The sequence below is a fragment of the Lepisosteus platostomus genome, chromosome 8 (genome assembly GCF_059453375.1).
Source record: "Lepisosteus platostomus isolate fLepPlt1 chromosome 8, fLepPlt1.hap1, whole genome shotgun sequence".
Taxonomy (NCBI): Eukaryota; Metazoa; Chordata; class Actinopteri; order Semionotiformes; family Lepisosteidae; genus Lepisosteus; species Lepisosteus platostomus.
In genome coordinates this window covers 52,660,600-53,232,755 of record NC_142618.1, presented here as the reverse complement: position 1 = coordinate 53,232,755, position 572,156 = coordinate 52,660,600, and the positions used below count along the sequence as shown (strand labels likewise).

The window sequence follows — 572,156 nt, the reverse complement described above, 5'->3', positions numbered from 1 at the left end:
TTCCAAGCCTTTTGATTGAACTCCTGGTACTAAACCAAATTTTTGATCCTGCCTTTTGACCATGCCTTTTGGATTTCATTTTTGGATTGTGCTTGTGCTACTCTGCATTCTGTGGGATTCATGGTTACACATAAGGATCCTCCTATTCTACCAATTGGTTTCCAGACATACATTATTTGGAAACCACAGTAGAATACAAGTGTAATGCAAATGTAATAGGATGGTTGTATTGAGAGGGAGCATGTGAAGAATTAAACAATCTAAGATGCCATACTAAATACTCAACCATCTGTTCAGCATGGTTGCAGGAGAAGGCAAATTATGTAGAGACTGTATAATGAATCAGGATTGAGCTTGGACTTACTGTCGTTTTGATGATGACAACCTTTTCTGAATAAGTCTGAGGGAAGAGCTGTGCTTAGAGTTTTTGGATTTATGGCAGTTTTTATGAGGGAAGTAACATAATTTCTGGGATTTGCTGCTGACTCTATTGTTTCAGATATAAAGCTCTTATCAGGAAAAAAACATACAGACAGACTTTGGATTATATGTTTTAGGCTGTGATATGCACACAAACATTTTAGTCACTTTTTTTCTTTCTATTAATGGTTATTAATTTAACAAAATGGCTAAATAAGCTAATTTTTAGCTAATAAGCTAAAAATAACAAATTACCCTTTGTAGAAAACTTACATAACTTCAAAAGTCACTGTGAATGTATTCCAAAACTACAAGTTCCAGAAATACATCTAACGTTGCTTTGTAGCTGCATAACCATCCACCAAGAAACAACAACTAGATACTTTGAAATTCCTTCAAGATCACGTGGTGAGACAAATGCAAGTTTTATAAAAAGATCGTTTGCATTTCAAAGCCTGATGTAGGTGGAAGACAGATGTCTCTTGTGGGACAGCGTTCTTCACAAAAGCTTTAAATTAAGCACAAAAATATTGGCTAAGATTTCACAGCTCGGGTAGAAACATTACTCTATAAAGTATGAGTCAATCACTCTGGGGAAAAAGACTGTTTTCAGATCCCAGTCCTAACTGAGATTGGGGCTGAGTAACAATGGCATATTGGAAAATGTTTTCTGCCAGATTTTCTGTTTTCTCTATACATCCATAAAATCTATTTTTGTTCAAGTGTGATTCATTTTGTTCTAATACTTCTTACATATTTTAGTTATCTTGCAAATTAATTTTCATTTTTATTGTTAATCATCGGTTTATGTTCTTAAAATCATACTGCTCATGTATAGTCGTTGATCCACCCATTATCAATAAAGTGTTTGATTATTCCAGTGATAAACAGTAAACTGCAGCCAATCCCAGGAAAATGGTGCACATGCTGGAAGTAACAAAACTGTACATTACTGCTTTCCTTCTTGACAGGATGCCAGTCAATCACTCCACCACAGAGAAAGTGACAATTTGGAATAGGCAATAAGTCATAACAGCACATTTTAGGACACAGAAGGAATTCAAGGGAAGAACACGCAAATTCCAAACAGATGAACTTGACCAGAATAGTAACCCTGACCAGAGAGCAGTGACACAGTTGCACTCACCAGTCACTTGCTGGATCGCACTTTGTTAGTTAATACCCTAAGAAATTACATTTCTTGTTGATAGGATCAAGGGCTCAGAGACCAGTGAACAGACATATCCTCGTCCAGGAATATGACAGAATTACCCAAAATAGCATCTGCAATAGGTGCAAAACATGTGTCACAGTTATAGAGCTTGTACAGTATTAGCTTCCAGTTCTTTGCCTTATGCCACTAGCCTGGAACTTTCACTGTTGAGCCTGTTGACGACAAACGGTAATGAGCAAAACAAATTCACTTAAGTCACGTCTGTTCGATAAAATGTCAGTGCACCTCCAACAATTTTTTTCATTTTCCATATAACTGAATCTGTTGTGGTTATTTACTTTGGATGCTTAGTACGTGTTTATCATGGTTTCTAAAGCATTATTCAAACTTTTCTTCTTATTACACCATTAGGCTTATATTTTGGACTGAAGACTTGCAACCATATTTTAAAAATACTCAATGCTTTTTTTTCTTATGTTACTCTTTTTTTCGTACAGATGCAATGTCTAGTTATAAATACTACCACCATTGTGTCTCAAATGTGATGAGCAGATGGATGTTTCTCATTCGTCACATCCAAATAGAAAACGTATCTTAAGATCCATGCAAACTGCAATGTTTACTAGATATTCTCACAGGAGTCACCCCTGGAAGGATGAATATTAATGCTCAGTGATCCCTGTCCAGTTCAGACAGGCATCTGCTCACTACAGGATTTTTTAAGTGTAATGGTTTTTCCTACATAGCCAATGGGAATACTACACTCAGTTTGGCGTTTCCTGTCAGGCCCCGACCAAATTGGAACACCTAACTTTAAGTGCACCTCTGCACCTCATCATGCAATGAGCACCTCAAGGGTAGAGCAGATTTCTAATTGACCTTGTTCTGAGTGTTGGTGGAAAGCTGAGGAGGGGGTGGATATGGATGTATTGAGATGTAGCTGAACCTGCAGTACAGTTCCTGTGAAATAAAATGGGGCAGAAACGCGGAAAGAGAATGAGAATGTTGGTGCATGGCTGGAAATGTAGGATAAATAAAATGCAGAACTGAGCCTGTCTCCCCTGTTTGATTTTCTCTAATTCAGCGTATTAGAGGATTTTGACAGCATGTCAATACTTGAAGCTATTCCATGCTGAGAATTAAAGACAGCTTAATGTGAGACCTCAGACTCAACACTTTTACCTGACTCCTGAGGATCTTCATGTTTTTCTGCAATGGCCCTTTTTGGACTAAAATCAATAATTTACTTTCAGAAAATGTGTGCAGTGTTGCTTTGAACAGAGGCTAAGGAGGTCTGTGATTTTTCATCCCCTAAGTAGCTGACATTCATTTTATAAACACTTGACATTTCAAAATAGTCAGTCTTATATCAGTAAGGTGTCTGGTAAACGCAGTACTATTGATGTATTCAAAATGGCACAGGCATGTCAACCTTTTTTTCCTGTTATTTTAATGCCTTGATAGCAATGCATCTATTGTCAGAGTTTTAGTGTAGTTGTAATGGAAAGGAAACAGGTTTAGTTGAAAATGGTCCCATTTTATACAGGCACATATCAAATACCAATATAATGTCATTATTTAAAATGTGAAAAATAAGGAAAACTTTGAGCTAACCATTGTATAAATACATAGTTTACTGCTTTATTGACTTGAGAGACTGAATTTAAAAATAAAATTAAGAAACAGGGACAGATCCATATCTAACAGCCCATTGCTCTTTTCCACCTTTCCACCTACACAGCACTCACATGTCCCAAATCAAAGGTTTGGAAATTTAAGTGGCTCTACAGTATAACCCTCCTTCTTTCCTTCCACCTGGGTGTTGATTTAGACTACCGAGATTCGAGTGCAATAGAACTAAGTTATTCTTTATTCGTGCAGCAATTAACCAGCTTATTTTGGACAACTGATTGGATGTTTCACTTTATTTACCGTACTGTATATATTTTTATTTCTCATCATTCATGTAGGTTTCTCATGTGTGAATGGGTTCATGTTGTGGTAAGTGACCTGTATTGTGTATTGTGTTAACTTTTATACCTGCCTACCAGGCACATTTCCCATCTGGAACAATAAAGGAAGTAAGCCTTCACCCTCCATTCCCCCCATATCAATATAACACCAACGTTGTTACCCCACAGAGCTGGTTCAGGAGCAAGAGTGAAGCTAAGACTCGAGTAGATCATGCGAAATTCAGGATTAGTGCATTTGGCCTGAAAATAGGAGGGTTCTCTCTGCTCAGTGAATCTCATAACAGTATGTTTTTTTACAGTACAGTATATTGTAAGTGTTATCATTCAGTAGGGTGAAACAAATATTTAAGTGTGTGGCTATTACTTTTATTAATATAATATTTTATGTATATTATTTTCTAGATGCTAAAAGCAAAGGAAAGTGCAAGCTAGAGTCTTGCCATGGATAGGCTTCTCACATTTCTAATCCTTAATGTGATTTTACACTGGTGCATTGACTTACACTGGTGATTGATTTTACACTGGTGAATTGACTATGAAATGTCTGTTACACAAAGCTTGTAAATACAAAGATTTTACTCCTTGTAAAATGTCTTTGCAAATTCTTGAGATTTTTGGTTTATCATACATAAATTACTGTGGATTAATAGCTGTTGCAACATAATGTACAGTATGTAGTGAGGTTTGTTTCATCCAGCAGTTATACACACTGCTGCACGTGCACACAATCATTGATCATGGTCTTTTGAGAAAAGAGCAAACGATAGCCTTTCTTGAGTGCATGGTTTTGATTGCCTTTCCAGTTATTATTGGAAAACAGATCCTAACTGGAAATCAAGAAAAGGGCAGGGAATTTAATTCTATAACAAGGTTCCTTCTTGTTTTAAATGGTATCTGAGTTTAAAGGGGGAAAATTCTGTATTCTCTTTCAAGTGGTCTCCAGCTCTCTTTACAAATTGCTGCTGGTCAGATTACTGTCTAACTACAGTTTGAATGGCACTGATAGTCAAAGACAATTGGCAAAAAACTAAAAAATATTCACTTAATTGACTCATAACTATGGTGTACAGTGTGCCTAGTACTAGCCATCATTCTAGAAATAATAAAAACATTATATCAGCAACATTTCAAAATATAAAGACAATAAACTGCAGCAAGTGTGAACATTTTCATTATATTGACTTTCAATAAAGTCCTGTATTCACGCATGTAATTAACATACAGTACTGTTTATTCTCCTAATAAAATGCATATGAAATCCCCCCAGTTTTAATTAAACACGTCCCCGTGTCACTGCAATGCAAGAATGCAAGAAATTGTATAGGGCTAATAAAGAAACATTATCACATTATTATTATTATTATTATCATCAATATTTTGAATTAATCTGAAATCTTTCAAAATTACTTAAGGAAACCTTGGAAGGGAGATACCCTCAAATGAATTTAGTTAATGTGAAATTAAACAGCATGCTAAGTGCAAATAATCTTTAATTAAATACAACTTTAAATTAACAGGGAGTTGTTTGGATATAATTTAAAAGTGACATTAAGCTATTTCAGTATTCTGCAAATCAAATTTAATTTCTTTAAGCTATCAGTTTTAATTAATTTGAGTTAACTTAAATTGGAAGACTACAAATAATATACTTTAAAATAATTAAAATACAGTGAAGACATCATGTACCTTTGTCCTACCCTGGTATTGTGTAAAGCTACAGAAAACACATTTTATGCTCACATTTCATGATGCCAGGAAATGTTTCAATTCTTTCTAAAACATTTATTTTGAGTTATCTTAAAATACAATCATTTACTGTTGTCCAAATTTGGAATATTTTAAAGTGTATTATATCTTTCGTTTCAACTGTTTTACCTAGCTTTCCATGGGATGTCACTCCCAGCATCTGTGACAGAATGTTGAGCTTATTTTTGCCCCAGCGAGCGGTGTTTTTCTAGTTTTTGTTCCCGTTTTTTTTTTTGTTGTTGTTGTTCCTTTTTTTTTACTCCTGGTGTTTGGTTTCCAGAATTCCTGTTTTCCCGACTTCCTGGTTTCCGTGTTCCCTGGTCTCTTAACCCCTGTTTCCCTGGACTCTTGGTTCCTATCGGTTGTGAGTCTTTTTCATCTGGTTTGTTGTCCTGGTCGCCCAGGTTTATTTTTTGTTGTGTGTGCTTTTTTATGTGTTTTGTCTGTTTTTTTGTCATGCTCCTCCGGCACCCCCTTCTCCTACTTAATAAATGTTTTTAATCTGGAGGAGGGGGTAGCTCTCAGCTGTGGACTCCTGGAGGTTTCCTTTCAGGTAAATGAGGTTTTTCCTCCCCCCAATGCTGTGCAGCTCATTTGTTTTTTGGGTGTCAGGAGCCGCCCTTGAAGGGGGGGGGGGAGGTCCCTGTCACTGTTACATCTAGAGGGCACTACTTCTCTGTACTGTCCCTAGTTTCTCTGTGCTTTTGTGTGTTTCTCTGTGCTTCTTGCCAAAATCACTCATTCCAAGTACAAAGAGTGGTACTGTTGAGTATCCTGGCATTGATCATCACTTGCTTACCATATGGTAGTTATGGTTATAAAAGACAGAAGAATGATCAATAAAAAACATTTAATAGAGAAGACAGCAAGTTTTAAAATAAAGATGGTTTACAACTATAGTTTTTAATTAAATCATAGAATATGTGTTGACAAAATGGAAATTTGTTTGAAAAAAAATGTATAATTAAAATCTAGACCATGCACAGTATTTTCTCATGTTTAATCAAAGTATATAATCAAAAGTAGTTCATTTGTGTGCCAACTCAATCCCAGAAAGTGATACATTGTGTATCAGTATGAGTATGACATATACAGTGCAGTATTATTATCAAACTGTTCACAAAGTTCATAAATATACCTGAACATATAGTCTCTGAAGGACCTAGAGCAAAGCAAATCTGCCTGGAAAAATGGTCAAACATCCACCCAATGGAAGTGTCAGAAATTCATACAGTAGCACACAACAGAAGGTGTCTTGCCAATGTAATTCATGCCAGAGGAAAATTAACAAAATTCTAACTACAGGAGTGTGAATAAATAAGACTCTTATGGATTTAAATTATTTATAACAAATATAAAACGTTTTCGTGAAATCCTGTTAAGATTTTTCAGCATGACATATTATCCAGTCTTAATCTTTCTGTTATATGATGTTTTTTTCTGTTTCTATTTCATCAGTAGTATACAGTAAATAAGTATAAATAACTATGGAGGGCTCTGTATTGTATATCAGGAAATATTACATGTTCATAGTTATTAGTCTACTGCCCTTAGTTTATAATATTCTGCATTTGAACTGGTATTCCTAATATCCATGAAATATACTTTTATGTTCATTTTTGACAAGGAACATTATTGTCTTTTACACTATTCACAAAAAGTTAAAGACTTGGACTTTGGTTTAAAATTGCTAGTGGAATGGAGTATTGTACATGTGAAAAGCTTAGGTAGCTACCAGACCATGCATTTGATGGAAATTGACTTATGACCTGTGTAGTATAACAAGGTGCTGCTTATAAAGTTATGAACACGCATTGTGTGTGTTTAGCACTAAGCACACAATGAAAATGTTGACTTCAAGCTTAATTATACAGTACGTTTAAAGCTAAGTATGTTCATGCATTTTTTATTTATTGATCATACATAATAGCCCAGATGTCTGGTGTGAAAAGACGAGCAAAAATAGGTTAGAGTGCTTCTGGGCAATTAAATAAAAGTGAAATTGCCATTTGGGCTTAAAAGAAAGTCTTTCACCAATGTGTGTTGTCTGTATTAGCATATGGATTTGCAACCTGCTCCGTGAATACCAAACAGACATAGAAACCACAGATGGCCCAAAGACGTATGGAAAGACTTGGTATGCTCTGAATAGTGAGAGGAGACAAAAAAAGCAATGATCAGTTTATAACACAAACAGAAATATGTGAAATACATCAGGTTTGAAGAAACAGACCTGAGATTCAAAAAGAAATCTGAGACGTGATTCTCACATGCATTTGCAGAATTAACCCTGAGGGCTTCAGAATCTGCAGTGAAAGACAAAGCAGTTAATGCAAATTGAAATTAGGGGGACGGGCATTTAAAACTGGTAATGGGAGGCACCTCTTTACATTTAAGTTTGTGGAAATGTGGACCACACTATTGTACCTAACTATGTTGCTCAAGCCATTATATATTTTTTCTAATAAAACAGAAGTTCCTTGGATCACATGGCTATTTAAACCCAAATGAGACAGATGGGTCTAATGGACTCCTTTAAGTTTGCCAACATTCATAATTGCACATGAGTATGCATGCACCCTGGATTGCTGAATCTAGAAACTGTCATACATTATGGGGTGTAAGGGGTGCTGTTTATTAAAGATACAACACCGATCACCTTGATCACCACAATGTATTATATGTTTCATCAGATCTCCAAAATAAATAATACAATATATATTATAAGACTGAAAATGTTACATTTGTGTGCAGGATATTCAGAGCATCATGTTTGTTGGGCTACTGGTAGCCAATTGACCCAAGCACTTCAGCCAGATGTTTCTTAAAGGTTTCCCGAAGGTTCTCTAACATCATGGCTTAATAACATAACTGTCAGCTCAATCATGTCTAGATGCTGAGGAGAAATGACAATTTTACAATGTATGGATTACTTTATGCTTGTCTGAATTGTCATATATGTTTTTGTCCTTCCACAATGGCTATATATTTGTGATATGAAATTAAATTAATTGAAAATGATTTGTGTCAGATTGTTAGTGATTTGAGACAAAGGTATTCTGAGGTTCAATGTTGTTTCTCGTACCAATGATTAAACATTAAACAGAAGTTTCATCCCCCTCATGCTAAATCTAAATGACATGAAGGTTCTAGTTCATTCTATGCTTTTAGAAGATAAATATCATAGACAGGCAGTGTCAACTTACCCAAACAGCTAAGATTCTGCACGATTGTGTTTGCTCCATTTAATCTGTGATTTGCATACTTGACAAGGTTCTGTTTCCAGCCAGTTAACCTTGCTTTTTGCTGACTGAGTGATTTATGTGGATCCTGTTAAGGCAGCTTCTGACAGACCTAGGCCACTCAGGCTCATTTATGAAGCTGAAAACCTCCTTTGAGATGCTAGTGCCACACCAAAGTGGGTCATGAGATTTACTGTATAATCAGCACAATTGCCACTCCTCATCTGACACACATCCATAACTAGGAAAGTATCTATATGATTCTCTGCCAATATGCAAATGAACAACTACATACATGTACAGTATGTATATACTGTATGTACTGTATGATACAGACAATGTGGTCATGCAACATGGTGGTTACCCTTGTTACCTCACAGCTCTTTTTTCGGTTTCATTCTGGATTCTTCTGAATCCTGCGAATGGAGTTTTCATATTCTCATTGGGCTTTTGCCAGATGTACTGGTTTCCAGAGACCCAGAGGATAGTTTAATTTCCATGTCTAAATTGCACATATACTGTACATATGCACACTATGATGTACTGGTATTTAATCTTGAGTATAACCTTTCCTTGCACACTATGCTCCAGACTCTTATAACCATTACCAGTAAGTGCCTAACACTGGATGGATAGATCAAGACCATCTTTCTTTTAGTTCATTAATTTTCTGAAGACCCTACTACTTGTCCCTTAAGAAGAGCAATGTGCCTACAATAAATCCGTATGAATATGTACACCACAGCTTACGTATTCCCAATTAAAGGACACATGTAAAACAGCTGCAGATCAAAATTATATGTTGTTTCCTGCTCAGCAATCATTGCTCAGTCCATATTCCTATTTAGTGGCATGTACATAGGCCAGTATTGCCCTATTATTGAAAAATATAAAGATTACACACTTTTTCATGATCACCTTCAATAACATTTTTAAACATATTGATGCTGATTTATATGTTTTCTCCATTCTCCTAAAGCTCGCATCTTTGTAATGAAATGAATGTGCTTCTCAATTAATTTCTTTTAGTTCTAGGAATAATTTTACTTCCCCTTTAAAGGTTGTTGGCAATAACTACATATCGCAATTTCTATATTGATCTGCTGCAGAGTGAAAGCATCGTGAAACTTGACATATAAACTTTATTTCATCTTTTATTTTGTGATCATTGACTTTTCAGTTTAATCCCGACAGTCTTGTACTGTATATTTGTAGTCACTTTAAAAAGCTATTGTTTCTCCATATTGACTTTTAGCCTTCCCTTTAGATATTGTAGATGCAATTTGAACTTCATCATGTACTACAGTACTGTGAAAAAGAAAGTAGGCCCCCTTAAGAATCTAGAGTTTTACATATTAAGACATATCTGACCTTCATCTGATATGTCCTCACCAAGTCCTAACAGGAGATATATCTTACCTCATGTTACACAGACAAATTTGACTTTGTCATTATTTCTTAAACAAACAAAAACAGCCAAGATTCAGTAGTCTTGTGTGAAAAAGTAATTACACCCTAACTGGTTCCATATCAGTAAATAAGGTCATTAGAATTACTGCATATAATTATGTTCTTAAATACAATTTGGTTTATAGTGGAGAGATTCGTGCTCTCTTATTTTTCCACAATCATACACTCACTGTCTTTCTGATATTTTTAATGAAGAACCTCTTCACTCATTTCAGAATTTACAGTTTCAGTATGAGTTTCCGGGCTCTTCTTTTTTGTTTTGTTTACAGTGCATCTCAGTTCTACAGTGCATGCATGTCCAGTAGGGGACAGTGTTGTCTACACACCAAAGACACAGATCCACTGGCTTTTAAGGGCAAAACAAAGGGATTAATTCCTTTTTTTTTCTGTCAGAGATTTCATCTAAACATTTAGCAGCCATTACTGTTTGGAATAGGGATATTATTTGGAACAATAAAATTTGGCTAGTACCCTTTGTCCAAGGAACACTCTACGCATCTTTATAGCTGTGTTAGAAGTTTCACGTTATGGTTATGTTTCTCCCTTAGTGACGTGGTCAAATCCAGTGGGGGGGATCTCTTGTGGGGGGCATGTTGTATTAACTTGTTCTCTTTTAAAAATAAAATAAAATGAATATAATCTAGTTCACAAACAAATATAGTTTAGGTACAGCTAGTGGCACATTCTTCTGCAGATAAGTACCCCCTAATAACAGTTGCTCTTAATTAATAATAATTGCTTACACATAATTGCTTTTCTGGACTCAAAGCGCTTTACAGGTAATGGGGACTCCCCTTCACTACCACCAATGTGCAGCCGCACCTGGATGATGCAACGGCAGTCACAGTGCGCCAGTACACTCACCACACACCAGCTATCAGTGGGGAGGAGAGCAGAGTAATGTAGCCAATTCATAGAGGGGGATTATTAAGAGGCCATGATTGGTAAGGGCCAATGGGAAATTTGGCCAGGACAACGGGGGTTACACCCCTACTCTTTTCGAGAAACGCCCTGGGATTTTAAATGACCACAAAGAGTCAGGACCTCGGTTTTATGTCTCATCCAAAGGACGGATTTAATTATAAAGAAGTGCTAAGTTAATTCCTATCTACATTTTTTTTTCCATTGCACGTGTTTGTGAGGCAATGAATACATTTTAATCTCTTTGCAATGCCTCCTCTAGGGCATTAAATATGACATTTGCATAAGTAGCTGAGTTTACAGAAAATTTACTCTCATAGTCTGGTAGTGAGCCAAATGTACCTTGGGCAAAAAAAGAAAATAAAAAAAGTTAAGAAAGCGTGTCGGCCTTGAATTTCTCCTCACTGGGATATAAAAGACACAGATATGGCCAGTGGGTGGTTGCTAAAAGGATCAGCTGGGCCTGTACTGGAATGCCAGTAGTACCTCTTCTTTGGGACGGAAAAAAAAAAAACAATCACTTGCTGAACATGTGGGAACACAAACCTCTGATCATGCAAATGAAATGGGATTTTATTTGTTAATATCCTGACTAAAAAGGCTGATAAAAAGCTGATGTTTAAAACAAAACAACAGATTTGTCATTTTCAAGCATACTGTAGATAGGCACTCAGTGGTTGATTTGATGCTTTGGTATTTTTGTACCACCTTAAGTTTTTATGCTGTATTACAGAAACAATTTGTTTACAACAATATAATGTACTAAATGACTGCATTTGTGGACTCCCGTCAGCTTACTGGGTAACTCTCCAATCCCCACTGGGACATATTTTCTCAGCATTTTGTACCGTCGCAAAAATGAATTCGACAACAATAGATACAGTATATTACAGAGACTCACAATGTATTTTAAAGTGAATAACATGGAGTTTTCCTCTACTTCATCTTTTTTAGAAGAACATACATAATTAGTACATTTACATTTTTTTAGATCTCCAAATTTTGCCACAATGGTTTTCCTTCAATAAATCCAATGATTTCCTTAATGTGGACCAGACTAGTTGAAATGATTTTTTTTCCTTAATTGGATTACGGTTTTGAAAACCGTCTTAATGTGTCCATTTTTTTACTGTTTTAATCACAGATTAGATGAAAGTGTTGCTGATATGTTAAGAAGTGAGAATGAAAAGAGAGAAATCTGTCATTTACAATCAGGCCCTACAGCCTTCATTCACTGTCATTTGGAATTAAAATAACTCAGGGTTCATGGCAGAAATATTTACTGAGAGGCATGAGTCTTTTGTTCTGAATTGCTTATGACTGACATATCACATAAAACTGTAACATGGGCCAAAGGCTTATTTATTGGCAAAATAATGTACACAGATGCATTTTGGTGCAAAAGTTATACCTTGGTAAAAGTCCATGCAATAAGACTCTGCTTTTATCAAATTTAAAACCTGGATTTTAACTTTGTCATATTTAAAGAAAATGCAAGCTAATAATAAAACAATATCCACTTAATGGTATTTGAAGACCTCACCTCCATCAAACTAAAATAATAGTAAAAAATAATTTGACTGGAAATGCATTTAGATCAATTGATTAGTGTATGTAAAATAATGCATTATTAATGCATTATCAATACCATTATGCACAGCATAATGGTATTGAACATAATGAATAATTATAGTCATGGCATGCGTTTGAGAAATGGTGAAGATTAAGAGTAAAAGGGAGGTAATTTTGCCTAGATGGGTTTTTGGAATTGTTGGGTCAGAAATTGAACTATGGTAACTGTCACGACTATAGTCCCCCTCCTTAAGGGTGCTCCAGCCCTTTCACTAAAGACTTCATTCTCTGCACCTGTTTCCCATTCCCTGCCCACCTTAAAAGCCAGGCGCTGACGCTCTTCCGGGCTCTGCAACTGATTTCCATATCGTGCGAGTCCAGGACCAGGAAGCGCCTGGTCCCGTTAAGGTTTTAACCTCGGTTCCCGTTCCTGTTCCCCGTCCGCCGGTTCCGACCCGGTCTTCGTGGTTTTTAATTCTTGTTCTGATGGATCTTCTGGTTTTGGACTTACCCTTGTGTTTTGGATATTCCCAAAGGACTACTCTCTCGGATTGTTCGCCTCGGCCACTCCTCCCCCGTGCACCAGCGCACCTTGGACACGCCCCCCTGTCTTCTGCCCCGTATTCCTGCATGATGTTTCCCTAGTGTTTCCCCACTCCGTCGGACTGTGTCGTCCGCATAGGGTCCGGAAAGAACTGTTCGTTACAGTAACTTCATTTTGGATCATGTGCTTTTTGTCACTAGCACTTTGTAGCAGGCGCATACAGTATGTCTTCCAATGTTTTTCCGTTATAAATGTTTTTGTATTTTCTCGGACAGTTCCATTTGTCCTGTTGCAAAGTATTTGTTCTCTAAAGTAAGGTCGTGACAAAGCCCAGTGACTTTTAAATAAGGTCATTCTGTCTTTTGAAAAGGTCCTTTCACTTCAAACCTTAAGGGGTTTTGTTTTAAAGTTATTGTAAAACTTATCAAACTTTTTTTTCCATAACTCAAGCAAAATTGCACTTATGTTTTTCTCTTTTTTTTTGGCAAGCATCCTAAAAAGAATAATATGGTGTTGTTTCTTTATAGATTATTGTGATATCTAATTAATATACTTGTAAACAACTCATAGAGATACACTTTTACACATTACATTAATATTCTGGCTTTACAATTAACAACTTAAGTCTAAGGTTATGCTTCTAATTTAGGGTGGGACTTCAGAGCAAGAATCTGAATTATTTGTATGAATAATAATTAGTTCTTCTTCCCATCACAATGCCTGTGGCTGCTAACATTGACTTTATATGATTAAAAAGACACATTTAGACATTGTTGGGACAGTTCTTTTCCTTTAGCTACTGTATGTGATTAGTGTAGTTTTTGTCATTTTCACTTCACTGTTTGAGTGTAACATGGTATTTCCAACCACCACAGTTTTTGGTATTATTGGGCCAGAAAGTTACCCCTGGTAACCTATCTTCAACACTTTGACACTCCCAGAACAGGTGTAAGAACATGCTTGGAGAGGCTCATGTGCATAACATGCACAAGGTACTAGAGACAAGTTTTATACAGTTCTAAGAGACGTAAAGTACTCTCAGTGAAAAATGTAATTAAATCATTGAACTATTTGAATTTTTGGAAGACAAACTTTGTTCCACATAAGATAAGTTTGTTTCACATAAGATGCCATAGATACAAATTTAGATTGAAGATATAAACAAACAAAAAAAATGTATCAGTTTTCTGGTCTGTTGGTTGATCTGGTTGATCTGATCTGGGCAGGTAATCAGGTATACCACTACACGAAAAGCCCACTTTAAAGTGATCTTTTCTACAATAATAATTTTACTTTTGTTTCTAGAAAATGGAGTTGTAAGCTGACAAAAAATGTATGTAAATATGGTTGATCATTTAATCCAATCTGACAAATAAGTACATTAGAATTCCTTTTAGTCAAGTACAAGTTAAGCACATGAGAAAACAGAATAGATCATTGTATGGTGAATACATAGATCGCTGTAGTGATTTAAATGTTACATTGAACATTTACCTTCATTTATTCAATTTTCACCTAGCAATCTCTCTGATAAGCCCTTTATTATCCTCTATTTTTTTCCTCATTAGAAAACTGTCATTGGTCTGAAGGATTTTCCACAAGGGAGTCATCAGGCCTTCCATTAAAGGAATACAATCTCATATTGAAAATATTCCATAGCAACTTTCAAATTGGCCACCATAAAGCAGCTGTGAACAGCATATTGAAATGTCTTTTCTCCATGTGGATGAATAAGTGTGATAGGATTAATGGTTCTTTAATGGAGGTGTTTAATATGAATAATGAGGACATTTTTTAGCTCTACTGTTTTATTTGAAATTGTGAAAAGAATGAAATATTACCTTTTAAAGTGATGGCATTAAGAGTTACCAGAACTGTACATACATAAACAGTCATAATATGAGTTAAACTCGCATTGAATACCAGCAGGTAACTCAAATTCTCTATTGCAGTATCGAAGTAATACAGTACCTTCCACATAATGCATTGCTGAATTTAATCAGCATTAGCAATATCCATCTGCTCATATGAGAACAATTCTGTATTGAAAACCGTTTGGTTAGTTCACCAAACCCGGAAAACAGCTAACTCCACATATAGTGCAACACCGCTTTCTTATCTCTTATCCTGCTGTCTTATCTCATAAATACAAGTCTACACTGTGTAGACCAATAGTCTTTATTGAGTTACACTGTAATTTTCCCATGGGTGTTGAAATGATAGTTTAGCCACCACTATTGGTCAACAAGTCCTTATTTTTCGTCACTACCTGCCATAGATAGGCTCATTCTAATTTGAAAAACCCATTCAAATTATCCCATTAAACTTTTAGAGCCTCTTTTCACTTCCTCTAAAGAATGTTCTTTTTATGAAAGCAAGACCAACTTTACAAAAGAAAAGCACACCTTTTTCCAACCTCAATCACGTGGATTACCTGTGGAACCAACTCGGCAATTCCATCAACTCAAGACATTTGCGATGAGTCCACCATTGACAGTGGACTGCAGCTGCATAGTAAAAGTGGGAGAACATCCTACAGCAGTCATTCCATATTGGATTATAAACAGGGTTGTGTTCTTACTCAGAGACATTTTAATGCTCTTTTTCATTGTGTGTCAGTTTCATACTGAATTCTTATCACGATTTTAATACAGTATGTATTATGTATTTTCATTCTATGTATGATTTTGTCTGATCTAGACTATATGGGTAAAATATTTAATTAAGTCGATAACCAAATTGGCCAAATCAAATCTACCCAACCTCCCTCGGCCAATGACACACCACCATTTACTGTTATATTTTGTAGATTAAATACTGTATAGAAACTATCTGACAGTGCATGCTTTCAGCTTATTTAAATTAAATCTTCCTTCAACGGGAGTCATGCTGCAAGACAGGGTTGGTTTATTTGTTTTGTCCAATACTTCAATGCCCATCTAATGGAAAAAAGGAAATTGGAAAGGTGTTTGGCTACCTGTATCTTTTCTCAATAATTTGAAACACATACTGTATCTCAGAACTTTTTTCCTTCATAAAGTATGTTAATTATCTAACAAACCAGCAGTTACATACTGTAGTAATGGATTACTCTGAAAGAGATTAGCAAATCACAATCTAGTTCAAGATAGATTGATCACTTTTTGAATGCCTGTATGAATGCGTAACATACTGGGATGCAAATAATGCATACAGCTACAGTATAAGAGACAGAATACATTTAGTGCAGTCTGGAGATAGCATAACTATTAATAAACAACACTGTCTGATGCAAAAGAAAACACTTGTATACATGCATTTGGAAAAAGAAATGCCAGGGCTTTTCGAAGATCATGAGGAAATTAAACACAGTTAAAAGAACAACATTCCAATTTGGAATATTTTTAGATATTGTGTTGAACTGGGTCTTATAATGTGTATATCGTATACTCAGTATTAAGACAAAAATAGCCAAGATCCAAATTAATCTAAAATCAAAGTTTGAGCCTAGTCAATCTAGATCTACAGTAATGCTCTCTTACTTAAACCATTTATAACATAACCATAACATTAACTGAACTCAGCTTATAAAGGATATTGTAACAGTAAACCCTAACTCCACCCACAGCTCTCCTGTTAATAAATCAAAACACTGAGTATAATTTTAAATATAAAATATGACAAAAAGATGTATTTTCAGTGAAGAAATATCATCATGGCAAATGGCAATCATGGAAACATGGAACAATCCCAAAATGAATTGCTTGCTCTGTCTATCAAGCTGTAAAAAATCCTGTTGCCATTTATTTATTGTTAAATTGTTAAATATATTGTTTAATTCCAATCCCAATTTACTCTGCCTGAAGTGGTGATCCTATGCTGGAAAAGATAACCCAGACTGTTGACTGTAATTGCAAGTAAGTACCTGGAAAATGAATGTACTTTCATTTTAGCTTCCCCCTCTTGTGACTTTTGTCAATAGCACTACAATATGTTTCTATTTCATGGGCTTGGGCAATAGTAAACAACCAAAGCATTTGTTGTTGATTTCTTCTTATTACCCTGTTATCAAACTTCAGATATGAAACACAGATTAAGCACCTCTGTCTCTTGTTTTCAGCAGTATGTTAAGTAATGGAAGAAAAGGTGTAGTCCTGGCATTCCAATCAGCATCAGTAACAAGTGGGGGAAGTGACATATTCTTCTGGAGAACAATTTGCTCCTTAAATAATATCAATAGCTTACAGACATGAAAAAGTTATATTTATTATTACAGTATATTATTTCTCATCGTAGAAACAGAAAAACTGAGAATGCACTAATATTGTGTGACTGTAATATGAACTGCAATATAGCTCCATTAAAGATTTGGACATTTGAAAGTAAATCAGAAAAAAAACCCATCAAATTGGCTCATTCAGAGCAGGTGAAAGAAAAAGTACAAGAAAAAAGTAAGACTAACTTCTGCAAATGAATGTAAGCAAAATGTGATATTAGGATATCTCAGCCTCCCTCGGCTTTGTAGAACATACTTAAATCTGTGAGCAAAAAGCAAAAATTACAATAAGTACTATATAATAGAGCCACCTACAAAATGAGAAACTCTCCCTTAGTTCCTGAAATGTTGTCATCAAATATATCACTGTTTGAATCTTTATTGTAAACCAGAGTGGGTATTCTGGAGGGGGTACAACAGAATCTAAACAAATGGGCCCATGTCACATAAAATGAAAAAAAAAGACGATCTGCTGGCAATGTATTTGTCACGGATGTTCGAGGGGCACGCCGTGGAATGACATGGAGGTGAGCCCAGGCTCAGGAGGTCAGACGATGTCGGATAGAAACCTATGCCCTATGCAGAGGAGATGACCTGGTACTAAGCAGGTCTCAAGACATCCGAACCCTCAATGCTGAGCCAGGAGCAAAGGGTGACCCGGAAATATATAGCCCCACACAAAGACACACCGGAAGGACAAGCAAAGCACAGGGAAACTAGGAACAGGACAGAGTAGGAGCACCCTCTAGTCGTTGAGGGTGTGACAGTAATCATGTTACATGTTGGTTAATGGGCCAGTGTTGTCACAAGAAGTTTTTATAGCATTGGAATTTAGTAGCACAAGGATGGACTTCGACTAATATTTGGTATTATTATATTTTAATATTTTATTAAATATATATTAATATATATTTAAGGTGTCTTTTCTAAATAAGATTAAAACATTTGTGTTTTCCATTGAAAGAACAAATATGAGCAAAGTGTCACGAAGCGAAGTACAGGACCCTATGCAGACGGTATAATCCGGAAGTGAGTGGAGTAGGACAACAGGGAGGAGACGACGAGGATCAGGAGGGCTTGACAGACAGGGTGGCGTGACGATGGTGAACTGGTGCTCGGAGGGCGTGGCCAAGGCAAACAAGTCCAAGGAGTCCAGGGGGAAATTGGGTGCAAAGTGCAAAAGGCCAAAACCGGGTAATCCAAGCGAGACAGTACAAAACAAAGATAAAAGCCGGAACAGGATCCGGTACAGGATTCGGGGAATAAAAACGGGATGATGAGGCCAGGCGGATGTAGGGCGACTTGATGGAAGGCGGGCCTCTGGGCATCCATCTTCCAATGCAGAGTCACAAATAGGGAGAGCGCCCGGCTTAAATTAGGAGGGGAAGGATTGGAGGCAGGTGCATGAAATCATCAGAAATGTGAAAGAGCCGGAGCGGCCTTAAGAGGAGGGATTACGATCGGGACACAAACTGAATTACAACCTCAGCACTGCTATATTGTGATACTGTATATTGTTATATAATCAACACAAATAGGTACTTTACAAGTCTCTACAAGGGATTGCAAGTAATGCTTCTTGTTAAAAACTATGCTATTTTGGCTTTCTGTGCCCACTATTAAATTATGATGCAGAATTACCTTGAATGAAATCATTATTAGATTATGCAAATTACATTGAAATTCAAGTCTAAAAATAAAGGCTGGGGATGAGCAGGGATCTGGATGGATAAAAAGCGTAAACAAGATAATGGGAAAAGGATTTTGCCTCGTTCTTTGGCAGGAAAATATTTTACACCGCCTCTTGCAACTTGCAAGTCAAGTTAGCAAGAGCTGTTTAAAAATATACACATTCAGAGAGTTGTCATTCATCACAGAATGGCAGCTGCTGTACATTTACCTGCTGTTTTCACTAGTTTATTTTCTGATTACTTGCTCTGCTTACGTTTGTATAGTATAACATGAGCTGCCATAAGGTGTAGCATGCATATGAGCATTGAGGGGGTCATCTCAGTATATTTTTTTGTCCTGATGAGTGCAAAAATGTACATTCTGCATTATTTTTTGAACATGCTCAAGATGTTGACCTGCTAAATTATTTTGCTGCATGTTTCTCAGATGAGCAGAGTTTATCCATGGATATGCTAATGCAAGAGCTGCGATGTTCTTCAATTGAATTTTAATTTGCCAATCCACCATTAGCTTGACTAACTTAATCCTTTTTGAGACAGTTGTCATATTAATTAATGCTAATTAAGAACCACGTGTTTTTGTTTTCACTTAATTAACACTGAGATGTTTTTATTCTGTGTCTGTGGCTTTAGCAATGTATAGTAATTTATCTTCACTATGGAGTCTTCCAGGGACCAAGAGCTTTTTTAATGCCAGGGTGAGCTGCTCTTCAGTATTTTGAGCATGTGAAGTGATAATCAGAGGTAGACTATCAGCATTGTAATAACAATGGACTAATTTTTCTGTATTGATTATTTATACTTTACAGCACTGCATTTAATGAACCTTGAATTCAGCAACTGTTTTTATCGATCTCTGGGTAAGTGAATTCAAACAAATCTGTCACATTTATAATAACAAAGCTGGTTCTCAAACTCACTTCTGTATCCCTAAAATCAGACTGTTGAATGAGTTACAAAAAATAATTTATTGCTGTTCAAACTGAAACAAAATATCCTATAATTTATGTTTTACAATTTGTGGTTACTCTGTGAAAAAAGAGGGGAAAGAAGAGTCACAAGCTGACAAAAGCTCACCTAAAGCTATAGAAAATTGATCATGTGAAGTAAAAGAAAGCAACATTTTCACAAAGGTGTGGTAGGACCTTTTTGTCGATGCTTGAAATTACCCGGTTATTCCTTTAAAAAAGTAATAATGGTATAATATATATAATGGATGATGTTACTGTATTATTCATTACATTTAAGAATGTGATTTTTTATCATTGTTATAACAAATGACCAGTTAAACAGTTTCACAATTTTTGTGGAGATTTGTTGGAGGAGATTGGAATCGTGTTTTCAATTTCTGTTTCAGTTGGCTGTTCTGAATTAAGCATTGCATACTGAATGTATTATGAATGTGTAATTGAAACTTTCCCTGAAATGATTACTGAAGTACAAGAATTAACTCTCGATTCTGGGAGATGTAACCAGTTATTAGTTTCCCCTCTGCTCCTTGCACTTGAAATACTGTAGAATAGAAATAGAAGGGGTTTCAAATGAATATGATTACAGCTGTCCCTGGTTCAAATCATTATTCACGCTGGGTTATGAACATAAAAGAACCTGAAAACTACAGGATTGCAATATGTCTTTTATTCTGTTTAAAAACTAAAAAAATCAAGAATAGTTGAGCAAAAAAAAACACATACCCTGACACAAACAGAAAAATAATCTAGATGATAGCTAGTCTTAATAGGGTGGCACCGAAAGTAAAAGCAGGAACAGTTTGAAAGCATGTCAGGCCCTGAGGGGGTTTACAGTAGCTCATCAAATCAACAGCAGGCACCATACTGTCAGTTTTCTTTTTTTTTTTTTTTTTAACCTGTAGGCAGGTCAGAAGCATTCCCCTTGAGTCATACCTCTCTTCAGATAATAAAAAATGTCACCAACATGTACTATACTGTATATCGACCCTTTTATTTCTCTGAGGTTTTAAGACTTACAAAACAATTTGAGGAAATGTGACAAAAAGAGGAATGATTAATCTGATCACTAAATTAGTACTTCTTCTTTGGATTATTAGAATTATTATTGTTCTTGGTAATGTTTTAATTCTTACACTTTTTAACACTACCTGTCTAATCACATAGATTACATGTTATAATGTTTGGTGAGTATACAGTAATTTATAATCATATCACAAATGCAGAATATGTAATTGTCTATGAAAAGAAAAACAAAAAATATAAGCTTCTTGATCCAGCTTCTCTGTATATTCACCCCATGATTTAATGCTAAATGACTATAAACAAAAGGGAATGAATCCACAATGTATATTTCTTGGTACATATGACCACTGTAAACATTTCATTTTGTTTTACAATATCCATGAAATGTGTGTTATTAAAAATGAACAGCTATTCACAATACTGACCACAATTTGGTTATGTCCTTTAGGCTATATTTTCATCTTGAAAACATGCTGAATAATGGCATTTATGCATTGCATGCATTCCTATCATATATTGAGAGCTACTCACGGGGAGCAAAGTCAGAAACACACACTTCAAGAGAAAGATTGGTTCAGCAAAGAGTTGGTATTCCTTTCATTTTAATTCTGCAGCGCAACAAGCAGTCGTGTAGTAAGAAGGTTGTGTGAATTTCAACACCAGGTTGTTCTGTTTTCAAGATGCACATAAATTCATAAATGTTTTGTGAGATGGAAAAGATGGACTCCTGGATCACTTTGACTTTACCCAAAAGGGCAGATAAAGTCACAGACCTGTATTTTTTCTCATTTGAATAACACTCAAAAAACTTGTTTTCACTCTCAAACAGAAAACTCTTCTCGCGTAATGAAGCACACTGGTTAATACTTATTGTGTTAATCCCAGGCCTCCAAATAATTGACATTGCTTCCATGAAATGGAATTCATTTTTAAAAGTAATATATTTTTCCCTGTCTCCATTAAAAAACTCAACCTGTAAAAGCATGCCTTTGGAGTTTAAGGTCTGCAGACAAAAGGTTGCCTGTCTGAGAATGAGTTATGTGTTTATTTATCAGTAGCCAGGATTTTGCTTACAGTAACAGATCACTGGCCTAGCAATGCTGGGGTGATGTGGACTTGAGTTCCAAAGTTGCTGAGCAACAATGACCTTTGTGTTATGCCAGGTGTTTGACTTTGCGGTGTGCTCAATAAGAGCAGTGCCTTTCCTCCAGACAACACTGAATCTGCTGTGGGTGTTGTAAGGCTTGCAATGTGTGTTACAGGCAGGAGGCTCTGTAATTACATTACTAAAGAAAGCGCGGACTGTTCTTATCCCTCCTACGCTAGTGCAAAGACCATATCAGTGAACTGACACAGGGGCATGACAGGTAGCACTGCTTTCTCACAGCTCTTGGAGGCAGGGTATGATTCTCAGCTCAGGCATCTTTGGATTGGAATTGGCGTGAGTTTCTTTCCAGCTCCAAAAGACAAAGGCGTTAAGTTTGATTTATTTCGCTCCGTTATTCCCCCAGTTCACTCCCTAGTGTCTGTTAGCTGACTGAACATGGAGTGATATGCTGTCTTCTGATCATGTATAGCGATTGAAAGACATGAGCTGACATGCTAACAACTTGCCACTTTAGATTGGTACAAAAAATTGACATTAAGGAAGAAGCAATCCAATTAACTGAGAACTGTATCTTGCTTCCTCATCAAATTTAACAGCAATATTTTCTTTTTAATAATACAGAATTTTATTTCTTCTTATTATTATTATTATTATTGTTTTAAGATAATCTGTTTAACAGAAAATGATTGAATAAACTTCCCTGGAATATAGTTTTATGGATGATCCCTTGGTGCATCTACCACCCTGTTAAGTCCATTCTTGTGAGAATGGAAATATGTCAGATTGCAGAATTTCTAATGGATCTAATTAAATATTCATTGAGGAATCTTCATTTAGAGTTAATGATAAAAAAGTCTGCAATAATACAGAGTCCATTTGCTTAGGGGTGCATTACCTGAAACATTAGCTTTATTCCATTAGAATGTATCTTCAATTTAGATAATTGATCTGTTTTTCAAGTGAAAGTGTTTCACATAAATGTATGAATATGCCTAAACAGTTTAATTACACTGCATTCTTAATTACACTACAGTACAGTATGTCCTACACTGAAGTTCTTATCAGTATAATTTCAGTGTTTTCATTAAAGCTTTGTTGTTTCTTTTGAAAAACCTGTTATCTGCTTCTGTTACTCATTTGATTCAAGGCTCTGCAAGTTCTCAAAAGGACAAGCATTTTTCTAAACTTTCTAAAGTTCTTAAACATGGTTTCCATTCCTGAAATATTTTCTGCACTTGGGAACAGACTTTGATGGCAGACATACTTAGCTATAAAATCTGTAGCAATCAAAGCCCCTGTGTTCTGCATTATGCTGTATTAGTGACTAAATAAATATTTAAAAAATCTAATATTAGACTTAGATTTTGGTCAGTTAACCTTTTTCATTTCTTCCTACAAAGCACTACATTTTTTAAACAAATAGAAGAAGGAAATATAGAGGAACTTGTATGATGAATAGCACAAAGTGCTAAAATACAGGAACTGATGTCCAGCTCTTTACAAAAGGAAGTTTGAAATCTTTCCAAAAAACGTTTTGTAGCAAAAAATACTCAACCGTGAAATTCATAGTGAAGGACAAACAAAAGATACTCATTACAGAAGAACATAAAATGCACTTTCAAATTAAAACCCTCATCAAAAACTTAATTAAATTCTTAATCGACTGATGCACATGGAGACTAAATCAATGAGGTGACTCATGAGTTAATTTCCTAAACTGTTGCTATGAAAAGCATTTCCTTCCTGAGGAATTCCAAGGTAACCACAGTTGTAACAAACTTGTAATGATATTGATATTGATAGAATGGTATTGGCTTTAATAAACAACAAAAAACAGCACAATGTGCAATACATAACTGACTCTAGTATCAAACCCCCGAAGCTTTTTATACAGTAGATGTTAAAATTTGGACTGTGCTTCCTCGATAAATCAAGCTAAGCTTCAACAGTCACCCTGGAAATCCTGCCTATCACTTACTACAGGGAGATGTGCGGTTCTGAGAATGTAGATAAATATTGGTGAAAACATCACAGGTGCAGGACTCTTTGTGTGCTTTAAGTGTCTGCTGACCTAAGTGCTTGGAGATTCCTCATGGGATTGTACTACTTATGCACAATAATGCTTGTGGTGTACAATTCCCAGAGGCTAGAACAGTTTCACTGTAGGAAGGGAAAGGTACACACATTCTACATTACAGATTGCACACAACTGGTGGAAGATAAATTGAAGGATAATTATATAATTGAGCTTCACACCATCAGGGGGCCATGTCCCAGTTGTAAATGTAACCCAATTAACATTGTGAAATATTCAAAAGAACGCTTTCTTCCATGTGCAGTGTTTTCTAATCCGTCTGCATGTTCCAACATGTTTGTATAGTTCTATTTCAGTTCGCAAGGGGTTTGGGACAGTGCCATGATGTTCACAGAGGTTCAGAAAACGACCTCAGAAAGAACATATAGAGATGTGGTAAAGGATATTTCCCCTTTATTTTACACTGCTTTTAAATAGTTTTAAGATGAGAAAAATTAAGACTTGTGGATGTACATCATTTACACTTTTCCGTTTCTTCGTGTACCGCTTCATATGGATTCTGCTAGATTCTCTGCTTTTGCATTTTGACACTTGCATCATAACAGTGTATATGTTTGTAGCATAACAGTGCATACCCATAAGGCATGACACAGCCTAAAAGTACCATTACTTTCAATTGTGGTTCCCATTTACACCTTCGAATGATACTTGAAAAATCCAGCAATAGTGAAGCACATCTCTGTCTCAGACTTTTCTCAGGAGAAGTCAACCCTAGAGTATTTCAAAAACAAAGACAGCATGACAATAAGGTTAGCCTTGTTGTAAAAAATTACCATAGTATTGGGAAATGGAATAGTTTTGCATTCTTTTTGTGGAGATTAAAGATATTCTGCTGTATAATTGTAGAAATTAATTGAACTGATTGTGAGATGTTTTGCTTGACCAATTTAATTCATTACTTCAGAACACTGGATTTCATTCTGTAATATAAATCCTTAGCGATAATGCCAATTCCTCCTTTAAAACTCTACACTAGATCCTTCTGCTTCTGTAGTCATTGCTGTCATTGGAAGACACTGTGACAACAGCCTAAATGACCTAGTTCCTATCGTTACCCTTATAGCAGCAAATCCTCTGAACAAAATAAAAACAAAGAAAATCGCACAAGCAAGTTGTCAAGATACACTCTGGCAAACAAAAATGGTTGGCGAGTTCCCCCAGATGTCGAGTCTCATTGAATAAGCAGTCCCATATGTTAATTTCAACCAGCTTCGGCTTGAAAATGCAGGCCCTACAAATGCCAGTGGAGTTAATTGAGTCACTGGGACCCATGACCTGTCAACTAGAAGGATCTATAGCTCAATGCTTTCTGCCATTTTCCCATACAGATGACTTAACCACCGTTTATGCACAGATGTCTATTACCTACAAAGCACTTTCTAGCTGGCACAGATTCAAGCTCAATCCGGTATAATGGTTCATTATACCTACTTCGTGTAAATGCACAACTTTTTCAGGCAAAGCAAATTATAGTAAAGAAATATACCTTGTCCTGTCCTAAAGAACTCATACACAGTATTGATGCAACATGCATATTATGTATGAGAACTGATCATGCTCATTTTAATAATTCTTCACTGAATCTCGTTTTCAAAGAAACTTTTATTAGTCTGTAAACATGTATTTTTCTGTTGGTGACTTTGTCACATTTCTCGACTGTTTATGAAAATCCCATATCCATGTCCTTTGTTCTTCTAGATTCCATTTCAAAAAGCATTTATTGAACACTACATAATGTGTGTAGGGTTGTGCCATTGAATTTATGATTTTTTTGTAAATTAATACTTTGTCAGAAACACAGAACAGATCCTGCTGTACGCATTTTGTATTAACATGGAAAGGCCATGGTCTTGCGTAGACACTGTGATAGAAATACATTTTGGTGAGTGTTTACAGCTGATATCTGGAAACAAAAGTGAAGCTGAAAACCCCCAATTATAATAATGTAGTGTGATTATTATTATTTGAAAGACAGCATGCTCATTGTCACTAAAACTCCCTGACCTGTTTTATGGGAAAGAAAAGATTTTGGAGGTAAAAACTGTGACAACAGTTCCACAACATTCAGTGTGCAGGCGGAGCCCTGGATTAAGGGCGACGCATTGCCTTGGCAACCACAGTTGTCCTGCTAATTAAGGACGAGCCATAACGGGATATGTTCGTCCCCGCAAGGGGAGAACATTATTGCGACAGTCCCGGAGGGGACTGTGACGAGAGCATTGAGGCCGCATTTTTTGCTCTTTAATTTTCTTTTTCTTTTGTCCCGCTGTGATTGTGCACCTTGCGTTCTCCTTTTCTTCCTGTCTGGGCACCACTAAATAGAGATAGTCCAGTCGGGACAGCGCTGTTCCAAGCAGGTTTTTCTTCTTCCGCTAACCTTTTTCTTTTTTTTTTCCCGCTAACCTCACACCAGTGCCTCTGCGGTGACTTTTGAACACCTCGCCGCGGCTTCTCCTACTCGCGCATTGTCACAAAGCTGAAATTGAGCCCTTTACGAGCATTTATTCTTCGTAAGATTCATTTCTCTCATGGAGATTTGAAGGTGAGGACAGAGGTCCAAATTAGAATAAATAAAACTTTATTTCAATGACTGCGTACTGAATGGAAAACATAACACTTAAAAATAAAAATGTTAGATAAAGGAATAACTTTTGGTGCTTGGATGCCAACCGGAAAGAATACTGCCTTTTTCCCCTGTGAAGTGGGAGAAGTGTTCATAGTCTCCCCTGAGGAATTCCCTTTTATCCGGCTGTGGTTTTTCCTCCTGCTGTTCCCTTTGTTTTCCGCCTTTGCCGGAGACATACCCTGTAGGTGAGTTTATTATCCACATCCACCATTCAAAACCTCAGAGAATAGTAAGGTGTTTTAGGCAGATTGTTTTTTAACCACATGAAGCAAACATGCTGAAACACATAAAATATTAATCATTAGTTAATGACTTAATTAAAAGAGGAAAGATATAAGGGGGTCACAGTGTAAATACAATTATGTTGTTAATAATAATACAGTAAAACCAAAAATATAAGAAAAAAATCCATGCATCCTAGCTCAGGTCCTGATACTGTCCCACCCAAACTATTGCCTCTTGTCCAGCCTTCCTGACAATGGTATCTGCCCAGTTCTCCAAATGATGCAGTTTCTTTTCTTTGGCTTCTGTCCTCAATGTTCTCTTTATTTCTTACATGTTGTCACTCCACTGACTACATATCCGTGTCCATACCCAACTAAAAATCTTTAGCTAACCCACCCTAGTCCTGCCTTCATCCTTTCATCTCCGATGCCCCATCACTCCCTCTTTTAACTGTCTCTGTCTTTTAACAGACTTTCTGTGCTCCCTCGCCTATGTCCTACATCTAGAGTGTATTTTGTTGTTTGCACATGCCTCACAGCATTTAACAGTGGGTTCATATACTGTAGTAATTCCTCACTGACTGTTTCCCATTTTGGAAAACATTGGCTTATGATTGCATATTCAATACCAAGATGGCGGCGGTTGCCTCAGCTGTTCATATCACACTTGTAGTTCCATTTCATTTAATCAATATTATCCTTTTTAAACCATTTTACTCAATTTTTCAATTCTTCATTCCCTTTTTGTTGCTATGAGAGTTAGGATCTTTCAGACCCTTAGTTTAAAAGTGTTTAAAAATCTGACCAATGCCTTGAAAAAGTATTCACCCCCTTCCAGTCATGTCCCAGTTTGTTGAATTACAAATGGTGTATACACATTTCTAATCAAACAGTTTTCCTGGTGAAAAAGTTCAATGTCGGCGAAAACTGCAACATAAGAGATTGTCGATCAGATTCAAATCAGGACATTGACTGGGCCATTCACTTTCATTTTATTTTTGTTAAATCACTCAAGTGCAGTTTTGGCCTTGTGCTTTGGATCATTGTTCTGCTAAAAGACACATTTTCTTCCCTGTTTGAAAATCATATTGAGGCAGAGTTTCCTCTAAAATTTGCTTTGCTCCATCCATTTCTTTCCTCCAATCTTGAAAAAAACGTTCCAGTCCTCTCTTATGAGAAGCAGCCCCATAACATAATGTTACCACCACCATGCTTGACAGTAGAAACCTGGTGTGGTTTGCATCAAACAAAACATCACATTGCATTCAGATCAATACATTTCAGTTTTGTTTCATCTGATCACAAAATGTTTGCTAGTTGCTGTAAGCCTCACAGTGGCATCTCTGGTCTAACCCTTGGCTGGCAGCTCAGTTTGTAAAGATAGCTTGATATAGGTAGTGTATGTGTGTCAAGATACATGTTTCACTTCTTAATGAACAACTTTGTCAAATGTCTGCTTTATACAATCCCAGAGCTACTAAATCTCACAAGGCTTAAAATTTAGGATTATTGTGTTGAAAATGAAAATTTGGAACTACAGCATTGCCGACAGTACAATTTGAATTAAATTATTTATTTTTGTAGAGGTAGGATTTTGTTATTGATCTGAATGTTTTGTGGTTTCCATTTGTATGTTAATTTTTTCAATATATGCAAATTAGTTATTTACTCCATTCACTTTGGACAGCAATGTGAGTGGATTATGGATACAGAAGATAGCCAAAAGCAGCTGTACACATTTGGTTAGTACATTGTTCGCTGAACAGTATAATCATTTGCAACTGTTGCCAACTATGGCATCAGTCTAATTATTGGGTAATTGGGGTGGATATGGGCAGAGATAATTGGTTCTTTTTCCAGGTTTCAGGCAGGTTGTAGCCAAAGATTCCCCTTGAAATATTTGGTATATAAAGTATTCTAATACAGAATATTCATTTCAAGATGGTGGTGCATTTTTTGCAATTAAAAAGATCTGCCTCTCTATATCCCATCTAACCTATGTAGCTCAGTTTTGAAGTCCCCCTGAAATATTCAAAATGAGAACTTATGTTTGATCAGTCCAAAAGGCAACATTCACGTAAGCTCTAAGTGTTGAAATATGGTTTTCATGCTCCTCCTATACTGAAGAGAATAAAATACCCCTGGGTTATCATTAGTTCTTCTTTTTTTATTCAGAATGCATGAGGAAGGATACACTTGACATTCCGGGTGTATTATAATTGTGTTTCATAAAGTATATTTTAATGACAATATTTTATATTATATTCCACGTTTATGGAACTGAATTGCTCTGAGGCTGATTACCCATTCAGATGCAAGTGAAGGCAGATCTTTTAAACCAGTCAGGTTTAAGTTCGTATGGCTCCATTTTAATGAAACCCTTGCCTGTTTCGCTGAGATAACAAAATGCCAATGGACAAAGAGACATTTAATCTTTATCGCTGCTTGTAAAAAGTTTCCTCCATATAATTTCACGGAGAAACATTAATTATGAGCAATAACGACATAATTCTGATCATTCTTAAAAATCATTCGACGATTCTTCTCTTTAGAAAGGCAGGTACAAATCTCACCCTTTTTGAATTTTAGTGATTTGGCTTTTTGTTTTCTAAATATAAAGAATACAAGTTATTTTTATGCACAATGTTTCTGAGAACGAAACCTAACATTTTCCAGTGCTTTTAAATTGCATGCCTAACAGTGCATGCTTTACTTAAGTCTTTGACAGTCTAGGAAATATGAAAAAAACATTTATAGATGTCACACATCAGAGCTCACCCTTATGCTTTTACACTGTGGATAACAGAAAGATAATGTTTTTTATGTCTCATATGTTGCATGATTTAGTTCTAGCTACATTATATCATCATAGTTATATGATACAAATGTTTTTAACTTTATATTTTAATGCTATCCTAGACAACATGCATGAGAGAAAGAACAGATAATGCTGTCTATTTCGAATTCTGATGTTTCTTAACTCATAAGCATGTACTGCTTTGGGTAGAAATAAAAAAAACGAAGTAGCCTTTTGCATTACAGAAATCAGGGAAAGATTCCACATTTTTGAAAACATACACCATTATAAGCTATCGGTTCATACTGTATGTATAGACAGGATAACAGCAATGTAAAGGATTATAATACATGATACATACCGTACTTGTGAACTAAAAGCAGCAATCTGTTCGCTGAAATCATGAACATTTAGAGGAGGGGGTTAAAGTGGCAGGTGTTTCAAATGTAAATATTTTGCTTGTTGTGCAAAGCATTTACTCACAAGCTTCAAATACCATCATGTAAGAGATCTGGAACTGAGGATTGTTACTGAGTACACTACTCAGACTCCATACTGTACGTATCCAATCAGATTTACAATTCTTTGCAAATGGCCCTTCAAAAGGCATCTCCCTTTGCTGAATTATAAATGGTGTACTGTATGTCTAATTTAATTAAAACCTGAATATTTTTGACGGATTGTGTGTGTAAAGTCACACATTTAGCTAAATGACCTCTATGCACAGTACCTCTATGTGTAATAATAGTACACAACCTTTCAGAATAAATATGCCTGTCTTGGTAAAGTCCCTCACTTGGGCAGTGAATTTCAAGCAAAGATACAACCATTAAGACTCGGACATTATCTACACAATTTAGAGATCACGTTGTTGAAAGGCACAGGTCAGCAGGAAGATTCAAAGTTATCAAAAGTTGCTTTGAGCACAATGAAGTGGAAGATGTATCTGGTCACCCACGCACTGCCTTGAACTGTTTGTCCCTCCAAACTGAGAAGCAGGCCAAGAATACATGTGGTCAATGGACCTGTGAGGCCACTGGCAAATCTGACAGAGCTACAAGGTCCAATATACTGATATATCTCTATATCCTGGTCACTCTATGAAGCTGACCTGTAGAGAACAATATCTGTAGTTTCTACAGATATATAAATAAAATCAAATGGATGTCCCCTGAATTTATAGATAGAATTCTCTATCTTGAAAAACATTCTCATCTTCAAAGTCAATGTATCTGTTAAAAGCACTAGTACAGTATGTAAACATATGTTATCATTTCTTATTGCTTATAGAATAATCCATTTGAACATTTTTTAAAATATAAAATGTAGACTAAACATTTTTTATATAGTAAAAATATGCAATTACATATTGTATTCTAATTACATAATAACATCATTTAGGCTTAACATTCTTTTTGCAAAACTTACTGTATTGATACTGTATATCCATTCAAATCTAAATGAGACAGAAGTACTAAATAATAAAGAAAAAGATATCCTTAAAAACGTCGCTTCAAAAAATGGGGTGCTGTATAAAATGAATAGATTATCCATAACATACAGTATCTGAATTCAAGCAATATAGGAAAGCATGGATTTTGAAAAAAAAAAGTTATTTTTAATGGGCTCCAGCTCCTCTGCAATGCTGAATTGTATCAGGTGGTTAGAAAATGGATGGATATAAAATACATAGATATAATCAAATTAAACTATAAAATATATAAACATTGATGTAATAACAATACATTTAAAGGGTATGTTTATAGGAATCTATAAACAAAAATATTTTTTACACCTGTAAACAATTATCAATAATCCATAACAAAACAGAAATTGAATACATAGAAATTGAATTGAATCTCACTATAGAAGAAGCTGACATTGTATAAACAGCCCAAACTATTTTAAATTCTAAATCAATGAATGTGCAGAAATATAGAAAGAGTCTTAAGGTGCTAAGATAATCTGGCGTTATCACCAGGATTCAGATGCCCAAACAATTCCATAACTTTAATTGCTTCTACAAAAGTGTTTTTTATCTGGCAGTCTTTTAAATAAGCCATGGTATGTCTTCATCGCCTTACTTAGCATAAACTAAACATAACCTGTCCCTCTCTCAAAAATAATACAAAGCTAGTCTCCTCAGATGAAATGGATTTCAGTCCTCTTGTCACGCAGAATTACAGATATATCTGCAGACGAAAACAAACAACTATGTCCTGACATGATTTAAACAAAAAAAGGACTGTCACTGCTCTGTGTATTTTTCAGAACTGTCATGTCAAGTAAGAGCAAAGCTGAGATTTCCCATGGAAATAAGCATAAAATGCAGAAAAAGTTTAAAATATAATAAGGGAAATCATCAGGACAACAAGTTATATTTAAAAAAAGAATAATTATACTTGAATGAAAATTCCTCGCTCTGCATTGGGAGATGGACACCTGGAAGCCCGCCTTACAGTTCATCCTGACCATCTGAGACCGGGGGTCAGAGAGCCTGGCCTTGTTAACTCTTTGTTTCTGTTCCGGATTTGAAGCTTCGTATGTCTTGGATGGATTTCCCGTTACTTGGACCCTGGACTGTGCCCCGGATTCCCCCTTGGACTGTTTGGACTTGTCTGCCTGCGCCTGCCCTCCGATCACCGTCGTCACGCCCCCATCTGTCAACCCATCCTGATCCTCTACGTCTTCTCCCTGTTGTCCTTCCCCATTTACAGTACTTCCGGATTATACCGTCTGCGTAGGGTCCTGAACTACGCTTCAGAGGAGACTGGACTGGCTCCCATTACAAAAACTACTTGAGATTTACTCTTTTCTGTCCTTAAATGGTTGTTATTCGACCTTGGCATTACATTGATTTGTGTTATATGTAAGGTCAAAGTAGTTTTAACTGTCAGTACTGAAAACAAATGTGATGCACAATATCTGGTTTGATGAGAAAAATAACACAGTTGCTGCATTCCGCTGTTAATCTCATGTATACATCTAAAATCTGAAAATTGGGATTATTATCAGTCTGTATAATATACAACAAATCCAACATCTGCAAAAACTACTGTCTCATATAATCATAAACATCAAAAGCTTTGGTCTTGAGAATATTCCATAGTTAAAAACTAGATGAAGTCATTTAGCCCATCTAGTTAATTTTTTTGGTACCTAATTGATCCAAGGATCTCATCCAGCCATTTCTTAAAGGAAGCAAAACGACAATGTAGCTTGTTCTTTACTTCTTCATGTGTGTAAAGAAAACCCCCCTGTTCTGTTTTAAATTCAAATGTATCCACTAGTATTTCTGAAAAAAACCAATAGATCAATTGGAACAGTGCCTCAATCAGAGCCTCCTGTTGTCCTCTCAGTTGAAGGTGAAATTATTTTAACCTGTCAGTGTAGGATATTGCTTTGAGCCTAGCAAAATATCTGTATGATGTTTTCAAAGTAGCAATATCCTTCTTAAATCTTGGAGAACACAACTAATTATAAGAATAATTGCTTACACTTATGTAGTGCTTTTCTGGAAACTCCACTCAAAGCACTTTACAGGTCATGGGGACTCCCCTCCACCACCACCAATGTGTAGCCCCACCTGGATGATGCGACGAGAGCCATAGTGAGCCAGTACTCTCACCACACACCAACTATCAGTGGGGAGGAGAGAAGAGTAATGAAGCCAATTCATACATGGGGTTTATTAGGAGGCCATGATTGGTGAAGGCCAATGGGAAATTTGGCCAGGACACCATTTCTCTTTTCGAGAAATGCCCTGTACACATTACAACGACTGTTCAAATTATTCTAAATGAAGTCTTGCTAGTGCATTTACATTTTAATATGCAGTACCATCCCTTAATTTAAATGATATGCTTTGAACTATTTTGTTTACCTTAAGATAATACTTAGGTTTTTTTTTCTCATATGTAGCCCAGTGTTTTACATTCTTTTGATTCTCATTTGCTATCTCTGCAGTGTTTATTAATCCTTATATTTTAGTACTGTCTGCCTAACTTTACTAGCTATACTAAAATCTAGACAAGTGAAAGAAATTAAAAAGACCAGCGGTCCTAATAGATGCCTGTGGCACACCTCTAATTATATGTTTTGATACAGAATATCACACAAAATGCAATTCTTTTATTGTGAGAAATTACTGACCTATGGTGAGAAAATGTTAACCCTCTAAAGTACCTGTGATGTATATATGTGTTTATTAAATTTTTTTATAAAAACATCAATTGTTAACTGCTCAGTCCTTGTTTTACATTGGTTTTGCTGGTGGGAGAAAAGCCTTGTCTATAAATGAATTCACAAGTGAGAGTTTACATGATGCGAGCTGCAAATTAGTCATATCATACCAGGTTCGGTCCCAGTGTCCTTCAGTAATCAAAGAAAGGTGACTGACTTCGGAAAAGAAGAAAGTAAAATAAGCTATTCTCAGAAAAGCATCTTAAATCATCAATATCCGTGAAAATCCACACTAAACCCGTTATATCTAGTCTAAGCTTTAGATCAGAGGTGCTTTACAGATGTACCTTTTAGTGACACAGTAAGTGTAACGAACAGTTCTTTCCGGACCCTATGCGGACGACACAATCCAGAATCGTGAGGAAACACTAGGGAAAAAGTCATGCAGGAATACAGGGGGACGTGTCCAAAGTGCGCTGGTGTACGGGGGAGGTGTGGCCGATGCAAACAATCCAAAAGTAATCCATAGTGGGAATCCAAAAACGCAAGAATAAGTCCAAAGCCAGGTGATTCATCCAAACATGGAATTAAAACCATGAACCGGGTCGGAACCGGCGGACAGGGAACGGGAACAGAGATTAAAAGCTTAACGGGACCAGGCGCTTCCAGGTCCCGGACTCGCACAGTGCGGAAACCAGATGCAGAGCCAGGATGAACATCAGCGCCTGGCTTTTAAGGTGGGCTAGTAAAAGGGGTGAGGTGCACAGAATTAAATCTAAAGTGAAAGGGCCGGAGCACACTTATGGAGGAGGGACTATAATCGTGACAAACAGCAGTTCTAAAATATATTATCTAAGGATCTCTCATAATTGTGTTCTTGAAATCTCTGTAATCTATAACTCAAATAAACACCATCCCTTTCAAGGCCATGCCTTATCCTATAAGTTTTTTGTCCCAGTCCTTGGGAATTAAATATACAGTAATAAATAAAAAAGCTTGGTATTTGATTAAAAGCCTGCTGATGTTTCTAATCATTTTGTTTTCTTTAAATATTTAACTGAATGATACTACCGTAAATACAGTTGGAACTAACCTACTGTATACAGAGATTAAACTTCAGTTGTTTTAAAACAGGAGTGATAATACACTGCCTGGTAGATGTTGCATTTGTACAGAATTTCATTATGCCTGTATTTTAAACTTAAAAGGACAATTTCTGCCAAAAATAAACCATCACTTCTTCCCCTCAGCAGATATCCTTTAAAAATACAATAACCCCATTGTCTTTCATCCATTTGTTAAATCAGTACTATGACCTGAAGTTGCCTGTCAAAAAATGTTCTGCTCTTTTGTTGAACTCAACAATTCTTAAAAAACTTTATGGGGTTAAGTTTGTAATCACACTAATTTCATAACAAGTTTATTTTTTTTGTCTGTTATGTTGTGATGACAGTTTTGAAAGATCTTTTGTCTTAATGGTTGAATCTTTGCTTGAAAGTCACTAACTGAATGAGAGACCTTACAGAGACAAGTGTATTAATCTTGAAATCACGTGAACAACTATTATTGCACACAGACAAGGACCACTCAGCTAATTTTGTGGTTCATTAATGTAATTTTTTGTACCTAAATTAAACTTTACCCAAACAAATGGTTTGCATACATGTTTAATCGTATTCAAATTATCTGTTTGCTTCTTCTTTTGTCTTTGAATGTGTGGAGTACAGTAGGTTGTGTTCATAACAAATATTAATTGCTACTTCAAAGTGTCATGACTGCAAGCTTTAAAGTAACAAAACATTAAAATTCTGCATGAGTCTGAATAATGTGGCACTATACAATATATCACATATAGATCCTCGTTTCCCAAGTGAAATACTGTAATAAAGTATTTTGTATAGAAAATCTGGAAGATAAGAAGCATGACTATGTACTGTACAGTAGACACAATCACTCCTATTAACATAAACCTCTAGGTAGCGCCAGCATACAGCACAGATACACTTGTCCTGGAATATCCAGGAGCTGATGTTCAAAAAGCCTCTAAAATTGTATTTGCGGAGTATACTTATTTTTTATTAATATGAAAAGAAAGATGGCAATCCTGCAGCTGTCCAACCCATATCTCCTCTGCGCCACAGTGCACACTTGAATTTGATATGGGGAAAAGATTAATGCTGTTTGCATAAGCCGTGGCATTTAGAACGTCCTCAGAAGGGTCACTCGATCAAAAAGCATTGGATTGTAGAGATTAGTCAGTGCTTGATTGACAATTTCTGTATTTCAGGATCAGTGCAAAATGTCAGAAACGGCTCCCTGCTCAAACAACTCCGCTCAAATCAAGAGACCAGCACTAACACATCTGGCAGAGAACAATTTAAATCCCTTCCATATTTTTCCAGCTGGAAGGAATGAATCTGAAAGACGATTAGAGTCCAAAATCTGTTTTGTTGAATACTACCTAACTGAGATATATGGTCTTATTTAGCCAATACAGGACAGCTTGATGGATACACACTGCCTCAGCCTTTAGTGCTAAAGTCTGGTATTTTATAAAGCTCTGGCTTCTACAGAAGTACTGAAAAATATCTTTATTTGGTAAAAAGTACATTTCAGATCTCATTTTGACATTTCTTGTGCATTATTGAAGGCTAAAAGAACCACAAACTTTTTTTTGTGGTTATTATCGGGTTTTGACCATTTCAATGCAGCTGCATAATCTGAGAAGAATGAAATTCATGGGAGCTTGGGGAAGTCCTGAGACCGTACCGGTTGATCTGAGAAGAAACAATTAAACTCAAGACATGACAAAGAAAAAAAATAATACTGTTGAGAACAAAAAGCAAAAAAAAAAGAAAAGAAATGTGGTTTTGGTAACACTCTACATCATTAACATTGTTCAGTAGATCGACAGAGAATGTCCTGGGACATTTGAAAGATACACGTCCAAAGGCATGACCTTGGTTGGCCTTAAGGTGTCCACCTGAGTGCATCTTTCCCTTGTGAGAACCACCTCATCTGACTTATCTCAATGTGGAGGGTTATCTACTGTATGCCAAAGTTCTCCCATTTACGGTAGCCTGATTAGACATCTCCAACAAGAAACCTCATTTCTGTTTTGCAACGTAAGATGAGCAGGTTACTGCCATGCTGAAAAGCAGAAATAAAAGCAATGTTGAGCCTTCGTCAGTGCAGTGACGCAACTCCCTGCTTGAACCTTGTCGCCATGTGATCTTTCCTCTTGGATATTATCCAAAATTAATAAACAAAAGTGAGGATGGCATATAAATAGACCTATAAACCATGAGTTTCATCTGAGGAAATTCCAGCAACTAAAAGCTGAGCACCATGAAGCAATGAAACTTTGTGCACATACAGTACTGTACTAATTGTGTAGACTGTTCTCCCAGGGGTGACAACAGTGCATACAAATCAGCCTCAAGTAGCCTACAAGGTACAGTACCATCTGGTGGGTGCCAATGCAGTCAATGGTAACAGTCCCTGTGGTACCATTTGTATATAAATCTTTCTCATTTTTTCAGTTTTCATTACATAAAAGCTTGAGTACTCCAACTAAATGTCTCAGCTCCCTGTACGTTAGAAATAACTGGTCCAGGTTTTCAAAGAAGAAAGTAAAAATTATGTAAACTGCATAACACTTATGGTTCTTATTCTAAATCATAAGAACTCATATCCAATTGAATATACAATAAAGAGGAAAATTAAGAAGTTAACAGGGCTTTTTGTCCAAACCTCAACGCTTTCATGTTGGGTATGTCATTGCTACTGTATGTTGAGGTAAATATTTAATGTAGATTATTCTGGGGAACATTCTTATTACACTGTATGTCAAAAACACTTGAGATAATTTCTGCTTTTGCCTTTGTCAAGCAAAAGTGTACCTGCAGAGAAAGAATGGGTTAGAATTACAAGCACTGCTCTACATGCTGAGCTAATGTTATAGATTTGACATTGTTATTGACATTTCCAACTTAGCATTGGTTAATTTTGAGTAATTTGTCTCTTTTCTTAAAGATCAATTTCAGTGGCTCTATTTCTTTTTTCTTTCCATAGTTTTTCATTATGTTCAGGAGTGATTTGTTTTAGTCCTGAACTGTAGTGGATTCCACATTATTGTCCAGGCACAGCAAGAAACAACATTGTGCTCAAAGAATACCAATGTTAAAAGAACAGAGGCAGGAGAATAAGACTTAACTTTCAGAACAGAAAATTACATTTTGAATTATACTTGTTTATGTACATCAAAGCTGTAATTTTTGTTATCACTGGCATTGGAACTAAGAAACATGAATTGCCAGTGATGTACAAACTGAGAATAATCTAGACTCAATGTCTGCTTGTTACTACAGCAACCATCCTTTTTACCCTATGATGTTTTCTTTTACAGACTGAGAGGAAAAACATTTAGATCAGTGATATCAACATATTTCAGTATTTTAGGTATTTTCTGTATTATTAACATCCTATGTCCTATAAAAAGTATCATCACCTCACATCACTTTCAATAACTACTTTATTCAATTTAGGGTTGCTGTGGCCTGGAGTACTGTATGTCCACCATGCGCGAGACCCCAGTCCCTTGCAGGGCATACACGGCCACAGACATGCACACATTCTCACTAGGGACAATTTTACAAAAGTCAGTTTAACCTGCCAGAATGGATTTGGACTGTGGGGGGAAACAAGAACACCCTAAGGAAATCCACACAAACCCGGGGAGAACATAAAAACTCTATGCAGATAGCAACCCAGGAAGTGAACCCAGGGCAGCAGTGCTAAGAGGCAGCAATGCTAATCACAGCACCTCCATTCTGCCTTACAAAAGATTATAGTTTTGTTATGATTTCTGGATGTGACTATTGAAGTGTCTTAAAAATCTAGAGACAATAATTGACACCTGGCTTGTGTCAACTTTTACAGTTCTCAGGAGCTTCAAAGCAAGAAAGGAACTTGGGTGGGTGCTAAGTGGAGGAGAGTCTGAGACACACACTGATCAAAGGAATATCTGGTTTACCTTGGTTAATTAAGCTCTGGGTAAATGATTAAGTGTTATCAGCAGTCCAGGAACACAGCATAAAAAGGCAGGAGAGGTGAGAAGAGGTGGAGAGAGAAGAAGGACAGGAAGAGGAAAGGCAAGAGGTTCTCGTTCAGATCATCCGTAAAGACCAGACTACTTAACTACTCTGTAAAGAAAGCTTGTCATTCTGTTGTTTTTAGAAAACTCTGATTTCCTGTGTAAAGTGTTCCTAGGTTAAAAATGGCATCTGCTGGTTAGTCTGTGTATTTCTGGAATACGGAGATAGGTGTCCCATTCATTGTGTAGCATCCGGGTTTATACAGTATGCTGTATAGAGCGATTAAACTCTAGATCATATTCTGTTTAGCTTAGCAGGCAGGTTTATTTCTCTTGTTGGCCTGTGTATGTGTTTTGTAGGATTTTAATACTTGGTAGCATTATGGGGTTTTATGGTTGGTAAAGACATAGGCCTCTGGGACACCTTGATTGTACATAGTGTAACTTGTGTGTTGTAAGTTTATGTTTTCTGTTGTATTGTGTGTACATATGTGGACATTGTAAATAAATATTTGTTTAACCAGTGTGCCTGACTTATTCCTCTTTTCACAAAAGCTGTGCTAGAGAACAAATTAAGTGCCTTCAATTATACCAACCAGTCAGGTATATCTAGGCAAAACCTTATTTTTTACAACATTTCCTTACTGATTAACCTGCCTAGCCAATTTCTGACATGTCTCTATTTTGTAACCCCTATTTGTAACAGTATATTTAAAAAACAATTGAAAATTTAACAGTGTACTCACTATCCTTGACATACAAAGCTGGTGGCAAAAAAGGTCTGCTTTGAATACAATTAAAAAAGACAGTTAAAAATGTTGCAATGTGTGCAGGAAGTATCCGAGGGTAGGGTACAATAATACCACAGACTGAATCAGTAATCTGAAATGACCCATTCTTTCTTAATGTGTTTTAAGGAATTTAGTGCCAACATGCTGGTAATTGAACACCCAAACGAATCAAATGTTTTCATTTGAACGAAAGAGAAAACTGAATTAGAGCCAATGTCATTTAAATGAGATTGCATGTGATAGTAATGAGGGGGAGGGTGACAAGTGTGGCTGCTTGTTTCCTCTTTAATGGCACTAGAATATAAAGACTCACTCGATGTGTTGATGAATTCAAATTTACTTTGGTTAATGTTCCATTTTCCTTCATTTAATTTGAAACAGGGGAAAATAACTTCATGCGATGTTGAACTCGAAATGAATATGCAGTATTGTTGATTAAGAAGTAAAATATACTGAATGATGGTGTTGGAAATGTCTTTCCAAGTTCAGTCTTATTTTAATTTGCTTAAGGCCTTCAGGTATGTAAAAAAAAACAAGATTAAAACTGAATGAGCAATAATACGCTGATTAGGACACTGAAGAAGCAAAAGAGCCCAACGGGGTATCCAGGACACCAGCTAACTTGCCAAGATCTACAGTATGCTTTGATAGATGTGAAGAATGACCACAATATCCTTCAAAAAATTTTTCTGTGAAACCATACAAGTGATAAATGGGAATCCCTCATGAAAGACATCAAGAGGAGGAAAGGATTAAGAGTTGGTTGATGCATAGTAAACAAAGGGGACAATCATAGGACACATGTTCCGATTGGAGTGATGCGATTGTTATAGTACTGACTTCCAGCCACCAGAGGGTGCCTACATGGTCTCAGCTTACTTCATCCACTCTGGGGAGGCGTGGGTTAACTAGGCCTCGTCAAGCCTACCCTCCTGTCTATTTAAACCCTGCTGTCTGCCTCTACCTTGGCTCAGTATCGGGTTGTGCTTTGTGGACTTCACAGCAGAGCCTTCTTGTTACTGGACAGTTCCCTTGTTTATGGACCCTTTAATGGCTTCCTTGCCATTTCGTCACCCGCATACTGTAGGTACATCAATTTATCTTTACTTGCTGTTACCCAGTGTAATGGTGATTAGTGGAATACCACATGGTGAGGACCACTGCTCAAGAATGTAGACTTGGTGTAGCTAACAAACTAGTCCAGTTAACAGACAAAATAAAATAAAAGCTTAAGCAAGTCCTGTAGACTTTCAAAACAAAACCAAATACAGGAATGGGACAGCATCAAATTGCAGGAAAGTATAAAACACAAAGTACAAATAATAAAATGAGAAATATAGAGACGGAAGAATCTACTCATTAGAAATACTTCAGCATTTGTGTTGAAACTATTTGATTCTCCCAATAAATGTGAGGATGTGATAATAGCAAACAGAATTTTAAGATATACATGTATGGATTTATATTTTTCAAGAACAATTGTTGATTGGGTAGAACATCAAGATAGGGTACATTGCTGGGAAAAAGGAAGTGATACTTTTAAACTTACAGAAAACTGTAAGGTCATCTGATTGAAGTACTCAAAGTCCTCAAAGATATTAACCCACTTGAGCCAATGGACTTTTTCAGAATCAACAGTAAAACATACACACAAGGAACCTACATGGAAGTAGAAATCAACTCCAGAATAAATGAGAAAGGGTACTAGATTATTTGATTTCAAATATTTCTTATTTGCTGAACTGCCTTGCAGCAGCCCTTGAAAATATTCATAATATACAATAAAAATGTAGTATTAAAAAAAATCAAGTTTCTTTCACTTGACAATCAATCAAAAATCAAATCAATTGGCATAGTCAATTATGCTAATTGAATCTAGTCATAACATTTAAATTCATTACAAATGCATAGAAGGTCAAACATATTTTTGATAACCTTGGATTACCGAGCTGAGATATAAGAAACTGATTCCACTTAAATACTGTACTTGCACTGAACTTGAACTTTATTGCCATACAGTATGTAACCGGTAAGTAATTCTTACTTACAGAAAGTCTCTCGATTGTAAAACAAGTGTAAAAACACAAAGTGCAGACAGTGCATCAAGACAATATACAAACAAACAGGAGACAATTTACAAGTAAACAGTTTGAATGTAAACAATACAGACGTGTAAACAATGACTAGAGATGTGTAATAAATAAGAAATCATAATGAGGTACTGTAGATGGCGTAGGTGTGGTTCGAGGGGCATGGCTAAATGTGTTTGCCAATCTCACTGCTTGTGGATAGACAATCCTCACCTCACCACTGACAGTCCTCACCACGAATCAATTTCTTCAATTCTTCCAGAGGACTGATTACATACTGCAGACTGTACTGTAGAAGTCTAGACTGATGATTTCTACCCTTGTTTTTAGTGCAAATGTCATCATCTGTTAGTCACCTGCAAGTATGGTTATCTTTGGAAAGGAAATTCCTGACCCTTTCTTCAGATTGTTAAAATGTGGAGAACAATTTAGAAGTGACATTTATTATTAGAAGAAAATGTCACTTCTAAATTGTTCTACTCACCCAGTTTGGGACAATCAGTTGAAATACGGAACCTCATACAGGGAAGACTGAGGAAATGTTGGCTCCCCATTTCCCCAACACAGTTACCTTTCAAACCTCAGCTCTGGACCAGAGGTTCCGCCCTGATTAGCACATCACTTTCCAACAGCACCGCATGGCTGCATGTTCGGTTCACTTTGTCGCTGAAAGCCAAGACAACCCTTCTCGATGAATACCATCATACCCTTGGTGGTCGTGTTGCTTCTTGGGGAATTCTGGTTTCAATTGGACAGTGATATGACCCAGGCTCAATCCTATGATCCTAGAGCTCAACCTGTGCTTGTGCGAATGCCCAGCTGACCCACCTTGGAGGCTGTTTTTCTTCCAGTTTCTTTCTTCCTGCTTTTCTTCTTCTTCTTACTTTTCGAGACAATGTGGGCATACAACATGCAGTTATAAGTGCAAAATTTAAATCAAGGATTGTTTGTTTAACGTTTATAATGCGGGCGTAAGGCCTCATTTTAGTTGTGAAATAATTTCTGTCAATTTCTGTCAACTTAAACAAATATGGCACATTTCCACTCTTCACTCATCCTTTTTGTCTCATATACAATGTTTTTATACATTTTGTATTAAAAAAAAGCCTCAGAGGTATTGAAACGGTAAATTCAAACACTTAGTGCTGTGTCATGGTGTTATCAGACATGCTGAAATTTCATTTGACCTTTTTTGATGGTAAAGTTAAAGGTCCTATAACAAGGTTAAAGTTTTAGGTGAATGAATTTATTTACTTTTAGCTACTGTGGAAACAGTATTTGAACATTACAGTTAACATTATGTTCCCCAGTGTATGTCATGGTTAGGGACCAGAAAGTCTCAACATACAGCAAATCAACATGCATAGATGAAGATTTTCCCTATGAACTATACAAATATAGAGGGTTCTGGACCATAAGAGCATAAACTTTGCCCAGCGACTTAAAAATGATTTAAAGAAGGTTTTTCCCCATAAGAATTAATGGAACAGGGTCAGGTTGGGACCATGTGTTAGAATGAGTGTGTTTCACTTGTATCTAAACCAAATACAGTACACACGATTCTGTTATCAGTCTAGGCTACATACTGTGCCTTAATGCAAGTTAAAGCAAAATTACTTGGAAAGGGGAATTAATATATACAGTATAAGGAATAATGCAATTAGCTCAAGCTATGTTCCCAGCATACAGTTTAGATGGGGGAATATAAAGTATTTATAATCCAAAAAACAATAAACAGAAATAGACACCAACTCCTCTCATATTGTGGTCTTCTGAAACCCAACAAAGTCATTCAATGCTTCAGGCTGGCAGTGTTCAAGCATTTCAAAGCTAGAGATCACACTTTGATTCATTGTTTGTATCAGTGACGTAGCGTATGGTGGTAAGAACTCAGCTTCAATGTTAGGGTATAATGATTCATACTGTAATCTAAGCCTTGTGTTGTTGCCAGTAATTGTGTTTTTGGAATCAGCAATTGTCCCGCCATTTCTGTCTCTTAAATAGTATTTATGTTGTTTTTTCAAGTAGTTTAAGGGAAAAAAATATTTAGTGAAAAAAAATATACTTTATATCACTACACATGGTGCAAAGAATGATGCATAAGAGGATAATTATGTTTATGTTATAGTAAGAACATTTACTTCTAATATGTCAATTTGATTACAATGGTATGGTTTTCAAGAACCAAATGGTGTGCAGTGGAACCAATAGACTATTGACTGCTGTTAACCTCAACATGAAATATTTAAATATACTGTATATAGAGAGGGAAAGAGGTGAAAGAAGTGAGCTATACCAGTGAAGTTAAAACAAGACAATTCATCCTTTTCATGGTAAAAAAAAGTAATTGTCTTCATGACCCCATGAGAGGGTGGAAATTCAAAACTTAATGAGGTGAACATTTACAATTATATGGTTACCTAATGTGTTTTAAATTTGCCTTCTGACTCTAAAATGCTGTTTTGAAGGGAAAGCAGAACATCCCTGCTGTGTACAGTTATGTTTTTGGCAATGCTGTACTGTTTTATTTTTAATAATACTCTCTTTCAGCTTCCCTTAGGCAGGAAGACAAGGTTTTGTACTGTCTGATGCAGGTAAAGACAAATAACCTTTTTTTATTTTGCAAAAACTGGAAGAATTCTATTTTTCGCCCACACATGGCAGTCCTGGAGGCAGCTATCTCCCCTTGGGGGTGATGGGATCAAGAGATACTGACATTAAACAAAGCTTTTTTCCAACTTGTCTAACAGATCTCAGAGAAGGAAATCATTTGAAGCAAGTCTTGCTTGAAATTCTGCATGACCTAGTTTCTGAACTTAAAGTGTCAAAACTTCGGCAAAGAACAAAGCCCAAAAAGCTAAGACTGTATCCAGGGCTATCAAAAGAGGAAATTCCATGTGCTGAACAATGATGAATGATGATGAAGCACTACAGGGTCATCTGAGATTACCTGGGGTTCCCCACTAACAGAGGAGACGGGGATGAGAATGAACAGTGAGTGATGAAGTCATCAGTGCTACTAACTTTAGAAATCTAAATGACAAATCAGAACATCCCCAAACCATTCTGATAATCAAGACAACGAACTGTGAAATGGAAGAAAATGTGCTCTGTTGAGAGGTTTTGCTTGTTCAAAGAATCTTGTTGGTGCAAAAGAAATGTGGTCAACAGGGAACTTTTCTTTTTCCTTTATTATTTGCACCTCTGATGCATATGTTTAATATTTAACAATGGTAGACTTGCAGGGAAGAAGATAAAGCATACTGTCTCACTATTGCCATGAAACATTCCATTTAAAAAATCTGAAAAAATAAAATATAAATTATACAGCATGTAGTGAGGTGGTGGAAATTCCCCTTTAATATCAGATTAGGCTTTTAGGACTTTTTTAAGGTATTGTCTTACACATAATACAATGAAATATTCAAACTGAAATTTTTGATATAATATACAGTAAACACAGAATGTATGTCTATGATGACAGTGACAACAAGTTAAGCTAGTCTCAGGGTTGACAAAAATATGTTTCCACGATAGAATGATTTACCAGGTTGTCTAGATAACACTGAAAAATATTTCTCACACTGAATTCAAGGTACTGTATTTTGCTTTGCATGAGCATGAAAGTTCTAAAAACTGTGTACAGTATATGAAATATAATTTGAAATAGAAACAGTAAATTTTATGTAAAAGCCATTTTTTTAAACATTATTTTAGATATTTCCAGTACAGCTGGAAAGTTTAAGGCTGTTTAAGAATATACTGTACAACTGTACTTCAACAGAGACATCATTATATACAGTACATCTATGTTTTATACTTGCACATCACAGTTTGTTCACAGCACATTTCAAAGGATGAACTAAGCATTAATTTGGTCATTTTACCTTCAAAGCTTTTTGCAAGGTAAAATGTTTAATTAAATGCAATATTCATTTCTCGTTTCTATATCTTCATTAACTTTGTCATTCGAGTCTAGAAACCCTTGTTCTGCACAATAGATCTTTAAAATTTCTTATAATAACACACTATTTTCTGTTGTTCTTTTAAGTATCATAAAGGAAGTATGAAAAGTAATACAAATGAGGTGAATTACCCAGTTAAAGATACTCACAGGAGAATCCAGCTCCTGTTCACAGTACAAATAACAAATTAGAAGCTGTCTCAGAATGGGCATTTTTCCTCATTAAAATCTTTGCAATTAAAGTAGATTGGTCCTCCTGAAAAACCATGTTCTGAATGTGTATCCGGAATATCCTGGTTTTATTGGTTTTAGTTCATAAATCTGAGTGGAGCAAAAAAACATGCCCTCTGCTATCAAATAAATCACTGACCACAAAGCTTGCTAGTGCACAATACAGAGTGTTAAAACATAAGAAACCTTTCTCAACCTGTCTGAATGGAAAATTTGATTGTGCTGCTCAATGTGTCACAGCAGCTTCTGCAAAAAAAAAGTTGTATCATATCAGCATTCACAAATAAACTGGTATTAAGAAAAGTGGCACAAACTGGGGACGTTGTTCCTTTCAATTAAAAGATAACACATACTATACTGTACCTTAAAAAAAGCAATAAACAAAAGCCATCATATGATATGAAAGGACTCAACTGCATATCATACAGCACATTTTGTGACACAAAATATGAAATGCACCATTCTTGTTCATAACTAGACCTAACTGTATTCCTGAATCTCATCTGAAGGCTTGTTATCCAACAGCTCCATTTTAAATCTACATCCGCTGCACATTTGCTGGCTCTACTGGAGACAGCAGAGACAGTACGCCAGTAAAAAAAAAAAAAAAATCTCCTAACAGCTTTGAGGTAGATTCAACCAATTAAAACTCAAGGTACATGGTTTCTCTGTCCTTGTCCATGTCTGAGGGTTATGGCGGACTAAATGGCGGTTGGGCATTATAATTTACAGGTGAAAGAGCAAGAAGACTGAAGCCACACACAAGAAAGGGAAAGCAGAGCGGAGCACTGAGACAAGAAAATGAGAAGAGAAAGAAATGGATGGATGCAGGAGAAAGAAATGCCAAATTTGGAGAAGTGACTGGCCAGAGACATAAAGTACTGTACTGTACTGTACTGTAGCGGGCAGCCCGCGTGAACCTACTGTATGTTGTAACATAGTGCCAAAGAGCAAAGAAGGGCAAACAGAACAACAGATGGAGAAAACCTAAAGAGGATGAGCACTATACAGGGAAGACAGAGGTAATCCAGGGGGATACTAAGACAGTGGAGGGGTTGCCCATCTGGAGGTCTTTGTAGACTGTGCACCAGAGGGAAAGTGACTGCTATTTGTAGAAGTGGCTTGATCAAGACAGCCATGTCCTGTTGCTGAGGGTGTTGTTTTCCTAGACAGGTATGCAACAATCAGCTCCACAGAATCTTTTATTTTGGCAAAAGGAGTAATCAAGCTTCTGCAAAAACCTTTATTAAGACTGCTGGATTGAATGAAGACAAAAAAAAAACAATGCTGGGTTTTGAACTTAAAAAACCTCGATTTGAAGACCGATGAATAACCACAGAAGATCAGAGGCGAGACAAAAAGGAGATGACAGCTGAACTGGCAGATTCAGTGCGCTGGGGCTCGGAGGGTATTTATTTCCTGATAGAGTTCATCATCTAAGTCTCTGCTGATTAAATACACTGTCATGGTAAGGAGTTTAATATATGGATGAGAATGTTTAGGACTGTGGTTCGAGCAGATATACTGTAACTAGAGATAGTGGTCCAAGGCCTTGGTTGATTTTAGAGGACGATCAGTTGGATACAAAGCTGATAGGTTGAGATGGTCACTGTGATGGCAGAGCTAACAGTGTGTTGGCTAAATGTGAAAGCAAGTCCATTAAAAAAATAATGAAAGCAGCAGGTAGTAATGAATGTTTGGCAAAATATAATCCGAGTTTAGAAATTGATTGTGGAGAACTGCAGGCTAGGTTGTAGCAGTGTGTAGTAGTGCTATCTTCTCTAGACTCATACCTGGGAGATTGTGGGTCCAAATACTGAGCGGAACACAGCTTCCATACTCTTTCACTTTATAAAAATGGGTACAAATGTAAATTGCTAATGTGATGTAAAAACATGTACCAAATAAATAAGTAAAAGTAGTCTAAAATGAGTGACGAGAAAGCAGTGATGGGTTTAGCCAGCAGAACATTAGCTGAAACAGCTCATTAAGTCTCTTGAAAGCACATAGAGTACTGTAGAAATTGTATCAGTGAACTGCCTGGGGCATTGGTACCAAAGGAATGAATGATGGGATAGATTGCATTTGATGTCTTTATTTATAACCTTGTACAGTAGCTGTGATTGTTGTGTTTTAGAATTATTTCCCCAAACCTTCGTTATAAGCTTCAGTAACAGTTTACATTAGTATATTCATTCTGATAAAGACACCAATGCCATCCCTACTTTAATGAAGACACTTTTTATAACTTGTATTGGTGTTTTACACATTTTTGGTATATAGTTATGAAAGAACTTATACCTTTAGTGTTAAGTGTTCAGAATGTGTTTATAACAGCATAAACAGGAAACATTAGAGAGAAATAAATAGGAATTGTTTTTACGGAATATTTATAGGAATATTAAGGTATTTAAAGGCAAAAAAACTTTTAGTCCAAAAAAAAGAAGAGTTTAATAATGTTAGCTCACTGGATGTCATTGAACTGGTTTTCACAAGAAAGAAAATCAAAGAAAGTTTGAGACTGTTTTATCAGCTGTTCTTTTAGGTGCACAGTTCATTTTATAATTTATTCTAAGTTTTGATGTTTTTCTCACTCCTCATCACACATACAGTGTGTGATCATCACACCTTGAAGTTGCCTGATTGTCATTTTCACTTACTTGTACCATGCATATAATGAGTGAGAAGAACTTGAAAAATGGTATTATTAAATCAGAGTTTATTTGATGGTAAAGTCAATCATTAAGATGCCAGAGCTTCCTCTGACTGACTTACTGTAGGGCCTTTATAGTCTTGTTGAGTCTTGAAGCCTTCTTGATCCTGCATTACTATGGCTTCAGGATCCTTACACTTTTCATGTTATTATAGTTTGACTGTTATTGGTTTCTAATGTTCCCCAAGAGGAATCTACTACATATCACCTGAAAGGAAACAACACACTATTATCATAACCCTGGTGCTCTGAAAAAAATGCCATCACTTACCTTCCAGCTTGCTCTGCTATTGGCCTTAGTGGGATGCTGGGTTGGTGATAAGTTGCTGTGTCAGTAGTAATTTCATAGGAGAAGAAAGGCGTGGCTTGCTGATGTACCTGAGCAGTCTAATTGCAGGATTCTTTTCTACATACTGAGTAGTGGGGTAATGACAAATGCGCTTTTCCAAGGCAGTGACCGAATTTTTGTTATGATTCTAACCTAAGCATGAGCTATAGTAAAACTATAAGCCCATTGGAAGGGAAACAATCAAAATTAACGATTCCTAATTGAGTGCATTTTAGGTAACGGCCACAAGGCGGCGACACTTTCCTGAGCCGTAGGATCCTCAGGCAGAACTGTGGTCTTTCTAATCCTCCTCCACTGCACTACTGAGGAGTTGAGGTGAGTCACTTCAAATCAAATCGCCGAACTCCTGTTTGAGAGTAAGCGGTGGGCAGCTGCAGAGCACTCCAAATAATGACATTTTTCAAATCTTTTCCAGGTGAAGGGACTATCCAGTCCATAAATCTGGCCTTCATATGGTTTGCATCTTTTTGCATTTTTGTTATGAATAAATCTGGAGGTCACCGTATATTACGCATCCCTATAGTATAATACTGTAAGAAGAGAAAACTAGAAGCATAAGGATACTGAGTACCAATGTTATTTTTTACATTTTAGTAAAACAATTAGTTCAGGTGTCCCTTGTGTCAAGGCTGAGTGAATAATATTTTCATCAAAAACAAAAAACTGGTCTGTTATGAAATTTTTGGTATTTTTCCTTTGACCTGTGATTCACTTCTATGGTGCCATAAAGATAAGCAAAGATTTATTAGACTTTAAAATATAAAATCTCTTCTGCCTTCATTTTGCATCAAGGGGTTAAAGCAGACCATCATCAATTTGCAAAACATAGGTTTTATTGATAGTTGTGAGGATGGCGGTTAAAGAATGCATTCACTGTATTTTAAGCAGTGTCAGTGTGTGAAACAGAAACTGACAATTTGATTGTCTGAAAAATTAACTGTGGGGTGAACCAGTGAAATCGGAAAATAACACTGAAAGGTCAAGGGCATCTAAAAATAAATGCAACAACTTGTTTTTCCAGTAAAGAGAAGAACATCTTATACAATGGACATTTTAATGGGAATGAAGCTAGTTTCTAAAATTCATGGGAAAATGTATGGCCTTTGCTATATGCTTGATAAAATAATTCTGTGAGAAGTTCTGCTCTTATGAAAAGTGATATTTTTCTTTTTTCCCCCAAGATTACTGAGCTACCTTTTTCAATTTTTTATGAAGCAATAGCTGTAGGTGGTGTTGGCTTTATATTTTACTAGCTTGAATACTTACTTATGTGGTGGTTGGAAAATTAGAAATTAAATGATTAGGCTGTGATGAATCGTGCCAAGCCTTATAAAATGTGAATTCTCTGTTAATTATGTCATTAATTTAGCATCAAAGCTAAGTAGACATATTTTTTAAGGATATTAACACACCACCATCCAGTATTTGTACATAATCAAATTTAAATGGTGTGAAAGTAGCACAGATTATCTGATTCTGTTTGACAATATGGTTTACATCAAAATAAGCAATGTTCAAATTATGTAAGATAGTACATGTGGCAAAACAAGTTTCCTGAGCATCCTATTTTCAAATCTTTAAAAGAGCATTATTTGTTTTCACAGGGAATGGGTTTTACACATTTGTTTTCATGTGTAAAACAGAATCAAAACTAATAACATTATTGACATTAGACATTATTAAATATATTTTAGTGATTACTGCTAAGCATTTTTTTTTCATTTCAGATGATTGAGTCTCAGTCTGAGACCAGGATCTAGAGCGTTGATTAAAAATTGGAAAAGCAGTAGTACCAGTACAGTTCCCTATGGTACTCCACTGATTGCATCACCTCATTTGGAGCACTGACTTCTTATCCGCAATCCCTGTCTTCTATCCATTAACCAGATCTCATTCCATATACAATACATACAGTATTGTGTTGAATGGCAGCTGCCTGTATTTTAAAACTTAACATGTTATGAGAAACTTTATCAAATGCTTCCTAAAAATCTACACACAGTATATCATACAGTATGTTCTGTGTGTCCACCACTGTTGTTGCTTGACTAAGAAAGCTCACAAGAAGAAGATGGTAAGACTTACTTTTGTACATTTGTACCTGCTGACTATTCCCGAGTAACCTGACCCTTAGAATTCTATTTCCATATAGATGAACCTCCGTTTTAGTTAGAATTATCACTGACATAGCTTCACATGTAATAGGAGCAACAATTGTTCGTCAATAACGACTTGTTTCAGTCTTGTCACTTTTTCTCTGGCTGCATGCTACATTATGAACAATTGCTGGAATACCATCAGATCCTCAAGACTTATCTTAAGTGCTTTTAGTACCTGTTGATACAATTCTGCCTCTTCAGTGTATTGATATTTAACACAGAACTTGATCTTGTCTAAACCTGAGGCATGTTCTTGAATTTGCCCTTGGTAAAAACACCCTAGTGAAAAATATATTACAAGAACCACTTCCCAGTTTTGTCACCCTTGAACTTGTCATTTTTCAGCCTGTGGGAGGAACCCTGAAAACCCACAGTCAGCCATGATTAACTAAGGTGAAAATGTACAGTACATATATTTTAGAAGGATCACGACACACTGAAGTCAATTTCTCATTACAGGGCTAAATACAGGCCTTCAATGTCACACTGCTGACATGGTTACTATTCACAGCACAAAACTGTAAATAATTGAACAGAAAAGATGACAGAAAGACAATTCAGTAAAAGACTAACTCCATATGTGGAGATCTAAGTAAACTTTTAGTCTGTCCCTCACCACCATGCTGAGGTAACGAAATTGTGCCTAGCATGCAGCGTCCCATTTCTTTCTAGAAATCAAACAAAGGATTACTGGGTTTCTGTTTTTTCTGTGTGTTTTCCGTTTTTGCCTGTCCGTTTCTTCCAGCTCCCTGTAGCTGGCTCAGATTTGCTTCACTGAGGTTTTTTCTCTCTTTATGCCATGATCTTATTTTCTTTCAGTGTCCTGCCTTTCATTTATTAAAGGCACCTTCCTCAGCTCTTTTTATCTGACCTGGTTTGGATAGTAAAATGTGATATTGAAACTCCATATTTCTCTTTAACTTAAGATCAGATGGATACTCTGCTCTGTCTTCTCCTTACAAATGTGTCTTCCTAAAGCTGTGTCTCCAGATTTTATGAAACCGTGTGTAAGCTGCTCTTTAGATTATCTCAGTAGGGAAAGATGTTTGCAGCAGCACATTCAAAGAGCTGGCTCTTTCTTTCTTCTTGCCTAATTATACGTATGTGTAATGTTAAACAAAATGTATAGAACCATTTTAGTGAAAGTGGAACCCAGCACTACCACTGTATTTTAATTACTAGTTGCCTTAGATACATTCTTCAGATACATTCTTCTTTATACTGTACGTGACATGTGTCTCACACGATGAAGATAAAACCTGTTCCTTTTTCATCTTGGTAAAAATTAACAGATCTCCCCTCATTAAAAATTTTACCACCTGAACTTTCCCATGGCAACAACATATACTTTTAAGATTACAGATTGCAATGCTGTTTCCCAGAATGCTCATGTTTACAGAATCAATTTCAAGGAGACATTATAATGCAGACCCAAGGCTCCTGAGAGTATGAAAATCTACAGATGCCCTTTAAGGGTATTTGCAGAACAAAAACACAATGATATAACATAAGCTTACAAAACAATTCAGATAAACCCTTGCATGTTTGACATGGGGCATCTTAATTTAAAGATCAGAAGGGTTTGTTTTTAACATGGTCGAGCATTTATTTTGTATGACTTTGACTTTGTTGTTGACTTTGAAATGCAAAATACCGTAAGATAAAGTTTTACAAGGATTGCTATAATAACACAGAGAGAAGGGAGCCCATTGACTCTCTCACTTCAGGTAGGAATTAGTCCATAGCATACACAATTTAACAAATAATCTGAGAGGTATCTTTTATAATACAGTAACTCCCCAAAAAATCCAAACACTTAAATTGTAATATTTATTCCCAGATTGAAGAATTACACATGCTTCTTTCACCATCAAGAGTTTGGAAACTGCAGATTAGTAAATTCAACTTGTATGCGTGAAATGTGCTTCACTGGAGAAACACTGCTATGACTTTGTTTACTGTAGCAGTTGGAATGGAGTGAACCTTTACTACAGTAGAAGTAAAAACAGTACAGTACATCACACATCGACAACTGCTTTTGGGACAGTTTGCTACACTGTTTGTGGATGGCAGTGAATAAGTGAATAAACTCTGAAGATTAATTCCAAAAGTTCTGTCTCTTTTCCAGGTGTTCATGCTTCTTCTATTCTCCTAGAAGCTTTTTCTTTTTTTCTTTTTTACAGCATGCTGACCAGTATTGTAGAAAAAAATTGGAATGAAGAATGGCCAGTGCTTTGTACCACTTCAATGTAAAATCCCCTTGATTTAAACCCTGCACTTTTGCCTACAGTGTGTACTTTCACAACAAAATTTCACACCTTGTAACCTGATCTCATTATACTGTATATCAGAAGCTAAGCAATAAAACTCCAGGTTGCTCCTATAATTAGTGTTGATGGACCAGTAAGTGGAATTTTAACCTCTAAACCAGAATTTCCTTTGTTGACCTTTGTTAAAAAAAGACCTGATTAAGTGTTCATTAACAATCCCATAACTGTTTGTTAGAGTACCAGTTAACCCATGTGTACTGGCTAAATGCCAAGCTCAGTTTGCTCAATTTGGCCTACATAATCCCCCCTTAATACAATTTGTAAAGAAATTTCTCACTTCTGTATCTGATCTGCTGTGGAGATACTGTGCATCACCAATGTGGCTTCTGCCCTTCAGTGTTAAGGTATTTAGCTGCATTTCAGAGGGAGTGTGTCCACTTCTATGAACACTAAGTGCCTTTGAGTTTCTTGAGGCTAAAAAGTGCTATACTGTATAAATGTACGGAATTGTAATTCTTATTAAATATCCTAACATTCTGTCTTTTCTTCCCCAAATACTTTAGAATATGGATGGACAGTCTTGATCCAGGTGAGTTGTATTTTAGCTTATTAAATGCTGGTGCTTTGAAGAGACAATCCTAGAACACCTGCGGACACACTGGTCATTCAGGATCAGCATTCCCTGTCTCTGAACTATAAGGTGGAAGAATGTTTTCCTTTCATACAGAACATACTGTACATGGATACATAGATCTGAACATTGTTTATTGTGAATTTTTATATACATGGAGGAAAAACATTAAATCACATTGATCAAATCTCTATCATTCTAAAGCATCACTCAATCGTTTACTATGAATAAACTCATTCAAGGACAATTCAATATTTTTGTGTGAAACCCCAATGACAAAGCCTTCTCATTTGCTCACATATTTCTTACTGAAATTGTAGCTGACAAAATTTGCTTCCAAATTTAAAGGACCCTTGGTCAGGTCAGATCCACTGAAGTCTTCCTACTGTGATTGCCCTCACTCTCATCGAGTCTTTATTCAGGGGAAGAATAAAAGTTACTCCAAGGAAATAATTCCAGAAACCTCAGCAACTTATCATAACACAGAAAGAGCTGACTGCCATCAGCTGGGTATTTGAATACCCATGTATGTACTGTACATATGCAGAAACTAACCTTTTCTTGAGGTACTTGTAAGTGTGCGTGATTTGTGAGGACAGGAGCGAGAGTTATGTGTTCATCATTTTCTAATCAACACCTAGGAATAATTGTTATTTTCAGAAAATATTGTTATTATTAGAGTGTCTCCACCTCACATGAAGTACACACATATTTAAAAGTGTTATTACTGAAAAAGCTGAAATTGACAGAATTGATTTGGGCTGAAGCATGGTACAGCAATCTAAGACAGCAGGTGGTTCTGAGAACAGCAGATGAATTGAACAGCCTGAAAAAAACTAACAGTAGGAAGAAACTCTGCTGAAGAAACAAACTAACAACCAAAAATGTATCTTCGAAGATATGGACAGAACAGCTTGGAGATTCGTCACATCAGATGTATTCGTGTCTGGTGGCAGATGAGATCTGAACATTAGGAATGTGGTCGACTATAATCAGGACACAATCCTGGATTTAAGAAAGCATCAAAATGGAATTTGCTTTTGTGTTTGTGCTTTGAATGCGCAAGCTGAAAATCGATAGAAAACAAGAACAAATTTTATTTCCTGCTCTGGGAAGCCACCCTGTCTTTTACAGGTGTACAGTATGTATAGTATAAGCAATATGTGTTCGATTTTCAACAATTTGAATTTTACAATTTATTTTTAAAACTGAATAATAATAACTGTTGTTGGAAGTGAAGGGGAAAAAATCACAAGATTTGGGAGATTAAAATTATGTGACTGGCACTAATTTAAATTGTTCCCATTATAAAGCAGATAACTGATTTACCTTAAGTAAACTGTCACGTTTAGCAAGAACTTTTCAACAACAGCAGCTTTCATCAAGGGGAGAATGGCATGATCATGCAAAACAGCTCTGTTACGATGACTTGTTTCACAATAAGATTTTCACATTATTGTGGAAGGAAATGCAATCAATCCATCTGTAGCAAGACATTAAGAGCAGGTCACACATCACTGAACTCACTCTGTCCTTCTTTCTTTGTTTCTGACAGGACATGATAATGTGCCTCTTTTCTAGAGATCACAATATACATCAGCATTTATCATGGTTAATGCCACTTTGCCGTCATGTAAAAACCACGTTGTTCTTTATTTCAGTTAATTTACACTTTATCACATTCACTGTTTTGTTCTTTTCAAAATGCTAATTTAAGACCATTGTGTTATCATGTGTAATCGTAGGAGTGAAGCTTGAGATTCTGTTTGTTGCTTTAAATTAATAAGTGCAGCGTTAGTTAGTGGGAATGAGTCCTTCTACACCCAGGCTAAGCTACATGAACATTCCTAGGAGACTATTAAATGTACTGTAGGTGGTTCAGCAAAGTTCTAACAATACATCTGTGGAATGTCTGTAATACTACAGGATAGGAGAGTCTGCAAATTGAATAGCCAAAGTCTAAGAAATATACTATATATCCATGTACACTTAAAACAATTTAAATACCTTGTGTCCAGTATCAATTGCCTTGATTTGGAATAGGTTTCCATTAATAGTTTTTTAATATAAAATAATATATCTACTAAAAGATATGTTTATAGTTCACCCATACAGGATTAGAGTAAATTTGTGTACTTTTTTATTTTTAATTATTTACATTTCATTGTATCCAGTTAGATTGTTCTAGATAATGTATAACTGTGCATATCACAGTTTAACTCAAAATATTTTAAATATTAATTAATAAATTAAAATTCACTGAATTGAGTTTTATATTTTTGCATGAACATGGCTTTAAACAGATTTTCTAGAAAAGGAAGGAACATTCTATTCTGCTCCTCAGTAGTCAGACGTCAGTAGACTTCTCCACCATCACAAGGGAGTGCCTAGCCATCAGATGAGAATGAGAGACTCTTCGATATTACTTGCTGGGGAAATTCCTCTTATTGGAAACAAACCACAAATACTAAAATCTATGGAGGACACCGATCCTGACGTAGTGGACTTTGTCATTACAATCATTTAAGTATGGCATTATGTATTATCCCAGAACCACTAATGTTATGGCTGATCTTTTGAATAATAGTCTGTTTAAAGCAACATGTTTAATGCTGAAATCTACCCTTTCAGTATTGCACTATTTTAAATTCACAATTTCTAACATAACCCACTTAAAATATGGCAACTTTGAAGTTCAGCAACATACTGTATCACCATTCTTTCCTTCTTGATAGAAAATGTAGGTAGGTGTCTTGGGAGTGTTAAGCATTTTAAAGTCAGATTTATTGTGTTTCACAACATGAATTCCACAAGAAATCCACAAAAACTTGCTCTTGATCAGTAGTTTTGGACAAATTCTACCAAGTGAACTTTCCACTTCCAGATCATACTGTATATATCTTAATTGTTGAATCTACCATTTACTTCCACCTTTATATCAAAATGAATTTATATTACTGTATCTGATTTTGTTATACAGTACCTTGTTTTATATCATATTTATATTATTCATCCTGCTCAGTTACTATAGAAACTAGGGCTGGCTGATATGGCCAAAAACATTATCACGATAAACATTTTCATATCAGTCGATATAGATAATTATCACGATAAATGTCAAATCATTATTTCTTTCAAGTTTAAGGCAGATTTTGTCTCCTGAGTTGAAGAAACCAGACAGTTAATTGGTAAATTAAACAGCTCTTTATTTTAAGAACACAGCAAACACTTGCCAAACAGCAGAAACATTAAACAAATCTGAGGTAGAGAGTATTCAAGTCTTTTTATGTCAAAATATGCATGAGTAAAAATTACAAAATAAATATCTTAATAGAAAAATGGCTCAGACAGACTGCAAAGTTTAAAGTGCTCTGTTTTATGTCTGATCGTAAAAAGCCAAAATATCTCCAAATTACCGAAGTTGAATGACCTTTTCTGTCAACGATGTCATCGTCCTTCGAGCTGGTCGTTGACAGCACTACATTTGCTTCAATGTCGCTCATTTCTCAACTACTAATTTTGGGGAGGAATGAAACCTAAGTGGTAACGGACCTCTTACAAGGTAAACAAAGCATAAATAAACACTCATTCCAGATCTGGAGTTTATGGAAAACTGTGATGGAAGTTGCATTTTCTGTCTTTTTAACGTAACATCTAAACCACAACAATTCAGTTCCTGTCCAGTAGCTACTCAAATCAATGCATTATATTCCCATTTGTGAAGCATTTAGTTTTATCCCTATGACAAAAAAATCTAAAATTCTTAAATACTGCATATTGTATTTGTCTATTAAGCATCATCCTGCAGCTCATTTTCTGTCACTGGTATGATTTATGAATCTTATCATATTTTGGTACAGATCAGATTCAGCCAAGGAAATTTTCATTATGTTTCGTATCTAAAGTCTGATTGTGCTGCTAAGGTGTAATTCAACTGGTGGTAAAGGATGCATGACAAAAAGAAAATTGCATACCAGTTCATTAGATAACTGCTGATTCCATCCCACACCATAAAAGACTGACCTCCATATCCGTCATTTTCTGCAGCTTAATGCGGCACGTACAATTTCCCATATCGTCTCCAATCCAAGAAATACCTGTCAGTATAATGAGCAGAGTCTGGGCTCATCAGAGAAATTGGTGGACGAATCTTACAAATTTACAGGGCCTAAAATTCAGCCTGAGGTAGAGATCTGACAATAGCTGTTTTCCTTCGTCAGCCGTTTTTAAAACATAAATTGCTCAATACCCCAAAATCATAAATGTTACTAAGGTACAGGTAAATAGCTCATTCTAATAGCTTATCCAGAGTTCAGTTCCAAAATATAACAGGTATTCCTGAAAAGCGGAGTTGGACTCTATGACCTAATTTGAAACTTGGAGAAAACATCTACAGTAAATGGCTCCAAGATAGGATGGGGTCTCAGATGTGAAACAAATTTAACCTTAGACACGCTCCCGTGAAACAATCAGGATTTTCTACAGGTTCTCTTATGAAACTGCCATTCAGCTGGCATTCAGTTTACAAACAGAAAACTACACTTTGGGAGCAATCTACCGATGAATTTGCATACAGTAGGTTTAGAATAAATGAGTTCACATTAACATGAGAGTTAACATGCTTCCATTGGTCTTGGAAATGTTTTCCGCACAAATGGGAGAGAATACAGTACAAACTCCACACAGATACTGTAGCACCCCAGGGTCCCTGCACTATGAAACAGCTAACCACAACACCACCATCCTACCCTAAAGATGTATTTGTATACAGTATCTGCACCTAAGCACATTTGCTTCCACCATGTTCTCTCCTTTGTGTTAAAGTAGGTTGTGTACAGTATGTGTCACGCCCAGTACACCTAGAGGGTGCTCTACTTCTGTCCTGTTCCTTATTCCCTGTTATTATTCATGTCTTTGTGGTGTGTCTTCTTGTGTTGCCTATTTACTTCCTGTGTCTGCTCTGCTCCTAGCTCAGCATTGAGGGTTCGAATGTCTTGAGACCCGCCTAGCACCAGCTCGTCTCCTCAGCGGCCTGAGGTCATAGGTTTCTACCTGACATCGCCTGACCTCCTGAGCCTGGGCTAACCCTCGTTTTGCCACTACGCATAGGGTCTTTTTAGCTCTCCTGGCCATTCCACGGCATGCCTTTCTGACATCCGTGACAGGATGCTTATCAGATTTCAAAATAGGAATTGCAGGTTCATATTATTTACAATTCAAGATCACATGTTAAGGTGTTATACACAGAAGATAAAAAATATAAAAATAGTAAAGATATCGACACACTTTTATTTTAAGCTTATTTTTGTGGTTGCTGACAACAGTGATTCTCACAAAATATTTAAAAGCATAATCTTAAATCTTATTATAGCACAAAACTGGCTTAAGATAGCTTCTGAGACCTTTAAACCTTCTTAAGCATTCAGATTACGTGTGTTTCATTTTTAGCATTGTTGTTGCCATTGTCAACCAGGATTAGGCTTCCTTGCAAACATTCTGTTATGTGTAAAACATTACATCAAGTTTTAATTTAAGACTAAATTAAAACTGTTCTTCTTCACTAGTTTTATAATGCATTCTTATGTATTGTACATTGAGATGAAGATGTAAGGTTTACAGTATCAAAGAGCCTATCAGTAGAATGATATTGTAAGTGAAATATTGATGTTACATCGTGACTGTGTTGACTTGTATGCCAGCAATCAATTCTAAAAAAGTTAAACAGTAAACTTTATTCAATCACAAACGTCTGCTGCTTTAACAACACATTACAGTAAATGAAGTCTTCAGCTTTCTCTAAAATACAATTTGCGATGAATTGATTTCTTTGTCAGAACTCGGTCAAATGCATTGGATGTTTAAATCAGACAGGCTCTGGGTTTCATACAGGCAGACAAAGAAGTGACTCATTTGATTACTAGCAGTTCACCATGTTCTCATAGAACTTCAAAGCTGAGAAACGTCAGGCCTCACTTGACAGACACGTGAACATTCTTGACTGTGTCACCTCTCAGCAGCATTTTCTTACAGTGCATTGTCATAGCAGCTAAAGATTTATCACAATGACCCAAAAGCCAACTGTAATCATTAGTCGGGAAACATCCATCTTCCCCAGCAACAAAAATGTTGTGTCACTGATTCTAAAGAAAAGATTATGGCCTTTCTATTCTCTGATGCCAGTGGCAGTATTTCAAAGCATTCAGTGTCAGAACAATTTGATATAAATGATAATCATTATGTCAGCAGCTTAAAAATATTTCTCAAGGTTGTCCAAAAGACCAGAACACATGAGCAGTATAATGTGAATTCAAAGAAGAACATGATGTGTGAATCTTCATTTCAGTTTGGGGATAACATTCTAACGTATCTAATTGTAGATAGCTATATTTGTAAATCGTTGAATCTTCACAGCTCACAAATGACAACCTACAGAAACTAAGCAGGTGTGAGCCTGGCCAGAGCCTAGATGGGAGACCTCCTGGGAAAAGCTAAGGTTGCTTCTGGAAGTGGTGTTAGTGGGGCTAGCAGGGGGGGGCTCACCCTGTGGTCTGTGTTCTAATGCCCTAGTGTATTAATGGGGACACTATAATGTAAAAAGGTGCCATCCTTCAGATGAGATGATAAATGTCCTGTATCTCTGTGGTCATTAAAGGCATTTCTCCCAGGGCATTTCTCCAAAAGAGCATGTGTTTTGGCCAAATTTCCCCCTGGCCTTTATCAGTCATGGCCTCCTTATAATACCCATCTACAGCATGAAATTGGCTGGCTTCATCAGTCTGTTCTCAACACTGAGAGCTGGTGTGTGGTGAGTGTATTGGCGCACTTTGGCTGCTGTCACATCATTCAGCTGGGGGCTGCACATTGGTGGTGGTGGAGGAGAGTACCCATTACCTGTAAAGTTGAGTGGAGTGTCCAGAAAAGCACCATAGAAGTGCAAGGAATTAATATTTTTATTTACGAATTTATCAACTCAAAGTTTTTAAAATATGCTCCTGAACAAATACATGGAAACTGCAGTAATTGCAATATATGTTTGTCTCACGGTGCTTACATTTAATTTAATTTCTTTTTGCATTCAAAACTACAGAGTTTTGCAAAAGACCCGTTAATGCAAAAGATCCATACAGATCTTAGAAATTAAAAGTTATAAAGATAACACAATGGGATACCTAAGTCAGCAAATGTCTTCAGAATTAACAGTGCAAGACAAACTAGAGGACACTAGTGGAAGCCTTTAATCTGAAGACAGGAAGCATGCCTTTATGCAGAGGATTTTGAGAGTACTGAACAAGCTGCCCAGCCATTTTTTTTATATTGCCAACACCCTAGCTTTTTTCAAGAAAAAGCTGGATGAAATCATTGGATCAATACTGCAGCTAATAACATGTATTGTTCACAACCTTATTAACCTTGTTTATATTTTCTTAAAAACTAATGAGCCAGTTTCTAATTACTCTTTAATGTCAACTGCGTGGCTGTACTTAAGTCTAAACTTGACTTCCAGGTCACAGTAAGGGTGCTGTTTTAAATAGTAACGTGATTTTGTGTTCACACTGTTTTGTGAATGACCATTGAAACCAGTCATGGAATGTGTGTTTCCACATTTCAATGATGACCAATCAGACAGTGAAGCCACCTAGTTAGTACTAGTTAGTATACTACATTGCAAAAATGTGTTTTCCTCTTCATTGTGTTATGACTGTTTACCTCACTTTTCTGTTATTCCTACAGTATGTCAAAGTATTCATTGTAATGCACAGTGCCTGGATGACCAAGCATGCTCAGTTTGAAATAATATAATGCTTTAGAGAAATAGATCAAGGTGGATCTTCTTAAGGACACACAAGTGCCTCAGAGTTTTCGACCACCCCTCTTAATTGATCATGAAATGTATTCTCCGTTCCCTGAAGGCAGGCGCACTTTTTTCCACACTAATCTTTGTTAGCCTGCTGTGTGTCTTGCTGCTTATCTGCAATGTGTTAGAATTAATTTCCGCTTTTGCACATGTACAAGAAGACCCATCGAAGCAATAAGCTATTAACTTGTATAAGGATCAACACCATTAATTTGTAACCGCAAACCTTAACCTTGAAGAGACTAGAGATTCCAATGTCAGATGCACAGGAATGTCACAAAGGTTTAAAACTGAATTGGTCTTACAATTCTCATGTTTTTTTTTTTATCACACCAGAAGTGTATGAGCCAAGAAACAGCCTTTTGTAATTGTAAAACCTTGACAGACCCCATTACCTTTTTTTTAATTCTGAGTGTAGAGTAGTAGTATGGTTTAATTCTTTCTATGAATCTTCGGATACACTTTAAATTTAATCTTGTGTCCTCACAGAATCCTTTATCCTTTTGAAGAATTTTAGAGAAATTCTCCTTTAACTTTTTTACATGACAAGAGATCAGACATTATTCTTGTTGCTCCTTTTTGAACTCTCACTGATGCTATAATATTATTTTTGTCGCATGATGTGCACCAGAGAACAGTATTCTTAAAGTCTTACTAGTATATTTTAAAGGTCAAGTAATTTCCCTGAGTTTTAATATCATACTTCTTGTAGGACACATTTAATAAAATAAATGTTCTATAAAGAGTATAGGGTTTGTGGCCAGATGACTCTACTTTATATACAGAGCAAAATAATTTATAAACCAATCTTCAATCAGCCTTTGGTACTCCATGCTATTTTTGCCTGTTTATATCTAAATTAGACATTGAATTAAAGTGTTCTTGTGCAAAGTGCAAAGACCTTGAAAAGTGGCACCTTCATCCATATTTATGAGTTAAAAGGGTTAAAAGCACTTTCAGACCAAGTGGAAATTGACAGTACACATTTCTGATTTTCATCTATTAAAGATGACCTCTGACAGTCATTGCAGAGAATTTAATGCTCTTTTGTAATAGCAACAAAATCTTGACTAAGCATTTGACCATCAACTGAAATAGAATTACTGATTACTCTCGTTATTCTTCTTTTACATTGAGAAATATACTGTAAAAAGGGAACAAAAACTTTTTTCCCCCAAAATGGATTCTGACGTGCTACATTTATACTGTACATTAGAATCTTGCAAAATATCCATTAGTGTTATGCACCAGTGTTAATTAATTTAAAAGTCACTAATGTAATAATATTACAAAATTGAAAGGCACACACTTTCTTCCTAAAGCTTAAGGTCTAAGCTTTCTGAATCTTGCATCAGTGCCACTATTTAAATAAACAGTTTGATAAACCAAAATTATCAACCTTCTCTTTGTTGCTCCAACGACCAGCTTGAGTGCTTCCTGCACCATTTCACCAACTTCCACCCGTCCCTCAAATATACGGTTAACATATCTTCCACTACTCTTCCGTTTCTAGACATCAACTTCTCCATCAACTACCCCCGACTCTCCACTTCGGTTTATTACAAACCCACAGATTCACACAGCTATCTCCTGTACAGCTTATTTCAACCCAAACACACTAAAAACTCTCTCCCTTTTTCACAGTTTCTTCGGCTACGACGACTATTCAGCGACGACATCGACTTCGAGAACCAAGCCCTCAAAGTGTACTCCTTTTTCATCAACAGAGGATACCCCAGCAGTGTTATTGAGAGGGCCCTTGCCCGAGCCAAAAACAACCCTCGGACCACCAACTCAATCAGGAATTCCCACCATAACAACTGCATTCCTTTGGTGCTTCTCAACCACCCCAACACACGTCCTATCCCCAGAACTATTAACGACAACTTTTCCATCCTACAGGATGATCCCTCCATTGGGGCCCTCTTTTCTGACCACCCCATCATCTTATATCGCCGACCACCTAATCTGCATAACCTTATTGTTCACAACTCCCTTGACCGCCCTCAGCAACCATCCACATCAGGTACTTTCCCTTGCAACACAGCTCGCTGTATCACCTGCAAGTACACATCCAACACCACACTCATTCAAGGCCCCTCGGGACAATTCCAGATCACCCAGATGGCACCTTGTACCTCCAGCAACCTTATTTACTGTATCTGTTGCAGTAAATGCCCAGCCATTTACATTGGAGAATCAGGAAGGAGACTCAGAGACCGCTTCAGAGAACATGTCAGGGCTGTGAAGATTAAAGATCTCTCCAAGCCCATTGTTTCTCATTTCACCTCTGATGACCATGACCACTCTAATCTCTCCGTCTGTGTTCTTAAAGACGGTTTTCCGAACTCATACATCAGAAAGACTACAGAAACCAAAATTATCCTGCAGCTACGATCACACCTTCCCCCTTCTCTGAACGACAGACTACTTTTCTTTTAAATGTTCTCCATTCATTGGAAGTTTCATTTCACACCTCTCTGCACCCATTCTGACTTCACACCTCTTGATTGGTCTCTCTTTCTGTCCCTTGCTCCCGCCTCTCACTCCACCTCCCTCCCAGCCTTTGTTCTCCCACTACATTACCTTTGCTTACTGCCTTGTCTCTCTCACACCTGAAGAAGGCTCCATGGCCGAAACGTTGTGTTTTCTTTCTTCTTTTTTTTCAGCATGGAATAAACCTATTACTTGTTCCTATATATACACATATACAGTACTTGCACATAGATATGAACTTACATGTTACTGTATTTCTTGAATTAAAAGACTTTTGAATAGTCACATATTACATTATTTAAGCCTATTCTGGTAACCAGTGTATCTATAAACAGGATTTAAACCCTATTTGATAATGAGGTATCATACCACAGGTTTAATCATTTTGCAAGATGAAAGCACTAACATATTTAAATAATATATAATATAATGCTTCTTTATTAGCCCTATACAATTTCTTGCATTAGGAATTCGTCTTTTCGCATACCCCAGCTTTTCTCCATGGAGACACAGACAGGGAGAGAAGCTTGGGGTCAGAGTGCAGGGTCTGCCATTGTATGGCACCCCTGGAGCAGTTAGGGTTAAGGGCAATGGAATTTGAACCAGCAACCTTCCAGTCACAGGTGCAGATCCTTAGCCACAGAGCCACCACTCCGCCCACAACTACCAATGTAATAACGATCCAGAAACCATGGTATCTGAAAACCTGAAAATATGTTTGTACAAAAGTGTTAATTGAAAAAAGGAGAAGAATAAAAACAGATATATGGAATGTTTCCAGACAGTTCTCAGATAAGCATCATCTATTGTATGGTAGCTTGTTGTGTTAAAGATTGCCTTGCCTTACTTCTGTATTGTTCTGTGTCCAGTTTTAGTGGCCTATAAATAAAAAAAGGAAGAAATTTACGATATGCTGTAAAAATGTCACATTATACCTTCCCTGCTGCTCTTTGACCCTATAATATTTAAGTACTTAAGATGTAATAAATCTTATTTGTATCTAAGAATACTTTGAACCTATTTTAATTGTGTAACATACCTGTAGACAGTTCAAATATTTACAAGGATGTTCTGCTAGCATCTAACACCTTTTGTAGCAATACCTCAATGGGGAAATTTGATCTACCTCTCCAAATCTTTGACCTTTTCCTCTAATTCACTTTAGATGACACTATATAAATTATTTTGCCTGTTTGGGAATTGAAGCACAGACGCTTACAAGCCAGTTCTTACATATCATACTAGGGTGGGATACAGTATGTTGGTGTGGACTTTATCATGATTTATAGAATATCAATTTTATCAAATGTGCATAACATGTAAATATGATCTCTTCTGTGTTTAGACACTTACTGTCAATGGCAGGAATTTTTCAAAACATACAAAACAATTTAATGTAATTCAGAGGGAAAAAATCTTTAAACAATATTTATTGTTTCTGAAATTTTAGTGACCTTTCTGAGGCAAGAAATTCATACAATTCAAATAAGATGTAGTGTGTTCAGAAATTGTTGCGAAAAAGACTGTGATATTACCAAATTGATTGATATTATCAAATACAGAAAATTTACAGTGTGAATTTAATAAAGATTAATTAATTAATTGCCATACAAAGGCCACAGAATGAAACAGATAGTACTTATATAATACTAAACTTTATACAACAACTTTAACAGCTAAAATCTCATAGAGCTTCACCATGCACATCACACAATAATAGAAAATGATGAATCCAAGAAGGCAAATACAGAGGATAAAACAATTGTGAGGAAGATTTTCTCAAGTGCTCTCTGTTTTTAGATGATTCCTAAAAGCGTTCAACAAGTCCCTAATTTTTTTTGAAGTGGTGTTATGGGGAACAGCAATGGAGACACTGGTACCCACAGAGTGTAGATGAACGGAGGGAACATGATCAGCTGTGTGAAGGTTAATATTCAGGAATACAATACATACTATGTACTGTATAATAGTGGTCTGCCTCCTTCGACAATTATACAGTAGCAGCAACATCTGGTTCCACCTGTCCGTTAGGTCTTCACAGTGACATTGGATCACTCATTCAAAATGCATGACGCTGGACTACTCATCCAACATATATTGGTCCAGACCCGCATGAATTGTGGATAGAAATTCTGTGGCTTTCTGTATCCTAAGTTATACTTCCTGTTGTTGTTGCTGCTGCTGCTTTTTCCACCATTTTTTGCATGTGCTCTCTTACGAGGTTTGCTGTTGCCTTCAATGGTGCTCAGACAGCTAGACGCCAACAATCGTGCATCTTGTCACTTCACAGAAAAAAAAAACATTCTTTACCATAGCACTACATACTACAGATTAAGGCCTGATCTGCAACTACTGTACCTTACAAGACTCAGAAATCAATGACCATGGGTCATTCCTATTATTTGGAAAGGATGGGTCAGGATGAGTAGGGCTGTACATATAATATACATATAGTACTCATTAGCCATCCTTTATATAGCTTCAATAAAGAAAGGTTCCTTTACTTTCCTAGGTGACTATTAACAGTTAACAGTCCTTGCTCTTTGTAATGGATGTGAAAAGAACTGTAGAGGAAGAGATACTGTAGAAACTGACAATTTTCAGTTGTAGGTTCTCTTACTTTCACCTAGCAATGAGCAAATTGTAGGGGCATTTTCCATGTCTATGGAACATTTGAGTACCTGGACAATTAAATGCTTATTAGCAAAATTTCAAGTTGAATTTATATCTAAAGCCCATTTGCATGAAGACCTTTACAAGGATAAATCCCAGAAAGTTAACGCAGGTTTTATGATTAAAGTTGAATTATCAGTTGTTAAAGACTGTGAAGAGAGAAGAATTTGACTAGTTTAGCAAAATATTAGCTCAGTTTGGATGTGTAAACCACATCTGGATCAAACAGCCGAGACAGTGTGGATCTCAAAAAGCAGATTTTGAAATAAGTTATTTTGGATTATTTTCAAGTAAATTCAATATAGTTCAACAGAACAGGGTCAGACTGGGTATTCAGACTAATCTTCTTAGCAAAAGAGTATACCATCTGTTTTATTACAATTGCAGGACTGGAGCAGAAGGAATACATACAGTAAATAAATACCAGCAACTGGATTTTGTCAGAGATTATGACTGGATGTCCGACTACCGGATCAAAATAGGGTGAAATTGCAAAAGGACATTGCCAAAGGGCAAATGTCTGTCCTTTGAATAAGTCAAAAAGGAAACCAAAACAAGGGAAAAGGTTTAGTATTCATAGCTAAAAGGTAATGATTATTATCTGCACATTCTAAATCACATTAGCAGATATCAAGTGATCACAGAGCAGCATTTGTGAAAAGGACAACTAGAGGCCAAGTCAATGAAAACAGTAAAATGATAATTTGCTAAAATGGGCTGGGTTTTAGGGTACCTTCACCCTCTTTGCTACAATCTGAATAAAGTTAGATTTAGGCTTTCTGTTAGACTAAGTAAAAGGGTGAATTTCCCCAAAGGGTTGCAGAGAGAAGCTAGTTGGCTGTCCCTTAGGTTAAACAGGTTGAATGGGTTCACTGTCTCTTGTGGTTGAATTAAAAATGTTTGGATGAAAAAACATCAATTTTTGATTTTTCCATGGAAGCAAAATACAGAAGCTGCTGTACTTTCTGCAGTCAATGAAATGTTTTTATTTTCCCCCCAACACTCGCTAGCCCAGCAAATTTCCACAAAAATACAAAATTGTTTCTGAACACATGTACTGTAGAACCCTTAAAGACATTTTAGAACTGTTCTAGCAAATGTAGGCGATATTAGTTGATTGTCTTTAGGATTGCAGCTGCTAAGCAGTTTTTGACCTTTCACTGTAACCATTACCTGTTGATCAGGTGTTGTTTTCACTGAAAGTTGTCATCAGTGGTGATCAGCAAAGACACATTTGGAGCTGTGTAGCTCATGAATGTAAAGATAACCATTACATTGCTTACAACTTATTTTTAGTTTAGTAACTAAAGTGATAATTTGCAACTCCTTTCCAAATAAATCATGTTTTTGTTTAGTTTGCATGTATTTTAGCTTTCACTGTGCTTCACTGCTGGTTTCCTAATGAGAAATGGAAAGTATTTTCTTTGCAGTGTTTTAATTGATACAAAGGGTTTGAATTCACAGACATTGCTAGCCTTTCTTAGAGCAAATATAGAATAAATGTCAGAGGAATGAAAGTAAATTTATATCTACAAGGATCTAAGTAAAGTATATGATTGTAACAGCAGGAATTAATTTAATGAAAATGTATCAGGAATTTTATTAGGCATGAGAAGATGAACAACTTCTTTAGTGATAAAAATGTAATTTCTCACAACTGGTTTAGATGTTCCTTGACGTCTTCAAATTTTCTTGAGTTGTCACACATTTGAGAATTAAAAACTGTAAAATGTTTTAATTTTTTATAACAAATAAGGCATTTACCATTTTCCTGCAACACAAGGAACTATTAAAAGGCAGCAGTGTGTAGTACTGGTCAGGATTTTGTGCATTGAAATCCTAGGTGAAGCATTTCAACTGAATCTTCTGTGCTCAGTGTAAAAGGTAAATTTAGGTAAAAGTGTTATACTTCTGGTTTACACATGAAAATAGGATAGTAGGGTTTCATTTCAAGTAATTATAATTTACTTATGTTTATGATCAAATACTGTTTACTACATGTATATAATTGTAAAAAAGGTTCTTGCACATCTCATCTCGTCTCATCTGCCATTCAACTGGTATTTTTCACCCTCACATCCAGACAGAAGGAACAGTAGCAGGATTAGTGATTTTGAACGGGTGCTGACACAGTGAATAAATGAAAGCACACAAGACTTCAACTTGTACCGAACCTCTAAATTATTAATGGTATTGCAATTACACATTTTCGATTATTCCCATTTATTGTCTCTTACCACATCAATTCTTTCCCTGAAAGCCTGCAACTGAATCCATGGATACCTGAGACATGTTGGTATTTACCTGGCACTAACTAAAACACAGCAGACAGTAGACAGGTGGTGACCTTGTGAAGAAACTAAATGAGACTTCTGCACCAAATATCAGAGACAGCTCAAGGAAAGCCATGCATCTTTAAGGTCCTTCCTTACCCAGACAGGATTGAGTTACTGCAAACTTATGAAGCCAGAAATGGCCATTGAAATGTTACTTTTTTAATTAAGTGAACACCGAGTTGATGACTCATCTTCTGTCATCAGTGTCTGGATGTGGCATGATTCAACAGAAGCTAAAGTCTAAACTCAATGTTTTATTTAAGGTGCTCCTGTTATCTGTCCTAAGCATTAGACCTAATGAATCACAGAAGAAGACTGAAAACTACTTTACACACACTTTTTTCACCTAAAAGTTTCTTCTTCTTATGTCAAATACAAAGTATTTAGAAAAATGTTAGTGCTTGCACTTCAGTAATTTTGATATCTTTTTTATAGAAAAGCAAAGGAGTCATGACAATAAGGAAGACAAAATCTCTCCTGAAGTAATAGATCAAATCAGACTGATTTTAAAAATGTGATTTGTAATTCACACTATTGAACAAGACAGGGGTCTCTTTTCTTTAATTGAAACAGCTTCACCCTAGTACAAAAAAGGCAGCTGATCAGAGACAAACTCAATTAAACATGAACATGAACAAGTAATACAATTATGCAAGCCCAATTTAACCGAAAAGGCTATTTACTTGCTGCAGAAAAGAGAGAGTATCAATGTCTAATTTACAATTCTCTGTTGCCGGAACACTTTCACGGCTTTAAAGAAAGCAAATAAGATTAATAAAGAATTGTCCAATCATTAACACTAATTAAAATTATTAGCATTACATAAAAACACGAACACTTGTGCAAAGTAATCAATACAAAATATTCCAATACTAATTGGTGATTGTTTTTAGATATTAAATGAAAGTTGTTTATAATGTTACTACCAAAATCTGCGACTGTGTTCATAGAGTTTTAATAATAACATTCGCACTTGTCAATATGATTAAAGGCATCTCAAACACATTGGTTCTTTGTTATGAGGGGTCTGTCTCTGCAAGGGTCATAACTGTGTCAACACTATGTGGCAGGCAATCTTCAAAAATGTTGACTTCAGTCATGACTATGACCTAATTTGGTTTAATTTACAGTAAGTTGGCATATATGTAATTTTGTAGTAATTGTAGACATATTACTTGAAACTACAGTTTTCAAATTAATCAGCACTGAATATAATCTTCTATCCCTAAATTAAAAAGCAATACAATACTATACATTCAGTCTAAGTGACTGAAGTCAAAAACACTCAAATATGTTTTTCTTGACTATAAAAGCATCTTTTTCAGAAAGGTCTAGTACAGATTTAGATTTGCCATAGTTACCTCTGGTATAGCAGATGAAATAAAATACGTTTAAACAAAATAGGAGCTAGCAATTCTCGGTGTTTTGATTTTGAAGAAATATTTTGATTGGTGTCCCCTAAATGGTTGAATGAAATCTTATTGCAATGTTTTTTTTTAATTCTTTGGAATATTTCAGAAGATTTAAACAAATAAAGCTGACAAGTCATCCATACAAATTTACAACATACATATTGAAATAAAGTGATGTGACATTCTGTATTGATGGTATTGACTGTAGAAAGTTGAATTGGATATAGCCTTGTAATATACTATACATACATTCGATTAGAATTTATTTTTCTTAGAAGAAAGGTCCTGTGAGTATTAACACATACAGATAGAAAATGATTGACCAATTATTAAACAAAATTAATTTTAAATTCCCAAAGGAAATGTATTGTGTGACGGATGTAAGAGGAAATATTGGGTACTACAGATGATACTGTGGCACTTGATTAAAGGTCATGAGTCGTGTGAAGGAGAATCAAATACAAATGAAAAATAGGTGTGAATAGAATGACATGTCTGAAAGATGGATGGCTCAAGCGAACATTTCTTTTTCACTGTCCTGTCATTGATTGAAGAGAGAAGATGTTTCTTCTCTTCCAACTAATTTTCCCTTTTGTTCTGTGTGCTTTTCTAGGGGAAACAAAACTCAGAGCTGGAGACCTGGGTTCATTTGCTGTGCTCATGTGGTCTTCCTCTGGTTTCCCCCCCCACTGTCCACAATATCGATAGGTTAATTGACCTCTGGGAAAATAGCCACTGGTGTGCGTGTGCGTGTGTGGGGCCTGCAATGGTCTTACATGGTATCCCATCCAGGGCGTATTCTGCCTTGCACGCATTGGATAGGCTCTGGCTCCCCTGTGACTCTGGACTGGAAGAAGAGAAAACGCATGGGTGAACGGATGTTTGTGGAGTCCCATTTCCTGTGAGAATTAGGAGGGGCCCAGAGTGGGTGGGGTAATTGTGACGCACACAGTACATGTCATAATTACATGTACTGTACATTCGTCAATGTTTCCACTCTTTTTCAGGGGCTCAAGATCCACAGGCCATAGTGAGGACAATTGTCAACAACATTTTTGAACCGATGGTTTGAATAGATTGCTGTAATATGACACTCCAGCAGGCGGTTAAATCTCTGAATAACAGAAAAAGGTACAGTACGGTCTATATGGCATCAATCCGTCCTCAGTCCTGCATCTATTATTTATAGGGTTTACTGTAACAAGTCTTGCAATGCCATTGTGGCTTGCAATGTTATGGGACCTCTTAGTGGATTTCGTTTTTCTTTACCCCAAACAGTATTAATTATTGATTAGATTTATTTCCATGGAAGGCTTTCCTGCCCTTTTATACTGAAGGTGCTTTCTGTTTCTACTTCCACTTCTATAATACCCCATCATCCACACACACAAAAATAAACTTGTTTACTTCAGCTCCTGGTAGGACACACCCCCTAAAACGTTACCTGACCTATTGCTATTGAAAGAATATTCTGCGGGGTATTTCCTATATTTCAAAAGCTTTTTAGTGTATTAATTTATATGCTTTAGTGAATTTCCAGAATGGAAAAATGTGATACATAAAAAAGCAATTATTGAGCACATTGTTTGGCTTTCTTATTGCTTGAGATTTTGTTGCTTAAATCTTTCATGCAGCTCTTTGCGGCAAGAGAGGCTTATGAATAAATCTTCAGACCATACAAAAATAATGGCTTTCCTTCTAGTTGTGTTTGATGAAGAACACAGTGCAGTTCCATTTGGCCAACTGATCTGCAGTGAAACTGACAGGCTACTGAATGGACTGTCAGAATAAACTTCTCTGTGATTTTAGACACCACTACAGAAGCATTGTCTGACCCACTTCCAAGAATGTGGAGATTAGAGCTTTAATCTCAGGCACAGTTACATGACATATTGTACATATACAGTACAGTATACATACATACAAAGGTATCTGCTTTTTGAAGGGAATGAGGTAAGACATTATTAGCACTTGTGTTTATAGGTAGGTTTCTAAGGGGCAATCAACTTTCAAAGCGAAGTTTTTGTTTCTGAGTAATACATTTTATTTAAGTATCATAAACATTGCATTATACAGCATAACCAGAGTTATTTGGCTATAGCATCAAATCACATAACCACAAACTACAACATATTCCTCTGATTGGTGGACAAATACTGTATATTGTTCTGTATTTTCCTTCAATCCGTTTCAAGTAATTTGAGGAATGTACAGTAGTACAGGATCCAGTCTGGTAATTTCCCAGTCTTACAGAAAAAGAAATACTGCAGATGGCATTTGATTGGGTTTGCTGGTAATACTTGTGTAACCTGCAGTACTACTGTAATAACTTGATTCTTGTTATTACATGTCAGTTGTTGGATCTTACATACAGTATATTATAGGTTTTATTTTTACAACATTGAACTATATATTGCTTTGTGAATTTGCATTGTCCTTCACATAAATTACAGGATCTCATTTTCAAATACTTGAATTCAGTGTAAAATCAAATACAGCACGGCATAGTCTGTTTTGGCTACTTGTCGTATTATAAATCTATTTGTATTCTCTATAACAATGAAACGTGGAAATCTAACTACACAAAAGTTGCCTTCATGGTGTTGCATGCTCCATATTTCGAAACAGAAAAACAAACTCCTTCTGGAATTGACTTGAAACTTATCGCGTTTCATTGCATTCAGACATGCTTGAGATTTTTGCCCCATTCCAATGATATGTTATGCGTCCTCATCAGGTGAACACCTAACCCAGATGGTCAAATACTTCTTGTAACGTTAATTGCATTTCGGTGACAATAAAACTAGCATATGTTGAAGTGGTGTTTCTCCTTCTTAAACTTCTTCTACTCTCTTAGAAGCCCCTACACAAATTGATAACGAACGTAGCAAGTTCAAGACATAAAAACCAGCTTCACACTTCACCATTTCTGCACCCACAATGGGTTGTAATGTGCTTGGAAAACTATGCTGTAAAGGAAGAAATCATCTTGTGCTTATTGTTGGTTATTTAAAAACATTTTGTCCTCAATATTGCAGTTTCGTTGCCTAGTTAGCTCAGATTTAATAGGCCTCCACAACTTCATATTCACCATTGTTTTACGCATATTTTCTTCTGGAGTTTGGCTCTTTTGTGAGAATATTTCATGAATTAATAATATTAGTGCTTTGACTCATTTTAAAATGTAGTTGCTACCTTGAAGGTTAAGTAGATTAACTGTATATATATATTTTCAAAATATTTAGATTTGTTTTATATTTAAGGATAAATACATGGAAACCAACTGATTGCACGTTTTTCTCAGCCCTATCCTGTGTCTGTGCATTTCTGAATTGTCCATGTTTATAACATTCCAGAATGCCTGTTCATTATATTTTATTACAAAGATAGCGTCATTGGTAACTAAGGGATACTTCTTGCCTGGCTGAAGGATCTTAATAAAACAATCTCCCTGAATAGGTGGAAGGCTAATAAATGAGTCTCTGGAAATAGTGCATTATTCTTTTGCTGCACAAGGAGTGATCTTTTGCATTGTCTTTAATGCCACGTGGTAACCATGGGTATATTCTCCTCTTGGCACACATTTAAAAATCTCCCAGTTTATTTTAGTTTCTGATTAACTAATCTCTGAACACAATTGCAGTCTGTGAACTCATTAGTCTCTGGGAAGTTTTTTAAATTAATTTTAGTTACCCTTACATGAACTTTTGGCTCTCATGCTTGTTGACTGGATTTTTGAAGTACTCGATTGTGTATTCACCAGAAGAATGTCTTTTCGCATCACGAAACAGGCCTGAATTTCAGTGATTTATGAATAAAGTTTTTGACAAGCAATTTCTGTTTACATCTTTTTTTTTACTCACCAAATATGTTATTCTGTAGCACCCCATACACATGACATTATTGGTGTGATTCAATTTTGATTAAATCTTCCCAAATATGTATTTACAGTATGTTCCTAACTGCAAAACCAATGCATTTTTGCAAAGTTCGTATTGTTATTTACATTTACTATGTTTCCATCCTATTTCCTGTGTGTCTTAGAGCTGGCAACATTCCCAGCCACTAGTTGTCCAGCAAAAGTACTGAACTGCAGAAAACAGCCGTAGATTTCTACACACAGAGACTACAACTAGTAGTCTCTCTTTCCAAAGAGACTGCAACTGACCAGCTGGCAGCTGGAGTTAAAGCAATTGATTCTGTTTCAGCATTCCCTGCTACAAGCATTTTCATGGGGTATGTTTCAAACTCATAGTGACAGTGGGCCAAAATGATGATCCTGCACCAGTAATCCTAGTTCCCAAGAAATTGGATAGACAAGCAAAGTTCATTTTCATGGTGAAAATGGTCAGTAAGTCTTCTTTCAGACATGTTGCTGTCGAGAAGACACAATCTCAAATGCTGACCTGTGAACCTAAATAAGCTTGTCAATTTCCCATGTTGAAACTCCAAGTATGGACGACAATGCATCACTGACATAAACAAACAGGTGTCTGCTTTATGCCAACTGGAGGTCAGTGCAAAGTTACATCTAAACTGTTCATTGTTTCAATTTTAATTAAGTGGTGATAAGCTAAAGCAACCCTTTTGTTGCTGGGGGACTCATTATAGTGACTCCAGCACATACTGTACATTTTCCATTCGACTAGTCATCCATCTATCTTCTGTTAGTGTTTTGTGAAACTGCTGTGGCAGTTATGAGTCACTGCATATAAAGAAATAACTGTTAAATGCCCACAGGGCATTAAAGTCTATAACAAATATAGATGTTTTCACCAAAAGTTAATATTTCTTCTGGTAATTTTTTAATATTATATCTTAATGCACATTTGAGCTCTTCCAGTCTGAGCCTGGGCTTTGTTTTCAGTGGTTCCACCTGATGTTAACCTGTCATTTAGAGTCCTAGTGGCAAAAGGTCCGTTTAATTTCCTCAGTAAGCAGGGTAATTAGCAATCATTAAACAATCATCCTATTACATTATTTCCACCATTTAGTGAACTGATTCATTACAGTGATCTACATTAGCACATAAATAAATGACTGCATGTTGCTGGGCAAACAGGTATTTATTTAAGCCTTATATCCTTGTAAATATGATATGACGCAATGTTTTTCTATATTCATTTCTAGGTCACCGATATAAAAATCCTTGGAGCCGTTGAATATATTATAATTAAATATTTAATAAATGTTATGTATTTAATTATATTACTCCAGCTGCTGATGCTATCAATGTGGGCCTTGCAGTTTTTTTAAAGGGCCAATGGATTGACACTTCCTCTATGTACTGTATGTTCTCATTCCTTCAGTTCCAGAATGGAGATCATCGTAATTGAGAGCCATGTCAATTAATACAGTACGTGTGAAAATTGAATTATTGAATAAAAACTGTATTGAATACTATACATTAGCGTAACAGCTGTCATATTGGCTCCTCTAGTAATATTTAAAAGTCATTTTTAAATGTAATTGTCAAAACCTCTTTTACATTAATCTCACATTAGAATGGTCCAGCTCTAATCAGCACCTGATCGGGGACAAGAAAGGCAAAGGTGTACGTTATATTGTTATAGTTATTATGCCTGTTGGAGTGTCTTTAAGAATCTGAATTCTCTAATCCAGTTCTTAGGAGCTTCCAATCAAGGAGATATTTGCTGAGTTGTAGGGGTCCCAGGTTTAGTGACAAATGCAATTGTAAAATTTCCCTGGGTTTACCTTAGTTAATGAAGTTGCTGGTAAATACTTAAAACCTTTTAGTGCTAATGTGGCCATAAAAGGAGCATCTCACTTCATCGTTTTACAATACAAAAACCACAAAACCTTTACAGAAAACCTTTTATCAATTGAAAAATGCTCAACTAGAACTTCACAAAACCATTTTCAGAACCGAAAAAAAAAACATTCATTCGTGTCCCATGCTTGGCGTAGTCGCATGCGTCCATGGTGTAAATAAATATTTACTTTTGATTCCTGCGTAATATTTAATCGTTTTTTTTACCAACAAAACCACAAAAATATGTTATTAATCGACAACTGGAGCTTTATTTTTTTTAAAAAACAAGATAATCGATTACAAATTCATTTTTTATCTGTTGATGCACTTCCACACTTCCAAAATGCATCGATAAGGTAAATAAATAAGCCAGCAAAACAATACCGCAAAAGCAAAAACCAGCAATATATATATATCCCATGTTTTTACCTTATTCTGAAGCACGATATATATCCACAAAATGCTAGACTAACCCACCTCCAGACCTGGAGATAACTGAACGTTATTGACTTTGGAAGTGATAGAAGCAGGACCGCCAGAAATATCGTGATCTGATTGGTAAAAAACACTGTCATTCATTGTATTTTCAGCCATTCAGAGCCCTTAGGGGGTGAGACTTCCTCTAGAAGCCTCAGGCTGCATTCCGCCTGCCTTCTAGCTGTCAATCATTGACTCAGAAGGAGTAATCAATCAGTGCTCCTTTTTTTCACACCAGATGGCAACTCTGAGGTTTTTTTTCAATGCCTAACAGCAGAAAAAAAGGCTCTCTAGAAGAATCTATATGTTTTTATAGCAATTGCAATGGTTTTTTATTGTCATTGCTTTCAATATTTTTTATGATTTATTTATTATATGCGAGAAATTTCATTCCAGGTCCAGTCTTCACAAAACATTTTTTCAAATTGATCAGTTTGTCTAGTAGACACCTAGGACAAGGCCTACAAAGATTTCCAGCTACCTGACAGGCCTAGAATTGAACAGAGCCTATATTCTGACCTCTGAAGACCAAAATAAAATTTCCGCCTGCTGTTTTTTTTGGGTTTTTTTTCATATGTTTGTCTGCTGAGTGGACACATTATGAAATACAAGAAATTTCAAAGAAGATACAAGAAACTCAAAGGCGAGGGGGTTAGCTTTAATTTAAAACCTGAACCAGGCTCCTGCTATGTTCAGCTGCAGAGATATAACAAAATGTTTAAGGGGAGGAAATTCCAGGCGGACATTGGCTAAAAGGGTCTTCGCCAGTAAAAGGTTAAGAGTGTCATCAACAGTCTAGAAACACAGCATAAAACAAACGAGAACACAAAGACGAGGAGAGACAAGAGTGAGGAGAGGGAGACAGAAGATGAGAGCTCCTTGTCCAAAACATCCAGAAAGACTAGATTCAAATGAAATATTTGAACCTTATTAAGAGAGCCTGACATTTTGTTGTTCTTAGGAAACTCTGATTTCCTGTGTAAAGAATCCCTTGGTTAAAGACATCCTTTCCTTGGTTAGTGTGTGAATTTTTCAGAGGGGTTAAGATGAGATGAGATGAGATGGGTTCCCATTAATATTTAAGATCTGGGTTCACAGAGAGAGAAATTTAATTTTAGTTCATGCTCAGTTTCATTTAGAATGTAGCTTTATCATATTTTGGCCACTCAAGTATATTCTAAGCAAAATATTTACAATTTAGGGGTTATTCTTAGTCAATGTAATTATTGATTAATCTGTAATTTTCTGGCATTTCTAGCTTCATAACCCCTATTTGTTACAATATATAGTTAAAGAAAAGAAAATAAAAAATAAGTTAATTAATCAAACTTCCAAAAAACATGAAAGCTTTTGTACTTTTGATAGGCAGGTGCTTTCAATATTTAAAGTAAGACACCAAGTAGAGTTGTCAATTTCTAATTTAAAGTGTTTCCTTATGGATGCACTAACATGCATCATAAATGAATAAAGAGAATTCCCTCAGAGCTTCACTTTAAAAGGAATTTCATCAAAGGCAATACAATTAAGGCAATTATACTGCATGGTGCAGTGTGCTTGTGTTTGTGTATTGTCTGCCAAAAAGACTTTATCTTGTGTTGTACTGCACTTGTTTTAAGAGTAAACAGTTTTTATTTTTTTTCTGTCAAAAATAGATAGAATTCAATATAAACCTTTCTACTCCCCCCCATTTACAACATTCAAAAGATTCTTTCCTACTGAGAACATTTTCTGTCTTTGGATTTTATTATATTGGACACACTACTGTTTTGGTATCACAAATAAGACAACATAATTATCAACAGCAAATGCAATGATAATACTCTATGACCTACATGCCTTTCACAATAACCTTTCACGATAGTTAATAATTAGACATAAGAGGGAAATAATTCTAGAGTATTGGGTAGCTTATATCATAAAATGATATGGTAAGTACTGTCAAATACTTTATAATGAACATGGGAAGTTTAATTTCTTTTTTGATTTCCACATTAGGAAGTGCAGATCAGCTGTAGCATATGCAGTAGAGTCCTTAATAAATATCGGAACATTTGGTTTGAAATGATCAAAAGCAATAAAGAGTACTTAAAAATTGGTTAAACTACTACCAAAGAGCCACAAAAAGCTGCAAGTAACTGAGAAGCCTGTGAAGTCTTAACCTGGGTTACGCCATCCATCCATTTTCTATTTGCTTTGCCCATTTTAGGGCTGCAAGGAAGTTGGAGCCTATCCCAGCAAGCAACGGGTGCAAGGCAGGATACACCCTGGACTGGACACAAGTCCATTGCAGGGCACACACAGACACTGACACGCAGACTCTCACACTAGGGACAGTTTTCCGAGAAGCCAGTTAACCAACCAGCTAGGTCTTTGGACATTGGGAGGAAACCAGAGCACCCAGCAAAATCCCACACCAGCAGAGGGGAACGCACAAACTCCATGACGACAGCACTCAAAGTCCAGATTTGAGCCCAGGGCCCCGGCGCTATGAGGCAGCAATACTAATCACAGTGTCACCATGCCTACTTTCACAGGAACAAGAGAAGCTAAATCAAGAGGATGAGGTTTTATCTTGTGAGGTAAAGAAATTGATTTGTAAATATCATGTACTGTATATCTTAACGTTCCTTGCCTAGTTAAAATGCTGCCATCAATGAAGTATCTTTTGTCTTTAATCTTGATCGTCATTTTTCAGTGTTCTGAAAAACGTTCTTCCCCCTGTAGACAGCAGAGTTTGAAATTGCGGCTGAGCTTGTTGCAGTGCTATTATTGTGTTCTCAGCCATTTACAAATCTTGGGAGCCATTTTTAAATCTTGGGCATTTTTAAAAGTGTAGAATTTATTTAGGATTTGATGTTCTTGTATGACATTAGTTATTCCAAAAATTGAATATTTGTTTGATCTCTACAGTAGGATTTAAAAACATGCAAGTATTCATCTTTTCTGTTTCAGACTAATTCAGTGAATACAGCATTAGTTGGATTACGTAGTAAGCCTATTTACAGAGTCACCTATGGGTGTAAATTGTGTAACATACATATGTTATACATACATATATATATATAAAATTGATAAAATTGCATACAAATCATACAAAATACAAATTTATGTATGTTATAAATCTATTAGATAATAGATTTGTAGACAGAAATATGTAATTATATAATTATGGATGTGATAGTAGCATGAAGTACAGAATTGGAAAATAAACGTAAGAAAAGTCTTAAATCCATTCAGGAAAGTAATACATTTATTGTGTTTATTCTAGACTCTAGGAAATGTGTCTAAAAGACCCTTAAGCAAAATAAAAAAAAAATCAATTTATAGATCTTTCGGGGCATATGTTATCCTAGGCTATAATCAGATAAGTTGAATTTCATGTGTAGTTGCAATGGTAATGTGCTCAGCATTGGAGAAAGAGCTGTTTACAGGCATTTGTTGAGCGTCCTTGGCTGCAAAGCTAATGGTGTGAAACCACCATCAGGGATTACATCAGTCAAGTAAGAATCCCGTCAAGATTCAATTGAAAGTCATTAAAGCTACATGGAGAGAAAATGAAAAATGGTAAGTGATGGCAGATTATATTATAGTATGGCACAAAATACAGACAAAATTAATGGAACATTTTATATTAAACTGTAGGGATATAACACTTTTAAATTATTCAGATATTTTCTCCAGTGACACTGTCTTTTTTCTATTTTTACAAGCTTTTTGTGTGGTGTACTTTACTTTTAGAGAGGGGCAGGTACCGGGAGGTGATATACATTTTCAACCCTGCCAACTGTTTGCAGATCTTGCTTTGCAGATCTTTACAATACTGGAGATATACAAATATTTAACATTCAGTATTGTTTTGGCTGGATGCAAATCAGATATTGTATTATGCTTGCTAGTCATAGTCTAAAGATAATTTACTGTATTTCAGTCCCCTAGTGTCCTTTTATTACTCCTTGAGTACTGTAATCCTGTTACAATAATGGTATTATATATACCATGTATATATATATACATATTCAAAATCTGCAAAAGAACAGCAGCGTCATATATCTGTCCTATTTATATTTATTGATTTATTTATTGCCTTACACAGATCTTTTTTTATTTTTAAGACATTTTCTAAATCCACAGTTTATGAGAAGTATTTACCCCCTGTAACACTGCAGGAGTGGGTGGAGGGGGCGGTGTGAGGCTAGCGAAAAACCGAAAAAGAAAGCAAAAACAAAAATGCACCGCTTGGATCAGCAGTGTCCAGACTGGACTTTCCCCATCGAACTGGGTCCAGGAGCGCGAGGCCCAAAAATAAAAGAAACCGAACTTGCCCCAGTGCGAGATACACTTTTGGACAGGGCAGGGAAAAGGTTCAGCCTGCCACGGTGGGAGATATACGACAGGATAGGAGAAAATGCTGCCAACGTTTGAGTCACAACCCCCTCCGGGACTGTCACCGGAATGTTCTCCCCTTCCGGGGTGCTCAGTGTGTCTTAAAGGGCCCCCACAGCTGTGGCTTGTTCTTATCCAGGGCAGCTAAGGCAACACGTTGCCCTTAATCCAGGGCTCCACCACCACACTGAACAAGCCCCCCACATAATGCCGCACCCCATTCTTATTATTCCTGACAACATTCAGTAACTAGAAAAAAATAACAAGTTTGCTTACCTTACAATAAGCAAAAAAATGAAAGCAGTAACACAGTTATTCTGTGTCTTTTGGTGCAGTACCTGTTCTCAGGGTGATTTATTATTTTTATTATTGTTTTACCACACTCCACTGAAGCAGTTTTAATGCCAACGATCCTTCAAACACAATCCACCTTCTGTATGGAATGCAAAGTAAACTAATTTAACTTTTGCTTTTGCCATTCCATGGAAATTTTACTTCTAGTTTTGGTGAGGTTGTTTTTTAAAGATACTGTAGGAGTATTCTTTTCGGAAGCTATTATCGAAGCAAATTTGTGTTAAAAAACATACTATACATGTACCAAAACAAGGTATTTGAACAGCAGTCATACCGTATGTTTATAATGCTCTTTCTGTCTTTTTAAAAAATAATTATTGCGGTACATAGACTTCCTAATTCCAGTTCACAATTCCTTGGGATGTCATTACCCCATGTGGCACACAGGGTAAAATGATAATGGGGTTATTGAATAGTTGGGCCCAGGAAAACAGACAATAGACAACCATATGGTACAAACCAGTACTTTTTAATTGATAGTGCAGGAAACCAAAGAAACTCAAAACAAAGAAAAACCTAGCTCTATTTTGAGCTCCTAACAGTATTCCTATTTGCCTTCCTACTACTAGTCAGGAGACTGAGGGCAGCAGTTAATTCACCATAGCATTCTGGGAAATGTAGTTTAGACAAGGATCACCACCTACAGTACTCTGAGGGTTTATACCAGCAGCCACTGGTTTCTTGTGTGTGTCTTAAAAACATCTTGGACATGTTGTGCCCAAATCATTTGGTGGCAGCAATTTCAGATTTTGGTGTAATCTATACAAAATTGTTAGTATTGGTATTAAGCTTTTCACCTTGGCTAGAATTTTCAATTATTCGCCTTGTATAAAACACCATCCCCTGTCTACAATTGTTTTTAAATTGTTGCTTTATTTTATGCTTACTAGAATTACAAATTTGCGCAATTAGCAGATAAATTCATTGGTCTTGAAAACAAAAATGCAGCCTGCTTCATTTCTAAAATGCAACATTAGATGAGTAGAACCACATAAATATTATAATTATTATGTATTTTCTGTCAAAATCTGCAGTGCCTGTTATATACAGAACAGAATCATGCATTTTTTTAAAATAGCTTTAATCTAAACGAATTGCTTCCAGTTCATAAAAAAATAAAATATGGTTTCATGTCTGATTCCATTTTTGTATTAGTGAGGGCCGTACATTCTCAAGTAAAAAATATCAAGAAAAAAATCCCCATTCTTAATATACTGTAGCAAGTGAAAAAACCTAAGAACAGGAAATACCACAGACAAATACAGTGATAGTCTATGTTACATCTGCTCAAACGAAATACTTCACCAGCCTCCCTGAAGCCAGGATATGTAACACTAATGAGGGAATTCAATACTCATTTGTGAATATAACTACTGATAGACATTGCAGTTGATCTGTTGTATACTTGTAGAATTTTCAGGCAGTTTGTTTTTTTGAGTAAACGACATACTGTAATTTAGCTTGAGTTTCATTATGCATAATATCTTATGAAAGACTGGCAGTTGGCTAACAGAATTTGAATCTATTTTATATAAAACATAGATCCAACTGTACTGTTATTTTGATGTGAATTAACAAATTATTGGAACTGAAGATTGATCTCACGTCACACTGTGATGTGCTGTAGATTTCCAAATATATCATATGATTTTGGCTTCTGTGCAATACAATACATCATGATGAGCCTAATAAGGCTTTCAAGCATGTAAAGGTGGCATTGCTCCCTCAAGCAACATGTGATCTGGCAGTAGTAAACATTGTTTGTTTCTAGCTCTCTGTTCAAAGGTGAAGTTGTATTCCTGTAACACTTCAATCCATCTGGCCATCTGACCTTCTGGTGAGACTGAGTAGCCAACAGAGAGATGCAGGCTCAAGAGTGAAGCTGAACACTGCAGCATCTCCACACGCATTGTCTTCTGTCAGGCCAGTCAAGGTCAAATTGGCTTTAATCAACCGCTGTCTTGGTAATTACTGCAGATGTTCTCTGGCCTTCGCGGCCCATGATCTGCTCCTGATAACATATTGTATTCACAGAGGTGGATTTGAATGCTTAAGCTTGTAACAAGGACACATTCCTTACAGGGGAAATTAGGTTCTGCTGGTCTTGCAGTTGTGGTTGCTTAAACAACTGTAAACATGTATGAGTGATAGTAAAGTCATCTCTCACACTCTCCAATGCCAGTGATGGGATGATTCCTTTAATGGCATTACCACTGACTGGAGAACCTTGTCTGTCAGGGTGCTAGCTAACAAAAACGTTCACTTTTACAGCATTGTGCTGGTGTTTTCTGTTCAGTGAGTGGCTGAACAAAGAGAGATGCATTTTGTGAGAAAAAAACATTAGCCATCTTTACATATGCTGTTTTGGTGTGAATATGACAGCTGTGTAGGTATCCTACTGACCTAGACATCCCTGTGGTGAGCCAAGAAGCAAAGCAAATGTTTGATACCAAATTTCCACAAGTTATGTTGTGGGGTGTGTGAAGCATCTTTTATTGGATGAAATATGTTTTGGTGTGAAGGGGTTTTCATGCTTGTTTTGCTTGTTTAATTTGAAAGACATAATGCTTTTCCTTGACTCAATTCCTGTGATCTGAAGCAATGCTATCCAAATAAATAAGCAGAAAAGTTAATGCAGAGCCATGTGTTTGAGTTTGAAGATGCTCCTGGCTGCCTGCACTTTGTTTCTTCAAAAGTGACAGAAAGCTATAATTAGTATTACATGTTGTTTCCCTCCCCTGTGCTTGTGAACCTCCTCCAATGTTATTTGTTAGTTGAATTTATCAGTTTATATTTCCATTTTAGTTTACTTTGTTTTCCAGAGAGATAAAATTAAAAGTAATTTATGAATGCAAAATGCTGAATTTGTTCATATCTTCAAGTCTTGATCTCACATGTTGGGTCCTTTTGAAGTTGCAGTAAGAGTAAGTGCTCATCTTCAGTAAGAGAAGCTCTGTTCTTTTCTCAGCTTACAATTTAAAAGAAAGACAATATCAAAACACCTGTATCAAAAAGAAGAGTCTAAACTCAAAGGTACAGCATAAGAAATACAGGTGATGTTCCAGATGTGTTTAGCCAGTATTCAGAATATGTGGCCATATATTTGATAGTAAAGATGTAAACAATTACAGTACATGTATAGAGAAACAATCATCTTTTTTAAAAATAGATGTGTTTTAAAATTTTTGAAGACATGCACATTTTCTCAATCTGTGGCTTTGTCATGGTCCTCACCATTATAACCTAGTTTGTGATGTTGAATGAATGGAAGGTTGTATACACTATCACAAGTGTCGTAGAAGGAGAAAAATCATGTTAGATATCAATCCAGCCAGTTCCTATAGTATTGTGTACTTCCATTCCAACTCCTGCTGGGACAGTTAAGCTCTGTAGAACCAGTTCAGCATATGGGCTGATTGAACAGGGCAAATCTGGCAAAACCCCTAACTATTCAGTTAAGACAGGGCTAGTTGGGTATACAGTACAGTATATAGAATAGTTCAGGTGGGTAGCTGCGTCAGCATGTGTAGGCTGCAAAGGAACAAGTAATAGGTTTATTCCATGCTGAAAAGAGAAGAAAGAAAACACAACCCTAGGCTGTGGAGCCTTCTTCAGGTGTGAGAAAGACAGCAGACAGCAAAGATTAAATAGCATAGGAGAACAAAAGCTTGGAGAGGGGAGGAGGTGGAGGGAGAGGCAGAGAGGCCACTCAGGTGGTGCGAAGTGGAGAGGGGTGAAGAAAGGTGTGAAGTCGAAACCTGTATGTGAATAGAGAAGATGACACGAAAATAAATCAGTCATTGAGACAAGGGGGAAGGTGTAAACCAAGTTTCAGGATAATTTTTGTTTCTGTTGTCTTTCTGCAATAGGGGTTGAGAAACTATACTGTACAGTATATATACTGTATAAAGCATGGATAATATGTAAACTTCACCAAGGGGATTTACAGGGTTTATTCAGGAAATAGGTATGGCTGCAATTTGGATATTATAAAACACTTAGCAAATATACACTCATAATCAATCATCTTATCAAATGTAATAAAAGAAACGCCTTAAATAATAAAAATGGTCACGTTTGTAAAGAGATGGTAGTACTCTGGTAGTTTTATTCCTTGGTTTTTTTTCTCCTATAAATGCAGTTCAGGACTGGTGTCCTGTCCAAAGTGCAGTGCTGCTTGTTCATGTGTCTTGAAGCTACTGCCATCTGTTCATGGGTTACATCTTGACAGGTCAGTTTTTACCTGTATGATCTTTTATATTTTTTTTAAATAAAAACAAATTAACAAACTTGTATTGTATTTCCCGCCTGCCTCAGCTTTTACTGAGGCCATTTTCTCAGTCTTAACCCAGCTCTCAGTAGATGTCACACATTGTTTGAAAGGTCAACAAGCTTCCAGGTTCTTTTTCTCTTCAAGGTTCAGAGAAGCAGCCTCACTTCTGAAAAGGACATCTGACTCATGGGGATGCAGTTCAATGAAAAAAAAAAAAAGGTATAGGTATTACAAGACCTTGGTGCCACAAAAGCCTCTTGAGCAGAAAAAGGAAAGTGTCCCAAAGGCCTTACTACTAGTGATCAATAAAATGTGACAGGTGGTACTGAAAGAGCCACCATAGTAAATCAGAGTAGCTGTGCAGGCAATCAGTAAGCAAACTTTGACATCCAAACCAAATAACGCTGGAGTTAAAATTACATAGCCTTCTATTTTCTCACCTTTGGAGCACATGAGATGTTTTTCTTTGCCCCAGATCGAGCCGAGCGATTTATGTACTGTACACTGGCGGCATGAAAGAAATTTAACATCTGACTGGAGCTGACAGAAATGCAAGCAAGCTTTTAGAAATGGACATCAACGATGGCAGTAGTACCTAAGATGTTTAGTGAAGGTTTCATTCTCTCAGGGTAGTTTTACTACAGAAAGGTGTTTCAGTATGTTTTTGACAGGTGTAAGACAAGCTCCTACTGTGACTTGAAAACCTTCTTAATCTTGAGGTTCATAAGACTTGCACTCCTGTTGTTAGAGAAAAGATCTGTGTATGTTTTTTGAAAACGAACAGAAATCTGGTTTGGTATGGAAGCCACAAAGAGATTTGTGAGGTGTGAAATGGATTTTCTGCAGAACCTAGGATTTCGTTGTGGTGTAAGGTCTTAGCTGCAGTTTGATATTAACAGGCTCATACAGCCTTTTACACAGGTTGTCTGCAATGCAGTTCCTCATTTTTTTTTCTTTGGTCTTGTTAAAAGAATGTTGTAACGTTAATCAGTCATGTTTATGTTAACGATTTAGTGACTAAATACCATGTAAATCTTCATATGCAAAGTTCTCCTTTTGATTTTGATTTTGTTCATGTTTGTTCATTTTATAGATCTAACAAGGCTTAGTATATATACTATAAAGTGCACTTTACTGTACCTGTTACAGTGTCTTCATTGTCTTATACTGTATATACAGTATATGCTATTTATATAGTACTGTACTGTATACTTTCACAATCTTCTAGCACAAATGTTCATTACCCTATCCACGCACATTTACAGCATTCCCAGAAGGGTAGTTTTTCTTTTTCATTATTAATTTTCTACTGCATAGGGTCCTCTTTAGATTTCCATAGGGGGAAAAAGGTTTTCATTTTTAATATAAAGTGAAGCTCAGCACAGCACAGACACTGGAATGCTGCTGCTTTTACAGTAGGTGACAGCAAAGAAAGGTCAAATCAAGATTGTGTATTTATAGAAACACTTTGAGATTTCTTGCTAATTAAATTAATGTTGTCTTAACAAAAAATAAGTTTGCCCAGAGGCTTTGTGATTTTCATGTACTGTATGTAAGTTTCCAATTACAAGAGAAGCTTGCTCATGGAAATCCACACACAGTGTCTAAATGCTCATTCACTTTCAAAAAGCTGACAAACTATTGTTATACACATGTGGTTACAGAAAGGCAAAGATTGTGTATGATATAATACGCAAAGGAACAAGTAATAGGTTTATTCCATGCTGAAAAAGCATGGAATAAATTCTTCGGGTGTGGGAATAAATCACCCACACCTGAAGAAGGCTTCACAGACGAAACGTTGTTTTCTCTCTTCTCTTTTCAGCATGGAATAAACCTATAACTTGTTCCTTTGCAGCCTACGCATGCTGACGCAGCTAATAACCTGAACTACTATGATATAGTATGACAACTCTGTATTTTGCTTTATTCTTCAGAATAAAGGACATGATATTTCAGCCTGAACTACTACGAACAAATACAGTTTATTGATGGTTCTAATTTGATTTAAATTACGATTTTGTTTAAAAGACATAAACTCTTACAAATGATGCAACATAGTGTAATTATTAATCACTTCTGCATGTAAAGCAAAATTTTCAAAGTCCATGTTATTTTTAAATTATTACTATTGATTTATTTATTAAATTTCTGAAAACTAGTTTCAATTTTATTTCACAGGAAGTCTCTAGATTCTGTTTGTAAGTCAAAAGGATTCTTGCCTCTGTGAATTTACTGTGAAAAGTTATAGAGAAATCCCATCTCATTAGTTTTTCAGAATAATTAGTAGTTATTCAAACTCCCAAATAATGATCTGAAATATTTTTCTTTTGGTGCAGATGTAAAATACTAAACACACAACCCAATAATTATTAGGAATCCTTCATGTATATATAAAGCTTTTGTAACTTTGTGTATCATTGTAGAATTTTTTTATTAAGAAGCATATAAAATGTCAAATTTTGCATTCTCCTTCTGAGTATACATTATAAATGAGTAGGACTTTTGCTCTGAAAAATTTCAGAACAAAAGTAAAGCAGGTTCCTTAAAATACTACAGTAGTCCTAGAATGCATATGTTTTCTATAAAGTATGTACAGTATGTATATTATATACCATTTTTGTGCTGAATTTTAACTCTCAGATTCTACAGTCCCTTGGCTTATGTTATGTGTTGATTATTCCAAGTATCCAGAAATAAGGGGGTTAGGTGAAATATTGTATATCTCCTTCCCCTGTCAGGTCAATCATGGTAGTCATAATTAGGATCATTACTGAAGATGTGGATGCTGGTATTTAATGTGAAGAATTGCTGTAATTAATCTGACAAGCTGTCAGAGTCAGGAGAGACTGTGAGGTCATTTTTAAAGGCACAATGTAATTTGCATGAGAAAACAGTTTAACATCATAACCAAGTAGCAGACAAACAAACAAGATAGCATTGGTTTTCAGAATAAGAGATTTGCTGTTCAGTTAAATACAGCATTACATATTACGGAGGGGTTTTTCATTACATTGATGAAAGAAATTCTAGAATTTACTTAACTTTGCTTTGCATCACCTTGCACAAATCAGTATCTTAGGTGTCTTAATTACGGTATACTGAGCTTCGAAAGAAACTTATTTCTTAAAATGTTATAAGTTGATAAAACTTTTATGAGGAAAACAGGAGCCCTGAAATTTAACTGAACATACATTACAGTACATTGGAAAATTCATGATGCTGATTAAATTGTGGTGCTAAAATCATTGCCCGACAGGATGGCTACAGTAAAAGCATGTGTTGCCACTGCAGGAAGCTTTGCATAACTAATCTGTACATCTGCCATGCTTCGTGCCAGGTTGCAGATGTAGTCTTGTGGGAATCTGTTTCATTGCCCTTATTGAACTGGGACCATGTGCCCGGCCATTAGTCCAGTATGAAGCCATGTCCTCTCAGCTCATGCAATCAACATTCGATGGGGCTCTAGTCTGGAGAATATGGCATCTATGGGATAACGCACATATTCTCGTTCTCACTGTTAGTACAGTGCATGAGCAATATGAGGAATTGTGTTGTCCAGCTTGAATATTTCCACAACAGGGCAAGGCCAAAGCAGGGGAGCAACTAAGTTAGGTCTTGGGACTTGGTAAAGGTAGCACTGGGCAATCAATCACTGGAAGAGTTCTGTAGTGGCTACACAAGCCTGCCCACACCATCACATGTAGGCCTCCCTATCATTCTTATTGAGCTGTCATGGCTCTTGGTGTTTCAGGTCATAGACTGTTATTGACAGTCTGTGTTTAGCTGTGACGTTTTGCTAGGTTGGAATTTGATACGGTATCAAGCAACGGTGAACTGACTTAGTCCTGTTTCCGATTCGCTCGATATACTATGGGTCAAATCGACAAAACTCCTATGCCCTGATCAACTCTCGAAATAATAAAGTAATTTAATATTACACAACAGTCATTTGAGTGTATCACGGTAAGTCACGAACGTTCAATTAATGAAAATGATGAGCAAAAGCATTTAATCAAAATCCATTCATCCAACCATTTTCTAACCACTTTATCCAGTACAAGGGTGTGTTTGGTTTTGCCAGTGTGTGGAAACACAATAATCATTCCCCACCTTTTACCTATTTCCCATTCCACTTTATCCAATATAGGGTCAAGAGGAAGCCAGAGCAAAGGGAGCAAGGGAGGCTACACCCTGGGTGATACACCAGTTCATCACAGCACACACACAAAGTTACACACTTACACAAGGGCCAATTTTTCCCAGATGCCAACTGAAATAAAAGTATGTCTTTGGTCTGTGGGAGGAAACCACAGCAACCAGATGATCCCCCCCCACACACACACAGGAAGAACATACAAACTCAACATGTTCAATTCCTGGGGTGCCATGCCATGTGAGGCAGCAATGCTAACCACTGCAACAAACTACTGTCCATATTCAAAACTTGTATACTTTATTTTTTCACAAAAAAAGCATGCATAAATAAAGTGACACATTTCTTTTTATGTTAAGAATACATATTTAGACAAATTAGCTCACTTAATCAGTCCTCTTATTACATTCTCTTTACATTTTCTGTTTAAAGTAACTAAAATGGGATTTGTGAAACTCATTAACTGTAAATATGTCACAAACTTCACAAGTCCCTATTGATTGAAATTACTTTAGATAAATCATATGAAAGGAAAAAATCACAAACTGGTGAAACCATTTGTATGAGAAGTTGCATCCCTCATCTGCTGTGCTCAATGTCCTGCTGTGAAGCGACTGGGAGTCTGCAGCTGTACTGGCTACAGGCCTCGCCTCCACCCTTCTGCTTTCTCTGCACTGATTGCAGAAGAGACAAGATATTTGGGGCGACCTGCCTGTAGTGAGAAGTCACACAGCAGCGAAATGATCCAGACTATTTAAACTCTGTTCAGCTTCTCTTTGGCAATCTGGCCTTGCGTCAACAACAGAACACTAGCCAGGATTTCCAGTGGTATTCTCCCTGATTTTTCCCCGTTTCCTGTCTGCCTGAATTCTTCCTGTAGCCTGACTGATTCTATCCACATGGATTTTCCCTATTATCTCCCTGGATGCTGACCTGCAAGTCTCCTGATCCAACAGTCTCTGCTTGGGGAACCTGTACTGTGCTGTGTTGGCTTCTGTTGCACTGTCGCATGCATCGAGTGGTCGGCTCTCTGGGTCTTAGCAGCGCCACGTGTGGCTGTGGGCTTGGTGTGGTAGCTGTCCAGCATCCATGCACAAACTTCTGTCCCCCCCTGGCACTCACGTTACACTGGATTTGTCCTTCAGTGGGCGTGAGTTGCTTCTGTTCTCCGTGTGTCCACGTCCCACTGCATTTTCCGCAGTGGGTGTCGCACTTCTGGTGCGCCTGGTGTGTGTGCTGACAGTGTGGTCTGCTGCTTTATTGGACTCACTGTCCTTGTGTGCTGCTGTTGCCAGCCGGGTGCCTGGCAGCTCAGCCCTGCGTGCTGGAACTTGGCACAGCTGCTGACTCTGGCAGTCCTCCCATTCCTCTCCAGTCCTCTGCTCCTGCCCTATGTCCTGCCAGCCCGTTCTCTGTCTTTTGGACTCAAAAGCTCAGCTTGACAGTCTCTCTGCCTGCCCCAGGACCTGACCTGCCCCTGGTTCCAATCCTCAGTGGATGCATGGTTCAGCCTGGTCCCTGATGCATCTTCTACAGGTCCGTCCTGACAGCACACTCCTCACCTCGGGAGTAGGCTGCCCTGACAGGGCATGCATAGCTCAGCCCAGGTCTGGTGTACCCGCTGCAGACCACCACAACAGTGCGTGTCCAGTTTAACCTGATCTTCAGAGAACACCGCAGTGAAGGCGTACTTAGTTCAGCCCGGTTGCTGGCGCACCTCCGTGACAGCGCACGTTTGGTCCGGTCTCTGGAGGAGGCCAGCCTGTTCAGCCTGGTTTCTGGCAGACTACCCCAATGACCTGAGTAAAACTATACATTTATTTGGGTTCCTGACCAACCAGCCCTGCCCTGTCCCTGATTCTGTTTCCTATATCCGTAGTCCATTCTGGAGCTCGCCAGCCACTAACCCTGGACTTTGACGCCCTTGCCCCTGGCCCACCCCTGCCTTCATGCTAGGTGGTGCAGCTTAACAGCTATTTAATGGACATAGATACTGTACTTAGTTGACCATTTAATATAATTATAAATAGTTATTCATATATAGCTATAAATAGTTATTAATTCTTTTTATTAAATAAAGCTAATAAAATGGCTCATTTACTGTATGTATAATCTTCCTCTCTCAAAATCAACATCCACTTTATACGAAAGAGGTGCCTACTTAGTTTACATTTCCAATGTACAATCTCCAACCTCATAGGTCTAATGCAAATTACAGTTTATAATCTGCTCACAAAGGCTCTGTCTCTTTAAAATATTAAAATAGCCCCCCAGACTGATGCTCCGAAGCCATTTGGAAAGTATACCATAAAACATTTGTAGGTTTATGCAAGTTGTTGAAAAAGAAAGTGTGTTAAGGTGTTTATTGTTTGTTTAAAAATAGATAATAAAAACTTTGCATGTCGGGGTTTGACTGATTTATCCAGGCATTGTGATGTGTCATCTGTGACTCTTCAAAGCAGTTTTGTCTGTTTTATCTGGTATCCAATTTATTTTGATTGCTGCAATAGCATACATTCCCTCCTAATTCCATTTTACACTCCAATTTTTTTTATGCATAAAAATATGTAGCCAAAAATCCAATAAGCTTCCCCTTAAGCCATATGCTTATTATATACCTACTCTAAATCTACAAAAAGTTTAAAAAAATTCCTTTGACACATAGCAGTTCTTGTTCCCTTTAGCAGAAGTACCAAAAAGAAATCTTTAATGGTTTCAAATAAAAGGCAGAAAATTACAGAATTCCATTAGAATCGGGATTCCTCCTTCAATTTTTTAAACCAAGATACTAGCCCAGATTTCCTGTTCTCTGCTTTTTCATAACATGTTGGAAAGACAAATGAACAACGAATTCACTATTAAAAGATATTTAAATCTATTTTAATTTCTAATGCATGGGTATTTTTTAGCTGGCAAATCAGAGAAAATCATCAATTTTAAAGATAGTATGTCGGTAAACAAAGCATGCATTAAGCATGCAAAGGAACAAGTAATAGGTTTATTTCATGTTGAAAAGAGAAGAAAGAAAACTCAATGTTTCAGCCGTGGAGCCTTCTTCAGGTGTGAGGTGATTCAAACGCAGATGTAATGAAGGTCCTATCTGCATTACATAACTGATCTTGAGATGTCGATACATATTATTTATAAATAAAGAGAAAATTCGAATTATTCAAAGTTAATGTGTCCACATTGTGTTGCTGTTTTGTATTGAGACATGCATATACTGTATACAGTACATAGTTTTATATACATAAAACAGGCATATTTACATGGGGGAACATTTCTGAATGTGTTAGTGCCCTAACAATCAGTATTACAAGCTCATAGATATGGAGATCATGCCAGCAGAAATGACATAGAAGTTACTAGCGTGAATTTAATGAATAAGCATAAATCAAGTGCTTTTTCGCATTCCATTGTATATTCTGACTTAAGGGGAGATTGCAGAAATGCTCTGTTTGATAAATATATAAATGAGTCATGTGCATGCAGGGCTCACTCCTTCTCTCTCTCATTAGGAGAAAGTAGGTAGACTGTGTGTGGCTGAAGCTGAGTCATTAATGTTGAAAATGAATAATAACCTGGGATTCTGTGTTTCCATCATGTCCCTAATTATAGCTTTTCAGCTTACAAACACAAGGTACAAGCAATAGTACAAACACAGGTGGATTCTGCACAGTATACTTCATGTTCCATGTATACATTTTTGCGTTACTCAGTATTAAATAATTAAGATCAGATATAGTAGACACCTTGATTCAGTTTTTTGGATGGTGTGAACATTGCGGTTCCACGCAGGCTTGTGCCCTCACCGCTCCACCCAGCCATTTTGTCCCACAACAACTGGGCGTGAGCCCGGGTCTCTGGAGTAACGCAACAGGGAACCAGCCGAGTGAGCTTAAGGAGATCTCCCTCAGTCGGCTGAGGTCCCTGCTACGCGCAGGAAGGGCGATGACGTCACCGTGCCCAAACTAGCTGCGCTACAATGGCAGTATTGAAAACGTATCTAAATGCTTTAAAAACTATTGTGTAGACAGGGTCACATGCCTGTTGTGGTGGAGCACAATTTCACCATTTATGACATGTATGGGAATTGTTTACACTGTACCATGCCTATGGTGGACTGAGCAGAGACTGTTTGGACAACCAAGCTATTGTATTGGACAGCTTAAATATCACAGCAACTTGTGAGGTGCAAATCAGAGCAGAATTGGTTGCTCATGAAATCTATGAAGTTTAGATTCAGTTCACACTGCAGTTCACAAGACAGGATTGAAGAGCTGTCTTGGTTTAACTTTGTGCTAACTACTGTACAATGATAATGCTAAGTTTGAAGTTATTTTTTTTGGATGGCAGTAGTTAATGTTACTGGATAAATATTAGCAATGAGGAAAAAAATAGGAAACAGGCAGTCATGTGAGTTTATGCATGAACAAAACTTCACACATACAGTATGCCTCGTGTTCATCTGGCATTGTTCATACCATCAAGGTATGGAGTTAATTAGTCATTTAATTTATGCAGATGTGCTGTTTGTTGAATGAGACACATTACTCTGAACTTTTTATGAACATTTGCAGGCATAACAACTGTCATAGCAATTTATCAGGTGTAAGTTTGAAAAGGCTTTGTGAAGAACTTACTAGAATCATATGAAATATTTTCTCAAATGTTTTCAAATAGATACTGTAGGTCGGGGTGATATCTTACAAGTGCAAAAGAAAAAACAATCATTACAATCATTATATATAGGCTTCTACTGTATATTGAAACGTAGTTTTTTATTGTGTTTTATAGTCCATATTGTAAATACAATATACTTCCCATATTGCTGGTGTTCTGTGCTTCAACAAGAATTGGAGGTTGGAAGCAATACTGTACGTTAGATTTATTTGGATTCAGCTTAGAGATTTTAAAAACTTGAAGGCTGTTTTTAAAGTGTTTCAGGTGTCAACCTTACAGCCACAGAGAAAGCTTTTAGATTGTTACCAAACACATAGCCCTCTAGGCCCACCATTGTAATGAACAGAACATACCATACCTTTCCTTCTTGCGTCAGTGGTGACAGATGAATTTTCTTCATTACACAGAAATTAAGAATGAAGACCACCAATTGGGGGACTGAGAGCCCCCTCACACATATCCATACACACATTTACTTCCACTCCTCAACCCCTCTACTTTGTAAGAAGGACATTCTCTTTGTGTTCGGTGAGTCTCTATGAGCAGATAGTTATGGAACTTGGGCCTTTTAACTGAGCCATTTGTTATGCTTTGCGGTGACATTCATGCTTAACTGAGTTAAGGCAATTTAAACCATTCCTTTTTTCTTGTGCTCCAAAGGCCAACATTTTATTAATTTTCAACTTGAATAATTTTTAAGATCAGAGAGCCCTCCTGGAAAGAAAATCTTTAATATTCCATTTGGACTTTAGTAGCATTATATTGGTATGCAAATTAATGTCACTGGGGTCATTTATGCCTTCCTTCAGCAGCAACACATAATTATTTTCTAGCATGTACTAATATTGGCAATTATACACCTGATAACAAGTAGCATCAAAGAGCTGAAAGCAAAGAGAGCAAGGGATCTAAAATAAATCATGAAGAAAAAGCTTTTAGCATCCGCATTTCTAATTGACAAAAACCCATGTGTAAATGTGTTGTTTACTTTTTTGTAAGAAAAGGAAATGTTTTTCTAATTTAGAATTAGAGATTTGTAACAGTCATTCTCATTTTGTTATGGACTGCAGGTTTTTCATGTTAAGATCGACACCCACATAAAACTTTCTGTCATTCATCCTAGGTAATACTATTACTCCTCTAAATCATTTTACTGTTTTTTGCAAACAAGCAAATGATTCCCCAGACTCACACAGGACTCTCTGCCCAACCCCCTCAGTGGCACTTCCTTCCAAAGTTTTCATTCGAACAAGTGCATCAGAACTCTGACTGCATCATCAGAGGCTAGTCTCCCGCTAGCACCTTCAATCCCACTGTAGCAGTAACATGTTACATAAAAATAATATACTGTACAGATTTAGAAATCTGCTCAGTCATATTCCTTCCATTGGTGTAGACAGTCTGTGTCACACAGTTTAGGTAAACACCTAGTTCAAAGCTGTTTTCAGTGATTTGCTCCCATGGTTTTTACTCAGCTGGTGGAACTGAAAGGGAAATGAGTAAAAAAAAGTCTCTTTGTGAGTCTGATACATGTTCAAAAGACTCCTGTCTAGTATTTCAATCAATAGAGGCTATTTCACTAGATGACAATATTCCGTTTCAAGGATAACATTGTTTGCAAAAGAGAAGTTATGTATTTGCCTGATGTTAGTTCAACCTACTCTATTGGTTTTTGGAATTTTAAATACAGTATGAATGAAGTTTTCAAGGAAAAGAGAACATTGATCTGTCATCATAACATTTGTTTGATAACTGGTTGACATATTTAACTAAATCTATATACAGAATTATTACTTCTATGTCCCTTTTTTTGTCTTTACATATAGCACTGCTGTATTTTAAGGAGAGAATTAATTACTAAAGCCAATGTTAAGATCTAGCACAATTAAGATGTATTTTCTTATGTACAGTATGTGGATGTTCTCTTACAGGGAAACAAAAAGAGAACATTTTGAAAAGCAACCTGTCCTTTCTGAACAAAACGCCTAACAATATAATTCAAGGGTCATAAGTATACAGTACTCCTCTTCCTGAAAGCTGCAATCTAGCTTGTTTCAATTGGTCTCTTTCAATCCTGAAAGATCCTGGTTTAGTAGGGTTTAATTTGCTTAATTTATAGCTGCAGAACTGGTTTGAGGACCAGAAACTAACAGGTTCCCAGGTCTCTTTAAATCATCAATAGACAAGGCTTTTGAAAAGTTACATTCTTCAAATTAAGGCAATGATTAGCTCAACCAGGCCATTAAGAGCAGTGCTGGAATGGTAACCTGCAGGCATGAGGACCCCCGGACTGGCCTTGACTCGCACTGCTCTAATTTATTCACAAGCGTTAAGCTTAAGGTAATTCACTGAGAGACTTTTGAGGTTTAATAACTGTGAAAGGAGAATCCTATTGAAAAAATAATTAAATGAAAAAGAAAAACTGTTTTCTCTTACAAAAGATGAAAGATATGTCTAAAACATGTTAACTTCATCATCTATTTATAGAACAAACCCAGTCTGAAATCAATATGACCAAAACATAATTTTCATACTCCAGGACCTTAGAAAATATATACTGTATGTAGGTTCAACAAGCAGAAAGAAGGAGCTGATTAATTGTGATAGGCTTCGGGAGGAAATTTGGAATTATTTCTTGTACAGATTTATTATAAATGATTTGACTCTAATGGCTAGGGAGTTGAATACTAATATTGTAAGCAATTCTGTTATCCTTTTATTACGCAGTTCGTAGAACCAAAATGTAACCTTTACAGTCAAATGCTGCTCTTCTTTCACTTTCATTGCAAGGGTAATTTGAGACTGTACTGAACGAACGAGCATACTAACATCAAGTGACAGCGCCTTGTATTTTTTCTTTACAAATGATTGTTATTATATTAAAGTATGTCTGAAATGAACTTTAGATTCATTTGCTTAAAAGAAATCAACACTCAAAGAAAATTACCAGGTATTAGACATTGTCGTCACTAAATAGCAAAGTCCAGTTATAATTTCCAAGAGCATTTTTCTTATTTTTTAACTGAAATTAACCTTTTGCTTCCTTTTCACAAGTATCCAAAGGATATTATTTTGTACAGGAAGCGCTGTGAAGAACTGTCAGAAACTAGGGGCTGTATTTTTTATTTATGTTGTTTCCTTTCTAAATCTAACATTAATCTAACATTAACAAAGTTAAGAAAGAACTACTCTGGCTGTTCCTCACATTAGTTTATTGTACTACAGGATACTCCAAAAATCCTGTTTTTTTTACATACACTATTCAATATGCTTATTTTATTTGTCCGGCAATGTTTGCCCACCATATTTTTATTCCTTTCAAAAAAAAGGAAATCTGGCTGCATTAGACGAGTGCCTTGTCAGACTGTTTCATCCCTGGAATGAGTGACAGCCAAAAATAAAGAATATCCACCTGCTGTCTCGGTGGATAGGTATCAGGACAATATTTATTATCACAATGTGCGTGTGGGTATGTGACCTGTGATGGACTGTTGTCCCATCCACAGAGTTGTCCCACTTTGATCCCTGGATTAGGATCTGGCTCTCCATAACGGCTGGGGTGACTAATGTCTGTGGATCAAGGATAAATCGGTATTTTTTTCTTTTCATTTCTACAAGGGGTATATATGATAGAGTTTACGTTCACACAGCTTTCCAGCTACAATACCAGAAAGCTAACCATTGATTCCCTCAAAGTTTAACAATGTATTGATCAGGAATCACACTCGGGCTTCCTGTATATCTGGCAAGAATTTGGCCACTGAACCACCAATGCTACCATGAATAACAGTTCATTTCATAAACAATGATCGAAAACTTTTAAAATGTAGAGAGCAATTTATTGAATTCAGAAACCTACAGTATGTGCCCAAAACCAATCTCACATGACCAATGCTACAGATTGGTACACAACAACTACACAAGACAACTACCAATGGGATTAGATGACGTGGGTGCACTTCAAATATAGATTTTATTTTTTAGTAATATCAGCTAGGTACAAGTGTCTGTTAATAATTAGAACTGGAAAATTTATCTTCTGTTTGAGTTGGACTGTTGGGTTGTATGAGATTTACAGCAAGAAAATCTTTCTTGATTTATAAGGCCAGTTTTACAATTATTATATATAGTGTGATTCCCCTCTTGTCCTTTTGCATATACTTTGATTGTTGTGGTCGTTATTGACTCCAAATTTTCCCATACAGAAAATATAAAAATAGCATCGTAACCGACTGTTAGAATATCTATTAATTTAGTTTGTTATTTAGAGTGTATTATCCAAACCAGACGGTGAACAACCTTGAGACCACATTCAGACATACCCTTCAAGGGAGAAAGTGTTGTTTACACAGCAACACATTGTACCACCAGATGTGAGGCAATTACTGTCGCCGTAGAGGCCAGGCTGAGACTTCCAGAAAAGTGAATCAAAACTACAGTGTCTCAGATGTGGTTTTTGTCCAGCAGTAATACAAAGAGTTGATGGAATTGTTGAGGAGTAAGGATATTTTTTTGGCTGTAAACCAACACCAAAGGCTATAGTCTCTTTTTTATACTCATGTCATTATTAATACCATATTTATACGTCAAATACAAAATGAAAATGTACAGTAAGTCTGATCCATTTATTTTTTGTTGTGTTTATGTATTTGGTCCTTTCATTATGAGGAATAAAGTATGGAAATCATACAATAATAGACTACAGTTAATTTGTGGCATATTTACATGAGCGTGCAGGTTTATAGTGTTATATACTGTATATTACCCTGAAGGGCTCCTTGTAAGATCCGTATAGCAAAAGTAATCAGAGCCTTGCACAGTTTTTTTGCTTTTGACACTTTGAAGTAGCTGTGTCATTAGTTTGCACTAATGACACTTTGAAGTAGCTTCTTATAATTAACTATATACACAACCTACTTCACACATGCACACATTCAAAGCAAAAACTAAAAAGAAGACGTAAACATACAATATACAATATACAATATAAAAATAAAAATAATGATTGCATAAAATTCAAACCCATTGGTGAAGGCAAACGTAAATTAATTTGGGTTCAAAAATTACTTTAATGAGCCACACAATTAGTCAAGTGGCCTCTGTCTGTGTGAAATAATAGTGTGTCACATGATAGCAGAATAAATACACCTCTGTAAGGTTCTTCAGTCAGATAATAGCTTTTGAGCAAAGATTCAACCAGAAAGACTGAGTAGCTTTCAAAACAACACAATGGTAAAAAGTCACGACACAGATTAGAAGAAAGGTATAATTGAAGTTGATCATAAATAGGTTAAATGTATATCATATTAATGAGACCCTGGCTAAATCAAGCTGTCCTTCCAAACTGAGCAGCCTCGCAAGAATGTCAATAGGTTAAAAAATTCCACCCCCCATAATCATCATTCCATAAAAATGGCTTCCATGGAACTAAAAAATCTGAAATCCCACATTAGGTTTGCAACAAAATAAGATACTGAAAATATGTAGCAAAGGTTTTTGTTCCAGACAAGACAAAATTAGAACATTTTGGTCTAAATGAAATGTTTTACTGTACTGTATATCTGACACAAATCCATCAAACTGCATCCCAAATTCACTACCTTCTCTAGTGTCAAACATGGAGGTGGCAGCGTGTGACAGAGTGTTTGTTATATTTTTCTTTCTGAATGTGAAATACTCCAATACTTCCCCCTACCCTTCTGGTATGTTTGAGAGAGTGTATGTGATACGAATGAAGTGTGAATGATACTTACCCTTTTTGTTGTTCCCCTAAAATCACTGTAGTGTTCCCTGTTGGAGTATTGTGTTGTGTTGGACAACATGGCCACCAGTCACCTTCTGTTTGTAGTTTGTAGTTCCTCACACTGCCACATCAGCAGTACTAAAACCACTGCTGATCTCAAAGGGAAAGGTTTCTAGTAGGCCATCTATAAATAACTAATGTATGATTATTAGTTTGGTTTAAAGGTATAAAAGCTGTTGCATGACTATGTTAAACTTTACAGGTTACTCTGGATTTGTAGTAAGTACTTTATTTGTTTAAAAATTGTCCACCAGATATGAGCGAGTCCCTTTAAGAGGATGGTCCTTAGAAGAGGAGGGGCTATAAAAAAGGCAGTGGGAGAGCTCAGTAGGGAAGAGGGTGCCTTGGAGGAAAGGTGTGGAGAGTACTCCTGTGAAGGGTTCTCCCCCCTGTTATCCCTATTTTGATAGCAATAAATCCAGTTTTGTTTGCATTTGAAGACTGCTTTGTGGGAGTTTCTTTTCTTTTGAGCCAAACCTGGTCACTTGGCTGGTGACACACCATTATGTTACAGTTCTGCTTGTCATGAGGGACTGAAGCTTGTCAAGACTGATGGAAACATAGTTGGAGCAAAGTACTGGTAACTCCTAGAGGAAAACTTACTTCAGACCTAAAACCGGTTCAAAAATTCACCATTCAACAGGACAATGATCCTAACTGTAACTGGCTGCAGAGGGCGCTCCTACTCTGTCCTGTCCCTAGTTTCCTGTGCTTTGCTGTCCTTCCTGTGTCTCTCTCTCTGGGGCTATATATTTCAGGGTAACTCATTCACCTTCACTCAGCATTGACATTCGGATGTCCTGAGACCCACCTAGCACTAGGTCACCCCACGTCCGCTGCCTGAGGGCATAGGTTTCTATACGACTCCTGAACTGCTGAGCCCAGGCTAAACCCCCGTTCCGCCGCTACGCATGGGGTCTTTTTCCACTCTCCTGCCTCTCCACGGCTCATCCCTTCCAACATCCATCACACAAACACCACATCTATCTCTGTACTGGCATAACTGTCGGTACTCTCACATGGGGAAAGCATTTAGCAGGAAGTGTTTCACCTCAGTGCACATAAAGTAGATAATCCAACTGACCAAGGGCTTGTGAGCTTTGTGGGTTTTAACAGATTAAGTTCAAGTTCAACAAGCAAATAAGAGCATGATGTCATAAAACAGAATAAGAGAAAACCAAACGAACTTCTTCCTTTCTTTCTGATATGTGTGTTGCTGTGTTAGAGCTAGGGGTTATCTTAAACTTACCAGAGTTTACAAACTATGATCTATTTTAGGTTTGAAAAGTATTTACTGAAAGTTGCCATTTGCTGTTGAGCAGGTATAACATCTGTCACAATTCACCTACATTGAGACAATACCAGAAATGCACGAAATGGCTTCCAAGTCAAGCACAACAATTTCTACACTTCCAGTGCTGTCCAGTAGAACTAGCATGGTCTAGAGGAGTTGTGCTGCATTCACCAAATAGAGGCACCCAGTTGGTCACAGGGCCACTGCTGCAAGGCAGACTGATGATTCTCTGCCCGGTCTAACTCATTCAGCTTTGGCTGCACTCAGCCAATACTTTGCTACCGAAAGAGGAAACTTACCAGCAGGTTGAGAATGAAATGACCAAACAAATGATATCTGGACTTTGGTATTCCCGCATTCAACTCACAAATCACCAATTGTTGGACATATATTAGAAGGTTGTGACCCTCCCGCCGTTGACATTACACTGAATTGATACAGCAGGAACCGTGACTGGGAAGGAAAAGAGTCATTTTACATTGTTAATATAAATCTGTTATTGCAGCTCCAGCAAGTTCATTTTTCATTTGAGCGCTGATGGCAAAAACGACATCACGCAAATATCCATCTAACCTTAGCACTTAAAAATTCAGAAAACTGCAACAATAGGTGCTGATTTTTAAATCAAAGCACAGAAACTAGAGAGCTGTAATCTTTATTAATGAAGTTCTCTTAAGGATTGTCTTACCAATGAAGAAACTTTAATTTAATTGTATTACTTGTTGTTATGTTAGCTTGTCTTGGAATGGGGTATCTAATTATATTCCTGGATGAATACTGATGTATAGGAAGCAAGTATCTGTACAAGCTGATTGAAAATAATCAGTTTCATTAACTGTCCTGTGTCACCTGCTAGAAACCTAAGGTTTTTTGAAACCTAAAATACTATACTGATTACCAAAAGAAAGTTATCATGCTATACAGGTATGTGCATGTATGTTTTAATAAAATAAAGCATTTAAATATTGATCATACATCACTGACCATGATATGTTTAAGTGCCTGTTGCATCCTAAATACTAAATCACCTTTGTGAAAGAGTTGACTGGACATACCGTAGGTGATGAAAAGCTTTAATACTGTATGTTGAATAGTAAACTTGGTCAAATTAAGCAAAACACGAGAAGTAATTGTGCCCTCTTACCGAAAGAGCAATACTTTCCCGCCATAAGTATGTTAGAGATTGGACTAAGTTGGCACATTGTCTGTACAACCTCTCAGGTCTTCACAGCCACAAATTTCTTATCCAGCAAAACCTAACAAATTTCCTACCTGGTAAAACATGGTTTGCCACAGTCTAGGAAACCATAGTCATGACACCTCACCGAGATTGATACATCATAATCATGTCCCTCCTTCATGTCTCTTATTGCACTGCCAGTTCACCTAGAGTACATCAGAAACAAACAAGCACATGAGGGTCAGCACTCACCAAAGTTAATAGAACAGAATGAGATTGTGCGAGAGCCACTTCAGGTCGCTGTGCTGGTGTTTCAGCTGTGGAAAAGGGAAGATGAGGTCATGAGTTGTGTGTGCTGTCTACCATGTCCACCCAATGCTAACTTCAGCACCACCATGCTACTCAGACAGAAAGATCCCAACTAAAATAAAATCATGATTAATGATTTTTTGGTATACCATTAGAAGTCAGAATATTAATAACCGGAAGTGATAGCACCTTTCCAAATTCTTCCTACCAACTTCTCAAGCCATGATTTTTTTTACTTTGAAAGGTTGGGGCATTTGGTGCAATGGTCTACTACCTTTGATAAACTGAATTCAAGTTTCCTAAAATATTATCCAGAGCCTTTCTTTATCAGGCAACTCTACATTCAGTAGACTCTGTCTAGATTAAATCAAAACCTCAACAAACCCACCAGCAGGAAGGTACAAATACATTCTTCTTGGTACTGTGGGTGTTTCTTTGCCAGAGGCTTCTTCATTTCAATCATCAGGAACATGTTATCCAGGTCTGACATTTGCAATTGGTGGGTGAATCAAAATTTAAATTTAACACAGACCATAGTTATAAAAAATGTAATGCAAAATGACAATCAACTATTTAATCATAATGTTACGTTCATAGGTTTCCTGGTGTAACATACACATATTTCTAAAATAAAGGAATATAAAAGCAAAATCATTTAAAAAATACAATAATGAATAACAATAACAATAATTTATTAATTGACATTTTCAGCACTGTAGTCTTCAACTGGAATTTCCCACAAAGTATTCAACATGTCTGGAAAGTTTAAATTGATAACCATGATATTTTAGAAATGATCTGTCAAAAGACTATTCTTGAATTCTAATGGGAAATTCAGGTAGGAAACTCGTCTTCTGATTTTACCCTGACTCAATAAATATAAAAATAGCAAGCTTCCCTGTCTGCAGAAAAACACTTACACCTGCAGAGAAAGTTCACATTGCTTGTCAATGAGAGTTCCTCCTCCATTAGCAACTTGGCATCAGTGGACAGACAACTGTCTCCTCTTTGAAATATGCTGATGATTTTTATTGATCTAACCATCGCACAAGTGCAGAAAAAGCACGGTTGTGTTATGCTGTGCACAGTGTCAGTTCTGAAACCTTACGTGTTTCCAAAGACAAAATGAGCAAATATGGAGCAAATTAATGTCAGATGCATGAAATGATTAAAAAGTTCTTTTTGCAATTTGTTTTTAAAGTTTTAGAATGGCTGAATCAAAGTAGTCATTTCATTTCATGGTAGCCTTGCCTGGTAATGTAGCATGACTATAAATAGAGCCACTAGGAGCTTTTTTATCTGCAGTTGATGTTGGGTCTGCAGCAGAGCGGGCTGAGGGGGAGGAGGGGAGGTTGGCAACATGTAGCGTTTAACATCAAACTTCTGCATTAACAAGTAACAGAAAGCTTTGATGCCTTTGAAGGGCCTGATATGTATCGCCTAATTGCACAAACCCATGAGCTGAATGACTCCATCTACCGGTTGAACATATCCAGCTGATTTAGGCAGAATTAGGGTTTGGGAGGGATCTGCAGATGTGAGTAAAAAATTGTATTACAAAGAGGGCTGAAAGATGAAGCTGCTCAAGACCTAGATTAAAAGTACACTCTCAGTTCCTAAAAATGATGTGCTTTTTCAGAATAAGCCATCTTCAAAGCTAGTGCATGGGACTAATGTGTTTCTTATTTCATATACTGTACGTATGTGATTATCTGTTGTGTATATTATATATGTGTTGTGACAACAAATTATCAAACAAAAATATCTAAGTCGAAATAAAAAATAACATCAAAACACAAAATATGAGGTTCTCAGAATACAGGCATTGCCGGTCATAGAATGGATGACGTTCAGTTTTATTCAATTACATCTTTTTTTGTAACAATGGAATGTAATCTGCCACCAGAAATCTTCAAATCAACATTCAACAGTCACATATTGTAATTCAGAAATATCACCTCATTAACTGGAACCGTCTGAACAAGCGAACATAAAGATTGGTACAATATCAATTGGAGACACTTTCTGAAGTGTTCCATTGAACTGGGAATCCAGGAAGTTTCAAAACATTCCAGAAAAGTGATTATCTGCACAGACTAGATATAAATATGAATATATTTATCTAATAAATGCATTTTGTACTCTGCTTGTGGAGAACAAATCAATAGTTACACACCAAGAAGAATGAAAAATTTTAAGAGTTCATACATTTGTTGCAAAAACACATTTCTGCATAAGGTACCCTTACTTCATCTGGAGTTTGTTTAAGGTTCTTTATAAACACACATGGTCCTAATACATGAGAACTGAACTTTAAGCTTCTTCTTTCAAAAGATTTCAAAAGATCAGGCTGGAAGTTATATAAATAATGAGTTTACCTGGCATGTAATACAAATTGATCAGACACAAATCATTACTGATAGAAACTGCTCATACAATAACTGCATTACAAATTGTAATGACTTAAAGTGTTTCACAGTTTTTTTTTTATTATGAGAGCTCTGAAAATTTAAAGTCAATCTCCACCTCCCATTTGTAGACTTTCATGCAAAAATATACATTGAAAACGTTTGTGCATTGTCACGGCTGACTTCTCAATTAGTTTATGTAACTCTACATTTACTAAGACTTTATTAGAGTTTTATGGATTTCTGCCCCTAAGAAGCTGAACATTTTAAATTAAACGATTTCATAAATACCTTGAAATTTCCAAATGAATTTAGAATTAAGGAAAACAATAAAAAATAGTATTCAGCAAATTATCAGTTCAGCTAAGCTTTCAACTAAGTAACTGAGAGTAGTGCTACAAAAAGAAACAGCAGATGTGACAAACACAGCTCTCCCTATAACTCGTGGGATTCAATGTGCCTCAGCACTTCCTAGACAGTGGATACGTCTGCCACTAGAAGACCAGTATGCTGCAGCAGAGTTCTACATTGACTACAATTTTGTGTATCAGTCCCTTCAATAACTTGCTCATGTTTGTAAGCTACAGGTGAGATCTCCATCAGTTCTCAATCAATTTCAGCACCCAGCTCACCTACTGTACTTGCTCCGTGAGTTTGCAGTATATAAACAAAATCATGGCCTAATGGAGCAGATTTTGGTGGAGGCCAGGTAAACCAAGTTTGCTTAGAACGTTAACGACTATAGGTACGAATGAAAAGATGAAAACAAAACCTCACAATTTTAAAAACACAAAAGTCTTTCTCTGTCCACTTAATCACAACAAAAGAAACAAGATGAGTTAATTTGCCTGCACTTTTCAGAAAGCTTTGTTTTGTGGGTTGAATATAGGTCTTTCTGAAAGTGTTAGCTTACGTACTTGTCAGATCTGAGAAGCTTAAGTTAGCAGGCATGTTTCCTTAGGTCAATTGCTACTGACACAGGTCAGAGCTGCACCTTACCTAATGAAATTCAGGTTTAGGATAGATTGTGCAGTGGTGTCCTTTTTTTAACCTCATTTCTTGTTCTGAATAATACAAGATGTCAGTTTGTCAGTTATTTATTATGATTGGTTATAGCCTTATAAGGTATATTGGTTCTTATGGTGTTTTGCTTTTGACTGAATGCGTTTTGGCTTTACTGGGATATCTAGGAAAGAGGCCACAGAAGGAACATAATACTGTATAATAATAGAAAATATTACAAATAAAATGACAGTGTCCCTTCTGGCTGGCCTTCAGTATTAATGAGGCGTAATTTTTGTTACCACCTTTTTGAAGTGGTAATAAAAGCCTTTATATTATTATATTATACAAGCTTTAAAATCTTTCTAAAGTGGTTATAATAAAGCCCTTAATTAGATACCTGTATTTTATTTGGATGTAAAAAGGAGGTCCTGAAAGAAGAAAGCAAAATAAAACTAGGGAAAATCACTTAATAATATTATGCTGTCTTCGAACAGTATCTGGGCAAAGTTGTGGAAAAGTGGAATATGGATGGAATGTCTTCAGTTCATATTTTAAATTAAACTTTGAAGTCTACATTGTATAATTAAAAGGGTAATCAACCCCAACACAATTAGCAGGAACATGTAAGCCTTTCTGCAAGCTTCTGTTATAGCCCTTTTATTATGACACATGTAACTAATTATAGAATAGAGATAAAACATTGGCTGGCATTTATGGCTTTCAAAAGAGGAAGGAAAAGTTTTTTCTTTTCCTCATTAAAACGTGTTAAAATAAAAACTGTTAATTGCTGTTATTCTGTAGGGGGCCAACACAGGCAGTACCATCACTTTCCAAATATAGTTCGTTTTAATTGCATTTCAGCAAAGTAGATGTCACATCTCTCCTTCTAGAAACAGGATGCACAGATAAGATGTCAAACATTTTCTCTTGTTTTCGTTTATTAGGGAAAAATGCATGAAGTTTCATTCCTCAGGCTGTTTCCTAACTCATTCTCTCCTGTAAGCAATACAGCTGGGTATTAATAATATTATTATCATAATGCCATTATTAGGACTATGCATGTAGCTTGTTAATTAAAACAATGGGTGAATAAACAACAGATAAATAAATGACATACCCTTGGTTCAAGGAAACCAAGGCTAGTGAAGAGCATTTGGGCTTTTTTTATTACTATCTCACCGACAATATACCTTGATGGATTTATTTTTCATACACGTGAAAAAAAACACATGAAAACAACTTACACAATCAACATTTAATGTTCAAAATGTTGTGAAGGAATGTGATTACTAAAGAGCTTTTTTCCCCAGACAATTAGCAGAAAAAGATTAATCGTGGAACACTGCTCTGGGGTGGCACCTCAGCAACTCCAGCCCACATTTGTAAAGAGTGAAAAATGAGCAAGCAGGCTTCTTGTTTGGAGGCTAATATGCCACTCACTGACCCAGAGCGGAGAGGCTCTGTAAGCAGCACAGAGTGGTTGGCCTTTTTAATCAATTCAGTCAGTTACTGGGGAGCCCATCACCATGTTCTACACAGCACTTCAACCTAAAAAAAGTATAGGTTATACTCACGGCATGTAGCAGTGTGCTTGATAAATAGACTGTGTCAAGGTTATCACAAGGTACGATCTAAACGTATGAATCTTTTTTTTCCCCTCTTGCCCCGGGCAAAGTGTCACCACCAAGTAAAAGAGAATCAGAAGACAGAACATTAGACATGTGCCTCCTAGCATCTTTTCTAGGTCACACAGAGGGAGTAATAGGCGCACTTCAGCCATGCAGATGCTTCGCATTCATTGGCGGAAAAACCTTTTATCTATTTTTTCCAGAAATTATTATGGGCCGCTTTTTTGTCAATGACTTCTACCCTTGTGTCTCACTTACTTGTGTTTTAGAACTGGTTTTATTACATACAGGACACGCAGGACTGAGCTACTATATAAGCTAACATATTTTGGATGTTCTACTTGCAACACAAGACAAATTGCTAAGAGAATAAAGACTGCACCACAAACAGTGTTATTATTTCACAACATATTTTTGGTTATGGGTGGCACAGTGGTGCACAAACACACTGTTTTAGTTCTAGATTAAGTCACCATCTGTGTGGAGTTTCTTAGTGTGCACATGTAAGTTTCTGCTGGATTCCTCCTACTGTACCTTACAAATAATGTAGATACTGTCCAGGTTAATTGGTGTCTTTAAAATGGCCCTGTGTTCTTGCAATTCTGAAATACTGTATACTCTCTCCTGTGGACTGGTACCATGTCCTTCCTGTGCTGGTGCCCTGTGCTTCCAGGATAGGCTCCAGAATGCCACGATGCTAATCAAGACAATGTGGCTTTCTGATAATGGATGGATCTTTTGGATACAGGTATCAGAAATGAACCATGATCCTTTATCCTTTTCATCATTCTAAAAGAGCAGGAAAGGACACAGACAGAACCTCCCCACAAAGCATTAACTCACATAGAATTGACAATCCAGTGAAGGAGATGGATTTCTACCTTATCTGCCTAAATGGCTTCCAAACTATGTATTCCCTCATTGCTCTTTTGACTTGGACTGTAGCAGGTTTCAAAGTGAGCAGAAAGGTACCTCACTTGCACATACTGTACAGTACGTGATTAAGTCGCAGTCTGCATTTAGTTTACAGAGGTTCGAAGAGGATGAGGAGAATACGTGCATTTGGCCTTATGCTTAAGATGGTCAGCGGGACGGTAGGAATATTGAACAATAGAATAACTTCAGGCATCTGTTATCTTCAGATTGTGTCAGAGGAATTTTGGTTCAGTTATTGATTGCATCATGGCTGCTGAAACAAATCACTACTAAGTATTACACTGAGGTCCTTATTCAGAGTACAGGAGGAATAAACTCACACAGTTTAGTCAAGAGAAAGAAAAAAATCCTCAGAAAAGAGGGACATACCTACGACAATACAATAGGAGTGTGACGTGAGATTCTTAAGAAGATTGAAGTCACATCTAATCAGTTCTTAAGATGTACAATTTTGTATGTGTAATCTAACCAAAGCAATGAAAAATGAAAAAGATCCCTGCTATTACTGGGGAAAGAAATGGAAAAGCACTTGTATGAGCATTTGAATAATTCAGTCTGCAGTAAAGAAAAAGTTAAATCACCCAAAACAACTCTTTCATCCATTAAAGAAATAAAAGGGGGAGGTGAGCGCTCAGTTCACTGAGGCAGGGAACGTGTGATGAGTCATGATTCAGGGCATTCTCTTTCAAATCTCCACCACTGCAAGCAAGACCGGGATCTCTTCTAAAATGTTAACTGAACCAAATAAAGAAAATGCGTTGTTTTTTGAGTCTCCAGCTTGTTGTTGACGTGAGTATACAGTACTTATTGTTGTTGTTGTTGTTGTTGTTGTTGTGGAGCCCTACGGTAAAAAAACAAAAGCGCTGTGACTTCAGACTGCACAGTACAGTACGTCCAAACCGTAACCTTCTACAACACGACTGGTATTTAAGAATAAACAATCGTTATTATGCAAGCCCATTTAATTCAAGGACACACAATTAAGAAATAGTATTGCTCTCTTTATGACAGCACACGTCCCATTCTTTTCAGCATAAACTTTCAGATGCTGTTGTAAAAAAATGAACCAAAAACTATTAACGGCAAAAGGCAAGAAAAAAAACAGTTTGCCCTCTGAGCTTCTGCCTGAAAGGCAGCTCAGCCGTTTCGTCTCGCCTCGGACATTTGGCTTGTTCTCTCCGCCGCGCTAAATTATTCGCTCCTCTCTTTGTTAGTTGCACCAATAACAAGAAAATGTTTCAAAAGAGTGTGATTGGGTGACGTCACATGGACCCAGCTGACACTGTTAGCCCTACCTCCTCTGACCAGGACTTTACTCCTCTAATCCACTCTATACTCAGCGCTAATGCTATCAACACTAATTCTAGCCAGAAGAGGAAACACGGCACCCCCCGATTCTCATGCATACAAGCTGAAAGAAAGGAATCCAAGTCGGCCAGAGACGGATTCTTCGCTAAGTGATTACCGTTGGCTGATTTTTTTTTTCCATTTCTTCATATTTTTTTTTTGTTCACTTGAAGAGCGCTGATTCGGTTGGAAAGGGAACTGAGCGCTGCCTGTTAACACTGTCCTGGGTCGTGAAGCTGAAGCTGCGTCTGGCATTTGGCCACCTGCACATGGAACTGGTGTTGTACACCTCACCTTCCGATCAAAATGAGGTGGTGGATGTTTTATCAAGCAACCCAGTCTTACTTCTGGTAGAGACACGAATCTGACTCATCAAAGTCGAATCTTTTTTTTTTTGTGTGTGTGTAATGACAGGACGAAACGGAACCGTCTGCGTTCTTCTCAAGTGGAAGATTCTAACCTCGAAGTCTGACGTCCCAGCAAATCAGAATGGGGTTTATTTCCTTTGTCTTTTTGTCTACAGACTGGGGTAGAATGCTCTGTTTCTCCAAAATGTAAGGACGTTGCTTTCTCGAGAGAGGCTGGTTCATGCTTTTAAAATAAGTGCTCTCGAAATAGCTGCAAACTGGGAAATCCATAAAATGCGAAGAGTTTTTTGTTATCCGTTTAGAAGACGGCAGCGCTTTTGTGCGCCCTTACACGGAATATTCATAAAAACATCCTGTTGAAATTAACGAAGCTGACTCATATAACCTGTATTCTGATATGCAATGAACTTGAACTTTTCGTGGACTAATTTTATATTCAGTTCGTATTCAAAGTTAATCTTGAATGTGTTTTGTGTGATACATGTATTACCTTGGGTAAGATATGTTCTTTTAAGTTTCGTGGCTGTATCTTATATCTTAAATCTGCTTTTAAGGATTACAGACTCGGCACATGGTTACTGGACTTGAACAACCTGGCTTTGTAATCGATACTAAGCGAGATATTTCTGTCTTTATCATGGGACACATGGGTGTGTCTCGAAAAAAAAATACTTTGCACCTTGCCAAAACTCCAAGCTAAATATTTTGAAAGCAATGCTCTTCAGATTTACAACCTCAGATGCCCGTTTTATGAAAGTCCGTGAGCCACGTACGCCAGGATCTACTTGTCCCAGGTTTCGGAATGGGAAGTAAAAAGCTTCACACGCCTATTCGTTTGTTTTGTTGACGTGTAAAACAGAAAATAACGGAGGCCACTGCAAACAATGGAATTATCTGAAGTCAGGTGTTCCAGTGCAAGCGACGAACTCTACACCATTAACAAAACCCCAACCAGCAACAGCAACACCAGACCGAAAAGACTCCTCTGGCAAAATGCTGTGAGACACATCACCGAGCAACGTTTCATACACGAGCAAAGTAGCGCAAAAACTATCGGTTCGGATGAGTCTTACAGCCAAAGCATTCGAAAACAATCGACAAGCAAGACATCAGCAGGCGACAGGCACAATAATGGCGGGACCAAAGTGTTCCCCGAGAGGGCTAGCAGTGATTTGGGATTCCTCCAGATAGACTGTGCCCCGAGCAATTCTGATTTCTTCCTTAACTGGGGATACACGTACAGAGGCGTCATCTTTCCAACTTTGAGAAACTCTTTCAAATCAAGGGACCTTGAGCGTCTCTACCAACGTTACTTTTTGGGGCAGAGGCGCAAGTCCGTGGTGGTGATGAACATTTTGGACGTTTTAACAAAGTTAACCCTTTTGGTTCTGCACTTGACGTTGGCCACTGCACCAATGGACCCTATAAAAGGCATACTTCTGGGCTTCTTTACTGGCATTGAGGTGGTGATCTGTGCCTTAGTAGTGGTTAGGAAAGATACAACTTCCCACAGCTATTTGCAATACAGCGGCGTGGTGACTTGGGTAGCAATGGCCACTCAGATTCTGGCGGCGGGGCTAGGTTACGGACTGCTCGGAGATGGTATCGGCTACGTACTCTTCACCCTGTTTGCGACATACAGTATGCTTCCATTGCCACTGACATGGGCTATTCTAGCTGGATTTGTCACATCAGCTCTTCATATTGTGGTGCAACTGGTTATCCCTAAAAATGCACAAATATCAACAAATCAGGTACGTCTTCACGTAGGTAGGGATTCGCTCCTTCTTTGCCCGCAGACTTAACGGGGAATTTATTGCATAAGCAGAGGGATACTTGTGCCCAGCTGTGGGAAAAAAAAAAGAAAGTTCACACTAAATGCACTAGAATTCACACCCACCTTTCCACGATAAACAGTAGGGAAGTCCTGGCAGTCACTTGAAAGGGATTATTAGAGTTTTGTCATTATTATAATTTTAACTGTTATTTTTAAGGTGGTAGCATGTTATCACTGTGCTCGCAGTCCATTTTTTTCTTCCATTCCTAAGTATCGCGAAGTGATTTCTTAGAAGCGCCTTGTCTTTATATAAAGAATTACACCAAGTCAAGCCCTCATGTCATCCATAAACTACCAGGATTGTTATTTTTAAAGTCACGTTAAAGAAACAAGACTACAACAAAATGTACATGCCCCAAATTGAAACTTTATTAAACATGACTTAAGTATTGTTTTAATAATAAATGGTTGTGGTCTACTAATGCTACACACAATTGACTATAACATACACATTCAGTGCTGATATTTATATTATTAGTCATAGGTATATTATTTTTATCATCTGGAATGACAACTGCAATGATTTTTTGGGGACCAACTAAATAAACTATAATATTGTAAATTATTAGATATTCGATCAGCTTATATGCATGTCCGTATTTTTTTTATACTCGCACTAAAAGGTAGGTATTAATGTAAACCTTCAAGCAATCCAAGAGAGCTGTCCGTCTAATATGTGCTGAAATGTACTTTTGCAGTAAAGAGGAAAAACATTAGCTCCCTCTAGCGCTACATTTTCAAGAAATAACAGTGCATCGGGTTGAGGCGAATGGGAAAATGTGTTGTACTGTAATTCAAAGGTGTTTATTTGGCTGTCCTACCCTTGGGACACCAGCTAAAAATTGAAGCTAAACAAAACCTATGTCTGTCGCTGGTTATTTATCATGTTGGGGAAAAAAACACAAAGGCGGTCGGAATCTGCTTCAAATCAATATTATACCACCATCATTTTTTAGGTTTGGCAGTATGATAAATGCAGAGTAAAACATTGAAAACTGCTTTAATCTTCCGAAGTCCCAATGATTGAAATTATACCGCTGTCAGAAACAATACCTTTAATAAGTAGCTCACAATAAAATAAATCGGTATGCACTAGTAATCTAGCCACAGCTAGATATTGTAACCTGCAAATGTAATGATTTCATTGAAGAGTGTGGCGCGGTTACTGCGATAATAAATTACGTCTTTTAAAAAAGGATGACTTCTTGATATAATCGTTCACGGGTTGTATATATAACTCCCCCAAAAGTTATATGCTGTATATAAGGTACTGTATGCAACACCGCGCAAGAGTCCTGTGAAATCAGAAAAGGGAACAGTCGGCTGATTATGCGCGAGAAAAGTCGCGTCCCCTTTCCGGTGACTAAATCGAAGAGCGAGAGAGAATGAGATAAGTCATAGTCTTAACAGGGATTAGCCATCCGAGGCTGTTAACGTTTAGACTGTTAGACGGATTTGGTATGAGGTTGGGGTTAGGAGAAAGAAGCTGTGCCATATACCATCCTGTTGACTTGCCGTACTGTACTGTATATGCTGTATAGTGTATAAATACTGCTACATTGCTCCGCTTACGTAAAATATAATTTTCTATTAATTATTAAATTTCCTTCCAAACTCTAAATCGGTGGTATATTTTAAAACAGGAAAGTTGTTATTGCAAGTGAATGAATCTGCTCCAGACTACAGTATGTATCTCCAATTAAATGCGCCACTGCATGCTCCAACAAAAAGCTTTATTCATGGCATGAGCAATGTTATCTCGGTGTATACCCCCCTTGCCAGATATTGTGGAAACGACATATTCTTCAGTTGCTTAAACCATGGCTTGCATACTATGATTGAGTTCACTGTAAATTACTACAATCCTTAGCATTCTAGAATTCTAGTGCTTACTATCTTTTATGATTATAAAACATTATGAGTGGGTCATTAAACCCAAAATTTAAACTTGACCCTGGTCCATTTTAAACCTGTAATTATGTGTGTGAACAGTATACAGTATATACAGTACAGTGCCTTGCCAAAAGTATTAAACCCTTTCTAATGATGTCCCATTTTGTTCAAACACAAATACGTACTGTACTACACATTTTTAAAGTGTACACTATATTTTAAATCAAAACACTTTTATGAGTGAAAGAAAAATGCATTTTAAAGCAAAATGTTAATTGTGTAAGTATTCACCCCCAAGTCAATGTTGGAAACAACTACAGGTGTTTAGTGTTTTTGCATAGTGCAATTTGTATCTACTTTTCAGTATTGATCAAGCTTTCAGTATTGATCAAGCCCTGTCTTGTAAGTTCTTGCCAAAGATTTTGCATCAGATTTAAGTCAGGACTTTTGGCCATTCAAAGACATTAACTATCTTCTTGTTAATCCACTGTAGTGTAACTTTGACCATGCCCATTGTGTCCTGCTTAAAGGTGAAAATGGTGAAAAAATGAAATTGTATACCCCTTATACAGTAGGTCTTTAATTGAGTAAAGCAGGTTTTCCTCCAAGATGTGCCCGTGATCTGCTCCATCCATTTAATCTCGGTTTTGAAAAGCTTCTCAGTCTCTACTAATCAAAAATAGCCCCATAAAAATAATGCCACCTCCACCACACTTTACATTAGGAATGAAGGTGGTTGGGTGACCTTTTGGGTTTGTGCCAAAAATGTACAAATTGGTCTCATCTGACCATTAAACCTTTTGAGACATGTTTGCAGTATTCCTTAAATGCTTTGTTATGAATCCCATGTTGGATTTGACCTGGGTTTGACACTCTGCCATACAGGCAGACTTGGTGCTGTAACCAGGATATTATTGATTCAGGGAGATTTTCTCTGAACACTGCTCAGTTTGAAGGGGCAGAAGATCTAGGCAGTGTCTGGTGGATATAATATGTTTTCCATTTCTTAATGTTCAACTTCACGAAAGTGCTCAAAGACATGTTCATTCTTAGAATTTTTTTATAGCCTTCTCCTTATCTGTACCTTCCTAAAACGTTTTTCCCCTGATTTGTTTTGAAAGCTTATTGGTCTTCCTGGTTGAATTTTTTCTAGGAATGCCCCACCCGATGGAAGGATCTTATAGAGACATGTAGACTGTATTTGTTGTGAAATAACGTGAACCATTATTACTGCACACAGAGTCCATCCGTCTAATTGTGTGACTTGTCAAAATAATTTTGTGTACCAGAACTCATTTAGGTTTGCCGCAGTAATACTTATAGACTTAACATATGTTGGATTTTTCTTTGAAGCTGTTACTGTCTTTCACTCATAAATGTGTTCAGTTGACACTCAAGTTTTGATTAAAAATATTTGCTTTAGAAAATGGGTTTACATCATCTGTAATCCAACAAAATGTGACATAGTTGAGGGTGGATTGTGACACTGTCCTTAGCATTGCTGCATAATAGCACTGGGTTCAGTTCTGGACCTGGGGTGCTATCTGCATGGAGTTTACATTCTCTCCCTGTATTTCCCCCATGGGTTTCTTCTGCTTGCTCTGGTTTCCCCCCGAAGTTCAAAGACATACTGGTAGGTTAATTGGTTTCTGGGAACACTGGCCCTGGTGTGAGTGTGTGCGCACCTGTGTCTGTCTGTGTGTGCCCTGTGATGGGCTGACATCCCCGGTGAGCCTGAGTTAAAGCAATTAGAAAATGGATGGATGGAATATCATTGTATGGGGGTGTATGGCCTTTTAAAAAAAACACACTGCCTTCTGAAATCCGTTTACTTGGAAATTAGTAAAAGAAAAAAATGCATTTTATGTTTATGTGTTTAGTTTGGTGTTTGTATTTGGGATACTGGATTGTCTGTAGCTGGAGTAATTTAAAATTAGATTTCGATAATGATAACCTTTTTACTACTAATTTGAGTCTTCATAATAATTGCCAGTCCATCCATGAGATTCAACGGCAGCACATTAAGAAGAGTTCTTTGCATTCACTATAGCTTTATTGAGTAATGAGCTACATATTTTGCTTATAAATAGTCCCATATGTATGGGATGAAGTTCTCACATCAGCAAATATTTCAATGAAAGCATAGAATTTCCACTGCATTATTAATATCCAGATCTTGAGCTGCATTGGATAGGTTGTTAAATGACACAGAGAAGTTATGATCAAATAGATAGAGCATTCTTAATCTCTGTCTGTTTTCAGTCAATGTACTGTATGTCTATATTTCTATAATGTTAAATCTTGGACAGATATATTTATAAGATTGTCACTGAGGATAGGCAGCTTGTATTAAAACGAAAAGCCAAAGTGGTCCATACCAACTATAGAAGGAAGCTGATTTGCATTTTCAAAGTAAAATTCTTTCCACTTTTATAAAGACTGCCAGGGAAAGAGTAAACTTTATTTTAACCATAAGAAAAAATAATAATTCCACAAATAAATATAATTATTAATCATAACCAATCTCTAAGCAGCATATACAAAAAATCATCCGATAGGCTTGGGTTATGGTTTATTTCACACTAACGCTAAGCATTTGTTGGGTTATAGTTCTGTGTATCTTCAAAAAGACCCTTGAAGATACAAGAGCCCATAATCTAGCAAACCACAAAATATTTCCATGCCCTATCAAATGTTTGAAACAGTGTTAACCAGATGTTCTGGATTTAGAACAGTCTGAAACTGCTTTTGATTGAATCACATTTTTATTTTGATTTGAGAACTATATTTGCTGAGCCACAATTCCAAAACAGCTATGCTTCTCATGTTCAACTGTTTTGGCTCACAACACAGCCATGAAATTTTCACAAGAGTCAATGATCAACCATGCAGTTAAAGGGAGTGTACAGCATCATATACTGTACTTGAGGTGTTGAAGTAAAGGAGAGCATAAGTCTGTTTAAGGCCCTGGAATGTAGACAAAAGCCCAAACCTACCGAATACTCTTCTCAGAGTACAAATGCCCCTAATGGATCAAACTGGAAACACAAAAGATTCAACAAGCTTATTTATTTCATTCTGGCTGTGTCAAATAACTTTCACTAAAATATACCTTGTCTGGTATACTATAAAAAGGATAGTGTGCGGAGTATATGGAGCTGTTATGTTTCTCTACCTGTCACCATGAGGTACAGTCTAAAGAGCTACAGTCTAACCAGGTAAGTAATTTACTCTGTAATGGCATACTGCTTAGAGACAAGCTACCAAGGGATTCAGGATGCAGAGAAGCAATGAGATGTACTATATGTACATGACTGTTTACTTCTTTGTATGTATTTTTAGAGATCACAGAGTGAATTCAATTAATAAAGTAGTATCTATGCAGAGAAGAATATTGTTGCGATCCTAAAAACTGTTTTTAAAAAATACTACTGACCACCTACACTGTATACAGATATAGGAAAATTTAAACAAAATTACTGTAGAAGTGTTAGGAGAACTATTACAGAAGCTGAATACACCTGCTTAGGGAAACCACTTGTGTTCCAGTCTGTCAAAATGGTGTATGGGAGTGCAGATGCACATAGATTTTTCACTGAATTTTGTTCTTTGTAAAGTTGATTTATGAAATTCAAGATCTATGAGATCTACAGCAGGATGTCATAATCCAATTATGAAACGAGGACCGTTGATGTAAATAAGAGAAAGCATTGTATCTCCCCTGACAACCTTATCCTGTGATCCTTTCCATATCCTTTCAATTATAGAACAAAAACAGAAAAGGAAAATGCCAGGTATTTTGACTCTCAGTCAGGATCCATGTTACAGCGGGTGCTATAGATGGCTTTAATCATTTTAATTAATCCATGGCCAAGCCTAATTGCTCTAGATCTTCCCATCAATAATCCAATGTTGGCAATTCAAAGCCTTTTCTGCACCCAAGCAGGATACAAACACTTTAGGTCAGATTCCACAGAATACATTGCACAATGCAATCATAAAATACTGTCAGACTCAAGAAACTTACTATTTTCAAAATTGATCAGAGCGGATCTTCAGAATTCTGTTATGTAAGGCCCTGATATACAGTAACAAGTACAGTATATACTGTACTGTAGTAATCAGTAGGAATGAGACATTGTATTGTAACATACAATTGTGTGTGTTTTTTCTTCAATTGGAGAGAGGCTGGTGCTGTTTTCTAGTCTTGTAATTCCCACGTAATTCCTTAATTAGCGTTTCTGTTGTAGCTCAGATTTGAGCGTTGAATTCTGTTTTAAGTGTATGCATTTCTGTAAGTAAAAACCATTTATTAAAAAACAAACACCATTAAATATTTAAAAAGGTAACATCAACTCTCTGTGTCTTTAGAGGTAAGGAGCACTCTAGTTGTGTCAACATGCTAACCTAGTGCTTTCTATTTTGATATCTTATTTAAATATCCCCCATTACTCATATCTCCATTGTAAAATGTAAGTAAACTACATTAATGATATTTAAGATCCTTGTTTTATTGTGAAGAATGGCTAGACCACGAGAGATAAGCTTCCTTTCAATGTCACATTATCTTGTTCTTTATTTTAATTTAAAAATATTAACTTCTGCCCTTCTATGAATACAGTACGTAAGTATGGAGTAAATGGAAAGTGAAGTAAATGCTGGTTGTTAATGAAAGCTCTGTATTTCAGTTAGGACTTATGGAGAGCTATTGTACATTTGCCAGGTGTGGAAAACACAAGTGTAGATTTGGCTCTGATGCAGTGGCAGCCGAATATTCTGGCCAGTATAAAAAATTATAGTTACCACAAACACTTCAGATTTTGAATAAATCTTTCTATAAACATTTCTGGAGCCTATCTCTCTGCATTGTATGGCATTTGTCTTAAGAGATCACACTCTGGCTTTGCGAGAAGTTGTAGAGGGGTCCCTAGGGCTGAATCCTGGAAACACTAGCACTATAATTCCTTACATTTTACAGTATATATGTATATATGTAAAGTACAGCATTTATAGTACAGTATATATTAGACTTCCATCCAAATATCCCAATATTTATATATGCAGGAGTGGACCCACAGTACTTCATTATAGTTTAATGTTTCATCAAAAGGATGGCACCTCTATAGAAGAGTGTTTCAATGCACCATATTGGTACTGTACATTGGTTTAGAAATTCTAGTCCCCAGCGATGAGCACCACTTACTGGTCCTCTGACATCACTTGGAACAATGATCTGATTTTTCTTGGTGGTCCCTCATCTGACTGCTGAAAAGGTCCAGTCTTAGTGTTTAAGATCTGGCTGTGTATAAAAGCTTATACAACTTACTGTATTTAACCAAGTTTCACGTTTGTAGCTTATACAGTCCTCTTCAGAACGGGTGAAGTAGTCTTCACAGAACTTTATTGGAGCACTGTATACAGTAACTATGCCATGCCAAAAGATTCCAACAAGTTGTTTTTTCTTTATTGAAAAGATAATAATTAAGCATATGAAAGGCACCACAGATCACCCCAGGGAGCCAAAAATTAAAAGTAATAAATCACCTCGAAATCAAGAAGTAATTATTGTTGCTGAAATGTTCATCCTGTCATGGCTTTGATACCGCAGTAAGACTCTGTTCTCTGTACTCCTAGGGTTTTTTTGTAAGAATTGTGTGGGTGATTCTTTGGTGCTTTGAGATGCTTGTTGCAAGGTAGGTGTGAATCTCCAATCTTCTGTACAGTGTCCTTCATTGTTTTGTAATCTGCACTGAGCGTGGCTGGAAAATATAGAAGCGGCTTGTAATCTGTCTCTGAATACATTTCTTGCAGAATATGTTTTTTTTCTTCTTTCTTGGGTTCTTTAGTCTTGTCTGTGATTGCAGATGTTTATGAGAACATTTGGGAATACAGTGCTGTCGAGATGATGGCTATCCTGCATTTTTATGCCTCTCTTTCATCTTTTGTTTTTCTCAGGAAATCTGATGTGATTTCCCTGAAGGTTCCTGTTGTCTGCTTCTTTTCTTAGAACACCTCAGAGTGTGCACTCCTCGTTCGTGCTCTGGTCACCTGACTTGATTTTCCTTTTATAACCAAAGGGCTTTTTGCTTGAATTATGCTCGTCATTTCCAGTGGACCTCATTCGTTTGATCATTCTCCGTTGTGTGTGCTATGATTCCAAAGCATGCTAGACAGATAAGCACAGAGGCAGACATCCTCTGTCCCTCACTTACCTTGCCCTGGAGGAAAAACCTGTCTAGGGATTAAAGTTAATTCATTTCTTCACTATATTAGGTCTTTCCGCCAAATATGGAATTTAAATGTACACACTTCTGATAAACTGCTGTGGGAATGTGAAGCAAGCTACCCTGGCAAATTTTTGAAACCCTGGTTCATTTCGGGAAATGGCTGGATCAGATTCTTGAAACCAATAACTATAGCTATAAAATGAACCCGTTAACCAACTGTGAATGTTTTCCACATGTGCCGGCATGCAATAGGCTTACATATACCAGTGTTGGGTAATTTTAAATTGCCCACAATGTCCTTTCCTTACTGCACACTAGAGCTTACTTTTTGCCTGTGAAAGTGTACCATTATCAGCGAGAGCTGCATTCTCTGTTGCCTGTGAGGTTTGCAGTGTGAGAATAAGTGGGTGGCTCAATGGTGCATGTTTCACAGATACTGTAGGCATTCATGTTGACTGTAATTGCCCTGTACATGTGCTGTATTTAGCGATGACATTGAAAATACTGATATCAAATATTGGCAATGACCAATATGGATGGCGATTAGAACTTTTTGCATTCAATAAACTATGAAATGTGCTGCAGTGTATCCTGAACTATTTTAATTTACACTTCCACATTTAGTTCTGAAGATTCTGGCTCCAGTTTGACCCTATAACATACAGTAACAGATTTCAAGCAAACAATGGGATAGAGAAAGACATTGCCATCTAGTTAACATTCTGACTAGATGCTTACTGTACATTTTATAGTACATGGATGTAATTATGTAACTAATAAACACACTAAATAATGAAGCAAATTTGAGATGATATGAAAACATAGTGAAAACAATACTGTACAGTACTTTGATACACATTTTCGTGTCTTCCCTGCACTAATCAGGCAAGAGCTTGGTAGCCAAATGTTGCCAAACTTTTACTCAGTCCCCTGTCCAAATATAGGCTGATTGTTTTAGAAATGTCAGACACTGCCATACTGAAACTACAGTTGCATCAGACTTCTTAGTTCATTTCTGATTATCAATGAGCAAATGACTCGGCTGCATATTCTTACAACTCATATGCAACAGATCCATTTCATGTAGCGCTTCTAAATCTGACCTGAGGGGCTAAAGTGATTGTTATTTTAGATTGGATTACCTCCAAAGACCTATTTATATCTTCTTCACGTCACAGAGACTTCTACAAAGGGTCAGGATTAAATTAGATTATACATACATTTCGCATGCACTTTCCTCTCCTTTGATTACATATCTTGTCAGAGAACAGTGTACAAACAGTGTCATTTCAAAGCACGTGTTCCCATTTTGCTTTGTTTTTTGTCAGTGTCAGAAGATCTGGATTTGAATTTGGTCAATTTATAAGACTGTTAAAAACAGAAATTTAGGACTTAAAATTTCTCCTCATTTATTGTCATGTTGAAGGATCTTGAGACACAACTCTAGGAATTAAAGGTATAAATGGCAAGTGTTTGCATCTTGATCCAACCAGATCTTTAGCATGAATGAAGCACAGCCAGTTTACAAGAAAGATAGATGAAAGGGGTGAATCTGGCCAGCTTGGTTATTAATAACATAATGATATAAATACAGTAACGCATCAAGACTCTGCTTACATGCTCCCTGTGGCTTAGCGATTACTCTAAGATTAAAGAGTTATTTATTTACTGTGTATACTTTATGTATTATAATAATATGTTTTCATATACAATACAAAAAACCTTTATTCACAATCTGAACATAACATGTCAGTTTCCTTTCATGCACTGTGGATTCATCTCTCTGTTGACTTTAAAGTAGGAGTTGATTTGGTCAGTTACACAATGAATCATCCTAGCCTTGGTTCAACTTAAAGACAAGACTTGTGAATTCACATCTTTCCTTCCTGTGCTCATTCAGTGACATTGCTATTTGTCACAGAAAATAGCCAAAAAATTAAGTAAAGCTACAGCTTTCAATGTTACTTTATTTGTAAGGCTCTGTATTACTTTACTCGTGAACTGGATGACATTTTCTACTTCTATACCTCTATACCTCTACCTTATTGACCTAACCATTATTATTTTCATGTAAAGCAAATTATACAGAAATGTGTCTGCAAATTTTATCAGCATTGAAAGTACCAACTTTGCGATGTACAGTAATAAGAGAATATGTAGATGAGAAGATCTCAAATATACTGTACACATACAGTGTAAGTATTGCGTCACATCAGTACTTAAAGCATTGTTTCAGCTTTGTGACAGTTTTCTGAATACATTTTGACAGGTGATATGTAGTTTTCTACACTACTCCAGAGTGTGAGTTTCCAAGCATTAGAGCTACAGTATGTTCCAGTCTGCTTCTCTATGACCAAATTCTGTAACATAAAAGATTGGAAAAGTCATTATTTATCATATCAGCTGGAAATCACATATGTCTCTTGTTTTATCCTACATTACATTGCTGAAGACAATATCTCCTTCTTGCCAGGCCAGTGTTAGGGTTTTATATTTTTTTCCTGATTTCCTTATTTAAAGTTTGCTGATCTGCCAAATTTTAATACGTGCTTTTCCAAAGTTCGTAACCAATCAATGCAATTTTAAGCATTGCAGTTGCTGGTGGTTTTAGTGAACATCAACTTAATGTTGAAGAAATCAAATTTGCACAAATTCTGTAATTTGTCATATTTTCTAAAAAGTAAATATCAACACTAAGTACTATTTCAACCATGGAAAGTTATTTACTAGTTATTTGCTAGTTTTGTTTGGAAAACATTTTAATTGTAGTTGTTATACAGCTTCTGCAATCAAATAAAAAAATCTAATATATTATAGTTAGAGTTAACAGGAACATATACAGTACAGCTTGTAAAAGCATACTGACTTAGAAACAGCCTCTTACGGTGCTCCATAGATGCTACCATGACTTTTGTGTTTGAAAAGATCAGCAAACTCCAAATAAGGAGTGTAACTGATACTGTGCATTTGAGTTAAAATATTAATGCCCAAAGAATTGTTGAGTTGCTCATCAGTGGCAGTGATATGCGTGACGAGCTGTTGTAGAAAATAGTGAGGCAAAGTGTTTCATAATTAAACACATAATCCATTTATGCATAAATGGACACCTACTATTGAATAGCAAACTACAGAGGTATTTGAATCGCTGGGTTAGAGAACAATTTATCATTCATTAGAAATGTTTTTCCAGTCTTCCCTTTGTGCAGCATGACATACCAAATTACAATTTTAAGACCCTCCCCATTGATTAATTTAAACATACTCATGTCCAATTTACATTTTCAACTCAGACTTTCACGTTCTCCAGCTGTTCCATTACAGTGTAATGCAACTGAACAGTTAACAGTTGAATATATGAATTTTTCACATATTTCACATATTTGTGAAAGTTCTGGGGTTAACTTGCAGAAATCATTTTACGGATATTGTAGTTGAAATGGAGTTTGCACTCCTTAACAATAGCTCAGGTGGGTAGCTGCGTCAGCTTGCGTAATCTGCAAAGGAACAAGTAATAGGTTTATTCCATGCTGAAGAGAGAATAGAGAAAACAACGTTTCGGCTATGAAGCCTTCTTCAGGTGTGAGCAACTTGAGGAAGGCTTCACATCCGAAACATTGCGTTTTCTCTCTTCTCCTTTACAATACTACTTCTTTTCAAATGCCGAGTACATTTAAATAATCATAGCTATGCTGGTGCAATTCAACATTTTAACTTCACATTATACATTCACATCCATCTTTAAGGTTCATGTTTTTTTTATTTTTACGTATCACTAATTAACAAGAAGTATACCTTGAAACGATATACCTTACAGTATAGCTTGACACATTTCAATCAACTACAATGCTTTTCATGAAGCATAATACTGTATGTCCATGATGACAAACATACCATAGAGCAGTTCAGGATAAAACATTAGTCTCTTAATTTAATTAGATTCTTATAAGTCAATATTTCAATTTTTTTTTGTATTTAGGCTTTTAGCCAACTGTTAATTGTACACTGTTTTAATAGTTTTATCGATTTAATTTTAGGTGGACAATTTTAATTTGTTATTTAAAAAATGAGATTAAATTAAAAAAATGTTTCAGGGTTTTATTTTTTTTGTTTTAGATTTGGTACAGTATAAGCATAAGGTACAGACTAAGACATTAAAACCATTCTTTAGATTTACTAACTGTGAGATAACGTGAATAAACAGTGGCTGGGAGCACACAAAGACAAACATAACCCACTTGCCCGTGTCACCCTAGTGACTCTGTTCATCCCTGACTACACCTACAGTAGATATACACGTAATGCTGTCTAAAAAACTGTCTATTTCTTACCTGCTTTTATGCGTGTGAAAATGAGAACTGTCCTAAATTAGGAAGTACAGTATGTATTCGAGAGTCAACTCACACCAAAATAGAGAATTAAAAGTGCATAAATTGAAAGCTACCTGGTGTGGCAGTGTGTAGTGGAAGCACCAGTAAAAAGTCAACGTCCCAGGTGAGGGGACAGAAGCACCTGTGTGAGGTTAGCAGGGACCAAAAATAGCAGGGACTAGATTTCTTCACAGATGTATAGAGTATTAGGAAATTGCTTTTAATAGCTTTTTTTTGGGGGGGGTTGGAAACAAAAAAACAAACCTCAAAATGACCAGATGAGGGTTCCAGTAGCATGGAGTGATGATTAGTGAAGACTATGACTGCCCTGGCAAGAGGATTGTTGGTTCAGATCTCATATTTTGTGCTGTATGCTTGATCAAAATATTTCATTCTGATCGGTCCACTAAGTGCCCCGTTATTTAGATGTGTACTCCCATAGTATTATTAAAACCATAGCAAAAATATAAATAAGTCAAAACTGTATTTTCTGAACATCATTGTTTTTCTGAATATTTAAGCAGCACAAGTGAGATGAACTTTCCTCTATGACCAAAATTAATTAGTATATGCAAATTCTGGCACTACAATCAAGTCATTGCAGAAGGAGTATTTGCATGTACTCACTCCCTCTGCACAAAGGTGCTCATTAAAATGAACTCATTAGATGTCTAATAAGGATGAGTGCAGATACATGTATACTGTAACCAGGCTAGATTTTGTAGATACTGTACTGCACTATGCATGTTTACTGTGTATAGCTGTGCAGCAGACTAGGATAAAGGTGCAGGTGCACAGACATGTCTGAGCTTGTTATTTTTCCATCTGAAAGGCAGGCAAGGGAGTGGCCCTCTGTAGATTTCTTCAGGATCCAAAATCAGACAAAGCACAGAACTAAGAGTGCAGCTTCACTTAAGACTCTATGACTTTACCTCAGAATCTTAAAACATGTTCTGGGAAACCCTAACTTTTATAAACTCAAAAAGCAAAAAGAAGGTTGCACACGCTGTATATTTCAGAGCAAGCAGTGTGTTGTAACTAGCATTATACAGTAAATGTTTTACATTTTCCTTTTGGCTGGTTTTCTTGTAATAACTGCATCGCCAGGTCTCATTTTTACCAATTCAAAGTTGATTACTGCACATTTGATATACAGAATAATGCTGAAAGACCATGCTGTGAAACTAGTACAGTACTTGTAAGAAAAAAATATTACAAATTTTGATTCAAACACTACGCTAAGACATGTGTTGAACCCTTGTTTTAAGGTACACTAAGTACATTAAGCAACATTTGCAGTACATACAGTACTGTATTTTCTTTTGAGGGAATAGAAAAGGCGTCAAAGCATATCCTTCTGTTCTCCTTTGTACTCAATACTAAAGAAAATAAAGTTACATATTGTAGATACTACGGTATATAAATCTCCTCTTGCTGGAAATTCTAAATTATTTTCAAGACCATTAAAAAACCAGTGGATATCTACTGCATTGCTTTAGAAATGTTAGAAATTCATATTTGGTTTGTGTGCATGTTTTGCTTGCAGGCCTTTGACACATCTTTTTTCTTCTCCCCAGCTGGTGGCCCAGGCAGTGTTGTTCATGTGTATGAACACAGCAGGAATGTTCATCAGTTACCTGTCTGACAGAGCACAGCGGCAAGCCTTTCTAGAGACCAGGAGATGTATAGAAGCCAGGCTGAGATTGGAGACAGAAAACCAGAGACAGGTATGCGAGAGCTGTGTGAGGAGTAAAGGAGTTCTTCATTTGACCTTTTGGTCAAATTTCAGCATTAGGATGTATTGTATGATAAAATGACATTGATCCTGTATTTGTGTAAAGTTCAGAAAAAGATAACTTTAGAACTCCAAAAATATATATCAAATACTATATTAGCAAACATATCACCATGCCATAAAAAATCTGTACAGCATACTGTAAGTGAATGCCTGGCAATCAAAGCATGGCAGGGAAACAGTCCTGATGCTCTTAATATTAAAATGCATTTCATTGTTTATTTGTTGAAGTTTTTTTTAAAGCTCTGAATGATAATACTTTAAATTTTTGAATATCTATTGGTAATCAATTTATGATGACTTATAAAACATCTCCCGTGTCCTGTGTTCTAAGTGTTATTTCTCTGGTTTTGTGCATAATACTCCAAAAATATTTTTTTTTCATCATTTAAAATTGATAGAGGCTTGACTGTAGCAATGGAATTATTATCCGGCTTTCAGCAACTTTTGGAGGGACATGAGAAACAGCGACATTATGTACACAGAGAGCTGGACATTTCATTTGCAATTCAATCTAAACAAATGTGTCTGCTTTCACAGTTCTGATGATGAATAGTTGACTACACTCTGGAACAGATTAAACTTGTCTAGAAAAGAGAAAACTCCTGTCATGCATCCATAAAGGAATTATTGTAACATTTCACTGTGTATTAAATTCTTTATACATTAATGCATTATTAAAGTTTTGAAATACAATATTTAATGGATGGTCAGTTAATAGGTTATAAAGTATTTACAATGCATTATATTGTGTATAGCACATCTTGTTAACAGGTAGCAAAAAATGGGACCTTTTAGTGCAGATATCATTTGGCATCTTCATTACCTTGTCACCTGTTTTCTTTATATCTCTATACTGCGTATCTTTATATACAGTAGAACGCTAAACAAAGGCTAAGTCTGGTCAATAGTAAGATGGAAGACCTCTAATGAAACCATGTTGCTACAGCAAGAGGTGGCACGTATTGCTCTAAAAAGTTTTAAAGTCAAAACCCCAGTAATGTGTGGTGACTGGCTGTATGGTGACATTGTGTTGGCTGAGGTGCTGTCCTTACGATAAAGTGTTAAAGTGAGGTCCTGATTACTTGGTCATTACAGTGGCCATGGCACTTTTCATAAGTGTAGAGATGTTAACCATGGTATCTAAATCTTACTCATGACTAAAAGAAGCTGACCTTCCTAAAGTCTCCCAGTTGGTGACAAAATGACTCATTTCTCTACCTGTTTGGCAGTGTAGTGGGGCTTCTGGTGCAGACTGGGTATAGCACTGCACTACAAGATGAAGTGTAAATGCACTGGATGGAGAAGCTGTATAATTAGAGTAATTATTTATCACTAATTTTGTGAACTAATAAATAATTCAGATATCATTGCTAAGCGTTAGTATCACATTTTAATATTCTGTCTGTAAGGCTTTCTTAATGTTTTTTTTCCACATACACATAATCTATTAAATCTATGTAAAGTATCAATACAACATTTTTAAGCAACAACTTATATAAAGTGCTACTATTATTTTTAATAGCAATGAACTTAGCTGGATATTATCTTTTAAATGCCAAATTTGATGTGTTAGGTAATGGTGCAGAGTTTTCAGTAAAAGTGAGACATTTATTTTGTTTTGTTTTTTGTTTTTTTGTTCTATGAGCAAAGGAGAATAAGTACAGAGATGGTCTATTCTTGTTTTCAGTTCGGTCTGGTGCTCTGTTCCAGGTTTCCCTTGCTGTCTGGGGTGGAATATAATGAAATTCATGATAAGGAGAGAATTATCTAAAGACAGAAAAAGTAGAAAGGCCCTTGTTTGAAGAACACAAGGGCACTTTTGTATTTCTCTCCTCTTTCACTTATCAGGCGGAGCTCTCAGGAGCTACTTGCAATCTGATGTAGAGGGTATTTATTTCAAGTCAAGTGGAGACAATTTTGCAATTTCATTACACTGACAGGTCATACAAGTACATTTCCAGGGTTGAAAATTAACTATTTTGATTCTGTAAAAAAAATCAGTTCAGTTTCCATGTTTTTTTTTTTGTTGGGAGTGGGGGTTTGGTGATCATACAACTTAATCTTGTCTGTTGTTTCAGAGCAAAGAAAAAATGTGTGAACCGCCTGGGTCGGTCCATTTTCCTACAGTATATATTTTAGATTTAAACGTAATAAGATTTTTATGAAAATCTTAATTAAGAAACTGAAACAGGTAACCTAATTAAATTTAGAACACAAGGTTGGGGGATATTTTTGGGTCATTTAATTAGTTAACTGATCCAACAATAAATATCCTTATGTGAATAAGTATTAATAAATATGGGATGCCACCTGACATCACTTGCACCTTCTAGAGAAGCACCCTTTTCAGAACTGAGTGGTGGTATAATGGCATTTCTCAAAAAGTTGTGAGGGATTGTCATGTCCGTACAAACCCACCCATTGCAGAAATGCAAACATCTGCAATTCAACCTGTACTGCAGTTAAAAAAGATATGTACATAATCCTTATAAATATATAGTGCTTTTCTGGACACTCCACTAAAAAGCGATTTACAGGTAATGGGGACTCCCCTCCATCACCACCAGTGTGCAGCCCCACCTAGATGATGCGACGACAGCCATAGTGCGCCAGTACACTCACCACACACCAGCTATCAGTGGGGAGGAGAACAGAGTGATTAAGCCAGTTCATAGATGGGGTTTATTAAGAGGCCATGTTTGGTAAAGGCCAGTGGGAAATTTTGCCAGAATGTCAGGGTAACACCTCTGCCCCTTTTGAGAAAAACCCTGGGATTAGTAATGACCATGGAGAGTCAGGATCTCGTTTTTCATCTCATCTGAAGGACAGCGCTTGTTTACAGTATAGCATCCCCATCACTCTACTGGGACATTAAGACCCACACAGACTACTAGTCCCACTAACACCTCTTCCAGCAGTAACCTTAGCTTTCTGAGGAGGTCTCCCATCCAGGTGCCGGTCAGGCTCATATTTGCTTAGCTTCAGTGGATTGCCAGTTGTGAGCTGCAGAATGATATAGCTGTTTACATCTAGCCAGAACGTGTGGCTGAAAATTCCAGTGATGCCTCAATAGTGAAAACTGAAAACAGATGTTACAAAACATTAAATACAGCACAAAACATAGGAATATAGAAAGTAAATCACTGATATTAACAGATATGTGTGTTTTATATACTGTACAGTACAGTATGTTATTCTTTGGTATATTCAACAAAAGTACAGTGTTACTTGTACAGTAAGTCTTAGTTGTCATCAAGTATTTTTAGGTTTATTCTTCTGTATAATTTTACTGGATGCTGATAATGTTCTTAATTTGTTTATTGCAAAAAGTTGATGGCAGTGAACATCAAATAGCACGGGATTGCTGACGCATGAATGATGATTAGGAAAGGAATGAGAAAAAAAGCAAAGGCCGGGTTTCATTCTTTTAAATGACGCAAGATGGCCTCAAAACTGTCTCAAGGGTGCTTTCCTATTCAATCGCAATTCTCAAAGGTAGCATTGCCCACAAACACTAGCCCTTCATGTAAGAATGCGGTATGATGCCCCATGATGTTCACTGCATTCCAAAGATCTTACTTTGGTAACCACTGTGTGTTCCTTTTTTTTCCAGGAACGATTGGTTCTGTCTGTTTTACCTCGATTTGTAGTGCTCGAAATGATAAATGACATGACTAATGTAGAAGATGAGCACCTGCAGCACCAGTTTCACAAAATTTACATTCACCGCTATGAGAATGTCAGGTAAGGGTCTTATTAAAACTCACCAAAAGAGAACAAACAGCACACATTGTGATATCATGGGATATGTTGTCCAGCTTTAGTTTAGTCTAGTGAGGTTAACAAAATAAACAAAAATGTAATTTGAGGCTTTTTTTCTAATCTGCAAGAGATTGAATACACAGAACCCCAGGCACATAATACTGTAAATCATGTTTAGACAAGGTGGGCGGTGAATACTAAATGCATACTATTTTGATATTTATGTCATTTAAAAAATGCTTTTAAAAATGTTTGGCTGTGTATGTCAGCATAAACTGCCAAAGAACATAAGAACATTTAAAAAAAGAAGAGGCCATTTGATCCCTCTAGTACATTTGGTACTTAGTAGTTAATTGATTTCTTGAAAGAAGCCAGGGAACTTGCTTCAACAACATAGCAAGTTCCCTGGTAGCTTGTTCCATAGTCTCACACACTTGTGTAAAGAGTTGCCTTCTGTTATCAGTTTATAAAAATATACAGTATAATGATAATGATGAAATGTGTATTGACTAGTTCATCAAATGTGCCATAAGAAAAGTATCATATTTTGTGATATTTCAAGGGTTGCTGTACCAAAGTTAAAGGTACTGTAACAGTTGTAATACACATTTATGTTCTCTCAGTAATGTACAGTTGTGTACATTTCAAAAGTAAATGTGCAATTTTAAAAGTGCATATTTGATTGATAATGCATAGAAAGCAACATGAAAATTAGTCAATCTTAATTTACTGGATTTAAAAATAACAATATGGATTGCCTACCAGATTAAAACAAACAGAAAAATTCCTTTACGGTCTTAAAGATACTGTATAACAGAATATTTCCGACACAATAAACATTTAGAGGCTCATGATTACAGTGGCTGCAGTCAGTTGACATGATTTGGGCCCTATCGGTGCTGCCTGAATCTGTGCAGGATGATGGAATTGCTCAGCTCAAACAGAGTCTAGTGTGTGATTCTGTTAAACAAAATCTGTTTTTTCCTTTTTGGCTCATCAGCAGTTGAGGATAAACATTAGTAAGAATGCCTTTAAACACCTAACTGTGGAAAGTATTACTTGAGCACAGGGTTTATCTTTCTACAAAAATCAGCTTCTCTTTTAAGATGACATAATATGTGCAATAGATAGTGTGATTGTAGAACATGACTAGGGGGCCCATCTCTTTTACTGTAGTGTTTTTGTATGCATGCTAAATTCCTGAGGACATAGGTTCAAAACCTGCTTAAGACACAAACTAGTGATTTAACTTTAACCACAGCGGAACACAGTGAACACCCTACTAGGATGCTACTGTGTTGCCTATAGAAAGTTTTGAAGTGCAATAGTGATATGCTTCAATAACTCAGTTCACTAACCCATTACAGTAGGAATTGTGCCAGGTGTAACTTGTTCAATGTGAGCTCTTGCTTTGATTTACTATGAGGAGAGTGTAATAAGTACAGTATTTTACTTTTTTTAAGCCTGTACCTAGTTTCCAACAAAACAGGCCAGATCTTTGTTCGTCATACTAGTATTATACAGTATATGGGATCCCTGAGGATGCAGCTCAGGTCCAACAGAGCAGTGACCTCATTGCAAGGTGTCATGAAGGTTGTTTCATATGACTGATGTAACAACAGGCTACAGTGAAATGTCATGAAGCCCAGAGCTGGGCTTTCAAATGTTTCTCACACACTGCCAGCACCTTCCCATTTCTTGTCAATACCTGTTGTTAGATAGGTGGCTTAGTTTATCTAACTGATGAACACAGCGAAGTGCATAGTCAGTATTCACAGAGAGATCCAATGTTTCTGTTTTGAGATGCCTATTCCTGTTGTAGTAGAATAATATATTAATTTGATATTTCCATATTTTATTCAGCATTCTTTTTGCAGACGTGAAAGGCTTCACCAACCTGTCTACGACCTTGTCAGCACAAGAATTGGTCAGGATGTTAAATGAATTGTTTGCAAGATTTGATCGACTTGCACACGTAAGTGAAGTGTAATGAGACACATTTATCAGCTCTTGTGATGCTACTTTCGGTGTGTTTTTTGTGTTTTCCTAAGATGATAATTATTTTTTCCTAGTTTTAATGCATTCTCACATTAATGAAATGTTATCTGTTGTATGTACTGTACAGTACAAAAGTTTTACATTCAACCAGCCCTTTTTATTAGGCTAAAAAGACTGATGTAAATTTGATTAAAATTAAATACTGTATTTTACAGAGATATAGGTGATTTGTGTATGTTTATCCTCCTGACCTACTGCAGACCAATGAGAATGATTGTGAGACAGGTGAATCTGCATTTGCCAAAGTTGAAGCACACTGAAATATGGAAAATAATTTGGTGTTTAGAATTGTTAAAAAGAAAAACAGTGAACACATAAACGGACCAAACTGTAAGGATTAGTTTGCTCTTTTATATGTATGTCTCTTCTTCAAACTATAAAAATGACCCTCAATGATACAAATGATTTAAGTGAAAATATTTCTTGTTGAAATATTTTTCCTTCTTGATGAAGAAACATATGTCATGCCTGTTCTAGCAGGGTGATAATATAAATATCCTTGCTTGATTAACTAGAGGATCAGAACTGGAATAACTGGATTTAACATACTGTAGTTAAAAAGAGTGCACAAATTTATCTAACAGAAATGCCAATAAAGACATCAAACGCACTGTTTAATAATTAGAGTTTACAGAAATAATTATTTTTAAGTAACAGCAGAAAGTAAAACCATAGTTCTTTGCATTATAAAAGGCCATTTCCTCTAGCAAATTAATAACTTCTTTGTTTTTGTTTCGTGCTTCAGATATCCAGTGAACCATTAAAAGTTTAAAAGCAGAATGTGCAATGTATAATCTGAAAGCACAAAGCATAAACAAGTTCCCTACAGGTATTTTATAATTATGCCCATTTTTTTTTGTTTTGGTAAAGGGTTTAATTGCCCAGTCTAAAAGCAATCATGCATTATATTGTAGTTACTAATAGGAAATGCAGTGAGCCTAGTTAATTATACAGTAGGACATGGGATGAACAGTGCTAGCTCTACTGTGATAACAACAATAAGAACATAATGACTCATTTATTGATTAAAGAATGCATATCAATTTTGTCTTCCTCGCCCAAAGAGGTGATCAGCATTTCATATCTATGCCTTGTATAAGCTTCATCATTATTTTTTCGCATGTTGGAAAAGTCAAAATGAGTTCTGACTGAATATTCGTCTCAGTCTGGACACATGCATCACTGCATTGTCTCCTTAACAAAAAATTCATATGAAACAGTTTGAACTAAAATCCTGTCATGAGTGGGGTGGGTTTGATTCTGTTGTATTGGGTGTTCTTGAAGGGAACAAAAGTATCAGGAAACTGTGGGGTTATTAATACAATTACTGTAGTTTGTCGCTATCCCCCTGTTAAAATACCATTTTGGCTATTGGTCATGTAATTTTGGCATGTCAAAAGTGAATGAAATTTGTAGCCAAGTTTCAAGCAACCTACAGAAGTCAGTAAGCAAAAGTCTTAAGGACTGAGCTAACAGTAACATGAGCTGTGGAAATGGCATAGACAAAAAGTGAAAGAAAGTCCAAATTCTCCACTCAACAACTTATAAAGAAGAACATCCAAGTTGTTACAAATGAAATGGGGTCGTCTGGCCTGTCTAGCTTGTGCCTTTTAGTGGCTAAATGATTTGAGGGCCTCATTGAGGCATCACAGTATTGGCTTCAACAGCATGGCTGGATAGCTTGTCCTGGATTTCCACAATTAGAAATTATTGTAGCTAGTGGAAAAGATAGAGAGTAGAGTCTGTAAGAAAGAGAAAAGTGGAATGATCAATGCTGGGTTTGGCACAACTGGCCTTCTAACCATGGTTTAAAATGTGGAAGAGGTATTAATGTTTAGTCTCTTTAATTACCCTTGCTCACGTGTAGGCCCATGTACAAAATCACAACTGTGTTTCTGTATTTGCACTTAGTGTTGGATTAAGTGAGTAATGGCACTTTGGGATCCTTTGGAGTTGAAACATTATATAAATGCAAGGACTTATTAGAATTATTTATGAAATTCATGTACAGTGTATGCACTTAATATAGGCAATAAATGCTTATGTACTGTACAGTATCTCTGTTAAAGTCCACTGTTAGGGTGGATCTACAGTATATCAAAAATATCGTTGCTTAATGATTAAATGCCTTATGAAACAGTACATTTAGAATAGTCATTTTAAATAAAGGCTTTCACTAATTCAAGTTATTCTCTTATTCAAGAGAAAGAATTGTCATAATTGTAAACCAGGGTTTTCCACAGTAATAAAAAGTAGGTTATGTGAGGCCAGACCATCCTTTATATCAAATAAACCCCTAATAGGATTTCAATTAAATGTGGCAGTTGATAGCAGTGTGAACTGTGAAACTGAGTTTTAACAGAAATAACTACAGAAGGAATCCCCTGTGGAGTTGCTCCAGTAAATTTTAATCCCTTTAAAGATATGCCTGTAGTGCTTTTTCAAGCTCTAGTCATTCTGAGATATTTTCCAGTTTTTCTCTAACAACAAGAAAAACTTTCCAACTGTGTGTTAAATGTAAACTGCCTATTTTTGATTTTATAAGTCTTGGCAATGTACCCATCTGTACAAATATCGTTTGATGAGAAAAAAAATCACAGTGCTGAAGTGTTTCTTCCCCACTACTGTACATAATTTTTGACATTCTCCTGGCCCAGAAGGTCTATATAGCAACCCTGTTTAGTAAGTGTGTTCCTATTTGCCTTTTATTTAAAATGTAGGACTGGGGCAAGAAATGCAATTCACAAATCTTACTTTTTGTATTATTTCATTAGAAAGAACCAACTCAGATATATATTATTTGTTAAAGTAAGTAATCCATCGTTTAAAATGTATTTTTGCAGAACCTAACCAAGTACTTAAGAAAGTACAAATGTGAACGATACAAAATAAGAATATGGAAAATAATATCAATACTAAGTCAATGACAGTAGTACTTTGTGATTTTATTCCAGAGATCAAATGGATAAATTGAAATAAAAGAAGTGTTAAAGCTTTAAAAATTCAAGTGTTTAATAATTTCCAAAGAATAATCCTTCCTAAATGAAATCAGTCACCAAATTCTGCTTTAGATCGTACCCTTTCCTCACATTAAAGGTGCTAAGTAGAGTGAATACTATTATACTGTATGTGAAGACATCTTGTTTCCGAAATGTCAAATGTTCTTATTAAACTATTTTATTATTATTATTATTATTATTATTATTATTATTATTATTATTATTATTTCTGCATATTGCTGTTTTTATTAAATGAAGAAACATTAAAGGCCAAATGTCTTTAATCAAAGATGAAAACACTTGGCTCACAGATACTGTGAAGTTAAGTTAAATTAGAATTACTATTACAGTTTACTTTAAAGTAAAGTGTATTTTAGAAGTTACAAAACATTTTCCATGCATGCATAACTAACCTGTTTAATTCAAATGTATAAACCATTTCTAGATGCTGTCTGTAACTCCCGAAATAAAAGGTTTGTTTGAAAGCCACAATATGCATATTTTTTGCAATATCAAAGCAACTGCAAATTATGTCAGAAGCCTGGAAAGATGATCACTGGTCTTTAATCTTTGTTGTTCAAAAGCTTGGATTACGTTTTGGTCTGTAAATGACTATTTTTTAATTAATGCTTTCAAGGTTTATACTCTACCAGCACATCTGTGAGACTGTTGCAAATCTGTTGCGATGTTAATGGTATACTTTGTTTAGGTAATACACTGGACAGTACTGCATTGCTATGAATTGGTCTTGTAAATAGGTTTTCAAGATCTGTAAGTGTATTCACCCTCATCCTTTTAAACACTAATGTCTTGCCAAACCTGCTTTTGGCTTGTTCTCAAAGCTGCCTATTCTAAGCAGCCTCCTGCTAATGCAATCACCCTTGTCTCTCAGGAACACCACTGCTTAAGAATAAAGATCCTTGGTGATTGCTATTACTGCGTTTCTGGGTTACCGGAACCTCGGCAGGACCATGCCCACTGCTGTGTGGAAATGGGACTGAGCATGATCAAAACTATCAGGTACTAATATTCTCCTTTAGCAATTGTTTCACCCTAAAATATTAAAGGAAACTGCTTGGTGCTTTTAATGACACACAGGGCTGTAATCACTGCATTGAATTAGTGTCATTAATTGTTATCAAACCAATTAGGTAGTGTAACATAAGCAGTATGTGTGGTCCATTGGGTCTCTACAATCCACTGAATGCATGACAAGAGGAGTGCAGGGTGCAAAATACTATGCTTATACTGGATTGGCATGAGTTTACCTGTCTCATCTCATCAAATGATGAGATATCATAGAAGGAAGTCACAATACACCAATATTTAATATTGGAATTTTAAAATGTGTACGAATGGTATCGACAGTTGTCTTGTTTTTATAAATGTGAAATGAGTGTTTCATGGGCTACGCTCTGAGGAATATGAAGATCATCTCAAGGCAGACCAGTTGATAAAAAATAATTGAAAACAGCAGGTAAAAATGCTTAACTATAGGCAATAACATGAACACTTCAATTTTTGTATTTCATGTGCTGGAGAATAATCATGAACAATGACCAAATCCTAAGGAAGAGAGCCTGTAACCCTCACTATCCCTTCATCACTGAATGTTTTCTGTTTTAATAGGAAGCATTACATTCATTGCTTCATTGCAGGTTTTTGGACAATTTTATCTTTATTTTTCATCAAGATCATATGTAGCGTTCAAACGTGGAACCCCTTTGCATACAGAGGGATGTCCTCTGGAATACGTTTTATCAACATTTCACAATTGACCTTGATTGATCTTTGATTTAGTAGGTGGACAAAATGTGTATCTCATTGCAATATACTGTAGATTGATTGAAGGCACCTTTGGCAGTGTCCACCACGAGGAGATTTAAATCCCAGTTTTTAAATCTTTATAATTAAAATACCTATATTAATTTATATCTTTAAGTAACTGAGATGATTTCCATAAGACCAGATCAGTTAAATGTGTCAGCTACACTTTGGAAGTTTGTTTAAATTAGATTTTAGCTTTAGTTTAATTTTAACTCAGGAATATAATGGTGGATACAAGCCTTGAGAGAGCACATTCGTGTTGCTTATACCTTATCCTCAATTCATATCACTCTTAGGAATCTGTCCACAGCATTGCGACTCTCCCACAACAACACCCCCAAAAATATACATGTACTGTATACTGCTTGGTGCAGAAAGACTTATAATGTAATAATAGTACTAGCATAACCAACATTATGTATTTAAAGGATCCCACAGAGTCAATTTCAGCAATAGTTAGGAAGCTATCTCCAGATTACCACAATCTTATCCCTAGATAAGAAGTGTCTCCTGTTTTCAGCCCTAAATCTTCTCATTCCATTATCTTCAAATTGAGTCTGCGGGTCCCTTTGTTATTGCTGATCTTGAAAAAGACACATTTTTGCTCGATCAATGACTTTCAGGATTCTAAACACAGAAACTAGTCCCCATGCGATCTTGTCCTTGCCAGGAAAAAAATTAATCTCTCCTTTCTGTGTATGACATGTCCTTAAGACCAGGAATCAATCTGGTTGCCCTGTTCTGTGCGGGCTGACCTGCAATATCTTTTTTTCTAGGTAATGCATTTTAAGAACATAAACAATATTATTGTGTATAAAACTAACAACCAGTGTAAATGTTTAATGATCTGAGAGAGAGAATACATACTGTACTGTATCTTGTGTTCATGTTACGAGAGTAACATTATTTGAGAATAAGGTATGAGCAAGTTACAGAAAATCTGATTTCTTAAGGCTTTGGGCATATTTATATTTCTTCAAAATTAGAAACTTGAGCTCCAGAATTCAAATCAAATAAACAACCACTGTTAGTGATTTTAGTACTTATGAGAAAGTTAGTCAACAGTAGGTAATTCCTGTTAATAATCAGAGTTTTCCAGCAAAATGTACTCCTTTAAAACTCAATGAGAATATTTTAGAAAGACAGATGTAAAAGTGAATCTTGGGTGTGCATAAAAGGACATTAATATGTACAGCAAATTGAATATGTACAAGACTTACACAGTGATATGTACAAATACACACAGTGAAACATTCTGCTGCTATGCTGCTGTCAGGCTTTGTTTGCCCTTTCATTCCGGTTTGAGTAAGTATTTCTAGGTATACTGTACTAGAATGGTAGCTTAACATGGACAATTAAGGCAGGAGCACCAATGGCATACTGTATTACAGTCAACATTTAACATTACATAAATTAAGAAAGGTCTTATTTTTACCTTGATACTCTACAGTTACACCCATTTCCTGACAAAAGATATTAAATGCTATAGAATTAGCTTTGAGTGCAAGTCTCATCTTAAATAGTGCAGTATTTTAAGACATTACTGTGTGCCTTCTGATCTATGCCATGAAATGCCTTCTCACAGCTGTGATTTGCTGTATGTTCCATCTCATGGTATTTACCCAACTTCTTTTTTTTCCTGTAGAAATACACTGTTGACATAGATTAATCTTTAGTGACGTCCATAGAATAGCTGACAGTGCTGCACCTGCTGGTTATATAAATAAACCCTATCAGTCAGCCTGGCTCCTTAACATTTTAAGGATGACGCAGAACATCCATTTAAAAAACAAAATTCCTGCTCTCCAAGCTTAGCAGATGCAGTGATAAGAATATTGTTGGTTTTATTATCTGCTTGCCTACATGTTAAGCATTCTTAAATGGGCAACAGAACCACTTAAATGGAATAAGTCCTTCCTTGTGCTGAGCCATTTAGAAACCTGATAGCAGGTGTAATGCCACTGGCCAATTTCCTTTAGATTCTATTCCATCTGGGCGATTTATGTGTTTCTTACTTTAATTGCTTGGAAACTTTGCATTCAGATATAGTACTGTGATACAAGCCAAATGCATCTTAAAAGCTTTGTGTGACTCCTCTGAGTCCAAAGAAGAAGAAAAATTATCAAAATGATTTAGCCTAAGGCAAAGCAAACAGAAACATATACTGTATATTGTAATGGTTTGACCATCGGAGGGAATAATACACTTTTGATACTAAAATCAAAATGAATGTCAAAGGGGATTAGATCATAAAGCCACTAGAGAGTGTTTTTGAAATTCAAAAACTTTTGGGTGGCAGACCGTCACAGCGGTTAGCATTGTTGCCTCACAGCACTGGGGCCCTGGGTTTGCTTCCTGGGGTGCTATATGTGTGGAGTTTGTACTTTCTCCCTGTTCTCACATGGTTTCCTCTAGGTGCTTTGGGTTTCTCCCTCAGTCCGAAGGCAGCTTGATAGGTTAAATGGGTTCTAATTTAGCCCTGGTGTGTGTGTGTGCCCAGTGATGGACTGGCGTCCCATCCAGGGTGTATCCTGCCCTGCGCCAGTTGTTTGCCAGGAAGGGCTCCGGCTCCCCTAGGCTATATACAGTATGTTATCCTGATATGGACAGAATGGATAAAATGGATAGAAAATGGATGACTGGTAATGATTTAAGACGTCCATTTTAAAGGTGCTGAGCTTAGAAGATATCTGGTTTCTGAAATATTCTCATTAAACTATTTATTCTCTTTCTATTATTTTCTCTCTTGTTTTCTTATTCCAAGTATTCGATTTAAAAAAAACACAGGCCAAATGTTTGTAATCAAATATGAAAAAAAAAAAAAATTTGTTCCAAGATTCTGTGAAGTTACATTAAATTCAAATTACTATTACAGTTTACAGTTCCTTCAAAGCCTACAGTATTTTAGGATAAAATGGTTAGATTTTGGTTGGATGAAAGCTTTCATAGCAACATTCCCTTTTTGAATGGCAAAAGTGCCAGACAACCCTTTCCTTTGGAGATGACACTTTCTAAATCAAATTTATTAACACCAAAGGGAACATTAACAAATCAGTTCTGTACAGTAATATGAGAACAATTTGACCTCTGTGAATGTAATTGATCATTCTAATGTAGCTGTTCCTATTATGATATGGACACTGATTTCATTTCCTTTTAATCTATTACATTCATAATCATTCACAGCCTCTAAACTTGATTTTTGCCAACAATGATGTTGTCACACATTTACACTACAAACACCAGTGCTGACATAGTGTGTACTGATTATTTTATGTTTTCAGTATTTTCATATATGAACTAACAAGATATTTAGCAACTGCTGATTGCTTTCAACAGAACATATTAATTATAGACTAAAGAAACCAGTAATTGGAGGCTCATTGTTAATGAGACAAAATATATTTTTTTCTCACACCTGAAGAAGGCTCCACGGTCGAAACGTTGTGTTTTCTTTTTTTTTTCTTTTTTTCGGCATGGAATAAACCTATTTCTTGTTTTTTTTTTATAAATGTACGTTCAAGACTTCAGAGTAAGTACCGTAGGTGCTCTAGCGAAAAGTCCTGTGTCCCACGTTTTAGAATAATACTAATTTGATAGACATTTCAAGCATGACAACTGTATAACCATGAATAACTTGGTGGTCTCTTCCAATTCATTCCACATCTCATTCAACTACTCAGTTACTATGCAACATGAATTACAGCAATACAGTGCCCGTTCAACTAGCCTTCTTCATCAGATGTGTTACCATGGGAACACCCCTTTTGGAAAGATTATACCCTTTAAGAATGTTATTTCTAAATATAAGAAAAAAGTAACTGACTTTTTTCCCCTCTCTTACTTTTGTTGGCACAGATATGTGAGGTCTCGCACAAAGCATGACATTGATATGAGGATTGGGATCCACTCGGGTTCCGTGCTGTGTGGAGTCCTAGGGCTTCGCAAGTGGCAGTTTGACGTTTGGTCCTGGGATGTAGACATTGCAAACAAGCTTGAGTCTGGAGGTATTCCAGGGTAAGCCACGTCAAAACTATCGAATGAAAGAGATCATTATTTTATTTTTTAAAACGTTTGCAGTAAAATTATGAGTACATGAAAAACGATCCACTTTTTGATGTTTACTGGGTCGTTGTAACGATGTAACATTTGCCAAAAAGTCCCAGAAGAGTATTTAGATAGCAGAACACACTTTTATAGCACTGGTTTTAACTGCAGTTTTACTGCAGCCTGTACTCCTTTGGTTCTCAAAATCTGCTCTGAAGTAGATCAGTTCTTATAGCCACAACAAGGTCTTAAGTGATTGAGAGACCTGCTTTCATTGGCAGCACAACAGTTATGTTTTTGGGAGGTGTTTCAACCATAACACGATACGTTTCTTTAAAGGCACTGCTTTACAAAAGGTGGTATCTATTGTATGTGTGAGGTAAACACAGAATTGTCTCATCAGACTGGAAACAAAAGATGTGTAGAAAGCATTCAACATTTAAAAAAACAATAAAACAAATCATGTTTAAAAAGGCAGTGAAATCATTCTATGCATTTTAAATAAGAACTAAAGACTTGATTGGCAAGATTACACAGTTTTCCCCATACATCAAAGTTGACTTAATCAGCATATCACTTTAAAAGACAAAACCCAAGAAGAGGGTAATTCTGCACTGACATAAGGCTTTCACATGACAGTAGGTGCATCAGTCTTTGTGTATAGGATGTCACAACAAGATGTTTTTTTTTAGATCTTCTTTCCTCATTACATGAAATTAACACTTCTGAAATCATAGACATCTCCTGCCTCAGCACAATGGGAAGTTGAATTAAATAAGTTTTTTTTTATATATTTAAGGGCTGCACAGTGGCATAGTGGTTAATATTGCTGCCTTGCAGCACTGGGGTTCTGGGTTCAATTCCAGACCTGGGGCGCTATTTGCGTGGAGTTTGTATGTTCTCCTTGTGTTTGCATGGGTTTCCTCCCACAGTCCAGACACGTACTGTTAGGTTAATAGGCCCTGGTGGGCCTGGTGCTACCCCGATGGATGAGTATTTGTAATTAAATGTAAAGTGATTTTTGAAAAGGCTTGTGTAATTTCTGTCACTCCATAAAATATTTTTTTCCGCCAAGCAAGTTAATCTCTGCTTTTTCTCCATCCAATAAAAGCCATGTAGAAAACAATTTTCACTTTCAGATCTGGAAAAAGCATATTAGATGTGGAAATTGGTTGACAATCATCATTTAAAAAACCACTTAAAATTTAGTTTTTCCATACAAAATCTTAAAAATAATAATACTAATTACATACATTTTCATTTATATTATTCTGCTATTATGCATGGTTTAGTGTTTGGACAATTATTGGATTTTTAAACCATTTAAAAGACATTAAAACATTTTAAGCTTCATTTTAAAAAGTTTCACTTCTCCACCACACAGACTTTCGAGTTTTACAAGACTTTCAGCTTGACATACAATAGCAGGTTGTAAAAAGAGAAGTCTGATTTTTTAATCTATTACTCTAAGATCAAATTTCCATAACTGCAATCAAAATCTCAAGTGTTTTAAGTGGCAATCTGTATGTTTTTACCAAATTCATATTTTAGCATTCAAAAATGTGTAGTAACATGCAGTCACATCATACAATATATATGTATATTGTAGAAATTAATGCAAGGATAAAATCTCTTTCATAGCTTGTTTACTGTAAATTAAGTCATTTTTTAATTAGAGGTTTTTGATGTTTTCATTAGAACAAACTATGGGAATACCAATAACATGTTAATCCAAAGAAACAGAACAGTTCCTTTAGTAGCATCCTTTGACATACTGTACAGGGCCCAGCTATCCCTGTAGGCAAATGTAGAGCACATCACCTATCTAATTAATTTACTGAGGAGTAGACTGTTTGACCACAATTTGCCTGCAGGGAAAATTAGGAATATAGTTTCATTAGCAATTATTCATGTAATATAATATTTTATATTATGTTATTAGGTTCCGTACTGAGCAGAAAAAGAAGCAAGTTGAAAAAAATTACTTGGCCTTTAACTTAATTTCCCCTGTCGACATATTTGCCATGTAATTTTATAACTTGGCAATGGGCAGTTTTCCTGTAAAATTACCTTCAGGGAAAATAAGAGTCATATGCTATTTTTAATTAATTTAGACAGAAAAAAAAGCTTTCATCAAATATCATCAAAGTGGAAGTGGATGTTGTGCGTTTGGGATCCCAGTCTTGTTGGATCAGACACTTCTTTTTGTATTCCTGGCTGACTTCCTTAAATTTCCCTGTACACTTCTCCGTTTGTACTGTTTTCAGTCTGTACAATTTCAAAATATCTAAAGGCACTCTCAAACTTTAATTATGCTTTTGACATGTCCGACAGTGGGCAGCTTAACCCCTTCTTTAAATTCTTATTATATCTTTCTCCACCTTTCTGAATAAATACATAAAAATACATGCTTTTGGAAACATCTCAGTTACGTCAGCTACTGTCATCCTGTTCCCTGAACAAATCAAGTGTTGTTTTCTAGCACACTGACCATGAAATCTGTTCCTTTTCATTTTATTCTTACTGTTTGTATCAACAGCTATACATCATACTTTGTAAGCAGCTCTGGAATAATATCTGAAACACACTATTTTTCAGACGAAAATCTCAAACACATCTGACATAAAATCTTTGTTTAATAATGTATTATATGGGGAGATAAGAATATATACTTTATATGGATATATGCAGTATGAGAATCATATTATTTTTAAACATCTTCTCTGAATAAAATATTTATTTGTATTAGAGTTTGTACATTTAATGAAAGCAGTGTTTTTCTGTATGATATAGAACGCAAGAGCTTTTTTTATTTTATGAAAGCGTCATAAGATCTATCTTATCTTAGATAACTAACATATCTAAGAACACAGTGGAAAAAAATAGCTAAATCAGTCATTTATTGCAATGCAATGAGTAATCCCTTTCACTTAATGGTGCTTCAGTTATTATGCTCAGAAAGCAATTTAGATATTGGTGATGGGGAAAAAAGGTAAAAGTAAATCTGGTAAGCGATCTTTTTAAATTGTGCTCTTGTACTATTGATTTTGACCAAGTCAAAACTTAACCCTAAATTGTTTGGATGTCAGAATGAAAGGCTTCACCACATACTGTAGCTATAGAATTGCTGTAGTTGTCAGAAAATGTTTTCCTGGCTGCAGTAGTCTTGTAGATGCACTGTCAGGAAGCTTGACAATCTTCTGCTTTCTGAATTCATTCTTAATTTCTGGTGTGGAATTTTTTATACACCCTATTAACCTTTCAAACATTTTTTTTTCAAAATCATCGATCATTCTTTCAGGTATAAATATTAGGTTTTAATGGGTTATACACCACTTCTACAGTATGTGTACCCCTTGTATCTTCACCAGGAGTGATGATAAATCACTTTGGATTAAAGAGTCTACCAAATGAATAAATGCAATTTAAGTTGAACCTACAGTATTTAGGTAATACTTTAAAGAAACTATTTTTTTCTCACATACTCCTTTCTAATCTTCTCTTCTTTTTTGCTTTTGCTTTTCTAAACGGAAGATTGGTAATGTTCTTAATTTCAATTCTTGAATCCTTTTCTCGTTTATCAAGATCGGTAGTCTGACAGCTTGACATTTGCTTTCCAGGAGAATCCATATTTCGAAGGCTGCTTTGGATTGTCTGAATGGTGATTATGAAGTGGAGGAAGGCCATGGAAAAGAAAGGAATGAATTTCTACGGAAGCATAATATTGAAACCTATCTCATTAAGCAGCCTGATGAGAGTCTGCTCACCTTGCCAGAAGACATAATGAAGGAGTCCATTAGCTCTGCAGATCGGAGAAACAGCAGCACTACTTTCACTGAAGGGTCATGGAGTCCTGAGCTTCCATTCGATAATATTGTGGGAAAGCAGAATGTAAGTGAACCCCTTTTCCTCTTCACTTAACCCGTTAACCATAGAGCATGGTAGAATGAAGCAAATGGAACCAGTTGTGCTGAAAGGCTTAATTTTTTAGTTGAGGTTTTTCATTGGTCTCTCATAAATGTATTTATTCAGTATGTTTTTGTAATAGCAGTGTATGTTTACATGACATTGTTTCAGTTAATATTTGACTCCAGTTCGAAAAGAGGTGATTTGGGAAGTCGTTCTAATTTATCTCAATGTAGAAGAGGTGAAAGGCCAAATTAAACATTTTGTCAGAAAGCATCATTCGAATGCTTTGTAAAAAGGCACAAGTTACATATGGTTGTTTTTGCACATTTGCAATCTATGAGGATTGTTTCCTGAAATGATTTCCTAGTTTTGTGTTTGTGTGTATGTGAGGGAGGGAAACAGAAAAAGTGTGAAGCGTGAGAAACCAAGTGGCAGTAGATTCTTAAATGAATGTCAAAGTTGGACTTTGGTTTTCTAATTCAATTGAGCCAAACGCCTACCACTTCCATATGAAAGCTATTCACAGGTCTGTAGCAGCCGAGAAACACGGAACTGTGCAATTCTGAACTTCCTGTATTTGGCCAGCCTCCAGCCCACCTGCACAAAATACAGAAGTCATTTTAAGTTGTAGTGGTTGTACCACAGTATACAGTATGTGTGTATATTATCTTCAGCATTTGATGGTATTACCACAATTGATTTCTGTTTATGAGAAATCCTATTACTATTACTATGATTACTGTTAACCTAAGGGTGGCACCCTTGCAGCACTGCAGCCCTGAGTTTTGTTCCTGGGGCTCTATCTGCGTGGAGTTTGTATTGTTGCCCCCTGTTTGCGTGGGGTTCCTCCAGGTGCTCCAGTTTTCTCCCACAGCCCACAGACATACTGATAGGATAATTGACATCGTGAAAAACTGGCCCTGATGTGAGTGTGTGCTTGCAATGGATGGGCCTCCCATACAGGGTGTCCCCTGCCTTGTGCCCACTGCATGCTGGGATAGGCCCACTGCTCCCCCACGACTCTGTATTGGATAAAGCAGTTAGAAAAAAGGAAAGGATGGTCGTCCACCTTACCTCACACAATATTATCCCCAATATGGAAACGAATGTTTCAGAGTAGGGAAATAATATGAAATAAAACAAAACGAAAGAATATAATAATAATAATAATAAACTTTATTTTATGTAACACCTTTAAAGGTGGCTTCTCAAAGTGCTTTACAGAATGAAAGAGCTTTATCTTCAGCATTTGATGGTATTACCACAATTCATTTCATTTTTATAGGCAGATTAATGAGTACAATTTTGTTGTTTACACTCACATATATTTCCATTGTACTCACAGATCATTTTTAACTGAATTAAAGGTACTCATGTATGGTACCTTGTAAAAATATTCAACACCCTGCAAATTTTCCACTTTTTGTTACTGTCCGTGTTTGCTGTCATGATACTTTAAAATAAGACTTTATATTTAGAATCTATTCCAAAAGCATAATAGTATGATAGCATGTAAGTCCATACAGTATATAGGTTTTTCTTTTCAAGAGACAACTCTGAATTGTACTGAGGTCGAATGGATGGCGCAAAGTATAGGAAAATCCTAAAGGAAAACCTGCTTGAGTCAGCCTAGGGTCTAAAACTGGGTCGACAATTCACATAACAGCAGGACAATAACCTGAAGCACGAGGCCAAAACCACGCTGAAGTGGTCAGAGAAGAAGACAGTGAATGTCCTTGAACGGCCAGGTCAAAGTCCTGACTTAAATCCATTAGATAATTTATTGCAAGGCTAGAGGATTGGAGTCGATCACCTGTCCCCAGTGAACTTGTCAGAACTGGGGCAAGCTGGCGAGAAACAACGGAGAAACCTGCAACGTGACACTAAGCAAGGGTAGAAGATACCTATTCAAAATATTGAATCACAATAATTGCTGCTGAAAGTGCTGTCATGGGGGTTGAATACTTAGGCAATCAATAACTTTCACCTTGTATCTTTAATTTTCCAGAATTGCTGACATTGAATTGATCAAACGTAAAACTGTTTTTTGTGAAATAATTACAGCTTTAAATCCAAATACTGTATAATACTGTATGCATTATACAATATGTAATGAATCAAATGAGACATTAGTGTCAGAAGTGAATTTATTTGCATGGCACTATACGTTATATAAACTATACATACTGTATATACCATAATCATAGCCATTTTTGTAAATAAGAAGCAAGTCACATACTTGCACATACATAAAGCTGCAATCCCTGACCTACCATGAACTACTCAAAGCTAATTTATTTTTCAGTAGGTTACAAAAGTATTTGTATAACGTATACAGAGTATGCAGATATATAGAGTAGGTTAAACTGCACTGTATTTAGGTTGGACTGACTGAAATAGAAAATGACATTTTTATATTACCAACATGGCTTGTGATTAAAAATTACGTTTTTAAAATGTGTGAATTAATATACAGTATAATGTAAACTTGTATAGAATTTGTTTCTTTATGATTATTAATATCATTAGTTAACATTGACATTCAAGAGATGGATACCCCTATATAAAGTGAGGAAGTCTATTTTTTATAGAATGTCAGTTTCTATGGACAGAATTTAACACAGCTCATTTGCAGTTTTAATTGGGTATCTAATGATACTTCTGAAGAGTGCATTCACTCAATACAATTAAAGATGTCTTTATCCCAGTTTTATGTGTTTAAGTCAGTTAATCCCAGTGTGATTCAATGGGACTTTAAACATACAGTAGCTCAGTAGGAACTTTGTATATGTAACAACCACATCCAGGTAATGTGGCTCATTGTAAAATAATGACCTGCTGTGCCTGCTAATTTGTTGCATGTACTGTACAAATATAACTGCAAGTGTGTGTCTTTATAGAAAAAAATATATTGTTTCATTTTTTGATGAATAAGGTTTATTTCTTCTTCCAATGCTTGCCTTTGGTTTGCTTTTCCTATATAATTTAATAAGTTAACAGTTTTTAGGGTTTAATTTCCCTACATAAGCACTTAGTCATCAAGTTTCAGGATGTCCCATATATTTTTGCAAGAAACTCTGCCTTTGTAAAATGACACACCAGATTGCCATGCTTCAATTAAATTGAGAAGCACAAAGGGAGGGATGATACAATTGATATTTTCAATAATATCAATAAGTGGTGTTTTATTATGAATACTGGAAATATTGCCATGGCTTTACATGCACTCTCTATGATTTTCTATTGTTTGTTTAAAGACAGACCTGAAAATAATGGGCTTGTGTCATTTGCAATATCTTTGGACAATTATTTTCATGTGATCTGAACAGGTAACTTGTACTGTATGTGAAAAGTTGGTCCATTCTGAACTGTTGCAGTAGATTTCATTTGCAATACCCAGGCTGCAGGGAAATCTGTCTGTTTAACTGAGAGGACACAAGGAATTCTACTTGCACACTCTGAAAGCAGCACTAGGTCATGGCGATATTCCTTGATTCTGGTGTGTGTTTTGGAGGAGTTTGCACATTCACCTCCTGTTCACATAGATTTTCTAGGTGCTTCAGATTCCTTCCTCTGTCCAAAACATGTATTTCTAATCTGTACCCAATTTGCATGTGTGAGTGAATATACAGTATGTGTGTTCCCTGTCATAGTCTGGTGCTTGCCAGGTTAGGCTCAGGTTCATCATGACCCTCTAAACATAAAGATAAAACTGAAAGTGTATACAAGGAGTACAGTATATACTTTGTTTTGACAACTTAGCAATAAAGTGACAATTTATACAAGCAAAATAATCAAATATTTTCATTGTTCACACACTACATCCTACCTTCACATACAGGAAGGAATTTATTTTTTGTGTATTGATTCAGTGAGATGCTCTGCTTTAGTCAGCAGTTTATAAAAAAAAAGTGAAGGTTTCTAAACCTTTATATTGAGGTATATGGAATATTAATCAGTCCTGGTTATTTATTTTGTTCTTATGCAGTGAACTCCCCAGGAAGCGGGCAGCTTGGAAATACAGTATATCTTCTTACGTATAACTTGAATAATTAAATTTTGTTTTCTTAGTAGCTAAGTAGAGTTAGCACACAATGCTATAAGGACAATTAATCATAAAGATTGTAAGACCCAGCCCAACTCCTTCTGATATGTTTGGAAGTACATTGTAAGTCATTTATAATGTTCCAAACAAGACGTAATGTTTTAGTAATGAGGAGCATAAGAGTGCAAGTGGGTATTACTGAGACCCTGAATATTTATTGGATGGTGCTGCATAATAAGACCATTAACATTTCCACACATCAAAAACCTGTCATATCACTCAAGAGATAGCAAAGTTTACATTGCTATTATAATATGGCTTTTCACTGCTGCAGAGACTTGCTTTCAAATGTGAAATTAATGGACTTAATTTACATATTGTCTCTGTTTTGCAAATACTTTTGTCAGACAGCTCTTAATTTAGAACTGTGCAGTTTGTCATGGTAATTAATAATTATAAACATTCATCTGGGTGCCTGTGTCATGTCTGGCTGTTGCCCTGCATGTTTCAAATGTCTTCAGGCTGAAATTGTTACCGCCATCTAAAAGCCAGCGTTTTGTGTGCAGGTGTTGATTTTCTGCACAGACTTCCCCTTACAGAAATGACCCTGGGCTGAACTCCTAGCCAGTGTGCAATATAGTACAGACCTTCCAAACACCTGGCAAGTCGAATGTTGCGGAAGTTCATAAACATTTCATGTTGTTTTTTTTTACATTTTAGTTTCCTGCTGCCTGTTCTTTTTCATTTCCCATTTTTCTTTGGTAGTGTAGAATATTGTACAGGTTTATTACAAAACCCTGTACTTAATGGTTCGTTGTTCATACGCTACTGCATAGCTGAATATTCTGATCCTGCAGATTATTTCGAATACAAAGGGAAAAGGGACCCTATACGGCTACAGATTCACTTCCGAAGCTTGGTTTTGGACATTTTCATGGTGTATAACAAAGCTTAGACCCTCAAAGGCATGGTAGCAATTTAGTCTACTAGACTGTTCCATCAGTATAGAATATAATTGGCCATATTATAACATAAGAACTCCTAATATATATCAAATAAATTTCAAAATGAAGTATTTGTACACAAGATCAGTTTGCAAATATTAAGAAACATTTAGCTGTAATATTTTATGTTGGTACAAAATTCAATAAGCGATGTACCTCGAGGTATTATGTAAATGTTTTCAAACTATTAAACGTCTAACCTAGTAAGACAAAAATGCATACTAACTCTACTACAGTCCATATGCTGTACTGTACATATGTTTATTCAGAACAGGATACCTTCACACCAAAGGATGATAGTGGCTCACCAATTCTTAAAATATATGAAATGTGAGAAGGAGAGAGAGAAAACTCCAAATTAATGTGCTACACATATATTATTGTGCATAATGCAATTACTGTTTGGCACATTTAAAGTCAGTTAATTTTTAAATGGTAATTCATTATTTATAAACAAACAGTTTTATGCAAATGAGACATTTAAAAATCCACTCTTTGGCAAACTTGGGAGATGGACTGAGTATCTTCGGCAATAAATAAGTAAAAGTCAAAGGAGAAAGCTAAATAGCAGTTGGGTTATTTTTTATGCATTTCAAGGTAGAATGGGACTTAAAATAGCTTTATTAAAAACTCTTTCCTGCTACATTAAAAATGTAACAGTCCTGCCATTGCATACTCTGAGCAAGGACAAAAAAGCTTTTAGGGTCATTGGCCCAGGACCAGTCATAAGAAAAGTTTCAAACTTCAGGCCTTCAATCTAAGTGTTTTGCTTCTTGTGTCTTTAGTTTTTTATCTATCTTTTTTTTAAATCACAGTCATGCATTGCAAAACCAGCACTGTAACACTGTGCTGTGTACATTTATCATTCCTTTGTTTCATTCTAATGAAGCAGTTTAAACTTCTCCCGGCATTAACATTAAGTGTGCAGTATCTGACTGCTGGGGCAAGATACAAATGTGCATTAATGTCACTGGGATTAAAGGTCACACACAAACAGAACAGCCTGAAGCATCTTTCATGAATCATGGATTAATAGACGTTTTCTAAAAGCGGGAAGTGGGGGTGGGAGTAGTGTTCAATAAAGATTAAATGTAGATTAAAAATGTATATCTTAATAGAAACCGTCGACAGCTAAAGTATGCAGTGAAATCAGCCTTGAGCTGATACAGACCTCCATTCAAGTTGCCAGTGTGTATCAAGAGTCTTGATTTACATGGTGACGTGTATCTCAAAACAAAACACCATTTTGCATTACTCATTTGATCATTCTGTCATCCACCAAGCAGTATTTGAACCGAATGCACTCTCTTCCTTTCTCTCTTGTAAAGCCCTCTCATCAGATCCAGTCAATGTATTGTATTCTGGATGCTTCTCCAAGAATCGTAATGCTCTAAACATACAGTACTGACATACAGTAAACTCTTTTAGATGTGATGTTTGCATTGGTTGTGTGTGCAGTTATAATAATGTAGTGTAATTGCTTTTAGCAGTACATTGAATCTATGTCAAAAAAAGACAAAGTGGGCTGCACACTGACTTTCTATTGAAATCTGCACGGTAAGCTTTCTTTGCTGTCCATTGAAATCATACGTGAAACTTGAGGCTGAGACAGTAGGTTTCAATGTGAGTAAGTTCATTTCTTTTAGCATTCACTACTGTGGTAGGAATCAAATATTACGAATGGCAGCTGTGTGTTTGAATTTGAAGACTTGTAAAAGAATACAGAATTTAGAATGACATTTAAATGTAGTGACACTCACCACCTTCGGCCACACTTTAGGAACGTTCAGAAGCATTGAATATTGAATATTTTAATCTATAGATATTAATATGTATTAATATCGAGAGGAGATCAAAACTCTAACCTTTCTCACATTTTATCATCCATGATTAAGCAAAACCACTTGTGCAACATTACTCAATAACTCTCACTCCGCCCACTTCTTTGCAGACTGATTACTCTTTGTGCCATAAACTATTGATCAAACTCTGATCACAGTTACAGGGCATCATGCAGGTCTTGCAGAAGCCAACCTTTCTAATGCCTTCATGAGCTGCTATCAGTCTCCTTTGACAGCCACCTCTTTTGACAGAATAGATCTTGAGTATAGAGCTTTTTTAGGATGTTCTTTGCTGTTGCTTTAACTTATATTTCACTTTCATTTGGAAAGGACAACATTACCATACCTTTTAACAACATTGGATACCATTTTACAATGCCTTCTAGTAAAGATGAGCATTAAAAAGATGTATTGGCAGTTATGTATTAGCAGTGTACTTTACTTATGACAGCTGAGTATGCTGTATAACTCTGACAATTAGCTCCTCTATTCGTGAAATGATGGGTACTCCCAAACATTGAGGCAAATCACTGTACCCTACATACAAAATGGCAGGCATTTGACGGTATAACTAAGGAATGGATTAGTCATTCATTGTCTTTTAGTGATTAATTTTGAACATGATTGATTGCTTTGTTAACAGCTGACAATCTGTTTAACATGTAATGAGCATTCCTTGGCAACATATAATCCAAATTAATGCCCTTTCGTGGTTCAGTTTAGAGAACAAAGGTGAATTTTTCTTTTCTTTGTCAGGCTTTATGGCTTCACATCCTTCTAGACTGTGTTCTTTTGCACCATTTGACATTTCAGCAGAATCATTGTAACTCTTAGGAGCTAGAAGTTACTAATACTAACTGCAGGGGGGTTGGGTCCAGGCATACAAGTCCAAAGGAGTTCGAAGGTTAAATCCAGGGTGAAGTCCAAGATTCCAGAGCTGGGTGATCCATTCAAAACAAAGACACGACAAGGTTTAAAAACCGGAATGGGATCCAGTGCGGGGACAGGGAATAAAAGTGGGTTAACGAGGCCAGACACTCCTAGCCCTGGACTCAGCTGGTCAGGACGCCGGGGTGAAGCCGATGCCGTCGGGTCTCTCCTGGACCCGCTGATAGGCGGGCTTCTGGGCATCCATCTCCCAATGCTGAGCCCGGAATGGTAGGAGTGTCTGGCTTAAATAGGGAGGGGCTGGATGGGAGGCAGGTGCACAAAATCAACTAAAATAGGAAAGAACCGGAGAGCCCTTAAGAGGAGAGATTCAACTGAGCTTTAAAACACATGAGATATTTTGTCTGACGCATGAAAATTATTGGTATGCATCAAGTTCCGTAGTTCTTTACAAGAATCAGTATCCAGTATCCAGTATCCTGCCAGTTAAAAAAACAAAACTAAACTGACTAAAAGTCAATTCGTGTTTCCACTTTTAAAATCCACTTCATTCCAAAGCTGAGGCATATAGTATACTGGAAGCCATCTTGTGCGTGTTAATTGTATACCCAATCTGCTTTGCTTTTGTTCAGCTCTATTGCCCTTGAAACAGCTGCGCTTTGTGAAATTTCATGGGAATTGATTTGAGGGTAGATAATGCCCTTCTATTTATCTACTTACTTTCAATGAACACCATCAATCCTATAGTAATGCTCAAATTTCTGCTATATCAGCAAAGCCTTTCTTTGAGGGGGGTTAGGTAAGTAATACTCCTAGAATCCTCTTTGTCACAATTCATCACCTTTAAAATCCAGATCACCACTCTTGAAGAGTCTAAAGACCAGAGTAAACATTTTTCGGAATATTTTCACTCTAATCTGGATAACATCAGAAGTTAGATTGAGTTATGTAGTTCCATTTTCAAGCACAATTGATGTCCTTTTCTGCAGTACATCTCACTTTGTGGTCTTGTGCAGTTTCTTCTCAGCAGCTGTCTGCAGTGATGACAAAAGTGAAACCCTCCACATGATCTTTAGATCCTATTCCCATTGCTGTGCTGTGTCTAAATTTTGTAATTCTCTGTCCCATTGTCAAGCATTTTAACAATGAGTAAATAAGATCTAGTATCATTCCCTTGGACTTAAACTTACAGTTTTTATTCCACTGATAAAAAAGGAAAAGTCCAGCCTACCTCAGTAATTGTGGGCTGGTTATCTTATTGTTTCTGGCAAAGGTTCTAGAACATGCAGTTGTCATTCATTTTTTAAATGTACAGTATTATCTGCAAATAATCTTCATGAATCACTTCAATATGGGATCAGATCAATGTCTAGTACTGATGACTTCTGTTTCTTTACTCATTCTTGTTCTTCTGGGCCTTTGATACAGTTAATCACACTTTCTTCCTGCATAGATTTAGAGAGACTTGTATTACTGGATCCGCTTTGCAATGGTCTTAATTTGATCTACAGTAAATCAAAGGAAACAGGGTGGCACATCGGTGCAGTGGTTAGCATTCCTGTATTCCAGAGCTTGGGCCCTGGGTTTAATTCCAGACCTGGGGCGCTGTCTGTGTCATGGTTGTATGTACTGTAATCCCTGTTTCACAGGGGATTCCTCCAGGTGCTCCTGCAAGACAATACTGTTAGGTGGTCCCATTTTTTATTATTTATATTTTATTAGTATACTTACCACTGGCTCATATTATTCTTAGGTGTGTTGCTTGTTTTCATTTCTATGCTAATACCCAAATTTATGTTTGCATGTTAATCCAACACTTTCTGCCTTATCACAATTCTTAGATGACATTAAAAAAATGACCGACTAACAATACATTAACATGAGTTATTCTCGTTGGCTGACCTTATCAAATTAACAAATGTATCACCTTTTTCTGGAATACTGAAGGTGTATTAAATTGGAGTCAATTCATGTTTCCAGGTCAGATATCTTAGTGTCATCTTCTTTGATCTGAGTCTTGCATGTGAGGTACATGTTCACTGTTACGTCCCCATGTGTGTTAAATAAAGTTCTGAATGAATCTCTTTCTTTCATTTTTGTAACATACATTGTCAGTACTGTATGTGTTCATTTCTCTTGCTCTTTTATCCAAATCCTCTAAACCAGGTTCCATATATTCTGAATTCAGTTGTTCAGATCTTAACTGGAACATAAAAAATAGTTTCTCTTTTATCTCTTACATTAAACAGTTTGACTCCATTGGTTAGACTATATTAGTAAACTGGTATGTTTTTGTTGTTCTCTTCAGACTCTTCAGATTTATTTTCCTCAAAACTAGCCTGTTTTGTTGCTCAAAGGTTGTTTTATGTTCTGCAAGCTCATAATGGATCTTGCTAGTCCATGCAACTTCTTAATTCTTGTTGCTTCTGTTACTTGTCTTAATACTTACTTGAATACACTGGCTATAACTTTGTTTAATGCGTTTTACTGTGTTACAGTTTCTGCATTAACATTTAAAAATGTCATTTTTGCTTTGTTATATGCACCAGAATACCTTGAAATTCTGCGTAATTAAATGAGATAAATAAAATAAAATTACTATTACTCACTACTTTACTACATTATACACTTACATCTCCAAAACACATATATGGGGATTTTAGAACATTATTGTATCATTTGAACAGTTTTAATTTTCAGTCCAATAGGAATGTGAATTATAGTATATAAGGAAAACACTCAGTTCCAGTGCCAAACTTCATAGCGAACAGTTTTAAGATAGTAGTGTCTGATGAAATATATTACTTTCTTATCATTTTGAGAAGTTTTATTTATTTTTAGTGATACTTATCATCAGTTACAGTGCTGGACTTGACTTTGTTTACTTTTAATGTCATTTCATCATAGAATCTATATACTGTAGCTACGTACTGTACTGTATCTAAAAAGTTCCCATGGAAAAGCTAGTTATGTTTTCCACAAAGTTTACTTTAATAATAAAATTGGATTTTGAATGTCTTGTTTTTGTATAGAGTGTATTTTTTACTGTTCTGTATGAATTAATCATCTTTTAAAAGATCTTTGTCTGAAGTGGCAATGGCAGTATTTTAACACTGCTGTATTAAGCATGTTCAAATGTTAACAGAGCGAGTAAGTGGCTTGTGTGAGTCAGTGAAAATATACGCCTACCCTTATCCAGTGGGCTGCATGATGGATGCAAAACGACATGGACTGCGCTTTGCCATTTGAGTTGCTAAGCTCTGTAACAGGATTGTGCTAGAGGAGATAACGAAGAAGCTTGGAATATGATGAGTGCAAGATCTCTCAAGCAGCCTACAAAGTAAAAAAATAAATTGTATACGGAGATTTTCCATTATATTCTTGCTTTTTAGAAGCGAATTTTGTCTCTTGTGCGTTGAAATGGATTTCTGGGGCATTTTTCCAGAGATCAAAATGTGCTCTCTTTTTCAGAAATATTTGTAAAGATTAAAATGGGAAAATACAGTGAGGCACAACACAGGTTAAGAAGAGATCATTAAAATAATTTGCTATTAACTCTTGATGTTTTGGGAAAATTATCTGGAATTCATTTGGAATTGTAACAACTGACTGGATCTTTTTTTTATTTTTTTTATTGTGATCGGCTAACATTGAACTCCTGTCAATATTTTCGCATTTATATGTTGTCTGCCCTTTTTGTTCTTTCAATTAAATGATACTGTCTCAGTAATGTCCTGCTTATTTTTGTGGCTGCATACTTATGCTGGATGGTATTGCATATCTAGCATTATCCATTATCTCAGGACTATTCTTAATTTTATTTCCACAATATGTAGGGTAGCTTTTCACTGCACATAGTGCTAACATCTTAACATAATATGAATTACTCAAATACCCAGAACTTACAAAACACATGTTTTATGTGATGTGGTGTTTAAATTAAATACATATATACTGTACTGTAAGGTTATTCAAAAACAATTCCTGTTTTTTTTCCATAGGAAAAGAAATTTGATCGGATATTCATTTTATGGTGCTTCAGAATTTTGTCATTACTGGAATTCTGTTCAGGAATTCTGTTTCTCTTGATGTGGTGTATAGTGAGATGTGTCTACGAAATTCCCCAAAGTCTGGTACCTAGTTTGTAAATTTCACCAGAAGCTGCATTCCTATTAATTCGGTTTTACAAAAACTTTGCTTTATTGAGTCTTCTTCATCAAAATGAACAAAGGTTATTAATCTGTGAGTTGTGAAGGGTAGCAATTTGCACACAAACAGAAGAATTGTTGTCTATATTTACAAGGTGACTGAGGTTCTCTGTAGGGTAACCAGAGATTTCTAAGCTTGGAAACTGTGATAATTTCCAGCAGGAGAATGAGTGGGTGAAGTCAGTATGTGAGATTTAAAGAGCTGGGTGCCTAAACGTGAGATTACCTCTTCATGTGTGTGTCTCATGCTTGATGTACTGTACAGTATAAGACTTAAGATGTCTGATAAATTAGGACAAATAAGGGTCATTGTAACACAGCAACCTTTCTCAAAGTTTGGTCAAAGCATCTTAGCTTCAGCTTAAAACTGATGCTAAGTATGTGTATGATGTTAATGATTTTAAAACTGTACTGTATGTCACCTAGATAATTCCTGTGAAAATCTGAGTGAATACTTTATTCTGAAGTGATCCATTCTGTTTTGCACTGACCCTTAGCTTGAAACAATAAATTTCAGGCACAGAGATTAGACTTTTTCATCAAGTATTCCTATGTCTTCACAGTAAATGCCTTCTTCTTCACATATGCCCATTAATTTCATTATTGTGACGATAATATAGTCAAAAACATTTTCATCAAGAACATAAATAAACTAGACTGCCAAGTATAAACTGTATATATGGAGGTCAGAGAGATTTTATAGGGATACATACAGAAGTTTAATCTTTTCTTAGTTCAACAAAGATCAGCACACTTCAATATCCAGGGCCCTGCATTTACTTAACCCCAGATGGCCTAGTAATATTTCAGTAAGCCTTGGAGCTGACAGAAAATAAATAAAAGAAGTTTCAATTTATTGACATTCAGAAGCAATCTCACCAAAGCAAGGACCCATGAGTATTTCTAAAGTATTTTAATAGGTGATACTTTCAGATATTAAGGTCGATTAAAGTAATTTCCCTTTCAACTATGTCAGCTTGAACATTAATCCAGCCTAAGGACTTTGTGTATGACTATAGAGCTATACAATTCAGGAACCCCAGACTGAGCCTGCTCTTTATTCAAATAAAAGACTTCTGAATTAAGCCCACATTAACTTATCAGGAAAAGAAAAATAAATAAGCACACATTAAGTACAGGAATCTGATTATCACACTTGACATACTATCTGCTATACATGATCTTTATTTAAATATTCTTACAAATTCAATATTTTAATTTAAATTTCAGGGGTTGATTTACTGGTTACCTTTAAAAACAGAATCAAACTCTTCAGTTACTCGAGACTGAGTTAATACCCATTGACTGGAAAACTGTTAATACAGTATCCTTCCATAAAAAGAATGACAATAACTGCCCTAATACTGTATTTACAGACTAGTAGGACTTTTATCATGTGTAAGGTTATGTAAATGACAATTATAACTAAACCAGAGGACTATTTATATAAAAATAGGACCCTAAAGGATGGCCAGTATATATTTAGAAAAGATACAGTAGGTCTTGCTTTCAATCAAATTTCAGGCAGTAGCTATTCAAGGTCATTTGTGTATTTGGATTGAGACAGTTAATTGATAAAAAAAGGGAAGAGAAGAAGAGAAAACGAGAAAGAAGGGGTGAATGAAGTGGCAGGATGTAATTAGTGGAGTACCATATCAATCTGCACTAGGATCGCTGGTCATCCTCATTTATGCCCTGGTGTTAAGAACCTGGTATACTGTAGGTTGTAAACCAGTCACGTTAACAGACAACACCAAACTAAGGGTATTAGCAGATACTGCAGAAGCCGCAATTAAATGATCTAAAAGCATTTAAATATCATTAGATCAAATTCAAGACTGGTCAAACACCACGATGCTGAAGTTTAAACAGGCAAGTGCAAGTTATTGCATGCGGTTACAAAACCTACATCTATTACAAGTGAATAGCTGCATTTGAGGAAGCTACATATAAAAAAAACTTCATATGTTTTTATAAGCTATGTTAACACTTCATTTACATAGTCTATAAAAAAATCTTGATAGAGGCTTTAGACAAAGGAACAGCCCAAGAAACAAATATTTCTTGTAACAGACACCTTTTTTCAAAACTCTAGAAAATACGAATTATGCAATGTGTTGTATAGTTCACACAGTTACAGTTTTTTTAAAGTTTATACTTTAAACATGTATGGTTGGCTCAGGTGATACATCCCCTTATATTGAAAGGTTTTTCTCCTTGGTAACTGTGTCATTTTATGGTTAAAGCTTGACATTAATAAATGCTCATTGCTTGTAACAGTTGCATCAATGGTATTGATTTGTCTGTACTGTATGTTCTGAATGTTTCATTTAAAAAATCTCAGGTGTTATGACAAATAGATTCAAAGATATTGGAAACTATAGGAAAACAAGAGAACATCATTATTTAGTCATCGTGGCTCGTGGCTTGTACCTCTACTACATGGATAAATTAGAGACATGTTTCATTTTAAATATACAAATCTAAAGTTTTGGACTTTTCCAAAACATTTAACTTACAGAGTACTTTGTTCACTTTGTAAAAGGAAAATCATTTTTTTCTTCAAAAACACCTGGTACAGTAACAAAAAAAAAATCTTATTTGATTGTCAAAAACGTCACTTGAACAAGTACTGGAAATTAAACTTTTTGTCAGTTTTAGGAACTGAACCTTCCTTTTAAAAAGTCAAGAACATTAACCCAGTAAAATCTGCTTTTGTAGTTACAGTAATAAAATGTTTAAATCTCCATTAAACATGTACAGTAGACATTTCTGCATATTAGAATCAATTCCAATAAATTGCAGTGTAGGAAATTTGAATCTGAAACAAAACTGTAAAAAAAAGAAATATCATATATGAATTTTAAGACCACATTTTATTAATTGTAAGGTTGATCTAAAAGGATCTCTATTCAAGAAGAAAAAAGGTACAATTTCTCGGCTTTGGTCTTTCACTGTAAATAAGGTAGACCACATAATGTATATACATTCCCCATCATATCCACTTTTTCCTCAAAATTCAAAGTGAAGGGTTAGCACTCTAGAAGCTGGGGCACTTTTCATTAGCACTAAAAGATACCTCCAATTCAAAATGTTTTAAAGCATAGCACCAAGTATACCATGTTTCTCATTAAAAAAAAAAAACTTTTTTTTTCTTTAATTGCATAGACAAGCCTATATAATGTCTGAATTGACAAGGCAACTGTAAGGTAGCGAAGTGTTAATGTAAGGTTTGATTTTCCTTTTACAAGTAACCATTTACAGACTTACAGTAGTTTGAATGTGTAGCTAGGCTGAAGTAATTGGGTTTTGTACAGAATAAATGAAGTTTCACTAGTGTTTTTTCCAAAATCGTTGCCATTTTGCATGTTTAAACGTTGGAATAGAGAAGACTTTTTTTTAATCCTACCTGACTTTTATTTTTCTATTATTATTTAAAGTAAGTATTCTTTCCAGTAGCACCAGACCCTACATGAATGTATGGAAAATGCATGAAATGCTATGAGCCATTTTTTTATCTAAAACATTGCATATTTATCTGAAAGGGGACAAGCAGGTTTATTCTATTTGCATGTGCTTTCCCCTAGACTCTGGCTGCCCTTACGAGAAATTCAATAAATCTGCTTCCAAACCATCTTGCACAAGCTTTGCATGTCCAGTCTGGTCCTGAGGAAATTAACAAGCGAATAGAGCACGCCATCGACTTACGGAGTGGCGATAAATTGAGAAGAGAGCATATCAAGCCTTTCTCACTGATGTTTAAAGACTCCAGCCTGGAAGAGAAGGTAGCTGGGTCTTAGACAGATTCTCTGTATCGGATAAAAATAAACATACGTGAATAAATATAAAATGGGAAAAGGTCTGCTATACTTTTATCATGAGTAAGCTAAAGGTACAGCACATACTTCTCGTCTGTATATTTTTTGATAACTCAGTAGAATTAAGTATTTTAATTTCACTAATGTTTATGAACAGATTTAATTAAATGTATTGTTCTGCGATACATATGAATTTGGTTTGAAATATAAAATTAGTAGGAAAACAGTGGATTTCTTGTTAAATCACCAATAAAAAAAAACGTTTTACAGAATTTGATTTTGTTCATTAAAATAAAACGTCAGTTCAGATGTCATTAAAATGTGCGTGAATGCAACGATAATGTCTTAATTTTGCAGAAAGGTGGCTTTACAGAAAATCTTACACTTTTGTTATGGAAAGTTAACACCCAGAATTTACCAAAATATTTATTTTTCATTTTTATTCAAATGGAGGGCAGAATTCTTCTCGTAAGTCAGTATTTCAGTATGAAATGCACTCTGCATGTTTGTGTTCCTGTATTGCTGGTTATATTTCCTTGGAAGTTTTGGGTGTACAGTACATCTCGTAAAAAGTAGACTGCAGCTTGAATTTGGTTAATACGATTTTAATAATTACAGTGGAAATTTGTTTTTACTGTTTACTATATATAGTAAACTAAAAGAGCAAGCAAGCACTTAAATCAGAATCTGAAATTCACTGCAGAGCATATTCTTTACAAATCTTCCTGTATCATAGGGAGATAACAATGACATTTTTCACAAAATATAACCACACTTTGGAGACTAATGGAGAGAAAAGACATGAAAGCTACCCATACCCATGTGAACCAAAGACATTAAAAAAAAATAACTAATTGGCTCCACCACAGGTGTACCTCTTGGAGTAGATTTCCCTTTAGTTTACTCATGACCAAATGTATGATGTGGACTTATTGTCATTACAAGTTCTGTTGAAAGAGTTTTAAGCTTTGTTTTGCAAACCCCTCCTGTTTCACATGAGTGCTCCCTATATGTATCCTTACCATTTAACAGCCCCTGTCTTCAGTTTCCTTCTTATTGTTTTGACCGTTTTTAAAACACGTTTAACCCTCTTTTACATTGATTTTGCTTAATGTCAAGTTAGTTGATGTTGGTCTTCCTTTTTTTGGCATAGCTGTTGAAAAAATACACTAGGCATCCTCTTGCTAATTTCCCAGCACCCTTGTTAAAAAAAAAAAGTGGCAGAGAGCAGGGCAGTACGGAGGCTTCGATTTTCAAAATTGGACAATTCATTCATTTTCCAGTAATTTCAATAAATTGTCATTCAGCAATTGCTTTCATTTTCACACCTCACAACAGGCCTTTGCTGTCTGCCCTTTTGCTTGTAGAAGAAGCATGACCATTGCAAAGACCTGTGGGATGTTCAGAGCACACTAGAATCCGTTTGTTTATTTGTCTATCTGTTTTAATTTTCTTTCTCCTACAGTACTCTCAGATGAGGGATGAAGTGTTCAAGTCCAACCTGGTGTGTGCTTTTATAGTTCTCATATTCATCACGGCTATCCAGAGTTTACTGCCTTCATCCAGGTAAAGAAAGACCATGAACCGCTAACAAATGTGAACATGTACACATATCATTGCCATTTATGTGATGATGATGATGATGATGACGATTAAAGCTACTGTTTATTTACGTGACCTATGAAGGAAGCTCTTTGGGCGTTCTGTAGAATATCAGAGCATCTTGAGTAAAATCTATCTAATAAACTTATTTTCTCAATAATCAAATCATCCACCTTGCTCGCACTCCATGAACACTGTTCACCAAGTCCTTCTGCAGTTGCATTTAAAATAACACTCTTCCCTTAAAACTCGATGAAGTTTAAATCCCTGGCATGGTGTGACACTCATAAAGAGCTTCGGGCATCTTGAATCTTATTTTCATGAATAATAATGACACATTTGCATGATCAGAGGACAGAATTGATGGCTAATGCCCTAATGTTATAAAAAATGGCAAATGTTAAGGCCCACTTACTGTAAAAACAGAACTTGGAGCATAGTAGGGGCAGCCCCCAGTTAGCTCAGACAATGAAACTTCACTTTGAAAATTCCATTGATACTGTATTATTCCACAGTCACTTTCAAATTTATATATATATGAACTCCCACACCCTGTTCCTTTCCTCTGAAAAAGATTATTACTACAGCTCAAGACACAAGATGTAAAAGTGCAAAATATTCACCAGAATTGTTAGCAGCAAGGGAATAGATAAGGGTACTTGTACATTGTTTGATTGAACAAATAAAGGTGGATGCATTGAACCCAAAATCTCCCAAGAGAGGTTTCAGAATTCATCATTATTGTGCAACTGTATTGAGTTCCTGCCTTGAATGGCTGCCTCTCCCTTTCTTACTCTTGGTTAAACTCATGTATTGTTAAAATACTGACATTTTGGTCAGCAGGCTGTCGGTCAGTCACATAACACTCTTTCTCCCCGTTTGAAGACTATAAAACGGAAATTGTGATTTTCTTCATTGTTTATCTTGCCCACTTCCCTCGTTCCATACACTTTCAAAATATTTTTAAGACCTTTTTATGTGCTACAAGACAGAGGGCTAGAGGTGATTATACTTATTTCCTGTCTGGTTTCATGCCTTGAGAACAAAATTGTATACATCCTTTGTGAGGTTTTTTTTTTCCAAGAGTGTGGCATTTCAGTCTTTTATGAATCACTGGTTGTTTCCTGTATGGGTATTGGGATGGAAAGTTGGGCATCCTGGGTTCTCATTCTGTTCTATTGGGGCAATGACCTTAGTACTATCTCTCATTACAGGATGGTGACCATGGTGATACAGTTTTCTATTCTCATCATGCTGCATTCTGCCCTCGTCCTTATAACCACTGCAGAGGATTATAAGTGTCTGCCGCTGGTGCTTCGTAAAGCCTGCTGCTGGATTAACGAGACCTATTTGGCCAGGAATGTCATAATCTTTGCCTCAATTCTTATAAACTTCCTTGCAGCCATGATAAATATTGTAAGTATTAAAGCTAGTGCAGTGCTCTGATATGGAAAGAATGGAGCTCAGCTAAAGGGAAATCAGGGTGATGTTATCCCCTATAAATAGAAAATGTAATCATTCTGCTTTGTTGTGCTTACCTTATCACATGTGCCTGACCCTAATGAGACGAAATGTTCACATTTGTGTCTGGGCCATCATCCCTATTAGCATTTCTTTAATTTGATCATGTTAGTCAGTAAATGGGGTTGCATGTGAGTCTCTCTAAAATCCCAAATGTTGAGGTTACTTGTACACATAAAGTGGGCATGGACATTAATCAGAACTTAATGGGGCTGAACCATCACGTGCTTATCCAGAAGCCACTGAACGATGTTTGTGCCAAGAAATAATTACAAGGAACATGAAGAGCTTAGTCATTAGTGGTGATAATATCAGTGAACCTTGCTTGAAAATGACTTTCCATTCTACCAAAAGGAAATTTAGCAACTGATCCCTTTTGCAGAGTTTTAGGTTCCTGCTTTTAGTCATTGTACTGAGTCTTTCTGGAGTGTTTTGAATGTTGACCAAACATCTGGTATGGGTGGACGTTGATTAATGAGGAAGCGCAAGTAAGTGAACCAGGGCCTCCTGTTTATCTAAACTCAGGAACTTCTGCTGAAGAGGCTAAATTGCTTGTTTTCAAGTGTCATTGTCTCTAAAGATACTAAGTCATACTGTATGTGTCTCTGACTGCATTGTTTGGAGTGAAGTGGCACTCACTGACAGCAGTATGTGAACTGAGGGGTGACCATCAAATCACTACTCTACAGCAGTAGACTGTAACTGAACAGCAGTAGAGTTCAGTTAGAATCAGTTTGCTTTCTTCCTTCACTGTTAAAAACAGGCAATCTGTTGTCACTCTGTGGCAGTAAAAGAACTATACAGTATATAAAATGACAAATGCCCCTGACAGAGCATAATGCTTGACAACTGGACATTCTGTTAAGCTTGCGTTTTAGTGTTCAAATATGGGTAGTGTATGTTCATTCCAAATATTTAAACATTAAACATGACACATTAACTAAAACATAACACAAAATATTATTCTTTATATGGTAACACAGATGGCTATTCTTTGCCTGTAGTGATGTACAGTATAAAAAACGAAAACCATCAACTTGGCTTTCATACTTGGCTTCTGAGGGATGGACTTACTGTACATTTTGCTCTCTGGAGTTCTTCATACAGTCATTTTTGTAAGTTCTTTCAAACATGTTCTGAGCTGCACTATGACTCCTTACTTTTCTGCATTACCCTGGCTGTGGCTGGCTAATTGTGCCTAATAGACTGGGGAAGCCCATTTACAATTGGTTCATGCCATATCCCTCTTAGATACTGGTGAGGTCTGTGCTGTCGGATTCAGCTTTAAACCTTAACACGTGCCTTTCCTGATTAAGTCAGTTGTGAGTTATTACATTTGTTTATAACGTTTCTGCAGGTTTATACCCAATCAAATATAACAGAAACCATGTTTGTAAATTACAAAATGTCTGTAAAATAAAACGTTCTTCTTCCAGCTTTTGACATGCATTGAATTTCAGTCACCAGGTTTGCCTAAGTTGAGATAAGAAATGTCACACCAACACCTAAGCCCAGTACATTGACTTAAGCTTGCTGCTCACCCACAGCGACACGTTCCCCAGCAGACAGATGCAGAATGGGAGAGATGGTGGCCAATTATGATAATTTACATCCTGAGATTGAAAATGTTAGACCTGTCATCAGATTGAGAGGCTCTAAATGATGATAAGTATAAGCCCTCATCACAACCTAGAAGAATATGTTCCCCCAGGCAAAAGTGTATTGTGTGCATTTTACACATTAAATTGTGAACAGACTTCTCTTTAATTAGTTTACCCCTTGTGTTGCTGGTCATTGAATGCATTAAAAAGAAAGCCTGTTGAAAACAATGAACATAAAAAATATATATACAGTACATGCAATGACTGAATTGAAAGATATAATATTAACATGATGATTAACTTGGATGTTGTAAGTTCTTAAGAATACAAAGGCCCACACCAGTGCTACAATCAATGCCGCAGCAGTAATTATGCATGTTTATTCATAATTAAGTATTCTTATATGTGTATATCTTAATTTACTACATTTGTTTTGTAGCTCTTTTTAGCCACATACTGTAAGAAACATTTCATGGTTTCATTTACAGACTATTTTTACCTACTTTTACCTTCCCACTGAAGACTAAAATAACGCTTTAGAATATACTTTATTTGTATTGTTATATTCGTAGTTATTTTCACTGCTATATTGACCACTTCACTCCCATTAAACCATGTAATTACATGTTTTGAGAGTCGATATTCAACTTTCAATCATTTACAAAAACTATAATTTAGCATTACTGTGTACAATACATTATAAATCCCATTATGATCTGAAATTTACTGCAGCTTACCCCTTGGAGATCAGCCATAACAAACCATGTCAAGGCCACAGGACAGGCAAAAACTGACAGTGCAGAACAGCAGTATCATACTCACCATTATGACAATATCTTCATTAAAAGGTTATTCTTATTTATTATTCTTTCTTTATGTAATATGTAATAGTTAATTGGTAAAACATCAGTCCAAGTTGAATTTCAAACAAAATAATTAATATCAAAGTTTTTACAATGGTCTCTATGACAGTTTTTTTGTTTGAAAAGTATGTACCAAGAGCCTTATTTGCACTTTTTAAACAGGTCTACTACAGTAGTCTTTTTTTTTACAGCTGTGGTGTGATTTTGACAAGTCAAGCACCTTCAGAAATCAGACATTCAATGCATCTGCCTCAATACCAGATATCTGCTTCTACCCAGAGGTATTTTTTTCTGCTTTCACGTTGTCTTGTGATGTTCACCATACTGTAGCTTTCAATGTGTCATTTCCATTCAATGTACACAGTATAAATACATGTACTCTTGTGTATTCCATTTTTGTGTGCCTCCCTCAACCCTTTCCTTTTCTTCTACTTGACTCATCCTTCATTAAAGGTGGGGGAGGAGGATTCTGATAAGCCCATCTGTACAGATTGGTTGTCTTTCTCCTTGGCCAGATAAATAACCTCAGTAAAGTTCACTGTTGGAATCCTGCCTCTTCCCCATTTTAGGGTTTGACCAGACTACTTGAATGATGTAAATCCACATGGTGTCATTTTGTGGCTGCAATAGACAGTGGGTTGGACTTTGGTCTGAAGTCATACTGAACATTTTAAAGGGGGTATATGTCTACAAGTATGTAGAGCAGTAGTCTCATTTTTCTCCTGAGATTGTTACAGAGCCCCACAACACAAAACACGCAGCATCCTTGATGAAAAGAAATAGAGCCGCGATATAAATGGAAATTCATCAGACACAAAAAAAACCCTCTTTAGTGTTGATACAACGGACATATCCAAAGCCTTTCCCAAGCCTACTGCAGCACATGCAGGGCCAATTTCCAGCCTGAAGGAATGCGTGGAGGAAGTGATATCCGACAGCGGTCGCGAATGTCTTGTTCTTTCTGTTTCCGTCTCACAGTATTTTGTCTTCACCGGCGTGCTGGCAATGGTGACGTGCGCGGTTTTTCTGCGCCTCAACTCGGTCCTGAAGCTGGCGGTGCTGCTCATTATGATCGCCATTTACTCGCTGCTCACAGAGGCCATTTACACCTCACTGTTTGTGCGCTACGACAGTGTCCACCACAATGGCGAGTAAGTATTTGATTTGTTCTCGGCACGGGGAAGCCTGATCACAACACATTCACAATTTCCAAGGAAAATATTGTGGCCGACTGTTTTAGAGCGCTGTTGCTTATTTAAACCTGCTTTTATTTTAGGGTTGTTTAAGGTTGACAGTTTTGAAATACTGTAACAGATAGGGTCGGTTATTTAAATCTTTTTAGTAATGCTGTACTTACATAATGGCTTTGCAGAGCACATATTGTACTGCAGGCTCCTGGCATGTCATATAAAAGAGGAAAAAATGAGAGGACATGTTCAGCTGTTCTGAAGTATATTTTCAGTAGAATGTAGCAGAAGGAATCTCATCCTTAAAAAATGTAAACACATCTGCATAACCAATAGAAATTTTACACTTTCATGTAGTAAAAAATTAACTTAACTTTATATAATTGAATAAGAAATGAGGGAAGTCAAAACTAAATCCCTGCTGTCCTCTGTATGTGTACTTTCTCGATAAGAATCCATTGCTGTGCTTGGAGCAAAGTACCCGATTTAGACTTAAAACTGCATTTGTAATTCTTCAATATTGCTAATGAATCTGGGATTCTTAATGGCTTTCAACTCATTAAGTTTCAGAGTTGACATAGAAGTCTTATTGAGTCAAAAGGGCTAAAAATATCGATCATACTTTAGATCTCTTCAGCTGTAAAACTAGTTTCACATCATTACTTTGTGGCTGACCTTATTTTAGAAAACCTTTATGAACACAGCAGGTAACCTCTGAATTTCACAGTTCCTAACTTTTGCTGTCACGCACTGTCATTGTACATTATAGTGTGACTCTCAAACTATTAAAGTAGGTGATTCAGAGTTGTTCTAGGACAACTATATGACTTTACAAACATTCGACTTCTGGAAGAAAATCCGGGGAATATTGTTGTCACAGTGTTTTAATCCATTTTTCCATTTGTGTAAATATTTAAAAAGAATCAAGGAATTGTTATGGAATGTTAAAGTTTCTTTAAATAAATTACAGACTAAAAGATAAAATTTCATATTGCATTTATTTAAGGGAAGATCCCACAGTTTACATAGAGTAGCATAAAGTTCTCCAGTACAACAATAAGGTCCTTTTCAGAACATGTTGGAGGCAGGCATGTTGCCTGTCAATCAAGGGCAGATCAAACAAGTTCTTATCTGATGGGGTTCCACAGCCTGGAAAGGTTATCTTTACAGCCTAAACAGCCTCTGTAGCGTAGCCTGTAGCTCAATAATGAGCATATCAAAGGATACAAATGACAGCAGACCATTTGACCCATCTACCCACTGCAAGGAGGGAGCTTTTCAGCCTGCTTGCAAACAGAAAGCCTTCCTTGCAATTGGTCTTCTAAGTCTCTTAAGTAGCCCAGAGGAACGGCTAATTCCATGCAGAGCATGTCCTGATTGCTCCTTTCCTTTACATGGAGTCTCACTCCCACCGAGTGTCACTTTTCCATTCAAAAAAGCTACAGTATGCCTCATGCCACAGGCTTTTCCAATTGACAGGCAGCCATCTTGAGTTTTGAGCTTTCCCACCATGCCACCTCTCACTACATCATCGCTTCTTGGTTTGATTCTTTTCCATATCCAACTATTTTCTAACCACTTTACCCAGTACAGGGTCACAAGGGAGTCGGAGCCTATCCCCGCTAGCGAAAGGTGCAACACTTGATACGCCCTGGACGAAACACACATAGACACAGACATGCACACACGAACATCCAGGGCCAATTTTCCCAGAAGCCAATCAACCTACGTATGTCTCTGGACTATAGCCCCGGCGTCCTGGCCAAATTTCACATTGCCCCTTACCAATCATGGCCTCCTAATAATCCCCCTCTATGAATTGGCTACATCACTCTGCTCTCCTCCCCACTGATAGCTGATGTGTGGTGAGCGTTCTGGCGCACTATGGCTGCCGTCGCATCATCCAGGTGGATGCTGCACATTGGTGGTGGTGGAGGGGAGTCCCCATTACCTGTAAAGCGCTTTGAGTGGAATGTCCAGAAAAGCGCTATATAAGTGTAAGCAATTATTATTATTATTATTATTATTATTATTATTATTATTATAGGAGGAAACTACAAAACCCTTAGGAATTCCCCGCAAACACAGGATAACATAAAACTGCATGCAGACAGCAACCTAAAACAAAAATCTTCTTTTATTGCACTTAAACCTGTTTCACAGTCATAATTTAAGCTATAAAAGGCAACTGCTTTTAATAGTACAATTTCACACAATAGTAAGATACTTCTGCCTGGGGATTATTAGATATAGCCAACTTGTATATTTTCCATAATAAACTATCAGTACAGCTTAGAGCTAAACATTTCCTGGCTTAATGCATTGCAACAATTTCTAACCTGGAATACATTACATTTTCAGTGAAGCCATTAGTTATTCTACAAAGTTCTTTATTAAATATTGCTGTACTGACGTCATGTAAATGTCAAGCCATACTGAATCTTTTAGTGAGATTTATCTTTTATAGCTCAGCGTCCTGAAAAGGTTTTTGCTGAACAGGGGTTGATATGCACATATAATGTTACCCCATTTAAAAGGAGAAAACCCACTTAGAATCTCAAATAAGTTAAAATAAGAGACAACCATCTTATCTTACTCACTGTGTCTCACTGTCCTCAATACAGTCTCAATTTATTACTTTAGTGGAATCCAGGTCAGAGTATTGGTTTATACTTTATAAAGCATCAGAAGATATACAGTAGACTACCTTTCCTCATGGCTAAATTCCTTATTAATGCATTCATAATAAAAATATAGGAGCAAATTAAAGTACATTATTCCACACATCTACAGTAAATCAGTCTGCCATCCATTATTGCAGAATACACCAATGTATGTAGTGTAGCTATGCATAAATTGAGCACATACAGTAACAAATGCATATGCATTATGTATCTAATTTAGTTTAAAAAATCCAGTGTAACTTGCATGGCATGCAAACTGAGCAGCATTAAAACATAAACGATGATCGGAACCAATAGATTTGTTGTATTTTGCCCCTTAGTATACAGTACATGTATATTAATTGCTGAAGTGCAATACACAAATTAGCGAATATATCAGGCAGAATGTACCAAGCAACAATCAGGTTTTTTGTCTTTTCATATCCTTTTTAGACATTTGATCCTTGTATTTAACAAAAACACATCTGTACTTCACTCTGCACTTCATCACACTGAATTCGAGGTATTAAAGTATGGATTTTTTTTTCACCCATGGCTGTTCTACTTTTCAATTTCAGTTCAGAGAACTGTTTTATAAAATAAATACACTTTTGCCTACTCCACCACAAAAAAACTGGTTAAAAGAAAATCGTTTTGAATAGCTTTTCACGTTAAATATAAAAAAACTATACTATGACAGTTAATGTATGGTTGCCAATGGTTGCTCACAGTGTTTCATTTTTAAATTGCAGCAAGGACTTCCTGGGGACCAAGGAGACCTCACTTCTCCTGATGGCGATGTTTCTACTAGCTGTATTCTACCATGGGCAACAAGTAAGACAAATGTGTTCATCTGTGATTTTCATAAATACCCCCTTCCTCATAGAATGAACTCGTCTAGAGAGAATTATTCCTATTATGATTCTCCAGTAGAAGAAAAAAGCACATTAAGCGAGGTATTTAAGGTCTGATTGTAGGATAATACTGTGTTCTTTACTCCAACAGAAAACAGTCTTACACTTTTGCCCCCTCTTCAGTCAGATATGTTTGTGGTCTGTTTCTCGAAGATGACTTTTTACAGTCTTGATCTTGGCTTCTGTCCAAAATATTGTTTATGAGCACAGAGTGTGTATCTATTTACTTTGGCGGCCATTACACTTTTGCTATTCCCTGTACTGAACTGTTCCTTTAGTGATATTATTAGTTTGTCCCCTGATGTGATTCAGTTTCAATACCTTGCTTACTGTCCTGCTTGTTAGAAATAATCCATGTTTCAAGCGAGGCCAAAAGATTGCAAAAACATGCTGTGTTAAATCACTTCCTACATCAGTGAAAAGAACATAAATATAATAATAATAATAATAACAAACTATCATTATGTGACAGTGGTCATAGTGCACCAGTACACTCACCACACCACAGTACACTCAGCTGTTAAAGGGGAGAACAGAGTCATGAAGCCAGTTGGGGATTGTTCGATTCCCCCATGGGGATTATCTGGAGGCCAAGATTAGTCAAGGTCAGGGACAATTTGGCCAAGACACCAGGGTAATGCCCCTACTCTTTTCAAGACACAACCTAGGATTTTTAATGATCACAGAGAATCAGGACCTCGGGTTTACATCTCTTCCAAAGGACTGCGCCCTTTTACAGTATAGTGTCATTATAGAAGCATTAGGACCATCACAGAGCACGGGGTGAGCGCCCCCTACTGGCCCCACTAAGACTTCTTCCAGCAGCAACCTTAGTTTTTCCCATCCAAGTACTGGCCAGGCTCACACCTCCTTAGTTTCAGTAGGTTGCCATCTGTGAGCTGCAGGATGATTGTTATTATATGCTGTTAATAATGAGCGCTCAGTATATCTTTGTATTTGTATGATGATACTCAAACCAAAAGACCCCATAGTGCTTTTCTTAGCAGGATGTCGTCTTCTAGTACTGAACACAGTGCACACCTGAGTGATGTACAGCAGTCATTACAGTATGAACCAGCCAGCAATTAAATACAAAAATGTCCATATATTGAACAAAAGCACAAGAACAAAGAGAGATTGCCTATGGATTGTGTACAGTATGTGTACAGTATCTTGTATGTACACACCTGTATTTGAAAGGCTATACTGTACATATTTTGTAATATTTATATTTGTAAATACTGTAATTATATACAGCAACAGAAGTACAATCATTCTCATCATACAGTGGCAGCATAAGCGCAAATTAGTGCAGCTAGTGGATTCAACCAGCACTAAGGGAACTCACAGGACAAAAGCCAAAGTTGGAGATCACATTTCAGAATCCAAGGGGGTTTCCAAAAAACAACGGCGTCAGACAGATGAGGTTTGTAGGTGTGGAATCTCGTAGTAGACAAAGCGAGGGAGGGTCCAGTATAGTCGATAAGACAAAAAGTCTATTTTTGTTGATAAATATTGTTACTGTTATTGTTCTTTATCAGTCAGTGTTTGAACTTAAAAGCAAGATACTGTATCTCATCTTGCAATTAACAAGTCTTAAAGGCTTTTCTGAATTTTAAGTGGTATCAAACAGATTAAAACTTAAAGGGTGAAGATTAGGAAACCCCTTTAATTTATTACAGTTATTACAAGCACATCAGAGGACTTCGTGCCTGTCAACATTGTCCTCAATCTAGTCTGGTCCAGACAGAACAGCAGGTGATTGTATCTTAAATGAAACATCAATGAGATTTTTTTTTTTTTTGCTGGATGAACTGTTATAACCGTAGAAAATGGTCTTTTGTTTGTTGCACATTGACCTTGAGAAATCTTGAAAGACAATAGATTCTGAAAACTTGAATATTGACATCATTGACATTTCAAAAGCTATGAAAAGTGTGCTTGCATGCTGAGAGCCATAGTGCTCATATCTTTTTTGCTGTCAAGATCCCAAAGGAGATAAATATTATATCATTCCCATGTTTTAACATTTTCCATGTATTTTATAATTGCAGAAATGTAATGCATATCAAGTATGGGAATATTTAACAGTCTTTAACAGTCTTATTTGGTCTTAACTGAGACTTATTTTTACTAAATAGTCACTTCAATGTGAAGTAAATGGTTCAGACATGAGCCAATGTTCACAGTTACTGTATGCTACTGTATCCATATTATAAATGATTTATATTCATCAAACTTTGTTAGAAAGGAAATTTGATATATTTAAAATTGTTTTTATAACCCAACCACTAAATCATTGCCTTTTAGTCAAAATTAACAGGTATTTTTTATGTTGTGTGCAAATGTATGAGGCAAGTTAATAGCTATTAACTTGATTGTGTTTATGAAATCGATCATGACAGTTTAGGATGATTACCCCTTTGGTATAGTCATGTACAATTTATTTGCTGCCTGTTTTTAAAGACCAGAACACCCAGTTTGTGTTTAACAGCTTGGCAGTATACATTAGCATTTGTTCTGCTTGCAATATTTGTTCACATATGGAATTATTTTTACATCATGAATGAAATCAAATTTGAGGTGCATGGACAGATTTATAATGTTAGTGAAATAAAACATGGAGTCTATTTAAGCTGAAAGTCTATATAATGTAATAATGACATTTGAGAGGTTACAATACAAAAGAATGTTAGATTTACTGTAAGTTAGAATACCAATGAGATTTCCTGATAAAGTTAGATCTCCATAAACATTATGGTTGAATGTTGAGTTGTCCGAGTGTGATTTTGGACTCACCTTTAGATTTCTTTTCATCTTATTTTTGCAGTAGGGTTAGCATTTAGTGTAACAATGGCCAGAACACTAGATAACACCCAGATCATATTTGAAGTTACCTACCTACAGTACGTTAGCATTAACAGACATTGGTTCTTCTAATCTTAACCATATCTAAAACCCAACTCTGGCCCTAGTCTTGTCTATTACCTCAACTCTAGTGTCTCTAGTACCAATGTCAATCCTTTAACCTGACTTAATTGAGTCAGTGTTTCACCTCAGTGTAGCCCGAATCCAGCCATAAATACAAGCCTGTGTTTTGAGTGTTTACTTTGAGATGGTTTATGATCTTCTGAGCAAAATAATAAAAAAAAATCCAGGGCAACAGAAGGTTATTCATTAATCCTCTTTTGCAAACATTTATGTCCAGTCTGTACTGTACTGTATTTAGGCATCAATTTTGAAACTGAGCTGTCATTAGTACTTGATGAAACACAGGCAGAGAGACTGAAAACCTTGTTTTACACTAATACATTACATTAATTTAAAGACAACACTGATCCTTTAAAGCTTTGTCATGCTTAAGAAATGTGATATTTAATAATGATGTACTAAATAATGTAATGACAATAAAAGTTCCTATTAATTTTCATTTTAATCAAAAGGAAGATGTATTGCTCTTGAACAAGATACTTTATGTGAGTTTAGCCAAATCTATTTGAGGGTTTTTCATTTTGAATGCAAAGGATGTCAGCAATGACCAGAAATGCAATTTAAAGCTGTCTCATTAATTCAAAGCAATGAGTGTTTCCACAATTGTATTAGGTTGCCTGTGCTTTATTACATTGTTGGGTAATCAGACATGTCACGTGTCAATCTTTAGAGATATGTAAGAAATGTACTAACATTTTAGAAATTCCTTGTTTATGTTTTTTGGAAATAAATGATGTGGAGAGAAGGAGAGTTCTCTTTGGTACTTGTTAACTAATTGCTGGTTCAGCGCTTGTGCAGAAATATCAAAGTGCCAGTTTTTGGTCCAGGTGAAGTGCCACTGAGGATTGAATGAGTCCTAAAGCCATTTTATTTATGCTCTGAGCCTAACGTGAGTCTAGTCCTGCAGAAGCATGAGTGAGTGTGCACTCCCAGCCACTTAAATCTCTGCTGAGCAGAGCTTAGTTTTGCTGTGCCTGTTATCTGTGAGGGCTATGCAAGATGCCATCCACACTGTTACGCAATTATACTGTCTCCTGATGCCATGGATACGATGGATATGCATGGCCAAGGGCTGGACTGTCTGCTGGAGATGACAGCAGCATATTATTGTATTTGTGTGTATTTAGGCAAATAAATACATTTATACTGTATAACCAATAAACAGAATTTAATTTTAAACCAAATTAAAACAAATGAGCTTTTACAATATACCCATACAATCACATTCAGCAATTTTACTTGACTGACAGCAACATCCTCTGTACCTGCCAGGCGAGAATGAAGAGCTGCAGACGTGCTCCTTCGAAATCTTTGCCCATTAAGTCATTCATTATTTGACACACTACAGGCACCACTGACTTAGGCTCAGCTCCAACTGGAAGATAGTTATATCATTAGGGTGTCCCTGTAAAGCAACTGTCTTATGTCTGTGCACTGGTTCCTGGTTCACTGGTCTTTCTGTGTAAATTCTCAGAACTGAATTCCAGGCTAGAGACGTAGTTGAGGGACTCCTCATAAATTAAAATGATCCCTAAAAGGCGAGATTTATAAAGTGCTTCTTCATTTCTTTAATGGAAAGACAATTAGAAAAAATGGTTACAGCACTGTAAAACAGTGTTCTTACTTGGCTAAATGTCAAATGTCAAATGTTGTAACACCAATTATCATTCTAAGCTGGATTGGTATTTCTGTACTGGCATTTACTTGTATTTGATCTCAACACTGTGGCTTTTTATAGACAAATATTCAGTAGGTCAGCCTTTTACAAAAAAAACAATTCTTATATTTATTGAAACTGTACAAATATTTTTTTTTCTTGTTGATTAACTTTCTCCACATGAAGAGCAATCACTTGCTAAATGACAGCAAGGATTCTTGCACCAGTGTAAGGATCTTTGGCCTTTCAGGACCATGATTGCACACTAATTTTTAATACATATCAACATCACGTAATGTAAGGTATCTTGTGATACTGAAGGAATTCCAGTCAAAAACAATCTAATGACATAGCCAGGCTCAAACCAACAAAACATGGACATGGTTTAACCTCCTCTTCAAGGGAATGTGCAGTATGTACCGGTTGAGTAATGCAGAAATGCTCAAAGAGCAGTTTTAAACAAAATGACTACTTCCCTCAGGTTCTTTTCCATCCATTTCTCAATGCTTCTACCAGATGAGGGTCATTGAGCCTATTCCAGCATGCATCTCCCCATCTTCTGCTGAAAACCACCATGAAGTAACATGAAGTGATGTTATTAACGTCCATTACCGAATGGTTATGCTGATATACTGTAGCTGTAAAAACACAGACTAAACTCCTAAGCTAAATCAACCAGAATCATTCATGGTAGCTTCCGTGTAATATGCAGAATGTGCACTATGGAAATTCAATCTTTAGACGTCTGCATCTATTATATTTGGCACCTAACTATGTTGGAATTCCTTAGATATTATAAACATACAGTATTGTGCCAAGGAGGGCACAAGACTAGATATTTTTTTATTGGCCCTGTTGTGCTTTGTATCCAAGTATGGCAATATACAGTATGTCCTTAATCTTTGAAAACGATTGTCCTTGTGTCTAATGAAAAGCACAAAATTATTCATCACAACAATATACATTCTCAGGTGGCTAAATATTTGAAGACATCAGAGTAGAGAGAACTATTATAATTGTCATTAATAACACCTGTGTAATCTGTGTGAACCACTTCAGAGGTTGAATATGTCAATACATAAATTCCTTTAGGATCTGTTCCAGACAGATGAGTAAACAACACATATGCAGTGCAATTATGACTTTTATGAAACGAACAACTTATTTTTATCCAAATCTACCTATATTATTTTCTGCTGAAATTATGTAAAATTTTCCATAAAATCTAAAAACACCTCCTGCAGAGTCCATCTGGGCCTAGAGAACAGTGCATAAAAATCCAGAGGATGTGATCAGATCTAAATAATATACTAATATATGGGAATCCAAGATATTTCATCCTCTTAAGTCTAAAACCAGTTTAGAGACCTGGCATGCATTAGCAGTAGAAGTATCAGTAATAGTGATAGTAATAGCAATAGCTATAGTTAAAATAATAGCAATAGTAATAATAATAGTAATAGTAATCCTTGAATGTTTTTTTTTTTTGTAATTTAGGGCAGTTGCTTTTCAAGCTGAAAGTTACTTTTAAGACCTTGGCATGAAAAATCCCTAAATCTACATTAACACTCTTCCACAAAATGCTGTAACTTGTTTGTTTCTTCTTTTTACCAATACAACAATTACCACCAGTAAGGATTTATCACTGCCAGATTAAACTATAAAACATGGAAACGAAACTTTGATCTTGAGCAAATAAAAAATGAAACGACAGGACATGCCAAAATTTCATTGCAGCTCAATTGTATAGAAATTGAAACATCTATTGTATGTTGATTTTAAATTGAGTAATTAAGAATTATGAGATACTCTTAATAGAGATTCTGCTTGTACATTAGTAAGCAAAGGGCACACTGCATAATGAAGTTTCTCTGAATTACTGAAGCTCAAGTAATTAAAGAACTAGCATATAATTATCTTAACTCCAATTTACTGTCAACCTTTTCAGTTTTATAATTGGAAAAGAGGAACTTTAATTAAAATCTATCTTTAACTTCAAACATTAAGATAAGTTTTAAAATGTATTAGAAAATTGACACTTGGTTAATCTTAAAATAATGTCTGAGTCATTTTACATACAGTAGCTGTTAGGATTCTCTACATATTTTGCAATTAACAAAAAACTTTATACCACTGTTTCTGATAAAAAGGCTTTCTACAGAAAATTAGATCAGAATGAATTCAGTTAACTTAATGCAAAACATGAAAAGTTTAATATAATGCTTTGCTATTTTTAGATTAGATGAAAACCTTTTCAGGCACCTCATTTAGAGCACTGACTGTTCTTTGTAATTATCTCTGCTTATTAAAATGTCTTACCACAATATGTGACATAGGTTATGTCAAATTTTATGCTCTCCTAGAAACTTGAAGTGGACTTTTTAAATCAAATATCTAATTTTATAGATGATATCAAACTACAAAATACCAGGTTACTGAACTACATTCATTAAAGTGGTATAGTCCTAGACAAAGACATTGATATTGTTACAGTTACTGATTAGAAGTGGCTGTTGATGAGTCATAATCCAAGAGACAATGGTCAGCTCCTGGCTAGTGTCAACATTTCCAGTTCTCTGGAGTTTCAAAGCAAGGAGATGTGTAGTTTTACTGGTTGTGAAACACATCGATCAAAAGAATTGGCTGGTTTACCCTGGTTAATTAAGTTCTAAGTAAATAATCAAGTGTCAATGAACAGTCCAGGAGCAAAACATAAAACAGGCAGGGACAGAAAAAAAGAAGAGGGGAGAGACAAGAGAGAGAGGAGATTAAAACAGAAGGCAACAGCCCCTTGTCCCAATCAACCATGAAGATTAGATTCAAGTTACATATTTGAGCCTTGTTAAGACAGTTTGCCATTGGATGCACTTTTAGAATATGGAGATGGGTATCCCATTCATTTTGTAGCACTGATGTTAAGAGAGAGAGAGAAATTTAACTAGTTTAGAAGGCAGACTTGTTGGCCTGTGTAGGCGTTACATAAGACTTACATACTTGGTAGCAGTCTGTTGTTTTTTTCTGGTTGGTCAGGATGTAGGCTTTCGCAATTCTTGTTTGTAAGTTTGTAAGTAATGTACAGTAACTTAGTATGTTGAACATTTATGTTGTCTGCTGTTTATTGTGTGTATTAGCATTAGTAAAAAATTGTTGAACCCAGTGTGTCTGATATATTATTCTTTTCACCAAGTCTGTTCCAGAGAACAAATAACTCAGGCACCTCTTACTCTATCAACTGCTCAGGTATCTTCTTGGCAAAACATTTTGGGGGTTATGATTATTTAACTCAATTACTGATTAGTCCGCTCATTCATTTTCTGTTATTTCTCCAATTTTGTAACACCGATTTATAACAATATACAGTATCTTTGCAATTAACAGAACGCACGTCAAACTACAATTTACTTTATATAGACATAAGAAGGCAATCATAACTTGGGAGCAACAGTCATTAAAATAGGAAAGGGCACAACAAATTAGTGCTAAATCTGTATCGCTGTATACCTCTGGAAAGGCTGAGTTAAGATTTCATGAGCAATATATCTTGTTTAATGTATCATACAGAAAAATGTGTTAAACTCGGTTTTTAGTCCCAGCCTTTCACCATTTTGTGTTTGATCGCTTTCTTGTGTCTAGTTAGAGTACACAGCCCGGCTAGACTTCCTGTGGCGCGTCCAGGCTAAAGAGGAAATCAACGAGATGAAGGAGCTCAGAGAACATAATGAGAACATGCTCCGGAATATTCTGCCAAGTCATGTTGCCCGACACTTTCTGGAGAAAGATCGAGATAATGAGGTAACAACTTCTGTGAAAACTCTATCATCCAATTTTTTGGATGACTTCTAGCAATCTCAATGCTGTTTTTTTTTTTTGCCAGTTATTGTCTGGAATGTGACAGTAAGTGCTTAATTTGTGTTTCTACTAGCCCAATAATAATACCTCACCTCTACAGTCTGTATTAGGCAAAGGCTGCCATATGTGAAACTACAGGAATTTCAGTTTTAAGGGGGAAGGAAAGGTTTGACATCAAGACAATAGAGTAACATAGCAATCGTACAGAAGTAGAACTTAGAAAGAATCTTCATCAACCATTATTAATGAATTATTTTGAATTTATTAAAAGAAGGTATTAAATTATAGACTTCATTAAAGGTCTTATAAGAAAAGTAAAACAGGGTAAACCGGAACTTTTTTCTCTTTAACCTCTCTCTCATACACATAAAAGAAAACACACAAACTTCCACAGTGTGTGGCTCTGCTATCACTTTACTGCATATTGTTCTTACAAAAAGTTCCCAAATTTGTTAGCTACCACATCCATTGTATGGTAGGTATGGGTTATTTTTCTATATACTTTTTTAATCTATCAAAATGTTCCCTTACAAATTATTGTACATACTGTATATTTGAAGAATGGGGTGGTGTGTGTTTTCAGATTTGCAGTCTATACAGTATCCCCAACTTTCTGAAACAATCCTTCATTTTAAAACTTTACCAACTCAAAGCTGTTGTGTACCATGGTCTCTACATGAAGGTAAAAGGTAAGTAATTTATCATAGCTTAAACGAAGAAAGTAAAATATAATAATTGTTGAAGAAGAGCACCAAACCTAACAAACAGAAGAGTATTGCTGAGGTATGTTAGAAGCCCATGAAAGAAATGTTTGCATTTTTCAGTGCTAAAAGAACGTTTTTACAACAGAAAAGTGTGAGAGATACAAGAGGGATAAGACATTTTTGTGTTGGTAAAGTGGTAAAGTGATACTAAGTGATCATTGAATTTATCTACATCTACACAAATGCAGATTAAAAGTGAGAAAGAATGTGTATAAATGATGAAGTGCAGAATCAAATTCTTGAAGTATTGTCATGTGTGAGTAGTTTTGTTTCCTCAAAGAGACATCTGGGAATATAAGATGGATTGAAACTTTTGTGACATTGACATTGACTGAGAAACATTTAATTATATATATTTATACCATCACTAATATAATCCCCAGGTATCAGCAAGGATTTGTTCATTCAAAAGAAGCTGAACAAGACAGCTACTTCTCTACAACTCTACAGCTTCTCTCTACAACTCCCTGTGTTCACATTGTATTTGTAACACTGTGCTCCTGTTTCTAGACAAGTTATCATTTTCACACATGCAGGGCACTGCAGATTAACCAGAATTTTATTTGAAATTGTTCTATAAACTTTAATGTTTCCTAAATGAGCCATAAAATTGTTTTTTTAATGATTTCAGAAGCAAACAGGTAGCAAAATGATCAAATGATTTTATCAAATACTGTATTTTCCCTACATGCTGAGATTCAGTCAATAAGAAAGCTTCATTATGGGATTGTTTCTCATGGTCTTTTATAGTAATAACAATATGTTTTATAGCATTCAGATGTATTTGCTGCAGCTTTCGATCTCTCTTGCTCGTATCATTTTTCTTTTTATCTTTACAAAGTCTGCAAGTCTCAATTATGGACTAGCACAATTTTTTTACTTATATAGAACTGCAGGTAATCATGAGCACCTTTTGTGGAAAACTTTACTATTCTTTAGTACATGTTCTAATGTTCATGTTATAGTACTACTATAATCATAGAGCTATTGTACAGTACATTACAATCTGTATTATACTACTGCTTTAGAGTCCCTAACGTTAATGTTACACCCCATATTTTTGTCAAATCACTTGTACCATTCAGTATTATTCTACCTTCTCTATATATAATGCCTTAATAATATATATAATTAGGTCATCAAAGTTAAATGTCATCCTGAGATTAAAATCAATAAGTAAAATGTGTAAGTCCATGCATACATTTGCTCATATTAGAACAAAAATATGTTCTGTGAGAAATGGGACACATTCACTTTATATTTTAGAGTGTAAGAATCAGTATTTGGTTGCATATCCCTTTGAAGCAATAACTGCACGCAACCCTCTTTGTAATTGTTTGAAATGCTTTGTTACTGCCACTTTATGTTTTTGCCTGTTCTTAGGATGTTCCTACTTCAATTATTGAAGTACAATGCATGCCCAGTTGAACTGAAATCTAAAAATTGACTTGGGCAATACGAGATTTTAATTTTTCACCAGCTGACCTCTTTTGTTTATGTTGGCCTCATGTTTTGGGTCATTGTCATGCTGCACAGTGTAGCACCACCCTTTAAGCATGGAAGCATTTTATTCTACATAAGCTGACAAAATGTTTCTGTAAAATGTCAGGTTTCATTCTGCTGCTGCCATCATTAGTTACTGTACGTGTGAGTCAATTCCAGAGGCAGCCTTGCATGACATGAACTCCACCATGCATCAGAGATTCTTAAAAGCACACGCAGTTCCTTTCTTTCTCCGCACTTTAGACTTTCTATCCCTTTGATAAAGTTCATCTTGGTCTCTTCTCTCCATAAAATGTTGTTCTAAAACTCCTGGCTCATATTTGTATTTCCTCTTCCTAGTAATGATGAAAGGTTTACACCTTGCTGTGTAAGCTTTGTAACTCTGGTTGGGTATACCTAGTTTCTGTGCTTTAATTTTTCTTTTTCTTTTTGGTCTTCTTCAAAAGTTCCTGCTATACTTGGAAAAAAGTTCTAAGGTTTTCATTTTGACTTTCCACTTACTTAAATCCAAATACTGACACCAATGGTAGAGAGATTAATAGGATGTTCACCTTTCCTTTACAAACAATTACCAGCAAACACCTGAACGACAAAAGCCCACCTCCCTGGAATTTATCCTTTCAAAAAATTAGTTTCAACACATTAAGTTGTTTAATTGATCCAGCTGAATTAAATAATTTCAGTAAAATTGAAATAAGTCATATAAAATACTTTGGAGTTTTGCTCAGTAGCGATGTTTTCTATTAGAGAAATATTTTTATGAGAATTCCATAGCAATTTATATTTCATTGTCCCAATACTTTTGGAGGGCTCTTTTTGACTTTTAATCTGTGCATAAAACAAATGGTTTTGTTGAACATGGGTTGTGTCATTTTTCAATTTTTATTCGTATTGTTTATTGTTCAAAAGATGCATGTTTGAAATGTCAAACTACCACAAAGACTTTGTTTGATGACAGTCAAATTTATACGAACGTACAGCCCAATGACAAAGTGAACAGACAGTAGCTGGGGTACTGAGAATTAGAAGTCTGACAGTTACTCAGACAAAGAAAGAACTTGGAGAACTGAAAAATGTAGAACAGACTGTTGAAATGGTAAATACAGTACATAGATATTTGAGTGGTTTCCCTGATCTTTGCACATTATGTTTCAATCAGAACAACCTTCTATATTTGCTTGCGATTTAAAATGGCAAAAATTGCCTTTATTGTGTGGTTCTGAAAATTTGGCATTTAACAGAAGGTGATATGGCAGCAGCAGAAACTCAAGATGAAATACTAAGAAGCTAATCCCAGCAAAACACTATTCATAGTGTTCAACCTTATAGAACCATGTTGCTATGCAGCACATGGTCCCAAAGTGGACTGTCGTTTCAATACAGCATAAAAAATGCTTCTGTCAGTCTCTCAGTGAAAGAACATGATGAATAAGAAATGAGATGAGGATTTATACACCTCACATTCCTGTTTCCTAATTAAATAGGTTGATTAAAAATGTATGTGTGCAGGTTTCTATTGACCTTAATTATTTCTTCCATTATTAAACAGATATTTATTGGTCTTGGTTATTCAGTGTGACTCAGAGAGCACTTTTGTACCATTTTCCTGACAGGCTCATCAAGCTCATGATTCAAGACATGCAAAAAACATTTTATACAGGTGTCCATTTATAACTAGCAAAACAAAAGCAGAATGAAAAAGTGAATAAATGCTACCCTGCTGATCCTGTTTGGTTAAGGACACTTGACCATAATCCACACCTGACCCCGATACAGCAGAAATGTCAATAGCAAGAATCCAGAACCTTTCTGATGGTGTCAAGGTGCTTTGAAAGACTTTACAGACCATTATGTCACATAATATCATGGGCTTTATGCTAATCTGCCATGTGAAACAGACCTGGTGTCAGATTATGCTGCTAAGAGTCTCCCCTCCACCATTTAAGCCTTTCCTTGACTTATTTTCCACGTTTCAAGCCGGGGGTGGGGTGGTAATACGATGATCTTTTTTGGAGAGTGCTCCTACTGTGAAGATCATGTTCTACGTTATCTATACCTTAACTTAAAGTGTTATGCTCTGTCCAATGAGGTGGCTCACTTTCCACATCTTTATTTTTACAGGAGCTATACTCGCAGTCTTACGATGCTGTGGGCGTGATGTTCGCCTCAATTCCTGGGTTCGCGGACTTCTATTCTCAGACCGAAATGAACAACCAGGGAGTGGAGTGTCTGCGTCTCCTAAATGAAATAATCGCCGACTTCGACGAGGTGAATGTTTGGGGATGAGGGCCCACTCTGCGCACTGTTCATACAACGTAACGGCGGGACATCCGTCTCCTTTAAATATTATTGAAAGTCTGCAAACAGGGGCGGAGGTCAGGAAGCAGATGCATTGTCTGTATGCCTAAACGAAGTTAAGGCACCCTGAGCCAAAAGAAACTGACAATCCAGCATACTGCACGTTTTTCACACACCTCTGTCGAAAACACAAACTGCACAGAGGCTGTAAAATCACAGCAGCAAAACAGAAAATCGCTTTGAGAAGTAACTGAAGGAAAACTGAGTTTCAAATTCTACTAAATTTTAATGATAGTCTAAGACTATGCAGCAATACTACTAGGACAAGACAATAAATATTGCCCTCGTTATTATTAATGTATTATTAATGACATTCGTTATTTTAATCATTTAATATACTGCCCAAAACATGTATGTATTTTGTACAATATTATTTCAGTTAATTACACTGTTTCAGCACTTTCCTGCGACTATATTGCTCTGCCATAGTGGAAACCAGTGCAGCATACAGTAGATCCTTCTTTTTTTTAATGGACATTATTAAGTGCTATTTAAATTTGGTAGATGTTATAAGTTTGTGAGCAAGAATGTATATGTGTGCATGACAACAGAACAATAATGCACTGCATTACATCTGAATGTAGATCTTGTCCTGTTTTTTATTAGCTTGCCATGTGCCCTTTTGAGAAAGAATGGCTTTGGAGATTTCTGTCATGTTTGATCAAAAAGAAAACTGTTTATTATTAATTAGTTAATTTCTTGAAAACCCATCCCTAGAATCCTACACACATTATATTAAGAAAAGAGAAAAATATGTACACCTTTCTACGTGAAAAAAAATATTCCTTAAGAAGCAAAACTTAAGCAGCAGAACACAAAAACTTTATCTTAAAGAAATTAAGTATTTTTCGTAATTATTAATTTATGTTCATGTAATTAACCATGCAAGAAGGGCTCAGTCATGCTTCTCCATGGACTGTAGAATGGCTGGACTTCTGTGGCTGGCATGGAGATGAGACACGGGCAGCAAGCACATTCAGCTTCTTCAGGACTTGCAAGCAGAGAGCAGTTATTGGACAGGAATGGACAAGGGTTGGTGTGAAACTGACCATTGGGAAGAATCCAGAAAGAGCAAGGAGCCTTAAGCTGATTGAAGTTCTAAGGAATGTTAAGTTCCAGGAGAAATTAGGCTTCTAAATCAGGGTGAGGTTCCATGGCTTTTTTAGCCATCTGGAGCGCATTTTAAGATACTGTATGTGCAGTGCTGAAAAGACTCCCTTTTTGCTGCCTGACAATCTGTCTCAAAAGCTACAAGGGCATTTTAATAAATAAGCTGACAAGTAATAAGCGAGTATGCCACCTCACTTATAACAGAGAGGTACTGTATGCAAAGGGCACTGTCTGAAATGTATTTCCAACTCTTAGGTGTATGGAAGGTAGTGAAGGTGTGGTACAATGCCTTCAATAACAAAAGGACAGACTTTCAAGAAGAGCAGCAACCAGGGTATCCCATCAAGTCCTCCATGGATTCAAGTTTTACCACATTGAAAGCACATTCAGGGAAGACGGGTGCATAAAACTTGCTTTCATTGCAAACAAATTCCCTGGGTACCATGCATGGCCATTTTTAGCTAAGGTACTGCAAGTTGTATGGCTTCTGGATATTAAAACAACTGAACAACTTTTAGATAGTCAAAAATTCACCTGGATTGGTCTCCCTCTGTTGCATTTGACAAGTTACAACTTGTATGATAACACCAGCTAACAAATTGTCAGCGACATGCATGAGTGTTTAAGGTATGATGAGTGCAAGGCTCTGGACATCTCACCTCACAGCCCTGACCAACAGACAATTTTCAGGCAAGGGCAAGATGTGGCTAGCAGATAAGACCTGACACTTGATTTCTCCTACACTTGATTTGATGCATTGATGTAGTAGTGGGACATACAGTATGCCTAAACACGTTTGGCTACTGTTAGAAAAAGCGACTGTTTTATTATTGTAACCTACAGTATTAATGACTAAATGCATTAACATTTAGGAACTATTAACTTACTGTACTTATTCATGCACCTTGGTGTTTTCAGTTCTTTAGGTTTAAAGAAAAAAAAGTTTTAATTAGAAGGAACTGCACTAGCAAAGAAGTGTAGAAGATGTTTTCAATTTCTGGTCTGAAATTCAGCTGTTATGGCGGTGATCAAGATTATTTGTCGAGCAGGTCATACTACTACATTTTAATTAAATGCAGTTATTGCATCATTCTGCAAATCTAAATTTCACTTTTCTGGAAGCAGGAAGGGTTCTTTAAAACACAATATTTTTTCCTGGATTCACTGCCTACATATCTTCACACTTAATATGCTTATTTATGGCTTAAGGATGGCCCTTACTCACTTCGTGAAGATCAATAAATGTTATTACAGCATTTTGTAGCCCCAGGGAGACTGGAGGATTACTGCTGTGGAATTACAGTTACATATAGCTGCTTCCAGTCATTTAGCTTCATTCCTTAGTGCTTGACAGATCTTTGAAAAATGTGCAGTAGTGGCAGGCAGAGGTGTTGGATGCAAATGCCAGTTTGAGAACAAAATTTTAAACAGAAGCAATTAAAAATAATCATTTTCAATCTCGGAGTTCATTGCAAAATTGTTCTTGGGAACATTTTTATATTTTTTTAGCGTCGTGTGAAATGAGGAAATATAATTATATTATCTTTCATCTTTTAGAGAAGTACTTTACATGGAGCTTTTCCAATTATAATAACTATTACAGTCATATTAACACCCCACCTAGGGTTAGGGTTAACATTCACACACTACTTAGACCATTTTTAAGATCTGCATGCGATTTTGGGGCCCAAGTCAGGTTTAGGACAAGTGATCTGTTGCTCCTATCTGAATTTTTTTTCCCCCGGGAACTCTCTAGGGCCTGGATGGAGCAGTGCACCGTGTGATAATTGTATCCCAAAACTGAGTCGGTCGCATCAAATGTCGTAAACAAACATTATAGAATCTAATACATTTCCAAGAGCTTTTATCAATGGTTTTGATTGTTTCCCACTCATACTTTTTGTTTTGGGGAACATGTCTAAATCCGATGTCCAGAGAGGTTCAGACACAAATTGCAGAAATGCTCGCTTGACATCCCAGCTAGGGTTAGGGTTAACATTCACACACTTCTTAGTTTTTAAGGTCAGCGCTGGATTTGGGGGCCTAAGTCAGGTTTAGGACAAGTGATTTTTTGCTCCTATCTGAATTATTTTTTTGAAACTCTCTGGAGCCTGGATGGCATGGTGCTCTGCATGCTAATTGTATTCACAAACTGAGTCGGTCGCCCCAAAAAGCTGTAACCAAGCATTATAGAATCTCATTCACTTGCAAAAGCTTTGATTAATGGTTTTGATTGTTTCCCACTCATACTTTTTGGTTTGGAGAACATGTCAAAGTGCAATACCCAGGGAGGTTCAGATACAGATCGTGGAAATGCTCAGTTGGCACACCAGCTAGGGTTAGGGTTAACATTCACACACTACTTAGACCATTTTAAAGGTCTGTGTTGGATTTTGGGGCCCAAGTCGGGTTTAGGACAAGTGATCTGTTGCTCCTATCTGAAACTTTTGTTTTTCTGAAACTCTCTGAGGCCTGGATGGCGCGGTGCACCACTTGGTAATTGATCCCAAAACTGAGTCGGTCACATCAAATGTCGTAACCAAACATTATAGAATCTAATACATTTCCAAGAGCTTTTATCAATGGTTTTGATTGTTTCCCACTCATACTTTTTGGTTTGGAGAACATGTCTAAATCCGATGTCCAGAGAGGTTCAAATATAGATTACGGAAATGCTTAGTTACTGTAACTTTTCAGATTTGTTTATAATCAGCACATACCATATATTTCATGACTTTGGATTTCAAAGCTTTTATGCAGTAGCGGTATTCGCCACACATTCTACACACACCCAACTGTATCTGAAACCACTTTTACAATAACACAGCTGTAGCATCTATATAATTGTGTTTTTGTTTTTCATGTTGATTGAATTGCAAAACTCATCTGATAAGTACATGCACATCTTGCAATATATACAATGGTTGCAGAAGCTCAGAAGACAAAAATCTCATCTCTATGAAGCCCTAAAATAAATAAGAATTCAATGATGTGTGAAGGGGATTACTTGTATCTCGAAAGAAAAAATCTTAATTTTCTGTTGTTGCATATTTGATATAAACAATATTTTGTAACCACGAGGGATACGAAACTTCACTTCAGAATAGCATCTCCAAGTTGGCTTTAGACATGAACATCATTCTAAACACATCACCCCTCAAATGATCTTCAAGTGGATGAATGGATGTACTCAATCTTAAATAAAATTAAATCTTAAATTCTTTAGACTGTGCATGCAGAGCTAGTGATGGAGATAAAGGAAAAGAGAGTAACCCAATATGTGTTGTACAGACTATTCGACAGTCCCTGCTAAGTAAAAATGTATTTTGGCCCTGAACTCCCATCTCATTTTGCAGCCACTACACGTCATATTGGAAAGAAAGATGTCTAACATTTGCACTGCCTACCCCTTGCCTGCCATTTGCGATCCTTCATTTCGGTGCTTGGCACCAAAACGTTTTTCGCTCCGTTATACTAACCCTAGGAGGCCAGAAAATGTAGCTTATTTACTACTTAGTTGCAGAGGGCCAATGTATTTTCTGTGCTGCGGGATGTTTAATATGGCACTGCTCTCTATACTTTTAAGAGAATTCTTCATGCCCAGAGTTAAAGTAGTTGCTGAACGGTATAAATTAGGACAATGGACTCAGAGACTCTCTACCTCAGTCAGGCAACTTAAGCCAGTAAAGCATGCTAAATTAAATTCGTGTTTGGCTAAACAACTGGTTTATTTTAATAATGATAAATAAGAAAATAGTGACATTATAAAACATCACTGCACATATTAAAAAGAATACTTAAAATAAATCTCAGGGATTTGTGGAGCCTTTTGCAGACCACATATGGAAACCTCTGACAGTTATAACTTGCCTGTTTTTATGAGATTACCTGATATGTCTTGGACTGTCTCCAAATTGAGAATCCTGACTTTCACCACTGAAAGGACATTAAGGCAGAAGTAGCGTTTTACTTCACAGGATAGAAGCTGTATACGGTCATTTATTTATTTTTCTTGTCTTTCTGCCACAGTTGCTTGGAGAAGAACGATTTCAAGACATTGAGAAGATAAAAACTATTGGGAGCACCTATATGGCTGTATCAGGCTTATCCCCTGAAAAACAGGTACTACAATTACTGCTTATTTTTATTAAAAAGTAGAACTCTCACCCTCATCCATGCTTTCTGGAATCTAAAAAAATAACTATGCTGTTTCACAGTAAATAGGTAGTATGGACATTTTTAAGACAGGCATGTAATACCAGAGAACCAAATTAGTATTACTAGAATGAGAAATAAGTCTAGTTTAACAATCATTTTGAATAAATCAGGAGTAAAACAATTTTATGAAATATGGTAATATATGTACTGTATAAGGTGAAAACTGTTTTCTGAAACAGTAGATCAACAAATTTAATGACGTAGACTAAAAAAAAATAACAGGTTTTTATACAACAGAATAACACTTTGGTCATTAAGACCCATATGTAGTTTGAAATTTGAGATTTACTGATTTTTATTTTCCATAAAAACATTAGGGATGCAGACTGGCACACATTTGTATACATATATCAACCCCTCATGTACTGGTTACTGATTGATCTTTCTTTTTTGTTTGCTGCAGCAATGTGAAGACAAATGGGGCCATCTGTGTGCACTGGCAGACTTTACTATTGCCCTTAATGAGAGCATCCAAGAGATCAACAAGCATTCTTTTAACAACTTTGAACTGAGAATCGGTAAGTTCAGTTAGCTGTGAAGAACTGCCAGTGTGCAACAATACCTATCCCAGTTCAAACGATTATACACTAGAATACCTAAAGCACCTTAAGAGATCACATTTAGTTGTCTCTCTCTCAGATTGCTTCCTAACAGGTTCTACATAATTACCTTGGCCAGTGCTTATTACTGTAGATAACTTTTTAAAAGTTAGCTCTGTATTATGTAAAAACAGCTGCAATAAAAGCAAAATGTCCATTTCAAAACATTGAAATACAGTAGGAAACAAAGCATAACAGATCCATGAGACAAGGAGCTGGAAAATGTTTATAACCTTCATAAGCCACATAAATTCAATATTTTTAACATACAGTACATAATGGAAAATTGCACTTTACTGTATTTCTTACTGATTAAAACAGCTGATTTTTGTTACCATCAAATTAACTAACACAAAGGCAGTTTGGCCCATTGACAAAAAATACTAACTAGCCTTTTCTGTGGCAAATCTAGTATGCAGACTGATGAGTTTGATTTCTTCCTCCTGTATGTGCCATCTCATTGTTGACAACCAATAACAAACCATTCAACATTGAGCAAAGAGGACATTTTAATTCAAATTGAATTCACAGCCAGGAAAGGGTATTAAACAGTCAGTCTTTCTTAAAGTATGTCTGGAGTCATCTCCTCCACTTGCTTTTTTGGCTATTTCTGACAGGAGGAATGGGAACTGTACTGCCCTCCTGCCCATGTCTTGTAACTGGTGAAACAATTTGGAAAACAAATTTGAGTTATTAGCAGGAGTTCCACAAAGTGTGAAGTGTGAAACTAAAGCCCCAATGATTCTGTGTAACTATATACAGTACCATTGTAATAGCAAACAATACGATATACCTTTTTGCGAAATCCCTTGTTATAATAAATTATCCCATGAGCTTTCCTGACAGTAAGGAAACTTATGCGTTTGGCAATGTTGGAGGGTCAGTTGAAGTGAATAGTGTGATGATTCGCTCCATTCTCTATTTGTAAATTTTGATGTGATGTTTCTTCTTTAGGTATTGCCCATGGATCTGTAGTTGCTGGAGTTATAGGTGCTAAAAAGCCCCAGTATGACATCTGGGGCAAGACAGTCAACTTGGCAAGTCGAATGGACAGCACTGGCATCAGTGGCAAAATCCAAGTGCCTGAGGAAACGTACCTTATCCTGAAAGAGCGTGGCTTCGCCTTCGAGTACCGTGGAGAGATATACGTCAAAGGGATAAGCGAACAAGAAGGCAAGATCAAGACCTACTTCCTTCTGGGAAGAGTTCAGCCAAACCCTCTCATCCTGCAGCCCAGGAAGCTTACTGGCCAATACTCTCTGGCTGCAGTGGTCCTCGGACTTGTACAGTCTCTTAACAGGCAGAAGCAGAAGCAAATCCTGAATGAGAACAACAATTCTGGCATCATGAAGGGACACTACAACAGAAGGACTTTACTTACTTCTGGAGGACCTGAAACAGTCACCCAAGTCGAAGCTGTTGACAAACCTGAATTGCCATAAATGTTTAATTTTTCGTGTCAATGTTTTTTTTTTATTTTGTTTTATATAAAAACAACAAAACAGAAATAAAGGCATTTAATTTTTTTATAACTGGTTTTTGGCCTTACCTGGTTCGGATATTTGCCATGACCAGTTACATATAAGTTTCCATTCCCTTTTAAAAAAAAAATATTTTGTTGCTTTTTTATATTTCGACTTTTTGTTTACAATTTCATGACCAAGTACATAAGCATTTGCATTCCCAGAAGCCTCCCGGATCTCCCGTCTCTCTCCCCCAACCTTCATTGCGTCCTCTCTTCCACAAGAGTCGTAAATGCAGATGACAGAGATGGCAGCTTCAGTAAGAACAGCATAGTTACTGTATAAGAAGACTGCAAAGTAGTCTTAAGGGTCACTGTCAGAGACATGGTGTAAGAGCAAATTTGCATGGTTTTCTCCCTTTTCTATTCCTTTCAGATAATTGCTTTCACATGGTTATTCCTGGCTGAGACAAGTTCCGGTTTCAGAGACAGTGTTGGTTTGCCATTGGAGTAATGAAAGGAAACAAGTCAGCATTAGATGATTGATTTGTATTGCTGCTAAAAAAAAAGTTATACCTTCCATTAGTAAACAGGATGTGTGATAGCAGAGTTGTAGCTGAACCAACAGAGTGCAGATTCTAATGGAAGGCTTATTCCATTAAACATCTCTGATGATGTGGAGGCTCCCTCATACCAAAAAGAATAAATATCTGGGTGGTCAGAAAATATACTGTATATGGAGATATGGTTTACTTATGAAGGAAGACGCCATCATCTATCAGCGTGTTCCAACAGCTTGATGAGATTATCTAAACTTAGGCAGACCATTGTGAAGAATTTCCAAAAATGTTGTTCACTCATTTTTTGGTTTTGAAACTTTCCTCAGTTGTGGAGAAAGACTCATCTCTCAGGAAGTCCTATTTTCTACTCTGAAAGTGACACACTTGTCCTAAATGAACATGCAAAATGGTAATTCTATTTCAGTATAAACCTAAGTATGGACATGCTTTAAACTACGATTTCCTCATCCTATATATACTGGTTGTATGCAATGTTGGTGTTACTTGAAACTTTATACATTCAATGTAAGTTAATTTATTAAGAATTCTTGGAATATTGACTTATATGTACTATAAAGAGCTGCCACAGTAATGGTCTTTGGCATCTCCTTCAAAATTAAGACTTATTTAAAACAACTTATGGATGTTTTTAGAAAGGGTTATACAATCAAGTCAGACAAAACCCAGTTCCAATATTAAAAACATACTGAAAACATTAACCTAACAGTTGAGTTGAAACTCTGTATGAAAAATAATTGATCCAGTCTGTCCTGTGGAGGAACAGTGTAAACATCAATAAGATAAAACATTTTTTTGCATACAATGATGCCATGGATCACAATTCACATACTGTACTATCTCAAATAGTTAAAAAAAAACTATTTAAATGACAATCAACAAAATGAAAAATGAACCAATGAAATAATATGCTACATCAAGGTCACATAACACAATTCTATTTTTGCTACAATGTCAAACACCCTATCATTTCCATGCTTGATGTACTTTTTCCCTAGGACTGCTCACACACACACCTTCTGCTGTTAAGAAAATAATAAATTTGAAGCAGAAAAAAGTGACTACTGTAAAAGGTGATCGTTCCGTACCTTACAGCAACACCATTAGGAAAAGATCAAGTATTTTTATCATTCTTGGGGAAAACATATTTTCTTCTCAGAGGAACCCATGAAAATGATATTTTGTCTTGATTTGTATCTTGAGGTACCGATTGTCTCCATATCTTACTCACTGAGCCAAATAAGTATTATAAAGCTCAGTCAAAAGTACACCTTTGTGTGCTTCTCAGATTACACTGTCAAGACTAGGTTGCATTTGCCTCAATCATCCATTTTTTCGCCACTTTTTATACAATCCAACAAGATCACTGGCTTCTCAAACACCACTGTGCATCGCAATCATATGAGAAATCTACTCCCTCTTTGCCAGCTCATGCACATTGAATCACTGTTGCAAAACCACCTTGAAAAAAGTGCAATCAGAACACATTTGCCCCCTAAAAATCCCACAAAACAAAAAAAATGCTATTCTCTAATTTGTTCAAGAAAATATTTGTCAATTATATAATTAGAAATGGCAACACACTGATCAAGAGAAGGAAATCATAACAAATATGTATTTCCAGATTTAGATATATGGCAGGTCTTGTTTTGATCACCCCAGCCAATGGCGTTGTAGTAGTATTATGCTGTTTGCTCCTATAAAGAATACAGTATAGCTTTCAGCTTAAGTGCTGTATTGCCAAGGCAACCCAAAGCCGCATACATTTTGGTTTAAAAGAAAATTAGCTTTAGAGGAAGCAACCAAGCAGTAAGCAAATCAAGAAATTGGAAAGAAAAATAAAACCAACAGGGATGAGAGCCCAACACGTCTAGTGATTTAAAATCCAGATACAGTGTTACCACCGAAACAAATATTGACAAGATTTATACATGAAAAAGAATAGAAAACATGCCTTCACACAACATCTGCTATTTACTGCTATTTTTCAAGTGCCCTGAAATGATCAAGAGACGCAAGGTAACATAAGACAACATTTTGTAAAAACGTCAACTTGGAAACATTCTGCATGGCTGATGTGACCGATTTTAGCCTTTGCATGAACACAGTTCATTCCACTTTTCTGTATATTGTTAAGTACATTATCTGATTACAAAGCAAAAATAAAAATTCAAATATTTTCGAATGGCCCTGGGGCTCTTCTGTGTTACAGATAATAGACACATTCTAATATTAGCAACATTAGTAAGAGCCAGAGATACAAAAATCTACAGTACAGATATAAGTGTCAGCTGAGATTGCATTAACTGTATTTTGCAAGATTGCAAATATAGTTTCTCATTCCTATAGTGTTGCAGTATGGTGAATCAACAGTTTCTGTGGAGTGCCACTGTATTTCTTTGAATGGACCATAGTGAAACAGCTGGTATAGGTCTTTGTTCTAAAAAAAGAATACATTTCTCTGTAACAGGGTCAAACAGTTCCAGTTCAATAGTATAAAGACGAAACAAGAAAACTGAATGCATGACTATTGGAATGAAGGTCAAACAGTCAAGGAAAACTTGTTGAAACAGACAGACCATTTCAGAAATAATTAATTCATATAAATTATTGCTTTTGCTTAGGTGTGAGAAGCAAAGAAGAATTGGAAAATCCATGTGTTTTGTTTTATTCGTCAATATGTGCCCTGCAAAATGTGTGCAGCTGTGTGTAAAACAATCTTACATGAGTCCTTGTTATTCTGTTTTTGCCTTCGGTTTACATCCTGCGAGAAAGACAGAGAAGATGAAGTGAAAATTGATTGGGTAAGTTTCAGCAGTTAAAGAAGATGAACCTATTTAATGTTTTCAGAAGCACACAGGTCAAAATCACAGCTAGTGTAGTGGTCAGCAAATATTAGTTTAATTGGTCCTCAATGGAATCAAATTATGAATCTAGTACAGTAAATGAAGTGTGTCTTGCACTTAGGATAGGAAGTTTAACACCATGATGTTGTATAAAACAAACAATTACTGTATGTGATAGGTAGAAGGCTTCTGTTAATCAGGTTAAGGTATATTAGTTGATATTTGTATGTTCTAGACAATATGGGGAAAACACTAAAAAAGACAATGTTTGAAGGCATAGTTAAAAGTGATCAATTTAAATCAGGGAATGTTAAGTTAAAGCTGCATAATGTACTAGCAAGACCTAATTTACAGTATTGTGAATTTTACTCACCACATTACACAAAACAAACTACTGTTCTGGCTACTATCAGGGACATTGACAGGCTAATGGAAGTGAATCTTTTAGTCTTGAGCAGAGAAGATTATTTAAGCATTTAATGTACAAACCAGCCAAGCAACAATGAAATTCATACCAAATAATGCAAACAGAAACTAAAGGGAAGAGCGTTTGAAATGAAGAACAGAATACACCTTTTATGCAAAAGATCCAAAACCGTTTTTAGAAATTGTAGGAAAGCTTTCATATGGTCACACGTATGCCATCCTCAGCGTGGTCGTACATGTCCACGTGTAAATCAATATCTACCTTTGATTCCTTCGTAATTTGTAATCGTTTTTACCAACAAAACCATGTTATCAATCGAAAAAGGACAACCGAAGCTTTAAATAAACGTTTTTTTTTAAAAAACAAGACAATCGATCACAAAGTCACTTTTTATCTGATGATGCACTTCCAAACTTCCAATATGCATCGATAAGCCAGCAAAACAAGACCGCAAAAGCAAAAACCAGCAAAAAAAAAATATATATAGCCCATGTTTTTACCTTATTCTGAAGCTTGATATATATCCCAAGAAGCCTAGACTAGCTTATTCCAGACCTGTTTGTAGTAAATGTTTGAAGCAGGACCACCAGAAATAAGGCGATCTGATTGGTAAAAAGCGCTGTCATTCATTGTACTTTCAGCCATTCAGAGGCCTTAGGGGGTGAGACTTCCTCTAGAAGCCTCTGGCTGCATTCCGCCTGCCTTTTAGCTGTCAATCATTGACTCAGAAGGGGTAATCAATCGGTTTTTATCAGTTTCTTACCATTGCTCCTTTTTTTCACACCAGAAGGCAACTCTGAGTTTTTTTTTTCATTGCATTACAGTAGATAAAGGCTCTCTAGCAGTGTCTAAAGCTTTTTATAGCAATTGCAATGGTTTTATTGTTATTATTTTCAATATTTATATGATTTTTTATTATATGCGGGAAATTCCATTCACAAAACATGATGTCGATTTTTTTCTAATTGATCAATTTGTCCCAGATTTGTATCCAAGCTAGTAGTCACCTAGAACAAGGTTTTCAAATCATTCCCAGTACATTTCCAGTCCCAGAATGGAAAATTCTGACCCCTGAAGACCAAAACAACATTTCTGCCTGCTGTTTTTTTTTCATATGTTTGTCTGCTGAGTGGACACATTAAGAAATATAAGAAATTTGACTGTTCACACTCAAAGCCAAGGGGGTTAGCTTCAAGTTAAGACCTGAACCAGGCTCCTGCTATGTTCTGCTGCCGAGATATAACAATGTTTAAGGGGTGGAAATTCCAGGCGGACATTGGCTAAAGGGACTAAGAGATAAAAAAAAACATGCAGTCATGGGAGTTTGGATCGACCTACCCAGGCATGTTAGCGAAGATGATACCCTCATTTCCTTCAAGAAATATCTGGAATAGATCATAAAATCATCCAAACAGAATGCTCTCCAGTCATTTGTTACGTTTAAATTCAGCGTTCTCAAGTATCCAAACAGGCTAGCAATGATCTCTCTGATAGGTCATTTTTTAAAACTGAGCTGAATTCATTTTCTCTTCTGTAAAACCTTGGCTCTTTTCAAATATAACCAGGAGGATAGTGTAAAAAGAGCACATACAGAATATAACCAAGAGGATAGTGTAAAAAGAGCATATACAAAATATGTACAATACATACAGTATACGCTCCTCAGTCAGATAGCTGCCAAGAAACAGCAGGAACCATTTTTTGTACAAAGGTTAGCCAGGCTGTAGGTCTTCCAAAACCACCCCTCACAGGAGTGGCTACTGTAACATAGGAAGTCAAGGGCTGAAATAAGAAATTTAAATTAAATGAATTTTGTTATTAATAAAATGCACTTTAAGGGAATTTAATTGAACCCATTTGCAAATTTCCACTCACATCTGTTTAATTATGTGTCTATTACTTTTCTTTTCTCCCTAAAGAACATATGTTCTATGTGAAGTGTGCCATCTAGAGGCTTTTAAAAGGAAGACCTATAGAGAGTAAAGAATAGTCTTAATACACTGCATCACACTTAGGTATTCAGACTTTTTAAAATTGTAGAAACACATCTCCCGAGAATTATATTTTTAGCACATACTGAATCTACAAACCTTGAGTTTCTGAACATGTCATATAGAGACAGTTTGTTCCCAAGACAAAAACAAAACAAAGCCATAATTTTTTCATTTTCAGCTACTTTTATTAAAGCAGTCTATTCAGTAATAAATTTACATCAAGACGTGAACCTAACAGCTACATACAGTAGAAGTGACAAAACTAGGTTTGCTACAGCATTGATAATATTCATATTTATATATGCACCTTTAGAATTTTAAAGAAAATCAAGTGGAACGAAAATGAAAATAATTGTGATCATTCAATTCAATTCAATTTATTTTTATATAGCGCCTTTCACAACAAGGTTGCCCCAAGGTGCTTAACAATACAATTGAGGATACATTTTGTCAATACAGAACAGAAGACCAGAAGACAACAGAGGAGAGGAACAAAAACTCGTCAGTAAGGAGAAAAAAAACCTCTAGGGGTCCAAGGTCAACTGGTTGCCAACCCCTCTGGGCATGCTAACATTATATAATTTTAAAAAAGTTCATGCATTAGAAAAGTCCTTCACTTGAAATTCAAATCGCCCAAGCTTTTGGGTTTCTAAGCTTCCAAAATAAAATGGGAAAAATTCAGAGAAAAACACAGTTTGAAAACAGCCCAGATGCAAGAATTCTGCAATTAGGAACTCAAAAAGTAGTAGTAGTAAAAATTAATAAGCACAAATATAAGTCTCCACCAAGTTTATTGAGTAGTCTTTCCCCACCATGATGTCTAAAATGAAAGTGTTGTGGAAAAATCCCTCTGGTGCTTTTGAGTCAGGTCTCAGCGTACAGTACATAGGAATTGCTTCTGTGAATTTTTAGGTTTGGTCTGCCCACATTCCCCACTACTGGTAGTTTCAAGATGTCACATACATTTACAAAGTACTGTATATTTCTATAAAGGAAAATAAAGCTAAAAATAAAATCATATAATCCAGGATACCTCAGAGAAATCTGTAAGTTATATACTGTACACACTAGGCCAGACATAATCAGAAACTCACAAAAAATTAATTTACTTGCAAGCATATTACATAAGTTCATATTATGAGCAGGACGTTTGTTTCAGCCATTTTCGGGAACGTCTCAATTTTCAGAAGCCAAGATGTTTGAGATCTGGGTGACACTGGTTTTTGGCTAAAATTCTGAAACTAAACCTGTCCTGAGGAAAATTGCTTTTTGGTAACCAGAAGGTGAAACTACTCTGTGTCAGCAACAAATCTAAAATAAAGGTCACAGATCACAGAATAAAGGTAACAGAATTGTGTTGTGACTTAACTGCTTCCCAGATTGAGGAAAAATCATGAAATCATTTTGCAACAGTGAATCCAAGTGCTATAACTCAGCTTGAATTCTTTGATGACCATGTTTGTTTATCTTTTACACTGCTCTGAATTCTAGCAGGCATGATTAAAATAAGCTGTGTGCATCCAACGATGAATTCCTGAGAGTTATCATCAATTGGAGGAGTGTCACAGCTCCTCCACACACAACAAACTCACACGTGCCTAGTATATCAGATGGATCCTTCCTGCAGGGCATACTGAGGATATTTTGGTCAACTTAACCCCGGCTGAATTGTTTTCACAAAAAGAAGAGGTGATACTGCCCATATTTGAAGCCTGTTTGGTTTTAAATAGATAATTTAGTAGATACTATAGTCTAGTGGTTTCTTGAAATAAGGGGAGGTAAAGCACACCATCTTAGACTTCTCTGTTCAATACTAAAATGATAGAATTATTTTAGCCTGTCAGACTAGGAAATTCCTTCGAGCCTAGGAAGGTACCTGTGAGTAAGTGACAGGTGGCTTTGTAAGTGAGGAACACTTGAGATGAGTCACACCTGGTCTGATGGAGTGATTAGCACTGAGAATGCATGTGGAATGAGATTCCACATCAGGGGAAAGAGACGACAGGATAGGCTCTGTGTGGGATTAGTCACTCCTTTGGCCTAATTAAGAACAGCTAGGAGGGAAAGGGACTCGGGCTGCTTCTTGGGTGTTAGGAGAGGGGGAGTAAGAGATGTACAGTGGGGGAAGGATTCAGTAGTACTGGACTGAGTTTGCTCACATGCTTGCAAGACTGTGAGTTAAATAATTCCAGTAGAATTCTTTATCATTCCTATCATTTTTCTAATGTCATTTTAATTACAGTATGTGTGATAGCTGTTCAATTATATTCCTTTTAAAAAAGAGGATCCTTTTTTCATAAACATTTGATATCTTTAGAAATATCTTTCTGTATTCTTAATTGGTTTATTTAAGCATTACTGGACTTGGTTTCTTCACATAAGTAAGCAAGTTATGTCAAGTCGGGCATATTGAAAACTCTTCTTCTGGTTCTTTATATATCCTAACTCATTCTGTTTCTGTCAAATTCTCCAAGGGGTGGTAATGCGGGATAGTCAAGACAAGGTAAGGATTCTGATCTCAGCAGGTCAAAAGTTAGGTTAGGAACACAATGAAAGGGCTGATAACTTTAGTCATGAACCCTAGCAGAATAATTCAGTGGCTGAATTTAACTGATCCCAAAGAGTTGTGCACCAGAAGGGAAAAAATCTGATGGGTTTTACTGCGTTCTTGCACCACCTTGATTGTTTCAATATACCTTTCTTTTTAAAATGGAGACAATGGTTTTTGTTTTCAAAGCGATTGTTACTTGTCTTTTTTTTCCATCATGCCTGTTATAGTGGTATAACAACGCCATATTCCAAAAAGCAACCAAAAACAAAATGGATCTGTCTGAGTGAATAAAATCTAACTTTCCTCTTTGACATCTGGGTTAAGCCAACATTCAAAGAATCGGAGGTAAAGCTCAAATGAATTGTATTTTTAATCTTTCTTTTTGTTGATGCACATACCGCATTGCTTTTTTAGCATAGAGTGCTTTACACATCTTTAAGCTTTCACCAAAAGAGATGAGGGTGTGAAAGAGATCTGGACTCATGCCTAGGCTGACAATAATATTTTGTCTTTTCGTTCATTTTTCTTAATGCGACTGATATTCTACTGATGCCCAGCTGAATGGTAATGGCGGCTGTCAGATGTGAATAGCATTTCAAAACCTTGATGGTTGGGAGTGTATTATTTTACTTCTACTGCCATCTTCTGTCTGTATTTACAACTGCTCACCTTTGTATATTTCAGTACATATTTTGTTAGGAATGACAGGTAATTGCACACTGATTTAAATGAAACCACTCAAAACTTTTCTTGTTCCATTCTCTGGGAATGCTTAAAAGAAGAGCTATTCCATTATACTTTACATGCAATTAATCTGGAAAGACAAATTCTCAAAAATATGGAATATTCCTCCATGTGCAAGTTCACATTGTTGCATGAGTTGGAATAAACAAGCCCAGGCAGTTTCAGAGGAACACGTCAGTCCTTTATCAATGCAGGTGGCTGGAATATTGGTAGATGAAGCTGAAGAAGATAAAAGTGTCATCACAGAGCTGGTGTAACACCAACAGTTTTGTTCTACAGTGCGTGTGTGCGCTGTGGCACGAGGTGACAAGCCAAGTTGTCAAAGTCGATACCATCATTTTCTTGGTAAAAACAAGGTTATAAACCTTTGCTGCAAATCTGTAATTTGAAGTGATAAATTTAAGTTGCACTTTAGCACATCAACTCAAATGTTAAAAATGGAGGTTTAAGGCAAATGAACATACGAAAAAAATGGAATGGGCTAGCTGGTGAAAGGGAACACGCTTGGTAAAAATCCACTTACTGTACATCTAAAATAGAGAAGATTAGAAGCATCTGCACTGCAATGTATGGTGAGGAATCTGAAATAGTGAGTCATGAATAATAAATATAAATAATCCTTACAATTACAAAGCACTTTGCTAGACAAACCACTCAAAGCACTTTACAAGTAAAGGGAACTCCCCTCAACCACCACCAATGTGTAGCCTACACCCAGATGATGCAACAGCAGCACGAGTGCGCCAGTATTCTCACCACACATCAGCGCATAGAGGAGAAAAGAACAGAGAAATGAAGCCAATTCATAGATCGAGATTATTAGGAGGCCATGATTGGTATAGGCCAGGACACCGGGGTAACACCCAACCTCTTTTCAAGAAACACCCTGGGATTTTTAATGACCACAGAGAGTCAGGATCTCTGTTTTACATCTCATTCAAAGGACAACACCTTTTTACAGTGTTGTGTCCCTATCACTATATTGGGGCATTAGGACCCACACAGACAGCACCGGTGAGTGCCCCCTACTGATCCCACAAACACCTCTTTCCGCTGTAGCTTGGAGGTCTCCCATCCAGGAACTAGTCAGGCTGATACCTGCTTAGCTTCAGGGGCTTGCTCATTGTGAATTGCAGAGTGATATAATTGCTGGCTATATCACCCTGCAACTCACAACTATAGGAACTATAGTAAGAGAGTTGGGGCATTGAAAATTCAAGAGAATATGTCAAGGGACACAGTGGTTAAATGCTTGCACATACTGTAAATGGCAGAAATCTGTCATACCCTCTACAGCTAGAGGGCGCTCCTCACTCTGTCCTGTTCCTAGTTTCCCTGTGCTTTGCTTGTCCTTCCGGTGTGTCTTTCTGAGGGGCTATGTATTTCCAGGTCACCCTTTGCTCCTGGCTCGGCATTGAGGGTACGGATGTCTTAAGACCCGCCTAGCACCGGGGCGTCTCCTCCGAGGGTTGAGGGCATAGGTTTCAACCAAACATCCTCTGACCTCCTGAGCCTGGGCTAAACTCCGTGTAGCCCCTTTTTCCGTTACGCATAGGGTCTTTAGGGTCTTTATTGCTCCTCTGGCCATTCCATGGCATGCCTTTCCGACATCCATGACAAAATGCTAGGAAAACAATTCTGGAAATAGTGGGTACTGCACTATCTTTCACTGTACAAGTGTAATTCAATAGGAATAGCTAAAATATGACTGACATAGAGTGGCGGCTGTGAATATACCTTTATTGGCTATATTCAAGAAGAAAAGATAAGGTAGAACATCTGATGTAGTGTTACGGAATGGAATTCAATTACAAAAATGTAATCTACACTTTTGTTTACCTACTTGTGTCTTAATGGCACCCAGAAGGAAAAATGTTTATATTAAACATTCCTTTTCTAACAATCAGAAGGGACTACAGAAGATAGAAGGAGAGAACTACTAGTTTTCTAAACATGTCCAAAGATTTACAATTTCATAAAAGCAGACTGTAACAAACTGTGATATAGTTTGGTTCTCATACATAGAAAACATTCACAGAAGCAATTTTATGGATGTCAGGTGGATTTGTGTCCTTAAATTACTTAAAATGGTGTTCTGCATATCCTTTAGCAACCTGTTAGCTGTTTTTATTAAATGAAAATACAGTCAATCCCTTTTAACAGTCTCCCATAAAATGCAGTGTATACAGTAGCTGTGTAAAGCAAATGGTTCAGCTGAATTAAATAAATCCAATTTGTAAAAATATTATACCTGTTTTTTTCAGTACTTTGATTTAAGGTTGCTGTGCACATCATTTTCATTTCTCCAATGGTGATGTATTCTTATTAGTGAAAAATATTCTTGATACTGTGGCCGAACTGAATGAAAATCAAAACAGACACATCATTTTAGAGATCTATTTGTTATTCAGTGCACTACCAAAATAGTTTGGGTACACAAGGATGACTACTGTACATAAAGGTACTGTAACTGACCCTTTCTTTGCATCTCATTTTTTACACGGTTGGTCAATACAGACTGCAAGTCAATGAAAAATTACATAGGAAGTATGCTTGAAAACAGTGTTCCTTCTGAGTTTAGCTTTTGATTTATATTTTTATATTTAATTCTTTGTAACAAGTGTAAAAATTGATAATTTTTGTTGGGATTGTTGGTTTTAGAACTATGCAATGAAACTGGTTGTGCATTTTGCCTAAAGAACTACTGTACTGTACATCCAAATGGGATTTCCCCTGATTTTATGGAAAATATAGCTTGCTAACACATTCCTTTTCCAAGATAGAAAATATTCATGCTTTAAAAGATCTGTGAAACTGGATCATTGTTGTCAGTTTTGCATGTTCTTTCCATAGATTTACATTTGTGTACACAGACATGATCATAAAAAATATTAAGTAGGGAATTGCTTCCTTACTGTGTTTGCAACGTGCCTGAAGACCTGAAGGAATAAACACTGTTGCAACTTCAGGACTAAAGGGTGACTAAAAACCCAGACTAAAAGAGGTATCATTTGTCTGACACCTTGATGATTATTTCATTAACAATATCCAAATGCCAGTGCAAGACTGCAGCCAACTCTTTTGCAGTTTTTGTATATTTCCTTTACTGATTCACATTTCTTAAAAGGTCACCAAAGTAAGGTGATTTATTTTTCTTGATTGTTTTATTTAGTTTCCATAAAGAAATAATAGACTTGAGTTTAGAATGGATGACTTGCAGTACTGTATTAATAAAGGTATGCTTACTCCTGTATGCCTTACTCAATTGGTATTGCATGCAGTATGATACCTACAGTACCTCTTGTTTGATGGATTACATTCTTTTTGTGTTCCTCTTTCGACGGCCTTTATCAATTGCTGCTTAGAATCATGACTCCCTGAGTTTTAGGTGGTGTTTTAAAAATAGATACAATTACACTTCTCCTTGAAAAAACAATATGGCTTATTGTAATGTATAAAGAATACGCGTTTATAAACTATAAAAAAGAACAGGCTTCTAACTTAAATGTTGTAAAATTGTAAACTGTATACCTCTGTATAACAATAATAAAAATAGCGCTTTTAAATTTCATGACACAAAACAGCTTTTTTTCTTCTACTCTCCTGTGTAAATCTTACTTAAAAGTAAATCAGCAGTATGAAAAAATGTAACAAAAATGACTGTTTTCCAGCAATCTCAAGACACTTTGCTACCACAAGGTGGCATAAAATTATTAAGAATGCATTTTGGAGGATGTTTCATTCTGGTTTGTGATGGTTTGTGGCATCTTGGGTAGGTATTTAAACAGTCAGAACATAGAACGAAATAAGGTGGTAAACAATTCAAGCATTTCATCCATGTGTAGTATTCAGTCTTCTAGGAAGTAGCAGGACATGTAAAGCTGTATCTTTGAGAGAATAAGGCCAAATTAAAATAAATATGGCATAATCCTTTTTCACGCCGACACTTGCATCTGTTATATTTGCGGCTTTAGTTAAAAAAAAGTGGAGAGCAAATTTATCTCCTGACCTTTTAGCTTCCTTGCTTAAAGTATGCTTCCTTATTGTTGGGCTTTATTACAGATAAAACGAAACCTGTATGAACTTGTACAGTAGTAGCAATTGAAATATCTTTTTGTGATATGAACATGAATCTCTTGCACAATTCACTGCCTGTACTAGCCCTGCTTTATTGCATACTGTATATCCATCTTTATATTTGTTTCTGTCAGATACTGTAAGTCTTACAGCTGATGGTGTCAAACCCCTGAAATGTCATGTGCCATTGCCACTACCACTTTCATTGGCAATGTGTGCTGAACTCGTGCAATTATTTGTTCACACAACTCAAAATAGGAAAGGAAAGTGCTTTGAGTAAGATTTAAAAATATATTATAATTGTCACGCCTATCTGCATCCTAGACCAGTGCACACCGACTGTAACCTTTTTGTTTCTGTCCCAAATACACAACAGACTTGATAATAGGTCATAAATATGTGCAGCAAATGTTTTTAATGAGAAGGAACTTGTAAAACATCAATAATTAAATAACACAGGTCAATAATTAACACAAAACTGTCAAGGTAAGATCCTTGTTGAATTTACATCACCTTGACACTGATACCATCAGTCAATGTTTTTTTTTAAGTTGTGAGCTATTACTATTGGTATGTATAGTACCAGAGGGAATCATGCTGTAAGCTTAAAGCTGTCCCTAAGGGTCTATCTTTGCTTGATGAGCTACATAGACATTAGTTCAGCTTCTTTATATGTATTTTTAATCATTTTGACTAGACCATATATCCCATTACACACCATTCCATGCCTCCACAGAGTATCAACGCTGCCTAGAGAGGAATACACTAAAACACCCAGATGATCCTCATATCGGTGTGAAAAAACTGAATGGACTCAAAGAAAAGGTTCCTTAACCAGCATGGAGAATCAAAACCACAGTGACTCAGATGGCTAAAATTTTGCATCCTTTTAGAGAAAACAGACACTGATTACAGTTGCTTATCCAAGCTCAGTGATTCAGAACAATTAAAAGGCACTGGGTCAATGTGTTAACTCATCCATTTTTATCCCCAGCAAGCACACTGTTGACTGATATCAAGATCTGTCTATGCCCTAAAATGACTCAGATGCATAGCTATTCAAATTTCAAGTGGAATGTTGTGTCTATCTCCCAATGATCAGTGGAGAAAAACCTGCAACATACAGTACTACTGAACTCCAAGCATGATGTCATTTAACCTTACCTTTCATGTTAATGTATCGCTATAGTTGATCAGACTGACACAGACAAAGCAAGTGTGCTTTTTAATTACCTTTAATCTTTTTAAGTCTAAAATATATTCATACATGTATGGGGCACTTTCATTCATTGTCAATTATTCCAGAAATTAATATTAAAAAGACTTAATAAGGTTTTGCAAAGTAGATCAAGAAATGGGTCCTACATTCAAAACGTGTAGAGGCTTAAATTCCTCCTTTTTTTCCTATGGGGAATTGATTGCCTACTGTTAAATGTTTTGATGTGGTGTGACATTGTCCTTAAGAAGGAATGCAACACAAGATGAACATGGATGTTTGGGAAGGCGAGTGTTCAGATTTATGTCCACAATGTAGTCCTTGTGTGGGCAGGTTCTTACCCTGATATGGTCAATGGGAGGGAAAGGGCTTGCAATGGATTTTCCTCTGCAGATGAAAAGAGTGATTTTTTGTGCCCCTTCATCAGAAGGAAACTCACATATTTCCCCTCATCTAAAAATAAGTAACAGATTTCTACAGGTAACGGCTGCTGTGCATCCCTGTCTCCACCTGACTATCACCCTTGCAGCAGCTCCACCTAGTGGTTCCCACAGTCAGGCAAGTAAACCCAACAATGAACTCTAATTTAATTACTTCAAATAATGCTAATGAAGGCAAAATAGTTGCACTAGAGAATTGTTTTTACTACTAATAGCAGGAATAGTATTAATACTACTCAAAGGAATTAATGCATGTTTTATACATTTCCAAATCACTGAGTGGTTTTTCACATCCTGAGTGGTGCTAAATGTCTAAAGCGGTGTGGTGGCTCTGTGGTTCAGGATCTGTGCCTGTGGCTGGAAGGTTGCCGGTTTGTATCCCGCGGCCGGCAGAGGAATCCTACTCCGCTGGGCTCCTGAGCAAGGCCCTTAACCCCAACTGATTCAAAGGTGCCGTTTAAATGTGCTCTGACCCCAAGCTTCTCTCCCTGTCTGTGTGTCTCATGGAGAGCAAGTTGGGGTATGTGAAAAGACAAATTCCTAATACAAGAAATTGTATATGACCAATGAAGCTTAAATTAAGACAAAAAACAGTTTGAAATACAAAACCTATAATGCACAGTGTTAAAATATATTGTACAAATCCCCATGGAATACACATCGCATGTATTTGCACACTCGCTTTTATGAGGATTGTTAGAGGCATTTTTGTGCCAATTCTATTTTTTCCTTCCTCATCCTTTCCTTAGTGCTAAAGATTTTCTCCAACTCTCCAAACAAGCACACACTCTCCAAACACACTTCATCAAGATGTTCTGTTACAAATGTCAGTAAGATGATGCTTTCAGCAAAAGAACTGGCAAAATTAACTATTGTTTTATTACAAAAAGGCTCTTATTTTGCGATTTCTTTAGTTTTTGTTACTCTGAAGTGCAGTTACAGTATATGTATGTGGTTAATATAAATACAAGTGTGCTTTAAATTTAATACAAAGCAACTGTCTAATAGTGTTGAGCTATTAGTATAGTATAATTAGTCAATAGTATGACTTCCATTTTACACTAACTAATCAAATGTGTACTGTTATTTGTAGCTGTTGCAGAATAAAAAAAAAAGACTTTCATGAAAAAAACTAATTCAAGGCATAGCATACTTCATTTAGTCCTCTAGGAGTGACACAGATATATCCTGTATAGGAGAGAGTTTGCCAGATGTTACACATTGTTGCCAATTGAATCTTGAGTGAAAACTTGAGACTGGATAGTGTCAAGCCCTTCTGCATATTGCAGGATCACATTGCTACATGTAGTTAACCTGTTTTCCCTCTATATTTGAAAACCAATCCCTATGTACTGTACGTGTACACTTAGGCTGCTCCTTAGTTATGGTCAGCTGGGAATCCACACTGTGGATAAAAGCCTGTTGCCAAGGAGATGTGACTAACAGTCCAAAGGTGGGGGAGGGGAAGACGGGGCAAACAGCAGCTTTTTGGTCTAGAATTCAACAAAAAATGAGGAGACGTGGGGGACATTTCAAGCAAGAGAAAATGCGAAGTGAGTCATCTAGCATGTCAGAGATTGATTGTTTTAGTAATGTCCAATTAGTCATGAAAGCTCCAAAGCTGACGCATTCCTTTCAAGACAACCCTTACTTATGAACTCAGTGGAATCAGCCAATACCACTCTTGATGATTGCTTACATGCATTCAATAGCTCATCTCTAGGCTGTAATTTGTGTTTCCTCCGTTTACCTCGTTCTGTAGCGGCGTGGTATGCATTGCTTTACTGTAGAGACTGCACACAGCAGCGTCTGAGGCAATTGTAATAAATCATCTGCTATGGGGATTTAGACAAAATTAAGGAATCAAGCAAATCTAAAACAATTAATTAGTAATGTAAATGAGAACAGAATTGAGTTGACAAAGTCATAGCCACAGTGGTCAGATGAAAGCTTAGCAACAGATAGTGCTGGCATAATAACCAAGTCAGTTCAGTGGGGGTAAAAAGGAAAAGTGTAAGACTTCGATAATTCATAAGCCTATCCATAAATCAAATATGATGTTTTCTGTTTTTATCCTTTGCACTATACATTTACCAACTGTAAAAGAGGAAAAACAAGGACATTTGAAGTAAAAAGACAAACTCAAAGGTTGTTGGAATCAGGTTTAACTGGTTATTTTCGCATAAAATGTGAAGTGTTACAGAATTAACTACTGTATTTATTCAAAGAATTACAAAAAATTAGAACAGCTTGCTGGGATAGGCTCCGGCTCCCACAAGACCCTGCACTGGATAAAAGGAGTAGGAAATGGAGGGATGGCAGAATACAGAGAAATAGATAGGTGGACTGTAATTGTATTACACCGCCATTTTGTTTAGTTGATGATAGCTGCAATAACATAGTGATGCTCTATGTACCCCAGAGTACAAGTGTTTTTTTTCCACAGAACAGGAGGCTTCAGGCGAGATACGCAGATACAGTGTAATTACAACTGACTTAAATAAAAAAGATTTTTCCTGACAGAAAATAAATCACACTTTAAACATACTGTAGGAGACTGAAAACACGTTCTCGTAGCACACAGCAGATATTGTTTTTCCCAAAAGGACACTTTAATTTGTCTCATATGTATCGTACTGCAACTTCATTTCTGCTTTTGTTTGAAGAAACACAACCTATCAACACAGGGAGAGTTTCATTCCTTTGGCTAAATATGACATACAGTACAGGCTAAAGCAAAGTGACATGAACCAATTAGCCTTAAGGAAAATTCAAAACAAGCTTTAATGTCACAACAGGGCTTGAAAATTAAGAGTAAGGGACTCTAAACATGTAATCATCTAACAAAAATTATATATTAAAGACACTTCATAAGTCACCTAGAGCAAATGTTGATCCCCGTATGTGTCTGAAATAGGGAAATGAAGATATACAGTATTTTAATGTGATGCTTCATCCTCCTAAGGGTATAATCGTAAGGGACTGCTTCAAAGAGCATGTGACAGAAAATTGCAATCAAGGGTACACAGCCTATTCCCATGAGAATCCCCGAGTCTTCCTTTGCCTAAGAACTCTAGCCGTTTGAATTTTTGTGGGTTACTGAACACGCACAGGCCTAAAAAGAAAACAAAATGCATTTTTGCCATGCATGGATGTTTTACATAGGGAATGAAACCTTTTCTTCCCCACAGGCTTTTCCGGGATGGCACCTTACTCACTAACACATCCGAAAACAAAGAACAGTCAGTGATCAAGCAAATGTCAAATGTCATTTGGTTTTTGTCTCTGTGAGTGTGGATCTTTATGTATTGTGAAGGGCTGGTCCTGGATGCCTGGATATAGTTACACTGAATCACCGCAAGGGGTCACCCTTAAGTAGAACTTCAGTAGGGCATGGTGTCTCCAGGCACTGCAATATTAGAGATCACAACCTCACGTGAATTGAGTCCTAAGTGAAATTAGTACGAATCCTACACAGCAGAGTATGGAAAACATTCCCCTTTTAAAAAAGTGGCTCTTCCTCAGATGGACAAGGTAAAAAAAAAACTCTACCACTTTATCGGCAGTAGTCTGGCTGGACAACAAAAGAAAGATAAGAAATATCCACTTGTGAAGTATAACACCAGAGTGCAGAGCTATAAAAGGCATACAAAGCCTTACAAGACAGTATATACTTACAGTATTTACTTTAGTTTGGGTGCAGGGGGGGATGCTGTGCGTGTGTTTGATTTGTTCACGGCAATATTAAAATGAATTAAGACTGGTTGACAAAAAGTGCATATATTCCTCAGGAGACAGCATATCCTTAACTGTCATTGGCAATAAACATGACCATGTGCTGTAACTTACCTGCCCAGGGCTGGTACATTACTAATGGAAGATACAGGTGGGAGTGCTAGTACATTATAAACTCTGAGCAGTTTATCTCTAATATATGGGTGAACGATGATAACACCAAATCCTAGCACCATTTCTGCACTGTCTACTAAAGAAAGCTTTTCAGCACTAATTCAGTCTCAGAAGGTGAAGAGATTCTAGCCAAACTACTAACACCAAGAAAATTTTACATTATACCACGTTATGGTAAAGTGAGATGCTAGCTCCCCCCAGAGTTAAAAATCCAGAAATTATAACGACCAATTAACTTGTCTTGATCTAAGATATTTCTCCCTGCCTAACAGAATCCCTGATTTCCACACCGACAGAATGTGGAAGATGCAGTAAAGATTTTCAGAGAGGACGTGGCTGCACAAAAGCCACCAGCAAGATTCTGCAAAAGGAAACTAAAACTGAGCAGGGTGCCACTTCTTACCTGGAAGTATTAGAGGACTAACTGGCTATCCAAAGGAAGTTAAATGACCCCATCAACACGCCTTATCCATCAAACACTCCCACTGAAGACTGAATGATGAGATTCTCTCAACAAACCTGCAGAAGGGAACAGGCGAACGTCTCAACACCAGAGCACTCAAGACAGGCCAAGGCAAAAATAAAGAGGAATCCAGCTGAATCCAGCTAAATCTGGCAGAAATCAGGGAAGCTGCCCACATTCTTGTGGTATCAAGTGTGTCGGGGGAAAAAAAGGCCACAGAGCAGCTGCTGGAGTTTTAGGTTTACAGAAATATGGTCAAGCATCTGGTTCACTCACTCACCGTATGTTCAGGGGTACCGTGGAAAAAGACAAGCCACAGGAGAGAGTACCCTCTTTTGGCCAAGAGTTTTTCAAGGAAATGAAGCTCTACCATTCCTCCTCCCAGCTCACCAGCTCTAAAATAGTTTAACAGCATCCCCTAAATCCATGGCATATCAGTACCCAGTCTGAACGAAGTCCATGATTCTAGTGGGGTCGCTGGCTTAATCTGCAAGGGGTCACGGACACATTTCACTTGTTGCTAATTATGCTTCAAGATTTTTGTATGGGACTCTGCCGCTAAAAAAGTAGCAAAGGAATGGTATTTTTTAGGTCAAAATACAAAAGGAAATTCTTACCAATGAGAAGGAAGGTGCCACATTGTTTCACATACATGATTTGCACCTCGGTTTATCACCCACAAATGGATGGGCTATATTGGGAAGCGTATGGTGAAAGGCATGGCAAGAACATCAGGAAGTCAGGAAGGATGAGACTAGGAATAGAGGTTAAGCCATTCTTTGTGTTTGCAGTGTAAGATTCACCCTGTGTGTGGGTTGTTTTTTTTTCCTTTTTGGCTTTCAGATTTAAACCAGAGCATTGTTATTACTTCCTACCCAGGAATCCACACTGTTTTAAAAAAAACTTTATTACCAACAAAAAAAAAAGTGCAAGAATTTTGTATCCTAATTTTGACTTCCACAAGTGTGAATATACAGTATGCGTACCTGTATATGAGGTACCCATGACAAACAGAATTTCTATCCCGTACTGCCATATCGATTGTATGGCACCTCTGCAACCTTCCAAAGGATGTCTATTAAGTCGCTTTTTCCGCACACATTGTATATGTCTTCCAACATGGACTGGAGCACCCACTTGTGGCACTGCCAAATAGTATTGAATGGCATAAAACAGGCAGCACTGACAGTGGTTCCAGCAAAGACCATGGGTTTCATCGCACAAAGTAACCGGGTGCGTGTTGGAGAGTGGAGGGTTTTTACATACAGTAGTTGGGTTAAGCAGCTGCCATTAAGAACTGGCCCAGATTTTATGTAAAGAGGCAAGTGAGGACTTTTTAGGATCTGTTACCACAACTTTTTTCAACAGATTTGCTGAACATACTGTTCCTCTCGCTGACTTCTGAAAAACTAAGAAAAGAAATATACACAGCAGCTGTAGAGAAAGAGTGCCAGGCAGTTATACTGCATTGGTTTCTATCTCTTGGAACCTGGGAGAAAAACACCAGAACGACTTATAGGTTTCTGGTTCTCCAGCTCTTTCCGGTTCACAGTGGCCTGTGAGGTCAGGGAGCTGCATGGTAATACAGACACCCTGCCCTACTTGCACCGTCTCATGGCGGTAGAGTCTCTTCCCATTTTTGAAAGAGCTAGGAGAGAATGGAATGTGATGAGCTGGTTCCAGAAGGAACACAGGATGGGATGGGCTGGTTCCAGAAGGAACATGGGATGGGCTGGTTCCACCATGAAACCAGACCCCTAGAGAGGCAGCCAAACACTGAACAGCCATAAAGAATTCTGCTAAGATAGCAGTTCAGCAAGCATTCTGGGCAATTGGTTAACAATGCCCAGGTACATTAAGGGATCATAATCTCGTGTGGACATTTGAAGCAAAATGTTTTCAATTTGAACTTTAGCTGGTTACAGTACTGTATGTCTTGTGTGAGCTGATTAAATCAGGTGTTCCACAGGGTTCGGTATTGAGCCCCTTGGAATTTAATATTTATATGCTTTTCAAATACCGAGATTCCATGGTTTGAATCCTTTGCAAAGGAAATAATGTCTCAAAACGGCCTTAGATATTTGATGAAAGTGCAGTCAAATCAGTAGGATGTTGAAAGCAAATCTGAGGTGGAAATATTATGTATGAATGGAAGCATACATCCTTAACCAAATGTGAAAACAACCCACACAAAAATGGACATTCAAACACATTCAGTGAAGATCATTTGTTAATGAAATAAGAACTAAAAACAAGATCATTATCAAAATGACTTCCTAAACAAAGAAACGTCTTCTTAAAGGAAAACAAAGCTGAATTTGTATCTGATTACTCTATATAGATTTACTTGACATTTTCTTCATTTAATCAATATTCATCGTCAATATTAAGTTATTCTTAAGTAAGTCAATTCTATAATATTATAAATAGTTTGGGATTTTAATAAAATGATTTAGTCATGAGTAGGTCTTTATGGCTACTTTACTATTTGAGTGTATGCAGAATTCTGAAACCTGTGACGTTTTATTTATTTTCTGTCATTTAAACATTAAGAACGCAATTTGCCCTGACAGCAAGACATTTTTAGTGAATACTGTAGCTGGAGCAGGGTTTCTGTAATTCAAAGAGAATTATAACTAATCTCTACCAATCCAAATGACCACTTAGAAACAAATATTTTGATGCATGCCTTAATATTATCCACAATGCAATGTGATATTATTTTTTTAAAGAATATGGAAATATGATATACCAGTTCAGCCTGTATAGGTACCAGTGGATATATACTGTTTGCATACAAAGATTTTTTGTGGGGTGGTATTATTTAAGAAACCTTAGAAATAAATTTGCAATTGAGAAAACCTTGCAGCTGCTAGCATCTGCATCTGTCTTTCCCTAGAGACCAGCGTCCTAGATTTCTCTACTGTACTTCATTTTACATAAGCACCACTGCTATTTCAGTTGGCTGCTGTTGCTAAGCAACTAGCCCCGAAGCTTCAACAGGTCGTAAAAGGATCCATTTATAAAAGGCTACCTGGAAATTATTGTACAGGGTCATGGCCTATACTGGTGCATAATGACCAATGCAATAAACGTCAACAAAAAAGGTCTGGGTATCTCAGGAAGTTAAGCCCCTGCACCTACCTTGGTTCAACTGAGATGATGGGTCTTTTTTATTGCCTGTAGACGACAGAAAATGAGTGGCATATGAGAAGTTCAATCAGATTTGATTATACAGACTAATAATTAAAAGATGATAAACAAGTGAAACTGACCTGTAGCAAAACTACCCATCTAAAACAAGATCTTATGAACTTCCATCCACCTATACAAATCCCCATAGGCACAAACCAAATCATCGGTAAAAGTATTAAACACTTCTATATTAATTTAACCTCGGGAGTATCAGCCAGGGCAGAAGGTCTTGCTCCTGCTTCCCTCCATCAACAGTAAGCTGCTGGCCCAAAGGCAGGGACCTTATACCATCCTCTGTAAAGTGGAACTGGTTACGTATATAGTACACCACCCAGACAAGGGGAAGGAAAAACAAATGTACTAAGTGAACCTGATTAAGGAGTTGAAAGAATGAGGTCCTGTACAGGGGACTGCATTCATGGTGTGTAAGGTGGAAGGAGAGAAAAAGAATGAGATGGCTGACCCAGAAGTCTGGAAGCAGCAGACAGAGGCAAATTTACAACATTTAACTGCGAGGCAGGCAGCTGAGTTGCAGCAAGTGTTGGCTGAGTTTCCTGCACTGTTTGCACAGAAGCCAGGTCCTTCAAACCAACATCCTTCACCATGCTATCCACCTCAAGAATCCCACGCCCATTCGCCTTTGACCTCGTCGAGTGCCTGAGAGGTTAGCCGGAGCACTAAAACTGGACATTTACACCATGCGAGACATGGGAGCGAGTGAGCCATCATCCAGTGAGTGGAGCAGTCCCATGGTTACTGTGCCCAAGAAGGATGGCTCACTGAGAGTCTGAATGGACTTCTTTAAGCTCAATGCTGTCTCCCAGTTTGACGCTTATCAGATGCCACGTATTGATGACCTCCTTGAGTAGATAGGGTCTGCCAGCTTCATTACCACCTTGGACCTTTGTAAAGGGTATTGGTACTGTAGGTGCCATTTGAGGAAGCAGCCCGACCTTAGACGGCATTTAGAACACCACTAGGCCTATTTTCACTGTGATGCCTTTTGGATTGCATGGTGCTCCTGCAACGTTCCAACGGCTTATGGACCGAGAGCTTGAGGGTTGTGAGGAGTACAGTGCTGCGTACCTTGATGACAAGGTCATTTCCAGTAACACCTGGGAGCTGCACCTCCAACATCTCTGTCAGGTCCTGGGGAAGATACATAGTGCCGGACTGACACTCAATAGCTGAAAATGTGAGTGGGCCAAGAGAGAGGGCTGGTACTTGGGCTACCAACTGGGGAAAGGTAAGGTTCATCCCCAAGTGGGCAAGGTGGAGGCCATTTGGAACAGTCCTTGACCCCGGACCAAAAAACAAGTCGGGTCCTTCCTGGGCTTGGTTGGGTGGTAGCGACAATTCGTTCCCCAGTTTGCCTCGATTTCCGTACCGTTGACTACGGCAGCCAAAAATCCAGTTGTGTGGAATTGTCCCTGTAAAGTCCAAGGCCTTTAAATGTTAGCTTAATGTTACTTATCTTTTAAACACAGCAGTTATAAAACAACCACAATTCAGTTTGTTATGAGGGACTTTTTTTTACATTAACAATCAGATTTACTATTTATATTATATTGTATATAGTGTATATACTGTATATTTATGAAATCTTTAGATCAACTTCATTGGTCTGGTTTGACTTCCATCCTAGGGTTCTGTGTGAGAAACCCTATCAGGCAGCTTGACTGCAATGTTGAAACAGGTGTGATTTCTTCACCTCACCTACCTTGACCTCAGGTACAGTATGTAGCAGCCATCACAAGTCTGGTGCTGTTGCATGAAAAGCAGCTATTGGAGTTTCAGTCGCCCTTAAACCACATCATTGCCATTTTTGGGGACAGGTGCCTCTAGGCAGGGTCCACCATGTTTGAATGACCGATGAGGTCTGACAGTTATGGTCAATTTTCTGATTTGTATGTCAGTTTATGAATCTCGTCCACAACTGTCACGTATCTATAAAAACAGAAAATAACCTATCTCACAGTAACACAGTAGATGGCCTTCTGGCATACTGGTGCCTGCATGAGGTGAATGCAAATACAGTTTACACCTTGGAGGTGAATGCAAATATTAAACACCTTCCTGTGGAAGTCCATGTTTATGTGTCGCTTACTTTGGTTTCAATATTTTCTGACAGTTTACATCTCTCAATCTAAAGCTTTTAAGGTTAATTTTTTTAAAATTTTAAAGTTCTTCTAAAAAACAGAACATTATTTTACAAGAACTGGGGCAATAGTTCTTTTTGTGTAAATCTTCCCATATACAGATAGCATCTCCCCAATCATGCTCCCGCTCTCATCCGGCTTGGATGAAATCACTGTTGTTTAAATATGAATGAATCTTAATCCCGATTGATTTTACAACAGCCAAAATGTGCTGCACAAGACCTGTAGTGTTACAAAATTAATTATCATTAAATACATTCTGAAGCTGCAATCTGCTTCAATACTGTGCTGCATCCTGCTTTAATCAGGATCCATTTTTTCCTACAGCTGTATTTGCTTAGCTGCATTATTATACTAACATATAAACAATAGCTAAGAAGATATCATGTTATTTGTTAATGCCTGATTCATCAGATAATTGTATTTTCTGTCTTCACCAACATCTAAATGATCTTTAGTTGTCAATTATAATTTGATCATGATGATGTTCAATACATTCACATATATTTACTGAATTTCCATCTTCTTGCTGATAAGAGTCCAGTCTGTTGGTTGATTATTTGCTGCAGTTTTCTTTCAGTGTTAAGGCAGACTTTGGCTGCCAACTGGCAGATACTGTACAGTATGTGTTGCATTATGGTTTTGTTGGAGGAAAATGTTATATTTCCTGTTACATTAAATTAAGCTTTGATAGTACTTGTCAGTGACAATGAACTATGGTGATTGAACTAACATGATTACCAGCTATTTAAATTTTATTTTGATATCCCACTACTTCTAAAAATGTATTCTTGTTCCAATGCACCAATATTAGCATATGCATTGGATCCTGATCCCTTGAGATTTGGAATTCTTAATGTACATTAGACTATGTTAAAATATTGTGTTGCAATTTGTGCTGGTTTAAACTGTGAAACCCAGCTATAACATGTCTAAACAATACATTACAGAAGTTTTCTTGCAAAAAGGTGTTACCCTATGGTTTTATGTGTAGTTTGGCACAATGTTTTCAGATGCATGATGTGCTTTTTTCAAATTCTCCTCCACCACAAGGGGGCAGCATTATTGTGTGGCGTTCCTCCAGTACTTCGTAGAAATCTTTGTAGAAATGATCTATGCATATGATTCACATTTACTAGGAGGAAATTTGCTCTTTACGAGTACTGTAACCCCAAGACTTACACTCATTACCAGTTCCTCTAGGAAAGAAAGATCTACTCTTTGCAAAGCTAAACCAAATGTAAACAAAGGTGCTGAGGGAGATAACCTTATTGAACAGAGAAAGAACAGTGCAGCCCTTCACAGAGATGAGCACACTCATACTGGACAGCAGCCATGGAAACAAGTTCAGCAAACACAAATATCACACATACAACATGCAGAATGTTTATCTGTGGTTTGCTGACCTATCTAAACGCAAATAGGCTACAGCAAGCGTATTTACAATAGTGCATCCATCATATCCATAATCATGCAGCAGACAAGCCCGTTTAAAACTATTCACCCCTTCCAATGAGGACCCATGTTGAATTACAGATTAAATACAAATTTGGTTAAAGCACAATGTTTAATAAAAACTTGAATGTTTGACTTCTTTAGGAGCAAAATACATCAAATGTCAGCAAAAACTGCAAGAAAAATAAAAAAATATGTTGATTCCATACAGTAAATATTACCCTTTTGCTATGATAATCTTAAAGTGCACAACATTACTTTGAAGAGCCAAGCAATTAAATGAATGGCCTCTGTCTAATTCAATCATGAAGACCAAAGAGCTTTCATAAAGACTGATTACTAAGTCTAATTTAATGTAATGAATGTACACACCGCTCAGTGACAGGAAATTGTGTTTTGAAAACCAGCCAGAATAGAGCTAGGTGGTGTGAAGCATCTTAATGTTAATGAGATTCTCTTTGTGGTATGGACAGAAATCTTTATGGTTCCAGAAATTTCCAGATGGCTGTGGTAGGGCCACACATTGTCTGGGATGATGGATGTTGAAAAATGTGGATCTCAGTGGAAAGAACTAATAACAACATACAGTAGCTTTGAAACACAGTGTGTGTTGAGAGGGATCTAACAATGGGCTTTGGATTGTGGGTCACACATTCTTCTCTTCTACAACAAGAGCAAGTTAGACGGACTGTGAAGTAATGCTAGTTGCCCTCCTGTGAAGAGATCTCATCAGGGGGAAGCAACCCAGATGCTTGAAGGTTGAGGGACCACAGGGCAAGTGCTGGGCACAATGAAGACCATGAACAAGGAGTCTGAGCCTGGAGGGGTTGCAGCGCAGACATCATTTGCAGGTCTGGCACCAACAATGAGAGTTACAAGAAGAGATGGCGAGGGGGTGAAGGGGGATGAAAGACAAAAGGTGTCACTGGGGCCAACAGCACAGTGGGCAGGATGTGCAATTTTGAAGATGAGGATAAGAGAAAGGAAAGGAAAGAATGGACTGAGTAGAGATCATGGAGGTCCGAATGAAAGAAGAATTCCTCCACAACCACTGTCCAAAATTTGGTACTGGGAGACCGTTGTGAAAGACTGGTAATTGCAGGGAGTCAAGCGTTTCACAGGCAGAGAGAGGGAAATCTGCTGAGGGGGTCCCAGCTGGAGCTGTAAGGTTAGCTCGGAGAGTCTCAGGTGTCTCAGCAGATTGTAACCACTTCCTGGAAGGGTGTCTGTGGTTGAAGTGCTGGAGCTTAGGGGTGGTGAGGCCATGGTCAGATTAGGACCTGATGGTGAGGGTTGAATGCAGGAGTTTTAGACACACTGGTGTGGACAGGGAGCACAGAGACTTGGCTTACTAAGGAGTCTTACAGGAAAGATATATGTCTTAGAGTCAAGTGTTGGTGAAGGCCACCATGGAGTTTACGTCTGGAATTAATTATTTTCATCAGGCAGGGTGGAATTAGAAGGTTGAGCACTAGGAAATAGCACTGCTGAGCAGGAGGAAAGAATCATTCAATATCTAGCAAAACTGAGCGTGGTGGATGTCATGCAAAGTGATAATGTGCAAATAGGTGTGGTAGAATCATGATACTTATACTTGAGCAGATATGGGTGACATTAGGTTTTTTACCATATTTGCGTCCACAACAGGTAAAACTCTTTTGAACCTGATAAACAGTTTGACAGCTTGCTTATTTATGAGGCTACCAAAAAGACAGTTAAATAATCTCTGTTGAGCATAGAATATACAGTACTGTCATCTTGACTTCTCTTCTTTTGCTGTGGGGAAAAATATATTTACTGACATGTTATTCCACTGATGAAATCTCATTTCACCCGGTCTGAATTAGTTGCATTTTCACCATGATGTGTTGCAGAGGTAGCAGATCCGCTGTATAAGCAATGGAAAATCAAATGTAGACATCATGCAATAGTTTTTAATTGAAAACATTATCTCAATCATCCTTTGCTGATAATGTAATGTGCTCAATTACACTCTTTCACACACCAAAAATCGTAATTAATAGTGATAAAAACTGGTTTCAACAGAAGTTGTGGCCACGTAAACAAGCAGGCATATGAAAGAATTGATATACTCCTATCATTTAATTTCTGATGAGTTTTTACAAGACTGTTGTCAGTTGAGTCTCCTTAAACGATTATTGTCATGGTTACAACGTAAAAATAGACTCTCACAAGTCTTCACACTGTAAACTCTCAGGAAGTTCAAAGGGGAAACTAATTAGATTTTGACAAAGATAAACAATTTGGCTGTATATTCAGGGGAAGTAACTTTAAAAATATAGAAGACATGAAGCTAAAGAGTTTACATTATTTTGATTGTTTCGGTTTTAGCACTGTGTTCACATTCCCTATACACTCCCTAATTCCATTGATGTACCTAGCGTAGTAACGATCAAATAAAGTATAGGCATTGAACAAATGCAACCAGAAATGTAGAGATGAACTATGCAACTCTTCTAAGGTCTTAAAAAGTTTATTATTTAAACCAGAATCTTGTCAGGAATAATATTTTTTGAAGAACAAAGAAAACCATGAAAAACAAGAAACATGGAAATAAATACAGTATGGTTAATTTTTTTTTCAATTTCTTCCCACACTTTTTACAAAAGTAAAGCCTTTGGTTGTAAGGACATTTTTAAATGTTTATATGTCACATCTGGTTCATACTTCTCTTGAAATTCAGTACATTGAACTTTGTTTAATCAATTCTGTACATTCAGAGGACTTTGAAAAATGCTAAAAAAACACAGTTGAAGCTCACAATATATAACAAGATTACAACTTTTACATAATGTAAAAAATGATGCTTGTTTTTAAATGAAAATGAAGGCAGGGGAATCTGAAATGCAAGTCTGTGGTTACCGGACTGATTATAAAATAGTCAAGTTGCTATATTAATATTTTAGTACCTCCTTTTTTATTTCTCCAATTAAAAAATATTGTCACAATGAAAAATAGTATGATGAAAAGCAATTCTATTTTATTGCATCCTGCATATTCTGCTATATATTATTCCTTCCTTCTAAATTATCAGCCTGATTATCAGACATCACCCAGTGTCATTACATTAAATTAGTTAATTAAACTTTCTAGGTTAATCTGTCTCATATGTGATTCCCCCAAGCCTAAACCACTTCAACATTTCTGTTATACTGCAAAAGGTTATTTAAACCCTTGAAACAGCAGTTTTTAAATCACTTGGGATGCAATTAACAGAAATAATTATATTGCTGAAATTAGAAAACCTTTGAATGTGCTGTTCATTGCAAACCATGAATCTTAAATACATTGTGAAGTTATATTAAGCACAATGGTACACAAAAAGAAAACTCATGAAGGCAACCAACAGTAAGTAATGAAGTAGTTTATGAAAGAGATACTAGGTTGAACCAGAGACACAGTAGATGCTGCCCAGTCAAAATGCCCCAGGAGGTGAATTGGACAGGTGTACCTCATTGTCTACCATATTTAATTGCTTCGAGCTTAGGCACAGTAAAATTAGTCCCACAATCATCCTGTCCATGATGAAGACTTTGATACCACTGAAAAGAATACTGGCTGGCTCACCACCAACAGAAAATAATCTTCATGTCACCTTTTCGAATAACATTTTCTCAGCATTGGTTCTGAAATGTAATACATGCTCAACAATGACTATAATTTCAGAATATCCTTCAGTGTGAGGGCATTCCAGTTTTATAAAAATAACGGATGCATAACTTCTCACATTCATCTGCAAGCTGCCATAACTGTTGATTGTGCAGAGGAAATGTGATGGTAAATACCTTTAATGTCCTCTAAGCAACATCTACTGTAGTGGTGTTTACTGCATGCAGGTATTGAATGTGTGACCACAGCAACACAAGACTGGAACACTCAACTTCAGCAACTTCACCACCATTTCGAATTGGCCAGAGCTACAGTATAACAAATACTGGTTTCGCAACTCAAAACCGTGTGAGGTGTAACACTGTGAAGAGATCTGGCATACTATGGTTTTCAGAGCTGTGCAGTAGGTCTTACCTTGGTCAACGGAGAAAATGTCATTCTTTTCTGGTGAATCAAAGTTTAATCTGTGCTTCGTTGGTAGCCAATAAAATATCTGACACCAGGAAGAGAGATTTGCACAGAACATCCATCTGTCCATGTTCAAACTGCTCTATCCACTACAGGGAGCCGAAGCCTGTCCCAGCAACCTGTCAAGGCAGGGTAAAGTACAGCCCGGACAGAACACATGTCCTTTGCATGGCACACACAGACACAAACACGCCAGGGCCAATTTTACCCAGAAGCCAATTAACCTACCAGTAGGAGAAAACCAGAGTACCCAGAAGAAACCCATATGAACACGAACATGTAAATATCACCCCAAAAAATGAACTACAAGTGTTACAAGGCAATGCATAGAATCAATATCACAAAACATATTTACAATGTAATATTGAAAATCAAATTTAGATCACCGAATAAGTGGTATACAGTACATTTTGATGTCCACTGACACATCTGACTGTCCTGTTAGCTTAAAAACATTTCAATTGTACAGTACTATACACAAGGAAGAACTCATTTGGAATAGTGTCTATCATACATTATATATATTGTTCTGGAATCAATCCACAGAAGAATGACCAGATCCATACCTGGACTTAAAGGATAGTTTTACAATGACAGGCTAACCTGAACATTTTATTTTAAATGGAAAAGACTACGAGGGGACATGTTTCAGACATTCAGAATCCTAAAAGGCATTAACTAAGTTAACCCAGTAGAATCCTTCAGAAGAGTGAAACACAGGGGGGCAAAAGATAAAGCTAAAGGGAAGTGCATTTGAAAACGAGACCACAAGTCAAATGGATTGTACCTTGGTACCCAGACAACCTACCCTGTCGTGGTGTTAATATTCTGACTTCTTTCAAGAAACATCTGGCCAAGATCCTCATCCCAATTACCTAGGAACAATCAAATGAACTATATGCACTGAATTACCTCCAATCATTACTTGACGTAAACTGTAACCTCTCACAGACAAAATGAATGCATTTCACGTCACCCCCTGTACTATTACATATACAGTATACAGTATGTACACGTTTGCTCGCATGTGAGGCAGGGTTTGAGAATAATAGCATCATGACCTGTCATCATAGTTATCATGTGCTAGAACAACCCAGAACTGCTTCAGTGTGAAAGATTACTTACATTAGAGAGATTACATTACTCTGTAATTACTAGTTCTTCATTGGACTGCATATTGCAGTCTTTGTAGATATTTTGAAGAAAAACATTGTAGATATTACTACAGTTGGTAGCCTGCAGCAGGTAACTGGCCACACTTCATACAGTCACAGATTGAATTTCTTACATAAAAGACAAAAGTTCTACCAGTCAAATTCATAGTGTTATCTACAATAACAAAAAAACAATGTCAGCAATAACGTGGAAACAGAATATTTTGCATTGCACTGAAATAATACATACAATTTTGATTTTTAGCTTTATTTCATCAAATATTGCTCATTTATTTATGATTTACATTTCTTTTTTATGCAGAAGGATGAATATTTTAACCATATATTTACAAAGAACATGACCTTCTATAAAAGGGATATTATATAACAAGATCCAAGAAACAGGATTGATAAGAGAAATGTAGGCGCTATAACTTAATTATTTCAAAATTAAGTCTACTGAGTGCATCTGGTTGTAATTTTAGACAACCCACTTCTAGATTTTATTCAATTTTGTAGTGTAGATCAGTGTACTCCTACACATTGCCTTTATCTTGAATAAATTAGAAAAAAATCACTGTGACAGTTTCCTTCTCTGCATAATTATAGGTTTTAAAGAGCTAATAATCTGTTCAAAATTCCAGCAGTGTCTGGAAACAGCTACAGTATATCTTGATGTTTGGGGGCTTGGAGATTGTTTTTTTAATATTTCACTTATAGTGTTTATTCCAGTAAGGTAAGAGGTGAAGATATGCTGCCGTTGTTTCTCACAGACCAATACTCCATAGTTTTATGTTATATGTTTATGTTCTCAGAAAATGAAAATTATACAGTATGTATTTAATCTTCATAGTCTGCTTCTAAAGATAAATCTACATATTTCTTTGGTTGCTAAGCAACAATATCAAATTTAGAACAAAATAGCACTTCTGTACTTTAACCTTATAGTTGATATTACTCAGAGTTGAGACAATTTTTAAAATTTTACTCTCTGGTCTATATGGTACTGTATATAATTCTGTTTGCTGAGGTTAATCATCATAAAGAGCGTAGACATGCAAGAGATACAAGCACTCTGATAGCACATTGAAAAATAATTTATAGGACAAATTAATGCCTGGGAAAACAGAACATGTGTTTACTCAGTTGGAACTACAGTGATTTAGGTTCAGTTTTCAATCAATATTTCTCAGTATGTCTTTACAGTTATAAATCACTGAGCAATACAGCATGACAGTGCAATCCATTTATGCGTGAACTATTTTAGTTGACTTTTAGGGTGTGACACTCTATTCATGGCCGTTACAGGTCATTACTGGTTAAGGTTTTTAACTTAAGCACTCTGGACTTAGGAAATAGTATATTACGAGATGATTAACGGTAGGATAAAACCATTTATGGGTATCAGAACAGACTTGCTCTTAGAACACTGATCAGGGAGCACACTTGCCGTTAATGATAAATTGGCTTTTGCAATGGCCCTTATTATTCTAGGCCAGACTGGACACCCATTTCTGGGTATCAGCCAAAGGACTGAAACATGGTCACAGTCGTGTTAAATATGCTGTAACTTGTAGATTAAAAGGAACTGGTAGCAGGTAATTCCATGCTGGACAGTGAAAATAAAGGAGAAAGGAAGGAACATTTGTGCTGTGGCACATCATTCGGATGTGTGGGGGAAAGAGGAAGAATGGTTAGGTACAAAGATTGCTTTGTTCAATTTTTTAAGGTTTCTGTTACCTGAGATGTGATACAAAAATTACAAAATTGATCTTGTTCCATGCTGGTTTCAAATGGTTTGTCAGCCATATTTTTCTGGTGATTATACATTCTATACCTCTATACTCGGTTTTATATCTCATCTAAAGGACAGCGCCTTTTTTTTTTACAGTAGAGTGTCCCCATCACTATACTGAGGCATTAGGACCCACACAGTCCGCAGGGTGAGCGCCCCCTGCCGGCCCCACTAACACCTCTTCCAGCAGCAACCTTAGTTTATCCCAGGAGGTCTCCCATCCAGGTACTGACCAGGCTCACACCTGCTTAGCTTCAGTGGGTTCCCAGTTGTGAGTTGCAGGGTGATATGGCTGCTGGCTCACCAAAGAGTTGAGACCTTGTCATCTTTCAAGAAACAGAAAGGATGACATTTTCAGACCAAGCATATACGTACTGTACAATACTGGCAACCAAACAAACTACTTAGATGGGCGGGATGTCCACCTCTTGTTTGTAACCCTTCTTATTACTGAAACACTCCTACTCCACCACAGCACAGGGGCAACCCCTTATATATAGTAGACCTCCTGAGTGAAAGGGTGAGTAACATGTGAGGTGCTTGCCGGGTGTAATTCCTGTCACCTAAGAGAAAGCCTTCATTTCTCACATAAAGTGACTATGTACAGAACCCCAGCATCTTTGTGTCTCAGATGCAAATGACCAGGCACATGACAACTACATTATCTTTTAACTTGCTTCATTACAACACCTGGTGCACAAATGCATGAAACTGAGTTATGCTACAGCAGGTTTCCTGAAACCGATTCACAGTCAGAGTCAAAGGCAAGAAAGATCATTGATTTTCATCTCCATCTCCAAGCATATTAGGTTCCCCTAACTACTGAGGAACCCCATCTAGAAAAGCACAACATCAGGGAAAAGGGGGCCAAATTTTACTATTACATTTATTATGTTTCTTTATAGTACAGTATTTACTACTGAAAAGAGGCTTTAACAAATGCATGTGTTACTAGGAACCTGGAAAGCAATGAAATGTATGAAGCAACAAAGCCTGTTACCCGTTTTCAAGGACTAATTTTTCACAGCCTTAATCAAGTGTGTTAAAGGGATTTTATCTAAGGCAAGTCTTTCTGCTGTGTTTCCCTGCTAATTTATCTCTCCCAAAAGCACCCCCTAAGCCCCTGCAGCCTTGAGGAATGCCAATATGAAAAGCAAACCTCTGCATGAAATGCTGGAGGGAATTCATTTCTTCTCCTTATTTCCCACTCTCTTGAAAGTCATTCTTTGGTAGTATCTTGGTTACAGTCTAGCCATTGACAATTCCTGATCATCTATTTTAAAATGGACAATTATCACATGGGAATGTGACTCATCTGTTCGCTCTATATAATTTAAATTCTGGAATTTAACACTTAAACACAAGATTCAGAAGAATACTACCAATATAGAAGAATACTACCACTACTACTACTACTACTACTAATAATAATAATAATAATAATTTGGTCATATGTATAGTTAAATTAACAGAACATTAATAGTAATTTGCTGAATCTGCATTACACTGTGTTCAAAAATAGAAAAGGATAAAAACCTTAAAAATTGAAGCTTGAAGTTAACTTTTTCATTTACAGTTTGGAAAAATCATCCAGATTCAAAGTTGTATCTTTAACGGTAGAAGAGAAGGCATGACCACACTGATTGAAATATAGACAGTAAGTCAAAAGGCGAATACACCTTCATGACATAATCAGTTCTTCCTTGTATTAATGTTAGATGTGTTGTGTTCGAAAGTATAGAGAAAAGCACATAATTGTGTCAGACCCTAGTTCTTATTTCCATGAGATGTTAATGAATTCATAAAATGATCAATTAAGACACTTACAGCACATTAATCTATGCAAATGAAATAGCACATTTCTGCTTAGAAAAGAACAAATTATGCTTACATTATGTTCTTAGACATCAGGAATCATTGACAAATCCAAATACATTAGGAATTTTACTATGTTAGAAATATTCAAAAATGTACAATATTAGGAAGATCTACAAAATTAGAAAAATGTCAATATGGTGTATTTTAAAGGTTATCTAATCGTAAATCTCTGATTCTAAATCTACTCTGTTCACAATGATACCATAGCGTTCAGTCAGCTACAGTACATCTTTTCATGCTTCAGGTCCACAATACAAACAGTAGAGGTGCCCAGCAAGTTACAGGGCCCCTGGTGAGTATTGTACCAAGCCAAAGAAACTACAGCTGATTTACAATTTGTCACAAAGGAATCAAACACAAACCTGCTAGACTAAGGCTCTCCAGGAGCTTGAATCAGATGTGGAGGGTGATTTTGAAGAGAAGATGTATTGTAAATTAACTGCCCACCTTCAAATGGCCTTTCTCTCAACAAGAAAGGACCTGGTGTACAACCTAACAGAGAACAACCAGAAAAAAAGTTTCTTTTTTTTTCTAAAACATATTCCATACCAAAATATCACCATGTTCGAATTAATATAGCCAGAAACAACTACCTCACCAAAATTTTGACAGAATTGTTGTAGGGTTTTATCAGATGGTATTGCAACTGTAGTTTCAGATATCTTGTAGGCTGCACTAAATACGTTTTTTTACTACTGTTTTACAATTATATAAACCATGGATCTCAAACTCAGTTCTTGGAGGGCCTGTTGTCTTCCAGTTGGTATTTCAACATGAATAGGCAACTAAATACAGCAATTGACCTAATTATTTTCTTACTTTGACACATATTGGTTTTTTCTTAAGGTATTTCACAGTTGATCGGTGAAAACATTCACTTCTTTAAAGGGACAATATCCTACAAAATATGTCAGAAGCTGAATAGAAGAACCAGAATTCCACTGTTAATTAAACAGGTTATGTGACTTAGAGATTGAGACCCATAATATAAGCAGACAGACATGAAGGATAGGTTTAATTCGGGGGTTTGTTGTCATCATCCCTCCTAACTTTTCAATAAACTTAGTCAAGGAACACTATTTGTAATCAATCCCCAAAATGAAATTAATAATAATTTGATTAAATATGTGGCTGAGAGTGGGAAACATCCAAATAATTGTTAGGGCAGCAATTTTGTTTTATGCAGACATTGTTCTCTGTATCTTGTGATCTATTGGTCACATTGGTTTTGTGGCATATTAAGGGATTTTGCTGACATGAAAAACATATGCCCTTTGTCAGCATTGACTATATCGCACAGCAATTTGTGAAATACAGTATAAAAAGAAATTGCTTTCTATAAAATGAGTCTAATTTAACAATTTGTTATATCCCCTGGTCAGGTCTGTTTTTGTTGTGGAGAGAGGTTAGATATTGATAATCAATCATCTGAATTGTGTGGGAATAAAATTTCCTTTTCTGAAAATGTAGATGTTTCATACAATTGCTCTGAAAAAAGAAGTTCTTATTTATGATTATATAAAAATAGAAAGGGGACAATACAATGTTACCATGTCTTATTAAAGTATTCACTGCCCCGAAAAGTGTCCATATTTTGTTGCCATCACAATCATGACACTTTCAAATAAGATGCTATATACAGTATATAATTCAAACAATTTACTCTAGATTAGTGAAGCTACTGTAAAAATGATAATAGCGTTTAATAAGTTATATTGACAAGGGAAATTAGAAGATTGTCAATAGTTTAAGTATTCAACCCCTTTGACGACCCTACATCATTTCAGGTGTAGAATAATATGTTGAAAAGCCACAAAATTAAAGATATGGCTTCTGCCTGTGTAATCAAAGTATTTTAAAGTTGACTTAAAAAACGCATCTCTCTCTGTAAATTCCCTCAGAATTAATTAAAAGCTACAGTTCATTCAGTGATAAAAGAAGTCATCAATGAAGATCAAAACGTTTTACAGAAGAAATTATGGATTAAGGTAGATAGGTGCAGATCAGGTTATTTCTCCTCACCCACGAACAGACTACTCCGATCAGGATGCTGTTGACAATGGAGAAGCCATTGAAGCTAGTTAGGGTTTCCACCATTAAGCCAACAATGATTTTGAAAGATCTGTGAAGTTCTATATCTGCAATTGTAGTCACTGTTCATACATCAACAATAACCGTATCCCTTCACAAAGCTGGTCCTCACCTTAAATCTCATATGAGATATACTGCAGACATGTGGCACAAGGCTTTGTGTGAGACACAAAATGGAACATTTTGGTCCATATCCAAAGCATTAAATCTGACACAAGCCCAACACCGCCCAGATAACCCTCCTCACATTTAAAACGTTTCAGTTTCATCCTTACAGCTTTGAAGTGGAACATACTGTACAATTAAATATCATTATTTGCAAATTGAGCAAAATGTGACATTATTGGTAGGGGGTGAATAACTTTATACTTCTGTTCTGTTTTCTATATGCTTTGGTTAAGTAGCATATTAGGCCAATAATAAAAAATCAGGATTGCATTGGCCACCACTGAACAAATCTGACAAATAAATTGGTATTTTCCATTTGAACACCTTACTACTCTTTCCATTTCCTGTCCCTGACCTTTGCTTTACTGCTACATATATGTTGACCACTATACTACTATACTGCATGTACTGTACAGTATCCCCAGTAAAACAATACATCCTCTACTCTTTTTCTGCTCCATAGCTCTACTCTGATAGAGGAGAGGCTCCAGGGCCAGTAAGCGCTCAAAGCACAGTGATGAAACAAACCAGGCCCAAGAGGAAGGACAGTGTTTAGACAGCAACAGAGCAGTATTGGTGGCACTGAAAGAAACAGAGATATCAGAAAAGGCTGATCCCTGGGATTTTGTTTGGGACTAATTGAACTTGACAAGCGAGAGGGCAATGCTCCATGTCCTGAAATATGCCACGACTTCAGTTGAAATGTTATTCAGCTTTAACTCTAAGCATCTTAATATGAACCATTATTGATAATGGTCAGCATTTTCAAAAGTTCTGATAGGTTTGGAACAATGTCATTCAGTACATTATAGTTTTTCAAATTAGTTTTTTTGTAGTGGAAAATATGTAGTATTGGTTATCTAACAAGTTTTTGTTTCTAATGCTAGAAATGAATTAAGAGAACAAATGTGGAAATGTACAGTAGTTTTCAAAATAAGGCAAATAAACAGTAATAAAGAAAATAACTTTTGTTTATTAGGATTTTCATTAGAAAACAGCCCTACAATAAACAGACTACAGAGAATAAAACCATAAAACGGGTTACAAACAAAAGCCATTCAGCCCATCTAACATACTGTATGTGATTGTTGGTAAGTAATTGATCCAAGGATCTTATACAATCAGGTACTGCAGTTTGTTCCAGATACCCACAATTCCTACTGTTAAAAAGATGTCTCTCTGTGGTGCACTTGTATCTCTTTGTTTGTGTTTGATTGTTGATTATGAAGAAGTCTTTTAGGATTTGTTCCTGCCTTTGTAGATTTTGAAAACTACAATCAGGTCCCCCAGAGGTTTCTCCATTCAAAACTGAATAGGTTATTTTATCCTGTCAGCACAGGACATTCTAGAAAGGGCCATCTTTTCCGTGAAGTGGTTTTAGAGCTGCAAATTTTGAAAAACATGCTGCCTATCCCCAATAATTCTATTGCTATACAGATAACCCCCTTCTGTATTTTTTTGTTTAGTTTTTTTCTTTCCTAACCTTACATGCGATAGAAATATTAGTCTATAATAACCTGTTTAGCATTATTAAATAATAAATGAAGCATCCTTTATGGATGCTAAATAAGCAATTTAGCATTTAGGGATTTGTGAATTGCACCAATCTTGAGTAACTGTTGGAAATGTACAGTAGTTGTTATGGCCTTTTGACATACTGTACATCTGTGCTTTTGAAACCTTGACCACTGCCAAGTCACTTATGTACTCTGTATATTATTTTGTATGCAATTTTGTATTTTTTATGATTTACTTGTTGCTTGCTTCAGAATTGTAACAGGTTCAGATCAGGCCGTTCTTGTCTGGCTGATAGGACAAGATTTAAGTACTTACAGGCAAAGCTGAATGTGAGACTTGCAGCTTTGAACTTATAGCCTTAGGTTGTTGTGTTTACAGCACAGTTTCCCCAAAGAAATAAGGAGATTTTGGCTGCTGGCCTAAGAGGCCAAAAGGCAGTGTATCTATAAAAGTGCTCCAGACGGAAACTAGATGCAAGTTGGCTTTTTCCAAAAGATTCTGCCTGATTTGCTGAGTACAGCAGTATACTGTAGATTGAAGTTGGCTTCAGTCTGACAAGTAGGCCTGATAAAGCAGTCAAGCCTGTGTTTAATTCTGAGACAAATATCCTAGCCAACTGCACAAGCTTACTTTTCTTGTGTAGTAAGGAAATATCTTTGCTTCTTTCTCAAAGGGGTAATGTAAAAGCAAAACTCACTTCTTCTGGTCATTCACAGTGTGACAATCAGTCAAAATCAATCAGAGAAATTAAACCTTGTCAACAGGATCTGTCAACATCTGTAAAAGATGCCTTTTTCTTTCTCTAGTAACATCAGGCATGTACAGTTTTAAAATAAAGTGAATCAGGCAGTTCTATTATGCAAATGTGAATTTAGGCTACATTTGTTCTCTTTCAGCTGAAATACAGTTGACAGTAAAAAAGGAAACCAAAACCACAGTGAATATGTCTCTGCGAAGACTTAAAGCATGAAGCATAAAACATATTCTTTATGAAAATGTCACCAATAATTCACTGGATACTACAGAGTGAACTATTGGATGAATGTAGGCTTGATGAAAAGAATATAGACTCTTTTTTGATTTCAGGAGTTATTTTGGTCCAAATAATGCTTCTTTTGATGAAAGAAGAGCAAAATTGTTTTCTCTTTGGGGTGTATATAAGGAAGACATGACATTTATAAATAGTGCAGAATACAGCATATTTTAAACAAGAAACATATCTCAAAATCATACACAAATCATGTGTTTTCTGATACACACTTCACATATAAGCTATACTGTATATACATAGTCAATTGGACTTTGTTTGGATATGATACTGTCTAATATATATTAACTGTACTGTATATGTGCTGTTTATGTATTTCTATTTGTGTTTCACATTCAATCATCCTCCAGGTATGCTCGAAGCAACCAGCAACTGCTGAAATAGACTGTGGGAAAGAAAAACTAAATAAAACCAGAAGGAAGTGCCCAAAGCCATTCTTCTAGACCAGTGGTTATACATAGTTCAGGGCCAAAATGCAATGTTGCCTCCCCTGTGCCAGGCAGCTCTCTGTGCCTCTCCTCTCTCTCCCTCAAGAAACAATGGGAGGCATATTATCATTCCCTTGTTCTGTAGGCTTAATTTGCTTGACTTCAGGACTCCTAAAAGGGTAAAGTGTAAAGTTCTGCAAGTGTAGCTCTTGTTTCCAAACATAAAAATACTCTCTGAATAACACGGCATGTGTTTTGTTTTCTTTGTATAACGCTCCTCGCGCACAGCAACTTGTTACTCTCTCAGCATGTGACATAGCATCCAAAAGATTTGTAAGGCATGACTTTGTGAGTCATTGACTTTTTCACTAGCAGGCATTGTCATGAGTTTTCTATTACTACGATTTTCATTTGTGTATGTGAGTTCATGCAATCTGTCACTACTTCACTGTTTTTAATAATGTATAATGAAAAAAGAATGTTAGATATTTTAATAATATATATGAAGACACTCTCATTGTTAATTACATTTTGGATGGATTTTAGATTGTTTTTATGAGTGTGATTTAGCCAAGGGAGGGAATGGTTAGTGGTGGGAGAAACAACAAAACTACTGATCTGTGTTTTATAGTGGATGCATTTTCAGGGACCTTAAACACGTCAATGAACTTCTTTGCTAAAACATCTTTCTCTTCTTTTCTATAGTATGATAATATCCCTACAGTTCAACACATGCCCTCACGATACACATTGATTCATAATAAGCCGGTCTGAGGCTCTTCACACCCATGTTGTCTGCTCTGTTTAAATCTCTCGTAGAACTGCATTCAGTTCACACTGACATAACTCCCTCCTAAACCACTCTCTTCCTGACTCAACAAAAAAGGAGTCCTGTGTGTGCCGGCGAGAACTGGCCAATGAAGTATGACAATCTCGTCTGCATTGATCAGCGAAAACTAAAAGATAAACAGGGCTGTGGTCAACAGCTCTTGGCAATGTAAAGGAGAAGTCAGCACTGGATACACATCATAATGCATCACTGATGTTTTAGTTTCCAGGAGATTTAGTAAGCTTTAGACCTATGTTGTTGGCACTGCACTTTTTTTGATTTTGGAGTTGCCAAATTATTTTTGCTTTTTATGGCCTCCCAATCTGGATTCACCAATTGTTACTCAGCTCAATCGACTCAGCACTAGGGCTCTCATACCAGCGCATGGAGAGACATATCCCATTTTTCAGGATCATATTGACTGAAGGAGCAATACTGACCGGTTCACAAGTTGGCCAGCAAGAAGAAGATGCCAGGGTTGATCAAAATCCACCCAACCCCAGAGGCACAGAAATAGGAGTTACCCAGAGAAGCCCAGTCATACTTGTCCAATGATAAAACTCAGACCTGGGCTAGCATTGTCATCTCAATATGGATCAGCCTCTGCCCTGAATAAATAACTTTACCTATTGAACAACTAACAAAACCTCACTAATTTTCCTAGTACAGATAAAAAGACATTAAGGAAAGCTTTTACCATTACAACCACTATGTAAAATTTAAACAAAATGCACTATCAGCTGAAATCTCTGATCATTTGTTGGGTTCCTTTTATTCATTTTTAATTTAGAATGAAATACAAATGTTGTAAATCCCAATATGTTTGCCAAGCTTTTCTGCAGTTATTATACAGTATTAGAAATAATTATGGAAACATAGTAATTACGCTGTGTAGATTGATAGGTTTTATTCAAAAATTAAATGTGACCTAATACTGTATAATATTAGCATGCTGCAATGAGAAGGATTGTCAGGCAACCCATTAGAAAGTGTTCCACTCTCTCAGGGTTTACATTGTAGAATTTCAAGTGGAGTTAGTGCAAAGAAGAGGAGTACCACAGTTTTCACCCATCACACTTTACCACATCACTGTGATGGTAAGACAGTCTTTCCTCTCCCTGGATCACTGCACAACAGTCCTCCACCATCCCTGTTATATTACAGCATAGTGCAGTTCCTTGATTCACTTCACACACCTCCTTCATATAGACATCATCCCTTCAGTTAAAGACATTCTAAGTGCATTTACTGTACTGAAACGCCAGAAAAATTGAATGAAAATAATGGCTACCAGGAGTAAAATCACAAGAACCTGGAAATGAAAGTTTAAAGTAGTAGCTAATGAAGGCTACCCCTATCAACAGAACACATGTCCACTTCATGTTTCAAAAATCGTTGCATGTTAGTGTAATACTGTAATAGGTAAAATTACTTTACTCTACAAAAATGTTAAAACTCAAAGTGGAGTTTTTTGCATTACACTTACATTCTTCCTAATTTATAACAATTCTTTGTCTAAGTGCTGTGTCACACCACAAGTGTAAGATTCAATACCAGGCAATGTTACAAGAGTATGCTGTTCATTTTCAAGTAAATACTGTCTATTTTTATTACTGTAACCAAACCTAGTCTATGTAAAATCATACTATACTGAGATGTTGCCTTTAATTATGAGTCATTACTTATCCTTTGTACCTTTGGATAAAAATGTCTCACCTACTCATAAGCTACAGTATAACCTGAGGTAATATAAGAGAAAGCCTCTTGATTATCATATCATGAGCTGCACAATGAAAGATAAGTCATATTTGATGTTTTCCTCCTCCACACTTTCCATACCTGAATGTGTCTATGGACTTTGTTTATTGATCTCTGAGATTTTTTTTACCTGTCTACTGACTAAAGGATGGTTAAAAGCTAAATACTGCCAACAGAATATTATTTGCTTAAATATTACTAGATAGAACTTTTCTCTACTTTTTTTTAGACAACTGCACTCAATTACACAATGAAACATAAATGGTGAAGGGTTTGCCTCAGTAGCCCTTTGGAAACAAACATCCATTCAGTTTCTAACTGTTAGGGGAGCTAGACCCTATCCCAGAAAGCAATGGAAACAAGGTAGGATACACCCTGGACAGGACACTAGTCCATTGCAGGGCACACACAGACACACTCACTCAAGGGCCAATTTTCCCAGAAGCCAATTAACGTACCCTAGGAATAGAACCCAGGACCCCAGTGTTGCAAGGCAATGTAACCACTATGCCACTATGACACTGCCTATCTTTTGGAGCACATAGTACGTCCTGCCATTCAACATTTTAAATAATGAACAGATGGGTTCACTATTTTTTTCACTGAGGTTTTGATTTGTTTTTTTAACGAGGTTGCAATTTTATACTGTACTAGTAGATATTTTTGAAAGGGAAATCTTTTCTAAATGCAAATGACAATACTATTTTCATACTCCAGGGTTAGAAAGAATCGGCATTGATGAGTGCATTTCAAACTGCAATAAAAGCAAAACATACACAGTAACTTGTCAAACCTCCGATTTGCATCACAAAACAAAAAGATATCCAGGTATGCACAGTGCGATGTTCTGCGATTCAGAATGGCAGCAAAACCTCCGGTGCCATGTGACATTGTAAACACGCAGGCTTGTAAATACAGTACTGTACATCTCTTTTAATCCAATACAAATATTGCTTTCGATTTTGAGACAGTTTGCTGCACAATTTGTATTTCCTCAATCGTACATTACAGTGACTGGTGAGTAGGAAGGGCCACATCTCATCGCGATTTGTGGGAACTCTAATGTGAGTTGGCGACAACATGGTGACTTACAGTGCTTTCACAGAGTTAATGATAGATTAGGATTTTTTTTTCTATATCATCAACTAATTTATTTAGTTTCCAAGATTCTATAACCGGTCTGAGAAATTGGGACTGCAGTTCTCCTTTAAGTCAGCCTTGTCTTTTGAAATCTGGAAAACTAACCAAAATTCAAGTAACACCCTTTAACTGCATATGTACAGTAGGTAGGTCCCTTTTCAGGCCATAAAGGCCCATGGGAAATGGGGGGAAAGGGCCACCATTTTTCTCAACCATCCAACACTGGAGATGGAGGTGATGTGGTCACACTCCAGCCAGCCCATTACCCCCAGAAGGATTGACTCCTGGTACTCATTTGGAAAGGAGGCTGAGTGGACCTGGGAGCTGTCTGGAAGGAATTAGAGTGAGCTATATCACTTACCCGTACCTGGGATTGAACCTGGGACCTTCCAGTCAGGAACTAGGCACCCTTGGCGTTTAAGCTACCACGGCTCCTAACAGCATATGTACTAAAGATTTAAATGTTATGTTTCAAGGCCTTGAATTCTTGACTGCTTTGTTTTTTACACATTTCACTTTTCTAAAAGAAGGGACACAGCCAAAACTACACTAAATGCTAAATGTGTAGTTCCAGTAGCAATATTTGCACAAATGTAAAGAATTATTTTCCATCCACGTGGGAAAGCCTTAATAGGATATTTTGTTTAAATCAATGTTCTAAATAATGAACAAGGGTTCCCACAGCCAGACTGAATTAATCTACAAGGATACAACTTACTGTGAAAAGAATGCTGAGCAAATCGAAAATTATGATCTTTCCTGCCAAGATTAAAGTTCAAAACCTTTGAACATATCATCGTTAGTTGTGCCCTATGTCTTCCATGTCTTTAATGTGTCTAATCATAAAATATAGACCTAAACATTTTTTAAAAGACCACATGACTGGAAAAAGTGGTAATTTGCACTATTATTTCTGACAGGCAGCATGAGAGGTACACTGATTATTGTCTTGCTATGAAACCTTGAATACAAAGAAATATTTTATCTATTATTCAGATTTTATTGAGGGTGTGCCTTCAGCTTTATGATCAAGGGCTTTGATCAAGAAACCATTTTTTACTACTATTGCCTGTCTGCCATGTCTCTTTATTTTTGTTATTCCAGCTTTATAAAAAGTTGAGTTATTCCTTTAGATTACTCCTTTAGATTATCTCAGAAAAAAAATCCACATGGTTAATATCTCAAAATCCCCATTATGAAACTGGAGCATTCCTCCATCCTTTATTAGAAACCTGCTTATTTCTAGCAAGGAAAAAAGTACAGAACTTGTAACACATGCTGCAAGCAAAGAGGCCTTCAGAGAACATGCACACACATCTACACAGGGAAAACCTAGAGTCAAAGTCCACCATGAATGCACTCCACTGTAGATTGGAATCTAAGAACCAAGATCTCTGAGACAGCATCACTAATTACCACAACACCAGACTGTCAAGGGAGGGATAAATTCAAAGAGCTTTCTATTGTAGGACTAGTGCAATACTTTCAAACTGAACATATCACATGTTTCTAGGCAGCTGGGGCAAAAGGTTGTTTTTCCAATAACTAAACACACATTTATTTAATGACTTCAGCATAACTTCCAGAGGTCCCAAGTGTCCCTAAGGCAAATGGTAAGAAAAAAGTCAACAAAAAGAGTTAGTAATATTATACTTTTCTCATATGCACTGTAATGAAGATAGTTTCCAAATTATTTTTCATTCTGGTAAATTAAAGTTTAAAAACTGGCATCTCAGGCCTGTTAGCTGTGAGACAACTGAGGCAAGACAATAAATTATTATATTTCAGAAATCAGACCCATGAGAAAAAAATAAATAAATTGTATATTTTTGTTACAAGTAACCACCAAGCTAACTCTCTTTTCTCTATCAGGCCTAATGCCAGACTCCCCAGCCCTCTCAGCCTGATCCTCTTTCTCCAGGCTCTAAGTCTGGTTGTCCTGCCCTCATCACTGCCCTGACGCTGCAAAGGATTACAGATGCCTTACTGGTTTATACAGTACACTCCTGCTGACCCTTTTCCTGTGCAGTGGAACTCAAGAGTTTGGGAACTGTAGTTTTTCTCCTTCTATCTGGTATTTCCTCCTATCATGGTACACCAAGTCAGGATAGTGTCAGAGGTTTCACTGCTGATATTTTACCATTCTGGACTATCTTTCTTGGAAGCTGACATTCCATCATTCTGCAGATTAAAGTGGACTACAGACTATTTTTCTTTTTCCACAGCCTGCATTCTCTTTCCCTGGGCCACTGCTGGTGTTCTGCCAGGGATTTGGATGAGGAAAGGCGGATGGAGAGGGTCCACTACTTCCTTCCTGGAGAACTCACTGTTTGTGAGGCAAAAGACAAAGGTCTTATGAAATGTAAAAGAGGATCACATAAGTGCAAGGAAATCCCTTTCATACAATTTCAGGTAAAGGAATGATAAAAACAGAGCCATACTGACGTTGCGCATTGGTTTTGAATCAAGGTAACATACAGTATAGACATTTGGCATATAAGTCATTTCTTACATGTACCATGATATATTTCAATTAATCATTTCTTATCACTCTAATACTGCTATAATAAATGTATAATTTTAAGTGATATCAGAGATTGGGTAGTGACTTCATAAAAAACAGTTAACTCTGAGTAGAAAACGGGCCCATGCATTATTGATGGTTCCTGTCAGACTCATTTTGTGAGGAGGAGTGTAAACAAGGCAGAAAAAGAAAAAAAGGCTCAGCCACCTAACCATATAACCAGAATATGGTTTTAGGTGACCCTACATATATCTCACAGAAATGAGCAAGATACCTTTTAGGAATGCAGAGGATGTGCTCTCAGGCGCAATGTCAGTTAATAAATGGAAGCTCAGAATACCATTGAAGAAACAATGCAAACCATAGGTACTGTAAATGTATTTTTTCATTGAATATGAAATATCATAATAACATTATGGTGATGCAGTGGTTGGTTTTGCTAGCTTGCAGCATTGGAATTCTGGCTTTAATACCTGAGGAGCTATCTGCATGGAGTTTACAGATTAAATGGCTTTTGGGAAAACTGGCCCTTACGTGCATGTCTGTTTGTCTGTCCTGGCATCCTGTTTGGGGTTTACCCTGCCTTGTGTCTGTTGCTTTCTGGAATGGCTTCCAGTTCCCCCCCCCTCCCCCAACCCTGAATTGAAAGAAGCTGTTTGAAAATGGATGGATAATAATTTTTAAAATATTCTGCTCAAAACTTAAAAAGTGTACTAGCTTCATTTAAAAGAAAGACAGATGATGTATTTTACTCTGATCCATCAGCTCAGATATCATTTCAGATCTCTTCTGAAAGCTTTGAACCCCCAGCCAGAAACACGCAGCTCCAGCTTTCAGTGCGGAGTTAAATTGGACCAAAGCTTAAGGAGAATCTCCTAATGATGACACTCTTCATTAGTAAATGAGGTGAAAAAAATGAACATTCCCAAAATATCACAACCAGGATGTGAAGCCTATTAATAATTTTACTCCACAATTTACAGATCAGGTGTACTGGCATAGGCACAGTTCACATTTCAATGAAACAAAGTTGAGTAAGTACTCTCCCAATGTAGTTTATTGCAATTACGTAACCTATTTTTAGGAATGTTCAGTCTGTCTTTCGAGAGTTCAAAATTACAGGGCAGCAATGTGATCTTCAGAAAAGCGTAATAAGTCCCAACTCCACAGGTACAGTACATTTCCCTGGACCCTGAACAAAGCCTGCAATTTCTTTAACTGGAAAATTAAATTGAAGTTCAATGAAATGCATTATAGATGCTGACTTTACTGCCTGAAATGAACGCTTCTTTTTTGTATTAAAGGTATTTGACAGTACTCTTGAGAGACGCAGCCAAAAACCATCAGAGAAAAACAAAAAAAATAACAATGTTATCATCTCCTTTGGTGACTTACTGTAAATGCTTTCCTCATTCCAGTTCAGTGATTATGGTATTTTTTACAGTCTCATAAGTGTCCATTAAAAGTTTTCATTTTGATATTTCTGTGTGGGGCTATGTGGGAATTCACAGTGTAATATAATTGCTTTAGTTTTAGTAATTGTAACCAAGGGAAAGGCGCACAAACTAATTTGCCTGGCCCTTTCCACTTTCTTTGCTAATTTTTTCCTTTTATTCCCTTTGAATATTTTTCATTACAAGCAGCAAAGGGCAAAGTTACAAATTTTCTAATCGCCAATGTGTACTGTATATATTCAAAATTATTTTGATCTTTTCATATTAAATTGTTGTTAAATAATTTTCCCTTTTTGCATAATGAAAAATAACTATATGGTAATTCCACAGCCAAATGAATGACTATTATTGTATGTTTATTGTAGGTTCATTAAATGTGATAACTTTTAATTTGATTTTATTTCTCACTTTTTGTTTTTATGAACCACTACATATAATATTTTAGCACATTTTACAAAATTAAACAAAAACTGCTGATGCTATTTACTACACATCCTTCTGCATTCCTCTTTTCCCATTATATTCCATTCCCAGAACTATCACAGTTTTGTAATGTTTGTCTTCATTTTTTCTAACATCCTGCAATTTGACCAGCATTCTGTAGCTTTTGGGCTCTGGATTTTCGCTCTCTATACTAAGCCACTGGGCCATAATAAATTTGCTCTAGTGCAATTTTTCTGTAAGACACAACCCGAAACAGTTCTCTGCATTTTGGTTGGAATCTGTTTTTTTTTATCTTACCATATGATACATTTTTATTACGTTGATCTGTGTGATGATTTGTAGAGCATACTATATATAAAATGCATTATTAAATGTAAAGTATACATTTGTTTTTACAAAGAGATAAGATATAAATGCATAAACTATGCAACACATAATTAATTTCTGCCATGTATGGACATTATGGAACCTCTGTGTTATACATGTATATGTAAGGATTGTGTATAATAGAGAATATCATTAGCTATAAAGGTCTCATCTGAATACAATTTTTGAGTGTTCTGTAGTATTCATAGTTATATTCTAGTATTCTTTTGCATATTCCAAGATTCTGCTCTATTCTATAGGATTCTCTAAAGGATAGAGCCAATAGGGTGTGCTAGAGAACACCAAATACTGTATTTGCACAGGGTTCTGTGAAATATTTTAGGAATAATTTAATTAAATTACTATATCTTAACACTCTATCTAAACAAATCCCAAAGCAATTGAAGGAAACATTTCCAACATCCATTCTACAGCATAATATGTCAGAGAACACATCCAAATTCAAGGAGCCTATAAATAAATTAAATAAATTTGACAGAATTCTATCAAAGAAAACGTGCGAGAAATGAAATCGTGTGACCACACAAATGGAAATCAGTTGTGGCTTGCATCTTACATGGGCACTGACTTAAAAGCATGACACATCTCATTATTCCCAAAAGATCAGGCAATTTTAACGTCATCTCCTGTTTTAGAATTTATTTATAGATTGTCAAAAGTAATATTGCAATAGGATGTTAATTTTTTTTCTTTTCCCCTCTCTTTCTGTATTGCTATTAATTCAACTTCACCGCCTTATTTAAAAGAAAAAGGCTCCTCTAAATATACCCCCCAAAAGCATTTATTAAGGGCTGATATCTCTGGGCTCCTGGTGCTTTGGAGTACTTGCGTATCAAACTAGCCAACCTCCGAAGAGCTGTTAACCAATGCCTAAATCATACAGCAGCACAGGGAATGTGGTTGCCATGGTGACGCAGCAGGCCAATGAAATTCAGAGACTCCCCCGAGACTGAGTAATATGTGCAGTAGCTAGAGCAGGTGGCTGAAATGAAGTGTGCAAGACAGCTTTGAAGAGAAAATTATAACAATTCTATCAAAACTATCTATTTTAAGTCCAAACAACCCGGTTTGCTTTAACATTTAGAGGGAGGCTGGGGGCTGGGGAGGGGGGAATGGGATAGACATTTTACTTGCAGCACGACAGCAAACAGCTGTAGCTAATCGCAACGTGCCACAGAGACTCCTTGTAATTTCGTTGTTCACTGACCAGAAATCTATCTGATCGATGAAGGAAAGCTACAGTGAGATTTAGAAGTAGCATCCCTTATTCTTTCTGATCCAAACGGTGAGGTTATTCCGTAAGTCTCACCACAAAACCGATGCATTCTGAGGAGCTTAACGATTATTGTTCATTTTTTCCCCCCCATAGTTTGGAAGAACTGTGAAACCAAGGCTTAGATGCAAAAGTGTGGTATATTAGCAAAAGGTGATCTGTGAAAGGTGGCAGAGAAATTTGAAAACTCAAACACAAAGCTTGTACAAATGACCAAGTTGCAGCTTCGCAGCTTCAGAAGTCATTGCTGTTAGATGTGAGGTAAAAGCAAGGTCAGATCTCCTGTTGGATATCTTCAAATGTCATATAAGCCCCCCAGGCACCATGACACTTTGACTTCAGTCACCCTCCCCTGCTGCAAAAAACCTTTTCTTCCTCCAGCCCCCAGTCAGGAGTGTTCAAAAGGGCAGGCAGGTATGTGTGCATGGACAGCATTCACATGCCTGACCTATTTGTCTATAATTTGCTGTTAACAGTTATCTAGGGATTGCAAGAATACAACATAGAGAGTGGTTCCTGTGCTCTTCCTATGTGGATGTCTTTCAGCATGGTGCAGGGAATTTATTTTTAGCTGCAATGTACAAACTGAACATCTCCTTCTGCCATTTCCTCATGAAGACGATATGGTGGCTAACTACCGTCACAGGCTAACAAGGCAAAATGCACCTTTCTTCTGTTCAAGCATGTTTGCTGTGAACGTCTAGAAAACATAAATACATTCTTATAATGCAAACATGTTAGCAGAGCAGATAACTAGCTTTAACATTCAAATGCAAATGATTTGAAACTACAACCCATTCCCTTAGGTTGTGATTACATGACGCATTTTCACAAATACATAACCGAAAATATAAATGTAATATTTTTTCTTTTCATGTACAATGTAAAAACCCATTAAGTTATATGTTATTAATGTTTTTATTTTGTTCTTAAGAATGTTACAATGTACTTTTACATCCTAGATACAGTATATGACTTATTTAGGAGGACAATTACAATATGTTTATTCAGGTTTTACATAATGAGATTCAAACATGGCCTAATCAGAATATCAGCACAAATGTTCATCTGAACTTCTGTTACCAATGGTGTATCAATACCTAGGTTTTTTCCTGTCCCCCTACTTGGGTTGTACAGTATATCCATGTAAATGATAGTAAGAATTAGAGAAATAAAATTTAATTGCCTGTATGGTATCTGGTTAATGAAAAAAGTGAAAGAAACTAACTTTAGCTGATATACCTGTGTAAATCCACAGTATATAGGAAAGAAAATTACCAGCAGGTCCGTCTTCATTTATCATGCTCAGTTTTAAATAAACACAACCCTATTAACCATAATGGAGCAGATAAAAATAATGGGCTTTGATGGAGATGATAAATTTCCTTACGGGATTAATAAAGTATTATCTATCTATCTAAAGTAAATCTTCTATTATGTTTAGATTTAAAGAAACTATTAAACTTATCGAATCTTTTAGAAAATTGTGGAAGTAGGATTTTTATATACAGTATATGTTAAATCTCAGTTGTTTATTCTCATTTTTATTGTAAAAAACAGCACCCACAAAGAATAAAACCACAGTCCTGCTAATAATGGAACAGACCAATACCCAGAGTGCTCTGGATTTAAGGATATAAATGGTGACCGTGACTAATAGAAACATCAAATCTGCTGTTAAAATACAACTTACAAATAGTCTCCAATATATTTCACCGTTTACGAGAGTTCATATAGCAGGAAACTTTGAATGAGACAGATGCTTCAAATTCTCTTGGATACTCTTGCATGACATCATCAATCATATAATACCATGACAACAGCATTTCAAGCATCACCTAGGAAACCAGTCGAGCATTACATCATGTGACAAAAGTTGGGAAAGAACCTTTTGACAGCCTAGTAGCTGCAGAAATAGGATGCAGGGTCAAATATACAGTCCATCAGCTCTTTCACAAACTCACTAGAAGATACTCCTTGTTAACTTCAGCACATGAAAGGCATCATTTTCTTGGCTAGGGTCATTAATGCATCACCATCCTGTGCAGCACTGGTCACAGCTGCCTATACAGACGAATCACAAGTCCAGGAATTTAGCAGCAGTGCACTTGGATAAAAACAGGCGGTGAACCATCCTTTTACAGAAAAAGTCTGACATGGGAGTGGGAGTGTCTTAAAGTGAGCTTCCATTTGGTATCTTGGAAAACGAGACCTTGCTTTAGGTGATGGTCATTTAAATGCTGCAGGTTATATCACCGTTTTGCAGAACCATTCAAAGTGGTTTTTAAAAAAATCACACCAATACAGCAAATATCAGGAAGATGGTACCACTGAGCAATAATGAATACAAGCAGATTCAGTGCAGGAGGTAATGCACCTAAATGCTAATGCAAGAGTGTGAATTGTATAGTAACATGTATTTATATCCAATGAAGTAAAAATTACACTATCAGTGTTTCAAGAGTGCTCGTTTTATTCTGCTAGGTATACACATGCCTTCATTTAAGTGTTTAGATGTAATAATTACTACTGTGTCTTCCTTGCAAAACTGTAATTGTGTAACAGTGCACAAGATTAGAAAACATGGGGGAATTAAATTGTGTTCCAAGCATTTTTGTCTCTCTGTACAGAGGTCTTTACATTATCTGGTATGAAATATTCATCTATAGTTTAAAAAAACATCAGGGATTGCAAATGCTGTGCTCCTGTCAGTCAAAAAATATTTTTGCTTTTAAAACCAACCAAAGATGTTACATTTTGTCAAACGTTACTGGTAATTGTAATACTGACCTGTAAACATCACAAGGCCTGCTAATTTTATATGCCTTATCAGGAGCAGGTTACAAAAAGAAATACTAGACATTTTAACCAGATTCAGTGCAGATACATTAAAAACACATTGGTGGTGGTGGAGGGGAGTCCCCATTACCTGTAAAAAGCGCTTTGAGTGGAGTGTCCAGAAAAGCGCTATATAAGTGTAAGCAATTATTATTATTATTATTATTATTATTATTATTATTATTACTAAAAAATTGTTACTTTAAAAATTTCAGACTAGGTTGGAGTTATTTGCATAACCTTTTTAACACAGTAAATTTAGGAAAGGTTTCTAATACACTGTATGCTCTAGATATTCCTGGGCTAGGGTTAGGGTTACGAATTGAAGAGCACCTATGCAATTTTTTTTTTTGCTTGAGGATGAATTTCAAAATCAGGAAAACTGTTTTGTCTTTTGCTCGAGAGAGAAATTTAGCCCAATTTTGCAAGGCTTGACGAGCTGTGCGCCTCACGGTAAAAAATGGTCAAAAATCAGATGTTTGAAAATACATTTTCTACATGTTTAACTCTCTTCTCTTTTGCTTTTCAAACCAAACAAAATTATATATTTAGCCAATTGTTAGTGGTAATTACAATACTGACCTGTAAACAGCACGGAGCATTCTTATTGTATACACCATATCAGCCGCAGGTTCATTGCAAATACTGAAAACAGTCCATTTAAATGTCTCAGACTAATTTGGAGTCATTTAGGCAACTTTTAACATGCAATTATCTGTGAGAAAAGGTTTTAATATATGTTCTAGAAGTTCCCGCACTAGGGTTAGGGTTAAAGTTTGAACAACACCTGGACATTTTCCGATGCATTTCCTCTGCTTTAGGACACATTTGAAATGCAGGTACTGTAAGTTGTTGTTTTGATGTTTCCTCAAGAACGAAATTTAGCCCAATTTTACATTTTTTGCTAAGCCATGTGCCTGGTGTTCGAGAATGGTTATTAATCAAATGTTTGAAACTATGTTTTCTATGTGCTAAACCCTCTTATTTCTTGCTTTTAAAACCAAATAAAATGATTTAATAGGCCAAACTTTAGTGGTAAATACAATGCAGACCTGTCAACGGCAAAAGCTTATTGTACAGTATGTCTTTTCAGCAGCCCGTAATGAAAAAACAAAAAACTTGAACATTTGAAGCAGATTCAGTGCACCTACATTGAAAATACTGAAAACCGTTCATTGAAATATTTCTGAGCAGTTTGGAGTCATTTAGGTAAACTTTTAAGCACAGGTTTTTTAGGTGAGGTTAATGATATGTGATCTAGACGTTGCCAAGCTAGGGTTAGGGTTAGAGTTTGAACAACACCTGGACATTTCTTAATGTATTTCCTGTGCTTTAGGATGCATCTGAAATGCAGCAAAGTTATTTTTTTATGTTTCCTCTAGAATGCAATTTAGCTCAATTTTGCAGTTTTTGCTAAGCCAGCACCTGATGCTGGCTATGTTTTATCTTATCAGATTTTTCATGAGCAACACACCAACTTATTGTTGAGTCTTCTCCTTTAGAATTAGTGATGGCCAGAAAGGCCCCTCGGTCTTCTTCAGCTAATAAGTTCAACTAACTGTGGGATTTGTCAAAATAATTTTGTGTACCTTAACACATTTTTTGTTAGTGTGAGCAAGTGGATATTTACAAAATTATCACATTTTAATTTCTTTACAGTTCTTGCTGACATTTAACCACTATCCACCCTCAAAGTGTTCAGTTTGAGCACTGAAATTAGATTACAATAATTAATTTGAAAAATGTGTATAAATCATTTGGACCTTAACAAAATGGGTCTTAATTGGAATAATTTTGCATTGTTTTTATGATTATATCAACAGATTTTGATTACTGGGCTCTGTTTATGTTAAATATATTTAAGAAAGCCAGCAGTCAATATTTTGCACAGAAAAATAAGTTGTCTTTTTGAAGTAATTACTGATTACACAATTATTAAAATCAGTTGTTGAGGTGCTGCAAGCTAAATATTAATAAAATCCATGAATATGTATTGTGCCTCTAGTAGCCAAAGAACCATTTGATTTTTCAGAGTCGATGCCTCTCTCGGCTTCTGCCTAGTGATCTTTATTCAGCTCAAAATTAAAAAAAATAAACTACGATTTACAAAGTGTTTTTTTATTCAATTTGCAATGCTTAACTGTACTTAAAGTAATTGCTTCCAAATGGTTCAAGCAGTAAGAGAAATGTGAGCTAGAAATTGAAAGCACATTTTAACATGATTGACATATACAGTATAGTCACACAACACATGTACAGTATAAAGATACAGTAGGATGTGTGTGTGTTGCACAACATTTTTTTTAAATTAAAATGAAAATTGCAAGGCAGTTATCTACATATGAGCTGTGTCACGCATTATCACATTACTGCAAAACTCTACCGAGGAGTGGCTGGAGGAATGTAGCGTTCAGCAGCAACAGCTTTCTTAAGATTCAGAGTCATCCCTCCAAAGAAGTAGCTAGCCCACTAGAGCATACTCCCAAAAGACACCATTTTCTGCTTCAAGCCCCGTGGCTAGTCTAAATCTGTTAAGCCCAGGCATCTAGACAAAGCTGCCCTACTGCACGCTGAAGTTCCTTTCCACCGGCATCGTATAAATGTAGCTGAGCTGTCATTTCTTTTATATGACCATGAATGACTTAGCACCTCAAGAAATGTCACGCCAACAAACCAGACATGCACACATACAGTATGCTCCGATAACAAGAACAACTGCAGCTGTTCCCCTGCTCTCAGTGGTGCTTTGAAAAGAGCAAGCTGGCATGACCCCATCCTTTCACTATTCAATAATCATTCTATTTGGATTATTTTAAAGCGTTCACATCTTGGGGTGTTATTATGTTACTCATTAAAGCACAGCCATGAGAAAAAATAGGGATGCAAGATTGTCTGCATTCATCTGCTTTAAAGCCCATCCCTTTATCTTGGGAGGAGTACACAGCAGGTACAACCACACTGGAAACTCATTCATCGAATGCACTAATCTTATTTAATACATGCAGCCTACCTATATTTGCTTATACAAACAAATCAATGATAGGGATTTGGGTAAAGACCATATCTCCTGTGCCTGCAACCTGTATCTTTGCTAAAATCTAAAATATTTTAAAATCCTTTGCACTTCTTTTCACTGTAAATGCAAAATGTATTTCAGACAGCTGTCTTTGTTTAATTAATAACCTATTAGACTTATAGGAATAAAACTGTGAAAACCTCTCACATTGTGGAAGGTTTCTGTTATAAAAAAATATATTTTATAATACAGTTTACAGTATATACTGTACTGTATATACTGTATCAGTGCAAGCATGTGAAAGACTCTTTAAGCATATTGATGCCAAAGATATGTAAAATATTTTTTTAGATTGGAGTTCCCCATTGCAAAACTTATATTTTAATGTTCATAAAAATAATGTTAATATTTAACATCGTTTGCACCACAATGTGGAAATTACAGAGGTCATAACGTTGCCTATCAATCACAGTTCCTGTTTAAGCAACCTCTGCATAAATCTTCTTTATTATCAGAAAGCTAGTGTACAAGCCAGATGGACTCCACATATATCATTTCAATTAGAGACACACATCATTCAGTTTCTTTGAAGGATATAATTAGTTCAGAATGAGAAAATAATGAGAAGCATGGGGTTGATACATTTAATCACCTTTAATATTTGTTAAGTACTTTAATTTGAATATTTTCAGTGTCACAATATGCAACACAAAGTGTAAAAATGCAAAAACTCTCCCTTGATACGTCTTATATCTTTGTTGCCAATTGTCTTGGTGAGCATAAATGTTTCAAGACAGTGTCAAAAAGGTTTTTTTTTTCTTTATCTGAAACACTTTAAACAGCATGAAATAAGAACCGCACTGTTTAAATGAGTTCCAGTTAGGGTAAATTCAATACAATCTTGTCATTTATCCTTATATATAGGCAAGCAGCATTTATCTAGGTTTGACACACCTGAAGAAGGCACCACAGCCGAAATGTTGTGTTTCCTTTCTTCTCTTTTCAGCATGGAATAAACCTTAACTTGTTGCTTTGCAGCCTATGCATGCTGACGCAGCTATGTACTTGAACTACTTTATCTAGGTTTGCCCTACATCTTCACATACTTTTTGATATATTTCAGTTTGATTTACTGAATACTTCTTAGTTCTCATATGTGAGTATCATAGTCCATAGTAAACTTTAACATGTGACAAATGACAAAAACACAAGTATTGCATCCTTACAAAATCTCTTCTTCTTTTTTTTACCTGGAAGAGTAGATTTATACCATCCATTTCATGGGACGCCCTATTTAATAGAGTCGAAAAACTTCTGTTAGGGCATGAATTTGTTGTGGTGCACTATTCGTCTTTATAAAGGCCGTGATCTGCCAGCTTAATTGGACTTGGCACGCAACTCCTAAGGAAAACACAAAAGGTCAACAATTCATTTATGCAAGTCCCATATAATGAATAGTTTGGGCCTGTTTTAATTGATATCAGGACATTCAAAGGTCAAAGTACAACTTTAATGTACTTGATTTATGAATGACGTTCATAAATCAGATCAGGTGATTTAAACAGTGTAACTTCAGAATTTTGCCTTCTGTTCAAATGAGGCCCTTGACACAACAAAGCTCATAGGTCACCAAAGCTGTCTATTGTAGACTACAATAAATGACCTCTAGAGAAAGGTGGGTAAGGGGTTAGGAATTACCAGTCAGAATATATCTGAATAGACTTAATACATGCAATGAAGTACCAAGAACTGTTTTGTTTAATTTGGTAAGGAGAAATATTCTTACAGTAGCTACTCATTTTGCTTTGATTGAAAATATCAAAATGGCCGAAGTGAATAAAAGATAGATTGATTTGATGTGCTTTAGCAGTCATGCAGTGTACAGATCATGATGTTGCAGTGTGAGCATCCATGGGAGACCACTTTCTTCTGTGAGTTGTGAGGCCACGAGACAGATTTCACGAATGAACCGCAGGAACAGTGACAGCAGTACAGTACAGCAGCTTAACAGAACCTTTTGGGCTGAATGAGAAACGAGCAAAAAGCACATCTGTACATAAGGCCCACAGCGCATGTCAGCATTTGACCTTGAACATTTCTAGTTCTTGTGCTGTTAAAATACAGATGTTTCTTAATGATGTCGCTTCTTCCTTGTGGAGTGCTTGGCAATTTTAGGAAAACTTGCTGTCCAGTGAGAGTTACAGTAGTTGGTTGGAAATGGGAGAATACGAGGCACTTAAAAGCTGTCGTCTTTACCAACAGTAGCAGGTTTACAACACCTTTGTTTCTGTATAACATACAACAAATACCATTTTACTAATTATGATCATATTATCTGTAATGCGCATGGTAATTTCAGACTATATACTATATTATTATTATGTTTATGTTTAAAAATATCATCCTTTAACTATAGTTTCATGCTTTCTTTGTGACACACAAGCTTTAAAAATGTTATGCATTAAGATATGCTTATGCATACAGTATATTCCAAATTTAAATGTTCAAAGATAATACTTTTTGTATTTTGCCAAATGTTGTGAAGGTCTTTAATTCGAGGTATAATTAGTTAAAACCAAGACCAAAATTACACCAAAATAATGTTTCCTAAAAATGTTTGTTTTTCACTTAAATACTGTGAGTTACAAGATCTTATTATAGGTGAAAAAAGGACAGATATGATTTTAGCCTTTACATCAACCAAAACTGAAATTTCAATAAGAGTGTGTAGACTTTTGATATCCACTGCAAGTACTTCTAACATAATCCTAACATTAAATGGACTAACATTCCAACAGATTCTGTAACCTTATCCCAACAAAATGCCTGAATACTTATGCAAAACATTGTGTAGTGCTTATACTGTATATACTACTTGATTGGATGTTAATGTTCCAATGTTAAAAAACCAGAATCAATTTTCCAGATTATGAGTTCTAAATGCTACTAATTTATCTTATTAGCTGCTGAAAATTAATGTTCTTCATTTTTCAAACGTTTCATTGACTGATCTTTGTTTTTATATCGAGCTTTTGATATTTTTGAACTAAAGGACTGAATTTATAATTGCGGAACTTTTCCATTTCCTGCCAGTAAGATCTTTTTTTGTTACTTTCTTATGAGTTGTTTAAATTTTTCCATTGGTTACTTTGCACTACATAACAATATTAGAACTGTGATGTTAAAAGAGAACTCAAGATGATCAAATTTTAAAATGCAAACTGAATGTCAGAGAGGGGAAATGAAGACTTCACTACTGAAGAAAATCATCTGAGACTCAGGCACCAGGGGTTCATCGCCAGATAAAGTTCAGACAAACAGGAGACAGCTAAATCAGATATCAGTGAGTCACAGTTCAATTGGGGTTACTCAGCACAACTGCAAAGCCCTGCTATGCACTCATACCCTGTCAGCCTCTGATAGCTCTACATTTAAAAGTCCTCTGATTATGATACAACTGAGTGAACAATTTGTGTTATTTTTTATCTTTTAACACCAGAAGAGAAACAAACTTGAACAATTCTCAGATTTGAAGGGTAATCATCATTAATCAAGTGTTTTCTGAGCCTCAAGGATCCCTGATGGAGCCTTCTTTTGAAAACAGGGACTAACTTCAAGGTAGGCTCTCAAGATTTCCATTACTCCCAACCCCAACTGTGTATATGTCCCAAGAGTGACATCTGGCATGACCTGAAGCTGACTAAACCACCTAGCAGTTTTAAAGGTGTTAGGATCCTCCTGACTGCACTGAATATCAGATCCCCCCAGAGTCATAGTGTACTCCCAAACCAACAGAAAACAGGTAGATACAATCACTAGTAATTAAAATAACAGTAGTTCTAAAACAAAATTAACAAAATAGTCTCAAGGGGGACATACACAAAAAAATTAACATAGTCCCCAATAACCAGAATATAATCCCAGGGAGCACTCTATACATGCCACACAGTCCTGTTTCTCTCCGATCCCTGGCACATTCCAAAAAAATTCCAACAAGCCATCCTCACATTTAAAACGCAAAAACTACCTCACCAGCTATCTCTTCTCTTGGCTCAGTCCGGCCTTTCAGTCATACTTCGCTCTACAGTGAGACAAAAAGGAAAAAGCTCTGCACGGTACTTTAGTTGTCTCACTTGCAGCCTCTTCAGTCTAGACAGTAAGTTCCATTGTACAGTACCTCCCCTGTCCTGGCTTCAGGGTAGAGTGGATAAACCTGTACCTCTGCTGGCTGGGGTTTTTACAGTATATGCCCTTTCTGTAAAATGAGAAAAACAACCACGCTATACCAAACAAACACAGTGCTCATTATATACTGCATATTACTCAAGCCCCCTAGTCGCTCCCCAACTCCCAGTTCAGTCACTCACTGACATAATCAGAAGGAGGAACCAAGGAAATCAGATTTCAAGGACTATAATGGGGAAATGTTAAGTTACAATGTTTTAAGTATTAATTCTTCAAAATCCTACCACCAGAAATTTGAGAATTACTCTTTTATGTGTGTCCGCGGACACGGTCCTGCATATGAGAATTTGAAATCACAGGTATCTGTGTTATTGAGATACTGAACAGTATGGGCTAGTTTTTATTTTTTACTGTTTTGTGCTGCATCTGGTGCATTAGATGATATATACCACAAGTATGTGTTATTTGAAAACACCATATTCTTTAAAAGAAATGTAATAAAGAAGAAAGTAAACTTTTAAAGAACTTTTTCTTTAGTATTGAGAAGATCTCTGATAACAAATCTAGGAGAGATACAAAATGATAAACCTTCTAATAATGGTTGTGACAGTTTAAGAAGGAAGAAAGAATGTAGCTGCAATGGACATGTCTAGGTTTTTATCTCTCTCCTATTTCTTTGCAAGAGATCCCTCAGAGGTACTTAATATCTCCACTTCAGTCAATTTTTATTTAATTATTCAGCCTTCAGATGACTTTGAAGCATTTTGCTGTGATGGGCCAGATGCCAGACATCTTTAATTGACCAGATGTATGTATGCTTTTACTTCTTATTAAACTGGATGATATATGTCGATTGTGAAAGCACAGTTTCAGTGATTTTGCCTTTTGCTGAGCCTTGCAACATTAGAAACGAAATATGATAGAAAGTACCTGCATTTAAATTCTCCTGCTATTTTCCAGGCTTCAATAAAATGCTGAGGGAAATGTCCAAGAACCTGATTAAGTCTGTGCTCGCAGTTATTAGACTTTACTATATCAGAACATATTGAAGCTATAGCACTTGAAGGATTATTCATTCACATATGTATCTACTGTATAAATAATACATACGGTACTGGTTCCAGGATAGAATCTACATTGCATCTCCCCTCACAATCAGCTTTTTATTAAACACATACAGTACAATATACACTCCTGTCCTTTACTAGCATGCACAGTATTAATGCCTAAAATGGAAATTAAACAACATGTTCCTTAACTTTTCCTACAAGTACAGTATATGCAAAAATTTGCCCCTCATTATCAAGCACAGTTGCAGATTCTCTAATCAGTCTGTCACACATCTTACCAAGTGTATTGCCATCTGTTTTCTTCCATTAAGTCAGAATAATCTCACACAGCATATTTTATGCTGTTTCCAAGCTTGTTTTCCCCTCTCTCCTGTAAAGCTAAGCTCATACCGATCACGGCAGCCTAGTTCAGGGAACTGTTGAGCCCTGTGCATCAAAACATTAATTCTGTTGTAAGAAATTTAGGTTGCCCCATGATGGTGTTTATTTTTGGAATGCTGATTAACAATATTTTTACATAATTTACAAAATATCTTGAATTTTTGTGATATCACCTATACATTTACAAAAACAAAAGTCAAAATTCAATATACTGCCTTCACAGTGTCCCATAAGGACTGGGCCTCTTTCAGTACAGCAAGATTTATAATGTAAGTAACTTAAGGAATAAGATGTGAGATGACAATTATTCGCCTCAACCATTTGAATATTTGACTTAATTTCTTTTCTATAATTTTTTCTTTCTATAACGTATAGCAAAATCTTAGGTGTCAAATATTGTATTATAGAACGGATTTCAAAAGCGTAAATGGAGAATTATTCATCATGAATCCTTGTTACATTCATCATATATTCTTTTTCATCTATTTTCATAACATCCATATTTAAACCTTAAAAATATGATACTGTATGTCAAACATTAATTTAACCATGGCTTAGGGTTATTTTTATACTAAAATTAGAGATCCAAGAAAGTCATATTAATCATTTAAACTAGATCATGTTTATGGAATGGGTGGTATTTTATTCCTTCCCCGAATTTTGTTGAAGTCTCGTTTTGGGGATATACTTAATTACAAAATCTATTATTTTTAGTTAATTTAATCTTATGATTATGTTAATGAGCAAGGGTATGCAGTCCAGACTGATCTTAATATAAAACTTTAACTCAGGTTTAATTTGGATCTTGGCTGTTTTGAAGCTGAATACTTGATACACCTTTAATACAAGACCGAAACAAATTCAAGAAAAAGGAAAAATACCACTAATTTCTAAATAGTTAATACTGTTTTATTGAATCTCTAACTGTAGGAAATTGATCCATGTACATTTGAGTCATTTGAATAGTCAAAATAAGGTTCAACAAAAGCTGAAATGTCACCCTAATATGGTCAGTAGGATGTTTGCTTCATTGCAAGTTTTTCTCTTTGTCCTATGAATGATTTTGTATTGAAATTACACCAAGTGTTTAGATAGTGTTTATGTACTAAGTGGAGAATTTTTTGTTTCAATGTGTTTTGGGTCCTGGCTATTCTCCAGATCCAACATTAAATGTACAGCACCACAGATTTCAGCAGTTAATTAAATTTCACAAAGAACAAAACCAAAAGCTTCACTGGAGTGACAGAAAAACAAAGTGAACGTTCTTGAGTGGTCAATCCAAGTTGAATCATATTGAGAATCTATGGAAAGATTTAAAACATGCTTTCATTAAGCAATCCCCAAGCAACGTAAGAGAGTTTGAGCAAATCTGCCGAGAAGAATGGACAAAATTTGCAAGCCAGCATGCAAAGTTGGTAGAGACCCCAAATATGTGCTTGTAATTGAAAGTGTTTTCACCAAAATCTTGAGTTCACAGGTGTGAATATTTATTTTTGGGCTGATATTTACTGTCACTTACAGTATCTTACTATTATAGGCCAGTGAGCAGTCTGCTTTTCTGCGATTCCGTTTCAGCTCAACCAGTCCTCCGTCCTTTTCTCCCTACAGCAGTACCTGCAGCTCCGCCCTCTGCAAATCGGACAGCCCCTCCTCCGTCTCTATACTCTCTAGGTCTGCCTCCTCCTCCACAGCTACCCAGCTCTCCAGTAGATTCTTTCTCTCCAGATTTCCGAGCAGCTTTGTCAAACTCGAACCACTTTCTCGGTCTGTAGCCGATATTAAACTCCCGTCTGCTCCCCTTTCTGGGGAGGTTCTCAAGCGCGAGCCAGAGAGGACCCCCAGCCACCTTATTCTTGGGAACTCTTACTAATTCTCGTTCCCCCAGTCCCCTGAGGGTTCATCCCGGTTGAGGGGCAGCGTCTCGAAGTGACTCTCAGCGAGTCAGGGGACTTCTTTTGCTTCCTTCTCCAGCAGCTTTCTCTTCATTCTCAACCCCTCGGGCAGCGCCTCTCCAAGTGATTCCTCCAGTCAGGGGTGCTTTCTCTTCCCCCTTGAGGGATTTGTTCCCAGTCGTGAGGTAGCGCCTCTCATGCCACTCTCAGTGAGTCAAGGGGCTATCTCCTCCTTTCAATCCCCTGAGAGCAGCGCCTGATCGCGAGGTAGCACCTCTCAGCGAGTCAGGGGCGTATTCCTCTTCCTTCCTACCCCTGAGGGCCTATCTCCCAGTTGCGAGGCAGCGCCCAGTCAACCACCTGGTTGGGAGTCAGCCAACCCAGTCAACCACCTGGGTTCCCCCTTGTGGTCCGGGTGCTCTTTTTTTCTACTTTTACTAACTCTTGCTCCTGCCCTTGAAATAACAATCTGTTCAAATACTTTACTTGGTTAAACGGCCTTTCTTGAGTTTTTGGCTTTATCTGAGTTACTCCTTCTGAGAGAAATAAAACTTCCTGCAAAAAACAGGTCTTGAAAAGCACTTTTCGTGTGTGTGTGTATCAGAGACAGATAAAAGTGTCATGAAAAAAAGATATTTTAACATGTTAAACACATTCTCCCCAAACACTGAAGCGCAATGGAAATAAATAAAACTGAAAAATCCCCAAAGACTGAGTGTTCAAACAGGAATTTTGTTGGGTTTTTTTGCTTCAGATACATGAATGTTTTGCCTTCTGCAGTCTTGCCTTACAGATCAGCTGTTCCATGAAGGATATATGAAGCCACTGCAGCAATGTCTGTTGCTAGGGGAGACATGTCACTGCAGCAATGTCTGTTGCTAGGGGAGACATGTCACTGTAGCCAACATGCGAGTGGGTGATGTGGTGATTTTGCATTTCCACTGAAATTTTTAATCTGCAAATGCTGCAAACAAGCTTTACTCTGACACTACCTACTAAAATGAACAAGGCAGTAATGGAAAACATGTTTAGACAAAAAAAAGTGCAGAAATAAAGTATTATATTCATTGTTTTTTTTGTTCTTAAAACATTTTTCCATTTAATGGACTTCACTCAATGTGGCATTTTATAAGCCTACATAAGAACCACCAGGAGACAAAGAGGATTAACACAACCATCTACACTAACCTTGATAACTTCTTGTGATGCTTCTTCTGTCTTAGCAACTAGAAAAAGGACGTCATCTGTGTCATTCAGCACATCTATTTTTAATGTGATGCTAATAGCTTTGCATGACATTGTCATGGTCACCGATTCAGTGACAGCACAGCGGAATATAATTTAGAATTCCGTCACACTTGTACATTAACTACAAGAAAGGTCTTGCAAAATTCAAATTACCAGACAACCTGCTTTGCCGTGTCCGACCTCCAGCTATCAATTAGGTCAATCCATGAAGTAGATCCCCCAAAAAACATGTACATGATGCACACATGAGCTATTGGTTACTAATTGATTCATTACTAATGCCCTAATGAGAGGTAATAACAACCATACTTTTTCTTGTTTTGATTTTGTTTTCTTCTAGTGTTTTGTACTATGTTTAATTATTTATAATAGAACACACCACATGCGCTTAGTTTTACATAATGTATTGTGACCAAAAAAAATGTAGATTTATAGAAAAATCATAGAATGTCCACAGCAGTCCCAAATTCTGTAGTTGAGTCAAACCCTAATTAATGCCAAGTAGTGATATTTGGCGTCAGTCGTTGGGCTGTGGCAACAAGACAATAAGAGCAGGGCTGACAATTGTGAGGAATGAGCCAGGGAGGTGCTCCAAGGTTAATGATGCGGTGGAGGGAGTGTAACGAGAGAAGATGCAAGGATAGTGCTCTGAAGGCAAAACATTTACATGCAGGAGAATGGAAGTGAGCAGAATAGGGTTAAAATCCCATTTATTGACGGACATCCCACGTGTGATGTGTTAACGACACGTGTTGTCAATCTTTTTTACTGACATGGGTCGATTGAGTATGTACAGTAGGAGCATAAGGTAGTTAGGTCAATTGAAAGTGCATTGAGCTGGGCCTAGATGATAAAATTATAAAATTTGCTCCTGACAACTTAAAAAACAATTTGTTTTTATCTGTGTGAAATTGGCTGACATCTAAGAAGAAATTAAGGCCAAAAGTAGATGTTGTTAAGAATAAAAGGGATCTCTGTAGATCAGGTTTCAGGAATTTAAATGAACATTCATAGCGCATGTTAAAAAAGTCATTTTTAATTTCGGGGAAAGCAAAGATAAACTTGTCCGTTTGTGACTCTAGACTTTAGAGCTAAATATTCAAAGCAGGATTATTTCACTTCTCTTATTTTGAAATATTCTGTTGATGTCACTTTCTACTTTTTCCCTAGTAGGACTTCATTATCTTCTCTGCATTACAAATAGCACAACTTCTGTTGAACTGCAATATGGAAACTTTTTTTTTTCAGCTGTGTCTTCACATCTCTCAGATTATTTCTGCACTGGAGTTCACATTCACCACATGGCAGTATGTAATTTAACCTTAATAGACCAACCTATGACAATGCTATGAATTGCATTTGACTGCAGTATAGTAGAAGGAATTAAATGGCTGTGAAAAGGTGTGTATTTGTATTGTGTGGGTGGGGTGACTCCAGAAATATTTGACTGAAAGTAATCGTTAAAATAAATAATTTTTTTAATTATTAATTAATTTGAAAGAATTTCCGCTTTTCCAGAAAATCCTGTGAAGACCAGAAACTGTCTTATTGTCTTATTGGACAATAAGAAGGACCTCATTCACAAGCTGAACTGCAAAATACCCTTAATCTTATCCGTGACATATCTTATATAGATGTGCTGTATAATATTTTTAAAACGTTCTAAATTCAGCAGAAAACTCCTTTTACAACCAAGATTCAGTACCTATGAAAACTGGAAAACGTTTTTGAACAAACTATTTACTCTTTTACAGCATAACATCTTTCTATATTTTACTGCAAAACAAAATGTAAAAAATGTAAAAAATGTCAATGACATTTTTGTCCAAAACACAAAACCTAAAAGGCAAGTTTCTGTCTAAATTAGCTGACAAAGTACAAGAATATCCCTTCCACATTGGTCAAGAGATACATCGAGAAAATGCCAAAAATATAAATGATTTATAACTAAATGTAAAAGACCCCAAAACAAGGAAGCTGACAAAATGTACTTAATAAACATGTAATTCAATAAATATTTCTGTGACCCTTCTTTGTCTTAGTTTTCACAAATGCATTATGAATACTTGTAAATGACAAAACCAAGGCAGGAAAAGAGTTAATTATTGACCCATGTCTAATGTAGTTTTATTTATTGACAAGGATAACAAAGGTTACATAATCTTCAAACCAGGGCTTTTCAATGGTAGTATTTCACATTAATATATAAGTAATTTGTTGATATATGTCTTTAAAAACGCATAAAGATATTTTATCCCTATGAGCTAACTTTAGCTAAATACTAGTTCCAATGTACAATGTGCATGTTACCAAATTAACTATAAAAACTATTGAATTGCAACATTTTTGCCTGGATAAATGCACAACAATATTACACCTACAGATAAATGGTATCTCAAAAGAGAGCTTTTAAAGAAGTTAAGTTACTGTATCTATTGTGTCAATAGAAACAACTATCCAAAATGGTGTTCCTATATTAAAATCATTGTTTGTGATTATGTGTTTCACATATCAGGGTTTGTTTAAAACCTGTTCTATGGAGTAGTGCAATTATGTACAACTGAATAACCCCATACATGTATCTTTGGAGGAGCTGTATAATCTTGTATCTATAAGTGTCTCTTGAAGGGCAAATTTAAGAATGCTTATAGCACACTGCAAAATGTATGCATGTAGTCACTTACATTTTTTTTATCTGACTTATTTTTACCTTTTTTTTAGCTACAGTAAATTGTTTCTGGGTGACTTGCTGTCCAGGAATTAGTTGTCATATCATCTGCTGGTTTGTATCTCCCTGGTCAATCATTGTCTTTCTATGGTAGTCTGGAGATTTCAATCCACTATGAACTGACTGACCAATACTTCAGGACAGAAAATGTTTAGTTTTCTTACCTTCATCTTGTTTAGTGTTAATGTTAAAAGTTCCTTTAATGTGGTCAAATGAAGTGTTGATTTCACTGATATTTTTCACAATGTGTGCAATCAATGCATTTTTTCTGTAACCTCTGTTTGTTTCTGAGAATAACATATTCTCCCGACATATTACTTTGAATAACAGAATGTCAGTCAGATTATTTCACAAACAGCACATGAAATATTACTGATGTTGATTTAAATTTCCAAACTACGCCCAGTGTCTCTCATTGTGCAGAAATATTACGAAATTGTGTCTAATTAAAACTGTTTTTTTTTTAGGTTTTAGTTAAATCTGTGGAGGATCACAGTTTCTCTCACGTATTGACAAAAATTGCAATTCTCTTCATCATATTGCTTTATCTTCCCAGAAGATAAAAAAAAAAAAACAGAAAAAGAGAAGCATGTTGGTTCTGGAATTCCAACCATTAAAGCAACTTCTCCAAACCTTTAAAAGACACGCATTTACTCTTAAAGCCTAAAACAGTTTCCTCAAATGATTTTAGCTATCGCAGCAGAATAAAACAAATGAAAGCAGAAGTCTGCATGGCACACTCTTCTCTCTATACCCGTACATGGTAAAATTGAAGGAAATAAAAGTTCCCCTTTATACAAAGACTGAACTGGGTTTAATTTTTAATTCCTGCTGTATAAAAAGCAATCAAACCATAAACCTACACTATAAAGGATTATAATAGAGTAAAATGGCATTAGGCAGGTGAGAAAACGTAAATGTACAATAAAGACAAAGCTTTATGTCATGCTTCAGCAATATGAAAATACTGTATTTTAAGTAACATTGACTACAAAACTGCCTGAGAGATCATCATCAGGCTATACCGCCTCCAGAACAATCATGCTTGGACACATCCAGGTTAATGTCCATCTTATCTAGGATGAGAGGCTTGAACTCTGCAAATCATTGTATTTAATGCCTGGAAGAGACAGCACATCAAACTGAATTTATAGATAGGGCTGTAGATGGATGGAGATAAGAGACATCCCAGGAAAGGAAAGCTTTGGCAGAGAAGAGTCTGGAGTTAAGGCAGCAATGCTAACAGAAAACAGGCGTATACCTAAATGTCATCAAACCAACTTACTGAAACAAGGAGATGCTATAATGCATCCATTGGATTTAAACATAAATAAAAAAGTATCAAACATAGCTAGATTGAGGGCAGCCGCCCTTTATAGTAAATTGTCTTGCTCACAACATTGGCTGTTCCCTGTACCCTAAATGTTGTTGGTTCAAGCTTGGGCTCCTTCATTGAGTGATGGGGATTTCCTGAGGAGCTGCACACAGCCAACCCAGCACAATCATTATTGAGTTGGCTTTAGCCAGTCAAGGTGTTCTCAGTTTGCTACTCTCCACCGAACCCTGACATGTAAAGTCACATGAGAGCTTGGAACGTTGTCAGTGAGAGACCCAATGGCCTCTATAACTTTTTATAAAGGGTGGAAATTTGTTGGTAGCATCACCACAAAAAACAACATAAACAAAAAGCACTCAACTTAAAGCAAATGTGCATTAAAAACGAACAATAGCCTAAATCATGCAACATCACATACTGTACACATATTACACTATCATTACACTAACCCCATAGCTTCATACAGGAAACAGTCACTCAGCTGTGTTAAACATACCAAGTGCACAGGGAACAAAAGATTTCTTATACGTTTCATAGATGTTTTTCTTGGCCATAGGCATTCTAAAACGCCTCCCTGAATGTAACAGTTGTTTAATTCAACTTGCCTTTGAAAATAAGCAAAAACAGAACAAGCTGTAAATTATTGAACACTACTTGAATTAAGTCCCCCTTTCTTCATGCAGGCATCTCCAACTTGTGTTGCATTTCAATTAGTCCCTCACTCATTCACATTCTTAGTCACTGCATGGGTTTGCTCTGGATCCTAAGTGAGGGTCTGTGCTACACCAGGCTGAGACATGTACACTCATTCCAACTTATCATCAGTGAATTATACAGTACAATCACAATTAATATAGTCTGTTTAGCCTAAAGTTATATTCCTTTTAACTTACACTCCCGGGGAAATGTTTATAGAAAAAAATTCAAAGATCTGTTAAGGGATTATATACAGTATTGACATTTTATAAAGGACGGAGCTGTATTAAAATATGTGAATCACGGATTTGTGACTTTTTCTATGAATATCCCAAATGAGTCTTTTATTGCAAGTAGAGGTTGAAAATTATATTCAATACACCACATACTGTTACTTTGTTGTCCATGTTCATATGCTTCTGCATAATTACAGTATGGGTAGCAGCTGTTGATTCAATTTATATCCAGGCTTCAAGGAGACACTACTTGAAAAGCCCTCAAGCCTTAACATCACAGTGTGTTATGGTAAATCTGGTATCTAAAAACAAACATTTAATATACTGTATATATTGGCTTCGTTGTTCAATTTCTTCATCCATCCGTTTTCTAATCACATTGTCCAATACATGGTCATGGAGTAGCCAGAGATTATCCTGGTAAGAACTGGGTACAAGGGAGGATATACACTGGACAGGATTCCAGTCCATCACAGGACACAAAAGGATACAGACACCACTGTGCCACTAAGCCATCCCTCAATTTCTTCATTTCATCAAAATGACAACAGCAAGAATTTAAGACATAAATCGTACTTTTAAGAGTTGATGGACGTTTACTATACTGTATATTACCCTTCGCCTGCATAAAACGTGTTATGGATGTCTGTGAAGAAATCCAAATCTAAAAGCAGAATGAGATTGTCCAGCCATAAGCTGGGTTTAACACAATATTTGACCACATGATTTGACCAGATTTGAAAAGAAGTGGAAGATTGTATTTCAATAAGTATTCAAATTTGAACATAAAAATGCTATGCAAGAAATGCTGACTTCATGAACTTCATAAATGGCATCCAGTCCTATATGTAAGTAAAACAGTGGAAGTCATTGTAACCAACAAGACAAATCAAAATCATTGATTCATTTTGGTCTGTTAAGGATCAAGCTTCAATAACACAGTGCATTGTACAATTGCATAAATCCACTCTTTATCAAAAACATACCTCTAGGTCCTTTGCATCCTTGATTCAAGTGTTGCTTGGAGACTTGCCAACTGCTAGTATTTGCTGACAGAATCAATTTGTTTCAAAGGAAGTCATTTGGCCTCCTTATTTTTGCCTGCTCTTGACTGATAATTTGGCTCTCGTATTGATCTATAGCATGCACATAACATATTTTTCAAACTTTGTTTCTCTTTTGCTCTTCTACTTTCACATTTATATCCGGTTATCTTTTTAATCAAAAGCATGGAAAATTGTTTTGCATGGAAAATGACAATAAAGTAACTGGTAATGTATGTCAGAATTTTCTATCCATCTCAGACATCATCAGAATTCATTGTACTATTCGCTGATTTTGCATTATACCTGGAAATATGTCTGCGTAGACACAATATTTCAATACCACATTATCGGTAACCTCTCCATTACCTAAAGTTACATAACATTTTAATCTTCATTGTTATTTATTTCAGAGCAAATTATTTCAGAACACTGCATCATCTCGCTGTATGTGCCAAAATATGCTCAATATATGGATATCTGCAAGTGTGCTCCCCTGAATATTTTCAGTAAAAAAGCTCTTTAGATTAGTCAATCCGATATCACAGATCAGTGTGCTTTGTACAGAATTTCAGACCATCTCAGTCATCAGCACTTAATCATTCCATCCTTAGCTTAAGCAGAATTGAGTCTCTGTGTGATAGCATGTGGTTGTTCTGGCACCATTTATCCATTGGATGACAGCTTTAGCAGAGCAATCCCTACAATTGTTAGCTGCTTCTTCCATTTCAGGGTCACAGAGGAGCCCAAGGCTATACTGGCAAGCAAAGGGCACAAGGTAGGGTACACCCTGGATGGGACTATCACAGGGCAGATCCGCAGACACACACTCACATTAGGGCCAGTTTTCCCAGAGGCAAGTTATTCTACCAGTACTGTATGTTTTTGGACTGTGGGAAGAAACCGGAGCACCCAGAAGAAACCTGCCCAAACATGGGAAGAACATACAAACTCCATGCAAACAGCACCCCTGGCCTAGAGCTGGACCCAGGGCCTCAGCACTACAAAGCGGCAATCTTAACTAGTGTGCCACCTTGCCACGCCTCAGAGTAATTATCAATTTTTAAATGAATTCATTATGATTACAATATGGTTGAAATTTACCTTTAATCAGTGCCAAATATGATTATTTGCAAAGTACATCCAACGGGCCATGATTCAGCAAGACTGCTTCTTTGAAGTGGTTTCCTGTCCTCCAGGGACGAGCCATTAAGAGAAAGAAAATAAAAATGATCAAGAAAGAAAATCAGAAAGAAAAAAGAATCAGTGAGAAAGAGTTTAAAGGTTCACGTTTAAGTTAGGGGAAGAAATAAAGGGAAGCAGATCTAACCACAATTAACAAGGTGAAAGAAAACAGAATACAGCAGACAAAGGAATCTTCAAAATGTGGGAGGTTAAAATTACATATTAGAAATGAAAATATAATCTAAGAGGTACTGTTGTGATACATTTTAAGTATATACTGTACAATAAGTTATTTTTGTATCAATTGATAGTGGCTTAATTGAATTGCTCCCCTAATTAAAATCAGTACAGAATTAAATGAAGAACGATGAATCAGGTTCAGCACCTAAAATAACAATGTCTAACTAAAAACTTCTATCATTTTCAGTAGATTTGAATGTCTACTCAAAGCAGAGAACATTTTTTTAGAATGTTGATGCATGATAGTTATTGAGATGTGATCATTTTCAGACTGTCAAATAGAAAACAGATGTGGGTTTGAAACGATGCAGGACTTGTAGACTACGTTAATCCATAATATAAGGTTACACTTATTGCTACCAGATGAGAGCAACATGTGATGTGACCAGTTTGATTTTTTATTGCTTAATCATTTTTACTTTGGTGTTTTATTTTGAGAAGCATGAAAACAACCCTGACATTTTCAGCTGTAGCTGAAGGAATCTCTTTAGTTTTCAATATTTTTATTGATTTGAAAGCAAGTGCATTGTAAAAGTAGTATTGAACTAACGGAAATGTTTCAGAACTAAAAAAACAAATGTCCTTGACTAATACAGTTTTCAGTTGCTCCTATATGTGCTTAAAGGTTTGAATTCCTGTGTCTGGCTAAAGCGACTATTGCAAAAAAGACTTTCCTAACTTCCTCTTTATAAAGTAAACTAAAAATATCCAGCCGGAGCACTGGAGCCCTAATCTCAATCAATCTCAATCAACTAGAGTAGTATTTTTGCTAGTATGCGTTTATTGTTTTTTTGTGCTCCCTAAGTCTGATTTTGACATCATGCCTTTCCATAGTGCACATGCACATATGCTCACAACTTGTTTTTTTTAAGAAACAAAAAGATGAAATTCTGAAATTAAATTTCAAATGAAAGATACAGTGTTTTTTGTTTAATTGGATGAAGAGAAGTCTGATTTCTTAACAACACAATTAGCAGTACTGATCGACAGTTCCCAGGTAGAAGGCTGTACAAGGTAACGTTTAGCTTATCTATAGATTACTGAAAATGTGGCAAATTGCCATATAAATCTAGTGATTCCACATTATTTTAGCTCAGGAAATATTTTGGCAAAATAAGGTTTATTTTAAACTATTACATAACAGGAGAATAGCAAAATGAAATGATCTTTTTATCATTTAATGGCCATTCTGTATAAGCTTTGTCAATGTCAATTTTAAGATATTTAACACTATAACTCCATTGACGGCACATAGACATTAAATTTGCTATTTTTCTTCCATTGAATTACATTCTGTAGTATTATTCAGACACAATCTAGAGCACACTTTAGCAAAAATGTCATGCATGTAATAAAGCATATGGACTCAAAAAAGGTGGCAGGCTCAAAGAGATATTTTAATAATATTTCAAAAGAGAAAAAGTGCTTTGCCAGCAACAAAACCACAAAGACTCACATCAGGCAGGTGTGTGATATCTCCTAACTACCAAGTAGGGTATAGGGAATCTTTATTTATTAATTTCACAGACTTGGATTCTTTTTGATGTACACAGACATTTCTTTTTGATGTGGGCATCTTTGGTATGAAGGAGAAAACAGTAAATTAAATGACAGACTTGTTTGAAATTGACCAGCCTTAAGCTTTGGAAAGCTCCATTCAAAGGGGATTCCAGCAGAACCCCTGAAGTCCTTGTAAGCCAAAAAGCATGATGTTTGAAAACTGAATAGCACTGCTCCAGCTGTTTCTGAAATTCAGTGGCTTTTCTGACTGCCTCAACAGATGCAAGGATAGTAGAGTGTTGCTTTTAAGTTCACCTCCAAACCAAAGGACAGAATACAAGGCGCTTGTGGATCTAATGTGCTTCTCCATTAACAGAGTAGTGCTTAAGACATTGTCAGATTTTCTCCTTTTTAAGCACAATGTATACAGTAACAGTATTTTCCTCAGGTTAGAAGGAGACTCCTCAGTTTTCTTCTTATACAGTATGATTGCAATAAAGAAAGTTTACTCAAAGGTAGATGCTTCAAATCCAAATGTAATTCTAACTTCAACCCCACAGTTTAGCCAACAGGGTTTTTGTTTTCCCCCAAAAATGGAAGGGGCACCAGTTCTGAAGATGTTTTCTACAAATATTTTTATACCAACAGTCTATGGATTGCACCGTCATTTGTTATAGTTTCTCTGTGCTTCTGTCATATGAAAAGTGATACGGAAGCGTCTTATGATATCTAACCATTATGTATGAGAAGAGGGTGAAACAGCACTTCTGTCCTCACTCCGAACTGGACCTGTACTTTGCTTTGAACATTTTCACCTTTCAACGTTCCTTTTTTCAGCCTTGTGCTGTACTTACTGAGTGTTTTACCTGCTTAACCGCATTAAACACACAAAGTACACATACTTATCTGTATAGTGACATTAATAAGAAAGTCAAATTAAGCTAAACAAAACATCACCCAGATTCTCTAGTGTACTAACAAGTGTACAAAAAATAAAACGTACTGTACACCCAAAGAGTTGTCTCACTGGTAAAATTGTGATCAAGAGTATTTGATTCTTGTGTTGTCAGAGTTAGAGACCTCCACTTGTTTCAGGTTGAAATAGTAACAAGCTAATCTTTAGTTGGCTGCACCTGCACAAGTGCAGAGGCCTTGTGTTTAAATGTGAGAGGCTGGTATTAATTGTTTGGATAGTATACAACTACACAATACGAGTATATTTCAAGAACTGCAAACACTATTTCATGGCAATCAATGTATTCTTTTATCATGCAGAGTGACATTATCAAAAATAATCACACCTATAGCTACAGATATGAAGAAATACTTAATTTCCAGCAGTAATAATTAAAATGAAAAAAGTATTAACAAGGTAAAAATGACTAAAAAGAGAAGTAGAGAGTACAGATTTTGTTCCAAAATGTTTTTCTGAATTTTTAGTGTTTATCTGAAATGATTTATCATGTTTTTTGTTTCTGAACAGTGCAGACAATATAAAGAAAAATAATTATTGTTTCAATGCTTCCTGACACCAATGGTTGCTAAGGGCTAGCAGCCACAGGGATTGTTGCTAGGGACCACAGGGAGTCTAACCTGACCTTATTAAAAACCCAGTACACCCCACTGCTGTACAGTATGTGACTCAAATATAATAAGATAACGAGATTGGTCAATCACCTTGGCTGAGAAGTATAAAATAAAAATGATTTTTGGCTTGCAATTTGTTTTGAAGAAACAAACAGAAACAACTGTGTCCAATTGAATTGATGGTGCTAAGAAAAACAAGTTTATTTTTTTGTAGCCTGTAATAAACTGGAACATACTGTATGACCAAAGTCAGAATCGTGTAAGTCAATAATACATTAAAGGTTTAACTTAACTGCTTTCGTCTTCCCAGGAACAGAAGCTAATGAAATCAGTATCTACATTCACCACCAATTATTCATTATAGTGCCAGAAATAAAGTAAAACATTCAATCATTGTAATCTACAATTGCTTTAAGTGAAGTTTTAAACAAAAGTTTGGGATAAGGTCGAACCCTAATCTCACCCTCTTCTACTCACTTGTAGATAACGATATAACTTGCAATGTGCATATCTTTTACATTGACTATGTTCTTTCATAGAAAACACTGAATGTGTGTGTGGACAGAATTTGTTAATAAATAACAGTCAGTACAGATAAGAACTGAATTCTCAAATTGAGGTGATTTAATTTGTGGAGTACTGCAAGGGTCTAACCTAGGACCACTACTTTTCCAAGTAAAAATCAATTATTTTGATTCAGGTATAGTAAATAAAATAGCCACTTTCGTAGATGATACCAAATCAGGGGGATTAACAAACACTATACAAACACCAAATAAAAGCAAAAAAGATTTAGATGAAATTGAAGACCGGGCAAACACCTGGCAGATGATGTTTAATGTAGACAGGTCTAGGCAGCAAAAACATAAACTATAAATATAACAGATAAACACTGAGATAGATGAGGCAACTTTTAACAAAGATGTATAATGTAATCTTCTAGACAATAAAGCAATTAATAGATATTTTATTGTCCACTACTGTGGAAATTTGTCTTTGGCTTCCCCAAAAGTACAAAACACACAAGCAAAGCATAAAAGTCAAATAAAGTCACATGAATTCACAACAACAGTTGTGTATGTAATACATAAAAAGATGGATAAATAAATAGGTGGGGGGACTACATCTACTGTACATTCATTGAGCAGTTTTATTGCCAAGGGGACAAGAGACTTCTTATAAATGTTTTTATTTGAATTTGATACCCTATACCATGTTACTGATGGGAGCATATACATCACTGAGCTGGGGCTGCTGTTTCCCAATTATTGTTCCTGCCATTTTTACAATTCTGGACAGTTTGGTGTTGCTTTTCAACACCAGGTTTCCATACCAAAGTGTCATATTCTCAATAAGGCTTTCATATGCAATAAGGGAAGCGAACTGTTGGGATGTATAGTTAAATAGATAGATTTTAAATAATATTATTTAAACATTTAATCATGCAGTAGTAAGGCCTCTTTCGATATTGCTGCTCTGGAATAATTACAGAGACGAGCAGCTAGACACGTTCTTGGACGTAAGAGAATTTTCTGCAAGGACAGGCTAAAGAAACTGAAATTATAAAGGCTTAAACATAGAAAACTACAAGGGGACCTGAAACAAGTATTCAGAATTCTCAAAGGCAAAGTCAACCAAATGAAGAACAGATGGATTATGACTGAACGCCTCTGAATCAGAATCCCCACTAACATGTGAACACTGAAGGGGACAGATGACACAAGTACTCCCACACCACAATGACCCACTGACTATGTCGGATGGACTATTCCATATTGTCAGTTTCTCTGTGGACTTGCAATGGACCTCCATCCCTCCAGGGTGTGGGTAGTTAACGGTATGTAGTTCTCAGTCCTACCTTGTTCCCTATACCTCTGAGATATACAGTACTCCATCCTGACATAGATTACCAGAAAAACCATGGATGGAGTTTACTGTTTTAATCTCACTGGTAGAATATCAATATTCAGTTAGGCAGTTTTGCCATGTAAAATACAAAATATAAAAATGTAATCTTGTTTAAATTCAAATCTCAGTCATGGAAAAGACTACAAGCTGGAACAGTTCTGGAAATACATTCCTCACAAACTTACCTAGGATTACTGTGAAGAGAATATTCTTCCTCACTTAATTAAAGGTTAACCATCACATTGATTTGCCTGATGAGGTGAACATTTCTACTCTTCAATGGTAGCTCGAGGGGTCAATTAGGCTCTCTGGAATTAATGAAAAACACCAAGAGGAAACATTTCTCTTCAGTAGACACAGTCTCTGTGTGACATTTTCGAGCAGTGCTCAGATTCACATTATGATCTTCTGGATTTTATACCAAGATATTACCTTAAAATCTTTTGGATTTTATATTGAGAAATTACCCAAAAAAGTAAAATAATACTTTCATTGGAAAAATTATAATTGGGGCAGCAAACATAAGCTGCAAAGGAACAGGTCAATATTCATTCCATGCTGAGAGGTAAAGAAAAGAAGCACAATGTTTCAACTGTGGAGCCTTCTTCAGGTTTAAGGGAGAGTGTCAAAGTATCAGATAAATAAAGCACAGGAGAACAAAAACAGAGTAGGAATGTAATTTTATAGAAGATGCCTGCACAGTTAGGAACTGCTGCTTGTTAAGACTCAGTATTTGGTTCTCTACCAGTTGTGTGACACTGCCTGGGGAATCAAAGTCTTAACCTACACTTTAGGCAAGCACCTTACTGGTGAGCCACTTTGGAGCCCCATAAAATATTTTGCACTCAGTTTCTTTATGTTATAGACAGTCACACTCAGGAGCTCAGTTCGTGTTGTGGAGGACAAGGACTTGGCAACATGTCACACCCAGTCGCTCTATGCCCAGCTAAGATGGGATGATTAGGTGATGTTCAACCCTGAGATTTTTGCGTGCCTGAATACTTAAAAGGTAAGATAAAGAATATGAAAATAAATAGGGATACTGAGAGGAAAGTATAATTTTTTTGGTAGAACGTTTGGTAGAAATTACCATACCAGAATGACAGCCTCTAAAAAGTACATTTGTTTTGTACTTTTAAACTGTCTTATACTTATTAAATGAGTCATTGATCTGAACCAGGCGGTAGGGATCATATTTATTAAATAGAATATATTTAAGGGAATCATAGTCCTTCCTGTGTTAAATGATTTTCTTTTTTTATAACACAACCTTACATCTTTCCATTTTGTCAACAAATTAATATAGCTGAATGGGTCCCATCTCATTTGTAAGCTACTCTCTGTAGCTGTTGTTTAGTATCCCTTTACTTGTAAAACTAAACCAGAAGCTATCAACAAATGTGCACTTCCTATAAGAAGTTAGATTTGTTTAAATATTTTCTCTGCGCTGACCTTCAATGTAGACGACAAGACAAAACATGGCTGTTTACTTGCTGGTTCTAATTTTTGTACTTGTGCCAGTAATTTGTATAAATACCATAACACCACTGTGATAGATGTGCTGAATCCTAATCACATGGCCTGCACACATAATGCTTCACACATCTTGTACTTAGTTGTCTAATTCACAAGCAGTTTCTTTACTGTTGATTAACATTGACTGAATATCTGAAGGAGCTACGGGACTACTAAGGCCTATGTTTTCCGAAAAAGAGTTTTGCTAACATTAAATGCAATTCTTGAGTCTTCCAGTTATGGGGAGGGGGTGCATAAGCAATACTCAGGGAGACTTAACTGGGCAAGATGTTCACTCAGAGCACGTGATGAGTCCTATATTCCTTTTTTAGAGCCTCCTGTGACTCAAAGATACCACACACAAGCACTGCCCCATGACCCACATTTGGCCATTCAAGCCACCTTAGTTGAAAACACATAGAGTTTACCCTTTGGCCCACAGAGGATGCCTGCTCATTTGCTTGCAGTGAGTGCTGCACAGCTCTTCCTACACAGTGGATGGGAACTTTCAGAAACCGGAGGAACAGCAGGATGAGAAAGAGTTGCTCGTTCAGACAGCGCATTTTTGCGGGAACATGTGCAGAGTCTTCATTCTCCCAATGGGTGGTCTCGGGACCTCAAGACCTCAACCTGTGATTCCAAATTGAGAGGTCTGAAGAGAAGAGCAATTCTCAACTAAAAATGAGAGAAAGAGAGTAAATCAAAGTATCAGGATTGTACAATAATTTGGAGATTGTTACCCTGAAATTTCCAAAGCCAAGAATGGAATGTGAAAAAAACTAGATATATGATTATTAATCATTCAAGTATATATATTTTAGCTATTAATTGATGTTATTAATATTTCTCTCACATTTTAAATTTCAGGTCATTTTTATACAATATTAAAGGACAAATATACATTCTAAATATATGACTTAAATATATGGTTTCTGCTGATTTAGTGTTGGTCTAGAGTTTTCAAGAAATTGTAATATTATTAATGTCAAGTAATTGATGCCCGGGGGTAGTGTTAAGGTTGCTCCGCTGTATCACAGCAGGGCATTGCTATACCTTGCCCCTCACCTCAGCGGCACGTCGCAGTTGCAGTGGCTGATGGTCATGCATTTGCTCTGCCCTGATGGCCGAGGAGACAGGACACGCAGAGCACTCTCACGGCAGCAGGCGCCCTGGGGGATTTAAACCCCGCTCTGCCTCTCACCACTCCACTCCCGAGCCACCTTCCAGCTTCCCAGCAGAGTCCTTCCTCTTCCCGTTGTTTCCAGTCCTGTAGGGCTGCAGCTGGGAGCACTGCCCCTGTGTGGGCCTCCGAGTGCGGAAGAGGATCCGTTTTGGATCCGGACTCTGCAGATGACTCCCTCAGCCTGATCTCTGGTGCACCTTAGAAGTCCCTCCTGATGGTATGTGCCTGCCTGATCTCAGCAGGAGACCCCCAAAGAGTGTGCGCCCTGTTCAGGGCGGCATTGGCGTGCCTCCTAGACAACCGTCCTGGCTGGGGAGTATCCTGCCCAGCCAATGAGTCGAACCCCTCAGCCCTGCGCTACGCTCGGGAACGAGCACAAGCTCCTGACCCCGGAGGCTCTCTCTATCCTGCACCTGCCTTCCCCGCGTTCCAGCTGCAGTCCCAGCCTGCCTGCCTGCATCCCGGGCGATTCCGGCGGACTGTCCTTCATCCCGTTCGGCCCTCGCTCCAGGAGTTCGGCCTCGAGGAATCGTACCTGTGGAGAGTCCGACACTCTGTGCTGCGCTTTCTCCTGGAGCCCGGCCAGTACTTATCTGGACGGTCTGACCTCAGGCTGGCGCTGTGCTGTGCCAGCCCGTTTCACGTCACCCGAGGTGCAGTGAGCTGGCCACTCTCCCTGGACTGTGGTGCCCTAGCGCTTGGGTCTGCAACATCTCAGCATACACCCCACAGCAGTGTGATTTTATTAGATCAAAGTAGCTCTGTTTTAGGTCAGTTTTAGCCAAATATTGAAAACATTATTTTTTCAAAATCAATATGCTTTGCATGTTAGCTAGAACAAGACTTTGAGAAAACTGACTTTTCTTTTTGTGGACTAAGCATTGTTTAGGGCATTTGGGATATGACGGAGCATTGCTTTGCATCTGGGTATTGTGATACCAAACATACTGTACAAATTACATTCCTTTAGAATCAATGCAAAGAATGAAACTGATTTTAAAAATATAAAAAAATCTAACTTTTCAGCGTTGTACTCCTCACTTGGGATTAGAAAATATTTAAGCGAAGTCTTTTCCATCCAACTAAGATTCACAAGAACATATAGTAAAAAGAGCTATGAAGAGGAAGAGCTCCTCTGGGCCAATTAGACAGTTTGGGAGTTAGTAGCCAATTGATCTGAGTATCTAAACTGGCCATTTCTTAAAAGAAGCCAGGGTATTGGCTTCAATAACATGACTGGGTAGCTTGGTTTATACGACCACATCAATTTTGGGAAAATAAATTCCTCCTACTCTCTGCTTCAAGGGAACTTTCCTATATTTCCATCAGTTGCCCTCAAAGCCTTTGCTGTTTATGAGTATGTCATCATTGGGCATTCCTTTAAACCCTGAAGTCCTATGGACTAATTCCAGTAGTAATATTGGATTACTTTGGAAATGCATGCAAAAACCAATATTTATTTCTTAAATGTGGTGTCCAAAATTCTGTACAATATCTTAAATGAGGCCTTACTAGTGTCGTATACAATTTTAACATCACATTCTTTTATGAAAATTCTTACTGACATTTTGAATTTTCGATTGCTTCCCCATATTATCTAGATGATGTAAATGAATGCGTTGACAATCATTCAAGAAAAAAAGCCTCCTCTAGCTCAGCGGTTACTATTTTGTATTTATTGAATTTCATTTTCTGCTTCTACAGTGCTTGTTAATCCTCTTGTTTTGGTATAGTCTGCAAATTTTGTCTATTTTAAAAACTACACCAGAAACTAGATCACTGAAATTAGGAAAAGCAGTGGTCCTACTACAGGTGCTTGTGGTACTCCCATAAATACTTCACCTTATACTGAGCATTTTCCCCCTTATCTGTTCTTTCTAAATATTTATCACTTTCCAATCGAAAAACATGTTTCCCTGAATGCCTAATCCCACTGACAATTGCATATCTATATATTACTTAGTGTTTGTTATCAGTACAACTGGATGCATGAACTGCCCTGCTCTTTCAGCAAATGTACTGTACAATATTACAACAATAACATTTGCCTCCACTAATCACATGTGGCCTGCAACACTTGAAAAATCTGAAGGACTGAAATAAAACATTCTACACAGATTAAGAGAAGCAAAACATCCCTCAAAACTGAAAACTCTTACCCTAACACCACTATACCATCAAAGAATGAAATATTTTTGAAGCAGAAAATTGCACTGCATAAAACCATAGTTTCAACCAAAATACTATGGTAAGGTACTGTATTTTATTCTGTTGCTAAGAAATTCTAATACCATGAAATGAGGCCCAAGCAACTGTGTTAGCATTGGGAAATGCCATTTGGTAAAAAAAAAAACATTACCTGCAATTTTTTTCCCATTACTTACATTTTATTACTGTTGCACCATTTATACAAGTACATATAATTTTAATGCATCCATATTACAATTTTTTTTCTTTTGTACCAATGAGTGGTGTGGTGGTGTCAGTGACACGGAATGGAAGAGAGACTGTAATTGCAATGAATGCAGACTTTTTTTTTCCATTTCCACTTGACCGAAAGACAGAACTACAGGTGCACCCAACCACAGACATGCATTTACTTGTCAAGAGAGGAAGAGACAGAAACCTAAAGAGAAGGAAATATATATTTATATATCTAGAGAAAGAGAGACAAAGAGAGAGAGAGTTTAGCTAGGTTGATTAAATATGGTCGATATGTCAGTTCCAAATTAAAGAAATAAAAGACAGGATGACAGAGAAAAAGGAAAAAAAAGAGAAAAAAAACTGCTGCTATCAGATTGGCACTGAAAGATCGCGAACTGTTAAGTTCTTACTGTGTCTGAAAGTGATGGCTCTAACCTGTGGAATACAGGTAGCAAAAAAGCAACAACAACAATAGCGCAAAGTTAAAAAAAAAGAAAAGAAAAACAACTTAAGTAACACAGAGCAAATATCACGACTTGATTGTTTTAGCACTGACCCAACAGGCAGAGTAGAAAACATAGCACCCAGGAGGGTTTCGGTGGGACTGGCGGAGTGCATGTACAGCTGTTAAGTAGATTCTACCCTTTCCATTTCAATTTCAGACATCTGCAGCAAGATAGTCCAGGAAAAACAATGGTTTATGAGCATGAGCATCTGACATCTCCTGGTGGAATGAGTGAGGTGGCAGTGAGGGGGAACCCAGCGGGCATGGATGGGAATGGGGAGGTCAAAAATGGACTTTGATCGAGTTCGTTACTACAGCAGAAAAAAATAATTATGTGGGTGGGTTTTCTTGTTTTGTTTTTGTTTTTTTTTGTTTTTTTGTTGTGGTCGTCGTCGTCGTCTTTGTCGTTTTGTTTAAAAGAGGCTGTCCGTTAATCTTGAACTGCTACGGTTTGATCCTTGTTGGCGGCGGGAACCTCGGAGGCTTTCGCCTCCTGTGCTGGAGCCCCGCTGTCGGGGACAGCCGTTGTAGAGCTAGGGGCTGCGTCTTTCGCGGCGGTCTCCTTGGGAGGAGCGGCGGCGGCGGCGGGGGCGGGGGCGGGGGCGGCTTCCGTCGGCTTTGGCTCCGCGGCTGGCGCCGCCTCGGGTTTTGCTTCCTTGGCGGCTGGAGCCGCGGGGGCCTCAGTCTTTTTGGCGTCGGCCTCCTCCTTGACTTCTACCTTGCCCTCCGTGACCGGTGGCGCAGGAGCCTGGGCCTTTACTTCCCCGCTGGGCTCGGACGCGGCGGCGGCGGCGGCGGCGGGAGCAGAAGTGGCCGCCGGGGCAGCAGGCTTCTGTTTGTCTTCCGGCTCTGTGCTCTTAGGCGCCTCATCCTTTGGCTCAGAATTAGCAGTGGGTTTCTCAGCTTCGGCCTTGGCAGACTCCTCCTTAGCGGCTGCTTCCTTGTCCTCCTCCTTGCTCGCCGTCTGGTTGGAAACGGGCTGGGCATCTTTCTCAGTCTTTTCATTGGCTCCTTCGTTGTTGTCTGCCGCGGCGGGTGTCTCCTCCTTGTTCTCTTTCTGGGCCTCGCCCTCCTCCGCCGAGGCTCCCTCGGCTTTCTTGTCCTTGTCCTTGGCTTTTTCATCGTTCACATTGTAGCCCTTCTTCTTCTTGCTCAGCTTGCCTCCCATTTTCTCGGTGTCTGGTAAAACGGGAAACAGAAAAGAAAGAAAAAAGGCCAGTGAGCATCCTGGAGGAATGAAAAAAAAAATCTGTCATCGGAATTGGCGCCAACAAAAACTGAAAAAAGGAAAAAGTCCTTTTAATTTCCCCCTTGATAACTGACAAAGCTACTCTTCAGGAAAAAACATCATTATTCCCATCATATTTCTTTAAGTGAAATCGGTTTAATATAGGAAGTATATATTTTCAATTGTCAGTGAAAAATAAGATAAAAATAAGACGGGAGGTTTTTACCCTGACGACAGATATACAACATTGCTTGTTCAGTAATCGTTCCTCAATGAGTAGTGTTTTTCGTTCATGTTTAAATGTTTTTTTTTATTTGCAACACGCTGATGAATAAGTGTTCTATAAATACAGAACGTTAGAGACCCTTTTTAGATTCTTCCTAGTAAATCCTGCCACAATGAATAACCTTTAATCTGCACTCTAAGGCATGAAGGAATATGGCAAAAAAAGGCTTTTAATCAGTTACATGAAAGTATATGCCAAAACACTTCAGAAACAAAGTGAGCAATAACTAAAGAACAGGAAAAAGTTTACATAATGTTTAACGGAAAAAAAGCTCTAGAGAGTCTACAAAAAGAATAGTGGCCCAAGTATTACTACTATCACAATAAGCATATCAGAGCCTACTGATAATGATCTAGCAGTTGCAGAACACATTGTTCCGGCAATACGGGCAATTAATTTATTTGCATACAAGCTACATATGTTTGTGTATATATATATTGCATGAATATTTCAAGAAAAACATTGTTGGATAAATAGCCCATTTCAGGTTGAATATGTAGAGACAGTCATCTAAAACAGATCCCTAGAAAGCACATTGCATATGTACATGCATAGCAGGTTTAATTCTTACTTTGTACTGTATTGCAATAAGGCAGAGCAAAATGATTTCTAACTCTGCCAAATGCCTAGATGGTAGTACATTACCATAGAAATGGTATCAAATGGCCAATTCACAAAATCAACATTTCAGGAGGACTATAAAAACCTGCAAATAATCAAGGCTCATGTCAAAATGCAACATTTTAGAACCAAAACCGCTGAATACATGAGCAAATTTCAAGTGAAGAAAGCAAGAATATTGATTTTAAAATTAGTTACTGTATTAATGAGGTAATTAAGAGACTCTGTCAGAGATGCAGAAACAGAAATTCTGCCAAACTGGAATTAAAGTGGTAGGCAGACGCTGTCTAAACCTCTTTCATATCAAATCTATGGGCACTTGGCAGGGAAATGCTGACAGCTTTATTGAGCCAGGCTCCATGGGTTATAAAGGCCATCTGTCCATTGTCAGCCATCAAATAAGGATTACTTGTATACAGAACTTCAGAAATTTTTAAATAGACAATGTTTTGCACTGCTTATTTTCTGTGTGTAATGGAAACTGGTCACTAATACGATATTCAATGCAATAGTTACCATGCCATGCCACAAGATACCAAAATGGCAGTCCTAGTGTTAGAAAAAAAGAGCCGTACTGTCCATTACAGTTCTATTAGAGATACTACCATTTTTAAAGACCTGTGGCTACTTCCACTCCTCCGATTGCTGCTCTATCTGTAAATAATGGAGGTTGCTGTTACAGGAAATGAATAAAACATTCTGGCTGACTGGCAACTGTTCTTAAGAGTTCTCACATACTGTTTGCTCAGCTTCACTCATCCACACCATAGCACTAAAGAGGCAACCAGTTAAGTATTTAGGACAGAGAAAGAGTGCATAAAACACAAAAATGCTTGGGGACACAAGGTAAAACTTTGCTTTGTATGAATCCTTCATATTTGTATTCTTTAACCCCTTATTGAAATATGTGCTGCTATGATCTACTATTCCTAGACATGTCATCCAAAAACTACTGTATACAATAAAAGCACACACTTTTCTCATAGAAGGCTAGGAGGCTATTTCAGAAGTGGAGGAGCAAATTATCTTTTACTGCTGCAACATATGTATTTGATTGTGTTTGCTTTACTGTCATTCTGCACTGCAATGCACACAGTTTGCAGGGTCAAGAGCTACGTGGCACTGCAAACCCAGGGCGAGAGGTTGACAAAAAATGGAAAATTAATCATCTGAAACTGTCATTATGTCCTGACAATATGAGCCAACCCAAATCCAAAAGATAAATGGATTATACTTTTCTTTTTTAAGAGCTCCTTTGACTAAGATTTTCATAATTTAAGTGTCTTATTACCTAGATGTTCCAGAGGGTCTGGAGTTTAGTTGTGCACTGCTTCAGAGTTTTCCTGGAGGAGTTAAACTAGTAAAACTAACTCTTGTCACATGAATTTGAAAGCTCAAAAGGTGTTTAATGCTGTTTTCACCCCCCCCAATCCGTCCTGCATTAATAATAGAGATGTTTTTCCAGAGTCTCTCTGAAAATTCAGGACCAGGACATTTTCCTGGGAGTATACAGTACAGTATGTATCCATATCTCCATAAACTTAGACAAAACAGACCCTGTGTTCTCTTCTGTTTGTCACACCGCCCTCATAAACCTCTTCCTTATCAGCTGAGGGGAGAGAAGTGTAAAGTTATTGTTGTGGCAAAACTGGGTTATCTCCGCTTCAGCAGACTATATGTCAAGACCACACTACTTGCATAACACTTTCATTTTTTTTTCGTTTAAAGACATAACACTTCTTAAAGCTAAAGACTTAGATAAAACATATTTGAATTACTGTTACATTTAACTGTTACAGCAGGAGATATTTGTAGTTATGATGTTTTTAGATCTGTTATACCAGAGATTTCATATTACTTAGAAAACTTTGAAGGCCCAATGTCATTTTAAAAGAAGACAGAATATGTTTAAATGCCTACAACATACTAGGTACAATTATTTGTTGAAATAACATGCAGGATAGGGTAAAATTCTAAATATGATATTACAGTTTAAGTTATATCACATGACAAGGCATGTAGATTACCAAGTGTCTGTCCACTGCGAATTATGCAGAATTCCAGAAATTCTTAAACAGTGTGCACTCGCTAAAATATAATGCTTGTTGAGAAACAGATTTTTACTTCCCTGATATAAAATATCCAGTGAAAAGGGAAAAAATTGTTTTACGTGTTTTAAAATGGAAAAGCTTTTCAGTTTTGATAGCTGCTTGTGAAATCAATTGATGTACAGCATGGTGACCCCGGGGGTACCTATAGTAGGGAATGGCAGACTAATGTAAATGACTTCGAATTTTCAGACAGATGAAGGAAGAATCTAAACTTCACAGATGAAACCGGATTGAACAGTTCTAATGGTTTGCTTGCAGTTGCTTGTGAAATTCAGTGGAATTTTCATTGGCGAATGAAATGTTAAAGCCATTTTGCACCTCAATAAACAATGAATGATGTTTATAATAGGTTCGCACAAAACCAAACTAAGCCATGGTACAAGACACGTCTTAGAAAATTAAAAGTTCAATCAGACACTAAAAACATGCCCAAATCCATACAGATACATTAATGGACTTACCAGTTTCTCCTATCACACATTCCAACCTGGGGTATAAATGGCATGTTCCTTCACTAGTGAAGTGAAGTCAGGCCCTGCTTAATACACGAGGCCCGGTTTCCAGGTTTCCTGATTCTGTTGTGTTTTTGTCTGCTCTATTCTGTCCGAACATTTTCTTTGTCAAGGCTGTCCTTTCAGATACTGCAGGGCTCACATCTAAATATGTGACACTAAAGACATAATCTCATGCTTCATATGAAGAAAACTTGTGTTTAGGTTTTGTCCCCCTGAACATAAAATCGACAAAAAAGAGCATTCAGAGCAACGGAAATGCACTGTTTATGGAGTAAGACGCCTAAAGATAAAAGTGAAAGAAATTAAATGCATTCAACGAAGAACAGCAACCACAAAAGAGTTTAATGAGATTTTCCATAATGCAGCTGAAAGCCCAAAATGGCTCAAGACAGTAGAGCACAGCAGTGCTTCCAAAATTAACACGGAGACTAAGAACATTCAACAGTCTTAATGTGGGACATAAAACTGGAGACACATCTTTAAATATTAACTATTGAAAATATGTCTGTTGCTCGGTCTAATGTATTTCTACAAAAATAGGCTTAATAAGATGTAAAATAAAAGCTTATAATAAGCAAGTAAGTATAAAAAGCTGACTGTCTTTATCTGTCTTTTACTGCTTTTCACAGTCAGAAAAATATTGGCACAGAATGGTTTCCTCTCCCCACCTCCAAATGTGAATTCACTAGGAATGACAACACCCAAGAATTAGGCATATTAAAAGGTTTATTGAGCATTTTAAGTTACAATACCCGCTTGGCTGAGGGCTATAGGACGAGGAGGCTGGGACCCGCAGAGTGAGTAGTGACCAAGGGGCAGCTGCAGAGTTGGAGATGGGTTGGAGGGGGGATGCATAATGTATTTGAGCGAAGGAAACTACACATAGTATTTTTAATGCTCAGGTGAGGAAATGCTGTCAGGATTGATAACAAATTACTGATAGATGAGGCTGATTGAACTTGTCATTCCTTCCTTTCATTCCTCATTTTGTTTTTTTTGCATACCTTTGCATAACAATTGAATTTAATCTAAAATATTCTGGCAATGGCAACTGAGTATGGTCCGTGTCCATGTCATAACTGCTTAAAAAAGGAAACCATTTTTGATGTTAAGCCAAGTCAACAGTCAACATGTTTATCACGGCCAGGTTATTTTCACTCTTGATACTGTGGTAGCTGTTGTTCCTTCCCTCAGACCCTATTTATAGCCACTAATAGTAAAAAATCAATTTTTCTCCAATTATAAGTTTACAGACCGGCCACACCAAAACTGTAAACAACTATATGCCTAAAATGTCTCCACTTGACAAAGTACCATCCAACAATTCGAGCATCTAAAGTCATTAATATTTATACTGTATGTCCCCATTTTCCATTTGCAATCAGTAAGAATTTCAAAACACAAGATCATAAATGAGAGTGAGTAATAATGACTCCCTAGTTTTGTGGCTCCAACATCTTGATCAAAACCGCTTCTTCAAGCATCCCTATGAATCATCACCCACAGTTTACTTCACACACGCAAACAGTTTGGTACACTTAAATTACTTCTATATGGCTCATGCTAGTACCTAAAAATGATGAGCTGTCTTCCTCTTCTTTTTCTTTTGCAACTTTGATCAATGTGGCATTCCCCCTATCTCTGACAAGGCAGCTATTGTTGGAGGTTAACAAATAGTTTTGGAAAGATCATGGTTATTGGGATTTTTATGATGTTTCACGTGATCACATGACGTTTGTTTGAGAAGCAATTCTCTGTTCTTCCTCCCCTAGCAGCGATTAAGGTAAACATACTGGTTGATTCATTGATTGACCGGGAATGGGGGAATAGTCAGAGCCAGCAGTCAAGTTCAGCAAGACCAAGTGATAAGGAACTGATGACGCACTTACAGTGTGTCAACTGCGAACGAAACAGTGGAAAAGGGAAGTGCAAGAGAAACCACAGAATGTAGTAAGAGAGAGATACCAGCTCTTACTCTATAAAGGTTATGGGGGCAAAGGATCATAAAACCAAAGAGTCTTTTGTGTAATGCTACATAGTGTACGAGAGCAAATTGAATAACATGTTGGAACTAATGTTAAAAACAGAAATCATCCAATTTAAATCAGTGTTATTGGCTTGATTTGGGTGTTTATCTCAGACCTTCTGTTTCATTATGCAACATGCCTTGGTGTTTACTCTATACATGACCCCATGGATTTAAAAACTCCGTGCTGTTCACTCTGCAGATCCTAAATTAATGGCAAATGGCATACAAATAAAAAAATAAGCACATTAAAAAATAGGTCCTTCGAGAACTTTCATGGTTATGTAGCACTGCTGCTTAACCAGACAAGAGGTATTTTCATCTTCAATTCTGCTGTCCTGCTCAAATAAGGATGGTACACACTTTATAAATCGTAAGGAAATGCATAAAAATTACAGGCCAAACTTCTGGATATTCAAACATCTACTAAAAAATATTCTTATATATATTTATAACCCTAAAAAATGTTGCATTTTAACTTTCAGCCATAACACTAAGAGTTATCTGCATTGTGTGACAAGCATGTTAAAGTCAATGCTGATAAAAGTCAGTATTACCATGTGAGAAAACCAAATGACTAACTATTAAAGTCATTTTTTGGGAACGCTCCAATGACTTCTGTTTCCCAGATGAAAATTAAACTGAAGTTCAGGAATACTTTCATTTGGACTCTATATACAAGTGCTGTTTTGAAGTAAACTCCAGAACATGACTGTGGCATGCACAATAGATTCTGTCTGTTCATTGATAGCGAAAGATGGGTTTCTCACAAAATAGGGCATCAGCAACTTTTAGCTTCAGGGGGCTCTTGCAGTCCCTGCACGTGACATAGACAGCTAGCCATTTATTGCAAAAGTTGGGAATGGTCCAATGATTTCTGGGTCCCAAATGAAAACTTAACTCGACAATATTCAGGGAAAACACAAAGGAAAAATAGTGATGGATAGCTCAGGAAAGAAAAGAAAAAACAATGTGTTTTTTTTTAAAAGGTTTTGACTGCAGGGCCCAGTTTTTGGAATGTATTGGACAAACTTGAAAACACCACATCTGGTGAATAATTCAGACTCATAGCAGGAAACTGCATCCCATAGTACAAGTGAACACAATAAAAATTGGTCCAAGAATTTTATACAGCCCAGGACATGAACAGGAGTACATAAATATAATAATCTTTTTTGGCATGAAATAAGTCCAAATATACATTCTTAAAAAGAGAAAGATGGATGGTAAAAGAATCATGCAAGTTCCCCTCCCCCACTTGTAAGAAATGAAATTTCCTCTCTAACAAAGGAGAATTCCAGCTGGTTGACTGTAATGCAAGTATTTAAGCACATCCCAGATTACCATACATATAAAGTGAAGTCTTCAACACAGTCAGGTCAGGCTGACTGTACTTTTCAAGACATACTGGTACTAATTATATACCCCAAACTTGTAGTAGTCAAAATGAAATACGTACAAATATCAACAGTTTTCCCAAAATAATCTGTCGAGTTAAAGATGTTAAAGACTGGTGCCACCATAGCTGGTAACATTCATATATTCATATCATATCACTCATATCATGCTTACAAACATCAGTGATCCAACAGCTACATTTTATTCTCACAAAATATTCTATATATTATAATGTTCTAATGATCTTGTCATTCAGTATGGCTGGCAACATGCATGTCCACATGTACTCACTGGAGCAATTTCTATCTTTATGTATATCTTCTTGTATCTCTGTATCAAAGTACTAGAATAGAGTACTCTGCAGTATACGTTTTACATGAGATTCTGTCTATCTTTTGATTGTACCAAACCACATAAAACTGAGCAACCGAGCACTTAATGATAAGCTCACTCTTCATTGCCAGTCTGAACTAATTCCTTGCCTATAGCCCTCTACATCCACAAATCATGCAGCTTTAGGGGTTAAATTTCCAGATGTAGTCCACTGCCAAGCCTGGAAATAGGCATCAGCTTGAAACATATATTGATCATTACTGTATACAAGCAAAGAAAACCATCCATAATAATCTTGCGTCTGTCTGAGACTGGTTAAAAAGCCTCCGGAAGGTTGCTTTTTTTGCTTTTTCTCAAACCTGGCAAGACACTTTTTTCTGGAGAGTGAAATTTGACGGGAGAGACAATTCCTCTTGGTTGAGAACTGTAAATGTACTTTTATCACCATATTCAACAGAAACGCAGACTGAGCATGAGGCATGTTTCACTGCCGTGTTAATCGATGGTCACTATTTCAATCCAGTTCTGGCAAATGCCCAAAAAGAACAGTGCAATTATATTTCGAGTGGAAGGCTCTTCAGATTGGACAGGTCTAAAAGCTTTCTTCCCTTGACAGCAATGTTCTGAGAGGGCATCTGAAGATCTGATCTGTCACATGCATTTTAACAAGTGCTTCGATTGTTGTTTTTTATGTATAAAAACCCATAACAGACTGGGAATAAACAATATGCAGTTGGAATTAGTGATTCAGTTGTGTTTCCAATTAAATCCTTTCCTATCTTAGAATATGACCTGCTTACCATAACGCTGATATGAAACCTAAATAAAAATAATTGGTACAAGAAGAAAAATATTCTAAAAACAGCAATAATAATTTAACTCATTAGTTTAGGTGCAGAAAATGACAAAACCTATAAAAACTTTACAAATCAATTAATAATGTCTTATAGTTCATAATATGTAATAACCTCCATGGTAGATTAACTAGATGTTAATTAACCAATCCTAATCCTGAACCATACCCCACATTCTATGTTTAGGAGTATTAAATAATTTGTATGACTTTTTATAACATCTTTAATAACATGTTAGTAGGTAGTTTACAGATGGCTATGAACTGTTATCATAATCTAGCAAAGGTACATAAATACAACAAGTAAGAGTTACGTTTTTCCACAATGCTTGTCCAGTCACAGCTCAAAAATATCTGATAAGTGTTGCAACACTGAAAGGTAGACACTCATTTTGCAAGTTATTACTTAATTAGTAGGTTTTTATGTATCAGCAGAGAAATTGGAACAACTCAATGCAAACATGTAGACCAATAAGAATCCTTGGCATTTGTTTGAAACAATGAACACAGGAAAAAGAGCAAACCTCTGTGTGACCACAGTTGGTTCACTTATAAATCTCATACCTATTTTATCGTCCATAAGTTTCAGTCCCTGGACAGCATTATTCCAGATTTTTATAGTCTCTATAAACCTTTAACCATCAGTGGCTAAATACCTTCAAATAATGTCTGGTAGGGTCCTTTTTTTAGAATGGATACTGTTACTTATTAAGGGTAAAACAAAACCTGAAAATCCCATGAGTCTCCAGGACAATGGTTCACTAAAATCTGACTTCAAAACCAGATTCGCTTAATGGTTAGGAAAATCCATCATTACCGTTTTTGAAGCTGCCAGGCATAGCTTTTTTATTCAGTTGACTTCCATGAGAGGAAATTTGAAATCCATCAATATATTTCAACATACACAAGTCTGTAGTGTCTTGTGTATTAAAATGAATAGCTAACAAACAGATATACATACAGTATTTTGTGCTCTATTTCCTCTCCTCCATATCCCCATAAGCCTGAACCAGTAAAATAAAAAATAAAACGTGTACAAAGACAGTATGTAGTATGCAGTAATGATCATTTTAAATGAAATCCTAGCAGGAGAAAAAAAACAAAGTTGCCATTCAAAAATAAAGTAGGGACATGCATTTTAAACTTTGTGCAAAGCAAGCAAAAATGAACTCTGGGAACTGTTTTTTCTCATGTAAAAAAATACATTAAAACAAATATGTGGGAAAAGCTACTATTGAGATTGATCAGTTCAGCAAAACAGAATATTTGCATAATGCCACAGTACATATAGTCCTGAAAACAAATGTGCTGAAACTAATGCTGTTGTGTCAACCAATTTCTTCCATTTCTTTCAGTGTGTGAAACTGTAATGGAAAAGCCATTACAGAACCCAAATAAAACTCCACAACCTCTCTATGTTTCTGCAAATGCATAGGCTGGTATTAAGTACTGAGTTTTATGTACAGCATGTTAAAAAGTTTAGACTGTAGAGCTGCATCAGATATACAGTAATAAATGAGTATATTATGCAAACAGTTCCAGCACCTTCTCAAAACTCATCTTTTCAGACTACACTTGCATATTCAGCACCATCCATCTTAAAAATGTACAGCCTGTCACGAGTTCTGCAATGTGTGCCTTCCACTACAGCAGCATCTTCCTCTAATTTCATGTTTTCCTTACAAAGTGATCATTTCCTTTTGGCTTTTATTGCTAAAAACTGTCTTATTTATCACAGGTTGTGTTACTCGCTCTGTACCCCTCAGTGCACTTCATTGCCGATTTCAGAAAGTTATGATGTGCTTTGCTCTGTTAGATCACACTGCTGAAGTATCGTTAACTGACTGGCAGGAGCCATGGAAATCGTAAGGCATAATTTGTAAAACACGCTGCTTAAAATGCTTTTTCAAAGACAAGCTGTCCTTATTCTACCTGGCGTGATGAATGTGGCAAAAAATCTAAATGCATGGCCCTGAAAAATGTAAGCAGGATTGGAATCAACTAAAATAACTTTCAAATACTTGATTACATTTATGACTGATCTGACCGTATTGATGTGTAAAATTATGTATAATCTGAGAGCTGTCTTGTACCGTTCATATTACACATTTATATAATGTACATCTTTTAGAGTTGCTGTTAAAATTATGACTGAATCTACAGTAACCACTGCTTACTTACATCAAAATTAGAAAATGCAAAAAGTACTAAATGCTTGCATTTGTAAACACTAACGTGCATAAATATGTTTGATAACGACATCCACCTTGTATTTTAATTAAAATATACTATTGCATTCAGAGTTTGTAATAAAAATCCACCCACTACACTGATTTGCAGTTGATGTTTTAAATGAACCTTGGTAATGAAACAAATAGTATTTGTTTTCATTACACAAACTGCTCCAACAATTAAAAAAGTGCGGCAATTTATAAATGGATTTCAATTTGTTTTTTGATTCCCTTAAATGAACAAAACGTGAATTGAGAATTGAGAACAGAAAAGACTACTGTTGACATGAACAGCAAACCAAGTTTGTAATTAAAAATTACATTCGTTTTTCATCATTGCCTCTGTGTGTTCCTTTAAAGGTGCTCACATTCAGTACTGACATAAGTGACTAGGCAATTCAACTCCTTTTTTTCCCCACATAGAACCTTAGCTTCTTAATGATTGCTTTAACTATAAAGATGATTTCCAAGAACTTATTAGAATTTAGACCTCTACTCTCATTCACTTATGACGAGACCTACTGCAGTAGAAGATTTCACTAGTTTGATCTCTTCAATTCAAAGTCAAGTGGGAGAAAAGGGGAATGTTCACTAAATGCAAGCCACCAAGCATCATCAGATTTACAAAAAGAAATGATTCAAGGTTTTTAAGGTCTCTTTAAATAGAAAGTTTGCCACAGAGAAACCAGACAGGTTTCACTGCAAGCACATGCTACAGTACGTTGCATAATTAAAATATAGTAACAAAATAACAACAGCACAATTACCTGCAGTGCATTCCACCTTACTTTGCACAAAGATACACACCGCTATTGCAAAGCACCTTATATCCTCAGAATTGGATGTATTATATTCACAAAAACAACCTAAAGGGTCACTACCTAAAGGTTATCCATCTTGGGACAACATTGTTATAACAATACTGCTAACATGATGAAAGATCAATATAGTAAATTTACACTGCTTTTGGATGTTTCCAAGAACTTACCATGCTCAAACTATGGATTTACCTTACTCTAGCATGTCTCTATTATGCATTACCTGCCTCTCACCATATCTCTAAAAGCATTTTTAATTAAACATGATTTTATTTGAATTTACTTCACTATACATCACCTATGGCTAGAGCTGGGCAATAATTCGATAACGATAATTATCGCAATATAATTTTCCTCGATATAATTTTAACAAAAGTTCGATAAATGTTCAATATATATGTTTATGCTTTGCGCATGATACGCGCATGCGCACAAAATGCTGGTGTGTCAAAGATGTCATTGGATTTGATTATGAACACAAATCCATTTAAAGGTGACAATGCATCATATCCTGTTCTCTAATAAAATTAAGGCTTTCTCTTCAGTTCCAAATTGATAGCTGTACCCCTTCATTAAGTGGTAACTTGAGGGCAGTCTTTGATCCTTAGGCACTTGCTTCGATTTTTTGGCAGACGACCCAGACAGATAAAGAAAACTGTGAGTAATGATCTGATACTGCTGGCAGCGTCCCAAACGCTGCAGGTGAGGCAGGGCTGCAGGTTTCTGGGTCATCACATTTCCATGCGTTCTCAATCAATATCATTTCTGGTTTCTAACAGAAAAAAATGAATTACTCCAATCATACTAATGGTATAATTAATCTTCAGTAATATGTAAACGAATATTTTATGCAACCTCTATTCTCCACATGAAGGGCAAATAGATTTTGTACCCCAACTTTTACTACAGTTACCACAGTTAAGTAAGAAACTACTGTCCAATCCTTACTAAATTCACTCTCTTATATTACAATTTCTTTCTTATCAACTTTTCATATACCAATTGAGAAAACTACACTTTAAATGTCTTATCTGTCACACTCCGAATATATTCTGGAAGCATCTTTTAAAATCAGGCTGGTGATCTTGACACCTGATTGCCAATCAGTTTGTACAGAACTCTGACTCAGTCTCCCTGGATAAACAACAGCTGTTGGGGGGAAAAAAAGCTGCCAAAAAAAGGATGTGGGCTGGATTTAATCAAGATTTTGTTACTTGAAAAAGTGTGATTTATGGAAATGTTACCATTAGAGAGCTATCAAAAGCTTAGAGTGCCAAAAGGCTCATGATGTTAATTTCTTCAGAATCAGGTTTGTCCATGTGTGGCATGTAAACTATGCACATCCTATGTCAGAAAAATGACATTCTGGACTCTATGGTTTAAAACTTTGCTTTGAATATCCGTTTGGTTTGCCAGAGATATTCATAATTGAAAGCAGGTTTTTAAAAAGACCCCAAAAATTGCACATCTCTTTCTAAATATAGTACTTTTAGGCATATTCTTCATGCATGGATGAATTATACAGGAAAAAGGCAAGCCAGAAGCAAAAGACAAAACGTTACATATATATTCAAAAGATTATTGAATGAAAACAATTATGACGCACATTTATTGGCTTTAATCTCTTTGGCTGAGAGGTCACAGATCATGAGGATGAACTAGATAGGACCTCTTATGTGAAACAACCTGAGAGGATACAGCCTGGAAAGTGAAAGCTGGTTGGGTAGGGGAGTTGGGGGTTGTCTTCTCTCCCAAAATATCAATTACAGCTCCACCGGCATTTACCACATTGTCACACAAGAAGTAATAAATTCATTCTTCTTCAACGGCTTGTCAGATTTATTTTCCAGCTGACGTCTGCAGCTCCATACAGAGTGCGTCTTTGATCTGTCGAACTGACAGCCTCACAGTGCAACAGAGACCTTCGCCTACTCTTTGGAGGCCAACTTACTCCATTTTAGACAACCTGCTCAAAGAACTCAAGATCAGATTCAGCCACCCGCCACCTGACAGTCAGGATTGTTACATTTACGAGGAATCTGCTGCATCCTTGCTATTTGCAAGAAATTATGTTTCAAATGCCACTCAAATAAAGATTCAATAAAGAAAGCTGCAGTTTCTGACTGCACTGTGTTGTCTGTATTCACAACAATTAACTTTGTTCAAAATGCTACATTAAAATAACGCACAGACTGAAGGTAGACTTGTGGAATTTAGGAACTACTAACAATGTGAATAGGAAAGCACAATATATATTTTTTAATAAGATTTTAATATTAAGTTTTCTTTTCAGCATCAAAAAATAAAAATATGCCTTTGCAACTAATGAAAAGATTGCAGTAATTACAATGATGTGGACACATTCTTTGGGTACTGCCTGTAACCCAGAGTGCTATTCGAACATCTGTATAATGAACACAGTACACCAGGGAAAATTCTGTCCGCACACACGCTAAGACCAAGAGCAACACATGCCCATGGGCAAAGAGCGACTCACTAGAGGGCACTGGGTCAGTTCAGCATGAAATCATAGACATGCAAGTCATCATGGCTACCAGCAGCGGTCTCACCGAGTAGATTCAGCACACTAGGGCCGAGGACTGTCATCGTCAAGGGACTGCACCGCTCATGCCGGGCTCTCTTGTGCATGTGCACCCAACTGCACTCCACTGCACTTTTTCATGATACCCTGGGTACATGTGTACATTTCAGCCTTAAATATTTAATGGGAGTTGACACTAAGAACTATTTCACTAATTATATTTTAAAGATATTAAACAGAGAAACGTTCAGTTCCTATGGAAGCTAACACATGACATTCTCCTGAGAATTTGAAGAGCTGTTAAGTATACACCTGGTGAATTCCTGATGTTCGGAATTCAGAAGGGTAAGTTGTAGCCTGCCCTGCAGTGGCAGTGGAGGTCTATACATCCAAGAGCTATTCTTCAGTAAGCTTACCCACAAAGAGCTTACCCCCATTTTTAGTACCTTTTTAATTGTCCTCCCTCTATCACAAGGTAAAAAAAAGCTTTTTGTTTGTTTTAGCACAATAACCACATTTTCGAAGACGTATGACTGTTGTAACACATTTGGAAAATGTACGGTATTTTGTAGGTTTGTGTAAAACAGGAAAGCTTTGAAACGAGCCCTGTGCCTTTGTACCTGGTTTTTACATCGTGTTATTTTTATCCCTCTGTACAAATTGACTTTCTATATAATTTTTCAAGGGTGAATTTTTCTTTGTATAAATGAAAAGTGAATTTATAAAAATGATCTTATTAATAAGTTAAATTAATATAGTTTACGACGATTAAGATTGCACAAGAAATATACCCCTACTTCTTACAATTCACCACCTACCAATTTAATTCACTACCTCCTACAGATTACAATACACAAAGACTCTACCCATTGTTTCAGTCACAGTCTAATATTACAATCGACGATTTCAACTTTGCCATATCTGGAATTACACGAGGAAGGGCAACTAGTTCTGCCAGCTTGCACTCAAAAACAATACAGAAAGTCCCACTACAATTTCTAACACAAAAAGGAATAAAAACATTTGCCGCAGTCTAGGTGAATGTACTGTATATCACTGTTTTTATGATAGTAAAATCTCAAGCCACACAAATGAATTTTAAATCAATATTATAAGACGCAGTGGTGGCAGTATTATAACTGTATCTGTAGTTGTACTAGCATAATTAATGAAGATCAGCTCTTAAATGTTCGCCTGTTACTGTCTGCTATTACTGAATATTTAATGCTCATCTAAAACTCGGGGCTCATCTAAAACTCAGGGCTAACAGATTTTAGCATTATAAATCAGACCCACCTCAGACCATGCGTCTGCAGGGTTGCGATCTGGCTCACTGTAAGTCTCTCTTGGAAGAAAGCTGCTATACATAGTAGGTGAAGAGGAAATGGATGGCATTGCAGACCTTGGAGAGATTCTAGTTTGTTGCCACTTAATATCTTTCAATACCTGCCAAAGCGCCAACAAAAAAGGATGGTGCTTACAGAGACACCTCAGCTCTGTCCCTTCATCACTGAGAGCTGATTACTAATTACTAAAGAGAGAGCTAATTACTAATTACTAAAAGAAACTTACTAATTTCAAAAACGGCTTTGAAAGGCATGTTTTCTAAAACCTGTTTGGACAGTGTGTTTGAATGACTCGCCAAAGCAAAAGGCTCTTTGTGATTTTCCCTTGGCCTTGCAGACTGTGTGAGAAAAGAAAAGTGTTATGAAGGAGTTGCTACAGCTACTTTAAAAATATATTTGAGCCCAAGGTGGACTGGAGAAAATGGACATATCCACTACTGTGAGTTTTTTTGTTTGGACATTTTTAAGGGTGGAAGTCACGATTTACCAGGAATTCTAAATAAGCTCTCAGGTAATAAAATGAGAAAAGATGTACTGTATGTACTCTACTTTAACTCAGTTCTGATTTCTCTTTTAAGATCCACAAAGTAACCTTGTCAGTACCATTGACGGGATTTGTTACAGGACATTACATCTAGGACTTTACTGTGTGACATAAACGTTGCACAAAGGTTTACAAAGCTAATAATCATCTCTGTATGTAAAATAGAGAGTATAAGAAGACGAGAACTCTACTATTAACGACACAAAGAGAAAAAAAATACATTACTTTAAGGATGGACAAGTTGTTTTTAACAAGATTACCCATCCAAAGTGGGGGTTGTCAAAACCCAAGAAAAAAAGGATTCAAATATATAAACCTTTTAGTATTCATACAAATATAATGGCTGAAAACCAATTCACATTAAATAAACCATATATTTAGCTAATAAGCACCCAAGGAAAAACTGATGGCAACTTTTGTCCATGCAGATACTGTATTTCAATTAATACAACATTGCTTTTACTAAATACTGTTGTAAAACATTAAATGCCAATAATGTTATGTTGTATTGTATGTTAACAATGCTTCTGAGCCTTACATAATGAGACCACATCCTTGACATTCAACGGGAGGAAGGGGCTAAATCCAATTTGCACTTGCACAGCATAGGAAAAAATAATGTATTTATTGTTATTAAATCAATTCATCATTTGTTTCAACCAGCCTTGAAGAATATCATACAGCTAATTAGTATCTGCATGCGTCAGTGTTACTGTAGCTTTTCGAAGCACAAAATTGAAGTATGAAGAGGAGTTCATACTTTTATTAAGAAATTTCAGATCTGCAGAAATGAGCATCTGCAGTATGAAACTCCAGTGCAAACTGCTCAGCCTGCTTAGTACCGCCAATGGGTCTGACTGTTTGCCCTGCAGCCAGTAATAGCTGCAAAGTGCTGGTTTGCTGGTTCATGCTCTATAATAATAATAATAATAATAATAATAATAATTGCTTACACTTTTATAGCATTTTTCTGGACACTGCACTCAAAGCGCTTTACAGGTAATGGGGACTCCCCTCCACCACCACCAATGTGCAGCCCCACCTGGATGATGCTACGGCAGCCATAGTGCGCCAGAACGCTCACCACACATCAGCACATCAGTGGGGAGGAGAGAAGAGTGATGAAGCCAGTTCATACATGGGGGTTATTAGGAGGCCATGATTGGTAAGAGCCAATGGGAAATTTGGCCAGGACGCCAGGGTTACACCCCTACTCTTTTCAAGAAACGCCCTGGGATTTCTAATGACCACAGAGAGTCAGGACCTCAATTTTACATCTCATCCGAAGGACGACACCTGTTTACAGTATAGTGTCCCCGTCACTATACTGGGGCATTAGGATCCACATGGACCGCAGGGTGAGCGCCCCCTGCTGGCCCCACTAACACCTCTTCCAGCAGCACCCTTAGTTTTTCCCAGGAGGTCTCCCATCCAGGTACTGACCAGGCTCACACCTGCTGAGCTGATGCAAGGGACTGCAAATGAAGGTCCGCTTTTACCACATTATACTGTAATTTGATTCCTCCTGTGAACAGGTGCAAACCCAAGAGGAATGCAATTATAGCTAAAACAAAATTCTGAAGTATTAACAGTTACATGTAAAAAGTTTGTGGAATTCCTTAAAATGTATGGTTCATAATCCTAGCAACTTGTTCAGCACTCCCCAGTAAACAAAGCTGCCATTTGTTATCTTTTTTTGTTTTTGCTGCATTATTTCAGTACAGGATATTTCTCCCACAAGGCAAATTTTAGAAAATATTTCAAAAGAGACCTCTCAATTCTGCTGAATACAAGTTTTTTTCAATAGCTTAAAGTATCTTAAATTTGACAGTAGGTGTCTTAAATTGCACTTTGTGTGTAAATGTGAGTATACCACCTATATTTCTAAATATTTTGTGAACAAAAAAGCCCATCAAAATCTAAAACACGTCTGTATCCACTATTTTGCTATGCCAGAACTACTGGATTCTCCTCATTTAAGGATCTGCTTAACCACTTCACAGCTCAAAGCAGCAACTTTTGGAAAGGTTTTCATGGACAAAATTAGACAGCTAAGTCAGACTGGAACAATCCCAAGCAGACACACAGGCAGAGAATGAGGAGACCAGGTTTGTAATAAAAAAGGTCTGGCGACTGGGCCTTTGAGTTGGTTTGAGCATGCAAGAGTGATGAACGAATCACCAGGCCAAAATAGAAGCAGTGATTACCTAACCCTTGACTCAGTCTTATCACTGCAAACGTTAGTGACAGGAGGTGAAACCGTAAAAAGACATGTTATTCAAATAAATATGACTGTTTGCAAGAAGATCATGCAGCTAACCTGGAGTCCTTGAACTCACAATGTATTTATTTGGTTTATGCAAAGAAATTGACAGCAGAATGACCACCTTCTAATCTGATCTCTTCAGACCTCAGAATCTGAACAGGTTGGGTCTGGTTGATACTGGGATGGAAGACCTCCAAGGAAAACCAGGCTGCTGGTGGACCCATAGGTGAAATTCTTTCCTCTGGACCAAAACATCCACACCAGTGCTATGCATTAAAGGTTATGGAAGGTCACCTTATTAAAGGCACACTTAGTTTTCGCAATCTGGCCTCTTCCTAAATTTCCCTCACCAGATGCTTCTGTACCTTTTAATCCAGTGGTGGATACATGAAGCACTCTAGAAACCTTTGAGATAAAAAGTGCATGTATTTAAATTCAAGCACCTGCCATATTTACCCAAATATACCCCCCACCCCACCCCAATATAAGCCACACCCAGAAATGTGGACTGTGGAAATTGAAAAAAGAACTTTATAAAGCACAATGTTTTTTCTGATTTCATTTTCTGAATTCAGTTTTCTGAAACCCTTTCTGAATAGAATGATTGAAATGAAAAAGATCTCTTGATTTTAAATACATTTAAATGGACAGGAGTTTAAGACAAAACGTCAATAGTACAGCAAACTCCCTCATATCCAGATACAAGTATTTTTTCAGCTAGATGAGATTAAAGCAAACTGATACACAATGTCACCTAGCCTAAAGTAAAATGATTACAACACCACCATGATAAATAATTAAAATTAATAAAATAATACAATTCTCATGCTGTTCAGCACAAAGAATCACCTCCTTCTTTACCTTAAAAGTGTACTGTGATCACTTGTTCATTTTGGATAGCTAAAATGAATATGTTTTTATAACACAATTGCAACAACATGCTAGCACCCGGCAAAATGGTGATCTGTTACAGTATTTTTCTTTCATTTATAAAGTTGCAAAAACAATCAAAAGTGAAGTAATGTATTAAAATTACAGTAATGAGGCCCTGGCAGGCATTAGGGATTTACAATATTACAAACTAGTAATTCATCAATTTTTCACTTTTCAACACTCATGTGACAAATTTAAAACCACGTGATTATATAGCTAGAAGGGACTGGAAACCAATACTTCCGTGAGGACAAAACCAGGGTCTGCTGTTTCTCTGGTCCTACATGTAACAAAAGACTTGAACACTTGAACTGGAGTACGCTCATTACTAGCACATTGCCAGTAATAATCCAAGGTGAAGAAATGCAACTGGGAGTGAAAATGTCATTCCTCAGCAAAATCGAAATAGCTTAAAGTGCCTATAAAAATGCAGGCCACTGAAAGAGGTATGAATCAGTCAGGGTCATATCTGTAGATCGATAACTAACCATGACATAGTTTTCAAACAGATTAGCAATACTGGTTCCATTCTACAGTCAATATTCCAGAATGGAATGTGCTTTGGATTACAAGCATGTGAAGCATTTACAGTAGGTTGTGAGTGATTACTGTTAGTACGGTCTAATTCTTTCAAATGATTTCCATCTTTCTGCAGTCGCTGTCTCCTGAGGCAGATATTGTTGCTGCCATCATTCTGGGGTTTGACTCTGGAATGTCTGATTTCTCCACAGAGGCTGGGGGTCTTCCTCTGAGCCCTATGGTGTTGACAAGCTTACATACAGCATAGGCATGTTAAGCCCATATACGCTGAGACAAAAAGTGAACATTACAGTGTATAAAGCATTTCCTAAATGGAAAATTCTAATGAAATGAAAACCAAATACCAATGAATTCATCTGGACTTTTCTTTCTTTCCTGTTCAGGAGATATTTACTGTCTTACTATCCCTTGAAGACATGAAAAACCTACACTTTTTGCTGTTAAAGCTCAAACATTGTACGTAAGTAGAGGTGAAATTGCTGAATTTGTCTGCAGTATCAGGGTACAGAGGTATGCTACATTTGTTTCAATTTAAGGTGCAAGAATGAAAAAGGGACAACAAATAAGCTGTACTATCAGTACATAATGTTTACTTTTGAGAGAACCTAAGAATAGTGGCCCAAGATATTTTGAAACCATTCTGAACAAGATTAGAATTTTATCACTGAAGCACTAAAGCTGGAATGTGGATTTTATGGTCCTTTTTTGTTTTCCATATTTACATGCAGGTAGATGGCGCTGCTTAGCCAGGCAGGCCCTATGCTAAGAAAGTTAGGGGAATGCCAGGACGAACTACGTTTTGTGCTCAAATCCACACCCTTAAATTGTTAACTTTATTTTCAATTACTTGTGAGAATAGACTCAAATATCGAAGAACTATCAACTTGTGCCACTCTGACCCTCTCTATCCTCCTGACAATTATCTTTGTGTCCATAATAGCATTATATCTTACAGGTGCCCTCCCATGTGCCTATTATCAGTCCCTGGGAAAAATGAAGATTGTTGCTGGAAGAGGTGTTTGAGGGGCCAGCAGGGGGCGCTCACCCTGCAGTCTGTGTGAGTCCTAATGGCCCAGTATAGTAACGGGGACACTTTACTGTAAAAAGGCACTGTCCATTGAATGAGACATAAAACTGAGGTCCTGACTCTCTGTGGTCATTAAAAATCCTAGGGTGTTTCTCGAAAAGAGTAGGGGTGTTACCCTGGTATCCTTGCCAAATATTCCCCCTGTAAATTACCTGTAAAACACTTTGGGTGTCCAGAAAAGCACTGCATGTGTAAGGAATAACAAATAATATGTAATCTTAATCGTATTTTGCAAGCTTTTGCATGGCATTATTTGGAAACATGGACACATATTTGCAGCATGTGACAAATTTCCTACAGTAGGTTAACCAAATTACTAGGCAAACATATTTTTAAATGGTTCCATTTGCGCATTTTAACATTTGTAAACTGAATGATTATACCAAATGGTTTATTATATTTAATATAGTTTCCAAACACCAATTTTTACTATTTGTTTCTTACTCAATTGTTCCTTACTCAACTTTAACCAAACGATTCAACAAGCTTAAAAACAGCCTAACATTTAAATCAAGCATTTTTGTAAACTCCTGAAAACAAATTAATTCCCAGTTATCTGGAATTCCCAAAATAAGATCTGTTTCCAGAACAAAAATATGAATTCTAGTTACTGTAGAATGTCTGTTGCGCAAAAAGCTCATAAAAACAGGTAGTGAAGCTGAAAGCTTTTTCTCATGTGGTTCCCCCAGTTTTGTTTAACCTTTGCAAAACAACTACTGTAAATAATCATGACTGAATAGTGATAAAGAAATGTATCTTCACTTTGATTACTTTATTAGTTGACTGTATTTCAAAAATATTTGAGGCGAAGGCAGTAAAATATAAATTTGCTATACATATGCAACCAAATTGCTTGGGTCATGGCAAGGATGAGGAGACTCACTAATAAACTTTAGCTTTTGGGTGTGAGTATCTTAAGCAGCTGGTATATTCTAGACTCAAGTCGTCTTTCATTGAAACGAAAATCATGAAAATAAATTCAGCTTGCTACAGCTCCAATTTTCTAGCAACATAATATTGCCTCATGTACTAGGGACAGCACAAAATAAAGAAATTTAACCCACTCGTCTGACAGCTGCCAAATTCACTTGGAAGGTGTAACAAAGGAATTTCAGTGACCCTGTATTCATATGAGATGACGAAGAAAAAGAAAACATTCCAGCAGTGTAATACAATTCTGAACATTGGCTTTCACTGCTGTTTTCCCAATTTGCTGCTGGCAGGTTTCCAAATGCTGTGGCTTTTGCCTGAAACAGGCCAGAAACAACCATATGGCTGCAGTAAAATCATCTGTTGTATGTCCCCAAATTACCAAGGGTGCAAAACAAAACAAAAACGTGACAATAAAGGCTGATTGTAAGTGGACTTTTTCTTCACTCAGTAATACAAAGCACCTGCTGAGCTGCATTTGACAGGTAATGGTTATTACTATTACTGCCGATCTCTGTCTTTTAAGAAGCCTCAGCCATCAATAGGAGCTGCACTCTGAGCAGGAGCAAAGAACTAAAGATAAGCATATTATGAAATACTCTGAATCTGTATGTGAAAAGATAAAGATTTCAGATTCACGGAGAGCAGCATCTTCATCCTTCCAACCCTTTTCTAACCACGTTATCCAAAGGAGGGTTGTAGGGGCAAGAACAAGGCGCAAGGCTGGATACAGCGATCGAGCCATCGAGCAACCTGAAGGAGTTAGAACTGACCTTCACACAAATAGTATCAGTGCTAGACCTACATTCCATGCATAATCTTGTCTAACTAGGCATTGGGATGAAGGAGTATACAATTTCAACTCTCCTTTGCCGAGACTTTCGATATTAAAAAGTGAAAAGCTCCAACTATCATTTTGCAACAAATATGGCTTGTTGAGACAGAAGTCAAAAGTACAGTGAGTAAAAACTAAACTTATTTTGGTATGTAAGGAATCTGAAAAAAAAAACTAATTACAGTCAATGACAGATAACCTATGTTGTTAAGAGGTTTTTACTCAAATGTGAAATAGAGGCTGCTGTAGTAAAGTATAACACTGTCACACACGAAAGAGACTATGCATAGGTTTATTGTTATTCTGAGTCATGAGATTTCCCATTACCCAGAATATAAAATATCCTTGTGTAGGAAGAAATACCAACAACAAAGACCGTTCTCTTGGAATGCACATGAAAATGAGCTAATAACAAATACATATAAACACTAAAAAATGGATAACTACTGTACATATATATGAATTACCGTTCTTTCTTTCTGAAATACTGTTGTGATTTCCCCTTCACACGGCAAATTGTTGTCATGTTGGTATGGTAGTTAAATACTGCCGTTCGTGTTCAGTCTACTGCTTACAGATCACATCAGTTAAAGCCAGTCTCCATGAAATCTCCCAGCCTCCTGCTTCCCATAGACAACCATGATGTCGGGTCAAATATTTTTCAGACAGTTTGTTAATGAGTTTCCTGGATGCCTTTTCTGAGAAATATGTGACCCCTGACATGAAAAAAAGTCTTCCATTCTACTAGTGTACAATCATTCGGTTTCAAGGTTGCTATAAAGAAAACAAAAGAGGCCCCTGAAAGCATAATCTAAACACCATGAATCGCAGAGATTTGGGACTTAAAGAGATAGAGTATGTGTAAACTGGAAATGCTGCCACAATTCAGAAAAAAAACTGGGGCATCCCATCAGTGCAACTGAATGTAGATAGGAATGCCTTCAAAACTTTCATTTTTTAAATGTATTATAGATTACAGACACTTGGAGATGGAACATTTTCTCCACAGATAAGAGAAAACAGCAGGCTAAACAATTTTAGTGGGATTTCTTTCAAAGTCACTACTGGGATTTCATATATTTCTTAACATCTTAACATGACATAACAGCCATTTGTTCTTTTGGAAAAGCAGACCACATTAAATGCTTCTGCTTCCTAATTAGATCTGTGTTAATTAACACCTAAGGACTCCACTGCATGGCATTTAGCAGAGCTATTGCGCTTTGGACACTTATTTTCTGAAACTTGAAGATCTAAAGAAGAGTTGCATAGATGAGGTCTCTAAGCCAGTCATCAGAGAGAAGCCAGAATGTATCAACTTGAAACAGAGGGACAGTTCAAGGGTAAATGGATTGGATTTGACTGACAAGCAAGCAGCCACTTATGAAGCTGCTGCAGGAGGTCCTACTATAAAAATTCCTTACAGTTCTCTTGTGTACAGATCAGACTGTACTGACAGAACACGTGGAACAGATCAGGCTGTACTAATAGAACAAGTGGAATAGAACCAACTGTACTGACAGAACAAGTGAAGTAATGAAAAACAATAATGTAAAATGGAAAAACTAGTGTTCCATTATTCTTGACAGGGGCTTTTTATTACAACCATACTGTTGTAAAATTAGTTTAATTTACCTCATGACCAAGTCAATCTTACTCAACCAAAGGTCAGATCACACCCATATTAAGGATAAATGAAAGTGAGCTGAGCTGCCTCTGCTTAGTGGGAATAATTCATTCTCTGTCCTGGGGGTTGCCAATTAAAAAAAAACTTCAACACCCAGAAGATCAGTAGCACCCATGGGCAATTCAGAAATGCTCAAATATCATAGATATTAGGAAAGAAATAAGGAAATCTTAGACTCAACTGTTAAGAATCTGAAGGTTTAAGAAGTGTCTTTCAAGTGTTCAAGAAGTGTCCTGGAAAACACAGCTGATTTGAGTTGCCTACTTCTCATGTAAGTCAAAATTACCTGAGGGATCTTAGGCTCATAATATTCTGGTGTTTTGGTAGGCCTTACGATTGTTTTTCAATTCAATGTTTTTGTCAAGCCTTCTCCTAATGTGGAAGACAAGCTATTTGATCTCCAAGATCGCAGCACAAACACAGAACTGCATGACATGAAAGTGCTACGAATGACCTAGGTTGAAAGTTAAGAGACTTTTTTGGAAATGTATACAAAAAAATAAATGATATTTTTTCAATTTAAGCAGTTAATACGGTAGTGCAGCTGTGTTCTGCAGCACATTATACGGACACCCCTATACTGTACAAGTGATTAAATATCCCCACACTGCATGACAGCACAGGCACAGAATTGTATTAAAGTTCATAAACATCCTCTTAATATGAATTCATCCTCAAATGATTTATGTCAATATTGTATTTCATTTTGACTAGCAAAATGCTATATACAGTACCTGCACAACAGAATCTCTAAAGGTAAAAAAAAAGATGACACGGAACAAATGAATTGATTTATCATAATAAGCTTTGCAGTGTATTAGTCTCTAAGTAATTGCTTCAAGTGTTCAGTCACTTTTTGCTCCATACCTTTTTAAATCCATTCATACGTATGTGAGGTTTAAGGATTAAGCACATCACAAACATGGTGACACCTATAGATCTGTGGTTGAGATGAAAACGTGATGTGTGAAAAAGTAAATGACTGAATACTTATTAATAATGAATTTGAATGCCTTTAAATTACATGGAACCCTGGTATAGGTCACATGTCTTGATTTGGAAATCTCATCATTTCCAACAACACCTGAATGATTCACTAGGGTGACATAAACGTAGGAGTGAATACTACAGGATGTTTTTGGCAAACTAGCTTGCTCACTGGAGTACACTGAATTGGCCCATAAGATGGCATGTATTTTCAGAAATATGACCGAGAAAGTCAGCAGGAAGGGCAAATACCAGTCAGGACTTCTGCCCTCTAGAGAAAGCAGAGGTAGAAGAAGTGAGGGTCTAAACAAACAAACAAACAAAACACCAGATATGGAATAAGGTATACTGCTACACTATCCGCACTCCAGTTTTACGTGACTATTAAAGTCTCCATTAAAGAATGCAACCTTTTTTTACAATTGTATCCTCCATCTATTTCAATGGCTGATTTGTTCAATACAGGGTCACAGTGAGCCCGAGCCTAAACTGGCAGACAATGGGCAAGGGGAAGGACACACTTTGCATGTAATACCTGTCCACTACAGCGCACACACCCATGTGAAATGGCAACATTTAGAGATGCCAATAAACCTAGACAAGGTCTGTAAAATGTAGGAAGAACAATGCTCATTTTCAAGGAGAACCCAAGGCTGGAAAAGAAACCCATGAGCTGTGGGGCAGTAGTGCTAACTGCAGGGTCCCCTTCCCATCCCCAATTATAATTCATAATCCTTCAATACAATTCAACAACATCAAGTATAATGTTAGAACTTGTCAGAAGGCCAATTCTATTACCAAATATTTCCTGTGAACTCTTGTGGTGCATAACGGATCCTAGCTATTAATGCATTTTTCAGATTTCCTGCTTTAACTGCGACTTATTTTAAGTGAGTCATTCCCTTACACTTACCTGATGAAACTGATACAATATACTGTATTTAGAATGGTTGCCATTACCTTACTTTGTCAGGGTAAATAGGTAATAGCTAAGTTGTTGAGGTTTTTCTTGTGGTTTCTCTATGTATGTACAGTACGATGAGTAGTGACTGACGTACCACATTTCAACACTGGGAGATGATGGAAAGGCCTCAGGACTGTTCTTATTCATCTGTTCTCCCACATTTATTAAAGAAGGAATTTTACTTTTGGTATTGTTTAATTATTTTTAACAAGGTTTACTACCTGTATACCAAGATATTTTTTTCCATTTGCAAAAGGCCATCAACAAACAGGTGTGGCCAGGTATCATTCCATCTTTGTTACAATAAAAGTTTTCAATATGTCCCTCAAAACAACACGTCAATTTAAAACTGATAACAGGAAGCACTTCTTTACCCAGAGGGTTGTGGGAGTCTGGAACAAGCTACCCAGCCATGTTCTTTCAAGAGCAGCTGATGCTTCGGTTAATCAATTAACACCAAAAGGACTAATCCATCCTGTTTGTAACTTTCTCAAGTTCCTCTGTTCCCAGTTCCATCAACACCCTGCAGTAGTTTCAGATCAGTTTGTTTCTGTTTTGCTTGTGTGGACAGTCCATGTTAAACCTATGCTGTTATACTGCATCCCTTAACTAGGGAATGAAGAACAATACTTACCAACATTCTCAAAAGAAAACACGACAGATATCTAATTGCTGGAACATTTAAATTCACACCACTCATTTATCAAAGGTCACATTTTTAGCAACAGAGAAGCACAGGAAATCATTCACCAAACTACCATGTTTGTTGCGACTTGAAAACCAACTTGCAAACCCTTGATGTTGCTAAGTCCAGGAGCTGTTTCCTGTGACACGCTGTTAAAGTGCTTTTCTGCAGCAGTTAAACTTAATTTGAATGCCCTCCTTTGTCAAACATTACTCACTGATATCTACATCCTACAAAAAGACTGAATGGAAAGCATTTAAAAAAGGAATGGAAAGGTCATGTTCTAAAACATATCGTCCAAAATATTCTGTTACAAGAGTAAAATAGTGTGATTAAAATAATGACAATTATGTGATTATATTTAAAGTACATATTGAAAGCACAATAGTCAAGAATACTACCCACCTCCAGGCCTCTTATCTAACTGGAGTGACACACACACACACATTTTTGGCCTGCAGCTCTAATTAAAATATGAAGGCTCATGAGACATTCTCCACTGTGCCAGCAGAGAGGTTTGGGGAATTTGCTATCTGTATCCAGAGGATTCTTGTGTGCAAGGGGATGTGTTATTATCTATGTGGGGACAAAATATGACAAAATGCCCCTCCAAAGACAATAAATAACTCCTGACAAACAGCTGAGGTAAGGATTCCCCACCAAAAAATAATGTGTTTCATTACACCAAAGAGTATCTTCCTTTAACTCTCAAAATGCCCCAAAAATATCTGTTATGGGCCCAATTTCATTTGAACATATTTTAAAATAAGACAAATTCCCTACAAACACAAACATGCATGTCTGTCTTTTTTAATTTTGTTACTGTTGTATTTTTACTACTGTATTTTTTTTTCTCTTTGAAGAGAAATGTTTTCTTTTTCCAAAGGAAATGTTTTCTTTGCATAACTATCAGCATTCTGGTGCAAATGCTAGCTATTTCCAGCTTCTTATCCCTGACTGACAGGCTACACTTCAGGCCAAAACTCAGCTGGTAGGTCTTTTCAAAGTGACAGAAAATATTTTACAGCACTTTGTTTTAGCAAAATGCAGTTTAGTTATATGATACAAACAGTGCTGTTAAAATCCATTTTAAACTGCAATTTCCAATTGAAATCTAGCAGTGATCCTGAGAATTGTGTATATTAAGATCAATAAAACAGATCTGAAATACAGTTCATAGATTGTCAGTACATAAATAGGAAGTGCTCTATGTAACATCTTAAATTTAATTGGAATGATAGTTACCTTTCATGAAACATTTCAAGATTAAAGATAAAATATGAAAATGATGATTGCTGTCTCACATTAGGATCATTTCTTCATGAATTTCCTGAAGTCTCCCTTACCGAACTGGCCTGAAATTGGCTCTCTAGGCAAATTTCTAAATTAAGCCCTGCATTACATTTTCTAAAAACAAGTTTCACAATACTAATAGTTACAGCTCAGGAAATAAAGCACATGACAGCGTTTTCCTGCATTGCTGAGCATGAACACACTTTTAAAATAATCTCCATTTGCTTCAATGCATACATTGACCTCAGCAGGCATATCCCAGGACAAACTGTGAAACTGTATTTCCAAACCCATTACTGTAGCACATAAAGTTCCCTATGAAAATAAAAAATGAGCAAAGCCCAATGCAAGAGTCAATCAGAAAATATCAAAACATCAAATTAAACTACAAAATCACTTAAAACAAGACTAAAATGGGCATGAGCAAATACACATGGTGTTTTCCAGGAACACCCTCTGAAACACATCTTCTATCTGTGTCCCAATACTCTTCCATTACGCACCAATGCACTATTGTAGGTACTTTAATTTGTGCCCACGTACTGCCTTTCCAAGAAATAAAAGCTGCTTCTTATCAAAATTTGTTCCAGTTAGCACCCTGTGGGTTGGATATATAACCTCTAGGTGAATATATAAATGCTAAATAGTTAAATACTCCTTGCTTTTATAATTCTCATGGCAAATTAATATTTTTAAATGCATGTTCATCCTTCAATTCACAAGAAGAATGGTCAGAGATTGACTTAATAGAATTTTAAGCACAGCTTTAAAGAAAATTATTTTCTTTCTTCATTTTCATTCATTCCAGTCATTTCCTTTTTTGTTGTTGACGTGGTGGTGAATTTTATTGATATCAGCAGCAGATACAAGTTTTTTCTCCCCTGCTTACAACTTCCAGAAATATTCTTCAAGCTAACACTTGATAGGGCAAAGGAAATAGATATAATCATGACTCGATAGTGCACTTTTCATGCCTGAGTAGACAAACTCAACTTGATTTGAACATTTCCATATCGCTTCAGAATTCTGGTCTTGCACAGTGACAGCATAGGAAAAAGACAACAAAACACAAAATAATTGTAAATAAGAGAAAGTGATTCATAAAGTCAAATACAAGGGTTAACAATAAATAATAATTCAATACAGAAACTAGGGGAAAAACTTTAATACTGTCTCAAACCATCAGTCATCTGCTGTGCCTAATACCATTAAATGACCTTAGAGTGATTCTGTTACTGCCCAGTGATTTTACCATTAAAAACAGACATACTGTATGAAAGTTGCATAAAACCCATAGGGTGATTTGGTTCTTTCCTTACCAGTAATTCAGATTTTCAAATCAGTGGGGTATTGAATTCACAGATACAGTAAAAGGTCTAGTTTCTCAAATCACCGTCCATCCCTCCATTTTCTAACTGCTTCTTCCAATTCAGGCTTGTTGAGGGAGCTGTAGCCTATCCCAGCATGCAATGAGTACAAGACGGGACGCCAGTCTTTCACAGGGCACACACAGACACACACTCTCACACTTAGGGCCAATTTACACAAGTGCTCAAAACGAACACAGACAGCTAAAGGTATATTTTCACATCACGTTCTTTAGGTTACACTGGATACTAAATCATAATTTCACCAGCTCACTATTCATATCCTTTTTTAAAAACATTGTGGAGACACAGTCACATGAACAATATGTACTAACAGTTTCTGTCTTTCATTTAACCACCTTCTCAAATGCAAAAAATATATAATAAAGAAGTAATTCTATACAGATAGCTTCTCTCTTGACATTATACAATGATGTTTGCTAAAAAGCCAGACCAGTTTGAAGCCTTTTTCCTATTTGAACATTTTCCAAGCTGACCTTCAGATGAGATGTCTGCACTAATGTACCCAGAGGCTGAGCAATCTCTGTGTCCGAAGGCATCACAGACCATCAATCTACACCTCCGAACCATGTCTGCTGAGTATTCTACCTCAGAATCTACACAAGTGCCCAGAATATTTTCCCTAAGACATAACTCCGTCTGAAAAATCTAGAGCATCGTGGAAATAATTTCTCTTTTATTTTATGCTCTGTAACTAGAGATGAAGTGTGAATCCATCACAGGGTTTCTGAAGCTAAACAGGAGTTGATGTAGTGGAAACACATTCACTTCTTGATGCTAAATACATTTCACACTCATTCTTCAGCTAAAAAGATTTTTGGAACATTTCTTTTTGTTCCTTGTTCCTGTTGCCATAGATTGTTTACTATGCAAATATTTTGAAGTACCTTGAGATCTGATGTGTTCGCCGCACTGCACTGCACAAAAATCTCGTACTTTTAGTTATTCTTGATGACAGCACCACTGCAATCACATCTTGCAAAAGAAAGACCTCGGTCACAGATGGTGACTTTGAAGAACCTTACAAACTAGTTTAGTTTTAGTTTTGATCGAGGAACTGTAGTTTCACTACTACAGAAATGTCAGTGATAAGATGGTGAAGAATTACAGCACTTTTATCCACTAAACACTCTCTTTCCTTCTTATACTGAGCATCAAAGAGAAATGTATTACTCTAGCTAGGAATGTTTTGAGAAAAAAACAAACAAAAGTATACAGATTTTGGATACAGATTCATTTTTTGGGGACGCCTGAGATCTTCTGGCCTATGACCTTCAAAGTAGAGACACTAAACCACCTCATTAGTAAGAGAGTTGATTGGACACACTGCAGGTGATGACTTGACTTAACCTGTTGAATATACACTGTTTATCAAGAAAACAGCTTTACATGTTGGTGTGCTGAAGGCTGGACAAAAAGTCTGTGCAATGTAGGATGTTCACATCCACCAATTCCTACCCTGCAAGATGTTACAGCAAGAAGCCATCCATCAATGTCAGTCATATCATCAGTGATCTGGAATCATGACAACTCACACAATGGAGAGATCCAAGTGTGATAGCCTGGGCAGTAGGGAAGGTATGTCTACAAAACTCCATTTTGTAGAGATTGATGGCCACTTGACTGAAAACAGAAAATGTATCAGAAAACACAATGTGTAATCTTTCTAGTGTATGTGCATTTACTTTATCAATTTTCTAATTGCTTCATCCGATACAGGGTCACGGGGAACCAGAGTCTAACCCAGCAAGCAACACGCACAAGGCGGGATATTTACTTTATCCTCTATAGAATATATGGCCAGCTGAATGACACTCAAGATATGTATTTGTACTTGGTGCTTTGTTCCTAGGCAGCTGGTTTGTTTTATGTGTTTACAGCTCAGTAACCCATTTCACATGGCATAAGAACAACAGCAGCAAATCTTTAGGTCATATAAAACTAAATATTATCATCAATTCAAATCCCAAAGCAAACATCCATAAAAACTAAGGTGTAACTTCAACTCTCTGCAACAGTCTGACTTTTCCTCGTAGCCAAGAGAAGAGATGGGCTTTTATAGAAGAAGTTGAATACAAATAATAAATTGAATATTCTGCACATTTATAAAGATGGACCGACAGTCATGTTTTGCATCTCCCTGACAGGAATAAAGTGTTGGGTATGACTCCAGCTTTGATTCCTTGGCTTACTTAAACATGAAGAAAACCACATTTGAACTGTTAATACAGACAGAAATTCTCTTACTGTTTTCCTAGGCAAAACAACATGCTTACAAGCTTACAGAGTTGGACTGCAAAACTCTATCCATGTTTCCCTAAAAGCAAAATTGCCAGGTTAAATACTATGTTTTTGCCACAAATATATATCTTAGGCTCTGACCACACTGGAAAATTAATTAGAATTTAAAAAGGTATGTACTTCATCTAGCTCTGAGCCTCTACAAGTAAACACCAGTCTTGGGCAGAGAGGGTACAGACTCTATTCAGATTTGCTTCTAGACTCTTAAGAGTGCTGGAGTGAGCCATACACTGAGTCATTTTTGTTGTAATAGACACACAAGCCACATACAGTTGCGCGAGAAGTACTCCTTCTCAAAAGTGGATAACCTTGCTTTGATTTTAGAACATTCATCTACTTACCTGTAGGAACACTGTATTTTTTTACAAATACAACAGGAAAGCCATGAAAACTGTACTAGAAGTTACAGTGGTTGGCAGATTTAACCATGTGCATCATGATAACTACACACCACGCCAGCAGTGGAATTTGCTATACACACAGTTTGGCTATTGGAAACATGTTTCTAGGGACAGTGATGGCATTCCTATCAATTAACATCACATCACCAGAGTTCAGCATAGTGTGCAGTGTGATCCCAGGGCATCACCAGCCCTAACCCTTGAATGTATACAGTCACTTCCTATTGGAACACATTCTCCATAGGTCTGTGGTTTTGTTAAGAAGTGTCACACGTACACCACATTTGGTTTTCACTGTGGTTTCCATCCTAAAGAATCACACAGCACTTTACATATAGGAGAAGACCCACTTCATCTAGAACTGCAGGACAGTACTCATCTGGGTGGAGTGCACCAGCCATTATTCACCAGCAACATCACCCACTGCACAGCTAATTAGATGGAGCAGTAAGAAATTGTTTTACCAATGGAATTAAGAGAGAACTTTAGGAAGGTTGTGAATTATAGTCAGGATGCCATGGCTTTGTCTTAACTACTCTTATGAACAGGGACATGGGATCTTTCATCCCCAAGTAGTCAGGAGCTCAGTTCAACTTATCATCTGTAGGTCAGTGTCTTCCTACAGCACAGTGGTTTTGAAATTCTGGAAGGTTCCTCCTACTGGGCAAATGTCACTGAGTACAGCATCAATCATAGCTTTCCTTAGAGATCTCACATCCCTGGACTCACAGTAGACCGTCCTAGTGGTAGTAAATTTAGTCCACATGAGCAAATCGCTCCATTTTCCATTATTTTAAGATATAATGCCAACATTAATTTTGTTAATATATTTCATTACCCGCTTTTTAAAGGCTGAGATGTGAAATCATTTTTCAAGTGGAAAAAAAAAACAAACACATGGAGAATGTTCTGCAGAATTCTGGAAAATACATTTGACTTACAGATTCTATTTTTCTTGTGAAAGACATCCTACATGATCTTTGGAATACGCTTCCTGAGGGCTTTGGCCTAAATGATCTTCAGATTAATATTGCAGAAATCAAGCTGGATTTGTTTGTCCATAATAAATGTTTTAAAGAAAGCTTATAAACAAAACTTAACACTGAAATATCTTCATTTCATGTGGATTGTAAATTCAACAGCCAACAGTCCAAAAAACAAAAAAATCCTAAATCTTTTATAAAGCTCAAGGATATCAGCATAAAGATAAATATTCAATGTTTGCTGTGACCCTTACTGGAGGTCATCTCTTTAAGTGTTAAGTACGGTTTAAGGGTCCAGTATTAAAAGCACTGTGACTAATAAAAAGCAAGTGCCCATTAACCACTAACCAAGTAGTGTCACACATGTGTACATGGCAATGGTTTCTGTGACAACAAACAGCCTTAAATACAGACTGGCACAGATCCACTTCTTAGTGAAGGTAAGAAAGGAGTCATACTCCACACAATGCAAAACATTTCTGTTTACACCCAAATAATTTTATTTTCTATTTACAGTGAACTTTGCTTAGAAGTAATTCCATTTATATCCTAGTTTCTGTTTGGCAAAACTTCACCCATTTCTGTTTACATTAATAGTTCAGCCATGAAACTACAACATGCTCTTATGAGCCAAGTTTAAAGGCTGTGTCAGACACACAGTGATTGTTACATGTTTCTCAAAAAGCCAAAACATCTCAAGTTACCGAAGAGTGCAAGTCATAGTAGTTTATTTATATGTTATCTATTCCCCTTAGACATATACTAAGTCTCGGCAATGCCATGCAATTATCAGATATCCTATTTGTTAACAGTGGCATAAAAACTAAGCAGAATACTCCTGGATTCTTACAGAGGAGGAGTGAGAGAACTGCTACAGTATATGATTTATTTTAAACAAATTCCTTGATATGCAATTCTTCCTATCTTGGTTTATTTTTCATAACATAAACATAGATTTTGAGAAAATTTTAAAATGGTCCCCAAAAAGGACTCTTTTACTTTTACTTACTCATTTATTAAGGGTCAGTGTATTACAGTGAGCAAATAACATTTCCTGCTGTGAAAGTCACACACATTCCTTAAACACAAATTATTTTCACCAGGATCCCGCTTCACCTTAAGCTGCAGACTTTATGCGGCAATGTTGCCTATTATGCAGGATCAATTTCACAAAAAAGTATCCCAGGATGTAACAATGTTCTCACCCACTCAGTGGAATCCATTCAGATCCATTTAGATCCACCAGACTCATTGTAAATGGTGTCTGCATTTTACCCCTCATGGTTTTCTTTATAACCTACAGTTTTTAACTTTAGACTGCTATGACAGAGCTTCCAGACCTTTAAATGCATCACAAGGCAAAGTCTTTGTAGCAAACTGCAGACCCTGCTCCTTGTACAGTACTCCTGTGCTGAAGTAATTCTTCAATGTCTACAATGTAAAGGATGGATCTTTAACTGCTGAAACAGCAAATTTCCCAAAAGCATTTAGATACATTCCAGTTCATCCTACATTAGTGCACATTACTATACAGGCTTGACAATGACCAACCAATATGAAGAAATTGCAGTCTTCAGCTTCGGTTTCAAAGGCAATATTATTTACCAACGCAGGTTAATTGATATAATGAGAACTGCAGAATGCGCTTCCCTGGGGCATTTTTTCAGCTAAGCAGTCGATGTTATGAAGCAAATATATTGCACTACCCAGAATATTTTAAACTACTGTGTTAAACAGAAAAAGAAAAGAATAGCTTCAGCCTGTGGCCAATTTCAGGGCAGCTTAAAAACAAATACAGATCTAGTGATAAGGACATTGCTAAACTGATTAAACAGAAATTCTCACACATGAAAGAACACAGTGACTGCATTCAACTGGTTACATAAATTCAAGAGTCATAAGCTTTCTTTTAAAAAAATTCAGAAACGTTGATTTGCTTCTCAAAAACACCTCTTTTCTCCTGATCCTCTTATGTCTTTCTCCTTTCTCCTAATGTTTGAACCTTTAAATTATTTTCTATTCGTTTTTTTATACATTGTAGTGTGTAAAATGTATTTTGAGTTTTCCGCACATTACTGGGATAAAACATTCTTCACCACAAACTTAAAAGTCATGAAATGTAGTGTAGTTAATGTTAATTAAATAACTACATTAAATGTAAAAATATATGTTTTAGTGTGTCAAAATGTAACAAAATCCCCAGTTAGCAAATAGACTTTACAGCAATGAAACATTCTCATTTTTCTTTGGTTTAACTATTTGAGAAACATTGCAATGTTTGCTTAATGTTGACACAAAAAGTATGTTTTAATGCCATGGTGCAACATTCCACCTGTATGTATGTATACAACACATAGTTTTAGAGCAGTGTACTGTGAAATGATATGCTATTACCCAGTGACATTACTGATTAGTGCTATGCAATACCAACACAAGAGCTGACATGGATTATGAACCAGACAAATATTATTCAGATTTAGCCAAAACAGACTGGACTGTTCTAGTCTAGACTAGACTGCTTCTCCCTCCTTGCCCTCATTACCTTTTCGTTAAAAGTTTTTTCTTTCTACAGTAGCTTAGCTCTCAGTTAACTGATTAAAACTTCAATAATTAAATTCGCTCACTTTAATGTCTCTTAAAAACATGCATCCCAAAGCAGATACAGGTTTTGGCTTGAGCCTTAAATCTCAATGTTAATTTGCAATCTCTGACTATTGACTAGTTGAAAACTGTCCAAGCTACCCAAGCAAATTATCAGGTGAGGCATGTTTTTAGTTAACTCAGCAGGAACTCATGTGAGACCTAAACCAGAGGCCACTGGGTTGATGAGATTCAGGGTTGGGCAGATCTCATCTACAGTAAATGTTTTTATTTTTTTCAAAAACCTGAAATCTCATTTTTCATGCGTTACATACTGTAGGTTATGGACTTTAAATGGCTTAGATAGTGATTTAAATTAAACTGTAAAAAGAACTCATTGTAACACTTACCTTTATTGATAGCCTATTCAAGAGAGAAATTATAAACAAGTTGGTACAAATACAGTACAAAACGAACTGTAAAATTCATTTTATAGTTAGAATAACATAATAATTTGGGCATCTTAACAATGTAGTCTTCATTACAGCAGAATTTAAGAATAAGGGATGTATTTTGACTGTTTAATGTATAAAAATCTTCATTATGAGTCTGTTAATGTAACTATTATCTTGTTGAATGGGATAATTAGTGAAGTGATTTGATAGGGTTCATCAAAGAGTGCAGGTATCTGTGATGCCACTGTTACAGTATGTGATTGTAACACTGTTAGCTGTTGTGTGGTGAGTGTTCTGGCGCACTATGGCTGCCGTCGCATCATCCAGGTGGGGCTGCACATTGGTGGTGGTGGAGGGGAGTCCCCTTTACCTGTAAAGTGCTTAGAGTGGAGTGTCCAGAAAAGCGCTATAAGTGTAAGCAATTATTATAATTGCTGTGAAGAAAATACCTTATTTCTTTCAGTGGAGCAATGTGGCCCACATGGAGAACAAGGAGTGCAACAAAAAACAACTGAGCTGATAAAACGAAATTGTTAAGGTCAACGTCTAGAAGATGTTATGTAGAGTAACTAACTTCTTTAAAACAAAGGTTTTGTAGCAACTCCCAAGTCCAGCAGTATTGCGCATTGCCATGCCGCCTTTATAGGATGATTAGAAAAACAGTCTATGATTTCTTTGACTGCATTAATTTTAAAGCAAGTAATTTACCATTTTCATTCTATTTAATTATTTGGAAATTATTTTTACTAGAAAGCAGCTACATAAATGTTATTTTCCACTGTTGTAACTATGTCCCTTGGAGTCTATAAAAATCTGAATTGCTGATACATCAAATTGCTCTGTTGTCACAAGAGAAATGCATCCTCTTCACAGAAAGATGTTGCCATAGTGATACTAGGGTAGCTGGGATACGGGCAGGTTCCAGCAGCGAAAAGTGGGCTGCTAGTTCTGAATCAAGGAACTGCCCAGTTGTAGTGCTCCAGCCACTGCCCACTCTGGATCAGATCTCGCAAAAGGTGTCTGGAGATATCTGCCACAAATGAACTAAATAAATATGTGCAAACGTACATAATCAGCTTCGTAGCTGAGTACCTATGGATAAACTCAACAGACATCAGCAGGACAGAGAGGGCTTTCCAAATACTCTTTTGCTTTTACAGTCCCTCCCCCCAATATATTTTTCAGCCCCATAAAAAGGTACAGCTGACAAAGAAGCACAAGATGGCTGAGTTTCATAAAGATAATGTAAGCGGCGAATACAATATTAATGCCTTCACCCTGCATGCCAGGAGAAACAAAATCACCAACAGTACAGAGAGGTGATATGTTGTGTAAGAGCTAATGTCTGTAGTAAACCATTACCAAGGAGCTTTTTTTAATTCACTGTTCTAAGCAAGACTGAAAGCCCTAATATTTAAAGTCTAGTAGGTTCCCAGGTTCAAGATCATGATGGAAACTCTTGAATAATAACATTTTGGCTTCCAGATTGATTAAATCTTGTAGAATGGCTAGTAATTGGTTGAATGGTTACTTATAAGCACTATAAGGTTTCAAGAGATAATTAATCAAAACTGCCACTTGAATGTAATGGATTTTTTCCAGTGAGAGTTGTTTTCTGCCTTTTTAAAGAACAATTTATTAATGTTTGTGTGGTCGCATTTTTGTACCAAAAGCCTTTTGTTGTAGCAGCAGAAACCCATAAATATGCTATGAACATTTACTGTTTTCCACATATACAAACACACAGATATGATAAAGAATAAACACATAAAATAATGTACATAAGAGCACACAAGACTGGAAATTAGGTGGTCCAGCCTTTGAGAAAAGAGCTTTCTTACCAGGAGGATTCTGTTCAACACCTTCAAAAAGCCACTTAACCTCCTTTTACTCTCTGGCCAATATGGAAAACCAACCTCCAGTTGTACTGTAAGTGGCTCTCTAGTTCCAGCTCTTTACCCTCCAGTTGTTGAAACTTGCTTTGGTTAAAAATATCTTCCAATTGACCAATTATTATTAATCAGATTCAAAAGTATAGTACCGCAATTTGAACCAGCAGTGCAGCATTAGAAAAAAAATCAACAGCCGCCTTTTCTTTCCGATGACAGATGATGACTAAAATTGGCTGCCTGCCGTTAAGCACGCACACACAATCAATGGGAGGCAGCATTACTCTCTTAGGCTAGCAAAATTGTACAATTTCAATTTGCACGCTGGCGCCAACAAACAAATCAAATGTAAACCTTACCACTGTCAAAATCAAGCCAAATTAAAGTTTAGCAAAATAAAAAACAGCAATTATTGGTGAAGTTATATTAACATACTCAGTTCAGACATACAGATACTGTAGGTGCAGCTCTTGTAAGTCTTGCTGTAAACAACTTACAAACATGAAGACTTGTATCATGTCCCAGATGAAAAAAAAACATTAAAGTAATTATTACATATGCAATACCTAAAATAATTTGTATATCACTTAGATGCATGTTATACACATACAATGTATACAATCTCAATTCCAAGGTCATTGTAAAAATTAATTCTAGTAGGTAGCTGTGTCAGCATACGTAGGCTGCAAAGGAACAAGTAAAGGTTTATTCCATCCTGAAAAGAGAAGAAAGGAAACACAACGTTTCAGCTGTGGAGCCTTCTTTGGGTGTGAGACAGACAGGGAAGTCAGCAGAGATTATATAGCATAGGAGAACAAAAGTTCCTTCTAATTCTCTCTATTCATTTGCAGGTTTCGACCACGCTTCTCTCTCGACTTCACACCACCCGAGTGCCCACTCTGCCCGCCCCCTGCTCCCGCCTCCTCTACACTCCCGGCTTTTGTTCTCCTATGCTATATAATCTCTGCTGACTTCCCTGTCTTTCTCACACCCAAAGAAGGCTCCACAGCCGAAACGTTGCGTTTCCTTTCTTCTCTTTTCAGCATGGAATAAACCTTTACTTGTTCCAAAATTAATTCTACACTGAAATTTAAAATATACTAAGCATCCCAAACCATCACCTATAACTACAAAACATTAATGAAGTTATTATTAAAAAAATACACAATTTACTTGTCGCAGGACCATTAACATTTCATTGAACAAACACGACAAAGGTAGATTCATTACACCGATTTACGTTCGTCTTCTATGGGGATGATCACTGTGAGGGGCCTATGGTGGAGGTGACAGGCTAACAGCAGGAGGAACGCATGCTTTTCTCCAGGCTGAAGAAGCAGTCTTGTAGGATTCTGTCTCATTCCTCTCGGAGAGCCTGGACAGGTGCTGGATCTCTGAGCCCAAGAGACCTTACACCTTCCCAGCTCTTCCCACTATTGCGCAATGGGTCTTGTTTCTGGTGAGGGCATCCAAATACCCTCATTTTGGCAAGGAAACTGCTTCTACACATGCATTGTCCTGCTGCAGTGTTGTCATGTCAGGATCGATCCCATGGGGTGGCCAGTGACAGGAGAGTCACGTTACCAATAATCACTACAAGCAGCAAGCAGACATGCCTGCCCAGGCCATCACACTAGGACCTCGCCATTGATTGGTCTGGTGTAGACAACAATCGCCATTTGGCGCAGTTGTCCAGAATCACTGATCATTATCTCAGTGGTTTACACCAAAGCTTGATTCCACAATAGAAGGAGCTTCACTTCACTACTGTTGAGAGCATCCGAGGTGCCGTAGACCAACTTTCACAGGAAGTCATGAATGATCAATTAATCAAAAATGATGGCAATATTTAATCAATACAAAAAATACACTATTTTACTAAAAAACATATACAGTATAAGCAATAAACTGAGGTTTCTTTATATGCTCCATATATTTTACTGTTAAAAAAGTCAATTAATTCAGACATCTTTTGCATTCAGAAAGCAATTATTTCCAACATATTGATATCTCCTCGTCTCTGAAATTTTTGACTGGTTTACCAAGTACTGTATTCTGAGCATATTAATATATAGGGGACACACATGACCAAGGTTACAACCACAGACCTATGTTAATATATTGAACTTTCTTATGTGGGTGGAATTAAAAATGAGGAGATTTTTAAAGCATGCAACATTTTGTTCATGGAAAATACACGCATCTCTGGTTTACTGTGCATCGCTCATAAAATGGTCAGACAAATTAACTGTATTACAGGTTTGAGTGCCAAAAATTCATACATGCTTTGGAAAGTATTGAATTTGTGGAAATTTTTCAATCAAAAAAAGATGTATGAAATAAATGTAATCCTCTGACAGTTCAATTAACAAATTATTGTCTGAAGCCACAACCATTTTTCTTACTGTAACAAAAATAAAAATAACAATAGTAATAGAATACATAAAGATATGAAAGCTGTTTTTTTGTTTAAGTACAGTGATACTCTTAAAATAATAAAAGCAAGTACAATATGGGACTTCAGATGTTTATGAAAATTGATCGGTTTTGAGATTTAATACATGAAAGACAACCCAACCACCTCTGTGACACGAATAACAAATATCTACAAATAGTTTATCAAGAGAAAACCTCTGACAGTGGCACATACATACAGTATTTTATTTCTGCATACATTTACAAAACACTACAGAACATAGACTGATACAGTGTAAGCAATACAGAATAAGATAGTACTGGTACAATAATGTATTTCTCTTATTTCAGCTTGCTTTCTGTAGTTGAAAATTCATGAACACATTACACACCCGTCCTCCTAAAGCTGCTTAAGGTTTTCATTTGTCACTAAGCCACAGCTGGTTATTTTCAGCACATGCTGTATTTCCCATGTGTATGTAAAAAAACTGGCATTCATAGCAATATTTATACCCTGTGAATATTTCAGGAGCCATGATTTGAAATAAGAAATTACTTTTTCCCAGTTAAATGGACTTGAGAGTCAGACATGAGAGGAGGCCCAGAGCGCACAATTAAAATATAACATTGTTTCCACTTGGTGCTCAAAATTCCTTTCTGGTCAGAAATTAACCCGGGTTTTCCAGGAGTTGAAAAATCAAAAAGAAATGCCTTTTCATGTTTTTTGTACAAATCTGGGAGAATGGTACCATGCCAGCTGTAATCAGCAATAGACAGGCCTACAGTCTACAAAAGGTATTGAGAGCAGGACAATGATGGCCACACAACAAGTTCATTTAGGAGAACATTGCGATTTGTTACTCATTAGAGCATCTTAGCACATTAGTTTTATGGGTCATTCTCCTCTGCTGCAAAAAACACATTACAATACGCTATTTGTCCTTGCCATGTGAGCTGTCTTTGCCCTGAAAATAACTAATTGATGGCAAGGGAGCCCAAACTTGGCAAGTCTTATGCAGTGTAGCAACCACGCCCACCGTCAGCCAGTGCCCAGACAGCCAGGATGGGAAGAACAGGAGGCAGAGTCAGATGAACAGCAGAGATGACAGTTTGAGGGAATTTGGAAAGTCCCATCTTCACCATTTACAGGGTGCATTTGTTTATGATCGGATGGGCTATTTCTTTCTAAGGCAGCCAACGTGGTGCTGTATGGAATAAGACGTGCTTAGAGCGCATCATCAATGTGCTCTGAAGTGTTCATAAATTGTATTTAATAGATTGAATGTGAGCGTTCTGCCTTTCCCGTTGCCCTCGTCATCGATGCAAATGCTCAGCTCAGTCTACTTTACAGATGGAAAGAAGGCAGGAGTGCAAAGACTGAGCAAATGCACTGTTCTGGGAAAGTGAAACAAGCTCCTCAGGAGCATAGCAGACGTGAGAGAGTAAGTGGGCTGCTCATGAAACTTTAAGCACCAGTATGGATATCTCAATTTGGCTGAGGCTTTTTACTCAGTTTGAAACCTCTCACTCTGAGCAAAACCCACAGACCAAAAATGCTTTGTTTTTACACATTGTACATTCTTCACAAAATCCCTTTAACTGTAAAAAAAAAGGCTTTAAACCTTATAGAGTTTACTGTTATATAAACCATCCTATGGTGTACTTAGTGTAGTTCATCACAGTGAGATGAAGGTAAAGTCATCATAAAACACAAAATGCTCAAATTAAAAGGGTAAGATGCCCTAGCAAGCACAGGACATGATCCGAGCACAGGAAAACCAAGTGAAAAAAAATAGTAGTGTAAACCTACCAAAGTAACTTTTTATAAAGGTATCAACGTGTCGCATTTCAGGATTCAAGACTTTTGGCTTTCCTTCCATCTGCACGTCTTGGTAAGTTTGTCATCACTATATGGTCAGGAGGAAAAGGCTACTGTGGTCAATCAGGATTCCAACAACAATTACGCTGGAATAAAATTACAACCACTGAAAAAACTAAAATTCCATTTTACAATCTGGTGACTAATCAGTAGTTTCTACAGTCCCTGAGTCCAGCAGTTATATACTGTGTGACTACATAATCCTAATTTACATATGCAAATTTAGGACTATTGCTAATCGGCAAAACTGTCCCTAAGGTTTTAACCTCTTCATTTCGGTTATCAGAAAAATATATTTTCACAGCACAGTCCACTGAAATTGAACAAAAAATACTGTGAATGTTGGCTCAGCATGCCCTGGTTTACTCAAACCTTTGTTCAGTTCTGGAAATACTGGCAATGATCAGCTGACACCAACAATAAATTCCTCTCATCAACAAGACGTTCCACCATAAACCATATTCTTTATAAATCCTGCTTGGAAAAATATCAGCTCAAAAAGCCCTGTCAAATCAGTTCTGTATACCCTTTACAAGATTGAAGCCCTATAATTCTCTCTTTCTCCGCACTATAATTATAACCAAAGCTTTTGGCTCTCAGACATACTGTATTGTACTATTTTCCTTTTATATTTCAGTAGCTAGAGAAAATAAAATAAAATATGCATGTCTTCATTACTCATTAGAGACTGTTCTGTTTAGTAAAGAGACAGGACACTAATCCCTTTGGGCCTTATGTAGCATACAGACAGTAGCCTTGAGTTTTTAAGAAGAATTAGATGTACATTTCTGCAGGCCAAGAAGATTAATGCCTAGGTCCAAAATATTTCAAATATGCAAACACTGACAAAGATCAAATAAATATAATGATAATTAAGCAAAGAATGTTGTGCTACATTCTCTTAAATCATGAAAGAGAAATCAAGTCGAGGTTAACTGGGAAAAGTAAATACGGTCACATTGTTAAATGTTACAAAGTTCATGCCAGCCACTTCTGAAAACTGTCTGAAATTTCAGTCCCACTTATGTATTAATCAGTACGTGACAAATCACACAGATGTTAGGTCTCTATAGCAATCGAGTTCCCTTCTCACCAGTAATTACACCTTTAATGTACCACCAGCCACTGTTGATCAAATTAAAAAATAAAGCTTAGAAAGCTGACATTTCATGAAAATATGAAGCTATAGCTGGTATAAAATAATTATCTGTGTTTGATTTCATTTTTTTTTATTGGACCTTTTTTCTAATAAAACAAAAATATCTGAGCTGCAACAGTCAGAGGATGTTATCACGAGTATAAATTGATTAAAAAATCCACTATTATCCACTAATTCACAAAAAATATATATTTTTTTACAGTGACAAAAATGTCAAACTGTAAGAAATCATATTAAAAAAACAATATTGTTGTAACATCTATAATTGAAAATATTATTAAATTCTTTTAAATGCTGCATTTTCTCTTTTGCTTATGAATTGAAGGATTTACGCTTCCCCTGTGCTGTTATTTTATTTATTTGCAGAAAACATGACATTTCATTTTCTTGGAATTTGGAAAAACTCAATGTATTTCAATCGTTTAAAGGACTATCCTCAAATTTGTACCACCCAAAAATCAACTGTGAAATAAATAAAAAAAGGGACAGGGACAGGATATTTAATATGTCCAAAATAAATTCATAATAAATTAAGTCAAAATAAGGAATCTGGCTGAGGTTAGTTACAATCGCTTTCACAGGAAAAGGCAGACATGTTGGGATACAAACTATTATACCTGTGAGATGGCTGCCTCATCAATTCCTATCGCATTTGTAAAGAGAACATAATCATTTGCTAGGTAAGGAGATATGAGGCAGAAATTCAACACAGAAACTGCTCAGGCAAACCCAGATACAGTATTATCTGATAAGCAAACAGTCTAGAGAGCAGATACAACTGCCAAGCCTATTAATCTACTTGAGGATTAAGGAAAACCCTAGCAAAGGAAAAAAAAATGCAATGCTAAAATCACAACTATTGAAAAGAACTGTGACAATTATTTTTTTTAAATTACAGCACTTTACTGAAAGAGTGGTAAGTGCAGCTATCCCTGACCTACAGTATAGCATAGGACACGTGTTAATCAAACCCTAAATTTGTTTCACACAGGTCTAAAATATGACTCCTAATATTTAAAAACTCAAAGGTATCTATCAATATTCCAGAAACACAAAAAAACGTTTCCTTGTGAAAACGCCAACTGTTTCTCCGTTAGAATTTTATTGGACTTTAAGACAAAATGACAAGGAGTCGACCAAAAGCCTGATTGTAAAATGTCAGTGTTGATAATGTTTGACACTGAACAACAAAAACATCTTGTATAAATCAATGAGTTGCAGACTGCTCTTTCAACTTTGTGTCAGTCAGACAGGGCATGTCCTATATGGGAATAACAAATTCCTTCTGAGGTTGAGATGAATGTTACTTATGAATTAGCCTCCTGGTATTTAATTCTGCTTAAACACAAACTAAATTGTTGAACCTACAGACCTGGCCAGTCATTTCAAAGCTGTATCTTTGCTAAATGGCTTAACTGAACAACGTTCGACCGCTGGCGGAAAATCAATTCCAAAAACCGGTTTCTGCAAAACAGCCTGATAAAAATGTCATGTATTTTGATGACTGAGACACAGCAGGTTAAGTAGTGAGCACAAAGAAAAAAACAAGACAACAACCACCGCTGAACAAAATTGTTCACCAAAGCATCACAGAAGCCTCCTGTATTGCAGGGTAGCCTGGAAATTTTTGTGGGAAAATTCCTCAGAACGCCTCCTCCAGACCAGCACACATCCACTGGATGAAAACTGACAGAACTGGGACTCATCAAAAAATGTGGCAGTGGCCCAAAATTTGCAGGGCTGCTTCAGCAGCATTTGCAAAGCTCTTTGCTTTTGTTGGACAATGATGCCAGTGGAAAGATTTGCTTCGAGTTTGGCAGCTCTTCCCTCATAGGCCATGTTGCAAAGATAACGTTTCACCATCAAGACGGACAGTTAGCCTACTCTCTATTCCTGTGTGTGCTGGTTTCAGGTCAACTCAATGCCAACTGTATTGTCTCCTAGAACTCACCCACAGGAATGGGTAGGAATGAGCAGAGGTTTCTGGAAGGATTTAGCATGAATTGTTACCATTCCATTTTTCCACTCTTCCTAATACAACACTTATCCATCCATCCATTTTCTAACTGCTTCATCCAATTCAGGGTTGCGGTTGAGCCGGGGCCTATCCCAGCAAGCAACGGGCACAAAACAGGATACACCATTGATAGGATGCCAGTCCACCGTGGGGCACACTTAGACACACACATACTCATACCAGGGCCAGTTTTCCCAGAAGTCTATTAACCTACCAGTATGTCTTTAGACTGTGGGAGGAATCCTTCATACTGCATACATAGGGAGGACATATACACTCCACAGATAGCACCCCTGGTCTAGAACTGAACCCAGGGCTCCAGCGCTGTAAGGCAGCAATGCTGCTGTACAACTCTACAATACTTATAACAGCCACAATTTCTTGTATTAGGAACACACGCTTCCATCTGATGCAGCTTAAATAGACAATGTGCATGTTAGACATTAATGTACAGTACATTTCAAAAGTATAATCATTTTGTAAGTTTTTGTCTAGAGCCACTTGATTTATGGAGGGTTGTGGCCCTTTGCCTGTCATATCCTGGCACTATGCAGGACTACTCTCTGGATAGGGGGTTACCCCCATCAAAGTGCACAGACCAGCACAATTTAGAGACTCCAAATTAAACAAACCAGTACGTCTCTAGACGTTAGGAAAAACTCATCAAACCAATGGAGTCCAAAGAGACTGACCATAGAAGGAGTGAGGAGTTCGTACAATATGTCCTCCGAGACAGCAGGACAAACCACCACAGCCCTGAACCGCCCAGTCAGGAATCAATAACAGTAAGATAAGCAGTACAGTTCAAATATTTTGTATGAGAATTCAGAAATTTTCCATATGTCCAGGTTTGAAATGGGTGATGACAATGAGACGAGTTCATATTTTCCTAGCCATTTTAAACTCCACACAAAGAGGACACAGTTCACCGATCATTTGGTTTGACACTGTTACCAGTATCGTAACACCGCCCTTCAGAGCTTGAATCCATTGCAAACTTGGAATAGTTAACCACATGACCCACCTTTCAGCACAGCAGAGTACTCAACTGCAATGCAGCTTTGGGCAGCTGGGAGATGCAGGAGACAGCAGATAGAATGCCTGACTCAAAACTAACCACGCATGTGACAATGACAGTAATTGGTTAAACGGTGAATTGTCCCACTTTCCACTTTGTACCATCCCAAGAGCAGAAAGCAACTGAACCGCTGCTCCAAGAGCAGGAAAAGAAATTCACTTTCAGCAAGCCCAAAATATCTTTCATAATCATTAAAAATGCACTAATTTGTTTGGACGCCGCTCTTGGTGCTACTGAGCTTTTTTTAATGATTTAAATTATACATCACCGAGTATTTGTTATGACCTCTTTCACCCTGCAAGCAGTTTCTGAATTGAATTCCTGCCTTGCATCCCCTTGGTCAAATGACTACCAAGTGTTCATTTCATTATCAGTTAGAACGCCCGTACTCCACTTCTAACATCAACCCATGAGCTGCTGTATCTTCTCGTCTCGATGCCCACACCCTGCACCACACATTCAACACACTGGTGTGGTTTCATTAGCAGTGCTGTCCCTTCATTGTGTCTGTCAGCAACACATTCAGGCGTTGGCCGGTGTAGGCAGGCAGTGGCTGAACTCATGTCATTCCGGATCTGCATCACTCTTGTGCGCAATACATCGGACTTTGGGGGACGTCTGAAGTTTTTTGGAGGATGGAGAGCTCAGCTTCGAAGAAACTGATGTTTCAGTTCTTCCAATGTTTGGTCCCAGGCAGTATTCACACCAAATTGAAATCCATATCAACTCCCACTGTGTGTAATGGAAAAGCAAACATACATTGGCCTAGATTTCTGTCACAGAGATTAAGAAGCAACACCTTGTTTTCTTTTCCATATTCTAAGGTTCTGCCATTATGTCCTACTTTAACAGGTTGCTGTTAATTATTATAGTTTATTTTTTATTTTTTTGGTTCCAGCTTTCACCACTCTTGGACAGTACTACATTGTGTGACATTGTGATATAACAGGCTAAATACATTGTTTCAGTATCTCCATCCAAACATTGGGGAAAACTGACAAGGACATCATTCCAGGAGTCAAAATTAAGAAAATATCATCACTGGTTTCACAACAGATCACACTGTATGTTCCATCTCGCTCAGTGTTATGTTGGGTTTACACTTGGCAATTACTGCTAGCAATGTAGCAATGCTTGCTGTCAATAATTGTTAGCTTATAACTGCCAGCAGTTATTTCAGATTTGCACTAGCCAATTTCTTTTTTGCTGGCAATAATGCTACCAATTTCATGCCAATTCCAAATTTTTGTTAATGGGCAAAAACAGTGGTTTACAGGACTGGAAAGACTAGGACCATTAAAGCTCAATAACATACAGGACATAAATATGGGTAATTGCTTACCAGCCAGTGTTACTAGTAATTATTGCTATGTGCAAACCCCCTCTGCTTTTCAGTTTTTATCATTTCAAACTTGCCAGTCCAATTTAGAAGCTTTTCACAGAACCAGCAATAATTCCCCTTACAAAAACTTGCAGACACAGCAAATTCACACATTCATCTTGGTGGATATCGGCGGACATGGGATTCTACATCACAGAATCTACTGTACACATGTGGTATTACAGTTCAGCATTCAAGCAGCTGATAATTCGGATTAAAAAGAAAACAGAAGGGAACTTGGATAGGAATTAACATTGCGTCTGCAATTCTGTACATGTCAAAGGCACAGGAAATCTCCCCATCACACAGTATGTACAAACGTAGGACTGTAGAGGCCCCAGTGAGTCAAATTAATGTTTTTGTGGATAATGCATTTCAACTTCACTTTCCAACATTACGTTTACCATGGTATATCTACACAGTGCATTACACTGCCCATGGTTTCACCAAATATTTACTCCTTTGTGCCACAACTTCTATTGATCTGGATCATGCATCCTCATATACAGTATGTTCTCATCATGTATACTGTACAGTATATTGTACATCACGACTTCTCTTGTCTCCTACACTTAACTACACTCTTACAACATGAGAGGAAGCTCTTGCCATGTGGAGAAAACGAACCTTTGGAGGTGGACATCATTACAAGTTCATTTAGTGGCGCAATCTTTAAATAGCTCTTTTTTTTTCATTGTATGTACTGTATAACACTGTATATGGGCAAAGCACCAGATGCTTTGCCTCTTAAAAAAAATCAGAAATAACTTTAAACTCAGTTGGCCTGCATTTCCCTAATTGCTGATTGATCTGATTGTGTTTTAATGTTGCGAAAATAAAAGTGTTTTTCTTGTCATTGTTCACCCCACAGGAATGTTCAATTGGAGCCAAGCACCCTTCTGTTTCTGCAACACATTGTAGCAATGAAAAAAAAGGTACAGTATGTAACCACTGAATACCTAAACAAATCAGCTTCCAAGCAGCTCAGTTAACCACATTTATGACAAAAAGTGAGTAAATAAAAACAAGATAGTAATGGGAGCAGCTTTTGGCTACATGGAAATATGCTCAAATCTAGTGTAACCATAGACTGCTCTGCATTAAAATAACAGGATTAGACTAACAATGTTGTTTACTGTGATCTACCACAAGGCTTTCCAGCCTTTCTGACACATGGTCTGCTGTTTTTTGATTCAGCTCAGTCCCTGTTTTTTAATTAAACTACACATTTGCTGATTGTACATTTCTGAGTTCTCAGTTCTGGAACTGTCGTGAGATCTCAATATACCTACATCATTCATATAGTGAAAACTTTCCTTCTCGTCTTTTTTAGAATTTTCAGGGCAGAGAGAGCAAATAAATTTTAATCATAATATTAGTCCAATTAAGCAACTGAAAGTACAGGTGGGTTGAAAACCAACAGATAGGTCACCAGGACCCAGAGTCTGGAGCACTGTTGGGGCTAAACGATCTGATGTTCATCGCATATTTCCAATCCCCAATCCTAAATTTTATAAAAAGAAACAATATTTTGGTTAAATTTACTGTTAACAAATTACGATCCTGGGCGTTATAAAAAATAAAACCAAAGCGATGCAAATCCACAGGGAAAGTATAACAAACGATAAAACAACATTCATATCTATGGTGTTCATATGTGGAAAAAAGTGTTTAAAAAAATCACACGCACGAAATGTGTATGTGTGGTTTCTTCCGAGCCTCTTCACGCCATAAAGCAGACGTGTCCAGCTGCCTCAGTCACATATGTGTAACCTGCTGTATCTTGGATGATAAAAGCTATGTCGTCTACAGCCTGACCGCAAGCAAGAAAAAAAATGTAGAGAAGCGTAGCACACCATGAATCTACTAAGTAAGCATTCGTGTCAAGAAAAGGCTGTCGTCTCACTAGATCGCAAATGAAGCAACAGTCAATTGATAAGGGAGAAGAAAATCAATCTTTTATCCACACCCTGCTTGCAATGCGCATGTGCTTCCTTAAACAAAGGACCATAACAATTACTAAACTGGGTTCATTCATTCTCAATACAGACACGATGTAAAAAGACGTCTTGTATTGTATATAACGCTATCGACAAAGACATCACACACAAACTCATCCGCATCACTTCACGGGATTTGCAGTAAATGCCGTCCGTGCCGGGGTTAAGACACTGTTTAAATCAGAGTGAAAACCACGCCAGTGCCACTTCCATCTGTGCAAAATCAAGACACGGTTTCCAATCGCTGCAGGCGCGGACTATATCGAGAATTCCTCAATACATCTCCCAGAGCGACGAAGGTTTCGACGATCTGTTAAGACCCAAACCGACACCGACGACGGTCTCCCTTTGTCTTTTGCGAAAATGAAATGTTTTAGGTACATTATGGTCTCGTATCGCTTAAGCAGTGCAGCCAGATGTGTCGGCACACACCCCCAAATACAGACAAGAAGGAGGGTGGGGGGGATGAAATGTCTTATTAGAAAAGCATTACGGTTTTTATAACCTATGATTTCCTTGTGAAAAAAAAAACGTGACATCTTTATATTTTGTTAATCTACCGTACTCAAGTAAGAGCTTCACATCTTTTTCCCCCCCTTTTTAAACTAATTTAAACACAAAGTGATTTTTTTTCTGGTGATAAGGATTATCCCAATGAAAGGATCCCCAAATAAATAAAAAAACACAAAATACTATTAAACACTAAAATACGCAATACTAAATCAAAATCAACAGCTATTTTTAATCAGTAATCAACCCCTTTTTCCCCCCCAAAAAAAACGTTTTATCATCAAAACCAGGACGTCAAATTCACTTCATTGGCAAATAAAGTCATTCACCACAACAGCAAAATAAAAATACTAAAAAAAAACAATTTCTTATGACTGCTTTGATAATAAATCTTATTCAGTTTTTCCTTCCCTCCTTTCGCCTATGAAATACACCCCCTCCCCTCCAGTTTATTGCTAAATTGGACAGTATGCATTACAGCTGGGTTAATCAACGGAGATGGTACACATGCAAAGTGAATCTACCCCAAAAAAATAAATAAAATAACATCAGCAACCATTTTATAAAACTCTTACCGTTCTTCGCAGTTAAGTTCTAATGGGCTCCCTGCTGAAGAGTCGGTGGTTATATATTTTTTTTCAGCGGCGGTGTCTCTGCGCTCGGTAGCTGTGCCTATTAGGGTAGTGCTCTGCACGTCGGTCTCTGCATTTCTCCCTCTCTCGCACACTCTCTGGCTGGGGGCAGTTCAAATCCTCCCCACCAGCGCAGTACGGGGAGGCAGAGGGCGCTGTAGCACAATCGACTTCGACAGGATGCGATTTGTGAACGCAGCGCACCCGTGATAAAATAATTGGGAAAAGGGCTATTTGGTGCCAGTGTGGGGGGTTTTTACTACGGGCGGTGACGGTTTAATAATGTGCTTGCATCGCATTACTTTAGATAAGGGATGGCGCTAGCTAGCGTCCAGTTATTCCCCGAGAGAGGAAAAAAAAAACTTCACCACTCTACATCCAGCATTAGACTTAACATTTTAGGTCAGCAACGGTAGGCTCTATCGTTTTCCCCAGTTCCGTGCATGGTTGTAAATTGAGAGTATACATTTTTGCGCGGGTGCTTTGATAATCATCATATTTTGCGTTAGATCACACAGACAGACAGGGGCTTAATGTACAGAAATGCTCTATATATTTGGCAGCAGCGCACTGCCTCAGAATTAATACATTTTTTTTTTCAGTTCACAGTCTGATGCAATATATGTAGACTTTGGGCGCCCCCTGTCGACGATAATGCATTTTCATAATACTGTGCTTTTTGCTTTTATAAGCACCGATCCTGACAAGCGCTTGTTAAGTTTAGCTGACGCGTGTGTCCAAGGCAGGCAGCTTGCGTAGAATGATCACACAGCCGTACAGCAAAGCCAGCGTCAGGATTTCACACGTACCTAAGGCACACAGCGCAATGACTAGAGCAGGAGACACATCAAAGGCGGGTGAATGAGAAATGCAGTGCGATAAAAAGTGTAGAATGGGAAATACAGTAGATGAAGAGCGAGTTAATAGGTTTAAGCAGCAAAAAAAAAACGAAAAGAAGATCACGGTTTATGAGGTCACGCGTAATAGAAAAGAGGCGGGGTCACGGTCGATGACCACACGGTGAGGCGTATCATCATTATTATAGTTATCATCTTAAACATGAACAGTCTTATATCAAGTTCTGTTTTAACACAGTTCTTTCCAGCACAAATGGTCACAGGCTAATCTCTGGGGATCAGGACGCATATTAGTGCTTTATTTGTGAAAATGATTGTGAAGCATTTTTGAATGCGAAAGTCGTCAGAGGGTAAAAAACGCAAGCTTACTGCTTGACTGGCTTATGGAAAAGGAAATGGGGGTAAAGTTTCTTAAAGACTGTGATCGCTGTTCCTGACATCTACTCATTAGTCATGCAGTATTACTGAATCTGTTCCTAAAATAGAGCCGCATAGTGTTCCCATTTGGAATTTCCAAGTGGTTCCTCGGTGAAAAATATTTGAAGAACTCTTCGGCCACCAATTGGCCTACATTCCCTTTTTTATTTTATTTTTTAAAGAAAAGACTCCATTTATGTACCCATTGTTGTGCCATATACCTGGGTCCACAGTATGGGTCATTACCATTCTGAAAAGGTACGGTTATTTGAATTGCAGGAAACCTTTAGTTCAAAAGCACGTTTCCAGGATTTCAGCATAGTACCGAAATGTTAATCATTCCTATATTAATCCCTGCCACTTTACTAGTTGTGTGTAGCAGGATAAGTAATAACTACACCCAAATGCCGTTGGTTTTAAACGTCTGTTGTGTAAGGCCCAACCTTACCATAGAGACCAGAAGAGCTTGATTTTATTGGCCGGTATCTGATCCATTCTCCTTTTATGTCCAAAAAGCACTTACACTTAGGTTTAGATTGCATGGATGCCAGTGTAAGGGGCTGTAGGGCTGTGAGATGTGAGGACCCTGAGGAACCTTTGCTTATATTAATATAATGCAACTGATTGTGACATCAGATTTTCTATCGAATGCTTTTTCAGTGCCTGTTGTGATGGTTGGAAAGATGCAGTTCGTTCACATCGGTTTTGAATCAGTCCTCAGCCCACTGCGCTTTGACTGTTCCTCTGCCTCTCTGTCCCTTACTGCTGTCTGAGATCTCAAAAACATAAAATGTCTCCTCCTAGAGGCTCTGATTCAAAAGCCATGCATTTGGATGCTAAGTGAAGTATAAACATACAGAGCAGTTCCATTTTGTTCTGTTGTGTGAAGAAGAAAGGCCATTATAAATATTCCGCTGGTCTCCGAGGAGGCTGGGAGAAGAAAGCAGTAGCTGCAAAAATGGCTCTGCTGCTCCTCTGGGAACAAGGATCAGTAGCTACACAGTGCATGTAGGAAGCTCAGGCATGCTGCAGCAGGAGCTGAAATCTGAAGGCGACTTCAGCAGCCCCATGGTGAAAAGACAACAAAAGGCACAAGGACAGGATCTTGGATGAAGATGTGGGAGCACCGAGCAGTCAGCCAGATAAGCGAAGTTCCCTGGCAGCAAGAAACCAACAAAGGCGGCAGTTCTTTTTTTAAAACCCGCTACTTTCAGTAGGCCATCAGACAGAGAGCCTTAGCAAGGCAGCCAGTCTTTTCATCTTCTGCCCGAGTATGCTCAGATCCACAAAACAGCAGCGAATGCAAACACAAAGCTTTTTTCCGTGCTTTTGTATAAGAAGGCGCACACACAGTACGAAGCCCACTTTCATTCCAGAGACGGAAGCATGTAAAATGTTTAAATAAACATATTTTCAGACTGGACCCCCAAGTGATACCATCCAGTGTCATGTTTGTGATTTGTGTTTCTGGCATGGCATTTATATTTCATCCTCCATCTGTCCTCAGATTTTACGCTTTGTGGGTTAACAAAGGCTTGACACGGTTTAGGCATTTAAAGCTGGAATAGCCCCTAGTAGATGGGTACAAGCTGTGTGAACAAAATGAACAAGAGTCGATTGCATTTGGGACATCCACTTTTATGTAGCACAGGGTACTTTTTATCCAAAACATTTCTTAAAAGATTGTAGTGATCTGCCACCATGTCAGCAATGTGTTCTGCAGCCACATCACTCTTTCTGAAAGACTAACAGATGACGGATACCAACTTGGCCAATACTGACATGCCCTATGGACACACATGTCCTTGATCAGTCTCAGCGTGTAATCTGAATAATATTTTATTGTGTGTATGCAGAAATTATATTTGAGAGCGGAAGGCCATGTGAATGGATCGATAAGTTGATAAAGTCAACAGAACAGCCATAGTGGTGGTGATGATTTTATTTGAAATAAAAATGAGAAATGTCACATTATAATTCAAAATGTAAAACATGTATATTAGCTTGCTTTATAAAATGCTGCAGAAAATAAGAAAAACGTTCTCTTATTTTATGCTGCCAAACCTCATTTGAGTGCACATGAAATTGGTTGTATGCTGTTTTTTTCTTAATCTAATTCAGGAGAAAGGTCATCATTCAACACAATAATTTGGTAAACTTGTGTTCTCTTGCCTTTAGCTCTTAAGGCATCTGTCAAGTGCAAATATGTTGTGGCCACGTTACTCCCCATCTGTAAAGCAGATGACAGTAAATTCTAAATCTGACTGCAAGGCCACTTGGGTCATGTCTTTACAAATCAGTATGTTTTCAAATAAATTAGAACAGATGGCAACACACCACCACAAGAAGCACAAGAAGCAAGAAAAAAAGGGCTTTTCTCAATTTAAGCAGATAGAGAGTTTATGTCTTGGTGCGTTTACCAGATAATTGTGTGTAAAAAAACAACTATAATCTCCCTTCTATGTTTTATATTAGTTTTGAGAAAGATCCTGGGGATATTGGCTTAAAGAACATGGATGGATAGCTTATTTCAGACTCCTATTACCCTTTCTGATAAGACTTTTCACTGTTAATCCTGAAGGCGTCCATTATGTTGACTTTGTCTTTCTCAGTACCTTTGAGGGTTTTGAATATTTGAATCAAGTCTCCTCCTAGGCTTTTCAGCCATAGTGAAAACAGCCCAACAGAATAATCACAGAAATACTCTTTCTTAATTTTCCATTCTTGTCTTGACAGTAATATTGAGCAGACTGTGAAGATATCTCACGACAGTGCTGTAAGAAAATATTACAATGAAGTAATGAACGCTCCTGGTTCTGTGGCAGTGGCATGGGGAGTGACTGGCTGGAGATGACTTTACAGACTAATTACAGTGGGGCTGCTGGCCACGAAGCAGGTGAATTAGCTAGGAAGACAGAGATAGAGCAGATATTCTGTGGACTCAGGGGAAGGAGAAGAGAGAAAGCTGGGATTCTCCCATGGTATTATAAAGGGAAGAGGCTGGAAAGTGTGCATCTAGAGTAACAGGGGTGAGGTTATGGGGAAAACACTGGGGTGTGTATGGATCACAAGAATATTACTATAGTGTGCTGGGAGCTTGTAGCTCATGTGGTCATGACCATAGCTGGAACGAAATGTGCAAATTGCCTCACCTTCGAAACTCAAAATGAGAGCATAACAAAATACTTGTCACTTCTTGTTCTGTGAGTTTGCAGAAAATACTGCATAAAGGTGTATATAACAAGCAATTAAAAGGAGAACAGATCATATAACTATTGTTAACTAAGTCATAATACTACAAAAAATATTTGTAAAAAAATACTCCATGCAACACACATCATAGCAACTGCAGCAATAACATGAATACAAGTGTCTATTTTTGCAGCTACCATATACACACATCAATATTATTTATGTGACACAATTTTCATGAAACAAGCTGCAATCTAAAAGGTTTGTGGCCCCAAAATGTGTAATGATTTCTTGCAAGTACTTCTGCAGGTTCCCTTGAGAAATCTTTCATTATGCCTGGGCATCTCCTAGGATTTGACATGTACAGGAATGGTGATGGATTTTAGCCCTTTTTTCTAATAGATTATTTTCAGGATCCCTTTGATTTTTTGTTATTTCATCGTGCTGGGTAGCTAGAATCCTAAAAGCAATTGCATTTCTTTTTTGCAACTTAATTGGATCCAAATTAGTTATTTTAATATTGCGGTCTTTCTTCTTTTTGAACGCATTCAACTGTTTCCTCTAGGTGGCGCCTTAACCCCGCCGTCTGTTCAAATGTCTCCCTCTTGCCTGATCTGGATGAGTATACTGTTAAGTCTTTAAACTTCGTGGCATCGCTTTCCAAACTGTTAATTGCGGTTAGAATATTTTCTCCGGTCGGGATACGTTGTGTTTTTGCTTAATTAAAGAACTTTACTTTTTTCGTGGCACTATAATTTAAAATAAGCGGTGCAGTTTCATGTGATTTAAACTCATCGTGCATCTTTTTAGTGGCATGCTAAGCATTTATTTGGGGTATTGTGCTACTCATTAAGGATCAGATACACTATTTATATACACTATTTCAGTGTCCTCGGAATTAAATCCTAATGCAACATTCTATTGTGTTTAAATTAGGAACTGCACCTCAAAATAAATAAACTTGTTTAAGTTTGAAAAAATAATACCTGCTGAAATTCAGCAGCCTCTTAACTTGAAAGGTGGTGCACTAAATGTAAAATCCTAGTAATTTCCTGGTTTGTCTTCGGACCTATTGGTCAACTCACCTGGCGTAGCAATCTGACTCATCAAGATATTACAGTACATACTGCTCCTGTAACAGTCTTGACAGGAAGCACCGAATTTCTGGCGTTTCTAACAGATATCAGAATTACATGGGTTAAACATCTCCGAATATGGATATTGTGAGTCTTTTATCAAACAAAGCGAAATATAAAAACCACGATGGAAAGATTTTATTGGACATTATTCAGGTAGGAACAGTTGTTGGGGAAATAAATGTTTTACATGCATTAGGAAGTAACCGATCGATTAAATCGAATTGTTACATAATGTAGAAGTTCAAATATATAACATAAAACAACATTAAAAGACTGCTTTGAGGTACGCCATGTTTTCAGTTTATTTGAATAAGATTTAAATAAATGCAGTACCTCAGGTAGGAAGACTCCTTTCCCAAAGTTAGTCTTACATCTGAATGTGGAAATCTAAGTATATTAGCCACGAGTTAATTCACATTTCAAGGTTAATTTAATGTGATTAAGAACTAGACTCTTCAATATCCCAAGAAAATTATACTATACGATTTGCTGTTGTGAAGAGAAACTTTGTCAATCGTATTTTTGTAAAGTCTTGCAATTTAAAACGCGAGAGAAGTACCGCCGGTTCTTCTGAAGCTTTATGATTATAAGTAATCCTTTTGGATGGTTTTGGTTAAGTTTGATGTTCTGCTCAAATTAATTGGACTGCACAACATTCACACTTAATTGTTCTACATTGGAGATGAAGCCTTCGGTTTAAATCAAATTCCTGGAATTTAGCAAGCAACTTTCTGGTCATTTGTTTCAGCTACCGTAATCATTTCCTAAAAAGGATGTGTGGAAAATAGCCCTTTCCTTAGTTTAATCTCTTCTATTAAGTTCTCTATGGTCTCGAAGGTTTCGAAGGGAACGGATACTTACAGTATGAACAATACAAACTAGATGCACATAGAAGCGCTTAGTGTCGCCTGCTTCTCAGCCAAACCAGCCGCGATACTGTATTGAGCGTCCTTGTCCCCACGCTTGTATCTTAGTATTTTTTAGAGGTTTCTTAAAATGTTTAAGGTTTCAAATACATAAAACTGTAAATGAAACACCATTCGCAATCCGTAACCACATTTTTTTCTGATATAATTTTCATTGAAATGGGAGTGTAAATTCATTGAATACATTACTAACAATTATTATGAATGGCTCCCTACACCGCTAAAACAACAAAAACTTACCTCGGAGAACTATGAAATAACTGCGATGTGTTGTTTTTTTTGGTGTGTGTGGTCATAAAAGATTTGGATTTCATTATTTTGTTTGTAAAAGAGTTCTTGATTCCCAGTTTTTAGAAGAAAAAAAAAACAATTTTATAAAATTATAATATTCACTGACATCTGTAGGACACAGAAAAACGCGGCCTTTGCAGTTCAAAGTTTCCACAACGTGTGGTAACTCTGGTCTTGCACTGCCATATCCAGCGGTCAGCCTCGTTTTGTTCATTCCCAGGCGTGACACACATGCGAGTTTTAAACAGTTTACTCCATTATTTGGTTCATTTAAATCACGAACGGCTAACTGTTGTCGAGGCCGGATTAACCCGCATTGTGGGACCTACTGTAGGCAAACAAGTGCGTTGTTGACACCCACTCGAATAAACACGTATTTAAAGCCCTACAAATATGTAAATACCAGTCTGTTTGCCTAAAAAGCTAATTACACCACATTTAGAAATGGTTTAATTTTGTGCTTTAAGTTATAATACGTTTACTTATTGTAAACTTAACTAAGTTTACAATGTTCTTGCTAAACTTAACTAGGTTTACAATATTAGTCTTCTTCACGTTTCATGCTCATGCAGTTTAAATAGTGAGGTTAATTAGGTAAATTGCAACGTAATCCATTTTAGTCTAATTCTTCGTAGACCTTGTTAAAGTTCAATCATGAAGAATCAATCAAGGCTTCTGAATGAAATTAAACACATGCACAGACCTTTCTTTTTTGTTGTATGTGACCAGTACCGAAAGTGATATGTACAGTAGGTATCCCAATGTGAGCATTGATGTACACTGAGTTTTTCTTTCTAGCTAGCTGCAGTATCTAATAAACCAGAACTTGTGAACACCTTGGTCTTCTAATATTTTGAATTGAATTCACCAGCAACAGGACTGGTTAATACATACTGTAAATCTGAGTTAGTTCATTACAGCTTGCTGGCACAGAAAACCAATCTAGCTTGCTTTTCCATAATGTGCATGAAACCATTTTCAGATAAATATATAAAACAGATGTTTGAATCAAAAAAAAATAAAATTGAACAATTATCACATCTGAGAGGGTACCTCCTAAACGTCTGGACCCTATGCATATAGTTTGTCTGTGCCTTAATCCACCCCAGTTGAGAGCTAGCGGGTATTTTCATTCCAAATGATTTCTAAACAGCAGTTCAGAAATCAATGAGTTAAGGGTGACCTATAAAACCTGCTTGATTTTGGCTCTCTGGGACCAGGATCGGTCAATCCTGATGTATTGCAACACTTGTGCAAATGCTTTGCATTCCACATTTTCTCAACAGGAAGTGGTTTGGGTTTAAAGCAATTAAGCCCATTGGTTTGATGTATTTCGGGCTAACACAGAGCAGACTGTTCTGCTCAGCTAGAAGTGATCGGCCCTGTCTGTATCTGGCACCGTTTTTTAGATCCCACAAGGAAACAGTATATCCAAATTGTAAAATCATTGCAAAATTGCATGCAACATTTGATCATTCATAGCATGCACATTCCAACACATATTCACAAAATTCTCACTGAGGAAATATGTCATATACTGTACCATAAGAGTGCATTTTCTCTGCACAGAGTGTAGGTGCTTATCGCCAACGATTTACATTCTTCTGTCCTTAACCTAACCAAGAGTAGTTTTTCTACCACCAAGGTGGTTTTGCCTGTAAACTGGAATGTGCAAATTTGTTAGCTCATCTGAATATGGGTAGTATGTTGTTGCTGGGTGCATGCACATTAGGGTCTAATTCATTACAGAATAATAATTTTTTACTTTTGCAAACTCTAAATCATTTAAAACAATTTAAAAACAACAGTCAAAATTTATTGGAAGGTTGTTTCAGCTCAGTCTATGGTCTTGTTCCCAGGAGGAACATAATGATGGACTAAAGCTAGTAACGTTCTTCGATATAACCATCTAATATGTGTTTTGCAAACCTACCAGTTGTCCTTCTTGCTAAGAGCCTGAATACGTACGCTGTCTGCCAGATTAGCTACAGGGAGACAGCACAGTAGTGTTGACTCCAGGTCCCAGAGTCACACCTCGTTTGAGAATAATGTTTCTGAGAACAGAGTCTCCAACAGCCACCACATGTTGTTTCGTGAGATTTTGGTGTAACTGGTAGTTTTTTACAGTTTAGCCAGTGGTGCATCCCCCATTGACAATAGTATATAACATTTTGTTTAACAGCAGTATATGAAATCCCACAACATCCATTCTGAGGCAAGCTTGAAACTCTGTCAGCACTGCCGAAGGTGATAAAAAAGCATCACAAAAATTGAAGAAGAACAAAGCAACAGGCAGTAATGGAATTCCCACTGATCTTTTGAGGCATGGTGGACAAGAATTAACACTGCACCTCGAGTTGTCACACTGTATCTGATACGGCCTCTTTGGAGAATGTGACAGAGTTTTAAGAAATGTGCTTCTTTAAGTTTCACCGTTTCGAATATACAGAACTCCACAAACAAATAGTTCGGCATGAAAATACCATGTTTCCAAAATTAGGTTATTTAATCCCATTCACATATTGCGTTAACCAGAAAAATTGGTGTCTTACACTGGAAAATAGCAGCCTCCAAATACTGACTTTTTTGTGGCCTGTGGGTAGTCTGGGTTGGCTCTTCATTTTTAGAGAGATAGAAGACTTTTAGTGGGATGGCATCTGCCACAGTTGTTAGGAGGCCATTGGGAGGTATTTAAATACGGACTGGAACACATCTGCAGCTTTATTCCACATGTCCTTACATTGTGATGCAGCTATTAAGTTTCCTTGTGCTAAGCAGTCCTGGTCATAAACACAAGCTGGAGAACGGTGACAAAGATATGCCCGTCAAGGTGCTGTCGTAGCATAAACACAGTGGCCTGCTTTCCTGTTATGGGCTTTCTAAAGCCATTGTACTGATATTGATTACAGTAACAAAAGTCATATTATTGATGCTCAGTGTATAACTATTGTTGGTTGTTCAATCATCATAACAATAATAGTTCTGGGGAGGATTATATAACAAATAGTTGCTTGAGCATCGAAGCTTTGATACCCTTTTTTGTCTGTTGTGTGTGTCAGAAGCCATGGACACGAAAGGAGTCATTTTACTATAGGAAGACCAGTGTCTCTACTCTTTAAGTGTACACTTTGACAGAGACTGTCATCCACCTTACTGCAGAATTTGTAATATACAGTCATTTGTATTTAAATGTTTTTGTTTCTTCTTCAGAACAGGAAGAAACAATATGATCGAAAGGGGAGTTAACTGTTTACAGTTTATCAACAGAATAAATACCTCACTCTTTATTGAAAACGTGTTTTTAATTTGGTGTAACATTTCTTATCCCATTAGCTCATTTTAAGTTGTCCTATATTGTTTTGTATTCCATGCAAATTCACTAAATGCAGAATATCACATGGTTTTGCTACAGTGAAGTGGTTTTGTTCTTTTTGTAAAAGTTCATTTTCTGCTACAGAGAAGTGTTTTTTTTGTTCTATAGTACTTTAACAGAAATGGCTCCTAAGCATTACATCCCAAAAAAGCAAAATGGAACACAAGCCGAAGAAACACTTTATTGGAGTGAAACAGTGCTATTATTTCTAATTATAGATCTTCTGAATTTTTCTTCCGTTTGTGGCAACAAGAAAAGGAAATTGCTTCAGAGGGTTTTATAACAATTGCTGATATGGACTGGAGGAATTTGGGAAGAGGAAAGGCAAACCCTTATCTCAAATCTTAGGTGAAGCCTAAATGGTTTAGGAAATGTTTGTTTTCCTCTTCCTGTTGATGCTAAAACTTCAAGCTTGGCCAGGTCCTATGTGTCAAAGAGACTAATCTCAGAAGCTGGCCTAAATAAAAGCCCTTAGACAGCACTATTGCTGTCTTAGTTGCCAGCATCTCATTTCAGTTCCAATCTTGGCAGCTTTTATTCCTGTATGGTTTCATAAATGCATACCACTACTTTATCACCACTGCATCAAAACTACATATCCAGATATTATAAACAAGCATTGGTTCACGTTTTCCATTTTTTATTTATTTTTTTCTCAAGATAAATGAAATGCTTTATTGTTTTTTTTATAGCTGCTGAAAAAGACTTTTTTTGGTGATATCTATTTGCTTTCATCTTTACACTGTTTCTAATAGCCTTCTTCTAAACTTTATTTATTACAGTGTGCAAATCTGTCCAGTAGTGCAACAGTTATGCATAAAACCTTCAATTTCTTCAGCTATTAATGTTACAATTCCTACTTTACATTTTAGTTGTACCATATTTGTACCATATTTACCAAGGTTTTGTTTAACATAAATTTATTTTTCCTATCATGACATTTTTTTCAAACCTTTCTAAAGATAACCAGATGTTGCATGATTTTTGCCTGTGCATGTGATTTTGTTTAAAATTACATCTATCATTCAAAATGCCTTTGTAGACCAGTCACATTTTATATATTGGTCTTTCATTAAGAACTCTTACCTTATGGTTAGTAAAATCTGAAACTTTTCCACTACACGTGTTTTGTCAGGTTTAAAGTAGTGATTGACTTGGAGTGAGTCTCTGGGGATTATCATGTTACAAGCTCCCCACAAATTTACTTCCAAGAGAATTTATTTTATCTTGTTAAAAATGAGCTATGCCCTGACCCCTACAAGGAATGAACAGCTTTCTGATATTGGGTGAATGAATGCCTGTCATATGATAATATGCTGAAGACAAAGTTATATCTCAGTAGTTCAAATTCCTAGAATTGTTATGTCATACACCAGCAATTTTAGTTGTTTGCTTAATTTTTATTTTAATTAATGTATAATCATATTTATTTCCAATACCAGGAGAGGATACTTAAAATGATCTAATATTGTCGTTTAGTCAAGAGCATATTATAATTTCACAGACAAAAAGCTACATATTTTGTATTATCTTGAGTTGTAAACATGTTGCCTTTCATTCAAAATTAAGTAGATATCTTAAAATGGTTTAATGCAGTACTTAATCTTAACTTAAACACATAATGCATCATCTTATAAATTCGTAATATCTTCATGAAATGAATACTTATCATCCAGATGGTTTAATACTGTTATTGTAGTTAGGATTCTATTGGCAGCCACAATTGTCTTGAATACAAATAGTGTTAGGAATTCAACTTACACAAATGGAGTTTTTAAACAGCAATATGGGAGAAGGTCAAATTCTAATCTCGCCCACTTGCACTCTCCTACAGTCTGTATAAATATTTCGCCTCCTGATCACCACTTTACACACCCTTCTCTCACTCCTCCCTCCATCCCATCTTCACTATTACGACTCCCTGGCTCATTCCTCACAAAGTGAGAGGGGGTCCTGTCAGCTTCATCCTTATGGTCAGGTTGCCATTGTCTCAGACTGATTAGTTACGCCAAACGAACTTTCAATACGTTATCTCAACAAACTTTGTCAATACATAAATTAGGATTCGACTAACTACTAACTTTTAAGGAAGTAGGTTCCTTCACTATCCTTCTATAGGGTAGTACACTGTCACAGATCCAGGTGCTCATCATAGTAATGCAGAATCATTCTGTGATAAAATGTTAATTTACATTATTAATTTATACATTTTGATTCTGCAAAAGGTTCAGACAAAGTCATGATACTAATCACGTATGAGAGCACGCATCAGGTTCCTTGTAAAACCAGAGTTGTAGTCATCCATTTGAGCTTTCTCTACTGAGATTTGACATTGTCATAACCCTGTGGGAGGAATGGTGAGAAAATAACTTCATGTCCCATCACCACACACGAACGTCTTAAAACAGGTGGGCTCAGATCTGTACTCACTGTAACTCTTATTGTGAAGTACAGGTTGAAATCACTTCTAGTGTAATTATAACTTCTTCGGATATACTCCCTTTACCTGCCAACATATTAGGTGTAGAGACTAGCACAGCTTCCATTAATGTTCTGCTGTGAAGAGATCTGCTCTCTGTTTGCCATGGTTTGTAAATCTTGTGTAGTAGTGTCCTCTGGCAAAGGCTTTTTGCAGATCTCCTTTTCAATAAAGCACAATCGTTTACTTTACCACGATTTGAGGTGATATAAATGAGTGGAGCACCACAGAGATCTGTACTAGAACTACTCCTCTTCCTAATTTATATCAATGATCTAGTTTCTGGTATACTTAGTAAAGTATCAACACCAATAAGAAAACAGGAAGATTGGCATACTCCGTAAAAGTAAATCAAATGACCTCATTTAGAATATTGACCTCAATTAAATGAGATCTCATTCAGAATATTGACCTCAATTTTGAACATTTAGACCTCATTTACACATTTGTTCACCATGTTACAAAAAAAGACAGTGCTGAGTAAGTCAGGATTAGCAACCAGATACATTCCTGAGATGAAAGGATTGCCTTCTAAACGACAGGAACCTTTTTAGTCACACACAAAGTCCTACAAGAGCACCTGATTCGAGTATTCAGAATCCTCAAGGGCACTGATCAGATCAAACCAGCAGACTTCTTCAGAATTGAACAGTGAGAACACAAGCAGAGGACGCCAGTGGGAACTACAAGAAAGTACATTTAAAACTGAGAATAGGAGACTCATCTATGTACAAAAGGTTGTGGGATGACACCCAGTTATGCTGTCAAAGCTGAAACCCTGGCTTCTTTCAAGAAAATGCTGGATGAGATCCACAGCTCAATTAGTTATAAGTGATAAAACAGACTACAGTGGTCGAATTGCCTTGTCTTATTTGTAACCAGTCTTACATTTTTTAAGATATGAACCTAAGGAAAATGTCTGCATGTTGTTTAGAATTAAAGGCATGCAGTGTTCTATAAAACCAGAATTTGTACATCTGGAAAGACACTGGGATTGCTGGTTTATCCAGGCTAAGATCAAATTTGTACTCATGGCACCACAGACCACCATAGGCCACCTTGATTTGTTCTCACAACATGTCTTTCCATAATTAGTCTGGGCAGAAAATCCTGGTTTGGAACTTAAGCTCTTATCGGACATAAATCTTGATTGGATCCATACTGCTGGGTACTGGATTTCATGTGGCTCCGTTTGTTTTGAGCGGTGAGGGAGAAATTAAAGTGAACAAACCTCCTCATTCACAATGCTCGGTTGCTCATTAGTAAAAGCTTCAAGTATAAAGTAGCCGACTGTGTGTAAATAAGAGATGACATGTGACATCTGTTGCTCTGCAGAAGCTGATCATGGGCCTGCCATATGTTAGCCTTATCTTGCAAAGGCCCTCAGCAACCAGTTCGCTGCAGCCTCATCGTTGAGTGGCTAGGGAATGTGGTTCCTGAACTGTACCTGCCATTCTGTCCTTATAAATGTGCTTGCTGTCCTTTATCATGTGTTTAACATGCATTACTCAAATACACATAATGTTAGGCCATCTGAATGGTTAAACCAACGAGTCACAAGACTGCCCTTTCAGCACAGTTTTCTTAAAAACACAATGCAAAATGTCCATTTGGTTTAATGTTTTAATGTTTTTTTTTTATTTAAAGTATTCCAGTACAGATATTCTACATTAAATCATTAAAAAGGGTAGTTTTTGTTCTAACCTTTTTTTATTTTATTAAAAATGGTCTTTCATGTTGACCTTTTGGGGAACTTGTAACAGTGTATACAGTATACAGTATTACTAATGGATGACACCCTGCTCATGACATACTGTACAGCACAAACCTTTCCATGACCATTTCTTCATCTATAACTGTAAGGTGTCCTTTGAACACTCACAAATATACCACTATATATCCTAAATAAAATGAAAAGAAAGGCTACAAAAAGTAAAGGAAATGTTCTTATACATTATTCTGCCTCTGTCATGAGTCATTCATTCTGGTATTGCAACATTTGAGATCTTTGTTTATCCGAAACACAAAAAGCTCTGGTAGCCTGGGAGTTGTTCCATTGGTGCGAGTGTTCTTGCAAAATAAAAGTAACGTTTTCCGCAAATTCACTAAGAACTTGTAATTCATTTACTTGAAGAAGTCCATTCATTGTTCAGCAGTCGGCACCTTTACAGTGAACCACATCCTCAAAGACAATGGAGATGTCTTAACAAGGTCTCTCAAGAGCTGATCAGCAGGTTCATTGCTTGTCTGAAGGGGGAATCTGTTAGATGTAATACTTCCATTGCATCTACTGTACCAAGCTATCTGGAAAGAGCATTTGCAGACAGCTCTTGGAATCTTCCAAGCGATGGGTATTTTCCACATTTCCCTAAGTGGTATTCAATTCAACTAGGCAGGGGACACATGAGATAAGATAAACAATGCCAATAGTGATTCAAAGGCATTTCTGCCTTACCAATCAGTTGTGGGGATTTAGCACAAATAAACATCAGCTTTAGATCCGGCAGCATGTGTATTGCTACTACCAGTCAATCTTAATGTAAGGATGCTGGTACTTAAACAGAGTCCTCTGAAAGGTTGCAGATGGTCATTTTTGTCAGTTCTCCCACCTTCTCTTTACCATAACTTAAACTCTGAAATGAACATAGTTAAACCAGTTTACACTTAACCGTGTTTAAAATTAAAATGTTCTACCCACCCAAACTGATTATGTGTTTTTCACCCATCTTACAACTGCCACACTTGTAACCTTTCGCTCAGGACACATGGGCAGATTCCTCCAACCTGCTCGCCTTTAGGACGCTTGTTTATTAAAATGTCACAGGCATCGATGTTCTGTACCAAGGGTTCAGAACTGATTGGAGGAGAGGAAATGGCCCTTGTCTGCACCACCACAGACCTGTGAGCACACAGTAGCTCACAGGTATTGCTGTGTCTGTCAAGAGAGCCCTATTCAACTAATTCCACCCCTTGGCCTCACTCCCTCACTTTGAGAATACCGGTCACTCACAGCCAGTGACATAACTAGGCTCTGACACCTGTGTCAAACCTGGGACCAGGTATCCCAAACTTGGATCACAGAGCTCGTTCGAGAAAGCACCTTTTACCATTTGAGACAATCAGTAGGCTTCCAGACCTTATATGTGCACTGTAACTATTTCTGCCAAAGGCAAACGTGATCAATGAATATCAAGCTTTTAGCCAAGTATTTCTTATGGAATGATATTTCCACATATTGCCTAATTGTGAATTTAAATAAAATCGATTATATCAAGACACTTGAATGTGTTTTATATGGTCTTTAAGAAAAACTTTCTACTCTCATGTGATGATATGACCAATTCTAAATAAGGCATGACACAAATTATCACTTGAGATAGTTAGGGTGCAGGGATATACAATATAAGCTTTTATAAGGGAAAAGATTGGAAACCTGTAGGAAATGCACCCCATTTGTTTGCAGTGTGTATACAGGTTTACCAGATTGCTTGCCGAAATGTAACCCCGTGTGCTTGTTTAGAACCCCCATGCCTGCATCAAAGCATGCAAAGGTTTCTGTGTTGTTTGATTTTAAGTACATTCAAATGAGTGGTTTTCCTGACAGCCCCAGTTTCCTACAGGTCCGCCCATAGCATTTCAATAGGAATCGGGTTGTGGGATTACAGAGGCCTCACCAGCACTTTGATATTCCTCCGAACAATGAATGTGCTGACCAGTCCACAGATTGTCAACAAGAAGATGGAGTATTTATTTAACTATTCAAATGTGAATATTTTTTTGTGATCCAGTGTTTCTTCTTTTTTTTATTTTGTTTAAAAGCAAAATAAAGAAGAACAAAAAAAATGACAAAATACAATGTGTGTAGACGGCAGAGTGACAATCTCTAATGGTCTAGTTATTAAAAGAATGACTTGAAGGTCACAATCACAGACATAACCAGCAAGAAGGTTAGGGGTCCCAAACTGTGATGACCTAATATTACAAAGATTGTTTAACATTGGTCTGTGACAACATATGTTCTCTTTCTTAATTCCACTGAATTGAGGATGACTTTCAAAGAAGGAAAGCTGTCTAATAAGGATTAAAATGCGCAGTAAGTGCAATATGTTGTCGTGGGATTTAAAGCTTTTGGACGGAGGTTTCATTCTGTTGTTTCTTGTTTAAATGCATTCCAATGTTTTGTTTTGAAGTATTTTTCAAAGGCTTTTCAAATGAAAGATAACAGACATTTACTGTACTCACTCACATAGACTAGCTAAGGTATATTTTGAAACAGTGTGTACATTTTTGAGTATTTGAAAATGGTCATTTTTGCTTATGAGCCATATAGTCCAGATAGTTATACATGGCTCACGGTATTATATGTGAGTCAATGCAAAGTGTATGAAAAAAGCTGTCGTAAACTGGAGATACTCAAGTGCTTTGTCCAGCATTTATATCATGGTAATGCCTTCACTAAACAGGCTACCAACCAATAACATTTGAACACATTAACCTCTGAAAGAACCTGATCTCTGTTTTAAATGCTGCAACATACTGCACCTCCACTTTATCTCCTAATTGGCATTGGTGCAGTAAAAGCAAATGAGTTAAAGGGAATTTGTGTGGCTCAAGGGAGAAATGGCATGGGCAATCTTTTGACACTGTGAAGATAGTCATAATCTGTAAAAGGCAGATGGGTCTGCCCAGGTCAGGGGGAATTACATGAGTACCCCCAGATTTGCTTTGAAAGCTAATTTGGAGAGCCTGGGGGAAGCATGGTAGATTACAGAGGAAGTCCAGTACAGCATACAGTATGCAGTAGACTGTGAGTACCCCCACAGATCAGGTTTCAGTTTAAAACAAGAGATATTTGGTCTTGCCTGATGCATGAGTCTGCCTTGGTCTGTTGAAAACTAGAACAGTGTCAGAAGTTAGGGGTATTTACAACCCAGCTCCGTACAACCCCAAATGCTGAGAAGTGAAAACAGAACCTGGACTTTGTTGCAAGACATTGAATCCCCTGTCAGGAAGGATTGAGGCCTGTAAACTCAAACAGATACAGTTCTCTAACGCCTGTAAGCCTATGAATTAGAATTCAGCAGCAGGACAAATTTGGTATGTCAAATGTAACAAGCATGGCTATTTTTTTTACATTTCTGAATTTCGCTTATCACTTTTTCCAAAGCATCTTACAATAAGTAGTTTGTCACTGTAGTGAGTCAAGAGCATAAAACTGCCAAGACTTCAACAACACCAGGTCACCGTTGTGCACGCTGAAGTCCAATAGCAGAAAATAAGGAAGGAAGGCAAGAGCAGAGACTTCAGTTAGGCCCTACAATCCTCGTTGCTGATAGTGGGAAACTGTGAGCAGGGTTTAAAAATGAAGCCGTCAGAATATGGAGACCATAGGACTTCACAGCCATTTGGACAGCCAGCTTTTTGTTAGTTGAGTGGCATGACTCAGTTGCAGGCCTACTGTTTGAGTTCAAAAGCTTCCTGTAGGATGACTGCCTGGCAGTGCATAGATATGGCCCATGGAAAAGCTGCCAGTCTCTGGTCCCCTGAATCAGCTTTGGGGGCCACAAGGGTCCAATTATTCCATGTGCTGATGTTACTGAATTGTTTTGCTCTCTGAAGACAGATGCTGCTGTCTGTGCCAAAGACTTGAGGGAGAAGGAGGAAACTTTTGAAGGTTTTTTAGGAGAAATTTAGTTTGGGAGAAAGGAAAATATAATGGACACTTAGTATTGGCACTGGAAATCTGAGCTCATTAAGGTTTAAGAACATTTTGGACACGGACTGTACAGCCACTTCATTTCCTCAATTATTGATGAGATAAAAGCAACAGATCAGGTGAAGATTACTTGGGCGTCTGAGGGAAATCGCGAGGTCAATTGTGTTGTTAAGTAAAGGAGATAATCTTGCAAGGAATTTGGGATACTAATGGTTGTACGTACCAGTCACAACATGGTATTTTTAAAGATTACCAAATGTTTTTTAAAGAGTTAAATTGGGACGTAAGTTGCATATGGAGGTCTGTGTATACTTGAGTCAGGCAGTATGGAGTTGATGCTGATGGCTACAAACAAGTGGCGTACCCTCCTGTAGCTGTGGTTTATTTCTTTTAAGATGAAGTATACTGTGTGGCTTCCTAAAACATGAATTCATCCCAGGCTATGGATAACCTGGAATCTGCTGAAATTGTATCATAACAGAGTAATTTATAACCCAGCCCTGATAATTGTTTCCTATAGAAAAAAAGCGTAAGTAAAATATGAAACTTTATAAAGGAGGGTAATATTTTCAATTAACAATAAATGTTATTAAAAAGTAATGTAATCTTTTTAAAAAGCAATGTATGTGGTCTTTTAGACATTTAACAGATTATGTTTACAAATTAAAATAATATAAATCCAATTTTCTTTGGAATTGTATTGTTGAGCTGTTGAATTATTTTCCCATTGTTATTATTGCTAACTTTAATTGCTAGCATAGATAGTAAGGTAAAGAAATATTATTAGCTACCTCTGGGATTTTTTTAACATTTTCTTATTATCTCAGCGTTTAGAAACTAGTAGGCTATAACTATGGGAATGCGTGATTTAAATATATAATACAACGGCATGGGGCAAATTACAATAAGAAGATAAATACAATATATAGTTGCAAGGGATCAGGAAGAAGTTGGGTTGGGTTATGTTGGGACAAAAGTTGAGTCGCACTTTTGCTTCTAACAGGCGGAGCCAGTGGGGGCCGTCTGGTAGATTAGTTCAGCATTCAAATCGTCCTGGGTGGAGCTTTAACATGCACTAGTCTGGCTAGAGTTAGCCCACTTTACAAAATACGAGTATTTGTGTATGGATGTGTTTAGTGTTGTGAGGCAGAAGTGTCATAGGAAAACATTTTGCTCTCTTAAAGCCCAGTCGCTCTGTGAGATTTCGCTGACTAGTAAAGGGATCGTATAAACGATCCGACTTTTAAAACAAATAAAAGGACACATGGCATTTCTTGTAACCTCTGAAACAAAGGATTCTCTGTGGATGGGTTTCTGACTTTTTTTCTTCTCTTGAAGAATATTGTTAACTGGAGATATCTGAAATCTGAGACGCGAAACACTTCATTCATGTCTTAGGTGCTTGCATCTGTAGCACATGGTTCGTCAGGACATTGTGCAGACTGTAATCCTCTGGATTAATTAAGGAAAAGAAGTATGGATAATTTCTTTACAGAGGTGAGTGGCATGTTGGCGGTAAGGACAGTTTTCGTTACTTGTTTATCCGTGATCCAGAGATTATATATTTGGCGAATCATTCCTGTAGTGTCAAGCTAAATGCATGCATTTAATCATAATTTGCATGAATAAATGTTCTGCGAAATTTGATAGAAGAGTTTCATTTACTCTTCTATCTTGTGCTTACACGTGTAATTATGTATAATAACTATGTTGAGCCCTCAGAAAAAAAATATAACCGGAGACTGAAGAACTCAGGCAGTCGTACTCGACGAGATCCTGATGGTATAGCTACAGAGCAGGGCAAGAGATATGGCATTTCTTAAACTGCCTATTCCTTTCCACGCTTCCTCTGGGGTACACGATTAATAAAAATGGAAAATCCATGCAGACAGAGGAACGTAATTTGGCTGTAAAAGTCATGTCAAACACAAACACCTGAAAAAGCATTCTTGGGGGTAGTGCTTTTCTGAAGAGAGTTTTAAATTGGACATACGGAATCCCACCTACTGTACTTCCTTTGGTATAATTTAATAAGGCAAAAACAGAGAACATGAAGTTTATGTGAACTTACTACCGAGCACAGACCTTTATTATGATCATATTAATTACGCGTTTAGAAGTGAATATATTATTTTCTATGTCTGGAATACCTTTGAAATCGAGATAGTGTGTGCAAATGTCTATTATTTTTTTAAATGAACCCCTCTGGCAAGATATTGTTTAAGCAGAAAGTCTCTGGAACCGTCAAACTTTATACTGTACTTTTTTTCGAGTTTATTATTGGCCAACATTTTGGGACTTTCGTGATTTACAGCACTGCATTAATGTTGATATACTCATAGCACGTAGATTAATCAACCGGCAATAGAAGAAATGAAAAGTTTTGAGCACAGCAGATCTCTCAGTAGGACTGTTTTGGTTCAAGTATCATGTAGGGAAATCCCTTAAAATATCTGAAATGAAGATGAATGTGTCACAGGTGAATAAGATAGGTAAGGTGAAGAACAGAAACGTCATCAGACTATGACGGTGACAGTGGCTTGCACAATGTTTGAACTGAAAACAACACCTTAGTCATACCTTTTAAATTATTTTCATGAGAAAGTGACTGTTGGATTCCCAGTCACACCTGAAACTCGACTCATCTCTGGTTTGCCCTCGGCAATAAGTGCTTGATCTGCAATAAGCTGTCCATGGAAAACTGAGTTTGCGATGGGTGTGGTTGAGAAACTAATAAAAATTGGCTTTTTAAAAAATACGTCTTTTTGTCGTCATGTTAAAATAATCCCTTCAATAAACAGTTAAATAAATAGCACCAAGCAACAGCGTGAACTACGGTAAAACTTGACTGCCGCCTTGAGTATTATCTGGAAAAACTAACCGGTTGACAGCTGACAAGACCCCTTGCCAAAACTCGAAGTGGTCATACAGTAGTCTCAAATATCACCCTCCTTTCTAAAGTTTCTGTAATCTATCGCAAAACAAAGGGCTAGTCTTTGAGGAAAAGGGTAACGCTAGTGTAGGAAGTTGGGTATGATGTGAACTTCTGTTTAAAAAATCGTGTTATATGTTTTACATACTAATTCTTGCCTCTTTCAGTTTTATTCCTTAAAACATCTATGTTCTTCACGATCAGCTTTCGTTTGTTATGATACACATAGCCATTGACGGGTACGATTAGCTAGCTTTTAGCTTCAAGTGTGCATTGAAGTACCTTACTCCATCTGTGAAGAAATGATAGTATACATTTCCAAAGGTACACATTTTTATTAAGGACAGCAGTGGTGCTGTTCATTTAGTTGTAAACCTAGCAATAACTGTGTGAAAGGTCCCTCTATTCGTTATGCAATGGTTTCTGAAAACACAAAAATCTTAAATATTTGTAAGACTTCATAAAAAACCCTAGAAAAAAGTGACCTTTGTATAGACTAGTAACCTCAAAATAAAACCCTGGGAAGTTTTAGGTTAAGACCTGCAATAGTGCTTTCTAATCTTTGTGTGTATTTTTTTTTCAAGTTGTGGTTCACACTTAGCACTGAATTAAATACTTTCTCATTACAGCTTACACTCTTTTTTTCTTTTCTACCGCACATTTACCCTGCCTGGTTACACAGGCTGTTGTTATCTGTCAGCACTCCTAACTGAATTGCCTGTATTTATTTAAATTGCAGTGCTGTGCTCTGCTATTGGTGCTTTGTGCTGGAATAACAGTCTCTTGACCTACCCCCACCTATCCGGAAATACCTGGTGACGCTAATTAGAAATGATTACTGGCCCTTCAGTGCCGGGTGCTGCTTAAAAACCAGGATGGGTTTTGTAAATTGCTCACTTGGAAACATTGGAGTCTGTTCAATAGAGATCTGGAAAAGATCCTTTCCTTTTTTATAGTAAAAAAAAGGGTAAATCTAACCTCCATAAACAAGGTAGATTTGTGTGTTTTGCTCATGATCTTTGTGTCTGCAGAATTCAGTTCATACAGAGAAAGTTGTGGAACAAAATGAACTTTTCTGAAATACAGATGTCTTAATTCTTTAAAGTGACCGTCAATGTATAAGACCCCTATAAGATGCAATGAGTGTCGCCTGTTGTCTTGAACTTCTTAACAGTAGCGCCAACCACCCTCTCCTAATGGCTTCAGCTGCCAAAATAGTGTGAAATCAATGACAGTTGTGTTGCTCATTTGTTCATTCACATATACAGCTTGTGAGAGGAATTAATTCTTCAGATGACAGGAGTTTGAATTAGCAGACAAATCTGTAACAAGTTGAAAAGGATGGGCTCTAGTCTCAATAATGTGCTTAGAGTTTAGATTTTAGTGTTTAGTGTTTGGGCCAAACCCACATTTTAAAAGAAGCAGTTTTTCTGAAACAGGAACTTGGACTCTGCAAACAGTTTTTGTCCTTTCCAGCAGCTGCAGCACAAAAGACTGTCAGGCAGTACAGATTTATTTAGTAATACATTGTCACAATCCTCGTTTTGTGGGTCTGGGCTCTTGATTGTTGTATCTCCTGGTTTGAAGTTGTAGTCATTTTCAAAACTATTATTTCAAGGGTTCATCTCTAATAGGGACAACCACTCAGATAATCAAATTCTTCAATGCAAGCCTATCAGACATCTTTCATATCTGTTTAAGTGTTGTTTTAGAATGGAAAATTATACATAAAAGCTGAGAGAGTGAATTGTCTGCTCTCCAACTGTCTCCAACTGTTGTTCAGTTCAGTCTTCTATTCACAGAGCAGCAGGGTTGTCCACTCAACTAGTTAAAATCTACTGGTGTGTTTGTTTGCAAAGTGTTCAGTATAGAACAGGTTTGCAAACATTCATTTGTAACTGACCTAAGTCATTGTAGAGGCTTTTCTTTAAAATTCCGAAACAAATACAAAACAAAACAAATGTGTCTCTTTGAAAGTGATTTCTTTTAGGAACCTATACATCCTGTGGACTAGTTATATATTATTAGACATGTTGGACTTTGACCAGTAGGTTACAAAATATATTCTACAGCTTATTTGTTTCAATTAAATATGTAAAAATAAAGAATATTTAATATTCTGGTGTTTCTTGGTTTCTTGGTGTACACCAAAGTGCTTACAGCTCGCTTTGAGATACTGCATGCTTTGGTTAAATGATATTCTTTCAATTTGTGTCGATAGTGTATAGACAGTTTCTGTCTTCAAAATGAGCAGAATTGCAAGTTCTTGTCAGATGCTGCTGGAGGTTTAGTGATATCACCTCTTATTAATATATATATCCAAATTTTAGTTTTTTTTTACATTTTTACTATTATTTATGTAGATACATCATAGTCATTAATGTATGTTTCTAGTTTATGAATTTGAAATTGTTTCATTCAGCTTGTGTTGATTTGCATCCACTGTAAGTGTTGGCTTTTATAAAAGTCTCGCATTAAACTGGCTTTTGTGCTTTCTGCAGCTCCAAATTGGTAATATGAAATTTCCTGTATTTTTCTATCCAGAATCTAATAAAAAACTATTTGATTTTAAAAAGATGACAGAGAAAATTTAAATTCTATTGTCACTGGTGCGGTCTCATCTTATTTACCTATAGATGGAAGCATTAGGAAAAATAATGCCTAGGTGTTTAAGTGGTGATTACTGGTCAAAGTTAATGATCAATGCCAAAACAGAAGCACTTAAAATCTGGATCCTGTTACAAATTTACAAATGACAATTTGTTACCATCCCTCAGGTACATTAAATATATAATGACTGTGGTGTAATGAAGCTTATTCTACAGGGACTCAAGACTGCCTCTCTTGGGATCTCACTGCAATGACACAGAGTACAAAAATGCATATATTGATTTTCTTTCTTAATCGTAAACTTCCATTACATTAAGAGACAGAAGCCGAAGAATGGTTATCATTCACCATGTTGACATGATCAGGATCTATTAGTACCCACTAAAACCTTCTTTACTTCTTAAAGATGCAAAAGCAGTTGACCAGACCATTTTAATGGGCTCATTAGGAATCTTTTGATGTCAAACATGAAATAAGAACTTTAGTTAGCCCAGGGATTATGGACGTTTTAAAGGAGGGTTGCACTAAATTAAATTCTTTTGAAGCATCTCGTGCTTTGGTGGTAGTTTTTCACAGAACACGAAATGCTTTTGTGTCTGCATTTCCATGTTAACTCTCTGATGTAACGCTCTGCCTCAAGTAATGAAATTGTTGCTCTTGACTTCTTTTGCAGTTTTCAAGCTCCATTAAATGACCTTTATGTTACTGATGTCAGTGCAGCTCAATGAAAGCACTGTTTTAACATTCTGAACATCTGTCACCACCTTTACAATGTTGGCGTACCTTGGGAGGGCAACGTATTTCGCAGTTTGCCTTGAGAAAAACACGTGCGATGGAACGGATAGCACATTCAAGCTGATGACAGGCGAAGGCAGAGGACAGGAATAACGTTGTTTCAACACGGCAACAAAAACGCGGTTACAACCTAAAACAGGCACATCTTCGTTCTTCAAACAGCCAACGTTCTTCAAGGTTTCTTACATATATCCCACAAGACTCTGCCAGGAGAAGAGGTTCTGTTCTCGTGCTGCTGGCTGCACACGCAGCTCTGACTGCTTTTAGCCACGCGGCGGATTCACAGCTGGGCACCACATGGCAGGGCTGCAGAAGAAGCCAGGAGAGAACAAACAGCCTCAAATTTGAAAGTAGGTCAGGTAGCCAAGGAAATGGGTGAGGAAGGACAGGGTGGTGAGGGGGGAAGGGGTGGCAGTGTTACATCATTCTTTCACAGCACATGAATAAATCAAGACTTAAGACAAAACCAAATAAACATCGTCCATAAAAGCCGTAATATTCGAGGACAGGTCAGTCTTATCCAGACACTTTTGTTTTGCATGGACCGACATCCCTTGATGATCCAACCGTAATAAGTAGTTCTGAATCTTTGGAGTTAGGGCACATTTGGAGCTTTCGCTGTCCCGTCTGAAATTAAGTTGTTCTTGTGCTTTAAGAAGCTGCACAGTGTTGGCTTGGAGCTGTAACTATTTCACAGGATGTGCTCCAGGCAGCAGAGCTCTGTCTTGAATTGAGGCCATTTCATTCACTACCTCACTACTGGCCATCTTCAGAGACTGTACAAAAAACTGGCAGAGCTGTTTTGGGATTCAGTAGGATTGGAGACAACAAGAGGATCTTTGCTTTTCAGTGTAACAGCTTTGGAATTGGATGGATGAGACATGTATTTGTGGAGAGCTGTATCTGTCTCCTTGTGGCACTTGGCCGTCTGTGTCTCAGAATCCCAAAAATCCCAAAAAGGGTTTGTTTATGAGAAACATACCTTGGCGAATACATGCATTTGTCCTTAGTCTGTGGCTGTTTTGGTTCAATGTGAGGTTACAGTGGTTACTCAAGAACATTTAAAATGAAATGGGAAACCTTAAAAAAATGAAAGCAGAACAAAATCCTTTAAACAAAATTTTAATGAGCAGATCATATCTATCCAAGTTTTTTCGTATTCTCTTGAAGTACTGTTGCTTTTTTCCTTTTTCAACTCTTTGTAGTGCTAGCTCCCTAGTTGCGAAAATACAAGAAATAGTTTTCATAGTTAAGATTCACGTCGGAACAAGAGGACACAGCATTGCCTAAGGTGTCTTATGTGTCATAAGTGGTCTCCTAAAGTTTGTGCAATGCCAGATTTATTTACCTGCTAAGCTGAGCGTTGTGGCCCCTTAAATAAGAATTTTATTACTGGAAGAGTTGGTTCACATACCAGATAATTATCAAAACAACACAGCAGAGAAAAATGCGGACACAGGTAACAGGATATGCAACAAACACTGAAATATCAGGAAAAAAGATTTAAGCTTTTTAAGCAACTGAAGTACTATTTTTGTCTGTAGCCTTAACCCATATGCTGAAAATTATCCAGCATGGTAATTTGATAAAGACAGGAGTTATTTTGCATAGAACTAATACAGATTTTAAGGGGATATTTTGTGTAACAAGAAAAGAAAGAGATTAAATGACAGATGAGGGTAATAAAGTGATTTTATCTCTGGACCCATGACCTTTTTGATCTGTTCATTGAACAGCCTGTCTCTCAACACTTTAAACCTGGCACAATTATATTTGGTGTGGTGTAATTTAAGTCACAGTTTTCCTGTTGTTGTTTTTATTCTTCATATGTGCATTTCAACACTTGCTGTTTTACATGTCCTAAATTAATTACTTTCTTGTTTTGTAAAACCCCATTTGTTAATATTCAATAGCTTGAGCTCCTGGTGAAGTAATAAATGCCAGAAAAGATGAGTTCCTAGGACATCTTGCATCCTGTGGCAGGGATCTAATTAGACATTTTCTGTTTTATTTATTTCTGTTTATATAATTTTCTGTAGCTTACTAAAATCGATAATGATTTTTTTCTGGTGCTGGGACAGTTGAAATTGTGAAGCAGTATATAATGAAATGGGTTAAAAATCATCTCCAAGATCTGATTTGCCTTAGACCTTTTATTCAGATTGAGACTGTGAAGTGCGACAGCTTTGGTCTTTGGTCTGCAGCATCTACCTTGTTCAGAAACAGACCTTCTCTTAGTTTGCTGCGGTTGTGTCTTAAAATGAGGAAAAAAAAAAAAAACAAGTCTCCCCTTCTCTGGTTTAAAATCTGAAGCTCCAGAATGCGATTAGTTGAAATTGATTTGACAAAACTTCGTATTTGTTTTGTTATTGTTCTGTCTTCTGTCAGCTTCAATTTGTTGTATTAATGTTTTAATACATATTATAATATCGGGGGAAAAAATCAATGGAATGTGTCATGTGGATGGCCCAGAAAGCTAAACTCACTATGTACGATTAATTAAACCTACATTTTGTTTAAGAAGTTGCAGAAGCACTATTGACCAGTAAGTAACTGGACTGCAGCCCACTCAACCATCTTACTGAAGCCAGAATACACTAGCTATAATGGCTCTCTTTGTTGATGTTCTCTGCCTTTAATCGAGTCACATTGTAGGCATGTGACAGCTCAAAAAGGCATAGTTTAAATGAAATATAACTCTCAGTGCTGCTGTGTGTATGACTCTGAAAAAAATATGCCCTGTAAGCAAGTCCGAGATTACAGCCTGTAGTTGTGGCATTTTGAGTTGTTTTTGTTGTCAACCAGAAGCTGGGCTCAAGTACCTCCTTTATATGATGGCTAATTGGTACAAGCTAAACCAAACAGGAGCCTCGTTATAAATATTTTTGAAGATGGAAGTAACATAATATGTGGGGATTAAATTAAATAGCATGCCACCATTTTTATTTTCTTTTTTACACAGGTTTTTTTTCAAGCTTCAAAGGCACAGGTTTTCAAAGGGGTTTGTGAAAGAGGTATTTAAACTGCTTTCATGCTTTTGTGAGCATAATAAAAACTTGGGAATGTCAAATTTACAATAACCAAGATTAATCAATAATTTTAGAGTCCTATTCATGAAACAAAATGTCTTTTCATATTCTTCTATGTACTCAGTTCTTTGAATTTTGAAAAAAATATTCTACAGTGTAGCCATCAAACATTTGCTGTTTTCAAGGGCTTGTTGTGGTTTTGTTAACTGCAGCGGCTGTTTTAACAGTCTAAAGGACGTAATCAGATCAGTAAGGTATTTTGTTTAAGGGCACAACATGCACGCGTTTCAAAGATGGAAGAACATTTTTGTCTGAAAGACGTGGCTATTTCTGGAAAATGTGAAAGAAGTGAAGGCTTTGATAAGGTCTTCACTGTTTCAATGCCTGGAAGACTGAACTCGGAATGAATGTAAATATGTAATTATCATATTGTGAAGATAGATCAAATATGACATCTTGAGCCTCCATTTCTGCTGTTGGGTGTGAAAATGCAGGAAAAAAAGACAGTGGCTACTCATTCAAACCAAACTAGTGTCAGATATGAATCTTCTACTTTTGTTTTAAAAAAATAGGATTTAGTCTATGTGTCCTTCTATGATGTTTACAATATTTGTTTTCTTAAAATAGATTGATCCTCATAGGTCTTCTATGTTTTTTGGGTAATGGCTATTGAGTGGTCCCATGATCCTGTATTGGATTTAAGAAGTTCGAAAAAGGATGGATGGATTATTGATTTCTTAAAATCTTGTGGTCTTTCTACAAGTATCTGTAAAAGCCTAAAATTGTCCTGGGATTTTGCTCCTTTTTTGGTGTTTCTCATTCCTTTTTATCTAATGGCCAACAAACACCTGTGAACTACTATAATGGTGAAATAGCGCACTTATCTTTATATTAAAAACGCCAGAAAGGAATCACTCCTGAATTATCTGGTGAGTAGGCAGATGATCTTAAATCTAAAAAGAGCTAAAAGAGAATCCGGTTCTGCCAGTCTAGTGACTCTGTGAGCGACACCTAGTGTGGATGTTATCTTATTCGCTAGTCTGGTCAGTTTATTATAGCACTGACATCCATCCGTTTGTTTTCTAACCACTTTATCCAGTGTCATGGGGGAGCTATCCCAGCAAGCAACAGGTGTAAGGCAGGATACACCTTGGATGGGATGTCAGTCCATCACAGGCCCTTGGACTGCAGGAGAAAACCCACATGAACACAGAGTACAGGGTACACAGAAAATACAAACTCTATGCATGTAGCACCCCAGAGTTAGGACAGATCTTTGCACATAAGCAATATAGTGAAATATAGTTAAACTGTAGGCCTATAGGGCAGTTAAATAAAAGTGATATATACAGTATACTGTATATAAAAGTGATATATTTAATACAGCCAAAACATTGATATTGTCAAATGACATAATGGAGATTGCATAAATGAAGAAAAGAACACTGAATGATGTTAGTAGGATAATCTTTCTTTCCCTTCTGTGGTGTGTATGAAATTTATAAGAATAAAACTACCAGTAACCCTGTTTTTCTTTCTGAACGGTGTTCTAAATTAGCCTCCAAACTTATCCTTTATAGACTTTACCTTAAAGAAAGACCTGGAAATATTGTGTCATCTCAGGTTGAGGATATTGTGGTCTGTTTCATAACAACATTAATAAAAGACATGAATTTGCAATTAATTGACTTATCATATCATGTGGTTCTGAGTCAAATAGACCACATGATACAGTTGAGTGAAACACAGATTGGGCTTTTTGAACAGTCACGCCATAGAGCAGAAAAATAAAGAAAGCTTATGCTGAAAAAAATATTATCTGTTTGGTTTGGTTTGCAGTTTTGGGTCTAGTGTGATAGTTAGGATTGAGGTACTCATAGACTCCAAAGTTTATGAGAATATTAAGCTAAAAACTATTGCTCTCTATAATGAATATTAACTTTAGTTAGATTTAACTGTAGGATAATGACTCAGAACTGGCCTGAAACTCAATGACCAAAAGATAAAGAGAGCTTAAAATTTAGTTAGCTTGATTGGCCATCACAGTCTCTTGCAGAACATTTATGATATTAGCTGTGGAAAGTTGGATCACAAGTACAGGCTTTACTGAAGAGTTCAGTAGGAGTGTTCATACAGTATATCCCTCATGTGCAGTTTAGGAACTGATTAGGTGCATTTCGAAGTATATTTTATTGTTTTTGATGGAAATTAATTGCAAATGCAATGTTGAAAGTCATGCTAGTCTTTATGTTTCTGTCAACAACTCACCTGGAATTCAGGCTGAATCAACTTTTTGTTATTATGTGGTTTTAATACATTCAAATTCTCTGAGTAAAATCAGACTGAAAATGGCTTGGATCGAGCAAATAAGACACACTGCAATCCATATTTTCTTTATGCCATTTTTTTCTCTTTCTATTTAAAAAGTGTGATATATACATTGCAGAGAAGCCAGAAAGTTTTGTCAGCATCATAGGGCCAATCATAAGGCATTAAATTGAATTATAAAAATATAATCTTTTGGGCATGCAGGCATATCACAGCTGCACAGGAAAATGTTTTCAGCTGAAAGCTATTACATTCAGACAGCTGTCTGGCCTTTTTTAAACTTTTGGTAATGCAGGAATAATAACAAGGATCATATCCCTTTTATTATGAAAATCTAGTCTTTAATAATCAATTTGAATGTAATTACACCACTGCAGTAGAGGTTCCAGTTTTTGCAGCGGAAAGCCAGTCATTGGATTTAAGTGGAGCGATTTGTCTCACCCCATTTCTAAATTATCTGCTTTGCTGCTGATGATAACCAACTGCAATGCTAAATGTTCTCAGGTGGTGTATGGGGCCCTCTTCCTCATTCTTCTCTTTCATAAACAGCAAAGAATGAACAGATTTTGTTGAAATGACTCCAGGTGAACCATTGCAACCTGGGAAGCAATGGAAGATCATCATAAGCACTCCAATTACTCAATGCAATGTAAAGAAGAAGGATTTCTTTGTTGGCATTGCTTAAAAAGCCTTGGATTTCTATTGTAGATTAACTGTGGTGGCAATGGACCATATAGATAGTGAAGTACATGCCTTTTGGTTTGAGCAAAGGAATTTCAGTTTTTTAACCAATGTCAGGTAGCTTAGATAAGATAAGATCACTTTATTAGCCATATACAATTTCTTGCATTAGGAATTTGTCTTTACCCCAGCTTGCCCTCCATGACACACACAGGCACACAGACAGGGAGAGAGAAGCTTAGGGTCAGAGCGCAGGGTCAGCCATTTTTACGGCGCCCCTGGAGCAGCTGGGGTTAAGGGCCTTGCCCAACAGAGTAGGATTCCTCTGCCAGCCATGGGATTTGAACCGGCAACCTTCCAGCCACAGGTGCAGATGGGTAGCCGAAGTGCCACTGCTCCGCCCACAACCTTTGCTCCGCCCACAACCTTTGCTCCGCCCACAACCTCATGACCCAACCTCAGTCTTTTTTTCTCATCACTTCTCCTAATGCTGCACTCTTTAATTCCTATACGTGTCAGATTAGGAAATCTGTAAAAACTTGCTTCTACTTGCCCCTGACATTACCATCATTTTAATACACAACAATAAGCCTGTGAACAGGTTTAGTCAGCCCTATAAAAGAGAATATATTCAATGAGTTTGATGGTATATCTAAAAATACTTCAGTATACTTTAGTTGTATTACTAAAAATAATTTCAGAATAATGTAGCCCTTCAGGGGCATAAGTGGTTTGATGAGGGGAAGGAGATCTAACAGAAGGTCTTTTCTACAGATCAACTTTAAAGTGGATTACTTTAGCAGTTAAACCCCCAGAAATGTCAAGAAAAGTCAAGCGGTGTGTAGAGGGATTTTCCAGACTTTAAAGGTTCCACACAAGTGTTAACTTGATAGGCCTTTCCTGCATTAATAAGAGAGCCGCCGTGTAAACTGTGTTCTGATAAGAGTGTGTGAAGGGCTCAGATTACTTTCCGACAGGAGTTTGTTCCTCAGCCCCTTACAGAAGGTGTGTAAAAATGGGGGCTGATTTTTTACGATGCAGTCACCACCAGTAGAATCAAAAACTGAATTATTAGACATGCAAACTGAGGAATCGTTTGTCAGCCCCTGAAGGCAGTTGGAGATTTCCTCATAAAACCAGCCAAGAGGGAGAATGTCAGGGCTTCACGGTAAAAGATTTCTCCTACTTGCATGCATAGCTTTAAGACGTGCCCTAGTGGTGTCATACAGTACCTCCAATCCAGCAGCCGGTCCTTACAGGGAGAGAATGAGTGGGGGGGATTGAGTCCCCGTCGTGAAATGCCAAATGTACTCCTAACACTGTGATGCCATTTAATTAAGCTCACACTTGAGGAGTACTGACAGCAGGCTTTAGGCCAATTGTGACGTGAGTGGGAAATAGGTGCAGAGAACACGTCTGAATGAACTTGTGAAATGGAACATTTCAACACTGTGATAATAACCTGTTAGTACTCGTTCTCAGACGTCACCGAACACCGTGTAAGACAGCTGAATTCTCCGAACTCACAAGCCATGTAATGATTTTTTTAATGTATCCTGAGGTTCATCTTACATTGGAAAGCTGGAAAGGCTAATCGGCTTCTTCTTTTGTTAAAGATCAATTTTTTTTTTAATTTCCTGAGCGTCCACTCTAGACTTGCTCCTTTACATACTTTATTGCTTCTTAATGTTTTATAACTTAATTTTTCTTTTTGGCCTTTGTATTTAAATAATTCCTAAGCTGTGAAGGCCATACGTCATTTGTAATTTTCACAATGTACTCTGTGAACTGTGAAATATTCCAATTTACTTTTGACCATTGTAATCCTCCTCTGGTAACTCCACAGCTGCACTTAGACACAGTTAGGAACTACTGTGTTGAATTGCGTGCTATCAGCCACATAGAGTGCTGTCATATGAGTAGCTGGGATATAATGTCTCCCATTATTGCACTAAATTAAGGCCTTTCTTTAACTATAATTACATTTTTATAAGGAGAATCTGAAAATCAGGAAAATTGAAAAGACTATAATTAGACAACAAAGAAGTGTTGAATCGTTTCTCTAGAGCTTTCTTCTTTTCCCTCTGTCTATATATATTTCTGTGTATAAACTGAGCCAATAAGTAGAGGATATTTGATTTCAAACATGGATTTGGTAGCTGAAAAGAACTTTTTAACTGTGAGGTGAAAATAGACATACTCTAAAACTGAATTTACATTGTGGCCTGTGTCCCCCTGTGAAACATGGAAAAATGAATACCTACTGTATCAATACCAGGCCAAGCTAATACTTTTATTTTTACAGTACGTTTTGCAGGGAGAAGGTGTGCAAAGCTTATTAATAGCATGGGATTGGATATAGTAAGGCCATCTTTCAGTAAGTGCGGCTGTGAGGAACACACAACTTCTAAGAAAAAAGAGTCCACAGACACTGGAAATTGTCCAGTTTGTACACCAAGGTATGCTGCTGCAAAAAAGATTAGCCACCCATGGTCCCAATTCCAGTGAACCAGAAATACAAATAATTAGTCCCACTGAGGATGACTGAGAGACATCACCCCAACTTATTATCTCACTCCAACACTTTGAATCTGGGGGCTGTGGCTGATGTCATTACCAGATGTTCAGCTTGACTCTTAGGTTTTGTAATATTAGCATTTATTTTGTGAAATTATAGTGGCTATCAAAAGTATTCACCCCCCTCTGACTTTTTTATATTTTATTGTGTCACAAAATGGAATGATAATGTATTTAACTGGGAATTTTTGCCATCGAGTGACAGGAAACGCTATTGTGAAAGTGAAAGGAAAAGTTCCCAGATCCTCCTAAATTAAGTCTAAATCCAGCATAAATATAAAATGGAAAATAACTGATTGCATAATTAGTGTTCAGTTCATTCCCTCTTCAGTATTATTCAAGTTCGTTGTCAGTGTTTAACTGAATTAGATTTGTGGGAATAGTTTTAGTACCTTCACATCTCACAACTCTTGAACTACTGTGTTTTATGATGTTCCCCGGTCCCCGAGAACAGATACCCAATACGAAGAAGACCTGATATTGAAAGGCATTCTGTGTTCGGCTTATAGGCTACAACTACTAAAAAGGAAAATGTTAAACAAGGACAACAGGGATGAAGATGAATATTACATGGAAGCTGCTGATTAGCGATATGTTAAAAAGAAAAGGGATACGTAAATCAACAGATTTTGTTTTTTGTAGGCAGTGTTATGCTCGTCACAAAAGAGTTTGTCAGCATGGCCTTGAACAAGAGGAAGGAACCTTTTCCACACTGTAAACCCTGTTGACACATCGGTGATATGTGGATATTAGATTCTAGCTTCAAACAAAGAGGATGTTATTGCATTTTAATGTATTTTCTTAACTTTGGCAGTAGAAAAGGTTTCTTCTATTGGCTTTAAAGCCTTTTTGCCGTGTTGTGTTGTCTGAAATGCAGCTGTATTTGTGGTTTATTTGCTGAAAAATTAACTGGGTGAAAATGAAAATAATTTTGTGCCCCATATCTTTGTATAGCAAAATCTGTCCTCTGCTTTCCAAGCCCATAATGAATGTCTAATAAAAAGGTTTATTTTTTATTTCTTTGGTACCACACAAACATACTGTGAACAAATGAGGACCCTTACTGGGGTTGAAGGATCAAGTATTCATCTTCCAAAGTTCAGATACTTTGACTTTTTTATGTATGATGCTGTTTTGGATTTACTAGGAGGTCACTGCAGGTCGAATTTGGTGTTTGAAGCAACTGTAAATTCTGCCCTATGAATAAAGGCCTTGAAGTCTACTCATCAGAGGGGGAACATTTGTATAGTAATTAATACTAATAATTCCTTACACTTATATAGGGCTTTTCTGGACCCTCCACTCAAAGCACTTTACAGGTAATGGGGACTCCCCTCTGCAGCCATAGTGCACCAGAACACTCACCCCACATCAGCTATCAGTGAGGAGGGAGGAGGAGAACAGAGTGATGAAGGTTGGGGATGGGGATTATTAGGAGACCATGATTGTAAATTTGGCCAGTTCCTACTCTTTTTAGTAACCCCCCTGGGATTTTTAATGACCACAGAGAGTCAGGACCTCAGTTTTACATCTCATCCAAAGGACGGCATCTTTTTTTTACAGTGTAACGACTGTGGGCTTCGGTATAGAAAGTGGTTTGTGAGTTAACACCGTCCTTGCGGTGATCTGCCTGATCATTAACATGATGGTTATTCTCGGTCAAACCTCTAAAAAAGGTTTTCAGTACATCCCTTTGCAGGACTCCCTATTACTGATTTGTGCTGGGCTCAGGCTCTGTCCTACTGGTGAGACTTTCTTGTGTCATTCGGACAAATTGCAAGTGTGTTGTTGCCAGATTAATAGTTCTGCTCTTGTTTAGTCAGTATTTTCTTTCCCATGCAAACATAGGTGTTTTACAAATGTGAGCATCTTGTACTTCCAGATCTTTGTATATCATTGTATACCTTTGTGTTTTATAGCAGTGAATTCAATGTGCTGTTTTTTTAAGTTGCATAGCTTGTTAACAGACAGTGTTTAGACAAGATCAGGAGACTGAAGTTGTGGGGAGGATTTGAAATACAGTGGAAATACAGTATCTTTGAAATAGAGAGAAATAGTGGCCAGATTTAGATTATATTTGATTTTTAATTAACTTTTATAAAACAATTTTAATCAAGATAAAACAAACCCATAGGTTTGTATCACTGTGCTTTATTATACTGCCGATGATTTTTATTTATTGGAGGTATAGAATATCTCTTCCTTCCATTTTTTATGATGAAATATATTTTTACCATTCCATGTAAAACAATTAAGTGAATGATTTGACATACCCGTGTGATGGTTTGGATTCATTTTCATTCTCTGTCCAAATATATTGCATTCAAAAGTGAAACAATTTAAGTCTTGTTCAGTTTGATGTTGAACCACAGAAATGCTTGAAAGACTTCCTGTCTCCTGTCTGTAGTTTATAAGGGCACGGAGACCCTGTCTTTAGAACGTGTGATGAAAGCAGTAGATTTATAATCCTGAACCACCAATGTTTCATAGCCACAGGGTTTAACTGACCTGAAGATACTTTAAGATCTGTTTTATATATTTCTTTTCAGCTCCTGCTTTTGAGGGTGGAGAAGGGCTGTTTTCAGTGGATGTTTAAAGTCATGACCCTAGTAAAGAACATTACTGTCCATTCCTGTCTCTTGAGAGGAAACTGTGTGCTTTTAGCTGATTTAAAAAAAAAGTTATAAACATCTGAGGTTTGTATGTTTTCAGTATGATATCACTCAAAGTTATAGCCCAATAAAAATAATAAGAGAACTCCCATTTGTGATATAGTCATTGAAAGCCCAGATTTGTCATTTTTTCATGGCTTTCTCAATGAGGGACTTTAGCAGTGAAGACAAGACATGAAGCGTATATTTGCACATTATTTATAAGCATTAGTTTTTAATTCAATTATTTATTTGCGAAGGGGTTGGACTGAGGTTGTAAATTATGAGGCAAGTATAAAGATCTTAATCTATAACAGTAGTCCTTTTTTTACCACAACTTTGCAGCTGTTTTACTTAAACACCAAATTATAGCTGTTCATCAATTCTTGTATTTTGAAGAACCGGGGAATCACCAGTGAGAACATGTATTATCAATTTGTTCATAATCAAATCTTTAAATATCTATTCCAGTGATTGGTGTGTGGTGAATATTTTACAGAAAGGATGGTTTTCCAGCTTTTTACCTGGCTTTGTGTCACAATGTGCTAAAGAGGACCATTCTTACTGTAGTGTATGTAAAATTAGGAGCTTCTTTAAACAACAGCGGTGTTAACTGACCACATCAGATTTCTGAAGCTCAGCAAACAAGGATGGGCCCGATCAGTACTGGGATCAAGACTTCTAAGTAAAACTGGTTCAGTGTCCCAGTGTGATGACTCAATGCTGGAGGAGGTGTGATCCTTTGAATGAGACTTTAAGCTAAGGCCCTGACTACTTGGTCATTAAAACCCTTTCGATACTTCAAAAAATAAGTGGTGTTAACTTGGTGCCCTGGCTAAATTCTCCTGATCTTGAATAATCCGGACTAGCTCAAATGTTCCTTTTATTCTACTGGTGAAGCAGTTACTCTTCTATGCTTGAACCGCTGTGTTGTGAGCTTGCTGGAACAACTGCTGTGCATCACCTTTGTGGTTACTGTGTGTTTAATAGTGGATGATGGGCTTCCCTTCCTATGTGTAAAGTGTACTGTATCTTGAGTTAGAATGTTTTTCAAGGATATTGTTGCCAAAATATCTTGGTCACAAATGTGCTTAAATAATAAGAGCAATACAGAAGTAAGCATCAAATTCAATGACCAAAACATTAACAAAGCTTAAAAATCAGTGTTCTTGATTGGTCAGCATTGCACCCTGGTGAAACATGGTTACTATTTGGATTATAGAAAGCTGCTCACAAGTGCTGGTTGTGGAAACTAAAGTTCTGCATGGAGAAGTGGTGAAATATCATGTGAATTTTAATAACCTATTAGAAGAGACCAAAAGCTTTCTCAACTCAAATCCAAAACATAGTCCTTAAAATACTTATTGCAAAGGTATGAATGCATTTGAAAATCACCCATTCAGAAATACATGGGCCTGTTTTTGACAGATGTTGCATGTATTATAATACAATATTGAAAGTCATTAAAGTCTTCAATTTTTTATTAATTATAAATTTTTGTGTTTTAATTTCTTTTGCTTTGAATTTCATGCTAAATTAACTTTTAGTTACAGTTCATCAAGAGTTTAGATAACAGCTACTGTTGATGATCATTATGGAAATAACACACAAACCCAAAGTCTGGAGCTGTCTAACAACATTATAATGTTTTGTGTTTGAACACCGCAACTGAAAAAAAAAGAACTTACGTGTGCAGCCAGAAACACTGGTCTGGTGTGTGTGTTAACCTGCTGAATGAGAAACAGGTTACGACTTGAGGGCGGACAGGTTATAAAGGATCAAGCCCATACATTCAGTACTTACAACATCATGTGTACACTGACAGTCACTGCAGTGACCTATGTCGGTTACCTTTGTAACTGACCAAGCATTTCTGTTATTCTGTAAATAATGTGCGCAAAGCAACAGGTCTGTTTGTCATCCAGGACAGCTTGAACTATTATCTATTAGCATTAATGCTGAAGAATCTGATCTGTCATCTTCCAGGAATATTTCTGCTTATAGCCTTTTAAACTGAATCTTGTGTAACACTTGTTTTCTAAAATCTCTCCGGCTTAAAGTTCAGTTTACAACACTGCAAAATGACTTGTTTTATCTTTCCTCTTTCGGTTGTTATTGTTTTGAACAAAGTGTGACTTGGAATAATTATATAGTCCTTCAAGATACATATTTTCCTTGGAAAATTAAAGTGATACTTCTGTATAGCCTATTTGAATGCCTCTCGCACTAAAGAAAAAAAATGCTAACTTGAAGTGTGAGTTTGAGTGCAGGGCTACAGTAACATTTTACCATATCATTAGCTTTTTTATATTCTGGGATATGGAGAGGGTGCTGTTCCTTCTCCATAGACCACAAAAAATAATGATAATGAATGATATGTTCATTGTGGAGAAGTCTGTTGCTGCTAAAGCAATCTGTGTTTCACTGAGCATAGAAAGCTGAAATTCTTTTCTAAATAAATTTATCAGCTGTAGTAACAGAGACATAACAGGTGACATCCCCAGAGTTGTCACTCACCTTGCTGGAGCAGTGTTGAAAATGCAAATACACTTTTTGTTCCTACACGTATTCTGCTTTGTGCTTGACCTGAGCTGGCTGTAGCTTCAAGGTTAATGTGCAACTGGTTCACTTTCTCTACCAATTCAAAAACCGCACTTTGACCCCAAACCGGCTTTACTAACAGGTGCTCAGTTTTTTTTTTCATTTCGCTAATTAATCCCTTATGATAAAAAAGCATAAACTTTCTAAAGCTGGTATTTCTTTTCTACTTTCATTGTTATTTTATTGTTATTGTTAGTTGTATTTAGTGTTAAAGTAGGTTGCTGCGTCAGCATGCATAGGCTGCAAAGGAACAGGTAACGGGTTTATTCCATGCTGAAAAGAACAGAAAGAAAATGCAACGTTTCAGCCGTGGAGGCTTCTTCAGGTGTGAAGAAGGTGTGAAGAATATTTAGAGTACATGTTACGCGGTGTTATTTTCTTACAAAAAAGAGAGGTGTATTTCAGAGGTGTCCATCATACTTGTATTTCAAAACATTTGGCCTTAAGAAACAGCTTGCCTCTAATTTTATGCTGTTGCCTTTTTTTCTCTGATTGTGAGTTGAGTGGACTATGTGGACTTTAAAGAACTAACCTTCATAGTTTTGCTAACAAGGACATGTGGAGGTGAATACCTCACCCTTTCATAAATAAGAAAATCATTGTAGAATTGTGTTGTAGTTGACTTTTCTAGTAGCTCAGAATTCCTTGCCTATGCATGTGATTTCTTAAATATTAAATTTGATATAGTCTTATAGTAAATTTAATATAAAATTTAAAAATACTATTATACAGTATAAAGTCTTATCTTTTTGTATCTTTATCTATTTTTTCCCAAAAGAAACTTAACACTGCTGCTATGATTTTGCAAGCTCAACATTTGCTTAGACAAGTAGACAAGAAACACATACACTTCTATCTCAGTTATACAACAGGTGTTAAATTCATTAATCACCTTTACTGCAGTTGTGTCATCTAGAATGTGGAGGGAAGTGTTTTTTTTAAACACACACTATAATTCACTTTGTGTACCTAACTGAAAAGAAAGAGAACTAAAGCAGTTAGACTCTGGATTTTTTTTTTGCTTTTCCATCCAATCCTCAATAAGAATTGTGTACATTTTAGAGGGACTGTAAGTGTGTACTTAACCTTTAACTAGTGAGGTGGGGTCTGTTTGATCACAAACTAATTTGCCATTATGCACGAAAGAAAAGCAGGAAGCAGGCAGGTAAGTTATGAGGTGTAAGCCTGTAGTCTGAAAGTATAAAAAGAATGGGCTATATGCCTTTAGGTATGCCACGTTTTCAAATAGACCTCTTCTGTTCACTTAAGGGTTAATAGGGCATTAGCTGGATCTCAATGTAGACAATGTAATATACCAAAGAGATATACCAATCATGCTCTTCTCTCATAGTATACATTCTCTATAGCATGGGGCGCACTGTTCCTCTCTTTCTGTAGTGTATAATATAGTGCAGTTTTAAATGTCAATTCATATTCCATTTCAATACACATTGAAATGCATTTCTTAAGTAGGAAGCTGTAAGATTACTAGTGTAGCATATGCTTTGTCTGGAGCACTGCTGACTTATTTCATAGTGTCATCTCTTTCCATGAAATCCAATTTTTTTCTGGCGGAAGTGCTTTGCTAGGTATCTAAATTTAACACATATGTAACACAATCATTGCTTCTTCTCCTCAAGAGAAGTGAAACAGAAGGTTTACATCATCAAATGAATAACGCCACATATACAGTATAGTAATCGCATTGCAACATCAGTCAGTACATGTCAGGTAATGACATGAGGTAAACCTGTCCTGAAGCCCCTACACCAGTGGTCTCCAGCCCTGGTACTGAAGAGGCACAATGTTGTAGATTTTATAGGTGTCTTCAGTCAGTGGATCACAACCACATTTAACATCTTCTATTTAAATGCAGCGTTTTTTACTAGTACGGTTCAGTTCAGTGCTGCTAGACTGTGGTTCTTTGCTGATGAAAAACGTGTCGAGTAATATTTAAAAACATACATGTATATTTTAGCATATATTATCAGTTCTATTTGACAATGAAGTGTTTTACAAAAAGTGACTGTAATCAAGAGCTCCAACCTCTAGTGCAGGCGAGAAGAAAAAAAAACCTTAAGATATGCAACCTTTCCTTATAACTTTCTTCCTTACGAACCTCCGTGCATTTTGTGCAGTAACTCATGGACGACTATGCGTACCCATTACAGATTGGGGGATAGTATGCTCTGGTGTTGGACTTATGGCAACAGCTGCCTTTTAATTACTGAATGGACAAGAGGTCTTGCAGGTGCAGGTGTCAGCTCTGCTTGCTTTCCTTTCGTGTGTCAATAGCAGGCGATGTTTGAGTTTGTTGGAGTTTGCAGGGATTAGTGATGAACAATGCGGCAGTGTGCTCCTGCTGGGCGTTTTAACTGGGGCCGGGGAGGGGTGACTGCTGACACACGACAAGGAGGGGGAGAGGGAGTCTGTTAATATGCCTAATAGCACAACACAAAGGATGTCATTTAATGGTGTATGCCTCAGAGCAACAGTGCCACTTGGGCCCCAGCTGCCTGAGGTGGTTCGGAAGTGTTAGATCTATCTAGCAAGAGAAGGCCATGGAGTAAATTATGTTGACAACAAGATCCATCACTATATTTTCTTCTTACATCTCCTGTGGAAAGCTGAGCACACGTGTTGAACACAAAGGCGCACTGTAGCCTGTGATCTTTTGGTTGGGTTCAGAGGTACATCGGTATAATTGACCTCTGAGAATGTAAAAGAGCAGCATTTGTCTTATTTTGTGGGATTCAGCCATAAAGCTTACCTTTTTGAGTTTTTGAATGATTGCCTTTATGTATTGAGTGATGTGATCATCAGGAGGAACTTAAATGTATGTGTGCGTTTAGAGGATAGGTTTTATAGTATAATAATAATAATAATAATAATTGCTTACACTTATATAGCGCTTTTTCTGGACACTCCACTCAAAGCGCTTTACAGGTAATGGGGACTCCCCTCCGCCACCACCAATGTGCAGCATCCACCTGGATGATGCGACGGCAGCCATAGTGCGCCAGAACGCTCACCACACATCAGCTATCAGTGGGGAGGAGAGCAGAGTAAATGAAGCCAATTCACAGAGGGGGATTGTTAGGAGGCCATGATTGATAACAGCCGATGGGGAAATTTGGCCAGGATGCCGGGGTTACACCCCTACTCTTTTCGAGAAACACCCTGGGGTTTTTAATGACCACAGAGAGTCAGGACCTCGGTTTTACGTCTCATCCGAAGGACGACACCTGTTTACAGTATAGTGTCCCCGTCACTATACTGGGGCATTAGGACCCACATGGACTGCAGGGTGAGCACCCCCTGCTGGCCCCACTAACACCTCTTCCAGCAGCAACCTTCGTTTTTCCCAGGAGGTCTCCCATCCAGGTACTGACCAGGCTCACACCTGCTTAGCTTCAGTGGGTTGCCAGTTGTGAGTTGCAGGGTGATATGGCTGCTGGCCAGTATACAAAACTGGGATGACGATGAAGATCTTTTTATGTCACTTTGGTTTCCTGATTTCACGACGGTGATCCACACAAATGACTTTGACGTGACTTAATTGGTCTCAGGTGACTTGCCCTGTTGAATGTCAAGCATGGCGTAAACCAAGAAAAACAAACACAGAATGGAACCGATATGCTCTGCTTATCCAGAGAACACCTTCAAGCCGTCAGTGTGTTGGTGGCTGGGATAAGCCTGCGCAGTGTCTTTCTTGGGCTGGAATTTTCACAGCCGGGTGTTTTTAACCAGGCAAGGCATTCCACCAAGCCATAGATCATCAATAAGAGGCCTCAGTCTGGTTGTCCTCGAGTCATTACAAACAGCCAAGATCTGTGGGGAGGTCCAGCTGTGATGGTCAGGGCAGGACTTGTATGGCAGCTACAGAATTCCACTTGCAGAGATGTGATTGATGTGAGCCTGAGTCCTGTATTGACCAAAAGAAAAACCCCTTCATGCTAAAGGTATACTGGGGGCTGTATTAAGGCACGTTGTTGCACTACCTGGCAAGACATTACATCTAGACACAGTCTGCCAATGGTAGACCAAGATATAGGAGATGACGAGTCACGGGACCGTCCTCTGATAGACACATCAACAGGATGGAAGCCTGACTGCACAGTGATACATTGATCAAATCTTCCGACCTAAATTTTTTGGCCCTTATACAGGTTTCGCATGACAACAATCCAGCAGATAACGTACAGTATATGCTAGTTGTGTAACAGCGAGATTCTTGCAATTGAAACAAGAATGTGACAGTTAGTTTGTGGTTTTTCTACTCGCCAGACTTTAGAGTCCAACTAAATATTTGTAGGGTGAGTTTGGATCATGTATGACACCTAGAACTCAGGAACCAGTAAACAGCCACGTCATTATTCAGGCTTTACAAAAGGAATAGGACTGAATCCCACACATATATCATCTGCGTTCCCCTGTTAATCAGCCCTGACATGACAAATATTTATCAGTATAATCAGTTTACTTGTATCTTGTCTGTCTTATAAAATGTTAATGCACCTGCTACGTAAATGATGATTTCCCTGGTAATAACTTTGTGTGTTTGTTGCATTTTTAAGTGATAGGTTCCTTTTGATGCTCAGCACGTAGCACCACCCACGTGGGGAATGTAATCTTCTGTAAAATGTATGTGCTGCAACATGTACAGTGTCATATTCATAGAAATTACATTTTTCAGTTGAAATTTTTCATTATGCATATAGTGCAGTCCATAAGTATTTGGACAGTGACACAATATGTGCTGTTTTGGCTCTGTACTCCAGCACGTTGGAGTTTTATTGAAATAAAACAATGACTGTGAGGCTGTGATTCCTATGTGGTTCACCCAATATAGACGTAAATACCCTCGAGTTAAAGCTGACATTCTGCACTTTAACCTCATGGTCATTGTTTCATTTCAAATCCAATGTGCTGGAGTACAGAGCCAAAACAACAAAAAGTGTGTCACTGTCCAAATACATACGGACTGCAATGTACAGTATATCGCATTTTGGAAATGGGCTTGAAGCATCATCTGAACAAAGTTCGAAGTCAAGTCTTAAGCAATGGTACAAGATTTAGTTAAAATCTGAATATTCGTTTCTGGGTTTGAACTACATATATCTGTTTAATGAAAAACATAAAACTACACATGTAAAGGCTATCGCAGTGTGTGTGACATTAGAAGTGTTATCTTATGTGATTCAGAACAACAAGTCGATGTTTTATTGATTAGCTTGTAAGACCAAAAATGTCGGCCTCTTCACAGGACTCTTTTTCTTGCAAATGTTTCACTAGTTCCTCAGAATGTACTGCAGTTGGTAAACATTTAGTCTGGTTGTCCGTTGCTCTTTGGGGTTCAGAGGTTAGTAGCCCAGTCAGAGGAAGTCAAAGGTTACTAATCCATTTTTTAAGGAAAATACACTGCTATAACATATGGATTTTACATTAAGGGGTCATTGACACAAATTGAGCATAGTCTTTAGCACATGTGGTTTCGACATTTAAGAAACTGTAGTACCGCGCATGCATGACAAACCCCTTTCAGTAACATTCCTCTGTAATTTCACAAAACTGATCTGAGTGTTATTTCACTCAGCATGTTCTGTAACTACAAAAAAAAAACAGCTATTCAGAAACGACCAAAAGAGACAAATTAGGATGGCAGTCAAATTCCATGTGCATTCTGGGAAATAGAACATTCATGAATATGGGAAGATACTGGACCCACACTTACTTTGAAAGAATTTGAATGAAAAACCTTTGTGAAGATGGCATAACATTTTACAGTTATTTTGTCAACAACAAATAAAAAAATAAACAAGCTTTTTACCTCCGTTGGGTATTCTCTTTAAGAATCACGGCCTCAACCATAGTATTATTGTTAAATTTAATTAATTTGGCTGATGTTTTTTATCCAAAAAAGGCGTCCTGAGTTACATGGTTTAAAAGGCTTTCCAGCTTTCTATTGTATCGGTCATCAAAATGTTGCTTTTTGTGGAATTTGGCTGAGCAGAAACCATCATCCTGAAACTGACAACTCTTATCTTGTTTAATTTTGTATAACAAAGCTTTAATAGCATTCTGAGAACTTAAGCAGGCATTTTCCAGTAAAGTAAACCCATTTGGTTTGGTTTCTTTCCATGTATTGTGAGTCATTACCCTAAAGACGCTGTACACTTCCGAGTTGGCATGGCAGTGACTACCAGCCATAGTTAGGCATCATAAATCTTAAATTAATGTATTTTTCAAAGTTACTGTATGTTGACTGTCAGTTCAGAAATATAGAAGAATTAGAGACAGATTCATCTCTGGAAATGATTCTGGTTTGGTGATCAGGAATTCTGTTTTGCTAAGTGAGACAGTTTGCTCGGTGATTAACAATCTGCTGGGCTGAGGTGGGGTGGGAGCCATTAATGTAACTGGGACCTGTAAAATGTATACAGGTAGGATGAAAGCAATGTATAAGAAACCTTAGAGAATGTTGTTTCTCAACCCCAAAAAGATTTAAAAAAATTTTTTTGCATCACTGCCCTGTTTGTTTTTCCTGTATTAAAAATACAGAAAATAATATCCAGCTCAAAAATGCCTGTGATTTGCGGCTTGTGCATCATGTGGAGCATCCTGAAAGACAAATTGTACTAGTGAAAACTGCACATTTGGAAGAAATCCAGATCCTCCTTAGCCTCATGTGCTTAGATCCCGAGCCTTTTGGTATCCCAATATATCCGACAAGTAAGTTCAGAATCGACACAGGATTTTCAAAACGATGTGTGAGGTTCCTGTTCTCTGCTCATAAAAACGATCTCGGCTCACATCCAAGTTCAAGCACTTGTTGCATCTCTGCTGACTTTGAGAGCCATCGCACAGAGTGGAGTAGTAGGTGATTGTGACTTGCACCCATCCCATTGCAAAGAGCAGTAGACTTTCTGTATTTCAGCCTTGGCTTCTTATCACTTCCTGCAACACCATTCATTTCCTGGTCGAAGCCAAGATAATTAGAAAACGATCTATGGACTTTATTTGAATGTATTCACCTACTGCACAGAGTTTTTCCGTCCCAGCGATTGTTTTTCCTAGTAATTGTTTGCAGAAAAGAAATTTGTGGAATATAGTCCTGTACTGTTGTAATGTACTGTACCTTTTCTAAAGCCGTGAAGCAAAGTATGGGCGAGCTCGCATCCTCTCATGTGTGAAATATCTTTTGACACACAGTTTTATAGGACAGCTCTGCTTTAATATATCCAGATGCTTTCACACCTGAGCATTTCTCAAACAATATCTGACAGTTGCAGTCAAAACTAATTCCTCCCCAGTTGTCGGCAGATTTATGGGCAGACAATACTAATCAATGTTAGGAATGGTGCTTTTAAGCTCCCCTCTGGAAATGGAAGTTTCTGCTTCAACATATCTTCAACGTATGTACTTTCATTATCGATTGATATGCCGTTCTTTATAAAACGTTGTTAAGTTTTCCACCTTTGTCCACATGTTTTTTGGTGTAAGTGCCATTTTAACACAGGTGGTTTGAGAGACTCAGCTGATAGCCTTTGGAAGCATGGTGTGTAGTCTGGATAATCAAGATCATATTGACTTTACGCAAGAAAATCCAAATTGTATGTATTTAGCATCATATTTGTGATATTTAGATCCCCCAGAGAGGCTGTTCATTTGTATAGCTTCTACTTGTATCTGCATAGGATTCTTATCCTGAGAATCCTTGTGCTTTGTTTTTGCTTCTCCAGTGTTTTTCCATTTAATTTGCAGTGTGCCTGTTGTGTGTCAGTAAGTGTAAAATGAAATGTTTCATTTTACAGCAGAGGGACACATTCAAAGTATGAGTACAGATGAGAGGCAACGATAATAGTAAATTTTGAATTGAATATTTAACTTTTATTATGTTGTTTTTGTTGTTAATTAATTTTGCATATTTTTATGGACCCCCTTAGTAAGACTTTGTTTGGAATATCCTGTGCTTTTTTGATCACGTTTTATCCTGATATAAAAATCTTCTACGTTTTCAGGTTTGGAGGAAAGTCCTACTTTCACAGACTAAAATCACTGAGTCAACATTAAAACTAGAGGACGTAATTTTAAACCCAAGAACAGGATGTGATTTTTATATGCAAAAAGTCTCACTCAGTCTCTGTCTGGAACAAGCTACGTAGCTGTGTTATGGATTCCCTGGGTGCTTTCAAGAAAAGCAAGGATGAGATCCTTGAATTAGTGAGCTACTAACAGTCAAGCAAGCCAGAAGTGCCAAATGGCTTTCTCTCATTGTCGTCTTTTCTGTATTCATATGGTTGTTTGCTTTTGAGCACTGCTTCATATTTTTGTAATCTTATCCATAAGCAAAAATGCATGTATTAACGACTATTCTTAGGTCATGTAGAAATAGGCTTTAAAAATCTTCCTTGTAGCTTTCTGAAGCAGAAGTCAGATGAAAAGCTCCAGCAAATGTTAAATGTTGACCAGTAATGAGTAATCGTCACTGGTCCAGTTCTAATGGTTTTAAAAGATAAATGTTTTATATGTAAGTATATCACACTCTGTATGCAAGAGGTTTATCAGTAGCTTTTATTGTCTACTTTGCATATTGTAATATATAGTCATTCTTTAAAGATGTATTAATGTTTTGGTTTGTTTCCTCTTTTCATTTACTTAAGTTTTTTTTTACCACTGTAGATGATGATACAACTGTTTTAGTCAAAGTCATATTCAACCAGCTAAGCTGGGAACTTGATGCCATTTTGATTAAGCCTCTTTTTTAAGAGGCTCCACAATTATAACAAAATCTACATTCAAATTAGGCATTTCATTTTTGAATGATGACAAAGAGGATTTATTTTTGCATTTTGTATAAAACAGATACTGGTTCACACACCTTGGGCGTTAGTACCGCAGTGTTATAACTCCGAACATATCCGCTGTGCAGCTCTGAAGCTTCTTACGGCTGAGCGACTGGAAGGTCATGTGACTTGAACACCATGGCCTTTGTCTTGCAGGGAGCCAGAGTGTGGTTAAGAGAGAATGACCAGCATCTTCCCTGCACTGTGTCCTCCTGCTCGGGCGGAGTCGTGGTGTTCACCACAGACTATGGACAGGTAAGACTGCGATCTGCAGAGGCGTGCCCAGAACCTCAATTTATGCTTAGTGTTTTGCATTTTTGGTTTTTATTTTAAGATGACATTTCCCCCTTAAAATGCATTTTAGGGTTATTGTGCCTTCACTCTCATAACCCTCTTGAACATTCAAAGTTTCTATTATTATTGATTTTTATTTCAAATACTGTACTTAGGATTATTGGTAACTGCATGCATTGCCAATCTGTCGAAAATATATTGTCAGGATATCTATGTCAATAACTACCAAAACTAATCATGCACATATCTGTAAATGATAGGACTTAAATGTGTGTTAAATGAGATCCAAGATCAGTAAATTGACTTGAGCAATTGGAGAGGTAAAACTGTCGATGTTGAGATGTTAAGCAAAAAACAGTGTATCTGTTTAGACAGAGATAGGTTTAAAGGAATGTTATGTGAAAAAAATCTCAATCAATCTCAAGGCCCTGGCTACAAGTTTGCATTTGGCAGAGAAGTAAGCAATTGTTTGCTAATCCACAATTTAACAAGGAAGCACATTTGCGTGCAGTCCTTTCATGAAAGTATTTAATGTACTTTTGATATTTGTTATCTACACACTGCAACCATGATTCAAAATCCTCGTTTTTTGTTTTCAAGTTGAATCTTTGAAGCCAAGTTCCACAAAATGTGGGTACTGACTGCTTTTTTACTTATGTATTAAACTGTAAAGTGTAAACTATTAATCTTTTATCAGTAGCGGCTTAGTCCAGTACAGGGTTGTGGTGATCTGGAGCTAAACCCAGTAGATAATGGACTCAAGGCAGGATACATCCTGGATGGGGTGTCAGTCTGTTTCAGGGTACGAACACACACATAGGTGGAGGTGGAAGATGTTAGAGATACCACTTAAAACCGGGACAGTGTGTCTTAGGACTGTGAGCGGAAACTGGAGTACCCATGGCTGTCCAGAGACCATCCAGACCACACAGAAGGTACCCCAGGCCATACGTGACCCCAGAACCCCAGAGATGTGAAACAGTAACACAATCTGCGACAACAACTTGCCGCACAAGTGACAATTATCTATCTAGCAATTGTAACAGGCACGCTAAGCTAGTAATAACTGCCAAGTTTAAAGTCATCTCCAGCATATTTCTGTTTCTGAAATAGAACCAGTATTTTTAGCAGAGGCAACAAAAACTCTAAATAACATATGGCCTTCCTTTTTGCTTCCTCTTTATAGATGTAGTGTGTCCTGGCAGTTGAGAACTAGTTATGTGTTAGTGGTAGGTTTGGTCAGATTTAATGTTTGTATGTCTTGGAAAAGAGAGTTGGACACGTGTAAGCATTTAGCTCCATTCGGGCCAAACACGTGACTGTAATCTGAGCGCTCCAATAACAATCACATCTTATTGCCTATTGTTATATGTAAGAGTCAAGAGAACAAAGTTTCCTAAGAATGAAGCTGAATTTATCATTTGTAAAGCTTCACTTAAACACTAATGCTCTGTAGCAAATAACATAAATCAAATAGAAAATAAACCAGGTCGAACATGTTTATCTCTCCATCCTCTTCCAAAAACAATCCCAGAACCATACATGCAAAAGCAGAGTTTAATGTGATAATGTTGAGGTGCCAAAGCTCAATGTGAACAGGAATAGGTGGATGTACAAGGGGCAACAGAGGTACCGAAGCACTTAACCATGTGTAATACATTTCCAGTTCCATTTTAAGTCATTGCTATGGCTGACATGCTAGCAAGAAATACAGAACCCTTCCATATTAATCCCATTCAATGCCTGATTATTAAATTTAAGTTCAAAACTGTAAACAAGTTTCTGAGGTTTACTGTACCTTCTTTGTAAGCTATATTAAAATTTCTAGTTATGATGGACATTTTTATTTTTCCAAAATACTACATGCGGCTCAGTGTCCTTGGTTCCAGTAGGTTCCTTTTTTTGAGTGCCCTTTACTATGTTTTTACCTCTAGAGCAGAGGCAAATAAAAGTGCCTGTTACCCACTCTTTGGCCAGTTTGCCCCTTTCTTGGAGTCTTTTTTTCTTCCTCTGGCTCTGCATGCTTTGAAGATACAGTATGAAACTGGACAGAGATGCAGCCCAACGTAATAGTGCGGATTTTCAGCTTGATACAGAAATCACGTAAAGAAAGCACAGATTAATGCAAACAGTTTCTATTGATTTTAAGTTTTGCTGTTTTTGCTGAAACTCTGACAATTTTAATTGCAGCTAGTAGTAGTCTCGACATTGTGAATGTGACATTGGCACTCAAAGAGGAATGAATTGTTTCTCAGACAGATGTGTTAGGTTGTTTTTGAAATAAACCTGAGTGAAGAGTGAGAAATCTACTTTAAATATTTCAGTCTCCTTTCAATCAACACTTGATTCAGTGGATGATTGATTGATTGAGCTTGATTCAGTGGATTCCTTAAAAACACGCAAATTAATTAAATTAAACTTATTTTACCTTTGCAGCCACATTTGTTTCACATTTGTCAGTGAAGAGTTTTCAAGATACCGTGATATGTACAGGTTCTGTAGAAAATGACACATAGGTGCTTTGAAAGAGAGACATAAGGGAACATTAATGAACCCCATAATCACAAAGTATAATGTTTAAAAAATGAGTGCACTATTAAATATCTGTCTGAAACACCTTTAGAGTTAACCATGCTGTGTAAAACTATTTAGATACCTTATGGCATCTTGTGGTAATGGCAGAGCTTCAGAAACTCTGTGTTTGGATGCAGTCTGCTGCTGGGTATTGCTGACCTACCTTAAATTTCCAGCATCCTGTGTGGAGCTCTGGTAATGATCCACAAAAGATAAACCATTCTGCTGAGACATCACCCATGTTTACAATTTTGTGTAAACACTGGGAACTTTTTTTAAAGGAATGAACTACTCTACAGCAGGCTATTGTCTCTAATAAGATCTTGAGCTACTGCTCTACAGTCAATTTAACTTGGGTTTATATCACTGTGGAGACTAGTGTTTATTTTGAATTAATGAATCTTCCATGATATGTTTTTATGCTTTACACTGTTTTCTCAGTCTAAACACCTAAACTGATCCCTCACATTCATCTTCTGATTTTTCCATGATGAGGTTGAGTAGTTCTGTTGGAAACTGGATATTAGCAATTACTTGCATAAAATGAGTTCAGGTTAGGTTATATTTTTGGGGATCTCGTTTCCCTGCTGGAAGGGGTCAGTTAGGTTGTCTGAGGTCAGCAATTCTGACTTGTTCTCTGGGCCTGTTTTGACACACTGGTAAGATGATACCACAGCACCTGTTGATTGGGAGATGCCTAATCCCAGAAAAGAGACGAGAGACCAGATGTTATCCATTGTCTTTGAGTAACTCTGTCATTTTACCTTTGCTACTGATATGATCACATCCACCTATTTTCAGTCTGTGTTTCCTGACAAGGTAGCAGCTGATATGATCATGTTAAAGGAAAGATAATAGGGTAGAAATCGAGAGTAGTATAAAAGCTATTATTCGTATGAGACAAATGTCCTTTATTTTAAACAGACTTTGCTAATTTGTTCAATTATATTTTTATAGTTTAAAGTTTAAAGATTTTCTGTATGTTCATAGTACTTTTTATGGGGAAAACTATACAATTAGTGTGTAGGAGAGCCTTCAAACAACCATGATAATCCACCTAGATTAAATCTGAGAAGAAGTTGTTAAGAATTTAAATACGCAGTGCTCTAGTAAACACTACAGTCCTTACACATATAGAACGAATCTAGACTCCCAGCCCTAAACTAACATGATGCAACATTTGAATCACAATTCCAACACAAGACTGAAGAGGGGCATCATTTTTTTTTTTGTAAGAGCAAATTCATGTGAAAACATTAAGATTGTCCCAAAAAAGCATGTGAAGCCAGAGGCCAACTCAAGAGCCTCGCCTGAAACCCCAAAAAATCCCTTCTTTTCTGTTATAACCCAATTGCTACTTCTAATGGCAGGAAAGAAAACGGCACTCCCTAGCTTTAGAGCCTTGTAATTGTGGTTGGTGCATGCGTCAGGCCTTTCTTGTCTGGGTAGCCTTATTAGTATCCTACTGAAAAGAGGTTTATTCTTTCAGCATCTGTTCCTTGGCTCAGGTCCCAAATAAGTGACTTTGTTGTGTTTTGGTACTTAAATGCTGTCTGTATCTGCAAAGTTATCAACGGATATCATTTTCCAAATTGGAAAACTAATTAAGGCCAAATGGAGTCTAATCCGTATTGAAGCATGTTCAGCCAGGCCAAAGACTAGACAGCCTACCGCCTTAAGAAGTTCATCTGTGCGCTGACCTCCACAGGCCCTCAGCAGGAACTTGATTGTTTGGTCTAACAGGAGAGCTAAATAAACAAGAGAGACTGGTAAATGCCTCGTAGTTTTGGAATACAGTGATTGTGTGTTCAAATTCCCTGCGAGATAAATCTTTGCCATTAAAAAAAGAAGAGGTGGGTGGAGAGACAATTCTTCCTTGAATTTAATGAAGGCATTCTTTGCCTAATCATATTTTACCATTTTGTTTGCTTAATATTTCCAAAGAATGAGAGGAAATAAGTAAGTTCTCCTGACCTTTGGAGAGTGGACTTAGAATGATTGATAGTGTGTCACTAAGTAACAATTTGTCTCCCTGTCAGAGATGAGATGTGGTTCTTCGTTCTGTCTTTCATGGCCTTTAAATCTTATTTCATAATAATAAAGATTTTTTGGTATTGCACATTTAAAAGCAAACCTCTGTCAATCCTCAATTTATAAAATACAACCTTATACAAAATAAGTGTCAAGAAATGTATAAAGCCATGGTAACAAAGTAGATTCAGGAGATAAAACCACCTCAAAAAGCCTTTGAAAGTTTTTAGGCTAGACTTAAAAGTGCCCATTGTAGCTGAGTCCCTGATTCTTTCAAAGGGTGGTATTTAGATGAACAGTTGGAACACACTGTATACCAGAACCAGCTGACTGGAGGTCACATGGGAGGATCGAACAGGTGACATATCACCGAGACACTGAGGAGCAACCATGCAGGACCTTGAATGTAAGCGAAAAAAGTTTTAATTAACTCTATACCTGACATGAGTGTAAGACCTTCCTCGTAAGAGTGCTCACCTGTGCATGACTTATTGAGAATTCTGCCTGCTTAATTCTGAACACATTATTGCTTGTTAAGTGTTGATTTAGAGACTTCTGCAAGTATGGTGTTATAATGGCCTTTACCAATCATGGCCTCCTAACAATCCCCATCTACGAATTGGCTTCATCACTCTGTTCTCCTCAACACTGACAGCTGGTGTGTGGTGAGCATATGGGTGCACTATGGCTGCTATCGCATCATCCAGGTGGATGCTGCACACCCACTGGTGGTGGTGGAGGGGCATCACAATTATCCGTAAAGCTGTTCGAGTGGTGTCACTAATTAAGTGTAAGGATATTATTATATGATGATAAAAAATCATTTTTCTGCTACAGGCACAAATGAAGATAGGATGCAACCTAGTGATATTTCTCTGATGAAAACACTTTGGCTTTACCATACTCTGCACATGATGATACAGTGTGATTCCAAGAGTCAATTCAGGAGTATTTTTTTCATTTTGGATTGACTCTTGCCGTCAGTTGACACGATCCTAGTACTTACTTTAATTTATAGGAGGAATCTAGCAATCTGGCTTCAATCTTAGAACTAAACATGCAAAAGTAGTTACAAACATTAAGTATAAAATATTTTATGGAAGAACAAACTACATTTCCAGAATGGGAAAACCGCTCATTAAAATACCATGACTTGAGATTACAAACAGGAGTACAGTATGTTAAACTGACTCTGTGTTGTACAAAAGGGAAAAATATTATACTGATTACCCTATAAATGAAAAGTAATTTCTTTTATATTTGGTGAATCCAATTTTCAAGATGTTCACCCCATGTTGAAATATGAATTTCCTGTATTGTAAGAGTTTTAAGATCAGCAGGGATGGTATCACAGTGAAAACGAAGACAAAATGTCATGTAAGTGCAGTGCACATTTATGATGGGTTTTGTCATTTGTGCCATTTGTGTGCGGAGTGGTGGCTCTGTGGCTAAGGATCTGCGCCTGTGACCGGAAGGTTGCCAGTTCAAATCCCGTGGCTGGCAGAGGAATCCTACTCCGTTGGGCCCCTGAGCAAGGCCCTTAACCCCAACTGCTCCAGGGGTGCCGTACAATGGCAGACCCTGTGCTCTGACCCCAAGCTTCTCTCCCTGTCTCTGTGTCTGTGTCTCCCTGGAGAAAAGCTGGGGTATGCGAAAAGACGCATTCCTAATGCAAGAAATTGTATAGGGCTAATAAAGAAACATTATCATTATCACATTTTGAAGTAGTGCTATAGAAAATGCACTACTTCTCTAAAAAAAAAACTTTTTTTCTGTCCCTGCATCTGCATTGGAAAGTTTATTCTGTAATTTATATTATTGTAATGACAGTTGAAATTAATTGGGACTCCAATGAGTATGACTTTATGTGACATAGTTAAAACAGGATCTTAAATGATTCTGCACATAAGCTTTAACCACAAATACATTACCTGTGCTAAACTGACAGCTAACTCTTTTTGGATTATGACGGAACTTAAGTAAACAGTAAGAACTAAAGTAAAACTCTTAACAATCTTGTAATTTGCTGACTAAGCAGAGCTTCTCATTAAAATGAGTGTATCAGCCATATTTGACTTGTCTTAGCTACTGTTTCAAGGCAAATAGCAACTTGCAAAAAGGACAAATACCGTAAAATATGATTAAAGCTCTTCCCGTTGGTCTTGGTAGCCTTCAAGAAGTTAATGGTTTGACTGATGATTCAAGGGTGGTGGATGTTGCGGAATTTGAACTCATTCTGACACTCAGGTTAAGATTTCAGTCTCTGTTTCTGTGATATATTGAATTGTTTTGACCTTTGTATTTCACAGTAACCTTACATATTCACTAATATGTAGGGTTTGGCTTGCAGTAATAAAACAAATGCAGAGAAATTCTTCCAGCAAATGTTGGCAAAAACACAAGATGTCATGCAGCCGTTTTAAGCACTGAAATTTGAAGCGGCTTCATTCTGACAATGTACAGTAACCTTAACAGATGTTTTTTTCTTTTACTTTAAAAAATACATAAAAAGCTTTGTGATTTTCCAGGGCTGAGTTTGTTTCAGTTTCTCTTACAGCAAAAGTAGTGTTGGATCAGTTGCCAAAACGGATTTGATGTACAGTTGTGAAGCCAAAAAAGAAAACGTGTAAATGACTACAGAGCTCTTTGTTGGAAGCTTAACAAACTGTTTCAACTTGAAAAATGTACAATGTCACATCCTATAGTCAGAAATCATTATTGTTTTTTTTCCTTAGCATGTTGTTGTCAGTTATTTGGGACAAGAAGGTCTTATATCTTCTGTGCTTGTTTCAGAAGCCCAGAGATCAAACCACTTCTGATATGAAGCGGTTGCACTGATGTCCAATAGTCTTGCAGATACAATATAAGTCACATTTGTCTCTTATCCCCAGATTTGTATTTTTATTTTTAGTAGTTAGACATTCGAAGAAGTGAATGACAAAAGGTTTTTCTTTTTAATTTAAGGGAATCAAAGGCATTCAAGATCTGTTAGTATTTATGGGCTCTTCGTTACAAAGGTGTGTTGAATGGTGCGAGTGGAAACCTATGACAAGTTTTATGGCTCAGAATAAGTAGTTCAAAGATGTAAAGACCATACAAGTGCCCAGTTCTAAGCAGCACCCGGGAATGAGAAACAGATTTAGACTGCCAACACCCTGATTTTCATTAAGAGGATAAGATGTGTTTTTTTTCATGATGAGATTTTCCACTCATCCACATAATATCAATCCATTGCAGAGACGTTTAGTAACAGTTTTTGTTCAATTATACAAAATTAAATGTTATTAAATATGGAAATTTTAAAGGCAAGCCAATTTTTTTTTTTAGCAAAATATGACATAGACCTGCTTACATTTAAGGCATACTTTCAACTTTTGGAATATAAAACCACTCCAATTTTATTGGTAGTCCTCTAAAACATTTCAAATGCTGTTTTTGAAAATGAATAGTTCACTATTTGTGACATCTGTGAACTAAACATTATGTCTAGAATTAATTTTATGAGTGAGAAGTATTTAAAATGATGCTTGTGCTTAGGAATAAAAAGAAATCAAGATATTAGATTATAATATTAGGTTTACGCGATTTCTAACAATTAAGGCTGAAATAATCAAGTGTTAAGTCTAGTACCAGTAAGTTCTTTTTTGAAAATCAGTTTAACATTGTCCTGTCAGTGTCTATTATTATTCACCTGTTAGCATTATTTTTTGTGTATGTAGAATTTCTCTTTTGGTCCTTTTAGTCCTGAAAAAAGACAAAAATTTGAAAGCAACAGGGTGTGTGTGCATTTAATAGGTAATAAAAAAAGTAACTGAAGATGATGAGTTTAAAGGAACCATACTGATGTATATTTTATATCATTAGACCAACTGGACAGGCCAAGATACAACTGCAATGTAGTTAAAGACTGTCGGGCTTGAAAGTCCCAGGGCTCTCACCAGCTGATAAGAAACAGTGATGTAAGATTTTATCCTGACACACATCTTGCACGCTACCCAGATTATAAGATTTCTAATGAGCAAAGGAAAACATTGACACAGACCTAAGCACTGGCACGTGGATGAACAGCATTAAGGAGATGCGGTCACTGAGACATCAAAGAAATGGGCGGTTTAAATGTGCCGCATTGTAAGATTCTTCATTTGGTGAAACAGGAGTTTAAATATCAAGATTTCAGCCCCTGTGGCTTTACTCTGGGAGCCAATGTAGCGTATAACTGGTGCTGACAGGACGTTGTCATTGGTCGCGATTGTGTTTGAGAGTTGGACTCGAAAAGACAGAATTTGGCAGAAGAAGGAAAGCTGAAAGTAGTCAACCGTTACCTGAGGAATTATCATTTCTGCTTAATGGTTGATCTTAGCTTGTATATCTATCGAAATGTAACCTAAAAATACATAATATATATGTATATGAAGGTGTCACCCAGGTACACATTATCGCATTATTATTTTCCATTGATGCATGCCCTGTGGACGATGTCTCTTGACAGTGCAGACTTTGAAAAAGTGAATTCATTAGTCATTCTTCAGTGTTTGTATAAGAGCAGTTGCAATAAGGTTGAGTTTATCAATAATTAACAAATTGGAACAGAGGAGAAGGTATACATATGGTATTGTATATTAATATGAATACATCTTTCTATTAGTTGAATAGGGATATTATCTGTTCAGGTTTAAGACTAATTTGGGGTGAAAGTAACAGAGGAGAATATTTGATGTGCTTAAGATCAATACAGTACGTACATAAAATGTATTTATAGGTTTTACAAATATTTAGTTTTTTTTTTCATTCTTAGGAGTTTCTGATAACCCATTTTTACATCTTACTCTTCAGTCTGTTTAGTTCCGTTTTACAGTATCCCCTCAAAAACATCAAGCAGCTATGCAGCTATGAATTGATATGTAGTCTAGCGACAACAGAAGAATCTGTGAAAAAATCAGCCTAATAAAACTATGGGTTTGTGTTGTTTCTTTTCCAAATTGTGGTGCAGCTGTCTCGTATTGTAATGAAATGGCATGTGGCCTTAATTTCATAAGACTGCGGCCTTATTTATGAAACCGGAGCACATTTCTTGCAACATGTAGCACCCTCTTGCCCCACAGTGTTTGGACACTTTCAAAGTTAGTGTGAATAAATATACCCCCTGTGCGAGACAAAGTGGAGATTTTTTTTTTGTCAACAGGATATGGGAAGCATGTGTTGGAATGCGAAGAATGAGTCCGAGCAGGGGGAAAAAAAGTGGTTGTCAGAGGGTCAGCATGAAGCAGGACATTCTTAACAGTAATAATCTTTCATTGGACGCCAGTGCGAAATGTCACTGCGACTTTCAGTTGTAGGACTTTTCAAATCGCAGTCTGCCAGTGGGATCTGCAGCAGCTCCTTGAGAGATTAGATATGTTAAATGCCCCCCCCTTTTGGTTCACGAGGAGGTCTCTGCAACAAAGGACTTCCTCAGTAAGAATCTGGAAGTCCGTCGGGGTTGGTTTCTATCCTGCTAAGCACTTTTTTATCTGCTTGTAAATTCTCTTACATCTGATTCATGCGAGTTGCAATGGCTGATGTGGGGACTGTGGTTAGCTTTATACTCGGGGCATAAAAATGTTTGAAACTGAAAATGAATCGTTTTCTTAAGGAGCCCAGTATCCCAACACATGATGCAAACATCTATGTGATAAATCCTACAAACAGAAACCAAAATTGGAAAAAAAAAAGAAGAAAATTATAGAGATTACTGCATTCACGGTTCTAAAGATGCCATAGTTCCAAAAGGTTCAAATAACCTGAAGACTGAAAGCTATTTAAAAGCACTCTTTGTGGTTGGCACACATCAGAGTTTTGTGGTCTATACAGTACATTAAATTATTTACGCGTGCATGAAACGTGCAGCTGAATGCTGCCATTCGTTTTGTTGATAAGTGCCTTAATTTTACCTATACAAAACTTATACAAAATACTTAGAATCTAGTGGCACTTCACAAGGGACAAAACTAGGGGGCAGGCATCACAGGAACCCTGTAACTGTCCTGCACAACACAGCTAGGAATTCCAAGAGTACCACATCATTCTGAGCCTCCCTTCGGTCCATGCGATTCTCTCCTTGTTGGTCGATAAGCTCATTGATTTGCACCTGCTTGTACTAAAGGAGAACACTTTTTTATTGTGGAGAAGAGTTCTTGAATGCAGTTCAGATTTGATATTTGTGCTCGGCAGCCTATGCATTATTTTGGTTTTTGTAGATAAGAGAGGTGTTTAATGTATTTTGAGTTTGACGTTAATAACGTACAATTCTATTATACCTTTATTGTACTGCAGAAAAGAGTTTGTTGTTGGTGAAATCATTATTAGTCCTCCAAAGCAGTGGACAGACATATTTTACCATGACACCTGGGAAGGCACATACCAGATTTATAAAAAATGAGAAGAGTAGGTTCTCATGCACCTCAGGTTTGGATCAAGCTACCAAGCCATATAATTAAAGCTAATAGCCAGGTGAGTTCTTCCCAGAAATGGCTGGGTACGGTGCTTGGATCAATATACTTCTACCAGTCAAGCTAATTTGGGCCAAATGGTTTCTTCTCATATGTTACCTTTCTAATGTGCTTATGTTGAAGAAAACATTTAGTTTTACCTCAGTTGCAGTTACAATAAGTCAATAGGAAGCTGGAAGGAACACCAGAAAAGGCTTTGATCTCAGAAACCGAGATCAAAGCACTGCCACTTTTGTAATGATAATTTTTTTTTCTTTAAATTGCAGCAACATGGAAATCGTTTTATTTGTTTAGCTGCATTTAGATCTGCTTCTTGCTAACCTTGTCCCATAAGTGAATAACCAGCTGGTTAATAGTTAACAGTCAGTTTAAGAACCTATTGGGCCAAGGTTGCAGGCTAGTTTATCTAAACGTATACTGTACAATAGGTAAAGTATTGATTTAATCTGTTTAAGTAATAAATTGTTATATGTTCTTCTTGTAAAACTTGCACTTTTAAAGCAGGCTGACTTCTGTACTTCAGTAGGAATTTACATTTACCAATTCCTGCTAAACGTTCATCTTTAACTGAGCAAAGGAAGATTATTAAGGCCTCTGCTATAAATCTGCATATATAAATTGTGTTTGAATCTACATATGTTGAAGTGAAGAGGTTTACAGTTGTTTAGATCTTAATATATCCATGTTGTGTGCTTTATGTAAACATGCAATTTAGATTTTGTTGGTTTAATTATGATCAGCACTGCTTATCTGTGTATTTTAAAGAGGAAATGCAGTCTGTTGACGTAAATTGCAAATACCACTTGTTACACATTTTTGTTGCTGGGGCTAACATTAAATGTGTTGCCAAGTGTAGTGTGGAAGAGAAAAGGACCAATAATTTAAATGACTTGAATGTATTTAAGTTAAACATAGATTGTTTTATTTAATTTCCAAGTAGTGTGATTTGTTTTAAGCAGTGTTTTCAAAAACACAGATCATTAAAAAAAAAAGATTGATCTGTTTTTTGTCATTTTGCAGAAAAAGAGAAATGTTATTGACCTTCCATTATCTGAAACTTTCTTCGCATGTTAAGGTTTATTCTTTAATAGTCTAAACAAACCAAAAAGCAGACATAATGAGTAAACATTTTTAGAAAGGTTTTATATTATAAAGCATTTCCCAGCTTTCTCAATAAAGAAAATTGTTATCTGCCTCATCTAAAACATGCAGTACAGTTTGTATCTGTTTGTTTGAGGAAGATGGGAAAGGAAACAAAAAACTCATGAATCTGAGGAAATCTATTTTAAGCTAAAGTATACCAAGAAACATAATTCTGACAATACTGTTTGGATAAACCTCCCTTCTGAACAGTGATAGTGTGATGTCTGTTTTACATTTTCTTTGTGGGTTTTAGTATCCCTTTAAAAGTGAATTACTAAATCACATTTACATAGAGGCCCACTGACAGTTGAGTCACATTCCAAGACCGTTGCATTCCAAAGCCTGGAACTGTGAACCCTTATCTTGTCCCTGTTGTCCCTATATTTTTAATGGTGTCAAATGGCTATGTTTGACATTTAGACACAGTAACGTTTCTTAACATATATCCTTACCATAATTGTTAGGTGCCTTGAACATTCACAGGATCTTATTTGCTCTGGTATATTGCTATGTAAACATTTAATGACATACATCTGACCAATTATTCTCAACAGAAAGCATATATTAGCATACAACTCCAGATCTAAGAGAAAGTTTCTTTTTTTTGCCCACGCATGCTTCTTATCTGAAGCGCCAGTGTAAAATTTTAACTGCAAAACTTTTTTTGGGGGTAGTCTTTATGGAAGATCGGAAAATGGGAAATTCTGAAATGACGTCAGAAAAAACATGAGCATGAACATCTTGTATCAGTGTGTGTGATCACACTTCTTTCAACTTGGCATTTAATAGATCCATCTTAAATTCCCTTAATTTCCTCAACACGATTAGTACATTATATAAGAACGTATATTTATTTGGAGAAGAAAGTCGTAAATGGGTTTCCTGCAAGACTTTTCTTATATTTGACTGGCATGACGGGCAATTTCATAGTCACAGTAGTTTGCTTTATATGAAGTTCACCCTGCTGTCATTTCAGCAAGTACATGTTTAGTGTAGATTTGAAAGCTGCTCATGCATTCATATCTGTATGTATGTTAGATGTGGATTTTCCTTCAGTCTAGAATCAAAATAATTAATTTGTGGGTAATCTTATATACCGTGGACTTTTTAAAGATTTTTAGAACGAAGGCACATACCTTAAATAACAGATTTCGAAGGAGGGGGAGTGTTATTATTTTTTATAATTGTTTCACAGTTTGTTTCTGTTGTTTTAGATTTTCTAGCCCTGAAGGCATGTTGAATTTCCTAGCTTGGCAGTGTGGAACTGTCACAAGGCGTCCTGATGCTGGGCAGTCTTCTCCAGATGTGCTTTCTTTTGCCTTTACTTTAACACAATTCCCAGTGGTTCAGCACTTTTCCTGGGGCCCGAGGGTGTAGTTTGAGGTGGTTCTTGTCATGTTCTGCCAACAAGAAGCACAGTATAATATACATTCCCTCCATTTCTTTGATGCAAGCCACAATTAGGTATACCATTTTTTTAAAAGTGATGCTTCTATAAAGCATGGTTTGTAAGTATCGTTTGTCTCCCAAAATACTCATGATGCAGAGGACAGTCATGTTGCCTTAGTTTTCCGAAGTTGGTGGTCTACAATTTTTGACATCAGCAGTAATTTTCCACAGAACATTGCTGTTTCAGTTCTTTTTCAGAATCCACTCAAGGTGGAAATGAAAAAGGTTGAAACGGCTAACACTGAGCTAAAGACGAGGCTAGAGTTTTCTCTTGTTGCGCTGAGTTCTAATTAAACAGTGGTCCATGAAAGGGGAATACCACTCACTCATGGCAAGTCTCTTTGATGTTATCGTAGGGAGTCGCAGAGAGTCACAGGGGCTATTAATAACGTTATGACTGAGTTGCTGGGGCTGTCACCCTACACAACTGATGGTAACAGGCGTGCACATGCGACTCTCCACAACTCGCTGTGATTTTCTTACGATTATGTACGACTGAAAATCCTAGGAAAAGCTGTGTAATGTAATGCTGGCATTAGGTGTGAGGCAAGTTGGGAATTGACCTGTGGGGAAAGAAGCAATTGTGCAGCATGGTGATGCCCTTGGTGAGCTCTTAGCCTGGGTTTATTATCCCACTGGAAAGAGTAGGGGGGTGTTCCTGGATCCTGTGAAGTTAGTTGTGTTCCTCACTGTTGACAGTCGTTTTTTGTTCTTTAATTCCAGGTCTACACCTACAAGCAGAACACCCTCACTCGGCAGAAGGTGATGCCTATGCACTCCAGCAGTTCTGAAGGAGTGGAGGACATGGCAGGGCTGGCTGACCTTCATGATGGGGCCATCATGTACAATCTGTTCCTCCGCTACCGGCAAAACAAAATCTATGTAAGTCTCACCTTTGAGCTTGTCACCTCGCTGTCGTCTTCACTGCTGCCCCTTGCCTTCCCAAGAGGCGTCTGCAAAGGTGGTGAATACAGGCATCATTTCCAGTTCCCATCTGTCTGTGAGATGGACCATTACATTGAATCTGCACCTCCTGTGTCAAATAGCCTTTTGTATGATTATAATGCAACTACACCATGTATATAGGAAATTGCATGACATGTCTTGAATCAGCAGCTCATAGCTTCACAGGTATAGTAATCCTGCTCAAGAAACCATATAATGAACCATATAATGGTGTGAAAAAGTAAAGCCTGGCATATAAGAACCGTTCCTATGGTTGATGAGAATAAACCTTGAGGGACACTACAGCAGTGGCACTGTGGCTGGAAGGTTGCCGGTTCAAATCCCGCAGCTGGCAGAGGAATCCTACTCCACTGGGCCACTGTGCAAGGCCCTTAACCCCAGCTGCTCCAGGGGTGCTGTATGAATGGCTGACCCTGCACTCTGACCCCAAGCTTCACTCTCCGTGCCTGTGTGTGCCATGGAGAGCAAGCTGGGGTAAGCGGAAAGACAAATTCCTAATGGAAGAAATTGTATATGGCCAATAAAAGTGATCTTCTCACCACAGCACAATACTCTTGTAGTGGCTTGCATACTGTACATCAGCTCGTAGGCTCCTGTGATGCTGTTGCCTTCTAGTATGTAGTGTCATCATCCCTGGGAATCTGCTCCCTGTGGTCCCATCTGCGTGTGATTCCAAGTTGCTATCCTTTTGTACTTTTGTTTTTTTATTTGTTTGTTATTTAGAATACAAACCACACAGGATGAACAAACACAATACTCACTGTTTTATCATTAAACAAGATGCCAATAAGGACTTGAGCATCTTATAAATTTAGGCAGCTTTGTGTGGACAGAGATTATTGAGATTGTTAATCATTATTCAAACTGGTTCACATTTTTGCTTCAGTCTAAATGGGAAACTTGGAAACTAAATTTTAAAGGGAACTTTACTCATTTTTGAGATTTGGGTGTTCTGTTGTTTTTTATGGGATTTACAGGTTGTATGGGTCCCTCTGATGCATGTTATTTGTAAATATTGTTGTAATTTATCTCCTGTATGAAATGGAAAAAAAGCTAAACACATTGGAAAATATAACCATGTAGTTTTTCTAAATGGGCAAAGTGCTTCTTCCTGTGCTATAAGCAGAGCTTCTTCTTGACTTGCACGCAACGCCTTCACCGCTGAAATGGCAAATGTACAAATTCAAATATCTCTCTAAAATAACTTTTCTGAAGGGATTTGTGCTTGTCTTCAATGTGAACATTGTTTCGGAGCCAAAACGAAATAGGTTGTGGAGGGAATATTCTTGCCTGTTTGCATTATTTTCATTTGGAAAGTGGGAGTTTTTGAAAAATGTTTTCTGATCCTGGTTACTGGGCTCGCTATATATGCCTTGATCCTGTGGGAAGTTGGGCAGCCAGCTGGGATGTTCCCACTTCTAAGGCAAATGTGTTTGCAGTGGCTTAAATAAGAACATTAATTAATCTTCATACTCTAAGACATTCCTCATGTTAGGTTAGACTGGCATGCTGCATTCTACTCAGATTTAAGCTTTTTACAGAAACATAAATAAACATTCAATCTTCTGAGTTGCTGACACTTACTAAGTAGGAATCATAGTCTGGGACATTAATGTGAAACAGTTAAATTCTAGCAAAGCACCTCCAGTCGTCTTTGTGTCTAGCTTGAGAATGTGGCTTGTCTGCTGTTCACTTGTTACATGGAGACTCGCAACCCAGTGAAATACAAATGCATTATTACAATAACTTGATTTGGAATACCTCTGTTTTGAGTTCGCTTATCCTGCTTTTCTTTCCTGCACTGCAGAAACACACTATGTACTCGATGGTACAGGCCAGAAAGCACCACTATGTAGGGAATTGTACCCTGATTGTGTGCTTGCTTATGAATTCACTACACTCATCTGGAAAGTCCAAACATCTTTCTCAGAGCAAAGTTTTCATCCTGGCAGAAAGTCTTATTGAAGAAATCTGCCGTGCCCAACAGTTTGTTTTTCCACAGAAGTAGATCACATCACTTCACATGACAAGGCAGAGAACTAATCATGTGCTCATTTTGTTCTACTCTGATGCCCCCATGTTTCTCCATACTGCACATTTAATGTTATACAGTGGCGTAGACTTTGATTGTGAATGGTTTGTGCTCTTAAGCTTTTAATTTAAAAGGTTTACAGAGACTCGGGCAGAAAAGTTATTATTCATCATAATTGCTGAATGGTGTAAAATGACCATAGTCCAAACAAAGAATTCATTACAATTCAATGTGTGCAAATCCAGCAGCTGCTGCAAATACAGGCACATTGCTTATCTGCAGCTAGTGCTATAGCATTAGAGTAGCACTTCAGTGATTTTAGTGCTTCTCTTCAGTTAATAATGTCTTTTTTATGTTTTTGAGATGTTAAGCCTACACATTCACATGGTTTTTTTAGCTTTAAAAGCCACTGCATTTCTTAAAGCTGGATATTTCCTTGCACAACAAGTCTATTTTCTGCATACTGTGATGTGTGCAGATATACAGTATCAGCCTACTATAATACTTTCCCAAGGTGCATTCAGATTTGTGCTCTTTCATCTGTAATCAGTTTTGGAGAATATGAAAATGATTGTTTTTCAGAATTTTGAGACAATTTTTCATAAGATTACACAAGCAATTTTCTTTCTTCTTATTTCTAATTACTGTATTTCCTTTGACATTATTAGATTAGCCTTTGTCAAATCTGTAAAAGGAATTCAAATAAAAATTTGAAAGGACACCGGTAGCAAACATAACAAATTGAATAGATTATTTTTACCATAAGAGACCAATCACACTTGATAATAATAGTTTGACGGCATCTGTTAATGATAAGTGGGTCATATGTTGCAGTGAATACTGTTAAAAAGCTTGCGTTTTACATAGTTTGTGCAAAGGATATTCCAGACAGACTTTCTAAAGAACAACTTAGTTTGCTTATCAGGCCTTAAATGTTTTTTTTCCATATGTTCTGTGACTATGGTTCTTCTTTTAAATCACCATTATCAGGAAAGTTTCTAAAACTAGAAAATTAACTTTAGTTTGTGCGCATTAAATGTTGTGTCTGCTTTCAGTATTATTTTAAAGAACACAGCTGGTTAAAAGTAAAAGCTAACATCTGTTTTGCTCATCAATTTAGAATTAGGTGTTACTGTCAATTAGTGGTAATCCTACTGTGCACTGTTTCATATAGGACAGAGTGTTCACCTTAGTGCAGGCAGATGAATTAAGACATGATATTTTTTTCTTACTTGAATTGTTTAAAATTGTTTCAAAATCATCCCCGGCACTCAATTATTAGATTTTTCAGGGGCCAGTTTTCATAAAACTGATGGTGAAAGTGCTGTAATAACACAGACCCACAACACTTAAGGCCTGAGTCTGATAAATTCGGTACTTTTTGCCTGTTTTCTCTGTTTCTCATACAAGACATTCCTGACTGTGTTTACCTCTGGAGCTCCCCTTACTGTGAAAGTACAGAGTACAGCAGTCTGTCATCAGCACTGCTCCCAGAAGTGCACATCCTAGCTACCTATTCAGGGTGCACCAGCAGTGTGTTTGGAAACTAACAGGATCCAAGAAGGATCTTTGCAGACTAAAACCAGTATTTCTTCTTTTTATTATTTCTGGAGTTAAATTGAGAATGTAGCTGCTCACTCTGCCCTTGATTGTAACCAGCTGTGAGCTCTGCTCCTCAACCCCAAACCAGAGAACTGCTTCTCGTTCGAACGCATAGCTTTCCAGCAGCCATCTCCACATCAGACACAGACACGAGCAATTAGGAAAACCCTCAGCTTTTTATGTTTCTCTCTCTCCCCGTTTTCCAGCACTTTTTTTTCCGTGTTTAGTTTGCTTTGTGATGAGAAGCCTCGGGAAATAGCAAAGGGTTATACTTTCAGACTGGTATGAAGCAGCGGTTTGCATCTTGAATTTCTGCCGTTTGTGTTTACAGAATGCGAGCCATTAGTTTGCACATTATCACTGAATTAGGTGTCATTCTGCAAGCCTGCTCTGAGTCGGATCTGAATGCAAAGTGGGTATAAACATTTTATTGTTCCGGTAACACTGATGACCACTCTTCTGGCGATTTGAAACTTGTTTATTGTTTTTTTTTTGGGGGGTCACACGTTTAATTTCAATAAACCGAAAAGCCCCATTCCCGTCCCACCTTTACCGTAGATCCCACTCTCTTCTTCCTCTGAATCTTAAATTGCCGTTGCAGGGCTCCTGCAGCCCCTTGAGTTCTGATTCCAGCTCCGCTGGAATTGTGCTCTCCACTCGGGCTTCGAGGAGAAGCCAGTGCTGCAGAGAGATGCGCCAAACACCACAAGTGCTTGCTCGTATAATAACACTGTGCACTGATAGTAAAATGACACTTACCCTCCCTGCAGGTCCCAAGCCAACAACACAACTTGGCACAGGCCTGGGCGCAATTTGGTAGTTTTCCAGATGGCCATCTTGCCTCCTACATCGTGCATTGTGCCAGCTCTGTGTATTATGCCTTTCAAGACCCTCACTGGATTTACTTCTGTTACTGATTCACGGACGGCGCCCTCTCCTCAGTGTTCTTATTTGGCAGGGACTCTTATTCTTGTTATTTCTTAGAGAGGTAGGCAAAAAAAACACAACTAGGAAGACGCAGGGCAAATTTCAGAGGAAAGGCTTAGACTCCTTGTCACTTCTGTACTTATTTAATACATACAAATTCTCATTTTTAAAATAAACGCTTCAGGGTTCTTTTTACTCCAGAATAATATGTACTCTCAAAATTCTGAATGAATTTGAAACACATAAAGGTACAAATAGCTGCTCAATTAATTTAATTGATTGTTTGATTAGTCCCTGAGTTTCATGCTTACCCTTCTCTTAAATAAGGGCATGACCAGGTTATTTTAATACACTTGTTTTTCCTTTAAGGAGAAACGTAATTTATTCCAATGTACATGGAGCCACAGTGAAAACTTTCCATTTGCATGCACTCCTTAATCATAGCTAGCAAGTCCTGTCCATGGCCTATATTTGGATAAGCATTATTATGCATGGATTTTGTCCAGTTGGTGATTGGAGTCAGATGGATGTTACTGTTCTACTGAGAGAAGGAAAATATCCTCTGAATCTATTCGTTTATGCTATATTGCAGACTTCCAGAACACAGCACATGAATATACAAACGGAGTCTTCCTTGCGGCAGTCTTCTGTGTATTTTCCGTGAAGTGAATGTTTAAAGACATTCTTGAAGAACTGGATTTTCTGCAGCGGGATTTCACATCTCCTTTTTTTTCCACAGGATGTGATTCTAAAAATAAAAATGGATAACCTGCCATGAACCACTGCTATCTGTCTTTGATTTACTCCTGCTGAGTTGTTAGATTTGCCAGCAGGAGAAAATAAACCTTTCACATTACATATTATCTTGTAACATCTAAGGCATTTTAGGGGATTTTAGGTTTGATGGCATAATTAGAAAATGGATAGCTAGTTTCCTAAGCTGCCTAATTTAAAGTTTACATTGCTGTAAGTAAACTGTTTCTTATGGTGGGAATTAGTAAAACTATTTTTTTTTATTATTTTATAATAATTTATTAACAAATGTATTATGTTATTCGGCAAGGGCTGCATGTTGAATCACTGTTTTCATACTGTCTTGGCATTGTTCTATCTAATGACTAATGACACAAAACAGCTGCTAAGATAATGCAGTTTTTCAAAAAAATAAGGTCCCAGTCAACAGTAGCTCGTTAGACTTTAGTTAGTCTTTATCTCTCCTGTTAAAATCTTGAACAAATATTGGTGAGAAATCAGATTTCATATGAGAAAGTATTTATGCATTTTGAAAGTACTTCCTGTCTTAAGATTTTATATAATTCTATATTCTATTTATATGATTAATATAATCATATATGATTTAAAAGGAAATACTGAAGCCCAAGCCAGCCCTAGTTTTAGCAGAACTGAAGACTTAATAATAATATAAAAAAACAAAGCTTTTAGAATGTAATGTTAGAAATGAAAGCTTTCTAGCAAAGTGAGGACAGCTTTTAGATTCTAGGTACCACGGTGAGCTCCTTGTATACCTCAACTTAAGTATCAAGAAGGAATTTTCTCAGAATTCTTAAAGGCCACTTTTTGGTTCAAGTCAGGAATTTGGCAGAAGAACTAACAGTGACATAATATGAGAAGCAGCGGTCTTGTGGAAGGTTGAAAAGCCTTTCTTCGAACTGGTGCGCAATGTACTGTAGTTCATTTGTGAAGAATTACACCTTTTGAAATAGTTTAGTTTGGGGATTTTTCTTTTTCACGGGTTTTTGTGGTACGCTAACATACCTTAAATTGGCAAATTTTCTGGGCCCCCTGTCATTTCCCCATATGCTGTCACACCTCTCCAAATACATTTTGACTTGTTCGCTGACCACATTGAAATAATTTAGATGCAAATGAGGAGCACGTATGTAACACATTTTAACATGGGAAATGAGTTTTTGACGTAGGGTGTCTGTAGTGACAAGATTAGAAAATTGCTGTGTTTTAAAGCTTAATGACCAAGAAGAAATGTTGAATTCTACAAAAATACAATTGCTTCTGGCATAGGCAGTGGCCAGATAAATTAGGATGAATTATCCATGATAAATTTTGATAATTGCAGGGCACATGTTGTACACTGGCTCCATTGTAATATCCAGTGTACATGGAGCATATCATCTTGTAGGTTAAGTGATGAATTACTGTATTACTATAGAAATTTATTGGAAAAGTTTACAGACTTAAGAAGTCTAAATTTCTGGATATTCAAGCAAATTATAAATAATTAGGTTGATTTTTCCTTTTACAGTATTTTGCAAACATTTTGATGAACCAATGGGACCATGATGAGATAGCTTTTTGTTAGATTTCCTGTGTTACACGTACAGTAACTAAAACAGCTATTCCATGTTATTTCTATTTGTTGCATTACACTGTATGTAAAGAGAGTGTTGACCCCACTAATTTATTAAGGTTTTTTGCTTTTCTTGCTGATGGTGTTTCTGTTTTGATGTACTGCTATTCTGTAACAGATTTAAGAACTGTAATATACTCCAGGAGCAATAAGTGGAAACTATTGTTAGTTCTGTAGTTCTAATGGCATGTACTGTATACAATTATTGCTCACTTGCATCTTTTCATCTTTTTTATAGTAAAGACAGCTTATATCTTCTCTGCAAGGTTAAGCACTAACAGGGGTTAGGAACACAAAGTCCAGTGACGGTGATCAAAAAACACAATTATCTTGTAATATAGTATATATCCCATGGGTGAAACCTGATTCAGATCCAAAACCCAACAATGTTTTAAATCGGGGAAAAATAAAACAACATTGAAAAAGACCAAATGTGCAGATTTTACCAACATCAGATAACAAAGATTGATTATAGAACTTTTTCCTAGAACTGTATCCCAGTTTTAGTTTGCATTTGTGTTTGTACCAGCTAAATGCGTTAACAACTGTTTTGTTAACATTGTATTTTTGCCTTTTGCATTCAGTTGTACAGTTTTATCTTAAGTCTTGTGATTATCAGAATATTAGTTTTATTATTATTATTATTTCAAGTTTTGTGCCAATTCATTGACATTGTGTTACACAGATACTGTATCTTTTAAAGTCAGGTATGTAAATGTTTGGCATTTCAACTGCCATTCAAATAAGTTACTTTACATTCTCTGAACCTGTCAGATAATGTTTGGTTGTGGACTTCAAAGTAACCTTTGCGTTCCAGCAAAAGGTTCTCTGTTTAAGCAAACAGAATTTTGGGGTTGTTTGAATGGTTGAAATAAGTAAATGTGGGTTTTAAACTTGACAAAAACTAATTAATTACGTAAATAAGAAAAATATTGGTATAGATTTTTCCCAATGTGTTAAAGCTGCATATTTTAACAACTTTACACTGACCCTGTTTTAGTAGTGTTAGTAGCAATAGAAGATATGTCTGGTTCAAAACATTGCCTTTGTTATTTCTATATCTTGTGATTGCAAGGTTTTAAAACAAAAAGAGAGAGCAGCAGCAGGGACATATGTTAGATGCCTGCTTTTGTTTCTTTTCAACCATTTAGTAGCTAGCTGATGTTCTTTGGAATGCCCTCTATAGATCAATCATCAGGTTAGCTGTGAGAGTTTTAAACTGCACTAATTGGGCCCAGTGTGTATGTAATGGTTTACATCTGCTGTGTGCTGAACAAAAGCCCAGAATACATCCTCTGTAGTGCTGTTTTTCAGTCACAAAAAGCCTGTCCTGCAACAGTATCTGTGATCTTTTGTGCATGTTAAGAAACAACACAAAATGAAAAATGTCTGCCTTCAAATGGGTAGACTAAGACCTTTTAATGAGATTTAACAAAATAAAATCTGATCAAAGGCACCCCGTGATGACATGTGCTCTGTATTTACAGGACAGTGTTTACTTAGATTGTAATGTGTGTGTTTGACGGCTTCTGATCCTTAACTCCAGTTACATCTGCAAAGTTGCTTTCATTTTTTCACGTTTTTTTCATAGCGGCCCAGTAGATAGCATCACATGGCTGTGTACACAGATGGTAAGATGATCAGAGCCTGCTCAGGGCAAAGCTTGCACAGAGCCCACTGCTTCCTTCAGCAGCTTTGTAAGATTTATGTGGAAGGGTGCTGTAAGACACAGGGCTCTACAGGCCTCCCAGAAGAACAGCCACACTCAGGAGAACCTCTGTGCTCATCGTGTTCCTCCAGTGTGTTAGCATACTGAGGCAGCCCTGGTTATCCAGATGAAGGGTTTGTAACACATTTGTTGTTTAAGGAGCTAAGCTTGCGTACAATCTGTAGAATCGCGTCTGGTTAGCTAGAAAAAAAGTTTTATGTTTGAGAGTTTGTCATCATTATCATCATCATTAGCATCATTGTCATGTAATGATCCTGATGTGAATTAACGTTTTTCAGTAAGTATCAACAGCTACAGCTCTAGAATTTACTGATGCTGACTGATCATGCTTTCCTTTCCTTGTCATAGTTGAAAAGAGTTTGCTGTGAAATAAAGTATTTCATTCTACAGAATTGGTTCATCCTGGCTTTGATCTGAACTGACTTTGTAGAACTGAAGAACTGTAATTAAAGAAAAAATATCATTTTGAAATATTTCATCTGATTGGGCGTTCGTAGAGTTTCTCTGAAAATTGGTTGTGAATAATTGTGAATACAATTTAATCTGTTTTAAATTTGGTTATATGAACTTATGAACACTGCATTTTGCTATCTCTTCTTTTGTGAACATTGTAAAAAAATCTAAAAACCCTAATTAGCAGTTTTTGTTTAATAAAAGAAGTTCCAGCTCTATTGTGTTTTGGAAAAAAGGATTTCAAGTGTGGGAAAGGATGAATTCAGCTTTGTCTATTAAAAACATAACCACATTAAGACTGAAAGCAGACCTGCTTTTCTGCATTCAACCCATCATTGATTTGCTTTGACTTGGAGAATAAATGGTTTTGAGACCTATGCATCCTCTGCACTAGTAGTAATGATAAATTATTGTGAGGAACATGAGTTCTCCACACTAGTAGTTGTAATAAATGATTGTGAGGCCCGTGCGTTCTCTCCACTAGTAGTTGTAATAAATGATGATGAGAAATGTAAGTTCTCCACACTGGTAGTTATAAATGACTGTGAGAAATGTGGCAGTGGAAAGCTCCAAGCATACAAATGGTTTCCAAGCTCACAGTCGAATGTATTTGGTTATGAGATCATGTTTAGTTACATGCTGAAGGCCTGAAGGAAAGCTGATTGGAAATACAGTTGTTTGAGGCAGCTAACAAGCATACTATACTATGTAGGGAACTGTATTACCTACATGGCAGTATGTTATGCATGTATAAAGTTTCAGATCAAATCCTGAGTGCTTTAGAAATCGGTTTAATTATCTGCGGTTAGTTGTATCACTTCATAATTTACAGATTCCTGTTTCATGGCTTTCTTAAGAGTTTCTTAAGAGTGTTCAGTGCAGGTTGGAAATACCTGAAGATATTTAATTGTGAGAGCAGATCTCCACTGTTTCTACAGTTGCTTTTCTCAGTTAATCATTTTCAAAGATAGGTTTTTACATAATTGTTTTCTAAAGAAATTATTTTTTCAAAATAAATACATATATAGTATAATATAGTATATTTAATAAGGCAGTATTGAGTTTCAGGCTCTGGCCCTACTTTCACACTCCCATCTGACTTTTAACAATGATTAGCTCTGTCAAATGGTACATTGGTTATTTGGCCTAACCAGCACTGCAATAAGCTCTTGATTTCCTTTTGCTGTATTTTTATTTGAATCTCTCTTTATCCACTGTTACCAGTTTAATAAAGATGTTCGGCTTAAGTACCTTAATTATAGAAGCAGCCATGACTTTAGAGTTGGCTATGTTTACGATTGTTTCTGATTACGGCAAAGCTTAATTATTCAGTCCGTTCCAGTTCTAGCAGATTGAAAAGTTAAGACATGCCCTGAAGCAGCACACGTATATTCAGATAATGAAATCAGCAGAGAAACAGTATAAGGAAGACTTTATTCTGGTCACGTTGACCTGTATGTGGAGCAAGGGAAGCTGTGTTCAATACCAAGATTATGCACAGAAGCTCTGTGAAGAATATAAACTTTGTCTCGAGAAAAATGGATGCAGAGTTTTCTGGCTGTGGTAGCTCAATTCCAAAAGTGTTTTAAGTGATTCATTGTACCAGAGTTGTACAATAAGCCAAGAGCTATTAGACCTAAAGAGTATCTTGGAATGTAAGGTACTTTTAAGGAATAAAAAATGTCTTTGTTAACATTTGAGCTAGTAAGTTTTGTGTTATTAGTATAAAGAATATAAACGTGAATTTCTGTTACCATATATCATCCAGACATGCTGTACCTGAGAGATTCTTTTTTTTTATTTCAGCCCATAGGCACGACATCTGAGTAAGGACAGATACGGGCCAGAGTGGGAGGTCAAAAGTTAAAGCACTAATTTTTTGCTCTATTGTTATAAGGTCCATGTATTCCTCTGCCACTAACACAACAAATTAAAAAAAAGAGTGAGGGAGCAAAAAGCCACAACTGAACATTAGGTGCTGGATGTGTTCTAAGAAAAAAATAGTAAAAACGAAATATTTCAGTGTTTTAGTTTATGATATTCTTGGTGAGAAAGGCCTTACATTAGTTGGTTTAAATAATTTGAAGACTAAATATTTCCCATTATACAGTAAATATGTAACGTACTTTCTACTCCTACATGAAAGTTTTGCTACAGACACAAGTTGTTTTTTTCATGCTTTGTTTGTTAAGTAAAAAACTAAATGTGAACAAGTTCCATGTTGCAAGGAGCAGAGAAGAGTAGGGTCTCTTCAGAATGTTTACTTCATACAGTTCTGGAATTCCTGTTTTCCATCTCTTCCTCCTGTCTCCTTCCTTTGTCCCCGCGGTCTTATTTTATAAAAGAAAGGTAATAAGAACCAAGGAAAGCTTAGATTGATAGTTTTCAAAATTTGGGAGAAAAACAATCTTATCAAAAAAGAGTGGGGCTCATTACCAAACATGATCAAATTTTGTCATGTCTGGCTTTTGCCTTTCCTCGCTAAAACAGTGGATGTCTTGACAGGTATGTCTGAGGGGGAACATTGGCTTTCTAGTCTTTTTGTTTCCCACAGCTCTGGGGGAGGCACTTTTGTGCAAGCCTTCAATAACTCACAGTGTCAAATCATTCCCTCAGGGAACGCATAGACTCGATGGATAAAGTACAAAGTTGAGCTCGGCGCTAAACCTCAGCTTTGTGCTTGTTAAATCGTATTGGTGTGTTTCAGCCAAATATATCTTAGCCACTCTTTGGTAAATCACTGGGTTGTTGGAAACAGTTTGTGGCGTCACTCCATGGTACTTGGTAGTAAGACAGTTTGATATATATACAGTATATAGAGGCAGCATCTAATGTGTGTGTGTTTTTTTTTTCAGACGTACATAGGCTCTATCCTGGCAGCAGTGAACCCTTACCAGTTCATTCCAAACCTGTATGACCACCCCGCAGTGGAGCTCTACAGCAGACACCGCCTGGGGGAAATCTCTCCCCACATCTTCGCTGTCGCCAACGAGTGTTACCGCAGCCTGTGGAAGCGCCTTGAAAACCAGTGTGTCCTCATCAGGTACGTGGCTATGGTTGGGCGTTCGCATATCCACATCCAAGATGGTTTCTTGACCCTCCATTTGTAAAGTTCTTATATTTTCTAGGTTTCTGTACTGTGGCAAATGACACCTTCCTCTGCAGGATTTTTGTGAGAAAAGACTCATTGGAAATGAGATGGTAGTCATTAAGTACTTGGAGGCGCAGGGCAGGTTTTAGCGTATAGTGGTTGTGATAGCAGCGGTCTTTATGCCCATGGAAACCAGGCCAGATTTCAGGGACTCGTTCATGTGATTAAACAACAAATGGACAGAAAACTGAGAAAGTGCCTTTGAGTAAAGACTTGGTGAGGTGTAAGTTCTAGGACAGAGGGACTAGGTCTCGTTTTAGGTACCAACTCAGTTTCTGTACATAGGCACCATGAACAGCGCTGAAATGAGAGAAATTCAAAGCCCTCAAAGCGAACGAGGCCTTGGTTGTCATGACTGCAGGAGTTGAGGAATGAAATGCAGTGGAATGAAAAAGTCTGGCATTTGAGTTCTTCTCCTAGCAAGTATGTTTGCCCCCAAAATGACACCTTGTTCCTCTCTCCTTCCCTTCTATAAGCTCTGCTTTTATTTATGAATATGTGCTTAAATCTTGGACAAGCATCTCAAGTGCCTTTTAATTGTACTAAAAACTGTGAAGTACTGATTATGAGTGGTCTAAAAACAGGTTGAAAATACCAGTCTGTATTTTTGTGTTATTTATTTTGTATAGCTGAATTTTGTATATTTGATCAGCATAATTGAATAATCATTATATTTTTAATGTTTTTTTTAGCTGGCACAATAATTCACAGATTTTCTTATATATATATATTTGTATATTGGTCTTGCAATGAAGCCTGTTAGTTGCATTTATGTCCCATAGTAGGATCCAGGATTTCACTGCTGGTAAAATAATTGCACTAGCATTAAATAAATAATTGCCATACTTATTAAGCAATTAATTTCCATATTACCCATTCATTTTACAATTTTCTTTTGAATTTCACTCCATAATAAATGCTTTGAAACACTTGAACAGCACAAGATGAGACTTATTCATACATATCCAGTTTAAATTAAAAAATGGATTGTGGAAGCGACTGAGATTCAGGGCCCAGCATACCAGGATGTGTGGAACATGTTAAATATGACCTGTTGTATTGATACAGGTGGCACCAGTCCAAACCTCGAGACAGATTTGGGGATCTTTGCTTCTCCTCTTGAAATGTTAGGAATGTTCCATTTCTGTGATTTATTTGACAGCATACTTACTGCTGTGTGTGCTTTCTTCCACTTCTTTCACAGCTTCACTGTTCCTTGTCATTGTCAGAAATTCCCCCACCCCCTTCACTGTTACTTCAGTAGTCTTCACTATTAAGGGTAACTTAAATTTAAAAAGAACTTAACGCTTGTTTTGTTTTGCTTGTTTTTTTGGGGGGGTGGGAGGGGGCTTGAAGTTCTCAAATCTGTTGGGAGCTAGAAGAAGACATTTCAATCCACAAACAACAAAATTGGTCTTTTAACTCTTTCACACAGTAACGCACAAAGCCGAATGTAAATCTCCAGTGTTCATTTAGGATCGTATTGTGTATTGATCCGGAAAAGCTCAGTGAGCAGATATTAGAAATATGTCCGACTGGTGTCCCATCGGGTGTGCCCTGTCTCGTGTCCTTTGCTTGCCAGGATAGGCTCCAGTTCCCCTGTGATCATGTATTGAAAGAAGCAGTTACGAAATGGGTATCTGGATGGACAAATATGTCCTTCCCTCTTGGATGCCCCACAAGTCAGGTAGAAAAAATCTTACTGGGGAACTGTGTATAATTAAAAAAGATAAGAATGTCCTTACAAACATCTGTAGAAAGTTTACGTTTGACACATATTTCTTTGTGCTTTCATCCCTTGTTAAGTGTTCTGAAAACTAAACCAGCCAAAATTGGGGTATTTGGAAGCACTTTTGATAAAGAAAAAACAGATCCTGAAATAGAGTTTTACAATGGTCAAACCTTGTGTAGAGATGTTGTTACTGGCACATAAGACCGAGCAGAAAGTAGGAAACACACAAACACCCAAGGCTGCAGCTCGTTGGTCTCTTTCATCAGCCCAAGTCTCGTGCTAGTGATTCCACAAAAGGTTGATATTTACACAAGGGGAAGGAAAAAACTGTGTGAAAATTAACATTATCTTAGAATGGTTGCTCATTTTATTAAGGCAGGCCTCTTTGTGTCATTTTGGCCATTTTTTTATACTGAATGAGAGCAGTGTTTCAGGCCGTTGCTTTTTTGATCATGATACACAGTATTATGTTGGGTATTCATGTCTCGTCAAGTGTAACACGTTTTTTCTCATCAGTGATGTATAAATATATTTTCATTTGTTTTACTGAGAGGGAGAAGTTTTATAGTGCTGAATAATTAATGGGACCTGGCGAAAACAGAGGAGGTAATTGTTATATTGGATGCCCCTGGGGTGCCATTAGACTTATGAAGAGGGTTTCATAGACATCACTTATCGTGATATCCTCTGAGGCTAGGTGTGGCCTTCGTGGTACCTTGTTTTTGCAGACTTTTTTTGTGTGGAAAGTCTAGGTTGTCTTCAGACTGAAACTTGAAGCAAAGTTAGTAATTTAACAGTCAGGGCTGCAACAGTTCACCCCAACTTCCTGTCATTCACTGCGAGAAACAAATGATTCATTGTCAGATCCGAGTCTTTTGTGAATGTGGGTTCTGTTCACTGCCATGGGTTTTGCATGGTTGTCATTGTGGCTTCATTTACAAAGGTCCCTTAATAAATCTCATTTCTAAAAAATGTTGAATTCATACAGAGTTAAATGAAAATCCTAAAAGAATCTATTTAAAAATAAAAAATACAAACTTCTCCACACTACTTTAGAAGCTGGGGTATATATGCTCAAAAGCACAAATTGAGTTGTGTGAACCACATATGACAGGCTGAAGGTAATTATAAGTTAAACCTTATTTAATTTGTCTAATAAATTAATAAAGGAATTATGATTTTCTGTATGTTTGGCACCTATTTCTCAGTACTGTTGCAGGAAATGTAGAGAAGATCTTAGTGCTTCACTACAACTGTTTCCTCTAATTCTTTCTGCCCTTGACTTCAGTAAGTTATGACTGAATGTTTTAGCTTCAGCTTAGTTGAGTCATTAGTGTGTTTATGATTTAATTTGTGAAAACAGCTGGTTGTGGTATTGTTTAACCTTAAAAATAATACCCTACAGTAGTTAGTGACATTGCAGCTGTACAATACAAGCTGATAGCCTACCGTAAAATTTTAGTTTGTTCACAGTTTTTTTCTTTATACTTGGGGATCGTATCAGCTACTTTTTTGTTAAGTGTATATCATATCTAAGTACTGTGTGCTTGGTTTCTACAGGGTGTGTTACAGAGTGCCCTTATTGCTGCTTGGTCTGAAAGCTGAGCAGTTCAATTAACTGTTTGATTGTCAAATAAATCTCAAGTTGTAGAGCAATAAATTGTACATTGGCAGTTTAACTGGATTGAGGAGGCAGCCTCAGGCAAGGAGATAATAAAATCCAGACACAATCTGATACAGTACGAAAGTTCTGGAGGGACTGTAGGCTGAAGCCCATTCTTTAGGTGAAAATTAAAGCCACGTGGCTATAAATGTCAAAGAAAATCTGCAGGAAGGCAATTTTATGGGAAAATTCACAAATTTGTTAGCTTCACAGCGTTAGTACCATGATATCTTTTACGTCACAGATCATAACAGCATGATAGCAAGTAAGGCTAATGCAAATACAACACCACTTACAGTATATGAAATTTGTTTAAGTCTTCCATCTTGTAGGCTTTTTAATCCAATCCTGAATTATCATGCAGCTACCACCTAAATCAATTATTAATGCCATAATAATCATGTATTACACTTGTATAGCGCTTTTCTGGGCGCTCCACTCAAAGAACATTACAGTTATGGGGATTCCCCTCCACCAATGTGTAGCCCCCACTTGGATGATGCAACGGCAGTCAAAGTATGCCAGTAGGCTCACCACACATCAGCTATTAGAGAGGAGGAGAACAGAATGCTGAAGCCAATTCATACATGGGGATTACTAGGAGGTCATGACTGGTAAAGGCCAGGATAGAATTTGACCAGGATATCGGGGTCACACCTCTACTCTTTTCAAGAAATATTCTGGGATTTTTTAAGATCACACTAACCTTTCACCCTGGTACAGAGGATGCAATGTGCTACAGAAAACCCTGGAACAGTTCAAGATTTCTTAAATAATTAATATTAACAATCATATTCAGACAACTCTTATAGGCTCCTCAAAGTTTTGGAAAGGGAAGCTGTGTTTCATTCTCACAAATAACAGAGTGGAGTTATATTATTAGAGCCCTGAAGTACTTAACACTGATAGATTCACAGGAAATTGCCCATCCTCAAAGAAGATTTTGTCTGAGTTTTTCTTGGACAAGAGACTGGGTACATGGAGGATTTAGAGTTATATTGTGCTGGTTACATTATTAGTTTCTCTGGGCATGAAGTAGTCTTTGCTTAACTGCTCAGAGGGAACACAACAAAAACACTAATCCATTGTTTCCAAGTGTTCACCCAAGGTAAATGCAAGACAACACAGACATTTTCCGTAACTAAACACTCATAACTATACTGGATGGCTGTTTGGAAGTATCCTCCACCATCACAGACGCTGCTGTGGCTTGGCCAGTTGTACATAGTCTAATAATAACAGAGAACATTACAAAGAAGAGACTGCCTTGCGGTGTAATTAAATTGTAACTTAATTTTGATTAAGAAGTGCTGTCTGTCTTCATCCTTACTTGGCTTTCGAAAGCCCTTGATTACACTCCAGGTCTGTAAAACTAATCCAGTACTCCCTGGGGTATGAAAGAATTGAGAAAATTCCAATTAGCCTACCAAATTTAATAAACGCACACTGGCAGTTTGGACTGTTTATAGGCTTGTCACTGCAAGAGCCAAGTCACCGAAAACCCGAACTTACCATAAATTTGAAGTGCCATCTATTACAACATACACAGCAAATATTTCTAGTGTACACCATGGAGCCTGGAAACAGACTTCAGATATTAATGTTTTCTGGAAGAGATCTGATGAGCATTGGGATCGTTTTCAAACGTGTCTGATAATTCAGCTCCTGCTCAGTTTTAGGGGTCTGAAAAGAGAAACTTGTGGCAAGGCCTGACATCTCAGCCGTGCTGTCTTTAACAATGTTTCTGACTTTCCTCAGATTCAGTGAATATAATGAGAACAGGAGTGCTTAAGGCAAATAGGTTTTACATGGTTTTTGGTGGCGTTTCCAGCAGGGAGACTTTAAGAGTGAGAGCAGCCCAACACCAGCCTGGCTCACTTGCTCTAAGCCGTGCAGTTATGTCGACAGTTCACATTTGAAGGGCTCTCAGTTGCGCTGGCAGAGACGGCATCTTCCCTTCATCTTTACCTCTATTGCATGGAGCCATCATCCTTTCAGAGTCCTGAAGTGGTTTTACTGGGCTGTGGTTGAACAGGTCAAGTGAAGTGGTCTCTGTCGACAGGGTATGTGAAAATGAAAAACTATGGGATGAGCAGAGTGCTCCGCTGAGCTTTATATGGAGAGCTGCATTTCCCTTTTTTAAGTTTGGTCTTGTGTTGCACCTGCTCTAAATATACCAGTATTATTGTGTTTGCCCTTGTTGTCCTGATCACATTTGCATTTATATCTGCTGTTTCTTGTCATACCCTCACCACATAAAACTTCATTAACTCTTTGCATCACTCTGGATAAATGCCTCTGCTAAGGAAATAATACCCATATGATTTGTTATTCATTTACATAACAATAAACAGTACTTAAATATAGAGTTCTAAAACTGTAATTGGACATTTGCTTATCACATCCTCAAGATTTCTAGATGTCATGTAAATATTTCTTAACAGCCTCAGAAATGCTTTAAAGAAAATAATATTTATTGGTCACTCTCATTGTGTTCAGTGCGTTATCCCTCTGCAGCATGGCTTTTTATGTGTGTTCAGTCCTTGGTGTATTTTTGCACCCCCTAAAAGCACTGCATGACAAGCGTCTACATCTTTTCTGACATTGTATAAATGAACAGGCTATTAAATGTTACTTTTCCTTCAAAAAGCTTCAAGCTCCACTGCAACCCCCACTTCTGTGTTCAATATAAATATTTTTATAGACCGCATTCCAGAGCATAGACCATTCACTGGGCCCATCTGGTAGTATTTGTGAAGAATAAAGGAACAGCCTGAATGTGACCTAATTTAATAATATACTTCTGAGCTGAAGACATGCCAGATTTATTTATGAAGCTGTTTACTTTAATTTGATGAAGTTTTAATCATTTGTTGTATTACAAATAAGTGGCATAGAGCTATCAGTGCAGTCCAAAATTTAGAACAGAGGGACAGCTAATATACTGTAATTGACTGTGACTTCATTTTGGTTACAGGAGTTAAATTTCTCTATGCATACACACACAGAAATAAGAAGCAGTGGTTTTGGAGGCCTTTTGTTTTCCTGAAAAGTTTCTGATATTGTCCAGAACTTCTTCAGGAGTCTCACAGGGGAGTGTTGTGCAGTGTGGCCTTCACAGTAAAAAATACAAGATTCCTCTTGCAGTCAAAGATAAATAGCAGGTTTTATTCTCAAAATAAGGCCTTTTCAGAGAAAGCAGAATGGGTTTGTTTTTTTTGCAAGGCAGATGACTGTTTAGTTTTGGGAAATATTATGTTTTGTCTTTGTGTAATGTTGTCAAATATAACCTACGTATCTCCCACACACATGGTGTGTTTTGTTGTCTGAGATATTTTGTACATGTGAAAGTCTATGTCAGTGATGCTGCTGTACTGCCTTTAAATTATTTCTGTAATATAATGTGACGGGAAGAGAGAACACTTCTTCTCTTCAAGATCTTTTAAATTAAACCTCTATGTGAGCTATTCATTTGGGACCGGAAAGACAGGGGTCATCAGATAACAGTGTTGACAATAAGCATGCCTACCACCTGGCTGGTTTTTAACTGGCCTGGCTGCTTTGTTTGTGCACTTGCTGGTTGTTGGTTGTTGGAAACATTTTTTTTTCTCTCAAATTGGCACACAGTTACAGATCATAATTATAGGCTGCTTTTGTGCAGTAAAGTTTCCAAGTCCCACTATCAAGCCCTCACACCCAGAAAGCAAGAAAGCTGTTTTTTTTTCAGACTTGAAAATGATCCTATTGGAGTGACAGAAATACGCAGCTAGACTGTATTCTTCATGCCTTGAAACAAGATGCCCATGGCTGGATGTGAACAACAGAGATTAGGGGGTTCTTACTGGGATTGCTTGGCACTTTCTATCATCTGTTACATAGGGAGGCTGAACTGAATGATGTTAAACCTGGGTTTAGTGTCAGTTCAACAATTATTGAGTCACTCTAGTTAAGAGCAGGCGTAAAGCTGACTCGCTGTGCTTCAGAACAATTATCTTTCTTTAGTTTTTCATTATCTTTCTCATTCTTTCATTTGTAAGAATGATTTATAAACCTAATAAATGTTGTTAAGTTTTAATTCATTTTACAATGCACTGCCATTTGTAAATATCTATGGAATTGTTGTTCTCTGTATTAGTTAAATGAGTTTAGTTTAACTTAGTTTAATTAAACTTAAAATCTTAACTTGCTATAGTGATTGTCTAGCAAACATGGACGATATTTAACTGTCAAATAAGTGTATGTGATGTCTAATAGACCGGCACTGTAGCATGCCCACCTTGTAGTCTGATGTCAGAGTAAAGCAAGGGTTTGGACTGGTCAGTATTCAGATGGGAGACCTCCAAGGAACATCAGGTTGCTGCTGTGGTGGTGTTGGTGGAGAAGTAGGAGGCTCCCTTTCCTTTAGGCTACAATTCAGAATTCACCTCCTTCAGGGGGAGACATATTAAAAGGAGGTCTTGCCTATTTTTTTAGAGTAGGGGTGCGGCTTATTATACTGTTTGCTCATACAATCTGACCTACCTATAGAGTCCCCTTGATTAAGCTGGTGAAGTCATTTTTCACTTCTTTACCTGATCTGCTGCTTAGTGAGGCTGTTAGCACATAATGGCAACAATGTGGTGATGGAAGTGTATGTAAAGACTTTTGAGATGCCATAGGCTATATAAAAAAAAAATGCTATATAAATGCAAGGAATTTGTATTAACAATTCATTAATGAATTATGTTTTTGGAGTGTAAGGATATTCTGTAAGTTTACGTTTGAGACCGCATGCCATACTTTGAAATTGAATATCATAGCATTTGATAGTTTTCAGAGCCAAATAGATAACCTTTCTGCAGTACTCAGTAATGTTCCAGTCCTAGCTGCACAGAGACACAGTCTGCTTCTTTAAAAGACTTATTTGTTTCATATGTTCTATCTGCCAAAATTCTGACTTAAGATGGAATCGTTCATGATTCACTTGCATGAGCTGAGTGTGACCTTTTTAGTTATATCATGTGCCTGTTAACTTCTTTACAGAGCAATGTCTGCCCTCTAGTGGGCAGCCTCCTGTTTAATAGAGACATTTTAAATAGGAATTTCATTTACATCTTTTCAACCTCCAAAAAGGAAATAAGATGTGAGTTTTCAGTTGCACACAGTATGGAAATGCTCCAACATTTCAGCAAATAATCAGTTTATGCTATAGAACTGCCAGAATCTGAGTTCACGTTGTAGCGTGAGATGTCCCCAGGTTTTAGTGCATGATATATTGTATTTATGAAGCTATGTTTTACCACAAAGGAGACTTAGGTTTTCTATTTACTGTACACATTACAATGAGCTGTGTTTAGTGTAGTTTAGTGTAAATGAACTAAACGGATAATACAGTGTACTATCTTAACACATGAGAATTCTGCTTTGTGTTCTAGTTTTGACCAAATCCAGTTTTAAAGGCACGTAATCAGCATCCCAATCATGACTTTGATTTAATTAATGTCTGTTCTCTTAATGAGCGCATTATTTATAAACTTTTTGTAATTGTCCTGACTTCGCGGCTAGTTTTCCTGACTTCAATGCTTGCAGCAATGGCTTGAAAGGCTGTCAGTAGTACTTCAGCAGCCTATACATCTATATATCTATATCTTCTCTTGTTTTTCAGTGGAGAAAGTGGTGCTGGCAAGACAGAAAGCACAAAGTTGATCCTCAAGTTCCTCTCCGCCATGAGTCAACACTCACTGGAAGTCACTTCGAAGGAAAAAACATCCCATGTAGAACAAGCCCTTTTGGAAAGCAGGTGTGGGAATATTAGTGTTCTGCGACCGGGACAGTTGTGCCAAGCATAGTGCAAGTAGCCACAGAGATAAGTATCAGGTAAAGGTTTTTTTCCATGCTGAAAGAAAAAGAAAAGAGACACAACATTTTGGCTGTGTCCACCTGAAGACGGCAGTACAGCCAAAATGGTGTGTCTCTTGTCTTTTCCTTTCAGCATAGAATAAACCTTTACCTGTCTTTTGCAGGCTACACATGCTGACGCAGCTACCCACTTGAACTTCTTCAACTCATAAGAGTTAGGAAAACATTAAAATTTCTGTGAAAGATATTCTTATCAGCTTGCCTCAATGCCCCCATCTTGTGGGAGAAGGAAGGCCCTGAGCTCTTTGGGTCATTGGGCCTAAATCAAACACCATTTTTCAATATATTTATACTTTAAGTTTCGAAATCTGTATCAATTCTGTTACCTCAGTCAAGAACACATTTTACGTACTACTGTAAAATTGAACATCTTTCCATTGTAGTTTATAAAGAATGATGCTAGTCTCATCGTGCATTATGTTGACTTTCCTTGAATACATTCACCCTCTGTAATTTCCCTGAAAGCTTTGTTGTAATTTTAAAGATTTAGTGTGTATACCATAATGCTTAAATTGACACAAGGAAAAATTGATTTTTAATAAAGGTACTATACTCCTTAACCTTGTAAAGATGTTTTATTAAACTTTATAAAATGGTTTGCTTATTAAATGTGCTCAATGATGTCTTCAGTATTTACTATTTGTCCTCAGGTTATTTACTTATTCTGAAACAATTGCCAGTAGTCTGACATGACTTTGTTTGCCATTTTGTTTTAGTAATGTCGTTTTATCTTTTTTCATTTATCCTACAGCCCAATCATGGAAGCTTTTGGAAATGCCAAAACTGTTTACAACAACAATTCCAGCCGCTTTGGGAAGTTTGTACAGCTGAATTTTTGCCAAAAGGGGAACATTCAGGGAGGCAAAATCGTTGATTGTATCCTTTTTTATGTAAAAGTGCTGCTCATGAAAGTTTTCCTAAGTGAGGAGGTAGCAGTTAATTTTGACAGAGCTGGTAGCCATGAGTCCTGATCCATTCTATTGTTATAACAGAACTGTTTTTAGAAAACATCCCCTGACCTTCTATCCAAGATGTCCAGTACTTGGATTGACAAAAAAAATCCTCACAGTCAAAACTGCACCTCTTAAAATCTGTACAGTATACAGTTTGAAATGCTGCGTACTGGCCTGTAGCTGTATAACAGTCAAGGAGGAGGAGAAAATGTAAAATTATTTTTTTTATTTTTAAGGGCAGGATAATGACATGCTACTAAAAAGGTGTAGGATTTGAATTAGATGGAAAGTATTTACTGGATAATCAAATAATGGATTTAAGTCTTTCCTTGTTGTGTAAGGAGAGCTTTGCTGGATTTCACTCTTCCTTATAGATGTAGAGCACATGACTGGAAAATAGCGCTAAATCCTGCCATTTCTATTTCCCCTCAATTATGCCAGTAAGTCATTTGTTCTCCAGATCTAGGACACCCTTCATCTACACGGAGAGATATTATGCAATGATACTAATCTGTCGGTAATCTTCAAAATGAAAAAATTGGATGACATATTTTGCATGACCTTTATTTGAGCCAGAAGCAGATAATCTGACAGTTCGAGCGTCTCCTTGAAAAACAAAACACCAACGGATGCATTAAACAGTTCGACTGTTTGTTTAAACAACGTTCACCCAATAGAACTTCACACACTATGTCATTTGCCTTAATTGTTATTTTCAACCCAAGATTTATTAGAGAAGGTAAGGCTCATTGCTGCAGTATATTCTTCAGCCATTTGCAAGCAGGACTCGCTGGGGTCTTATTGTTGAGGTTCAGTTATCTTTTCACATGCAGCTGTATTTTCTGTTTCCTTGCAGAACCGTGTGGTGAGACATAACCCCGGTGAGAGAAACTATCACATTTTTTACGCTCTGCTGGCAGGAACCAATGCAGAGCAAAGAGGTGAGAATAAGACAGGATGTATGTGCCATTGCACTCCATTACAACACTGGACTGCCTCCTTTGACCAAACCACACGTAGCCTTGGCAGCACAAGAAGAAGCAACATTGTCACTTGTTTAAGAAAGTCAACTGTGGTGCACTTTAAAGCTTTCAAAGCTCACAATTTGATCTGGCCAAGCTTTTGCATCTTACTTTCCATCAATAGCCTGCTTGTTCTTTATCACAGAGACTTGCTTGCAATGGTAATGTCAGTCTTAATGTCTTAATCCAACAAATACTCGTAGAATTATTTCAAACTAATTTGCAACCCCCAAAAAATTAACATTTCGTAGTAGGTGGCTGATTCACGTTTGGTACAGAGAAGAAATGTTGAAAACAACCCTGTATGTGTGCCTGTTCAAAAGGCTTGTTGAAAGACTGGCAGGCTCTTAGGTGTTGAATTATCGTAACTGCTTAACTCTGTTTGTGTTTTGCAGAAGCATTTTATCTGTCCCAACCTGACAGCTATTATTACCTTAAACAGTCTGGGTGCATTGAAGACAAGACAATCAATGACAAAAACACTTTCCATGAAGTTCTGGTAAGTGCTACAGAAGAATGAATGATCACATATTCACAGCTCAGCCACAGCTCATTTCAAGGCAGTTGCACATGCTAATACATCATTTGAATTGCTCTGTTAGATCTAGGAGCTTAAGCCGACAAAGAAGATTTGTGTTGTATTATGAAAGACTCAGCAATCTGTTGGGCAACTCGGGATTTTGTAATGCTCATGTAGAGCCTTGCCGAGTTAAATTCAGCTCTCGCACCCAAATTGGTGTGTCCAATTGGCCAAAAGTCTCTGTTTTGTGGTAGGTTTCAGTAGGCCAGGACTCGTTTGGCACGTCTTATTGTAGTGACCATTAAAGTTCGTCATTGAGGTTCGGTAAGAGCTGTGTCTGTCAGAGTTCCAATGGCAGGTCCAAGAGTTAACAGTCCTCATCCCTCCTGAGCAAGTGTGTAGGCGAACCACATTGATTAAGAACGCTGATTAAAACTTAGATATAATAAAAAGTCAAAAAGGAAGTGGTAAATCTAAAATAACTGAATTGCAGACCGTATAAGTATCCAAGGTTTTATCAGGTGCAAGGTACATAGTAATAAATTGAGGCACAAAAAATGCAGCCCTTAGGTCTAATCAAATAGTTTGAACATAGATATCAAAAAGACAGAAATTGTGAATAAAATACCAGTCAGTTTTCAGTATGTAATGTGCTTTATGCTTATCAAAATGAACATATTTAAAAGGTTAGCATTGGGTATAGCCTCTGTGAACATTAACACAGTCCTGGCAGCCTTGGTCGGGCTATAGTTAGACTGCTGTGGGAGCGACAGCCAGCTGGCAAAGACTGCCAAGGCTCAGTTGTCTCATCTTAATAGCAAGGAACTGGCAAGTTCGTCCCACAGGTGTTCCATGGTGCTTGGGTCAGGAGAAGAATGAATTGAATGAAGGAGCACAACCTCAGCCTTGTTTTTCTGAAACTGTGATACAGTAATCCCTGCACTGTGTGGTCTTGTTTTGTTCTGGTAGAAAATAAACAAAACCAAATTAGCTTGCAGGATCAGAAAAACTGTTGGCTCAAGAATATTGTCAATATATTGCTGGAAAGGAGGTTCACACTTCACAGTATACATATAAAGCAAAATTACACCTCGAGTATTGGGTATGGGTAGGATTTTTCTCTAAGTGATTCTAAAAATATAAATAGACGACACATTAATTAATCCTTATAAAATATATTGTTAGAATGTCAGTGAGTTAGGTAGCCAGGGAGTTGGTTGTATTTCCATTTTGCTAAAGGTGTCCTGCAAATCATAGAAAATCAAGATTTTGCAACTATGCTTTTCTCATCTACACACCTCACTGCGGTCTCTGTGTCTCTCTTAAGAATGCAATGAAGACAATGCAGTTCAGTGCAGAGAACATCCAAGAAATTCTTCGGCTCTTGGCTGGGATTCTTCACATAGGAAATGTGGAGTTCATGACGGCAGGCGGGGCACAGGTCTCCTCAAAATCAGGTCAGTAAACGCTTTGTGAGGTACATGGCTTTCTCTTTCCTTTCTTAAAAGGCTTATCAGTGTTATGACACTTTGTATATTTTTCCCCTGTTCACCTGATTAATATTCCCTGGATTACATATAGATCGGATCATCTAAAAAAACAGTGTAGTTCAGGTGGGTAGCTGCGTCAGCATGTGTAGGCCGCAAAGGAACAAGTAAATGTTTATTCCCTGCTGAAAAGAGAAGAAAAGAAACAGGACCCCCAGATGCACACCCGAAGAAGGCTCCAGAGCCAAAACATTGTGTTTCGTTTCTTCTCTTTTCAGCATGGAATAAACCTATTACTTGTCATTATTTTTAATTGCTGCTTAAAGATGGCCAGTGTTCAGTTGAAACCACTGTCAGTAAATTGTAGTAGGTGGAAGTGGAATGACTCCAGAAACTTGTAGATGCAGTTGTGTTGAATAAAACAGTGTTCCATCTTAGGCATAATACTGTAGATGTTATAGATATACAATATAGGCATAAGAATGTAGTCTATATTGTGGAGTTTAATCACTCGGTAAGACATAGCAGAAGAGAAAAATGTGACCAGGTCCTGAGAACTTGCAGCTGGTTGTACAGTAGATGGAAAACCAACAGCATTGTCATTGTTTTTGCACTTTGAAGCTTTGGGCAGAACGGCAGAGCTTCTTGGGCTGGACTCAGGACAGCTTGCTGAGGTGCTCACACACAGGTCCATGATTCTCAGGGGAGAGGAGATCTCGACACCACTCACTGTGGAGCAGGTGAGAGCCGCGGCTCAGCAGCATGAATTTAAACAGCGTCATCGCTGATTCGAGACCCTGATCTTGTCTACAAACATCAGCAGATATTCAAAGGGGCACTCGGGAAATTAAGCATCAGTCCAAACAAAAGTAAATAGGTCCTTTACTGGATTTAAAGGAATGTTGGGAACTAGCAGGCTATAAGAACTGAATCTTTTTAGTCTTCAACAGAGAAGACTATGAGGGACTTGATACAAGTATTTTAAGTCTTCTAAGACAATGAGAAAAGTTAACCCAACTGATTTCCTCAGCATCAGAAGTGAAATTTGAACCAGAAGATAAAAGTGGACGCTACAGAAAAGTGCATTTAAAACAGAGAGATCAGCAGGCAGGTTTTTCCATATGGGGCTGTTGGAGTCTGGAGCAATCTACCCAGCCATGTTAAAGTTAAGAATTGGCTTGGATCAATTAGTTTGTTCCTGCACTTCAAAACACCACTGCATTTCTATCTCGCTACACTTCAGCCCTTTGGCGAGATTCATTCAATTGATGGAACATACAGAGGAGGAAAGCCACATCACAACTCAAAGAAGAACATACATTCCCAAGGCCTGGGACATCAGAGCAACCATCTAGGGATTCTTCTTTGATCCTGATAGTTTAAAAGTGTTAATTAAACACATAAGGCTTTGCTGTTTAAGATGCATCATAGTTACAGCTGGTGGTGAGATTTATTTTCTTGGGCATTTTTTCTCTTACTTTTTGTTATGGAAATCACAAACAGACCCTATTCCATTAATATCAAAGGCTAACTCGTGACTTTTTTAGTTGGTATCTCAAACCTTGCAAGTGCTGTGGTCAACTGGCTTTGCTTTCCAAACAGGCAGTGGACTCCAGAGATTCCATGGCTATGGCACTTTATTCCCAATGTTTTACCTGGATAATAAGAAAACTCAACAGCAGGATAAGAGGAAAGGAGGACTTCAAGTCAATAGGGATTCTGGATATATTTGGATTTGAAAACTTTGAGGTAGGTCAGATGAAACCATTAAACCTTGCACTGAGAAAATGAGTTTTGACATGTTTGATAATAAATTCTGGAGATCAACAAGTGCAAATGTATAAATCTTTGAAAGTTATGACCCGCAGCAAAGTAGTTTTTCTAAAAAAAGAATCAGGATATCATATTACTCAGGCACTGACATGTAAATATTAATAATTTTAAAAGGCTTTGGCTTTATGGTTTTCCCCTGCTTACTATATGCGTTCTGATTCAGATCTTTTTATGTTTATATTGGCATGACAGTTAATAAATCACACCAGAATTTTGTGACCTTAACACTTGTCTGCATTAGTTTCAAACAGGGCAGATTAGGAAAAGTAATCAATTATTTTCTGTTTTTGCAGTGTTCAGTAAGTCCATTTATATAAAATGTGGATAAAGTACACTTTATCAAAATCTTTTCAAAAGCCACATTCAAATGATTCAAATCAGATTAAACATTTAGAACTTGAAATTTCTTTGAAAATTTTCTTAACTAACTTAGTTTGCTGCTTAAAAATCATGCTATATAAATTAAAAGTTTCAATTAGCTGATATATCCTAAACTGTTTTTTTATGTAAACAAAAAACGACATTTAAGAGCCAATGCAAACCTCCCTGACTCTGAGTTCACCATCATTTACTTCATGAACATTTCTTTATTCACAGGTCAATCGCTTTGAACAGTTCAATATAAACTATGCAAATGAGAAACTTCAGGAATATTTCAACAAGCACATTTTTTCTTTGGAACAACTTGAATATAACAAGTAAGCTGTGGATTCTAATTTTTTAAATATTTTGTGTCTTTTGTCTCATATCTAAAGCCTGATCTTGATTCTGTCTGTTCTGTATCGCATATAGTAAGAGTGAAGTTTAGGCAATACTGAAGGATTAAGATGTCTGTAAGAAACTGCTTATCACCAGCAACTCAGTGAAACAGCATTAAACAGGTAGCTGAAACAGTAGAAGCCTCCACTCAGAGCACAGTCTGGGCCTGTAGCCCATGTCTCAGTGTACTGAGTGGTTTTCTCTAAGGGCATAGCCGATTCAAGGCAGTGGTTCTCTGTAGTGGTTCAATGTCCTTTTCCCTTGTTAGATGAGGAATTTTTGCTTTGGGCTTCTAGAGTTTAAGTCTTAACAGTGCGCGTGACCAGTGTCGATGACACTTAATTTCTCCTGATGCCAGGGCTGTAGTGATTCTCTGAGGCGGTAATTGCAAATTGAGAGATAACAGATAAGCTCAGCTCAATCTTTGCTTTGGCATGATCTACAAATTCAGCATTGATTGAATCTCTTCAAAATCAGATGTTTCTGCCCTTATTTTAAATTCTGCCCTCTTTATATTTGTTGGTATTATTCTTCTTGTTCTTCTTATTAATAATCAATCAAATTCTATAACAGTTAACATATATGGCTTTGTCACATTTTTTTCAATTAAGCTACAGCATTTCATTGTGTTTTGTTAAATAACGCTGATATAATGTAAACGTGGTAGCCAATACTGGTTTAAATGTGCAAATTTCATTTTAAATATTGGAACAACAGAATAGTTCCAGTTAATGTGGAAATAATTAACATTAACTTCAGAAGTCAGGAATTTTATACATTATGAAGAATTTATAACCATAGTTTATAATTGTGTAAGATATGACAACATTACATGTTAGAATTGATTTTTAGGAATATCCTAAATATAAATAAGAATCATTGCTTTTAACCATATCACCCTAAAACTCACAATTGACAACCCACTGAAGCTAAGCAGGTGTGAGCCTGGTCAGTACCTAGATGGGAGACCTCCTGGGAAAAACTAAGGTTGCTGCTGGAAGAGGTGTTACTGGGGCCAGTAGGGGGCGCTCACTCTACAGTCTGTGTGGGTCCTTATGCCCTAGTATAGTGACGGGGACACTATACTGTAAAAAGGTGCTGTCCTCTGGGTTAGATGTAAGACCGAGGTCCTGACTCTTTGTGGTCATTAAAAATCCCAGGGCATTTCCTGAAAGAGTAGGATTGTTACCCCAGCGTCCTGGCCAAATTTCCTATTGGCCTTTACCACTCATGGCCTCCTAATAATCTTCATCTCTAAACTGGCTTCGCCACTCTGCTCTCCTCCCCGGTGAGAGCTATTCTGTGGTGAGCGTTCTGGCGCACTATGGCTGCCGTCGCATCATCCAAGTGGTGCTGCACATTGGTGATGGAGGAGGGGAGTCCCCATTACCTGTAAAGCACTTTGAGTGGAGTGTCCAAAAAAGCGCTATATAAGTAAGGAATTATTATTAGTTCTGGTGTTGTCCCCTTGAGTGAGGAACTTCACCTGAAGTGTTCCACTGAATTACCCAGGTACTATATATGTATGGTTACAAATGTAACCAGCCACATAAATTAGTAAATCCTGGAGATTAATCAAGAGTATCTTCAGAATTATGCAAAGACACTTAATTATTTTGAAGATAAAGCGAGACCTTATTTAACGGGTGATCTGAAACAGATCCAGACCCCAAAAAACAGTTAGGCTACTAAACTAGCCTGGCCTCAAGAGAAAAAAATGATATTATTCATTATCACAGTGAATTAAAATACAGCATTTCATAGAGACTAGTAATTTATGAATGTTGAGTTAGAACACGGGACTGGATTGCTATGACAGATCTCAACAATCTTTCAGTATTATTTTATATGTTCTCTTTAGTGTTTTTTATTTTGATTTATGCAAAGTACAAAACTAAAAAATAGTCAATTCAATTTTTTTAGAATATGTAATGTATCTCTTGTTTCGCCTTTATATAACTCTTTTTGTCTTTCTAGGGAGGGTCTGTTTTGGGAAGATATAAACTGGATGGATAATGGAGAATGTTTAGATTTGATTGAGAAGGTAATTATTTTTGGCTGTTATGAGTAGACTATTTTTTTTTAATGTGATTTAGCCATATAATATCTGTTATTTTCAATTGTGACGTTTTGACCAGCTATTTAGACGTTTTTCAGAAGGGTGACAATTATTTCTCTTTTGTTTCTTAGAAATTGGGCCTTCTGGCACTGATTAATGAAGAGAGTCACTTTCCGAAGGGAACTGACAGCACTTTGCTTGAAAAACTCCACAATCAGCATTCGGTAGGATTTCTGCATGATTCCACTCGCTAAGCCATTGGAAGTGTTTGAACATACAGACCTAATGCTAAATGCTAAAACTGGTACTACTATAAATGGTTAAAAAAATTCAGGTAAAGCACACTAAATATCCTGTACCTTGTATGGGCAAGTATTCAAGGATATGCCTCACAAAACCTAGAATGGCTCAAATCAGTATTTTGTCTAGGCAGTATCAAATATACAGTATGTACACTTTTTGAATGCGATCAGTCTGTCATTGTAGTTGGGAACAGGAGGACTATGCAGGCTTAATGACAACCATAAATCATAGAGGTTATGTGTTGAAATGTGCAAAACTGAGCCATTAATCCATGATAAATGACACCTCATATCACAAAAGTGGCTCCCTCAGAAGACAATGGACAGGTTCTGTAGGCAGTATGTACTGTATGTACTGTACACATATAGACCTACCATACTTACAGTAGATGACCACATGGGATATGCTTGGCTCCCGGTGCCAAGCTACATAATCCAAATGTTTGTCTTTGTTTTTTTTTTGCTTGTACCATGTGAATTGTACCACACTATGCCTTTCCATTCACCCCAGATGTATGTTCATCCTTTTTGCATTCTTTTTGGTGTCAAAGAGGAAGGGAATTGAATGTTCAAGCGTAAGACTGAGATGGACATTGCATTATCTGTCAGTAGATTTCGGCAACACCCAGCAAACCGTTTTGAAAAACTTCACTATTCAGCTGCAGGATGGCCTTATTTTCCTTAGCAAAAAAAAAAAAGAAATTTGTATGTGTTTTTGTTTTAGCAAAACCCATTCTACGTGAAGCCTCGGGTTGCTGTGCATTATTTTGGAGTGAAGCACTATGCAGGAGAGGTATGTATTTTGAAATCTTTCCAAGTAAGTTCAGTTGTCAAATTTAGGTACAGAAAAAACAGGCTTTGTGCGCTTTTTTAGAAGATAACGCCAGAAAAGTAGGAGAAGATTTTTCTGATTTCAGACACCTTGTTTTCAGCCTGTTTTTGTTAAAAGAAAATGCACATCACTTTCTTTATACCTTACTGTACACCTTCTGTACATGTTGTTGCATAATTTACTTCTTCTAAACAATGGGGGAAAGCAAGGATTCCAAACCCAATCCCCAGGGCACAAACATCTGGTTTCCATTCAAATAGTTGAATCCTTAATTGAACTTAGAAGTTACTTGATTGCAACCTTTGCCATTTTCTGTTCTGCTCAAAAGTTAAAGGTTTTTATGTTTGTTCTGAAGTCCAATGGCTAACGGTGATGTTGTTGAAAAAGAAACAACTGAATGGAGTCTTTGGATCATTTACCTAATAAAAAAACCTAAAAGCAAGATGAGCAGGGTGCCTCTCCCATCTCTTTTGTAATACTTATTATGTTTGCATGGTGTCAGGCTGTGATGGCAACTGGTGAAATTGCTTCAGCTCCAAATAATAATCCCTGCTCATGGTCTTGTTGTGCAGGTTGTGTACGACGTGAGAGGAATACTCGAAAAAAACAGAGATACCTTCAGGGATGATATTCTGAATATGCTGCGAGAGAGTAGGTCTGTAAATCTTATTGGAGGAAAATCTGTCATCAGTCCTACTCATTTATACAGATTGTGATTTTTGTATGATCATTGTCTTTTTTATAGGTTCATCTTCAAAAACAGTCATCACTACACTATGAGACAAGGCAAAAGTCAAAGCAGTGCTTCATATATTTGATGTATTCCCTGTTTCTTCTTTGCTATCATGGATATATAGTAAAGGTTCAGGGAGTGCATAACCGTTGCTACTTGAGTTTAGAATGAAATGGCATTTATTATCAAAAACAGAGAAGCTGATGTCAGACTGTTTCAGGACAAAGCAGAAACTACATCACTTTTTGACAGCATTACAGGAAGCACAGTTGTTGCTTCTGAGTTTTCATCAAGCAGAAATTCCTGAAATTTAATTAGATAAGGGAAATGTTGGGATCCCTGCTACACTGAACCTCAAGACAGTGTTTATAGTGTGATTTTCTGCTGCAGTCAAGGAGATGATTACAATCCGTTATCAGTGGTCTAACTTTTAACGCAGTCTGAACAAGACAGACTCCAATTACAGTAGGTGCTACAGTAGCTTCATGCCAGATGGTACATCAGAGAAAATCTTCATACTGAGAGCAGGCACTGTGCAGATAAGCCTGTACTGAATGTGTCGCACGTTTGTGTTACAGGTTAGATTTTGTCTATGACCTCTTTGAGCACGTCTCCAGCCGGAACAACCAGGACACTCTGAAATGTGGATCCAAACACAAGAGACCCACTGTCAGCTCTCAGTTCAAGGTCAGTGGATGTTTTGAGTTTAGATGTGGCTGGCAGAGCTATATTACAGAAATGAATATTAGTCATAAATTATTAAAAGGGGACAAAGGAAGAGCTGAATTTATCCAAAGCATGTCTTTAAACCACTTTTGTTTTAAGATGGAGATATTCATGTGAAAAGTATAAGGAAAAAACAAACATTTCAACAACAAAAGTGAATCCCAAATAGATCTCAATTCACCATCCAAAGGCTTTCTGTGCATTCTGTGCTCTAAAGAATGACGTGTAATGGTGCATTTATTGCATTATCCTTTGATAGTCATATGTTCAGTAAAAGATGAGCTCCAATTTGGTTTTCTGTCTGCATGTGTTTTTTTGATTGAGCTTGTAAACGCAATATTATGTATTCACATAATGCGTTGGTCAAGGGTTGGGTAAATATAAGAAGGACCAGCATCAGTCTAGTTGGGCAGTTCATTTCTTTGATAGACTTTTTTTTAAGTCTGAGCTAAAAATAACGTAGTTGCAGCCGCTCTTTATGAATAGAGCCTTGTGTACTTCTTCGCTGTGTGGTGGTGCCAAAGTTTTTAAAAGCTTTCTTGCTTTCCAGAACTCCCTGCATTCCCTGATGTCCACACTCAGCACATCAAATCCTTTCTTTGTTCGCTGCATCAAGCCAAACACTCAGAAGGTAAGCCTGAACTCCAGACTCCTCTCTCCTCGCCACTCTCCTAATTAACACCAGCTTGCTTTAGATGTACCTTTCTAAAAAACGTATTTTCAGAGCGTGTTTGATCTTGGCACGTCCTCCCTGCTCGGCATACTTGAAAACCAAGGTACTTAGCTTCAGCTTCTTAAGTAAAACAGAACTCAAACATTGAGGAGAGAATGAAACAGATGAAAAAAAAGCTTCCTTCACTTCACTGGGCTAAAAAGAGTGTGAAAAAATGTACTGAACTGAAGTGCTGAATTCACTTCACATACAGTGGGTGTTTGAGATAGCCTAGTGATTACAACAGTGATTCTGGCTTTTCATGTGCCTGTGCATTCTTTCCAGACATTTCATTGGAAGTTGTTTTACAAAACTTGTATTTTTTTAAATATCATTTTAAGAGCTGTTAACACTGCTAAGCTTACAAAGCTAAACCCTAAGTGCAAGAATACGTCATTAAGGGATATAAAAAAAGGGCTCCCAAGTTTTTGAGCAAAAGGAAGTAAAATGGAAGGTGAAATTGCTGTTGCTATCCTCAAAACATTTGTTATCGTTCAACATCAGCTGGTCCAGGCAGACAACAAAACAGGAGATGGCTATGGTGGTTCAATTTTTAGTGGTATGTGCTCCTTACAGTTTAAAATTTACACTGTGTCAGTAATGATAGTGAACCATTAAAACATGACAATGGCCTGATGTCAGTGCTAGTGATATTAAAACCAGGCCTGAATATGTGGAAGTTGCACATCAGAGCACTACAGCCAGTTTCCGTGTCGTTTTCTCCTGTCATTATTTTTTCTAACACAGACTACTGCCCAGAAGTCCTTCCTTCCATACCTATAGGAGTTTTAATCCAATGACTGAGGGCATTTTTTAGAAGGATGATGATACAATAATGCCGTTACACAGAAACACCATTACCAGCTGCCAAGGCCTTGAATCTCAATTCAGGCTAGGCACTGTAGCAAGCAGTTGGGTGCGTGCAGCTATCAAGGAATTGCATTTATCTCTTGTGATGGGGAGTCTCCTAGGGAAACAGGTTATCTGAAATCTGTCAAGAGCTCGGAGCATTTCTTTTTCAAATTTTGTTGGATTGAAAGATGGGCTGTCAAAAACAATTGACTGCCAAACACTAAAACGTGAAAAATATGAACAACAACATAAAAAATTATCATGCTGTATGTTTTAATTCCTTCAGCACACTGGACTCTTTCTGAGCTGTTTGCATTAAAAAAAAAAAATTGCAACATGTTTCTTCATATCGTATAGTCCAGTTAAATGCAGTTCTCACATATAATGTTCAACTCATGCAGTCAATTTCCAAATACCAATTAAAGACAATACCCTGGAGAACTTTTTAGGCCCCGGAGAACCTCTTCATGCACACGTTTCTTGTGTTTATACAGTAGTTCTCCATTTGTTCACAATAGAAAGATCCTGAAAGGCTTCCATTTCTAGGCACTAGATGGCACCGCAAGCTGTTTACATTGGTGGAAGCTGGTATCTGTTGCACAGAAACCATTTCTAATCAATATTTACCTGATGTTTGTTGGGGGAGTTCCTGTTTCCATTCTCACCATTGTTTCAATTCCTGTATATTAAATGTATATTTGATATGAAACAGATTCCGAAAATAACAACATGAATTGTATACATTCAGAATTGTAATCTTATAAGAAGTGACAAAGGAGAGGAGGCCATTTGGCCCATCTGACTGTTTGGTAGACAGGAGCTGATTGATCCAAGTCCATCCTCCCATTTCATGCAAGAAGCCAGGATATCGTCTACAATAACATTGCTGAGAAGCTTGTTTCGTCGACCTGCAAAGTGTTTCCCGTTCTCAGTTTTAAACTCCCTTCCGTGTTTTTTTCCGCTTGTGTGCTTCGTTTCGGATTTTACTGCTGATTCAAACAAGGGTGTAAGATTGACGTTGTCAGCGCCTGTGAGGATTTTGAATGAGGTCAGCTTCAGTGTAGGTCATTCATTGAAGCCTGGAAAGGTTACTGGTTGCTCTTCTCTGGTGTGAAGTCAATTACAATATCCTTTTTTTTTTGTCACGCATAGACCAAAAATGTACAAAATATTCTGAATGAGGACTTATTAATACATTTTGCAATTTTAACATCCCTTTGAATTAAATTCAGCACTTTTAACTATATAACCTTAAGATTCTGTTTCCCTTTGTATTGTTTCATCAAATTATCTATTATCTATTATTAAGATGAAAAGTATATGAACTTCAACACTTGAGACTTTTGTAGAGGTAACGGGTTCAAGTTCAGTGTTTCCCATTTTCTATCTATAGTTTGTTTCTGAAAGTAACACTCTGCCCTGTCTACATTAACTTTCAGTTGCCAGGTATTGGACCAGTTTTGAATTCTCTCATTCAAGATCAGTAGAATACAAAACATACATAAAATTAGATATACTGTACAATAGTTTGTCAATGGTTTTGCATAACAGTACTTGATATGATGTCTAAGATCAGTGTCGCAAAAAGCACTATTAACATCGTTGTTACAAATTGTCATAATTTGAATCATCTTCATTTTTTAGAAAACAGTTCTCAACACTTTTCAATTGAATTCATGCTTTACAAGCACTTTGTCAGTTGTTCACAGCTGTGTCCTCCCTCAACTGATGAAATTTATTCAGCTCAGATGTTGCAATCCAGGCAAATTTTATGTTTGTTTAAATATTTCAGACACTTTGGCTAGGTGTGTCCTCCATGTTTGGAATAATAATGGCATCATTTCCTAGAGCTAGCTATTAACCCTTTGGCCCGGCCTAGAAACAGTGCAAAAAGAGTAAAACCAAAGAATAAAAAGATGAATGTATGTTCAGCCTGTCTTCATTATTTTCCATGTAACAGCTGCAGGGGCTGTGAGTGAACAAGTGTTCTTTGTCTGCTCCAGATTTTCTTACAAAGAATTGTAACACTTTCTGTCACCCTGTTTGCTGCTGATACAGCAGTTCTCAGTGCTTTGTTCTCGGTACTATATTATCTAGCTGTTCCACAGACAACACCTGAACAGAAACCTAATTAACTGAGCTGGTCTTCTGCAAGTCAGCCCCAGTGCTCATAGCAAAATGGTTGTGTGCTTCTGTTTTCCTGACAAGTTGACAAGGACATTTGCCTCTTGCAAATACTGGAGAAAAGGTGTAACTGTGTTCTCAAATTACTGAATTTTAGATTCTCAAGTCCCTTTTGCAAGGCGTGCTCAGTTTATATAGCCAAATGTGGCTATACTGTAGAGCTTTCCAAGTCTCATGCTGATAAACAAATATGTCTCACAGTTTCACATAGTCTGGAGTTGCATAGAATATACATTACAGAGGCTGTAATTAACATGGTTGAAATATCTGCAGTGCAATTTTAAAATGTTTTTTTTTTACTGTGAAGATTACTAACTGACTGCATAGTATGTTTTTTACCATTTATATGTTTACTACATTTTCTCATAACTAACAGTTTATCCTTCTAATTGCATAGACTTTGAATTTAACCCTGCACAGGGAGGAGAATTACAGGCAGCATTTTCGGCTCTCAGGACATTTGTGTCTGAAGGCTAGAGTACGTTATTTGTGTCAGCTGCGGACTGTGCGTGATATTTATAACCATCCCCATGTGTGTTTCATAGTTCACAGCACAGAAAGATCAAGTCAGTTTTGAAGTTGTGAACCTGATATGTAAGCAGTGTGCGAGTGCAAGTTACAGCTTCAAGACTGCACTTGTAAAAAATAAACATCATGAAGATAGATGGCTACGATTGTTGATTATCGCCTAAGTAAATGTGTTACTGACGGCATCAGTAAAGTCTTTGTGTCTTTTCCTTGCTTGGAGCCAAGCCTTAGTTCAGTAGTTCAGCCAAACACGAATTAATCCAATTGATGATAAAGTTTATAGGGACAGAAGGTTTGCTTGACATAACTCGGAAATGTCAGTCTGACCATAAGGTCAAGACTGACCGGACCTCTTCTGCTTCACGGGGAATGAGCCAGGGAGCCACTGCAAGGGTCAAGATGGGTGGAGGGAGGGGTAAAAGGAAGACATATAAGAAGGGGGTAAGAGAAGGAGCGAGAGTGCGGACAAAGTGGGGATTGCAGAAAAGGGGAGAGAAGATGAGATGGGGTGCGGAGTGGCCCGGGGGCTTTGAAAAGAGCCAGGACAGAAGTGCAGACGTCATGGGTACCGTGGGGAGCACACTGTTTACCACAGAGCCTGGTGACGTAGAGGTTGCCTTGAACGAACAAGAGCTGCTTGAGCATTCAGGTCGAACAAGAGGACCACTCCCTCACCCAGCTTGGAGAAAGCAAACAGTGAGCAGAACGGACGAAATGGTCAAAAAGACGACAAGCGCGAGGAGCTCATGGGGTAGGAGTCGAGCAACAAGTGAGGAGGATGCGCAGGATCGTTGAAGGATAAAAGTTGGAGCTGGTTGTGGTTTCTTCCTGAAAAGAGCAAACACCACGTGCAAGAAAGATGTGCCCTAAGAAGAGGTGCTCGGGAGGCAAGATATTTCCACATAGGAGAGTAGAAGTGGACAAGAATAAAGTTTCTCCTCTTCCTGAACTTTTGTTTAAAAACTCAATTTGGTCATCTTTCAAAAGATCCCTTTTGAAAGTGGGATCTGACATTAGTGGGTTAAACCACTAATCAAGTAATATTCTATCTGAGGCCTAGAATGTTACTGGGTTTAGAGGAGCATCCTCATCTTGAATCTAAGCAGTCGAATTCTTATCTTCAGCGCTCGTTTGATAACTGGAATGTTTTTTGTGCTGTTCTTTTTATGCACAAAATTCTATTACTTTCCTGATAAGCACAAGTGTTACAACGAGGATCAGATGGAAGTGAAACAGTTTCTTCATCTTAGATTTTCATGTCAAAAGAGGGAAAAGGTGTGGATCATTTCCAGAAAATGCACCCACGGTTCCTTCCCCTGTTTGACCCAATGGACATTTCTTTTTCAGAGCACATCATTTTAAACAGGTCAGCAGCTTTAACCAGTACTGATGGAAGGTCCTAATATGAAAATATTTGCATTCCTGAAGAGCAGCTTGAGAGATTTTTTTTTGTTAGTGCTCAACACTTGCACACCCCCTCACTCTTCTGGAGTAATGCACGCCAGGCCTCGCTAGGCATGAGTTCCTTTGAGTAGGAGCTGCCATGAATTAACGACAGGAGCCAAAGTGAGATCACATGCAAGACCTGAAATACCAGCTCACTCAGAAAAGGCTGAGCAGAGCCAGACTGAATGTTCAGTCTGAAAGTATGGGTGAAAACTAAAAGAAGCAGAAGCAGAGGTAGGTCTTACTACCTTAAAAGAGTTCTCACAATTTTCTCTAAGCTTAAAACCATTGTTGAAAAGATGCATGTTTTTTTATACTTAGTAGTTGTGTAAAGATTGCGTGTGTTTAAATGTGTTGTTTTGAAACAGCTCATCATCTAACTGTTTTCGAAGCTTTTTGTTTCACAACTGAGCTTAAGAATCTGTATTTTCTTTTAGTTTTACTCCCGTAAGAAGCTTCTGAAGTAAGGTTTCAGCGAGATCGGGTTTTGAGGAGGTGCATTGCATTACTAATTGCATCTATTTTCCAATTGAATCTTAAAATTGCAGGATACATGGATACACAAGACATGACTACAGATTTTGACATGATTTTGTGTTTTGTACGGTTGATAAGGAAGGCAGTTCATATCTTAGAAATTGGAGCTTTCCAATGGAAACAAGTGATCGTGAACTAGTACATTACAGCTACAGTAAATACTGCATGTAAACTGTTCAGACCAGATTATAAAGTAATTGCAGAAAAGTTGTTTTAAAAGATCTTAAAATTGATCAGAGTCTCGATTGCAAAAGTATGCATTGGGTGAAAGTTTCTCTGAGGATTATTCGAGATGGACCAGGTATGATGCTCTAGCGTGTTCAGACTTGAACACGGAGAGAACGAGGGAAGAGCAGATGAGTAATCGTGTTTTTCTTGTAGGCCTATCCCTTTGGCTCCGAAAAGCAAGATTCTGTGTTTATTTCAGAAATTCTTTTTTCTTCTGATTAAAAAGACCCTCTGTAAGTGAGTGCACTGAAAATGGAAGTATTTGATTTAACAAAACATTGGCTAGGTTTAATTTATTACACTGGGAACATTTAAAGTTACTGGGTTTTACATTAACATGTGCTGCTTCTCTTCCTCTTCATTGCAATAATTGCTGATAATAGCTGTTAGTGAAAGCAGTACTATTAAGAAAAAGATACTTTAGAAAGGAACGTGAAATTATTTTTTTCTTCGTATTGCGCTTGCACTGGAGTTTTGTCTTTAAATGCAGCATTTTTTCAAGTGTAAAGGTCTGGGGTTATCAAGGTATTTTTCTAAAATATTTTGCTATTATGTGCTAAAAGATGAGGCAGCTACCAATCTTTTTCCTTGGGAGCAATTTTCCAAATCAAAGAGAGAGAATGTTCCCTTTGATTTGAATAAGAATTGCAATGTCTTTCATTTAAAATACTCTTGGAGGCATAGGTCATACACCTTTAGATTAATTTGCTATGTAATGATTATTTTTTAAACATATATTTCCCTTGTTGTTTTTTTTCATTGGGCTTGAGGGATTGAAATAAAAGTTTTTTGTTGTTGTAGGTAATGCACTGTACAGTATATGTGTATAGACAATCAAGTATATTCACACTTCAAGGCTGTAAATGCTAAATGCTTTGAATACTGTTTTTTAATTCAATGTGATTTTTGTGTCCTTAAATGATCCTTCTTTTAGAAGAGATTTTGCTTAGAGTGAGCATCATAGGGTCACACTTTTCTTGCTACATATGAAGTACTTAAGCTGTTTGGTCCGCAGATTTTGAAGAAGGCTCACACTAAAAGTATTTGATATATCTCATCTCTGTCACACTTAAATAGGACTCTCTCCAACACCAACTGATTTACAGACTCAAATATGGTCGTTTTTAACGCACTCGAAATCAGTTTAGCAGAGGATGGGAATAGTCTGGCCTTTCAATGCTGCTTGACCCCAGGTTACTTAGCAACAAGGAGCTGTACAGGGGAATTTCTGGACTTTGCTAATTTACACATGTCAAATATTGGCTGTAATGAAGACCTGGCTATATTCCCATGACGGCTTTGACAGTAATTCTTTGCAACAGAAAGAAATTAGCAAAGGAAGTACCATTTGTGTACACAAGGGACTGTACGTCAAGAAGACATTTTGCTCTTCCTAGCTTTTCATTGCATTCCAGGCCTTGCACAGTTTTCAAGTTTGCCAATGGACACTCAGTTGCCAATGTCACTTTTTTTTGAGAGCACCACTGTTTTTTTTTTCCCTGGGAAAATTGGTTGCAGCCAAATAAATACACAGGTCTGATTCTGCAAACTTCCACTCTTAGGTCTGTGATATAGAAGGCGACAGGTCCTATTTAACAGCCAGTATAAGACATGAACAGTTGAAACTAAAACATAAAATAATATATTCTTCAAAAAATACAATACATTTGCTACTTAAATACAATGGTAATACGGTGTTTGAATCTAAAACTTGCAATGATATAAATATTGATTTCTTGCATTTTTTTAATACATGATAAAAGATATTACATACAGTACAATACAACTCTTATTGCAATCCTTATTTGTTTTTTTTTTGTGTGTTGTTACATGTAGTGATGGATTTCCCAAAGCCTCTTATTTCTAATGCTTGAGTTTCATGTCTTGTATAGTCCCTTAGTAAACCTTGGGAGCAGTATTAGTATTTAAATTAATTAGTTCGTCACTATTGATTATGCAGACACATGTTTTTGAAGATTATTGATCATAGAATATATCATGTTGTTATTTTTATGCTGCACTGTGTTTTAACATTTAACATTTTCACCATTAGAGTTTACAACACATGTTGAGAAACAAGTAGAGGTTAATTCTGCTGTGCTGATGGTTCATTTTTGCTTGTCATAGAGTACCATTCACATTCAAAGCCCAATGGAGTTGAGATGCATTCATGGTATATAACATAGAGCTACCATATGTAGCTGATTTTGGCAACATACTGAATGTAGCTGAACTGATTAATGAGGGAAAGTTCTATCAGCACCTGAAGGAGATGGCAATATCATTTTTTCCTACAAAAAATGAAAAATTATAATAGAACAATAACATTAAAACCCGTTCTGCACTGGAATTTATGTCATGTGTAGTAAAAGAGAGCCCATTTATGTCTACTTCATGGAGTACACAGGTTGACAACACTTTTGGGAAAACTGTTTCAGTGCCACCAATAGCCAGTTCATGTCACTCAAATGAAATGGCGAGTAATAACTTTCATTGTAAGAGAAAATGTAAGAGATGGAAGGATAATGGCAAAATCTTTTGTCAGCTAGTAACCATGAAATCACAATAGAGGGAAATGGCATACAATTACAACACAATTTTTCCCTGCAAAAAAGTACACGTGTTTTCTATAGCTGACTTCAAAGGTTGAAGTCATATTGCACTTTACACCACTGGTCACTGCAAGATGTATGTTATATGAGGTAAGACAGCTGTTTTAAAGTGCACTATCATCACTGACAAGTACTGAGCTGACATTAAACTTAAACTTTTTATAGCAAGTTGGCATGCCTTCAGAAATTTTCCATTTCTATTTTAGAAATTTCCAGTACAGTATGAAGTAGACTCTGGACACAGGTTTTAGGTCTGGGCACTGTTGTGTTACAGATAATTTCAGTAAAATGCTCAGTTGTATTAACAGGTTTAAAAGTAATCTCTTTTAGATAAATAAATGATGAATATAATAAACATTCATACAGATATATGCTGTTAGACACATGCAAAGGAATAAATTAGAAATAATCCTGTCTGGTTTTGCCTTTCATAATCAGGGGTCCTTTTTTAATATTTTAAAAATGTTTCAAGCCTTTTGATATTTTAAAACAAACATTTTCCAGCTTGTTTTATTTTTACTTTTTCCGACAGGTCTTTGAAGTGAACTCAACATGCATCGTTTAAAATAAATTAAATGCAGATTACAGACTTTGCTTAACTGTAAAGCTTCAGTAGGAAAGAAAAGGCACAGATAAGCTTCAAAGAGAAATTCAAAGTTCAAGAAAGAATTGTTTGCTTCACTTTTGATTTTTAAAGTTTCTAGCGTTTAAAAGCCCAACAAATAAGCTTTAATCTTTTTCGTTATCTTTGATTATCATGACACTCTCTGTGAAACGTTCTGCCCAAATTAAGGAAATGTCGTCCTGTTGGTTTCTGTGCGCTGATGCTGTTGAGTCTGCATGGTGCTGTTTGTGGTGTTCTGGCTGCAGGTGGTGGCCGTTTGGCCCCCTGCTTTGTATGCAATGATTTAGGCTTGTGTTTTTTCAGGCACGTGTCATGGAAGTAAACAATAGTGACCCCGATCCACAGTAAAGGCTAAGAGGCAGGCAAGGAGCCTGTGGGGAGGACAGCTGGCCCCCAAATTACTATTTAACACCATTTTCATGGAAGGTCTCAGCACCGCCTGGCAACCTGATTGATTCATGACTGAGGGGCTGGGAGGGGATGTGGGGCTCTCAGTGGATGGGCGAGAGGTGCAAACCCTGAGCAAGCTGTATCACTCCCAGGTGGTGAGTTTTCAGAGGATCCTCAAAAAAGATTCTTGATAGCCTCCCTTTGCCTGGTTCTCTGCCGGTGAGCAGAGGTCTCGGTGCTGGGGAGTCAGCGGTTTGCTTCAGAAATGACAAAAAAAAAACACAGTAGAGTGCCTTCATTTGCCAGGCTTTTTCTGAATTCTGAATCATCTCACAAATCCTTAACAAATGGAAAATACCACTGCACACTGTGCAGGTCTACCCTTTTAACTTAAATGGCTACTTGGCATTAGTGTGATTTCTGACAGTATTTTTCTTTATCCTTCCTGAAATAATCCTTGCAGCATGGAGTGAATGGACTTGTGTAAAGGCTGCACCTAACAACTGGTCCATTGCCTCAGGGAAATCACAGCCTTTATTGAATCAATATATTGATATTTCCAGCGCGATTCAATCCCCATCTGTTATTGTATTCATCGTCACTGCCCACCCTTTCGTCATGAAGTGCATAATAAAATACTTCATTTCAGCAGTTCTCACAGCAGCTTTCTCTTTTATTGCTTCAGTGGTGTTTCCTTTGTCCCTTTTCTTCAACTATCTTCATTTGCCTTGAAAAAAGGGCACATTCACTGCGGTCAAAGTAGATCTCTGAAATAGTGTTGAATACTGGGAGGCTTCCCAGATCATTGGCAGACATGGGTTTAAATGAAAACCTTAACCCAACTACAAACTAAATATGCAGAATGTAATGGCAGGTTTCCATTAGGTAGAGACCATACAAAAACACGAAGATTTTATTAAAGTGGGCCAGAGTTGGTAATAAAATTAAACCTTTGTTATAGTTTAGTATACAGTATAAGTTAAACTAATGATTGTTTTTTTAGCAAAAGTCTCAGGATTAAAGCGTATTTCCGGTATAAAATATATTGTAGCGAGAAATGTTTAGCTGAGTAGACCTTAAAGACTTCCACCTTGATCAAATAAATCTGTGTGAGAAATAGCTTGAAGATAGCACCGAGCACCATGAAATATCCAGTACAGATGAGGCTTGTAAATTAAAATATGAATTGTGAGATTGAGCAATAATGGTTTAAAAGATTGTTTTGAATGCGTTAGTTTCTCATCCATAATAATACATTTCCTGGTTGCGTTGGTTATGTAGTATTTTCTGAATATGCATGTTAAAAGATATAATATAATATATAATATAATAGTCAGCTATTCTTTCAGATTAGCCTATGCAGACCTATCAACAATGCATTTTGAGGGTAAAGAAGCCTAGTGCTATAGAGTTGGGGGATGTGAAAAAAATTAAATCTGCAGTACTGAAAAACAGTATTAAACAAATTATGTCAGACTACTAAATTATTATTAAGTATCATATCCTTCCACTGCACCATTGTACTGGCAACTGGGAACTTATAAAAACAGATGGTCAATATACATATTGTATACACAGTATTAATATGTTTTGTGTGGGAAGCTGCATCTGCAGGAAAGCTGAGGTGGAATCCACATTGAAAAGTAAAAGAAAGAAAAATTAGCATTAATTTTTTTAGCATTTCTCACACACCTGAAAAATACTCCACAACTGACAAATTGTTTTCTTCTTTTCAGTTTTCAGCAAGGAATTAAACTCTACTTGTTTCTGCATATCATCTATAAACCAGTTTTAGGCTGTGGAACAGAAATATACCTGTTATAATAGGATATTGAACTTAAGTCACCTCATTGCAATTTGGTTTTAAATAAACACACCCAGTTCAGTAAGGCAGGTTTACTATTTCAATAAAGAAACCTTCTTCATAATGTCTTGTGTCTACTTGTTTGAGGCGCCCTGCCTCAGTCTTTTGTAGAATTATATTTTCCCCACTGCTTCACCTTAATTGTAACCTTGAAGGTAACGTCAATTTTATTAGAGTCATCTAAATGATAATAGCTTCCAGAGAGATCATACAGAAGTATCTGTTGCATATATGATTAATATCTGTACTGATCTTAAAAAGTGATAAATTTTAAAGAGCTGCAGGAAAGATACAGAATGTTTTCCCTGCTGAGGAGAAAAACTTTTTTTTCTCACAAATAACAACTTCACAAATAATGGTGTAACTGCACTCTGAAGAGAACTTCAGAAAATGTGTTGGCTTTTGTTTACTTCAAAATAGAGACTTTGTCAGGCTAAATTGCATTCTGTAAGTTCTTTTTTATTTAGTACTGCAGAAATTCAGTGTTGCTTAACATACAGTAAACACTGTTTCCAAGTTATACATTTAACAGGGAAGTGAAAAAAAATTTTTTTTGTCTGTTTCTTAACACACATCCTAATTCTGGTACTGTATCATTAAGCTAAAAAAAAACTTTGCTGCCACTCCCAAGGGATGAATTCGGTTGACTGGCCTTCTACTGCCTCCCTACTAAGTTGATGTGGAAAAAACAAAACAGCTGGCAAATTTCCATGCATGAACTCGCATTGGATAGGCAGTCTGAGGCCAGACAGTACCGGCCTATTGCCTCCTTCCCTCTACCCTGCGGGGCCTACAAGTGCCCTACACAAATTAGCCTCAGCATGGGATGCGCTACCATGGCAACTGGGTCACTCATAAAACTGGCTAGCACTCTGTATTGTTCAGTTAGTGAGTCTTTCACTGGCCGCAGTGAGTTAGCCCTGTCGTTCTCTCCCTTATGGATTGCGAATGGAACGTTAGCAAGAGGGATGAAATACTCAACCCGCAGGCCGGTAAGAATATCTGGTGAACATTTTAACAGTCTGAAAAATGTTGAGCAGTTTTTTCCATATGGAGCAGGGCAAATTTAGGTGTAGAGTGTCATACCGACGAGCATGTTTCAGTTGATTTGGCCGCCTCTTCTCAGTTTTCCTTTACTATGTTTCCTGTAGCTTTAATATTCCTTGTACTATAAAAAGTTTTAAAGGGTCCTCTCCTACAACATTCTAAAGGTATTATTTATCATTAGGACTTTAATCTAGTTATTATTAGAACTCAAACTCACATATTTACGATTGTTCTGGAAGTTGTTCTTCTGTCATCTGTGGCCAATGTATGTTTTATTGTTTTGCAATAATTTGATTTGGGATATTATACACTAGAGATTTGGCCATTGTCCTCTAAATAGAAATATACTGTATATGGTTGTTTATAGAATTGTTTTATGCTTTTATTTTAAGACGGTTAACAATATTTTAAGTTCAAAAGAAAATAATTATGGGGATTTTTATGATTTAATATGAGTGTTCAATTGGATTTCAGACTTTTATTCTGCCTCTTCAGAGCACCTTATGAGCAGAGGTCTTTCCAAACATGGTCTTCATTATTCAAGTATGCATGTGTACTTATGTGTTTTAAGAAGGTTCCTTAAGATCCTACTCTGCAGTACTCATTTGGAAACATTTTTGTCTCACAACAGCAATAATATTCATGAAAACTACAACTTTCACTTCTTAAGACAGATAAATTAGTTTCAGCTATTTACAAACTTTTTCTTAAAAAAGTTATTGTGATAATCCATATTTCAATCCTTTTAAATTATTTCGATATTTGGATCTTGCTGGTTTGTCTAAGACATTGAGACTAACACCTCTTTGATCTCCTGAGCAAAAGCAGACACTTCATCTGTATTTTTGAGAAAGCTGTATATGGTTTCTATAAGGATGACCGGAGGCTGCTGTTAATAAAGTGTTACAGTATGCCATATTTGTAGCGAGAGTGCTGAAGTGATAATAATTTCATCCATGTTCTTATTGTAACCAAAATGAACAAAACCATTTCTACATGAAAGGAACATGCACTTATTCTTTTCGCGAGAGCTGTAACTGACTCTTCACTCCAGCTTTGAAGGTCTCAAAGTGATGACAGTGACTGACAGCAGGAGTTGATTTTCTCCTGGGAATGACTTCTTTCTCCAGACAAAGGTCCCTTCTTATCCCAATTCAAATGTCAAACCCTCTTTGTTTGCCTGAACGATCATATAACAGTGGAGTCAAAATATGAATAAAAGAAATGGAGCATTTACAACCTTTTCAGAAAGCTGCTCCCTGACACCGCTTTGTGGAGGGAATCATCAAGTCATTATGTAAATTACAATTATGCAAATTTCATATCTGACCCCCTTTTTTTCCCTCTCTGATGCTCAGACCCTTTACAATATATGGAGCGTGCTAAGTTAATTTCTTGAGGGCAACATGTGGAAGCGTTATTGACAGCACTGACCTTTAATGGAAGAAATTAACAAAAAAATGGGTTGTGATTTTATGTGCATCGCCCACTGGGGTTAGAGGCCCCCAGTATGGCAGGCAGAGGAAGAATGATTCCTTTTGGAAATGTCATTGTGCTGCTACAAAGAGGCGCAGAGATCCTAATGCCTCTGTTCTTCTCTTGTTTGGTTATTTTCATTTTCAAGGACTGCTACAGTACATGTCTTTTGTACAGCAAGTAAAAGAATCCTGATAAGACGGAAACATTTGACATATCTGAAGTCCGGGTTGCCACTGCCAGAGTAATGGTAGTATTTGATGAATGTGGGGGATTTGACTGAGGTATTTTATTTATACGTTTTAATAGGGGTGTTTGGCTTTGTGGTCTTGAGCAAGCTGTGCTGCTGTAAGTATTCTCTAGTGGGGTGAATGTGTTTGTGGCCGTGGCCTTTTGAATGGCCTGGTGGCGAAGCGGGAGCTCTGTGTGCTGAAATCTGAGACAGGTGTTTGCCCGTGGCTCTGGCGATCAACTTCAGATTCATGTCTCCGGTACCTGACGTTGTGTTGACTTCTCCCTGTAGATGCCTGAGCGGTTCGACCAGCCGGTGGTCCTCAACCAGCTGCGATATTCTGGAATGCTGGAGACCGTGAGGATTCGGCGAGCGGGGTTCCCTGTCAGGAGACCCTTTCAGGACTTCTACTTCAGGTGACTGATACATCCATCCATTTTCTAACAGCTTCGTCCAATTCTGCCGGCACAAGGCAGGGTTCACCCTGAACGGGTCATCATTCCATCGGCAGGGCACAGACACGCACAGACTCGCACCAGGGCCACTTTTCCAAGGGGCCAGTTAGCCTGCCAGAATGCCTTTGGACTTTGGGAGGAAAACTGGTGGAATAGAACACTCCTTGTATATGAAATGTATGGGTAACTTCTACAAACAAACTCAAATATGTTCTTCTGTTTAATGTAAGACCCTTAAACTCAATAAGCTCTCAAGGAGACCCCTGAGGGGAAATTTAAATACAATTAATGGAAATAATAGTAAAACAGAATCATCCAATGCCCTTACATTAGCTTTGGAGAATTTATCTTTGTTTGAGTGTAATCCAAGATTCTTCTCTAGATTTAGTCAACAAGCAAATCAGTTTGTTGTACAGCTTTTTTAGAATTTTTTGTATTGAAGCTGAGAATTATTGCTGACCACATCTGGAAGCATTTTTCCCCATAATGAGTCAGTGTTTCTTCTGTAAAACGTGGAACACGTTTTACTCAATAAAAATCTTCACAGTGTATTTATAATTTTATATTATAATATATATATATGTAGTTGGTGGTTGCACTGGATTTCATTTTTCTTTGGTTTCCATAGCCTCAAAAATCAGAAGTTGAAGAAGTTCTTAATTCAGATGAGTTCCATCAGTTATTTAAGAGATGATTAGATATATGTAGGGTGTTTTAGTCTATGGGGTGAAAGGATAATTTAATATGGAGAGCAGACCTGTAAGCCGAAATCTGTCCTTAAATATAGGTACAAAGTACTGATGAAGGACGTGACTCTTCCCGAAGACATGAAGGGGAAGTGTGCTTGTCTCCTCCATCTTTATGACAGCACGAAGACTGAGTGGCAGCTTGGGAAAACAAAGGTAAGGCGGGAAAATACTTTTTACAGCACAGAAATCCCTCTATTTTGAACTTGGGGCATGTGATCCTGAGCCTGAATTGATATTACTTTTATAGCATGTACCCATTTCCTGTTTGTACGATTTTGTGTGTGAATGTATGGTAATGCAATGTTACAGTCCAACAAATGGTCCCTGCTGAACAACAGTGGTTCTTTGCCCAGAGCTTTTACTGTGCGTTGACACATTCGTACTGGGTTTTAAGCGCAGCACTAGCAAATGGCTGGATTCAGATGTGTGGCTTGGTTGATCTTTTGGAGTTGCTAGTTTAACATATGTCCTTTCTCCTGAAATAATGGTATCACCGTCTCAATGAGTAAGAAATGTATCTCACAATTAATCAAAAGGAGAGCAAGCAACATCATCCATTAAAGAGAAAAGTCCTCTTGCTTTATGTTTAATCTATATCTAGATTTGTTTTTTCATCTTTTTTTTTTACTGCGATTTTGTTTGAATATGGATGACCATATTGAGTTTACCACAGTTACTGTACCTGCTCATCATCCTCAATGAGTGAGAAAAATCTGTCAATTAGTGGACAAGTGGCTCTTGGATTTGCATCTTGGTGGCTTTTCTGATCCCAGTACTAAATATTTATTGCTCTTTATAATCTCCCTGATAAGACTACTGAACAAATTATACACCTGCCTTTGGTATTACAGTGTTACTGTATGCTTTTAAGGTAAGTGCTTGAGGAAACTTTAAGCTATTCACCTAATTAAATTGGAATATATAAACATTACGAAATACCTATTTTTGTGATGTTTATTTTGGAGAAAGTCCCTTTTTTAAATAGGTGAGCCTTTACAGTGAAATATGTCTACAGAAGGAAAATCTTCTTAAGGTTAGTTGCTGTTTATGCTTATCCATCATCTACAATTTTAGATATCACGGTAATCATTTAATTTGTTAAATTAATGCTTGCATCCAATTGTGAAGTGTGGCAAATGAGATTAGCTGGTGTTATTTATCATGGCTGTACTACCTGAGGCAGTGTCTGAAATCTGTTTTGTTTTGAATAATGTTAGTTCAAGATAATTGCATCTGTAGCTTTCATTAAGACATGGTGGTGGAGATGAACAGTTTGTGAGCCCTACAGGGCATTATGTTGCTTTAACACAAATTATTGGAGGTAACGAAAAGAAAAAAAAAAGTTACGTCCCAGTAAACTCTAATTGAAAGTGACAGATGTCACTGTGTCAACACAGCGTGGCCATGTGACTCAGCAGGAGGGGTTTGCCAAACAAGGGCCATACTGTTTAAATCAATTGCACTCCATTCAGATCACTGGAGGGAAAGGGGCTTTAAAAGAAGTCCTGAAAAAACAAGATTAATGGGTACATTTTCTCAAATTAACTCTTCTGGAAAAGAAGCGGTAACCATTGTCTGCACATATTATAAGATAGATGTGATTTCGTGGAAATTAAAAGGTCAATTTTCAAGCATGCCCATCTGTGCATTAATACAAATTCATGTAATTCAGAACTAAGCCTTCTGGGAAAACTATTTTCAAGCTTTCATAGAAGTTCAAGCTTTTATAAAACTTTGATTTTATTTATTCGCCACAGTGGGAAAATTGAAATGATCAATATAGCAATTGAACTTTGAAATCTTTGATTTTTTCCATGTATGGCTCAGTTTTCAGAACCCACAAGGGTTCTTTAAAGTGTACGTGCATAAACATATAATTTTCCTATTTTAAATATTCACAATAGAGTGTGGCTTATATGGTATGATTAATTTTTGTGGGAAGATAAGTACTTCTTGAGTTACAGGTTTTCTGTGAAGATGTTAAGTCAAAAAAGTCAAATCTGCAGCAACTAGAGATATCCATGACATTTTCATACTAATTTATTATCAGGTTTCCTAGACTAGATACACCAAAAAGTAATTTTGGTTTTATCACATCCCTTAGGCTGTGTCATTTATCACTTACACCACACCAGAAAATTAATCCTGCGTCTGGTCATGTACAACAGAAAATCTGCTTAACCCTTGCATCTGCAAAAGAGGGTTTGCTATCAATGGCCACCTGCTATGTGTCTGGTACATCAGGGTTGCAAATACAACAGCATTGCTATGCAGCCATAGGGGTGCAATAATATCTTAAAAGGAAATCAAAATCCATAATACTGTATGTTAAATCAAATTAGTCCTCAACCATTTTTTAACTTGTTACCTGAGCAGAAGGAAGAACCTTTGATTTTACAACACTGTGATGACCTGAAGAGATTTGGAGGTTTTTGGAAAAGAGTTGTAAATCAATATATTGATTATTGATTTGTTGACTTGTTAGTAGGTATAGATTTGTTTGTAGGTAGTAGAAAATGTGCATAAAGCATGAGGATGTTTTGTAGTTCGGGTGGGTAGCTGTGTCAGCATGCGTAGGCTGTGAAGGAACAAGTAAAGGTTTATTCCATGCTGAAAAGAGAAGAAAGGAAACACAACGTTTCAGCTGTGGAGCCTTCTTTGGGTGTGTGACGTCTGTTTTCCCCATGGAATAAACCTGTACTTCTTCCTGAGCATTTTTTGTATGTACATTCCCTACCTTTGTTTTGTTTAAATAAAACTAAATGTCAGATATAGTCTGATAACGTTATAATATATTTTGTTGATTTCAGATTTTTAGTATTGAATACATAATGTTTGTGTTCAGACTTAGATTAACTGGATTGATTTGGAGTATTCAAAACTTAAATTCTGAAACCCAATGTAATGAAACTGTAAATATATCGCTACATTTTTATGCTCTAAAGCACTAATTCTAAAAATCAAGGAGAGTGCGTGTTCTTTATATCCCATTAATTTTTTTATTTCAGTCTCATGCGTTCGAAAGCAATTTCCAGGTCCTGTGAAGAGTGGCACCTCGAGAAACTGGCTTGTCTCGTCTGGATAGCCTCGCTAAAAGAGCCATACGGATTACAGCACGGATCCTTATTCCTTATTAATCTGTTGTCTGCAGGTGTTCCTCCGGGAGTCACTCGAGAACAAGCTGGAAAAGCAGCGGGAGGTGGAGGTGTACAAGGCAGCCATGATCATCCAGGCACACATCGTAGGCTACGTGGCACGGTACGAGAAGATGGGGTGCACCAGGGCTTAGCACCCGGTTCAGGCAGCCCTGCCTCCGGTGAAGCACAGTCGAATTTTCACAATGAAAATGGAGGCTCATGTTAGAGGAAAGCTGAGGGCGAAATGAACTTGAGAGGCACAGAGAGAAGGCTTGAGTGGCCAAACGCTGTGTCCGCAGCAGTGTTTGCGGCCTTTACACTGACTAAAAGGAAGATGTTTGGGGATTTTTTTATTATTATTTTCCAACAAAATCATAAATATATACATTTGCTGGTGAATAAAGTGAAGCAAACCAACAAAAATACATTTATGATGTTTGTTTTAACTAAAGCAATTGGAGCCAAAGGAGTCAAAAATCACTGTTTACTAGATGGATGTAGCTCAAAGCATAGGGAGGTGAGAAACATTCCTTTTTTTTTGTTAGATGTTGATAAGATAAGATCACTGGAATTTGTCTTTTTGCATACCCCAGCTTGCTCTCTGTTAGACACACAGACAGGGAGAGAAGCCTGGGGTCAGAGAACAGGGTCAGCCTTTTATATAGTGCCCCTGGAGCAGTTGGGGTTAAGGGCCTTGCTCAGGGGCCCAAATGAGTAGGATTCCTCTGGCGACCGGCAATCTTCCAGCCACAGGGGCAGATCCTTAGCCACAGAGCCATCATCTTGATGATGTTAGTTGTCTTTTTTATTGCCCAGTCAACAGTTTTATCCCACTATTGATGGTATTGTTTGATAGTCATTTCCTGTCTGAGGCTTCAGTCTGTTGATTCCAAGTTTCTGATGATAACATCAAACCGATAAGAGCGAAAGTCTGTAGCTTACAGTGCCATATGTACTTTTTTAAAGTGCTTATCCTTTGGTTAAAAGAACATTGTTACACATTGTCGTGTGTAGCTGTATAAAATAATACATGTACATGATTTGCTAATATTGTCTTTAATTAGTTTTGAAAGTAGCACAGGTCAAAAGTGAACAAGGAAAATAAATATGTACAGTGCCTTGCGAAAGTATTCGGCCCCCTTGAACTTTTCAACCTTTTGCCACATTTCAGGCTTCAAACATAAAGATATAAATTTTTTATTTTATGTGAAGAATCACCAACAAGTGGGACACAATTGTGAAGTGGAACGAAATCTATTGGATTTTTGAAACTTTTTTAACTAATAAAAAAATGAAAAGTGGGGCGTGCAAAATTATTCGGCCCCTTTACTTTCAGTGCAGCAAATTCACTCCAGAAGTTCAGCGAGGATCTCTGAATGATCCAATGTTGTCCTAAATGACTGATGGTGATAAATAGAATCCACCTGTGTGTAATCAAGTCTCTGTATAAATGCACCTGCTCTGTGATAGTCTCAAGGTTCTGTTGAAAGCGCAGAGAGCATCATGAAGACCAAGGAACACACCAGGCAGGTCCGTAATACTGTTGTGGAGAAGTTTAAAGCCGGATTTGGATACAAAAAGATTTCCCAAGCTTCAAACATCCCAAGGAGCACTGTGCAAGCGATCATCTTGAAATGGAAGGAGTATCAGACCACTGCAAATCTACCAAGACCTGGCCGTCCCTCTAAACTTTCAGCTCAGACAAGGAGAAGACTGATCAGAGATGCAGCCAAGAGGCCCATGAGCACTCTGGATGAACTGCAGAGAACTACAGCTGAGGTGGGAGAGTCTGTCCATAGGACAACAATCAGTCTTACACTGCACAAATCTGGCCTTTATGGAAGAGTGGCAAGAAGAAAGCCATTTCTCAAAGATATCCATAAAAAGTCTCGTCTAAAGTTTGCCACAAGCCACCTGGGAGACACCCCAAACATGTGGAAGAAGGTGCTCTGGTCAGATGAAACCAAAATCGAACTTTTTGGCCACAATGCAAAACGATATGTTTGGCGTAAAAGCAACACAGCTCATCACCCTCAACACACCATCCCCACTGTCAAACATGGTGATGGCAGCATCATGGTTTGGGCCTGCTTTTCTTCAGCAGGGACAGGGAAGATGGTTAAAATTGAGGGGAAGATGGATGCAGCCAAATACAGGACCATTCTGGATGAAAACCTGTTGGAGTCTGCAAAAGACCTGAAACTGGGACGGAGATTTATCTTCCAACAAGACAATGATCCCAAACATACAGCAAAATCTACAAAGGAATGGTTCACAAATAAACGTATCCAGGTGTTTGAATGGCCAAGTCAAAGTCCAGACCTGAATCCAATCGAGAATCTGTGGAAAGAGCTGAAAACTGCTGTTCACAAACGCTCTCCATCCAACTTCACTGAGCTCGAGCTGTTTTGCAAGGAAGAATGGGCAAGAATTTCAGTCTCTCGATGTGCAAAACTGATAGAGACATACCCCAAGCGACTTGCAGCTGTAATCGCAGCAAAAGGTGGCTCTACAAAGTATTAACGCAAGGGGGCCGAATAATTTTGCACGCCCCACTTTTCATTTTTTTATTAGTTAAAAAAGTTTCAAAAATCCAATAGATTTCGTTCCACTTCACAATTGTGTCCCACTTGTTGGTGATTCTTCACATAAAATAAAAAATTTATATCTTTATGTTTGAAGCCTGAAATGTGGCAAAAGGTTGAAAAGTTCAAGGGGGCCGAATACTTTCGCAAGGCACTGTAAATATATTCAGTAAATAGAGGAAACAAAAGATCCACCTAAGAATCTCCATTACCATTTCTTGATCTGTACCAGTGCTGTAAATTGAAATTGTATTGCCGACCTGCTGACAGCTGTCTGATTCTGTTAGAAACAAGCTCTTTATGTAACCAGCACATGCAGTAATCTAATCAAGATTGCTATTATGGCATGATGCAGGTTTAATGAAGCACAGTTTATGTGATTTGTGACTAGAGGACACATTGTGAGGACGAAGAAAGCACAGGAAGGGAGTGAATGCAATAACAAAACAAGCAAAAACCAGGAGACAGAAATACAATAGTGATTTGATTTGTGGAGATGGTGCCATGCATTATTTATTCGGTGAATTCATTCTGTTTGTTTCAGTCTTTCAAAGAATGATTTGAGAGTGCAGCAATTTACATAATTCTGTCTCTTTGGTTAGCGCAGGAGCCCCAGGAACATCTTGTGTTTAATAAGCAGACGTCTCCAAAAGCATGAGACAAAACAAGCAAACAGTGCCAGCCTGCATTGAGAATGACGAGCTAATATAAGGATATATACAGTATTAATACACCTTCTTAGTATGATATAAGATACAAAAATTACAGAAACTAATAATAATATGAGGTTGCAAAAAGACCAAAGTATTATAGATTTTCACAAGATTCTTACTTTCAGTCCCGTTGAAAGTAAGTGTGTCACTAGACATGACGTTTTTTATGCCTTATATTTCAGGGTTTGTATGTGTGTAGGTTAAGTACAACTTTAAAGTCACACTAAAACACAGTATCAAACTGTAAATGCTCTGTGCAGGTATAGACCTTGTATATATAGGTACAGTAGTTGCTAGTACTTAACCCTAGTACTAGCTGTAACTAAATCCCCACCCTTTTATTTAGTTTCACTTGAATCTTGGCGCGTTCGTGTGACATTTCACTCTGGCTCTGGTCCTGGAGGATCGGTGTAGCTGCAGGTTTTCTCTGCCTCTTTAAAGCAGCAGAACCTCAGGAGCCAACACAAGCTGGCAAATTGATCCAGTAACGCCTGTAACTACCTCATTTAGCTCATTAACAGCTGAAATGGGATGAAAACCCGCGGACACAACAGTTGTCCGGGGCTAGGGCTGGGGAACCCTCATCTAAGATGCCTCTTGTGTAGGCTTCACGATGATGTGCTAATGGTAAAGAGTTATAGCCACCCCTAAACTGGGCCTGCCGTGCTCCAGCTCAAGACAAGACCTGGCCAGGCCTTATAATAACCTTCCAGTCTTATTTTATAAACTCTTTTCCCTTGCTCACAGTTTTTCAACCAGTAGGCTACAGGCCACGTGTAGCTCATACATATTAGGTAATAAGCCCCAAACTGAAATGTTGTAAGCCGTCTCCAAAAATCAATAAAATAGTGTGCATTAAAACATAATCAGGTATAACTCTTAAAAATAAATGTAAACTGTCTCATAAAATGGGCTGCCCATTTTTACATTTGGTTGGTTGTACCGAACTCTATACCATTTTTTTGTATTAGCTTTATTTCTATAAAAAAGTGTCAAATGTGTTTTTTTCACTCCTGTCACCACAGCGAATGTACAGTGCCTTTCGAAATTATTCACTCTTCCGCTGTGTTTCCACTTTTTTGCCATGTGAACTTGCAGTCATGACACTTTCAAGTAGGAAGTTATATTTAAAAAGCTTCACAATTTACACCAAACTGATGAAGCTTAAAATAAAAGTACATAAATAAACCTGATTTTAAAAGAAGAACATTCTCAATTGCTGGGGTATTCAGCCCCCCTGGTACAGTAATGCAGATCAGTTCAGGTGCAAAAGAATAGTTGGAAAGGTCACAAAATGAGTGTAATCTGCTTGCATGTAATCAAAGTGTTTTAAACGGACGTTAGAGGCAGCGCGTCTGTCTCTGTCAGCTCCCTCAGAGAGACACTGAATTTCAAGCCACCACCCGTGTACTGATAAGACAAATTGACCATGAAGACCAAGGGAGATCAGGAGAAGGTTACTTTTCCCTTTGAGAACAGTAAAGCCCATCATTAAGAAGAGAATTATCCATCATACCACCCAGAGACTACCCTGATCTGAATACCCTTCCAAAGAACAGCCACAGTTCATTTGAAAGAAGTGTACAGTATGCACTTCCATGACTTCTATTTCATCAAGATGTGATATTATTTCTATGAGATCATTGGATTTGCAGAGGTCTGTGTCTATTTTTTCTCTGAGAACTAATATGGGTTAATTTTCTCCACTCCTTGAGTCTTATACATAAGGAGAATTCTTTTAATGACAATGACAATGACAATGACAATGAATGTATTATTTTTTATATTTCCATAACAGTGGCTATAGGGGCTTTACACATTGTACATCTCCACAGGAAATATATGTTTACCTTTTAAATCTTCAAATCACATGTGGGCATTGACTGTTGTATCTAAATAATCGGTATGAGGTATGGTAGGCTTAATACTTCCTTACAATTGTTCTGCGTGTTCCTTAGGAAGCAGTATCAGAGACTGCTGCAGTGCATTGTGGTCATCCAGAAAAACTACCGTGCGTTCTACTGGAGGAGAAGGTTCCTTCATCTCCGCTGGGCCGCGCTGACCCTCCAGACACGAGCAAGGGGACACCTGGCCAGGAAGACCTACTATCGGCTGCTGGAGGAAAGGAGAAAAAGGGAGGAGGAGGAGAGGCGACAGAGAGAGGAAGAAGAAGAGAGGTATCACTGACAAACATCAAAACATGCTTTTAAATCGCCAGCATGAAAACTGGACTTCTTTGTAGCATGAAAGCTGCAATACTGCTAATCTGTGTACAGATGTCAACACAGACACCTGAAGATTGCAATAGGCATAGCTAGAGCACAAGCACATTAAGAAAGGTTACAGACCAGAAGAGGCGATTCGTCCCTTCTAGCTAGTTTGCTTGCAGGTAGTGTTTAAGTGATTTGAAGTCTCATCCAGCCATTCCTTGGAGGAAGCTAGGAGTTAACTCCTGCCCCGTTTTCTGTTGGAATTGTCTTGGTTTGCAACACAGGATCTGTTACTGTACTGTCAAGTTTTTTTTTCTCGCATTCCTACTGTCAGATACACCTGTAGAAACGATTGCCAGACAAAAAACAACTTGGCATACTTGCCACATAACCTCGACGTGTCTCTGCATGTCTGGAATATCAACCTGAAACAATTCTCACATTGTAGCAAGTCAGAAAATTAAAGTTTAAACTTTATGAAGATGCTGCTTTTGGTGTGTTCTGCTGTATAACTTCCAAAGCACCAGGACTGTGATCCTTTAGGCATTAAGTACAAAATAATAATTTGTTAAACATTCTCTGCCTTTCATAAATAACTGCTTTGATACTATGACACCTCTGCTTTATCCCTTTAATTTCATTCCCACTCTCTAGCAGGTGACATTTTTGGCTAGTAGATTATTTGAAGGAGGAGTTTTGCATATTTATCTTGAGTATAGGTATGAGAAGGGTTTATTTGCTTCTGCATTTCATCATCTGAAGCAAACATCAAAATAATATGCAGGAGGGAATGCTGCCAAGTGCATCTCAGCAATGAAAGATTTGGTCATAATATATGATCATGTTCTGGTTCTTTATGATTGTTCTGTTTTCTGAAAGAAAATACTGAAGTGGACAAGGAGATATCTAAAAACACCCAAAATGTTTTTGGCAGTCCAAGTGACAGTGTCATGCTTTGTGAGTCTCTTTAACCAATTGCATTTTGAAGGTCTTTGAAATTACATTTAAAGCCGTTGCTGCTGTTTTTTGTTCTTTGTGTATTGTGTAAAGGCGTGGCACATGTCCTTTTCCTGTTTCTGTTTTTGATGTTAAATGTTTGTTTCTTGAGATCACAGCACAGGAAAGACTGTGTGAGATAACAGCCTTTAGCCTGTTAAGGAATATTCAAGTCCTGGGAATCTTTTGGGAACAGAAGCTTTACATAACACCTGCTCATGAGAAATCTAAATTATCCTTGGCTTGGCATTCCACCGAATTGATCAGTTTTAATATTTTATACCTTGGTGCTCTGACATGTCACTTGTAGTACCTTATTGTGCCTTATTGTCTTTTAGGGAGAGACAAAGGCTGGAAGCTGAACGTCTTGCACAGGAGGTGAGTGTCATAACAACATAAGAAAGGTTCCAAACAAGAGGAAGCAATTTGGCCATTCTAGCCCGTTTGGAACACAGTACCGAACAGTAGTAGTTATTTGAGCTAAGGGTGTCGTCCAGCCATTTCACCAAGGAAACCAGGGTCTTCGTTAACATGGCTGTTGCGTACTCTCACAACCTTTTGAGTAAAGATGAGCCTCCTTGTCTCAGTTTTAAATGCATTTGCACATGGGAAAAAAATGTATTCACTTTTACTCTCTGGTTTCTGATCATTTAGACTTCACGAGGTGAAGAATGTGACATAATTGAGCTCTGTCATTTATTTACTCATATTGCAGAGATTTGACAGATTCATACAATGGCCTTAAATGTTAAGCAGACTTCCAGAATATGTTATTTATGAACAGTGCAATAATTTCTTTCACAAAGAATTGTCTTTCATGATGACAAAAGCAATTAAATGGCTTGACATTCTTCTTAGTGTTTATGGAGTTTGGTAAAGTTTCCTATGAAAATACAATAGGAGAGTTTTAAAGTATTCTTTAAAATACACTTTATCATACAAAATGTACACCCCCCTAGAAGAATTAAATATCATGACTTGCATCGAGTACTGTTCATATTTTAAGTCTTTTTGTAAAGGACATCAGAAGAGAGATGAGAAAATCACAAATCATTTTCAGACAGGCTTGTCTTGTAATATTTGAGTTTACAAAGTGTTCTTTAAAAAAAAACCTGCCCAGTGCAGTCTTAAGATTTAGGCAGTGCCACCTGTGAAAAACAGTATAGATTGTGCAATAAATTCTAAGTGAATGTGAAGGAAATAGTGTTTCATTTCTGGAAAATGAATCTCTTCTTCCAGTACCTTACAATTATTGCAGGTGCAGAATTTGTCGGTTAGTTGGTTTTTTTTCCCGTATGAGTTACGAATCAGCCAGTGAAACATGCAACATGCTCGCATTTCTTTTTCTGCAGTTTACTCATTGTGGCCTTTGGAGAAGCGTTTGTGAAGTTTAGTGACATTTAATGATAATTAGTCATGAAGGGCTACTTAAATTAGTTACTGAGACAGTACAGAAAGTGGTTTGAAGAAATTGCACTGGCTGCAGCAGAAAGCAGGGACCGTGTTATCGACTTTTAGTCTTTCTGTTCCTATCATTTAATTTGCAGCAGTTGAGCAAACACTTTCTGGATTCTCTGATTCAATAAATGTATATGCTGTTTGCAGTGAATTTGATTTTCTTAGTCATTGCAAGAAAAATTATAACACATATTAAGTGTCGCACTTTAATCTTTTTGCTCGATCTTTCACGACATCTCCATTTTGTGGTAAAACATTGCTATGGTTAACGGCACCTTGCTCCCTTTTCTCACAAAATCATCTGAAAATGATCAGACAGTTATCTACTTTCGTTGATTTGTTACCGTTTTCCGCCGCGCGCCTTCCTGTGCGTCTACTGTGTCGGATAATGGCGGTGTGTTCCCGCGCGCAGGCCGAGGCATCACGTCGCGCGGAGGAGGAGGAGGAGCGGGCAAGAGCCAAGGGGGCCGGGGCGAGGGAACAGAGGTGCCCGGACAGCACGCAGGTGGAGGAGATCCTCCGGCTGGAGAGGGAGATCCAGGAGCTGCAGCGGAAGAAGGAGCAGCAGGAGCTGTCCCTGACCCAGGCCTCCCTCCTGCGGCTGCAGCTCCTGCGGGACGAGGAGCTGCGGCGGCTGGAGGACGAGGCCTGCCGGGCGGCCCAGGAGTTCCTGGCGTCCCTGAACTTCGACGAGATCGACGAGTGCGTGCGCGACATAGAGAGCTCCCTCTCGGCGGGCGGGGGAGGGGGCGGCGTGAGCGGGAAGCCCAGCTTCAACTTCAGCCAGCCCTACCCCAGGGAGGAGGAGGAGGGGGAGGGGGAGGAGGAAGTGGACGAGGGCTTCGGAGCCGACGACGACGCCTTCAAGGACTCGCCCAACCCCAGCGAGCACGGCCACTCCGACGTGCGCACCAGTGGCATCCGGACCAGCGACGACTCCTCCGAGGAGGACCCTTACATGAACGACACGGTGGTCCCCACCATCTCCGGCGCCGCCGACGCCCTGGCGCTGCCCGCGGCCCCAGGCTGCCAGAGCAGCTCCAACAGCGGGGACTCGGCCTACTGCATGCCCGAGAACCTGGGTCTCATGGCGCAGGACTCCGTGGAGCTCATCCCGCCCAACGAGGACTCCGATTACGATCAGGATGACTACGATGAGGGGGCCATTGTGTCGGGCAGCAGCGTGGCTTTTTCCAACCCCCACAGCGGGCAGTGGTCCTCAGATTACCGCTGCTCTGTGGGCACCTACAACAGTTCCGGAGCATATCGCTTCAGCTCGGAGGGAGCCCAGTCCTCGGTGAGTAACGCTTGACTTTAACATCAGATTCTATGATGTTAGCAGAGCTATGGCATTGCTATGCAACTCTTTCGACTAAAGCCTTTATCCAAGGCAAGTTACAACCCATAATCAAACTTCTTTGTAGTAATGTAATAGAACACTGTCAACTCGTACTGTAGGTCATTGGAAGACAAGAGACCTCACATACAGAAAGACAGTCATTGTTACTTTGTACATTTCTAAACAGGGCACATAACATATACCTGTCATGCCCCGCAAATGTTATAACTTTTAATTTAAGAAAAAATCAAGTGTAAAGTGTAAAAGAATTTAAAATGTAAAAATAAATTCATTTAATTGTTATGAACATGCTGACCAACACACAGTTTAAAAACACGTGTATTAGTTTACATGTACTAATTGTTAATCTTGCAAAATTGATCCAAAGAGACATTTAACCTGTCCATCCATCAAGGTTATTTTCATTCCATTTTAGTACTTTGTTTTATTAAGTTCTCTGAATCAGTAGCGTTCACAGACAGCACCGTAACTGGATTCGATTTTTCCCTGAGGGCTGATGACTGTAGTGTTTGTGTTCTCTTTCTCAGTATGAAGACAGCGAGGACGACTTTGACAGGTTTGACACAGACGATGAGCTCTCTTACCGGCGAGACTCTGTCTACAGCTGTGTCACCCTGCCCTATTTTCACAGCTTCCTCTATATCAAAGGTAAACCCAGCCCCTGGGTGGCCTAGAGAAGCCTATTGACAGGGGGTATTTAAGTCAGAATCACAGCAACAGTAATAATCACAATTCAAATTATATCCTTTCTTCGTGTGATCTGGGATCTTTTTTCCCCACTTTTGTAACTGCTTACTGTATATTCAAAGACCTGGAGGCTTAATATTGGACAGATAAGTTATTAAATGTGACAAAAAATTAGGTCCTGAATCAACCAAGTAGGAGGCCTGTGCACCCTTCTTATAATCTGTTGACAGATTAAAATAAATCTTCCTTTGACCAAAGTTTTATCAGTTTTGCAACTGAAATGCTGTTACAATAATTCTTACATCCCCAAATTCAAACGTACTTGAATTTGTTCGTCTTTGGTGTTGCTTGTAATATTACAGAATATTTTGTGTTTTCAAGTTTAGAAATACATTTCTAAATTTAGAGTTCAGAAATTCTAAAGTTAACAAATTTAAAGTACATTTCAGGAATAAAATGGCAAAATGATTTTATTAACACAACTTGCACTGTGGCATTTGTCACAGGATGCTGCACAATATGCACCGAATCTCCTGACATTTAACAGCATTCAAAGCTCACAGAGCGTGGTTTCAAGGAACTCCTTAATCAGGAAGGCAGTCGTTCTTCATCTCTTGTTTGCAGCCTGCAACCTAAAACTGAAAGTGCTGAACTACACATTACAAAAATGAAATATCTGTGTTGAGATAAATAAGAAAACAGACAATGTGAAACAGATAGAGATAGATCATTAATGTTTAAAACACTCTTAGTGTTAAGTCAGGACAAATTACCACTCAGGAACCCCAATTCTGTTTGTTGATTGCTGCTCTGTTATGTCTGGCAAAGTAATGTTGAGTATGATTAGTCCATTAGTTCACATGAAGCTAATTAGATCTGTAAGATTAAGGATTAAGTGCTGCGTTTATTTGCTTTCAGACACTTTTTATTGCTAGGCAGGCACACATTTTCTCTTTCAAATACATTATGTCCTGGAGCACTGAATTCAAGCACTGTGTGGATTTTGCAGCGAAATGGTGTTGTTAGTGTCTAAGGCTGAGGGGCTCTTAAGAAGTGGCCCATGTCTGTGGAAATGTTTATTTAATGTTTGTATAAGAGTGGACAACAGGTCATAACAAATGTCTTTTCAAAATGTATATGTTACTGACAAAAACAAGAGATAAAACCAATGGTAGGATTGTGTAAGTAGCTGCTCTCTTTCATCTTCCCAGTCCCAGGAACAAAAACAAAGGGTTTGCCGCAGTAGAATTAAATGACTTCCCCTGACATTTACCACTAGGTGGCAATGCAGAAGCTGTAATAAAAACTGTAAACAAGCAAAAGGGCAGCTTTGTACCTGTAGGTAAATGTGACCTTGTACTGACAGAGGTGTTCTGCGATGGTATTGTTCAGCCGACAGTGCCTTGCCATTACGAATATTGTATTCGAATATATGGCCTCGGGGAGTACTCTGTACTTTTTTATATTCTTGTCTATCCTTTTGTCAGTGGACTCTTGAACTATTAGAATGTAAAAAAAGGTTACAAACACGAGGCGGCCATGATTGTTTTGGTGAGCTCATCAGGCACATATGGCACTTCTCCCCCCGAACTCCTACAGTCCCAGTTAGAGGAAGTGACAGAGGGGAAGAATTAGCGTCTCACCACTTTGCTTTAGCAAACAGAAATAAGAAGTCACATTTCCTGGCTCTACCAGTCACAAGCTGTTGTGTTAGGAATAGCACTTAGCTTGAAAACTCATGAACTGGGGGGAGGGGGAAATACAACACAAGTGATATACAGCCATTTGTAAGCATATTACGTTCTACCACAGACAAAAAAGACCAAGGCCTTTGATGCCTTGCACTACCAGGCTTGTTTTAATAGCTTCAACCTTTTCCCAGACTGTTGCCACATCGCAGGCCAGTTTTCCGAAGGACACCAGGAAAGCAGTCATGCTTATACCTGTAACTGAGAAGGAGGGGCCTTGGAACCCCCCCCCGTTCTCCTTTTGGCATGTGGTTTTAATCATGACCTCTGATATGGTGATCCTAGCAAAACAAAATATCCTCCTCTTCATTTTTAGCCTGCAGTTTCCAATGTTTAAGTTGGGGTTATCCGGCGTGTTAGCGGGCTGGGAGGGATATACCTCCTTTCGGTTCGTGCGCCGCACTGAGCCTGTTGTCGCCGCCCCCCGCGCAGGTGGCCTGATGAACACGTGGAAGCGGCGCTGGTGTGTGCTGAAGGACGAGACCTTCCTGTGGTTCCGCTCCAAGCAGGAGGCGCTGAAGCAGGGCTGGCTGCACAAGAAGGGGGGCGGCTCCTCCACCCTCTCGCGCCGCAACTGGAAGCGGCGCTGGTTCGTGCTGCGCCAGAGCAAGCTCATGTACTTCGACAGCGACGGCGAGGAGAAGCTCAAGGGCACGCTCGACGTGCGCTCTGCCAAGTAAGGGCTCCAGTCCAGCGCCGGCGGCTCCTTTCGCCCGCCCCCCTGTCATTACAAAACAGAAAATTGATTGGATTGGTTCTAGAGCAGCATTTCTGGTCTTTAAATTAGAGCCTTTTCCCCCAGCACACCACCCACAACTTCCTTTAAAAGCTCATTACTACAGTTCATTTTATAAAACTCAATGCCGCTTTAGGGAAGAAAGGATTGCTGTCATTGTGTTACCTCAAGTCTGATGTTTTGGAAAGAATTTAATGGAGTTTTGAAATGTTTACATTTACAAAGAGACACAAGCCTCGAGCGTGGAGGTGTGGATCTGGTAATCTTGTGTGCAGCGTCAGTGCTGTTTTGTAAACACAGCTAGACTGAAATCACACCCGTTTGGAAAGAGCAACACATATGGCCTACAGAATTGTTTAATCACTGTGTTTCACTGAGACATTTACACATTGTGATTCATCGTAAAAGCCAACCACCGAGATTGTTTTCTATTTATAATTCAGGGAAATTATTGATAACACCGGAAAGGAGAATGGAATAGATGTGGTTATGCCGGAGCGCACCTATCACCTCATTGCTGAATCTGCTGAAGACGCGAGGCAAGTAGAATTGTTCTGGTGTTACACATAAAGACATGATCAGACAGTCTTCACTTTTGTGCTGCTACTAATGTTTTCCAGTCTTCCTTTGCAACGAAATTGTTCAGCCAACTTGTTGTGGAAAAGTGTAAGGCTATAAGGCTATTGATTTAATCTCCTCTCCGTGCCTGTGCTCTCCATTGGATGTTGGTACTTCATCAAAGTGTGTAAACCTTGCATGTACAGTAAGCTAAGCTTTTTAGTACTGAAATAGAGCATGGTTTTCTCATGGGTGGTTGTCTATTGTTTCCATGTTCTAACACCAGGTTACTTTTTATTTGTACACAATCAAAGATGCAGTAACCACTGTTTTACTCTAGTATCTTCTGTGCACCACTTAAACAAGACACATGGGGAAAACCCAACACCTTTGTCAGAAAGAAATCAAAATGTAGTTGCCATTTAAAATACAGTATTTATTTTTAAAATATAAATAAGTGATCCTCAGAAAATATACTGTAAAAATCTCATATTTTGAGGTTATTTTTCCGTGTTTTCTATTTTTTTAGTTTTATTTGCCTGTGAAAATGTTTTCTTCTTCAAAAATATCCAATCCAGTCTAATTCAGAGTGCCTATCTCAAAGCATTCATCTTCTTGGTGGTAGTAGCTATTTGGATGTGTTGTTTTCACAACTGAATTGATGTTACTCTGCATCTGCTTCCGTGCAACCATTTTCTGTGAACTCCGCACCATTAGGGAATCATGCTGTCCAGTTGTCAGTTGATTTCAGTCTGGTTGAGCGTTCACTGTGTTGTCAGTGACAACAGAGCCTGTTCATTAAAACACACAGGAAAGATGGGATGTCATTTTTGCTGACAGTGTCAAATAAGAAATAAATAATTCTAACTGGGCTTGCATTATTCTTCAGCTGAATGAAGCTTCACTTTATAGCCCTTTATAAGCCTATGTTTCCCAGATGGTATATGAAATATTTTCATTTGATCGAATTTCAGCAATCAGGGAATTAAACCAGATTTTTCACTGGTTGTATTTATTACCAAACAGTCTCATAATATGGATTTGATCATATGTGTCTTGTGAGTACACAAGACTGAATTGAAACTGAATTGTTTTTATATCCTATGTTTTAATAAGAGTGTATTACTATTATTTCCTCTTTTTAAAAGTGATATCTAGACATGTAATACATCCTGTACATTTCCTAAATTCAAAATTTCTAAGATACACATTAGAGCAGCTTAATATGCAGTTGACGTTGTTAGAGCTATGCACAGATTTTAAATTGTGTTGAAGTTCAGTGTTATATGATTGCGGGGGGTTTTCAAACTGAATGTAGCTAATTACATTTTACTAGTGCTAATGGTTTTAGTATCAGTCTGTTTTCAACAACAATGTTAAAATATTTGAAATACTCTAATTTAACATAATTAAGAGGCAACAATATGCACAGTGCAGTTTGCTGTGTCATTTCCCAGACTGTGTTTTGCAAACTTTACAATAAATTTTCACATCATGGATTTTGTTTCGAGAGATATTCCACCTAGACAAACGTGTTCCGGTTTCAGATAGCACCAGGGGCTTAGCTCTGTGAATGAGAGAGGTATTTGTGTTTGAAGTTGAACAAAAGCAGGATGAAAGCATGGCCATAATGTTGTTTGTACAAAGCCATCAGACACACTGAATGGCTTTCTCTTAGGATATAACAAGGATAATTGCACTGGACAGCAATTCATATCACTCCTTGGCTGGTGAGAGGTTGATGCCGACAGCAGACTAAAACAAGAGGAAAACTCAGAATATTAAAGAGAACGTGACATTTCACTGCACTTGGAAGCTGAACAAATTCTAGCACACCACTTAGGGAGAATACCTGTTTCTTATCATAACTCTTTTCAAGGAAGGGAATGGGATACATGCATAGGATATTACTGTGAATGTGCAGAGGTCTGTACACACTGTGCATGGGCTTCCAAGCCACGTTGAGCTTCTGCTCCCCTCATTGCAGTCATCTAAAGGGGCTTTTGTCACATTGCAGACATGTTTGCTTATGAGCCCCTGTTGTGAAAAGCCTGTGCTTGCATCTGTGCAGAGTAAACATAGAACATAAGGCAGTGACCAGAATACTCAATCAAATCGCTGCTTGGTGTGAACGCCACCCCCTCCCCATGACGCAGATGTGCTCTGGCCTTACCGTCGCCTCTTCTCCCATTCTTGTGCTTTGCAGTCAGTGGTTCAGCGTCCTGAGTCAGGTCCATGGCTCGACAGAGCAGGAGATCCGGGAAATGCATGACGAGCAGGCCAACCCCCAGAATGCAGTGGTAGGTCTGCTGTTGGCTTGAAAGAGACAATATCCTTCAGATAGAAAGGGACTGAAGTGCAAAACAATGTTGATTGTTCTCGGCTGGCTGAATCACTCTTGCTGGTTCATGGCCTCACTTGGGTTTTGTAAGAATACTCTAAATTCCTCCCGGTGAGTCACTTCACCACTGTTAAAGGAGCACTACTATGCCAGTGCAAATCTAGGCAGATTTTGACAGTGCTTTGTCGCAGCATTTTGCTCTGTGAAGGATTATTTTTACTCTTCACAGTCTCTTGAGTAACAAAATTGTGGTGAAATGTTATGTTAGGCACTAATGTGGTAATTACTTGTTGCTGCTTTTGTTTAGGGAACCCTTGATGTAGGACTTATTGATTCAGTGTGTGCTTCTGACAATCCTGAGAGGTAAGGATTAGCATCTAATTGTCGCCATTGTCTGTCTTTAGTCAAGCATATTTGTTTTGTTTATTACTTAGGATTGTTTTAACAGTGACCATTTTTCTTACTAGATACTTATCGAGTGAGAAACTTTCTGTCTATTCAAATGCAAAACTCATTACTTGTTATAATGTTTTGCACTGTCTACAGTAGCTCTAAGTGTAGGTTTCTCTCACATTTCTAAACCTTACTATTTCAAAGCAAGCAGATATTTACTGATGCATTAACATAAGTCATTTCCTTTAGTTTCTTCACAACCCAAGGATTAAAAAGTAATTTCTAAAAAACATTTCTTATTGTTATAGAAGAACGTTCTTTTCTAAACTTAAGAAAGCATAGAAAGGGCAGATCCCAAAAGTGCTGGGATGTTTAAAATGCCCTTTTCCTTTTTTAACACTAAATAAACACATCCCCTACTCAGCTGCCATCCCACAGCTCACAGCCAACCTCCAGAAACAGGATGTAAGGGAACCATTAACTGTGAAACCCCTAGTATGAGGGAATTCACTGCTGGAATTCACTGTGTTCAGACACAGTATATGACAAAGAGCTGTTCAGTCTCTTTGTGAGACCAGCTTTGACCAGCTCCGTAGATTTGTCTGAATGGGTGATCGCTGGGGCTGAGGGCTGTTTCCAGGGGCTCTTCTTCAATTCTCCCTCGGTTGTCTTCGTCCAGGCCAAACTCGTTTGTGATCATCACCGCCAACCGCGTCCTGCACTGCAATGCGGACACGCCGGAGGAGATGCACCACTGGATAACGTTGCTGCAGCGGTCGAAAGGAGACACGAGAGTGGAGGGGCAGGAGTTCATCGTGAGAGGTGAGGCGGCACAGACGCTGCTCGCAGCTGACCGGCAGGAGAGCATGGAGCCTACGCTGCTTTTTCAGCCTGGTCCATCCTTTTGTCACACTTCTCTAAAATCTCTAAAAATGTTTAGCTTTCAAGAGTGTGGTATTGAGGTTTGAAAATTTCATTTACATTTTTCAAAGAACTGTGTTCCCTTAGAGGACGTGGCTAACTTGCAATACAGAATAGTTTGCTATTTACTAGTCTGATGGATTTTTGCATAAAGTTTCAACATTTATAATCATAATAATGAACATTTTAAGGTCTGACTGTCCCTGTCACACTGCTCATTTATGCTTCTTAAAAAAAAAGGAATCTAATAAAGTATTGTTTTGCATTGGTAAAATACATTGGTAGTATTAGTGTCCTCTATTAATAAATGTCCCTTTCCTGTATGCTCTCAGGAAAGGTTACACTTAAATGCTGGGGGGTTTTCTGGCTAGGCTCACACGCGTGTGCGTTTTTTCCACAGGATGGCTCCACAAGGAGATGAAGAACAGTACAAAGGCCTCACTGAAACTAAAAAAACGTTGGTTTCTGCTGACACACAATTCTCTGGACTACTACAAGAGCTCGGAGAGAAACGCAGTAAAGCTAGGAACCCTGGTTCTTAACAGCCTCTGCTCTGTGGTCCCACCCGATGAAAAGGTCTTCAAAGAAACAGGTTTGTGAAAGAGATCTGCTTAACATGTGTGCGTCTTTACCACAGTATGTAAGGAGAACCTCAGACTGGATTCTCTTGTCCTCGCTTACTGTAGTTGTCCTGAAAATGCTAGTGAATCAAAAAACTTTGAAAAACAGAGAGAGAGATACAGTAGTTTGTGATTTTCAAATCTGTCAGTTTTTAATGCAGACAATATACAGTACCCTTAATTTTGAGGACTATCAGGAAATCTTTAGCATAGTTTTTTTTGTGTGTGTGTGTCTCAAAGCAACCAATTACAAGATCCTTAGTAAAGCTGCATATAGGCTAGAGATTTCACATGAATGTGTAAATATTCAGGGCATGTTACCAAAAATCTCTGTGAAGAAGCATTTTCCCACCTAGCCAACTAAGATTTGCTGTTTTCTTTGTAGAAAGGATATACAGGGAGGTCCCCAATACACTTTGGGGTTAGGGACCAGAAACCTGAGATTAATTAGAGAAACCATTATGATTTTTTTCCTCATGAGAACACAGGACTGTTTATTTATACTAAAGGACATTACTTTACTTTAAAAACCAGAACTGCTGTGTAAATGAAACATCCTTCTGTTCCCCCATTTCCGCTTGTTGCTCAGGCTATTGGAATGTGATGGTGTACGGCCGTAAGCACTGCTATCGTCTGTACACCAAACTTCTGAATGAGGCTACGCGCTGGTCCAGCACTATCCAGAATGTCATCGATACCAAAGCTCCCATTGATACTCCTACACAGCAGCTCATTCAAGACATAAAGGTGAGGAATCAGTCTGAGAACAGGACATGGAAGTCTTCACTTGAAGGGCGATACTGTATCTTGGTGTGCTATAGTCATAAGAAACAGCATGTGTACTTTTATCATGACAATGTGTCCTTTGTCAATTTTTTTCCCTGTTACGTCACACATTCCTAAAAAGTATTAAGTATACTGCATTTTTCTTGGAGCAGTCATTCATTCTTCATGGTCTTCAATGTGTTGCCCTGTGAAGTACATTTGTATCCAGGCAGTAAAATGCAAATGTTGGCAGGCAGTGTTTCATTTAAAGGGGAACTGCAATGCTCTTTTTATATTTCGGGATTAGAAAGAATCAGCACTGATGAGTGCATTTCAAACCACACAGTGGAAAGTAAAATGTACGCAGTGACTTGTAAAACCTCTAATTTACATCACGAAATAGACACAATTTCCAGGTATGCGCTGCGCCATATTCTCAACTCAGCTTCTGGTGAGGTGAAACAGAACTGTTACATTGTAAACAAGCATGCTTGCAAAGACACCTTTTTAAATCTAATAGAAATATTGCTCTCAACCTCAAGGCTTACTTGTTAAGTGTGCATGCGGATCACGTTGGAAACTGTTGTGAAATATCTGCTGCACAATCTGTACTTATTCGCTCATACATCACATTAGTCATTACAGTGACTAGTGAGCAGGAAGGGCCACATCACGTCACAATTTGTGGGAACTCTCTCTCTCGTCTGTGGCGAGACCAGGGGTTTGCTACAGCATGGCATCTTCTGTTTCTTTCACAAAGTTCGCGATTTTGCGCTTAATTCAAAATTTGTGAAATGTCTCTACACTATCAGTTAATTTATTTCGTCACCAAGATTTTAAATAGGTCTGAGAAAGTGCGGGTTTCTGTACATAATTTCCCTAAAAAACCTAAATGAATGGTAAAGATTTGAAAAAGAGAGGATTCAAACGTATTTTCATAATTAAGGTGTTTGCATTGTAAATAGTCTTCTCCTACATTCGGAACCATGAAACACTCAAACCTGCCTTCCAGTACAGGGTTGCAGAATTTGCGTCTGTAGGAAAAAAGAACATTTGGAATCTGTCCTGTGAATTTTTAAGCCCTGGCTCCATGCGCACTCTGTTGACGGTCACCCTATGTTTCCTTCTTTCAGGAGAACTGCTTGAATGCGGATGTAGTTGAGCAGATATACAAGAGGAACCCCATCCTCCGCTACACTCACCATCCTCTCCACTCACCACTCCTGCCACTCCCGTATGGGGACATCAGCTTAAACTGTGAGTCCCTTCTCAAACAACAGTGGAAAACAAGTTACAGTGGTGTTATCGGTGCTTTCTCTGTCTGGTGTTTTTGAATTCCTCATGAAAAACTTATTTTGAAGATAAAGTCTATATACACAAATGCCTCACAATATTACAATCAAATTCATAGAGAAGGCAAACTCATATTGTAAGGAGCCATTAGAGCCTTTGCTTCTTATTTTATTGATTACTGTATTCGCAATAATATCATAAAAATCTAGCTTTGTAACTCTGTTGTCTGTTGGATCAAGGAGTGGAACTACTTTTCCCGGCACCCCACCTACTGTATACTTTTGTCTGTGACTCTCCCGATGTACAGAAAGTATTAACACCCACTTCTGAACTGAGCTAATTTATCTGGACTACTCTTTACTACGGTTCAATAGGGTACATCAATCTTCAAAGGTACTGTACTGTGTTGCAGTACTGTATGTAATCAACAGATGATTATAGTTTAAGCGATCAACATTTAACAAAGTGAATTCGTGAACAGCTGTGGTTCAGATTACGGGTGGCAGTATCTTGTGCATCTGTATGTACTTATGTATTACTTAATACATGTCTAGAAACATGGAGGATAGGGATGAAGTGCAGCTGCCTGGGTGGTGGACAAAAGTGTTAATCTGCAGAGGCACCCACATCTGACCTCTTCCCAAATGATCCCTCCGCAGTGCTGCAAGACAAGGGCTACACCACGCTCCAGGACGAGGCTGTCAAAGTCTTCAACTCCCTGCAGCACCTGGAGTCGGCTGGAGACCCCATCCCCATCACTCAGGGCATCCTGCAGACCGGCCACGACCTGCGGCCCCTCCGGGACGAGCTGTACTGCCAGCTGATCAAGCAGACCACCCGGCCGCCCCAGCCTGGGGGCGTGGGCAACCTGCGCGCCTGGCACATCCTGGCCTGCATGAGCTGCACCTTTACCCCCTCGCGGGGCATCCTCAAGTACCTCAAGTTCCACCTTAAGAGGTAGGGGGCGTCCCGGGAGAATCTGGTGAAGATGAATGGGGATGTTTAAAAAAAAAAAAGACGCTTGTTGCAAACTAAGCCGTCGTGCAACTGAAGATGCTTTGCTTCAGATATTGACATGTCAGCACATTATGTTCTGGAAATTCGCTGTCTTTTAAAGAGTTGGTAGGGGTGTTTTTCAGAGCCCCAGATGGGTCGACAATATTCTGTTGAGAAAAATCATTTAGACTTCGAGTGTTTTGCCAGTTTAATTTTTCCATAAAATGTATAGAACAGAAGAAGATGATAAAAAGAAGGTGCCAATGGATTGTACACAAATTCATCCAAGAATCCCATGAAAGAGTTTGCATCAACCACATACAGTAGATTAGGAATTTGTTCAACAACAGAATATCGATTGTTACTTGACAGGACTCGGGAGCTCTTCCCGGGGACAGACATGGAAAAGTATGCAGCCTTCACTTACGAGTCTCTGAAAAAGACCAAGACGCGGGAGTTTGTGCCATCCCAGGAGGAAATAAAAGCTATCATCAGCAGGCAGGAAATGACGACCACTGTGTACTGCCATGGAGGAGGCTCCTGCAAGATCACCATCAACTCCCACACTACTGCTGGAGAGGTGAGGGCAAGGAGAGAGTCATTGCCAGGAGAATCAATTGCCTGAGCACGGGCTGTCGGAGATCAATACAGAAGTCATTTATCAGTATGTAGCTCTGCAGGCCTCTCCTAACAGTCTGGCTCTGTTTGTGTGTACAACCTCAGACCAAAGAGGACACTTGATGTCACTTTTGTTGGTGATTTGTACTTTTTCTGGCATTTACTAGCGTGTCTGCACCTTTTCTCACCCAAAGCACCTTTTCCCATCCATCTTTTCATGAGTCTTTTTTTTTCATTTTAATATATCTCTTAAAAAAGGAATACTCTGATTCAGGGGGGGAAAAAAAAACTTAATTTGATTCCTTGCCTTACAAAATGGGTAATGTATTCTTAGTAACTTGAAGAAAAATTGAACAGCTTCTCTACCTGGCATTCAAAATTCTCCTGGTGAAATGCACTTCAGAGGTATTAAGTGATTAATGGAAATATCAGCTTGCTGGATAACCTGGAAACAGAGACTGGTGGAAAAGGAGGCATCTCTGACATGTGGATATAGGGTGCTTTGATCATTTTCTTCTCAATCCATATCATACCTGAGAAAATAAAAGGATTTTTTTTGTATGTTCATTAGCGGGAAATATTAGGAGTATAGCAGGTAATCCTCAAATTAACAGTAATGTTGATTTTATGTACAGTAGATGCCTGTTCTGTCTATTTTTTTAGATGTTGAATTCTATACAAAGAAATAAACAGAGACAGAAACGCATGAATGGATGAAGAATTGTGGTTTCAGATAAAATTTAAGGGCAAGAGATTTTTAGAGGTTTTTTTTCTTTTTTGCTTTAGAAAAAAAAATTGCTGGTAACTGGTTTGGATGGGATAAAGGACAGCTGGGGGATTAGTGTCAGTATTAGAAGACAGATTAGTTTGAAATAAAAAAAAGGTGCGTTGCTTTTCTAAGAGAAAAATATTCCTGCAGATTGAAATTCTGTCTGAGCAGCTTTCTCTCTGCGATCATTCTGCCACAATCAATGTGTGACTTCTGCCTTCAGAATTAATCACCTCTGTGAAAGTGCAGCTATAATGAGAGTGTTGTGTTTGAAAAAGTTTGCTTTCTGCTTCATAACACGATTCTCCCTGGCAGGTGGTGGAGAAGCTTATCCGCGGTTTGGCGATGGAAGACAGCAGGAACATGTTTGCTCTGTTTGAGCACAATGCCACTATCGACAAGGCCATTGAGAGCAGGACTGTTGTTGCCGATGTCCTATCCAAATTTGAAAAGTAAATATACTTTAGATTGTGCGCGAGAAGTTGTCAGCTCATATATGTGGTTTATGGTGAAATAGTAAATGCTAGCTTTCTACCTTGGAAAGTAATTTTATCTCATCAAAAATAATCTCAAGAACTTTTTAAGGCATTATTAAAGTGAGATACATGTGGTCGATCTGAAATAATCCTATTGATTCAGACGTATTTTTATCCAGAAATATTTTTTTTAGTCAGTAATGAGCCCCATTTGGTAGACTGCAGTATTTAAGGCTATTGCATTTCTTAAGGTTAATGATTTTTATTTTCAGGTTTCGTCTACAGTATATAGCCTAATTCCAATTCCCCCTTTAATAGATGCATACAACATCATTTTTTCCCTTCTCAATGGTTTCCTTTACAGTTGGAATGCTTGATTGTATATAAGATACACTGCATGTTTATACAAAAGATATACGTGCCACAGAGCACCCAAAACATACTATATACTGTATGTGGAAAAACTGTAACTTCAAAAGATATTAACTGAGACAATCCTTATTTTATTATGTCTCAGTATCACAATACAAAGTGCTATTCCATGTTCATACTCTCAGCCATCTGCTTTCCTAACACAGAGGAGATTTTACTAGTTTGATGTCACATTTCATTTTCTTTAGTTGTATTTTCATTTGCCCGCTGACTGCTCCTTTAGCTTTGTCAGCTGTGTTGAAAATGAAAAAAAAAATTAACTTTTTCAGATTATTTATTGCCTTGATATATTTTGATTGAAAGGAAGTTGCATTGCATATTACCTCTGCCTTATAACGTACAGAATGACATTGCAAAAATATATTCAGTTATTTATATGTGGATTCTGTGTTTTAGGCTTTCAGGAAGCCAGGAAGAAAGTAACAAGGGTTGGAAATTTTATTTCAAACTCTACTGTTTCTTGGATACGGATAATGTGCCTAAAGACAGTGTGGAATTTGCATTCATGTTTGAACAGGTAAGAAAAGAACTTAGTTAAAAGAGACATTTCACAAAGCCAAATTACTGCCTTTTTTTTTTTTACTATGGAGGCCTTTATTTCTTCCACTTTTGGAAAACCAAACATCTAGAAAATAAAAAAAATGAATGCAAAATAATGAAATGTTGGTTTTACAGTCAGTTCATGTGAAGTTAATAAAAACGTTTTGTATAAACTCTTTTGTTACATCCCATCCAGCCATTTTCTTAACTGGTTCATCCAATTCTGGGTCACTGTGGAACCGGAGCCTATCCTAGCAAGCAACGGGTACACCCTGGACAGGACGCCAGTCCATCGCAGGGCACACACAAACACACACACTCACACTCCCAGAAGCCAATTAACCCGCCAGTATGTCTTCGGACTGTGGGAATAGACCCACACAAATACAGTGTGAACATTGAAACTCCATGCAGACAGCACCCCATGCCACCATTCCACCCACTCTTTAGTTACAATAAACAATGAACTGACTCTATCTTTACCATAACAAAACTGTGCCTTGTTTTGCAAGAATGAACAATAAAAATAAAACATAAAAGATGATGTTACCTAGAGGTACAGATGTACAGTATAAAATTTCTAATGTTCAATGCAGCCAGACCTACAGTCATTCAGTGGGTCTGATGCTCAATGGATCTCGATGTATCTTGAGCACTTGGAGTCTGAGATGGTGTTTTAGATATGGGTCCTGCATGTGATCTGATAGCACCTAAAGGTTTTTTTCTCCATCATTCTGGTACAGTTAAGTCTGTAATGGAGAAGAGTGGTTAGGATGATGAGTAAATTTGTCTGATGGGTCTTCAGATAGTGAAAACCCCTATGGGAAATGCCTTATCCCATACTGCCCAGGTCACCAGATCGAATCTCAGGTAGCTGTTTCTGAATGTATGTGAGAACCATATCTTCCCTACCCATGTGTCTTTTTTCCGAGCCATGCAATGCATACGTGCGTCTCCCTGAAAGAACTGTTTTTCCCTGCCTGTCATCTCGCAGGCCCACGAAGCGGTCATTCGAGGCCACTACCCGGCCCCCGAGGAGACCCTCCAGTTCCTGGCGGCCCTGCGGCTGCAGTACCTGCTGGGGGATTTCAACGCGCAGGCCTCCGTCCCCGAGATGGAGCAGGTCTACCCCATGAGCCGGCTGCGGGCGCGCATCCACCAGTCCACCAAGACCTTCGCCCCGGCGGCCGAGCGGGCCGAGAAGAAGCGGGCCAGCTTCCTGGAGGGCACCCTGCGCAGGAGTTTCCGCAGCGGCTCGGTCAGCAGGCAGAGGCTGGAGGAGGAGCAGATGCTGGAGATGTGGGTGAAGGAGGAGATCGTCGCGGCCCGCACCAACGTCCTCGAGAAGTGGAAGAAGCTCCAGTCCATGACCCAGGAGCAAGCCATGGTGAAGTACATGGCCCTGGTGAAGGAGTGGCCCGGTTATGGATCCACTCTGTTTGAGGTGGAGGTAAGCGTGCCCCCCCCCCCAACCCCCGTCGACAATTATCAATTCAGGTTTCACCCGCCGGCTATGGGGGTTACATTCCTGCCAGCCCCCACATTCTTCAAGAAGACGGTAGGTCAGTACTTGAGAATACGGGAAACAGAGGGTTAGCTTCCTGCGATCCGTGGTCCACTCATCAATGGCTGACGGGACTCTCACTTCTGCCTTAGAAATTGCAATGATAAAAACGTGAATATCAAAGGAATGAAAGTGATGTAACATGTGAAAGTATTTGAAATGTAATTGACAGACGTCAAAATAGCAGAAGAGCTGAACACACTTAAGAGGTGCATTGAAATAAAGCGCATGGGCCACTGTGAAAAATACGCAACAGAACCACCCAGCTGGGTGGAGCGAGCTTTTCCCCACTGTTGGTTCCCCACCGCACCCGATACAGAAAATGTGCGCGAGCAACTCTCAGCAGTTAGTGAAGGAAACACGTTTATCCATCTGGAGATCAGGGACACCGTGCTGTAGGAGATGCTGTCCCACGGATGAGCTGTCAAACCGAGATTCAGACGACCTGGTCAGTAAAGATGCCATGGCACTTTTCAGCAGAGCAGAGGTGTAAACCCCAGTGTGCTGGCTGATTTCCACTCTGGCTTTGCACAATCTGGCAGCTAACGCAGCTCGTGAAATAATCCCTCACTCCTCTGCCTGACCTGCTCTGCGGTGCGTCTGCTGGTGTTGAGTGGCCACACTTCAGTGGAGAGTGGAGTAGGTCTCTTCCTAATTGGGGTCCACTCTGCGATCTTGTGGAATGAAAGGCATCATGGCACTGCAAGCAATAATGCAAATTGAAAACAATTATTAAGAAACTGCTGTTCAGTATTAAACATAACAAGAAATATCTCCCTACTGTGTGGCTAATGATGTTACTGAACTATTGCATAATTAGTGTCACCACAGGTAAAACTAATTCCGAGCCACTGACAGTTGTAATACATGAATATCACAGCTACTTAAATTTCGAGAATTTTAAATAGGTCACGCTGCTGAGAAATCAGTGCCACCAACAGAACAATGTGTCACGTCTTTGCAACTGCCCATTCAATTTTAACAAGCCATATATATTTCCCAGGAAAGCTAAATAAATCAGTTACTTAATTATTATTGCATCAGTTTGTCATTTGATTTTTGGTACTTTTTGCCAACAGTGAAATGATAAATAAAATTAAGTTGTATTTCATTTTAGATGAATTATGTCGTAGTAATGAATTTTTAGCGATACAATATTGCTGATCAGGCAGTTATTCTAGTATTACCAACATCCTGTTACATTTTATTGCTTATTTAAAACTTAAATGAAACTTATTTAAATTTACCTAGGTATAGGGTATGAGTGTATATGTGTGTAATGCAGGGTATTACACTCAAATTTTAGATTGTCTCTGTAAAGAGAGCTGATATATCATGACAGCTGATGTCACCAAGAAAACAAGACAACAAAGGTGCTTTTTTTCAGAAATCACCTCAGTCATCCTTTTTTATTTTCTACTGGTCTCCAAACTGATTACTTCTTCCCCCGTCAAACTATATGTAAAATAATGTAAGGAGTGCTTGTTTTCTATAAATGTTGCAGTTTTCAGAGTTGATCAAGCGGTGTTAATTTCAGTTTTTTGTATATGTAAGCATTAGTTTCCTTCTTTAAGTGATTATTACCAATGGAACTGTTACTTCTCTCCAGTCCAGGGAAGGTGGATTTCCATCGGAGTTGTGGCTGGGAGTCAGTGCAGAAGCCATCTCTTTGTACAAGCGTGGGGAACCCAGGCCTCTGGAAGTCTTCCAGTATGAACACATCTTATCTTTTGGAGCTCCACTTCCAAACATGTATAAAATCGCAGTGGAGGACAGAGAGCTTCTTTTCGAAACTAGCGAGGTACGTGAGTCACTCGCCTCTGTACTGTAGCTCAGACTTTTTTGCTTGTTCTGTAAGAGTGTTTTTGCGATCTTCCAAGTTGTACATTTAATTGTTCAAAATGCAATTTCATGTTGCGAGTCGAGTCCTGCAAGGGTACCAGTGAATCCTGAGATGCAATGCAAACCAGATTTTACCGCTGTGCATCGTTGAAATGAATACCTTCCTCTTGAGTGCCACTTGTATGAAAACTGGGGGAATCGTGTTGGATTGTCAAAGGGGCTTTAAATGAGCAAGATTCCCATCACAGACATTGCTTCTCACATTTATAATGCAAGCTTCCCTTTCTCAATTACACCCCATAACTCTAAAAGGATAAAGCAGTACACCCGGAGTCCTGGTGAGAGTAGGCTATCCACATCTTCAAGCCTGTTAATCATTTTAAGAATGATCATACTGTGTTTCTCTCCTGTTATATTAAGGCAATTGAATATACTTTCATAGTCGGCAAAGGTGCATCAGCCTCCAGCAGGTTCCATTACTGTGTAGTAAAAGTAAGAAGCTATTCAGAGCAGGGGGAAGCCCGCTTTGACCACTGACAGTGTCCTGTGGTGTGCTTGCAGGTGGTCGATGTTGCCAAGCTGATGAAGGCCTACATCAGCATGATTGTGAAGAAGCGCTACAGCACGACCCGATCAGTCAGCAGCCAGGGCAGCCAGTGCAGCAGCAGATGAAGATGCCCTTTGACCTGCCTGACCTTGCTTTCTAGGGGAGAACTGGTGCAGTGGCTGCCCCTTTTCTGCTATCCTTCCTCAGGCCTCATGCAAAACTGTGCATCAAAAACACAGCCTATTTCTGGACACGTACTGGCAATACCTTTTTTAATCAGAGTTAATTTAATACAGAACTAAGGTATTTAGACCTATGTTATTAAAAAAACTAGGGTAACTGTAAAGTCTTTTGATTTCTCACCTACAGTATGTGAGCTGCTGGCTTTATGGCACTATTCCACTTCAAATTACTGAAGAAATGGAAAGAAAGGCTAATGTTTTGCGTGTGACACGGTTCTTTGTATAACAGGAAAGTCTAGTTTGACAGTATCTCAGCCAGCAGAATGTCCACAGATTGACAGTCAGATGGAGAGGAGAAACCATTTTTCAAGGTGCCTGACACACTGCATTGTCTGTCTTAAAGTTATGTCTGTGGAAGTCTAAGAAATGTTAAAAAATGTATTATGTTCCAAAGCTTTACTAATTTCTGAAGAATTGTGAGAATCCAACATTGCCAGCAATGTAGCTGTTACAAAAGTGCCTTATTTGTCTATCTAAACATTGTATGCTTAATTCTCTCAGTGGAGGAGAGAAGCTCTTTTCTTGAGCACTTACAAATTTAAGTGAAAGACTTCTGATTTGCAAGCCAAGTGCTCCATGTGGTAGTGATTGAAAAGGTGCTGTATTCCTCACCCTGTTGGTAACATTTCAGTAGAGGGCTGCTGGCAGCCTTTTCCCCAAAGAAGCTAAGGATATCTATTGTTTATCCTGTGCCTTTTTTTGTAAAATATGTACACTTACTTTGTAAGCTATATTTGTTTTAAAGTTTTATATAATCAATGGTTGTATATTTCTAGACAGAAATTTTAGCTGAACTGTGATTCGAGGCAATCATTCAGAAACTACGTAGCTCCCTCTCTTTAACTGAAAAGAAAGTTTCATCTGCTTTAGAAGAGTAACATCAGCAATATACTGTAAATGACAGCAATGACTATTACATGTATTATCTGTGTTATATTGTTAAAGAACAGGTCCTTAACAAGCCATTAAATGCATATTTATCTTCAATGAATGTTTTTTTTAATTGTACAAACTGTAAAGTAAAAAAAATGTACAGTTAGTTTAAAAACTGTAAAACACAATGTGAGAAATTTCAGCAGCAGTTCCCCTCAGACTTCTGTTATTTTCACTATATAGCTTACTTTACAAGAAAATTACTAAGATTGGAATGATGTCCTCTGCTCTACTTTGTGTACATTGTTTTCTGAAAAAAGATCCAATCAACTTGAAGGTGTACAGTAAGTGCGTGTGGAGCTCTATAATATAGTGAACAGTTTTAAGCACTAAAATAATTTAATTGATTACAAAATGCACCAGTTTATAGCCTTATAACGTACAACTCAAATCGTTGCTTTAGTCAGAACTGCACACGTTTTCTTTTACTGTAGTTAAACTGGAAGGGCAGCAGGGGAACTCTGTACTCAGGCAAGATGTTCCTACCTTAAAAGCATTTACAGTTATAAAAAAGATCAATATAGTTCTGACTTTTGATAGTGATCGAACAGTACAGTATTGTTGCATACATCAGTGCTTTACCTGAGCCTTAAGTACAAACCCCAGCAGTGTAAAACCTAGAAGATAAACATAAGATATAAAGGGCTGCATTCATACAGTTTTTAAGTCGTAATTTGTATCTGCCTAGTAAGAAAACGACACAGTAAAGTTTGTCTCTTTTAAGGTGTTAATTCAAGAGTTCTGCAGGCAGATAAATATTTCTTTCTGCTTTTGTAACATGTGGAGTTAACATTTGGAGTGCAGTAAGCTCAGCATGGTGGAAAGACTGTGATAAATATGGCCCAGAATCAATTTGGAAAGGGAACGCACTTGTTTTGTAACTTGACTACTAATTAGAAACAAGATCTCCAGTTAATGTAGGTGGCAGCATTTACAGAAAAAGTCCTTAAAAACATTTTCAAGAAATGCACGTCTGTTACAGTATGTAGTCTACTTCAGGAATTTCAAAATTGTTCATGTGCTGCAGTACCTCACATTATGAGGCTCCTGTTTGGGTGAACATGCTTCTCTCACACAGTTCATACTGAACTATGCAGCCAGATTACATCACTGACTCCAGTCCTAAGACTTTTCTCTTTTGAAGGTGGTTGATACTAACGAAGAGATGGCAGATTTGCATAAATGAATTATACAGTGATTCAGAATGTGAGAAAATAGACAAGAACACAGCATCTTAGATCTGCTTATTTGTAATTACATTAAGTAATGACTTTAAGCTTTTGTTGCAAATGTATTTGTGAGGCCTTTAAGTGTTTATATCACCAATACAACACAGAAATGAGTATTTTTGTTAAAAACATCATTTGCATAGATTCATCTTTATGCATTTAATTTTAGGAATAGGTTCAACAGTTCCTGGGTTACAGACAAAATTTCTATCAAAAGTGGTGACATTTTTCTTCTTTTATAGGTTTGCCTTACAAAGCAACAGCATACCACTCATGGATGTGTATTGTATTTAGATGAAAAATGACAAAGTTAAATTACATATTGTAAGTACATTTCTCAAAAGTGTTTCTGCTTGTATTTATTTTATTTTTTTAAATCCTATATTTTGCTCCAAACCCTTTTAGTACTTCTATCATGGGGGATAATTCCTTTTTTAAAAATTGCAGTTGCAAGTAATTTGTATAAGGTAATAGTTTTTTAAATTAATAACAAGGTAAGAAAAGTTGCTTTTAAGGGGAAATGTATTACTTTACATAGTAACTATATACACACTACATACATTAACTGTAACTGCTGACTTTTTAAAATGATTCTCCCCCAATATTGTCATAGTTTCCCTTGCTCTTAATTTGCAATTGTAATGTATTATTTAAAAAAATACATTATACAATTATTTTCCCAACACTGCTTCTATTTGCTAATTTGGGATATTTCTTTACCCCCCCTCTATATAATCGAAATATTGGTAACACTTCAGAGAAAGACACAAATGTAAGACACGTAAGTGCTAGTTATACATGAATTATACTGTATACCACTACTCAAATGATAATCAGGCTAGGCACTTCCTCAGGAACTGATACATTTTTAGAATACAGTGAACAAACCCACTGCACAGTCAATGTCAAGAACAGTCTTTCACATTAAAACATTTATTTCCAGTGTCATCAAGGGCAGCGATTAGTATTTCTTTTTAACTTGAAGCAAAATTGTGTAAGTGAAGTGACGGGAAAAAAATATATACTTGCTGAATTGATTGTTGATTTACTTCAACATTGATGTCATCATTGATTGTTGAAGAAATGTTTTTGCTGTTACTGTTTAGAGAAAACAATCCCATTGGCACTTTTGAAACATTTTTTACATTTTACCAAATGGGAAATACTGTTCCTTATCTCTTTAACAGTGTACACTGACCTTTAACCAGGTTTATTTGCACTAGATCCATACAAAAAAAAAATGTTAAAGTAAATTGGTCATTTTAGTAGCTTATCTGTTATCTGTTACTTATGGGCTGGAGCTTTTGTGACACAGCAAAATAAATTTAGGTTCTATTTTGATCAATGTTTTTTTCAACCACAAGAAGGGATTTACAAGTACTGTAAGGGTTAATGCTTGAGAGTAAAGCTTTGAATAAGACATTAGGTGTGGATTAACAAAGAATTGGCAGTGTTGAAGCAATTACTTTATTAGGGAACCATACTCTGACATTCTCCTACTTTCATCTCTTGAATCTTTGACACAATTTCAAACACAGCTATCATTGCAACATGTCTTTGTTGTACTTGGTTTGGGAAAGGCTGATGAAATTTCGAAATGAACTCTTCTGTTGAGGAACATGTTGTAATAAAAGAACTGAGACCACGAGACTAGATTACTGGTTCTGTGTACCTACAGTACAATAGATACACAATATTGTATATTGTGTGGACCTTGCTCCAAAGCACGTCAGAGGAACAAGAAGTTGCCCCAATGTAAATGACTGAAATATACTATCGTTAAACTATGTAAAGCACCAAAAGGGATTATTTAGGACCTATCTGTCACAGTTTAAATCCTCATTGCACTTTTGTTGAACCAAAGGACCTCTGCTCATATACTTAAAAAAAGTATAAGACCCCACTTGGGAGGCTACACAATTTAAACGTACTGTGAATTATATTACATATGTTTGTTTATCTATCAAATTTATTTTACATTCAGTAGCAATATAAAAAAAGAGTATAATTTTCTATAAAACATATTAGCTTTCACACCCCACCACAACCTCCAAGTGCTACATAACCTTCAGCTCGGCAGCGCTTTGACCCGCTGGCAGGATAACGCCATTACACGTCACGTTAGGCCACTGATGGAGGCAGTCACAGTTGAAGGGAATCAAAGGAGGATGACCTCTAGACCGAGGTCACTCTTATCACCACCTCCCCGGAGCTGTTGTCTTCGCCGACGTCCTCCTCGGTCGTCAGCCTGGCACACAGCCACAGTAACGCGTAGCCACAGTGAGAGCGGTGGGCCCCGATTCGGGTGGGGTGCAGGGAGTCCCTCGCTCGGAACGTGGTGAGGGGCAGCCAGAGGGTCCGGCTGGCCGACGACTCCCCGGTACTGCTGCTCTCCTCGACATCGGCAGTCTTATCGTAATTCTGCACGTCCCAGTGCAGATTAACGGCTCGCCAGCGCTTGAAGACTTTATGCACTGCCGCCCCTTCATGAATAATCAAACCTGAAAGAGATCAGTGTGTTTGCTCTTATTTGTTCTTCGCAAAGATTTAAACTTTTAACTCGTTCACCCTTATTGGTTTCAGTGTTTTAGCTTGTCTTTTTTTTCCCCCCTGGTTAATAATTGTTCGAGGGATTTCCTTGCTTTAGCTACCTGCAAATGTTACTTAACAGTTGAGTTCAATGCAAAAGGAAAAGTCAAAGACTGATGTTGTTGTAACGACGTCTAGTCTGCATTGCATACATTATGCAGGTGAAATCACTGTCTTCTAGGCGTTTCTTTGTTTCTTACTCAAACTCTGGCTATACACAAAGCATAAATGAGGAGTGAAGCAATCTAAAATATTGTGTTTGAGTTTACTCAATAAGCATTACAAGCACCTGCAAAACACCTCCTCAGCTAGATCTCCAGCTATCTATCTCATGTTCATATCAATTTTCTTATATTTGGTTCACTGGGAATTTAAAGGCTAGTTGAAGTCTAACCTGCCTGCAAACTCAGAATTAAAACTTTTTTTAAGCCATATATGTGATGGTGTTATTGTTCAGCTCTTGTTTCTCCTCTTACCAATGCACACCAAATCCATAAAGCCGTACATCCCATAACAGATCTGGAAGAGGATGTCTCTGCGCTGCCAGATGGCATTGGGGCTGAAGGCTGACCACAGAAGCCAGGAGACACTGGCCACCAGGAAAAGAGAGCCCAGGAACACAGCAATGATCTGTACTTTTTCCACCAGCGTGATGGTGATGGGCTGCCACTGTAAAATGCACAAATGGGCAAAGATCAATTCGTGCAGCATTTTTTTTTTTACTTCAGACCTCTTCTTGGTAATTCCAAAAACATGAAAGATCAGAATTCAGAAGACTGGTCACCAGTAAGTACTTTATAAACTGGTCTGGAAATATTTATCTTAGGGAAACAAAGCACACTGGTGTGTAGCATATAAGTTTTATAAGGCACATGATTTTTTAGACTGATTGAGATTCCTGGTGTTGAAGTAATTATAATATACGAAAGGTTCAAATGTAACCTGCCACATACTGTATGTGGAAAAGAGGGACAAATACTGAGTAAACCCCTCTAAGTGCCGTGATGTTATTCATAACGTGTGTGCGCTGTGGGCCAATGTTTTCCTGTCTAGCTCTATTGTGCGCTGAATCCCAGCAGACAACCTCCGGAGGAGTGGGAAGAAGAACAATGAGTCAGATGGATTTGAATTATATTTCCAGCGATCCATGTTAGTTGATTGTGTGCCAAATCAATTATTTGCAGGCAGAAAAAGTGGAGCAAGTGTGGAACTGGAGCAAAAAGCTACATAAGTCATCCTGTCAGTGTGCCTGTCCATTCAGAATGAGGCTAGAATCGACACTTCAAGTGGTCAGGTAGTAAGATATGCAGTCTTTATAATAAACAAAATAACCACCTGGAATTCACCATCCAGTAAAGTAGTTACTGTATGATGATTAACAAAGACAATCATGCACCAAATTTAAAGAGTATTTTTCCACAGCATAATTTCTAGCATTTATATACTTATATAGCATTTATATTTATACTTTTCATCCCAAAGTATTTTTCGCATACAAGAGAGTCGCTCCATCCACCATTGAAGTATAGTCCCAAGCCGGGTGACATGCGGCATCCAGCAACTCCACTGCACAGCAGTTCAAGTAGAGAACTGAGGGAACTGCTGCACTAATTGAATTGAGGAGCCTCAAGAAGCCCAATGGATCAAACCCAGACCGATGCTGTCCCTTTGCAGTGTGCATGCCTTTTCCTTTGAACACGCCCTTCAGTGACTTAGTCTCCCTAGCCCTGATTAATGAAGGATCTCACCCCCAGCACTACACTCACTTGCAGTGTGCATATCACCCCTGTGGACTGTGCCAGTAACCAATCAGACCCATTCTTTCCAATCACATCTGTATGTTCAACACAATACCTCATCTCCTCCACTTTTCAGCAAAAAGGGCAAGTAAAAAGCATAATTGTTTTGCCTATGAATAAAATAAACTGATGTAATGGAAACACAACATGGTACAGGGCCATTCTCTTCATAAGCTTGACCAACGTTTTAAAACATTAAAATATTCATGGTGTCCATATATTTCCAGTTGATGGACAATCCAGGGAAATACAGACAGAGGCAAAGTTGTGGCCATCCAACCCCAAGAATTGTATACAGTATGCTAGCACAGTAAGACTGCCAGTACTCTAAAGGGACAATCCACAAAATAATGCTAATAATGAGCAGATTCATTTTCTCCACCTCAAAGTTTTACAGCTGTCAGATTCTTCACATCGTGAATATTATTTAAATAATTTCTTTCCCATCAGCCTATTTTTTACTTTTTTAAAGATGTCAGTGCTCTTAATTAACGAAGATTTAAGTTGCACGCTTAATTACGAATACATATTTTATCCTCTTTAAGCTGCATATTGAGAAGAAGCTGAAGATAAGGATTCTCTGTCTCTCAAAGGAAGATTACATTGAGAAATACCCCAGTGCCTTTCGGCTGGACAGCTTTTAATGAACTGATAAATGCCACCTACTGCATAAGGTTCATACACCTTTATGCAGTTAATCAAAATGAGAACCATTTGTTAATAAGAATATTGGTCACTGGGGGCCTGTTTACAAAAATATCTTCTTAATGCCTTTTTTTTAATTTTATGAAAGCCTGCTCATGAATCACCTAGTCATATGCCATCACTTTAAGAGCAATTTATATCTCCCTTAAGCTCATAGAGAAATTTAATGCTCATGACCTGCAGCTGGAATACAGTACGTGTAGAAAATGAGACAGTGTCTCTCCTGAGTACAGTACCTGACAGGGCTTCTTCCATTTCATTGCTATCACATGGTATCTGTAGCAGCAGAGTTCGCAGGTCCAGGACCCCCTCTCGCTGATCCATTTCAGAAGACACTGCTGGTGAGTGTACCTCACCGACCCATCACAGCGGCAGGGATTCTGCAGGTCCCCCTGCAGGCAGAGGAGAATCATCTGTCAGCACAATAGACAAGTGCTCTATTGAGGATGGCATAATCCACTGCATTTGCAGGAAGGCCATAAACAGAACTAAAAAAAAAAACACAATTTCTAGTTTATGGCCACGGCAGGTGTTCGCCAACCAAAGAGATTACTGTTCAGATAAAATCTCAGATGTTAAATTCCCAGTATAAACATTAATTCCTCTAGAAGTCTTCAAAAAAGCAACTTTTGCACATACAGTACAGGGTCATATACAGTATATTTCTCGGGGCACTGAAATGCGTGAATTCGCAGTCTTTTCTACACCAAAATAATCGAAAGATCTTTTTACTCTGTAATCCCTTTTCGTTTACGCAGCATCTGTTATAGTGTACATCACCTCCTTTATTCTACAGGACGTAACTGAGTTTAACATCCTGCATAGTGGTTACCCAACATATTAAAATTGTACTTTCAGGCAAACTGTAACAACTGAACTCTCCCTGTAAACACATTTTAGAATTAAAAAATTGTAAGAAAGAGTTTAAATTTTGGCTTTTAAGTAGTATCCATTTTTAATTTTAAACTTAATTCTGGCTATTAAGTAGTATTGAATCGGCAATGTCTAATTCTTCATATCTCTTGTCTGTTTTGTACCCTCAGCCGCCTTAGGTGGGACTATAGAATATTCTTGTTTAATAAACTTACCTAAACTACAGTCTAAATTCTAGATTGAAGAACACTTTCTACTCCTCATTATCTCTGCCGGTGATCTTTCATGCATATTGTTCAAAGCGGCTTCTGTGTTGAAAATTCATAATTGAGCTGTAGTAAACCTCCTTTTTTCAGCATGTCATGCTTTTAATAGATCACTGTTTTCAAGACATCTTTCTGCTAAGCAGTGTTCTGGAGTCCCGATTAATCTTAAATATTAATTTTAATTCTGCTTTGCAAACAAGGTAAGAAGACAGCATATCCTATCACATCCACTAACAATAAAACTAGAGAGTTTCAATCTAAAGGAAATACAGTATATTGATACACATTGACAACTCGGTGGAACTGCATTTAAAACTGAGAATAGTAGGTACTATTTCACTCAAGGGGTTGTGGGAATATGGAACATGGTACCCAGCCATGTTGTTGAAGATGAAATCCCTGTTTTATTAAAAGAACTGGTGGATGAGATTTCCTCGAGCTAATAAAATACTGGGTCCAGGTCATGTGATTTCACAAAAAAAGCCAATCACCCATTGGTTGGTATTTGAATTAAAGTTACTAAAATTAGTTGATTAAGAACCTGGATAAATAAGCCTGCCTAAAACCATTTTTAATTAATAAAATAACAGGAGAAGATACACATCCATCTTGAGCAATAAATAAGCTCGTTTCTATAAGCATGCTTGTAGCAAGTCTGTCCGTCAGAGATATTGCCCAGGGAATAAGATGTTCTGCTCCAACAAAGAGCAGTCTAATAGAGAAACAGGGAAATAGGCTCAGTAAGGGACAGGCCGTGTGCTAAAGGCAAAAAGAACATGGCTAATCATGCCACCTCAGCACCATTACGTCAATTTGATCTATCTGCATAATTGTTTCCGGACGTCAATGTCTACAGCGCCAGAAATTCATGGAAGAAGTAATCTGCACATCAGCAGAAAGACTTGGCTTGCTCAACATGAAAATATCTCCATGTTCAATGGCAGCATGCTGATAGCTGTGAAACGAAATTGATGTCCTTCAAGAACAAGACAGCATCTGAGTTGGTGGCAGAGAGAGTGGTGGAGTCTTTTACTTGCCAACAAATGCTGTTTTGCCCTTCACAGACTGAGGAAAGAAATGATGCATTTAGACGCATGGTGAGTTTCATTCTGCCTGTGGCACTGTTCAAGCCAACCAGTAGGCATCTGAAAGCATGAAGATGTGAGGAAGAATTTTCTTTAACACAACGGCTTTTGTGCAGAATGAGGGAAACCCTACTGCTCAGCATTACAATAAGCACATTTGCACTGGCATTTCTGACCTGGCTTTTGCATTTACATGTCACCTTAACTGCATAACTTCCTGAGTTACTCTTCTGAGTTTCACAAGCACAGTTTCCACAGCAGTTTTAATCTCACTCAATTATATACAGTACTACATTATCCGCTGCAGCAGTCAACAGAAAAGAGAAATGGTTCTACAATATAGTAAATTAAAACCTAGGTTTTCACACACCTGTTCCTCTGATGCTATAATCTGTAATACCTGCAGTCCCAGCAAAACAATAGATATGTTCCATAAAGCACATCAGTCATTAATCTGCATGCATTCACATAGCCAGGATGAGGTGTATCAGGTGTGTCCTGATCAGAACAACCTAATCAGTTGCTCTGTTTCAGTAGCATGTACCATTTTTACGAAAAGAGAGAAAATGCTACCAATATATATACATAAACCTGATCAGAAATGGCAGTGTGGTGGCAAAGTCCTGGAGTCTCTTTGCAGGTGTCAGATTTGCAGCAGGCCAAAACAAGACACATGGGATTAAGGGCACAGTGTCAGGGTAACAACGCAGGGGGCTCGCCATCTTTTTTTCTGTTGAACTAAGCCGCACAGAACATCTGTGAGACTAAGTAGGCATCGTCCTCAAAAATGAGATTACACAATTAGCCCATATCCTTCCCTATATTGATTTTTATGTACTCCCCTGTGGTATTTTCCCCCTTCTGTTTAATGTTTATGTTTTTTTTACTTAAAAATGTAATGATATTTCGTTCAGAAAAAAACAGGAGGCATCTTTGACTAGTCCAGCCTTTACCAGCTGGCTGCAGCTTCACAGGAGGACTGCATGCCCGCTCTACAGAGGACTGTCCAGAGCCACTGTTACACAGGTCTGTGCTCAGGGACTCCATGCCAGAAAGTAACTTGGTAAGGGTTTCATTTTCACAGTGTATCACATTTCACTCTTTATAGATGACGTTACTGTGATCTGTATTTTTATTCACTTATTCTGTGGCTTTCTTTGAAAGCCATTTTAGAATATTTGCGAAAATCTATTAGATCTGAGTGCAGCATTTCTTTTGTGCATATATTACATGAGCATGCTTGTTCTTTTTTCTTACAGTAAAAATATCGAAATCGTGCAATGTTACTTTATCCAGCTGTCAATCACACCATAGCTGTGCGATTAACATACAATCGTTGTCTTTTCCTATTTCTTCTAGATCTTTCTAGTTGCAGTCCAAGTACGTTCTAGATCTGATACACTTTGCTGCTATAAGGGCCAACTTCATTTGAACAATAAGCTCGGCAATGCCGCCTCCTTGGGCTCGAAGTCAATGCTCTGAGACAGCCTGGCAGCTCTCCTGGATGTGCAATCCATCACAAGGAAGAAGTGCTCATCACTTTCCTCTAAGGCAACAGTAAATGCCTCCTCTGAGCTCAAACAGAATGTCCAGAAGAAATCAAACAATCATTACCATCAGGAGGCGAGGAAGGGGAGAAGAACTGAAAGACTGATCTGCTAATGAGCAACTCTCTCTCACTGACTATAATTTTCCCCAATAGGAATAACACACTCTGCTTATTTGGCATCTGTCACATTCAGTCAGGTTTATGCAGATTCTTCTTCTAAGCAAAAAGACAAAGCCTGATGTAGCCAGCTGCTCATACAGTACTTCATCATTGAAATCCTATGATCAGGATTACTGTTAGGCCTAACTCTTAGTGGCAGTCACATGGAAAGCAATGAGCATCCTTAGAAATTCCTGAATTCATGGCAGGTACATACTGTATGGTATATGAATGCATTGATTAATAATGTAATGTATCAACAGAATATATGCAATAGTTTTTAAGCTACATTTTCAAATGAGCTTTGTACTGTATAAATCTTCCCCATGGGTGCATGACCCAACATGGACTGCTGTATTTCTAAATTTCAGAGGATATAAAAGCACATTGTTTAAATTCCCTTCTGATACAGTTAGAGTAGTTGGAATAAATTATTTTCATTTTTATTTCCTACTATCTCAGTTGCATTAAGCTTATATCCAGTGTCAGGTTCAAACAAGTTTTATTGTTTTGCTTCCTAATAACACAAGTCCTTTTTTCTCTGACTGATTTTTTCTTTTTTCATTATCCTATATCTGTTGACATCTTTAAAAATGCGGGATTAAACTTTTTTTTATAACAATTTAACAATTTGTTATAAACAATGTTGAACGGCATTAACTTTGAACAGAATGCTGGGTCTAATTTGTTGGCCCTTTTCCCCAAATTAATTTGCTTTATGAATTACAGATAATGTGTATTCTGCAAATATTTTGGACGCAATGTAGACAAGACATGACTGATGATTATTTCATTTACTATTTCATAGCAAATATAATTCATCTACTCCTACTGTGCTACCATCCACTTTGCGATTGCATCATATCTCATATCTATTTCCCATTAACCTACACCTTGAGGAAAGAGAAAAAGATAACACAGTGCTAACCTTTGTCCTTCTGCAGTGTATTCATTGTTCTTAAAACCTCAGTGTAAAACGAAACTTTTACAAAACTCATTTTGACAATTTTGCCTTAATGTTAAAGAAATAACTCTTGTATTGTGCAATTCTAATAAGCTACTGCAGAAACCACTGACCTGATAAAAAAGAATTTTCAGGTTTAATCTTTGCATGAACTGGTTTGACAAACAACAGACATACACTGTTATGTTTTCAAGCTGTAACATTTTTCTAAAAAAGGAATAACGGTTACAATTTGTTTGACATGGAGTCTAAGAGCCCCCTGCACGGTTCAAGAAACCATATCCCTGAACTATATCAATTTTCCAATCCCTCTATCATTTGTTGCTTTGAAAGTTTTGACATCTTCGAGGGTGTTCGCGCATTCTTTATTAAACGGTAACATTCGGGCTGAATTAACTTTGCTGGCGCATTTTGGTGTTTTAGCCCTATGGATGTATACTAAATGTATATGTATACACTTTGGATCACTTGAAAAGGATGTTAAATCATTAGCACCAGCGCTGTAGGCTCCGGTTATTGTGGATTTTTCCTTCCAACACTAGATAGGGCTAACCTTTCACGACATATTCACTAGGAGTGACTGCTAAAGTCCAGTTGAATGTCTAAGCGCGCACCAGACCTACAATGAATGGGAAATTTAAATTACTGATGTTAAAAATTGTTTTTAAAAATCCCTCTCAATGATGTTAGGAACTGCAGCGCCTCGCTCCCCAATACACCTACAGCCACTTGATGACAACGACAAAACAAGTAAAATCCGTACAGCATGGTTGCACTTAAAGCCAATCTGAACGTGAATTTTCTACAAATACATTAATAAATGTTGGGTTTAACGAGGCAGTATTTTTTATGTTTAGGAAAAGAAGACTTTGCGGCGCTGCAGCGCTGAACAGTCGCTGTCTAAGGTGCTGAAACCCGGCCGTGTGGCACAGCGCAACATCCAAGACCCCTGGCCGGACGGCGTTAATGGCTTTACGCGCAACCACCCACGTATTTAAAAAGCATGTGAATCGGCACCGTACCTGCTCGGCTCCTTGGAAGCAAATCCTGCAGCTCGGCGTGGGGCTGCAGTTCTCGCTGCTGCAGTCCGAGTGAAGCGCTTCCGCTTTCCCGGGGCTAACTGCGCGATCGTATTCCCCATCGTGCACGGAGTGCCCTTCCTCTGTGCATCCACTCTGTCCTTCTCCCGGGTTTATATCCACGGATTCCTCACCTGCGCTTTCTCCGTCCCCCACGGTGTCGCCGGTGCGATGATGTCCCTCCAAATCGCTTGTCTCGTGGTCCTCTTTGCTGGTCTGAATTTGTGCAGCGCCTCCCAGCGGTCCTTCTTGAGCACCCCTGCAGACCGGACCCGCCTCTCCCTCTAAGCTCATAGTAAATAAATAAAATAAAAATAAAACGGCTTTCTTCCCCCCCCAAAAAAAAACAAAACCAAAACGCTTCACCGGGCAAATGTCAGCATAGCCCCACGGATCTGAAGGCAACGCTGCAACCCCGACCGAGCTCGACGCGCAACAAATGACCTTACAGCAGTTCGGCAAAGTTGGAGGAAAACCGACTCTTCCATGTGCAGTCGGGCTGGTGGTTTGACGGTTGCTCTCCTGGCAGGTTCATATCCAAACAGACTGCAGTAAGCTGGCTGGAAAACCGACACCGTTCGGATCGCCGGTCCTTGCACCCGGGTCGCGTTTCCAAGGAAACTGGGAATTTAATAAACGCAAGATAAACTTTCACGGCGCAGGCACGCCGGTCGGTCACACGCCGAGACGCGAGGAACCCGTCCTGGAAGGCTGTTGGTGTGGATGTTCAACGATAAGGGACTGGTAACAGCTTGAGCCGGTCTGATCTCACACCGGGCTTGCCGTAGGTAAATTCTGCAGGAGCTATCCATGCGTGCAGCGGGGGAAATTGATACGGTGCGGTTAACGAGACCTCTTTTTTTTTTTCCTAGGGGAAGGTCTGTTGCTGACCCAGTGACACTTAAGGAAGAGGTGGTCTGTATGCCTGTCAGGCTGTGCGTGTCGTGTAGGGAGAGAGAGGGAGGCGGGTGTACGAGTTGGTATGGGTGAAGTAAGGGGGGAAAAAAGAAAAATTAACCCCTTTGTCTTCAGAGTCAGGAAGCTATTAACGATTGCTCATGCATGCACATTTTTATTATATTAGTATATACAATTCGATGCGTTATTTGTAGTTTGCTTTCACAGCAAAGGTAGATTGCAAGTGAAAAGTCATACATTTTAAAACAATAGATCTTTTAATCACAGAAAATCAAAAATAAGATAACCCGGTTACGGGATATGACTTTTATCCAATGAATATGCTACATTTTAATTATCTAGTTCCAGCAATTAGGGGACTTTGCGATGCGAGACTGTCGAATCCTACAGCCATTTATAGCAGGAGATACACCCATCTCCTCAACAGATATTAAAGCATGATGGTGCATTGTATTTTCGGCTCACATTGAATTATTTTGAGGTCTCAAAATTGCATTTACATGTTATGGCTTCCTTTCTGAACACAAATACCAATAATGTTAAAAAGGTGGGGCTTGTGAGGTAAAATTGCTGAGTTGTATTTAGATATTCACTGTAAACATGCCTCATTTATATACATCATATGCTTTCTATGCAGTGGCAATGTTATAGCATATCTTATATTTTTGTCATTCTACTGAGAGAAATAGTTATTTTTTTAAAAAGAGCTTCATGGACACAGCTCTTCATATTTGTGAGAAGTTACTATAAAGGCATAAGCTTAAATCCTAAGTACCACAAATGCTTCTTCAGCCTCATGTGGAACAGTGCCATTTCCTGTCATAAACAGAATGGAACACTTGCAGACTGCCAGATGACATCATATTAATTCTGGCTTGGTGGATCAGTTACCCAGCTCCATGTTGATGAAAGCATTAGTAAATCCTCTGTAAATAACTGCACCTTTATAAAGGGGATTGTTTCATTGTTGTCTTTTGCAGGGGAGCAATTTAGACTTATTATTTAGACTTTTTATTCAATAGAAGTTCTCATTCAAATAACGTCATCAAACATGAGGAACATTAGAAAATGCAATCTCAGCAATGGATATCGTATCACAAACCTATTATTCACCAAGATGTTTTTTATCGTTTTATACTGGATGGTCTTGTGACGGAGAAATCAGGGTCCAAAAATGTAACAGCAAGCATATTCTGTGCTTTTTTTTTTTTCAATAAAACTCATTTAAGAGTGGATCATTAAATTATACAGCTAATTGATTTTATTGTTTCAACACATTTCAAAGTAATAAACTGACATTTAATTATCAGCTCCATCAGAGGAAAAGTTATTGAAATCAACTAAAACTCTTACAAATTAGTTCTTATTAGCCTCTTTTAATACATTATTTTAAAAATACTTAAAATAGGTATTCAGGATATAATACACAAACTGATTTTAATTTTAGAACGTTGGCTTATTAGTTTTAAAATAAAATTACTAAATGCATTGTGCCAAAAAAGCAACAGAGCAAAATCAAACTCTAGCAACACTAACTTCTGCCAAAATCCAGCTTTGCCCTTTTTTCAGAACTCAGGCAACTTCAGGTGAGATGAAGTACCACTTGTACACTGTAATCATATTTTGTTCCACATTTCAGCATATGAGATGGTTCTATTTATTGAAAATTATGGAATGGGTTCACGTTTTTCTAAAAAAAACAAATTCCTGCCATTCAAAATTAGCATCACGACTAACTGAAGGAGAAAGGGTTAAAAACTCTGCTGACTTTAGGAACAGAAAACAATGGCAATACAGTCAGTGGAGCAGCTACCATAGGACAATACAGTAACAGCGCACTAAAGAAGGCCTGTACATGATGATCTCTAATACAACTGATTTTAAAATGACATGGTAAAACAGTGACAACCTGATTTACCTGATTACATGACAAGGTTCTAAACCATCATGGATTGGCTTATTAAAAGCCCAATTTATTTCTATATAGCTCAGGGTGAAATTCGTCTTCAGTCTTGGTCTGCTGGTTATATTTAGGCTAGTAGATTCTCCCTCTAAAAAGCCACAAAGTGCTGTTCGAGTAAGAGAGGAAGCTAAAGAGGCCTTACTGTACATCACAAGGAAGTGTACTACTTACAGCAGGGTAACGTTAATGTGCACTAATGCAGGAAAGTAAATTATGACTTGTGTCAACGCATTACCTGCAAGAGCAATCAATACCAGCCTGTAGTCTGTACAACAGCAGACTTTGATTCTGAAATTGAAATAAAGAATCTTTGGCCATTTATTGCCATGTCAAATGATGCATTACGTAAGCTTACTAGTATACATGTGTACTGTATAGACAGAAATGACCTGAATCTGGCACAGTCACAATGTTCTGTTGATATAGACTGCTCTGTACCTACCTACAGTGCATAAGGATCAAATTAAAAAGCCATAAACAGATTTTTTATTAAGAAGGAGTATGAGTAAAAAAATCTAAATGTAGGACAGAATCTTTTTTCCCCTGAAGCATTTATCACAAGGTTACCAGACAGCTCTAGTTATTGTCAAGGCCCTTTTTTCTTTTAGCAATGCAGTCCATTTATGAGGATATGGTTAAATACATGTCCACTGTGGTTATACAACAGGTGGTGCTAGATATTTGCAGCCAATATAGGAATCAATAGGATAGATCGCTAGCCCCTCACAGCTTCTTGTAAATGAAAGATTAAAGTAAAAAAACACCATTAGCATCAGCTTTGTAGATCAGTAAACTGAAGGTGAAAAGCTTCCGGTCACGATGACTAATTTACTTCAGCGCTTTATAGGTTTGTTTGACTAGGACTCAGTGTTATGTGGGAGGGGTTACTTTGGTGAAATGGGTCCTTAGCAAGAAAGATAAACACAAAAGAAAAGCATTCACAAAGCAGTGAACACAACTTGAATAAAACCCCTGGGAATACAGGATGGGTCTCACTGGCACCGAAGCATGTCGTCAATTCAGGTTGTCAGAGATTTAACTTCAAGCAGGAATTGGAATTTTTTTTTTTTATAGTGGCCAGGGGTTTGAGGTGAGTAACCCCAAATGCAATTTAAAAGCCCAACAAGGGGTATTCCACCAGATATTTCTTTTTATTCTTTCTTTTAAGGTTTTTATGGGAAAAGGAACGCTAACTTTGTATGGGCTTCCTTAGCCAGAAAGTCAATTAACACATTGCCCTTTCAGCTATCAGACGTCTGCATCCCTTCCCCAGCTATGTCTTCCAGTGAAGTCAGACTGTGTTTTTAGACTAGCCGTGGCAGAGTGCCTAACCGATATTTAGAAATACATTGATCTGTTAAGGAAGTGGAAATCCTGCCAAAGACAAAAAGGCCATAACCAAATGGACTGAGTCATTTGTTATCCTTCTGCTCTGTGGCAGCTCAACAGTAATGCATCCGTCATTCAATCACCCCCTTAAAGCTGCAGCACACCATTTCCCCAGCTAAATTAATTGTTGGGCAGGCGTAGAACAGTAGAGGGGTGTCAGTTAGTGTCTGAGTTTCGGTTTATGCTTTTTTGTCTTCACCTTGAAAAGGGACAGTGCTTCAGTAGCAGCATCTTGAAGCTTCTTGAAGGTGAAAGGTTAACATCAAAGCCTAGCATTTAATAAGGGATGGATATGAAGAACAGAGCACAGCTAGTAACATACAGACATACAGCCTACGCTTATTAAAGTCTCCCAAAGCAGTGAAGATAAAGATTCTCACCCACGAGGATTGGGGAGGGACAATTCATTGTAAGGGTAATAGTTTTTTTAGAAAACAAATTTGTCAGTCCCTCTAGACTTCCTCCTCTAGGTCTCCCTCCGTGGCTGAAACAAAAACATTTTTCAGGACTTTTGTTACCCTGACAAAACCTTAAACATACCAAAAGCAGAGTCTTATATGCCTTAAGCACTTGAGCAATGGGAAAGATGAGCTGATGTACATTCTGAATTTAAAGATACAACACTGCAATACGATCAGAGCGAGCACGGCATCCTTTCACCTTGGAGTAGGAGTAGTTTCTTCACATAGTTTGTGCATTAGAAAAATCATACAGCGTGCATCTGACATGACTCGCAGACAACACTAATTGACACAGTGCCATTTCTAAGCACAAACAGCCTAGTAAAAAGGCCAATATGAATAAATATCTGACCACAGAATTGTTAAGGCAGATGACCTAAAAAAGCATACTGCTCAGTTGAGTGGATCGGACAGCCTTGAATTAGCCCAGCAGCATGTTTTTAAGTCAATATGCACAAGGCCAGGACTGGCCAGAGAGGGGAGTGCTCTGCCAGGGAAAAATACACAGTAAATGCTTCCACTTATTGATTCCTTGTCCCATTATGTACAGCTGGATTTAAAAAGGTCAGGCAGAGAGGCTAGTGACAGTCTATCCCCAGGATAGAGACAGGGAATCTTCGCTGCTAAAGGGACACCAGAAAAACACCTGGCACATTACCTGTGCTGCCTGCTGCAACACATTTGCACTGGAATTGCAAAAAGCAGAACACAATTTTCAAGGAATTAGTACTAATAGTATTGCCATGCACTTATGTTGTTGATCCAAAAACAGAAATTAAGCACATTTTGTTGATTGAAATTAAAGTAAAGCCTTTATAATTACCATTTCACTTAATGATGCATTGTTGATCCAAAATCAGAAATTCACTTGGGAAAGTCTTCCCATGAGTAAAGCATAAAAGTAAGCAATTACAGTTACAATTTACTTGAGTGAGGGATTATCATTTTTAAATTAATAAGAAGTTGGGGAAACTAAGTTTATTCACTATATTTTCTTACAATATTTTTTCACCAGAATTGTGACATTCATGCTAATGTATTTTGCTTAAATGAAAAATACTCAAAAGTTACATTATGAAGAAGAAGTTAGTCAGTTAAGGAATAACGTTTCAAATAAGTTGGAAGAATTTGATTTTAAGAACCAATGTATTGCATAGTAACTACATACTATATTATGTACATACTGCTGCTTTTTTAAAATTATTTTCCCCACAACATCTTGATAACATGAAAAAGCAATCCATTAGATACGCAACATGAAAATGAAATGGTTTACATTTTAAAAATTAATTTTCCCCAACACTATATGATAGAAACACTGCAAACATGGGGAATACCCTGCTATACCCCAAATTCAGCTGCTGGAAAAACTGCATCACTATACAAGTTCTTGCAATGTGTATATTTTTATTTGGTGATTAGGTTTCTCTACAGTAAATATGGTCTGTTTAAATATATGTAAAATATTTTAATTACATTTTTTTTTCCTCAATCTGTTCATTCCAAGTGCTCTCCCAACAACAAATTTACAAACCACTGACTGTTGTAGCAGCTTTCAAAGATTTCATTGTAATGTATTCCTACAAGAATTTAGAAAAGAGCTCTGATAACTAAAACATTCTGACACAATTCTGATTATACTGGAAAATATAGTATATAGTATTTATACTTATATGGTTTATACAACCTCTGCAGCATGATGGCAGGGATTATGGTCCATATTTCTGGGAATCGTCTTTTAAAGAGGTGTGGATGAGATCATCCTAAGTAACATTTGCAGCGCTAATGAACACGGAAGAGATTCGGAGCAAGGTGCTTGATCAGAACATGACTTGTGCGCGGAAGTGCATCTGTTTGGTAGTGTTGCTGTTCACTCCCATCTTCAGCATCCACTTGGACTTCATTCTCTGAACATACTGCATGTCTCTCTGCGTGTGTGCTGCAGAGGTGTTGGCTAAATGGCAGGGGAAAAAAAAACAGAGACAAATGTCTGGCTTTGGAACGTTTAGTTCTTCAGATGTCAATGTTATTTATAGCAGGACTGAATTCAAGAAGTAGCTGGCAGTTATTGCACAGCATTTCCATTTTCTTTTGTAAAGCTTAAAAACATCAGTTAACATTCATCTTGCCTTTTGCTCCCTCGATATTTTCCCTGAGTAAAAACAAACTGCAGTGGAAAGAGCAGCAATAGGAAACTTAACTCCGTAAGTTAAAGAAAAAAATGCTGGGTATATTCCCTACCACTCCACACAGGCAGAGGCGGTCAATTTTAGAACAGGCTACAAACTACAAATGTTTTGATCAGTTTTCTTCTTAACCTTGGAGTTCTTCCTATGTTTCACAGACCTCCAGAGGCAACCTCCCCTTAAACATTCTGTAATAACCTTTTATGTATAGACAGTAGAAGACTGGTTTAGAGGTTAAACTGAAGTTAAAATTAAAAAGGCTTATGGATTCTCATCTTGCTAAAAAATGTAAAGCTGGATGCCCAACTAGTGCTTTTAGTGTGTAGTGCTATGAACACACCAGTAGGATTCTACTTAGATTTCACATCCACTTACTTCATGTTAGTGAAACTGTTACCAAATGGCAGAGCTCTTCATTTTTATAAATGAGAGATCAGAATAATTCCTTCATCTTTAAAATAAGGGAACACCGTTTAGATTAAGAATATTTCTCCATCCCGCAAATTAACCTTTCCTTCAACCATATGGCCACAAACGATGCATTTCTAAAAACAGACTGCAACATTTTCCACATTTATAACTTCTGCTGACAAAAGGACCACAATGAAGGACGTCTTCGGAGAAGGAAAAGTGCCACGACGCCATTGCAGCAGCTCCTGTGATCCTCACCTGAGTCGCTTCCCCATCCGAGGGCTCTGTACTGTCGCAACACCCTGCCCAGCGCCCTGCTGTTACTGGCAATGGCCACAGTCCTCGGAGCTCCAAACCTTTGCTTGTAATACCTCATGAGAGATCTGTGTCCAATTCTGGCCCCTGTACAAACACAACCGTGAGACACCAGTTCAGCACACAAAGATTGGAAGGATCATCCTGTCAAAAAGGATACTCTGCTCTTCTATTTGGGACAAAGCAAAAAGAAATTCAAGTGCACCAAGACTACTATACATTAACCACTATTCTCCACAGGCATGACTGGATAACAAATGTTGACTATCCCTGTAATGTAACCTTCACGTTTTTAGCTTGGAAAACCGAGGTAGCAGAAGAATCAGCCAGCTTCCCACGGATTTAATTAGTTTTATACCTTTCTACATGAATAATGTGCCTGAATCCAAACAATGAAGGTATACTAACAGACTCCTTATGTCATTTGTTATTGCTTATTGTTTGTATTCTATGAGCTGAAAAGTCATCCTTAATTGCTTCTTTAAAGCTTCATTAATTAGACTTCAGTGTAACCTTCAGAAACCCTCCACATTCTCAGTACTGTTGGCTGAGAATCAGACTTAATTTAACCTCCTTGTTGAACAGCGCACACAGCATAAAACTGATCTGGGTTCCAAGTTACTTATCGAGCCCATCTAGCTTTCAAGTCCTGTCTTTGATTCATTCACCCACTGACTAGCAGAAAGCCACTTAATTCCTGTTAATGATTATAAGGCGCAATTAGGGTATAAGGGTGCATTAGGGTAATTACTTTTAATTTTATTGTGTGGTAAACAAAATGTTCTCATAGTACAGAGATCCCTTATCCCCTCCCTTGATACCAGCTTAACTCTGAAAAAGCAAAAACATTTATTAATATTCTCATAAAATAATTAGAAGTTACCAATCTGCACTGTAACACACTTACAGTTGTTTAATAAGATGTCTCTTTTGCATCATCGGAAACACCCTACATCCCAAAAGCAATCTCTAAGTGTCACATTTGGCGCTACCAAAGTCTACATAAGGACAATGTAAATTATGTGAAAGTAGACTGAAACCAAAACATACTACACTTATCGTGAGACATTAAAAATGTAACAAAATCATATTGAAATTAATAGCATATATTGCATTTGTAATGCATCACGGTACAGTAACAAAGCTAAACTGGACTGCCACACAATAATCCAGTTCTACACAGCTTATCCAGTACAAACATTAACCTGTTTTTTTCTGGATCATCTCTTTGTTTTGTAGCAATACACAAGATTCTGTACCATAGCTTTCCCAGCACCGTCAAAATATTAAATATAAAACATTATGCAGTTATGATAGTGACAAAGCAACATACAAATTAACTGTAAAACATGTACACCATTTCCTCATATGTCACTGCAATTGTAATCAAAACAATGATATGGTTTCATTAGACGCTAGTCTTTTTTGGAAAACAACATACTGTATATACGAAATTTAACACAGTACAGCTTTTGAAAACATGGGAATTGATTAGTTATACAATGAATACAAAACTTACAAACTATTAGCTAGGCTACAAAGTTCATACTCTGCACTGTTTTCATATCTAGAAGAAGAAAGAGTAGTAAAAAAAACAAATTCAGTCATCTGCAGAAATGAAGTGAATAGGTTCTCATTGGTATTCTAGCACTTAGACTGTATATATTAATGGTGTCACACTTGATGGACACATAACAGAAGATGTTCCCAGTAAGCTTACCTGATGGAAGAGTCAGCTCCATCGTTTCATCATCGTATTCCATATTTTTATGACCAGGAATCTCATCAGCCTCCATTTCAACATCGTCTCCTTTCTTGTGGTCAGGGTAGCTGCTCCTGTTCAACCCCAAATCAAAAGTAGTTTCACAAAAGCTGCTGTACTAATCTGTCAACTTCCAGCCCACCCAGGTGAAAAGTTAAAAGGTTAAAAGAGACCCTGGGATTTAATGTCTTTCAGCTTGGCTAAGAAATGCAAACGTGTAGCAGTTCCAAACACCAACTAAAAGACAGCAGACCAGTGATGGCACCATCCATTTAAGATTTAAACAACTAGTTTACCGCACCAGGCTTACATTAACCAGCTGAGATTTTATATTTAAAGCTTTGTGTAAACCATAAAAAACGTTTTTAGTTTTATTACCAACGGATCACTGAACTGCCTAACCTTTGCATTCCAGTTCACTTTCAATCAAAATGGGTGCTTTGAAAAAGATTTAAATTGGTTCTATTAAGCAAAAAATTAATTGTGAACAGAAATTAGAAGCTAATGTAAAACAGAGAGGAGAAGATTATATTGCGCTTAACAGGAGCAGTCTACATACGAGTATAAAAACCAACAAAAGCCGCTTTTAGATATAAGGCAACAGAAATACGATTTTTCCAGAAAGAGTGAAATGAAACAGGCTGCTTCTATAAGTGGAATCTCCCTCTAATTCATCTTTACTGAGCTGCTTTGATTATGCTGCAATCACTACTATTTATATTCTTGCAATACTTCATTATCGGGAAATAATTACATCGTTATGCTAACAGTGTTTCCAGAAAATGGGATATGGCTGCCAGCACAATGCATTTTCCAGACACTGGCCGAATGTTCCATCATCGGCATGTGAAGCCATGAACATTGTGAAGTGAGAGGCCCTTCAATCAGTTCAGCAGATCTGAAACTCCACCAGATAACAAAAACCAAGGCCAGAGAGAGTTCTGCACACCATCCAGCACTAACAACTAACAACATGACCTCGTTTGTGCTCATAATTAGAGCTGTAGCCTGATACGACAGAAACGGAGCTCTTTTTTTTGAGACAGATGACAAAATTGCCCACCACTACAGGGTCTTCGTGGAAGCAGATGAACCTGGGCATTCAGTCACCCATGCACCTGATTAATCAACTGGCACATTTCACCTAACTTACTGGTCTCCGGAAAAGCTGACTACAGTTCTAAACAAGAGTCGCCGTTGATCCATTTATGTTTAGCATTTTCCCAGCTGGGACTGCATGATGCAAAGGCATTTACAGACTTCAATTTACAACACTAATAAGCTGTTGTTCCATCTCCAAGGTTCTGTTTTACTGGGATAGTCTACAGGTTGCCAGGAATATGCCATGTTTCCATGAGATATCATTTAATATTGGTCCACTTGGCCTCCTTAACTAAAACAGTTTTACCAGCTTGGGAACCAGGTGGGTTCTCAACATACCAGGACAAAATAACAAATCAGCCCATTTGGAGTTCTAGTGTTAAAAGGATGAGTATGGATCGCTCCAATAGGTTTCAGAAAGCCTAGAAGAGCTCAGCACACGGTACCTGAAATCGTAGAAATCGGCAAACTCCAGAGCTGCGTCCCCATCGGTGAAGAGTTTGCAGTGGCTCTTGTCCATCATGTGAGCCTGGACTGCTTCTGTCGAGTAGAAGGACCTGCCCTTCTCATTACACCAAAGGCAGACGTTTCCTACTCCGACTTTTTCCCCTGCAAAACGCAACACAAGCCGAGTTGGGAAGAAACAGGATCGCTACGCTCATTTGACAAAAAAAACACTGTCAAGTTAACATAACTGAACGGAACGGATGTGCAAGTATTCAGACATCGTGGCACTGAAGAGGCAGAAAAAACATTCGGTAATTAAAAAGCAGGCTGTTTCTGGGCACAGAGCATGGAGACCATGCTAATGTGGGCAGTCACAAGGGAAGAGGGACCAATTTTTTGGGAAAAAACTCTTCAAGAAGACAATATTAAATTAAAATATTCTAAAAGTGGAAAGGGCAAACACATTTTTCCTTCATTATTGTGTTGTCTTAGTAGAGATTCAAATGTTATTTTGTTACATCTCGGCACGCACAAGGGAAAAATAAAGGAGGACAAAAAAACTCCTCTGTTATTCCCACCCATTGTTTCATATTTTACAGCACATTTTGACACTGCTTTAAGAATCCTAGTCACAGCAGGATAGTAACATGGACCCTGGCTAAATCTCACATGTCTGGGTCTGTGTTTAAAACAGCAGTTTTTTTAAATAACAGAGAGAAAAAAGGGCTACTTCTAAATACTCCTTAATATGCCATGTATTTTGTTAAATATTCTAACTTTAACCTGAAAAAGATTCTACAGTCAAAACCTGCCAAACCCAAACACCTGATTCAAATTTAAAATACAAAAAAATCATCAGGAAGCTTACAGCTGGGGCACCTTTGTCTTTTCAGATGCACAAAATCGGGAGCTATCCAAGTAAAGACGCCCAGTACTCACCCAGATACCTAATCAGACCCTTCAGGTCCACCAGGTACTCTACATCGGGGAGGAAGAAGCTGTGGGCTGTGGTCATGTGAGCCAGGTTTTTCAGGAGAGAGCGGGAGTGATGGGCGCAGAAGAGACAGTCTGTAAGAGGAATGACTCCCACGGGCGGCTCTTTGGACGTCGCAGCCCCAGCCCCCTGAGACTCCTCTTCGCACTCCTCCTCCGCCTCCTCCTCCTCGTCCATGTCGTCATTGTCGTCGTCGTCGTCGTCGTCCAGGTCCTCCCACTCCACTGCATTTCAAACACCGGAGTTAACAAGACGGGCTGTGAACCTGAGCAGAGGCACAGCGCTTTGCAACCTCGCTGCAGGGGACTGACTCATCTTCCTTTCCATATTGAACATCCTGGACTCTTCTTCGTTGGCTGTCACTTTCATTTTCATGACACCGTTTCTCACACGCTGTTAACGACATGGCTTCCCTGTGGGTCTGCCCTCTGACAGCTTCCCAAATCGGCTAATCTATTTGTAACGCTTATGTCCGAAGGCTGGCGCTGACCCTACCAAACTGTATTTATATTTTAGTTGCTCTGGATAGCAGGGGCTGGCTAATGAGTGACTGTAAATAAGAGACCATACGGACTGAAATGTTGGAAATGGCAAGGAGAGGACAAGATCCATTCATGACAGGGAGGAACCTGAACAACTTACTCCGACTCACATTAGACATCACACTCTCGAGTCATCGGCTAGCTTGACAAATTACCTTCCTCTCCAGCGGCCTCCTCCTCCTCCTCCTCCTTCAACTTCCGGGCCTGCTCTTCGAACCACTGCTGCCTTGGGGCCTTGTCCGGCCGCGGCCTGGACTCCTGCCGGTCCTGGGCCGCCAGCCGGCCGGCCTGGCCTTTCGCCGGCCCCCTGTGCTGGGCGCGGAGGACCTGCTGGATGGCCTGGTTCCTGGCGTTGTGGTCCAGGTCGGCCCCCCGCAGGCCCTTCTCCAGGTTCTTCTCGTTCATCCTCTCCACCTCCCGCTGGGCGGCCAGCGCCGCCTTCCTCTCGGCCTCCTGGTGCCTGTGGGACTGCAGGTGGTTCTGGTAGGCGTTGGCGGAGGAGAACTTCTTGCCGCAGGTGGAGCACTGGGCCCCCTCCCCCTGCGCCCGCTCCTCGTCGGCCGCCGCGGCGCGCTGCGCCAGCACCCTCTCCTGGAAGTTCTCCGCCGTGACGGGCGGCATGTCGGCCACCTTCCTCTTCAGGTTGTACCGGTGCCAGTCGGTCTTGTAGTGGGCGCGCTGGACCTCCCCGTCGGCAAACACCACCCGGCAGCTGATACACGTGTACGAGGACATGCCTGCAGGGCAAGAGCTCCCGTTTATTCTGCTTGTCGCTCCTGCAGCTTCCCACCCACCTGATCAATCGACAAGGGGGAGATTAAGTTGCCAGCACAGCATCGTGGACATGAAAGACCATGGAAACACTACCCGACGTGACAATCACTCCCAAGACGGATGCATGACGGAGGACACTGACATGACTGATCAGACTACGCGGTGCATCTTAAAACAAGAAGTTCAAGAGGAAAGCAAATTCAGAGTGCCTTGCGAGTTATTCACTGCATGGATGCCTGCGGGTAAAAAGGATCTCTTTAACCTCTCTGTGGTGCACCAATCAGAGACAAAAAGTGACCACTGAAGAGGCTTTTTGGATCTGGAATCACTGTGTGGACAGGGTGCCACACATATGCCCACTCTGAGTGCGTCCGTCCTCAGGATCTGCTTTCATACTTTATCCTCCACTGACTCCAGGTGTGTTCCAACAGTGGGGCTTGTCCACTTAATAGGCCTGTCCAGTCAGACAGTCTTTCTTCATGTTACCCCCTCAACACAGAAATGCATAAAACAGCACACTACCCACCCCACTCTGATCTAGCACAGCCAGCATGTTAGCACAAACATTACAAGAAATCTGTGTTCTTATGCAGATGTACACTAAGGAACTTCAAGGACTCCACAATCTCTGCATCAGTATCCTGGATGTTAAAGGAAACACTAGGGGGGTCTTTTCGTTCTGAAGTTTTGCAGATGTTAAGTTGTAAACAACTGTCCTTACTCCAAAGTCACATTTTATCACCGGTAATGAGCCACATTTATCTTCGGTAATGATGTCAACTATTGAAGAACTTACTATAGCAGCCATATCACCCTGCAACTCACAACTGGCAACCCACTGAAGCTAAGCAGGTGTGAGCTTGGCCAGTACCTGGATGGGAGACCTCCTGGGAAAAAGTAAGGTTGCTGCTGGAAGAGGTGTTAGTGGGGCCAGCAGGGGGCGCTCACCCTGCGGTCTGTGTGGGTCCTAATGCCCCAGTATAGTGACGGGGACACTATACTGTAAACAGGCGCCATCCTTCGGATGAGACGTAAAACCGAGGTCCTGACTCTCTGTGGTCATTAAAAATCCCAGGGTGCTTCTCGAAAAAAGTAGGGGTGTAACCCCGGCGTCCTGGCCAAATTTCCCATTGGCCCTTACCAATCATGGCCTCCTAATAATCCCCCTCTATGAATTGGCTTCATCACTCTGCTCTCCTCCCTACTGATAGCTGGTGTGTGGTGAATGTACTGGCGCACTATGGCTGCCATCGCATCATCCAGGTGGGGCTGCACACCGGTGGTGGTGGAGGGGAGTCCCCATTACCTGTAAAGCGCTTTGGGTGGAGTGTCCAGAAAAGCGCTATATAAGTGTAAGCAATTATTATTATAGCAGATATTAATGTTAACAAAAGTTTTCATCAAATGTTATATGAAAAATGAGGTGGGAGAACTACATTGTGTGCAAACTAGATTTGCAAGGAAGGATTCAGTGCACAAAAACTCCCACACGAACATCTACTTTCCTACAGCTACTCTTCGTCATTAAGTGCAGGAAGTCTTCATAGGAAATATTCAATCTGCATAATTCATGCGACAAAAATGAACCAACGAAGCTGCAGATGATGTGTTCTATCTAGTCATGCACAACTACATGACCCTGCAAAGGTTGAGATCTCTCTTTCGAAAAAAATTCCAAGCAGCAATATGATAAGCAGGGAATGATGATAATAATATGGAGCAAGTATATTTCAGAGCTGTACAGTCAGAATCCAGAAAAGGTGCGCAGTGTTACTCCGAAGGAATGAGAGAGTTTCAGAGCAGCGGAACACTATGGGATAGATACGGAATCGTTAGGAGTGGGAGGCAATGTTAAAACAATTTTTCTTGAAACACAGAAAATATTCAGACCTAGAGCAAGCAAACCAAATCTAGGAAACACTGGCCTAAATGGTTTAACAAAACTGTTAAACTGATTTTAAAAAAAACAGGATTCAGGTAAAGAATAGGAGTATGAAGCGTCTTTCTAGCCTTACAAAGAGAAGGTTATGACCGGACATAATTCAAGTATTCAACATACTCAAGGGCACTGACCAATTAATCCTTGTGAAACGTGAACCACAAAACTACCTGGAAGTACACATAAAACCTAAACAGGGAGGCAAGTCTTTAAGCAAAGAGTAATTGGAATATAACAAGCTACACAACCACGTTTTTTAAAACAAACATCTGTTGTTACTTAAATTAGGCTGACACCGTCAGATCAACCAGCTACTAAAAATCAAACCAACACAGTAATTACTGTACATGGCCTCTTCACGTTTGCGGCAGACCTCCTTCGCTAACGAAGTGATTTAACATTATCAACTCGAACGTAAGTTACAGATTTATAAGGCTTCGGTCAATTTATTTAAAACGTTTTCTATCCTACCGTCTCAAGGAAATGCCCAGCAGCAAAACACGTTGTTTCTTTCAAACGCTAGTGGCTACAATTTGTTTAAAATCCCTCGATTCTTTTCTCTTGCGAAATGAAAACAGTACACTTAAAAAAAACGCAGTGTGCGCTTTAAGATGGCTCCCATAATGAAATGTGGGTTAACTCGTTGTTTTTCTTATCATTGTACTTTCGAAGATAAACGAGAGTTACTTACCAAAATTAAATCTCCTCAAGCACCGATCAAATAATTTCACATATATTCAATGATTGTCTCCAAAACACGTTTCACAATTGTTTTCCTGATAACCCTTGAACTTTCAGCCACAGAACCAACAAGAATCAAAGAGAGGACAGATGAAGTGTCTTCTAAAGGGAACACTGCCGCCTACTGGACCACATTGCCTCGGCTTTGTTGTCAAATTCAAATTCAAAGAGCTTTATTGGCACAACCGATGAATTTACAGTGTTGCCAAAGTAGATACACAACCTTTCCAGACATTTACAATGCAAACATTAAATCACTTATATCACATATATTTACACATTATAGTGAGACAGGCTCACTGCCTGTTCCTCAGGCTGTGACAGGAGATCTCGTTCTGGCCTGCCAGCTCTGTTGACCCCTGTCCTCCCCCAGTAGGATTGGGAGCTGTTCTGATTCTGGCAGGTGTGAGAATTCTGGGATTAGATTTGTTATTTTAGTGAAGAATGTTTGTCTAATCCCAGCGTATTTCATACAGTGAAGCAGAAAGAGAACCTCTGTCTCTTCCTCTCCCTTCTGGAAAAGAGCGCACAGCTCGTCCTCTCTGTGCAGCCAGGTCTGTCTGTGTCGCCCAATTTCTACGGCCACAGTATAGTCACTGAGCCTATACGTCATCAGGGTCTGTCTCTTACCTTTGTCCAATACTCAGCTAGAGTGTATTGTCATCTTAGGGTCCTGTAGTATTCAGGTTTGTGCTGTGTTTGTATCCCCCAATGGGTAAGGTAGTTTTGTTTGGTTTGTGCTGTGATTTGGTTGATTTTGATTTGTGTTTTCTTGTTGATGTTGTGCTGCCCTGAAGTTGTTGGTTCAGTGATCTTCAGGAACAGCTGGCTGAGGGGTCTCTTTTCTGGGCTCAGCAGGGCCTTCTTATTAATAACTATAAATGACACATCACACAAAACGTCAGACAAAAGATGTATTTCTGTCTCTGTGCACGTGGCAGTTGACTATTGGTACACTTCAGTAATAAGTGCAAATTGTCCATCAATCCATGTGTATTAAGCAGGTGTGAGCCTGGTCAGTACCTGGATGGGAGACCTCCTGGGAAAAACTAAGGTTGCTGCTGGAAGAGGTGTTAGTGGGGCCAGCAGGGGGCGCTCACCCTGCGGTTCATGTGGGTCCTAATGCCCCAGTATAGTGACGGGGACACTATACTGTTAACAGGCGCCGTCCTTCGGATGAGACGTAAAACCGAGGTCCTGACTCTCTGTTGTCATTAAAAATCCCAGGGTGTTTCTCGAAAAGAGTAGGGGTGTAACCCCGGCGTCCTGGCCAAATTTCCCATTGGCCCTTACCAATCATGGCCTCCTAATAATCCCGATCTATGAATTGGCTTCATTACTCTGCTCTCCTCCCCACTGATATCTGATGTGTGGTGAGCGTTCTGGCGCACTATGGCTGTCGTTGCATCATCCAGGTGGATGCTGCACATTGGTGGTGGTGGAGGGGAGTTCCCATTACCTGTAAAGCGCTTTGAGTGGAGTGTCCAGAAAAAGTGCTATATAAGTGTAAGCAATTATTATTATTATTATTATTATTATTATTATGTGTATCAATGTCATAAGTATTTGTAACCCAGTTCCAGTGCTGCTCTCTAGTGGTTTGAAATGATTTGACTACCAGCAGATCTGCAATTTTACTGTCTTGGTACTGTTGACACAGACGCCAGTATATGTTTAAAACACATAACTCTGTTCTCCAAAGATTCATGTATTTTTTTATTTAGTGAACTTAGAACAACAAATATCATGTTTCAGGTATTGTCTTCAAGTACAAATGTTATTAAATTTGCTTATTTTGCTTTACTCTTTGGCAAAAGCTTATTTTTGATCCAAATAAACCCCTCTAAGAACTGAAAAATTATTTTAAAAGTGTCATCAAGCCCATTGTTAAACTAATGAATTAAATAATAAGAGTGCACTTGGGATTAGAATATTAACATTGCAGAACAACTGTTGTGAGGTATGTATATTATTCTGTATAATTACAGACATTTGTCAAGGAAAAGGCTGCACGTAGGTTGATGTTTGTAGCATTTGGCTACTTACATTATTTCTTCCCATTGATCTCCAAAATGATTGATGGGAAGCAGAGCAGAGGGGAGACACTACACACTGAAGCCTGAACAGTATATCATACATTGACAGATTTCTCCAGCTCATTTCTTTACAATTAACTGTGAGAAGACAAGAGGAAGTTTCGGTGGGAATGTTTAACAAGAACCTGTTGAAAAGCTGAGTGGAAGCAATAGTGGAGAACAATGCAAAGCAAAGACATAGACACACAAAATAGGACACAATTTAAGTGAGAAAAAAGATAACAGGAAAAAGTCCATGAATCAAATGGTCTCTCTGCCAATAAAAGGATCAGTCGGTGTATAAATAGGGCACAGTGTCTGCGGAGTGGGTGCCTGGCATTTATGTAAGCTATGAGAATGCATTTGGAAAAGCTGAGCTCCTGTTTGTTTCCATTCAGAGTCCTTAAAAAAATAACATTTTAAAATGCCACTGTTTATAATTAGAAACTGCATTAAGTAACCTGATCATGAAGAGATTCCAGTCTACTGGAATACCACAACAGCTCACAAGATACTGGGGTGAACTATTGGTATATAACTTTCAGAAAAAAATGTACTTGACAGGAAAGAAAAAAATACTTCACAGATATACATTATGTGACCACAAAAAAAACCAAACATATATGAAGAAAGCTTGCTGCGTCAGTGGGTGTTGAGACACATCTCTCTATATACGGTACACACCAAAAAATAGCAAAGGAGAAGTAGGAGAATGTTTTACATTGGTAACTGGATAGAGCAGGTTAGCATACAAATATAATACTCTATGCACAATGGCTATGTCTATTGTTCACAATATGGGGATGATGTGACATGTTAAAATAATGTACCCGTATGGATATATACATTACTGTTACATCCTGGATGTCTTATTGAATAATTAGACCTGTTCTGTATTTTCTTAAATCTCTGTATTTTTTTCAGAGGGTTTAGATGAATTTTTGCCCATTGCAAATCATTGTTTTAGATTTTAGGCTGGTATTCAAAGGATACAGACGTTTCCACCGTTATCTGACAGACTGGGGAAAATATGAACAAGAACATGCTTCCCCAGAAAATAAGCAAACTGCGATAAAATCTGTTCCTACAATAGATTACAAAGGGGCTGTAAATCATTATCATAACTTGTGAATTTCACCTGTAGCTTTCATAGATTGATTGATTGGTCTGTAAGCGATTTGAAAGATGAAATCACTTTTTATTTATTTGTAGGTGCAGTATCACTAAAATCTATAAACTCAGTGAAAAAACAAAAGCAGCATTGTGAACAAATGTCTTTAGTTTTCTGTGGTCGAAAAGTAAAGGTCTGAAATTTGATTATCGGAGGTGCTCACACACTTGTAGTAGTGCCCATTATCTTTTTTAAATTTACACAGAAACTCAGTTTAGAGCAATTCACACAGATGTACCCAATCACAGTATGCAGGTTCACTGGAAGCACATCTCCCCAGCAATGCAGTCAAGTGATCCACTCCCCCTGCCGAGGACAGAAATGCCAGAAAGTAAGGGGATATTCTGCACTTAGGTGAAAGAGAAGGAGTTACCCTGCTTAGGTCCCATATGGCTGAGCTCGATGACAGAAGCTGCCCACATACCTTGTGTGTCGTAGCCCTGCCAAGAGAGAAAGGAAGACGGGCTGAAGGAGATGATCCAGCCAAGTTTTCACAACACATCCAACCCAAACTGTTGCCCTCACTAGCCACCACCAGCCTTTTGAAATCATGAGGGTACACAGGGTTTCCCTTCACGGAAACAGGGCATTAGGGTGGTTGGAAAGCACCGGTAGAGTGAGGCTGTGAGTCTGGGAGTTCCCACTTGGGGTGACGATCCAAGGGCTATCTTCGGCTCAGGTGAAGGGGCCTTGTCAAAAAAACTCGGTGTTGATGAGTGCGCTTTAAACAAGGTTTCACAGGGTGAGTTGGTGATAAGGTTTAGGGAGTAGATTGCGTTTAATAAATAAAGAGGCAGGGCTGTCTCTGGAGTCTTTGCCAGTAAGACCAAAACTCGACACTAAAGCCTTCAGCACAATGAAGCCAACGCCATCTGTCCTGGCTCTGTCACAGATGTAACAAATCATATCTCATTGATTTTTTCCACTACCAGACGAGACTTATATCATTCAAAATTGTAAGTCTTTACTCCTGGTAAGTTTTTATCTAACTTTTAATTCCAGCCCAGTGTGAGCAGCAAAATATTAGACCAAATATAAAGTACACACAAAAATCATTTTAAAAAGCACAGAAAAAGGTTAAAAATATCAATTCTTTAATAATATTTTTCAGTCACTTTACATAGACCTACATTGTTATTTAATGACAATAACAGTAACTTGCACTGCAATGCAAGATACACTTTCTTAATGTTCAACAAGACAAATTCAGTAAATTTCTGACCATACGGCAAACACCTACTAATGAAGAAGACGTCCAATAAGTTACAAGGTAAATAATATTTCTACATAGCTGGATGGAAACAAAATCAAAAGAATGTCTATGAACAAAGATATGTTTGATTTAAATCTGTGACAAGGCAGACTTATTACACCAGGTATAGATAAAGGGCTGTCAACTTTTTTGTGGGGGGGAGAAACCACTATGGAGAATAAGCTTAAATGCTATTCTGAGTGAAATTCTCCACTGAAAGCCCAAGAGTACTCTGACAAAGAAATAATGGTACCGATTCGTCTACAAACGTAAATGCCTTCAGTGACCTTGCCTGTAAAAAATACATTTCCTGGCTTGAAAAGTAATTTCATTTGTGAATTCACAGATTTCCACAGAAAAAAAATGGTTGCTTCAATTCTATGCTATGTTATCTTTTTTTTTAAAGATAAACGTTAAACATTCCAGAAGTGTATAAAACAAAAACAGTACAGCTTTACTAAAACCTTATTTAAAGTGCTTTAAGAGTGAAAAGTCACCCTATAAAATAAGAATTGATTGTGAATAAATGTAAATTTACAACATTAGGAAAAAAATATGAGATAATCATTCATGAATAATATTTTCAAATTACGATTTCTTACAGGCTTTCAGAAGTAGAAAGTGCTTTGGTGCTGTTTTCACTCCTCAGCAGCATCAGCACAGTGAACATTCAAATTATTTTTACATTTATATGTCTGTTCTGCCACAAACAATCCTGTACCTGAAGGTTATTTGTTGAAATTGTTTATTTCAAATTTAGATTTCCATAATCAAATTTGAGTTCTTCCTGCAGAGTATACAAAATGCAAAGGAAAAGTAATATCGTGGAACAGTAAGTACTGTAGTTTTCAAACATTCAGTACATCAAAGTACTTTTTATTAAGATAGGTAGTTTCTCCAACTGAATCATTGCTGCCCTTCAGTAGTATTCTGACTCTGTACAGTAGGTGAAAGGGGTCAGAAAGAGGGTTCCATTTTTGTGAACATGCTAAGGTTATGTGTGCTGTGAGAGGGACTTTATCAGCTTGCAAGCACAATGTTGATTATCACCCAGTTCTGTTTTTAAAATCCTCCTAGGTTTTTAAGGTAGGACAAATGACAGTTGTTTTATGCAGCTACTTACGCCAAACATCTGGGATTGAGTAAATCAACTACCGGGAAAGAAAATGTGCGTCTTTGGTAGAGTAGCAGGCAATTTTTTTCAGTTCAGGAGATGATCTTAAGGAACAGTGACCTGGACGTACTGTTTGGGCAAGGCAATCCAAAAACATAAAATTAATGGTATTTCAGCCAAGGTTACTGGGAAGGAAAATGTGGATTTATACACTACTGAACAGTTGATTGGTAAGAGTAGAGGATTGCTCCTCTGTTGAACATTTGTTGTGAACTCTACTAAACAAATCAAATATACAGTATTTTCACCATCGGCCTAACCATATAACCAACACTTCAATACACCTCCTGGAGTTTATTTTTAACTGAGAATTTTTTTGTATTTAGGTAAACCCAAGTGAGACAATATTTAAATTATTCTTTCACTTGCTGTTAAAATTAGCTTTTAGATTTTCCCCTAACATGGAGTGATTGAGGGATGATTTATATAGAGACTGTATCTAATCAAATTCCCAGTGAAAGTAGGATCATTCCAGTGTTGAGCCCTACATTATTGTCCAGTCACAATAATAATAATAGTAATAATAATAATTGCTTACACTTATTGTATATAGCACTTTTCTGGACACTCCACTCAAAGCTCTTTACAGATAATGGGGACCCACCTCCACCACCACCAGTGTGCAGCCCCACCTGGATGATGCGACGGCAGCCATAGTGCACCAGAACGCTCACCACACATCAGCTATCAGTGGGGAGGAGAGCAGAGTGATGGAGCCAATTCATAGATGGGGATTATTAGGAGGACATGATAGGTAAAGGCCAATGGGAAATTTGGCCAGGATGCCAGGGTAACATCCCTACAAACATGAAAAACATTAAAACTCACCATTTAACTATTTCACTATTTGTTTACAAACATACTGTAGTAAACAAATGTTCAACTCCCTGTTAAATTTTACTTTGGGCTTCAAACCACCAACATACTGTTTGCCACTTTCATTTGTGCCCTATAGACACAAGTCTGATTATTCAATCGATGATTTTAATGCCCCAAGTTCAAAGAAAAATAATAAAAGAATAAAAAGTTGTTTCTAGGAGTCACGATTTACAGTACAGCTATCACTTTTGAGCTTGAGGAACTTCAGATTAACAGATCCCCCAGTGGCAACAATGACAACACTGAGTAAGGATAGACAGGCTGGGCTTAATAATGTTTTGGATTTACCAGATGAAGAAGAGCTACAGCTTTCTGCATCTGGATAGGGCAGCTGTCATTGACTTTGATAAAAATCTTGGACCTTTGTGGAAAGATCTTGGATCTCAGCGTTTCCTCACATCTGAAGGTGTTTTATCCTGCAATTCAGTATCACTCCAGAGGATCTCAGCTGATGTGTTGCCACCCTGCCAGAGCAACATTCTTTACTTCCAATTCCATCACAGTCCAGCTCCATGGATAGAAAGGATTAACCTTCCTAGCATTACTGTCCCACTCAAAACTGTCAGAAATTCATTTTATGCCATATCTGGATTCAATAACATTAGAGAGATTAACTGTACGTGCACTGCACTCAGAATTCCCGCCTCCACACCATGAGAATATATAAATATATAATATATACATCGGAGGGGGGTTCCATTCTCCAAACATGCAGATGATTTGTGATGCATCACATAGTGTCTGGAACACAGCTCATGTGCAGGACTCCCTGGCTCCTGCCATGGGTTTAATACATGGCACTATCTGCTGTGTTCATTCACTTTAGGGGATGCAATATTCTAACTGGCATATTAGTAGGTCACTACTGAAATAATACCCAATAAACCAAATACGTTTAGCCGAAAAGTTGTGAGAAAAAATGTCTTGCTTACTGTTTATTTATCAATGAAACTTGCACCCTTATTTATATCAGCAACCCGAGGAACACAAGGAATACTGCTATAAATTGGCATTAAATGTTACTTTATCTAACTGTTAAGTATGCCATTATCATTTGACCTGTGGATACACTGTGGCCATTCCTGTAGAATATTTTTTAAACTACAAATAAAAGTATAGGAGTATGCAATTAAATATTGGTATTGGAAAATAATTTATGAACATGATTAAGAGATAAGATCCCTTTATTGGCCATATACAATTTCTTGTATTAGGAATTTGTCTTTTCGCACACCCCAACTTGCTCACCATGAGACACACAGACAGGGAGAGAGAAGCTTGGGGTCACAGCGCAGGGTCAGCCATTTATATGGTGCCCCTGGAGCAGCTGGGGTTAAGGGCCTTGCTCAGGGGCCCAACGGCGTAGAATTCCTCTGCGGGCCAAGGGATTTGATCTGGCAGCCTTCCAGCCACAGGCGCAGATCCTTAGCCACTGAGCCACCGCGCAGCCCAAACACAAGAGATCAATGCTCCTGCATATCTTCTGCCTTAGACTAGTAAACGATTGTAAGTTAACCCAGATAAGACTCCCTGATTGGCAAATAAAGAATGTATTAATAACAGCAACAATAAGAATGAATTGTGTATGTTGGTATGCAGGTTGCTGTGGATTTGAAATTTTCCTTAAACATATTGGTAAGTAAGCTCCACAGATTGAAGGCCCATACTGTATTAATATAATAAGTATTCCATGGCTATGTCTGATAATGCTGACATTTTTAACACATCAGTCTCACCTAGCTGCGTGCAAGAGAAAAATCCATACAGATCAAAGAAATGTACTGAATGTTGTTCCCTGGTCACACAATTTGTATTACCTTAGATGGTGACAAGAGAGATGTGGTCAAATGTACAGTAAGTGATTTTCAATAGTTAAGCATTTGTTCCCTACTATATGATTTGCACCACCCTCAATCACTTAGTTTGCAAATATTATTGAACTGCATTGATTACTGAATTCCGTTTAATATTCAAAACATTCTAGACAGCTGAGAGAATGTTCACTTGCTGTATTTGTCCTGCATTGCATTTGTTTTTCATAGTGTTGGTGATTGTCCTGTACAGTCCAGAGATTTTCCAATCAAATGCTCGTGGTTGTAAACCAGTATTAAAAACAGGATGTTGACAACCACTGAAGACAAAATACATACATGATAAAGGAGGCTAAAATGTTTTTATCATTGCTGTTGTACGGTGCATAAGAAAGTGACTTTTTTGGTTGATTACTATCAACTGCTAATGAACAAACGAATGAAGAAAAAGGAGAAAGTCTCTTTTGGACAGGCTGATGTTCCTCTGTGAAAGGCGATGGGCGGGCCTAAATTGCAAAGGTTTTAGAATTTTTATATTTATGATACAGCAAAAAGCAGAATTGATTAAATGTCTCCCTGCATGTTTGGGAGAAGATGCAAAAGCCTGAGATACACAAAAGGCTACAAAAGTCATCTTTTGAATTACTGTTTTTTTTCTTTTTCCATTGTTCGGTTCTTAACTGTAATCTATGTTCACAAGGGAATCAGTAGAAATTTCTAGATGCAGAGTGCGCGCTCAAGTGTAGCTTGTATTTGATTGTCAACTTATAAAATAAAAGGCTCCATTTCCTCATAAGTTGTGGCCGTTGATCTCAAGAAGCGTGCAAGGAATTTAAAAACAGACCACTGTCAGAGAGGTGACACCTTGATTTGTTGTCCCTGATCTCACGTTTGGCAGCATACAGGAAGTACTCAAAAACACTCTTCGAGAGTAAAAGCCCTGACAATGTTTCAGTGCGTGCTACTGAAAGGCATAAGCTGACAGATGTAATACGTTGGGTTAATGAAAACGGATGTAAAAAGTGTGTTCTCTGAGAAACCGACAGACACGCATTTCATTCCCCCTCCCCCAGTTGATTAAAAAGATTTTCCATGTTCCCCATTTCTAAACATCGATTACTAGCAGGACAGTTTAGTTTAACCTAGTTTAGCCCCGTAGGAAAGGAATACAAGACGTCTCGCTCAGGTACCTCTCACAGTTACCCTGGCAGTTCTTCTCCTAGCGCCCCTCGCAGGGCGGGTGATGTTAATGGCGCCCCAGCAAGTTAGAGAGGAAGCCCGAGGGTTTGCTACTCTTCTGCTCGGCCTCCTGGGCTTCCTGCGCCAGCCCCAGCTCGCTCTGCAGCTGCTCCAGCTCCGACTGGTCCAGCAGCTCAAAGTCCTCGCCGTCCTCGCTGTCCGTCTCCCCGCCGAAGTCCAGCGCCGGAGGGGCAGCGCTCCAGGACGGGGCGCCCAGCTGCTCCCGAACGGCTGCCGTGACCGCCGCGGCGATGACGTCCCCCGCCATTCTGTTGACCAGGTCGAGCGCTCGCTCGCCGGCTGAAGGCCTGTCTCCCTCGGTCTGGCCAAACGAGGTTGTGGGAAGGCCAATGCTCAGATCCTCGTCGTCTCCATTGGTGCCGTTGTCTACGGACGGGAATTCAGAGAGCCCGCCAGCGAATGCCTCTTCATGGTCACTGGGACGGTCCAAGTCTGCAGTCAAGATGCACCATGAGCAACTGGAATCATTTGAAGGCACCTTGCCTACGAACTGAAGGCTAACTGGATAGCCCTTGGCTATGCGAGCTTTCATGCACTCACCATCAAAACCTAGCGATTTCAGAGTGAAAATCCACTCTTTAAAATAATAATTGTCATTAAATTTGAATTATTTGAAATTTGAATATGAGCTCATCTTTCTTCCATTTTCAATACCTCACTGATTTAGAACGGGCTTTCAGAGAAGCACGTAAATTTAGAACGGGCTTTCAGAGAAGCACGTAAAGAACACACCTCTGATTCAGTGTGGCAAAGGGTGAGCAAAAAGGTGTGTGTGAGACGTAGCCTACCATCCGAGGTCTCGGTTTGTGGAGTGTGCCCCTCCGAGAGGTTGAACGTTCCGTTGTCGGTCCAGGACACCTCAGAGGCCTCCGTATCGGATATGGAGAGCTCCTTGCACATGGTTGAAGAATCCAGCTAAGAGGAAAGGAAAATGAGTTCCGGCAAAAACCAGAAGCAAAACAAAAGTTGCTCTTCTGTTGGGTATGCAGAACACTAACAACACAGTCAATTCGAACTGCAGACTTACATAGACTGTGTTAGATGTAACACTGTCTCAAATAATCTAATTGTAATTGGTAAAAGAACAGATCAGGTAAACCCCCCACAAAAAAACTAGTCTTTCTTTTTCATTCAGGTATTTCCACTTGGCGAACAACTGAAGATAACAGCATTATAAATGAAGGAAATAGTGCCAACATTAGAATTCAAGGTTTTCTATTTAAAGATTATTTAAAAATACATTAGCTTAAAGTGCATACTAGGTACTTGGTTTTCAATATTGCTACCAGATAGTTAAAAAGACTCACAGGTGAAACCATGAAGAATTAAATCTATGATCTGATTCACTCTTGTCATCTAATATGCCACTACTGGATACATTGACAGCTCTTCTACGATATTACTTTGTATGCCTTGGCCATTTCCATCTCCGCATTTCCAATACTTCTATAAAAGTGTTTTACATGTCTAAGATCCTACAAAACACCAGCTCACAGAATGCACAAAGTCAAATGAAAGCTGAACCCAGTGGGCCACACATCTTATATATCCAACAGCATCAATACAAACAAACTGCAACAAAAAACAAAGTACCCTCCTGGCGTAACCATGTCCTTTTTATACAGGCGTTTGGATAAGTCTATCAAACTAAATCAACACATTAATCAGGAGGGTGAAAAAAGGAAAAAAAAATAATGAAATTCTACCTATGGGCTATGTATACAGGTACACAACTCTAAAGCAAAACCAACAGAACAAACCTTTGGGAATAGCGCGGATAACTCGGCTTCACTGTTTTCTTCTCCGCGCTTGGCATTTCTTTTTTCTGAAATACAAATGACATACCAAGTTACGTTGTCGTGCATTCTCACAACATCCAGGTACAGTCACAGCCTGCCAGTACGCAGTTTCTGCCGTACAGCCCAGGGGTTGGAGATCTCATTAGAGAACGTTGTATGTTAACATTTATTGCAGTTCTATTTTAGATACAGTTCTTTCTTATGTAATCTCTATGTCTTTGCTTTGGGTGTATTTCTGGATATCCTGGGTGGCAAGTTGGCTCAGCAGTTAAGAGTCCTTACCTCCCGGCGGTAGAGTGGTTTGATTTTGGGGTGGGCTGCCTGTCTGTATTGAGTTTTCATATTCTCCCTGTGTTCTCCGCAGTTCTCCCCAAACTGGGGCTTCCTTCCATCTTATAAAGACTTGTTGAAAAGTTCAATGGCTGCTCTAAATTGCCTTATTTATCTAATAAGAATAGATCGACCAGCTGCTGCTACAGTATGTCTGACAACTAAAACTGTAGATGTTTGTTTCCAGACTTCTGCATTGTATGACTAAAATCTAATTCTGTATGCAGCAAAAATTCACTTTAGCCTCCTAAAAGTATCATTTTAATTATGATTATAGATGAATATGAGAGTACATTTAGTACTTTGGATAGGAATTCTGATTTTTTTAAGCCTTTGCATTTACATGACATAGCCCACTTCCAGTCACTGTCCTTTGTGTTGAGTACCGAGAAGTTGGCTCGTGCCATTGTCTTGTATACAACTGATTATTATAAATCAGGTGGTGAGCTGGGTCAGCATGCGTAGGCTGCAAAGGAACAAGTAATAGGTTTATTCCATGCTGAAAGAGAAGAAAGAAAACACAACGTTTCAGCTGTGGAGCCTTCTTTCGGTGAGTCCCGCAGATGATCTAATTCTTTTTAATGCCTAAACTTTTAAGAACTTGAGAAGAAAGAAAAGCCCAATGACTAATTAAGCCTTGAGCCTTTTGAAATTACTGGCCATATCCCAAATACTTTGGATTAGTTTTGTCTTAAAAATAAAATATCCTCTCCCGAGCTGCAGCTGTTTATGTAAACTGCAGCTCTGGTAATTTGGTGAAATGTGAAAGGCAAAAGTTCTCTGCAACGCGGAATTTTACCATTATTGTGGAAGCTGGAAGGTGAATAATGTTATGTAACATTTCTCAGAAATTTAATCTAAAAGATCTTTATAGGTCTGGGAAACTATAGTGTTTTCCATTTGTTTTCCATAAAAAATAATCAGTACACAGATAGAGTCGCAGAAATCAGACTTCTGGGAAACAGGAATAACACAGCAAAGCAAATCCTCACCATGGTTCTCTTTCATCTTCTGAAGGAAACCTCCAACTCCAAAATCCAGCTTCTGCAGAACTGGTTCAATCCACTGGCCAAACTCATGAGACGACAGGAGAGGCCATAGGAACACGCACAACACTGGGTAGGAGACCGAAAATAAAATCAACTGAGCAAGAGACACTGAATTCACACAGAAATGTCCAAATCTGCCCAATTCAGGGGCCAACGAGAAGGGACAGGAAGTACGAAAAACGGTGGGTTTGGAATGAACTTAATGTTCTGCCAGTCTTTTAAAAACAACAGTTTTAAATCAGGAAGGCCATACCATGTAATACTGCGTCCGTTTCCATTTATAGTCAGGTAATCTCCTGCAACAGCTGCATTTGGGCAGTATCAGGAATAGAAAATGAATGCCCAAGAGCCAGTATGTTCACCTGGCAAAGCTGTTCACCATTAATCTTGATTTGTGAGGTCTGGCCTTCTGCCGTCTTCCAACTCATTCGACAAAAACAATGGTATGCGAGATGTTTTTAGCAATACGATTACCTGAGCTCTCGGAAGGCTTATTCTGTGGATGACTCAGAAAAAGATCCAATAGCCCAGTTAACTACTTATACTCCCCAGATTAACTATTCAGTAATGGTGTCACGAGTCCCAATTTACAATGATAAATATACTGCTCTGGATGGAAGTAAGGAAGCATTTCCAGTCCTGTCACATTTTGAGTTATTACAAATCATACACCTTTTTGTCTGTAAAATATTTAACCGATCTAAATATTTTTTATCTGTTAGTTTCCAACTAACAGTCGATCAGAGTAAAAAATAAACCGTCACGCCCTGTTTTATCTTAAATTAGGGATCCATAAAAGACCTGAAACTATTTTAAATAACTAGTTTATGTAACTATAAAGGTTTTAAATTGTGCCACTATTTTATCAATTCATTCCCACCTCTCCTCAAAGCCTGCAGGGAATGTTCATGACCTTAAATATGCAAGTGGATCTCTTCAGTTTAACTTTGCTCTGACGTCACCCGAGCAGGAAGCAAGCTCGCTGAGAAAATAATTCTCCCCTCAGTCCTCCTGCTTTTTTACAGACTCAGATCCAAGACTCCCTGCAGCTCCCCTTAACTGGAATTTCTACCTTTATAGCGATGTGCTCTTTGCTTGACACTTGAAGAGGAGAAAAGATTAAGGAACTCCGGTCCATTAAAACAGTCCCACAACACAGCAAAGGGACAAAAACAAAATTGTTGATTGATTCCATGGCTCATTTTTTGGCACAATTTGTACTCAACATATGGGCTTGTCTTGGGCTGAAAAGAAGCAAATGTACTAACCTATAAAATAGGAGATGACAACTCCTGGAATGTAACGTCCAAGGACAGCCAGAAATGTGCACAAGCCACAGATGAGAAGGCAAAACTGAAACAGAAAAGGGCTGTTGTAAACAATGTCTGCCATATTATATTGTATTTGCTTTTTAGTGCAACGTGTCCCTTGAAATGCTGCTTTATGTTTGTCTCTGTGATCTGCAGCTTTAGCCGTAACCTTTAACCTTTATTCAAAAATGAAGCTAGGACTTCAAATTCCTTACTTCCTGACTTTTCATCTGAAAAGCCAATTGAGGCTAGAGCCAAAGGCATGAGGTTGCTACATCGTGAAAGAAAGGTAACTCAGGTCCTGAGATTGCTTATTTCCATATACAGCAGGAGAAGAGCAATCACAGTACAAACTCTAGAAAAGCAAATCATAATTGCATTCTGACTGAAGACTGCCATTATTTATTAACAGGGTGAGATTCACAAGACTGAAATCGATATCACTTATTTGTCCTCACAGGTTATGTCCAAAGCTAAAAATAGCCATAAAATTATCTATGGAGGAAAAAAAGCACAATTTCCAACAGCCCTCTGCAACTAAGTTGACAGGCCTGACACAGCTACTGTACCCTTAAGTGTTCAATTACAACAGCAGGTTTAAAGTTAAAACCATCTTTGAGTAACACTATGAACTTAACTACCATTTAATTACAGTAACAAGCAGTATTCTCACAGAGTTAGTGTTAAAGTTTAGGCCCTGAATAAGCACTGTGTATTATATTATACACCTTCCTGTACATCACAGTACATATTACAAAGGCAATTCAAAGCTGGTTCTTGGTCTATACTGTTGTCTGTCATTCTAGATAGCTTTCATCGATACTTTTCGTTCTAAAACTACATTTTAGTGAAGCAAGCATCACATTTCAGTGAAGCCTGTATGAGTCAATTTGTCAGAATTAAGGCCTTTAACACTTTAACACTAGTGAACGTTAAATTCCTCTTTGTTCGAGGAATTTAAGTACAATTGTTACATGCGTTAGCCAGCACTGAGCACAGCCATTTTTTTTTCCTACACACTCTGTCATTTCACACTTACAGGAAACAGACAGGGAGTTGAGGGGTCTTACCTTGCCAGGATTCTGCTGTTTGAAGGATGACATTTCTTGCAGGAACAAGCTGTAGCTCATCCAGCACTCAGTGAGCTGGCCTGCCTCAGGCCTGCTCTCCTGCTTGGGGTCAATTACTTCCCAGCTGGAGACATACGGAGAAACAGACCAATGAAAGGAAGAAACACAGGGCACGGCCTTCCACTTTAAGGAGACTCTTCACACCTTCTTCTCTAACCTCATATGTGCGTCACACCATCTCCAAGAGACGCCACTACTGGATATTTCCCCACACTTGTTTCTGATTAAATTACTCTTCGGCTTTCTATCTTGCCATACCAGCAACCACGGCTAGCGGGGAGAGGTAACTGGGCAGAATGTGAGGACGCATGTAAACAGAGCAGTGCGCTTCAACAGCAGAGCTCAGAGGGCTCCACTAGTTTTCTCTTCTGCCTGATAAGCATCTTCTAGGTTTTTTTCATAGACCTGTGACTGACCATGTGTTGCTCATTAACAGGGGATCCGTTATCAAGACAGGGGGCCACAATGTAGCAGTAACAATAATTTCATATCGATTATTACTTTTTAAATTCATATATGGTGAATTGAGTGTAGTGGGAAACATGATTATACTTCTAAGGCACTCTGTTTGCTGTGACAGAAGTTAGGGTTGCTGTGGAGTGAATAACAAAGAACAAAAGAAAGAGGCTTTTTTATTTTGAATGCGAGCTGAGCTCAAGAGGTTACCAAAAATCATTCTTGAGGCCGAGGTCACCAACCTATCAGTCAGGAGTGACTTGCTGCCATTCGCCAACATATAGCTCACACTCTTTTTTTTAACAAATCAGTTTAAACCTAATCAACACTTCAATCCAATAATCCGTCTATCCAGGTTCATCCAATTTGGCGTCGCAGGGCAGGCAACAGCAACAGCACTAGACAGGTCACACCCCAGACGGGACACCAGTCCACCGCAGGGCACACACAGACGCAGACACCTTCACTCTCACTCCAGCGGCAACTTTCCCAGAAACAACTGAGCCTAACAGTATGTCTTTGGATTGTGGGAGGGAACACGAGTTCCTTGTAGGCAGCATCCCAGGCCCAGAATTGAATCCAGGGCCCCAGCACTAAGAGGAAGAAATGTCAGCCACCGTCCCACTGTGCCACCCCTAATTTCAATCATTCATTTCCAAAATAAACCTACTTGGGCTAACCACTGCTTTATAAAATCAAGATATTTTCTTTTTCAAAATAAAACAAGAACAAAACTACTGCATTGAAAGACCAAAATCCTAGATAACAATTATTAAATGAGATGCTGTATAGGGAAGAGAAATGCTGTACAGGGTGGATGTATAGGGAAAATGAATAGGGTGAATAGGGTGTATAGGGTGAATGTATAGGGAAAATGCATCATAGTGCTTCCTTTGTCAAAAGCACCACTATGAGCCCCATGGTTTGGATGTCACAGATTGAAACCCAAATTGTGCCATCTGCCAACTGTGGCAGGAAAAAATATCAGAGAACTGCAGAGATCAGCTGTCATCTGGGAAATCGGCCCATCTGGTGAATTACTTTCTAAGCAATATTGTGCCCTGTCACAGTGGCTTCACTGTGGTATTCTGGAGGTATTGTCATCCTCCAATTGGCAGCACACTCTCTGAGACGCATTCCAGAATCCAATTGTCCAAGAATCCAAAAATCCAAATGTGATCTTGGACTGTTTTGCATCAGTGTGGGCTGCAGTGATGAGGATGGGTAAAAACTGGAAGTTAATTAGCAGGATATCAAATATGTTCTTCTTTATCTGAACTTTATCCCAGCTATTCATAAAGCAGATTAATAAGAGCCCCGCCATTCCTTAAGTCCAGTACTTCTCATATAAACATGAGGAAAATAAGCAAACCCCACACAGAAAGGTACTTCTGTTTGGAATTGAGCAAAACAGAATGCAATGACACAATGAAACCTAGTGAAAGAAAATGAATTGCAATTACTAAATCAATGCATCTTTTGTAGAGCATCTGTCATCAAAATGGAACAAAATAATTTGCAATCAGAGAGTTAGGACAGCAACCCTACATGTCAAAATTCACACCACTTAATACTTCATGCTGATCTTGTGTTAATTTGAATTTTGCTGGTTCAGAAGGTATTAATTAACAGCCCGCAGAAGTAACTCTAATCTCCAGCGCATTAGTTACGAATACATGAAAAAGGATCCTTATAATGGACAGTAATTTCTTCCTCAGGTTACCAAGAGATAACTAACTCACTTACTAGACCTCCGGAGTTTCAGAGTCTTAAAAGTCTCAAGCTGTTATCAAATCACAAAGGAGATAAAAAGTGGTACAGTCTACTGTACTTCAAAATCCAAAAAGTAGCTTAACACCAAGAATATGATGACTTTTGTTAACATACCAAGTTCAGATGTTCAGTTCTGAACTTGGAAGTTTGTGAGCTTGTAGTATGTAGTCTTGAACAAATTAAATGGGCTATTTTAAAATACCAACCAGTTGCAAATCAAATAACAAAGAAAACAAAATACCTAATTGGCCTTCAAAGGCATTTCATCTCTCCTTTCCAAAAGCTTGGCAATGGACAGTATGGTGTCGCAAGCAGAGAGACTCCTGGAATGTCCTATTGGAATGTCTTCCAGCGTGCTGCTTGGCGATACACTGAGATGAAATGAAGGAAGCTATTACAGCCCCTGGCCTTGAACAAATCATCACCCCTGCAGCTGTTGAACACCAGGTGCTTAATCTAATCTCAGCCACAAACTGGGGCCTGGCTGGGCACTCTCCAGCTCTTTCTTCAGACATGACTCGTGACAGCCTCCTCTGTGCAGCACGGCCGGAGAGCGCGTCTCCTGATGCCAACTCCTGTCCCTCCTGACCACCCGAGATTCTCAGAAAGGTCAGCCTGCGGTCTGTCATCACTTTCCAAACACTTGCTCACGTGAGAGAGGCCAGGGAACACATCTATGTGTACGTGTGGGGGATAATGTGAGACTCTAGATTTCCTAGAGAGAAGTGCACCGTAGTGAGGTTTCACTGTGGGAGCATGTGAAGCTGTCCTACTCTCATCAGGAGTGTAAACAAACAAAAGTCGGTTTAAAAAAAATATGTTGATGAATGAACCAGAAAAACGCATGAAACAAATGGAAGAAAGCTCCAAAATATCAACTACTTTAGTTTTCCTTAATAACATTAGAGAGATTACAAACAAAAAGAGACCACTGAGCCCGTCTGGGCTGTTTGGTTCATAGGAGCTTATTGATCCAAGTACTTCATCCAGCCATTTTTGAAGAAGGCCAAAGAATCAGATTCAAACACATAACTGGGTTGCTTGATCCATACTCCCACAACTCTCTGGGTAAAGACATGCCTCCTGTTCTTGGTTTTTAATGCATGTTCATGTAGTGTCCGTTTGTGTCCTCTGCTGTGTGCTTTACTGTTCATGCTCAAAAAGTCCACCGGGTAAGGTTTGTCAATACCTTTCAGGATCTTGAATACTTGCATCAGGTCCCCTTGTGGTTTTCTAGTTTAATGTAGAATCAGTCAAAGAGAATTTCACATTTTGCTTAAGCTATTTAGCCAGTCCTGTGATCAACTATTTGCATCACATTCACCTCAATGGAAAAAAAAACAACTTTTCATACAAACTATTTGAAGATCATGAACTGTGACAAAAAAAGGAAGTTTAAATAGGCAACTCCATCCTGTATGATCAGTGACACTTTAGAGAAAGTGAGCATCACTGAGATGGAGCCGAGTCCTGCTTGTAAAATACTGAAAACATGGTATCTCTGGGGGCCCCCTAGATTTCTTCTGGATGGGGAGATCCAGACTTCCTGTCCATGCACACTAACAGACACTCTGTAGGAGCACTGAGCACAGTGGTGGCTCTTCAGAGTTGTGTTGAACTCGGCTGTCAACATCCTAACTATGGGGGGCTTGAAATGTGTCTTAAGAATGCCTGCAGACTCACAGCAAACAAGTGGTGTGTCTATGGAAAGATAAGGCTCTATAGCAATGGCCCTAACTGATTTTATCATCTGTAAATAATCTACATTTAGAAACTTCTCTTAAGCCCTCAGTCATTGCTAAATAGCAACGTTTTAACACCAGACATTCACTTAGAGGTGAAGAAAACTCTAAATTGCTGCAAAAATAATAATAATGGTTGATGTTCATCTTCAGTGAAGACTGAAAATACAAATATAAATACAATATATTTTCTAATGGGATATCTCTGTTTAACAAAATATGTCTACTGTTGAGGCTACATGCAAATAATCATAGATTATTTCAGATCGCCTCACAATGGTATGATCTCCAACATTTTTTCCCCCATTGAGGAGCAAAGACACTGATCGTTTTAATCAAAGGTTCAATTACTCAGAAGTCAAACAATTCCAAGGCGTTTTCTCCCTTCTTACATTGCAATGAGCCATCTCTCATATCAGAAAAATAGGCCTTCCCAAGAGTGGACTGCCTGCAGTCCAAATCTACTAATTATTCCTTGGAGGAATAGTACAACACATTTGACCTGTGAAGAAGCCCCACCGCCCAAGTTCAAATATAACACAAAACCATGTCAAGAATGGGCTCACATCTTCAGTGCATCAGTCGTGTGTTAAAAGAAGAAAAACGTGTTCATGTTATGAGTATGGCTGGACGTTAATTGGTTTTCTGTGATTGAGGAAGCTGGAGAAACAGTTCTCTGAGGATCCTGTGACAGCCGAACACATGACACTTCTGTTGTCTGCCCAGTATTTAAATTACCCGTGCCAAGAAGACAGTGATAACGTGAGAGGACACGTACTGACAAGTACAGTTTCCATTACTCTGTAACACAAGCACACAAAAGACAACAGAAGCAAACAAAATACAACCTAGATAGATTCACAAAATCACAAAATTAAAAAAAATTACCCAGGATTCCGCACAGACCAGAGGGATTAGTACAATATACAGTGCATTACTGTTGCCCCGACTAGCTCAGTTGGTAGAGCATGAGACTCATAAGCTCAGGCTAGTGGTTGTGTGTCCCATGTCAGGCGCAAGGTTCTCCAATAACCCATACTGGGCAGCAGCAGTATGGGGCGGTGTTGGTGGTGGGGGGCCACATATCTATGACAACGACAACAAAACGTGCACTATCTGCGGGGAAGAAAGACCTGGCGATCTACTTCCGTATCCTCCCATGAAAACTATACGGATTGTGACGATGGAACTATCCATAGGGTCGCGATGAGTCGATATCGCCTCGACGGCACTCAACCACCACCACAGCGCATTACCAATTATACAATAAAACGTCAGAATGGCATAACATGAATGGGGCAGCAATGTAGAGTAATGGACTTTGTAATCACAACTGGAAGATTATGGGTTCAAATCCCGGGTTGGGCCCCGATATTGGCAAAATTGGGGAAGCTGTTCGACCCATGAACAAAACACTATGTTCGCAGCTGTATAAATAGGTACAAATGTAAGTCGCTTTAGATAAATTTAACTAAATAATACAGTTTCAAGAGCATTTAGGGCACTACATTTTACTCATGAGTAAAGCTGCTACTTTCATGACACAATTGCCACAATACAGGTTCTAAATCTCGAGACATTGTATTCCAGAAATTGGTAAACTGTCATGCAGGGTACAATGGAATACAGGGAATACACATTAATTCTGAAGAACCTCTTTGTCACTATGACAAACCCAACCAAATGCACTTCATTCATTCACTTCATAGAAGTTTACACCTAAAACGACCCATTAAAAAACCCTATGATGTCTGACAAGTTAAGTACTCACTATATAGAAACTATATACAAGTAACCTTGTACTGGTCTTAACTGAACATATGTGACAGCTGAAGCACTGTTTTACTTTGCCTAGTTTACAAGTTTAAGTTTCGTCTATGTCAACTTAAAAAACAATCTGCAAAATCAGACTAATATGTCCAATTCTAAGTTCATATATGAACTTGACATACAGCATGTCTACAGTATATTCATACATTACCATATATCTTTTTCTATCTAACGATGTTCCAATCAGGTAAATTATTATGCAGAAGGCTAGGTCTCAGCACAGACACTCTCTTTCATCAATAAGAAAGACTACTCAGGTGTGCTGAAAAATGCGTTACCTCAGTTCCACTCCTCTGTCCTCTTGAGGCATCTCACAGGCTTAAAAGATCTTGAAATGCAGCTCAGGGCTTAGGCTGTTATAGCAAATTTCCTTTCAAAACGTATACCAGGCGCACTGTAGATATGTTTGATCCTTCCTATTAGAAATTCTGTGCTGTACAGTGAGCTGGAGCTTGTGTTTATCTTCAATGAACCTCAAGCACAGCTATTACGTTTGACTTGGTCTATAAATAAATTGGTCACACAACATTCCAAATGCGCTGATGAGGCTGACAGGATAAGAAACAGTTCTTTCCACACTAAAGTGTTTCTTTCAGTGGTTGTCTGATATTGATGATACAATACACACTCATGCTTTCTTGGAGGGTAAAAAAGGCAGAACAAGTTTTTTTTTTTATCTGAACAGCAAGTATTTTTAAACAGACAGAAATCGAAAGTTGTTAAGCCATGTACTGATACATGAAGCTGAAGCACAAACCAAAATATTTCACTTTCCCTCCACGTATGTCTTAAACAGTATGATAAGCAAGAGAGAACACATCTAAAATTAGAAGCCTAAAGAACATACTAATAAATACACAATGACCTGGAGTGTTAAATATTAACTCCTCAGAGCTAGACTTCAGCATTTCTGTAACCAAAAACAAAGCTGTGTGTAGTTTAGAGGCTTGTTTTTAGTTTCTTCATTTTAACAAAAGGAATTTGTAGAAGTGAATTGTAGAAACTGGAAAAACGATTTCCCACTCTCATTGCTCAGTATTTTAAAAAATCAAAAATACATCTGTAAAATGTATACAGTTAGCTTTGCTTATACAAATCTCAAAGGTGGCACAGCGATGCAGTTGTTACCTTTGCTGCCTTAAAGCACCGGGGCTCTGGGTTACTATCTGTGTGGAGTTTGTATGCTCTCCCCAGGTTTGCGTTGGTTTCCTCCGGCAACGCCGGTTTCCTCCCAGGATCCCAAAAATAAATTCGGGTAGATTTATTGGCTTCTGGGAAACTTGGTGCCGGTGTGAGTGTGTGTGCCCTACAATTGACTGGCGTCCTGTCCAGGGTGTACCCTGCCTCGTGCCTGTTGGTTCCTGGGATAGGCTCTGGCTCTCCCTCTGGCTTGGAGAAGGTAGTGAGAAAATTGAGTGAATGGATCATGCTCCGTCTACCTAATCTGGCGGAAAATACACCCAGGCCCCTTTTTTCACCTCACTGTGGTCATAGACTTTAATATTCTTCACTTTACACATTCCCTTTTTTCTATCTCATGTGCAATGTGGACAAACCTTCTCTAGCGCGATAGATTCTATGAGAACATGAGGATATTACCACCCTGAAACAAGCTTAAAACCACTACACGGGATGAATCTCCTCGTGTATCAGTGTCACGCCAGACTCGAGCGAGAAAATACCTGTTGCTCTTTCTTCAACTGAAGAAGATGATACAATAAAGCAAGAAACACTAATGGAGGCTTACAACAGCCCCCCCAAAAAAAGACATGTCAGGTATGTCAGGGACAGAAAACGCCAATTGCACTGCAAAATGTGGTAAGAGAGAAATAAAGTCGTTTTTAGACTAAAGTTTTAAAATACTAGTCATTTAATTGGTCTACAACAAACCAACTTTCCATCCCGTATTTAACTCTGAAGCCCAGAGATTGAGCTCTGTAGTGCAGACAGCAGAGTTTCAGACGGTGACTGCCACATCCCAGGCTGCCGAGGATGGGTGAACAGTGACTGCTGACGGGCGGTCTGAACACCTCCAGTCAGTGCTCCGCTTTCAAGAGAAAGGGAGTGGCAAGCCAGGCCCTTTAGGCGAAACAGCCCTTTGACTGTTCCAAACTAGGAGGCGATGAAACGATTCAAGTTGAAATTCAAGCTCCGAAATTTCAGAGAAAGAAATGCCAAGTCTGTGTGTTCACGCTAGAACTCTATACTGCCAGTTTGCGAATCAATTGAAACTGCTATTCCACACACAGGTCACCTCTGCCCCTTTTCAGCTGAAACAGACTTTTCACCAGGCATATTACTCACTCTAATTAATTATTAATAATGTATCATTTGTATTATACACTAAACCTATGCACATACCTACAGTATACCTATGCACATTTTGCACATATTTGATTGTTTTACAGTGACTATAAGCATATTTATAAGCATACACACACCTAACTCTCTATATTTATTTTATATTTATTTTGTATTGCTGTACTTATTTAAATTTTTCATCTATTCTGATGTCCGTTTTTGCTTGTCTTGGGCTGGGCTGCTGTAACACCTCAATTTCCCTTCAATAAAGATCAATAAAGTCTTATTCATACAGTATATCTATCCATCTAAAGCTATCTAAAGCTTTATACTTGTGTCCAGAAAACATTTGTTATTTCTGGACATTTCTGGAATCAGAGCAAAAACTTCCACTAATATCTGCAGAATTTGTATGAAAGGACATAAAGACCAAAGACTGATAATTGTTGTTGTCAGTAACATCATTAATTAAAGCAGCTCTAAAAATGCTGCATGTCTAATTAGAAAATCCGTTAGAAAAACATTTTGGCAGAAAGTAGAAGATCATACAGTATCACTATGCTAAATGAATAAATAAAAGGTGTAATTATTAATAGCATTTAAGAAATACAGCTTTCAAAATGAATTTAATGTTGCTGTTCATTTCAGATTTTGTATCAGAGTAATTTTAGTGATGCAACTGAAAACCTTTATTTCTATTCCTGTAAACACCTTATAACTTCTATGTTTTAAATGTGATGCCTAAATTCACATTGCAAGTTAAGGTACACATCTTACATACTGGCTCAAACAAGGAGGTATCTGTTTTTTTAATTATTTACATATCCTAAGATAAGAGTTATTATTAGTCACTCTTCCCATTCTGTGGACACAGGGATCCAGTGTCTTCAACAGACACACCCACTGTCCAATCCGTGGCCTTGTACTGAGACACACCCCCAGCTGGTCTCTGTCTCTATCACTCAAAGTGCTGCTGAAGAAAACTCTCCAGTAAAGAGCTGTGTCATTGCCCTGAAAGAGCTCATGACACACTGGCAGCAGACAGGCAGTCAATGGACAGGCTCTGGGAGTGGTTGTGCCGTGTTTCACAAGACATTTCATAACAGAGCCTGCTTCTAACCCACAACAAACACAAACAAACATCGTGTGGTGAGAGACATGATTCCAAATCCCAGAGCTGTCTGCCCATCATCAGGGTAGGCCCCTCGTCACTGGATAAGGCAAGCTAGCATCAGAAACTTGAAGGGGTTTAATCCCAAGTATTATAGCTAGCCTACCCATTCAGGAATACTATATACTTCATCATATCTCTCCCTATCTGTGTGTCTGTGTGTCTCATGGAGAGCAAGCTGGGGTATGCGAAAAGATAATTCCTAATGCAAGATATTGTAAAGGGTTAATAAAGTAATGTTATTATTATTATTATTATTATTATTATTATTATTATATCAGCAGAGATGGAAAAAAAATTGACAGTTAAAATTACAGTCTCATAAAACAAATTCTTGACCCTTACATATTGCTTTCACAGTTTAAATATCAGCAGTAATAGTAACATAACAACAAAATCTAACAATTCATTAACTACCTAAATAGCAATAGCTCTAACTAACAATATCACCTCTGGGCTCGCTCTCATTACGGTAATGGATTCAGAATTATTACTAGTTCCTATAAACAATCATAAAACTCACAACTGCTAAAATGAAACAAGAGAGTGCTCTACTTGATACCTTTGTCTTCTCCGGTTAGGTTTATGTTTCCAAATCCCTGGTTCACATTGGACTAAGGCCATGAATGTAATACTATCTCAAGGCCCCGCAGAACCTTCCCCTGTTTGTATTTTGTCAGCATGCTCAAAAGAGTTCTGGCTGTCGGGAAACAAGTTCTCTTATTGAGCAAGATTGAAGGCAAGACCAGGATATTACTTGGCAAAAGGCGTCCAGAATGGAGAAACGTGTGGAAACATCACAACAGCTAAATTGCACAACTCCCATTTGTGTTACATGCTGAACTGTCTTTCACACAGGACTCTGGCAGTGAAGCAACTACTGTACAGAGCTGTTGCAGAGACTCCTACAAATAAAAACATTAAGTGTTCAATGTCCAACACTAAGCTTCTTAAAAAGGAGAAAAAAAGCTCTTTTAATTTCATACGGATAGCCACAGAGTATGCAGCTCGTAGAACAGCGCAAGAGCTGGATTACATTTGGCCTCTGTCTCACTGTGAATGTTCTTACACTAAATTAATGAGGCCGTATAAAAGCTGCACAGCAAGAATCCCTCTTTGGGACAAAGTACAAGACAGAATGTAGTGCAGCACTTTGTAATGTTAGCACACATTCTTAGGCCACTGGTTTTAAACTATGTAACCAGAAATATACTGTTACAATTCACAATTCCCTATTTTGCCCTAGCACAGGCATCTATGAGGTACTGTGAAGATGGAATATTTCCAGCTCAAATGAAGTAGAAGCCACCACATGTTTGTTTTTTCATGGGAGTAGGTATGACGAGAACTATTTCATCCAACCAGGTAATGATCCATCTCGAACGTCACCATTAATTCAAAGGGCCTGTTTATTGTTTTGTTCCATTTCACTTCCATTTTCAACAGTATATAAAACCTAACAAAATACTGTACTAATCCAGGAATCCAGTTTAATAGATTTTAAATAAAGAATGCTACCTTCTAAAAATGAGGTAAATGAAAAAATTACCATACCTTCACTCATAAAAATGTATCTGAATGAATTATCTTATAACAAGTTATATAGAACTTGTTTTCTTATAAAAGTTTATATATAGTCATATAATATCTTATAAAAGTGTGCAGTGCTTCACAGTTTTTTTCTGTGGGAGCAACATGATTTGTTTGCCTGGCTGTTAAATTAGAATACTTTTAAGTAGAGCAAGAATAAATCAGACAAAGATGTACCCGTCAAATAAGTGAATACATTTCCAGCCACAGTGACTGGTATTCCAAATATAGACAACATTTTCCAAATACACAGGATGAAATACCAGTGTCTGCCTCTAGAGGGCAGCATTGAAATTCATGTACATTCTTAAACAGCCATAACAAAAACAAAAAGAGATTCTCCCGAATTCCTGTTCCAGGTTATCCTTCCTTTCAGTCAGGCTTTAATGGGCTTAGTTTTTCCAGCTTAAAGGTCTTTTTACAGAGTATAAGAATCACAGTGAGAAAACTTCAGTTTTGGCAATGCACCTTTTTTAGTGCCAATTTGCTAAAACAAAGTTAAACTCTTGCATAAAAAAACAGGTAATGTTTGAGTGGAGGCAAGGTGGCATGCACTTTAGGCTGATGCTTCATGGCTCTGAGGTCCGGGGTTCAACTCTGTTGTTCCTTCCGTGTGGAGTTTACATGTTCTCCCCCCACATCTGTGTGGATTTGCTCTGGTTTTCTCCCATGTCCCAAATGCAAGCAGGTGAGGTTTATTTCTCTCTCTGATTTTTCCCTGTCCCCTGCATCCAGGTTATAGTCCCACCCTACAGCCATGTGCTTCCTGACAGGCTCTTTGTGGCTGTGACCCGTGTGGCGAAGAATAATCAGCTTTCAGAATCGGGATGGATGAGATATGGAATTGAATGTGAAAAATAAGAATAAAGAGGTAGAAGATGGAACTCGATGCCTTGTAGCATAACTAATACCTGCTTTCAAACGCCTTTCAAAAAAGGAGTTCTGAATATTATAAATAAACTGATAATACACCTTTTTTACACAGAGTGGCTTAGAGTGTTAGTGTTAGCCCCTACTGGATGACTGCATTAAGTTAAAAACGTACAGTAGATCTGAGATTGTTTGCAATACAGACCTTGCAAACCAACGTTGCATACTTCCTGAAAGTCCTGACTGGTAGGGTGGAGGGAGAAATGTTAAAGGGAACTACTGGTTATATAAAGCACTGATGTGGTAAGTATGAAGGTTGGGAGTGTATTTAAGTAGGTTTCATGGGCTATTGCATTATCAGAAGCTTTAATTTTGTATCCTTCATTTCCAATATTCTTTTAACAGTGCATGTCCTTTTTAAAAGATACTCATGATGCAGAAAATAAAGTAGACTGTTTCATCACTATACCATTTAGGTTTGGCAATCATGTAAAAAAACTCATTTGATAAAATAAGGACTTAAAAACATTTTAAAAAGTTTTAGAGACCAGCACTGGTAAATTTGCAGCTATTCCATAATTCTATGGATTTTACTATTCCCTGAAGTATTTTGCTGTAATACTCAGAAAACACTGGGATTGTTCCTTGGAATTTTTGAAGCACCTGACATACAGTATTTTGCAGTAATTGGTTATAATTGCTATAAACTACCATCCCTTTTGTCACAGTATTGCGCAAGAATGACTACAAATAATGAAAAGCTACACAATTTATATTTAAAATATGTAAAACAATGCCTTAACAATTAACAGAACCATTTTGGAAGATTTCGCTCCCAAACATTAATTGCTCCAGTTACACTGTATCAAAACGAAACTCACTTTTTTTTTTACACAAAAAGTCTCAATCTATATTGCTTCTATTTGTATGATATATGATTGACATCTTCACTCTTTTAGTATTCCTTTCTGGACAAGAAGGGACGTTTCTGTTCCGGACATAAAAAAAAGCTTTGAAAACCCCCATTAAAATGGGGCGTTTGCCCTCGTCTATTTGATCGGTACAGTACATTCACATTTCTTATAACAGCTTTGAAGTCTAAAAGATCTCTGTATTTCAGAGAGGCAATGTTGGCTTCTAGCAATGAGCTGGAATGTGATTTTTCAAGCAGTGTGATTGTGCTTGTCCTGTCTCAATTCCTTGTCTACTTCGGTTTCTTCCTATGTGAGCTTTTTAATACAAATCTTTATACAGTACAGCAGTACAACAAGTACTTTGAGACTCAAATGGTATGATCACGGATATCTGAAAGTCTTGAATTGAACCGTTCAAGTGAAAACAGAATAAAAAGGTTATTTCATGACTCAACCACCAAACCTTACAATCTGCTAGTTCATCCATCACAGCCCTGTAAAAATGTGTCATCAAGTCGGCATCATTCTCTTTAGATTTCCAGCTGCTCTGTTCTGTAAAGACCCACCGATACTCTGCCTTACTGGCTGTATTTTCTAAACAAAAACAAATGAATGTAATTAATAAACAAAGACATTGTGGGGTCTACATGTGGAGTTTCGTAACGTTTTGGTCTTTATTTTAGTAGAAACATGTTTCCACGCCCTCAAAAATGATTCCATTTAAAAAGGATTCCAGGTTAATTCACATTCACACAGCAAAAAGAAAATAAAGCAGTTGCTCCACATAAACGTAATCATGCAGAAAATAACAGAATCCTGGAGTGACCTCTGTGACTTGTGGTGAAGTGAAACAGCTGTCCACATTTATTGCACTGTCCTATCTCAGTGCACATCCCCATAAGGTTGATCTTTTTTTTTTCACTGAACTATTACCGTTACACACAATGAATCAGCCCATCAAGTTACTTTTGAGCACTTTTCAACAGAGTAATAGCACTAAAAAGTAATATTAGCCCTGTACCATGAGATGGGTTTAAAGCATATTTGATATTTAACCGACTAGGAACTATACCTAAGAACACCTATTATTGGAGGGTTTGAAGCAATGCAAGTCCCACCTGTGTCTGTGTACATCATTAACTACAAGCCCATTAAATGTTGTTTGGACGGATACAGTAGATGCTCTTGCTTTGCAGGCCTGTCCAAATGTCTCAGCATCCACCTGGGACTCCCAATACCGCAATGAAGAATAAAAGACAGAAACTCCCTGTGCTGATCATCACCTCCATGTAGGTCCTGATTATATCTTGTTGCGGTAGAATTGATATTATCATTGGGACAAATGCAAAAAAATTGGTTTACAACAGTCAGTGAGTAATGTCCCATCACCACAGACCACTGGTAACTCAGGGCAGCATAGAATTTTAGCAAAAGTGTACAAACTTCAAGAAATGTTAATAAAGAACACATACAAAGTGTATTTTTCCCCTATTTAGAGATTTAATACACAATTGTTAAATCTACCTTTTCTTTTATCGTTAAAACCAACACAAGCCTTGCACAAGTTACTTTCTGTAGGAGTAAGAAGTCAAGCAAAAGACAAGACAGCTTACCTCTCACTGAGACGGCGCCACAGCTGGGCTCCTGGAAAAAATAATAACAATCAATAAAGAAATTAAGAATTCATTTAAAAAAAACATTTTATAATAAACATTTTGAGAATATTAAAAACACTAGAAATAACTTCTACTTCAGCATGCCATGTCCAGATTTCTCAATTTCATTAATACCTACTGTATGACGTTTAAGAAAAAAAGGATTCCTTTACTTAAACAAATGGCAAAACACAAGCTTTTTTATTGTGCCTCAAGAGAAACATCCAGGGTCCATATGGTTTATAACCCTGTCTTTAAAAAGTAGAGATTGAAAGCCCTACTTAAATTGATTATGCCATACTGTACCTCTTGTTCTGGACAGCACTAAATCCTTCACCATCTGCACAGTCACAAGGCAAACCAAAGATAAGGCAAGCAGATAGCAAACTCTCCAGGAGCTGAGGGCCACAAACCTAAAAGAACGGGAATCACAAACACAGTCTAACCAAAACCAGAAAAGGGTGGAAACAGAAGACTCTCTCTCTGTCACATGAAGCTTAGCTGTATAACGCAAAAAGCTGGAAGTGTCTCCCAGACATTCAGTTCTAATATTTTTAAGACGGAAACCAAAAAAATACCTGAATATGAACTCCCGACACAAAACTGACCCTCTTAATAGCAAGCCACAAAGCAAACTTCTCCATCTGTTATTACCAGACAGCCACACAACCATTGGTTCTAGTTCTATCACCCTAGCTTTTAAAAATGTCCCTGCGCTATATCATCCATCCATCCATTTTCTAACCCCTTTGTTCAATACAGAGTCTGGAGGAGCCCAAGCGTATCGTGGCAAGCAACAGGCACAAGGTAGGGCACGCCTAGGGTGGGATGCCAGTCCATCACAAGGGCCTATTCTGTGAAAGTGTTCGTTCAGGACTGTCATGGAATAACCAACAGCCTTGAAACCATTTCAGACCTTGTTAAAGCCTGAAGGAGACTGAATGAGACTGAGACTACGCCATATGTCTCTTTTCACAGTAAGGGTCACAGAAGGTCAGCAGAGTTTAAAGCAGGGGTGTCAAACCCAATTACTGGGGGTTCTGGTGTCTTCTAGTTTTTGTTCCAGCTGAACTCTCATGTATATAGTGGGTCTAATTAAGTAATTAACTGCACAACCAGAACATTTCTAACCTTGTTCCAAAGTGGTTTATATGTAAATAAGTAAATCTTTTGCATTATCAACTGTAAAATAGCTTATGCAACATCCTATATGTTGGTAAAGAAGATTATAACAAGTAAATAAAGAAGATTTATTCTTAGTTACCCTACCCCCCAACACAAAATAATCCATATACACCTAAAAAAATTTTTTAACAGCTGTCTGCCTTTTCTTCTAATATGTTTAGTTTTCAAGCAGGTTCACTGAATCAAGAAGAGTAACCACATCATCACTTTCAATAGCTGCTTGTCCAATTCAGGGTCACAGATCCCAGAGCTTATCCTAGGAAGCACTGGGCATAAGGCAGGATACATACTGGACATACCAGAAGGGATGTCCAGAAAAATTAGGGAAGCCATTGTACATGTGTAAGGTGATGTATTTTGTGAAGAGCACCGCAGGGCTTGTTTTAGAAAGCAAATGGGAAAATTGCCTCATCTGTTGGGGGCCCCAATGGGATATGTTAGACCATAACCCATTTGGGCTACAAATGAAAAGCAGCAATACCGAGGATCTGTATATCATGGCTCAGTCACAAAAACTCATGTTTTAATGTGATGAACGGTATTTATTGTTCTGTAAAAGCCTCCTTCCCAGCCACAGTACTTCTCTATGTGTGTCAGAGAATAGGAAGGGACTCCCTTCCAAAATCTCTACCATGGGCTCATGAAAGCCAAATCTCAGTCCTGGGTTTAAACAGTAGATGGCTGGTTCACCTCAAGATTCAGAAATCAGAATGCTTCAGCTCTAAAACAGAAAAATTATATTGAGATGTCTCCTGTTAATTTCATTGTAGTAGCTTATCTCACAGCACACTTCTCAGTAACAATACAAACAAATAAACATGCCATTTCATGCCTGTAACTGCCACTTGACGGTTACTCTTTGTAATACTAGTAAATGGTAATGCTCATAATAGTATTATTATTATTATTATTTTAGTCCTTTAAGAGTTATGCTTTAGATTTGTCGGTGCATAGGTCTGCATGTGAAAAACGGAGATTATTAACTTGTGAAAACACAGACCTCTTGCTGGGTAAGGCACTTAAAGACTTTGTTGTTTTAAACCGCATCAAAGAGTAAAAAAAACTTTTTGGAAGTGTACTGTTTACAATGTTTCAGGCACACCAGAGTTCTGCCACTTGACTGATTAGAGCTACTGACTATTATTGTGACTCGCTGGGTTAAAAGATCACGACTTGCCTTGTGGTGATCAGAGAGGCCATGTCATTTGTTTCAGTCTATAATATATTCCCCTGACATTATCATGTATTATTCAAATCTCATCATAATATCTTTTTTTGTACTGTTACACGTCCTCTTCTCAATGGTAGAGTTGTATATATGGGAACAGAAGACTCCTCTTGCTGAATGGTAGGTTATCATATCATTTTACAGTTAGAAACAGTTTGTTTATTTATTGATACAATATTTTGGGTGGTAAAAGCTTGCCCTAAATGATAACGGAAACAGAATTCAAAAACAAAGACAACTGTCCTTTTCAAATATTATATTTCTCTAGGAAATACATCTTGGTTCATTTCACTATAACGCACTCAGACACAACATTGCACGCTGGAATTTCTTCAAACAAGGTAGATGTAACTTTAGAATCCCTTCCCAAGTATCCTAAATACTGTACAAACTCTTGTCCAACGCACAGCCTTATCACAAACCTCAGCACACAGTCATTTTAGCTAATGGCTTAAATACAACGATCCCAGAAAGCAAACTAATTTGCTTCTAACCTGATCTCTGATAAATCTGACAAATAATTTATTTCGTAAATACAAATTACATTGTTGAAATCGTTCAAAGCTCTGAATAAAACCTTTTGGACTGTCTCTCTCATGGGCCAGGTTTACATATTTGAGAGGTAGCTACAGCAATAAATGTTATTTTAAAATAAGATAGGTCTCAGTTATATTTTCATGGCAACATTAATAGCCAATGCAAGCGTTTTATTCGGGCTTTATCTCAACGCCTATTTTTAGAACAGAGAAAATTGTAATTTTTTTTTTACAGTGCATACAGTACAAATAGATGAAGCAGCTTTGTGGGAGGGTCTTGTGCAACCCTTTTTGAAGAATACTAATGCACAATGGCACAGACAGATGTAGATAAAAAGTAGGTGAAGAAGGCATTCTCGCACAACAGTATCGAGAACCGCGACAAAGAATGCAAATTGTCAGGTGCACTTTAAGAGCCCTAAATAAACAAGTCATGGGATCAGCTTGCCTGAGCCATTCATGACATTTTTACCGACGTTGGCGTGATCAAATTCTGGGCTATGTTGATAGAAATAATGAAACTGAAACTCCTACAAACGAACACACTCATGTCAATCAAAGATAAAATTATATCCATTTAATAAAGCGTGGGCATAAATACAGTCTACCAGCTAGAGCCACTCCTTAACAAACCTTAATTAAATGACCAGTAGGGTAATGTTACAAACAAATGTGAACTGCTGCCAATTTCTTTTTTTACCGGCTGCCTTCTAATTCCAGTTTGTAACAAAAGCCGTAAAGAAAGGTTTGTAACAGATAAACTACTCGTGCTTGAGGGGTAGTTAACTCCTGCTTTAGCTCATAACTTTCAGAGGAAGCGTGAGCATCGTTTCAAAATGCAGTCACGTTCATCGTAAGCAAAAATGGTCATGCAGAACTAAAAAAAAAGACGCCTTTGCTTAACCTGTTGGCTTTAAATCCCTGTTAAAACAAGGTAATAATAGCGATGGGAAAGAGGGTAATCTAAAATTTGGGGCATCTGAACAACAATTTAAATACCCGTGGTTTAGTTGTTTTTTTTGTGTGTGCATGCAGTACGTTTCATTGCTCTAGGACGGACAGCCCATACCAGAAGACGGCGTTGGTGGCTGCGAACAGCACGGTGCTGCTCAGCGGTCTCCGCCAGGTTACCACGTCTACGAAGTGGCTGAAGAGCGAACTATCACGGGGCTGCCGGGGCGCTGCAACCTGCTCTTTCATCTCTGCGTCTGCCATTTCCCCAGCCTCGGTGATCCGGAGACTCTCCGTGGAGGCTTTGCCGTCCTGCCCTCCAGCTTCAGCATCCTCGCCACTGCCTCTCCCCAGACTCGCCATAGGAAATGATCGCCAAGCTCGCCTACCGCCCTGACTTCGCCAGCCAGCCAGCCTGTTGTTGTTGTTTGTTGTTATTGACTTGCTGACGTCATCGAGAGGCAGCCAAGGTTGCGCTGGAGGACGATGACGTCATTGTAGAACAGTGACAGGCGAGGGAGCTTGAAAGCCTATATGCATGTGACCGGAATGACGGTGTTCAAGGCACTGAAGCTGCAAATGCTTAGCACGGGCTGCGTCTGGGTCAGGGAAAGGTTATATGCGCAAAGCTAGTTCATATTTGGTTGTTGGTTTTATTGTTGCAACAGAAAACATGTTTCATGCGAATTCATGTCGAAATTGACATCCCTCCTACTCTGTTCTTTAAATCATTGTGTGGTTTCTTTCTATGATAAAGGAAAGTGCTCCACACAGAGAGAGAACTGCCCCTGCAATAGTGTTTAATCTTTCTGTGGTGATTTGTAATCATCTTAAATCGTTTAATTTCATGTATATGTCACAACAGAATAAAACAAGCTTGAAATAGCCAGCACCTGGTGTTGGGCAGTTAAAGTGCTTCCCTCATTTAAACTCCCAAGTGAATTTAACTGCTGCACTGTTTTGAGTTTCTGTTCCTCTCTCTGACTTCTTCATTGAATCACACATGCTGTTGTTCTTAATATTACCTTAGAAGAGGGGTTATAGTAGTGGATGCTATTTTCTCCAAGTTAATTAACAAATTCTTCTGCATTAATATTGGATGGGTGGTGGAAAACCATATCCTGTTAATCTCCAGCGTAAAAAGATTCTCTGGTTGCTAGGCACTGCCTAAGGGGCAGATGACATTGTAATGACACTTATATAGCGCTTTTCTGGACACTCCATTAAAAACACTTTACAGGTAATGGGGACTCCTCTCCACCCCAATGTGCAGCATCTACCTGGACTACTCACTACACACCAGCTATCAGTGGGGAGGAGAACAGAGTGATGAAGCCAATTCAGAGATGGGGATTATTAGGAGGCCATGACTGTTACAAGCCAGAGGTTAATGCCTACTCTTTTCGAGAAATGCCCTGGGATTTTTAATGACTCCAGAGAGACTCAGGACCTTTATGTCTCATCTGAAGGGATGGCACCTTTTTTTACAGTATACTGTAGTATCCCCATCACTATACTGGGGCATTAGGACCCAAACAGACCGCATGATGAGTGCCTTATACTGGCCCAACTAAGACCTCTTCGAGCAGCAACCTTAGTTTTTCCCAGGAGGTCTCCCATCCAGGTACTGACCAGGCTCACACCTGCTGAGCTTCAGTGGGTTGCCATCTGTGAGTTGTTAGGTGATGATAAGCTGCTGCTGGTAAATCGTGGCTATGGATATTGTGGCAAAATCCAAGCTCGTCTCAAAAGTCAGTTGGTCGTTCCTATGTCATTTTGTTTCCTGTCAAACAAACGGGGAATATCCCAATACTAAGAGCGTTCTTTGTTCAGATGTCACTAGGGCGCTTCAGATGCACCTGTCCTTTGGAAATTGGTGGAAGTCAGACCTGTGTGTGACCGTCGCGGTTCCGCCCCCTCGCTGCTCCACCCCGCCGGTTCGTCCCGCAACACCTGGGGCGCGAACGCGGTTCTCCCTTAGCCCAGCCGGCTGAGGTCCATGCTACGCGCAGGGAGGGCGATGACGCCACCGCGCCCGAACGCGCTCCGCTACATGTGATCAATTATAACTTCCTCTGTGCTTCACATTTACATTTACAGCGAAACTCTTCATATGATATTAATATATTTATTATATTAAGTGGAACTGGCTTCATCAGGAGTTAACCAAACAAACAGGACACTATTCATGTCTACTAGGATGGTATAAAGAAGTGAATATTTTAGTTCCCGTTTTTATTACCTTGGCCAGATAACACGTAAAAGGCTTTAGCTTTCTTTAGCACTGTAAGAATGACTGCGTTGTGACTGCCTAAAAAGTTTAGGTTCTCTTTAAAATAAGATCACTTTATTGGCCGTATACTATTTCTTGTATTAGAATTGGTCTTTTCACAAACCGCAGCTTGCTCTCCATGAGACACACAGACAGGGAGAGAAGCTTGGGGTCAGAGCGCAGGGTCAGCCATTTATACAGCACCCATGGAGCAGGTTAAGGGCCTTGCTCAGGGGCCCAATGGGGTAGGATTCCTCTGCTGGCCGCAGGATACAAACCGGCAATCTTCCAGCCACAGGAGCAGATCCGTTACCACAGAGCCACCGCGCCGCCCAAGTGCTCTTGAAGTCATCCATCCATTTTATAAACACTTTATCCAGTACAGGGGGGTTGTGGGGGAGCCAGAGTCTTTCCTGCCAAGCAACAGGCACAAGGCACGATACGCTCTGGATGGGACGTCTGTCCACTTCAGGCCACACACAGACACAGAAACTAATACAGACAGGCACACACACACACCAGGGCCAATTTCCCCAGAAGCCAGTTAACCTACCAGTATGCCTTTTGCTGGGGGGAAAACCAGAGCACCTGGAGGGACCCCACACAAACATGAGCCTGGGTACTAATCCAGTTTGAAAATGTAGCCAGGAGTGTCTGGGAGTTGGATGGCAGAATTGGATTCGACACTTTTACCCAGGTCAGAAGACAAAAAGCAATTAGACGTGCATGTTGTCTCCACCTAGTGATTCACGAGGCACATCACAAATTGCAAAAAATACTAACTGACCTCCACAACAACAACAATAATAAAAAAAGAAATAGATGCCTTAATTCAAGAATCTACAAAGGCACTCACAGATATCTGAACTAGAATGGAAGGGGTGGAGGATCCAGACCTTCAAGGAAGCTACAGTACATAAGAGTTAAATGAGGATTCAAGCGAACAAAATAAAACTTGTGTATCAGTTACAATGTGGTCTTCAGTAATGAAATCAGGAATGTCCGTGTAAAGAAAAGAAAAGTGGTTACAAACCTCGGACGGCCGTTTCTCTATGCTGAGAGAAGAATCTGGGTTGGCCTCGTGAATATCTCACAATACTAAAACTCAAGATTTTGAGTATTCTAAATGAATGTAGTTTGTCATCTGATTTCTCCCTCTATGGAGGAAGTGACTGCGCTACGTCTGTGATCTGGGCCTGAAAGAAATGAAAATACCCCAGTCTTCCAGCCTGCTTATCTATGCTTAGGGATGTGGCAATGAACCCAGTGGTACTCAGGACAAAATCAAATCGGACATAAATATACAGAGAACATACAGTACAATACAGTACATACAGATACAACCTCAAAAACAAAACATTTTGATTTACAAGCATGCCCTTGTGTATTTCTTGTTCCGTTGGTTTTCTGGGTTCTTTATTGTTGATAATCTTCAATATATCATTCCCCGCTTCTGCAGTGAATCAAGGTTTTAATGTACAGTAGGTCATGCTGCTTGCAGTGACAGATGGCGACCTGATTGCACAGCGCTACATTGATCAAGTCCTGGGACTTTGTTTACTGCCATTCCTGTGAACACATCCAGATCTGACAATATTCCAACAGGATAATACAAGTCTTCCTCCGGCTTGTGTAACAGCAGCTTTCCTTTGAGATGAGAATGTGACGGTTAAGCTGTGGATGTCCTGCTCCCCAGACCTGAGCAAAGCTGAACATTTGTGGGATAAACTGTGAGGATGCAGTAGCTGGAGCTCAGAGACCAGTGGACAGTTTGTCCAGGCTCTGCCAAAGCAGTGAGACAGAGGTAGACAAGACGGTATCTGCGTAGCACACACTTCCATAACACAGCTTTTTAAACGTTTAAACGTTCAGTTTATGTGCATCTTTCAACCTCATTTTAGTTTAGCCAGTGGGTAGTGGAGCGATGCTGCGTTTCACCAGAACGCGCGAGTTTCATTTTATCAAAGATACTTTAACTGTAGGCGCCGTCTTGTGGTGAGGTGTAACAGTTTACATCTTGTCAATCCTTGTATATTTACAGAAACTTGCATAAAAGAGTTGCACCAGAAGGGGGACACGCTTTTTTTCTTATCGAAGCAATATTTGCAACCTGGTACAAAACATGCGTCACAGATGTAGACTTCGTATGATTTCCCGCGGTGACCGCACACCTCTATTAATGTAACTGCTAACTACTGTACTGCGTGTAGATAACCGACAAATATTAATCAGTATAATTAATTTACCTATGCTTTGTCTGTTTTGTAAAATGTCAGTGCTCTCGCTAAAACGTTCTGTCGTTTTCCTGATAATAGCTTTGTAATTCGTTGCAGTTGTGATACGTTTCTTTTGGTGGTCAGTATATTTGTCTAAAACTCCAGGAGATTATTAAAATGTACAGTAGGTAACAAAGCACACCGTCAGTAAAAGAAAATGACTTGGATGACATTCAATTAAATGGCTTTATTTTCATGTTATGAAAAGGGGTGTGTCTTAAACACTCTAAAAGCGCTGTCAAGATTTAAATATCCCTTATTCTCGTCGCCTAAATGACTCCACTGAACACAATGTCGAACAATGCTACAGTAAGTGCTTGTATCCTGACGCACCACATAGGCGTGGTTTCTGGGTGTATGGTTAAGTTTCATAGTTATCATTCTTTCAATCACATGGGTTCAGAAGACGGAAACTCATGGAGTACAAATGAAAAGTGAATTCATAATGTTACCGAAACCCAGTCGCTCTCTTATATTATTAAAGTAAAGAAAGTAGTTTTGTGTGTGTGTTTTGGTGAATTCCCTATATCGTTAACCCGGCGCACATGGCTTCCAGTACCAACTTGCAGGTAAGAATAAAACACTGTTTTGAACAGTCCTATAGGATGATTTGCTACCATTGTTACTAAAACTATCCAATAATCGCGATAACGTACCGTTGTGTATTTCACTATGTAAGCTGTACTATGTCAGATTCAGCTACTTCGGAACGTAGAAAGAATTCGGAGAAGATGTTAAATGTGGGTTAATTTCTACATAGGTACCCATGTAGTTTTATGACGAGCAGAAACGTCCGCTCTGGTGCGATTGCCGGTGTCGAAGTGAGAAAGGGTATATACTCTGTCTGAGTACATGTAGTGTTCTACCCCCTATTGGCATTGAGTCAGAACTGTGATTTGTGGTCACTGAGCTGTGAGAAACAAGTCAAATTGTGGGTTGTCGTGCTGTGTGCGGTCTTTACCATCATCAAGAACACTGTTATCACGAAATAATAATTCGTGTTTAATTATTTAATCTTAGGTTAAAGACTAAGTAGGCCCATTTGTTAATGAAGTGAACAAATATACTCTTACAACAGTTTAACATACAGTAGGCTTTATAAAAATAAGAAAATAAGCATTATTTTCTAAGAATGCACACGTTTGACAGTAACAAATCGGAAAACAGAATGGCTCACAAAGTGATCGAACTGCTTAGTTTAGTCAACTAACAATACAATAGATAACATACAATATACAATAAATACAAACAAGAGGCCATTTTGTCTGTTTGATTACTTGTGCCAAATTGATCTGGGGATATCATCCTCAAGGATCCCAGGAAAAAGGGTTAAACAATATTACTAATTAGCTTCTTTACCACACAACAGTTAACATGCTACACTGTTTACCAAGGAGAGGTACTGCAAAGACAGAAAGAAAACATATCTCCTATTTGGATTTGAACCAGGGGAAGATTGAGTTCCCAACTTGAACATTAACATGGTATCACAAGGAAGAACAAAGAGTCATTCAGTACATGACTCTGTGTGCGTGTTTTATAACTTGATTCAAAATCTAAAAGTTGATTCATGCCATCTGGTGCCATTTGAAATTCTAGCTTTTTTTGCTAGAACCTGATGCTGGAGTGTGATGTTATTAAGCTAAAATACCTAAGACCATGGTATTCGTCATCATCATCATCATCATCATCATAATAATAATAGAATATAGCCTATACTGTTTTAAAAAGAAAACCTGACATGTTGTGTAAAAGCAAAACATTTTAATATGTACTGTCTATGCCCAAGCATAACTGCTAAGTCTCATGAAGGGTGATTACAATTGCGGCAGTAATGGCAAATCTGCCTATGTATGTTTATTTCATTACAGAGAGCTATAAGCATTGCTAACAAGGCCTCTCAAGAAGACAGCGCGGAGAATTATGAAGAAGCCATCCGTCTGTACCAGCATGCTGTACAGTACTTCTTACATATAGTGAAGCGTAAGTTTTTGATGGAGTTCGATTGATTTTTGGGGTTGGATTTCAAAATACACCCAGCTTTGTTAGAAAGGTGAAGGCATATTTTGCGTGTTATTGCTTGAATTTAATTTAATTTGACTTAATTCTCTGTGGAAAGTGCATTTAACAGCATGATAGATTCACAGAGATGCATCACGAGTGTTCAAGGGATGTTCTTCAAATGTTTGAACCACAATTGGCCTAATACAAAGGCCCAGCAGACCTACAATCTATTAAAATTCACTATAAAATACCCGAATGAATCTGTAAAATCAGACTCTATAAAATCTCTGAATTAATGCCTGTGACATCCAGGTTCGTTCCTACACAGAACAACCTTTGACTGTGATACTAACGATGTGCTGAAGAACCTAAACATTTTTGCCGGGAGTCTTTTAGATACGTCAGTTCTTGGCTGCTCGAGAGTGTTATTGTTGCTTTGCTGTGTTCTTCCTGATGAATAATTTGGACCCTTATTCTCTTCCTTTCTGTGCAGGTGAACCCCAGGGCAAAGAAGGCAACCAGAAAATCAGAGACAAATGTGCAGAATACCTGGACAGAGTTGAACATCTAAAGGAATACTTAGAGAAAAAAGAGGTTTCTAAAAATACTTTTATATCAGAATAGCAGTTACATAAGTCTTGAAAGGTGTAATTTCGACCTCTGTTCAGATTTTAATTTTAAATTTTGGAGTCGATATTCTGTGTCTGTTAATGGTAATCAGGACAGCATTGGGTGAAACATCTGAAATTTCTTAAAACCTGCTTGGGTCAAAAAATAAGGTCAAACTGGAACAAATAATTTTCCATTATTATTGGATATCATATTGTTGGAAGTACTTCAGTACTTGTAAATGAAGTACAAGGCCAAAGCCGCACTGAAGTGGCCTGACAAGAAGAGAGCACATTTCCTTGAGAAGCCTAGCTGGGAGTCTTTGAATCCAGTAGAATCCACTAATATTCAATCTGAGACTTGATGATTGCTCATCAACTATCCTTAACCAACGTGTCAGAACTGGAGTAATATTCTCAGGAAGAAAAGATAAAATGACTCCATCCCAATGTGTACATCTGGGTGCCTCTATCCCTGACTTAGCACCTGCCCACTACAGAAGGACAGGTGGAGTAGGTGGGAGGAAATGGTTTTGAGCTCAGGTCACTGAGCATTCAAGTGGTGTCCTACCACATGTGTAATAAATTGAGCCTAATTTGGTTATGTTAGCCAAGGAGGTGTGCTTTTTATTTTTTCAGCAAAATGCTCTTAGAATCTAAGAAATGAATCCTCTGTGCAGCAGTGTGAGGCAGTAAGTACTGCCGTCTCACCCCAGCCTCGTAGGGGAAGCAGGCCAGGGTGACAAGCTAGAGTCTCATGAGATGAATCTGCTGTACCTCTCAACACAGGGGAGCAGAGATGTGGGACAGACCAAGAAGTCGAGACTGCTCTTGGCTCGTGATCTTACCCATCATCAAAACAAATCAAATCATTTCATTTAAAAAAGAATCACAGTCATCTCGGCTTTAGGGAGCTTGAGTTAAGTTTAATAAAATAATAAGCTATTTCAGTGGTAAGTATTTAAATTACGAGGAATATTTACTTCAGCTTTGAGGAATATACAAGATTCTGGGAAGCCTTTTTTTAAATTTAATTTGGAGCCGTTAATTCCATTCTAATTTCTGAAATGTTAATACCGTGTTTCAGTTTTATTTCTGAAAGTGGTCAATAACTGAAAACATTAAACCAGGAGGAAAATACGTAAAATTGAGTGCTTGGACCAAATGTCCAAACAGTTTCATGATATTTATGTTCTAATTGTAATTTGATTCTTGACCACGAAAATCATGTTATTGATATTGATATTAGTCCCACCAATTAAGAGAAAATTATATGGGACTGTTAAAGTTCTTAACCCTAGAAAACGTGTGTCAAATTCAATGATCTGGACTCAGTTCACTGTAAAAAAAAAACATATAGTAGGTATGGAGACCGTGCAGTTTGGCAAAATTTGCCCTTTACACTTTTACACAACCTTTTTTCATACTAATGTAGTCAACAAATTGACATTATGGAAGAGATGAACTCAAGATATGATTGAATTTCGGTGTCAAGTGGGATGGGAGCAGTCAGTGGACAGGTTTAGGGTTTTATTTTCACTGTTTATAACTGCAAGACAATCCCCAGCAAATTCACAATTTCAGTTTTTAGATCGCATGACTTCAATGTGTTGTGTCTAGCAATAAAATGAGAACAAACAAGAAGTGATTGCCCATTACTGAGACACGTATGAGAAAAGTCCAAGCTCTTATTTTAATAAATAATGTTCTGAAAGCTTGGTTGGGAAACGGGGTGCAATCTGGTCTTAAAAATAAAAAAAAGTTCTAAGATTGTAAACACAGGTTACCATTCTAGTTTTTATTGCTGGGTTTTTATGCCAACCCCTAATTTTTTAAAGCAATAAAGAATTCTGTACAAATACACACCAGAAAACGTCAGGTAACTAGAAATCCTTGAATATCGATTGTGTGCCAATAATAAGAGATAAAAATGAAAGAAGTCAGGCAACAAAGTCCAAAACCATAAATTGTGTAATTGTGAAAGAGAACTAATGAAAAGAGAAAGGTTGAGTTACTTTAGACCATAAAATGGTTAGGCGAAAACATTAAAGTGTTTTGTCTAGCCTTCTGGGTGTTTAATCTACTTTAGTGGAGTAGTCTTAAGAATAATGTCCACTTGTGACTTGTGAAAATGATCATTCCTAAGTGGTATTTGGAAATTTATAATAAATTCTAAAGCTCAGTGAAATTCATTCTCATAATAGCACATCATATTGTTATAGAATGACAAGCTGTCAAAATCAGTATGATTGTGACTAAGAAATCTCATTCCAGAAGGTGACAGCAAAGATACGTGAAAAGATTATCTCTATATCACTGTTACAGAATTAACATGTATGGTTTAAATTAGTAAATTTGGCAATGGGATTATTCCTTACTGTCATATGCTCATTATTTCCGATTAATTCTGAAAAAAAAAGGAAAAACAATGTTCAAAGTGATTGTTGTTGAAACTTTTGGAGTTGAGAGTTTTGGTGGTCAAACAGGACCCCCAAGCAAGAAATTAAGGACACTAAACGTACTTAAAATGTAATTTGGAATAATCTGGGTATTCAGGAACACTCGCACATCACTCGAGACAGTTCATTTGGATTGGATTGTAACAATGACAACAATCCATCGCGTCAACTTCCTTGTCGGTGACGACAGACTGCTTTCGATTATTGCTATTTTCCCGAAAAGAACTGCAAAATAACTTAACAAAATTCGCACACCTGCAGCATTACAAAGAATAATTCTAAGTACCATAAAATGGAGATGTTTTTGTTGCCAGTTATTTGAAAAAACGCACTTTGGGTGTGTACGCAGGGTGTGCATAAGCACTGACGTCAGTGTCAGTTCTTTCGATCACATGGCCTCAGTAGGCGGAAGTGACATTCGACATCTTGATGCGGAAGAGCTATTTTTTCCCCTGTGAGGCTTGTTAACTATCTAAAGAAGGGGGGAAAAGGCAAAAAAAGGACACAGCCTGTTTTGAAATCTAATTTAATTTTGGTTTACGATATAAAAAAAGACAAGCCGTGTAGGTTTTGTGTTTGGATCTGTGGGTTTTTTTTTCTAATCCAGCCCCCATGGCTGCCACCAACAACTTACAGGTAAAAGCAAAGGCGACGATAATGTTAAATATGTACATGGGTTGAGAGTTTTTGGAGACCAGTAATTTGCCTTGTGTTTCGGTTGAGGCTGGTTGTTGTTTTAATTTCACGCGTGACCCTTAAATGTGCTGATTATATCTTCACTAGTAACTTCTAACGCGTCTGTCCTGAATCTTGTGTGGAAGCGTTGTTGTTGTCGTCGATTTACGCTCGAAACGGTGGTTTCGAATTACTGTACTTGAAAACCTGCTTGTGTTGAAAAGTTTCACGGGACAGAAAATTCAAGACAAGTTCTCCAGGACTGAAAAGAAATGTGTAAACAAAGTTTTCCTTGTAAACACCGTGTTTAGTCGCTTACGAAAGGCCTGAATTTGGGGATCAACACATGAACGTAAGTTAATGAAAAGCAGAAGGGTTTACAGTCGTTATTTTCCCCCTATTTGTATGTTTTCGATTTTAAATTCACCCTTACTTGAGCAAGATTCGAACTGTAGTGGTTCGCAGATTCACGGTCTCTAAATCAGTTGTCGGTCAAAAGGAAACTCCCTTTCTCAAAAATAAACTTCTGGATGAGGGTTGAGGGGCAGGTTAAAAGGACCCATTTCTTTGGTTGGGAATTAATATACTGTCTTGGAGAGTGAACGAGAGTGCATAATGTCTCAAATGCAAGAGTGCTTCGCGTCCTTCGTAAAATACATTTTTAGATAACCGCAATCCTTGCATGTTATTTGTAAAAATATTAGAAAACCTTCATTTGCAACTGAAGCTTGATCATAGTCTGTGGGTATGAGCCCTGTGGAGACCGTTCAATATCGGCAGCTGTACCAATGACGCATTTAACCAGTCGTTGTAGAGTTGCAATATTAAAACATTTTAGTTATTTGCAGATAGGCCTTAGACATTGTTTTCTGAAATGTGTACAGGTACGTATAAAACGGTACAGTTGTAGGCTTTTGAAAAGATTGGTGGTGTATCAAATTCTGCCTACCAAACAGTTGTCCATTAAGTAAAGAACATAAATATTCAATCGTGCCTGATAAGGACCGTGGAGAGAAAATGATGGTTATCTGCACAGTGCGCATTTCCAGCCTAGTGGTGCGACGATGACAGTTCCGTAATGCAAAGTGCTCCTGTTCACTTTGAGGAAAAGTATCATTTTAGGATTTTTGTTTTGGTTTGTTTTCATGGTACTCCTGCTTTTTATGTATTTTGTTATCTGAAACAGAATTGGCAAATCTGGAACAAGGTGTCAACAGAGGTATTATCCAGTATTTGACTCTTGAGCTAATCGTTAGTTTAGCAGCGCAAATTGCTACGTTTCTGTTTACATTAATTAGCTGTTACTTAAATCAAATTAAATATCAACATATATTGAAATATATCACGATCGTTTGCGTTGTATCCTGGAAGAGTACCTGTGTGTATGTAGCAAGTGCAATGTAACGTCTTGCTACACTTTTGCTTCTATAGAACATATACTGTACTAATTAATAGGTAAGCCATTGAAATTGAATTTTGAAATATCAGTTTATCTAAAATAGTTCATTTTATCCATCTGACCTATTCTGCTGTCTGTAATGGTTGTGATGCCTGCAGGGGTTTTTAATTCGAACCTTTTACTCGCAGTTTCATCAACCTTTTAAAGACTAAACAATACTCTGCGTGTTTTAGTGGGTAAATAACTGACTGAAGCTTTTGTAGTTAAGCAGGCCTGGGTGCCAGATGCTTCACAGGGATTTTTCTCTACATACACTCCCTCGAGGATGACTGGAAGAATTGCATTACATAACTGGGACATAAAAAACAGGGGAAATTAAATTGCGGGACAGCACAGAATGATATCCAACACTGAATGGTAAAATATTTCTGTCATAGGGAGCAGTTTGAATATTTGCAGCTGAATATTTAAGCGTTGAGAGTTTTGTGTGAACAGGCCTGGTTTAAAATTCTTTTATGTGTGCCATTGTTCACACAGACATACCTGGTTTATTAAAGAGTGCCATCACACTCCTTTTTAACTCCTTTCCATTTCATAACCTCAGGTTTGCTTGTTCTCAGGTGAACACTGCTATTTCGTATGCTATTTTAAGTATGTGTTCGGCCCCAAGTTGTGTATTGCCCATTACTGTTTTCAGAATACTTCTTTTTCTCATTGCTGTTGGTTTTTCATTACAGAAAGCTATAGACCTCGCAAGCAAGGCGGCTCAAGAAGACAAAGCACAAAATTACGAGGAGGCACTCCGTCTGTACCAGCATGCAGTACAGTACTTCCTACATGTAGTGAAATGTAAGCCTTTCTGTAGCTGTTTTGTGTTTAGGTATTACGGTTTGTTTGTCCATTAACAGAAGTCCATGATAAGGTGGGTCTTGAGTGCGTGGAGTGTTTTTAATACTCATCTGTTTTTCCTGTGTTCTGTTGCTGTTGCCAGCATTGTTAGTGTTGTTCATTTGAAGAACAGTGTTTACCACCATTATGCGCCAATTTCTGCCCCTGTAATCTTTCATTTTAAATTAATGTATTGCAAGTATGAAGTATACATTTTTTATTTATTCTTTAGGCCTGTAGTGAACCTTTACGTTTTAACAATGCGTCATGTAATCGAACAAACCTCATAGTTCGGTTGGTCCTGTCTAGATTATCAGTGTGCTTAGAATCATGTGGGTACTGGATATTGTCATGCAAGCAGTGTAGTTTTGATTAGAAGATATGGCAGTATGGTTCACTACTTACCTCCCTCTGGTTGGATCCTTATTAGATTTTGACACCAGGCTGTCTTTTATTATCATTAAATTCAGGATATACCATACACTAAAAGCAGGCTTAACTGATGCTTGGATTAAAAAAAATATCATTGTTGTTCCTACCAAACCTGAGATTGCAGAAACGCGTCTGCACAGATAACACCCATCTCCAAATACAGACAGGCTGAAGGATTGTCTTGTTTTCTGCTATCTCTGATAGGATCATAGTGAGGATGGACTGCATTCATTTTGCTTGAAGAGTCCATGTACAGCCTTTCCTGGTGTGTCAGAATAGAAATTGGTCACTGGAAGAACTGTCCATGCTTTCACCCTTCATCCTTGAAACGCTGGTGTGCTAGGACTTTAAGACCCTTGAAGAATAATTCCAGTTGTCTTTTTTTTCCCCCATCACAGATGAGGCTCAGGGAGACAAAGCAAAGCAGAGCATCAGAGCGAAATGTGCTGAATACCTGGACAGAGCCGAAAAGCTAAAGGAATATTTGAAGAAGAAGGAGAAGGCTCCAGCAAAGCCCGTTAAAGAGTCCCAATCTGATGACAAAGGGTAAAGTAAAAGTTAATACAAAAAGATTAACTTTGAGTCAGCCATCATCTACAAAGGCTATCACAAACCAGAGCTGAAAAAATGATCTCATGCCTTTTCCTCATTTACACAACATATTAGGGTCCTACTAAGTAAGATAATTTCTCACTCTTAACAGTGAATTTGTTGCTTCAAAATGATCACTTGAGGTACTGCATGTCTTGATATTGAAGAGGAGCTCTCTTTTAACAGAAGAGGGCACCACCAGCTCTGTTCCTTTTTTGCAAGAAGTGGGTCCCATTTAGCAAAAAATGTCTCTTCTCAGACCTACTCCAATGAAAACTGTTCTTAAGACCAAATTGTATCAAATGATGATACACTGAAGAAGCCTTTATCCCCAGACCAGCATTGTTGCTTCCTCACGAAGTCTTCAGTGAGGATCTTTATTGCTGATCTTGGAGTAACCAGTAACTCGGCATTTTTTACAAATTGGCTACCCCCTCTGCCTTCAGTATGATTATCAGGTTTTTTTTAAAAAACAAACTAATCCTACAGTATATAGGATTTTTTTTTTTTGTGGGAAGGGAGATTTATATGTAACACTAGAAAAGTAATCCTGTATGGAATATCAGTGTTCTTTCTGCTGCTCCTCCTGTGTATTTGGAAGAAGAATTGAGCCTAATGGAAAGACTGGGCTGTGGAGGAGACTACTACAGTCCTTTTTTCCCCTTTTGACCCTGATTGAAGGGGGTTGTTGCATTTTCATGATATGACGGAGTTAAGTTGGAACTCCAGGTTAACGTAGCACTTGCCTCATTTAACTACATACCAGAACTCATTTGTAGATATGCTTTCCTTAAGTTTGTTTCAATGTTTTTTTTTGTTGAATGTTTTAGAATGAGGAGTTATTTTAGAATGAGTTATTTTAACCGTAGATTAAAGGGTGGGCAAGAAAATGATGGGGGGTTTGTATAAAATAATTTACCACCAAGATTGTCACTAAGTCCAATGTGCCTGTTTGATTCAGCCCTTTACTCTTTAAGTTTAGACTGTGTTTTTATTTTCAGGAATGAAAGTGACGAGGGAGATGATCCAGAAAAAAAGAAATTCCAAAATCAACTCCAAGGTGTGTAGGCATAGAACAGCTTCTGGTGATCTTTAACTTGCAGGCCTCAGTACTGTACTTCAAAGCCCTGCTTTGTACTAATTGAACTTACAGTAGTTTTGTGTGTCTGTTTTGGCTCACTTCAGAAGTGTTAAATTGACAATTGCCCTTTTATTGCTCGACACGTCTTTATTCATGTGTGCATGTGTTTGTGTCACAGGGGCCATTGTTATGGAAAAGCCAAATATCAAATGGAGTGATGTCGCTGGTCTGGAGGGCGCAAAGGAGGCACTGAAAGAGGCTGTAATTCTGCCCATTAAATTCCCACACCTCTTCACAGGTAACTTAAGTCCCCTAAGTAGTGAAATGTGGAATTGCAATGCTATTTGAGAAATGCAAATATTTCCAAGGAGAAAAGCACAAACTGAGAAGCCAAGTGTTGCGGTTCTATTACCTTTGGTAAAAATGCATTTCATTTAATGATAATCTGGCCTGTGATTTGTAATTGAAATTTGTAAGTGTTTTTCATAATCTTTAGGAAAAGATAAATTGAAGCTCTGCAGATTAAAATCACATGGGAAGTATTTAACAGAAAGAATGAATTTGTGAACGTGTCTGTGGCTACGGTAGCTATTTGACAGGGTATTTCATTTTTAAGTGCTAAACTCCAACTTGCTGTTGTGTGCTAAGAAATGATTAATCGGGTGGCTGTTGTGTCAAGATTTATCTTCACAATCTGCAGAAGCAAGATCTAGAAAAAAAAAACAACAAGAACGGTCTGCTGGATTTGCATTCTGTAAATGTTATTCATAACATAAGGGAAGTAACATAATGGCTTGTGCATCATTAGGTATTTTAACTTGTTTTGATTTTATTTTACTGAAGTGTCTTTTTATGTCTGTTGATACATGTATGTTTGTTTGGAGTACAGATTGAGTCATGTAGGGGTACATACAGTAAATTCAAGTCATTAGCTCATTGTGACCAGAATTCCCCAGGTATCCACCCACAATGAACAGACAATAAGGCAGAGGTGTTCCTTAATTAGCAATGTGGTCATTAAGACCTGTTTCACTGCTTCATTTGATGCTAACTCACCAGTAAGCCAACATGGAGCTTTTGACACCTCTGACCGGAGGGCATGTCAACATTACTAGAAACTCCCACTTCCAATGAGCTTCACCTAGAATGTCCTGAGGAATTGTGCAGAGGTTTAATGACATTTGTGTGGCAAAAAGTGCCATAATTTGTGCCAGTAACTTAAAATTGATGGAGACTTGATTGAATAAGATGAAGGAGAATGGTCCTGTGCTGGTTTCTCTCCAACCCCAGTGTCTGCCTTCCTTATTCAGGTAAAAGAACACCATGGAGAGGAATTCTGCTCTTTGGGCCTCCTGGTACAGGAAAGTCCTACTTGGCCAAAGCTGTGGCAACTGAAGCCAACAACTCTACCTTTTTCTCCATCTCCTCTTCAGACTTGGTGTCCAAGTGGCTTGGTGAAAGTGAAAAGTATGTGCTTTTTGAAGATTTGTATTTAGCAGGTGCTATTGTTTTAAGACAACTGTTGGATAGTTACTGCATTATTCTAAAGCACTTACAGTATATTTCATCTTGGACCTGGGAGTTGGTGTTTCTTGTGTGTTTTCTTTCCATCCTGCACAATTACTAAATTTTACTTGAATTGATTGTTTGCTTGAGTGCAGCAGCAGAAACGGTGCTAATACAGACCAAAGTGCCATGGCTACAGGCAAACATAAATGGTTAAAAAAAGTGTAGGTTTTACTGTGGAAAAGGCAAATGCTTCCTTTGGAGAGGTGGATCATTAAACCAGTGGCTTTTGATGTTTTGTTTCTGCAACGTCGTGAAAGAACCCACTTCAAAATGGGATTCTCAATTTAAACATTAAATGAGAAACAATAATACTGGTCCTGGTAAAACAGCTACTGTTCGTGTTATTGGAGATAATCCACAATGTATTTGTACACTGCTGTACTGAAAGCCTGCCTGAAAGTCACTGCTTCAGACTGTGGAATGGACTGTAGTTCAATGTGACTTGCGAATTGAACGTAGATTGGCTCACTCTTGATCCCTAATCCTTCGTCCGGGTTTGAAAACACGACCTGACTCTGATGCCTGATGGTGACCCCGCTCTCTCCCAGGCTGGTGAAGAACCTGTTCCAGCTGGCGCGAGAGCACAAGCCCTCCATCATCTTCATCGACGAGATCGACTCCTTATGTGGCTCAAGGAGCGAAAACGAAAGCGAGGCAGCGAGGCGCATTAAAACGGAGTTCCTGGTTCAGATGCAGGGTGAGAATCTGTAAAGAATGAACTCGGGGTGAGGCTGTGCAGGTTTAATTTCGATTGCAGGTGCTGTGACTGTTTGTATGACCAAATTAGCCTTTTGGCAAATGTTAAATTATGTTAATTAAAACAAAGTTTAGTGAGATGATCCATCCTAAAGTACTATTCAATCAAGTGAGATGTGGTTATTATGACTTCTGTTGTAATCGGAGAGCACTGGACTTTGTATGCTAGGTATACAGGTAATAACAGGTTGATTTAATTGTTTTTGTTTGTCTCCCCTGTTGCAGTTCTTGACTTCTAATTGATGTTCAGAAGTGTTTGTACTACATATCTCATTTGAAGTTTCTCTCCAACTAGGTGTTGGAAATGATAATGAAGGAATCTTGGTGCTGGGAGCTACAAACATTCCCTGGACACTGGACTCTGCCATCAGGAGACGGTAATTTTGAGATTAGCCGAAAACGGACTGTTTCGAATTTCAAAATGTTTTAAACGCTGAATAGTGAAGCCTATAAAATGCTGTATGTTGTAAGTTGTACTGTAATGAGTTGATCTGTGGCATCCAGTAGAGAGCATCACATACACAATTCTCAAGCCAGGTAAAATATTACTTCTGCGCTTGTATACAAGATGTTTATGCCATGTAAAATAATATTGTTGCTGTGCGGCGGTATTGTATTGTTCTACCATTTTTCCTTCTTCACGCAGAAATAGTTTTGTAGCAATCAATTACTGGCATATTAGCAATTTTGGTTTTAGATAACAGCTAATCCTGATAGATCTGTTGATATCCTTAGAGGAACGAGTTATACTCTTTGCTACTTAGGACCAAGTACAGATGCTGTCTGTGATTTGGCCAAACTTTCCATGATTTCACAGAGGCCTTCTTAAATATTAATAACAAATAGCAGTGCAGACAAAAAGGCTACACAAAGTGAAAAAGTAAGCCAAAAAGAGCAAACAAAAAACAATAAAGCACATACTTCATAATGAATGTGTAGTGATTGTACTTCAGACTGAAATAACCAAGGCTATGATGCGATTTCCATGTTTGTTGATTCTGTTTCCTTAAGATGCTTCTCCGTGCCCACAGAATAAGGGTAACAGTTCTCTAATGTAAAATGGACAGTACTGTATGAAAACATCTAGTTGGTCAGTTTCTCTTCGGTAGTGTTAGTTCTTACATTCCACTTGCAGAATGCATAAAGGAAAAGAGTGAATTTAGTGATTCCAGCAAGTAACTAAATTGTAAGACTTAGGTGTTGACCATGGACTTAATAAAAGTGTTGGTTCTAAGCAGCAGATAGAACCTGTGCTGTACAGTGACTTCGTTAAACTTGCTATTGTTTACCTGTGGGGAAAAAATGCCACAGAATGTATTCTGCCCTAATTTAAATTTGTTCCATTTTGGTTTATTTTTGTTGGATGGAATTCTAAATCAATGTCAATAAGGTCGAATAGTTGCTGCTAGTCTGAGGGTTCTGAAGATGAAAGCTATTAGAACATAATGGTTGCAAATTGCAGGAGGTCATTCGGCTTGTCCTGCTCAGTTCATTTTTAGAATCTCATTGAGATGAGCTTCTCATCCAACCATTTCTTGAAGGAGCCCTGAGTTTGGGCCTCAGCTTCATCGTTGGGAAGCCTTTTCCACATACCCAGGACCATGTGTTTGTATATAAGTGTTTTGTGTTTTCCATCCACAGATCTTCCCTTTTAGTTTCCAGTTGCAAGCCTATGTCCTTGTTTCAATATTGGCTATGAAGCAATCCTCTCAGGATTGACTTTCTATTCTTTTTAGGGTTTTTGTTTCTACATTGAAAAGGATACCCAGAAATCCATAATACAAGATTATATTAGAACAATTACAGTTGTAGCTTATCAGACAAGCTTCTCTAAAGAAATATTTTTGACTCTTTTACTTAGTTGACTGTCAAATTCCACTTAATAGGATGTCTCTTGACTCGCATTGCCCAGGTTGTTTGACAGATCTCTTCAGGCACATTGGCTAAGTGGGAAAGTTGACTTCAGGGCTGTCTGTGCTCTGTTCGGCCTCCTAGACACACAGCAGCTGTCTGGGCTCTGCTAGACACGCAGCAGACTTTGGTTTTTAGAGCAGTGTGTGAAGCACCTTTCGTGACCACTAAAAATTCACAAAACGCAAGAGGCCTACAAATGTGTGCTCTTCCCACACATTTTCGGACTCTTCGGCATTTTCAGTCTTCAGAAGCCGGATGTTAAAATCCTGGGGAATAAATAAAAAAAAAAAAAAACTTTTGTCTGTCTCCAGGTTTGAGAAGCGCATCTACATTCCCCTCCCAGAGGAGCACGCCCGATGCTTCATGTTCAAGCTGCACCTGGGCTCTACACCCACTAGCCTCAGTGATTCTGACTTCATGACTCTGGGCAAGAAAACTGAGGGCTACTCAGGGGCTGACATCAGCGTTATTGTGAGGGACGCCCTGATGCAGCCAGTCAGGAAGGTGCAGTCAGCCACCCATTTTAAGAAGGTATGCAAATGTTTCTTAATTGTGTTCATTTTCATGTCTGGTTTGAGGATTCACATTTATACCCAATTTGTGAAAGAGTGTACATGCAACACAAAATGGGCACATACATAAGAATAATGATTTGTCTGACCTAGCTGTTCATTAATGAGGATTAGTGAGAAATACAAGAGGTAGTGGCTGAGGATGTGACCAAAAGCTCAGATTTCTCTGCTTTTTGTAAAATAGAGCTGATGGTACTCAGTAGCGTCTGCATGCAATACACCCTAGCATACTACAGTTATGACTCTGTGCTCTTCCTTCTGCTCACACATTTGGTGTGTGTTCACAGGTTCGGGGGCCATCAAGGGAGGACTCTAACATTCTGGTAGATGACCTCTTGACCCCATGCTCTCCAGGAGATCCAAATGCTATAGAAATGTCCTGGATGGATGTACCAGGAGATAAACTCCTGGAGCCTATTGTTTCTATGGTAGGAAATGTTTTCACTCCAGTAGATAATGACTGTAAATTCTGTCATGAATGAGAAAACATTTAATTTAAAAATGTTCAGCTTAGTTATTAACTTTCAGATGATTCTTTCCACCACCTTATAAATAATCTTAACAATCTAGAATACTCTTTGTACAAAAATCAACTATCTGCCTCTCAGAACATGACCTGGAAAATGTCCCTCTTCTCTGTAGGTCAGCATTGACGTTAAATAGGAAGTGTAACTGTACAGAGGACAGGAGAGAGTTTTTTTTTTAAATGTAACATTCCTAATATTTGACAAATTTGTATTTCGTGTTTTTCACAGTCTGACATGACAAGGTCCCTAGCAAACACCAAGCCGACAGTGAATGAGCAGGACTTGGAGAAACTGAAGAAGTTCACAGAAGATTTCGGCCAGGAGGGTTAGAACGGAACTGAAAACGAAACATAACCAAATGGATTTGGAGTTTAAAATCTTTCCAGTCTTTCTTTCCTTTTCCCTCCTCTGGATGCTTCTGTTGTTTTCATTCCAAAATGGTCAGGGTCCCTTTCAGACATGACTGCTTATCCAGTCTCAGGATGATAGAGGGTCTTTAACTGAAAATTGTCTGTACTTCTAGTTGTTTTCTGTTGCCAATAAAGTGAAACATAAGTCATTTTCATATATAAATGAATAAACCTTACATGATTATGACAAAAACGGAGACCATTTAGAATTACTGGGGTCTTAAGAGTCAAACTGACAATACATGCCATTCTAGTGCTTTAGATACCAGTGCTTCTCAAGTATAATTTATTATTGGCCTCAGACGTATGACCACGAGTACCTGCTGGAAGTCACATTGCTGTTTTCTTCCAGAGAAGTGTTAGTATAAGGAATCGTGTTGACTGTTGAATCCCAGTGGAAGCTGCCGTGGCCTATCTGAGAAACACTACTGTGCGTGGCTGTGTTGTAATTTTGATTCAGAGCAGTTGCTTTAGGGGGTGGGACAGAGTCACTTGGTGAGGCTGAACTGGGTTTTCATTCGTAGTAAGATGTGGGGCGAGGCAGTGTACTTTTAATTTAAGGTATTTTAATTGTATGTTTGTTTTTTATGTTTTCATCTTCGGTGGTTCACCTGTCAAGCATGTTTTGTAGTTTTCTAAATGAGCTTGTGAGGCATTTTCCATGCAGTAACTGGTGTGCGCCGATGTCTTCTCTTTGAGTAATGGTTAGGAACCTTGGAAGGTTTCTTATCATGGCTCAAAGGGAGACAGTCGGGGAACGAAGCTGTGCATGTGTGAAACTGAGGGCTGAACTAGGACGTGCTCTCACTGTGTTACCTGTCATGTCGGGCACTTTTAGTGGCGGCATAGAACACGTGCCTTTACTATGGATTACTACATCCTTTGTGTTTTTATTGAACATTACAGACACCCAAAATTAAACTTCATTCTGTGTATTCCAGACTCGGATCACTAGGGAATGATATATTTGAAATATGGCATTTATTAAAGATTTGCACATTTCATTTTCAACTTTTGAATATGATTGTATGTCTATATGCACTCAGAGGTGTTGGTTTTCTGAAATACTTTCAGCCTTTATACAAAAGTCTATCAGTGTATAAGTTAGTAGTTTTATGCAGTTTATTGCTAGAAATATTAAATTACCATATACCTTTAGTGCTCCATTCTAATGTATTCCCTGCAAGGATCTTTCATGACTCAAAACATAAGTTTTGTTTTTTTTATATTATTCTTTAATGCATATGTAAATAAAGCCATTACCTATTGAGAACTTACACTAGTTGTCTTTTGTCAATGTGTAGTTAGACATTGTAGTTTCATTATGGCTGACTGTTCCAATGAAAGACTTCCTTAGGCTCCCTGAATATAAGAATACAGATACTTGTATTTTAGAGGAATTAGTTTTTTAGACTGCACTTTATACTGACTCCCCATTTACGTACAGTAGATTAATTGCTCAGTGGGTTACAAGAGCTTCACCATTAAAGGCGGTGAGTCAACATTTTGATTTTTTTTTGTACAAAGAGGAACACCAAGGTAGTCTGTAAATGCCTTGAATAAGCAGTTCATTTTAAAAAACAGCAACCATTACACACCTTCGTTAATTTTAAGTAAAATGATTTGTATATCCCTACATTTTCTGGAAGTTATGTGACATTTTTCATGTGTATTTGAATGTATTCTCAGAGCTTTTAGCTTCCTTTCTATTATATAAAATATACAAATGTCATGTGAATATATCAAACATCTGATCTAAAGGGCTAATTTAGTTCATAGCCTTTGCATTTTTACAAATTAAAGGTTAAAGCACGAGAAACGATGAAACATCTGAGTTTTGATTTTGTTTTGTTTTTTAATTCAATAATTTTTAAATCAATTTTTAGCTTAAGAACTACAACTCTGGTTTTCACATATGTTGGCTAACCGATATCCTGTGGCATTTAAAAGGGGATATTCAAGCATTTTATAAACTCCTTCACAGTTCTTAAAGCTTTTCCAGTTCTGGTCAACATAACGGTAAGATACGATTCACGCATCTCAAGTTCTGCTCGGAGGTATCGATGCTTTCGGTTTGTATTAGTTTGACAATAATGCTCTAAAAATTATCATCAGAATACATTAGGAAGATGAATGTCCCTTTGCCGAGTGAATCAAACACGACATGGAAATTGGGCTGCCAAACGTGTCATTTTGCATAACCGGCCGATGATGTGTTACTAGTGTGGTAACTTGTCATGGCTCTGCAGTTCATGGAGAGATGTCCTTGACCTATTGAGGACCTATTGAGTAATTATTACCAGGACCCGCTCTTTACATGACATGTACTGCAACAAATCTACACTCAAAGTAGGGTGTGATTATTAGGAAGTATCTATTCTAAGCATGTATTCTCACGTGTTTTCTCGAAATTGGATAAAATGAACTGTATCACTTTTCTACAGTGAACAGGGGTTCTACTGCTGGTCACATCAAATGTCCAATATATTTTACATTAGACTTACAGTTAGTAATGGTAGCCCTGCACATGTTTCGCTTGAAACAAAAAACAACAAATAAAAAAGCCAGTTGTATTAATGAATTGCATGTGACCGGATGTTTCATGTTTGGTGCGTACTTCCGTACTTTTGGTGCGTACTTTTTACAAGTCCCCTAAAACCCGAACAGCCCGGTACAAGACTGGAACATCTGTCACCCCTACTCCTAAATTATCAGTTAGATATAGACATACATATTTGCATAGCAAAGCCACGTCCCAAAAAGTTGTAACCCAAGAAACTGTTGCATGTCGGGAGCTTTAGCCTCGGGCAGATGAATCCGATTCATCAGCCTCGCCGCCAGCCCGCCCATCTCACAATAAACTACATTTCCCGAAGGCCCCTGTCCCGTCGCCATAGCAGCCACATCCGCCGTACGGCGAAGTCAAAGTGCACAGTTCGTGTTGTTTTGGTTCCTGCAACCTTTGTCTGATTGAACGAGAGCTCGCAGGTTGCTGCATCCGCACCTGTGGAAAGCGTGCCGGGGGTGGGGGGGAAACAAAACCTGCTTGTAGCTCAGCTTGGTTAAAACCCCTCCCTTTGCCGAAGCCGCCTTTTCTCCTCCCCTTCGGTCGCGCAGAGCCGGCCCCTCTGGACTCGTCGCTCCTCCTGTGGGCCCGGTCAGCATGTCCGCATCCTCGGCGTGGGCCTGGCCTGGGCGGCAGCTGCAGGAGGAAGGCTGGAGCTCCGCGATCCCGGACTGGCTGCTCTTCGGCTCTTGGTGGCTACTCGTGCCGGTCATTATGCTGCTGGTGGTGGCCGCGTTCATCGTGGCCTTCGTGCTGCTGCTGTACATGGTGTCTCCCCTCATCAGCCCCAAGCCGCTGAAACTAAACGGGGCGCATGTCGTGGTAAGAAGCGTTTTGGGGGGCGAGAGAGAGAGAGAGAGAGAAAAAAAAAACCCCGAATACGGTTCATTACACTGTCTTGCCTCCTGTACACCTCAGTAGTTCAGCGCCCCGGGGTTCCAGTCATTTCCATGTCGACAGCGGGAGTTGACGCTTCAGGTGACGCGCAGTTTGCTTGCTTTGAAACGGCAGCAACACGCGAGGTTTTTTTTTAAAAAAAAGTTCTTTCCAAAACAAGGTCACGGTGAAAGTACACGCTGCGGATGAAAATTATTCAGTGCTCTGTCTGTATGTTGCAAATTAAATATCAGTGGTCATGAAAGCCAGAAGGTAAATCCAATTCTGTCTTTAATCGTATTTGGCCGTGCTCAGTTCATACCCTTTTCTCTTCTGCCTATGCGCAAGATGAGACCCCGCAGGCTTATTTTTGAATACTAACAGTAAATTATAAATAACGAATTATTTGTTGATACGCAACCACAATTTGTTCCTTAAATCAACGTGTATTGGCTTAACACGTCCCAGTTAAGAAGAGTATAGTACCGTGTATCTGAAACCGAGTACACTTTGTTAAAACGGTGGTGTCGAGTTAGCAAAACTGGCAAGATTATGAAGCAATTATGGATTGCTCCTTCAAGCGAGAAGATCTTTGTCACAGACTTCAGACAGTGTCTTTGAAAACTAAAAAAGGACCCAACAACAGTCAGTTGGTTACACCTTTTCAGTTCTTGTGAATAAAACCAGAAATGCAGTAGTTCTCACCTATTAAGCTGAAGCACACATTTGAAGTTTTTTTCTTTCCTTATAGTGTCAAACACGTTACTTTGTTATTTAATTACTACATCACAGACCCCCACTTGCCAGTCAAATCGATATACAGTAGTCAATTCTAAATATAAGAGTTTTTTTTTTTCTGGTGCCAGAACATCAGAGCCTAGGTGTATATCTTTTGAGTCCTCAGTACTAATAGAAATTCATCTTTTTTTGTCTGTCAGTTTTGGGCCTACACAGTTATTGATTATGATTAATAGCAATTGTTTTGTCCCAGTTTGCTGCCTGTACTGCAATAAGACACTGTAAATTCTACAGACTGTAGTTTAAGCTTCTTTTACAGTACTTTTCTTACGTTTTTTTTTCATATATGTATAACCATGGCTGAAAGCCATTTGGCAAGGGTCTCATAGCTAGAAAGCAATGCAGATGCATTTCTGTAAGCGAACTTTGAACTGAGGTATTGAGCAAACATTTTACATTATTGTACAGTTGAACTTTTCTACAGTAACTAAAAATCTAAATCTGTTCAGACACCTTTTTCCTTCTCAGTTCAATACAAGTTGACGTTTGGGCGTTCAGAAAATAGAAAACTTACTGAAAGCCGGTGAAATAAATTGAATTCTTAGGATGGGGGACATGGTTTGTGGTAGACAGTGCTACAGATTGTGTCATGACCATGACTTTGCTTAAAGTCAAATAACTACCAGCTGGGCAAAAGCTACCATTTCATAAATAAGAGTAATAGTTTTAATCGTTTTACTAAGTACATACCTACACACCTTACAAATCATGGCGTTCTGCATCCTGTTTTTATGTCATGACTCCACAAAGCTGTGCTCAAAAAGGGAGTGCTATTATTCAGAATTCAGTTTACATGATACAGATTTATTTACATCTATTGTAGTAGTTGGTCCTATGGTGTCAGGTTATTCTTATTTATGTGACCATAAATGTATATGGAATAACATATGTCTATGATTTTGTGAATTTTTATGTATTCAGATTTCTGTTGACCTGAGATGCCTTTCAGACTATGATACCTTTTTTTTTAATGAATAGGTTACAGGAGGCTCCAGTGGCATTGGCAAATGCATTGCGATTGAGTGTTACAAACAAGGAGCCTTTATTACTTTGGTGGCACGAGACGAGGTAAGTGCAACTCGGACTCTTGTATTACTGTTTCACAAGTGTACTCTGTAGTAAAGGGACATAAAAACAACTTTTTTTTGTAGTTTTCATTTTTTTGTTTTTTAAACGTGACGCACAAGAAAGTTTAGGGATATTGCCGGTGTTTATTGTGGGGTCTCTGGTTTCTGTTGTATAAAAAAGAATGTCAATTGTCAATGGAATGTTGTGCCAAGTATTATTTTTCTTTCATTACATCTAAGTCTTAGTCTTTTTCTTATGCCTTAGGTACCTTAAGTAAGCTGTATGCCAAAATGTAAAGTGGTTCACCTCCAGACATCTCTCTTTTTTTCCAAAGACTTTTTTTTGTCATTCAGTCTTTATATTTAGATCTGTAAAAAACATGAATGAAATTGAGTGGATAACACAAGGAAAGTTAGTCCAGTTGGAGATGAATAGCGGAGATCTTACAAGACCTGAGACTTGGATTCGTTTTGTTTGTGGTGCTGAAATGTGATCAGTCATTCAGAGGTCTGGTTTCAGTGGGTTGTTGGATCTTAGCTGAGGAGATGTGGGGAGAGCAGGGGCCTTATAACTATAGGAGGAGCAATGAAGGTGATTTCAAAGAAAGCCTTATTTTCCTGAGCTCGAAGGTGAAGTCACAACATGTTTCCTTCCTTTCAGCTTCCCTGGCCCAATTTACAGTCTGCTGAAAAAGTGTATTTATCTTGGACTAGCGAAGGCTTGTAACTATCCTCCAATAATTGACTTCAGCACAAGCCTCTTAGTTTCTGAGAAAAATAGCTATAATATGAAAATTATGCACTTTGGGGTTTTTTTTTTCCTCTATTGCTGAACTGCCCAATGTTTTCTTTTTGTTTTCTTAGAATAAACTGGTCCAGGCTAAGAAGGAGATTGAAAAATATGCCATTAATGACAAACAGGTATGAAATAACGAAAGATATTCAAGCATTTCTATTTGTTTTTCTGGTTTTGTGATTGTCAGGAGCAAGCAGTATGATATTGTTCCTTTTTTGGGAGCTTAATGTAGTGTCCAGAAAATCTGTGAATGGTAATCGCCAAATCATATGTGCTGTTGATCCAAGCGTGAGTTCAGCTTGTCAAGGCTTACTGCCTCCCACAGGTAATGTATTCTGTTTTGGGAAAAATAAATGGTTTGGAAGTGAGCTAAAAAAAGTACTACTTAAATTATCATAAGGACATTCCACAGAATGTTGCTGATAAAAATGGATTTCCACTTTTTTGTGATCTATAATTTGAAATAACATGTCTCCACCCAGCGCATTTAGGAGAGTGTTTTTTCTTCTCATACAGGTAGTGCTCTGCATATCTGTTGATGTTTCTAGGGACTATGGACAAGTGGAGAGCGTCATTAAGCAAGTAAGTTTGGTTGTCTGTGCTCTGATTTGGAGTGGGCTGAAGGAAACTAGTTTGGCTATGGATTTAGATTTCATTGTAGGTATTGTACTTGTTTTTCTTGGGCAATATTAAAACCCTAAAACTGATTCATGTGGTGAAATAAAATTAAAAAAAACCTAGAGCATGTTCATAATGGAAGAAATTTCTTTTTAGAGCTTTGTGAGATGACAACTTTAGTTCTGTTAATGTTATTGCAGCTAATTTATATGAAGTCTGTATGTAAATGGGGTCTTGAAATGCAGTGCAATCATTTTTAATAATATTCTACTGAAAATGTTCAGCTTAAATAAAAAGCTTCTAGTTCTGACAACGCTGCTGCGCAAAGCTCAGTTACTGACCATCAAGCCACCCTCCAGGCTCAGGAGAAGCTGGGGCCTGTGGACATGCTGGTCAACTGTGCAGGGATCTCAGTGGCAGCCAAGTTTGAAGAGGTTGAAGTGGACCGCTTCAAAGTAAGTCTATTAGGCAGAAAAATGACCGGATGCTTTGTAGTTTTTTCTCTGGTATGTTCCAGTTATACTAACTCCAAACTAAGTGCCTGTTAACTTTGTAGAAATATATTTACGTGATGAATATATGCACTTCTGTTCTGTTTTCCTTGTTAGGGTTAGACCTTGCTAGGCTGGCTTCTCTAATACGTTCGGAACAAATTATTTTGCGGAGAAAGAGGTTTTAAAAATATCCCTGAGTGTTTTCCGATAGTTTATAACTGCCCACAATACATTTGCTCAATACCTTTCTGCAGTAGGTTGTATTACATTTGACTGAGTTGTGAGTGCATGCTTTTAATTGCTTTAAAGTGTTATATAAAGCACCGTACAGTAAAACCGAAAGTTACAGAGAAGTTGCTTTACTTGACGTGACAAACTGTGGATCTCTGCAGAGGGGTGATTACCAGTTATACCAGTTTTAGCTCTCGCTCCTGCTATACTGATAAAATAGATGGATGGCAGTTCCTTAATATGTTTAGTTGCAAACACAAATTATCCTCCCCTTTCTCCCAACAGTGGAGTGTGTTAAAGTGCAATAAACATTGATACTGTATTCAAACTATTCAAATTCAAACTATATTTGACTATACTTATTTGGAATGTTGCATGCTAATGGACTAGAAATCATAAAACTTTAGAGTAAATATCATTGTCAAATTCACTTGAATGAATTTACGGCACAGGATAGATCAAGAAATAACGCTGTTGGGGATGATGTTGATACTAAGGCCTGCAGCCATGGGATCATTTCTTGTGTACCTTTTCGCAACTTATTTTTCTTTGTATGACTTCAGAATTTGAAGTTATTTTTTTTACTAGTAGTGTAGTATAAATAACAAAATTGTCACCATGTATACACCACCCATACCAGCCAGACTCTCCTTATTGTCTCCTTATGTGTCTCCCTCCCTACACTTTCCTGTATATAATTCCTATGCCTTATCCTTGTGTATGTACGCCCCCTCTGTGTCGGACCTCATATCCAGTGTTGCAGTCTGACATTGATGAACCAGCAGGTGGCATACTTTCCATGATATAAAATTCCAGATCATTGCTCCAGCTAGTGGAGTTGTTTTTTTACAGTCCTTTGCAGTTTTCTTCTCATGACATGTAAAAATTGACTTATGTTGATAGTGTTACCAGCACAAGAGGGTGTCCCACCATGTCCCACCCATGCACACACACCAAGTCTCTGGTATTAATTTCCTATGGTTTGGCTTGTTGACTGATCTGCAGAATCTCGTGATTCTCAAATATGATAAAAGGTCAGAAGGAGGTTCCATGCAACATAAAGGACTATATATACAGTGCATACATTCATTCTCTTAAGTTTTCCTTATTTTTATTAAGTGTGTATTTTCATCAATTTGTATTCTACTAAAATGGTTTTTCTAATATTAAATGATCAATTAGCATGAAGTTTTAAGAGGCCTTGTTTTGCGTCACAGGTCTCTTTCCTCCTTTCTTTCTAAAGTTTCCTTTCTGAGCAGTATAAGAAATGTTGGAAAAACCACAGAAAGGTGATATTTATTTAAAAAACTGTTTTAAGTTCCGTCACTGTGGCTGGGGTTGAACACTGACCTGGTTTCATTCCTTCTGACAGAGGCTGATGGAGGTGAACTACCTGGGCAGTGTGTATCCCACCAGGGCTGTCATGAACACCATGAAGGAGCGCAGGGTGGGGCGCATCGTGTTTGTGTCTTCACAGGCGGGGCAGGTCGGCCTGTTCGGGTACACTGCTTACTCTCCTTCCAAGTTTGCTCTGCGGGGGCTGGCAGAGGCCCTGCAGATGGAGGTAGGACATAGGCAATGTTCATGTGGTGTCGTTAGTTACGAGTCTCTGCATTGTGGCCTTCTGATTTATACGTCTTTCTTCTGTCTGTCCTCATGCCTGGAATTACAGCTGAACATAAGATTAAAGCTCTCTGAAACTGCCATCTTTTTACCTTTTTATATTAGGCCCTTAATGGTACATAATATCAACAAATAATCTTTGGTAGTAAATCCATGCTAACAGTGCTAAAAATGAGGTTTAGAATCATTATACGTGAAAGGATGTAAGCCTGAATGTGCCATTAACTGCTCATTTTTCCTGTGAGTTTTTGCTGTATTTCTTTCCTATTAGACAGGGAAAGGTCACATAGGAAGCTGCTGGAATTACTCACTTTTTAGTGAAATGGTCTTGAGAGTTCCTTCCTTTTTTGCAGGTGAAGCCATATAATATTTATTTGACAGTCGTATATCCACCCGACACTGACACTCCTGGCCTTGCAGAAGAGAATAAAACAAAGGTAATCTGGTTTGGGTATGCCAGTGTCTTTATTTTATTTCATGGTTCACAAAGCTAAATGTCATTTAATAGCATTCACCTTTTTGATAGATCGTCGAAACGTTTACATTTATTGAATGTTTATAGTAAGGTAAGATGAATATCCCAATTACTTATAAAACTTTCACCTGATGTCTAGACTTTCTATCGCTAACTTCATTTATAAAAAGTCTCATTCTGTATCTAGAAGCATCTTGAAACAGCCATTGTGCCTTCAGGTCAGAAAGCTGCACTAATATGTTGTTCGAAGATAAAGAACTAGAAAATTGGATGTCTAGTGCCTTAACCAGCAGTTTCTGAAAGCAAATCGTATCCTGAAGCCAAGAGATCACCAGATGAATAAAGGCTGTGGCACTCGCTGTTCGGTGTTCAGGACACAGGACAGTTGCAGAACTATTCATGCATTCCCAGGATTGGGTGTGTTCATACCTTTGGCTTCCTGTACAGCAGTGACCTCACTGCTTGCAGAGTTACCAGTAAGAGCTGTAGTGGTCCTCCTGCTGATGCTTTACTGTTACTTTAAAACAAATGGAACCTTAGAACAACCGATTCTCAAAAGATAGTAAGTGGGGGACAACAGCAAGTTAATTTAAAAAAAAAGGAAATTACCACACTAATGTGGTATAATAAGTAAAGCCAAATAAACAGGTGTAAATTAATTTCCTAGTTGTGTTGTTTTTGTAAGTTTGGAAAAATACATTATTTTTTATCTTTTAGGGAAACTGCAGAAGGTATAAAGTATAGTAAAACAAAGCAGAAATGCAGAAATGAAAAAAAGAAAAAGAGGAGGATTATTTCATATTCTTCTCAGCTGGAGTTTCCATATGATTGCTTAATGTTTGAATGTTTATCCAGACGGTCTATTGCATTTTTAATATACGGTCTTTTTGTTGCTTTTCATTTTAAAACAAACAGCAGGCTTTGAGCAGGGTGAAAATGCATCCTTCAATAAAAAGTCTTGGTCAGAGTATTCAGCTAGGTCAGTCTGTCAGCTATCTTCCATCATTTATGGACCTTTACCTTCTGTGATGTGTGTGTTTAATGTGTGAGGGAGAACAATGTTGCATAAAATGGCCAAAGTACACTAAATCTAGAGCATGTCCATGCCTCTGTTTTTCTTTTTTTAGCCTTTAGAAACCAAGATGATCTCTGAAACATCTGGCATTTGTCAGCCCGAGCAAGTTGCTAAAATTGTCGTTAAAGATGCTGTGGTAAGAAATGTGATAAAACACTTATTTAATTTTTTATTGTAGTATCATCTAGACATGTATGAAAAGAAGTATATTTTTTGAAATGTTAAAAGTTAGCTTGAATAAAGAGAATAAGATATTGTCATTGTATCATTATTATATTTTAACACGATTTTAATCTGCAGTGCAAAACTGGAATTCCTATACAGTCTCTTTCGTATTGGTTTGATTGTAATATGCAAAGGATGTTGTTTTAGGTTTTGTAGCTTTAAGTATATACTCGGCTTCTGTTGTGTGTTTTTGTTTTCCCATTCTTTCACTTTAAACAACTGAAATGTGCTCAGATGGTAGCATTGAGTCGGTGGCCACAAACCCATTCTTTGTGACCATGGCTTCCTTTAGACTCCAACTATATAATTGCAATTAAATGTAGACATACAGACAGTTATCAACATGGTTGTAGATTTGATAAGCATGTGTGGGCATCTGTGTAGAGTGAGAATTGTTTCCTAAGTGTCAATTGCAGCTGCTTGATATTCATACCTTGGTAATAGAAAAGGAAAGTCTTGGCCTCTTCGTTTAGTCTTGAATTCCCACACATCGAAAGTATTAGTTAAGAGCTCCATGTCAGGCCATGGTTTACTAAGTGAATGCATTTATCTTCAGCTGTCCTCTTTTATTTCTGAGGCCTCCTGACATTAGCTGTCTTTAGTTATTATTAGTGAATTTCTGTTAATTCGGTTTAATTTTAGGTTTTTAGCAGGAGTAATAAGTATCAGGGACCTGAAAAACTAGGTCTAAAGACCAGTTGATTCTCCATCACCTTGACAATGGAGAAGAGCAATCAACCTTGTTAAGTGTTGGGAGTTGCGGAGTTTCTAGTTCTTGCCAACAGCAGTATCTGCTAGTGCCACCGAGTTTAGTTCAGTTGACCTTTGGCATTGACATTTCCTGTATAATACAAAGCTAAAATGTAAGTGAGTGGTTGATTCCAGATCCATTAATTATTTTTCGATGAATTCTATAATTCTATACTATTTCATTATTTTTCAGAAAAAACAGAACTGCTGAGATGTTGTTCTTTTGAGTGCTGTATTTTTCTTTAAGCTTGTGCAGCACTGTAAAACCTTATAAATGAGTAAATCTGTATATAATCATTGTTTGTGTAGGTATCGGGAAATACAAGACATTGCAAAGATGTGTGATTGCATTTTGTTTAAATGCTGCAAGGCTTGATATTACTTTCAGCAAAAACTATTACTATTACTAAAACTATTAAAGAAGTGAGAGAAACATGTATTTTAAGTGAATTGTAAAAGAAATCAAATTACTTCTAATGTTTTCGTTTTTATAGCAAGGGAACTTTAACAGCTCTGTGGGACCAGATGGTTACATGCTGTCCGCACTGACCTGTGGAATGTCACCTGTCACTTCCATTACAGAAGGCCTTCAACAGGTGTAGTATCTCATGTGATTGGAAATGTGCATAGTTTGTATTTGCATTACTTTGATCAATATCATTTACAAAAAGTAGACTCTGCAAAAGCCTCTTCTGCTTGCCACTGAGTACAGTTTTCTGAGCTGCAAGAAGTTAACCCAGTACATGTTCAACTAAAAGGGTCTGTTGCTGTTGGAAATAAGACAACAGTTTAATTGTCTTTGCATATATATTTTCATCTAGCTTTTTTTTTGCTGTCTTTGAAATCGGCAGTATCAAACTCAGTTCCAGAGGCTCTGGTGTGTTGTGTGTTTTTGGTTTCAACTGTGTTCTCAGTTAATAGTTCTTAAATTATGAAATTAGCTGCATAATTGTAGTACAAATATCAATTAGAATAAATAGTTATTTGCTTATCAATCAGTCAAATTGTACGTCTTGTATGCTAAACTTCAAAAAACCTTAAGAAAATATTATATGTGGATATATTAGAAAATAATTACCTTAATTGTGTGATAAGACTCCTCAGGTTGAATTAAAAAACCATAAGACACAAGGCCCTTGAGGAACAGTTTGAGACTCCTAGCTTAAATAAAAACCCTTCACTGTCTTAGAAAAAAACACTTTCTTCTCTTGTGCAGATTGTTACTATGGGCCTATTCCGGACGATTGCCTTATTCTACCTGGGGAGCTTTGACAGTATCGTCCGTCGCTGCATGATGCAAAGAGAGCAGTCAAAGAGCGCAGACAAGAGTGAATAGCTTCACTTGCTGCGGCAAGCCCTTCTCAGCAAAGCCATTTCAGAGCCAGAAGAATTAGATGTGACTACTTTGACCTGCCCCAGAGATGCCCAAGACTGAGCAGAGAGATCTGTGAGGTGCATGGTGTTATGTACAAGTCAGACAAACTGGGAACATGGGGATTTATAGCACTTAATCTGGAAGTGGTATTATCGCACAAAGATGCAAATGTTATTTAGAAGAAAAATGTCATTATACACCAAGATAAACCTTTACCATAGGGCTGCAGTAAGGAGATTTTACTATTCTGTCTTTATTCCCCATGTGATGGATTGCAATCAGTTTATTCACGTGGAGAATAAAGCAGTTTGTTCTCTGAATTTTGCAAGGTAGTTATGGCAGTTGTTTTAATGTCACTCTTGTGTGCTTAATTTTTATGTTTATTCATAAATTAAATTTAGCACCTTGTCAACCTCTTTTTTGCCTGACTCAACGCCATAAACTGGTCTAAAGTACAGTATTTTCACTACTTTTCCCTACAGCAGACATTTGGTAAATTATCATTTTTGTGAGTTAACATTTTATATCTAGTATGTTTCAAATTTAAAGGGGGAAGCCATGCTGTATTGAATAAATAATCTATAAGGTTCTACCTGATGAAGGAGAAAAACAAGTTGAGATGTATAGAATTTGTTTTACTTTGGAAAGTGGCCGGAGAAGTTGTTTTCAATTGGAGGCAGAGTCTTGCTCTGTAGAAATTAAATCTCAGTTTTGGCATTAATTTATGGTTCGGCAGAATGCTTTCTTTCCTTTCCAAATGATTTTGTTTCACGGGACCCATCTTTTTACCACACACACATTATCACTAAACTTTTTCATCCCCTTAAATCGGTTTGGGGCTGATGCTAAACATTAGTTTTTATAACCAAGTTTGCTGCTTTGCCTCAAGCAGACAGGCTTAAAAGACGAGCACAATACTCATGTGATATTATGATGATTGAATGATATTACCTAGTACACTAAGCCTTGCCATAACCACATACACAGTTAAAATTGCCGAAAATTAGCTGAGCAAAGGCATTCCTTTATTTGATTGTGTTCTCAGTATCCTTTTTGTTGTTTCCTTTTATGGTTTCAATCCTAAGCTGTCCTGTTTAGCAGGCACCTCAACCCTTTTTACAGCTCAAGGATTCCTTTTGTGAATTTCTGGCTGTAGTAGCTTTAATCCTGTTTTCTTGTGTTCCTTAATTAATCAGTTACCTGTTCAAACCACTATACCCACATGACAGTTCTCATGTAGCTCTTTATTTAGTTCACTGGCTGTGGCCCTTGGGGGCTTTTTGCTGTACTTACATATTGTTCTTCATGCATGACTTTTCTTTTCCATGGTAAGAAGCCACTGAGCTAATATGCTTGTTCCAGGTAACTGGGATATGGCTGTTTTCAGGGACCAATGCGACTGCCCTGAAATGTGTGTACATATGGTCACTGAGAATGTGAAAGTGATTTGCTTTAGTTTTAACTTTTGTTTAACTGCATAACTTGCTACGCTTTGAAAGAGGCATCTCATCACAAGTAACAAGATTTAACTCGCTAAGTAAGTCATTCATTGCTTGTATGGATGGATTACGGTATCCATGGAAACAACGTTAAAAAAAATCTTGTATAGGATATAATTGGATACAATATCTTTAGAACTGGGTTTCATGCTTGAAATTCGCAGATGAGAGTACTGTTGATTCAGACCAAAGATCCCAGGGTTCTGCGATTTCTAGTGTTAAGCAGATACAGAAGCATGATGGGCTTCTTCACCGGTGACGTGTGAATGATAGTTCGCCAGGCTCCTGACCACATGACCACGTTTTATAGGAAGTGTGGTGAGAAACACCCACTGTACCACAAAGACGAAAAAGCACGTGGCACAGACTTTTTAGCAAAGACTCTTATTGGAGAATAAGTAAATAAGTAGTTGCACTGTATTTCCTGAAAAAAAATGTAAGAGAAATGCTTTGTTGGGTTTTTCATACCAATTTGACATTTGCCATTGCAATGCCAGGTGAAATCTGATAAAAGCATCCCCTTTAAGATGCATGAATTTAAAGTTATAACCATTCACTGCAGGAGAAAGCAGTGCTTTGCTTTTAATTATTCTCTGTCTCCTTTTATTATGCATTTTTTTCCCAAAATAAAAAAGGACCCAGTAACAAGTTTAGGAAATAGTTGCAGTGAGAACACGAGTGGGCTGTAGTTGAGGTACACATACAAACAAACTCCCAACCATCACTGCATCATCTGATGTTTCTATTTCACACTAAACCTTCAAGTTAAAAACTGTATGTGGCAGTGAGTTAAAATGTACATATCTCTCATTTCAAACATTCTTCTGACTTCACATCCCTTAAACACAGAACTGTCTTCACCCACATCTTATAAAAATGAAAGTATTCTTGATACTAAATTCAGAAAATAGAAACTGTTGTGAATTTGCATTAGAGTGCTGCAGAGCAATGAAAGTTATGGAGCAGTGAACTTGAGCTTTACGGTTTCCTCACGCAGTGAAAAAGTTAATGGGTTTCTGTTGCAGTGATACTGAACAGCCTCGTTATTATAAGTAGCACTGAAAGAAAAAAACATGAAAGGCAGAGTCCTAGATATTCCTTGCAAAAGACATGAAAGGTATTTGATATAGAACCATGTGGCAGACTTGGTAGAAAGATTTTTGCTTTTATGTCCCAACCAGTGGCCTGTAATACAGGGGGAGGAGGCCTTGTGTTTGTGCATGTAGCACACTTACTGGCAATGGTCAGTCATCTTTTTTCCCTGTATAATGGTGTGTGTATTTTGCATTTGCTTTAAAGTGGTAATCAAAGCTGCGCTTTATGGCATTTGTATTTCTGTAATATTGGTGAACTAAGTAAAAGTAGATATTAGGCTTACTGGGTATGCTTTAGTGTTGAAGGTAACAAAGAAAAAAAACAGTATTTTTAGTGTGCATTTGTAAGTGCAGTGATTTCCTTAACTCCGTTTGTGCCCACGATCAAACCAGCGGGAATTGTGAATTATTGTTACTGTGTGCAAAGTGTCATCCAATAATGCCACCAGGGGAAACTGCACTTTTTGAAGGAGGTCTGCGTTGCCTTCTGTGACTCAGAACAGCATCCCAGCAAATACTGAATTTGTGTCTCTATTAGTGTGAAAAGTTGCAATTATGGGAAAGCACCTGTGTATTGAGCATTTGTCTTTCAGGTTTTGTACCTTGAATGCCCTTGCAGAAGCAAAGAGTTCAAAAACCTGGCTTGACAGTCTAGCATTTTCCCATTGCTGACATTATATCTATTGTATATGTACTTTAATGGAGCAGACTAATGAAGCCATGTTTCCTGTAAAACTACCAGGTTGCCTAGTAGATCTGAAAATACAAAAAGGTTGTTTACCATGGAGACACAAATACTGTTCATTTTTTTTGTAATTAGTAAAACTACAAATGTTCCACAAAGTTGAAGCACTGCATTGTATGTAGTGAGAGCCAAGTGTGACTCGCAGGTTCGAGTTCTGATTGCACTAATCATGTAGGGGTACTCAGGAACTACTGTAGTATCCTAGGTCTTCCTATGGCTTAGTGAGGAGGGATCCTGCGGGATATCATCACAATTCTGCCGTGATCACTTCGTGCTGGGTCTCCTGCCTGATAGAGCTCGGTTCTGCACAGCCGACTGTCTGCAAGGCCAAGGAAGGAACTCGCGCCTGTGCAGGATCTAGAGATGTACACCCATAATTAAACCTTGCTTTTCAGTAAGATCCTACAAGAGCAACCATGAATCTGTATAAGCATAGGAGGTTTTTTATAAATTGATTTTCTCAATGCCAAAATGGAAGGAAAAAAAAAACAGTCAACACATACAGTTTGGATTTTGCTGCTTTGTTCATTTAGAATTAGTTTGTAATTAAGCCAAGGACTCGTTGACCTGTTCCAAGCCTTAAGGACTAACTGCAAATAATATTATAACAGAATGGGTTGATCCACAAAAGAGTGTTATGTTGTCTAATCTGCTTTGTTAAGCCCTTTTACTCCTTTTTGTACCAATTGCCTTAAACCAACCAGAGAATGAAAATGAGAACAGACAAAGTTTGTAATGACGTTCTCATTTGACTTTGGTTTGAGGCATGGTCCAGCTCAAGATTGTGGGTGTGTGAAGGTAATTGTCATATTTGTGGTTATTGTATTTTTCAAATGTTTCTCATGCTTATGTCCTATGATTAAATAATGGCAGTTTGTTTTACAGTGCTTTCTTAATATGTAGCATATTAAAATCAGTTTTTGTTAAACTGTTTTCAGCTATGCAAATCAAGCCAATATACTTATGTAAGGTGTTTGATACTTGCCCTTACCCTGCTAAGCACTGTTGTCAGCTTTACAGAAGTCTGTTAAAGTTTCATATTCCTTTTAAATTTTAGCCAGAGTAATAAACAATTGTAAGAAAGGCAAAAGGAACATGACCAGAATACACTTACTTAGTGCTATTCTTCTACTGTTTCCACAAACTTGTGTAAGAATTTCACTATATGTGCTGTTTAAGGAGAAAAGAAAAGGTATTGTCTGTCTTATTTTCTTACATTAAAAACAAATTTTGGGGAAAATCACAACTTTGTTTATGGTTTTATTCTCATTGGTTTATTTAAGAATCCCAAGACAATGTAAAAGCCTCTGTATGGACAGGATATTTTGCTGCCTTGAAATTACTTTCTGCTTTTCACTTTTCATGCAGTGACAGCTTTTAATAAATTAAAGTAACAGTTTTCTGGCTGGGTATGTTACTGGCCAGCTGCTACCAGGATTCCCCTAGTAGTGACACATGCAGTGATAATAGGAGTGCCTCTGATGTAGTGTCAGAGCATTAGACTGCTGGTGTCATCTGTGCTTTCTATCTAACTTCACCACTTGCAAATCTGTAGCCAGAGAAAGTGAAAGATGTGTTTCTCCTGCAAAAGGCACTGATTATCCTGTAAGACACTATAGAGCTTCTAGTGTATTAGAAGATTTTCTAACACTTTGGTATGCCAGGGGTTTAAGACTGCAGAACCTACAGTAATTCTCCTTGTACATGAGTTGTAGCTGTAACACAATTTACTTACCAGTAAGAAACTCACAAGAATCATGTATGCCAAGACTTTAAAATAAAATATGCTTAGGTGTATTTGTTGTTCTACCAACATTTAAGTTAATGTTCACTTTCTCTTAAGGGGGCGGTATTGTCCTGATTCTGGCAGCCAGGTGCTACAATTAAACTGAGCTGGATACTACATCTAGTATCACAGGGTGAAATACTGGCTCCCTGGAGTCAATGCTGATGTTGTAGAATTTGGAATGGATAGAGTTGTGTAGGAGATCCTCCTGTGTGCTTTTGAATAAGTGAGCAGAGCCAGTTTACTTGTCTACAGCGCCTTTCAAAATCATTCACTACCGTCTACTTCCTGTTTTGTTTAATTACAAGTTATGTATACACGTTTTTGTGAAGTTTATATTTTTTATTACATTGCAGCAGTAGCGTATTCATAACACTCTTGTCATCCATGTACTGTTGCTGGAGCTTTGTGTATGGATGCTAAAAAGCAGTTCTACATGCAGAATGGAAAGTTATTCATCTGCTGTTCACTTAAAATGGTGAACAAATGGTGTAAAACGAAATCTGATTTACAAACACTTGGAAAACATTGTTCCTGTTTTTTGTTTTGTTAAAATTAACATCACTTACGCATAAAATACTAATAATAATTCAAATAAAATACCACTTCATACACCATGGTTTCCATGGCTTCGTGTTCTGCTGGGGTTGGTCTACATTCTGGAGTACAGTTCTGAATCATTTAATTATTATTAAATTGGAAAAGTCGTCATTTACGTTCAGGCGTAAAAAGTGATATTTAATATCGGACCAATGTGTTTTCAATAGTGACTGCCATTCTATTGAAATCAAGTTCCAGTTCAAATTATGGAATTAAAGAAAATATTTGATATTTAAGATCAGCTCACCCATTGATTTTATCGAAATAATGCATTTGGTTTTTAGGTGGTAGTGTTGCACATACAGTACCCTGAAAATGGTATTTCCTGAGGTCCTCCTGGCCTGGTGCAGTAGTTAGAATTACTGCCCCGCAACACTGGAGCCCTAGGTTCAATTATAGACCTATCTGGGTGGAGTCTGCATGTTCTCCCCCATGTTCACCTGAGTTTCTTTTGGGTGCTCCTGTTAACAGTCCAAAGACATGCTGGTGCATTCATTGGCTTCTGTCAAAAAAAAAAATTGGCCTTGGTGCAAGCGTGTGTATTTGTGTCTGTGTGTTCCAGGCATAAGCTCCGAGCCTCTGTGACTCAGAATTGGATAAGCAGTTATTGAAAGACATGTGCTCTTGACCCCATTTGCAGCCTGTACTATTTGTGCAACCAGAATAGTTTTGGTTGAAACATTCTGAAGAAAGTCTCCAGCTTTCCTGGCTTTTATTACTATAGGCACATTAGAAATTAATTGCCTTTTGAGGAAGAAAGATTTCAAACTCCCCCCATAGTCTCATTTGTTATTATAATCTAAACACACAAACTAGTAGGAAAAAGACTTCCTTCACCCTTGTCTTTCAATGACTTTACTCTCTGTACAGTTTCATGAAGGGAAAAGTGTAAGTGACCCAGCCACAAAGGATAAAGATATCTCTTCTCTTAATCTTGTTTTCCACTCACATCTACCCTTTCAGGGATTTTGTCAGATGCACGGTAAAATAATCTGGT

General features: G+C 37.6%; 9 protein-coding genes across 19 annotated transcripts; 5 read left to right on the top strand and 4 right to left on the bottom strand.

Annotated features, from left to right (window-relative positions):
- Positions 1-18,417: 18,417 nt before the first annotated feature.
- Positions 18,418-64,624, top strand: LOC148657520 (uncharacterized). Its single transcript, XM_088644428.1, has 2 exons — positions 18,418-18,563; positions 63,559-64,624. Exons 1-2 carry the CDS (start codon positions 18,418-18,420, stop codon positions 64,622-64,624), a joined length of 1,212 nt encoding a protein of 403 aa, XP_088500554.1.
- Positions 64,625-110,840: 46,216 nt separating this feature from the next.
- Positions 110,841-194,018, top strand: adcy8 (adenylate cyclase 8 (brain)). 2 transcript variants are annotated; one of them, XM_088643922.1, is made up of 18 exons: positions 110,841-113,230; positions 127,378-127,527; positions 131,212-131,342; positions 133,224-133,335; positions 137,310-137,437; positions 142,103-142,261; positions 145,912-146,182; positions 161,774-161,971; positions 163,470-163,570; positions 164,821-165,022; positions 167,783-167,872; positions 168,570-168,742; positions 172,194-172,275; positions 180,637-180,795; positions 185,241-185,387; positions 190,617-190,709; positions 191,209-191,323; positions 192,359-194,018. In XM_088643922.1, exons 1-18 carry the CDS (start codon positions 112,361-112,363, stop codon positions 192,844-192,846), a joined length of 3,669 nt encoding a protein of 1,222 aa, XP_088500048.1. In that variant the 5' UTR covers positions 110,841-112,360; the 3' UTR covers positions 192,847-194,018. The 2 variants fall into 2 exon arrangements, with proteins under 2 accessions (XP_088500048.1, XP_088500049.1); XM_088643923.1 differs by lacking the exon at positions 161,774-161,971 and having other exon boundaries at positions 110,844-113,230.
- Positions 194,019-275,059: 81,041 nt separating this feature from the next.
- Positions 275,060-327,907, bottom strand: basp1 (brain abundant, membrane attached signal protein 1). Its single transcript, XM_088643921.1, has 2 exons — positions 327,694-327,907; positions 275,060-276,802 (listed from the first exon to the last, which is right to left on the bottom strand). Exon 2 carries the CDS (start codon positions 276,789-276,791, stop codon positions 276,054-276,056), a length of 738 nt encoding a protein of 245 aa, XP_088500047.1. The 5' UTR covers positions 276,792-276,802; positions 327,694-327,907; the 3' UTR covers positions 275,060-276,053.
- Positions 327,908-333,333: 5,426 nt separating this feature from the next.
- On the top strand, positions 333,334-470,405 carry myo10 (myosin X). 4 transcript variants are annotated; one of them, XM_088643910.1, is made up of 41 exons: positions 333,335-333,508; positions 375,347-375,445; positions 389,893-390,051; positions 402,120-402,307; positions 411,455-411,589; positions 412,460-412,584; positions 413,387-413,400; positions 413,518-413,602; positions 414,079-414,182; positions 415,531-415,660; positions 416,312-416,430; positions 417,293-417,439; positions 418,121-418,221; positions 420,260-420,326; positions 420,473-420,565; positions 421,368-421,436; positions 422,048-422,130; positions 422,787-422,895; positions 423,485-423,565; positions 437,959-438,083; positions 438,910-439,024; positions 442,023-442,129; positions 447,265-447,483; positions 448,851-448,890; positions 450,383-451,267; positions 451,858-451,978; positions 454,198-454,441; positions 454,945-455,040; positions 457,266-457,359; positions 457,708-457,763; positions 458,473-458,615; positions 459,115-459,306; positions 459,924-460,081; positions 461,233-461,356; positions 462,052-462,349; positions 462,761-462,968; positions 464,091-464,227; positions 465,080-465,200; positions 466,218-466,673; positions 468,397-468,588; positions 469,191-470,405. In XM_088643910.1, the coding sequence occupies exons 1-41, from the start codon at positions 333,431-333,433 to the stop codon at positions 469,299-469,301; spliced, it is 6,228 nt and encodes a 2,075-aa protein (XP_088500036.1). In that variant the 5' UTR covers positions 333,335-333,430; the 3' UTR covers positions 469,302-470,405. The 4 variants fall into 4 exon arrangements, with proteins under 4 accessions (XP_088500037.1, XP_088500036.1, XP_088500035.1 ...); XM_088643911.1 differs by lacking the exon at positions 413,387-413,400 and having other exon boundaries at positions 333,334-333,508; positions 412,460-412,598; positions 454,945-455,044; positions 457,270-457,359; XM_088643909.1 differs by lacking the exon at positions 413,387-413,400 and having other exon boundaries at positions 412,460-412,598.
- Positions 470,406-471,724: 1,319 nt separating this feature from the next.
- marchf11 (membrane-associated ring finger (C3HC4) 11) lies at positions 471,725-483,555 on the bottom strand. The gene is made up of 4 exons (XM_088643919.1): positions 482,592-483,555; positions 476,910-477,065; positions 474,646-474,838; positions 471,725-474,081 (listed from the first exon to the last, which is right to left on the bottom strand). Exons 1-4 carry the CDS (start codon positions 482,940-482,942, stop codon positions 473,756-473,758), a joined length of 1,026 nt encoding a protein of 341 aa, XP_088500045.1. The 5' UTR covers positions 482,943-483,555; the 3' UTR covers positions 471,725-473,755.
- Positions 483,556-488,766: 5,211 nt separating this feature from the next.
- znf622 (zinc finger protein 622) lies at positions 488,767-498,694 on the bottom strand. Of its 4 annotated transcripts, none has more exons than XM_088643917.1 (7): positions 498,542-498,694; positions 495,293-495,874; positions 494,541-494,819; positions 493,601-493,763; positions 492,012-492,127; positions 490,235-490,378; positions 488,767-489,333 (listed from the first exon to the last, which is right to left on the bottom strand). In XM_088643917.1, the coding sequence occupies exons 2-7, from the start codon at positions 495,870-495,872 to the stop codon at positions 489,200-489,202; spliced, it is 1,416 nt and encodes a 471-aa protein (XP_088500043.1). In that variant the 5' UTR covers positions 495,873-495,874; positions 498,542-498,694; the 3' UTR covers positions 488,767-489,199. The 4 variants fall into 4 exon arrangements, with proteins under 4 accessions (XP_088500043.1, XP_088500040.1, XP_088500042.1 ...); XM_088643914.1 differs by having other exon boundaries at positions 495,293-495,931; positions 498,542-498,690; XM_088643916.1 differs by lacking the exon at positions 498,542-498,694 and adding an exon at positions 498,322-498,481.
- A 1,589-nt stretch (positions 498,695-500,283) lies between these two features.
- On the bottom strand, positions 500,284-532,557 carry retreg1 (reticulophagy regulator 1). 3 transcript variants are annotated; one of them, XR_015940989.1, is made up of 11 exons: positions 532,152-532,557; positions 528,440-528,546; positions 528,092-528,122; positions 513,772-513,895; positions 512,660-512,744; positions 511,335-511,457; positions 509,974-510,038; positions 509,002-509,128; positions 508,144-508,645; positions 502,262-502,277; positions 500,284-502,143 (listed from the first exon to the last, which is right to left on the bottom strand). XR_015940989.1 is itself a non-coding variant. In XM_088643918.1 (9 exons), exons 1-9 carry the CDS (start codon positions 532,394-532,396, stop codon positions 508,200-508,202), a joined length of 1,353 nt encoding a protein of 450 aa, XP_088500044.1. In that variant the 5' UTR covers positions 532,397-532,556; the 3' UTR covers positions 502,910-508,199. The 3 variants fall into 3 exon arrangements, 1 of the variants encoding a protein (XP_088500044.1); XR_015940988.1 differs by having other exon boundaries at positions 500,284-502,277; XM_088643918.1 differs by lacking the exons at positions 500,284-502,143; positions 502,262-502,277 and having other exon boundaries at positions 502,910-508,645; positions 532,152-532,556.
- A 4,403-nt stretch (positions 532,558-536,960) lies between these two features.
- Positions 536,961-553,743, top strand: vps4b (vacuolar protein sorting 4 homolog B). 2 transcript variants are annotated; one of them, XM_088643906.1, is made up of 13 exons: positions 536,961-537,150; positions 538,453-538,564; positions 539,079-539,179; positions 544,464-544,575; positions 545,445-545,592; positions 546,639-546,697; positions 546,897-547,016; positions 548,029-548,185; positions 548,836-548,984; positions 549,339-549,420; positions 551,269-551,488; positions 551,817-551,957; positions 552,285-553,743. In XM_088643906.1, exons 1-13 carry the CDS (start codon positions 537,127-537,129, stop codon positions 552,384-552,386), a joined length of 1,527 nt encoding a protein of 508 aa, XP_088500032.1. In that variant the 5' UTR covers positions 536,961-537,126; the 3' UTR covers positions 552,387-553,743. The 2 variants fall into 2 exon arrangements, with proteins under 2 accessions (XP_088500032.1, XP_088500033.1); XM_088643907.1 differs by lacking the exons at positions 536,961-537,150; positions 538,453-538,564; positions 539,079-539,179 and adding an exon at positions 542,045-542,288.
- A 1,629-nt stretch (positions 553,744-555,372) lies between these two features.
- Positions 555,373-570,019, top strand: kdsr (3-ketodihydrosphingosine reductase). The gene is made up of 10 exons (XM_088643908.1): positions 555,373-555,854; positions 557,685-557,774; positions 558,638-558,694; positions 559,086-559,151; positions 559,547-559,642; positions 561,285-561,476; positions 561,889-561,972; positions 563,138-563,221; positions 564,555-564,656; positions 565,277-570,019. The coding sequence occupies exons 1-10, from the start codon at positions 555,630-555,632 to the stop codon at positions 565,394-565,396; spliced, it is 1,116 nt and encodes a 371-aa protein (XP_088500034.1). The 5' UTR covers positions 555,373-555,629; the 3' UTR covers positions 565,397-570,019.
- The last annotated feature ends 2,137 nt before the right edge of the window (positions 570,020-572,156 follow it).

Excerpts from the sequence above, each read along its gene's own strand:
- LOC148657520 (XM_088644428.1), top strand. The coding sequence starts at position 18,418 with ATGGTGAACTGGTGCTCGGAGGGCGTGGCCAAGGCAAACAAGTCCAAG. Across the intron at positions 18,564-63,558 it reads AAAAGCCGGAACAGGATCCG|TTTGATAAACCAAAATTATC; the intron begins GTACAGGATTCG and ends TTAAATAAACAG.
- adcy8 (XM_088643922.1), top strand. The coding sequence starts at position 112,361 with ATGGAATTATCTGAAGTCAGGTGTTCCAGTGCAAGCGACGAACTCTAC. Across the intron at positions 142,262-145,911 it reads GAGTCTGGAGGTATTCCAGG|GAGAATCCATATTTCGAAGG; the intron begins GTAAGCCACGTC and ends TTTGCTTTCCAG. Across the intron at positions 161,972-163,469 it reads ACTCCAGCCTGGAAGAGAAG|TACTCTCAGATGAGGGATGA; the intron begins GTAGCTGGGTCT and ends TTTCTCCTACAG.
- basp1 (XM_088643921.1), bottom strand. The coding sequence starts at position 276,791 with ATGGGAGGCAAGCTGAGCAAGAAGAAGAAGGGCTACAATGTGAACGAT.
- myo10 (XM_088643911.1), top strand. The coding sequence starts at position 333,431 with ATGGATATTGTGAGTCTTTTATCAAACAAAGCGAAATATAAAAACCAC. Across the intron at positions 390,052-402,119 it reads ACCGGCAAAACAAAATCTAT|ACGTACATAGGCTCTATCCT; the intron begins GTAAGTCTCACC and ends TTTTTTTTTCAG. Across the intron at positions 458,616-459,114 it reads GCAGGAGTTCATCGTGAGAG|GATGGCTCCACAAGGAGATG; the intron begins GTGAGGCGGCAC and ends TTTTTTCCACAG.
- marchf11 (XM_088643919.1), bottom strand. The coding sequence starts at position 482,942 with ATGAGCTTAGAGGGAGAGGCGGGTCCGGTCTGCAGGGGTGCTCAAGAA. Across the intron at positions 477,066-482,591 it reads GCTTCCAAGGAGCCGAGCAG|GGGGACCTGCAGAATCCCTG; the intron begins GTACGGTGCCGA and ends CTCTGCCTGCAG. Across the intron at positions 474,839-476,909 it reads AATGGAAGAAGCCCTGTCAG|TGGCAGCCCATCACCATCAC; the intron begins GTACTGTACTCA and ends TGCATTTTACAG.
- znf622 (XM_088643917.1), bottom strand. The coding sequence starts at position 495,872 with ATGTCCTCGTACACGTGTATCAGCTGCCGGGTGGTGTTTGCCGACGGG. Across the intron at positions 490,379-492,011 it reads GGAGCTGACTCTTCCATCAG|GGGCCAGAATTGGACACAGA; the intron begins GTAAGCTTACTG and ends GTGTTTGTACAG. Across the intron at positions 489,334-490,234 it reads CGGATGGGGAAGCGACTCAG|CCAACACCTCTGCAGCACAC; the intron begins GTGAGGATCACA and ends CCTGCCATTTAG.
- retreg1 (XM_088643918.1), bottom strand. The coding sequence starts at position 532,396 with ATGGCGAGTCTGGGGAGAGGCAGTGGCGAGGATGCTGAAGCTGGAGGG. Across the intron at positions 528,547-532,151 it reads GCCACCAACGCCGTCTTCTG|GTTTGTGGCCCTCAGCTCCT; the intron begins GTATGGGCTGTC and ends CCGTTCTTTTAG. Across the intron at positions 510,039-511,334 it reads GAAGATGAAAGAGAACCATG|AAAAAAGAAATGCCAAGCGC; the intron begins GTGAGGATTTGC and ends TTTGTATTTCAG.
- vps4b (XM_088643906.1), top strand. The coding sequence starts at position 537,127 with ATGGCTTCCAGTACCAACTTGCAG. Across the intron at positions 539,180-544,463 it reads AATACTTAGAGAAAAAAGAG|AAAGCTATAGACCTCGCAAG; the intron begins GTTTCTAAAAAT and ends TTTTCATTACAG. Across the intron at positions 546,698-546,896 it reads ATTCCAAAATCAACTCCAAG|GGGCCATTGTTATGGAAAAG; the intron begins GTGTGTAGGCAT and ends TTTGTGTCACAG.
- kdsr (XM_088643908.1), top strand. The coding sequence starts at position 555,630 with ATGTCCGCATCCTCGGCGTGGGCCTGGCCTGGGCGGCAGCTGCAGGAG. Across the intron at positions 561,477-561,888 it reads CAGAGGCCCTGCAGATGGAG|GTGAAGCCATATAATATTTA; the intron begins GTAGGACATAGG and ends CCTTTTTTGCAG. Across the intron at positions 561,973-563,137 it reads CAGAAGAGAATAAAACAAAG|CCTTTAGAAACCAAGATGAT; the intron begins GTAATCTGGTTT and ends TTCTTTTTTTAG.